Raw genomic sequence first — 443677 nt, 5'->3', positions numbered from 1 at the left:
CAATGAAAATTGTGCTGGGAGAAAAAACCACCCTGGGGAAAGCAGCGCCAGGGAGGTACCTGGTGATCTGCAGCCAGACTGCTGGTGCCCCTCAACTGCGGGGCACCCCAAAACCACCCTCCCTGGGAGGTGACCGGCATTTAATGGGGCAAGTGGCTGTGCCCCCGTGCTGAGGACCACGGCTGAAGGGTGCCAGGGGCTGCCACTGGCTCCCACGCCACTTGGGCAGCATCGCTCTCCAGGGGCTTGCTCTGCCAGGGCCAACTTTACAAGGGAAGAAATTTTTTCTTTTCTTTTCTTTTTTTTTTTCTTTCTTTTTTTTTTCCCCAGCTGAAACAAAGACAAGGGCTAGAATGAGTGAGAGCACAGATGAGAAAACAGGCTGGGGCAGGTGGGGAGGGGGATCTGGAAAAAAACCCACACAAACCCACGGATCTTGAAATAAGAAGGAAGGATAAAAAAGAGATTGGAGGCTGCAGAGGTAGACACGAAGAGAGGAGGGTAAAAAATTGCAGAGGGAAGAGGCGGTAGCCGTGAGCTGAGTGGGGAGCTTGTCCATGTCACATGTATCACACCCTTGGGGAGTCACCGGCCACCCCAACAGCCCTCCAAGGCCACCCAAGGAGATGCTGTGCCCCCACAGGGAGTCAGTCCCTTGTGGGCCATGGCTCTGTAGGGGGAAGAGGGTGCAGGGGAGACAAGGACTCAGCCCTGTCAGGGCACGGCTCCTGCATCCCAAGCGTGCTCCCCACTCGGGTGGGCTCTCCACCAGGCTCCTATGTCCCCACCATGGTGGCCAGCGGAGTGACCACTGAGGACATCGGGGGACACAGTGAGTGGCCGAGGGGTCCCAGCAAGCTGTCCCTCGGATCCACCTGCCACCAGGCTGCCAGCACCCTGCGCCCACGCCCACGCCAGCCCCCAGCATCCCACGACCCCACTTTCTGTGGGGCACCCCAGGAGTCCCTGATCACCCCGAGATGTCTCCTGGACCACCAGCCCCAGGTCCCCGGAGCCTTTCCTCCCCGGTCGGCGAGGCAACCGCGTCTCTCCCCGCTGGCTCCCGGCACTCTCCGGCGGCAGGATCCGACCCCGGCTCCAGCCCAGCGCTACCGGCCGGCGGCAGCCGCGGGGGTGGCGCGTACCGGAGCGACCCCCGGGCCGGGCTCCTCCACCGCCTGTGCCCGGGGATGCTCCCGCCAGGAGCGGTACCGGCCGGGCACGATCCGGCGCCGCTCCCCGCCCTCACCCCGAACGCAGCGAGCCGAGCCGGGCCACACCCGCCCCGCTGCCCGCTCCTGCCCCCGCAGCGCGGTCCCCACCGCCCGGTCGCAGTCCCGGTCCCGGTGCTGGTGCCGGTGTCGGTCCTACCTGCGCGGCGCCGTCGCCGTCCCCGTCTGCAGCCGCCGCCGAGTCGCGCTGCCGCGGGGGCGGGCAGCGGAGAAGGAGGGGGGGCCAGTGCCCCCTCCCCGCCCCCGGCCTCCCCCCGGCACCGCTGGTCCGCCCTGCCCTGCCCGGCCCCGGCCCCCAGCCCCGGCAGCGCCGGCCGGGGCTCCCCGCCCCCTCCGTTAGCCTTCCCGGCCCTCTGGCTCCCCGCACTGCCCTACATTCCCCCGGGACCCCCCACCCGCGGGACCGCACTGAGCCTGGGCAGGAACACAGTGGGAGCACAGCCGGGGTGGGGGGCATAGCACAGATAGATGTACAGAGGGAGAGAAGCCCAGATGGGGGGCACAGCCAGGAATGGGGGGTGCACAGCCCAGGATGGGGGAACAGCTGGGGTGTGGGACACAGTCTGGGAGGAGGGACACAGTCCAGGATGAGGGGCAAAAGGGGAGCACAGCCCAGGACGGGTATGCCTACCCTAGGAGAAGGACGAAAACCACCTCAGCCAGGATAGAGCATCACCACTGGCCTCTTCCCCACTTGCTCCCCACTAAGCCATGGCACGTCCAAGGAAGGGGCTGCGACTGTCCCTACACACATGGCAATGGGGTGCTTCAGGTGTAGCCTACAACAGTGCTCCAGCCCTGGGGGCTGGGGCACACACAATTCCCCAAAACCACACACGAGAGCACCCCTCCATGCCCTCAAGTTTGGTACCACCACCTCTGCCTGATACTTCCAGGCAAGGCGGCTGCCACCTGTCCCCTGGGTGACACCTGCTCAGAGGGGATGTTGGGGCTGGTGTTGTATCCTGTCCACACACATGCTTCCACCTTCGATGTCTCGCAACCAATTTGCCTCCCTCTTCATGTCCAAGGGCTGGGGCCAAGCCAGTGGAAAATCAAAGTGAAAGTGCAGATGGCACCCGAACTCAGGCCCACCAGCCCAGAGTGCTCTCCTTCGTGCCAGGCAGAGAGGGGGACAGTAAGAAGTGGACACCAAGCTTGTAAGACACAGACCATGGCTTCCCTTTTGCCTGTGCCAGTCTAAGGGCAGCAACTTCATCCTAAAACTATGAGGGAAAGCAGTGCTTGGGGCTGGGGTGGTTTAAGGATGCGGGTGGTTTGGACCAACATCCCTGATCAGCAGCTTCCCCAAAAGCTCCCCTTTGCCCTTTCATGGTGTCCTATCCGCTCCCAGCACCATAGCACTGCTGGCTGGAGTGTGGCACAGCAGCCAGGCTCTGAGCCGTGACAGCAGAAGTGGCCCTGAGGCACCTGGAGAAGGATGGGGATGGGGAGTGTGTGGGAGCTGCATCCCACCAGTGCTGACAGCCCTGGTCTTTGCCTTCACACCCTGGCTTCACCCACAGTCCCCTGTCCCTTGTGTCCACAGGTCCTGGGCGCAACCTGTGCCCTTCCTCTAGCATTAATAAAGCCATTAATTAACTAAGAGATTGGAGACACGGCTCGGAAATGCTGTTTTGCAAGTGAGCTGGAAGCGCCTCAATTCAGATCACAGTGATAAGCAAGCTCAAGGAGGCAGAAGACATTTTAATGCTGGGGTGGCTGTTTAATATAGGCAAATCCTTCCCTGGGTCACTTCTGAGCTCCCCATGCTTGCTGAGCACAGACCTGCAAAGAAAAACCCATGGTAGATAAGCTAGGTTTCCCAGGAGAGCAGCCCGAACAGGGAGCAGGAGCCCGGGCCACCGCACCGCACAGAGCTGCCTTTCATTACAAAGAGCCGAGGAGCAGCTCGCAGCTGCCAGCAGCACCGACACGCTGCAAGAGAGGATTTTTCAGGCTGATGCAGCAACAAAGGCAGTTAAATCTAGCCAGGTAAGAGGCTTTTGAGGTTAGTTGGCTGTTCCCACAGCACAGGCTTTTTTTCTTATTTCTTTCATTTCCTCTTTTTTTTTTTTCTTCTTTCTTTTTTCCCCCTCCTTTTTTATGGAGAATTATTTTTGGTAAACTGCACATTGCTGCTTGTTGGGCGCTGGAGCAGAAGTAAGCAGGTAAGCAGCACTTTCATCATCCCCAGCTTGGCTTCCCACCACGGTCGGGACTCCAGCAAGGGGCTTTGAGCCTCAAAGGGGCACGATGCAGCTGGGCCAAGGCAGCTGGAGCAGCACTAAGCTCCCAGCAGCTGGGAATTGCTTTTTTTTTTTTTTGGCCAAAGTGATGGCAGTGGAAAGCTACCTGGAGACGAGCAGCTTTCACACCAAACACCTGCTGCACTGGCAGAGGTTTGGTGCAGTAAGGCATCACTGGGCAGTTTGGGGTGCAGAGAGCAGGGTGCATCCACCACCTCCACCTGCCTGGAAAGGTCAGGGGGACAGGGGCATCCCTGGCACGGGGGGTGGGTCCAAGAGGTAACCTGGTGGTGTAGGCTGGGTTTGTGCTCCGCTATGGGTGGCACCCACTGCCCGGTCCCTAGCCACCCCTGACACCTCACACCATCGCCCCATGGGGAGTCCAGCATGGGGAGAGGCAGGTGCTGTGGTCCTGGGGCTGGAGGATGCTCCTGTTGCTGGCTCCACGGGGATCCTGAGTGGTTTGGGCACCTTGGTGGGATATTTTGGGGATGGACCACGATGGAGTACAGACCTCAAAGCTTGTTGGAGGCCAGGAGGGTGTTTCCAAAAGGATCTCTGTCCCTGGAGACTTGCAGAACAGCCCTGATCCTCCCCAGGAAAACACTGGGCCACGGTAGGCTTCACCCTGCGTGGCTGCATCCCATGGTTCGGCCAGGTGGAGGATGTGCCAGTGGCATGTGACTCAACATCTTCTCCTGGTGCTTCGCATCAGCAGGTGGGATGTGAAATGAACCCAAAGCTTTAATGAGCTGTGCCTGTGGAGGCAGCACCAGCTCAGCGAGCTGTGCCACCGCACAGGGAGCTGCGGCCCCTTGCCATATCGGGGTTGTGGCTGCAACAGGGGTTGTCCACAGCTCATCTCCCTGACAGAGCTGATCATCTCCTCCTTCTTCTGGTGAAAGCTCCTCAGACACCTGCCCACCAAGCCCAGGAGATCCTGTGATGACCCAGCCAGTGCAACAATGCAGTTGTGCAGACTCCATCCATCCATTCGTGATGCCTTTTGCCTCACCCCAGGCCACATGATGACAACCGTGGTACCAGTTGCTTCCCACTGCTGTGTACCCACACCCTGCTCCAGTTAACGGTGTGAGGAGAGCACCTCATCACACTGTGCCACCCTGCACCCTGCCTGGGGACCTCGTGCCCTTGGCATGGAGTAAAGGCAATGGAGGATTTCTCTTCCTCCCCATTCTCCTCCTCTCCCCTCGCCCAGCTGGCATCCGCCGCTGCAACAAGATTAAGCCAATTGCACTGTTATTTGTTTCATATTTAATAAGGGCTTGAGGAGCAGATCTCCCAGCAAGCCCCTGCTATCAATCAAACCTGCGCAGAGTCCCTCTTCATGCCTGCCTTTCCAAGAAGAAAGAAAACAAAATTGGACTAATTTATTATTCATTCGTTCATTAAGTCCGTATTAACCAGATATATTATAAAGGAAAACAGGATTGCGCCTTTTGATCAGTGAACTCTCCACTCATGAATATCCATGAGGCTTCTCCAGCCCCGACACCTCTCCCACGTGCGGTGCTGATGGTGGGTGCTGGTGCTGGGCTGGGCCCTGGCACATGTCTGGGCTGGGAATCTGCTCTTGGCTCTCTCCGCTTGCACATCATCAGGGAGCAGCTGTGCTGTCCCATGGGTCTCTGGAGCTCAGGCCACCCATGGAGGGCGGGGGGCTGATTGGGACACCACAGGAGGCACAGGGGTGATGGGCTCCCCTCCCGCCTGCCTGGGGCTGAGCAGGGAGCCGAGCAGGTGTTGTTTCCGCGGTGTGAAAAAGCAGCATGTGTCCCCAGTTCGCCAGTGCATGGCAGCAGGCGGTGATGCCCATGACTCCCCCGATGCTTCGGGGTGGCAGAGCAGGACCCCAAGGTGCCAGTGATGCCCTGTGGGACCATCACAGGACCACGGTAGCATGTCCCCAAGCCCCTTGGTCCAGCCCAGGGAGGACCAGGGCCCCAGGTAGCTGTTGTAGGGACTGGCTGGCACCAGGTCGTAAGCTCACGGCAGTGTGTGCCCGAGTGAGACAGCAGCATCTCGGGCAGCAGCAGAACATGGGAGAGCCACGTCCCAGCCCCGCAGTGTGCTGGATCCCAGCTGTGCACCCCACAACAGCATCGGGCGCACACCGAGAGATGCCGGGCAGCATATCTGCACGGATGTCCGTACACCCATGCAGCTGGACCCAAAAATAGGTTGGTTTAAAAAATGCATCACTTTGAAGTTACGTAAATACAAAGAAGTGGCAAAAAGAGCATGCTGGCAAAAGGTTTCCTTTTTTTTTTTTTTTTTTTTTTCCTCCTCGCCAGCTTCCTCTGGTTAAAATTGGGTTGCAATTCATTAATAAAGGAACAGTTGTACTGAATAAGCTCCCGTGCTTAAATCAGGACAGAGAAGCGTAATTAACCCAGCTCCAGTCTGATGTGATGGAAGAGGAAAATGCTCTTCTGTTTTGGTCCCTGCTCTTAAAAGCCCGCTGCGTTCTCCCAGCCTCTTGGGAATGGAGTTGAGCTTATTTAAAAATGAAGCTTGCAGCCTGGCGGAGCGGGTTCATGTATATATATAAAAGCTGTCATGATGATATTTTATTCATACCCCTCTTCCCTTCCCTTTGCTTGGAAAATCCAGGAGCAGCCAGCAGGCAGCTTGGAGAGAGAGAAAGCAAGAATCTCCTTTTAAAAATAAATTACAGATGCAAGTCACATTAGTTGAAGCCCCACGAGGCAGCGGATTCCTGAGCACCGGGGCTGGCACCAGCAGCTTGGTCAGCCTGGACCAGGCACAGCAGCTCCCCATCCCGAATGCCACCCCTGGGGAGCGGGAGGGGACAGGTGGCGTGGCTTCGGCGCAGGGGTTACGCTGCTGATTTATGTGAGCTGAGGACATGACCTCAATTCTCCAATTGGAGCTAGCGCCTAAATCACAGCCTAATTACAGATGGGGCCATGAGGAGCTCCCACCGGTGGGTCCCATGGATGGGATTCAACCTGCCTTTCCTGTCTCAAGGCAAGGGGCCTCCTCCTTCACTGTTATTTTTTTGGGGGCTGAATTTGTCACCTTTCCCTGTGGCGGTTTGTCTGGGCGAGCCAGACACCGTCCGGCCACTGTCGAGCTGGCACGCTGCTCTGCATGTTGATGCAGCATCCCTGCAGCTCAGAGCTGTTCTACCCGGCCTCGCTCCCCCTTCCTCCACTGCCACTTTCTCACCTCCTGTAAAAATAGCCAACTGGTTGTGCGGGAAGGTAAACTGTATTTTGGGTGGTCTTGGGGTGGGGAAGAGCTGCCCACAATGAGGGGGTTGGATAGGCTGTGCAGGGGTAGAGGGATCCTGCAAGGCAGAGCTGGACATGGTGATCCATTGAAAGCAGGAGTGCTGCAGGAGGGTCCTGGCATGCCATAGGGGACAGGAGCTGCTGAAGTCCCCATGGGACCAGCCATGGCCCCATCAGCATCTCCTCTGCTCCTGCTGGGGTAAACTGCGGTGATGGCCCGGAGGGATGTGGCCAGCCAGCACGAGTCTGCGCAGGAGCAGCCCTGAGATGGGGACACGCAGAAGCACCTCTGCAATGGGGACACGTAAGAGCATCCCTCTGACAGGGAGATGCAGGAGTATACATGTGACAGGGACAAGCAGGATCTGCCCTGCAATGGGGACACACAGGAGAATCCCTGTGACATCGGTGTGCAGCAGCATCTCTGTGCCATGGGGCTGCCCAGATTCCCACTGCAGCCAGCCACAAAGGCTCTGCCCCAAGCACGGAGCTGGAGCAGGGGTGGCACTGTCCCATGGCACCACTGCCCTCACCCCCATCACGGACCTCCCTAGGGACCTTCTTCTCCATATTTCTTCTGCTTCACTCCCTGTGTCCTGTGCCTCTTTCCCCTCCACAGAGCCCTACTCCAGGGGATTTTGAGGCTGCAGCAGGTTTATTATTCGTGTTGATTCTCAGTGCACGGGGGATGCTGAACCTTGCCATGCCATGAACCCATCACACACCTTGTGAGCGGCCGGGCTGGTACCCCTGGATATCAGCGTAGAGGAGCAGGAGCATCACTGGGGTTCATCCTCCCCTGCCACACACCTTGGAAATCCTTGGTGGGGTAAGCTGGAGGAGGCACAGGGTGATGCTGGCCAGCCCTTTTGTAGCAGAGATGTTTCTGGTGAGGAGGGAAAGAAAAAAAAACGGAAATCAGTGTTTGTTTCTTTTAGAGAAGATTGCTCTCTGCGCGCTCCATGTATTTAGTTATTATTAAAGGGTTGTTTTGCTGTCAGTGAAAGCCTGCAATTACAGGCTCTCTTTTTTTTCCTGTCTGTCACTACTATTCCCCATGAATGCATTGCCCACAATTTTAGCATTTCTGAATTTCAACGTAAAAAAAACAAAAAAACAAAAAAAACAAAAGCCAAAAAACAAAACAAAAAACCCAACAACAAACAAACAAACAAAAACCCCCACAAAACCTGAGATTTGGGTCAACGCTTTTCACATATGCACGGCTGGTTTTGCTTGCCCCCAAAAAACACATCATTTGGGGGGCTCAGACCAGAGCATGATGTAGCTGAGTACTAGCAGGGGTTCATTGCTCTTTCCCCCCTCATTTGCTCGACCTGTATCCCTGCAGGCAAAAAGCTCACAGGAATCCCACCAATACCAATGCTGTGGCTGGGAAGCCAACACTGCCTCATGCCCTGTTCTAACGAGTGCTGCCAGGGAAAAAAATGTACCTTTTTCATGGAAGATCCTTATAAATTTCCCCTGGTCAAATAACTAACAGCTGATGGCTGGAAACACACTTTGTGCCCTGCACCTGTCCGTGGCAGCCCCACATTGCACCTCCCATGCCGAACATCCCTTCCCTGGCCCCACGTGGCATGGGACATCCCCAGGTGGAGCAGCATCCCCACAGCAGCGAGGGATGCAGCATATGGGGCAGACCCGGCTCTGCCAGACCCCGAGTCCTCGATGTGCCTGGAGGAATTCACCTAAAGTTCTTGGGGATGTGTCTCCTCTCTCCGAAACCCTCCTCCCTAGCTGTATCACCACTAACCTAATGTGGCTAATTTTAAACGAAGCTGCCCTCCCTTGACATGCATCTCCCCGTGGCATTGAAATTAAATGTAGGCTGTAATTTGGCATTTGAGAAGCGAAAGGGATGGTGGCCCTAAGGGAAAAGATAACAGCTTGGCTGTTTGTGTTAAATAGCTGTCTGCAAGCTTCAAACTGCAGCCGGAGATCCAGCTCGCTGGTGGGCAGGCTGCCAGCCGCTGGCCTGCTTTTGGCTACAGCTCCTGTGCAGCAGGGAGCCCTGTGGGGGGGTCACAGCCCTGACTCCCCCACCACATCTCACAGCGCATCTGCTTCTTCCACACCCTCCATGGCTCCTGCTAAAACTGTCTTGCAAGCTCTGTGCTGTGGCAAGCCTGAGTGTCCAGGGGGCATGGCCACTGGGCAAGCACCACAGATGGGTGCACAGCCCTGGGGAAGGAGAAGCAGCTCTTCTGGGACACCTGGAAACTTGGCATGGGGCAACACAGCCTGGCGGGGACATCCCAGCTGCATGTTGCAGGTTGCACATTGCATGGTGAGGACAGCCCATCAGGGATGTTCCTGTGGCACATTGCACCTTATACATTGCACCTTGCATATGGCACAGTGGTGGTGGCTGGGGTGACATGGGGTGACACGGGGTGGGAACAACTTGCGCCAGGGCCAGGGTCAGCTCCAGGCTGATGTGACACTGAGCAGGGAATAGTTCCCATCAACTCAAGCAAGCTTGAACCCTGCTGGCAACGGGAAGTGTAACCTCAGTCACCGCCAAATCATAGAATCATTTTAGTTGGAAAAGACCCTCAAGATCATCAAGTCCAACCATAACCTAACTCTGGCACTTAACCATGTCCCTAAAAACCTCATCCATATGTCTTTTAAACAACCTCCAGAGATGGTGACTCCACCACTTCCCTGGGCAACCTGTTCCAATGTCTGACAACCTTTTCTGGGAAGAAATTTTTCCTGATATCCTATCTGAACCTCCCCAGCACAACTTGAGGCCATTTCTTCTTGTCCTGTCACTTGCTACTTTGGAGAAAAGACCAACACCCTCCATGCTACAACCTCCTTTCAGGTAGTTGTAGACAGCGATAAGGTCTCCCCTCAGCCTCCTTTTCTCCAGGCACCGGCAGAGGCATGCAGCCGGTGACACTGGATTTGGCCTCGGGGGTCTCTAGAGTGGCTCCAGCCCCAGCACTGCTCACGGAGGAAGGCTGCCTGGTACCCAAGGACTTTGCTTTAAACGAAGCTTTGCCTTGCTCGAATCAAATGTTTCTCTTGGCCCATAACAAAAATTAATTCTAATTTCAAGCTCGCTTTTTTGTTGTTGTTGTTTTAATGGATGCTGTTAATAAAAGGGAGACTTTGAGATGGTCATTTCCAGAGCAGAACATGCCTGTTTTGGGGGCAGTTTGTTTTCAACCAGAGAAATTCGTCAAGCCGTGGGAATTTGTCTGTGCTCCCTTCCCACTAGCTTCCCTCTGGCTGGGGGGTGCCCGCCTGGGACAGAGACCCCCATCCCCAAAACGGCTTTGCAGGGCACATTGTGACAGGCAGGGACAGGCAGTGATGGGGTAGAGGCGGATGTCCCCACAGCCAGAGCCAGCTGCAGCCCAGGAACAGGGTTCCGTGATGGGGTGGGTGACTTGATGCACCCCACAGATCCCCGGCTCCCATGGGAGACCCAGCCTACCCATCACCATCCATCCCTCTGCCCTCCTCTTCCTCGCTTGCACTCCGTTGCCATTTCCCAGGAGCTGCTCGTCCCTCCCAGCCCTTTGTACCACTTGCCTCCATCCTCCCCTTTGTTTAGCATTTTAATTATTTTAATTACCTTGTTTGCCAGCTTATCGCGGCGCTCAAACCCATCTGCATGCGCACAGGCAGACACACAGACTTTTATCTCCAGCCCGCCGTCAGCCCTATTAGCATTTTTTGCTCCATGGTTAGGTGGAGGAAAGGAGAAATTAGCATTTCTGCCTGGGCCGGTGGGGCAGGCATCGCCACCGTCCCCCGCCTCACAGGGTCACTTCATTCTTCCCAGAAGAATGGGACTAATTTATCTCTTCCTCTCCTTGTATCCATTTGAAATGAGAGATTAAAAAAATAACGCATATAAAGCCCAAGGTGGGGGGCAATGCTGTGCCCTGCTGTGGGGGTTCCCTCCGCAGGGAGGTGGCTGTGCCCAGGTGAGACAGGTGTCATCCCCAGGGAGCACCATTGGGTCACCAGGAGCAACGTGACTTTGGAAAAAAGCTTTTTTCTTTTGAATTCAATTGCCAAAAATGCCACTTGGCTGGGGAGGTGGAGATGCCAGACCTGACAGCAAGTGGGAAGGGATGGGAACACGATCGGGGGCTGCAGCCCCCTGTTAAAACAGCCACGTTGCTATAGCAGTGAGTGCTTTTTGGGTGAACTGCATGGCTGGAGCCTCCTGCTCTCCTTCAGGGACAAATGACAGATTCCACCTCTGGAAACACTTTTCCAGCATCCTCTTAGCGCTATTTAGACGCTGCTCCCAAAGAGACCCGGCCACCAATAAATCTGTATCAGCTCACCTTCAAACGCACTTTGGTGCCCTATTTTCTCTCCACAACAACAAAATAACAGCCCTGGTTTGGAAAGGGCTGCCAGCCTCCCCCAAGTCCAGGCTCCCCTGAGCGACCCGAGACTCTTTTTCCTGCAGCAAAGCTTTGTTATAAACACATTGAGAGCTGCTCCTGCAGGATATGCCCAGGGTGGGAGGTCATGTAGTGAGGGTGTTATGGGGGCCAGGCTGGGTGAGTGACAGTCCCTTGAGGGATGCCGGGGTGCTCGGGGTGGGGGGGTCATAGGCACCCAGCTGTGCCATGATGTGAGCAAGGTGGAAATGTCCTATGGAGTGGGGCTGGGGAGCCCTCTCCATCAGGGACAGGACACCCTGTGGGGACAGAAAACCCTTCAGAGAGGGGACACCCATCCAGAGAAGGATGACCCTTGGGGACAGGACTCCTGTCCATGACAGGAGATTCCTTGGGGAGAGGATCCCCCTTCCAGGACAGGACGTCCCTTAGGGACAAGACCCCCATGCAGGACAGGATGTCCCTTGGGGACAGGACCTTCATCCAGGACAGGATGTCCCCTGGGGACAGAACTGGCCCTGGGGCAAGGACACTCCCTGGGGACATGATGCCCCAGGGGGACAGGCTGGCCCTTTGCTGCCAGGGGGTGCTGGGCAGCCCCACCAGCGACCCTCAGAGCCCTTCCCACTCCTGCTTCTAAACCCTCCTTTAAACACTCAACACGCTTTAATGTGTGAATAAAGGGCCTCATGCTTCTGATTTGAGTCATTGGGGGCAACAGAGTGAATTAACCAAATTCTGGATGAGGAGAAACCACCCAAAAGCTTGCGCACTTTCCCTGTATCCAGCAAAATGCGTTAGGACCCAGAGAAGGTAATCAAGACCAATTTATTGGTCTTAAACCTGTTAAACAAACGAACTGGAGGTATAAAAGCATCTGTCAGCCTGGAGAGGCTTCAGGGAGGCAGGTGGGGAGTCCTGCAGGATAGGGCGCAGGGACAGTGTCCCCAGCAGCTGGGGACCCATCACAGCTCCGCACTGCGGCCTGCACCAGGAAGGCAAAAGGCAGGTGTTTTGCCGAGGTTTGGGCAGTGATAACTTAATGAGGAAGAAATTAGAAATAGAATCATTATTAAAACAGCGTTAGAACATCATCTCACTAAAGTGATGAGATAAAGAGTAATGGAAGGTATGTGGACAAAACCCAAGGGAAGGCAACATCTGATGTGGCACCATTCAGTGAATTTGCTTGGGTGAGAAGGAGGAGGGTGAGGAAGAAGAGCTTGCTGGCAAAGATGGGCCTGGCTCCGTGGTGACACTGGTAGTAGGGCAGGTGAGAGGAAAGCACCAGCCCCCAGGTCTCCAGCCATGCAGTGGGGGACAGCAACTCCATTCACAAGCATGTCACAGGCTCAGCTGCTCTGCTGCTGCTGGAAGTCGCAGCAGATTTGATCTATAATTTACAGGGATGTCCAGCTGGGGAGCAGCTCGACAAGCCTGGGGGACGGGTGCTGCCCTCTTAGCTCTCCCTCTTCTTTTAGTTTAAAAAATCTTTACATTGAGGGACAGTATTAATAAGGACCAGTGACATGTGCCATCACCTCCTTATCCTGCCACCTCCCTTGGCTTGCCACAGCAGGTCCCCACACCCTGCTTTTAGCATCCCTGGGGCATGGTTCAGAGGTGCCAGCTCCTGCATCTTTAACTCAGGCCGTCAGAACACACTTTCTTAGGAAGCCCCTGGAGAGATCCTACATGTACTAGGGCCAGGCCAGATGACGCTGGTTGCTGTGGAAACAGCAGGGCTGGATCCAGGGACCACAGCATCCTCCCTGCACCTAGGACTAGCTCCTCTCGCCCAGTTTGCAGCTAGAGAGCATAGGATGTGGGAGAGGGATGTTGGCAGCACTGGGCCATCCCTGTGCCCAGCCTGCTCCAGTCCCATGTTCCTGGGGACTGGCAAAGTCACCCTGTCCCACCCTGCCTGTGTCACACATGGGGTGTTTCCTCACATGGTACTCCCTGCAATGGGAGATGATGCTCTGGACCTTGCCCACCACCTCTCCTCCCAGCCAGCCAGGCCCTGGATCCAGCCATCCGACCGGGTACCACCTGGCACAGCCTGGTACCTCCAGGTTATCATGGCCTCAGCAAAGACTTTTGCACCAGCAGCAAGAGTTCACCCACCTGTTTCACTGCCACAGGCTCTCCTAAACATCACCCAGACCTGGGGGGAGGTGGGACACAGTGACATGCCACACAGATCCCTGGCAAGCATAGTCAAACCCCACCACCTGCCAGGCAGGTGCCCGCCGGGTGCCAAACTCCCACCCACCCCAGGCTCATCCCAGCTCCGCTCACCAGCAGCTCTGCTCATTAGGGATGCTGGGATGATGGAGTATCCTGCTGGAGCAGAGGAAGCCAGGCAAAACCTCTCCATCCATCAGGGCCCCCACTTTCTGCCAAGCACATTAGGGGATAATTAAGTAAAAATAGGCCTTCCGACCAGTGTAGCTCATTAAGGGCTAATTAAGTTAATTAGTGCCAGGTGTGGATTGCAGCGCTTGCGCGTGTGGTTGTTGTTTGCTGTAATTGCATTTTCTCAGCAGCTTCCTCTGTGGAGCTGGAGTGTGGCCAGCAGGAAAGGTATTCAGTGCCCGGCTGCTGGTGTGACACGGAGCAGCTGATGGGCACCAAGTGAGGGCACTGCTCCGTGGGCAATGACTCCTGCTCCTCCCATGGCCCATGGTGGGCACTACCACCCCCAAGCCAAGCCTGGCTGTGGGCCTCTTCTGTAGCCCCTGTCCATCCCCTTGGTGTGGTTCTCCTGCCTGCATACAGGGGATGGATGAGAGCATTTGCCATAGCGGTCCCCAAAAGCAGGCAGGGAGGCAGGGGACAGCAGCGGGCAACATCCCCCCATGGCCCAGCAGGGTTACCAGGACTAGGATCTCTGAAAGCATCTGAAGGCAAATATGGGCAGGGATGAAGCAGCAGAGATAGCTGAGCATGCTGGTCATATCAGTGCTGGCAAATGAAAGAGAGAAGGCAAAGAAAAGGGTGGAGTGTATGTGAAAAAGGTGAGCAGAACGCACGAGAGAGTGAGCAGACAGGCTCTGATCTCTGCTCCCCACACCCGGGAACAATTAGAGCTACTCTGCCTGTGCCCTGCGGAGACACTGGAGGGATGAAGATGTGACAAAGAACAGGTTATTTTTTGCTGAGGTTACTGCCACTAATAAAAGGAGACTGTCCCTTGCCATGAGCTCCTGCTCCTTCCAGTGTCTGGGCATTTGGCATTCTCTTCTGAGCACAGACCTGCCGGTGGCAGTCTCGCTTGGAGCTGACCCACACTCCCTCCAGAGAGACGAAACTCAGAAACAATCCCACGAAAAAGCAGCCAGAGAGGGGACAGAGAGGCCATGCTGGCACTGGCAGCTCTCCCCCCATTCCTCTCCCCATACCATGAACCAGCTCCTGCTGGGGCAGGAGCTGGGCAGGGAGCCCCATCTGTAACTCAGGACAGATGCCTGGGAGCATGGCGGCATCCTGGGGGCTGCCCTGCCTGGCCCTCTGGCCAAAGGAAAGTTCCTGCTGTCTGCGCTGCTGTGGCAAACGTGATGGGGAAAAGGAGGCAGGAGGGGAGCTGGGTCCTCACATCCCCGCCGCGATCTCTCAGCACCAAGATAATTGCCTGCCAGCGACAGCTGAGGTCAGGCATGACGGATACCTTGGGAAGAGTTCCCGGCTGCGAGACCTCCCTGCAGCAACCCAGTTCAATACTGGGGTTGGGAGGGAGTTTTCCTGATCTCCTCCAGCACAGGCTCACTCTAGGTGGATCAGGGTCCAGGCAGTGATCCTTTCAGGCATCTCTGCCTTCAAAACACACACAGCCCCACCAAACAGTCTGACACATGAGCCTTGGCCCCTGGGAGGGATGGGAAGCAGCACGATACCAAGCATGAAGCCCTGGAGCTTCCAGGGGGTGTGGTGAGAGCACCCAGGCAGGAACAGTGTCCACCAGGGGGTCAGGGTGGCACAGATGGACCTGCTCCTGCTCTTTATCCCTCCATGACCATGGGATGCTTTTCCACCTTCCTCTCCCTGCCACCCCATCCTGACGTACCAGAGACACACGGAGCACCAAGCAGCCCCATTTCATCTGCCATGGGGACAGGGCTGGGGAAAGGGTGTCCTGCAGCCCCCTTGGGTAGCTGGGAGGCTGGTGGGCACATCCTGGGGCTGTCAAAGTCTTCACTCGCCTGTCCCCCTGCGCCGGCAGTCAGAACAGAGCAGGGCAGGAGAGCTCCATGTTGGGCAAGGAGAGGCCAGGATGAGACACTGAGCATGATGCCACTAATTTGGCACCCGCGGGAGCCAGCACGTGCCCAGGCAGACAAGAGCAGGCAGGGAAGCAGGCAGGCAGCGTGCGCCGAGGCAGCTCGGCAGCACCCCGGCTGCCCTCTCCCCGAGGTGGGTGCGGAGGCTGACAGGATCATTACAGCCGCTATCTGGGCTCACCGGCTCGTCCCTCTCCCCTTCGCCTTTTGCATAATGGATAGGCTGTGAGTAATGGGAAATGGCAGCCCAGCCGCGCTTGCTGGCAGCCCCTTAATGAAGAATATGGAAATCTCATCAGTCCAATCAGGCCAGCAAATGAAACTGCTTTCCCCCGCCGATGTGAGCAGAAGGCTAACAACCCACACTCCCCAGCTCCCTCCCTCTCCCAGGAAGCTCCCTCTTCACCTTTCCCTGTTGACAAGTGAGCTGTGAACTTCATTTTTTCTGGCAAGCAGAGGCCTGTCTCGTCTTCCTTGCCCCCATTCCCTGGACTTTGTCCAGCAGGTATTCCTGGTCTGAGCCTTCCTCTTGGTCCTGCAAAGGCTTCACTCCCCACCCATGGTGCTGTCACTGGATGGGTAACACCATCTGCCGGTCATCCATCCCCAGCAAGACCTCCAGCCATGACACCTGCACAGGGACACCTCCAGTTTTGCCAGATTTGGAGCACCTTTCACAAAACTATATGCCTCAGTCATGCAGGGACCACCCAGCTAGGAGCTGGAACCAGCACCCCACTCCAAATACACCATGTCATCTGCACACTTGATGATGTGCCTTTTTTCTCCTTCTCCCCGTAAGTGCTCTCTTGGTCCTGAGCAGCCCGGAAGCACCTCCAGTTCATGTTCTGTGGCTTTTGCAGTTGCTCTGGGCTTCTGAGCTGTTGCCTCCATGCAGATGTGAAACACTGTCCTTCAGTTTGGCTACTGTTGTGGCCTAGGAGTTTGGCGTGTGTATCTTAGTAGGATGTTTGTCTGAGAAAGCCTGGCCTTGTCCATAGTGGGACACAAGATATGGTCAGTACTGGGGTCTCAGTCCACCCTGGGATCTGTAGAATGGTCCCCTTGGAAAAGGACCCGAGAGATGCAGGCTTAGCTCTGCCTTGGACTCTCTGCACAGGCTGTTTACCAAAAATCTACACCAAGACCTCATAGCTGGACTTGCTGGGTCCAAAACATGGCTGAAAATGGATGTTTGCATAGCCCCTCACACCAGCAGGTCCTGACCTCCACAGCAGCATTCTCTGGCCTTCGCAGTGCTTTGGGCAGGGGAGAGCAGCGGCATCATCCCCTGCACCTGCCTGCTCCCTGGGCAGAAGCAGGAGACCAGCAGGGAAACGGATGCTCGCTGGTTTGGGGGAATGTTTAATTGCTGGCTTTCACAGGCAGCGCACAGCTCCTAAACTGATGCTGTGCTTCAGCTGTGAATTTGCCCAGAAGCACCGAGGTTGGTATATGTTTTAATAAAATCCCAAGCTATGTATACACGCAGGGCATTCATCCATGCATAAATATATCCGTAGCGTGCAGTCTTTGTAGAGCACAGGATGCTAACTCAAGACTGGAGGAAACCATTTGTTTTCATGAGTTATAAGATCATATCTGGAAACACCTCTAACAAGCCAAGATCAGTGCAGCAGCTAAGCTGGCGCTGGTCCCCAGCAAAAGCTGTTTGCACACACCAGTAATGACGAGAACAGGCTGCTGTTCAACGCGCTGATCAACATCAAACCATTGAAATTAAAGGCTGAGGAGAGGCAGAGCCATAAACATTTATTGCAACACTCTGCATATCATCAGCTGCTGATTTGGAGGCAGTGGAAATGTGCAGCTGAAATAATAGGATTTATCGGAGGCTGAGATGAACTGTCCTTGATGGACAGTTGTAGAAGGGAAACAAAGTGCCATGTCCAGGGCAAAGCCATTCTTAAAATAAAGCTAGGGTCTGTGGAGGGGTGTTGACTTTATTAACACTAATGTCTCATGATTTTAGAGCCCACACCACTCGTCACACCCAACTGTGGCTGAATGAGAAAGCAGCTTGAAGAAGATGCACTAGAATATCCCTGAGGACTGGAAATCTAAGTTGTGGTCTCTAAACGCCAAGTGTGTAATTTGCTGGAAAGTTGACACCGTTTCTGCTTCGTCTTGACGCGTTTTCCATTTGTTTGATCTTTAAATTTTTATCTCTGTTCTTCAGACAGAAAAACCAAATCCAGGAATTTCTTCAGCTGCTCTCTCTTTTCTTCCTTATTTTTTTCTGTTGCTGCAGTCACACAAGTCAAGTTCATTAATAATGATACTGACAATTTGCCTTTCAAACCAGAAGCACCTCCATCTCCTGCCACCCACTGAAGCGGGGGATGCCCACCTTTCGGGGGGACACAGCTGCTGTGCTCCCCACAAACAGCAGGTTCAGGCAGGAACCGATGGTGCTTGGAGCTCAGCACTGCTGTAATCAAATTGTCTCCTGTCATCTCGGAGCACCCTGTAATGCTCCACCAGCTAACGCGCTGGGAGGAGGAGGGTGCTGAGTAAGGCAGTGCCAGAAGAAAGCAGGAAGAAAATGATTTGATCGATTTTTTTTTTTTAATCTTTTTTACATTGATCTAAAAATTGCGGATATAGATTGTTTTGTAAAAGGGAACTTCAGATAAAATCTCTCTTTCTCTTTCTCCTAGAAGTGATCCTAAGGAAATATTTTCATGCAGACATCTCTGACTCACAGATCATCCAAGGTGTCTCACACACATCAAAGTACCTAATATTTCATATAGGGAACAAGCCCCATTTGACTTCATCAGATTTACGAAAGATTCAGCTTTGGTTGCATTTAACACCTGCCGCACACCCCATGGAGATGAAATATCTCATATGTCTGCACCCAAACCTCTCCTGGGGACCCCTGGGCATGACTGGATGCAGAAAGGCTGCTGCTGTGATGAACTGTCTCTAATTTGCCCTCTGAAGAGTGGGGGTGAGCATTACAGGTAACACCCTGTCACCCCTCTATGGCATTGACAGCACAAACCCACTGGGACTCATGCAAGAGGGAATGCAATGATGTTCCTGTCCCATCTGAGACATCCCTGACAGCTCAGAATTACTACAACATTCATACCTCATTGGTCTCTTGTCTACCGCCTCGACACCAGTATCTTGGATATAACAAGCCTCCCCAGGAGCCTCTACTGTATCTCATTTTTCTTGCTCAAATGGGTTGCAGAAGGGACTTGCTTTTGTTTCCACCAACGCAAAGTTAAAAAAAAAAAAAAAAAACACAACAAAAAACCAGGCTACATCAGTATGGGACGTGGGTGGTTGGAGAAAAATGGGTTTCCTGCCGCTTTGTATGTCCAAAAGCCTATTAACTGGTACTCTGTCTCGACCACTTCTTGTTTTGCCTGACAGGTTAAGCCTGTGTTGGCTTGACAAGACATTAGTGGCAGAACTTCCGTGCCAACCTGCCATGCTTCCCATCCCACAATTCAGATGTCCAGCGATTAGCTGCTGCTGAAGGCAGCATGTGAAGTTGCTGCACATCTCCCTCGCTGAGACCTTGAGCAGAACCCATCACCCTCTGAAGATTGCTGTGAACTATGTAGAAACTACATTGGTTTCTTCGATATGAGGTTTGATGCAGTGAGTGACCAAGGCAGTGTGGGGGTACAGGGGCACCTAAGTAGAGTTTTGCTGTCTGCTTTGCTGCTTTGGGCATTTGGCTTCCCCCTGCCCGAGTCCTTGCATGCACAGAGGTTCCTGGGGCATTCCTGCTTCACAGACCTTCTCTCAGAGATGAAGCTGGTCATCCCACCTCTTTGTGAAGGTGAGAAGCAGGCCACGAAATATCTGAAAGGGCAGCAATGGGGTTTGGTGGGATGGCAACTGGAGGGGCTCCTTCCCTAGGGGTGTGTTGACCTCTCCTGGATGCTGCCAGTCCCAAGAGCAGAGGCCATGCAGTGGCATTTGGCTGTAAACTGGGGCAGGAAGATGTAGGATCAACCCCCCATCACTATGTCTCAAGACCTCCCCTAACAGAACTGCTTTTCCCCCTCCTTTTTATGCCTCAAAGACCACTATGTCAACCTTTGCTCTTCCTCCTGAGCTGTAGCCTTCCAAGAGCCCTGTTCCCATCAGGAGTGAGAACTTCAGTCCTTGTTCCTTCTTCTCATCCAGAAGCGAGTCTCTCCTGCTGCACTTCCCGCTAGAGATTTGCTTGTGAGTGCACCTGTGCCTGCTTCCTCCTGCCCACCCAGAGCCCTGCTCAGTCCCATGAGGAGGAAACCTGAGGAACATCAATGCTAGCGCTCCTACAAACGCCAGAAAAGGGACCTTTATAGTGTGGCTTCTTGTCTCAGGATTGCTCAGAAGATGTTTTCACGCACCTCAAAACACACAATGGAATTTGCAGCTCTGCACCTTTTGAAAAGGAAAAGCAATGCTCAGGAACCTGCCCAAAAATGAGGAGTCTGCAGGCTGGTATGAGGGAGGTGCAGGTGACAGGGGAGTGATGGGACAGTGCCTCTGGGACTAGGATGCCTCACTGCAGTTGAATCATTAACCCCTGAAACACAAATATCGAACCCAGCTCGGAGTTATGCCTGTGGACATCCTCTGTTTCATCCAAGAGGGCTCACCTCAGCAGCAGCTTTTGGAAAGACTTTGCCAAGACTGGACGATGAGAAGGAAGGGCTGCCATGCATTCTTGTTGGCATTGACACATTTGCCCCATTATTCATGGCTGGTGCGCATTTTCCTTCCACTCAGTTTGCAGCTTACTTTATCACTGGGTTTTCATGCCTTTGAGGCAAGCAGCACTGAAATGGTGCCAGAGCGATATCCTTTGCCAAGAGCCAACTGTGCATGCTCTGGGCTTTGGTTTTCCTTGGCGACAGTCCCAGGAGAAGGTGTCTGTGGTCCTTCACTGTCTGTGTTGCTTGTCCTCTCCCCTGCCCATCTCACCAGTCACTTTTAAAATATACTAGCTAATTTTTTCTAAGTAGATGTGATGGAATAGTGGGACTCTCCAAGAGAAGTGTTAAGAATATGGGTGTCCAGGTCTTTTTCCTCTGTCTTCTTGCAGTGCCAGCTGAAGGGCAAGGCTGTGATGTATGAGCTCACCTCTAGTTAGATATCAGGTAACCCAGCTGGGAGACAGCAATATTGTATAAGTCCATTTGGAGCTAAAGAAAAGCTTCCAACAGTGCCCCTCACCATCGATAAGACACTTGATGTTTCTGCCAAGAGCTGCAGGCTCTTCTCTGCCAACAGATCAACTGGGACAGAGTCCCCCAGAGGGGTTGAGCACTGGGGGCAGGAGGACAGCCATGGGACACTGCCCGCAGCGGGAGCCACTGGCTTCTTGACGGGTCCTTGCCCAGACAAGTAACAATGATTTGGGCTTTATTTTCCATTTATGCCCCCAGCAGAACTGAAGAAAGCCCAACACCCATCCTGCCCAGTGTCCTATCTCTGTCCATGCCTTTCACTTTGCACAATTGCCTTGAAAGCAGAGTAGCGTGGGGCAGGGTACAGGGGAAATGGCACTGTCTTGCAAGTCCAGGTCCTCAAAGTCTTCTGCCCAAACCCTGCATTTATTTGCCTTCTCCTGAGAAATTAGGAAGTGGGAAGGCCAGGAAGAGAGTGATGCTATGGGGTGCACCTCTGAAACGAGCCACCTGAACCCAGGCACAGATCTGGTCCAGTCAGGCAACAGGGTCTGCGGGGGCTTTTGGCTGCTGCTGGAGCTGCTCAGCAGCACAGGAGGAAAAGGAGAAAGACTTGCTTGCCTTTCCTCTGCAAAGGCACAACTCAGATTGTGCCAGCATCACTTATCCCTGCAACGCAGGGCCGGGAAGGACTTGCTGCTCTCCCAGCGACTGGCACGAGGAAAGCCAACTGGCCGCCCTCAGCTTTTGATATAAGGCTTTCCACAAACACCAGCTAATGGGAATTCCTCAGTGGTGTCCCTGGGAGCTTCAATATTGGATGTCAAGGCAGCTTTTTGTCTTCTCAGCGGGCAATGGGATGGGACCTGATGTGCTTAACCCTTTCCAGCCTGAACCAGAGGGTGGGGGACTGATCTTCGCAGGGTCTCGGTGAGGGCTGGGGCTCCTGCTCCAACTCTCTGCTGTGCTTGGCTGCTCCATCCCCTGGCTGCAGCTGCACAGCACTTCTGCTCCTGCACACCTGGTGCACACACAGCTTCATTTTATCAGCAAGGTGCTTCAGAGGATGGGGATCCACAAGGATTAAGTATCTTGCAGCTTGGAGCTGGCAGGCACACAGGGTACGCTGAAGGGTTTTGTTTGTGCCCGGTGAGAGCAGCTGTAGGCAGGAGTGGGTGAGCGGGGAAGTTACAAAAAGAGAAATAAGGAAACAAAAAGCATGTTGGGGCAGGGGGGTATGTTTGCATGGGGGAGGGCAGGAATTTCTTTTCTTACCCAAAAGTCTATAGTGCTTTTCTTTAGTGCCTCTGTCACTGCATGGGGCCTCGGTCAATAACATTCCTCCCTCGCCCTGCGGAAGGAGACGGGCCAAACATGACACGGCTGAATGAAATTCCTCTCACCTCACCCCGTAAACATCCCGAGAGTCTGGCCCCATTATGGCTGGGTACAAAAGTCTGGGTCCGAGGCCGAACAAAAGGATGGGGAAGAAAGTACAGGTTGCCAGGGCAACGCTGTCCAGGCCGCCTGGTTTTATCAGCAAGGGGCCTGGGTTTTCTGCCTGAGTTACTGGAATCTGAGGCAATTTATTTCCACCACAAGACAGAGGCTTCAGAGGGCAGGCGCGGCGAGGCTCTGGCTTTGCTTTTGGTGTTCGCAGCAGGACAGGTGCGGCGGCAGCAACCGGCACAGGCTCCAGGGAAGCCGGTACCCAGACAGTCAGCGTGATCCCGGGCGGTGCGGGGAGCAAAGTGATGCCCAGGGCACCTCCTGAAATGGGTGACACAGAGCAGTGACCCATGGGGGGTCCATCCCTCCTACCCATTACAGGACGTGGGCTTTGTGCCAGCCTCCCTACAACATGTGGGGTCTGCTAATCCCTCTGTTCACTGAGTCTGTTCATCTCTGTTCACTGAGAATGGACTTACGCCTTTCTCCCTGCTTAGGGATCCCGGTGCCTCAGCAGGTTGGATTAAATTGGGAAATAGCTGTTATTTTACTTCCAGGTAAAGAGTGGTGACTCCCAGGTCTAGCGTTGTCCCCACTAGAGAGGATCTGGTCCATCCCTACAGAGAATCAAAGCTATCTCTGACAAGCCTGGAGTGGAGTAGGATCATCTGGGACCCAATGCGTGAGGGTCAGAAGAAGCAGCACTACCAGATGCACTGGCATGGCATTGAGAAAAGCTAGTGTAAGACTTCAGAACTCCCTGAGCCCATAACTGAGGACTGGATGTGGGATGCGTTGGCCTCAGGCTGACGAGGAAGAGTTCAGCTATGGAAACTAACTGTATCAATGTCCCCCCTACCAGTTCTGGTGCCAAGAGAGATGGTATGCTAGAGGCCTGGAAGCAGTAGTATAATAACATGGCAAGATGAGCTGAGCTAAATCTTACAAAGCATGTTATGACACAGGAAAGACCATTCGGGCATCAATGCAACACAGCAGGTCTACTGGGAGGCAAAGATCTTCATGATGTAGCCCCTCAACCAATCTGAAGGAGGTGACAGTGCTGGGTGTAGGGTCAACATCCAAGATAGAGAATGACAGGAGAAAGACTGAATGGTATAACAAAATAAGGGACAAAAGTCAGATCTGCTAATGGAATGCAGCCAGGAGAAGCAGGTATTTGTGTTTTCCAAACAAACTGATATGCTAAACTGCATGTTCGGTGGCAAGATTTCCAGCGGCGGAACCCCTCATGGAAGAGAAAGTACCACACTGAAAACTGCAACCATAACACCCATTCTTCCTCTGCTTTATTTTTTTACTGTGAGGCTTGGGGAGTTTGTAGGATGGGTCAATAGCATGCAAAGACCTGGAACAAAACTTGCAGACCAGCATGTTTAAGTAGCTGGAGGAAAACCAGCTCGGCATGCAGCAGAAAGCATTCAGCCGAGACAGCCTGCTCATCTCAATTTATCTAAACAAATTTCTAGACAAATGCAGCAAGCTGTGCTCAATGGAGTAACAGGGAAATTACTAATTAAACTGAAGATGATGGGATTAGTAGAAGAAATAGACGTTGACTACAGAAGCTGTACCCCTGGACGGAGGCGGTAGCAGGCTAGATAAAGTTCACCACTGGAGTTTCTCTGGAATTGATCCTGAGATTGATCTTGTTTATTCTCTCCATGAATTATGTTGTCATAAGAAGTGGAGGTGCTTAGGTTAAGCCAGCTGATGACGCAGGAGGAGGAGGCATTGTGAATGCAGAGGAGACGGGAGATCAAACAGAAAGCAGCAGACAACCTTGAGCGCCGAGACGCAGGAATGAGTTGAAATTCAACAGGACGAAATGCAAGACTAATCACAGGGCTGGGATTTTTTTGTGCTAGACAGGGAGTGTGTCAGTTGGACATGACTGAGGAGGACGTGAACTTAGTTGTAGCAGTCATGGGTCATTATGAACCACCAATGAGCTAAAGGCACAAAAAGGCGAACAGGACCTGAGGGGCCTGGGATATTTCCAGTAGAAGCAGAAAATTATTAATAGCATTTGCCAAGTACTGACAAGACCTCGGCTGGCATCGGGTAGGAGTCCTGGGCAGGTAGGCTGAATTCAGGCCAGAAGCAGTGCATAAAAATTCTCTGAGTATGATCAAGAGACCTGAGATCCTATTTCACAAGTTAAACAAAGGAAGGAAGGAGTTATCTTCTCCATTGGTTTGCTAGCTGGGGTGGTGGAAAGAGCATATGTAAGGAAGAAAAGCTTTATAAAATAAGGGGTGATGTTGGCACAATAATAAGTGTGATCCAAGTGCACCAGAAAAACTCAGTAATTAGCAAGCAAGGATTCTGACCACCCCAAAGACCCTGTGTCCCCTGTGTCTCCAGCCCACCTGAAGCCACCCGTGACCTTGCCTTCTGCAAGGATCTCTTTTGCAGAGCGACTGCTTGCACCCTGCCTCTTCCTCCTCCCCCACCTTCGTGTCTGGAAACTGATCCCCACTTCAACTTTAAAGAGGGAAAAAGAAAAAGAAAGCCAGTAGACTGGGTCTTTTGTACAGCACAGCAGATTAGGGGCCTCCCAGGGACTTGCATCTTGTGTACAGAAGAGGGAAGGGCTGGGAGGCAGACAGACCAGGGAGGGACAGACAGGAGGCTCCCCTCTCCTCTGCAGCTGGTGACGTTCAGACCTGCCTTTAGCCTGCCCCTTGCCAATTCTTTTTTGTCCACCTTCCTTCATTTTCTGTGCCCCCTCCGCCACAACCCCTCACCCACTCGACACCGTGGATCAGCATTTTAGGGACAAGAACCTTTTCAGTTCCTGCAATGGATTTAATTCCTGAAACGTGTGTCGTGTTCCCCTGTTTCCATGCTGAATCAGGAAAGCATTCACCTAAACAAAAGCCAAATCCCCCTCCTAGGGGCAATCAGGAAAAGGGGTCCCCACAGTGGTCCTTAGTCTGATGACAAAAGGTTCCTTGGACTACAGACAAGCAGGTTAGTGCCGCCATGGATCATAGAAACAGCTGTGGACAGCAGGGATTAGCCACCACCTGTGTGATGAAGGCTGCGTGGCTCCAGGACCGGGGCCAGGAGGACACATGCCAGATGCTTTGTGCTACCTCTCTGCCTAAGCTTGGCCCTCAAGGTGTTTTCTTTATTTCCAGCTAACCCCTCTAAATGCAAAGTGCCTAGACTGGAATGAGCCTAGACCCGGGTTTGGACAATCTCAGTCTCTTGTAATTTGAAATGACCGATACCCCCATTGCTCTGGGCTGTGGGAAATGATTAGGCACCAGTGAGCACAGTAAGGTAGTGTGATGCTGGGGTATGGTACCAGCACAGACCCTCTGCTGCCACCGGGCACAGGGATCTGTTAAGCAACTCCTTCCATGCTGGTGTGTGCTTCATTTTCCAGGTGTCTGCCATGGCACAGCTGGCATTGGGACAGACTCCTGTCCTGAAGGGAAGCTGCTGCACCTTTCTAAGTGCGCTGTAATGTCCCACCTGAGGTGTGTCCATGCAATGCCCCAGAAATCCCATCCCTTTAGCCCTTCTGGGCTCAGGTTGTGTTCTCCGTAAAACAGACGTAGCACAGACACTTCCTCTGGCAGGGGAGTTGCAAAGCTAAAATCATTAACAGTTTTGAGACATTCAGCAGTTTTAGCGAACTCGACTGAAAAGCTTTTTAGGAGACTAATAATCTTACCTCCCCAGCAGAGATTGAATAATGTGCAGTAAATCCTGCCTAAGGCTTCGTGCACTGAACAACACAGTGGAAATGAAGTATTGCGAGACCTTTTGCTAACCATGCAATGCTTGTCCTGTGTGTGGGAGGAATTGGGGTCCTCTGGAAAATAGCTCAACTGTGTAATTAACATTAAAATTTAAAAAATCTGTGCAATAAAAAAAAAAACACTTAAGGTCTGTACAAGTGACTTTGACATAGTATTTCTCATGCTGCAACCAGATTGGTCTTTGGGTGATTTGCTTGTGTATATACATGCATGTTTTGTTCTGTAATAGTCACCTATATAGTCCTTTTTGCCAAAGAGTTTTTGATTTTGGCCAAATTTGGGTATATTTCACAGGGACAGCAATAGCTGGGAAGATCCAGAACTTCTGTTTAAGTATTAAACAAAAAACTTTACCGTAAGTGTGATCAAATGATGGAACTGGCTGCCCAGAGAGGTTGTGGGGTCTCCATCCTTGGAGACACTCAAAACCTGATGAGATGTGGTCCTGATCAATCTGTTTGAGCTGAATCTGCTTTAAGCCAGGCAGCTGGACTACAGGGTGTCCAGAGGTTCCTGTCAACCTCAACTGTTCTATGATTTTTAAGTAACTGTAGAAGGTGACAGAGTAAACAGATACATATACATCCCTCAAACTTAAGAAGTAGGTGCCCTGTACAGAAAATTCAGTGAAAACCACTAAGCTGGTCAAAATTCCAAGCAGCTGAAAAGTTGGTCTTACAATGGGAAATGTTGAGCAGCCTCAAATGATACTTCTGACCCTGCTGAAAATGGGGTTGTTTCTCTTGTTTTAAATACTTTCAGCAACCTCTAGGGCTACTTTAGCTGTTTGGAGCTGCTATCTGCTATAACAAGACAGACAGAACAACAGAAGTTTGAATTTTGACTGGGGACATGAAGAAACTAGTTTTTCCAATCCTTTTTCAGAATATCTTAATTGCATTTATTCATTATATTGGGTGAGACAGAAGACCCACCTCCCCTAGCACTGTTCGGGCTGGCAGCCATGGATGGGTCCTTGGAGGAGAGATGGTGTGTGGCCCTTTCCTCAGGCTCCTGAAAACGATCAGTTTAGGGTGCCAGTGCGTTGGGGCAAGGTGGTTTAGCCTCTAACCTTCAGGACATGAGATTTGCTGTGGGAACTGACCATCCAGATGCAATGGCACTGAGCCCTTGTGAGCTGAGGGCAAGGTCATACCCTGCTAGCCATGGAACACGAAATCCTCTTTTTGCTTCTTCCATTCAGTCAAGAGAAAAAGACAGTGCTGGTGGACTGAATTATGGCACTTGTGGCATTTTCCTGTTGCAGACAATATCGAGGGGCATCATTAGTTTCCAGGCAACTGATTTTGTGGCTTTCCAACGACCTCTGGCACCAGTGCTTCTCACTGAGGACCCTGTTTTCTTCCCCTCCCTTTATAAGCATTATGCTTTCACCCAAATCACACAGACTTCACTCTCCTGGTTGCAGGTGTTTTGCTGTCCCTTGTCTTTGATTTTCAGATCCTCACAGATCTTTTTGGAAATATCAGCTAACATAGGCTCTCCTCAGGGAAAGCCCGAAAGGGGCTAGATCTGCAGGGGCAGCAACACGAAGTGTGGATGGCAGAGATTGAAGAATTGGGCTGGGGGAGTTGGCAGAAGGAGACACAGTGGTAAGGCATAGTCCCACATAAGGGCATGTAAGTTGGTGCTTCTCATAGCCTGGAGTGATTAGACAAATAAGAAAGACAATGAACTGGGACCAGCACACAGCTGTGACAGGCCTTCATACCTACAAACCTTACAAAGCCACACAAAATGTATTTGACTGAACTCAACTGAGTCCTCATTTTGGGTCACTGTGCTACTGTAGCAGGACCTGAGGGAAAGAGACACCCGTGATGCTGCTAAACACCATATTCCCTGCTTAAACCAGGGCTATCTTACTGCTGAGCCTGGGGCTTCGGAAGAGGAATAAAGCTAAAATACTGGTCTTTACCAGATAAAGCTGAGTGAAACTGGGTATTTCCAGGAAAAAGGGAAATGAAATTCTCCACAATGCTTTGTAAAGTGGTCCCCAATGTTCCTCTTGACCAAAACGGCATAAAAATGTAGATGTGCTTCTTTTAGCCGTAGAGACTTGCCATATTAGAAACCTTTTTTTCCTGGAGCTACACTTTTTGTGTTTAAAATGCAAAATTCCAGAAGAGAAGGAAAGCTTACAGGTTTCTAAGAACAGCCAGGATCAACTGTTCCCTAATGCAAGGCAAGCCAGGAGCCAAAGGTGACCCCAGTACAGGCAGTGCCCTCACCAGGGCACAAGTCCCACAGCATCTGAACCTGGCAGGCAGAACCAAGTGCTGGGAACAATGGTCAAGACTGTCCCACACAGGATAAGATGATGAACCAGTTCCAGGGTCCATCCAGGGCGTCCTGTTAGGAGCACGAGAGCCAGGGGCAGAACTGGAGACAAGGCTACAACACGGGTCTGAAGTTTACCCAGGAGGCAGGGCCAGAGACAGGACTGGAGATGGATACACCCATAATGTAGGTCAGAGAAGAACCTGGGGTCCAGGTCTCAGCTTAAGGTGCTCCTGGGGCCTGACAATATGAACTTCACAGCCTCACTGGAAGCAATAGAAATACCTAAAATCCCTACAAAACCCAAGAGGCAGATCCTGCTTATTCCTCTGTTAATATTAATAAGCACCTGATTTTTTCCTGGTGTCCTCTTGTGCATCACTTGGATCTTGGGAAGAGGGGAACTGGATCTGGGAATCAGAGTGCTCAGCTCAACCCCAGGGGCACGGCAAACATACCAGACATGCCTGACATGAAGTGGGATAATATAACAGGGAAGAGGAGAAGGAAGGTGGAGAGGGATCCATTATTCATGAAGGCAACAGTAGTACAAGACAGGCTCCACAGACCCATGCAGCGTCGGGTAAGGTTACTGCAGAAACAAGGGTTGGTAACAGCACGCCAAAGCTCTGCTTATGCGGTGCAGGTAACAGAGAGGAGCTGGGCCTGGACCTGCCCTTCATGGCTGGTAACAGTCTCCTGGGATACATGACAGCAGAAATAAACTTCCTTGAAGAGCTCTACTCATGGTCCTTCAAGGAAGATTTGGGAAGTGAGAAGCCCACACAGCACACAAAGAGGGAGAAGCAGCTCCCCAGAGAGGAGCAGCCAAGTGAGGTCAGGGCAGCAGAGGAGCAGAGGAGGTGTGAAGATAATCAGACGAGCAGAGGCTTCTGGGCAGCTCCTGAATGGATGTGTCAGAGCTTTCTACCTCCCTGTGCACATTACCTGCTCTCCTTCTCCATCTCTCACCAAGACTGATCCTGATTTCCTCCATAAACCTGTCAGGGCTTGGCACTTGTCTCAAATTACAGTATGTGTTTGCTGTGGCTCTACTGTTTCTCACAAAACAATGATTTCTATTACATCTTCTAGACATGCCTTTTTTTTTCCCCTCTGTTTGCTGCTGTCTTTCCCTTGCAACCAGAGCTGCTGACTCCTGTTGGGCAGGCTGGATGGGGGAGCAGAGAGCTGTGTAATGCTGACTGCTACAACACAGAAAATACATCTCAGCAGCTGTCCCAGAGAATTAAACATCCCTGGCTGTTTGCACAGGAGACAAGGCTGTGGCTTTGCACCACTTGGCTTGGGACCATCCTGAAAGTGTGATGGAGTGTTTGTTACAAAGAGGGGGAAACTATCAGTTCACCATAAGATGGAGGTTAAACAGAGCTAAACTGATTTGCAGAGAAAGGGCTATAATCTTTATAGCTCATTTCCCCTGAAGTGGTGTCACCTACAGCAGTTTTACCACAGCTACTTAAATAGTGTGTGATGAGCAAGATCTAGCCTCTCCTTCAGGCAGCAAATGGTGGTTATTGCCTGTATCACTGTAGCTGCTGGGGCATAGAGCAAGGAGAAGGCTTGTTTCCTTGGCACTTGGTGGTGTGTGTATACATAGCACAGATGTTGGGCAGGACAAATATTGAGACATTTGCTTGAACTGGTATGTTCCTGCTCACCTTTTGAGTTTGTTTGATGTGTAGGAAAGAAGCAGTGGGGGAGAGGATTATCTATTAAAAATACAATCAGGTGTTGAATGTGAATATGGATGATGGGCTATCATCCAGGAGAAAAAAATCCATGACTCACTGCAATGCTTTTGTTTTGCCTTGAACAGAACCAGACCTGGAGCAGGTAGAAAATGAAGTGCTTCCTACCTTGGGCAGCTTGTGCAAGGCAGAACTGTGTGCAGGTGTACAAAGACTAGATGATCTCTCAACTTAGCAGGCCCACATGCAACAAAAAGCTCTTGCTTGGCTGAGGAAGGCTTTGCAGGATCAGACCCTGTTGGTGCTGCAGGAGATGCTGATACCAAATCAGTGGATGTCACTGTCAGGCTGTGCCTGGAGGGATGTATGGCTCAAGCATGCTGGCTTGGATCATGTCCCAGGTATCGCATGGAGGCTGCCAGGCACTGCAGCCAGGAACACTTAGTGCTCACCTGGAATATGCTGTGTGATATATTTAGAAACTTTTTTAAAAATTGTTTTTAATTACATTCAGCTTTTCTGATATTCCTGCTGGTGGTTGTCCACACACTTTTGCAAAAAAAAAAAAAGCCACCATACAGCAGTGTGTGGGCCCTGTGTCTGCCTGTGAGCCAGGTCCCATCTGGCTGTAATTACTAGCTTCACATCAGCAGAAGAGTGTAATATTTAAACACAAATGTTTGATGTTTGCATAGCAAACCTCAGGATGGAAAGCTCTTGATAATCAGCCTGCGGGAGAGAAGCTGGGTCTGCTGCACGTGAGCACTGAGGCAGATGGGTTGTAGCAAGACCTTGTGGGTTTTTATGGGGATAGAGGGAAGAGCAACACCGGGTCCAGGAGCCTGGGAGACCTTTGTGCCTTGCTGCAGTCAGAAGCTCCACACAGCTTTGCAATTCTCATTTCTTGCTTAGACAGGGAAGGGCTGCAGGCAGAGGAGCTCCAGCCGCAGACTACAAGCCGTGCAGAGCGGTGCAGTACAAGGCAGCTGACCACTGCAGGGGTCTCTCGTCTCCTTCCGTTCGATACTTCTGAGATGACTGTCAAGACTTGTAGGGTGGTAGAAGAGCTACTGGAACCAGCAATGGCTTCTTGCCCAGCATGGTAGCCATCAGGATGGATAGCAACGTCTGGTGGATCTCAATGACCAGTTATTCCCAGAGAGGACTGCAGGCTCTGATCTATTTCTTGAGTACCCAAGCTCTCAGAACACAGTGCAGTGCTCACAGAAATACAGTGTATTGTGCTGGCCTCTAAAAAGCAAGATTGAGAGTGCAATGGGTGTTAGTTACTACTGGGTGGACCTCATCTCCTCTGGAGATGGTGAACCCCAGCCCCTCCAAGGGTCTTCCCCTACCTGCAGGGGACCCAGTCTGATCTCTCTTGTGCATGAGACTTTGCCTCCCTGGACTTCCCTGCTGATCATCTGGGGAAGGAAAACAACAAGCCAGTACTTCACCCTGCTCCGAGTAGCATGACAAGTAGGAAAACAGTTTTGTCCATTCCCAGACACCTCTGGAAGGTGACAGAGACATGTGTGCTGTCTGCAGCATCCTCCTTTTCGCATTAAGGTCTGAGGTTGACCTGGCACAGCCAGCCAAATGACAGTCCTGGAGCTGCTGGTCTGTGAACCACCTCCCACGGGGTAAATGGCACCCTTGGTTTGTTTTCCTGATGAGGAAGAAAAGGCACAGCTGGAGATGGCTTTCCTTCGTGATGCCATCATGTGCGAGTGACTGTCTCTTCCTGAGCTTGTCCAGCCAGGGCTCAACCTGTTGCCACTTGTCATTTTATCAGTGGGAGGCTAGAGCAGATGTAGGGTAGCCAATGCCTCCTCGCTGTCTTGGGGAAGGGAGTTCCAGGCCTCTTCTCTGCAGCTTGCACACCCTAGGCAAGCCAGCCCTGATGTCGTCATTGCCTTCAAGAAACACTGCTCATCTCAACAAACTTTAAAGCCACATCCTGACAGACAAATATAAATCAATCAATAAATAAATCGTCCGTCTTGTCTGCTGGGTTCTGCAGTTTATTTCCTTGGTGCTGATGAAAAATACTTGGATGCTTGGTAGCTTCATGAGACTAATTATGATAAACGGCCCAATTGCTGCTAATATCCGGCCGTTAATTCCCAGATGGAGCTGCAGAAAATGTCAGGAATGGAAATGTCAGCTCTCTAAAAGGACCTGACAGGTATTGAAGTGGGGACTGGAGCGTTAGCAGAGGAGGGAGCAGGGGAGAGGTAGGAATTAGCAAGATGACGATATGCATTTGAAAGCTATAATTCTTCTGACTTGATTGCTCAGTTTCTCCCAGTTATGTCTCCCTCAAGCAGCACAAACCCATGACTTCCTTTGGATCTTGTCTACACTGAGCTCTGTTCCTTCCACTGAGCAAAAAGGCTTGGTGCTCACTAAGTGGGTGACATTTCCTTTGGCCAGAAACAGCTCAACCTTAAGCTTAAGGAATCTCCTCCCCGCTGAGGTCCCCAGAAATGTCGCACTGCTCTGCAGGACGGACACACCAGCAATTCCCTTTAGACGCGGTGCAGGGTGGGCAGGCTGACTTGCAACAAAAGGTTATGTCCAAGCTCGACTTCCATTCTCCTCTGGGTTTCATATGTGTATTCATATTCATATTTACATTGCTACAACAATCAGTTGCATACAAAAATCCAATGGAAAACAGCAAATAACACTTGAAGTTTTGCTTTTTTGCTAAAAATCAGTATTTTTAGTTGATTTTCTGTGTCTGAGAGGGCTTTTTACAGCAAAATTCACTGCTGAGAAGGTACTTCAAGAGTAGATGGACCAGCCAGATAAATGATATGAAATCCCAGATATTGACAGTGCTGTGTTACTGATGGCAGGAAGTCAGGCTGGCACCTGGTGCCATAAATCACCTGATGAACAAATGTCTAGAAGGTATGTTTTGAAGTCACTGTAAATGCAAAAACATTTTGTCCTCTTGTGTGTAAAGAAGTCACTCTGACACACTGGCTTGCTTGAATCTCTGCTTCTGATGGTGTCACATTTCTTCTAAGGCCTGGTGCAAAGAAATGCATTGATTTTGTTCTGTGCAGCACACCGGCTCAGGCCCTGCTCGGTACAGCTTCTGAAGTGGTGGTGTTCAGATGGGGATCTCTCCCAGCTTTTGGTGCATGCTTTCAAGTGGAAAAAATCTGAACAGATTGAGGATTCCTTGATCAAATGGCAGTTGGTTGAAAGAAAGGCTTTTCACAGGAATCTGTTACTGTTTGTCAGCAAGGGATGGAATTTTTGTTCAAAATCAGATTATTTTGACTCTAACCTGCTGAGAGGAGATATAATATCGAGCCTGATGGTTCTGGTCCAGACCACAGACTTGAACCAGAGCTCCCCACACCCCCAGCAGGTGCTCTTATGGTGGGGAGCCAAGATGTCTCTTGTGAAAAGCCTGATGTTCCTCTAGAAGCTTCAAGGAAAGATTCTAGACTTTCTAAATATGAGCAAGTCACTTCTCCTGATGCTATTAAAATAAAAGAATTAAAAAAACCAGTGTAGGCGTCACGCTGAACTTCCTTGGTCATTCCAAATTAATCATCTGAGGACCTCAGTCCCTGTATGTTGTGTGGGAATGCCTGAGTTGTAAGACTGCTCGTAGCTCTTCAGAAATGTTTTGCAGTTCTTTTGGGATCATCTTCGCTGGGGGCGGGTGATAAATTTCCTAGAAGAGAGCAGGCTCTATCTATATCCTCCTGAGTGCTGTGTTTTGCATGCTTGCAGAGTGCTTATATGTGAAGCTCTGAAATTTCTGAAGAGTGCCAGGAAATATCACCTCTCAGGCTACATCCTCCCCAATACAGACTGGGCATATTGGCTTCCTCATGAGGCAGACCCTTGTATTCTTACCTGGGATGACTTGTGTCACTGCTGTCAACAGTCCTCTCTCAGCAACTGGAAGGCTACAGCCACCTACCTTCATGCTCCTGGGTGCCGGCAGTTAGACTGACAGCTCCATTTTGATATTTTCTCTTAAGGAAGATGGGGAAGTGCCTGCACCGTATTTGTTGGGGGACCTACAGAGCTCCAAGCCCCCTGGGCATGTCCTGACAAATTACCTGTCTGCATGTCACCTCAGGCCACATGAAATCTGACCATTTATCTGGCTGGAGCTTCTGAGGAATTTAACGGTCTAACCCCAAGGGATATGGAAGCCAGACAGTGGGATCTTCAAGAGCATTGCTGCTGCTAACCCACTCTGGAATCAAAGTCCCTATAACCAACATATCGGCTTCTTCTGGAAAAGTCTCCCAGCTCACTGGTGGCTGACAGGCTCCTTCTACCTGCAACCCTGTGGAGAAGACAGCAGCATTGTGTTCGAGACAGTTCTGGCCATTTCAGCTGAGCCTGAACCAGTTGTGTAAAAAATGTCTACTGTGAGCTTCTCTGCCTGCCCCTGCTGAGATCTCGTCCTTGAGGCCTGCTTAGCCTCTCCATCACCACCACTCCCTGCCTATTCAGGCTTGGCCCTGGAAATCCTCATTGTCATATTTCCAATTTTGGCCAGCCCCACACATTCTGTGCACCTTCCTTGGAGAAGCAACCTCTGCCTGCAAAGTCCTTGGGGGCAACCTTCTGGCTGAGTTGGCAGTATGAGCCTGAATGTGAAAGGATGTACCCTGGGGAGATGATTTGGTGGCGGAGATTAGGGAGGAAGCTAAGCAACAAAAAATGTCACTCTATGGGGGTCACTTTTTGAGGCTGCAGTGAAAATTTGTTGGAAAACACAGAATTTGCAGCTGGCTGCTATGAACTGCTCTTCTGGTCCCAGCCTGCCTGATTTCAAGGTAACAGCCTTGCACTGATAGTGCTGTGGAAAGTAGGAGGAATATAAGGTGAATCAGGCTTGATATCACCTTCCTAGAATCAAACTGCTTCTTTAGAAGGGCACAGGTGCCATGAAGCCAGACCTTGTCCTGACTCTCCCTGCTTTGTGACTTTCTTGTGAGTTTGCATTCTGGGGTTCGATCTAAGGAGTTTCTGTCAAATGTACTGTTAGCATTATCAACATGTAGTGTTTTACTCTAGATTAATGCTGTATCTTGTGTGTGGGAAGGCAAGTAGGTGTGGAGACAGAGAAATCTAGAGCCTTATTCTCCAGTGGCCTTGTGCTTTGAGGATCATTTACACCTTCAGCAACATGTAGGGGGGTGAGTACGGAAACACTGCTAAATCTGAAGGGGCCTGCCACCCACGTCAGGTATGTGCAAGTGATGAAACAAAGCAACCAGCACATCATCTCTAAGGTCCACAGAAGTGGGAATTTTTTATATTTAATTATTCCTCCCATAACTAGAAGAAGGTTGCTCTCTGTAGAAGTGAGCTTTGCTGTGATATGCTGCCCTGGCAATGTTGTTTTCTGAGCTATTGCTTTGGGATGGATGCCTGAGAGCCAAGAGAGTAAAAGTGAACGGGCAGAAAGGTGGTTTCAACAGCTCACGGACAATAAAAGAAAGAAGCTGGGCTCTTCAACAAGAAAAGAGCTTCAGAGACAGAATGAACCATTTGCACATTACGTATATTTCCCCTTCCCAGTGCCAGCTCACATCCTAACACCTATTGAAACTGGACTGATTCTCATGTCTGGCAACTGGAGGAGATGAGAGCCCTCTCCCTTACTGTGGATCCAGACCTTGCTAATACCTGCTCATGCTTTCATCACACCAGTCATCTGCCTGGTTGGATGGGGAGAGCAGTGTTTTCCTTCTCCCAAAACAGCCTTGCCCTGGGGAAAATCATGGGTAAGTCACTGATCAGCCTGTTTCAGCAGGGACTCGGGAACCTCTTCTTAGAGAGCCATTAGCTTTGGAACTCAACATCACCTGCAAGTATGGGTGGATCTGTGGCCTCAAAAGAGCCTATGGCAGAAAAGGAGCAGGAAGAAGGACTGTCAGAAGAAAGACAATGCTAAACTTTCTGTGGTGGCACAGCTGGGGACAGTATCTCAGCTCCAACTGATGCTAGAAGGAAATATCACAGAGATGCTCAGATGTTCCGACTGCAGCCATTGCCACTCTGAACCTGCCTTTTCGAAGTGATGGGGTCTCACACTCCCCTGCCTCTGGGGAATCAGAAAGCCCTTTTGAAGGCAGGTCAGGAAATTAATCTGTCATGGCAGCACACGGGTGGAGAGCAGGGTGGCTCACACACCTGTCTGCTTGTTGTTCTGGTCTGGTGGGTTTGTGAAGGCCCAGCCAGTTGAAGCAGCTCGGCTTTCATCTCCTGTCTTGCTGAAGCATTTTGTGTCGAACTTTGAAAGCCTGGTCAAAAATGAAGCACAGCCAATTGCAGGGACAGCAAGCCTGGCTCTAAATCCCAGCCTGCTGCAGGGGAGGCAAAGCAGGTGTGAAGTGGATGGATACTTTTCCCATTCAAAGGGACTTCACCATCGCTTCTTCCCAGCCAGGAGAATCTGGGATGCGACTTCTGGGAACTCCAGCAAGAGCTGTAATTATATCAAACCTAATCAAGGCGAGCCAGCATGTGCTCCTTTCTTAAATAGTGATGAGGCTGGCAGTATGACAGAGAACCTACACCTGGGAGTTTCTCCAGCAGCTGCTCCATTGAGCAGGGTCAGGGACAGTCCAGCATGGGGTGCAAGTCCGCAGAGACCTCCCTGCTGCACTGAGCTGATCCGGAGAGCGCCTTGGCAGGAGCCGAGCATTGCTGGGAGGGAGCTTTCTTGTTGGGAGAAGCTTGTGTTTCTTCCTCGAGACTGCCTCCACCTCTCCTTGCCCAAACCTCACATCCCCTTGCTTGCAAATTTTTGGATGGTGCAAGTGCCTCTTCCACTCTTGACTCCCAGGCCTTTTGCATTCAGCGCCGAGCTGGTGCCAGTGCCAGTGCCAGTGCCCAGTCAGTGAGAGGACCCAGTGCCCATCACCTGGGCTCTGCTGCCTCCCGGTGGCATGTCCCCCCCCCCACCCTGGTACCACCCTGCCTGACACTCTGCCCCAATGCAAGGCCAGGCAGGTGTCTGTCCAGCCAGCCTGCTGGGTGTTTTGTCTGCAGGGAGCCCTGCAGAGCCCTGTTCCTCCAGCCCTGGTTTCTGGGGCTCATACCTCCCCCGGGTGCAGACCTGTGCAGCAGCAGGACTCACTCTCAGCTCTCTGCCTACCTGGGTAGGGCTGGCAGGTGTGGGGGGCAAAGGGGTTACAAAGCAGCCCCTGCCCATCCACCTGCCCACGGCTCCCCTCCTGCAGTAGGGGACTGGCTGGTCTCTGGTCTCCTGCTTCATCCTTTCCTTCTCCTCTTCTGCCCCTTGCCATCCCTCCCAGTAGATCTCTTACGTTTTGTTTGGTTGGTTTATTTTGTGGGGTTTTTTTGTGGTGTGTTTTGTTGTTTGGTTGTTTGGTTGTTTTTCCCCTCTTAAAATCCTTCCTTTCTGCTCCTTCCACCTCCTCCGTCTCCCCCCAGATAATCCAAACCTGTTCTTCCTCACTCCCCCACAGGGCTGGCACTGCTTGTCCCTTCACCACCATCTTATCCCTGATGGACAAGCTGTTTGGGACCCTCCCAGTGCCACCTTTCCCTGGATAGGGTGTGATGTGTTCTCCAGGGTTGCAGCACATGGTGGTAACCACCCATCCGCACCTGACATGACTCTCTAGATGTGACAGCTCAAGAATTCCATGGGCACATAAGCTTGGCTGTAGACAAGCCATTGTGCAGCTCAGGATCCCACAACCTGCCCACCTACAATGTTTTCGGTGATGGGTTGAAGCAGGGATTTGCTGGACCTTCCTGGACAGCTGCCAGTGGGGCTGGCAGCCAACTGGCATAGAACGTGTCACCGGAGAAGCAGACACCCAGCCTCTCACATCCCTTGCACAGGGAATGGGTGCTGTCCCCAGATGCACTCGGTGGAGACCAGCTCCTCTGTGGGATGGCCCAGAAACCACATCCTGGGGCTGGCAGCCCTGGAAGGTCAGACCTGATGGTGGCTCTGTGGTGCTGTCGGCTTGGTGGCAGTGGCATCACATCAGTGGCGGTGGCTTCTGGTGGCAGTTCTGTGGTGGCCCTATGGCAGCTCTGGGGTGGCCCTGGGGGGATCATGGCAGTAGCTCACTGATGGTGCAATGATGACTCTAAGGTGGCAGGAGGGGCTCTATGGGGGCTCAGTGGTGGTGGCTCTGAGATGGCACTGGTGTGTCTGCGGCGACCTTGTGGTGGCAGCTCTGAGATGGCAGTGATGGCTCAGTGATGGTGGCTCCGAGGTGGTACTGGGGGCTTTGTGGCAGGTCTGGGGTGGCAGTGGCAGCTCTGTGGTGGCGGCTCCGAGGTGGCAGTGGGGACTCCAGCTGCCCCTCGCTGGCCGCAGCTGCCCCGGGAAGCACCCCCGGTCCGAGGAGCCGGCTCCCCCCTCTCCGGGCATGCGGCTGCCCGGCCCGCGCTGCCCGGCACCTCCCCCGGACCAGCCCAACCGCCGGCGCGGGGGGAGCCGCCCCCTCGAGCTGGACGGTTGTGCCCGTTCTCTCCTCCCGTAGCAACGTTGCCGGCGGCGGTTACATGCAGCCGGGGCGCAGCGGGCCGGCCGGTGCGTACCGCCCGCTGGGGAGGGCCGGGACGGGGTCCCCCACCACCGGGCAGCGCCGCCGCGTCCTCGGCCGGGAGTGGGCCCGGGGCTCCGGGGTCTAGGGAGGCGCTGGAACGAGGAATGGGGCCGCGCCTGGCTGTGCCTCGCGGGGTGGGGAGGAAGGCAGCCTGGACGGGCAGGACAGTGGCGGGGGGGTGGGGGCCGGGCAGGCGGATGGACAGACGGACGAACACGCAGGCGTGGGCCATGAGGATCACTCCTCGTGTTTTCCCCGGTCTAGCATAATTGGGTGTCCACCCTCCGCTCGTGCAAACCGGGGAGTGGGGTGCCTGGCTTTGTCCCATCCCCACAATTAGCGACTGCCCTGGGGCTGCTGCTCCTGCACCCCGCTGGCAACCGGGGCTGTTGTGCTCCATCAACAGAACAGGCGTTGTCGGGAGTCACGGTCTAAATCCTTGGTGTGGTGTCTCGTAGCACCCGCCGTGGCTGAAACCTCAGAGCGTGCGGTGTAACCTGGTCGTTAATGTCCTCGGTAATGAGAACACCGCTTGCCATCACTCTTGCTGTTTCCCCCACTGCGTACGCAGGTTCTGGTGGCCGTTGTGTGGTGCTTTCCCACGGAGAAAGGAATGCATTTAAAAACCCGGAGGAAAATCAATTTTAAAACCACGCAAAATGTTGGAGGGAATGGGCTGTTATAGAACTCGAAATTACTTTTTTAAAGTAGATGAGATTTGAAGTAGCGGATAATGTTTAAAGCAGTTTGAGAGCGCATCACCTTGTCAGAGCTTATATTATCTGGCTCAAATTACAGAAAGAAGGAATTTCTACATGTTGGTGTCTGGATGGTGTAGTGGTTGGGGTTTTGTCCAGTCTGCAGATAAACAGATTTCAGATAAATGACTACTAGATTTCAATCTGCAGTTTTGCTTTGGGGTTAGATTATTTTAAAAGTACTTTTCTCTTTTCCTGTTGCAATTTTTAGCTGTTTTGAACCTTATTTGAAAGAAAAGAGTCCATTTTGTCAAAGCTTTGGATCAAAGAATCGAAGTAGAGGCAACAGATCAAAAAGCTCATACCAGACAGTGAGAAAGACATGTGGGAGTTTGACTTCTTGCATATGAAAAGCCTGGATTTACCGGGAAATTGTAATTACAGTTTTGCCACGATGACACACAGATGCTATAGCTAATGTTGTGTCAGCAATGCTATTAGAGTATGCTCTCATTTTGAATAGTTCAATTTAGCATAATACAATGCACCTGGTATATCTAGGAAAAATGCTTTTCAGGTGTGAGAGAGCATGACTGAGCTGCCAGGAAGATATGTGTTTCAGCAGTGGCAAACAGCTTGTCGAAGCTTATTGTAGCTAAACCTGGGATGGCTTGGTGCAGGCTGATGTTTGCCACTGAAGAGCGGGGAGATGCCCCTGGATATGTAGGGGCAGCAGAGTGAAGGGTTATGGAGGGGGGCTGGGGGTCTGCTCTCAGGAGACATCTCATCTCCTTCCCCCAGCTTTGAACCTCCCCTTGTGGAAGGGCCACCGAGTGGGAAGGGGTTGAAGGCTGCGAACTTGGAATGCGGCCGCAGCAGCCGAAATGTGACACGAACAGGGCCCTGGGTTGTTTCACACCAGGGGCCACTGCTGGCTGAAAGCTCGAGCTGCCATTGTGTGCTCCCCATGAGATGGAAGGTGTTCCCTTCCCATTGCAACCGGAGCCCTGGCAGCCTCAGCAATCCATGCCAAGCTCTACTGCCTCGGGGGTGAGGGTCTGGGGTCACCCTCGGATGGAGGGTGGGGAGGGCAGTCTGCCTGCTGCTCCTTGTTTTGGGGGAGTGAGGAGACAGGAGGTGCCATTGGCAGAGTTAGAGGCTGGGAAGTGTGAACTGCTCTGCAATAAACCCCTGGCTCAGCAGCTAGGCTGAATAAAAGAGGGAAGGTCTCTCTTACTGTCTGGGAAACCCTGCTGGAAACCCTGGCCACGTCCCAGCAGCTGGGGTGGCAGGAGAGTAGGATTCCCTTTGTGCTTAGCAGTTCTCCAATTTATGTATCAGTTTTAGCACACTCAGACAAGCTGTTTTACTCGTCTGTCTGGGGAATTGCTGGGAAAACTTTGGAGGCTTTGTTTTGTTCCTTATTTTGGATGGTGTGTGTCAGGTTTTTTTGCAGTTACAAACAGCAGACCCTCCCTTTGTGCAGCTGGGAGAGCGTGATAGATGGATGTTTTGAGCTGGACACTCAGTAGGGTTTTGTTTTATTTTGAGATAAATGCTCAGGAAGGACTTTATGGAGGGTGAGCACAGAGGGAGCAAAGCAGTGAAGAGTTAGGTGTGCTGTGGGCAGGCTCAGTGCACACTTCCCCTGTTGTGGGAACTCAGCCGTCATTGGCAACATCCACATCATTTTGGTTCTAGGCAGAGATAGCCAGTCCTGCTAAATCGGGAGTGGGCTCAATTGCTCACCCCAGTAAAGGTTCAGATGAACCTTGCATTCCAGAGTTAGCTTTTTTTTGGGTGCTAAGAGGTAAAAATGCAGCAAGTCATGTTGCCACCTCTGCTCCTGCTCCCAGGAAGAGGATGCTCCAGTGACACATCAGGAGAGCCACCCCAGGGCTGTTCCACCTTGCTGCTGTTCTCTGTGCCAGTGCAGCAGGCACAAAATGGTCCAGCAGTGATTCATCAGGAATCCTTGGATCTCGGCTGATAGCAATCAATCCTGCTGGGCTGCTAAAATAGATATGGCCAGAGCATGAAATAGCTAATAAAAACAAAATCCTCCATGGAAAATTCATTTTTCAGGGTATGAGGTTCTAGTTGCTGCACCACAGAGAAGCTGAGAGGAGAAATATTTGAGATTTTTCTATCTTGAACAAGGGGAGGGGGTATTATTGATCTTGTCTCCCAAGTCTCTCCAATCTGCTCGTTTACTCCATTTCACTTAAAGGATTCGCATCATGGTAACCTTGATTTATTATCTGATTTCTTTTTTGAATCAGCCTCTCAAAATTGTGCACTGGCTTGAACCTACAGTAATAAACCAGCACAGTTATCTCTGGCATGCGTGTCATGCTTTCTCTGCTGTGTGTACCCGATTCATTCTTGCAGACAGGCAGCAAGGTGAAAATTAGAAAAAATTGCCCTCTCTGATCAAGAGTATAGGATGGACAGAGTCTTCACTCCATCTAAGAGCAGAGCAGAGAGGACATGGCAGGAAGGGATGCCGTGTTGTCACCTCCACGTCTGGATGAGACTGCAGACAGGTACTGCTGAGTCCTGCCAGCCCAGGCAAGGTCTTTCTGATGCTTAGCTCTGGCAAGCTGGAAGGTTCCCATGTAGCAGCCTGTTGCAGAGGTTTGGCTTCTGAAATTAAGCAGGGCAGACATGTGGGTCCTGGCAAGGATGCAGGACACAAACTGTTAGTCAGGTAGGGCTGGATGAGGAGTCTGGTTCTAACCCTGAGCAGGAATTGATGAATAAGCCATATTGCACTCGGAATAGCCTTGAGAGACATCATAGAGAGCTTTGACTCATAATTTATAGGAATAAGGTATGTGAGTATGTGTACATCATCACATCAGTGCGTGTGTGTACAGGCTGGAGGGGCTTATGTCACTTGAGCTGTACTAATTAGTTACAGTAGTAATCTCTGTGTTTAGAGAAGCCTAAAATAATGGGCTGCAGTATCATTATGCCAGAAGTCTGAGGGCTTCTCTTAATTAGTATTTCTCAGTGTGCAAAGGTTTTTATAAAATAAAGCTGTACAGCTGTGATATTTGCCTGGACTTGTGTCTCCCAAGGTGGAAGGGTAGAAATTATTTGTGAGCTGAGATCACCAGCAGAAATATCCCTTGCAGGAGGAGAGAGAGGGGAGCTTCTGGCTATATTTTAATATTCGTTACGCGATGCTTAAACATCTTTCCTGAATTATTTAAATGAAAGAGTCAGACTTTACGCCTGGGAGTAGCTGTGTTGGTATCTAGGCTGTAGCCTATTCCCACTGGAGTCAAGTGTGACAAGGTTTTTAAGGGATTTGCGTACAGCAAAAGTAGCATTTCTCTTGTAGTCTCAGTTTACTCAGATTCTGGCAGCCTTCTGAATGCTGCCACAGATCCGGGAAGCCCCTGCTGCTTCAGGAAAGCAGCGTTTCATGCATATACTGCTGGTTTTCCCCCTCCAAAACCCATTTGGAATAATAAAGTGCTCTCTTTCCCCAGGGTTAGTGAGCCATCAAGTCAGCCACGTGAGACTGATGTTCCCCAGGTCACAGAGGCAGCACTTGGTACCAAAGCAGGGGGTCCAACCTACCTTGTTACCCACTCATCTTAGCAAGCCAACAATATCCAGCACAGTGGGAGGGTGAGGAAGAGCACTAAAGATGGAATGTTTAACAGGCTCAATGTCTTTCCACTCTAGCAAGCACAGGGTTGCATCGTAGCACTGTTCTCCTAAGAAGATGGAAAAAGCAAAGAAGGATTTGACAAATTCTCTGGGTTGGATCCCCAGGCCTCCCAATACCAGCAATCAGGCTTCAGGCTGCGACTGCAGTCAAGGAACGAGTTTCTTGTTTCCTGATACCTGCAAACAGGGGCCAAAAAGACTTTCCACCTTTAGGCAAAAGAAGCTCTGTGCTGATGTCCTCACTCCAGGAGCCTCCAACATCTCAAGGGTAGGTGCAAAGATCAATTCTTTACCACTGTCCTTCTAAAATGGGAAGACCTATAGTACACCTGGAATGGAGAAATACAGGTTTCACCCCAGGTCCTAGCCCTTCATTTTGGTCAGAGGCCTTTGTGCAAGACCTTGACCCTCACAAAGTGAAGCCATAAGGCTCTTCCTGATGATCGCTGTGTTGCCTTCCTCAATGGCCAATGCCATCTCTGTTGTCACAGTGTTGCCTGGGGTTAGGACGCCAGCATGGCAGGGCAGACGTACAGTTGTGACTGCAGGTCATATTTGGAAGTAAAACCCTAATGACCACCTGCCTCATCAGCTCCTGATCCACATTTTGAGCTGACACCAGGCTGTACTCTGCTGAAAAATCCCCTGACTCTTTGTGCATTGAGCTGAAGTTTCCAGGTATTTGTGCCTCTTTGAGCCTTTCCTGACCAGTATTCACAGTCTCAGTTGTCCCTGAAGCTCTGGTAAAGTGGGTCTTACAGTCTCACTCTCTCTCTGGACCTCTGCAACCCACCCTTTCAACTGTGCCACAACTGTGCCCTGCTCTCTCTGACGCTTCCCTCACATGCTGCATTTCAGGATGTTTGTGCTGGCCCCCACATGTACCACTCTTTGGTGAGCCAGGCGAACCTCGAGCAGCACACCCCTAAAGGTAAATATACTGAGAGGAAACCTGGCGTGGCAAGAAATGGGGTCAGAACTCTTAAGATTGCTTATACTGAGCGTGCTGGGAAGTGGGCTGGTGACTCTAGGTTAGTGCTCTGCTTTCATTCTCCTGTCAGTGCCAGGAGTGGCGCTGAGCTGCTTGAATGTCTCGTGAAAAGTGAATCTCATTTAGAGGTGGAGCAAAGTGATCTGACTGGGTGGTAAAACCCTGCGCCCTTTTCTCCTGGTTATATCTCCCCAGGGTTCAGGGTAGGTGGCATTGCTGCCTAGAGGGGTTCGGTTCTGAATTTCCACTGAATTTGCACACATTATCATTGCGTATGGAGCCAGCAATGCCCCTTTCCTGTGAAAATGGGACCTACCTACAAGAGCTGTACTCAGGATCTGGACACCCATAGCCAAAATCATGGTCCTCTCTCATTTATTCCTTCTGCATCCAACAGTGCCCCAGAGCAGCTTGTTCTCCCTAGATGCAAGGGGTCTTTGTGTATAGGGAGTTGGTGGTCCCACCTGCTTACGAGAGCTTGTTGTATCATAGATGCTCAAATACAGGAACCCAGCATGGTTGGAAGGTTTGCCAGTGCTTACCTGGCCCCTGGAGCACTCCTGGGGATATGGATCATAGCCTGGCAGCAGGTGGGGAAAAAGTGTGTGTGAGAGGATTTTAGTCTTAGAGAAAGATGATAACTATATATACCACCTTCCTGTGCTTATAAGTGACATTTATTTTCAAGAGTGAGGACAAATGAATGCATCCTCAAGTGAATCTTGACAAGCTAGACTCATCCCTAACAAGTGGAAACAGATCTCTATTTATGATCTGCTGCTTCTTCAAGGGGGAAGAAGCTATCAAGCTGGAAATGTAAATGCAAATGAAACGCTAAGTATTGACATAAATAGTTGATAGTGCACAAAATGCCATAATGGATGGCGCCATGGATTTTGCAACAATGAAGTGACAAAATTGGAACAGCTGTGCTTCCTGACAACAAATATAAATCAGGGCCATTCTGTAAAGACCCCAAGCAAGAGATATACATGAGGCTAAAGGAGCTATAGTAAACCCTCTGCATTTTAGGGGTTCCTCTACATTGTTCTAAGTGTGCATGTTGGTGTGGACAATGGAAAAGTTTAGGATCATATTTATTCCAGGCTAGGATAGCTATGGGGATTGTGTCAGGGGACATTTAAGAAGGGCAAGGGAATGACCTCTTGGACCCTTTCTATTCCTGATCATCCTGAAACATGCCTGGCTTCAGATTATTGACTGCTCTGCACAATTACTTTGAAATCAAGGGGTCGCATCCATGATGCAAGCAGAAGCACATGGAGCAGGGTGAAGGATTGGGCCCAAAGCTAGACAAAGCTTACGAGCCAGAACCTTAAGTCTCTTCTTGTAAAGTGTGAAAGTTCATCAAATAAAAAGCTCTCACTCCACTAAAATCTATTTTTAGCTCAACGCTTATCTCTGTGTAGGGAATAGTGCTTTTAAAGCTTGCATGCAATTACTTAATTTAGGTTAAGCTTCAAATTCCCAATTTGCTGCTGTTCTATTATTTGTGGCTTGTTTAGCAATATAAACAGTTTGTTTTATTTATGGGGTAAATGACATGGTTTAATTTGAGCCAGTTCTTGGAAATGTATACTTTTTGTTTAGTCCAAATTTCTGCTCAAGACATTTGGCCAAATCGTGAGATTGTTAGCTGTTTAACTCGATGTTTTCTCACACCACTGTTGATGTGAGTGGGAGGTTCGCTTCAGAAAAACTGACGAGAGGTTTGTCCCAAGTAAGGCGTGAATAGCGACTTCATGTAAAGATGACCTGAGTGGTTTGTTCTCTCCTGCAGTATTCATAAGCCCTTTACCACCATCTTGGCCAAGTTCTTCCCAGCTACGACTGACTCTTGGTCTCGGAGCACCCCGGGGAGGCAGGGGATTCCCGCCCCTTTCCAAGAGTGAGGGAAGCTGTGCCTAGAGACAGTGGCTTGCCCACGATCACACCGAGAGGCTGTAGCAAAGCTGGGAACAGAACAGAGCTCCTTAGAGCCAGATCAGTTCCCAGCCTCATAATAAGGTGTGTGATAGTAAATCTCAGTGGAGGCTGCTTCTGTGCCATCATTCCAATATTGGGAAAACCATAACAACTTATTGCAGAAGGAAAAAAGGTCTTCCTTTCTGGTTTGCGTTTGGTGTCTGTTTGATTTGTCTTGCAAATCCAGTGAAGTGGCTTCTGCTGAGAGCCCAGGAGGACAGCCCAGTCCTCCTGTGTGTGTGGATGTAAAGCAGAGTGATGTCTGGTGGTTTCAGATGTATGTTTGTCTCTTAGTCACAACCTTCCAGATGCCTGAGGACTTTGCAAGTATCCTGGATAAGCAAAGGATTGGACCAACCACTGAGAAACTCATTGAGTCAGATTTCCCAGCACAGTCATTCCAGCCCAAAGTGCAGGTTGCCTTCAAGGTGCTTCCAGGGCAATGTCCTCGCAGGGTTGAGATAGAGAGGTAAGTAACCAGGAGGCGGTTAGAGACGTCGCTACGGAATGGAGACAGTAGATTAGGATGTTGATTTTTGCTTTGAAGAGATGACATATCAAATATCTTTAGGAAAATACTATCCTGTAAAGCAGTGGTCTCTGAAGTGGGGGCGTGCACTTTGCAAGGAGTGTACAAGACAATTCCATGGGATGTGGGAATAAAAGATTTTTTTTTATGATAGTGTTTATTTCATCTTTTTCTCATTCTTTGTAAATTTCTTTGTGTCTGCTCTATAATGTGCATAATGTATTAGTGCAGTAGTACATCTATATAATTTATAAATTAGACTAGATGACCATTGTAGGTCCCTTCCAAATGAACTATTTCTGTTCTATAGATGAAGAACTATACATGTATGGGGCGCACGACCGAAAAGTGGAGTTGTAGACATGGGAGCCCTTCTAGGCACATTAAGAGGTTGTTGTCCATCTGCTTTAAAACAGGAGAAGACGTCTGTATCTCAGCTTCGATATTGCTCAGCTCTTAGCCAGCAAGGGGATAGACTCCAATCAGCTGATGCCAAGGCACTATGATCCTGACAATATGCCAACTATTGCGGAGAGGGCAGATCCCATCTTTCCCATCTACCTCCCATTAAAGGTAAGAGAGCATGTTTGACACTTGTGATCTAGCTCATTGCTCGTACCACAGGATGTTTCTGAGAAGTACAGGACACAGACATCATTGATACAACAAGCAATAAACCTGCATTAGAGCAGATTTGGGCCCTGAAGGGTCTCTGCAAGATGCTGAACGTCTGCTGCAGGGTGCCCACAACTTCCATCAGAACTAATAGTCCTTGAGGGTGCTCCTCACTGTCGTTTATGTGTCCAAAGAAAAAGTGTTGTCTTGTTTTTCCTCCTGGATGCAGTAGTCAGTAGTAGTATTGTGTGAGACCTCTCTAGGTGGTGATCTCTGCTCCCTAGGAAAGAGCTAGAGGTACAGATATCACTGTTTGGGAGAAGATTCTTGAGAAAAGCTTTTCCGCCTGGACTGTGTTCTCTTTTTGTAGCCCATTTGGGAACTGCATATTAATTTTCCTTTCATGAAATTTTGTATCAGGTATTTTCTTCTCTCTGAAGTAAGATTTTATTTGACTCATGTCCTGGCTTTCTAGATATTTGACAACAAGGAGTATGACTGTCGAACTCCGGAAGAGTGGATCTTGCTAGGACTGGAGCCAGGATCTTGTGATAGAAAGCCAGTGCCGGGAAAAGCTCTTTTACCTACCGATGATGTACTGGGACATGGTAAAGCTTGAATGAATGAGCCAATAGTAACAATTACAAGCCTGTTCAGCAGGAGGGAACATGTAGATTCTGACAAATGCAGCTCTGAATAGCAGAAAAGGCAATAACTCATTCTGACTAGGCTCAGGCAGACAGAGACCAGGGATTTCAGTGGCTGTTGGTGCTGCCCTGGACTGTTTCCACTTCTTTAGAAGTAGCCTCTGCTTTTTCACCCTCCTGTTTTTGTTCCTGGAAGTCAGTTAAGTCAAAAATTAGCTTTATTGATATGTAGGTGTCATCATGAATTTAGTTAGTTAGCTTGAACACAACATGTTCTGCCTGGATTTCACTGCAAGTGCAGGATCAGAAGTCAAGTTCAGACTGCAGTGAAAATCTGAGTAGTAAGCCTGCGGCAAATTAAGTCCTGTGGATCACTATTGTTTTCCTGTCACTCAGAGCCTTCCCAATGAGGCATCACTAGGTACTAGTGCCCAGTTGTGGCTGCAGTTTATATCAACACATCTATGTTAGCTTTAAAGCATAGGAACAGGCATTCACACTAACTGCAGCTCAGGGCCAACCTCCAGAGGCTTGGCTGTCTGCAAAACATAAGCATAAAACAGCAGCTGTGTGAATCATTGGGCAGCCAGCATGTGATGACTGAGTTCTGCTGGGGGGCCACTGCACCCGATCGCTCCTCAGCTGGGATGGGCTGTTCTGCACACACGTGGTCAGACCCTCTGGGCCCTGGGGAGGTGAGACCACTGACATCCGTTCTCATCCTCAGTATAACACTGTCCTGACCTGTATCTATATCTTTATCTTTATTTGTATCTATATCTTTATATCAATATCTTTATATATCTGTCTGGTTAGCACCTCTCAGCATTTAAGAGGATCCAGACATTTAAGAGTTAGAATGACCCAGAGGAATAATAAGCTGGGGGAGAAGTTACAGTGTTTTACGCCCACTCCCAGTTAGAATGGGAACTCATTGTGAAGGACAACACAGGGCCAGAGCTACACATGGCAAAGGAGAATAGGATCCCTGTAGAGCCTATGTGGGTCAAGAGGGCCCCTGGATCAAGGGGTGAAGGAATCAGGAGGCAGGGTTGTCCCCAGGTACAGGCTGAAAGAGAGGAGGTAGGGGTGTACAGGACCCAAATATGAGACTGTGGCTGCAAATAGTGAGTGGGAGTGCCTGAAGCAGGCGGTGGGAGGATGGTCAACAGGAAACCCCCAGAGGTAAGAGGAGGGAAATGGAGGGTTCTGGTGTGTGCGAAGAGTTGAAAATGCTAAGCTGTAAGACCTGAGTTCATTATTTCATTGATCACAATAGAAATTATGTGAGATTGACCGAGTTTCAAGCTAATAAATGGATTTGACTGTAGGCACACCACTCTGATCAGAAAAGTCCATTTGCTGTAGCCTCCGGAAGAGTGGACTAACCCTGTTTTCATCCTTGATTCTCTCAGAGGACCCCAAAAACCAAAAGTTAATCTACAGTTGGATTGATGTTGGTGTTCTGGATTATGACAAGAAGACAGAGCTCTACTTGGTCCATAAAACAGATAAGAATGGGCTAGTACGGGATGAAGCAGGGAGACCCATCCTCAATGGAGGAATGACTCCAGAAGGTATGTTTCAAGTAAGGCTTTTTGAGAGCCAATCCATTACTCTGGTCCTAGGTAAAGATGGGAAAGACATAAAAAAGTAATTTAATTCCTCTCCCTGTTATCAGTCTTGATGTGTCTGTTTAACCTGTCTGGAAAAACCTCCAGGGGAGAGAACTCGGCATCCAAATTTGACAACCTGTTTGAGGCCTTCCCTTTAAAGACATCTTTCCTTTTTCTCTGTATCCCATCTTTCCTGCTTTCAAAACAAGCTAAATAATGGTCTTTCTGGGCCAATGCCGATTTGTGGTGGAATGTTGACAGATTAAGATGGAGTACCCCGCTTTTGAAAGGTTTGGAGATGCTTCTAATTCCATGCTCTTTGTCTCCTGCTCCTCAGCTTTGGTCCCTCATTTTGATCTCCAGTAAGGCAGCCCAATTATATTGTCCATCAAAAAGCTGCCGTCAGCATTGGAAAGCTGTTCTGAGGTTTGTGCTCCCTGTAAACCCTTATAAGCTTTCCTTTAATTTTAATTTCTCAGGAAGAGCCCCACTGTTGTCCTGTCAGTACTGGGTGCCACGAGTTTGTCTTCTGTTTCTGGCTGAAGATCCCCGGGTGTTTGCACAGCGGGTAGTTGATGCTCACAGCTTGCGTAAGAAGACAGAGGCGCTGCTCCGGTATAACCTGTATGTGGACTGTATGCCCATAGATGGACTAAACAGCATCAGTGAGGAATGGCTGGAGTGTATGAAGCTGTTGGCTTTGCAAACACCCAGGCTGGAGAAAGAGGAGAGGTAAAGCATCAAGTACATGTCTGGGGTTTCAGCCTTCAGTCTGTTAACATTGTAGGGCTTCATAGGCCTACAAAATGAGTGACAATGGAGACAGATCTTGGGCATCCAACTCAGAGACTGTGGATCTCATCTGTTTTCCAGGCTGCGCACATGCACACCACCCTCTTGCCCAGAGCGGTATCAGAAGTAGGTAGGACAAGAGCCCAGGGACACATGCACAGAACAAGTGATCTGTCAGTGTTCGCAGATGAAGTAGATGTACTTCTTATGCAGATGCACTGAGCCCTGCTTTCACCTGCAGCTGAGCGTCCTTCAGCAGCAGGAAGGTTGGACAGAAATGGCATGGCTGACCTTGCTTTCAGGGAAGAGATCAGTCACTGCTGAATTGATCTGCAGACCACCAGCTGTCCCCAGAGTCGCTGTTTGTCTGCTGGTGACTCTTCTACCTGTTAACAGCTGCTAAAACAAATCAAAAGAAGATCTGCACAGAGCGAAGCAAACAGAACAGGCGATCTCTACCTGAATATAATCAAGTGTCTGTTTGAGATGCTGGTCATATCAGGAACGTGTTTTAAGAGTCCCCGGGCTGATGAATCATGAGCCATTGGTGGCGTCGCTGGGAATCAGCCATGACTGATTGCCCTGCTCAGAGACAAGAAGGTGTGAAGCACTGCATGGTCTGCCAGCCTACACTAGAGAGTGGAAGAGTAATTAGTTTCTGTTTGTGAGCAGAAATAGAGGCATAAAGAAAAGTACTCTGCCTGCTTGAGGTGAAAGATGATGATTTTATAGGACAAACGGAGCAGGGTTTCAACACTTACACACGTGTTCTGGCTGAGGAAACTGATGTCGTGTTCCGCAGTTGGGAGGACAGCTCATATAGCCCAGCTTTTCCCAAACTACCATCTGGCTTCCTCAGCTCTTAGTCTTTTCCCCTTCTCTCTGTAATGCTTTTTCCCCTGCACTCTGCCAGTGGAGATTCTGCTTTGATCTGAAAAGACACTGGAGAAGGCTGTAGTCCTAGGGCCCACTTGCTTCTGTCATGAAGTGTCCAGCTGATGCTTTGCTGGCTGCTTCAGCGTCTGCACAGCTCTCCTGATGTGTTCAGCAGTAGGTGAGCTTCTAGGTTAGCAAATCCAGGGGGAATGAGTGAGGGGTGGGGTTTGCAGCAAAGCTGCAGACATACTTCTGCTCAGACACCGTGGGTTATCTTTGTTTCCATGTCTTGTAACAGGGTGTTAGACCGTATGTGCCCTCTGGAGAAAGAAGTGAGATCAGACTATGAACGCACCATGAACAAGATGATCTTTGACAGAGTTGTCTCTTCCAAACCTCAGATGTTCTATTATGTCACCCTGCCAGACAAAGAGGAGGAGAAAGTACCAGAGAAAGGTATGGGACACAGGGAAGCAGTTTGAACTCAGCGTGGTGATAGGACCTCTTGTCTTTGATAGGATTCAGGCTTTGTTGAAGAAACTCTCAGGTTCATGTTAATGATTAAAGCTCATAAGGGGAACCAGAAGGAGATTATATGAGATGTTTGAGTGTACCTGCTCATTTTTAGAGTATATGTGCACATTCATATTACCATCCATCAGTCGAGCTGCAGTAACTCTGCAAGTGGAGCCTTAATGGCACCAAATACATGGCAGCGTAATTAGCTTAGCTGCCTTCTGCTCTGCACTGTGCTGGGACTGGCCACCTTCCCTTTGCTGTGCTCAGCCGTGGCATACCTCAGGTGTGAAAGGGGACTCGGGATCTTTTAGAGTTCCGAACTGGAGGAAAATGACCACAGTAAAAGATGGGGAGGCGTACTTTTTGCACTTCAGTCTTCCATAGTTTGGAATGCCTTGAGGTGGTTCACAGGTGACATGACTCAGCTGTGCCTTGAAGCCTCAGCAGGAAGATTCTTCAAGTCCAGTGTTCTTTCTCATGGAAACTTCATGAGTCAAAACCCCAAGAACATCAGGGACTGAGAGGGTCTCTCAGCCCCTAATGGGAGGCTGCAAAATGTCTCTTTCACCCAGCCATCTGTTGAGACTGCTCCATGATAAGACTTGGGCGCTGGAGTAGAGTCCTTTTCATGAGTGCTGTCCCAAAAGGGAGCTGTACTCTTTCTCCAAGACAGAAGCTGGGATGGCTGTTGCAGGCAATAACATGTTTGGTTTGTTTTTTGGTGTTTTTTTTCTGGTGCCAGGGCTCGTATCCATCCCAGATTATCCTTTTGCTGAACGACGTGCAAATTTCAACTTTCTCTCACTCCTGACCAGGCCAGAAGTCATCCTTCTCCTTACACAGGTGCAAGATGAGTGCAACAAGGCAGCCGCCATGTCTCTATTTAACTCGACCTTAACCGAGCATGTCTGCTTGGAGGAGTTTGAGCAGATCCAGACCCAGACCTTCACCCAGGTGAGCATGGGGGGGGAACACGTGGAGAAGCCAGCAAAGCTCTCAGCCTGCGTTAGGTGCAGCAGCTGCTGATCGATTCCCTGGAAATGGATGAGCCTTCAAAAGAGATATTTGGGTGAGACACGGAGGGATTTGCATGCGTGTGTCAAATTTATTGGGATGTGGGGAGAAAGGGCTGAAAGAGCCATTGCCCCCTAGTTAGCATCAGCCAATGCTGACTGTGCTTTTAGTCATATTTTGAACAAGTGGCTGCACAGGGCTACAGCTCCTCTTTCCTCTTCCTGGTCTCCGTACAGGTAGCAGTCCTAGTTGGCACTCGAAAGTTTCCACTTGTTTTGTTTTGTTTTTATTTCCCTATCCCTCCAGCTGCAAGGCACAAGAGCTTTCATTCCTTCTGAAGCACCCATGGGGGTAATGCTTTTCTACGCTCTATGTTCTTTATGTACTTAATTAAATTACTCTGCTTGCAATGCCAGCAGACTAGGACAAAAATTTGCAAGTCTATGGTAACTCTCGCCAGAAGATCTTCCTGTCCTCTAAATGAGGGCAGCACATCGCACCCTGGATGTGGCCATACAGAGTAGCTTGGGCAGGGTTACACAGTAAATCAATGGCAGAGGGCATGTGCTGGTCCTTCCCAGCCCCATGCTGTTTCAGCTAGGCAGTGCTGTCATCCACTTAGTGACTGAGGTTATTTTATTACACACAAACAGCAGCCGCCTGTGGAGCAAAAGTGACACTTGGTGGTATTTTAATAAATTAAAACACTGCAGACTGCTGTTGCCCTTGGCTTCTTCCACTCTTTCTCCTTGCTTGTCAAGAGAAGACAACATTCTGTCCTTTACTTGCTCATCATACTGTCTATACAACTTTTTTTGAGGGACCTTGACACAGGCTGCTTTAGGCATACTGCTCTATAGAAAAGAGAACAAAAAGAAAACACTGTACATTAAAAAAAAAAAAAGAACTGAGTACTCCTGCTTTTTAATATCAGGCTTTCTTTTTGTAAGTCTTTTGTCAGTGAAGGAGATATATGACCAGGTTCAGATGCCACGTGTGTGTGCATGGATTTGAGAGCTACTGTTTAGCTGCTACAGCTCTGAGAACAGTTGCCTCTCAGAGCAGAGGAAGGTCCAGCAGTTCCAGGTAGCAGCTTTCCCATCAGTCCTTGGAGGATAACACAGCTTGCTTTGTTTCTTTGCCCTAGGTTCAGGTGTTTCTCAAGGACACTTGGATCAATACTCTAAAGACTGCAATAAAGAACAACCTGAGAGATTCAGGCAAAGGCTTGTATGACCTGGAACAGGACGACTGGGATCTCTACCAGATGTCCAAACTGCATAAGCTGATGACGCGGATCAAATTCATCCTTCAGGACTCTGTGCGCTATCTGGTCCAGAACTCACTGATCAGCTTCACCCAGCTTTTGCTGGATGCTTGCCATGATATCCTGAATTGCTCAGAGGACATGGAATGGGGAGACGATCTCATCAATAGTCCCTACAGGTAAGGAAAGGGGAGAAAAACACAGGAGAAAGAGCAGAAAAGTGTCATAGCATTGTCCATCTTTGCACGCAAGCTTTGCACTGTATGGGGGTTTAGGCTGTGCTGTTCCCCCAGTCCTCTACGGGACACAATTACTTGAGTCTGGAACAATGTCACAGAACTGGCTGTTCTGTTAGTGAAGATTTGAAGGTGCTGTTAGTGATCAGAACCAAGGTCTGCTACTTTGTCATACTGTTGTAAAGATTACTTCTAGCATTCTCAAGGGAGCATATATTTACTGCTAGCTTCTTCTAGAGGACAAGAAGAATACCAGGAGGCATGGCTGCTTAATTCCATTCTTGGATTAAATCTCAGGAGTAGGATGTAGCCTGGGATCTCTCAAGAATACAAAATTCAGGTTGTCACAGTGCCTAGAATTTTCTTCCAGTCGGCATTGATTTAGGTGCATTTTAAAAGCATATTGGAGATGCTGGATGCCTAGTTTGAAGAGCATCTGCAATTTTCTCAACATAAAGTTATGACTTTTGGGGATTCTGGTATGTTGTGATTGACAGTTCCTTTGCCTTTGGTAGACAAGAAGTCTCAATTTCTTTACTGATAACTTCAGAACTCAATGTTTCATACCTTTGTCTGCATGGGGCAGTCCTCCTCTCTTCTGCTTTCCTTTCCTGTCCAGTAAGCATTTTGCTATTCGCACGAGAGCAATATAGGTGTGTGCTGTTGTCTCAAAAAGCATCCATGTTCTTCCTTATTTCTTCCCATTGCAGGCCTCAAAGAAATCCACTCTTTAAAACTGACCTTGTGCTGGACAGCCGCGGTGTTCACTTCAGCCCCCCTGTGGAGAGCTTTGAGAAGTCCCTCATTTCTCTATTCAACAAGGGAATCCTGGTGACTCACACTGTCCCACAACTGGAGAAGGTGAACTGTTTTGCGTCAACAGTGGCAGAGCTCTGCAAGTCTCTTCAGTGCATTGCAGCTTGGCATAGACACCCCTGAGCTCATACTGAGGGAAACAGTTCCAGAAGTAGGTGGTGGGGAATCCAGTTACATTAGTTTGGGCACAGGACTGTGCTAATGCAGTTCTGTTCTGACAGGATTTCTTCAAGCTCTGCAACCCTATAGTTGTTTTATGGGGTTGCTGTCTCTGCTTTGATGCTGCAGCTTCTGTGGAGATGTGTCCTAAGTAGCCTGGCTGCCTGAAGTGCATGGCAGCTGGTAAAAGCAGACTCATCAAGGAAACAGCAACTTTTCCAGTGTCATCAGTCTGGTGCAGATCTTTTCTGCATACGCATCCTTCTGCCTGCTACTGTCAAAGCCCTATCTCACTCCCGAGATCCTCCTTTGGGGAGGTGACATTAAACTGATAAAACAATTCCTGACATGATGTGGAAGGGTGGACTGCATGACTTCCCAAAGGTGCCACTGGTGATTGTCTCGCCGCTCTCCTGAGGACACACGGTTAGCTCTGCTGGTGCTGACAGACCTCTCTGCTTCCTCTTCCAGTACGTGTTGGAGAACATGGGTATCACAGGCACACCCTTGCTGAACTCGGTGGACTTGCACGAACCAGAAGTGGAAGAACTCCGCGAGACCGTGTGGTCTGCCATTCAGAAGGCACGGATCCCTCTCCAAGCCTACACCAAAAGATACGAGAAGTTCTTGGAGCTGAATAACAATGACATCGAGTACTTCCTCAGGTAAGTGGCCTCTGATGGAGGCACCTCTGTAGCCCAAGTGGCAAATCTTTTCAGAAGCTGTTGTGTGGATGTGTCTGAGAATGTGGGACCTGTTCCGAGACCGTGGATGTGCATGATGTACCTCAGATGCAAGATAAGGTGTCCACCAGAGGCAATCATCAGCCATGGGCAGTGGTCCCTGCTTTTAGAGGACACTGGTGGCAGTGAGAATTTCTTCCTGGCTCTGACAGCAGTTACATTCCTGTCATGTTTGTAAGTATAACTGGCTATATTAATGGCCCTGAAAGTGACTCATCCTATTTGAAAATCCAGTTAGCATACTTGACTCTGACCTCCTCAAATAGCGTCTGTTCCAGCTGGTAACATTCTGTAGAAAGTGATGTGTTCTTTTGTTTCAGTCTTCTTGTTTTTACTGCCAAAACTCTTTGCACCTATGCTGTCCTTTAGCTTCTGCCACTTTAGTGGTCTTCTTTTTAGGCCTCATGTTCTTTCCAAACCGTGGGACTGAAGTGATTTTTCTCTTTTGTTATTCCAGTCTAATATTTTAAAAACCCAATCTGAGAAATTCCTGTCTCTTCCCAGAACACACTGAAGTACCTGCCCTCCCCAAGGTGCCTCCTGATCTTGCCCTGTTTACCCCAGTGCTTTTGTTTTGCCTCTCCCTCTCCTCCTACCTTATTACCTCTTTTATCTCTTTCTTCCACTCCTTTTCTGCAGCTAAAATGTTTTCTGCTTCAGATCTGTTGCTAAAACCCGTTGCAGATTTGACTCTGTCCCTTCCCTTGCTCCCCAGTAAAGTTCCTCGGCTACATACCAGTTCCATGTCTTCTCATACAGACATCTTCTGAAGCTGGGGGCCTGTCTGCACTGCTGCGTGGGTGCAGCTGCCGTGCAGGTAGGCACAGGCAGCCTGGCTTCCTCTGCTCGGCACTGGTGACCATAGCAGTGAAGACACTGCAGCAGAGCTTTCAGTGCAGGCTGGTCACCCAGAGGGACTTTCTTTGCTACTATAGCTTCCCATGCTCAGACAAAGCTCCTCACCTCCTGTGCCAGCATATCTTTGGTTGTAAGGTCTGGAAGGCATTGGTACCCTCTCAGTCTGTACTTGCAGAAAGCTGTATATATTTCAATAGAAGCATGTTTTAAAAACAGTAAACATACTCATTATAAATTTCATATCTTAATCCTTTGGATAGACACATCTGGACATCCTACAAACAGCCTGGATGTTGAAGTAATTTTAAGGTCTACATTACCTTTTTTTGTTGGTGTTTTTATTTACAGAGAATATGAAGAGCAAAGTCCATCTGCCCAGGAGGTGATGACTATAGTAAACACATACTTGTCTGAAAAGGAGAACCTGCAAAACACTTTACCTCGTTCTATTGTCATTGGTCCCTTCCATGTCAGCACAGAAGATGTTAAGCGAAATCTGTGCAAAAAATACAAAGCGCTTGCCACTTCCATGTTGGACTTACTTGCTAAAAACCTCCATTTGCAGGTGCAGAATGTAAGTTACCTTGTTCAATAGATACTTGTTAGTGTCTTGTCCTTCGGCTTTTGAAGTTGTTATGTTTGTGAAATGGTCAAAAGGTGCCAGCTGAGGCCACATTAATGAGGACATTTTAAAGATTCCGTCAGAGTGATTATTTTAAAAAGCTTCTAGAGAGAAGATGCGCAGACTCAATCAAATCAGGTATTAAATATATGTAATAAATTATGTACCTGAAAGCTGTACCTCTTGAGATGAAATTCTTCAAGACCCTGCCATCTTATAAAAATGTGTGGTGGATTGAAAAGATCTGCCTAGGAGACAACTGAAAGGTCCTTCTGCTTGCTCTGAGTATAACTGGAATGTAGACAACTGCCTCTGCCAGAGGGTTGTCTAAATCTGTTATTGTCATCATTTCAACTACATACCTGCGATTCCTCTTCCTCTTTTTTTGGCAGTCTCATTCCATTTGAGCTCAAATGAGAAGGATGGAGAAGCACTGCAGAAACAAAAAGGTGGAACAGGACTCATCACTTTAGACCACCTTCAGAATGGGAAGTGGGTGGATTATGGCAGGTTGTCCATTAGCAATTAATGACTTTTTGATGATCTTTTCTCTGCTGTGTCCTCCTGTAGATCTGTGATGTATATAAAGCCGTCAGCTGCAAAATGCACGAGAAACCAAACGTTATCGAGGAGCTGGCAGAGCTGCGGGAGTGGATGAAGGGGGTCCCCGAGCAGCTGGCTGTGCAGGAGGTGGGACGCGCTCTCCTTGTGGACGGGGGACACTGGGAGAAGGGAGGAGGAAATTTGTCAATGTGATGTGTGGTGTCTCAGAAGCAGAACTCCAGGGTTTTTTGCTTTGATGTCTTTGCATGTAATGCCAGAAGATCTCTGGCTTTGTAGTTTTGTAATTTCTAAGATTTGTATTTTTAAATACAAATATCATTAATTTAAATATCTATTCAAAACAAAACAGCAGTAAAAAAACCTTTCCTAAAAGACAGAAAAGTGTGCTTTTTGCTATCTTCATGATCCATCATGCATTTGTGTACTGAATAGCTGTTTTCTAAAAATGAATGTTGTTTTCAGGAAAATACCAAATACCTATATTGCTGTTAATGTATTTCTTCTAATAGGATATTCTACTGCCAAGTTATTTTGAAGTTATTTGAAGTGTAGGTCTTCTCTCAGCTGAACAAATGGTGAACAAAAGTATCAAGCTGTAAGCTGACTTGTCCAGGCCAAGGAAAGAACCTGCAGTCTAACCCAAAATATTGAATTTCTGTCCAGGACTTTATCCACTCGGTCACACTTCATTCATATAGAACAGAGGGTGATGATGGCGTGATCATTCGCAGAACAAGGGGTCGTAAATCCATTCCCGCTGAAGCAGCCTACATCGCGTTAAGCTTGTGTGACTAACGCCCTTCAAAAGCATCTCTTGAAAATGAGGTGTACACCACACAGTTGGAATCAGTATGGTCTAAAGGTGTCTGGTTTTTTGTGTCTTTCTCTCACCCTGTGCAGGAACTGATTCATCAAGTCGTGGAAGATTACAAGGTCCTGGAGGAATTCCTTTACAAACTTAGCGACGAAGATTTCAGTGACATGTGAGCACAAGGCATTTCTCCCACTGTCAAAGTGGGATGCTTTGCAGCAATTACCACTTCAGGGGCTATGTGTCTATCAAGGGTTCCAGCAGAACTTTCGAGTGCCTCTCAGGCTACATGAGCACTGAGTTCTTGAAATGCAGTTTATAGAGAAGGTGTGGGTTTATGCTGCCTTCTGGCCTGGGGACAAGGCAAACCGGTAGCTATTAACCTGTTTAAGGTATTAAAGCTCTTTGGGGTTTTTTGTTGAAACATTTGCAAGGTCACAAAGTGCACAGTTTAGGCTGTGTCTGAATCTGAATGAACACTTCCAAGGTAGGAACACTCTCAGGGTTTTCTTAGGAACGGGAAGGAATGTGAACCCTGTATTACTGTTGCATTTCTTTTCCCTGCAGTCTCCTCTTAATTTTATTTTAGTATTCAAATTGGGGGCTGGCTTTGCTCCAGTAGCAGAGTGCACTCACAGCTACACAGCTTCTAAAGTCAGCTCAGCCCTGGAAGCACTTCTCGTATAGCCTGGACAGTCCAGTGTGTCTGCAACCTCAGTACCTGCAGAGTGCTCCTGAAACTAGAAACATGGGATGCACAGTGCAAAAAACCCACAGAAACCACAGGAAAGTAGCTCAGCTCTAGGACAGCTTAGCACAGATACAGCTGTACACCCACCGACCAGACCTGGCACATGCAGGTGGGAGGTTGCTGCATCCCCAGGCTCTGGGAGGAGTGTGAGCTCAAGCGTAACGCTGCAGAGCTTGTATCGGGCACTGCACACAAGCTAACAAGTCCAAATAGAGTAATGGTTGGGCCAGGGCTGGGTAAGAACCAAGAGATCTGCCTCGGCATGAGCAGCTGCTTTGCGCAGCCTTTTCCATATCTGCACAGCGTTCCCCAGGGTGCTCTGCAGAAGCCTGGCCAGCCAGAGCTTTGCTGTTTCGGGGTTACCCTGGCCCCTCACTGCCCTGTTTAATGGGAATGGCTTCTTCAGTAGCCCTGAAAAGCTGCAAGCCAAGACTCTGACCCCATTTTTTTCAGTTCCTCATAAATGCATTCAAAGACAGACATTCCCTCTGGATGGCAACTGTTATTTTTCTGTCTCCTAGCTTTTCAGTAACATAGTGGATTTGTTCCTTTTAAAAAGGCCCTCCACTTCTCCCCAGCCCTCTCCAGTTGAATAGCCTAGTCACAAGAACTGCATATCAACAAGACAAGCTGGAAAAAAATGTTTTGTTGAAACCACATGTGTTTCTGTTGTTGTAAAGCTTCCTTGTTTGGTGGGATTTGGCTTTCTCATTCTGTTATTTTCAGCATTTCAAACATATGCTCAAAAAGCTTCTCTCTCTCCCTCCTCTTTTCTTTTTTTCTGTTTGTTTTGTTCTATCATGTGAGTGCAGGTGGGCTGCAAGACACTGGCCACACAAAATAGCTATGCAGACTGAGTCCATTCAGCTCCAGCACCTGGAGGACGAAGAAAAATTTCGCAAAATCCAGGCCATAGATCAGAATGTCTTTCAAGACAAACTGGAGGAGATGCAGGTATTAAGCCCCTGACAATAAACTGTCCAGAGAAGGGGGCCTTGAAGCTCTTGTGGTCAGCCAGATGGGAAACTTTCAGATGAGATTTTAGTCAGATGAATTTTTTGGTCAGCATACTGTTGGACAAAAAAATTACCACCTCCTCCCTGTTTTTTTTCTTGAAGTTGGGCTTTTGATTAGGAGTTTCATTTTTGTGTGAAAGATGATATTCTTGGTAGAAATACTGATTTTTTCACTGGGAAGGTGTTCACCAAGACACACTATTCCAATTCTTGGTACTCAGGCAACACAGGCACCTCCTTATTCTTTCTTGTGTACTCACTTCCCCGCAGAGCATCTCCCATGATGTGCTGCCATCAAGGGGGAAAATACAGCATTCGGTCATGGAACTCATCTTCCATGAAAGACCCTGAAACAATAGCAGAGTTTTGGAGCTGAGATAACCTCTGGTTTCTGCTGAAATAGTTTGAATTTTATTTTTTGCCAGAAACCCTTAAATACAGAAAAAAAAAGAAAAAAAGCATCTGGGAAAGGCTGTGATTAGTGACCTAGACTATCTTGGAAATAACCTCCCAAAATGATAGTACCCCAACACTGAACAGACAGACAAAACCAAGCCACCAAGACAAGACAGAGAAGTTATTGGAGAAGCTCTGGGTGGAATGGATATAACGATTGACTTAGTAGAGCCATCATTTCTACTTCACTGATTCTGTAACTAATGACAGTATAAATTCAGTAGCAAGAAATTTGAGCACAGATTTGCTGCTGCTTCTCCTCAGGAATTAGCTATTGTCACAAAGACAAAAAAGCAGCTGATCCTCACACTTGCGCTTTCAACCGTCTGACCAGTGGTTGTTGCTTCTCCTCACCACTTCCATGGTCTAAACAGAAATGGAATTGGATTAGGAGAGGTGAAATTGTAGGATAAAAATCTTACCTTTGAATGTAACAAAGAGCACACCAGGAAGCTGAAGTGTCCAGAGGCAGCACTCAAGTTCAGAGCCACATCTCATGCCTGCCTTTTCTCTTCCAGCTGATTGTATATGGTTTTTCTGTCACCGTGGACACTAACCAAGCTCATGATTTGGCCAAAAAAGCAAGGGAGGTCAAGAAACAGCTGAAGGAGCTTCAGAATTTGGCAAATGTCTACAACAACAGGGAAAGGATCTTTGGGATGAAAGTTACTAAAGTAAGTGTCAGGTCCTGCATCTACAGGACCCTTAATCTTTTTTGGGCCTTCTAGGTAGTAGATAGAGCAAATAATGAGACAGGGAGGAATCCTTCATGCTCATTATCAGACAAACTGCTCTGTGGTCCTGTAGAGTGACCACACTGCTCCGTCACTCCGCTGTGCTGCAGAAGAGCTGATGCCAGGTTCATGGGCCTGATGTTGTTACTTCTGTGAGAGACTTTGGGTGCTCACTGGGTGATGATAATGAGGAGGAATTGGATGGGGAGGGTGCAGTGCATCAGTGTCTGTAAGGCTGTTACTGCAGTTCTACAGACCTGAATGCAGTGGCTGTGTAGTGGTGTGCAGGTGGCTGGCTGGGCTGGGCTCGGAGCACAGCGTGTTCTCCTACGGCAACAGTTCTGTGGCTGCAAACACCCATTTTGCCTGTAACTGTTCAGCTGCCAAGGAATCATTGTCATCCACATCCAGCCTAGCCTGGCTGCAGAGTAGAAGTGGAGCTCACCTGATCTCTCCTACCTCTCAGTCTATGGTTAATTCTCCTTCACTGTAAGGAGCCAAGTTTTGATATGATGTGCAGTGTATGCTTTCACTGTTTGTGTGTGGACTACCCATCAAAATCTCATTCTGCAGCAGAGCATTTGTAGAGGCAAGTGGAGAGAGTGCTCTCCATACCAGACTGATGGTGCAGGCCTAGCTCCACTGAACGCATTTTGGCCTGAATGTGTCTGAATGTGAAGCCCAGCTTTGCTAGTTGTTCTCCATTGGAATCATTATTGTGGTTGCAGGAGAAGGTAGTCTGAGACATGCTCCTGAAGTACATGCTTCTTGTTGCTTGCTTGAGATTAAAAAAAGAACTTTGGCTTTTTTGGCCATTTGACATGCAAGCTGTCATGCAGAGAATACACTTGGTACTTACGCTTGTTTTTTCTCTCTTTCCGAAGTACAGTACACTATCCAAGATGGTTAAGGACTTCCAGCCATACTGTGATCTCTGGACTACAGTGTCAGACTGGATGCAATGGCATGACAGCTGGATGAATGATCCTCTTGTGGAACTTGAGGCAGAGCAGCTAGAAAAGAATGTCAATGAATCTTCTAAGACAATGCAAAAATGCGTGAGGCAGTTCAAGGATTCACCAGGTAGATAAGCAGCCTGGGAGGAGGAAGTTGGGCCATATCAGCATTTTGATGCGAGATGTGTCACAGAATGCTCTGAATGGGGATTGTCAGGATGTCACATGGTTGTGTTGTGTGTGATGGAGCCAGCTGAGAAGATGCTAGCAAAGTTATTTTCCACTTCTTTTCTGGACTTATGATGATTCACATCTAGGTGCTAGTTTGCTGCTTGAAGTACCAGTCTGGCATGGAAATAATGAGGTTGCAAATTCCTTTTATATATCTAATTCCCAATACAGTACTGAAAATACAACCCACCCTCTTATGTAGCAGTTAATAGTTACTCATTTATGTAAAGTAATATAATCCAGAATTGTGACAGAGAATTACTGTGTGGCTCAGTGGCTAGACAGGTGGGTTTAAGCCCTTAGGCAAGGCAGGAAGTAAAGGAACTTATATACGAATCTTCCAGGTGCTGTTTTCTTGGCCAATATTGTCTTCTCTATTGGCCAATGAATTTAGTGGAAGGCCAGAAGACATCTTGATTTTGTTGTGAATAAAATGAAATTGCAAAATCTGGAAATGATCTGTGGAATGTAATAACCATTTTCCTTTCTGCCTCTGTGTGAAGTTCAGATGATCACATCCAGCCCTTGGAGTCCACATGTGGGTCTTTTAATCATGGCTCCTGGTAAAGCTGGAGTTGAGACTTCACTTGCAGCTTAACTTCCCATTCCATGGTTCTCAGAGATGTGTTGGTCATTCTTTAGAGCTAATTCTAAAATCTCCTGCCAGATGGCTTAGATTGAAATATATTTTACAGTGGGAGATTTTTGATTCATCCTTTTAAACTTGAACTCACTCTTAAACAATGCCATGAATCAGCCCCAATGGAGGAGGTGATGAGTGGTTGCGTGAGTAACTATGAATCATTATGGTAAACAGAAATACTAAGAATACCTGCTCATATTCATTGCAATATTTCCTGGCACCTGGTGAAATATGTGCCTCGTCCTTGGCTCTGCCTTGTGTTCACAGACCACCCAGCAGGGAGTGCGAGGCGGTGACGTCCTTGCCATGAATGTGCAGTGCATCCATGCAGGGTGCAATAAAAGGTGGCACGTGCTGCTGCCGAATTTTGGAAAGGAAGAAAGTCCCATGTTCTTTGCATATCTGTTGCTTTACTCTCAACAGCACGAGCTGGAAAAAGACAGGATGTGAACAATGCTGAGATGTGGGCTTCCAGGATGCCCCCAGAGTGAAGCCTTTCCTTGACTTTGTCCCTCCTATGAGGCTGAAGTGCCTTTGGCTCTGGTGTGGCCATGGGCTGGCAAGGTGTCTCCTGCATGCTTTCCCTTTCCAGAGCTGGCTGCAATCCTAGCCTACTTCTAGCTCCTATGTATTTTGTCCATCATCTATTTAGGATGGCCTGAGCTGGGTGTGAGATAACTTGCAGCCTGATCTTGTTAAGTAAGATCCTAGAATGATGGCCAGAGCTTCTAAAATATCTATTAGCAGATGGGGCTTCATCATGCTTTGGCCTGTATAAGGAAATAAATTTGTTTGCTTCTCGTTTTCTGGTAAGCTCTAGGCTAAGGCACACTCCTGCTTAGCATGGACTTGCCTGGAACAGACTTTTGGCTCATAGGGAGGTCTGCTTCTGGGAGTGGGTGTGAATCCTTGCTTAGTAGCCATGTAGAGAGAGCCTTTGTGTCCTCATTTCTTCAACCGGCGTTTTCCAGTGCACTCTCCTGCTGCTTACCTACCCTATTACCATGTGTCTACAAGCACATCAGGCTTTGGACAACTTCTAGGGAGTTCCTTGAGGAAACATCCTTACACACTGTGTTGCTGATGTTCTTCTGTTTTTCTCTCTGAAAGCCTGCCAGGCTGTGGCAATGGAGTTTCGAGACAAGATTGAAGACTTCAAATCATATGTCCCCTTAATTCAAGGGCTGAACAATCCTGGTATGAAAAGCCGACACTGGGAGATGCTGTCGGAAGAGATTAACATGGATATCAAGCCAGAACCCAGTCTGACAGTTGGTCACTGCTTGGAGATGAACCTGCTGTATCATATCGAGACCATTACCAAAGTAGCTGAGATAGCTGGCAAGGAATACGCCATTGAGAATGTGAGGAGAGGGGGACTTGCTGTGTCTTTGGTTGCTTCTCAAATACGTTTCTGTTGATCAGGCAGTCATTGCCTTGGGTGGTGTTCCTTTTGTCCCAGAGCATTAGACGCATTCTGCAGCACAAGTGAAAAGGCTGCTGGCCTTAGAGAGAGGAGCAATGGCCACGCAACTGAGTTCACACACTAGAAGAAGTAATTTTGCCTTGCATAGAATTTCAGTTGTAACATAACAGTGCTGCCTGATGGTTATGCTGATCCATCGGTTGGGTCTCACACCTCACTGCGGGATTAGTGACTGTTTAAATTAAAATAAATTGAATGTCTGCATTCTGCCATTGAAATGTTATGTCAGGGATTAGCTGTGACTGGAAACGGAGGTGGGAAATCCTTTAACGTGCAGGGAAGACTTGCTGGCTCTGGGAATTCATAGGTTAGATAGTCTTCCAGCTTCAGTTCACCAGTTCAGATGTGACTTAAGATGGTCTTGATTGAAAGTCATTACCTTCTGGCAGGTTTTGTTCTCTGAAGTCTCAGGCGAGTTCTCAATGGGTAGCTGCCCCTTTCACAAAGCCATCATTAACCATAATCATTAGTAGACACTTCACTGACAGCCCCTGTGCATCTAGTAGCATAAATGGGCCTGGAGATGGAATTGCCCTTTTTTCCCCTCAAAGTGTTCCTTTCAGGTCAGTGTTGAGTCCGTGGGCAGTGCAGAGGAAATGTGCTATTGCTGCATGTGTCATGCATTAAATACACCGCTGCAGTTTCCAGTGGAATCCAAGAGCAAAAGCCTGTCACTTGCTAGAGAGGGACATTTAGAGGGTTGTGGAAGCTGGGAAAACCATTGCAAAGGCTGTATCTGAAAATTAAATTGCTTGTCCCTCTGTTCCAGGCACTCAACAAGATGGAGAGTGAATGGAACTCAGTTTTCTTTATTGTGGAACCTTACAAAGACACGGGCACCTTTATTCTGAAAGACACTGATGAAGCTAATCAGCTCACAGATGATCACATTGTCATGGTTCAGAGCATGTCCTTCTCACCATTCAAGAAACATTTTGAGGAAAGGATGAGCACATGGGAAAATAAGCTGAAGATAACACAGGTATTGGTTTCTTATCCACACACATGTGGTGAAGGCAGGCAGCTGGGCTGTGCTGCCATGCTTGAACGCGGACACTGTGCAATTGCTGCTAGGGAACTGGGAGGACAACTATCAAGAGAATGTCAGTCTTTAGGGAGGAAGAGGGCCTGTCAAAGCCCTCTGACTCTAATAACAGAGGGGATAAAATCTCAGAGTTTTTTTCTGCAAACAGCAGTGATGAAATTCCAACTCTTTTAGTATCTATTGCCACGCTTTTTGGCAGGGTCAGGACTCTCCCGTTGCTGTGAATAGCCCTACTGGTATCTCTAAATGTATTATACTAAGTGAATCTTACAGATTTTTACAGGTCCTGTGGAATCCATGCTAATCATTCACATCTCAGTGTAGGAAAGCACCTGTTTAAGCAGGATCTGGCAGACCATGCCAGCACTTCATCATCAAACCGGAGCCTGAATGCTCAGCACCCAGCAGGACTCAGCCAGCAGAACAGCATTTTGCTGCAGGACAAAAATTCCAATACAAGTATCTAGCTGGAGAACACTATGTAAATGCTGAGGTTTGATGCACGGCAGCATTGCTCATGACTACCTTATTCTGTTTATTGGTGCTTACCTTCTGGATGTGCTTGGGCCGTGGGCTGCCAGAGCGCTAACCTTGTCTCATGAGGATACAGAAATGCTGCTGTAAGCCCTAAGGCAGCAGATGACATGGGGAAATGCAGTTATTTACTGTGTGGTGTTGGCTGTGATGTTGTCTATGTTTTCACCCTGCCTTTCCTACCCCTTGTTTTAATTGCATTCATTCCTGTCATGAAAGGCCCATGAGTCTGCTTCTGGGAAGTGGCTGATCAGGGTTAGCTGATGGAGTGTGGCAAGGGCCACTGTCTGTGTTACTGGAAAACCCAGTTCCTGCTGGGTTGAGTAGCTGCCTGTGATCAGGGAACACCAGATAGCACTATGTGACTATGGCAGTCTGAAAGGGAGTCAAACACTTGAGCTGCTTTGCAATGTGGGGCAGGTTCCCTATGGCTTCTTGTCTCCCATGCCTGAAAATGGAAGAGGAAGATGTTCTTCCAATGTTATTCTTGCTCCTCTGAGTGCCTGACAAACAGAGTTCCCTTCTGGTGCCTAACTGAAATGTTTAGCTTTTCATTCATTCTCTTAACTCAGAGTGTTGTTCAAAGATGTTTTCATGGATTATTCTGCAGGTATGGCTGGGGCAGCAGAGAGGATATGACAATTGCAGACTCTGGCATGTTTTATTTTTCATTCTTCCACAAAAGAAAGCTCTTTTCACAAATAAAATCCCCATCTTACTGTGTGCTCATGTAGTACTCTCTTCTGTAAAATACAGAAACACTAGCCACAGAAATCTGACCTAGCACCACAAAGTCCCTTTGATCTTAAGTATTGGCTTGCACATATTTCTAAACTACCTGCTGGCAATAATTAGCAAAAGGGATTAATTATTCGAGAAGGAAATTCCAGCTCCTGATGCTGCATGTAGATTTTAGAATTGTGGAAGGTCTGAGTGCAGCATCACCTCTTTTTTCTTTTTTTTTTTTTCTTTTTTTTTTTCTTTTTTTTTTTTAATAACCCTATTCCGGTGCAGTTTGAATGGTTTTGTTGAACAGGTTCATAGCATGGTGTCCCGATATGCTCCTTTTGTGTCCCACTAGGATGTCCTCGAGGAATGGCTGAACTGCCAGTGCTCTTGGCTCTACTTGGAGCCCATCTTTAGGTCAGAGGACATCAAAAGACAGCTCCCATTGGAAAGCCAGCGCTACCAGGACATGGATACGGAGTGGAGGAACATCATGAAGAATGCTAAAGAAAACCCTGAGGTGTGTATCTTGATGAAAGCCAGTGCAGGTATCCCAAATTCCTTGGAGCTGTGCTCACACAAGAACTGCCTTTGGGTTGTTGCCTTTGTAATGGTGTGGGCATGAGCAGCCCTGCATGAGCCATGCACCCTCTCCCAGGGTGCTGTGCTAGGTTTCTTCTCTTGGAACATGTCCTTTCGTTCTGGTGTCCAAATGGACAGCCATTCCCCGCAATGCCTTGCACCAAGCTGTCCCGCCCCACCAGAGACCTTCTCCCCAGCACACAGACTCCCTACATCTTACAACTCTTGAACCAGGCCAGCTATAGTCCTAATCCGCAAGATACCTCCTTTGATTCCTCCTCAAGACTGACCCTTTTAAATTGTTTAGAGCCATTGTTTGGCTGTTCTGCTGCCCTTCACCTGTTTCTGTGGCCTGGTAGCAGGGCTCTGCACCCTTCTGTTCTCCAGTCACCACTTCCCAGGTCTGCATCACCACTTGTATTCCATATTACAGATGTTGGTGGTATTTACAGGAATCCAGAAATGCGCTTGTCACATCCATAAGTGCTGTTTCCCCTCTTTGCCCACAAAGCTCACACTTATCCATATCCCTGTGAATGACTCATTTAAATCCTATCAGTAACATCAGTGGGCAACCCAATTATCTCCCCTGCCTTGTCTCTAACATGCTCAGAATACTGATGCTTCCTCTGTTCTCCATTCTGTTTATAGGTGATGTCTTTGTGCCCAGATCCCGTGCTACTAGAGAACCTGCGAAAATGTAACAATCTACTCGAACTGGTGCAAAAAGGGCTGAGTGAATATCTGGAGATGAAGAGACGCGCTTTTCCCAGGTAACCCCAAACATCAGTGGGCTGGATCACACTCGCTGGTTCAGAAAACACAAAAGGAGAGGCTCGCTCCAGTTCGCTCTGCCAAGAAAGAGCAACACAATCCAAGCTTAGGATATTGTCATGAGACTTGCAAACATGAGCAGGGCTACGCCTTTCAATGCTGCCATCTGATGGGGAGAAAACAGGCAGACACAAATGTTGTGAGTCCGGTGGCATCGTTGCATATCTGTGCCTCATGATTTGTTGAGAAAGGATGGGGTAAAATGGAAACTTTGATGTAACTCCATCCCTTATTCCTGATGGAATACGTCTATGCTTTAATACTCATTTTAAGCCCATTTTGCATGGGAATGACTGATTTCTGCAGATGAAGAAGTCTGTCTCTACAGAAAGGGAGATGGCTGGACCATAGCTGCTACTCTCCTGCACAAATACAAAGAGATCAGTGGGTGATCAGAAACAGTGTCTCCAGCAATAGGCTTATTCCTCACCTTGCTAGGACTTCACACCTGATGCTGCAGTAAAGCAAGCCTCCCCTCATGCCTCACTCTGTGTTTCTAGGTTCTACTTCCTTTCAGATGATGAGCTGCTGGAAATACTATCTCAGACAAAAGACCCCACTGCTGTACAACCTCACCTCCGCAAATGCTTTGAGAACATTGCACAGGTAGGCAAAGCAAGTACCCTCGTGGCTTGGCCCACCTTTGGGAAGCTGTCATGGGAATCCGAAGGCATCCTGAGGTCTGGAGGGCTGCTCACATTCTGCTGTGTGAACACAGATCTCCTGGGGACCTGTGACTGCACACAGGCATTGCAAGGTGCTCCCTGCCCTGGAGTGGGATTCCAGCAACCTCACTTTAGACATTTCAAAGCCAGACATCTGCCTATGAATTGGGTACCCTCGATTGCCTTTTGGACAGTGAGGGGAAAACAGGCTTTTGCAAAGGGCAACTTGCAGAAATTCACTTAGATCTCCATCTTAGGAGACGAGGACGCTCTCTCTGGAGGTGCCTGTCCATCTCACCGTGGAGGCCAAGAGAAGTAGCTCAGACTTGGCTGTCTACTCACAGGCACCTGGTTAGGATGGAATCACACTCTTGCTGACAGCCCCAACAGGGACAATGAGCAAGCCTGAACTGGATTAAGTTTCTGCCTTCATCCCTACTTAGGAGCCGGGGTTAACCCAGCTATTTTTCCTCTTTATTATTCGTAATAGATTTCAGACTCCATGGCTAGTCACAGCTTGTACCACCACAATACTCAGACACTAAAACCAATCTCCTAGTCATTAGATTGGGAAAATAGAAAGGAAATTGAACTGGAAAGCTGGTGCAAAGCCATTGACATAAACAAGGGGACTTTCAGTGATATGCTGAGGCACTGGAGAAGCTGTTAGAATTTTACTCTTAAAACCGGGCACTGTTACCTCAAGGGAAATGATTTTAATCTACAGAATTGAACAGGGTTTGCATCCTAGACATGCAATGAGACATGTTCATCGTATCTCTAATTTCATTTATTTTGCTTAAGTTAAACCAGCAATGTGAATCTCTTGTTTTCATACAGGCACCCTCCATTTTTTGGAGAGGTCATTTTGCACATCTGTTGCACAGTTTGTTATCCCTATTGACACGCAAGTTTGGCACCAGAGAGCATGCACCACTACAGCCTGGCTGTTCCCCCATGGCAGGAGGGGAGGAACAGAAAGAAAATCCTCCTTTCACATCTCCTGTTGTGCTTCTTCCATTAGCTGCTGTTCCAGGAGGACCTGCAGATCACACACATGTACTCTGCTGAAGGAGAAGAGGTGAAGCTGTGTGTTTCCATCTATCCCACTGACAATGTGGAGGAGTGGCTGCTGGAAGTGGAGAAATCCATGAAGGCCAGTGTACGGGACCACATAGAAAGATCAATTGGTGTTTATCCGGAGGTAAGAGTTTTATCACAGACTGGCTTGTCCCAATGTCTTGGTTCCAGGCTTACCATAATGTTCACCAGTGGTGGGGCTGATGAATTTGTCGTATTCTACTAGTTTTAAAATACACCTTTAATCCAGTTGTGTGTGTGTGTGTTAAGTGCAGAATGTGCAGTTGAGCAAGCAACTAATGCTTCAGAAGAATGCAAAACCTACACACTCGCACAACAGCCACAGAATGCTTCCCAGTATCATAGAACAACCCTGCATGAATCCATATCTATTCTTCTCTCCAGGCAACTTCTTTTTTATGAGGATCTCCTTCAAACTCTCATGTCTCGCACATGTGCTAGAGGCTGGTAAAAGTAACCAAGACATGGGAACTATTGATTTCAGTCAATGCACAGGGGATGCATCTTGGTTCTGGTTTCTGTGTAAAAGCTATGCTGGTATAAAATTTAAATTTTAATTTGTTTGGATCTAAGGAGGCAGAAAACTGAAAAATGAAAAGGCCTCAGATATTTCTGTTGCCATTTTCTACTCAGCAACTGGAGGAAAAGAAAAGGAAAGCCTCTTAAACAATAACACAATTCTTATTTTGTAATTATGCATGTCAGATCAGGGAGACATAGAAATAAAAAAATAAAATCATTGTCTTACCAGCTTTTTTTTTGTCTTTTTTGAGACTGCACGTACTACATGGGTCTTGCAATGGCCTGGCCAAGTGGTCATTGCTGGCTGCCAGATTTTCTGGACAAAGGAAGTGTCTGAAGCTCTGGAAGCTGGAGATTTGTCCAGCAGGCTCTACCCACAGCTGACTACTCAGGTATGAAAGTGAATATAAGGGTGAGATTCTACCAGATGGAGATTTTTCGATCATGAGACCTTAGATAACTTATAAATACAGCTAGGACAGTATAGTAGGAGAAACAGAGACATAGTCCCGCATAGCACAGCTCAAAAACAGGTAAATAACCAGGTTCTTATCATCTTAATCATTAGGATATTTATCATCGTAAACCTCTAATAATGTACAGCACAGATAATATGGTCATTACGTGAAGACAGAAACAAACTGAAAGAACCTGTCTCCAGGGTCACCCAAAAGTCAAAGGTAGAGGAGAACTGAAGGGATGGATGGTAGTAGTCAAAGTAAAACTGCATCCTTTATATCTATTCCCTGCATCTAATCACACCTGATACCTGGGATATATTAGCTCTGGGCCTCATGGTGGCTCTAACTCTTTCTTTTCACCTGAACGTGGTAATGGTGTAGGCAAAAGTGAGCTCTGACCACTATTTGCTTTCTGAGGGGTCGTTTCTATCTATGGCAAGAGAAGAGGCAGAATTTGCCTGGACACAGCCTGTGATCTGGACGTGGCATGCCATAACTTCAGTTGCATTGTGTTAGTACAGCCTGGCTCTTTGGGATAGGTATTGTTTCAGAGTATTTTCTTTTCCTTTCCCAGCTGGGTGATTTGGTTGCCCTGGTCCGTGGACATTTGTCTAAGATGCAGCGATCAGTGTTGTCAGCTCTGATTGTGATTGAGGTCCATGCCAAGGATGTTGCAGCAAAGCTGATTGAGGAGAATGTGACAAGCATGAATGATTTTGAGTGGATCTCCCAGCTCAGGTAGAGAGCAGAGCTGTTGAACCTCACCTGGCCTCCTTGGCCAGTCTTCATCCTCCTTACCCATCAGTTGTGTCCATAGCAAATGGGAACAAGAGTTTGCATGGTCTGTAAGCAGTATTCATGAGTTACCTCTAATGTCCCTGTGAGGAATGAGATTTAAATCTAAAAAGGGTGCTGGTTCTAAGGCATCTAACAGATGTAGTTTTGATAGCATCCGCTTTGGCGGTATAGATGAAGCCATACCATGGTGTTTCACTGTGAAAGGGCATGCTCCTGCCTAAGGAATATGATCCTTGATATAACACCTAATTTCAGAACTCCTGTCTGCCCTGTTGTGGTACCTTATCCTTTCTTCTCTCAAGAGGGAAACCCTTGACATGCAGGTCTCCCGACCTGCAGGTTGCAGCCTTATGAGCTGCTGTGTTGTCTGCCAGGCAGCGTTTATCTTTCTGATGTCGTGTTCACTCATCATTAGATATTACTGGACGAAGGAGGACCTGTACATCAGAGCAGTCAATGCTGAGTTTCTCTATGGCTATGAGTATCTGGGGAACAGTGGCCGTCTGGTTATCACGCCCCTCACTGACAGGTAAGGAGGTTGTTTTCTGGGTAATAAGTGTATCTTTTTATTTTTACTTTTGTTTTTGTATGAACAAGGCTTATTGGGGATTAAACTAAGGATGATACCATGCCAGTCTTACTGCTTAATTCATGTAAATAGAAGCTATTTGTACAGTAGATGACTACCTGAGAGAATAGAAACACCCTGGTGTTGGTTCTGTGTTCCTAGTGATCAATGCTCAGACTGGTTGTTTTCACTCTCCTAATTCTTAATATGGTGCTCTGACTCATAAAATGCCCACGTGATAGTTAAGGAGCGCTTCTACAAACAAGTAAATAGGAGCATCTAATACCCTAGAATACACAGCAGCAATCATAGTTTTACCCTATTGTAACTGTCCTTTTTCTGGAGAGTGAATTCGTAGCCAGTGGCAGAAGGATTTATCCATGCAGGCCCCCATGAATACTAATCAAGGCCATATAGCTAACTCCTTTGCAGAGTGCTGCATATCTAAGCAGTTCTGCAGAGTAATAAAGGATGGATTCCTACCTGTCTCTGACTGAACAGATCATATGTCTCCCTTACTGAAATCACTAATAGAAATGCTTTTCGTCATCTGGTCTCTTCTTTGTTGTAGGTGTTACCTGACGCTTACAGGAGCTCTGCACCTGAAATTTGGAGGAGCGCCTGCAGGACCAGCGGGAACAGGCAAAACAGAAACGACAAAAGACTTGGGGAAAGCACTAGCAATCCAAACTGTAGTGTTCAACTGCTCCGACCAGCTTGACTTTATGGCGATGGGAAAGTTTTTCAAGGGACTAGCCAGGTACAATGAAATACTGTGTGTCATTATCAGGGAGTGGGTGGGATACAGGGATGCTCGCCGCTGGGAATCAGTGGGTGTTTTTCAGAGCAGCCCAGAAGAGCAAGCAAAGCCCTACTAGAAGTGTTACTGTGTTCCTGAACGAGCAAAGTTACAAAATTCCTGCCAAAAGGGAGAGACAGTTGAGCCAATTAAAAAAAAGAAAGAGGATAAAAAGAGATCCTCTTCATTTAAGGCAAAATTAAAATGCTTGGCACCAATCCACTGTTAGAAACCTGTGCAAATGTTTGCAGCTCTGGCCATTGTTTTAGTATCATACACGTTGGACTGAGATTCAGCCCACAAGCTGCTTAATCTTAAGGAGGAGAGAATCTGCTGTGTATCCAAAATTGAGCAGCCAAGAGAGACTGTTTTAAGCCCTGAGGAATCCTCTCAGAGAAGCTCCTCTCTTCTCTACATTTCAAACAGAGCTGGTCCAATTAGTCTGTTGCATGCTGGTGAATCTGAATTAGTCACTCCAACAAAAGCTGATGCTCTCTTCTCAGATGTTTTCTTTATAAGTAATTTAACTTATTTTTTTAAACCGTGCCTTGTGGGAAGATCACCTTCCTCATAAACATGCTTCCAGTTTTATACATAGTCTTCCAAGCTCTGAAAAATGGACGTAAGAGATGCCTGAATTGTATCTGCAACACTTACAGCTCACGTACAGAACAGGAATTCAGTGTGATGCCTCTTTCAAGCCCAAATCTGTAACATGCAGAATTTGTGCCGGGCTGTAGGGTAGGACATTGCCATAGTCTTATAGGGACCATGTAGCTTCTCATCCTATGGCCTGGGATGCATAGATGTGGTGAGGGGCCACAGCCCCTTCCACTGTACCAGTACCCTGTGGCTGTGTCATTTACCTGCTTTGGGACATTCGGGGCCTTCTGTGTTCACTTCTTGTCTCTGTGCTGCCTTCCCAGTATATGGATGTATTATTTCTAGATCTGACTGAACTTTTGAGTGCAGGTTTGCTCTGTGTGATGTTCCTGACTCCCTTTGTTTCTTCTTCCTTGCCCAGCGCTGGTGCATGGGCTTGTTTTGATGAGTTCAACCGCATTGATATCGAGGTACTGTCTGTGGTGGCCCAGCAGATCACAACCATTCAGAAAGCACAGCAGCAAAGGGTATGTAATGGGCATTAGGCACACAAAAACATCTCCACTTGAGCTCATCCAGGCTAATCCCTGTGTTTGCGTGTCTCTTCATGGAGGACCAGCCTTACTGCTCGGGGGCAACTCAGACAGACGTACTTGAGCTTGGAGAAGCGTGACTGATGCCCTGGCTGTAGCACATCGTATCGGGCCATTGCACAGTCAACATCCCGGGTGGGTTTTGCAGCCTCACCCTAGCCTGTGCTGCCACAGTTGCCCGCAGTCACAGACTGAAGCATGTCTCAGCTTGAGCTGCAGTGCCAGCAGACTTTGGTGTGGGAGCCACTCCGATACAGATCCACTGAGCTGTGGTGAAGGCAACCAGTGTTCTGCCATGAGCTGCTCAGCACCACGTTTGTCTAAATGTGTTAGCCAAGCTTTAGTGGATTCACAAAACCCAGAATATGCAGCAGCGTACATGCTCATACACACACAGATTTGCAACATAAAGGGAATTGGTTTTCATGGAGACTCAGCTGGCAGCCAGTCTAGCAGCCAGCCTCTGCTTTGTTCTCTGGAGACTCACAGGGGTTAAGACCTGAATCTCCTTGACTTTGGCTTGGAGTTAGAAGCTTGCTCTCTGTGAATTCTTCTGCATTACTTTATCCCTGATCTGAAATTACTACCTACGCAGTTTTAAAAAGGATTTAGGTTTCTCTTTGCCCTCTCTGCCACAAATTAATTCAGGCACAAACTCTATTGCAAAATAAATTGAAAGATGCTTGTTTACAGCTGCAGCGATAGAATTCTGTTCAAGAGCCAAAAAAAAAAAAAAAGAAAAAATTTATCCTATCAGTAAATCTTCTATGAGCCCGGTTTCTTAAACAGAGAGGAATATTGCTGGTGACACTGGATTCCTGCAGTGGGACCAGACTGAGTCACTACCGTTGTGGGCAGCTGTGTGTGTCCATGCTTGATAATTTAACTACTAAAGGCCATTGCTTTCCACTTGGAAGATTCTGCTACAGCGTTTAATTTGCAGGTCAGGCTCTGTTCTTTGAGGATGATCATATTTTTATTTTCTAGGTGGATCGCTTCATGTTTGAAGGCATGGAGATCCCACTGGTCCCATCCTGTGCAGTCTTCATCACGATGAACCCAGGGTATGCTGGGCGCACTGAACTGCCCGATAACCTGAAGGTAAGGAGGGCAGACGACAGACAGAAAGTGGAGTGGTGGTACAGGTGCTCCATGCTAACTAGACCACCAGTGTGTTTGTGACAAGGATTGGGAAGTGATGCTTTTGGAAAGTTTCTAGTATCATTTTGAGATTTGAATCACATCTATAAGCAAACAGCACTCCTCAGATTGCAGTCTGCAGGGATGCTGCCCTGACAGGTGCCAGGGACACTCATGGTGTGTCCTCTGAACAGTCTGGGAGAGATGCTCAGCCTTTTCAGTTTGCTGGACAAAGCAAGAAACAATAGTGTTTTGATCTTGTGTTGGACCTGTATGTTTCAGGCTCTCTTTCGTCCTGTGGCCATGATGGTCCCGGATTACTCCATGATTGCTGAGATCTCACTCTACTCCTTTGGGTTTAATGAAGCCAAAGTCCTTGCGAAGAAGATCACCACAACATTCAAACTATTGTCAGAGCAGCTCAGCAGCCAGGTAGATGTGATAATGTGCATGAATGTTGTTTAAATGTGAGGCTTCCCTACCCTAGACACAAAGTACCTGGATGCTTCTCTTGGTGCCTTGTCATAGTGTATCGCAAAAAGGTCACAATATCCATTTGTCATCTACCTCCTGTTTTTCTAATCCTCATTTCTCCTCCTGAGGGTGGATTTGCATTCACCCTCAGTCCTAGTTAGGATTAGAATGGCAGGACAACTGAGCGAAGCAGCTCTGCCTGCTTCTCCCTCAATCTTGTATTTTTCTTCATCCAGTTATTCTTGTCTTCTTCGCCCATAGTCTGTACAGCTGAGAACTAGTTAGTTGTTGGAAAGGTCCCAAGAGCAGACTTCGATGAAGGAGCAGTTGTTCTGAAAGAACTCTCTGTTCTGAGAGGGTTGTTCTCTCATTTTTCTTTTCTTACCTGCTGAGTGCATGCATAGGTTCACTCTGTTTAGCTAGTGCTCCTGGATCTGATGATGTTGTTTCCTCTGTGCCTGTTCCAGGACCACTATGACTTTGGGATGAGAGCTGTGAAGACTGTCATCTCAACAGCTGGCAACCTCAAAAGAGAGAATCCTACTATGGATGAGGTAAATGTGCTTCTGCTTCACACTGTTGCCACGTAAGAGAGGCAGCATCTTTGAAGTTCTGAGTTCTTAAATCTTTGCAGGAGCTGATCTGCCTGCGGGCTATCAGGGATGCCAACATACCCAAATTCCTGCAGGACGACCTCAGGCTCTTCAGGGGTATTGTCTCAGATTTATTTCCCAAGATCAAAGAAGAGCCTGTTGATTACGGTATCCTGGAGAAAGCCATTCGCAAATCCTGCATCAAAGAGAATCTGAAGGATGTCGATGGTGAGGGGAAAGGCCCTCCACAAGCTCCCCCTGGGCCTGGGCTGTTAGTCCAGCACCCTGCGCTATGAAAGAGAGAGCTGGTCCCAGGCCCTCTCCGCATCATCTTCCTTTACAGGCTTTGTGACTAAGTGCATCCAGCTCTATGAAACCACTGTGGTTCGTCATGGCCTTATGCTAGTGGGGCCAACAGGCTCTGGGAAGACAAAGGTATGGTTGAGATACTGTACTGGCCCCTGCAAACCACCTATTGATGCAGAGGGTTGAGGTTCATGGAAGACTTGTGCTCCAGTATTTCCAGCTTCTCTGAGACAGAAGTCAGGGGACCAAGGTGCTGCCTTTTAGCACTGATTTATAGCCATAGGGAAGTATATTAATATCTCATTCTTTTGAGTTGGGAGATTAGACTGAGGCTTATTAGATGTGCTACAAATTTCTAAGACTGAGACATACTTTGACATCTTGAGATTCTTCAGACCTCTTGCATAGATGATCTAACTTCCTCCCCCTGCATCTGGATTATTTTATTTCTGTTAATACAGCCAGGCATCTCCTTACCATGACATTATCCTTCACTGTGTCTCCTTTCTCGCTGCCTTTTGAATACAGTTGCTGTGAGAGCGAGTGGCTTTGTCGTTACGGAGCCATGGCAGCTAACTCTCTTGCGCTCCTGCTTTTGCAGTGCTATGAGGTGCTGGCAGCTGCAATGACGTCACTGAAAGGTCAGCCTGCAGCCAGCGGTGGGAATTACGAGGCTGTCCGCTACTTTGTGCTGAATCCCAAATCCATCACAATGGGCCAGCTTTATGGAGAATTCAACTTGCTAACGCATGAGTGGTAAAGTACAAAACCTGCTTTCCTTCCTTCCAGACGGGAAACGTTTTTCTTCTGGTCTTGAGCGTCTTCTCTTCAAGGCTGGGAACAGTTTAGGATAGAAGCATAAAACCAGAAGCGATCAATTCCTTATCCTCAGCAAGCCACAATAGCCAGTCACAGCGATTTAAGCTGACATCTTTTATTGTGCGCTTGGCCCGGCTGCCAGCACATGCCCAGACAGTTACTGCAGCTCCGCTGGCAGCATTAGCTGCATAACAAGAAATAATTCAATTGCTTGGGAGCACATGCCCCTGCTCTAAGATACAGCAGCTTAAAACCACTTGTTTTGCTTCTGAAGAAAAGTGACCTCTGTACTGTGCACTTGAATTGTTCTGTATAAATACACTGGTGGCCTTGAATGATGAGGGATGACTTTCAGGCATAAAGGGGCATTTCATTCCAGTTACCAGGGCTCCTGCTTGCTTCTGTGGTTTGGAAGCAAGAGCCAATAGCCTGTTTGCCCTCTTGACAGCCAAGTCCTACTGTGTGTGTTTCCATATGTGACCTGAAGTTGACTTTGCAGCTCACTTTATCCAGAAGCTAAGGTGTGAGAAGTGGTGTGAATCTCCCTTTGGCTCTGTCACCCACCACGTGCTTGGGGACAAAGCTAAAAACTGTGTTCTGTAAAACCAGCTAAACTAAATAAATATGAAACTAACCACCCTCTAGGAAAGGTTCAAGCAAATAAACATTACTGATGCTGAGACCCAGAGCTTCCCAGCCTGGGCTCTGGTGTGTCTTTACCGAAAGACCTTTTATAGAATATTCCAGTTAAGTTTGACAGTTTATTTTTTTATTTAAGTCTACCTAGGGGCAGTACACAGGCATGTCAACATGACGAAAAGAAAAGTACAGCAGCCATGTAAAGTGTATTTACAGACAAATCCATCAGTTTTAATCAGCTGAGCTTTAGAACAGACTGTTTTCCTTCGGTTTCAGTAACAATACCCTGGCATTCACTAGCACTATGAAATAACAAATAATTATTTAATAATGGGAGTGGAGTCCAGGGCCTGAACAGAAATTGCACTGCAGGTTTCCACATGCAGATTAAGTTCTTTCTGTCAATGGTCAGCATTCCTTGTGTGTCTGCTCTCTTGTTCACCAGCTCCAGCACCACCCGAGTTCATAGGCAGCTGAGCATGGGGAACTTAAGTTATAAAGAGGGTCATACTTTTATGTTGGATTCACCCTCCTAACCTAGAGTTACTCAGCTGAAGCATCTGAACTAGCAGAGTACTTGTCCTGAGTCTCTCTTTGCACTTGGTGGAGAAAAGGAGGCACCTCTAGAGAGCTGGTAACCCACCTATAGCCTGAGTGGATGCTCGCAAGGCCTCTTTGCTTTTCACTGAGGACAGAGATGTGAAAGGGAAACTTGGAATTTTAGAGTTAAATGACATGAAGTCCAGATCCTAATGTCAGAAGAAATTGTCTCATGATGCCACTCAGGCTTAGGTGTATGTCTCAGTAAAAGAAAGAGATGGACCTTTATGCATCTCATCAAGAAGTGAGGCACAGGTATCCTTGGACACATGAACCAGAGTAAGATTCTGGCTCTGTTGCCTTATATGGTGGAAACTTTGCCATTGATTTCAGCAAAACCAGAATGAGCCAAGCCCTGCCTTCCTCCTGCGTTCCAGGACAGATGGGATCCTTTCCTCACTCATCCGACAGGGAGCTGCAGCCACTGACACCATCAAGAAGTGGTACATGTTTGATGGGCCAGTTGATGCTTTGTGGATTGAGAACATGAACACGGTGCTGGATGACAATAAGAAGCTGTGTCTCAGCTCGGGGGAAATCATCAAGATGACAGAGGTAACTCATACCTCCCACTTTTGCTGCCTGTTTTCCTTCCTTCCTCCTGGAGCAGAATTGCCTTTGACTTTCTACTTGATGCCTGTGATGGGATTGTTTGGAAATTGGTGTCTCAGTGACAGCCGTGTGTTGGCCAGACCTCTGTGGTGCTGCACAAACACAATAAAAAGAGGGCTGCTGTAACAAAGGGAAAGATTTCAGCTTCACCAAATTATACTGAAAGATATATCAGAAGAGATCAAGTCCTTATCCTCCTTTCTCTCCTTTTGCAATTTCCAGAGCATGACCATGATGTTTGAAGTCCAGGATCTGGCTGTTGCTTCCCCCGCCACAGTGTCCCGCTGTGGCATGGTTTACCTGGAACCCAGCATCTTGGGGCTGGAGCCCTTCATCGAGTGCTGGCTGCAAAAAATCCCAAGCATCATAGAGCCCTTCTCAAAGCAGCTAGCATCTCTCTTCAAGAGGTTCCTCAAGGTGAGTTACTATGCCGTTCCAGCCTTTCCATGGCTTGGAGCTTGTCAGCTCAGATATCAGCCAGCCCAGACTTGTCAAGGCCTGGATTTAAATGCCATTGTGGGAACACTCCAGACTACCAGTATACAAACCATCCTGTGAATTTCCTGGGTTTAAAAGATCACTGATCACTACAGATGTGACTTAGTCTTGTTGGTGATTATTGTTTATTTTATTTCCTTTTAAAATTATCTTCTGGACAAAGTCATCCCTTGTGCAAAGGCATTGCTTAAAGTACAGTTATTCCAGGGGAAAAGTTGTAAGAGCAGGTCTGGTCATTTCTGCTCATCTCCTGAGCCACTATTTTAATTAATAGCCCAGAGCTGCAAAGTAAAGGTCATAGAATCATAGCACAGTTTGGGTTGGAAGGGACCTTCAAAGCTTATCCAGTGCCACCCCTGTCATGATCAGGGACATCTTCACCCAGATCAGGTTGCTTAGAGCCCCGTCCAGCTTGGCCTGGGATGTCTCCAGGGGTGGGGCATCTATCCCTGAACACAAAGAAAGATCTGAAGGGAGCAAACCATTTAACAGCAGCGGTGGCACAAGATGCACGTCACTGTTGCACAGAACCAAAAGGCAGACCTAGAGGTTTCTTGCGGCTAAGCCTGAACCAAGTTGTTTGACTTACTTTTCTCAGTCAATACGCTGGTACTCAGGATGCAGCATTCTCAGTCATACTCTCCCTGCTAGCTGTAGCTTGCAGGGAAGTGAAAAGAAACCGGAACCCTGGAAGGTAAAAGCAAAGTCAGGTGTGTTGGATGGTGACAGTGAGCTGTTCCTTCCTCTCCTTACAGGATGCCATCGGCTTTGTCCGGCGGTTTGTGAAGGAGATAACAGCCTCAACAGACAGTAACCTCACAAGGAGCCTCCTCATGCTCTTGGAATGTTTGTTTCAGCCTTTCATTCCCAGTGAGGTAGGATTTTGCTGCTGTCACTTGTGTGCACCTGTAACTCTTAAGGGCAGTAAGTCATGCAGAGGGTTAGTCACTGCAGAACAAAATGTTGGTGCAGAAAGGTCAGACTGTAGTTCATCTACATGGCAGAAGGCAATACAGCATCCTGCCAAGCACAGGCAAACCCGGAAGGACTATGCTTTGCCCACTGAAAGATAAACTCCCTGCCTACGAGGCTGGAAGGAAGAAGTTCACTTTTATTTGTAGCAGAGAGAATTTTAAAATTTTCTACTGAATTTTCTACTGAAAGCAAAGATCAGATCTAAGCAGTGATGCACTTCAGATTGCAAGTCTTTTGAGAATTGGTATTGAAGAGGGCTGGACAATTTTCAAATTTAAAAACCAAGGACTACATTCTTCTCCAAGCTTCTGTTGAGTGACATTAGTTCATCAAGGGGAGTCTCACAAGTACACCAATGAAACAGCAAGCTTTAATCCACAGAATGCATTAAGAAGGCCTGTGAAAAACTGGCTAGAAAAAGCTACGTAGAAGCCAAGCAAAATTATGAGCGATTAAGAAGAGTCTGTTTTTTGTGTACCTTAACTATGCCTGAGAATTTTACTTCTGCTCTTGTCTGGTTCCCAGGGAGTTAGGCGGATTCCCCAGGAGAAGATAGCTCGTATTGGAGAGCTGATTGAACCCTGGTTTATATTTGCCTTGATCTGGAGCGTAGGTGCTACTGGAGACTCCCAAGGTCGCACGGCCTTCAGCTTGTGGCTGAGGGAGAAGATGGCAAAGGAAAAGGTGAGTAAAGGAAAAGCAGATCCTCTCTTAGTATAGAGGAACCGGTAATGAGAAAAGGGTATCAGAACTGTTTGAATGTTTGGAGGCTTCGGATGGGCTGCTTCTTGGGATCTGGTGTAACAGGTCTGCTTCAAACTTCAAGGCCCCCCCGGAGCTGGAAGATCTGGGAGAGAGACCTGACGCCCCTGCCTGGGCAGCATCCCATTAGTAAACTCTTCCTTGCAGTAGGGCAGATCCTCCTGTGAATTCACGGTGGCAGCCAAGTTCACCCCAGCTTTATTCCCACAGATCCAGTTACTTTTCCCAGAAGACGGACTGGTTTATGACTATAAACTGTATGATGCTGGGCTTAGCAGTCCTGAAGAAGATCTGGATGAGGAGGTTATTAAGGAGGTAAAATATTTCACTTTCAACCACAAGCCGGGAAATTTGCAGGGGGGGATCAGGAAGCAACAGAGTCCTGCCAGATTTGGTAGGGTTTTCTCATCAAGGGTAAATAAGAAAGGGCTATAGAAACCAAGTGAGAATGTTTAAAGTGAAGTGAAGCTTTTCATTGAAGGAAGAAGGCAGTTTCTTGCCCTCAGGGTTATGAAGGAGATCTTTTGAATCTGAGCCAAAGGCTGGTCAGTTCAGACCTGAGTGCCTCTGCCAGTGCTCAGGAAAGTGAGAAGGCTCTACTAGTGTGGCTGCTGGAGGAGGACAGAGAGAAGCTCAGATGGAAAGGTCTGCCTGTGTTAGAAAGCAATGCACAGCTCAAGAGCTGTGTGCAGCAGTCTGGAGGAGGAGCAAGGCAGACAAATACACCATCTTTTTCACAGGGGATAGCAGAGCAGTAGGGCGTGCAAGGCCCATCTGACTGACAGTCACCCGGCCCTTGACTGAAAGACAGAAAAAAAAAAAAAAGGAGGAAAAATGCTTCCCCTTCCTGAAATTGGAGTCAGAGCTAAGTAAAGAGCCCTACATGAGCGTCAGATGCTCAGCAGAAGCTGCCAGTATTGACTCTGTGGGAAGGCCACATGGGGTGGTCAGGAATCCACATTTTCTCAGTGTTCTCCAGCACATCCCTGACAAAAACCTCTATCTCACTTGTGTAGTGGGCTCTGTGAGGTTAGTCTGTGCCTTCATTCCAGCACATGTCATCCATGTCTTGTACAATTGCAAAACGTCCATGTGACACTGAATGCAACACAGGCAATGGCACCAGACATGAAGAAAGGATGCAAGCTAAGCCCTCTTTGTCCTCTGCTGTGGGGACACTCACAGGGTGGGTCAGCTTAGGAAGGAATTTCCATTCTTGGAAAGATCACAAGTGCTCCATCACCCTTTGATCCCAGTTCTCAAACAGAAGGCAGAGATGTTGCTGCTGGGGCAATGATCTCTAACTCTTGAGCTACCACCTTCCCAAAGGAAGTGAGTCAGGCACTCACAGCATTGCTGTGCAGAAAGGTAGGGATGACAAGAATAGACAGGGGGTCTGGCAAACTCAATTTCTCATCAGAATCTGAACTACTACATAAGCAACTGTGATGGTGAAAACTCAGCAGAAATACTGGTTTTGTATTCCCATAGGGGACAGATGCAACCACCCCCTCTAAACACTCCTATACTTTTCAGGTGTGCTGGGAGCCGTGGCTGGACCCTACAGCAAAGTTCACCATGGTTCCTGATACCAACTTCTGTGACATTATTGTGCCCACGATGAACACAGTCCGAATGGCCCACTTGCTGGGGCTTTTGCTCACCAACCGTAAGCCAGTACGTGCCCAATCTTGTCTTTGATTTTTTTATTCAAACTTGTTCTCTTCAACAGGAGCACCTTTTCTTCTCCCAGTGCAGTCAGAACCTAACAGCTACCTGATACTTTGAGATTACTTCCCACTCTCATGGGTTTTTAATTCTCTACTCAAAAGGTGTGACTGAGCAACAGGAGTTCTCCATTCAGTCCGCAGGCACCATGCCAGTGCCCCAAAGGGATATCAACACTCAGTTGTTCAACCAAAATGCATCGATTGCTGGATAGCCCATCACCATCACTCTTTACCTGTTCCCTGTGGTTCCACTGAATACTTCTCTGGTTGAATTCCCTCCACGTCAAGAGATCTGTTACCTTGAACAGATGTCCTTACTGAAGCAGTGAGCCTTCTGGCCTCCCCCAGCCTTTGAATGCCTAAGTGAGGAGTAACCTGCATTTCCTGCAGCAAATGTCAGAGGGCTGGGAAATGCAGACTGTCTGCTTGTGCTTCTAGGTTCTCTGCATTGGCCCCACTGGCACAGGGAAGACTCTCACAATTACAGACAAGCTTTTGAAGAACTTGCCTCCCAGATACGTCACCCACTTCCTGATGTTTTCGGCACGCACCTCTGCCAACCAAACCCAGGATCTCATTGACAGCAAACTGGATAAGAGGCAAGTTTCCTTTCTGTGTTTGCAAAGACAGTATCCCTGAGCTCAGTGTTTCTATCAACTTGGCAAGTTAGTTTCATGCAAGACCTGAAGAGGCCCCAAGTACATACAGCTGTGGGAAACAGATAGGAAACACGACAAATCTGAGCTGGGCTTGTGGGAGCCAGTAATAACCTGATACAGTGGCAAGAAAGTAAGAAGGATTAGTGGGGGTCTGTAAAAGTTGCTCCAATTCTAGTTATTCCAGAAATACTATGTTTCACAGCGCAGGTGTTTACAAATCCTGGTGCGGGATCTTTATAAAAACTAATGAGGGGAGAACATGTGGCTGCTGACCCCCAGTTCCACCCCTCATGGTTAGCAGCTTCCCATTTTCCTCCCTGGTCAGCTGCTGGTTTGAAGTTTCCAAAAGATTTACAGGCTCAAGCTTTGCTTTTATTTGCACCTGTATATTCATTGATACTGTGCATTAGTAGACAAAACTTCACTCGTGTTTGGAAAGAAGCCAGTGCCTCAAATATTGTGCTGGAACAAAGGCCCATATAAAGGGGTATATGGAGTGTAAGTGCAAGCATGGCTGAAACTGCTGGCTCAGGAAGCCTCTGGAGAACAAACAGCTTTTGCGTCAAGGTAGGAGTTACACTGCAACAGGAGTTTTCCTGTGTCCTTATGTGGCTTCTGTCCTTACAGGCGAAAGGGTGTGTTCGGGCCTCCAGTTGGGCGGTACTTCATATTTTTTATTGATGACTTGAACATGCCTATGTTGGAGACATACGGTGCTCAGCCACCCATCGAGCTGCTGCGGCAATGGATGGACCATGGGGGCTGGTATGACAGGAAACAGATCGGTACGACCCAAATTATTTGCCCAGTACTCATGGCAAAAGTTGGCCTGTTGATAGATGTGCACACCTGCTGTGGAGATGTGTGGGCAAGGGGTTTTAGCTACAACTTGACATTAATTCCTGATTTTCCACTCTTCAAGGTACCTTTAAGAAGCTGGTAGATATTAATTTTGTCTGTGCCATGGGACCTCCTGGAGGAGGAAGGAATGCTGTCACCCCACGCTTCACCCGCCACTTCAACTACCTCTCCTTCACAGAGATGGAAGACAGCAGCAAGAAGGCTATCTTCTCCACCATCCTTGGCTGCTGGATGGGTACGTTCTGCAGACAACTGCCACCTTCTCCTCATGTTACAAGTCAACCCAATTATAATAGAGGTTGGAAGGGGAGGGATTAATACTGATGCTCTGATAAAAGTGTTGGAAACTGGAACTTGCTTTAGGTTTTTTAAAGATGCTTTTTGAAAAGTGTTGTTTGACTCATAGCAACTGTCTCAGGGCCAAACTCTGCTGGTGCAAATCAGCAAACTTCAGCTTTGGCTCTCACAGTTTCATAAGGTGTTCCATAGCCTAGGCCTCTCAAAGAGGATTTTGTTTGTGATGAGTGTTGCATATATTCTTCACCTCAGCAAGTAAAGTGGTAACTCAGGGTTTTTGTCTTCTTCTAGATGGACTCCTAGGAGAAAGAAGTCACAGAGAGCCAGTGCGTAAGTAAGAGCAGAAAGATGAGAGTGAGAGACTGTGAACAGAACAAGCTGAGGGGCACAGCATGGCGTAGCTTACCTGTGGTTTCGGCAGACAGACACTTGCCCAGACAACAGCCTTCTGTGGAAGCACAGCCTTCTGTTACTCTCCATCTGCTGCAGCCTGTGGACAGCTGAGCAGGGAGGCTCTAAGCGTGGTGCTGCAGCCACCCAGAAAAAAGGGTTCATTTGGAATTAAATGAGTGCTCTTATATTTGACAGGGTGGGAATTTAGGATCATCTTTCCAAATGTGCCCTCATCTGCAAATCTGCTGGTAGGAGAATAGCGAGCTATGAGAAAAGCAAAGCTGAGCTCTCTGAGTGCTTGCAATATTCACAGTCATCAGTACCTGACTATGAGCTCAGGGGCACACTGAAGCAACTAGCCGTATTTTTAAAAAAGAAGGTTGGAAATAACGCAAAAAAAAAAAGAAGTATAAAATGCTAGGGTGTCTCCTCTTCCCTTGAGGTGCATGAAGTCTTAACACTGCAGAATTGTTGTGATGTGTTCTCTTCCCACATTTGCTTCCCTTGGGTTGGAAACCCATTGGCAAACTGTCCACTGCAGTGAACCAGTGCTTGGTCAGGTCCCCATGCAGTCTCTGCATAAGAAAGCAGAAGAAAAGTATGTTCTTGGCCAAGTTCTAGTGACACCTCTGACACTCAGTGCCACCCATCTGCACTGGTAGGACCTTCTCAACCCAGAGTCACCATCTTGGCATCCTCTCCACCTTTCTCTGTCTCTGCAGCAGAAGCAGTTGCAATCAAAGACTTGAATGAACCCTTGGTTGATGCCACTATTGGTGTGTATTTGACCATCACATCCCAGCTGCTGCCTACACCAGCAAAATCACATTACACCTTCAACCTGAGAGACCTCTCCAAGGTGTTCCAGGGCATGCTCATGGCGGAGCCTAGCAAGGTGGAGGTGAGTCCTCCCATCAGCACAGCTGTGCACCCCAGGGAAGACCAGAATAGTTCCAGTTCAAGCCTCATTGACAGGCCTGCAAACAGGCCTCAATTGCTTGTTGAAGCTACATTTTGGTACAGTTCAATGAGCATGGTGGCCTTCTCTTTGGCAATATTGCCAAGTACCCGTAGCAAAGAGACCCTCCCACCACCACCCCAGCCCTTCCTTGGTGTGGAAGCAGATGAGTGGCCACAGGAAGTCAATACGACACAGCCTGTCCGTTCAGGGCTGAATGGAGCCATAGGGGACCAGACAGGGGACCATGTGGGGACAGAGGCATTGTCCTGTTACCAACTTGTAGCAATGGCATCTTGTGGCCCTTCGACTCTCCTGAGGACCTGGCTCTGGCTCCAGCCTAGCCAGTAGGGATTGACTTATCACAGCAAATACTTTGGACCCTAGTTCTGTGCTACACCTGGATGAAAGGAATGAAAGGATCCTTCAAAAAAAACATAAGAACTTCTGGAAACAGTAAAAAATAAATCAAACTGGGGGAAGATAAGGACAAACAACATGAAATTTAAATCTCTTATAGAAAGCCTGACATATGGACAAATAAAGGGGGGATTAGCTGAAGCTGTAATGAACTCTCTGCAAAGCAGCTGTTTTGACAGGGGTTGTTTTTGAGAGGAGAAGGGAATGCAGCTTCCTCCACCCAGTTTTCTCCGCTCCAGTTGCTACTAGCAGGAGTAGAACTGGCTTCATGCCGGGCAGGAACCAGCTTTCCTGACAGTCAAGCTCTTAATACTTCTCTACTTCTCTCATGGGGGTGTTTTGCTGGTATTTCCTACCAGAACAAACTGCAGCTGCTGAGACTGTGGTACCACGAGAGCTGCAGGGTCTTCTGTGATCGCCTGGTCAGCAAGGAGGACCGGACCTGGTTTGACAACCTGATGAAGAGTATGATGGAGGATTTTGACACCACTTTTGAGGAGGTTGTCCCCTCCAAGCCAGTTCTGTTTGGGGACTTCATGGAGCCAGATGCCATTGTCAAACAGTATGAAGCAATCGAAAGCCAGGAAAAGGTAAGGACCCAGGGAATCATGATGATATGAGCTATGTTTACATCTTCCAAGTCTTCTGCAAACAAAAGAGGACAGTTAATGGTAACTATGGGGCTGGTTGAATTGAAGGTGTCTGGAATCACACATCCTGTCAGGGCTCTCCTGTGAAATCCTACCTCAGATATGGATGTTAACTGCATTTGGTGTGACGGGAGGTGGAGGTGGAACGAGCTATCTCTGCATTGCCATCCTGGGGGCAGCCTGCTATGCCAAATCTCCCAAGTGAGCTGCACTTGGGACTGAAAAGTGAAACTTACTGGAAAGAAATGGCACATTACCCCCAAACAATACTACTTTTGCCATTAAAGACTTCACAATTGACCTTTACAAGTAATTAATGTTACTGCCAGATTCCCTGTTGGAGAAGATACTGTGAGGACATTGGTAGTGATAATTAAGCAAAGGCAATGAGCAGTGCATTTTGTGCTCATTATCAGAAACAGGTGATTATCCTGTTGTCTCTCCTTTTGTGATAGCTGCGTGGCAGGGACTGGTAATTAACTGAGCTTTCCAGTCTCTTGCACAAAGTGGGTAGGCCTGTCCCTCATCGAGGTGAGCAGGGCTGAGGCAACCAGGCTCACCAAACCACTGTACCGTCCTCTGGTGCGCGCAGGACTCGGCACTGTAGGAATTCCAGCTACGTTGCTTGCCAGGGTTCACAGTGAGATTGCTAAATGGGTAGGACCAAATCCCACATGTCTTCATACTTCATCTCATGCTCTGGCCTGAGGGTGCTGTTGAAGGGTAGGCGGAAAGGATGCCCTGGAAAGGACAGGAGAGACTGTTCCTATGCTGTTCGGTGCAATGGTTGGACTGGGAGGACAGCGTGCTCCTCTGCTCATCCACAGCCAGCGGGGTTTTCTTCCAGCACCTGCCCTTTCCAGCCAGGATCCTGACCACGGGATGCAGCAGCAGGCACTGGTCAGCCATAGAGTGAGGAAGCTCTCCCAGAGGAAGGCCCTGGAACAGCATGGGTCAGGCCACCACAAGTTATTTGATTTTTAACTATGCCTTGCTGTTTCTCTGGACAAACAGCACTGTTAAGAGCAGCAGACCTTAGTCACTTGCCTGAGTTAGTTTAAGGTCACTGTTCAGCAGCTCCTGCCACCACCACTCGCTGAATTCAACCCAGTTCCTCTAAGAGCATGGAACAAGGACACCCATCACCTCCTCACCAGCTGCTGCTCCCAGGCCCTGCTGAGCACCCGGCTCTGCCCTCCTGCTTTTCACTGGTAGCCACAATTGACTGTTTGTGCCCACAGCTGAAGGCGGTGATTGAGGATTACCTGGAGGAGTACAATCAAAGCAACACCCTAGAGCTGAAGCTTGTGCTCTTCATGGATGCAATACAGCACATCTGCCGAATCAGCCGGATCCTGCGGCAGGCTCCAGGGAATGCTCTTCTCCTGGGTGTTGGGGGAAGTGGGAGACAGTCTCTCACCAGGTTGGCATCTCATATGTAAGTAATGTGCTCCCGTGCATATATTGTGCAGCAGAATCTCTTTTCCTGCCCTTCCTGCTAATTGTTACACATTTTACTGGTTGCTGACTCTTCAGAGTTCTCAAGAACTAGGACTTAGTTAACATGCACATCTACACTAGAAAAATCTTTCCTGGGAGCTGGGCAGTAGGAATGCAAAGACAGGAGTTACTAGTGACAAGTGATCAAGTGACACTGGTAGCCTGGCAAGTAGGACCCATGAGTCTTGAGAGCCAAGAGGACTCAAGGGGGAAACATGAAGGGCCAGGGACCTAGGCTGGAAGCAAATTCTTCCAGCTCTTAATATGTGGTGTCATCCTGGGAAATGCAACCACGGTTCCCAGGGGCACCAGCCTCTGGGGGCAGCATCACAAAAAGCCCATGTTCAGTTGCTGTCTGCACACTGAGGCACTGGGCTCAAGAAGCGCTGTGACTCTGTGAGCTCATGCAGTTGTAATTCTCCTGGTTTCTAGCTCAGGTATCTCTGCTTTGAGTAGAACATGCTCTTGGGTTGATGGCTGAACATACATAAGGACAGATGTGTGCTCAGGACTCATTGCAGGAAAAGAACTTGCTTGAGACCTTTCCCCCTGAGTCCACAACACATACTCAGGACAGATGAAAGAGGAGATTTTAATTTGATGTAACTCCATAGGCTTTTCTTCCCTTTAGGGCAGATTATGAGTGTTTCCAGATCGAACTGTCCAAAAATTACGGCATGACCGAATGGCGAGATGACGTGAGGAAGATCATGATGAAGGCAGGCATTCAAAGTCTGCCCAAGACATTCCTGTTTGTAGACACACAGGTACAACAGCATTAGCATGGTGGACTCCATCTAAAAAGGACTCAGAAACACCTCTCCAAGCTCAATAAATCCCCATAAAGAGGGTTGAGAATCTTGGTACAAACCAGGTACAACTTGTATTTCTTTAGTAGCCCACCTTCATCATCTTATAAAAAAGCTGCAGGGAAACTAAAGGTGGAGCATCTGTTGCTAGAGGGACTGTAGAGCTGTGTGTGAGTGGACTGATTCTTGTGTTGCTCAGGAAAGCCTCTTTCTGCTCCATCCAAGGGTTTGGTGGGATGAAAACTTTCAGACCCAGATGCCTGAAGCTAAGCACTATGCTGAACACTGATGCTAGAAGTCCTAAATAGTGTAATTCTCTTTCTTTTCAAAGATACCAGTAGATTTAGGGCCTTATGCCTGCTGGTTCCACAGGATAATGTTGGCTTGTTACTGTAAACTGTGACTTGCTAATGACTAGGCCAACTTCTGGAATTCATGGTTATGTTCCCCACAGGCTTTTTCACTGCCTTCATTAGCACAGGAATGAAGCTCCTTCTGGCAGTGCCCTAAGCAGCAAGATGAGCATCTGTCAAATGCTGCTTATTCTTGCATCCTCGTGCCTGCAGTGAGAAGCATATCTGGGAGAAGGAGGGCGTGGGAGGGTGCATTTACTCAAGTAGATGGATGCTGTGTATTTCTGATTTACCAAAGGTGGAGAAGTGAGTGTAGCTCTGCAGGGAGATCATCCCACAGACTCTGACACATCCCTACAATTGCTCTCGTCTCCTACATTGATGAGCTTTAACCTAATAGCAGAGTGTTCTGTGCTGGAAGAATGAAGACCAAGAGCAACCTGGTGCCTGGGATCTGGTTGCAGAGTCGCTGCAAGTCAGCGAGCGAGGCCGTGAGTGCAATTTGTGTGTAAGGAGATAGTGAATGAGCAGAAGGAGACTTGTTCTCAGACACACACCCCAGCCCTGAACTGGCTGAACATGGCTGTTCCATTGGAAATGCTGGGCAAGGTCAGAATATGCATTACTGGATCTGCGAGATCACAGAAGTGATTTCTTATAACAGAGGCTGAGGGCTAGATTTATCTAGAAGTGATCCCCGTGGCATGTGGAGACATGACTATCTTATGACTTAAGAAATGCTTTTTCTTTTTTTCCTTCACTATCATCTACTTAGATAAAAAATGAATCGTTCCTTGAGGATATCAACAACCTGCTCAACTCGGGTGACATTCCCAACATTTACAGCCTCGATGATGAAGACAAGATCACGACAGCTATGAAGCCTGTTGTTCGAGATCTAGGACAGCAGCCCACCAAGGCAAATCTGATGGCTGCGTACACCAGACGGGTTTACAGCAATATGCACATGGTCCTGTGCATGAGGTACAGTTCAGGGATAGGACTCAACCCTGTCAATGTTAATTATTCCCTCCTTGACCTTCGCCTTGCATCACTTTGTTTCCAAGCCTCCTGACTTTGGAGGAGGAGTGAGGTTTGCATACCACCTTCCCATAAGACTGCAGACTGTTTTTTTACACTTTGCTGGTTTCAAGATAAAGTTTGAAAAGTTTAGGAAAATAATTATATGTGATCCAGATTAAATACAAGCTTCCTCCTCCTTCATGCACCATTGAACTGTTTGTTACAAAAATATCCTGCTTGAACTGGGAGCTCAGTTGCACCATGTTTACTCATTAATCTAGTGCACAGTCCATGAGCAGCTCACTTGCTTGTTTGCAGGAGGGCTGCTAAAAGATGCAAGGTGTTCTCAGTGCAAGTACCAACAGAAGAATTGGGGTCCTGATTTTGGTCTGGTAGTGCAATCTCTGTGTTCACCTGCTTAAACTAGACTTCAGGTCACTTTTCCTTCTTGCCCTTTAAGTGTTCTCCCTAGGGAGGGACCCAGAAAACATCATCCCACAACTATCTTAATAGTTCTAGTATATCCCCAGGACTTCCAAGGAGTGAGGTGCAACATGCACGGAACTTTCATTCCCTATTTCTCTCCCTCCTTTTTCCTCAGGTATATTCCCTTCCTGCTTCCTCTGTAAGAGTTCAGAATGGTTCTAGGGAAGTAGGAAAGCTGTTTTATCCTTGCATCTATAGATAGTTATAACATCTCTTTTCTGGATATCTTTCTCTCAGCCCTATTGGAGAAGTCTTCCGTGCACGCTTGAGACAGTTCCCCTCTCTTGTGAACTGCTGTACCATTGACTGGTTTAACAAGTGGCCTGCGGAAGCCCTGCAGTCTGTTGCCTCCTCCGTCTTGCAGGAGATCCCACATCTTGGTGCCAGTACTGAAGACATCAATGGGATGGTAGGTGCCACACACAACACGCAAAGCGCAGTTCTTGCGTGCAAAATGTGCCATGTCTCTAGATACACAGACAATGGGTACAGGACACACCTACAGAAAGGTCCTACCCTGTAGCAGAAGTGTTTCATGGTAGGGTCATTAAAATAGAGAACTGATTAGTTTTTGTATGCCTTGAAATGGCCGTGTCCATTTGTCACCCTGTCTCTCCGTGGCACTGAAGCTCTGCTGTGACTGTGTACTTCAGGCTTTCTGGACATGCATGCCCCTTGTGCTCTCTGTGGGCATCACACTGACTTGCCCACCACACATTCAGTACTGAATAAGATTGTTTCTTTCCTTTCACCTCATAGGTTCAAGTGTGTGTAGAAATCCATCAGAGCGTGGCAAAGAAGTGTCAGGTGTACCTAGCAGAGCTGGGCAGGCACAATTATGTCACTCCCAAGAGCTATCTTGAGTTCCTCAGCACCTTCAGTTCCCTGATTGGAAAGAAGAAACAGGAACTGAAGACAGCCAAGAAGAGGATGAAAGGGGGCCTGGACAAGGTTTGTCCCTCACACCCAGGAGAGGTTTGGACCCTCCCTTACCTGCTCTGAGCAGTGTATTTATAGCTGCAGAGATGCAGTGAGATGCCCTACACATCTCCTGTGTAACAGGAAAAAACTCATACTAAAGCAAATGAGAACTATGCCTTCTGCGAGGCCCGTCTTTCTGAAGGTCTGTAACAGCTCTAAAAGAATCATGGTCCCCAGTCTTTGGGGACCACAAACCTCTCAGGATGTTTCTTATTAACCTTTTAATGGAAAGCCCTATAACCACAACATTGTTCTGCTGGCTGATTGCCATGAGCTTACAAAGTAATGCCCATTGTCCAGGCATCGTTAGGCACTGCTGTTCACAAGCACAGCACCAGCTTGTTGCTTAAGCAGGAACCAGGGTGGTACCTGCTTTGTAGAGCCTGACCCTGGGCAGGGAGCAGCCCCCAGTGCAGCACAGCCCTTTCCTGGGGCTTTCCGTGGCTGCTGCCTGTGCTCTCACTCTGCTCTGCTCCCACAGCTCCTGCAAACAGCAGAGGATGTAGCAAGGATGCAGGAGGAGCTGGAGTCTGCCCGCCCTCTCCTGGCACAGGCAGCCAAGGACACAGAGGCAACGATGGAACAACTGCAGGTACCACTGCTGGACTGGTCGCCTGAGCAGCTCTAACCCCAGGCTCTTGTTGCCAAAAGGGGTCATTCCACCACATCCCATCCCATCCCCAGGGAACTGGTCCAGCAGCAGCCTGCCCCTGCTAGCCCAGGCCTCAGGGAACATCACATACAGTCACTTGTGCCAGTGCAGCAGAGGGAACTGTCCTCTGCTGGCTGTCACTTCCTTCCCTCTGCTGGCTGTCACTTCCTTCCCTCCTTCCTCCTTGTGTTCCTTCCTGCTTGTCTCCTACGGTGGGATGGCCAGACTGAGACAGAGAGAACAGACACTAACATAATACAGCTCTGCATGCAAAAAGGAAAGTGTCTGCAATCTCTCATCTTCCCACATAGTTTTGGAAAGGTGGCCTGATCCACTCTCAGAAAAAAAAAAAAAAAAAAAAAAAAAAGGCTATATTCCACATCCCCTTGACACCTCCTGGTAGAGTTTTAACCCTGGGATAGACAGAAGTGACAGTTTTAGAAACAAAACCCTCAACATATCTCCTTACTCCTACTCTTTGCACCCCTCTGCACCCTTTCCCTATGCTAAGAGGAAAAATGGGTAGAGCAGCTGATTCCTGCAGGACACAGGCACAGCCAGAACTGGAGCTTGTGGATGATCTTCACAGGCTGGCAAAACACTCTTACCAGTATGATGCAGAAAGGTGATCCTCTCCTGCAGCTAGGCCCCAGCATGTCTCTGCTGGAGGAAGATACATGACCTTCTAGGACAGCTGTAATTCTTACCTAGCAGCACTGAGCCAAGCCCAAGGGGTGCTGTGACTCCAGCACACTTCTGAGGCTGTCTGCGATGTTGCAGGTGGACACAGCTGTGGCTGAAAAGACAAGAACCGCTGTACAAGCTGAAGAGATGAAGGCCAACGCAAAAGCTCAGGCAGCTCAAGCCATTGCTGATGATGCTCAGAAGGACTTGGCTGAAGCCCTCCCAGCCCTGGATGCTGCTCTTGCTAGCCTGAGGAACCTCAAAAAAAATGATGTTACAGAGGTAACTGGGTCACAGGGGAAGGTGGTAGGAGCTGGGTCTGGTCCTGGACAGCCACTCACTTTGCAGCAATAACCCTTCTATAGGCTTGCAGCATTCTCAGCCTCTTGCAGCACCTCTGTCCATCCCCCAGAGCTCACACAGTGGGCAGCTGCCCATGCAGCTTCTCAGCTTCACAAGCAAAGAGTTTTGAAGGGCAGAGAGGCAGTAACGGGCTCCTCAGTGTTCCTACATGTTGTTTCCAAATTGTGCCCAAGAGGGTGTTGAGGGGAGCTCACCTCACAGTGCTTGTCCATGAGGGTCCGCAGTGCAACGCCAAGCATTGGTATGGATCTTGCAGCACGCTGTGTGAACCATCAGGCTCTTTTGAAAGGGAATTCACCACAGGCAGAGAAGAGGAAGGGGCAATGGCTGGTGGACTAACTTGAGGGAATACTGGCTTGAAATAGGACAATCAGAGAAAGGAGAGCAATTCTTGGCCTGGTGAGTGTTACAGCCTGTAGCCAAGAGAGATACTCAGCAAGTACAAAACTTTGTCACACAGCATGTAACAGCTATGGAGGGAAGGGACAGGCTTATTGCTCTGCATTTTTGAATAACAGACCTTTTTATTTCCCACAAAACATACAAAGCTCCTTTCCCCAACAGGTGGGGAAAGACACAGTGTCAGTCCTTTTGCCCCCAGCACCCTTCCTCTTGTAGAGCTGGCATGAAGAGTCTCCTGTCTATGCAAGGCTTCCAATGCCAACTCACAAGGTGCACTAATTTCTTACACACCATCTAACCGCTCCACCAGCTTCAGGAGACTCTTAACTTAAGGAATAAGCTCCCTGCTTCTTTTAAGCCCAGCTGCTGGGCCATGACCCAAGTAACCTGTCACAGGAGCCAGGACCACAGGAGTTTTTCCCTAGTCCAGGATTATGACCCAGCCCAACCAAAAGGGGACACCACATGGCAGGGAGCAAGCATCCATTTGACCTACTCCTTTTCATAGGGCTGCTCATTCATTGGTCCTTCAGAGAAAGCTGACGCCTGCTTCTCCAGCTCTTCCACCACCTCTCTCAGCCGATCCTCATTGCAGTAAAAATACACATAAAGGTTGTGCTCTGTCTGCAGGAGAGGGTTCTCCAGAGCACTGCGCTTGACCTTTAAGTCACTCCGGAGGTCTGCCAGCATTTGCCAGAGGTTGTCCTGCATGGTGCTCAGTTGCTGCATCAGCTTGGTAATCTCCTGAGGGGCAGAGCCCAAACACATGTGAACATGCAGAAAAAAGGGGACTTCCTCCCACCCATGGAACAGCTCAGCCCACCAGAAACAAACCACCCACCTGGCTCTGGCCTTCAGACACACCAGTCCAAGGAACAGTGGCAGCTTACTGGGCCAAGGCACCCCAATCTCTATGCTTAGTGTATGTGAAACATGGCGAGAATCACCTTTGTCCCTCAGCCAGCCACTGCCTCACTGGACGGCTTCTGGGACAAGGCAAGAATCGGGCCAGCTTCCTCTCCCTCTGTGGGCTGAGAGGCCATAAGTTCTGCCCCTGCACCCAGGGAGGATGGCACAGCAGGCTCCGGCTCCCAGTCGTGTGCCACCCAGCAAGGCCCAGTGCAGCAGTAGTGCTTGCTTACCGGAGAGGTGAGCTGCAGCTCGTTGGAGCTGTTGTACAGGAGCCCATAGAGCTCCTCTGTGAAGGTCTCCAGGTCAGGGAGCTGGGACATAGGAGCTGCCAGCTGTGCTTCCAGCACCCTCTGGTCCTGAACCAACTGGGACCACTGGGCTGCCAAGGTTTCATAGCTGCGGAAGAGCTGCTCCTTCCGATCTTGCCCCACCAGCATGTCCCAGAGCCTGCAGGAGGGGACAACCAGTCAGCGGTGTGAGCAGTGTGCCAGTGCTGAGGGGACATTGTACACTGTGGGACTGGGATGTAAGCAGCTGTGGTGCAACAAAGAGGGGACAGCTGCTCCTGGTGAGCAGCCCATGTCCTGAGGTCTGGTAACAGCAACATAAAGGACCAGGCTGGCTCAAGATCCAGTCAGGGACTCCTCGCTGGTGTACACCAGCACCAGCTGCTCCAGGGCTGTGCAGAGAGGACTGAAAAGCCTGTCAGTGCAGGACACCTAACCAGAGAAAGCCCTTGCTCCAAGGACTTTGTGCTTCCTTCTGGCCCAGCTCTCCTTCTCTTTGGCTAAACACTTGCCTATACAATCTTCACCTTCACATCCTAGGAAACCCTCTGTTCTGTGTACTCATTCCCTTCTCCAAGCCCATGCTTTGCTGCATCAGCCCTAGCCACCCAGGAAGAAGCAGATGCCATCTTCTGGGGAACTTCACGCCATCATGGAGTTGAGGTGGCTCTGCACTGGCAGAAGAGCACTGCTAGACTGCCTGGTAGCTTGAGTCTACTGCATGCCTCTTCCCTCCCCATGCCACCTCCTCCACATCTGTTTTGTTCCTCATGCATACACACACCCAGGCCCTTACCGTACAGCAGAGAGGTCTTTGGGGTCTATCCATATGCATGTACAACTCTTCTGGGAGGAGCTGGCATCTCTGAAGTATTGCTGCTGCTCCCGCAGCCTGGTCTGAGCTTCCCTCATAGCCATTGCCATCTCCCCCAGCTGAGCAGCCCTCTGGTCCAGCTGCTTTCTCTCCCTTTTCAGCTGCAGTTCCAGCAGTTCCAGGCGGCTGTGCTGGCTCACCAGCCATGCAGCCGCCTTCTGCTGCCTCCCCTCGATGTCCTGCAGATGGGCAGCTTCCAGGCTGAGCTGCCTCTGCAGGACGGGCAGGAGGGAGAGACAGGCCTCTGCCCTCAGCAGGGGTGGCAGCCGGTGGGTCAGGGTCTGCATGATGTCGCAGCGCTGGGCATGAAGCTGCTTCTGAAGCACAGCAGCCTGACGCAGGAGCTCTGCTTTGACGGCATGCTGTGCAGGGAGGTGACAAGACAGACTGGTGTCAGGGTGCATCGCTAGCTCTGCCAGCCCCTCCTGCCATGTCAGCTGTGCTCTGGCATTGGACAGGAGGGACTGCCACAGCACAGGCAAACCCTGCTGCAGGGGGTGGTGGAGGAAAGGGAACACTGGCCCTACCTGGTTCTCCTCAAGAGCTTCCAGAGTCCTCTCGACCGAATCCAGTGCAGCACAGCTGCCCTCCACTTTTGCTGACATGACAATAACCTCCCTCTGGGCACAGATACGCGCTTTCTCAATTTGGCTCAACTCCTTCCAGAAGCTGTCTTTGTCTTGCAGTAGCTCATCTCCATCAGTCCCAAAGCTTTTTGGCATCATTGTTTGCTTAGTGTCCATTGTCTCTGTGGCTTCTTGGCTGCCATCTCTCTCCTCATCATCCTCCATGCTCAATACCTCTCTCCCATTCCTACCCTCAGATAGCAGCTCTGCCCTCAGTCCTTGGACCAGCATTCCCTGGCTTGCTGGTGCCTCCAACCATGGTGTCTTTGCACACTCTTGATAAGGAACTCTACTTGTTCCTTCCAGTATTTCCCAGTCTGAGTCCACCTGTGTCCCAGCCTCCAGGCTTTCCTTCAGGCTGCTTTCTCCCTGTGCACTTGCTCCCTGAACATCTGGAGCCCAGACACTCCCTGGTAGGACCTGCTGGATGAACCTCTGAAACGCATCAGTGGCCTGTTGTTCTAGCTCCATGTAAGGGCCAAGATCCATCTCACACATAAGTGCTGGTGGTCGGCCCTTCCCCTCATACCACTCTGCCAGCTGCTTTGCAGCCTTGCTGATCTGGCACAGGACAGCACTGGTTTGGAAGATCTCCACTTGCAGGTCCACCTGAGCTTCCTTCAGGTCCTGCTGCACCACTCTCTCTTCCTCCTCCAAATACCTCAGCTCCTGCTGCAGGTTGGCTGTCAAAACCTGCAGCTTGTTGTGCCTCCAGAGCAGTCAGTCACGATAGTCCTTCAGCTCTTGAAGCTCCTGTCGCAGTGCCTGTTCATCCTCTGGTATCGTGCTTGGGAGCTGTGGCACCTGGAGGCACGTCTGCAACGCCTGCTCGAGGGCATCGCCTTCCAGGATGGGCTTGCCTGCAGCCAGCAGGGCCTCATAGGCTTCCACCTCGGTCGGGCTCAGCACGTTCTCCTCACTCACCGTGCGGCAGAACCAGTCAAGGAACTGCTTTGTCTGAGGGCAGTCAAAGAGCCAGTCAAAGTCCTTCTCACAGAGGCTGTCTGCGTGGGGGTAGAACAGCCTCAGCATCGCCACAAACTCTGCCCCTCTGTTGACTGTGTTCGATGGAGAGGCCTCAGAGTGTGCCTGGCTGAGCATGGCAAGGATGGTCAGCACTAGAAGGGAAAAATGAGCCATCCTTAAGGGTCCTGACACTCACAGCCATCTCAAGGGTTCTGCAGCAGCACTCCTAGCTGCCCACTTGAGGAGAGACTCAAGCAGTCCCTCCCCAAATGCTACAGAGCAGCTCATGGGCTGCAGCGTTGCTATGGTGGGGTACAAGAAAAACGAGAGCCTTCAGAGCAGGGGAGAAAGCCTGTCCTTACCGCCTTCCCATCCATCCTCCTCCCCAGGGCTGCACAGATCCAGCTCCTTTGCCAAGACATATTGTCTGCAAAACACACCTGGCTCAGCATTAGGGACAGCTTTTTCAGCCTACCTGTAGTTCACTCCATGCCCTTTCTGATAACCAGCTTTCCCTTCAGATGCCTCTGCCCTTCCTGCCTGTGCATTGCGTCCTCTAAATGTCCTGCCTCTGCTCCCCATCTCCCAAGGTCAGCTGAGGGACGAGCACCCTATCTCACCAAGAACCAAGCCAACCCACTGTCTCCATTTGTGTTTTGAAGGTACGAGCAATGCAGCGGCCTCCCCCTGGTGTGAAGTTGGTGATTGAAGCTGTCTGTATTATGAAAGAAGTCAAGCCCAAAAAGGTGCCAGGAGAAAAGCTTGGCACCAAGGTGGATGACTACTGGGAGCCAGGCAGGGGCCTTCTCCAGGATCCAGGGAAGTTCCTGGACAACCTGTTTAAGTACGACAAGGTAAGTGGTGGCAGAGGGAGACCAGGGCTCAGCTGTTGCCTCACAGAGATCCAAGACCTCTGAGACCCTCCTCGGTCAGATCTCTAGCACCGTCATCACCAATCTCCATTCTCTCCCACCATTCCTTGCAGGACAATATTCCAGAAACTGTGATCTCAGCCATCCAGCCCTACATTGACAATCCAGAGTTTCAGCCAGCTGCCATCGCCAAGGTCTCCAAAGCTTGCACCTCCATCTGCCAGTGGGTCCGTGCCATGCACAAGTACCACTTTGTAGCCAAGGCCGTGGAGCCCAAGCGGGTAAGAGGCAGCATGACCTGGTTGTGTTAGGGAACGCAGTACTAGCAGCCCCTTTCTGCAGAGTCACTGTGTTCTGCAGGTCAGGACACAATGTTCAGAGCAACACTTAGCAGCACCAAGGCCTTGAAACACATTGATATAACAAAGTAGAAAAATAAACAAACAAAAATTGGCTTAGAATGCTGGGACAGAAGTGATACCTTGTTCTTAGTGCCCAGTTCCAGGCTCAGCAGAAACTGCACTTACACAAGCATTTCCTCATCAGCCTTAATCCTTGCCTAACCATTTCTTTATTATTATTTTGGTGCAAGCAGAGGAACCTTTTTTTCCCCTTCACTAGTGGGCCACATACTGAGCTTGTGTAAGCTGGCACAGGCTCTAGGCTTTCAGGAGCTCTGCAGAAATGCCCTCCTTACCCTTACTTTTATTCCGGAGCTTGCAGAACATCCCCCTGGAGTTACACAGGTCAACCTTTGTCACAGGGGAGGATCTCAGTATCATCTAGTGCTTTTATGGAAAACCAACTCCAAGGTCTCTGGCTTTGGGGAAGAGCCTGGCCACACACACACAACATACCCACCACTTCCTTGTGCATCTCCACAGCGAGCCTGGCAGGAGGCAGAAGAGGACCTGCGTGCCACTCAGCAGGTCCTTGATGAGGCCAAGCAACGCCTGCAGGAGGTGGAAGATGGCATTGCCATGCTGCAAGACAAGTACAAGAACTGCATAGCCAAGAAGGAGGAGCTAGAGATGAAGTGTGAGCTGTGTCAACAGAGGCTGGTCCGCGCCGGTACGGTAAGGGACAGAGCTGAGTTCTGTCTGCTTACATGAGACAACCTGATTTCAGGTCAAAGAACGCAGTGGTGAAAACCTCTGTGTGCCTGCAACTCAAGACAATCCTAGGCTGGAGCTGCCTGGCCAGATCTTAGCAGCACAACAATACTGGGGAAGCTAAGCTAGCCAGGTACTGGTGTGAAAAGCTACTGTCCTCCTGTGCACAGCTTCTTCAGCCAGCTACAGGTGTGCAGGACAGCTGAGAGCAGCCCAGTAATCCCAGAATTAAGTGCTCACAGCTGGGGACAGAACTCAGGATATGACAGGGGCCACACTACACTACCTCTGGTCACCTGCAGCATTACCCAGGTCTAGGACACAGGATTAGACCACTAAGCAGCTCTCACATGTGCAACTTACCCCACAGCTCATAAACAGCCTGGCTGATGAGAAGGTGCGCTGGCAGGACACTGTTGAGAGCCTGGATTACAAGATCAACAACATCACTGGGGATGTGCTGGTTGCAGCTGGCTGCGTGGCTTACCTGGGCCCTTTCACAGTAAGTGCGCACTGCTCCCTGCAAGGGGCTTTCTCAGCTGCTCTGCTCCCCTGGCCTCTTGCTGCTGCTGGCCAGATCAGCTGGGAGAAAAAAAGAGGGCAAAAGGGTGCAAGGTCCCGCCTGGGTCTCTCTCTGTGTTTGTACCAGAGGCACAGAGGGTCCCATTTGAATGGAAATAGGAGGGTTTAGATGCTCACAGCAGACTAGCTGCAGCTAAAAGAAAGGATGCGACAGTGCTTCTCGTGGCAGGGGCAGTACCGCGTGGCACTGTGCGAGGAGTGGGTGAGGCAGGTGTCAGAAAACAACATTCCTCACACCGAGGAGCCGAACCTGATCAGCACCCTTGGAGACCCAGTGGAAATCCGCTCCTGGCAGGCAAGTTGCTGAAAAACCTGACACTTCAGGCTGAAGATGCCTTAGGCAAAGGCTAAAACAGCTCCCACCTCACTAGATCACCCGTACCAAAGGACAGACCCCAAACCAAACAGCTCAATAACGACCAAGCACCTCCACACCACAGAGCTGGAATTGCTACTGGGGCTTCTTGCACAATGAGCAGGAGAAGACCTGGCAGCATCCAGGGCAGCAGCCACAGCTCTGAGGGCAGCAGCCTTAACCTGTGAGGCTTCCACATTACAAACCACAGGCTTAGAGCAAAGCACTGGCCACACCTTGGCCAAGCTTAACTCAGCAGCTTCAGGCAGCACTGCAGCCCTGGGCTCAGTTGCTATCAGTGGTGCTCTCACCACCATCCCCTGGCCACCACACCAGGACCATGGAGGGGTTGGGGCAGCAAGGGCTTCATTTTGATCAGCTGTCTTGTGCTACCAGGTGTTCCAACAGCTTTTTCTGCCCCGTTAGGTTGCCGGCTTACCCAATGACACCCTCTCTGTGGAGAATGGAGTAATAACACAATTCTCCCAGCGCTGGACTCACTACATAGATCCCCAAGGACAAGCAAACAAGTGGATCAAGAATCTGGTAAGAGCTGTGGGGAGGAAAGCCAAGTCTGCCAGGATGGGGGAAGCAGTTTTCTGTTAGGAACTGCACAGATCAGCCTTGGGCTTTAGGCTCCAGAGCTGGGAGACCCACCACTGTCCCAGCCCAGCCTCCCCATCTGTGTTAATACCAAGTGGATTTCTCTGCTTGGGGAAATGAGCAGAGGGCAGGAGGGGGTCCTGCTGTAAGCAAGTGAGGTATCATATTCACTATCTGGCTCCCCACTAGTATTCTGGGGACCTTACATGCTTCACCACACCCTAAAACACACAGGACAACACCAGCATCTCCCACAACAGCCTGTAGAGTCCCAAGGACAGAAGGGATCAGGGTGGCATTACCTGGCTGGCAAGCACGGTCCCTGCTGCTAGAGTACTGAGAATACAGACCCCAACCTCTGTTCTTCCTTTAGAGCAGCACCCACTGCTCTTTTCAAGGCTCAGGCAGCTGCTCCTGTTTTGGGCCCCCCAGGGATTTTTCCCACCCACCTGCTCTCACTTTGCAGGCAAACATGCTGACTTACCAGTGCAGGGTTGGGCAGGGGCATGGCTCTCTGAAGAAGCTTCTCCCCATTCTCCCTCTTCCTGCTGCCTCGGGCTGTCACTAGTGCCTGGTGATGTGGGCTAAACTTGCCAAAGTAGCCAAAAACTAGCTGAGCAAGAAAATATATTATTTCTGCTGCTCCCAGTACACCAGTGAGAAGTGTACCACACACCAGAGCTGGGTGTGAAGATGGGCAGGACAGTGCAGGTACCCTGTCCTCCCCTACTGCCTTTCAGGAGAAAGTGAACGGCCTGGAGGTGGCCAGACTGAACGACCGAGACTTCCTCTCCACTCTGGAAAATGCCATTACCTTCGGGAAGCCCTTCCTGCTGGAGAATGTTGGCGAGGAGCTGGATCCAGCTCTTGAGCCCGTCCTGCTGAAACAGGTTCTGTGTCTCACCTTGGCAAGGAGGGCGCCTGGCTGGGCTGCGATGGGACAGGGTGGGTTTACAGGTCTCTCTGGACAGGCAGCACTGACTGGGATGATTCCTGGTGGGTACTCATTGGTCTTTGCGAGGGCTCCGACATGTCGGTTACCTCCTGCACACCCCAGTCTCCTGCCAGCGGGTTTTCTACCTTGGCCTTCAGGTTCAGGCCTTCAGGTCTGCTGGGCAGCTTTGAGCTCATCTGTCCAGAAATTCTTCAGACTCTCTCCTCACTGCAGAGCGCTGGGCACCACGGGATGCCTTTCCTCGTGAGAGGTGGCCATCCCAGCCTTCCTGCATTTGTCCCTCTCCGGTACAGACCTTCAAACAGCAAGGCAGCACAGTGCTGAAGCTGGGGGACACGGTGATCCCCTACCATGACAGTTTCAAGATGTACATCACCACCAGCCTTCCCAACCCTCACTACAGCCCGGAGGTTTCCACAAAGCTCACCCTCATCAACTTCACCCTCTCGCCCAGGTACCTGCTGACCCCATCAGCTGCCCACCCTCCTCAGCCTCATTCCTCATGGTCCTCAAGCTTTTGGGCCTGCTGTTCCCCCCACCACCTCTGTGGCTTTTGTTGTAGTGGCTTGGAAGACCAACTGCTGGGACAAGTGGTGGCTGCAGAGCGGCCTGACTTAGAAGAAGCTAGAAACCAGCTCATTGTTAGCAATGCTGAAATGCGTCAGGAGCTGAAGAAGATAGAAGACCAGATCCTGTATCGGCTCAGCACTTCTGAAGGAAATCCTGTAGATGACTTGGAGCTCATCAAAGTGCTGGAGGCATCCAAGCTCAAGGCAGGAGAGATCCAGGTCAGAGATGGAGGTGCTGTGCCTGTGCTACTCTGTGTCCCCTGCCAGCACTGCACTAACCATGATATCTCCTCTGTCCCCCAGGCCAAGGTGATGGTGGCGGAGCAGACAGAGAAGGACATCAATATGACGCGCCTGCAGTATGTGCCTGTTGCCGTCCGCTCGCAGATCCTCTACTTTTGTGTCTCGGACCTGTCCAATGTGGACCCCATGTACCAGTACTCACTTGAGTGGTTCCTCAACATCTTCCTGATGGGGATCAATAACTCCGAGAAAGCAGGTGCCTGCCCAGGACAGCCCCATCCCATCCCCTTCCTTACCCTGTGTTCATGTTTTGGTGGCAGCAGAAGGCAGGACACCTGTGAGTCACAGCAAACACGCCTGCTCGTGTCAGCTCTCAGCACAGCCCAGAGCTGCCCCGAGTGGTGCCCACACAAGGGGAGGGAAGGTTTGGTTGCAGCCAGCCCTCCCTTCTCTTCCCCACTGCTCCTCTGCTGCCCTGTCTGACCAGGCGGGAGGGATGTCAGTGCCAGAGCATAGTCATGGTACATGCTGTCCTGGAAACAGCGTAACTCTGCTTGTCACAGTGTCACCTCCACACACAGGTCCTGACTGCTGCTCCCGGGCTGGGACAGCTCTCCTCACTGCATCAGCCAGGCTGGTGGTGGCTGGGCTGTGCAGGCTGCCGCGGTGCCACATGGACACCCTCCCGGTACTGGGGCCGTGTCTCACAGCTGTGTGCTTTCATAGGGGTTTCTGTGCAGAGTCTGTATTTGCGAGCAGCCTCTGTTCTTCCCGGGCAGGGTGTGGGTGTGCCTCCACCAGGCACCAACAGCTGACTGGGAGAGAACCCTCCATGTCACCCACAGCAGCCACCACCCTTGTCTGGTTGTTGCCTTTTTTTCAGACGCTGTGAAGGACCGGATTGAGAACATCAACAACTACGTCACTTTCAGCCTCTACAGCAATGTATGCCGTAGCCTCTTTGAGAAGCACAAGCTCATGTTTGCCTTCCTGGTTTGCATCCGGATTCTGATGAACGACGGGCAGATCGATATGGTGAGCAAATCACCTTGATCCTGTGATGGGATCCTGTCAGAGCAACTCAAGCCCAGCCTGCTCAGTCCCTTCGAAGAAGAAGAGGAGCCTTGTTCCCTGATGCTGGGGGCAGGCTGGTGGGAAAACCCGGGACCTCTCTCTGCACTCAAATCTCAGGCCTTTCCCTGTGTCTATGCAGAGCTGCCTAGACTAAATCACCTGCAGCTTGAGTGAGTTTGCTGCCAGACTGCTGCAAAGGTTAGCAAGTTCAGAGGGAGCAGGCAGAGATTAGAAGACATAGAAAAGCTACTGACAGCTGAACAGTGATGTTGGTCTCACAAGACCCTCCAGTTTGTTTACTCCTCAACACACACACCTGGCAGGGGAGGCAGCCAGAAAGTTACTACAGGATTTTACTTGGACACAGCACAAATCCATGCGCCTCAGGCCCAAGCAGGTAGGCTATGATCCCTCACCATGTCCTGTCTTGTTGCCAGGAGGAATGGCGGTACCTGCTGTCAGGAGGGACCATAAAGGAGATGCAGGAGAACCCAGCTCCAGGCTGGTTGAATGAGAGAGCATGGGGAAACATCCTGGCCTTGAGCAACCTGAAGAACTTCTCCGGCTTCGCCGATGATTTTGCAGCCAACCTTGAAGCGTTCAGGGCCATTTTTGACAGCCTCCAGCCTCACAGGCAAGTTCCCCCTGCAATACTTGGTGCTTCCCCAGTGGAAGCAGCTCTGGTTCCTTGCTGATGATTTCAAAGCTACTGACAACAACCTCAGCCAAGTGACTGAAACGTTTTTGTCCCTTCTGAAACCCCAGTGGCTGCTTGCAAGCAGCTTGGTTGCTTCTTGGGAAGCTGCAGAGTCTGGCACATCCCCCTAAAACGCACCTAATTGCTTTGCAGGCAGCCCCTGCCTGGGAAGTGGGAGACTGAGCTTGATGCATTCCAGAAGCTGCTGGTTCTGCGGTGTCTGCGGGGAGATAAGGTCACCAACGCCATGCAGGACTTTGTGGCACTGAAACTGGATCAGCGGTTCATTGAGCCACAGGTAACCAGCCAAAAGGAAGCGCTGGTGGGGCCAGGAGTGAGTGAGGAGGCCTCGAGCTTGCTGTCAATGGGCTGTCAGCACTTTCCAGCTGCAGTGAGAGTGTTCCCGGCTCTCCAGCTGCAGAGAAGGGGGACACGAAGTGTCCCCACAGCTGGGGAAGCACGTCTTAGTCAACAGATCTCCTGCCTGTGGTCCACCACTTAAACTGTACTGGGAGGATGCAGGTAGTTCAGGCATATGGGGGAAGAGTTTGACTGACAGATGGGAAAGTGGTCACTGCCCTGACCCCGCTGCTGCCAGACAAAAGCTATACCAGGCCCTTATTGAACGTGTTTCTGGCCTAGGCACCCAAGAGCACACTGGTGCCTTTGAGAGGAGCTGACGGACCTGGGGATGAGAAGGTGCTGCACATGGTGCCACCGTGGCCCCTCTACTCTCACCAACATTCTGTGTTGCAGACCTCTGACCTCTCAGTCGTCTTCAAGGAGTCCACTGCCACCACCCCCCTGGTGTTTGTGCTGTCCCCAGGCACTGACCCAGCTGCCGAACTCTACAAGTTTGCTGAAGAAATGAGGTTCTCCCAAAAGCTCTCTGCCATTTCTCTGGGCCAAGGCCAGGTAAGCTGTCAGTGCTGACCTGGGGCAGCACTGTCCTGCTGGCACTCCCAGTGATCTCGCTGAGCTCAAATGAGGTCAAACACACTTGCAGCACAGTGAAAACACCCTCTTGCCTCAGGATTCTCTCCCAAATCCATGCCTAGGTCTTCCATTCCCTCCACCTTCCCACACCATGACCCATGGGTTTGCAAAAGCTGCATAAGGGCCCTTGCTGTGGCATCAGATAACAAAGATCTAGCTGAGCCATGGGGACAAAGCCAGGCTATAGCTCTGGAAAGTGGTCCTTCCACCCAGCAGCTGCCTCCCTGTCCAGCTTGGCAGGGCACAGCCCACAATGGACCAGGGTCTCTGAGCTCTCCTCATCTGCCTCCCTAGGGCCCCCGTGCTGAAGCCATGATGCAGAGTGCCATGGAGAGGGGCAACTGGGTCTTCTTCCAGAACTGCCACCTGGCCCCGAGTTGGATGCCTTCACTGGAGAGACTGGTTGAGGGCATTGACCCCAGCGAGGTGAGTGGTTCTGCTGAGCAGCCTGCCCCCTCGGGGGGGATGGGGAGGCTGAGCCCTGGGAGGAGCCCAGATCTAGTTCCATCCATCCTCAGATTCCCCATAAAACCAGAGGGTCAGTGCAGGAGCATCTGCGGTGGCTGTGCCTGCACAACTCTGAGCACGTGCTGCCCTCTGTATTTCCAGGTGCATCGGGATTTTCGCCTCTGGCTCACCAGTCTTCCAAGCAACCACTTCCCTGTGTCCATCCTCCAGAATGGCTCCAAGATGACCATTGAGCCCCCCCGCGGGGTCAAAGCCAACTTGCTCAAGTCTTACGTTAGTTTCAGTGATGATTTCTTGAATTCTTGCCCCAAGGTAAGACCCACATTGTGCTTTGGTTTGCTGTGCCCAGGCTATGCCTACTCCAATGTGTCCTGTCCATCTAGATGTTTCTCCTCTCTGGGCATAGATCTTCTGTGGGTGGGCTGGTGGTATTTCTCATAAGCCTACAGCTCCTTTGATGAGCCAATTAGAAGTTTAACTTTGAGAAACAGAAGCCAACAGGATTACAGAAGCCTGGCACAAGGCACTTGCAGCTCTCTTTAACCACAGGAGCAGGGCACAGCCTTCCCAGCACAGCAGCTGACGGGTTTCCACCTCTCCAGGCTCCAGCTGGCATTGCTGAACTGGCACATCTACTCTGCCAGGTGCCAGGAGGAACCTGCCCCATCCAACGATGCCTTCTCCAAGGCTGAGCACCTCTTCTCTCTGCTGCTCTGCCCACAGGTCACAGAGTTTAAATCCTTGTTGCTGTCACTTTGCTTCTTCCATGGGAACATGCTGGAGAGGAAAAAGTTTGGGCCTCTGGGGTTCAACATCCCCTATGAGTTCACAGATGGAGACCTCCGCATCTGCATCAGTCAGCTGCAGATGTTCCTGAGCGAATACACAGACATCCCCTACAAGGTAAGCATGTGAGGTGGGTCCTCCCACGGGAGGAATGGGCTCCCAGTGCACATGTGAGTTGGAAAGCCACGGTGGGTCCCTCGCAGGTGCTCAAGTACACGGCTGGGGAGATCAACTACGGCGGCCGTGTGACTGACGACTGGGACAGGCGCTGCATCATGAGTATCTTGGAAGATTTCTACAGACCCGAGGTTCTGACTCCTGACTTTGCCTATTCTGAATCGGGGGTCTACAAGCAGATCAGCACCTCTTCTGACCTTGACGTGAGTACTCGAACAACAAATTGCAGCTTGTAGATGCAGGGGGATTGTCATAGTACAAAGGGGATGTACTTCTCCCTGAAGCTCACTGCATTGCCACTTCCTTGGGGGAATATAGATTTGTAAGAACATGGGGATCTTCAGCAGCTTTCAGGAAGCTGCATCTGATTCAAGCAACAGGAGGAAAATCTTGTCCCAGTGCACAGGAGGTGGTAGCAGCTATCACCAGAGTTCCCCACCTGAAAGCTTTTATACTCTGAATCATTTTGATATCACACACCTAAAGTACCTGAGGAGCTCTGCAGGAGGCGCAGCAGGAAGCTCACTGCCGAGCTGCCTGTTCCCGTAGCATATTTGCTTCCGCACAAACACAATTAAATTCCCCAGACATACCACAAACCATGGCCATGGCCTCTGCTTAGCCACCAAACCTGGCTCAGAGGAGCTGCCACCCTCTCAGTGTCCCCAGCAGCCCCAGTCCTGTGTCAGGCAGCATTGCTGAGGGCACACAGAGGCTGTCCCTCAGTCAAAGCTGTGACTTAGGTCTCCTGGCTGTGGCAGGAGACAAGGAGCTCTGTAAAGGTCAGGTGAATGAATCTCAAACACTGAACCTGCCGGTCTGTGATCTGTTGGGTTTAGCTTATCCAGCAGCCATGGCTTAGTCATTTATTCTGGGCCAGGCCCAAAGCAGCACCACAGCCTGTGCTCTTGGCCTCACAACTTGTTTGGGCTCTTCTCCAGGGCTACCTCCAGTACATCAAGGGCCTACCCCTCAACGACAGCCCAGAGCTCTTTGGTTTGCATGACAATGCTGACATCACCTTTGCTCAGAATGAGACCTTTGCTCTGCTGGGGACCATTACACAGCTGCAACCCAAGACTTTGGCGGTGGGAGGACGCAGCAGGGAAGAGGTGGGTGACCCGATCCCGTCGGTGCTCTGGCAGACAGTGCCTGGCATGGGCAGCGAGCACAAACACCAGCTCTCAGCAGCTGTCACCCTGCCTGCTGGCTGCCAGCAAGGACACTGCCAGCCAGCCATTAGCTCTTCCCCCCCAAGAAGACGTGGCCAAGAGGATTCTCACCCACTTGCTGCTTCTCTCCAGCTCGTGGAAGAAACCGCCAGGGAGATCCTGGCAAAGGTTCCTGCCCCCATGAATGTGCAGGAGGTGATCCACAAGTACCCACTGCTCTACGAAGAGTCCATGAACATGGTGCTGGTACAGGAGGTGATCAGGTAAAACCCCTGTAGGATCACGTCCTGGGCCAGTGACCAGCTGGTCCCTTGGGCAACAGCAGAAACGTGCAGGCCCCTGCTCCCACCCACCCGGGAGGAACCTCATTGCTGAGCATGACAGCGGCATTGACAGACACAGTAACAACTGTGTTGTCCCAGCCAGGGCCTTCACCCGGTCTCTGTCCTACAGGAACTGACCAGTGCCTCCATCCACTACCATCAGTAATCCGGGGTGGGGGACAGCTATGAGACCTCGGTGAAGAGGAATGGAGCTGTAGGTTACATGGAAGAGCTTCACTTGTACAGAGATCCAGACCCTCTCTGGGCAGATGTGAGTGATAAACCACTGCACTGAGTCAGTCTGCTCCCTCTGCTCTTCCTCTGTAGGTACAACAAGCTCCTGGAGGTGATTGCTCAGACACTGAAGGATTTGCTGAAAGCTCTCAAGGGCCTGGTCGTGATGTCCTCTCAGCTGGAGCTGATGGCCAGCAGCTTGTACAACAACACTGTCCCTGAGATGTGGAATGCCAAGGTACATGGCCTGGCCAGCCCAGCCACCCGCAGGAGCTCACCCAAACTAAGGGAATGGGTCGTTGACCACCGCAGCTGGCCTGGGCTGCCTCACATGGAGCTGGCTCTTGCTTTTCTGGCATGGAGATGTCTCCTGCCCAGTGCAGCTCACGGTTGCTCCCGGCCGCAGGCTGGATGAGCCCCTGAGCTCTGGGCAGCTGCCAGCCCTGGGGACATGAGGTCTGGGCTGTCCTTGCGTGTCTTCAGCACCCTCCCTGTGTGTCCTTGCAGGCCTACCCATCACTGAAACCCTTGGCATCATGGGTGGATGACTTGGTGCAGCGGATTAAATTCCTGCAGAAATGGATCAGCCATGGGATCCCCTCCGTGTTCTGGATCAGCGGGTTCTTCTTCCCCCAGGCCTTCCTTACCGGGACACTGCAGAACTTCGCCAGGAAGTCTGTCATCTCCATTGACACCATCTCATTTAGCTTCAAGGTAAGTCAGACAGGGGCTCTGGATTTTTCTGGATTTTTGAGGAATCTGCTGCTAGGCAGCCACAAAGGCAGCAGCTCTAGCCCTGACCTGTCCCAGAAGTGAACCACAGGCTGCCCATGGACCCCAGCACCCCCTTTGTGCTTAGATACACCCAACCATGCTGCCAGCGACCTCCACAAAGCACAGAGAGACCTTTCTGCCTCTCAGCACCTGCCACATCTCTCTCCACAGGCTGTCCCACAGCCTCATGATGTGAGATGCCAGAAAACCCAGCTCAGCCCATCTGAGTGCTGGGATGGGCTCTGCTTTGGTAGCACTGACTTAGCTAAGAGCAGTTTAAAGGGGTCCTGGGGTCCCCGTCCAGGGACAGGCCTTGATCAGGGCCCGGGGCCCGCTCTCCTCCGCAGGTGATGAAGGAGTCAGTGAACAAGCTCACCCACCCTCCCAAAGAGGGCTGCTACATCCATGGCTTGTTTCTCGAAGGCGCCCGCTGGGACCCCACCGTGTTCCAGTTAGCAGAGTCGCGCCCCAAGGAGCTGTACACAGAGATGGCCGTCATCTGGCTGCTACCTGTCCCCAACCGCAAGCCTCCCATCACCGGCATCTACCTGTGCCCAATCTACAGAACTCTCAGTCGTGCAGGTAGGTGCCTTAAGACAGGTCTCCAGAAGCAAGGGAGGTGGTAGAAGCAGATGGGAAGGGTGGTTGTGGAAAGGCTGCAGGAGCTCCTCCTCCTCCTACCATACATCAACAGGTAGCTGGGCACTGTTGGCTGAGATCACACAAGGAAGAAGGTTTCTCCTGCTCTGGTTGTGGAGACAGAGCAGATGGGGACCCTGGCTACACAGCAGTGCCTCTGGCCAGGCTCTCCTTGAGCCCACACCCAAAAATACACCAGCCTTTCCCCCAGCCTTGCTCAGCCTGGCACCTAGCATGGGGAGGGGCCAGGGGAATCTAACACAGGGTTACTTGTATGGGACTCCGCATCAGCATGCAGCAGCCAGCGCTGCAGTACCACCCTCCTGCCCTTCCTTCCTCCGCTACAGGCACACTGTCAACAACAGGCCACTCCACCAACTATGTGATTGCTGTGGAGATCCCTACAGACAAACCCCAGAAGCACTGGATCAAACGGGGTACGGCTTTGATCTGTGCCCTGGACTTCTAGCTGGAAACCCCTGTCCTGCACAGAGGCAGGAATCGCAGGCAGCAGCAGAGCCAAGCACTGACTGCCAGCAGCTGTTCCCCCTCTCCTTCCACCCTGCAAGCTGTGTCAATAAATCCAAGTTCGACTCCACCAGCATCATGTTCACTTGGTGGTGTTGCAATCCCCACAATTAAGTTTTTAGCACTGCAGAAGAGCTGCCAGGGGCAGTGTTGCCTGGAGCAGACACCCAGTGCTCCCAGTCACACACACACCCCTCTCCCTTCCCTCACGTACCTCTTCCACAGCTGGCTGGTACAGGATAGCTTTATTCCTTCAGACAAATCCATTATTTACAGCACTTGATATTAGACACAGCAAGAAACAGAAGGATTTTATTGCCTTCAACAAATACCAAAAGAACAGTTTCATTCCATAATCTAAGACTTGTACAAATCTGCACATCTGCAAAATTCAGTCCTGTCCTGTAGCAGCTGCCCTGGGCCCAGCTGGTCCTTGTCCCAGCTGCACCTCAGGAGAAGTGCTGCCCTCTGGCTTCCCAGAGCTCTGCTGGGGACAGGCAGGAGAAGCCCATGTGCAGGAGCTGGCAGCGAGAGGTGGGCCAGGCCTGGTGCTGAGGCAGGAGATGACTGCTGCCCACATCAGCCATCTCTGGCTCAGCAACCAGCGAGAGCTCAAGCAGGAGCAGAACTGGGCTCCCTCCACTGCTTTAGCTGCACCGAGTGACTCCACACCCAGTGTCCCCCCCGGCACTGTGCCCAGCAGCACCGACACCACCACCTGAACTTGGTCTGTTCAGGATTCATGGGGTTTCCCTGGTGACTGGGTCTGGAGTGACCCTGCATGACACACAGGCAATGCCAGGGCCAGAGCTGATCCCCAGCAGAGCAGCCGAGCCAGCAGAGCCATGTACCACCCTCCGCACCCTAAGGGATGGCCAAAGGGTGGGTAAGAACCAGGAATATATCTGGGGAAGTGGAGGAGAGGGATAGAAAACACAGACACGACTGTCCTTGGGACAGCACTGAAGGCCAGGATGCAGGAGGACAGAAGCCACAGCCAGCTGCGGCCAGCACAGTCTCACATGGGCATCACTGGTGTTCCCACCACACCAGACCCGCCACCAGCCAGGTGGGCTACTCCCCTAGTGCTGCAGTCCTTCGCCACAGCGTGGAGACACAGGCCCACGGCCCCTGGGCACTGCTGTGGCACAGCTGGGCAGCTGGGCTCTCCGCCTGCCTTCTGCTGCGGCTGCAGGGACGCCCCTTGAGACTACGTGATTCCACCTTTTACAACTCTGGCTCAGAGGATTTCTTTGTCCCTGGGTTCCACCTCGGCTGAGGGCTTGTCCCTGTGGTCCCTCTTCCTTGGGCAAAGGGCAACATAGATCCAAGCGCCACTGCCCAAAGCCACAAAGCCCAGCTGATGCTACTCGCAGTCGCAACTCCCAGGCTACTGCCGCTTGGCTTTGTATGGGCGGGAGCGTTTCCGGCGATCCGGCTTCCTCTGCTTGTGCAGGCGGCCGATGCTGACTCCCTGCCGCCGGCGGACGGAGATGTTCTGCTCCACGAGGCTGGCCAGCATGCCTGCAGGGGAGGCAGACAGACAGGCCCACACTAGGGTGCTGGCATTGCCCAGGCTGGAGTGCAGCCCTCACTCTTCCACCTCCAACCCCTCACTGGGCTCCTCCTGGAACTATAAAATGTCTCAGGAGAGATGTGCAGCTCTCCAGGCTGAGCAATACCCCATGCCCTGAGTCTGGCAGAAGCACGGAGCAGGGCTGGGGGGGCTTCCTGCTACGCAGCTCCCCCAGCTGAACCTGCACCCCAGCGCCATTCCCTCGGCCACACAGCACCGCTCACCTTCCTGCGCCAGCATGGAGATGAAGGTACAGATGAACTCGTCATAGTTGTGGGTTCTCCTCTGGTCATCAATCTGGAAAGAGATGACAAATCCACAAATAATCCACACACAGGTGTCAGGGAGAAAGGAGAGGTCAAGCCTAACAGGCCAAAGGACCAGCATGCCTGGCCCAAACCGTAGGCCAAGGAGATCAGAGTGGGAAGGGACCAAGCTCCCAGCCCAGTGCACAACTGGGGTAGTCTCCATCCCTGTTCAGATGTCAGCACTTCCCAAAAGGGGAGTGGAAGAGGCAAGGGTGGGCAGGGGAGGAATCCTGCCAGGCCTTGGGGCAGAGGCTCCTCCCTTCCTCCTGTCAGTGCTGATGTTCAGCTCTGGCCCAGCTCCTGTGCTCCACCACCCTCCTCAAGCCACCTGGTGCTGCCCAGGGGCTTTGGTCTGTTCCGGCAGGAGCTCTGCCCCGCAGGGCTGTTTGGTAACGGGAGAGGGACCCTAAACGCTCCCCGTAGCCCTTCTCACCCAAAACACCTTCCCTCAGCTTTAACATAAGACACCCCGGACAGAAGCCTTCAAGCAGCAAAATCAGCAACACAAACAAGCCATCACCAAACATACCTTGAATTTCTTCCTCTTCTCTACCTCTTCCTTCAGGCAGGCCTCGTAGTTAGCAATCTCTGCCTCCACGCACTTCAGCAGTGCCAGCAGCTCCTGCCAGAATCAAGCAGAGCAAACGTGAGCAGACAGACCCCCACCATAGCCCAGGAGCCAGCAGGTGAGCTGGTGGGTGCTCCTCTCCGTCCTGGGAAAGGGAGGATTCATCAAAAAAAAAAACACTTGCCAGAGGGGAAGAAAAAAAAAATGAGATTGATTCATTGTTGGGAATTTCTGAGTCAGAGGGTGATCAATCAGCCAGCGCTGTGACCAGCCTCACGGGAGCTAGGGACTGCCCCAGCCCTGGGTACCTGGCTCCTGGGGACAGGGAAGGGCTGTGTGTCTGCTCGAGAAACACCCCAGGGCCTGGTTCTTCTCCGTAACAAAAGCTGAAGACTTCCCTTTTGAGTAAAACAGTTTCTAGCCAGCTCTCCTCGAGGGAACCCTCAATGCACTTGTGCCACCCGGGCCTGCTCCTGTCTCTGGCTGGAGAGCACAGCCATGCAGTAAAGTTCTCAGTAAGCCGGGACTGGGGAGTGCAGAGTCCCACAGGAGACCACAGTGTGCCCCACAGCTCGGCTGCAGGTGACAGCGGCTCTGCCCACTGCCATGGCAAATGTCCCCGAGATGATGCAAGGCACAAAACCTACACTGCCCCGTGCCTGGAGGGACGGCTGCGGCGCCACGCGAGCGGGACAGCGTGCACATGCGGTTCGGTCGCTGCCAGCGCTGCTGCGTCTCTGGGTGAGCGCAGGGAGCTCCATGTTCCCAGGGCTGTCGCAGCACAAAACTCACCTTGGGAGAATACTTTTCCCCCCCAGGGTGATCACTGGTCCTGCCAAGTCCCACCTTCTCTTTGCTGTCACTGGCCTCACTGCCCTCCTTCTCCTCCAGTTTGATCGCAGCCGGGGCCTCATCACCAGGTTTGATGGAAGGTGGGGAGATTTTCCCCCCATCTGCAGACAGAGGAAGGAAGTGTCAGGAGCCATCACAAAGGACCGGTATCCCCTCCCAAAGCCAAAGACCACTGTCCCATTGCCGCAAGCGAGGGGCCACATCCCTGAAAAGCCGTGAGGCACTGACCTGCAGCAGCCAGCGGGAAGAACACGCCGTCCTCCGTGAGGTGCAGCAGCCCAGTGCTGATGATGGGCCCCAGGTCCCTGACAGCCCGGTTGTAGCGCAGGCAGTCGACACGCAGCAGCCCGTCCTCCTCACCGAAAAGCACCTTGGAGATGTGGGAAGTGACGGGGCTGGAGGGGCGGGTGGGGTTGGCTGAGCGGATGGGAGAGCGCAGCGGGGAGTTGAAGGCGCTGCCGATCTCGGAGGCGGTGTCAGTGCTCTCGTTGCTGGGGGTGGGAGAGGGCTGGGAGTGGGTAACCACAGCCACAGTGGTGCCCCCACCGCTCGTCTTGATGGACAGGGGAATGGAGAGATCCTTCTGAGATTCCTTCAGCTTCTCAGCCAGGACGTTGATGGTGTTGGGCTGGAGGACAGAGAGCTGGCCATCTGCGGCCCCCGCCGCATGCTCTTGTTTTACCTGCCCCTTCCTTTTGTACCTGCCCAGGAACACACAGGGAAGGTGAACAGCTGGTGGAAGGAGATGGGGGCCCAGTGCCGGCTCTGCCAGCTCCACACTCAGCACTCCAGGCTGCCTCCTGGGATGAAGCAAGGCCTGAAACATTTCTAGGTCACCCCCAGTGTCACCAGCTTCTCTGGCAGCATCCCAACACCACTGAACCACTGACCTGCAGGTACGACTACAGAGCCAGGGGGAACAGGGTGCTGCACACCCGTTCTTCTTCCAGAAGCCCCAAGAGCAGCCTTGCTGCAATCCCACCTTCCTGACCCTCAGAGCAGTCTGAGCTCATCAACACTGTCACCAGGAGCTGACCAGGCAATTGGCACCGGGGAACTCGGGTTGTTCCCCAAAGCCTCCTTATGAATACGGAGTTAGACAGCCAAAATTCACAGTTGATTGTGATGAGCTATAAAATATCTTCACAAAATCCAGTGAGTGAACAGTAAAACAGCAGGTGAAGAGGAAAACAGCCCTAACTGCACACACAGGTGCTGGCTCTAACACAACTACCAGCGCTCAGGAGAGATCTGCGAGTCACCAGTGGCAGTTCTGCAAGCATCAGCTCCCTACCCCGCGCCCTCAGCTCAAGCTGTCACCTGATGGCTGAGTTGGTGTTACGACCTTCCTCCTCCTCATCATCATCGTAGTCATCCTCATCATCCGAATACTGCTGGTGCTGTCGGACTGGCACCCGGCTGCGACCCACTCCTGCCGCAAGGTCTTCCTCCTCCTGCAAAACACCATTTCTGATGGGCCACTGGCAGCAGGACAAGGAGGAAGAACCCAGTGGACACGTCCTTGGTCCAGCAGAGCATCAGAGCTTGCCCATTTTGAGAGGAGACGTGGCACCCTTCCCTGTGCATGCTCAGCTGACCCACATTAACGACAACCTCTTTTGCCAGGTTAGACTTCCCCCTTTCACCTTCCAGCCTGGGCTAGCACAGAGTGTGCAGGCTGCAAGGCAGGGGCCAGGCTGATACCAGCTGACAGCCACAGGCCTGTGGAGGTGAGGGACTGGAAGTGAGAGGCTCAGCCCCAGCCAGGTGTGTGGCTGGCTGGGAGCTCCAGCCTACCTGCATGGGGGACTTGGCGTAGTTGTGGTTATCCAGGAAAGCTGGCAACCTCTGCACAATGGGGTTGGGGTTTGCTGGAGGCACCCCATTGACACTGCTCACTGATGTCTTTGCCGCCGGTTTGGATTTGTTGGGTGGGCTCTGCGTGGCTGCAGGGTGGCCCTGGCTGGGGGACTCATCGGTGCCATCTGCCAGACAAACACAGCACAGCCTTGCGTGACCAGCACTGTCACATTTTCATCAATGACCTCTGTCACCCCTTGCCCCACCCCATGTAGTAGAAGAGCTCCACCAGACCATCACACCCACTTCCCATTCCACTTCCAGCTGTCACAAGTGTCCCCAAGATTAAACCCTGCCATTTTCAAGCTCCATGTCTCTCTAACACTTTCCCCAGGCACAGAGGCATCTACCACACCCCCCCACAGTCCACACAGAGCTGGGCTTGGAGAAAAGGAAGTGAAGCTGACCACAAAACTCCCTCAAGCTCCAGATCAGCCGGCCATTGTCACCAGCCTGTGCTTGCCCCACGGCAGGCCGGGCCAGCTGGAAATGCCACTGGTGCAGGGTCTACCTGGATGGGTGCTCTCTGGAGCCACGGTCTTGCTGCTGGCTGGCTTTGCCTCTTCCTGAGGCTGAGACTCCTGAGACTTCTGAGTCTGGATCAGCTCAGGCTGAGTTACTCGGATAAGCTTGAAGGCAAACGACAGACAGAATGTAAGTACTGGACTGGCATTACCCAAACCATATCCTTCCCATTCAAGCACTGCAGAAGGAGAACTTGTGAGGGTGAGCCAACTGCCGAGTGCCCATGCACACAATTAAGCAACAATGCTACGAATAACCAACAGCAAAAGGCCAAGCAGCGACGCTGGTCATCTGCTCTTCCCAGAAGACACTTCCCAAGCCCAAAAAACCCCATTAAATCCAAGGCCTCTACGGAGCAGGGTGATGCCCTGGCAGCAGAGCCCATTTTCACCCCAGGCTCGCACAACCTCGGGACTTGGGCTCTCCTACCTGCTGCAAGGCCTCCAGCACAGTCTGACGGTTCATCTTCAGGATGTGCAGTTTGGACTCATACTTCATCCTCCGATCAGGCACCACTGCCATCAGGTTGAAGCGGATGTCATGGTATGGCTCCCTGCAGGAGGGACAGCAGACATCAGCTGCCAGCTGGCGGTGGAAAGCATGTCCCGCAGCAAGGGGGGCAGCAGGCTGCAGGAGGCTTTTCCCCCAAAACCAAGTCAACGTCACGCTGGCTGAAGAAGCGAAGTTGCTTCAGCTACAACACAAAACACCCTTCAGAGTCAGAGGTTGGTTGAGGTGGGAAGGGACCTGCGGAGGTCATCTGCTGCCACACACTGCTCCAGCAGGGTCACCCACAGCTGGTCGCCCAGGACCAGGTCCAGATGGCATTTGAGTATCTCCAAGGATGAAGACTCCACAACCTCTCGCTGGGCAACCTGTGCCAGTGCTCAGTTACCCTCATGCCCAAGCATCTAAAAGGATGAGAGGCACCATTCCTTCACCATTCCTCAGGAGCAAAAGCACTGTTCCTTCTCCTACAGACTCGAGCAAAGAGGGACCTGATCTGGCCACTCTTACCCTGTGCAGCCACTTGCAGGGACTCTGCATCACACAGAGTGCAGCTTCTCTGTGTGTTCTGCAGGCAGGCAAATCACAGACATGAGAAGGCAGAGCACCTGCATCCCTCCCATGCAACATTCTCCACCCCCATTTCCACAACTTGTTGCACAGAGACCACAGCAGAAATAATCCAGGCAAAAACCAGTGAGGTGCCAGTGCCTGCCTCACGGCTGCGGACATTACCCTGCAGTGGCCAGGCCAATGCGCTCCATGATTACTCTCCTGGCTTTGTCCGTCCATTCCTCATCATCAGCCCACGGCCCTGCAATAACAATACAGAGTGGGAATTAGCAAAGCAGGCTTCAGGGGGCAGAAGGACCACACTGTCAGCCCATACATGGAGCCCTGACTTTGCCTTCTGAATGGAAAACATGAGTTATGTGCAGGGGAGAAAGGTGGGGTTTGAACCCTATAGACCACAATTGATTCACAGACTCCAGGCTTGCAAAGTCCAAGAAAATCCCAGGACTTTCTGGGATCCACCTGCTACTAGATCTGGTGCCATGGTCAGGAAACCAGGTACACAAAGCAAGTACCTTACCAAAGGGCCTGACAGACAGACACAAAGTCCTAGAGGGGATAAACAAGTATCTGAAACACAGAACTGGTGGTCAAGTTGTTAAGAGAAGGGAATGACCTGAGCAGTCTGCTGGGATCTGCACTGGGACCTGCACTGGGACCTTGTGCCTCAACACACAGCAGTTATTTGGCACAGGGAGAGACTAAGGAGACAAATTCTGCTTGTGAAACAGAGTTATTGCAGAGCTGCAGAAGGACCTTGTAACCCTGAGCAACTGGGGAGGGAAATGGCAAGGCTAGAAAAACAATGCAATGCATTTAGAAATAATCGCCTTCTAGTCACAGGCCTCAGTGCATCAGCTCCAAAATGAGCTATGAAAAGTCAGGACAAATCCGGGAGCACTGGCGTGATTCTCCACAAACATCAGCTCATGCTCAGTGACAATGAAAAACAGCACACGTATTTGGACACACCAGGGTGTCAACGAGCAGGGCCAGGCAGGTGCTTACCGTGGTCAATGGGATAGACCTTGAGCCCATCCAGCTCAAACAGCCGTCCCTTGATGGGGACATAGCTGACGAAATGAAAAGCCTCCATGGTTCGCACAGCGCTGATACCGTTCTGCTTTTCCGGCAAGTGCCGTGGCTCCGGCCTGTGAGGGCAAGAGGCAAGAGGTCAAGGGAAGAGTCTCCCTCCTCAGCAAAAGTGAGCAGCAGAGACCCCCCACTCACCTGGCATGGCTGTTGTGGGCCTTGGCCAGCTCTGGGGCATTGCCAATGGCGTAGCCTTTGCTCTGTGGCCAACAGCAAGGGAGGAAAATCATTGAGAAGTGATAGGAATCAATCAAAATGCTTCACCCACCAGCTCCCCATTCCTTCCATCCACCCACAGGACTGGAAGAGCAACTGTCAGGCCCACCCTCTGCTCTGCTGAGTTTTAGGTAAAAGCCAAGATGAAAAGAACACACAATTGCTGCTAAAAAAACTACACTTAGAGGGAAATACAGACTTCAGGAAAGGTCTGAAGGCAGGAGGAGGACTTTTCATCACAGACTTGGAGAATGCATCTGAGCTTGGGAATAACAGGACAGAAGGCTGAGAGCTCTGCCTGGTATAAGAGGACCCAGGCTCTGAGCGTGGCAAGGCAAGAAGATGGGACAGAAGAGCAATACTGATGTAGCATGCAGTCAGAAAGGGCTGGGAAGGAGCCAGCTTGTTAGAGCGTTGTCCTGAGCGGGGAGTGAGAGGCAGTGTCACACACGCCACTCGCGCACAGCCCCTCTACCTCAGGGCTGAATCCTTTGGTGAAATCCTTCATGCGGCTCAGCGTGGGGCCCAGGTCGACATTGTTGCAGTTCAGGAGGACGCTCAGCAGGGCATGGGTGGCACAGGAATTGGGGATCAGCTGGAGGGTGACACAAGGACCATCTTAACCAGCAGGAACAAGGCAACCCTTCATCAACCCCTTTGAGCTGACAATAATCAATGGAAAAGTACTGACGCAAGAGCCGCTTGTGAGAGCAGCGACTTGACCTCAGCTCCCAAAGGAAGGGAGCTCAGTCTCGTTCAGCAAGCCGCACCGTGCCCCCACGAGCATCTGCTCACTGCACAGCCACAGACAGGCTCACAGCCCCCACAGGGCAGAGACCCCCAGGAAAGAGGAGCTGCCCTCAGGACCAGTAACAGCAGCGCAGCCTCTCAGTAACATGTTGCTTCCCTGAGCTGTCACACAAGACACCCCCACTTCTCTCCCCACTTGCCTCCAGCTTACCTGGTGAGCAAAGAACATGTTATTAACGATGTCATCGTCGATCACAGATGTCTCATCCACCAGGGTAGAGACCTTCCGGCGTGACCTGCGCTCCTCAATCCACTTGAACAGGAAGATGAACCCATACACAGGGCTGCAAGAGAAGTCAGCAGCTGCATCATTTTGAGCAGGCCATACGAGTGGGGCTGCTCCGCCCAGAGCCAGAAACCTTCGGTTTCAAACCACAGGCAGAGCAAAGACAGAGAGGAAAAGCAGAAGCACCAGCCACACCTTTCTGGAAGTGACCATCCCTGCCACAAGTCCCCCCAGCGCACATTACTGAGGACACTCCTGCACTGACACTCCAGGGTCAGACAACAATCAAGCTTGAAAACTTTGGGGTTTGATAGGTCTTAAGAGGCTCAAGACAGAGAAACAGGTGGTAAAATTCACTTCTGGACACTGACCGACCTGCAGAACAGTGCCTGACCACCAAATGACCCTTTTACATATATGTTGTATTTATTTTACAGAGGATTTCGGGCAATAGCTTTTAAGAAAGCAACAGCCTCAAAGCCGTTTTAGAGCAGCGAGACAGGAGGAAGCTCCCACTACAAGCACGTTGGTTGGAACTGCACCTTTCCATGGGGAGAGAGAGGTGAATCCCTTGAAATATGTCCCACTCCTGCCCCATGAGGTCTCTGTCAAGGCACAAGATTGCCAATCTGCCCCAAACCTGACAAAACACTCCTGGTTCATCACTTACAGCACTGACCTCCGTGACTGATGAGCTCACATGATGAGTTCCCAGGCCCACAGACACATTCTGCTGAACAGAACTCATACTTTCATGTCTACAACTTACCCTTGGCATTTGCTCTGCAGATCATAAATCTCTTCAACCTGCACTCCCTTGACCCCTGCAAACAAAGGGCAGAAGCTGGTGTAAAGCCCACCAGACAGGACTAACGATAACATCAAGCACAAAAACAACCTCCCAGGAAGGTTTCTTGCACTCACCAAAATCTTCAACCAGGAGTGTGAAGAGACCTGGAAAGAAACAAAACCAGAGGGTTATTCTGACTGAAGAGAGCAGAAAAGAAATGTGCTGCCACTGGCCCCTGAAGTCCCACGTGGTCCCAAGCCAAGGAAAACCACAGCCAGGAAAATGGGAGCAGAGCAGCACCGGGATCAGGCTGACTCCCCAGCAGCAGAGCTGTTGAGCCCTGGCTCCCTTCATCCCCATTCATCATCCTCTCCCTCAAGAGGGCCTGAACCCCCTCCTGCCAGAGCCCAGTGAAGCTGGACCCACCTCCAGCATCCTGAGCCACTGCAGACAACCTGCCAAGAAGTAAATTCCCACCTAAACAACACACACATTTCTAACAGGAGGGAAGCACCACTGAATAGATCACAGGATGTTTTAAAATAAGATAATTTATGTTCTGGTTAGCAAAAGACAGCCAGTGAAGGGAAAGCCAGCTCACAGCAACAGGGCTGCAGGGAGGTTGAGGGCTGAAAGTCTCATCTTCATCTCCCTCTCTCCTGGGGGACCAAATCCAAGAGCCTGTCTCCAGTGACCACAGAATTCCCACTACAGAAGGACATAACCAGGGATACAGAAACAGCAACTGAGCAGCAGCTTCCACTATGATGCGACAGCAAAGGCAGTCAGCCCAGTTTTCAGGCTGTCCCTCTGCACACTGAGCTGGCGAGCTCAAGACTGGAATAACAAATCTGCTTCTTTCGTTCCCACAGAAAGGCTGCTGAAAGTCTGGAAGGAAGGCCACAGAATATCAATAAGAAGGATTCAATCCTGAGAAACATGCCTATAAAGCAAAGAATTTAAGGAACCTGAGGTAAGTGGCTCAATGAAGAAGGGAAGAGCCCAAGGGGCTTCTATACCAAAGCTGAAATTACTAAAACAGGGAGGAAACTTCTAGGAGCAAAAAGTCTTCATTCATTTAGCAGAAAACATCTTACTTGTTACAAAATTGGCAGTGGAAAGAAACAGACAGTGGGAACATGTTTTGAACGAGTGACAGCCTCCTCATCATGTAAAATCGTTACACCAACCCAGGCACCTTTCTGGCTGAGATTTTTTTGCTCAAAACACTTGATGCCACGGAGGGCAGTGTCATATGGGTGATGTCTACAGAGACCTCACACAGCACTGCAGCCTGGCTGTCTTCCCTGGAGCAGACCCCTCAGGGCAAGTGGTCCCTGGGCTCTTCAAATGCTCATCACAGCCACGGTTCTTGGTCCGTCTTCACACGGCGCCCGTTAAGGACATGGGAGCCGCAGCTGTTTGCAGGTACAATCTCTCACCTGGAAAAGCTCCCACAGAAGTTGAAAGCCTCACTCACTCTCCAACTTCAACAGTCACAGTCTACTGATCATGGCAAAACACGTGCAACATGAGACGTGAACTGTATTGCAAGCTCTGCCTCACAGCCAGGGAGGATTTGCATCAGAGCAACGCCCTGCAAACACAAACAATGGTGATGGCCGAATGCAGCGCTGCCCCCGCAGCAGGTACCACCAGCAGGACGAAGCCAAGCAGAACTTCCAAGCTCGCTGTGCCCAGCCCCAAGCACCCCCACATCTCCACTCTGCAGGACCACGTGTCAGACTGGCAGGATGGCACCAAAGGAGATGGGACATCGGCTCTCGTGTGTGTCCTCCCATCTGATCAGCATCACTGGGTAGTCAGAGAGAGGATGGAGCCAAACTCCTCCAAATACTGGGAAAGGACAAGAAGTGACAGAACAAGCTGCAGCAAGAGAAATTCTGACTGCGCACCCGGAAAAAAACAATTCTTTGCTACCAGCAGGGTCAGCCCTGAGACCAGTGTGCCAAATTGTCCTTCTTGGGCATATTCAAACTCAACCAGACATGGCCATGAGCAACCTGAACTACCTTTGAAACCAGCTCTGCTTTGGGCCAAAGACTTCCAGGGGTTCGCTCCAATCACAGATTTTTTTCTGATTAATTTCAGTATTTTGTATTAACTCAGCATCTACAAAAGGCACAAGACCCCCATCCCAAATTATTTGGGTTGGCTGGAGAAAACACTCTGTTGTCCACAACAGCACTGGCAACACTACGCCAGCAGCCTGAAGGTTTCCCAGTCTTCCCCTCTGACCAAACAGCCATGGCACACAGCACAAATCTGGATCTACCAACCCTTCCTGACCAGGAAAACACCAGGAGTTTTCAATCCAAAACCCCATGGCGAGGGCCAGGAGGCTGATGGGATGTGCTAAAGGCTGAGAGCAGCATGTGGTCACCCCTAACGTTGTCTCAGCTCCCACCTCTGCATCCGAACCTCCATGCATCCAAAGGAGCGCAGCTGCGGCGTGCTGAGAGCCGCCTCTGCCCAGACAGACTATCTGCCAAGCGAATAACCTTCCCTCCCAGGTGTGAGAATCCAAACCATGTCCTGCATGAGAATCCAAACTATGTCCTGTCTTCGGCATTGTTGTGATGAAGAAGGGGGAGAATGGGAACAATTTTGGCAATTCCCAAGTATTAGCAAAAATACGGTAAAGAGCAGCAAAATCTGGGCTGACTGGGAGATTGAGCAGACAGAATACTTTGCTGAGTGCAAGATGAATATAATACCAGGGGCCCAATTTCCTCACCCACAGCCTCAAAAATACCATCACAGACTAAAGACCAGCTTTCAGCCTCCCAGAGGACAACCCAAATTGCACTGTGGCAACACAGACTCGTTAAAACAAAGCTCAGCCAGTGCCCCAACCCTCAAATCTGAACTCGTGAAACAAACTCTGGGACTACAGCACAGAAACCATCTTCTCCAACACAGCAGGAAGGGGATGCCCATGACCATTCTGCTCCCGGCTGCTCAGGCACAGTACAGGGCTCTTGAGCTTCTGGGCTACCTAGGGAAGAGGGTGTGATCCACCCGTTCAGCTGTGAAGCGATGACAGGATCTGACACACATGGGATAGAGATGCTACACCTCATGTACAGGCACATATGTTGTCCTCAATCGCCAGTGAAGCTCTGGGGCAGTTGCCAGTCAGAGCAGTTTCTGTAGCAAGGGGCATCCCACACACATCTCTCCCTGTGCTCCAGCAATATTTCAGGGTGTATTTGTAAATGACAGGAACGCCTCATGCTGCAGCCCCACAGCACTTCAGATGTGTCCACAGAGACCCCTGCGTTTATCACACACACACAGAGGTGACCGGGGCACCTCAGACCCCTGTACAGTTGCTGCCAGAGCCCAGCTCCCGCTCTGAGCCTTCACACTGCTCCATTTCACCCCAACCCTGCCCTCACCCCACACCCACACCCCTACACGCAGCGTCCTGACATCCCCACACCCCCATTAACCTTTCTGTAAGCCCCTATGGGCCGTGTCCCATACATTAAAAGCCCTCCTGCCCCACACACCCTGAAACCCTCACCCACCCTCCCAGCGCTCGGCCCGTGCCCCCAGGCATCCCCTTGGCCCCTCAGCACCCTCCCTCCTCAGGCCCTCCTCTCCCTGCGTCCCCTCCCCAGTCCCTGCTCCCACCCCCTACTCCAGGCCTGCACCCCATAACCCTGCCAACACCCCGCACCCCAAACTCCACCTGTACATCCCCCCTCGGCCTGTCCCGCCGAGACCCCAGCACAGCCCGCACCCCCGGCCTGTCCCTCGCAGCCCCCGACCCAGGCCCCGCCCCGGTCTGTCCCTCAAAGCCCCCCCAGGCCCGCCCCCCGCCCCGGTGCCGTCCCCCCCGCTCACCGGGGTCGCTCTCCAGCTCCAGCCAGCCCTTATTCATCTTCCCGCGGGCCGGGCCCCGCCGCCATGTCCGGCCCCGCCACCCGCCCCGGCTCCGGGCCTCGCCGTCGCCCGCCCGGCGACGTCATCGCTACGCGACACCGCGGGACGTCAGCGCGCGTCGCGCCACATCGGTCGCGAGCCGGGGGGGTCGGCGGTGGCGGCGCCACAAAGGACCCGGGGCCCCGGCCTGCCTCCGCCCTGCCCCCGCCCTGCCCTGGGCCTTCGTCCCCGGGACGCGGAGCTCCGCGGGTGCTCTAGCCCGGGCCCGAGACTCGGTAGCCGAGGGTAGCCCCTGTGGCCTGTGGTAGGGAACCTGGGCCTGTGGTGAGGGGCTGGGCTGCCCCATGGTGAGGTCTGAGGGCTCCCAGCGACGCCGGGCCCAGCCGGACCTGCACTGACCCTGCCAGTGAAGAGAAGGTGCCAAATTCATGTATACTGTGATTAAGTTATAAAAGACGTACTCATCATTAACCGATTGACATTATAAATGCTTTCTGACCACCTGCAAAATGAGGGACTATTTTTCAAGTTTCAGATCCTTCCGCATGACAAGAGGGAGACACGAGATTAAGTGATACATTGTTTAGAAGCAGAGTGCTTAGTTTATATTTAACTAATAATTAATAGATGTAAGTAAGAAACTGAACAATTTTAACTAACATCATCAATTATTTCTTCGTATAGTTGTATGTCAAAATTTTTGAAAATTGTAATCCCTATGTAATAATTACGTGAATATAAGCAACACGACCATCCAGTTGCTGGAGCACTCATGGAGGATGATCCCCAGTGTTCCCCAGCGCTGATAAAATAAAGAATGCTGCTTAACAGTATAATTGACTCTGCTGTTAAGTTTATTTCTGTTTCACCAGCAGCTCCGCTTACGCAGCTTTGGGCGAGTGGGCGCCCCTCCACTGCTCTTCCGTAGGAAGTGGCTAAAAATAGGAGCCGGATCCATGGCTGCTCCTGTCCCCCCGCCCCACAGCTTTGTTCTGCGGCCGTTCCCACACACGCCCTGTCCCCCAACGCTCCCCTCGCCCTGCGTCTGCCCCAGGGATGGGACTTGGCCAGCAGCACCAAGACCCAGGCAGCGCTTGTTGCCCTCGTACAGAGGATAAGGGGGGTAACAGTGCTTGTACCTGCCCACCAAAGCTGTCTCCTTCCACCCCTCTGTGCAGGTGAGGACATGTTCATGTCCATTCAGCCTCTGGAAATTTCTAGGGACTGAGGCTGCCTCTGTTCGTTGGTTATCATGAGGGACATGGCTGGAATGTGAGCTGTGCAGAGCCTGTGACAAAAGCCTTTCTCAAGTCCTACTGATGTAAACCTACCCAGAAGCGACAGGTTCAGCGGCTGCAGAGATTTACAGAGGTTTATCAGGATGGGAAGGCCCTTTGGGGCTGGTTTCTGTTCTTCATTCCTGCCCTGTTTGGAACATCGCTGATCCCGCTGTCACCTCCAGCCTCTGCCGCAGCTCAGGGCCAGGTCCTGCAGGGAGCAGAGGCCCCGGGACCTCTCCCGCTGCCCCCCCCAGGACGGGCAGCCCAGCCCCTGCTCTGCTGAGCACGGGGGTCACTCAGAGGCAATGGGGCACAGGCGTTTCAGCGGCGTGGCCCATTGCAAGTGCTCCAGAGCCATTAAATCCAGGCCCTGAGGAATCAGACTTCTGTCTCTTTGTCCCTCCTTGTCTCTACTTGTTGCTTATCACCTCTGCACCCCCTAGGCTCACAATTAACTAGATCCACGTGCTTGGCTCCAGTCTGGCCCGTAAATCCCTGCTGCCAGCTCCACTCCCCTCCCCGCAGGACTTGTCCTGACCTGCCAGCCCCTCTGCAGCTCTCCCACCGCAGGAGACACCCCATGCAGTGACCCGAGTTAGCAGGGAGGTGGGACAAGGAGCTGAAGAAGAGGGTTGGGACCTGCAGCTCTTCTCCACGGGTGCACCATGGGACAGGGCAGCGCTGCTGGGGGACTTTGCCCCCATCAAAGGCACCGCAGTGAGCTGTGGTGCTGTGCTGCTGCAGCACAAACACACATACACACAGGGAGGAGGGATGATATCATGACCTGGCTTTGTGTGAGCTATTTAGGGGGTTTAATTATTATTATTATTATTTTTCTTTCCCGTTCCTCTGCCTCCGAACAATGCCGGTCCTGGCAGCACTGCAGTTCACACCATTGTGTGGGGCTGCCCAGCCTCAGGAACGGGGAGATCCTTATCGCCCTGCGCTGACCACTGAGGCCAGTGAGCTCATGCCGGGTGAGAAAAGCCAGTGAGCACCTTGCCGGCAAGCTGGGATGGTGCTGGCAGACGGGGGGGCTTCCCACACACCCACCCCCCAACCCCTGCATTTGGGGGAAGCCCTGGGGGCTGGTTTACCTCCACCAGGCAGCATCGAGCCCCCCAAAACCAGCCTTGTCCCACCCAACCCTGCAGGACCACCAACCACCAGAAACACACCCAGGCTGGCATGCATCCCCCCAGGCTGCACTGGGGCCACCTTCTTCTGCATGTCCCTGCTCCCACCTGGGCACACTGACAGTGTTGGCATCAGTGCCTTTCCCGTGTTTACCCAGGAACGGGTCTAACCTGCCCACAGCCATTTACTTTCCTCCCTGATCCTGCCCATCCTGAAAACGGTCTGTGGCTGTGGGGGGGCGGGGAAGAAGGGGGAGCTGGACCCACACACAGGCTGGCACCGCTGAGCACATCCTGGTGCCACAGGGACAGCTGGGGGAAGCCCTGTCCCCCTGAGTACATACGACATGACTCTGGCTCCCCAGGTGCAGTGGACAATGGGGCTCACCCTGGGCATGGAAGCTTATTGAGCTGATTCTCAGTTTTTTGCCCCCCATGAGAGCAGGCGTCATCATTCCCAGGCCCCGTGGCAAGAGCCTGGAGCTGTCAGCCGCTCCCCATGGCACCAGGCTCAGCCTCTTTATTTTTGGAAAGCCAGCAAGCTCCCGGGGTGATGGCATTGCGGTGGCACCGCGCCTGCCGAGCCCCAGCCCACCTCAGTGACAGTGGCCCCACACCCACCACAGCATCCAGCTGTGGGGCTGATGCATACCACCACAACGGCCATTTCGGAGATAGCCCTGCAGCCACAGAGGGTGACAGGGACCTGCCCAGGAGCCAGCCCTGGTGTCATGTCCACCACAGTTGGGGGGACAGAGGGCCGAGTCTGGCCCTGCTGCAAGGCACCCGCCAGGACAGGAGTCCCCCAGGGCAACCAGCAGCATGGGGAGCCTGTCCTCATCCCCAGCCGCCCCACAGCCATTTCCCTGCCCTAAGTTGCCACCGCTTGCCGGGGCACACGGTTTTTCTCCCCGTGGGGTTTGGCTGTCCGTCCCTTCCTGCCCACATCCACGCTGGCCAGGGCGTGCTTGGTGTGGGCCAGCTTGCTCTTGCGGTGGTGGGGGCGGCTGCTGCACCAGAGGCGGGCGCAGTACTCCTCCACCCGCCGCAGGTTTTGAGAGCTGATGAGGTGCATGATGTCCTTGAACCAGGTTTTGGGAGCCTGCGGCACCAGCCGGGGCTCAGAGCAAAGTGGGCGCAGGGGTTCGTCCCCCCGCTCCCAGGGGACGGTGCGTGCCAGCTGCTCACTGGTGAGCACCTCCAGGGCTGTCTTGGCCACTGTCTGTGTGAAGCCGTGCTCCAGGGTCTTGCAGTAGTAGATGCCAGTGTCGTGGCGGTGCAGCTTGCGGAAGAGCAGCCCTTGCTCCGTCTGCAGGATCCGCTCGTCTGTCTTCACCTGCCGGCCATCACAAGGTTGATGGGAGGGGTCCAGATTTGGCCCCACATCCCCCCTATGTCCTCACAGGGCGAGCACAGCAGGCATGGGGGGAGCCTCACCTCATCCCGCTGCTCATCAGGGGGTCTCTGGACAAACCACTGCACGGTGGCCTGCGGGGAGCGGGGGGTGCACTCCAGGAAGGTGCTGTTCTCCTCTGCCCCATACAACACCTTCTCCTCAACGCTCTCAAAATCATCCACTGCGGCACAGACAGACGTAGGCTCATGGGGAGGGCACAGCCAGGCTTCCATGCACCTGGGTGTCACCCCCCGTCCAGGGCCACTGTGTGGCTTCAGTCCCCTTCTCCCCACCTCCCTAGGGACAGACAACACCCACCTTCTCTCGGGGCACCCTTGGTCTAAGGGCACAGAGACAAGGGTGCCTCAGCCCACCTGTGGTAATGGTTTTAAACTAAAGGAGGGGAGATTCAGGCAGGACATGAGGAAGAATTTTTTTTACAATGAGGGTGGTAAAATACTGGCCCGGGTTGCCCAGAGAGGTTGTGGATGCCCCAACCCTGGAGACATCCCAGGCCAGGCTGGACGGGTCTCTGAGCAACCTGATCTGGTTGAAGATGTCCCTGCCTATTGCAGGGGGTTGGACTGGATGAGCTTTGAAGGTCCCTTCCAACCCAAATTAGTCTATGATTCTGTGGCCACAGGCCCCTCTGTGTGCTGAGGGCTGGGGATGCTGAAAATCTCAGGACACGTGAATGAGCTCCTCAGCCCTGTGGACCCCCCCAGTCTCTCACCAGTCAGGTTCTGGTCCAGACACTGGTGCACAGGATTGCCGTGGCGGATGTCCTGACGGCGGTGACGGCGCTTACCCGAGGGCTGGTAGTGGGTGCAGGCGGTGCCGTCCCAGGCGCAGTAGGGATCCCTGGCCAGGCAGCACTCGGCACAAGCTGTGCCGTAGGTCTCACACCGGTGCAGCCGCACCTGGGCCACCCCGAGGCTGGAGCCCACGTAGAGTGTTTGCTGGGGGAACGGCACCAGGATGGTGATGCCGCAGCCCTCATGGGCACAGCCCCAGCGGGGATCCCCAGGGTAAGCACCATGTAGGCTTCGAGAGGCTGGTGACAACCACTCAGTCCTGCCATGTCCCCAGCCCCATGGCTAAGCCTTATCCATACTCACACGTTTGACAGAGATCTCCATCTGGGTGATGGGCACAGGCACCTGCAGTGGTGGTGAGCGGGTATGAGCCTGGTGAAAGCCTCACCGTGGAGAGCCCAGCTCATTCAGATGTGCCAGAGCTCTGGGGGCACACTGGGAATGTTTTCGGGGAGGGTGAGAACACCCTCAGCCACCCTCTGCCCTCACAGCCCTGAGACCTCCCAGTCCCCAATAGTGCAATGACAGCCCTGAGCATTCATCCATAGCCATGTCCCCACCCTGAGCCCACCTCGCTGTCTCCCTCCCTTGCATGCAGAGCAGCAAATGGCACCTTGAAAACCTGCAGCTCCTCCAGGACAATTTCCTCAGTTGCGACTGAGCTTGTCTTCTGCAGGACCACCACCTTCAACACTGAGCCGGCATCTGCGAGGAGGAGGAGGTTGGAGGTGTGAGCACCCTGCCACCACACACCCCTGCGTCGTGCCCACCAGTAGCCCCAGTGCCAGGGCTTCTCCCTGCACACCATTCCTACTGCTCACCTGTCCCGAGGAAGAGGACATCATGCTGCCCATCCTCAGCCTCCACCCGGTCCACCACGAGCTGGTGAAGGCGGTGGGGCAGGTCAGTCTTCACCAGAAGGGGCCGGCGGTGCCGGGGGTACACGGGCTTGTACATGAGGGGGTGTGCACGGGCAAAGTGCAGCACCTCATCAGGGAAGTCCTTGGTGGTGCCAAACTGCCGCCGGGGCTGGTTGGTGGTCTTGCTGGGACACTGTGGGGACCAGAAGGGACCAGCTCAGCCTGGTCACCACAGCACCGTCCTTGCCCCTCCATCACCCCACAGAGCTGTTTTGGGTCCCTCCCTGCCTTCCCATTTGGGATCCATCTCCTTCACCCCTTTGCCAGACCTCGCTCCCCAGCCATCCCTTGTGGGTTCCACAGGGAGCCCATCCCAGCAGGTAAGAAGGCAGAGGATCAGCCCCATCACCCTCCAAGAAGAGCAATCGGAGGAGCGAAGGGGACCTGGTAGCCTGGGGAGTTGCTCACCACGCCAGGCCGTGGGTAGGGCACCCTGCCCTCGTAGGCGCCCCACTGGTGGTGGGGGCTCTCCCGGTGGGCAAAGGGCCCGTTGAAGACCTCCCGAATGTCAGCCATGTGGTACACACAGACAGCAGAGCCCTGGAAGACGTGGCTGAAAGGAGACAGTGGATGGGGTAAGCAGAGCCACACTCAGAGCCAGCCAGCGGCATCAGTGGGGAACATGGGAGAGCTGACATTTCCATACAGACCAGGGCAGAGCTGGGGGGCGCTCGGGAACAACCACCAGCCATGTGGTGGCAGTGACAGGGCGGGTCATGGGTGGCTGCAGCTGTATGTCCCCAGAGACTGGGGCTGGACCACCCACCTGACGGTGCTGAAGAGGGCATAGATCTCCGGGCTCTTCCCATCCTTCGTCCTCAGCAGGAAGATATCCTCTGGGGATGAGAAACCCAAGCTGTGGAGGTTCTCTTGGAAGCCCAGGAGCTTGCTGAAGCCACCAACCAAGGGTCCACTCCCAGTGAGGTCCCTAGCTCCACACACGCCTTACCCAGTTCATCGAAGTGAGTGTCAATGCCACCAGGGCCGGGGACAGAGCACACTAGCCGTGCTTTGTTGAAGGTACTCCACTTGTTGACCAGCACCCTCTGACCTCCAGCATCGTTCTGCAGGGAGAGGGAACATCAGGGCCACTGCTGTGACTTGGCACATCCCTGTCCTGCATGATCCCTGCCAGCATCTCACCACGCAGACCCGTGCCACCCGGCTGACAATGGCATGCTCCTTGCTGTCCGCCTCCACCACCTTCTCCGTGAAGAAGAAATAGGCTTTGTCATTGTCCTTGTCGTTATTGTCTGGGATCAAGTGGACTGCCACGAATTTGGGGTCTACAAATGGGAGTTGGCTGCATCAGATGGGGTGAGAGGGCACAGCCACTGCCTTCGGACCCCCGCACCACACTGGGGCTGGATGGGGACCAGGAGAACCCCCAGGCCACACTGGTCCGGTGTCTTTCCCCAACACAGGGGATGTCACACCATGGCCAGTGGGTGCTCAAGGCTTCTGGTCCCCAGCATTAGCCCAGCTTGGGGGATAAAGGGGCAGGAGGAGCCGTTACCATTCAGTAAGCGCTGGTCCACCTCGGTGCGCAAGGCAGAGCGGGTACCCATGCTGCGGAAGATGCCGGGATCACGGCCCAAGAAATCTGCAGTGAGGCCAGTGTACAGCTCTCCACCTGGCAAAGACATTTGCCGCGGGGCTGAGAGCCAGCCCGGCTGACACAGGGACTGGCACCAGGACCGTCCCCAGTCCCAGTACCCCAAGGGCTCTTGGTTCCCAAGGAACACAACCCACCAATGACGGTGCTGGCGAAGGCGCGGCTGGGCTCGAGTGGGCACCTGCCCCGGCCGGGCTCCACGCTGGCGGGCTCCAGGCTGAAGGTGTGCTGGGCAAGGGGGGCAGGCAGGGAGCAGGCAGGTGAGTCCCCTGGCTGTGCCTGGGCACACAGGACTGGGGCTGGTCCCTGCCTCCCTGCTTCCTAAGAGATCATCTGGGAGTAGGATCTGTGCTTTTTGGGGCAAGGCTGATGCTATGGGGATGCACAGCAACCAGAGGGACCCACCAGCCCCAACGCTTGCCCATCGCCTGGTCAGAGGCACTGTGGTATGGGCAGGGCTGGCTCTGCCTGCACAGCACCCAGCTGTGAGGAAGGGATGGGGGACCTGCCTTTCCACCCCAGCCAACCTGATTTATGAGCAACGAGCTGGGAGAGGAGGAAACCCCACCCACACCACAGTCCCTGGCAGGACACCAGCCCCAGGGGACATGTCTGATAAGGCAACACCAGGCCAGAAAGGTGGGGGAGATGGGGCAACAGGGAGCTGGTTCCTGACAGCCCCCGCCAGTATTCAGCATGGGGCGAACACCATATCCAGCATCCCCATGCCATCCCAAAGCCACCCACGAAGGAAGCAGAAGGTGGGGATCTACTCCCAGGGGTGTCCTGTCAGGGATGCTCAGAGTGGGCACCCACCGCAGGGCTGCCCTACCTCGCCACGGTGCCCCACATAGACGAAGGCACAGACGGGGTGGAAGGCACCGGTCCCGCAGGCCAGCAGGTGGGTCCGGTTGTAGGGGTGCAGCACGCGGACGTAGTTGGCACAGTCAGTCTGGGGGAAGAGCAGGGGAAGGAAAGGGTCACAGGGGACTTGATGCCCACCCCCAGCTCCCTGCCTGTGCCTGGGGCCCTACAACAATGGGTGAGCCCCAGCCCCAGCTCCCTGGGCTGCACCCAGGCTCTCTGCATTCACCCCGGTGCCAGGGGAGCGAGGTGGCAGCTTGCACCCACCCACAGGGCTGGCACCGACTTCATCTGGGGAGACCACAGCCCATTGCAAAAGGATGGGGCTTTTTACTGGTCCTTCTGCTGCGGACAGCATCCCTGGGGGAACCACGCATGGCCCAGCTGGTACCTGGGTATCTCCTGCCCACAGACACCCCATCACACAGCTCACAGGGCAGCAAGGTCACCTGCCAAGCCATCTCCTGGTGGCAGCTCCTACACTCAGTCCCCTGGGGGACCCTCCTTTTCCCAGCGCCCAGGACGTGACCACATGCAGGGACATCCTTCCCCATCGTGTTCCTGCTCACGCTAGGGATGAAACAAAAGGAGGAAGTGCAGGAGACAAAGACGGATACCCACAGGCATCCTCGGCTGTCTCCAGAACAGCCCCGATTTATACTGTCTGGGGTTGTCCCCTTCCATCAGGGACCACCAGCAGTGGCACCCCCAGGGCTGCAGACCTGCCACCTCTGTCCTGGCAGTTCCTGCTGGGAAAGGACTCCCATCCTTCTGCTCGGGCATCACCACCGTTAGCTTGGCAGCTCCCCCCAGCCAGCGCCAGTCCTGCCTGCCCCCACCATCCCCCTCGGCAGGACACGAGGCCCCTCGTCTGCTGGGAACACCGCCACCGAGCTGCCCCGGGGGTTCCCAGCCTCCCTGCTGTTTATTTTCCCTTTGCAAAGAGCCTCTAAAATAGCATGTCTAAAAAAAAAAAATGTATGTTCAAGAAAAATAAAAGGTCGAGTCTGCCCCATCTTGAATCTGTCGGTGAGAGCTTATAAAATAAACACACAGACCAGGAGGGGTACTCCCGGGAGCAATTTGTCTGGGCCAGGGAAGCCTTGGGGACTTTTTCCCCGCCATAGTCCTGTTTCATATCGAACAGGGGGGTGCAAAGAGTGGCAAGGTTTGGTGAGTGAGGTCGCTGAACCTGAGTCAGCTACACATTTCCCACCATCAGAGGTGGCCAGGATGGGCCAGACCACATTGTTGGGGTCTGGAGCAGAGCATGGGGCTTTCAGTGCCTCTGAGCTGGAGTCTCCCAGCCCGGCTATCGCTGCTCACTTGGTACAGCCATGTTTGGGACATGCTGACCCCAACTCTGTGATCATGGGGCTGAGCGGAGCCCCAGAGATGAGATTTCCAGAGCCCAGCACAAGCATCTCACATGGCCAGGCTTGGTAACCAACTCCTTGCCTCAGTTTCCCTCATGCACCGGGATAATCCCTTGCTCTGCTCTAGCATTAACCAGTCTGTGACCCCCCAGGGCCATCTCCCATGAGGTGACATGGCACAGCCCTGGCCCACAAGGGGACCCCCCCAGCTCAGGGCAGAGCACACATGGGTGAGACTCACCCTTGGATCCTTCCCTTTCTGAAAACACTCCTCCGTCTGCCCAGGGAGGGGAGGCCAGTAGATCTGAAACACAAAGGACCTGTTGGAACAGGAGCGGGGACAACAGGGGCCCAGCCATGCGAATACATGTCCCCTGGCTGCTGATGGCACAGGGATGGAGAGAGGGGCAGAGAGAGGGACCAGCAGCTCCTCAGAGCCCCAGCAGGACCCACTCTCCTGGGCAATGCACCCCAGTGGTCACAGCCCACAGCCAGGCTGGTTTTGGGGGGTCACACTGGGGATGGCCAGAGTTGGCCTGGAAGGTGGGGACTTGTGGGTGGTATGGGAACAGTACAGAGTGATGGAGATCAAGTCCCCCACAGCCTTCAACAGCTCTTGGACCAGGGGCAGCTTGGGTACACAAGCTCTTGACCCCGTTGCAGTGACCCAGCATGCTGAGGGCACCTCATTTCCTTCTCCACTTTCTGCTGCTGGAAATGGCCCAGAAACACGTTTAAAAAAATCCAAGAAGTTGGAGAGGGTGAAGGAAGAGGGGAATCACCACCCAGCATTGGTGCTCTTGTCTGTCACCTCTCCCACCAAGAGGCTTGGAGAGGTCTGAGGGCTTTTCCAGCTGAGCCCTGGCACAGCTCATTGTAGTGATGAATGCTGTTAGCTCCTTGTCTCTGCAGGCTTTCAGCTGTATATTTGGCCTATGAAGGGGATGCCCAGATGGCGTTGGGGAGCACTCACTGTTTCAATTACAGCTTTTTAGTAGAGTGGGGTCTCAGCACCCACTCAGCACCCAGGACAAAGTGGTGGGCTGTGCCACTGGCTGCAAACCATGTTTAATTGCTAATTGCCCGCAGCAACCAAGGCCAGCCCTCCCTTGCCAGGCAGTCCAGGTTTTCAGATGCATTTTGGGGCACTTGAGACAGGGCCATTCCTAGAGCAGGTCTTGTTTCAGGGTGGTTTCACCTGGCTCAGCCGGGCAGCATCTGCTCAGAGGGGAGAGGGGTGCACAGGGCGGCAGGGGGGGGACAGAGACCCCGGGGGGCTCAGCTGGACCCAGCTCACCTCCTTGGCATCCGCACTGGCCCTGTCCAGGAGCAGCGAGTAGAGCACATCCTTCCCCCCGATGAAGAGCCGGTCACGGTACTCATCCAAGTAGAGGGAGCGGAATCCCAGGAAGCCTCGGTGGCCAAAGAAGAGAACGGAGCGGTTGGTCCCCAAAAGTTCTGCCGGAGAGGGAGGAAAGCACTAAGAGGAGTCATCCCGGCCCCAGAGACCTGCAGGGCTCTGTAAGCACTGCTCACCTTAAATGTCCCCTCCTGGCCATGGGTACAAGCCTGTGGGACATCCTGCTGTGCACACTGGGGTCCCCTGAACACCAGTCCACAGCCCACTCAACATGAGGACAGGAGGGACAAGTGATGGATAACATCCCACAGGTAAGTGCCCTATCGCACTCCCAGGCCCTCTCCACCTGAGGGCCAGCCATTGAAGAATGCTGTGGCAAACAGGCATTGTGGCAAGGGAAAACAGAGTGGGGTAACACAACCACAGGTGCTGTGTGGGCTCCCAGTCTCCGAACACCCTTCACACCTGCCTGGGAAATGTGAAAGGATGCTCAGCCCCCCCACCTCAGTGGTGGCACCAAGGGGTCCTAGTTTTCTCAGGGAGTGACCAGAGGGCTGTGATGGGTGCAGAGGCAGCAGTGTCCCTTTGAGCTGCCAATTCTGAGCACCATGGAGACATCACAGGGCCAGCAGAAGAGCTGCTCCCAGACACTGCAAGCAGCAGCATTCACCTCCATCCCTTCCCAGAGGCACAAGCAACCCAGCCTCCCCCAGCCCAGGTTGCTGCTCTCCCTCCCAGGCAAGGACAAAGCCACAGAGCCAGCAGGCACCAAGGTCCTGGACAAGTTTACCCCCGGCAAGGTTCAGCTCAGCCACCCCTAGGTCATACCATGGCTGTGCCACAGCAACTCAGGCTCTGCAAGAGTCTGGCAAAGGCTGTGCCTGCTGCCAGCCCCAGGCTGGCCCCGCACAGAGGCCAGGAAGACAGTGAGAGTGGACATGAGGAGAGCAGAGGTCCTGTCCTCCCCGGATGTGAGCTGGGAACGCAATAGGAGGCACCCAGCCAATGCCATGAGAAAACGGACACACAGAGCCCACCACTACCACCATCAGACCCCAGTGCCACGGAGACTTCCACCCCCCATGGCATGGTGACAGTGCTTGGAAAAAGGCACCAGCACAGGGACACTGTATCCCTGGAACAGACATCACATCCCAAAGCAACAGGGTCTGGTGATCAAAGCTTCCAAAGCAGGTCCAAGCCCAAACCCCGTAGGATGCAGAGGGGACCCTCACACTGACAATGATGCGGGGGCAGTGGCATGACTGGCTCCTAATGGGAAATGACTTTTCGGGTCAGCAAGCAGAAAACCCCGGCACAGTGGCGCCCACCCAGCTGCCACAGAGGAAAAGGGCAAGAGGGAGCGGTTCAACTTCACAAGGCTCTGAAACCCCCTCCCAGCCACTGCACCCACCAGACAGAAGAGGACAAAGCACCATTGATGAGCACAGCCATGTCCCCAGAAACCCTGTGCTGGGGAAGGCTGCCAGCTGCCAGTGCTGACCACTGGGAAAGCCCCAGCCAGAGCATCCACCACACATGTCTCCATGAGAGGGGAGTTGGTGGTGGGACAAGCAGAGTGGCCAGCAGCCCAGTGCACTGGGGTACCAAACCCTGCTCTTGCTGGGGGGACATTTGTCACCTCCAGTGAGAAGGTGGCCAGTGACACAATGATCCCATTCTGGTACAAAATGCTTCTTCCGGGACCTACAAGGGAAGCAAGATCCATCCGTGAGGGGGGAATGGCCACCTGTACCCCATCACACACAGCTCCCATCCCCACCAAGTCACTCAAGGGCAGTTCCAGTGCCCTAACTGGTGATGCTGGTGGTGTGAAGGGATACAGCCCCAGTGGCTCCATCCTCATCAGGGAGACTTCTGTGCTGCAAGAAGAGTTGACACCAGGCACAGGGGACCCCTCCACCCCATGTCCCAGGGGGGTGTCCTCCTCCCCTTTCCCTCTCAGCATCTTGGGTCCTTCCATATCGCCAGGCCCAGCACAGGAAAACGCTGCCGTCTCCTTCTATTCTTGCCCAGCAATAATGTTTTCCCAGCTCAGAATAACATTGGCAAAGTCATTGAGCTCCTTTTATTGTTTCAGGCAAGACTTCCCCCACTCCCCCAGCCCCAACAAATTCCTCCTGCGCCTCAGGTTACACAGGCTCTGGGCGCCTTCCCCTCCCGTGGCTTCCCCTCCCCAGGGAGCAGCACCCTGCCATACTCCATCCCCAGCACCCCTTTACCCCCAAGGTGGGGGTCCCATAGAAGCCACCCCCCAAGCACCACTGCAGCAGGATGGGGGCCCTTTGGGGGAGACAGTGGAGAGCTCGGGGGGCACTGGGCTGCGCTGTGATGCTCCTTGTGCACAGCAGCAAAATGTTTTTTCCTCTCTTATAAAAGCCACTGCTGGAAGTCAAAGGAGAAGGAAAAGAGCAGCTTGAAGTGAGAGAGAGAAGAGGTGGGGACACAGCCACTCCTGCACCCACAGCGTGACACCTTCCCCTATGGCTACCCCAAATGTTGAGCCACCAGCCACACACAGTCCAAGCCAACGAGCTAAGCGCAAGCAGCTTCACTTCACCCCGGTTTTCATTTCAGAGGCATCTAATGGTTTTAATTGAAATTTGCATTTTCTTTTTCTTCCCCCCAGGGAGAAGGCGGTGGCAGAATTTATTTCATGGGAAATTTCAGCTTCTGTTTCCAATTTGGAAGAGGAACGGAATAATCAGCTTAAGAAGAAAAAAGCTTCAAAAGGTTGCTCCTTCCCCACGGGAGGCTGAGGAGCCCGCCCAGCCCTGGGGAGCCCCTTGCACCTGGGGAATGGCAAAGCACGACTTTGGACTGGAGCGGTTCAGATACCCAGCCAGACCCTGAGCCCCACGACCAAGCTCTGCCGGGCCCTCAAACCTGCCAGCCTTGCTGCCAAGCCCCACCTGAGGGCACCAACCGATCCCATCACAGGGCAGAGCTGGGAGCCATCCCAGGCTCCTGCTCCCTCCCAGGGTAAGCGGGGCCACTCCGTGCCTCAGTTTCCCCCATGTAGCAGGGAGGGAGCCCCAGTACAGAGCCAGGGACACTGCCAGCCCGTGCCCCAGGGCCAGGGGACCCCCGGGCAGCACCAGGGCAGGTGGCAGTTCTCCCTTGGCACAGGGACATGCTCCGCAGGTCCTGGGGCTCTCTGAGAGCTGGGCTGCCCCAGGTCTCCCCATTCCTTGAGAAGAGGAAAGACATGTATTATGCAATTTATTTTATTTTAACTTTTCTAAGAGCAGGTTCGTTGTTTTTAGGCAAGAAGGAGATTGGGGCACTCCAAACTCCTGTCAAGTTTGGCTGGAAGCAGCTGGTGGATTAAGTTGGCAAAGCGGGGGATGCAGCGAGCCAGAGCAAGATCACAGGGAGAGTTTTAATTAAAACCGAGCACTCCCAGCACAGTACTCGAAGGGCCCCCCCGGCACCCCAGCACCCGCCTCCCAACACGGCAGGGCTCAGGGGTGCCCAGGCTGAGCAGCACCCAGGGACCCCCCCGGGCAGCTGAGAGACCGCCTGGCTCCCACCCAGCCATGGGCAGGGTGCTGAGCACCCACGGGGATACCCACACCAGGGGAGCATCCACGCACCACAGCGGCCACCCAATCCACATGCCAGAGCGCACCAGTGTCAGAACAGTGCCCTGCCTCAGTTTCCCCCCACTCCACGTGCGAGACGATCCCTCGTGGGAAGCAGCGGGGCGGTGCATTCCCCTGCCCCATCACCCGTCTTCCCTCGTTCCTCCTCCTCGGGGGCTCCCACCGTCCCGCGTGGGAAACGGGACAACGCCGAGCAGCCACCCACCGAAAGCACAAGGTGCCCCCCGCACAAACTCCTCCATAAACCCGCACTCAGGGCCCAGTGCCCACAGCCGGGGCTCCTCCCGACCCCCGCGTGGGGGGAGCCGAGGACACCCCTGTTTGGGCAGACACCTCCCATCACCCCCCTCACCCAGCAGCAGGTGCCCCGGCTCACCACGATAGGGCAGGCGGAGCCGGGGTGGGCTGCGCCCCGCCGCCAGCAGCGCAGCCCCCAGCCAGCACATCCACGCCGACACCCACAGCCGCATCCCGCCGCCGCTGCCGGGGCTGCCGGTGGCACCGAGTTTTTATGGGGCCGCCATCCGACCGCCTCCGGCCCGCCCCGGCACGCCTCCACCGCCCCCCCCCCCATCCTCCGGGACGGCGGGGGTGCGCGGGGGGTGTCGTGAGGGGCGGGCCGGACCCAACCCCCGAGGGGGTGCCCGAGAGCTCGGTACGCCCCCAAATTGTCGCCTGCCACCAGCGGTGTAGGCTTTCCTGCAGCACCCCCCCTCCCGCCCCGCAAGGTAACTCCACCAGCCCCTTCAGCTCATCTCTGAAGATGGGGAGCAAGGTGGGGTCCCCCAGCCTTGCCCTCCTGGAGGGGTAGGAGAGGGCACGCAGACCTGTCCCCTGAAAAGGACACTCAGTGTGGGGTGATCTCCAAGCACCAATAAGCACCTGTCCCCTGGGTCCCACCTCAGCAGCCAGACAAGCTGGGGACACCAGGCCAGTTGGGGACATCAGGCCAATTGGGCAAGGGGGCTGAGCAGGATCGAGTGGAGCACGGGGTGCTGCACACAGCCTTGGTGCACCCACAGGGCAGGGGACAGGGCAGCAGGGACCCACCACTGTCTGCCTGCAAAGGTGGCTGCTCACCTGCACCCAGAGGAGGGACCCCAGGCAGCAAGACCCCATGGGGCCCACACCATGCCCATGCCATCCTCCTCCAGGGCTGCAGGGGCAAGGAACATGGCCCTTTGAGACATCAGAGAATCCATACAGGCTTCCCACCAGCCTCATCCCTGCTCTCAGGCCGGCATGGGGGCAGCTTCATCACTCCCAGATGCCCAGGGTGGAAGTTGTTTTATTAATTAAAATGGAGGGCAGGACGATGGGGGGGCCTTGGCTCATCTCCAACCTTTCATAATGGAGCAGCTCTGTACCTCCCCTTTTCCCCTCCCAGGGTAAAACCACCCCAATTTGGCTTAGAGCCCTCGGCTGGCTCTTGCCCTGGTTCCCCAGGGAAGACATCGGGGACAGGTGGCACAGGGTCGCTCTGGGACAGATCCAGCACCCCTGGGTGCTGGGGAGCAGTACAGGGTGGGGTAAGAGCAAGGAGGAGATGCAGCCCGCAGGCAGCTCTGGCAGGTAAGTGGCAGCTGCCTGCCCAGACCCGCACACTGCCTGCCTGGACCTGAGGGTTTGGGGGAGCAGCACCGCAGCAGGTGCTGATGTAGGGAGCAGGATGAAGCCCAGCACCACTGGCTGCTCTTGTCCCCTGCTGGTACCTCAAAGCTGATCTGGACCAGAAGCTCCCAAGGAGCTGCCCCACAGCCTGCCCAGGCAGGACCCTGCCCGCAGCACCGTACCCCAGCCTGACAAACACCAGAGAGCACCCCAGCAGATCCCACTGTGCCAAGGAAATCTGCAGTGCCTGGACTCCCCAAGATGCCCCTGGGCAGTGCCACAGACAGACAGATAGACAGAGCGCCTGCTCCTGGCCCTGCTTATCAAGGAGATTTATTGATGTGCACAGCAAGGACGGGTGGCACTGGCCCCAGCTCCCCGGGCAGGCGGGCAGGGAGGCAGGACAAGGCGCGAGTGGGCAGAGAGGGGCACCAGCCAGCCCCTCACCCCACAGCCAGCACAGCCAGAGGTGGCACAGGGACAGGGACAGGCACTGCTGACACTGGGAAAGGCAGGAGGCAGCCAAGCATGGGCCTCTGGTGGCACCTGGGCAAGATGGGCACAACCACCAGGGGGGTGGTTGGGACCCAGATTTTGATGGCACAGCCAGGACACTCAGCACAGGTGTCACCATCAGGCCAGCTCTGAGTGCAGCCAACGTGGGATGGTGCCATCTTGGTGCCTGGCATGCTGGCTGGTGTTTGCTGTGGCCACCCCTGCCCTCTTTATAAAGCCTCGTGTCCTGCTGCTTGGCACCCCCCGTCTTGCCCCTTACCAGGGCACTCAGCCCTCAGCGGGCAGCGGGGGCACCGATGCCAGGGCTGGCAGGAGCCGGGCGTAGATGTCGATGCCCCGCAGGAAGACTTGCTCGTTGAGGAACTCGTTGTGGTCATGAAGCAGCACCGGAGTGCGGTTCATGGGCGAGAAGCCGATAGCAGGGTGTCCTACCTGGGGATGGGGAGGGTAGAGAATGAGGTCCCCCACATGCCCCGCTCTGCTCTGGCATTGCTTCTGCTGGGGGCTGCAGGTCCCACCCCGGGTGGGGGACCCATGGGGGCACTGGCATTGCACTCACCGCTCGGATGTAGCGGCTGTCAGTGGCAGCTGGGAAGATCTCAAGCTTGAGCTGCAGCTTCCTGACAAGCAAGACCCTGCGTCAGCATGGGCAACAGGGCAACTGGGTCCCCTGTCCCCCTGCCACCCTGTGGGCAAAGTGACCATGCCAGGAAGGTCCCTGACACCTGCAGGATGCTGAATCCCATCCCTTTTAGGGGGACAGGAGAAGATGCCCTGGCATGGCATAGAGCATCTCCTCCTATAACCCCTGCCACCATCCAAGACTCCTGGGAACCCTCTGGCTCCCAGCAGAGAATGTCCCCACCAGGGTCCTGCCCTTCCTTGGGACACTACTTACATGTCCCTGCAGGCCCCACTGAAGGCTTTCCACCACGGGTCCGACTCCTCGGTGGAGGTGACGTTTTGGTCCATACATTTCTGACGGAGGAAGAGGGCAGGTGAGGGACAAGGGGGTGGGCATGTGGCAGGGGAGGGATGGGCATGATGTGCCCAAGTGGCCAAGATCCTTCACCTGGAGAAACTCATAGGTCACACCGTCCCCAGCATCACGGCACCATGCAGCCACCTGCTCCTCGAAGGCCTGAGGTAGAGACATGAGGAGGGGTTTGAGCGGGGTACCCCCCAACCCACTGCCCTTCTGGGTGGGGCCAGTGTGACACCCACCTTCAGGTCCACGGTGGGTGGGATGCGGATGTCAAAGCCAACTGCCATCTCAGAGGGCACCACATTGAAGGAGACGCCCCCCTCCAGTATGGTCAGGTTTAGAGAGGTGACATCCCCTAGGGTCAGGCTTGAGTCGGACTTGAGCCTCGAGGACACAAGGGAAGGTCACCCTCTGCTACCCGGGAGGAGAAGAAGTGCTCTCCCACTTCACCGCCACCCCCAAATGGGGAAACTGAGGCACGGGGCAGCAGCACCAGATCAGAGCCTGGCTTGGGATGCCAAGGGCCCCCTCCACAGACTGAACTGAAGCCACCACCATCCTGCTGCCTGTCTCCTACCTCTGCCTCTCACTCTCCCTGAAGGCCAGGAAGGAGTTGATGACTTTGTGCTGGGGAGAGAAGGGCAGGGATGAGGAGCAGCCCTATAAAGGGGCACCTGGCAGTCCCAGGGTGGGCAGGGGGGTGCACAGTAAGTACCCCCCTCTCTTACCATCTTCTCGGCTGCCGTGTTGCTGATGAAGCGAGACCCATGCCCAGGGCTGCCCATGCACTTCACCTTTATCCCTGCGGCCATGGGGGGAGAGGGAGATGTTGAGCAGAAAGTCTGGGGCAGCACCAGTGCCCCAGCACACAGCGGAGCCAGAGAGGGGGTGGTGGGCACACAGCTACTCACACCACGGGCTTTTCTCGCCATAGAAGACACTGAAGGTGTCAGATGGGCTGGCCAGGCCTGTAGTGGGCAAAGCCGGGGGGTCAGTGGGGCACAGGGATGCCATGACGTGCCTCCTCCTGCTCTGCCCTGGCAGCATCTCCCCTCCAGGCTGGCACCGAGTGCATCACTGCTCGGGGGAAGGAGTCCCCGAGGGTGTCCCTGGAGGCCATGCTGGGTCCCAGTGCCCAGGAGACGATGTCAACAGGCAGAGGGGTGCAAGGCAAGAGGGGACACGTCCTTGTGCCAGCTCTGCCACCACTCACCCTCGTCCAGGGCAAAGCCCACGTTGAGTGCTCGGAACTCGGGACGCTGCACGAACGCCTCCATGCCCTTGTGGCCACCCACCTCCTCATCTGTGAAGGAGAGCCTGGCATGGAGGAAGGAACTGGGGCATCCTCCAGCCCACTGCACCCTGGCCCTCCTTCCATGCCAGCCTGGGCGCCACCAGTGCACCCGATGTCCTTGGACATGGAAACTCTTCCAGCTTCAAGCTACATGAGCTCCAAATCTGGAGAGGCTGGCACACCACAGGAAACTCCTGCACATCACCCAGCTGCCAGCCCCTCCTGTCCCTGTGACAGGGGACACTCTGGGGACTCACCAGGCACAAAGGTGAGGTGTATGGTGCGGGCAAAACTTTTTCCCTCTGCCTTCAGCCTTCGGATAGCCTCGAGGTACCTGCAGGGAGAAGGTGGTGCCTGGGTATCACAGAGGAGAGGGGCTGGTGTGTGCTGAGCTACCCCAGGAAGTCAAGTGGTGGCACTCTCAGCCCCAGGGATCCTGGGCACAACGGCATCCTGTCCTGCATCACTCTGAGGTATCTCCATTCCCTCCCTTCCCAGTGGCCGCAGAGCCCTCCACTCACTGGATGGAGACACACTTCATGTCCTGGGCACCTCGGGCATAGATGTTGCCTTGTGAGTCCTTCACAGCCTCAAAGGGTGGGTAGGTCCAGTGCTCCTGTGGGGACAGCAGCCATGATGGCACAGGAGCATGGCAGGCACCAACTCCTCTTCGCCTGTCACCCCCTGTCTTCCCACCATCCCCATCCCACCCCTCGCCCTGTCCCAGCACCTCGAAGACGGGAACGACATCGGTGTGGGAATTGAGGACGATGGAGCGCAGGTGGGGGTTGGTGCCTGGCCAGGTCAGGATCAGCACCACGTAGCCCTGGCACACCTGTGGAGCAAGGGCAGCATGTCACTGGGGTCCCATCTGGGGACAAAGGGGCTGCAACCGGCCAGCTGGAGCCAAAAAGCACCAGCCTGGGAAAAGTTTCTTGATGCCACCTGGCAAGTCACCCCTTCCTCCACTAGGAGAGGGCAGGCAACAGAAGCAGGCATGTCTGCACCCCAGGGCCAGCCTGAGCATGGGTGCCAGCTCCTGGCTGCAACCCAGACGGAGGACAGGAGACAAATCTACTGTCTTCCCCCTGTGCCAAGGACTCCCCTGGAACAGCTGGTGCCCAGCAGGACAGATGTCCCCAGCCAACATGACCCTGCCAGGTCCCCAGCTAATCATAGCACAGGCAGCCACAAAGGTCAGCGGAGATCAGCTCAAATACCAGCTTAAGGAAGGGCTCAGGTCAGCAGAGGATTACAGGCAGAGGGGATTCACTCCTGCCCAGCTCTGGGGCAGTGATAGGGGAACAGCCCAGTCACTAAGGACTCAGACACGGAGGGAGGGAGGGAGGGAGGGAGGGATGGGTGGATGGGTGGATGGGTGGATGGATGGGTGAACTGAGGCTCACGCCTTGCCTCGCTCACCTCCACTTTCTGGCAGGTCAAGCCCAGGTCTGTGCCGACGCGCTCCAGAAACTGGATGGCTGCATCTGAGGAGGAGCAGGGACGCCCAGAGTTATGTCAGGACCTTGGGGACCCCAAGGCTCTCTGGGGCTCCCAGGCCAAGGAAAGAGGTGACCAGAGACAGCAGGTGATGGAGGTTCTGGGCACAAGTAGTGGTCAGGAGTAGGGACAGGAGCAGCTTGTCACCACCCCTTTGGGGCGAGGACTAGGGGAACATGAAAAAATAAGAATTGAATGGGGCAAGTTCAGAGGGGACAGCCATCCATAGGAGATATAGGAGCTTCCCACCAATAAAGAAATCTCAATGTACTTTAGTGGGAAGATGGAAACATTAACAGAAGGACATCTACACTGGGTTGCTACAAGTATCTGTCCCAGAACCAGGGCACTGTGGAAAGGGGTGGCCCCCGGCGCAAGGGGTTGAAGGAAGAAAAGGCAGCTCTGGGTGCAGAGACGTCCCTGTCCCAATCAAAGACGCCAGTAGAGATAAGGCACAAAGGTGTTTGCTCCTTAACACCACAATCAAAACAGCCCTGGCCAAGGACTCGGGCACCCAGGTCCAAAGACCAGAGCTGCAAAGCTGTGTTGCCAGCTCCCCGCATGGCTCCCCATCCTGTCCCCCCCCATCCTTACCGTAGTCAGGTTTGGGGTGGACAGTGTCAATCCTCAGGTACTCCCGGAAAAGTGTAACTGAGGGGTTTTCCAAGGCCCCCGTGCTCTTCCCAGTCTTCCCAGGTGCCATGGCAGGAGCTGGGGTTGTAGAGCTCTAAGGGAAGAGCAGGAAGATGGTTAATCACCCACCGACCCCTCCAAAGTCCATTGGCAAGCTCAGTCGTCACAGAAACTGAGGCGGGATGGGGCAAAGGTCTCCTTAGTGTGAGTCCTGGGATGCTGCCACTACAGAGGTACCCCCAACTTGGGTACGGGGGTAGGATGGGGTATGTGCCCCATGTCATCCTTTCATCCTCACCCCAAAGCGCATGTTCCCGCCCCAAACGTGGTGCCAGGGCAAGCTGTGATGCCCAGGTGTGGGGTGAGATCCAAGGAAGGGCCAGCTGGGGTGTAGAAGGCTAGTAGGGAGGAAAGGGAGGTAACAAGGTGGGGAAACGGGCTATAGAGGGAAGAAAGGTGTAAGGGGCAGGGACACGTAGTAGTTGGGGTTACCTGGTGATTACAGGCCTGGGGGTGCAGGCAGGGAAGGCAGGATGCTGGTGTAAGGGGATGCAGGTAAGGAAAGGGGGACACTGCCTGCTTACGGGTTGCAGGAGAGGTGCAAGGAATGGTGCTGAGGGTGCAAGGAAATGGGGGCGGTAAAGGGTGATCAGGTGCTTACAGAGGACAGAGGGGCTTGGGGGGTACAGGAGGGTGATGGCTACTGGGTGTTTGAAGGGTGCTGGTGGCTAGGGGAGCATAAGGATATAGGGTGCTGCGGGGTACATGGGGGTACAGCAGGAGGGGTCAAGGGGAACACTGGGGGATATGGGAGCAGGGGGTGCAGAGAGCCTACAAGAGGGGTGCAAGGGGACTGTGGCTGGGCGTGCAGGGGGGTTCTGTGGCTAGGGGTGCAAAGTGGCACGGGTAGGGTGCAGGGATACCATGGTTAGGGGTACTGTGGTTAGGGGGGCAGTAGGGGAAGGGGAGGGCAGGATACCGTGTTTAGGGGTGCAGTGCTTGCGTTATTGGGGTGCAGGGGTAGCACAGGAAAGAAGGCAGAGAGGTGCTGGATACCATGGTTGGGGGTGCTTGGGAGTGCAAGATACCGTGACCAGCAGTTCAAGAGTTCAGGGGTGCAGAGTACCATGGTTAGGGGTGCAGGGGAGTAGAGGGAGGGTGCAAGGGGGTACGAGGACGCTCAGGTTACCGTGGCTAGGGGTGCAGGGGGGTAGCGGAGCGTGCTAAGCTGAACGGGGGGTGCAGGTTACTGTGGTCAAGGGTGCAGGGGGGTACGGGGAGGTGCAGGGTACCGTGGCGGGGGCCGCGGGCTCGCGGGGGGCGAAAGCACCGGAGCACACCCCGCGGACTGCCGGGCGCCGCCGGCCCGACCCCGCTCCCCGGGCCCCCCGCCCTGGCCCTACCTCCGCGCTGCTGCCGCCGGCGCCCGCCGGGCCCCGCTCCGCCCGCTCGGCGCCGCTCCGCCCCGCCCCGGAGCCGGCAGCGGGCAGGAGGTGGGCAGAGGCAGGCAGGGGAGGAGCGGCGGGCACGGGATGGGCTAAAGGTAAGGGACGGGCAGGGGGTACAGCGGGGACGGTCAGGCACCCTCCTGCCCCGCACCAGAGGCAGAGGGATGGGGCTGGAGCCGAGGAGGCCCCGCGGCGCTTGGGAACACACGCAGAAACCAGAACAGCATCAGTTTATTTGCCTCGTGACAGGCAACACCCTGTCCCGCCAGCAAGGGACATACTCAGTCTCCACCCTCTGCCACCCCAAAAGAGAATGGCACCGCTCACACCAGCCACCTGTGCCTCCCAGTCCCTCGAGACACCCTGGCCCCCTGTCCTCCGCTCAGCAGGGGATGAGGCGGCTCTCACTTCAGCTGGCGCAGGAAGCCCAGCAGGGCCTGGTGAAAGTTCTCTGGCTTGTCCAGGTAGCAGGCATGGCCGGCATCAGGCACCACAGCCACGCGGTGCCTGGGGAGGTGCCGGAGGCTCTGCAGGGCCTGGGGACCCAGGCTTGTGTCATGGTCACCGTAGAGGATCAGGGTGGGCGTCTTTGTAAGAGGAGAGAGAAAATCAGAGCAGTTATCAGATGGGGAAATGGTCACCATGCTTCTGGGCTGTGCCCATCTCCATCCACCACCCTGGGGGGCTGCAAAGCCTCCCTATCAGCTAGGGGAGCCATAAATCCCCCTCACTCACCCCAAAACAGGGTTGCCCTCCATGCCACCATGCTTTCATGCTACCCAGCACCCTGGGTGCTGGTCCATGAGGCTCACCAGTGCCCAGGGACCTCTCAGGAGCCCAATGACCCACCTCACCTGGACACGCTGGTACTGCTCAGCAGTGTAGTCCTTGGTGCCCACGGGCGCCACAGGCACAAAGCCAGCCAGCCGGTCACCCCATGCCAGGAGGAAGGGCAGGGCAAAGCGGCCGCTCATGGAGGGGCTGACGAGAATGGGCCTCCGCATGCGCAGCTCCCGGAGAACATGGTCCAGAAAGGCCACCCGGCCCTGCTCCGTGGCCACTGTCTCCGCTGGAGGTGAATCACCATGGCCTGGCACAGGGCAGAGGGTACACAGTGACATAGGGCAGGGGGGATTGCACAGCCTGCAACCGTCTCTCCTCACAAGGCTCAGCCAGCTTGGCAAAAAACAGCCACTTGATTAAGCCCCAGCAGTAGCCACGTGCCAGTTGGACGGAGCCAGCCCCAGCCAAAAGGGTTTGGGTGGCCATGGAGGTCAACACCCCAGGGTCCCATGCACACTGCCCCAGGGACCACTGCTAGCTTCTTAAAGAGGTCCAGAGCCCACTGGCAGACTGAGGAACCAGAGCTCCCCAAAAGGATCAACTTAAGCACAGTGTCATAGTCCTACCGGGCAGATCTATTGCGACCGCATGGTAGCCTTCTCCAGCGAGCAGTGCCAGTGTGCCCAAGGCCTCCCAGGTCTTGGAGGTGAACGCCTGGCCATGCAGGAACAGGACATCAGGCCTACATCAGGAAGACAGGCAGGAAAGGGGTCAGGGAACACGCCACTGCTGCAGATGTCCAGCAGCCATGAGGGCTGGCAGGGCCAGACCCCCAGGGACTGTCACCCCACACCTTCCTGCACCCCGGGAGCCAGAGGGCTGACCCACCTCCCAAGGCTGGCGGTGCCACCGGCCTGGGGCCCTGCGGAAGCCTCCCTGTAGAAGACGGGGGCCTCTCCCGCGGCCATTCCTGTCCGCATGGTGATGTTGGTCACCTGCTGGTCCCGCTTTCCCCCGGCAGGCTGGGCACCCGCCAAGCGCTGCACATGCTGGGCAGCCGGGAGCAGGAGGTAGAGGGTAAGGGCGAGGAGCGCCCCGAGGAGCAGGAGCCCCAGGTGACTGCGGGCAAGCTGCATCTCTGCTCCTCCTGGAGAAGGAAAATGGCAGCAAGGGGGCTGGCAGCCCCAAACCCACTGCTGTGGAGCAAGCCCCAGATCACGGTGCTCTCCTCAGCTCCGGCCTGCGACCCTCGCACCCCGTGCTGCCAGCCCCGCTCGGCCCCGGGCTCCCGAGCTCCTGCTGGCTCCGGCCGCCGGCCCCGCCGCCCCTCAGCTCCAGCCGGGACATGCGGCGCCCCTGGCCCCGGCCCGCACGGCGCCGCAGCGGCGACCCCTGGCTCCGCCTGGCGGGAGGCCGCAGCGCTGCAGGCCCCGAGGGCTGTCAGCCGGGGGCCTGCCCGCCGCACCGAGCGGTCGGCACGGCCCCACCGAGCCGATGCCTCGGAAGAGAACGGACGGTGCCGGGAGCGGAGCTCCGGTTTGGCAGGGCCCGGCACGGCCTCGGCTCCGCTCGGCAGAGCTCAGCGGGGCTCGGCGGGGCTCGGGGACACTCGGCAGAGCTCGGCTCGCTCAGCTAGGGCTCGGCTGGAGCTTTCGCCTCAGCTCGGCTCGGCGAGCGCTCGGCTGAGCTCGGCTGTGGCTCCGCTAGCTCTCGGGTAGGGCTCGGTAACGCTCGGCTCGGCTCGGCTCGGCTCGCGTAGGGCTCAGCGGGCCTCGGCAAGAGCTCGGCAACGCTCGGCTCGGCTCGGCAGGGCTCGGCGGGTCCGGCAAGCGCTCGGCAACGTTCGGCTCGGCTCGGCAAGCTCTCGGGTAGCGCTCGGCGGTGCTCGGCAAGCGCTCGGCAACGCTCGGCAACGCTCGGCTAGCTCTCGTGTAGGGCTCGGCGGGGCTCGGTTCTGAAATAAAGGACTATCCCTCGTCTTTATAGAAATGTACAAGTGGTGCAACAACCCTGTCCTTGCAAAAATGTGCGGGTTTATGATAAGGAGAAGGGAAAGTTAAGTACTGACCGATCAGCTAACTATAAGTATTAGAAGACAGCCCCCTGTTTTGCATAAACCACAATTCTAATGTGCATGCTTAATTGCCTTATACATATTAACTTCTCCGTTCTGGGATGCCTAGAGTAAGATATAATGAACAGACAATGCATGAAAACCCATGTTCCGTGTTCTGTGCGGTAGGCGTGTCAGAGAGTTGTCATCTCCGAGCACCTCGGCCGATGGGGAAAGGAGGAGGGACCTTGCGGCCAGGAAACGAGCAGCTGCCTCCCCCCTCCCCGCCCCACCGGCCTTCGGACCCGGGACACGACCCCCCGGCCCCGCGGTGCAACACGGAGCGGGAGGCGAGAGGCGGCCGGCACTAGCCCGACCCCCTGGCATGGCCGCCCCGCAGCTCACCGAGGGCACCGTCACGGTGGAAGGCCAAAGCCTGTTCTACCGCCGAGCCGAGCCGGCCCAGCGGGCACCAAAGCTGAGCGTCCTGCTATTGCACGGCATCCGCTTCTCCTCCGACACCTGGCTTCAGCTGCGGACACTCGCCACGCTGGCTGAAAACGGCTACCAAGCTGTGGCTATTGACTTGCCGGGTAAGATGTGGTGAGGAGCACAGCCCCAGAGCGAGGTGGTGGCCATGGGGGAGCTGACACAGCCACTTGGGTTTGTGATACCAGGGTTGCGACCCTGGCATCCTGCTGTGCTGGCTTCTCCTGGTCACAAGGAGGCAGGGAACTTGACAGGGCAACTTCTGTCTCCCATGGCTCAGGGCTGGGGCGCTCGAAGGATGCTGTGGCCCCAGCGCCCATGGGCCAGCTGGCACCAGGAGCTTTCCTGAAAGCTGTTTTGGAGGCTCTGTGCCTGCGTCCAGCTGTGGTGATCAGCCCATCGCTCAGCGGCATGTACTCCCTGCCCTTCTTCTTCCAGCACAACCATCTGCTCAAGGCGTATGTGCCCGTGGCACCCATCTGCACCGAGAAGTTCACGGCAGAGCAGTATGCCCAAATCAAAGTATGGCCTGGAGGGACATTGAGGGAGGTCAGGGAACATGGAGGGGGCAGTGAGAAGGGGACCCTGGCACCATGGTTGAGCAGGGGGAAGGCCAAACAGGCCAGAAAACCCATTCCGACTGGAAAAGGGAAACATGATGGTGAAGGAACATGACCATGGGGTAACAGGAGGGAAAGGGGACAGTAGGAGATTCCTAAGTTTGAGCCTCAGTTTCCCTTTGTTGTGGTGGGTGGGGGAGAAGGGCAAGTGTCCCCCCTCCATATCCTAGTTCCAGGGTGTCCCTTGCCAGAAGGAGCAGGTGCCTGGGTGCTATTGGCAGTCTCAGAATTTGTTGCCCCTTTCCAGACACCCACGCTGATCATATATGGGGACCAGGACACAGAGCTGGGGCAGGCAAGCCTGAACAACCTGCGGCACCTCCCCGAGCATCGGGTGCTGGTGCTACAGGACGCTGGACACGCCTGCTACCTGGACAAGCCCAACGAGTGGCACCACGAGCTCCTGGGCTTCCTGCAGCAGCTGGAGTGAGTGGGATGGGACATGTGGAGGGGCCAACAGGACAGGGGGATGTGGCCAGCTCACCCCCCCCTGCATCTGTGCACACACCCTTGTGCCAACCCAGCTGCACGCCTGGTGTCCCCACCCAGCCTCCCTTAGGACCAAATAAAACCGCAGGCTCTGCCACCACTTTCCTGCCACCTTCCTCCTGCTTCTTTCCGTCCTTTCTGCCTCCTTTCCTGATTTCCACCTCCTCCATGGCTGCCATCCCATGCAAGTTTGGGGCAGTGACAGCAGGGGAGGTGCAACCACCAAGGGATGGGACATTTGGGCAGCGCTGCCCTGTGGGTGGGAGAGTGCTGGCTGCGAGGTGGCTGGAGCGCACCCATCGCTTCTGGTAGGACCCCCGAGAGACTCGGTGCCCAGGGAGCCCCAGGACTGTGTTTGGGCACAGGTAGGTCTCCTGGACTGGTGACATCTGTGTCCCTGGCCTGCCAGCCTCCTCTTCATCCTTCTCTTCCTCCTCCTACCCCTCCTGGCTGGCAACCAAGTCCAGGGTAATCCACAGGGGCTTAAAGGGGACTTGCCAGCCCCAGCAGGCTCCTGACCATGGCAGCCACAGCCCAGTGCCCTGGGAAGGCAGGGGGTGGATTTACTGAATGAGTGGCTGCGATGAAGAGATGGGGGGGAGGGCAGGGAGGCCTGACAGATGCCTGTCTGGACAGACAGGGGGACAAGCCCCCTGCCCACCACCTCATCTCCTCCCACTCAGTGCTGCTGTGCCAGGCACTTGGGGGCACAGATGGAGCCAGCAGCAGGGTGCCCCCCTGACACCCCCCCTTCCCCAAGCCTGCCTGGGCTTTAGCTGCTTACGCCAGGGCCCAGGAGGATTTAGTGGGGGAGGTAGCGAGGTGGGGGCGGGCACTTGTCTGTGGGCACAGGATGCCTGTGTGGGGGCATGGGGCAGTGCCAGGGGTGCAGGAGCTGGTCCCTGCCCTGGCAGGTCCCCTGTCTGGCTCTGGCAGGTCCCCTGATTGAGCATCTCTTGCCCCTCACCCAATTTAGCAAGGTGTTGCAACCCTGTTGCAGTCCCAGCCCCCCCCTACAGGGGTGCCTCTGCCCTCCCCCCACCCTCCAGGTCCTCTCCCCTAGTAGCACCCCTGGGTGCCGGCGGGCCCTGAGGTGTCAGCCACCCCGTCCCTGCCCGCTCCGGTGTCCTTGAGCCCTCGAGCCCTGCCAGCTGATCGGCTTCCAGGAAAAAAAAACCGCAATTACAAAGAGGGGCGATGTGTGAGCCAAAGGGGGGGGCAGGGGGGGACAGGAATGTCCCCAGCGGTGGCAGATGGCCTTACCCAGGGTGCATTGTTCCTTTTAGTGTCTCTTATCCGCTGTAATAGGATCCCGGAGGGAGGGATGTGGGAGAGGGGAAGAGCGAGGGGGGCCCCGGCGTGGACCGGGGTGGGGGCCGGGGCTGCCAGCCTGGCCCTGGCCTGTCAAGCGGCTCATTGTTCCTGCCCCGGGTATCACTGGGCGCCGCCGGGGACAATGTGGCACTGAGCGGGGTGGCCGGCGGCGGAGGGACGAGGCGCACGGAAAGGTACCCGCCAGTCCCCTTCCCGGGGGGCTCGGGGACATGCGGCCGGGAGGGCGAGCGGAGAGAGGTTCCCCCTGGGACGGGGTGGGGGCTTCCTCCTGTCCCCCCCGTCACCTCCCTTTGCCACCCGAAGGTGCCCGAAGGACGGGCGGTGCCCGGTTTCGCAGCTGTCCCGATGCCAGCCACGGGACGGGGACAGGGCAGGTGGCCTGTGCCCATCACCGGGCCCTCTGCTGTCTCTACCAGCCTGGCTCACCTGGGGTAGGGCACCCCCCTGCCCGCGGACCCCCACATCGCCTGTGGCAGTCGGGGGACACCCGTGCCCTGCCGCCTGCCCCCCACCCCACTGCCAGCCTCGTCCTTCTCTGTTCCGGTGGGATCTTTTGTCCCCGGCAGGTCCCTGCTTCCGTTCATCCCCGGGGGATCCGCAGGCTGCCCGTCCCCGCCGGCACCACGCACGGCTCCGGAGGCTGCAGGGAGAGGGGTTACAGGGGGGCCACCACGCTCCCCCTTCCCATTTCATTCCCCCCTCCATCAGAAACAGGAATACTCCCCCTTCCACAGCCTTTCCCCCTTTTTCCAACCCCCCAGTAACTTGGGGGGGGGGGGAACTGGGGTGTCCAAACCACCCCGGGAGTGCAAGCTGTAGCGTTTGGGGGTGCAAGCTGTAGCATTTGGGGGTGCAGAGATGACCAACCTGCCCCCCCCCCCCCCCGCCCCATTACCCTGATGCAGGAGATGTGCTGTAGCAGTGGTGAGTCCTGCCAGCACCTAAAATAACTGCCCCCCCCCCGCCATGCCCGCAGGCACGGGCCCCAGCCCCAACACGGGTGCTTTGTTTCAAAGCCGCTTGGCATCACCCGGCTCGCCGGGAGCCAGCGGTGCTGTAGCCGCCCACCCGTGCCCAGACACACGGCAATTGTCCTCCTCCCGGCCCCACACTGGCACCATGGGGTCCTGGCCACCCCCGTCTCCCAGGCTCAGAGTCTGAGGGGGGCCCTGGGATGCTCGGGGAGGGGGAAAGAGTGCAGCAGCATCATGCATTTGGCATCATGCCATGGTTCACATCGGGCTGGTGGTCTCCATCAGGGAGGTTGCCTCAGTTTCCCCTGAGGCTTTGCACACGGGAAGGGGGGAGGAGGAGGAAGAGGAAGGCTTGCACAGCCTGTGGCCCTGGGCACCACAGAGCTGTACAAGCCTCTCCCACTGGAGGAGAGCATACTGCCCTTGCCTCAGTTTCCCATCTTCCCAGCCATGGTGCTTTTCAGGCTGCAGATTTTGTGGGGGGGTTAGCTGGGGCCTCCCCCCTTTCTGGAGACTGCTATGTCCACAGGCTCAGCTTGCCCTCCCGCCATGGCATCGCCGGACGGAGCCAGCAGTGTGAGCGGCAGCCCTGAGGACACGGAGCTCAGCATCACCCTGACCCTCCGCATGCTCATGCATGGCAAGGTAACAACAGGGGGGGCTTAGTGCTGCTCAGGGGGTCAGCAATGCCCAGAGTGGGGGGCCACACCCTGTTTTGCTCCCCTGCTTGGGACCCAATCCTCCCAGTAACCACATCCCCAGCAGTATTTCTTCCCCTGTTCTAAGCCAGGGAGGGGCTGTTCCCATGCCCTAGTATGACCAGCAAGCCACTCAATGTCCCAGTGGCCACAGGGCAGGGATTGCCCATCTGCCAGGTTGTGGGCAGAGGAGGGATGTGGCAGGCAGGGAGCTGCCTGCTGATGGGGCCACCCTCGTCTCTGCCTTTGCAGGAAATTGGCAGCATCATCGGGAAGGTAAGATTCAGGGTCCAGGGCACCGCTGGGTCCAGGCTCCCCTGGACCTGACCACCCACCATGTTCCTCTCCCCGCAGAAAGGAGAGACGGTTAAGAGGATACGAGAGCAGGTAAGGGCGTCCTGGGGGTTGCCAGAAACTGCTGCCTGTCCTGCCAGCACCTGGTGGCTCCCACGTGCCCAACCCTGTCCCCCTCATTTGCTTGTGGCCCCCGGGAAGCTGTGGCTGCACCCTGGGGAAGGCTGCCTGGGGCAGGTGGGAGGGGGAAAGCCTAGGTCTGCAGGCATCGAGACCACTCGTGGTGACCTCTTCCCTGTGTGGGGGAACATCGAGCTCAGGTCCCACAACACCCCTGATGGGGTGTGACACTGTCCCCAGAGTAGCGCACGCATCACCATCTCAGAGGGGTCCTGCCCCGAGCGCATCACCACCATCACCGGCTCCACTGATGCCGTCTTCCGTGCCGTCTCCATGATCGCCTTCAAGCTGGAGGAGGTAGGCAGCCCCATGACACCCCTGCTGGGTGCCCCCCAAGCCGGAAGCATTCATCCCACACCGGTGGGCCTCATGGAGGTCCAATGCCACTTTTCCCCCTGGTACCTCACAGGACCTGGGAGCAGGGAGTGATGGGGCAGCAGTGGGCAGATCGCCAGTGACGCTGCGCCTTGTCATCCCAGCCAGCCAGTGTGGCTCGCTCATCGGCAAGGCAGGAGCTAAGATCCGGGAGATCCGGGAGGTGAGGCGTGCTCTGGGTTTCAGCTCCCCTTTTGCCCTGGGGGGTATGGAGACCCCGGCATGGGTGCTGCTGCAGTCCCATGGGAGCTGTGGGAGGTGATGCAGGTGATGCAGGAGTGGAGCATCGCCCTGCGCACCTTGTAAATGTCCCTGGGGGCCCAGGAGGAGATGGGAGGTTTGAGGTGCTGAGCCCCAGTGGGGAGTGACTGAGGGACCCCAGAGTCTCCCTTTGCGCCCCCAGAGCACAGGGGCGCAGGTGCAGGTGGCTGGTGATCTGCTGCCGAACTCCACCGAACGGGCTGTCACCGTCTCAGGGGTGCCAGACACCATCATCCACTGTGTGAGGCAGATCTGCGCCGTCATCCTGGAGGTACCCACCGAGCCCCCTACCCAGACCTGGGGGGCACGTACTGGCTTCCCCACCACTCTCTGGGGCTCCCATGCCCACCTGGACCTGGGCACCAGGCTCTCCCCATGCTGAAGCCCCTAAAAGCACCCTGCCTAGGTGGTGCTGCGGGCCAGGCCCAACTTGTTGGGGAGGTGGGGGCTGAAAGGGCATTTGATGTCATCTTTCATCCCCTCCACCTCCTTCCCTCCCTTTCCAGTCGCCTCCGAAGGGGGCCACCATTCCCTACCACCCTGGCCTCTCCCTGGGCACCATCCTGCTCTCTGCCAACCAGGTAAGGGTCCACAACCCCCTGGGGGACATGGGGTGGCCAGCGGGGGCCAACCTCTGCCAGTGACGGCTGACTCCAGTGGGCTCAGGGTGGCCTCCCTGCCCCAGAGGGGTGGCCTGAGGGAGAGGTCCCCACCTGGCCCCCCATTGATCCACCTTCCTTCCCCCTTTAGGGCTTCCCCATGCAGGGCCAGTACAGTGGGGTCTCTCCCGCAGAGGTGAGTCTGTCCCTGTGGATGCCCAGCGCTGCTCCCATGGGCACTGGGGCTGTGCCCTCTGGGACAAGGGCTGCTGGGGGTGCCCGGCCTGGGAGGCACTGACTGCCAGTGTCCGGCCCCAGCAAGGGACAGGGGACCTTCTGCCAGCACCCCTAACACCTCCTTCCTCCTCCTCCTGCTGCCCGGGCAGATGACGAAGCTGCAGCAGCTGTCAGGGCACATGCTCCCCTTCACCTCCCTGGGCCACGCACCCTCCATGGTGCCAGGTGAGCATCTTCCGTGCCCCGCCCAGGGCTGGGGTTGTGGGATGCCCCTCCTGACCCACCCAGCCACCTGGCACTGATGAGGGTGTCCCCATCCCCTGCACTTTCTCCCATCCCAGTCCCCCCCAGCATGGCTACCTGCCCCCCAAAATGACCCTGTCCTTGATTTCCTGGGGTCCCTGCACACACCAGAGCCCCCCCAACCCTGCAGTGGGGAAGCACTGGCACCCAATTATGACTGATCCCTATGTCCCATCCTCCCTGCCTCTCCCCAGAGATCCTTCAGGTTTGTCCCCAGGGCCACTGACTGTCCCAGCATGGGCTTGGTGTGGGGGCAGAGACCTACTGGAGACCCACCACCCCACTGCTAACATCCCTGTCTCTCCCTCCAGGCCTGGACACCAGCTCTCAGAGCAGCTCCCAGGAGTTCCTGGTGCCCAATGACGTACGTGTGGGTCCCAAGAATGGCGAGGGAGGCAACAGCTTTCCCCCACCCAAATGTTCCACCCCACAGCCACTTTGCAGGGGCCAGCAGGGCCCAGTAGGACTATGACACAGCTACTTTGCAGGGGAAGCTCTGCCTTGACCGTCAGAGTTCAGGAGAAGCAGGGGATGGTGGGGCAGAAGCAGCTGGAAGAAAAGGGAAATTGAGGCACAGGGGGGAGAAAGGGCTTGGCCAACACCAAGGAAAAGCCTTGGGATGTGGCAGCCCAGCAACGCCAGCCAGGAGGGGCTTGAGTGAGACCAAAAAGCAAGGTTTGCCCAAGGAAAGCAGTGCCCTGCCCTCTTGGTGTCTGCCTCAGTTTACCCAATCCTCCCAGGTGTAGAGGGTGGCTGGGTGACCCCCTGGGAGCTCTCTGCTTGCTGAGGCTCCTCTGGCAGCTGCCAGCTCACCCCAGTCCCTGTCCCTCCAGCTCATCGGCTGCATCATCGGCCGACATGGCAGCAAGATCAGCGAGATCCGGCAGATGTCAGGTGCCCACATCAAGATCGGGAACCAGACCGAGGGCTCCAGTGAGCGGCATGTGACCATCACAGGGTCCCCCGTCAGCATCACTGTGGCTCAGTACCTCATTACAGCCTGGTAGGTGCCAAGCTGGTGGAAAAACATTCTGGCTGCTAGTGAGGGGTGGCACCTCCTTAGCACCTGAATGCAGATTTTGGGGACACCTCGAGCCCAGCATCCTCAGGAAGGGTGAACAGGGAGTGATGTGAGGTCCTGAGATGGTGGGTGCTAGAAACATGACCCCACGGGGTTTGAGCCCCAGCTTTTTAGCCTTCCCGAGAGGATGTCTCATGGAGACCTGTGCCAGAAGGGATGATACACAATGTCCCTGCACCCTAAGATGGGAAGTTTGGGGTAGGGACCCACTCTGTGACCATGGTCCTCACCACCCCATCCTTCTCACTTGCTTCTGCAGCTTAGAGACAGCCAAATCTACCTCCCAGGCGCCACCGGGCGCTGGCTCCATGGACCTCGGCATGGGCTTCTCCCAGCCCCTCACTCCGGGCTCCGGCGCAGTGCTACCCACCGTCGCTCCAGCGCCCCCAGCCCTGCTTGGCGCCCCCTACACCATCTCTCTCTCCAACTTCATTGGCCTCAAGCCGATGTCCTTCCTGGCGCTGTCCCCGTCCTCTGTGCCAGGTCCCAATGGCGGCACCAACACCTACACGACCAAGATCTCGTCAGCCAACGGCACCAAGAAAGCTGACCGGCAGAAGTTCTCACCCTATTGAGCCCCACCAGCGGGTGGGCAAAGGGGTCCAGGGTGTCACCTGGTGCCAGGGACATCTCCCTGCCACCCACCCTGTCCCCCAGCCCCTGCCAGGGACCCCATGTCCGGGGTGGACCCCGTTGCCCCTCACCCCAGGGAAGGGAAGAGTTTTCCCAGCAGTCATGCCCACTGGAGGAAAGGGCCGCTCCACTGCCGGCTGCCCGGCCCAGCAGTGCTGTGCCCCCCTCCCCGATTTTCCTGCACGGGGACCACATGCCCTGGTTTTGGTTGGGGGGGCTGTCCCTGATGGCCCGCGGTCCCTTCTCCCAGTGCTGGTGTGGGACCCCTGCCTCCTGCCCCTCCGCCTGCCCACCCTGCTGTCCCACCCCTGCCCACCCTCTGGCTGGCACCCAAAAGCTGGATTGCACCAGATGAGGGGCTGCCTGGCCTCTCTGGGGGTCCCCTTTCCCCTGGCTCTGTGGGGGGGCCCTCCCCAATCACCTCCAAGCAACTCCATCCAAGAGCCAGTCCCTGCTGGCTTGGAAATGCTGTATATATAAGTCTATATTTTTCCTCCTTTGTAACTTATCAATGGTTTAATAAAAAGATAAAATTTACAAGAAGAAAAGAATATCCCCCACTCTGGGTGGAAACACCCCCCGCCCCCAACCAGGGGCAGCCTCAGCTCCTGGGGACATGCGGTGCTGGCTAGAGCAACGTCTCTGTGCCCAGAGGGGTGCTGGCCCTCAGCCCCAGTCTCTCTGGGGTTTTTCCCAGAGCAACCCCTGCCATGGGGCAGTTTGAGAGGCCATGGGGCAGTTCTGCCCAGTTATTACTGGGGCAGGGATGTCTCCCATGCACTGTGCCAGCACCATCCCTGGGACCTTTGTGGGTGGGCTGGGGGTGATGTCCCCCTCCAGCAGCCCCCAACAGGGTCCAGTCTCTGTTCTTGCACTAGAGACCCCATGGGAGGGTCACCAAGCCTTGCAGAAAAATGACACCAAAGGGAGACAGCAGGCCCAGGTCCCCTCTGGTTGTCATTGCCCAGGAGCACACTGCACACACTGCCCCCCCTGCCCCATGCCACTGTGTCCACCCCAGTGCACCCCTGGCCAGCTGCCCAGTTTGGCTGGCATGTGACACCTCTGACTGGGCTTCAGCTGGGCAGCTGTGGCCATCAACAGCCCAGTACGGACTGCCGTCCCACATCCCTGCCTGGGGGACAGCCCCTGCCAGCTGGGGGGGACAGGGGGCATGGCTGGGCATGGCCATGGGCATCACATGCAGCCACACCAGCTGGGAAAATCCAGACATGGCCAGAGCCAGTCCTGTGGTGACATCCCCCTGGTAAGCACCATGGGTGACAGGGACTCCTCACCCAGGTGTTAGTTTTGAATTACACAGCCAAGAATGGAGGGCTCCATGTCACCCATCCAGGCTCAGCGGGGTGCCCAGGACCTTGGTGTTACTAGTGTTAGTGGTGTTAGCTAGGCCATTGCTCCTAGGTAGGGTGCAAGGGACATATCCTCCCCACTGGCCAAGAATAGTCCCAGTAGAGTGACAGAGATGGAGGTCTCCCCTCCTCTGCCCCTGAATAGGAGCTCCTTGGCATCCCATGTCCCCAGGAGAGCCTGTCCATGCAACTGGGCTGTGCTGGTGGGGACAGAGCCTGTCCTAGCCTGCAGAAGGGAGATGAGGCTTCCCCAGATAGGCAGAGAAACCATTTTCCACCTTAACCTCAGAGAAGAGGCAAAACTTGAACAAGGACCTCTCCACATCCAAGTGGCTGGGTCCAAGCAGGTCCAGTGGGTCCCTGGCAGGTCGTGTGTCCCCATCCTGTTCCCAGCATGGCAGGACAGGGCCTTCTGCTTCTCAGCTGCTCTCCTCAGGAGGTTGACCTGGGATAGGGAAGACCATCTTGGTCTGGTCCAGCCTGTTCCTGGGGCTAGGGCTGATGCAGCTGGTGTGCATCTCCAGTGTGCAAGTCGCTCTCTGGAGGAACTGCAGGAAGTTGTCCTGGACAGAAGCCTCTGAGACAGAAAGACAGATCTCCTGGCCCAGTGACCAGTTGAGACAGCTGCGCCGGAGCCGGGCCAACTCCTCCCGGATCTGGCGGTTCAGGAGCCCATAGAAGAAGGGATTGATGGCGAAGGAGGAGTAGGCAATCCAGGTGACCACCATCTCCCCATGCCCACCACCCACTGTGCCAGCAGCAACAGAGGAGTGCAAGTGGAAAGCAAAGAAGGGCAGCCAGCAGCACAAGAACTGCCCCACAATGAGGACCAAGGTGAGGATGGCCTTGTTGCTTCCCAGAAAGCGCTCTGAGGTCAGCCTGGGCAGTGGCAGGTTCCTGGTGGTGATGATGGTCACTTGGCTGGCGATGGATTCAGATCGGTGTCTTGGTGCAGCTGCCTGTGCCGGTGCAGGCACGGGTACATGCTGCAGGGATGCCATCCGGGCCACGCGGTAGACACTGCAGTAGACAGCAAAGATGAGGACGGTGGGCAGAACAAAGCAAACTATGCTGAAGAAGATCACAAAAGCCTTCTTGTGGGCCCCAGGGCTCCAGTAGACTGTGCAGCGGCTGGCACTGGTGGCCCCATTGCCTAGAGGCCAGCTCACCACTGCCAAGATAGTGATGAGAACAGACTTGACCCAAATGAAGACCATTCCGGCCACCGCCAACCTGATGGTCATCTTGACCTCATACCTCATGGGGTGGACGATGTAGTAGTACCGCTCCACGCTGATGATGGAGATGGTGAGGATGGAGGCACTGATGAAGCAGACATTCAGGAATATCATGCCCTTGCACTCGGCAATGCTGTAGATCACCCTGTTGAAGCAGGAAGAGCTGGAGATGATCCCCAGGGGCATGAGGAAAATGGCAGAGAGGAGGTCAACCACGCAGAGGTGGCAGACGAATATGAACTTCCTGAGAAGGGGGGTTTTGAGAATGACGACCATCACGAGGGTGTTGGCCACCAGGGCGATGAGGGTGAGCAGGACCATGCAGAGGAGTCCCACCACCTCCTGGGCGATGGACTGCTCGGGAACGGAGAGCAGCTCTGGGCTGTCCGTGGTGTTGAGCCCTGTTGGGCTCGCCATCCCCCCTGAGGGCTAGGCCAGCAGATCTGGTGCCTGGGCAGCCAGGGCTCTTCTCCTGCATCCCTTAGAGGGAAAACCCACCACAACCACAGACATTTTCTTCTCTTTGCCTGTTGGGGAGGGGAAAAGGGCATGAAGGAGAAGAACTAAAACAAGAGAAACCCACAAAGAAACCCGGAGATGATCTGAACCCCTCCAAGATGCCGGAGCAGGGACAGGTGCCTGGTGAGGTCACAGCACCCTGCCTTCCCCAGGGCTGGCATTGGGCTGACCCCAACGCTGGCACCTGTGGGCACCTGTGCCAGGCTGACACCCCATCCCCCTGCTCCAGCACACCCTGGGGAGGGATAGCACGAACCTCCTGTGCCAACCCTTCTCCAGCTGTGGAGACCCTGGGGCAAGTCCCAGCTCACCTTTGCTCCTGGGGGTGGGTGATGCTCCCTTCTTCTCCAGGGTTCTTCTCACCACCACCACTCCTGCAGCACAATAGGGGCTGCCAGCCCCTGTCCAAGGCCACGCTCCCCCTTCCCCGCCGCCCGTCACCCATTCGTCATCCTGTTTGCCTGCAGCCTGCCAGCTGCGGATGGCACCAGCTGTCACTCCCGGGTGCTGCCTGCACTCGTGGCGGTCCCACAGGGACAGCTGCTGGGTCCTAGCAGCCAGTGGGGGACTCGGGAGGGGGGGACTGGCATCCCTGAACCCTGTGCCCCCCCAGCATGGCCACCCACTGCACCAGCCCCGAGGTCCCCAGGGGCACGAGGGGAGAAACCTACAGGCAGGTCTTCCTCACTGGCTTGTGGATGCTCTGGGGCATCCATGGGGCATCGGGGTAAAGCAGCCAGCAGTTGCCTTTCCCCAGCACCCCACGGACTCAGATGTGTGCTGGAGGTCACACGTGGGCACAGAGAGGGGCTCGGCATGGGAAATGTGCTGGGGTATGGCAGCAGGCACTTGCCCTCTAGATGGATGGATTGATGGATGGATGAGCTCCTCCATGCCTAGGCAGGGCAGCACATCTTTCTTGTCCTCTCTAGCTCTGATGCCATGGTGACGGGCATGAGTCTTGTGCCTTGCTAAGGTGATGAGGGCACCTGGCTTGCAAAGCCACAAGCTTTCACCTGAAGGCTGACAGAATTGGGTGATCACAACAACCTGCAGCCCGTCCAGACCCACTGCCACTGTCCCTGTGGGGACACACCACCACCCTTCCCTGCTCCGCACCCACCTCACCAGACAGGAAAGAGCCAGCACTGCTCAGTGCAAGGCATGGTGCTTTTATTCATGGCCAAAGCAAGCTCTGTCCCCATGTGTCGCGTTAAGATAATTAATTTAGCAGAAGTTTAGCCCCAGGCAAGGCGGCTAGGTTGAACTCCTGAGTGATGCAAACAACCTCAAGTCAGCACTCTAAGTCTAATGTTCTCAACGGCCACTCTGGCGCACAAGTGCATGAGTAGTATAATATATACTATAAGTCTGGGTGCATTCAATGAGAAATTCTAACGACTATATCCACAAATAATGAGGTTTATTAAAGCAATAGGTGTGAGTTCTTTTAGTTGCCGTTGATAAATACACTGTCTGCAAAAACACACTTTACTTGCAAAAATACACTTTAGTTGAAATGAGATGCTGAAATGAGTCAAAATGAGATGGGCTGGTGGGCACCACCACGTGGTGCTGGGAGAGGGCGGCGAGGTGCTTGGGCACCCTCAGAAGTGGAGCTGGATGAGGTAGCAGATCTGGCACTGGCTCTCTTGATAGATAATGTACTTGCTCTGTTCTGAAGGAGGAGTTCTTGTAGGTGGGCATGGGGGTGGGCTTGCCCTGGCACACCAGCACCTTCCTGCCATCCAGCAGCACCTCCTCGTCATGTGTGGGGTCTGGGTGACAAGACACCTCTCGCCATGTTAAGCCCAATATCTGGCCTCTCTCCTCCCCGCCTCATGCCCAGCCCAACCCCACAGATCCCACACCCACTCCTGCCCCAGGCTCACCCAGCTCTGTCCGGCCACAGGCCAGGATGCTGTGAAAGCCAGTGGGTGGCTGACACAGCGTGGGATCATCACAGGTGGTGCAGTAGGGCTTGCCCAGGGCCACCTCTGTCAGGAACATGATGCCAGCCTTCTCGGATGTGCAGCTCACTGACATGGGAGAAGGGGATGAGGATGATGGCACCAGCCCTTGCATTCCCACCTGGTTGTTCCCAGGCCACTCTGGCACACAGGGACCAGCTGCCATGGCAGGGAATGGGTTTGGCATGGCCACAGCTGCCTGGCAGGGGGTATGCAAATGCAGCTGGGTTTGCACAGACCCTGCAGGCATCCCTGTCTGTCCCAGGACCCTCACCGTAGCTGGCTGACCTGCTGTTCTCAGAGGCAGAGTAGATGCCCTTGCCCACATGCCCACCCAAGTGCAGCATGATGCGCAGCCCGCTCTTCAGGATAGCCGCCACCATCGCCACGCTGGTACTGTACCAGAGCAGGCGCTGGTGCTCCAGGTGGTCATGGGCTTTGAAGCGCTCGTCCTGGAAAGATGCAGAGCTAAGGGCTGTCCATGGAGGGAGACACGGGTGCCTGGGAGTGGGGGACTGCCACCCAGCCCCACCAGCCCAACCCCAGTGCCAGGCTGGAGGGGTCAGGGAGCAGGTGCCTGTTTGCTTCTGGCCATCCCCCTGGGTTGAGGAGCCCAGAGCCATAATGCTGTCCTGGGGTGCAAATTGGGCTTCCCGACTGCGGGGTGCAGATAATTGTCTCCTCCTTCTCACCTCACCATCTCAGGCCATCTGCCAGATGTTGAAGATGCAGAGTTTGTGCCCAGTCTGTGTCATGTAGTTTTGTATCAGCTTCTGGGGGCAGGTGGGTCAGGAAAGCGGTGTCACCACAGGCAACCACGCCAGCAATGCCCACAGTCCCCCTGGGGCAGTAGAGACCTTTGGGGTGCCCACAGGCCTGGCACTGTTGTGCCAAATCACAGGGCATCATGGCGCAAGTGGCACCTGGTACTCCCGCGAAGCTGGGTCCAGTCGGGAGAGCTGGCAGGACAGCAGGGCATAAAGCTGAACCAGTGGATGGGCAACCTCCTCCTCTTCCTCCTCCTTCACCTTCTGTGCCTGCAGGCTCTGTGCCAACTCGAGGACCGGTGGGGATGGGTGGTGCGGGCAGGAGGCAGAGCTGCCCACCCTTATGGGAACATGGAGGGGATGGTGGTGCGGGCAGGAGGCAGAGCTGCCCACCCTTATGGGAACATGGAGGGGATGGTGGTGCGGGCAGGAAGCAGAGCTGCCCACCCAGCTGGGGGCATGGAGGGGACGATGCTGCTGAAGCCATGGAGGGGACAATGCTGCTGGAGCCAGAGCGTCAGTGGCTTTGTGGCTCCCGGGCTTGACCGCATCAAGCGGGATGAAGGCTTTCTACTGGGGCATGTGTGACAGGACAAGGGGTAATGGTTCTAAATAGAAAGAGGGCAGGTATAGACTGGACATAAAGAAGAAATGTTTTGTGATGAGAGTGGTGAAACACTGGCACAGGTTGCCCAGAGACGTGCAGATGTCCCATCCCTGGAGACATTCAATGCCAGGATGGTTGAGGCTCTGAGCAACCTGATCTGATTGAAGAGATGAGCTTTGAAGGTCCTGTCCAACCCAAACCACCCTGCGATCCCGCGGTCCGCAGGAAGGCACTGGGAAGCGGCAAAAAGCCCAGGCCTGGGGCCTCGCTCCACCCCGTACTACAACTCCCGGCGTGCCCCGCGGCGGGCGGACACCCCCTGCGCGCTGCTTGGAAACTTCCAGGCGGCGGGCGCGGTGCCTTCTGGGTAGAAGACGGCCAGTCACCTCCGCGCCATTTTGTGGCGAGGGAGTGAGGGGTTGTGTGCGTGTGTTCGGCGCCCCGTGGTGGCGGTTAGCGCTGCGCTGTGTGTTTGTGGATCGTGGACAGCGTCATGGGCTCGGACAAGCGGTGAGTACGGTTGGGAGGGCGAGGAGAGAGTGGAGGGAGGGATGGAGAGAAGGGGGGGGGGCGGGCGGCCCCACGCGGGGGGGCGATAGGGAGGGGGTCTCTGCGGGCTCGTCTGGTTCTGAGCTCGGCCCCCTGTGCCCCGCAGCGTGAGCAGGACGGAGCGGAGCGGCCGCTACGGCTCCATCGTGGAGCGGGAGGACCGTGAGGAGCGGGAGTCCCGCAGCCGGCGCAGGGATGACTACAAGCGGTCCAGCGAGGAGCGCCGCGGGGACCGCTACGATGACTATCGCGACTACGACAGCCGGGACTACGATAGCCGGGACTACGACAGCCGCGATAGCCGAGACTGCCGGGACTACGATAGCCGGGACTACGACAGCCGTGATAGCCGGGACTGCCGGGACTACGACAGTCGCGACAGCAGGGACTGCCGGGACTACGATTGCCGGGACAGCCGGGACTACGACTGCCGAGACTACGACAGCCGAGACTGCCGGGACTACGACAGCCGCGACTACGACAGCCGCGATAGCCGAGACTGCCGAGACTATGACAGCCGGGACTGCCGGGACTACGACAGTCGCGACAGCCGGGACTGCCGCGACTACGATAGCCGTGATTGCCGCGACTACGACAGCCGCGACAGCCGAGACTACGATTGCCGGGACTACGACAGCCGAGATTGCCGAGACTACGACAGTCGCGACAGCCGAGACTATGACAGAGACTACGATAGCCGCGATTACGATAGCCCTGAGGTGAGCGGGGCCCTGCAGCGCGGGGAGGAAGGGCCGGGGCGGGCGCTGGCGGCCTCACCCAGCGCAGGGTCCCGACGTGAGACCCCCAGGGCCAGGGTTGGTGTCCCGGGGATGGCCTCGGGCAGAACCCCGGGCTCCCATCAGGACCAAACGTGAGCGGGCTGGCCGTACGGGGTGTGGGTGGGTTTGTTTAGCTTTGTTTTTGTGGCGGGGGCACGCTGCTGGAGAGCGCCGTGGTTAATTGCGGGCACTGGCTTCTCAGAGGGAGCGAGAGCGCAGGAACAGCGACAAATCAGAAGATGGCTACCATTCCGACGGTGACTACGGAGAGCACGACTACAGGAATGACATTAACGATGAGAAAGAGAGCAAAACCATCATGTTGCGTGGCCTTCCTATCACGGTTACGGAGAACGATGTAAGTAGCCCAGAAAGGGGCTTTGCTTTTCTTGCAGCCGGGCGCTCGGGGGCTGTGTGTAGGCAGGTCTGTACGGTAGGCACTGCTGCCATTTTGTTGAAAGCTGCGTCATGGTGGCCCCTCCGCAGCATGTTGGTTGTGCTGCCATTTTGAATCCTAAAAGGATTTAAACTGTCTCTGTTAAGTAACAGAGGTCAGTTGAATGTTAACCAGTTTCTTTCAGACAGAATAATCTGTGAATAGTCTTTTTTTTTTTTCCCCTATATGTTTGGATGATTTCTCTTGAGTGGATTTTAAACTGCCTGCTATTTTCTGCTTTTCCATATAGGAGGGAAGAGGCAGATTTATTTTTTTTTCTTTCTCCTCCTCCCGCTTCCTGGGAGAGGGGAGGAGGACAGAGAGAGAGAGGAGCTACTTACTTGAATTTTCCCAGGTCGTTATTGAGGGCAGAAGCTCTGCCCAGTGGGGTTACATACACCCCGGGCTCCTCAGCTGCGTAGGGCCCTGCACAAAGCTGCTTTGTCTGGGTACAGCTGGGGAAGTCATAAAATGGCTGCTGTGGAGCTGACGGAGCAAGTACAAATGAGCGCTTGGTGCATGGTTACCTGACTTTTTTAATAGAAAAATGTTGAATGTGATCAACTTTGAGCTTTTTGTTTGTTTTTCTTGCTGGATTATTTTGATTACTAAGATATAAGAGCCGGGCAAGGGGGAACCCTCTAAAAGCTGAGCCATTCCAATTTGTTTTCTGACACACTCCACCTCTGCCATCTTTGTGCAACGATTGCTAACACAGATCAGTCCCCTTCTAGTGTTTCTGCAATGGAATTTTTTTATTGGTTATTCACTATTCTCTTAATATTGAGTGTTCTTTTTAATCGTTGTGTGTTCGTCTGATATTTTTGTAAGTGCTTGATAAAGTGTAGGCTCCTGCATCCAAATTAAACAACTCAGTCAGACATTACACAGAGCATTTTGGAACAGTTTTTATTTCTGAGGTATTAATGTTGTAGCTCTACGGTTGTGCAATAATTGTAGCATAATTTATGGGAAAGTTTAACTCTGGAGTCATTGTGTAGATCAAGCATCTTAAGATAACATTATTTTAACCCTGTTATGGCTGAAGAACTGATGTCTCTTTAGCTTTTTCTTTGATGATATATTCTTCATGAATCCACTTTATCGTCTGAAAAACAGAAGGGGAGCTATTAAAGGATGAGAACTGTAGCATGAGGCTTAAGAATGGAGCCTTGCAGTATACTGTTTTTCTCTGTTAGGAGCCAAGAGGCGTTTAGATAGGCTGGGAGAGGGATACTAGCAGCATTCTTTATAAAAACTTAGAAGCAAGCACAGTATTTGCCAAATCTTGCACAAATACCCTGGGAACACAAGATCATAGGGATTCAGATTCTGAGTTACTTTGTGGCCTCAGTGAAGATGGCAGTTGGCTTAGTGTAGGAAAGGGTTATGTGCATTCTTTGGTGCTCAGCAGTCTCCTGATACGTTCTCTGTAAAGGTGTTTTTTTTTAATTTCCTGAAATAGTGTTGAGAATTTTATGTTTCTCTGTACCTCTTGCATGTACTGTAAGGTAGGTTGCTGTGACTGTCCTAGCTGTCTGCCAAGATGTGAAAATTTAACTGTCTGATTAAAATCTCATGCAGATTCGCGAGCTTATTGAGTCCTTTGAAGGTCCTCAGCCTGCAGACGTGAGGCTGATGAAAAGAAAGACAGGTGAGAACTCTTAATCCAGTTTTTGACATGACCTTCCTTTTCCCCAGCCCAAAAGAGTATCCAGAATTGTCCCCAAACTGCAAGCACATGAAAAAAAAAAAGGTTTGCCATGGCTAAGGAATGTGGCTTTTGGAAGACTTTTAGTTAGCTGGCCAACATGTTAAAAGAAGTCTGTCTACAGGGGTTTTTGTTAACAGGTATTGGTAAGTAATAATAGTGTAAACCCATTTAATAGTATGTAGTCTGTTGCATGGTTACCTTTAAACATGGATTCAAATCGAGTGAAATGTAGCCAGTTAAGGGAACTTGGTTCCTTGCCATGGCAAAATAACGAGCAGATCCCAGCAGTTGACGTCGCATTTGTAAAGCTGCTTTGTCATGAAGTAATGAAGCAGTTGGAGAGAGATTCGCCTGTTTTAAAGGAACTGACTAACACAAGTATCCCGTCTATATCTGAATGCTGTCTCTAGGTGTAAGCCGTGGTTTCGCCTTCGTGGAGTTTTATCACTTTCAAGATGCTACCAGCTGGATGGAAGCCAATCAGGTTGCTTCACTCACCAAGTCTAGATATATTCCTGAAAATGGAACAAGTCTGTACAGTTTAAAAAAAAAAAAAAAAAAAGGAAAAAAAAAAAAAGGTGGAAGGAGTGGTTTGTTCCATGAGAGTGTTTTAAAAGAATAAAAGCTTTGTATATATTAAAATTTGTAACAGTAGGACAGAATATCAGTTAAAATCGGGAGAGCAGATTAGCTATTTTGAGCACTCACTGGTAAAATGTGCCATTGTAAATGACTTGGTTTCAGTTTAATTGACTCATGAAGATTTAACAAGTAGTCCTTAGAAAACATACTTCCACTGGACGTTTCCTTCTCTGTTTCCAGAGGAAGTACCAGATCTCTGCATTACATTGATATTAACCCTGAAAGAGAAGTGTCGGTTCATGGCAGTAGTGTGTCCCCCCATTTAAGGAGGGAAAACGGACTCTTCTAGAGAAAAAACATGTTTATTCAAAGTAAATTTGGTAGAGAATGAGTTCTCATAGATATTATGCTGTGCATTTTGGCTTTTCTGGTGTATGAGTTGAAAAGGAGCCAAAATGATACCTCTACCTTATTTCCCAATTAGATTTTCTTGTGCTGCATTTTCACTTGCTCTTGCTCCTTTTTGAATAGTCGTGATCTGTTTTAACAACAGAGCTGAAATATACTCTCAAAGTGAGCGAAGTGTATCAAACACTTTTTTTACAACTGAGTATTTTATATGAAGATCCCTGGGCAGCACGAGGAATGCTGTTCTGTGCTGTTGGTGTTACGTTTAAAGGAATGGCACCATGGTGGGATTCACAGGCAGTTCCAGCAGGTGGAGGTTGGCATGTGCCTTATACTGGAGTAGGATTTCACGTGTCCTATAGCATGGGTGATTTCCCCAGCCAGAGAGCAGCGTTCACATTCTGTTGTCCTGATGTGCTGCTCAGTAGGGTTGGTGGATGCAGTGGAAAGATTTACATAAATAAATGCTGAGCATATTTTCAGAAACAAGACAGTTTTAATATATACAAAGCTGTACGGATGCATAATTTATTGAAGCATACTCAAATTCACTCCAGTAACCAGCCACCCTAGTAGTAGGGAAAATGCAGAATCTTCCCGGCAGCCTGGTTGCTGCATGTTAGATGAAAGAATGATGTATCGCAACTATGCCAGCAGCTTTGTTTCTATGTGTGCATATCGAGTGCTGGGCCCTCCAACCCTCCCTCCTGCCGGTAGGAGAAATGGCTTTGCCCTGTTTAGTTGTGCAGAATGTGAGAGCCTTATTCATGCTATGTGCTAGATCTATGTCAGACCCTGTTATGAGAAAAACCACCGGTCCTGACACTGCTGTGGTACTTCTGCAGTAAGCCAACCTGCTATAAAATTAGTTCTATTAAAATGTCTGGGGTTTGGCCTCTAATATATGCTTCCTCAGATGTACTTCCACCTATTTGACTAAAATAAGTTGATGGCTGTATTTGGAAAGGGCATTCTGCATACCAGTGCTTGTCAAAATGTGAGGCTGAGAATCAAGGCTTCTAAATAGGTGTAAATTCCTAACACCTCTAAAGTGAGAGGATGTGCTGAAAGCATTATGAACTTTTCCTGCCTCTGGAGAAGCTTCACTTGCAGTCTAGTTACTCTGTTTGGAGAGCTCCTGCCTGAATGAAGAACACAAACCTCTCGTGCAGGCTTCCAATTGAACTGATGCCTTAGTCAAAGGAAACCACTCTGAGTTACGTTTCAGTTGATGGCACTTGTAATCCAGCCTTCAAGAAGTCTAAGAAGGGTCCCTTTGGGAGGAATTACAGTATTTTCAAAGGGACACTTCTGAAGAAAGTGCTTGGAACAGTAATCCAAATGTGGTTGTTAGAAGGTCTGGGGTGTTTGGAGTAGGGAAAGAAGTGAAGCAGTCACCTAAGGACACGTTTAAAAAGTCGCTCAGTGCTATACCAGAACTGAATAGAAATGTGGGGGTAAAGAGATGCCTAAAAATGTGTTAATCTTGAATGCAGCAGGTTAGGACTTTGTCTCCTTCGAGACACTTCCTGGTTCCATGTCAGCGTTTAGTGTTTGGCAGCTTTTTCAACACTCCCTGATTCCGTTTATCTTTGCTCCACATCCCATTCTCTTACTGCCCTCGTCCTCCTCTCTGCAGGATTGGATGGGCAGGGTGTAGGTGGCGGTGGTTGTCCTCCACATCCTCCCCATATGTTGTCCATTTAATTCAGGAGCACTGATTCCTCCGAAGGGTGCTCTGCCATGGGAAAATAGACATTTGTACCTCGATACAGGAATAATTGAAACCACTTTTTTTGCAGAAAAAGCTGGTGATTCAAGGGAAGCAGATTGCGATGCACTACAGCAACCCCAGGCCTAAATTTGAGGATTGGCTTTGCAACAAGGTATAGTGCATGTTTTTCTTTATTGGAGAGAGTTTGTCTTGGCCTCAGTGCTTTTCACCGGTCCAGTGGTTTGAACAAAGCAATGTATGATTCAGACATGCTCATACTGCCGGTCTGTGTGACATCATAGTTACAGTAAGACACAGGAATTAAAAGGTTTTGTAGCTCTGGTGGCAAAGTAGACAGAATGACAGAGGTGTTGCCCCAGAAGACACAGCTGTGTTAGAGTATCACATCTTTAAGTGATGATTAGTGTTGAATTGCCACTAGTCTGCACACTGCTGTGTGCTCCTTGTTTGACATGCCCCCACAAGTGGAGATGATTTAGTAAGATAAAAACCAGAGTGTTTTGTCAGCCTTTAACTACACTTTTTGCCCATAGAGAGAACTCCCTTTCCAGCCTGTGTTTCGTTTAAACATTGCATTTTTGCATTTTTTTAAAGTAGTTACTGTGCCTGGGATTGTAAGTTGAAGATGACACAGTTAAAATAACTGATTGAAGAGAACTAGGGAAAAGATAGTGAGGATGTTCTGAAAAGCAGCTGTGATACAGGCAAGGGTGGCTTTTGCTGTTCCCTACTGCTCTGGTGGGTTTACCTTCATTAATGTTGGGGGGTTTTTTTACTGTACAGCAAATAGTGACATTGTTACAAATTACATGAGTTCTTACTAGTCTTCTCTTGTTCCTCGTAGTGCTGCCTTTACAACTTCAGAAGGAGGCTAAAATGCTTCCGCTGTGGAGCAGACAAGTTTGGTACGTTACATTGATCTCTTTGACTCTGGTTTTGTGGGAAACTTTCTGTCCTGTGTAGGAAGTGAAGTTCACTGTATGTCGTAGGCTGGCTTGTGAAATGCTGAGTTTGAGTGAATGAGCCGTTTTGTAACTAAAATGTTTTCCTCTTCTTATGAAGATTCAGAACAGGAGGTGCCACCTGGAGCAGCAGAAGCCGTTCAGTCCGTGGATTATTACTGTGATAGTAAGTTATCTTTCACTTACTGTATAATGTGAAATGCGAACATGGATACTAAAATCCTTCCTGTACCTCAGACTGTTCACTGAAGAACTTAAAGTACTTTAGAAAGCTGATGTGCACAGCTAATGTCATACTTTTATTTTCTCCTCAGCCATCATTCTCCGAAACATTGCTCCTCACACAGTAGTGGAGTCCATCATGACTGCCTTATCTCCATATGCATCTCTGGCAGTGAATAATATTCGTCTTATCAAAGACAAGCAGACTCAGCAAAACAGAGGCTTTGCATTTGTGCAGCTGTCTTCTGCCATGGTGAGGGCCTTATTGGTGTGCTGGAGAGAAACAGCTTGTTAATGTGCTTCTATAGGTGAAGCACTGAGAGCTATTGGGCTGTCTGAAGGACCACCCCTGTTCACCGAGGGTTAATTGACACTTGATGTGTCAAAGCCTTTCATCATTAGCTTCAGTTTGGAAAGAAGGGGGTGGGATCTTGTGAGCACATTGGAAAGCTATTTTCGTAGCAGAGTGCTGTTCTGGATTGAAGGCTAGCTTCGTGCTTGTATTACAAAAATAATAGTCTTGGATCATATTTCATTCACAAAAATTAAGGTCTGGGGCATGCAGTGTGGGAGAAGGTGCACAGAATTGGGCTTCTTCACCTTCAGAAGGGGGAAGAGGGGGATCTTGCTGCTCTCTGCAGCATCCAGTGGGAGGTTGTAGGGACAGCAGACTTCTGTCTTGAGTGTGCGCAGGGATAGCACAGTAGGCAACAGCCATATATTGAAACATGGGAAACTAGAGTGAGGTACAAGTAAAACCTTTCTGTGAGGGGGGTCAGATTACTGGCACAGGGTCCCTGAAGGATGGCAGACTCTCTGTTCCTGGAGATGTTTAAAAGACACTTTGATGAGGCATTTTGGGACATGGTTTGGTGGTGGACTTGGCAGTGTTAGGTGTACAGTTGGACTCAATGTTCTCAAAGGTCTTGCCAAACTCAGTCAGCAGTGTCATGTGTTTGGACATGCTTTAGGCAGAGCAGAACAGTTTGTCGGAAGAAAGAGTGCCTGATTTTATACTCTGCTGGCCTTCCTTTTGGAGTAATTTGGGGCAAACATCTTTATAGAGCTAAGATTTTAGAATATGTTTAATATTCAATGACCCAGGGAAACCCACGCTATTTTGTGTGGGCTGTGATCAGCCCCACTGTGCTCTAAGTGTGTATAGCATGAAGAGACGAAGGCTTTTGTACAGCTTTAGTTGCTTTCAGTGGCTGTATGTGAGAAGGTGGAGCTTTGGGAACTTAGGAGTCCTCCTCAGTAACTTGCCTTTCATAATAATGAGTATTTCTCATTGCAGGATGCTTCTCAACTGCTGCAGATTTTACAGAGTCTTCAGCCCCCATTAAAAATTGATGGCAAAACAATTGGTGTTGACTTTGCGAAGAGTGCCAGAAAGTGAGTTGCTATAGCAGTTGATTATTCCCCACTCTGTTTATATTAAAGATTTGTAGTTGTCATACAGACTTTTATTAAGATTACTGTCACTCCAGATTTTTGCTTCCCTTAAGTCTCTTGTGTTGCATGCATCCTGCTCTTCACTGGGTGTGAGGAGAGTAAAAGCAGTGTTCCCTTCAGCCCCGAGAACATCGTAACTGGTTGTGTACACAACATGCTTGTTTCCTTGGAGACCTAGTGACTTGTTCTTGATTGTAGAACAGTAAAATTTCTTTACTTGCCAAGCAGTGCCTTGGCTTATTAATCACAATCAGTATGTTTAAAACTTCTAAGAAATCCACACATAAGGGCAGACTCTACCTCCTTGTATAGGGAGACACCTCAGAAAAGAGCAGTATTTAAGCAGATGTGTGATTTTTGTGGTTTCAGAGACTTGCTTCTCCCAGACGGTAACAGAGTCAGCGCCTTCTCTGTGGCTAGTACAGCCATTGCTGCAGCTCAGTGGTCGTCCACTCAGGTATGATTTGGAGGCTGTTGCTCATTGTCCTTTTTCCCTGAAAATGAAAATGTAGGACAAATAATTTCACTACTGACCCCTTGCTTGGCTGAACTGACCAAAGCTGTTCTGACAGGCTGGAGCATAAGCAGTGTTGAAATTCTTAAAGGCAGTAATTTATGTGTCTCTGACAAAGATTACTTGCTCAAATTTCAGCCACAGACTGGAGAAGGCAGCACCCTCGACTACAGCTACCTCCAGTCAGGACAGGATGGCTACACACAGTATGCTCAGGTTGGTAGTGGTGGTTGTGCTCTAACTGATAGGTTGTTGTAATTTGGGCATCTGCTTACCTTGCATTGTTATTCATTTCCCTTTGCAGTACTCCCAGGATTATCAGCAGTACTACCAAAACCAAGGAGGAGTGTTGGACACAGACACAGCTACCATATCAGGTAGTACTTGCGACATGTGGGAGATGCTGTTGTTTGTAATGATAATTTTGCAATAGTGATATTTTACTTTAGCCTTTATGTTTGTTGGGTAAAGGGAGACTTGGCTCACTTTGCTGTCAGGGTGTCTGAGTGCGTGTTACTTGAGAACCATAACAAATCCATTCAAGTAGGATTTATGCAAAATGAGAGCACAGCCTCTGTTTCAGACAGTTGATAAAAGCCTTGAGCTCATGAGAACTGTGTAAGCAGCTCTGGACAAACCTTCGGTATTAGCAGCTGCAGAGGCCAGGAATTGCTGACTTTGGGAGCAGAATTATTACCTCCCGAAAAGGAAGCTATTCTTTGGGTGGAAAATACTGTATATCTGTCTGCTTTTGAACGTTTATTGCCTTGTTTGGCTGCTGGAGCTGGAATTAGGAGCTGAAACTGTAAACAAAGTAATTTTAGCACTAGGATGAAGCACTGTTTCACAGACTAGTTGGCTTATCCATTTTATTGCTCTCTGTTGGCAGGAGCTCCGGTCACTACCACCACAGCTGCAGTTGTGTCCCAGAGTCCTCAGTTATATAATCAGCAGACAAACTCACCTGACTCTCCGGTAATTACAGCACTAATTACTCCTTGCTTAGTCATGTCCTTTGCTCTTTAAAGTGAATGGTACAGCAAAGCTGCCGAGTGTCCATGGATTAAATCACAGTGTGTTTTGTCATAAGTCATCTGCCATTTCTGTGATAGTTTTGTTCTTTGTTGAAGGTGAGTGCTCAGTGTCCAAGAGTTAACTGTTGCATGTGTGGTGTGGGCTGCTCCTGTCTTGTCTCGCTGTTATTTTATTGTGCTTCAGTGACAGATTTTCTAATTTAGGTTCTTGGGTTTGTTGGTTTTCTTTTTCAGTCACAATCAGCAGCGCCTACCACTAGCACTCAGGCACAAACAGCTCCCCCAACTGGTGTAGTCCCTGGAACCAAGTACGGTAAGCACACGGGAGTGGCTCTTTGGGACAGGTGTCGGTCACTATAGCAAGAGAGAGACTTGGCTTTAGCTGAGTGCTCTATCGTCATATGTCAGTGGTGAAGCTGTCTCTGGAGAACATACTCTGCAGGGGTGATTAAGAGCCCTTTACAGACATGTCTGCTGTCCTGGCTGCTAATAATCTCAGAATTTTACCTGAAATGTAGAAAGATACCTGTCTGAATTCGACTGGAACGACCATATCCCACACTTTAATTTTTTTACAGCTGTCCCTGACACTTCCACCTACCAATATGATGAATCTTCAGGATATTATTATGATCCTATAACAGGGCTCTACTATGATCCTAATTCCCAGGTAAACACAAGTTCTTCCCGCCTGTCTTAACTGTTAAGGTCCATTAGTTCCTTATTTCTCATCATATGAATGAAAGTAACTTTCTGAGGTGCACAAAATACCAAATGCAGTGGATAACTCTCAGCAACATATTTAGGGCTGGGACTTGACTTCCCTTTGGTAATGCACTTCATTTTTCTCTCATTTTTCCTCCCAATTTGGCCCATGTGGGATTAGCACTTGTCACAGACACTGTAATTGAACTGGTGCATTGAGGACTGCCCAGCAAAGTGCACCCAGCCCTGGGCTCTGGTGGGTCGTCTCTTGATAGAGACAAAAGGTTCTCTCTGCTGCTGGGCAGAACGCCTGCGTTTGGGGACAGAGGCTTCAGCCGCTTCATGCCTTTTGACTGCTGTGTGGAGTTTGCAAACTCTTTTGGACTCTACAAAATGCCTTCCCATTTGATGCAGTAGTCTGAATCGGACAGCTTCCTTGTGTTCTCCCTTGAACGCTTAGCTTGTATGAGATGTTTAACTGTCTCTGTTCCTCTCTCCGGCAGTATTACTACAATGCCTTAACCCAGCAGTACCTTTACTGGGATGGTGAAAAGGAGACCTACATGCCTGCTGCAGAAGGTGTCACATACCAACAAGCAGCTACCACAACCACCACCAAAGAAGTGAAGGAGAAGAAAGAGAAGCCTAAAAGTAAAACAGCTCAACAGGTAAAAGATAAAATGGGGTTATAACTGGGCCAAAGTCTTCTGTGGAATGGGTTAATAGTTCCCCTTTTTCATGACCAAAGGAAATCCTAGGTAATGTAGTGGGGTGCATGCCTGCAATTTGCAGGCATTGTAAAGGGCTGCCGAGAGGTGGAGCTGGCAAGGCTTCAGTGCAGAAATAAGCTCTGCATAGGAGGAACGCATACGGAATCGTGCCAGGACCAGTGGGAGTATAACTGAGCTGTCACTTAGAGGATTAGATTGATGAGAAGGGTTCGTGCAGTAAAACAAGCAAGCTGCGGTATCTTTGAATACTGTATACAGGGAAACAGCTGCACTACATCCAGTGTCCTATGATTTAAAAATAAAAGGTAGTGGGTTGACCTGTTCTGGAAAGTCTATGCAAGATTGAATCTGTGTCACAGGGGATTGATAGCTGTGAGAGGAGCTGTCTGAGCAAACTACTCTGCTTTTCAGATTGCTAAAGACATGGAGCGCTGGGCAAAGAGTTTGAACAAGCAGAAGGAGAACTTCAAGAATAGCTTTCAGCCACTGAGTACCAGGGAGGAGGAACGGAAAGAGTCGGCGGCTGCAGATGCAGGCTTTGCACTCTTTGAGAAAAAGGTGAAGGTGCTGGCAATAGTGTGTGGTGGGGTGTGGTACGGCAGAGAACTTGGTGCTCATGGCATTCTTATCTCATCCAGGGAGCTCTGTCTGAGAGACAGCAGATCTTGCCAGAGGTGATGAAAAATGGGGACGATGACAATCCGCTGAAGGTATGAGATACCTGACATGTGTTGCCAAAGGTTTACTGGTAAAGCTCCTCAGGGAAGATGGAGCAGATACTTGTGTTCCAAAACTGGATTTCCACAGCATCGCCTGTAAAAGGTTTTGGTGATTCCAGTGGTGCAGCGCAAGTGCAGTAGGGTGGGTGACAGAGATATGCTGGGGAAAGCTGTGATTTCTTCCAGCCTCTGAAGCTTAGTTGAGGTTTTGAGGTCTCTAAGAACTCTGTACTCAAATTATTTTTTTTTGGCTAGTGGAAACTGAGTCTTGCAGGCACTGTAGTATGTCGTTCTTTTGAGTTGCATTTTCATCCTTAGTAATGAGTGTGTGATGCCTTTCCCGTGCATCAAGCACATCGGCAGCCTCTATGTTCCCTTTCTGGGCTCTCCCCTTAACACTGTCCTTTCTTTACAGCGTGGCCTCGTGGCTGCCTACAGTGGCGATAGTGATAATGATGAGGACTTACTGGAAAGAATGGAGAATGAGGAAGAGAAGCTGACAGACTGGAAGAAGATGGCTTGTCTGCTGTGTAGAAGGCAGTTTCCAAACAAAGATGCTCTGATCCGACACCAGCAGCTGTCAGACTTGCACAAGGTTAGTTGCATTGTGCTGTCAGGATGGTACTTGGTTGCCATAATTCAGTGTGTTAACCAAAGCCACAATGTGTGTTGGTGTTTGGAAAACTTCCTCTTAAAGGAAAAATATTTGCAGGTGGATTGCTACTCTCCCAGAAGTCAGCTGCTTAGGTAGAAAGAGCTGTTGTGCATTTTATGTTGTAAATGTGAATCTCTTCTTGTTTCAGCAAAATATGGATATCTATAGGAGATCAAAGCTTTCAGAGCAGGAACTTGAAGCCTTGGAACTGCGTGAGAGAGAGGTCAGTGCTGAGATGAGTAGTAGCTAATGGAAAACGTGCACAATGATACGTTGAGCACTCCTTATCCTAACACATGTCACTTGAGATAATACTTGTAAGCCAACCCCTTCTTGGGTCAAGGTTCAGAGCTATTCTGTTACACAGAAGTGTCCCATATCCCACAGCTACTGCTTAGCAGGGAAGGGTCCTTCCAGCTCAGGGCTGCCAGGCTGGGACCAAAGCCCTTCGAGTGGCAGTCAGCAGCTAACTTTGCAGGTCATGGGGCCAGGCTCTTCCTGCCCAGTGCAGGTTTTGATATGCTCCAGGGACTCGTGTTTGAGGTTCTCCTTTCTGTGGCGTTAGGCCATGTTTTAGCAGGCATTTAGCTTACTTACATAGCTCAAAGATGAACAAGAGTCTTTAAATCAGCACTAAATCTGGTTACCTTGTTGCAGATGAAATACAGAGACAGAGCAGCTGAGAGGCGGGAGAAGTACGGCATCCCAGAGCCCCCTGAGCCAAAGCGCAAGAAGGTCTATGATGCTGGCACAGTGTATGTATCTGAAAACTCCTCAGCAGTTACTTCAATACATGGTGAGCAGTTTCGTTAACTCATCTCTTCGTTCTGCAGTAATTACGAGCAACCCACCAAAGATGGCCTTGACAACAGTAATATTGGCAACAAGATGCTGCAGGCCATGGGCTGGAGGGAAGGTTCGGGCTTGGGAAGAAAATGCCAGGGCATCACAGCACCCATTGAGGTAAGGAGAGATGAATGCTTCCTTGATGAGGTTTGGTGCATTTTTTTATCCAGAAACGCTTGCTGCTGAAGATATTTTGTGGAAGAAACTGCGATCCTCAGCGAAGTTGCCACTGTCCACATTAGCTCCTGTTTGTCCTGCTGGATCCTAGAACTTGGGCTTGGGACAGGCAGGACTGTGATTACTTCTGAAGGTGCTAAGGGAGCTGCATGCCTGGACCTGTGTGGGGTGGGCTGCTCTCCCTCCAGCTGCTGGCTTTCCAGGGTTTGTCTGCACCCTGGGTTACGCTGTTAGAAGCTGTATCGTGCCTCTCCACTTCAGCTGCTGTTGGGATGGGGTCGCAGCAGTGTGAAGCCAGCAAGCATGGGATGATCACAGTCTGATCCGTTGCCAGTGCTCATGGCAGCATGGGTTTCCCAGGGGAGCTTGAGAAGCTGACTGGACTTAGGAGTCCATTGTGATGGTGTGGCGTCTTGCTGCAGAGCTGAAGTGTTTTTCTTCCCTTGCAGGCCCAAGTGCGAATGAGAGGAGCTGGCTTGGGAGCCAAGGGCAGCTCCTACGGTGTCTCCACTGCAGATTCATACAAAGATGCGGTGCGGAAAGCCATGTTCGCTCGCTTCACAGAGATGGAGTAACGTGCTCTGACCCACAAAGCACATGTTAGCCAGAACTGACTGTTAAACTGTAGCCTTGGTGGCCTGGCTGTATTCTGGTTATGGTTTAGAGCTGACCATTTCATTCCCTTGGACGTTTTTCCCTCTTGGCATGTGACACTTCCATGAGCAGATTGTCTGAAATGCCCCGACTTCATGTTGGAGAGCTCCTGGTTAGACCAGAGGGGATGCTGATCATTATACGGTCCTGTATATAGTGTAATGTATTTCATGTTCAGAGCGTGTTGTCCAGATGCCACTCCCGCCCTCCAGAACAGGGGCAGGACCTGTTAGCTGTGGTTTCACAATGTCTTTGCTCTCTTTTTGTTGTATTGTCTGTATTCGTTTTGTTTTGGTGGTTTTTTTTTTTTTTGGAGAACTTTCCTGTACATTTTGTATGATACATCTTTGTATAGACTTTTTGAAGACTTTGATTCTAGTTGCCAGTTTGGCTCATTTCCAAAAGAAATACATCCAAAAATGTTCCTATATCTGTTTCTCAGTGGGTGAATGAAGAATAAGTTGCCAATGCTACTTGTCCTTTCTGTGGTTCTGCTTCTTCCTTGATGAGACTTCATCCTCGAGTCTCTCTCCTCACCACGTTGCATTCACCTGCTAATTCTTTCATCCCCGCACTGTGCCTTGGTTCAAATGTCATTCTCACAGCTGCAGCAGGCGTGCTGGCTGAGGGAGGACCAGGTCTTCTATCCTTGACGGTAGCTATAGGTGCAGCAGAGGACCAGCAGAAATGTCTGCTGCAGCTTGCAGGTCCTGCTTGAGGGCCCCTTGGGCATTACCCTGGTGGGCTGGAGGGGAGGGTGGCCAGCCTGTGTGCCCCCTCTGGGGTGGGTGTGGGGTTTCTGTGCTCTGCCTAGGCTTTTCTCTGGCCTCCCTGGGCTGAGTGCTGGGATGCTGGGGCATGGTGAACCACCTCTCCAAGACATTTCCTTCTGCAGCCATTCCATTCTGGTTTTCCTGCTTCTGCTCTGCCATGCTTGTGTCTGGGGTATCACCCTGGTGTCGTCTTCCCAAGAGCCAAGGTGAGCAGAGGTTGGGCTCAGCTTTGACCTTGGCCTTCGCTGGTGCCTCAGTCTCCCAAGAAGGTGAGTCAGCAGTGGCTTTCCTTCCCCTGGAGCAGCAGGGCCAGCTCTGTTCAGGGGCGCATCGGAGTAGTTTAGGATGGAGCAAGAGCAGCCCGCTATCACTTGTGCAAGGTCCTTCTGTGGGCTGAGCTCCACTCTGCTGCCCAGTCTGGGTCTGGTGCCACTCGCTGGCCTTACCTTATTTCTGAGGAGTGCCTGGCTCGGAGGGAGCCCGGGTTGGGAAGTCCCGGCCCCACTGCGAGCATGGGGACAGGAGAGGGGACGAGTCCCTCCCGCAGTTTCCGGGCAGGGGCCAGCTGTGCCACTCGGGCGGTGCCACCAGGTGGCAGCCGTGGCCCGGCCGTCGCCCGCCCTGCCCAGACGCGTCACGTCCGTGCGGATCCCCCGAGCACCGCGGAGGAGGGTGTAGGGGGGTGGATGCAGCCCCCTCGGGCTCGTTGTGAGCAGTGGGAGCCGAGAGGCAAAACCGTTGTACCAGGCTCGGGGGAGAGAGGGTGCAGGGTACAGCATCCCCTTCTCGGCTCTGCAGTGGAAGCCAGGCTAGTTGAAACAACCGGAGAACTCCAACTCTGCCTCAGTCCCCCCCCCGCCCCGCCTCGAGGATGATGGTAGGGGGCAACAGGTCTGGTGCACTGCGACAGGGACCCCTGTGCCCCACAGCAGCCTCCCCCACCTCCCGTAGGTCCCGGCTAGCGATGCAGCAAAGTGCTTTGCTGCTCTGGGCTGCAAACGGGGGAGTTTGTTTCCCAGCAGGTGGGCTCAGTGGGTCGATAAAGTGCATTTGTGCAGCTCAGCTTCTTCCCAGCCCATCGATCCCATTCTCAGCGCATCTTCCTGACGAGGGGCGATGCCCAGGGTGTGAGGGGGGGCCCAGCCTGCAGTGGGCACAGCGCAGCCTTCTCCTGGCTCTGGCCGGCTCCTGCAAGGCTCGCTCCCCCTTTGCTGCAGCAAAGCGCTGCCCCAGTACCAGCAGCTGAGCCAACCCTGGCCAGTACCTCCAGCAGATCAGCTGTGGTGTGGAGCCAGGAGCACACTGTGGGATCACAGGGTCCCCCCCTGCCTACTTGTGAGGACAACTGCTGGAGGGGGAATGCCTAAAGTAGGACCTTCTCCTGGAGCAAGGCTTTAACAGGGTTTTGGGAACGCAGCCCACCCCACATGGGTCAAAGCTATGGGGAAGGCACTGCTGTTGGGTGCCCAGTGACAGGGAGCAGTGGTGGTGTGGGAGACATGCAGCCCCCCCCACTGCCAGGCATGTCCTCCAGCTCCCACGTCAGGCACTAGAGCAGGGCATGGAGACACCAGCGCCTGCCAGCGCCTGCACCTCCAATTTAGGCAGCGCAACGCGGCTGTTCGTGACTGAATGTGCTGTGGCCCACTGCCTTCAGAGGGATGTGGTGTCCCTGCCTCCCCGGGGACCGACCTCTGGGGGCGGAGTGGGGGGAGAAGTGTGGGACAGGGCCAGCCCTGTATGCACAGTAAGGAGGCAGGACCCCCCCTCCAAGCAGAGGGGAGCTCCCTCTGGCGCCTGTCCCACTGAGGCTGAGCAGCCAAACTCCTCCTGTCCACGGGAGCTGCCTCTCCTGGTGGCCTGATGCTGATGCAGGTTGCCCAGGAAGGTGCTGCTGGTGGCTGAAGCGCCAGATGTGGGCTGATGCGGGTCCTAGCAGGGCCACAGAGGGAAGCAGGCTGCCAGGGGGAGGTTTTTGGAGCAGGGCATGGGCAGGAGGAGCAATCACTGGATGGGCAGAGCTTCACTGCAATCTTTTTGTGCCACAGTTTCCCTATTGCTAAGCAGCAAGAAGTTCTCTGTGGATGATGGGGGAAGAGTAAGGGCTCTGAGCCTCAGAGCACATGGAGACGCCAGATGAGGGGGGCAAGGGAAACACCCAGAGAGTGGAGACCTCAGGCACGGGGCTGGCTGTAAGGTGACCACCAGGGCCTCAGCACTAACCCGGCTGTGGCTTCTTCCAGCACCTACAATATGCAGGACTAACGGTCACTGTCAGTCTGATTTTAAGGCTTGGGGTTTTTCTGGCTAGCTTTCAGCATTATTAATATTAAAGCTCCCAGGCCTGCTATGCTCTGGCTTTCCGGGAGGCCCTCTGAGCATCACAAGTTCCTACGCACTAATTGAGGCAAGGAACCCAGCCAAGTCATTAGTGTGAACAGCCTCCCTCCCCAGAATTTGTTAATCGCTGGAGTTACCAACCCATGGCGGAACTCGGCTCTCTTATGTACCCACCCCAGGCGTCTCGCTTGCCCGCTTGTACTGTTGCCGAAATGCTGCCTGCAGGCAGGAAGACATCCCTGCACTGCTGGCCGGGGCTGCTGGAGAGACAGGGTGCAGGGGAGCTGGTCTGGAGCGCTTCATGCAGCAAAACATGTTCGGGGTACTCACAAGAGCTTGGCTTGACCTCAGGGCTTGGTGTGGCCTGGTTTAGCCCTCCTGCAATCCCCCCCTGCCAAAAAGCTGCTGTGCCCAGAGCCACTTTGCCCCTCAGGTTTTATCTCCCTTGTGCCAAAAGCTGCCCTGAGACGGGAGATGGTGTTTGCTGTCTGGGGGCGGGGAGAGCCTGGGGCAGGGGATGCAGGCAGGCACACAGATGTATGTGCGCAGGGGTGTACGTGCTTATGCGTCTACCTGCGGGTCCACACACGTGTGTGTGTGTGTGTGCTTATGCACCTTTGTGTGCACTTGTGCACCGACATGTGTGCATGTGAGCGCTTACACTCCATCAGCTTTCCAGCTCTGCCGCAGGGGAGGTAACACAGCTGCTTCCCTTCTCGTCCCTGCCATGTAGCTCCAGCCTCTCTAGAGCTACCAAATATGTCTAAATTACTTCGGAATTGCCCTGGAAGAGTTTTCCCTTCCCTGTGTAAATTATTTCAGCCAAATGCTCCATGGTTGTCCCACTCAAGCGTCCGCTGTGGCGCTGTTATGGGGAAGACAAGCAGGGCCACGGTGCAGTATCCTGCTCCCTTGGGAACCGCATGGTCAAGATTTCCCTGCTGGGGCAGAAAAGAAGATGGTTTTTATTGACTCACTATCTGCAGCAACATGGACACAATTTGCAGCCCTGGGGGGTGGAACAGAGGGTTCTGATGCTGTTGGAAGAAACCAAAAACAGCCAGGGCTGGGATCCCAGGGCCTGGGACCTGTGTGTACACCCAGCATCAGTATCCCCCTGCACGCCAGCCCCTGGGGCTCTGCTGCACTGAGCACCGGACATAGGCAGCTCACCCCGACCTGGGCACTTGAGCATCTTCCTGTCCCAGGCTGTCCTAGGAGAGATGCGCCAGCCTTGCAGAAATGCTGAAACAGCAGGGTTTGGAGGGTAAAGAAGTGGTCCCCAGCAGAGAGCCTTCCCTGTGGCTGGCAGTGAGCCATCAATCACCTGCCAGGTGGTGCGGTGGCTGTGGAGCTGTGGCACGCTGGGCTGGCACTGGCTGCCGTGCAGAGCTGCGGTCAGTGGAGCCAAGCCCCTGGAGAGAGGATGAGGGGGCTGCTTAGGGGCTGCAGGCAGCTGGACAAGCCAGTGCTGAGCTTGGTGCAGGCAGGGCCCTGGGAGACGAGCCGAAGCCCCAAGGGCATGTTACTCCTGGGGAGGTCAGTGTGTTTCCTGGGCTGCCTCAGTTTCCCTCTTTCCCAGAGCACAGTGCACACCTGACAGCAAGGTGGTAAGCGCCATGGGATGCTGTGTGATGCTGGGGATCCCGCGGTGCTGGCAGCGAGTGGAGATGGGTGTAGATGGTGTCTGGACCAGCTCAGGGCGTTCCATGGGGGCATCACCAAGCAGCCACCACCAAAGCACCAGGTGCCCCTTGCCAGCACAGGGAAGAGGGTTTTGGAGAGCCAGGCTGTGGAGGCAGCGTGGCACACACCGGAGCCTGGGCGGTGGGGGCAGCCCGAGCCCCCTCTGCTGCTCTATGGGGCACCCACTGGCCCCCAGCTCTCAGAGGGGAATGAGCAGCTCAGGCCCTTTGCTAGGCATGGGAGCCAGGGGACCCACTCACCATCTCCACTAGGAGGGAACTTGGATGGGAGACAGCTTCATGTCAGAAACGTTTTCGCAGGAATTTGTCACCACCTACAAACACGCTTTTTTTTTTCTTCTCCCCCCTCTTTTTTTTTTTTTCCCATTAATGGCAACCAGACCTGAGGGATGCGTGCGTGCGGGTGCGATGGGGAAATGGGGGCTGGGTTTTTCTTTGCTCCAGTTCCTTGGAAAAAATTGTTTGGTGCTTGATCCCCTCCTCCAAAGCCTGGTTTTGGGGAGAAACTGCTTCCTGAAGCCAGGCAAGAGAGGGACCGCATTTCCCCCAGCATACCACATCATGGTCCCTGCAGGGTCGACCCTATCCTGGGCACCCCAAAACCTCTGTGGGCACTGGAAGCTGCTTAAAACCCCTCACCCCCCATCTCCATCCCTCCCCCGGCGCCAAATCGAGGTGGGATGCACCGGCAGCATCATTAGCACTCGTCTAGCCGCAGCAGCGGTGGTTTGAACCCATTTGAAATGCACTTGAAAAGGGCGGATTTGATGGGAGGAATGTGATGGGTTTTTGTTCTCTGAGCCCCCCAGTTGAAGATGTGCGTAATGAAGAGCTGTGACTTTCACTCGGGTTATTTTGGGATGGACTACTTTTTTTTTTCTGAGCTGGTGGAAGACCATCAAAGCGGCGCTTTGAAAAATGTCCCAGTGTATAAATAACTCTGCTGAGAGCAGAATAACGCGGGCTCCCGCGCGCGGCGCGCCGAGACGAGGCAGACGGCATCTGCCGCGCGACGTTGCATTATAAAAAGGAATTATTCATCCCTTCCTCTAATTAACTGGGTACCGCTCCCCCACGCAGGAGGGATGGCCCGACATGGAGAACGCTCCCGGCCACACTGGCGGAGCAGATGCTGCTCCCGGAGTCCCCCTGTGTCCCCACCCAGGACCCACATGCCTCCCAGCACCAGCATGGGTGGGAGCAGGCAGGCTGGTGCTGCCTTGCCGTGGGGAATGGCGTGGTGGGTGAGCTGGTATCGGAAAACCAGAATCCCCAGGGCACTCACTATCACTGGAAAACACCTGATCTGCCACCTCACCATCCCCTAGCCAAAATCTGGGCAGAGGGAGCAGGATGAGGGGCAAGCTCTGGGCATCCTGCTAGCTCGTGCGTTCTTGTGCTGCGTTTTATGGTGCTCAGGGCTGCGAGTGTTGCATGAAGCATCCTGCAAAGAGCAGCCTTTGGTCACAGGAGCCACCCAAATCTGCCCAGAGACTCGGAGATGCGCAGCTCAGCTGCACCCAGGAGTGGGTTTTGGGGAGATCCCAAAGGGATGGGAGCAGTGAGGGGGTCCCTGCACCCCCAGCCCTGGGAGGGAAGTGGCCATGGCGACAACAGCCGGGCAGGCTCAACGCCACGGCTGTGTCCTGGCAAGGACACAGTGGCCGGGACCTCCCCGGAGGGAGACTTATTTTAAGAGCGCTCCGGAGGGGCTATTTTGGACCATTTGCTCTGTGTGAGTCACCTGCTATTTTTCAACCCCGTGGGGCTTATTTCCGTGGCAGTGATTTACACGGGCTGGGACAATGCTGCTGCCCCTTGCCTGGGGGCTTGGAGCCCAAAGCAATGCTGGGTCCCCAAACCCCCCCAAGCAGGGTGCAGGAGGGTGCCCAGGTTGTCTGCCTGGGCTCGCAGCAGCTCCTGCGTGGTACCAGGGATGTCCACAGCAGCGTGGACCAACATAGAGCCCGTCCCACCTCTCTGCCACCTTCTTAGGGGACCACACAGTTGGGCTTGGAGCCCATTAGTCCTCTTCCTTCAGCACTTCCCACCAGAGACAGAGGGGGAGACGTTAGAAATGGTGGTGGGGTGGGCTGGTGGTGCAGCTGGCAGCTATGGGGAGGGGGACATCTTTGTTTGGGGAGTGCTTGGGGCTGAGCATTCTATCAGCCACCTGTTCCCCACCGCATCGGGCTCCCCCTCCCCAAAACCTGCCGCTTCGGAGCCCGCCAGGCAAAAACCTGGCTGTTTCGGGGTTGTCAGAGCAACGTGATGCACCTTTCAGTTACCACGGCAACCTCAGCGAGAAGTTTTTAAAATTCAGGCAAGGTAATTTCTCCTCGCCGCTGTGATTTCGTTATCGCTCAGCTTGCTGTTCCCCAGGGATGCGGCGTCCTGCTTTGCTCCTCCACCAGCAAGGTGGGATCTCAGAGATAAGAAACGCCGGGGCTGGCTTGGGCTGGGAGGAGGGGGAGCAAGCGGGGGCCCTCCCTGCACCCCACTAGTAGGCCTGGCCCCAGAGACGTGGTCTGTTACCTAATGAGCATCGGGGCTGCAGATCATGGGAACCTTGAGCTTGGGAGAGCAGATAGGTGGGGAGAAAAGGAGGGGTAGAAGCAAGGGTGGGTGGTGGGGTGGGTTGATGGCACTGAAAGGTGGGTGGATGGATGGATGGATGAATGGACGGATGGATGGATGGATGGATGAATGGACGGATGGATGGATGGACGGACGGATATCCCCAGCTACCAGCCAAGTGATGAAGGAACCACCCTGAGGTGAGGGGCAGGCCCTGTGTAAACCCTGAGGGTCACCCACCCAACAGCAAGTTGAGATGTAGTTCCCCTGTTTCTCCCGATGGGCAATACAGAGCTGCTGTTCTCCACCATCCCTTCATCTCCAGGCCCTCAAGAGACAGTAGGTCTCTCTCGTGCTGCCTTGTGGCCTTCCCCATAGGAGGAGGAAGAAGAGGAGGAGGAGACGGAGGTTCCCATAGCACTGTCTGTGCAATCCAGCCCACCTCCTGCCGGCCCCACTCCTGTGCAGAGGAGAAAACCAAGACTAATGTTAGGGTTTGAAGGGTCAGGGAAGCCATGGGGCTGAAGATCCCTTTCAGGAAGCAGTGAGAGAGCCAAGCGCGAACACAGGGCTGCCTGTTGTGCTGCCTGGGCTGCCCCAGGGGCTGCTGGAGAGCACGTGGCCCCGCCGAGCCCCCTGGCCCCAGCCCATATGTTGTTTATCATAAAGAACTAACAAGCTTAATTAGGGATGTGTCTGCGATAAGGTTATCATCTCATAAACACTCCAGTCCCCCTGATGGCGACCCTGCAGCTACTGAATGAGCTCGTTGTCTCCCACAAATCCGACCAGGAGGACATGTGCTCCAGGAGGGTTTCATTCGGCCTGCAGTGCTGGTGGCCATGGCAGGGGGTGCAGGCTGGGCAGGGCTGCAGCTATGGGAGGAAGGAGGCAGAGGGGCAGAAGCTGCTCCAGCAGAACGCTTTCCTACCCACAAGACAGACTCTTTCCCCACCATTAGGTTTCAGGGTAAACACTTACTGGAAGGGACAGAACAATGCATTCCCAGCCCTCAAGAGGGAGGTGTCTATAGCAAGGGCTGGGTTCCTGAGGAGCGTCTGTGGACATGTCCTGTGGGGACATGGGCTCCCAGGGAGAAGCGTGGCCAGGAAGAGAGCAGAAGAGGGAGGCAGAGTGTGGGAGCTCCTGGCCATGGAGGCGGTGAAGGCTCCTTTCCAGCTCTGTGAGCCTCTCTAGTGACAATCTGCCAGCCCTGAGCTCCCTGTCCTCACAGGCTGTTGGCGCAGGCTCACCATGCTCCTGGGAGCTGGTGTTCTGTTCCCTCTGCTGTGTGTTCACTCTGGAATGTAATGGTGGGAGCTGAGGGGGCAGCTTTGGCAGCCAGGCCAGCATCACACTGTGCAAGTGTGCACTAGCAGGGACATGTTCCTGGTGGAGGGGTGCAAGCAGGACCGTGAGCAGGGTGCAGGCAGGGCTATAGGCAAGTTAACAGGTCCAGGGCTTGGTACCCCTCTGCCAGCCCCATCCTGCCAGGGCTGGCAGATTTATTCCTCCACACAGGCAACAGCAATTCCTGCTCTCTGGCTGCCTTTGCTAATAGAGCCGGCCCTGGGTGAGGCTGCCAGCACGTGGGACACTCATCTTCAGCCGTCTTCTCTGGGGACGCAGGCTGTCACTGTCCCCCGCGGGGGCTGCCATCAGCCTGGGGGGACAGGCAGCATCTTGTCACTGGTACCTGCCACAGCGCTTTCCTTAATGACAATCTCTGCTTGTCTGTCCCATCAATTAACTCTGCTGTGTCGGCTCATTAGGCTGCACACGCTGAGAAACGCCGCAGCAAAGGGATGCTGCAGTCTCACAGGCGTGCAGCGCTGGCTCAGAGATGCATATATATATGTATGTATATGTATATATTATCTCCCCACAGATACACTTGCTCCTGAGCACATGCATGTGCTGACACAAGCACACACATGCCAGACACACACACACTGCTGACCACTCATGTCCCAGCAACACTCCCTCCCCGCCAGCCAACACACACAACTCCAGCCTGCACCCCAGCTCCTGCAGCTCCTGCTGATTGCAGGAACGAAGGGTAATGGGAAATCTTGCAGGGAAGGTGCACAGAGCCGTTGTCTCTAGACCGAGGCTTTGCCTGGCTCCATCCCAGTTCAGCCCACACTGAGCCAAAGAGCTGGGAGCGGGGTGTGTGGGGTGCATGGGGTGGGATGCTGCTTTAGCACCCCCAGCCTGTCTTGGGCATCTCCCCCCCACCCCTCCAGCCAGAGGACGTGCGGGCAGAGCGGCCAAGTCTGGCACATCAGCACTGCCCCGACTCTCTTGGCCCCGAGCCTGGAGGGCAGCAGGTGACGGAAAGCGAGCCTCTGGCCGGAGATGAAAGGCGGCCGGCAGCTGCCGTCACCCGATGCCACCTGCCCGGGCTGTGCGGGCAGGAGCCGGGATGTCCTTGCTCCCGTGGGCAGACCCCCGTCCGGCGGAGGCGGTGCGGGCTCTCCAAACACCCAGCGCAGGCGGTGCCCTGCCAGGAGCTGCCCGCCAGTCAGGCAGCAGAAGAGCCCCATAGTCCCACCAGCCCTTGTAGAAGCTTCCCAGGATAAGCTGTGGCTGGGAATCCCAGAGCGGCCAAGTCCCAACCTTGGCTGAACCCCCCAGGCCATGTGGAGAGGCAGCCCTCGCTGTGCCTCAGTTTGCCCTATGCCAAACACCTCTCCTCCCAGACATCTCCGCTGGGGAGGAGAGGTGGATACCTGGGAGATGGGGCTGGGATGCACCCCACTCTCCCCCTCTGGTTGAGCACCAGAATGCTTTCCCAGGACAGATGTGTCCCAAGCCCCCATGCTGCCTGCTGGGGCCATCTACATCACTGTGGGAGTAAATCCAAGCTCTGGGGAAGGCTGAGGAATCTCTAGCCCGGTCACCCGGGACTCACCCCCAGCCTGCTCTGTCAGCCCTTTACCCTCCATCAGCACCTGCCATGTGTGCCCGAGTGCCGCTGCCTCCTCCTCTGGGCTGATCCCTCACTCCATAAATCACTCCTCACGCCCTGAGCTGCCCTGCAGGGCTGGGGGCTGCCAGCACCCATCCAGGGCAGCCAGTTATCCCCAACCTCTCTGCCCTCCTAACCACACAGGCCACCACGGGGAGAGGGCCAACCCCTCCAGTGCAAGCAGTGCTGCTCAGTCCCCCCTGCATGGGTGTCTCCCTGCTTTAGCCTGGAAGGAGCGAAATAGCTGCATGTCATCGGCAGCACTGTCACCTCCCCACTCCTTCTCGCCTCCATCCCAGGGCGCCAGTCAATGTCCTGACCCACAGCTGCCCTGGGGCTACACAGGGAATTTGTTCCTACTATTTACCTCCTGCCTCCCAACCAGGTTTGACTCCACCATGGGTTTCCCCTACTCTCGGCATTGCTGCAGCTTCCCAGGCTGTCTCCTGCCTTCCCACACCAAGCAGCTGCTTGCAGCCCTGCAGGATGCCCAAAGATTGGTCCTGCCCCAAGTCCAGGCTCCTGCATCCCACTGCTTGGTCACCGTCTCCGCCAGGAAGCCTGTGGCTGGTCATTACTGCTGTGCTGAGACATTGTGCTGAACCACCCTTGGTGATGGGGGTGTGTGGAAATAAGCCAGTTTTGAGGCCCGTGCCCTTCCTGCAAAGCTGATTGGGGCTTAAAATGCAGCTCTGGGAGCTGGGAATCATGTTTTCTATGGGTTTGCAGCAGGTTAGTGGTTCAGGTGATGCTGCCTGCTCCAGGTGATTCATCTGCATTTAATTTCCCCACTCGCTTTGGCACCACTCAGTGCCTCTCAGCCCCTGACAGCATCTCCCCAAGATGATGAGCCCTGGGGTTGTTTTTCTCCTTCATCCGTTCTTTGGCAGGGCGGGATATTAGGTAAATCACATCCTTCCTCTGCTGTGGCCGCCCACCCCCCTCCCACGCTCCAGCCTGGGGCTGCCTGCCTGCCCTCCTGCCTGCCTGCTGCCTGCCTGCCTGCTGCCTGCCTGCCTGCTGCCTGCCCCCAGCCTCGGCTGCTTTGATCCCTGCCCTGCGGGGTCACCCCCCGGGGTTGCCTGGACATCCCATCCCTGGCTGCTGGACATCCCTGAGCATCTTCTGACCCCACGGCAAAAAGCCAGGACAGCGGGACATGGATCCATCCCCTTCACAGGGTGTCACCCGTGTCCCGAGTGGGCACTACCTCCAGACCTCGCTGACCCCCGTGGCCCCACACACACCCTTGGCATGGCAGGGACAAAGCTCTGACCCCCAGCCCAGGCAAAAACGCATCTCCTGGGGCAGGACCCCCCAAAAGGGATGGGGACCATCTGCATGCCCCCCCAGCAGCCTATCCCGCCTGGGACTGGTGCTAACCTTTGCCGCGGCAGCAGCTCCCCCGCCCGCCCTCCCTGGTGGGTTGCATATTTTTAGCTGAAAAAAGACAAGGGGGAAAAAAAAAAAAAAAAAAGAAAAAAGAAAGAGAGAGAGAAGAGAAACAAAGAGGAAAAAGGCTCCTTTTTTGTGGGGTTTTGAAAAAAATGGAAATTACCCTGCAGAGGAGGGGAGAAGGGCCAGGGGCTTTCAAAGCATCTTCTCCACCCTGGAAGGGATGTGGAGAAGATGCTGCAGGCCATGTGGCCTTTGGTGGCTTTGAAGTTCAGGTGACAGCTGGGGAGGGACGATGCTGAAGGACAAGGCAGGGAAGCAGCTTCCCAGCGAGGCATGTGCTGGCATCGGTATCAGCATGGGCATCAGCTGCCTCGGCCGGCTCACTGGGGCAGCCCCGGGCAAGGAGCCAGCCCTGGGGCGATGGGGCTGCAGAGGTGCTGGGAAGGGGTCCGGGGCGGGGAGAGTGATGGGGGTCGGATCCTGCATCCCTCCCTTATCGCGCCTTCCGGTTGCCACGGCGACCCGGGAGCAGGAGCATCTTTTCCACAAGATTTTTGCCGGGAAGGGGAGAGGCAGTTTGTGCTTCTAGGAGGGGGAGATCTAAGGGCAGAACGGCCTCAGGAACCAGGGGGCGACTGCCCTGGTTCCCCCAGTCTCCATGGAGAACCCCTCCACCAGTATTCCCACTGCAAATGCAGTCTGGGCTCTGGCTTCCTGCTGGGTGAATGTCCTTTCTCCACCCAGGGGATGCTGGGGGTGGCTGGCCTGGGCATGGGGCTGTGGCCAGCACCCGCCAGTCCTCGCCTGGGGTGAAGGCAGCCATCCCTGGCCACATGCTGGTGAGGGGTCTTGGAGCTGAGTGATCATCGAGTCCCCCAGCCAAAAATCCTCTCCAATTTCCTGGTGCTATTTTCTCCACACACACTGATCCAGCTCCCAGGCCAACTTCTCTGGAAGGACCCACGTGCATGGAGATGTCCCAGTTTCTTCCAGCCCTTGAGCCATTCCGGCTGCCGCCGCCCTGTCCTCTCCCGTTCCTCCGTGACCGCCGATGCCCACGGCTGTACCACTGACCCACTTCCGTGGCACGCCGGCTCATCGGTGCTGTGCCGCAGAGCTGCTGGTTCCCACCCTCTGCCCATGCTGCCTTCTCAGGCTCTTGAAAGCCCTTGGTAGCCCCAGAAAATCGGGAGGTTATTGTAAAAGTGTTTAGTTATCTGATTCTCTCTCTCCTACAGACAACATCAAGCACCTCCCTGTGTTTTAGGGGCGGGTGGTCCCAGCCCTGTCCCCGTCTTTCCTACAGAGCAGGGACAGGATCTTGTATTTTTCCAAAATCACCAATATTCTTAAATTCGCTATTCATGGTGACGTGGCCAGGCCCCATGGCACAATCACATGCTGTGACACATCCCTGTGCCCCAGCAGCACTCCCCAGGCACAGGGAGCTGCATGGGATGCCCAGAGCACCCCAAAGCAAAGGGGGGAGCCTGGCCCATCGTCTGAGGTCTGGTTTCCATTAGCTTCTGCCCACTTCCATGCCAACATGTGGGGTCACACAGATGCAGTCCCCACCATGCCATGGTCGCCTGCATACCTGTGGGCCAGAGGGCACTGGGGGTGCTCAGTCCTGGTTGGGCACACCATGATGCTCCTACTGCTGCAGAGCCTGGGGATGTGCTTATGGGGCCATGGGGAAAAGATGGACAAGATGGGGCTGCCCCCGATGCAAGGGTGAGTGGTGGCTCTCTGAAGCATGGAGAGCTGACAGGATAGATGACCTTGGTGCTGCCATCCAAACCACAGCTGGCAGGGACGTCCTGCTCATACCGCCAGCTTCGAAACCAGCACAGGGGCAGGGTAGGACGAGTCCCCATGGCCGGGCATAGCAGGGCCAGCACTGGACATCCCCTGCCTACCATCCCAAACAGGGCTCATGTGCTGGTACCATCATCCCAAACCTCCTGGGTGCAGCTGGGGAGTAAAGTACCCCAGTCCCAGGGGCAGCACTGAATCCGACAATTCCCATTTTATGAGGCTCAACCTCTCTCGAGCCCTCTGCCATCCAGCACCTCCCGCTGCAGACAGGACCAGGGTACAACTCTCCCCTGCCTCATGGGCTCCCACTCTGCCGGGGGATTGCAGGATCTGCCCCCGCCTTTGCAGGCAGCTATCGATCCACCAAGAGCCTCACCATCATCGGCAAGAGCTGCACTTCAAACGTGTTTGCCGTCATTGCTGGGCTGGGCATCGATCTGGCACCACTGTTAATGTCCTCACGCACCCCCTTCCTGTAAGAGCTGCAGCCAGGCTGTCCTCTGCCCAAGAATTTCTGCTTTGTCTGATGCCCCTCTTGCTCCTGGCTCCTCAGCCTCCTACTCCATGGCACCCGCTGCCAGGTGGTGCTGCTCTCCTGCCTCAGTTTCACCACCTGCAACACGCAGGGATTGGTGACCCTAGGGACAGTGCTGGTGCAGGGGCTGGGGGCAGCTCTGCCTGATGGCATCTCCAGGTGCAGGGCCCATCTGGGTGGCCAAATCGACTCTGCCAGAGGACATTAGGCTTGGCTCAGCCCCACATCACCCTCGCTGCACCCACTAGGTCCCTCTGCTTGTCCTTTCTCCTCGCTGGGCCGGGAGCATGGCTGCCATCTGGGTCAGACCCCTCCACCACCCCCAGGGGACCCGCTTGGGCACCCGCACTCGTGCAACCCCCTGTTGGTTTTCCCAGCTTGTCATGGTGCGAGGCGGAGGAGATGACATCCCCGCTCCTGCCAAGACAAACACGGCGCCTTCCAAACACGCAGGGCTTGGCAAGCCCATGCCTCGGCCATCGATCACCAAGCCTGCCGCACTTCAGCCCACAACAGCCCGGCCGGGGAGCGGAGCAGGGGAGAAGCAGTAGGGGGCTTAGGGGGGCTCTTGCCAAACCCCTCCCCTCTCAGTGTTGCCTGCTGAAGGATGCAGCATGTGGCTTCATCCCCTGCCTGGGACTGGGGCTTGCCCTGGGCTCCTGGTGCCCACTCGCTGCTGCCATGGGGTGCTGGGCAATGCCAGGGGGTTGGTCCCCAGCCCCTTGGCACACAGAGGGGGCCAAGGGTGGGGACATCTCAACCCCCGGGTAGCTGTACCAAAGGGTGCCCTGCAGCTGCTGGCTTGATCCCAGGCGGAAAGTTGGCCGGAGCCACCTCCGAGCTCTTATAATAATAAACCCTGCTCAGAAAAGCATTTGTCACTGGGGCTGGAGCAGCAAAGGCCCAGCTATCCCAAACATCTGCGGGAGGGAGCGTGGGAGGCAGAGGGCAATGGGGAAGGTCCTGAGGGGCCAGGCAGGGTCTGTCCTCTCCACAGTGTCCTAGGATGGTGATGGCAGAGCATGGCATCACCAGGTCAACCCTTCCAGAGTGCTCAGATCAGGCTGGAGAGGCAAATCCTGTTCCTTCCTTGCATCCCCAGCAGCAGTTCCTGGGCTGGCAGCTGCTCAGGGTTGCATACAAAGCTGGTGCCTCTGAGAGGTGTGGTGTGGGGACTGCCCTGGAACCTTCTGAGCATGGAGCCTGTCCTCACGGCATTGCTGGGCTGAGCCTGGATGGAATCGTGAGGCTGTGGCGCTGCTCTCTCCGTGCACCAAGTTGCGCTGTTCTCAGCAGTGAGCAAAGGGAGCAGCCACCCTGGGGGAAATGCCACAACTGCTGCTCCCACCTGCCTCCTTCACCAGCCTCCCTCTGCAAGGGACCCCTGCAGCTGGGGCTCTCCCGGGGTCCAGAGCACCCACCAGCATCACTTTCCACAGAGGGGTGGGAAGAGCAGAGTGCTGTGGTGGGTCAGGGGAGACCCAGCCCCTCACCCCAGACCCCTCTGGGTCACCTCCAGCCCTTGCATCCCCCTGCTCCTGCCCAGCCCCGTGCCCCCTTTCCAGCCCCCAGCCACAGCATCTCCCAGCCCTGCCCAGCCCTGCACATGCTGTGGGTGCCAGGCTGTGGGCACCCTGGGGACCTGGAAGGCCACCCCCACCACCCAGCCAGCTTGAGGGACACTGGCAGTACGGGGGGGTCGATCCTGTGAGGCAAATCTCCCTGTCCCCAGGCTCAGCCAGGGGCAGATCCCACTTCCCAGTAGCTCCTGGGCGAGGAGCGGGGCAACAGAGGGTTAAGCAGCGTCTGGCAGGCGGGAAGGGGACCGGGAGGAGGGAGGAGAGATGGAGTTTGTTTAATAGCTGGAGACAAGCTATGCAGCTGTGCAGGTCAGACGGGCCCTGCAGCCCCCCGACCCCTGCCGCCCCCTCTGCCTGCTCCTGCCTGGACACGGCCCCCAGGGCTGCCCTGGGACTGGCAGGCAGTGCTGGGCAGGCAGGGCGGGCAGGCAGGGCGGGCAGGCAGGGCTGTGCAGGCAGGGCAGGCTGCCTGGCATGGGACTGGCAGCTGGGGAACATCAGCACGGTTATAAAAAACAGGAATGGCTCTCCCAGCAGCAGGACACTGCAGGCGATGTCTGCCAGCCTGGCAGGGAAGGCAGCACTGCCCGACCGCCTGGCAGCGAGGAGCTGGCACAGGGGCTCCCTGCATTGAGCCCCCAGTCCAGGGTGCCAGGGAGGGTCCCCTGAGCCAGCCCTACGGTCCCTGCAGACTCCCTGGGGTGTGTGGCAGTGGGTCAGTCCCCAGACTGGCACAGAGGGGCCACTAAACCTGGTCCAGGCATCTCCTCAGTGCTCAGCTGCTAGCATTGCTAGGCTCCATTCTGGCATTGTCCTCCTCACCAGGAACACCCACCTGCTGCCTGTTCTCCCTGGGAACACCCACCCTGGTGCCTGCTGGTATCCACTGCCTGGGGTGGGTAAGCCAGGGACCCCTGGCCCTGAGGAGGAGGCGTGAGACGGCAGGCAGGGGACAGATGGCTGGAGCACGAAGCTGGCACGGGCTGTGCCGAGGCATCCGGGTGCAACCTGCAGCCTCCAGCACTGTCACACAGCAGGGCCAGGGAGGAGAGGAGATGAGGAGGGAGGGGGGAATGGGGACAGGAGTGGAGACCGGGATAGGGGTGGGAACAGGAAGAGGAATGGGGATGATTACAACGGTAGGGATAGGAATGAGAATGGGGACAGGAAAAGGGATGGGAATGTGGATGGGGGAATTGGGACAGGGACAGTTACAGGGATGGGAGTGAGGGTGGGTTCAGGAGTAGGGATGGGGATGAGAATAGAAGCAGAGACAGGACAAGGATGAGAATGAGGGTGAGACCCAGGCCTGCAGGCAAGGGTCAGGGAGTCAAAAAACAGCTCACAGGAGCTGGGACAAGCAGGCAGCTGCCCTCAGCAGTAGTGTGAGCAGGGCTGCATGTCCCTGGCGCTCTCGGGAGAGCTGGTGGCAAGGGGAAGGGTCCGAGGGTCAGTGCATGAGCAGGGGATGCAGTGACCCACTCCTCAGAGAGCCTTGGATGTGTAAAGAGGCTGGGGGCCAATTAACCTCACTGGTTAATTAGGACAGGAAGCCACAGGCTTAAACTGTAGCAGGGGAGAAGGAAGTTATAGGCAAGGCTGATTTATAATGTTGGGGACTTGGGAGAGCGGGGCCATTAATGGCTCAGTTCTGGGTTAATGATACACCATGTGGAGCCAGGACCCTTTCCTTGCTGGCAAGCCAGGGTTTGTGGGAACAGAGAGGGGACGACAAGGACCCAGCTGCGTAGCCCTGGCTCTTTGGCAGGTCTCTGAGACCCCCACACCCATTCCACGGGGCAGGTCCCAGGAGGGTGGCCCAGGGCAGGGCTAAGCACCCCCTCTCCCGCTTGATGTCACTCAACACAGCTTGAGGGAGCACCTGCAGCCCCCCCAGCACCAGGCAGGTAGTGGAGGTGGGCTGAGAGCAGCCTACGGCTGTAGCTGCCCCAGTTTAATTTGCTGACAAATGTGTGTCACCACCCCCAGAACTACAACCAGGGGCCGGGAGGCTGCACTGGAACCCAGTGTCCCAGGGATGCTGTGAGCCTGGGGCGGCTGGGTGACCTCCCACCAGCTCGGCCTGGTGTGCTGAGGTGCCAGCACAGGGGAGAGGGTGCCCCAAGGCATAGACCAACTTACCAGCTGTGAGGAGAGAAAGTGAGACGGGAAATTCAGGACAGCCTTTGTGTTGGACCAGACCACAAGAGACTGGGGCTCCAAGGGGAAAATAAAACCTCTCCTTAGAAATTCTTTTACCCCCGGAAGCTCTCAGGTATCATGTTTCGGGCCATTTATTTGTACTGCTGACTGGGGCCATTACAGCTGCACTCTCCCGCACACAGCATGACTGGTGATGAGAAGCCAGTGACAAACTCTTCGTTTAAGAGTAAGCCAGAGGAGAATTGTGAGGGCACAGGACTGAGCTGCTTATTTCCAAGGAGACATCCCTGGGAAAGGAAATGGCAGTGGCAGCAGGATGCAGATCACAGCAGGGCTGGGACCAGACACCCGCTTTGCCTCCTCCTCAAACCCTAGTGTGTGCCAGGTGACAAGGTGGCCCTGCCTGGCTGGAAGCTCTGCCCTGCAAACTGTCCCCTCTTCCTGTGGTGGAACTGGTGGGCTGGAGGGGCACTGGGACAGAGCGAGGGGCTGGAATTGCTCCAGAAGCAACGTCTGCTTCTGGGTGTCTACTGCTATCTGTCCCATGGCCCTTGTGCCCAGACAACCCTGGCACCTCCATGCCCTGCTCTTGCCCTGAGGGAGCCAGGCTCAGAGGCATCAGGACCACCCTGGGAGGTGGACATCGCAGGCCCACCCACCCACATGATGGGTCTAGGATCAGGGCACCTTCCCTTCCAGCACCCCTTTTTGTGCTTTCTCAGCAACCTTAATGCCTTGTTACCCTGTGTGGGAGCAGTGTAGCACAAGGAGAGTTGGCAAACCTGTGGATGGGACCTCTGAAGCCAAGAGGGAAGATCTTGCTAGGGTGGGTGGTACGGGGCTAAGCTCTATGGTGCTTGCAGGGGAGTTGTACCCATAGTCAGGGGAGGAGGCAGCTTTGCAGGCAGCACTGCAGAGGTCCCAGCCTGGTGGGAGCAGAGCAAGGGAGCTGAGGCACTTGTCTGATGTCTGAAGGGCTCCATGGTGCCCAGCTTGGGTCAGCAAGGACCAGGGCAGAGCTACAGGGTTCAGCCACATGGCACCTGCCTGTCCCTGCCTTGTGCCACGCTGTGCAGGGGGACCGGTATTGGGCAGGGATCATCCAGGGGCAGCAGATCCTGGAGCAGAGTGATGCTGAGGGATCGGTGCTGGGCAGGGGCCAGCAGGTCTTGGGGCAGGGATATGCATGGGGAATGGTTCTGGGGAGGGATGCCCCAGGGCCCAGCAGAATGCCAGGGTCCCTTAGCAAGGCAGGGATCACCTGTCTCCCCTGGGCTGTGGGCTGGGGGTCACCCGGGGGTGTAACCAGGGAGGGGATGGCAGAAGGAGCGAGGTGGGGCCGGGTGAAGGAGCCTCGCTCCCTGCCCAAGTTGCCGTATGTGGGAGGAGGTTTCTCGGAGCCGGAGCTCTCACAAAGCTGCTGGCTCGCCCGGGCTCGGCTCTCCGCTGCCTCCCACCGCCCCGGGCCGCCCCCCGCCGCCCGCCTCGGCAGACAAAGGAGGGACAGCGCATATTTATTCGCTTCCTTCCCAGGGCCGACGAGAGGGTGGTGGGCATCGGAGGCCAACCGAGCCACCCGCGGTCTCGCACGGCAGGACGCCGCCGGCACGAAACAACAAAAGGCCGGAGTGCCGGAGGTGAGTGGCCGGGGCGGCGGCGGGGCTCGAACCCTCGGCTCCGGGCGATGGGCGGTGCTGGGGTGGAAGGCGTGGCTATGCAAATGAACACCCGCGGCGAGCGCACGGGCTGCGGCGCTCAGTTGGGGCCGGGCCACCGCCACGCCCCGCCCCGGGCCCCGCCCCACCCCGCCGCGCCCCGCCGCCGCTCCACGGGCCGGGGCCGCGGCGGCAGTCGCGGCCGCGAGATGGCGGGGGGCCGCGGGTGATCGGCGCGGCGCGGAGCCCCCCCGCCCTCCACCCCCCTCCTCAGCCGCCGCCGCCGGGACCTGCACAGAGGTAAGAGCAGGGCCGGACGGCGGAGCGGGGGCCCGGTGCAGGGCGCGCCCCGAGAAAACTTTCCGCCGCTCGGAACTCGTGTGTGTGTGTCCCCCCCGCTGCAACTTGCCGGTGAAGCGGGCAGGTGGGGCGGAGAGTGAGGGTGCCGGTGCCGGCGGTCCGGGGCCGGGACCCCCGTCCCGCGCTGGCAGCGACACGGGATGCTTTGCAGCTCGTCCCCCGTCGCTTCGCAGAGGGGCGATACCGGCGTGGGGGGTCCCTGCCGGTGCCCTCACCCCCGGGAGCCCGTGGCTGGGCAGGCGCGACCCGCTCCCGCTCGGGGCGGGGAGGCTGTCTCCGGGGACAGGGTGCAGACAGGGACGGGGGCTCGGAGGGAGCTCCAGGGTAAGGGGAGCTGCTGCAGGGCTCGGCGGCGGGTGAGTGCCCATGGAGGGGGTGCTGGGGGGACACAACAGAGACTCCCAGCACCGTGGAGCAGACAGCCGAAGCCCGCCAAGGTGGGGCCGCCTGCCCCGGTGCAACCCCGAACCCCAGCAGGGTTGGGGGTCCAGGGAGGGAGCAGCGCCCGGGGCCGGGGAGCAGGGGACAGAGGGCTCTCCCTGGGGACAGGCCAGGCATGCCAGAGGTGCAAAGTTGTGCAAAGTTATTCCCGTGGTGCGAGTGGTCGCGGCAGACGATTAGCATTATTATTTCTTTTTTCCTTTAAATTTTTTTTTCCCTTCCTGCCCATGGCATTGCGCATTCGAGCACCGTGGCTGAGGAGTGGGGCAGGCTCCCCTCCCACTGCCCATCCTGCTTGTATTTCTTTTCCCTCCTAAAACATTCCTGCTTGCTAGGCTCACTCCTGAGGCCACTGGGACCAGGCGTATGGGCAGCATTACCTCTGAGCCCCCTGAAGTGCCCCATCCATGCTGGGGTCTCAGTTCCCCCAAAGAAGTCTCTGTTCCAGCTGAGAAAACCTCTCCCTAATTGCTCTGGCTCGGTGGCACTTGGTTGACCGGCCTGGGGAGGGGGCATAAAGCTGAGCGGGATTTCCATCTTCCCGCGGCAGCACCAGCAATAGCCAAACTTTAATTGCCAAAAAAAAAAAAAACCAACCCCAGGCAGCCCGGGTGCTGGTGAGGAGGAATGTGGCCACTCTCCCCTGGAGTTTCCAGTTTCCCTAGAGCGCAGATGACCCTGGAAATGGAGATTTCCCGGCCAAGGTGCACGCCAATGGGCCGTTTCCCCTTTTTGCTTCCTTGGAATTTGCCTCTCCTGACTGGGCCTGGGTGCCCGCCGCTCACCGCCGGCTCTTTCCCCACTCCTCGCCCTGCACTCGCTGCGCTCCCCTCCTCTCCCTCTTTTCCTTTGTTTGCCATCTCGCTCCCTGTCTCTGACGCGTACGCCGCTCCATCCAAATGCAATAGTGGGATTTGCCAGAATTATTTCCTAAAGCTGCTGGGGAGAAGGGGGGAGGTTTGGAGCGGGGGGGGGGGGGGTGTTTAACTGCAACCAACTGGAGTTTTGGCTGGCGGAGGAATTGGGGGCTCCGGCTGTCCCAGCCTGGCGCTGATGGGAAGGGCAGAGCCTGGGAATGGGTGGGAGAAGTGGGGGGGGCAGCCTAGAAGGGGACCAAATGCCAGTACAATGAAGCAGAGCTGGGTGTACGCTGGGGGAGAGGAGCAAATCAAAACATTTACTGACTCCAAAGGCAAGAGTGAAGAAAAAAATATTGAGCCCTGGGGAGCAGCGGTGCCGCTGCACTCTGGGTCTTGCCCCGCCACTCGAGGAAACGCGCCGCTGGAGGGGCCGCGTTGGCGCCTGCCTGCCGGTGACGGTGCCGCTGCTCTTGTCCCGCTCGGGGCTGGGGCCGGCGTCATGGGTGCTGTGCTCCCGGGGAGGGGCCAGACAGACCACCCGGGTGGGCTGCAGGCAGAGAGCCCTGGAGTGTAGGATCACCCCCCCTACAGTTCAGCATCCCTCTCCCAGGGTGCCCCAAAGGGTTCCTAGCCATCTATCCGGCGCCCTTGTGTGTGCCTGTCCCTTGTGGGGCTGTGTGGTGGCAGCTGGCAGAGCCGTGGAGGACATGTCCCTGTGGGATGGCATGGTGGGGACCCCCTGGCACAGTGTGCTGGCAGGCAGCGCCCATCTTTGCGGTGCAGAGCCCCTGTGGCTGGGCTGGCCAGGCACTCCCTGTTTGCCCCAGCTCAACTGGGTACCACAGCACAGCACATCCCACCCCGAACATGCAGCTCCCTGGGCACGCAAGGGGCTTCCCACTGAGGGCATCCTCCCAAATCCTGCCGTGATCCTCCTCTGGAGCCCCCTGGGAGGGTGCTGCCTTGGGAGGGGCATGTGGGCCCGAGGGGACGGTCCCTCTCTGGGAGGGGCAGTGGGGCACACACCACGTGCCGTGCAGGGTGCTGATCCGGGTTGCGTGTGTGGCTTGCTGGAGGCAGCTTGGCGGACTCCGCTCAGTGCTGGAGCCCCAGGGAGTCCAGCTGCCTGGCACACAGGCAGGGCTTTTTTTTTTTCCCTTCTTTTTCTTCCTCTTTTATTTATGAAAAAAAAAAAATCCCCCCCGCCCCCCCTTTTTTTTGTACGTTCTTGGAATAATGAAGTCCAGATTTCCTTCATGTTGGAAAGATTTGATCCCGGCTCTGCTTGCTGTGGCTTTGCTGGGGGCTGGGAGAAGGGGTGGGGGTAATGGGAGAGGGCAGGGTATGGGACCCCTCTGGGTGCTGGGGTGGGGGGAGCCAGCCTGGTGGGGTGGGGATGCTACAGGCTGGGGGAGGGTGAGGAGGGACGCTCCTCACCTGGGCAAGGCTTGCTGGCTTGTGTGGAGGAGCACGCTGCAGCGGTGCTTGCTGCCACGCTCACCTCACCCTGTGCGCTTGGCTGGGCACCCAAGGAGGTGAGGCTGCGTCCCCCAATTCCTGCCCCCCACCCCCCCAGCCTGCGAAACGGGGTTCAGCTGAGCCCTCCCCAGGGCTGGCTCCCAGCCCTCCCTCTCCAGGATGCTGTGTGCCGGCGGGTGATGAAGAGCGGGATGGAGAGATGGGATGGGGCTTGTAACCTCACCAGGGAGGTGGTAGGTGCAGCAAACTGATGTCCTCCCCCCTGTACCCTCTTTGGCAGGCTCAACCCCCCCGGACTCCCCTTGACCTCGGCACCCAGGCACGTGCCCACCATGCCCGTGGTCGGTGTCCTCCTCTGGGCCACCCTGCTGACTCTGGGCTGGCGGGCGGCCCACGCCAAGGACCACAGTGTTGCCACCCCCAGGGTCCAGCTCTCCTTCAAAGGTAAGAGCGAGCAGTGGCTGTTGGGGATGGGGTGGGATCCCAGCTGGGTGGAGGAGACCAGCAGCACCCTAGTCCAGGCTGGTCCTCCTCCTCACTTGGGGGGTGTCAGCACAGAAATCTCTATGGGGATCTGCATGCCGGCATGGCTGAGCTCCCAGTCTGCCCCCCTCTCTCAGTCCTGGGGGGCTGGTAGGCTGCCCAGTCCCCCCAGTACACTTCTGCTTGTGGGTGGGTGGCTCCCTCCATCTGGCGAAGCTGGGTGCTGAGGTGTGGGGAGGCCCCCTGGCAGCACCCTGAGACCAGACAGCAGCTTGATGTCGCCCCGACCCCGGAGCTGGTATTAACGCCTGGGAGCTGGCAGGAGGGGAGGATGCTGGGTGGGGGGGAAGCGGCTTAACCCTTTGGTGCTGAGGTTGCACAATCACCCAGCCCCCTCTGTGAGCCAGGAGGGGGCCCCAGCATCAGCTCTGGGGTGCATGTTGGCAGAGGGGTTGGTCCTGAGTTCCTGCCAGGGGGAGGGGGCAGGATGGGGAGTGTTGAGGGCTTGGGCTTGAAAACCTGGAGGAGTGGAGCACAAATTGCCTCCACTGACATGGTGTGCTTGGTGCTGCCATCACCCTGGCCCCTGTGGGAGCTGGCTGCTCGCTTGGATGCATCCCAGCCTGAGGATGCGTGTCAGGAGGGTGACAGGCACATGGAGCCTAATGTCTACCTCCCCTTGGGGTCCCCGGGGAGGCGAGCCGGGACCGTGCTGCCTGTGCCCCTGCCCTGCCTTTGCCCTCCGGTTGTGTATGAACCGGTGAGCCGGGGCTGTGGTGGCAGAGCTGTTGGGGAGCATGGCAGCTCCGGTCTGGCTGAGCCCAGCGGGAGGGGCTGGGGGGGCTGACAGCAAACACAGCACAGGCAGAGCAAGACACTGGTGTTACAGGCTGGTCTCAGCAGAAAAATGGCTGGTATGAAGAGGCTGGGGACAAGTCCAGGCTGGAAAGGAGTGAACAGTTCCTCCCTGTTTGGCAGGCACTGCTTTCCTCTCCCAAAGGTGGTTTCGGGGGGTTTTGGGGGGATACTGGGGCACTTTGGCCGCTGTTGTTTCCTGCCCAGGGCTGTGTCCCTCATCTCAGCTTGGAGCATCTCTTCCTCGCCACTGCGGTGAGGGGAGGCTCTGGCAAAGCCGTGGCTGGACCCGGCACCTGCCGCCCCGGCGAGGTGTGTGTTAACGCCTGTCACCGTCCTGCAGCCACCGGCATGCCTGGGGAGCAGGGTTAATTCCGGATAAGCGTGGCTGGGCATGCTGTGGCGCAGGGTGGGGGGTAGTTTGGGGTTGGTTTTTGGCCCCAGATGGGTTGAACGGATGTCCCTGACCTTGCCCAGGGGATGTCACCCAAGTGCCCCTGTTGTGATCTCCGGTCCTTCTCTCTTGTGCCAGGGCAGTGATGCTCTGAGGGGTCTGGCAGGGTCTGGCAGGGCTCCTTCTTCCCAGAGGTTGGATTCATGGTGGGAGATGGGCCAGTTCCCACTTGCATAGGGAGAAGTGCTAGCAGTGTGTTGGATCTGAGCACACCAGGATTGGGAAGGCATGCTGCTTGCCCCTTCCCCGGCCATGCTCTTGCAGTGACAGTACAGGATTAGCTCAGGGTCCTCCTTGGGGTGCAACATGCCGAGCTGCTGGTACGTGGCTTCACCGAGTCAATAATGTGCACTCATCCTTCCCGAAGGTGCAGTGCCACAAGATGTGGGGTGGCAGCGGCATGTCCCAGCCAGCGCAACCCCTTCTCTTGCTTGGGAAACTGGGGCTGGTGCCGAAATCCCCAGCCTCAAGTCCTCTGGGGTGGCTGAGTGGGTGGCGGGGCTGGGCGTGATGGAACCTGGGCTGTGGGACGCTGGTGTGATGAGTTGGGCTGGGCTCTTCCAGCAGGGACACGGCCGCGGTAGCACAGGGGACTGCTGACATGCTGCGGGAGTCGGAGTGCAGGTCCCTGCCACCAACATCCCCTGGCTGAGGCGCTGCCTGGTGAGACCAAGGTGGCTGTCGCCGTGCGCTGGTGCCCGGCAAGGTGCCGGGGAAGGAGCTGTGCCGGCGGGAGCTGCCGTGTCCCCCCGGCGCCTCGCCTTGGCCGCGCTGCCTGGAGCCCCGCCAGCCCTGGGAATGTCTCTGGGTTTGTTTGCCTTTGGTTGTTATCGCGCGCCGGAGGTTTGTCGCAGCTCTCCGGGGCCTGCGTCATCCTCTATGGAACCTCTTCGTCTTCGAGTGCTTTTAAAATATATATATATATAATAACGAAGCAATAGGAAAGGAGCTGGAGCCAAGCTCCTTCACACCAGTGCAGGGGCTGGGCAGGGTCACTCCCTGGTCCTCTCCCCATCTCGTGACCACTGTGGTCCCTGTCTGTCTGTCCTCCCTCTCAAGGCTTTCCTGTCCGTGTGTCCGCGGGAGGAAGGTGACTGGCATGGAAAGAACAGTGCTGGGAGCGGCTCCGGCGTGGCTCCCTATTGCCAACAGCTCTTCCCTGATCCCAGCCGGTGCTGGCCAGAAATAGGGTGGATATTTTAAATCATCTTCTTGCTAACAATTCCCCCCCTCTCCCGTGCACATCCTGCGGCCCCCTCTCCTCCAGGCCTTCCTCTGGGCTGGGGGCTCCTGCACCAGAGAGGTCCCTGCTTTCCCCGCAATGATGCAGGAGGTGGTGATGATGATGGTGATTCATCCCTCCATGTCCTGCTCCTTGTCCAGCGTGGGAAAAGCGTGCGGGAAGGAAGGGTGGGCTCTCGCCCCGCGTGGTCGCGGGAAGCCCTCAGGGTCAGGGCTCTCAGTGAGGCTTCAAAGGGGGAGCCGCTCCCCCCCGCACGGCAACGGGAACAGCCGTGCCGGCACCTCTCGGAAACACTGCGGCAAAGGTCCAGCCGGGGGGGCAGCCCTGGCTGGGAGGGGCTGGGTGAGAGGCAGTGCAGTTCCTGTGGGGGGGGAAAAATCACTTTAAAAAGAACAAATCAAGTGGTGGAAACTCCACTTGACGCTGCTGCCAGCCCTCTGTGTGACTGTGCTCCTCCTCACCTCTTGCCTCAGTTTCCCCTCCCGCCCTGCTGGCATCTTGGCTGGCAGCCGGAGGACATCGGCATGCTTGATCTGGGGCTGAGGGTGGCAGATGGCTGGAGAGGAGCCCGGCAAGGGGGACATGTCCCCAGGGGCCGTCCGGCGCCCTCCTAAGCTGCTGCAGCTGTGGGCACCGCTTGGTGACAGTGGGCTGGAATAAACATGGGGGGGACACAGGGGGAATGTGCAGGCAGGGCCAAGGGCTTGAGGACAGCCATCCCCGGGGATAAGCTGGGAGGGCTGGCATCATTGGTCCCCACCCTGGCACAGGTTGGGCATGTGCCAGATCCCAATGCTGCTCCTCGGAGCCCTTGAAGGAGGGGACATCTCACAGTCCCCTCTGCCATGCCCTGGGGGTCAGGGATGCGGGGCTGAGCCCTGCAACCCCTAAGAGGATTTCCCTGGCTGGGGCAGTGGGGGGGTTGCTGCAGGGCTCCCCCTCCCGCTGGGACCGGCTGCCACTGGGGCTGAGCCCCCAAGGCTCCGGCTGTGAAGCTCCATAAGCTCCTTAAACCCGCCTCAAAAAAGCCCCTGTGTGATTTCAGCCCCTCCATCCCCAAGCTGGTACCTAATAAGCTTGTTATCCCTCAAGTTAACGCTGCTCCTTCTGGAGCAGCGCAGCCAGCGTGGCCCTTCTTGGGGTCCTGGTGTGTGTGTGTCCCTGCCTGGAGCCCCCCCAGCCGCTCCCTTTCCCAGGGCCTGGAACAGCAGCCGCCTTCCCACCCAGCACCTTGCCCTGTTCTTGGGGGCTGCAGAAGAAAATAATGTAAAAAACATTTTTTAAAAAGCACTAAAATGGTGAGTGGGGACCCCTCAGCTCAGCCCTTTGCTTTTGCAGGGATTAAAGTGCTTTTTGAAGCCAGTCTCCTTCCTGAGGGGGTTTTCCTGCTGCCGGAGCATCCCCTGGACGATACCCCTTGGGGACCAGGGTCACCGCTGCTGAGTGATGCTCAGTGGGGACAGAGTCCACCTGCCAGTGATGCTCTCTGGGGCACTTCTCCCCGCGAGTGCTTCGAGCAGGCTTGCTGGGGGATGAATCAGCGGTTTTGGCTGAAAAAATGTGGTTTTCTTTTTTTTTCCTTTTTCTTTTTTGTTTTGTCTTTTTGGCCTGCGCCCAATCGGCCGGGCAGTGATGGCCGATGGGGGAAGCACCCGGCCGGCCCCGCTTTTATCCCAAGGGATTTGACCCAGGTGTTGGTGACACCTGTCCCCTGCTGGGGGGGCTGGCGGGGTGAATGCTGGGGCGATGCTCCCCAAGTGGGGCTGGAGACGGTCGGGGGTGGAAGGCAGCGACCAGGAGCCAGAGCCATTTCATCTCCATAGCCCCAGCAAGGCAGCTTCAGTTTCCTCCCACCTGTGAATCAGTTAAATGGGAAAAGAGCTTGGCTGGGGGCCACGGAAACTCTCTTATTACATGTAATTAGCTTAATTACATCATAAATAACCCATCAAGGGGTAGTGGAGTGACGCTCAAACAAATAAGCAATTCTGCTTTTATCGGGCAACCCACTCAGCGCTTTGATCAGCCCCAATAACAACAAATGCTTTAAACACACGAGGGGTCGTATTCAGCCCCCCATCCCTTTCCCAACATTGCTCCCCAGCTCTCCTCTCCACCCAGTACCCAAAAAGCTGCCTCCCACATTTCAAGTGGGGAAAAAATTGGGGAGGAACGTCCCCAAAATTTAGGTTGAGCTTTAAATTGGTGTGGGATGAAACGCTCTGGGTGGGAGCTGGGATTTATCCCTGCTGGGCCAGGCTCCCTGGGATCTGTGCTGGGCTTCTCCATCGGCATGTGGAGTGAATTCATTTGCCCCCATGGACAGAAAGGGCTCCCGAAAGGCGCTGCCGCTGCCAGCCAGGGGGAGAGCGGTTATTGAATATAAACACGCCATGTAATTTACATGCTAATTATGTTGAATGTGCTACAAGCCCATAATTAGAAACTAATTTGGTGAGAGCGCCTGTAATTGCTTTTGGGGGAGTGCAGTGCTGGTGCACCTGGGGAGGTGACCGACTCAGGTCCTAATGGCATTAACCCTTTGTGCCAGCACCCTGCTGATGTCTGGCGGGGATCGGGGCATCTGGGGAGCTCAGGTGGGGTGAGCAGCACCCTGGGATGCTTGGTTTTATTGGGTCCCCCAAAATCTCACCTTTGCTTTGGAGATCAGCACTGGTCTCCGCGCTGATGGGCGATGGATGGGGACTGCTTATCCCTGCCTGATGGGGACGGGGGTGGCATTCAGCACTGGTGGAGGTGTGGGCAGCTGCCGGAACTGTAAATTCAGCCTGAATTTGGCATTATGGGAGGAATTTGGCTTTGCAGAGCAGGTAGTCTGGCAGAGCTGCTTGCCACTGCCATGGGCAGAGCTGAGCATAGTCCTGGGTTGCTGGCCAAGGGTCTGACACGTTTCTGGCCGCCGGCATTGCTTGAGGGTGCTGGATAATTAAATCTCAACACCTGAGGCCACCAAATGATGCTGGGAAGGCGAGTCCCCGGGCGGAATCAGTGGGGGCTCCATGGGATGATTGCAAGGGGACAGTCTCCAGAGAGGCCACCCCGGCTGTGATGCCGGGCAGCTCCTGGCTCTGGTGCTGGGCAATTAAAATGGGATTAGGCTCCCAGCCAGCCGGGGAAGCTCTGCGGTGCCGGGGTTGGCAGCAGGGATGCGGGAGGGAATAGGCTCATCTGGGCGCATCCGCTAGCGAGTCGGATTCTCTATCCCCGGGACACCCCCGCAGCCTCTGGGGGCAGGTTTGGGGGCACAGCATTGGGGAATTAGGTGGGGAAAGCAGTGGGGGGTAACTGTTTGGGAGGTCAGAGGTTGGGGCAGGGGCTCACCCGCTCCTCCATCCCCTTTGGAGAGGGCGTCACGGGGCAGTGGGTCTGTCCCCGCCCTGCTTTAGGGGTGCCCCCTCTGATCACTGGGGCGTAGGGGGCTGAATGAGGGCCCCAGCGAGGGGACGGGGCCCTTTGTGCTGCTGTCCCTGTCCCCTGCTGAGCCCTGGGGCCGCCCATCCTGGTGGATGTGGAATATTTGGGACTGTTGCTGGCGTGGGACCCTCCACTGCCAGTGTCTTGGTGCTGCTCGACACAGTCTCAGGGTCCCAGCTGGAAGGGGAGAGCAAAGATGGGAGCGCATCCCTTGGGAGGGTGGACATGGTGTCCCTTGGGGAAGGTGGACACTGGACACCCAGGCCAGGCAGCAGTGGCAGAGTGGGGCTGTCCCAGCATGCGTCCTGCCTGGTTTAACTGCCATCCCTATGCCGGGATTGTCTCTGCCCCCAGTGGGATGGATGGGCGTGTGGTGCTGGTGCTGGCAGTGGGTCCCCGGTGCTGGGAACAACCTGTCCTGCTCTGCCTGCATCACCCGCTGCCAGAGCTGCCCTGCCCTTTCCTGGCTCTCCAGCTGCAGTGCTCACCAGCACCAGTGTCCCTCGGGGGGAAGCCCCAACAAATTCAGCATACACAGGCACACACATGTGCACACACACTACACGGGGCACACGCAGACACACATTGCACGTTGTATGTGCACAGGCATGCTCACTGCCTGGGGCACACGCACATGTGCAGATATTGCACACTGTACACGTATATGTTTATGTACATGTTGCACGCTGTACATGTACACACACACTGCATGGGGCAGTGAGGCAGCTGCTGGCCATGCAACAGGCAGGGACCGGACCCAGTGTACTATGGGACAGGCAGGGAACACTGTGGGACAGGCAGGGGATACTGCAGGTGGCAGGCGAGCCACTGCTGGCAACAGGGAGCATTTGGAGCCCAGATGGACCAGGCAAGAGGAGCGTGCCATGGGGTGGGTGGCTGGCCCCGCCTTGGTCTCCCATGCCTTTCACTGTGTCACCCCACCTCTGCCACGGTGGGGACACCCCTGCACCCACAACCCAAACTGCCAGCCCCTCCACATTCCTACCATGCTTGCCCCATCCAGCCAGCATCGGTGGGGAGGTCTGGACCCCTGGAACATGGATGTCCCATCCCATGACACTGTTTCCCACAGTGTGTCACAGCAGGTTCCCTCCCCATGGTGCCTGGCATGTGCCAGCCTCACCACCACGCTGAGTGGTGCTGGGGAGCTGCTGATGCCCCACCATGGGCTGGGCATTGGGGATCACTGCTGCCAGCCAGGGGACAGAGCGGGTCCTCCCAGTGACACCAGTGGCTGTGCCCAGGCACCCCTTTGCTCCCTTGGTGTGGGCTCCCATGGAGACCCCCCTTCCCCACAAGCAATGGGAGGTGCCCCCAGCCCACCCCCAGGATGCCAAGCAAGGGGTCCGCAGGGCTGTGCGAGGGGATTCTTAGCATCACTGGGGTGTCAGGGTGCAGGACACATTCCCCCATCCCTCCTGCTCCCCAAAGAGGGCAGACCCCTGCATCCCTGATGTGCCCAGCATAGGACCCTGGGGACACCCTTGGGACATTGCCAGCCCCACATGGGTCTGAGAGGCAGGAGGTCAGGGAGATGTGCTGAGCTGCCTGTTGGAGCCCTGCCCAGCACTGCTTGGAAGCTGATGTCCTCCTGCCTGCTACTGACCTGCAGAACTCTGCTCCGCTCCCACCCAGTAAGGGGGGTCCCCAGGGGCTGCCCCCAGCATCCAGCATCTGCACAGAGCATGTTCCTGCCTGGAGGGACAAAATCTGTGGCATGGGTATGCTCATGGGAACAGTGTCCCGTGGGGTTGGTATCCAAATGGAGTGACATCTCCGAAGGGGTGGCATATGGGGAAGCTGACACCCCATAGGGGTGGCATCTCATGGCTGCTGGTGGCATCCAAAGGGTTGGCAACTCCAAAGGAGGTGACATCCAGGGCAGATGGTGTCCCGTGGGGTAGGGTCTTCTGTCTCGCTCGTGTCCTGGCCCTTGCCACGTGGTCCTTGGCACCGGCCCACATCATCTGCAGCACTTCTGCCTTCCATCTGGCTGCCTCATTGCACTTGTGAATATTCATGACCCTCATTATCCTCTTTCACTCGTTGCTCCCACACTCCAGCTAAAAATAACTTCCCAAGGGGGGGATGGGATGCACAGGGTGGGGGAGAGCCTCGTCCCCTCCCATTCCTTGGGATGCCAGCTCCTTAGGGTCCCAACTCCCCCATTTGAGGAACCAGTGGCCTGGTTGGGACGTGGGAACATACGACTGGAGAGGAATGATGCAGAAGATTTGGGGAACTGGGCTCTTGGCTGGGGCTCCAGGGAGCACCCCCCTTCCATGAGCACCCCACCCATCTCATGAGCTCCACTCCATGCTGTGGGATGCTGGGTCTCCTGCTGCCCCTCCCCTGGCCACCCTTGGTTGTCCCAACTGGCCATGAGTATCTCTGTCATTGTCCCATGTCCCATGTCCCATGTAGAGGAGGCAGCATCATGATGCTCATGGAGGGGAATTTGGGGGCTGGAAGGTGGGCACCTCCTCTCACAGGACATCCTCCATTCAGGACCAGACTTGGACTGAGGGGCAGGGGTGACAGCGGGGAAGGTGAGGGTTCCTGGGATGCTGACATGTGCCCCTTTTCCCCTGCAGAGCTAAAGGCGACGGGCACAGCACACTTCTTCAACTTCCTCCTCAACTCCAGCGACTACCGCATTCTACTGAAGGACGAGGACCACGACCGCATGTATGTGGGCAGCAAGGACTATGTCCTCTCGCTGGATCTCCATGACATCAACCGCGAGCCCCTCATCGTAAGCTGCCATCACAGGGCATGGGTGGAAGAGGGGCAAACAGGCACCCAGGGGTGCATTTCGGATGCTGGGCCAAGGGTTCAATGGGCATCGCTGGTGCTGGTGGGGCAGAATTGGGGCCAGGCAGGGAACCCTGGGCTGGTGTCTCCACAGATCCACTGGCCCGCGTCCCAGCAGAGGATCGAGGAGTGCATCCTGTCGGGCAAGAACAGCAACGTGAGTGGCCACCATGAACCCCCTTCTGGTAGCAGTGGGTGGGTTGGTGACCAGCACTGGGGAGGGATTCATGTCCTTCTGTCCTACCCTGGAGAAGCCATCCCTGGGTCCCCTGTAGCAGCATGTGCAGCCACGCTGGGATGGGGTGGCACTCCTGGGTGTTGTGGTGTCCTGCCACCCCTTCTGTCCCAGCCATGCAGGTCCTGGAGAGCTTCATGGACAAGCAGGAGGCCAAGGTTCCCATGCTGCTTCCTCCCACTGACCAGGGCTGAGCCCTTCAGTGTGCCAGCCCATGGTCCATGCCAGCCCCTCCCATGACCCATGCCAAACCATGGCCATGCCATCCCAAGTCTGATGCTACCCCTTGACCCACCCCATGACCCATACCAACCCATGACCACTCCAGCCCATGGCCAAACCGCACCCCCATGCCATGTCTCATGCCAGCCCATGCCCTGTGCCAGCCTTCCACCTTCCTGGCTCCTTGCCCTGCTTTCTCCCTTCCCCAACTCCCACCCTGTGCCATGGGGCTGGACCCCATGGTGCCCACCTCAGCATGAGTGCTGACAGGTGGCGGGAAGACGGGTGCCCTGTCCCCTTACTGGGGTCGTCACCCCCCTCCTCTTCTTCCCAGGGGGAGTGTGGCAACTTCATCCGCCTGATCCAGCCCTGGAACCGGACCCACCTCTATGTTTGTGGCACTGGCGCCTACAACCCCGTCTGCACCTTTGTCAACCGTGGGCGCAAAGCCCAGGTGAGAGGCGGGAGGGACGGAGGGGACAGTGAGCCACTGCCCAGCTCAGCGGTGCTGGCGCAGCTGCTGTGGGGCTGCAGTGGGGTGTGGGGGGGCAGTGTGGCTAACAGTTCTACGCTGCTGAGTGGGGCCAAGCCATCTCCACAGACCAAGGGCTTCTCTTCACACTGGAACCCGGCTACCCTGGCTGAACCCTGATGCCAGTTCCACACGACGTGCCCTCCCACCCCACCAGCCACAGCTGCCACCGGATCTCTACCGGGGTGAGGGATATGCCCACCTCCAGCTGCCCGCCCACTCATCGCCGGCCACCAAACCCCCCACCACGGGTGCGGAGGATACTGGACACCGCGCCAGCACAGGGAGAACCATGGTATAGGCCATGCCAACATGTGCGGCTGTGCTGGGAGCATCCCTGGATGAAAGGATGTCACCTGGCCCTGAGGACTGTGAGGTGCAGCGAGGACAACATGGAAGCTGCATGTCACCAGGCTAGATGTGTGACAGACGGAGGAGAGCTTTTTGGATGACCCTCAGAAGGAGCTGATCTCTGCAAGTAGCAGCACAGGTGTCCCGGGGGCCTGGAGCTCTCCAAGGGTGGCGGGTCCTGGGCTGTGTCCTCTCCCGTGGCTGGACCGAGCTGGGCGCCATCAGCCCCAGCTGAGGGAGGAGTACGACGCTGGATGTGGAGGATGAGTGTCTGTCCCAGTGCTCCCCAAGCCAAGCACAGGCACAAAGAGAGGTGGATGCTGCTCAGGCCACTCTGGATTGGGACCAAATTGGGACTGGACTGGACTAGGACTGTATTTGGACTGGACTAGGACGGGATTGACACCAGACCGGGACTAGCCTGGGCAGTGGCAGCATTTGAGGAGCACTAGGGATGCCCATGCAACTGCGGACAGCATTGTGTGTCCCCTCTGGTGGAACCAGTGGCAGTGTGGCAGGGACTGGGGGTCACCAGGACCAGTGTCATGGTCACCAGGATCAGGTCACCAGTGGTGTCATGGCTCAGCACCAGGGCCTTGCTTCTCTGCATGGGGCACTGTTGGCTGGGTGGCAGGTGCCAGCATTTTGTCCCCGGACATGAGCCCAATCTGGCTGGCTGCTGGCAGCTGCCCTCCTGCCCTGTGCCAGGGCACCCCAGTTCTGTTGGAGATGGCAGTATCCTTCCCGGAGACCGTGCTGCTGGAGCCCAGCTCGCAGCATCCAGGGACCTCACCGGCACCCCGAGGGGGAGCTGCGGCTCTGCTGCTCCATTGCACCCATCACCTCAGCTCTTGGGATCCCCCACCTGCCCCCCCCCGCCAGGGGGTCCTTGGCCCCCCGCTGGCGCTAACTCTCTGCCCTGCTCCTTTTCCCCAGGGGTTTCCGCCGAGCCAGCCGGGAGGCCGGGAAAGCAGATCCACCGACGGCCCCCTCAGCCCAAGACCAGCACAAAGCAAGGTGGGGACCGGTCTGGGGGCCCGCCGCAGCCGTGCCCACCTCTCCCCTGGGCCGTGCTGGAGCCGTGGGCTCCTGCTTCCCACCGGCATGCTCCCAACCCCCGGGCTGGACACCCTGTGCCATGGGCATCCCCACCATCTTCCCTCTTGGCACAGCATCCTCCAGCCACCAGCCTGGCGTCTCCACTCTCCTTCTCTCACTAACTCCTTCCTCCCGGGCCATGCACGGGTCCCTTGTGGGGGACACTGTCAGGGATGGTGGCTCTCCTCCACCACTGGCTTTGTCTGGCTCTGGAAGTGGGGCAATGTGTTGGGCAAAGCCTTGGGAATCAGGATGGTTCAGAGAAGAATGCCAAGGCAATGTGCAAGATGTGTTTTGGTAGGGTCTATAAAAAAAATTGCTGAACAGCTACTTCGCCCGGCCCCGGAAGGGGCTGGTGTCATCCCAGAGGGCAAGCGGGCTCAGGAAGGTGGCAGCATCCCCAGCTTCTTGGCACACCCAGTTCCCAGCCTGCCCTGACAGTGTTACCCCCTGAGCCTCTCCCCCCAAGACTAACGTGGGTCAGTGCATGGGCCAGGGATCGCATGGGGCACCAGTGCCACAGTGGCTTCTGGGTTGCCCAGTGGGAGGGTGATGTGGTTTGACCGGGACCAGGGCTGCAGAGCCGGGTTGTCTATGGAAAGGGTTTGCCCAGCTTGGGACCAGGGCCAGCACTTGGCAGAGGTGTTTGTGATGGTGCCAGTGTTGCAGGTGGCATGGCACAGTGATGGGGATGGTGGAAGCGTGACCATGCCCATCTCTGGGGCTGTGGTGTCCTAGGAGGAGCTGACACAAGCAGATCTTGTGATGGGAGATGTGTGTGGTGAGCATCCCAGCTCCCCACCCACTCCTGCCTTTCCTGGGGCCAGGGGCTCTGCCAGGACCCTGCTCCCCTCTCGATGGAGGTTGACCACCAGCATGTCTGTCACGCCTGCATCAAACAAAGGCTGTGGGGCCAGCAGGCAGCACCACCAGCCCGATTTGGCTGCCTAAATGTCCCCTGTGCACCCAGGCTCTCCATGAGTGCTTCCCTGATGCTGCTTTTCCCCGCTCTGGAGGTCTGTACACTGGGCTGAGAGGTGATGTGCCCCAGCTGGCATTGGCACAGGTTTTGTGTGCCTCTCTGGAGGCAGCATGGGTCTCCCATGATGGTGCTGGGAATGGCCACGAGCAAGGCAGAGGCGACAGCAGGGAGATGGATCCTAACAGCATGGGGCAAATCCCCTGGAGCGGGTGCAGCGTCTCACCGTGATGCCACTTCAGTGATACCCGCTGGAAAACAGGTCCTGGTGAGAGGAGCCCAGTGGGTCTGGCAGCCGAGCAGTGCTGAGTGGTGCCACGCAGTGCCAGGTGGTGTCACTGGCCAAACCCTGCCTGCCGAAGCTGCTGGAGCTGCATGACCTGGAGCAGACCAAGTGGCGATGTGCAGCACGGCTTGACGGAGCGAAGAGGCAGCTGGAAGGAGAAGTTTGCACAGAAGTGGACCTGGGCGATGGATGCCCCATTTCAGCCTGGCGGCTCAGCCAAGTCTCCAGGTGGTGGAGGGCACGGAGGAACACCCAGCATCGTTGGAGGAGGAGTTCATGGGAGCTTCAGCTTCTCAGGAGACCTGCAGACCCGTGGTGTAGTCTGTCTGCATCTGTCCTTGCTGCTGGGCTCTCTCCTGGGAGAGACTGCCTCTTCCGGTGGGCTTTGGAAGGTGCCACAGGGATGGAGGGATGAACGACTAACCAGCTCCTCCATTTGCTTCCTTCTCCAGGATTATATCTTCTACCTGGAGCCAGACAAACTGGAATCGGGCAAGGGGAAGTGTTCCTACGACCCCAAAGTAGACACTGTCTCTGCGTTAATAAGTGAGTCCTGCAGCCCCCTGGGACTGGCGCTGGTTGTGTTGGGCAGAGGGAACGTGCAGATGACATGGGACAATGGCTCCCACCATCTTTATGTGTTGCCCACATAACCCCCAAGAGCTGGGTTCTTGCCCCTACCACCCCTCCAGCTGCAGATGTTGGGGCACCTGGGCTGCCCAGTCCTGGGGCACCTGTCCCAGCAGAGTTGGGGGTCCTAGTTACAGACCACTACCAAACTCCCGAGTTTGCTGGGATGGCCACAGCCAGTGGCTCTTGGTTACCTGGTGGCTACCGGCCAGAGCTGGGGCTGGATGGAGCCCAGGGCAGTGGGAGAAGGTGGATGGATGGGACTAGGTGGGGGTCCCCAGCTGATATCTGCCCTCTGCAGATGAAGAGCTCTATGCTGGTGTCTACATCGACTTCATGGGCACGGACGCAGCCATCTTCCGCACCATGGGCAAGCAGACAGCCATGAGGACAGACCAGTACAATTCACGCTGGCTAAATGGTGAGTTGGGGTGTCATTGGCCCAGGTTCCCTGGGGAACCCACAGCTCCAGCCCAGAGACCTGTCATGTCATACTGCATCCTACCAGGAGAGAGACAGCAGCCAGCATGGGCAGGCAGATGGGTCATGGTGTGGGATGGATGGACGGATGATTGGGTGGATAGATGATGGATGGTTGACAGTTGATGGGTGGATAGATGGTGGATGAACAGATGATGGGTGGATGGATGGATGGATGGATGGATGGATGGATGGATGGATGGAAATCCAGACAGAAGAGTAGAGGGATAGTTGTGCAGGGCACAGTGACAGACACACCAGGGGCTTCGCTGAGCAGTGGGAGCAGGCACCTGGTGAGAGACGTGACTGACTCTGCCGGAGTCTGTGTGTGGGTTTCTGCAGGGCTGAGATGTCAACCATGTCGCCTGCGATCAGTGACCCCAAACGCTCATCCTGTCCCCCTGGAGCCCTCCTGCCCACGGGGCAGCAGCTGAGTAAACAGAGCAGAGCAGATGGACTGGTCCTGCCGGGCCAGGGAGCCAGCGGGGCGGTAACCCGAAGAGGGGGAGTTGTCAGTGCAGGCTAGGCACTGCCTGATGGATGGCAGGGAGAAGCTTCCTGAGAAGCTTCCAGGTTGTGTGGTTCCTCCCTGGGGGGTATGACCAGTTCCCACCACCCTGCTCGTGGAAGTGCTGGAGCCCTCCACACTGTGGTCCTCAGGGGTGCTCCCAGGGACTCCAGGGGTGCTCTGAGCCTCTCCTGGAGCACCATTGACCACCAGAGACCCGGTTCCTCACCCCACCTTTGTGGCTCTGCTCCAGATCTGGCTCTCACCCTGCAACCACAACAGTGCTTTTCATAAAATCATAGCACAGTTTGGGTTGGAAGGGACCTTCAAAGCTCATCAAGTCCAACCCCCTGCCATGAGCAGAGACATCTTCACCCACATGAGGTTGCTCAGAGCCCCGTCCAGCTTGACCTGGGATGTCTCCAGGGATGGGGCAGCTGTCACCTCTCTGGGCAACCTGGGCCAGTGTTTCACCACCCTCATTGTAAAAAAATTATTCCTCCATGTCTGACCTGAATCTCCCCTCCTTTAGTTTAAAATCATCACCCCTTGTCCTACCATAACTGGCCCTGCTGAAAAACCTGTCTCTATCTTTCTTATAAGCTCATTTTAAGCACTAAAGGGCCGCAATAAGATCTCCCCGGAGCCTTCTCTTCTCCAGCTGAACACCCCAACTCTCTCAGCCTATCCTCCCAGCAGAACTGTTTCAACTTTGGATCATTTCTGTGGCTCCTCTGGCCCCTCTCCAATAGGTCCATGTCTGTCCTGTGTGGGGGCTCCAGAGCTGGATGCAGCACTGCAGGAGCATACTGGATACGATACTGGAGGAGGGGGTCTCAGCACCCCACTGTGGTGGGGGGAAGAGAGTGCTGCGGGACTGAGGGTGCTGTACTGTGCCGTTCCAGACCCGGCCTTTGTCCGTGCCCAGCTCATCCCCGACAGCAGCGAGAGGAACGATGACAAGCTCTACTTCTTCTTCCGAGAGAAGTCGGCTGATGCTCCGCTGAGCCCTGGGGTCTATTCCCGCATCGGGCGCATTTGCCTGGTGAGTGGAGCTGGGGCTGGGCAGGGGGCAGGCATGGGGGCGGGCAGAGCTCAGCGTGGGGGTCTCTCCATTCCAGAATGACGATGGAGGCCACTGCTGCCTCGTGAACAAGTGGAGCACCTTCCTGAAGGCTCGGCTTGTGTGCTCCGTGCCCGGACCCGATGGGATCGAAACACACTTCGACGAGCTCCGTGAGTGGGCAAGGGTGGGGGCGGGAACCTTCTGCACCCCTGCAGTCTTGGGGGGCACCCTGGGGAGGGCTGCATACCCCCTTGCTGCCCCCCACCTCTTACTTCTCCCACGCGGAGCTGCTCTCCCTCCTGCCTTGGTGTCCCTGAGTGCAAGGGGTATCCTGTCTGCCCCATGGTGACACCCCTGTTTTTCTGTCTCAAGAGGATGTCTTCATCCAGCAGACTCAGGACACTAAGAACCCTGTTATCTACGCGGTATTCTCTGCTTCGGGGTGAGTTCTGAGTCTCCTGGCACAGAGCAGTGGAGGGGGATCCCCAGCTAGGTGGGAGTCCCAATGATGCTGCAGTGCCAAGCTGGAGGGTGGCAACAGGTCCTTCCCTCCAGGTCGGTCTTCAAAGGCTCTGCTGTCTGCGTCTACTCCATGGCTGATATCCGCATGGTCTTCAATGGGCCCTTTGCGCACAAGGAGGGACCCAACTACCAGTGGATGCCCTACACGGGCAAGATGCCCTACCCCCGGCCAGGCACCGTAAGTAACCCCAGACATGCGTGGGGAGGTGAGCCATCACTCTCAGACCCCAGCCTTGTCACCAGGTCACTGAGCACTGGTGACATTTCTATCGCAGTGCCCCGGGGGGACCTTCACCCCATCCATGAAGTCGACCAAGGACTACCCCGATGAAGTGATCAACTTCATGCGTGCGCACCCACTGATGTACCATGCTGTCTACCCCACGCACCGCCGGCCGCTGGTGGTCCGCACCAACGTCAACTACCGCTTCACCACCGTGGCCGTCGACCAGGTGGATGCGGCAGACGGGCGCTATGAGGTGCTTTTCCTGGGCACAGGTACCCATGCCGCGCACCGCGGGGAACGCAGCATGCTCCAGCGCGGCCCTGGAGGGCACGGGTACCACCAGGGCTGGCCAGAGTACTGTGCCCTCCACCACACTGGAGCGGGGCAAAGAGCTGAGACCCCCCGCAAGATCCCTGCCCCTCCTGTAGGCTCCAGCCTGGTCCTCCCTCTGCCCCAATGCCCATCCCATGGATCCCACCACGCAGCTTGGTCCTTCCCCTAGCTCGGTTCCTGTCTGCAGGGCCAGCTGTCCTGCATGATTCCCATCCAACTGATGCCACCAGCCAGCCTGGTCCTCCCCTTGCCCAAGTGCTCACCCCAGGGACCCCACCATCCAGTCTTATACTTTCCTGACCCTGGTACCCATCCTACAGACTCTACGACCCATCTTCATGCTTCCCACTGGCCATCCTAATCCCACCATCATCTCACCTTGATCTTCGCCTGCCCGATTGCCCATCCTAGAGGCACCAGTCTCCCACCCTGCCCTTCCCCAGCCCCAGTGCCCATCCTGGGGACACCATTGCCTGGCCTGGTGCTTCCCCTGCTCTAACCTGCATCCCAGAGCCCCTGTGAGCCATCCTGGTCCTTCTCCTGCCCCAGTGCCCATCCCTGGCTGCTGCTCCAACCCTGCCCTGGGTGGTGGCAGTCCCCAGGCATGTGCAGTGGCACAGCCACCCACTGCAGCAGGAGAGAGATGGGAGTGGGCTTGGGGGAGTCCTTCCTCCCCCCAGCCCCAAGACGGGACCCCCTTCACAGGAGGGGAGGGCACGTGTGCCCAGGGGTGGCACTGAGTGCCTGGGCATTGTGGCGTCTTGCAGATCGAGGCACCGTGCAAAAGGTCATCGTGCTCCCCCGGGATGACATGGAAACGGAGGAGCTCATGCTGGAAGAGATTGAGGTGTTCAAGGTAGGAGTTGTCCTGTCCTTCACCCTCACTGAGTGTCCTCAAGCAAGCCAGCCAGGCCCTTGGGACACCAAGCAGCCCCTTGAGATGTCAACCAGCCCCTTGGGACACCAACCAGCCCTTGGCTGGCACTGGAGGGACCCCAAGCATTGTTTCTCCTGCCCCTCACAACTCCCCCTGCCCAGCCCTGCCCCACCCCGGCTACCTGAGGGGTATCTGGGCTGCCCCCCAGGGCTGCAGTGTCAGGCCAGGTGTTCTCCCCTCCATCTCTTCCACTCCTGCTTCCATCTAGGTGCCAGCACCCGTCAAGACGATGACCATCTCCTCCAAGAGGGTGAGTGATGGTGCGTGGCAAAGGGCTGGGCAGATCCTATTGTGGGCCTGGCCATAGCACTGCCCAGTGTCACCGCAGCCGAGCAGGAGGCACACGGGTCACCCCAGGACAAGCTGGCTCCGATGGCCCTGGATGGCTTTGGTGTCTTAGCCAGTCCCAGCACCAGGAGACTGCAGCTCATTCTGGGGGGGTGCTTACAGGGAGAGGATGAGGTGACATCTCACCCTGTCCTCTTTGTCCCCCGACAGCAACAGCTGTATGTGTCCTCGGCTGTTGGTGTGACCCACCTGGCCCTGCACCGCTGTGACGTCTATGGGGAAGCCTGTGCTGACTGCTGCCTGGCGCGGGACCCGTACTGCGCCTGGGATGGCAGTGCCTGCACCCGCTACTCTGCCTCCTCCAAAAGGTACGGGAGGCCAGGGGGGGGCAGTGGGGAGGGACTCCCTGGCCTCAGGCTCCCCTGCTCACCTCCTTGACTCCCCACAGGCGGAGCCGGAGGCAGGACGTGCGGCATGGCAACCCCATCCGCCAGTGCCGGGGCTACAACTCCAACGGTGGGTGAGGTGTGGGGCACAGCCCCACAGCACTGGGAGGCAGCTGGGGAGTGTGCTGAGGACAGGAGGATGTGGGATGTGGGCAGCAGCCAGAGCGGGACAGGGTGGATGGGGACCCTGATGGGTTGATGGTTGTGTGGGTGGATATACAGGAAGAGGGTGAGGATGGATGGATGGATGGATGGATGGATGAATGGGTGGATGGATGAGTGGATGGAAGAATAGACAGATTGATGAAAAAGTGGATACATTAAGGAGGAGCATAAGCATGAATGGATACATCGGGGAGTAGGATGAACATGGATGGATAGATGGATACATTAGGGATGAAACATGGATAGATGGATATGTTGGGGAGGAGAAGGAGTAGATTTGGATGGATGGAAGGAAGGATGGCCGCCCTTCTGGAAGGATGGCTTAGCTAGAGGAGGAGCACACTTGCTTGGTGGCTGGGTAGCCAGCATACCCATGGCTGGAGGTGGACAGAAGCTCTCTTTTGGAGACCAAGTGGGCTGGGCAGTAGGGCAGCAGGGCAGGGGACATGGAGCTGCAGGTGTGACCTGGCTGCCTGTTGCCACCCCTGCAGCTAACAAGAATGCGGTGGAGGCCGTGCAGTACGGGGTGGAGGGCAGCACCGCTTTCCTGGAATGCCAGCCCCGCTCGCCCCAGGCCAGCGTCAAGTGGCTGCTACAGAAGGACAACAGTGACCGACGGAAAGAGGTAGGGCGAGGGGTTCTCGGGGGTGCCGGGGGCGGGCAGGGACCAATCAACTGAGCCATGCCACCTCTCCCCCCGCAGCTGCGGGTGGAGGGCCGGGTGCTGCGGACGGAGCAGGGCTTGCTGCTGCGTGCCCTCCAGCTCACCGACAGCGGCCTCTACTCGTGCACTGCCACCGAGAACAACTTCAAACACACAGTGACCAAGGTGCAGCTCCGCGTCCTCAGCAGCCGCGCTGTCCACGCCGTGCTGGTGCAGGTGGAGACCCCCCCCGGCCTGCCTGGGGCCCCCACTCCCCGCTACCAGGACCTGCTGCAGCTCCTCACCCAGCCTGAAATGGGACTCCTGGACCAGTACTGCCAGGGCTACTGGCGGCACACGGCCGCTAGCCCCCCCCAGCCGCTGGCTGGCCTCAAAGCCAAGGAGCAGCAGGAGCAGAAGAAACCTCGGAACCGCCGGAATCACCAGCCAGAGACCTACGGGCACACATGAAACCGTCATCAGGGACTTTGCTAGCACAGTGCTCTATTTTTCCCCCGTTTTAATATTAAAAATATCTATAAATAAATAAAAATATATATATATATATATACATCCACGCACACACACACACACGTGGACACACGCACTCTGCCCTCCTGCGGGAGACGGTATTTATTTGTAGGTTGTACAAGGCCACTGGGGCAGTGCAACCCCCACCTCCCAGCCCCACAGAGGAGTGGAGACCCCCAGGGTGGCTGCAGCCAGCATCACTGTCTTCCCGCTCCTCCAGGACCCCAGGATCCTGGTGTGGGGGACCACCAGGCATCGTGGCTGCTGTCTCCCCCCAGCTGGGGCATGTCACTGCACCAGGGACCAGAGGTGCAGGTCCCTATGTGGGATGGGGGTGATGCCCTGGGAAGGCGGACAAACTCCAGTCAGGGGGGGAAAAGGCAAAGGCAGGAGTGAAGTGGTGCTGGACAAAGTCTGACTCTCACAGCCTTGGCATGGCCCTCATAGCTTCCTGCCTCACTTTCCCCACCCGGTTATTGAGGAGCAAGTGCTTTTCGAGGAGAAGGTGCAGACCACTAGGCAAGCCGAGGAGAAGGGGGCTGTGGGGCCCAGGGGCTTGAGTGGGGCCAGTCAGGACCCTCAAGACAGGACCCAAGTGTCCAAGCCATGGTGGGGGCTCAACCAGGGATTTTGGGTGGGGAAGGGAAGGAGAAGGGGCTGTGCTGGGGCAAAACCTCAGGCAGCTGCTGGTGCTTACTGGCATTGGTACCCATGGGTGTTCAGGGCACCCAGCCCATCAGCCGTCCCCTCCGGGCACCCTGGTGGATGTGGGGGCCTGCAAATAGTTATACATGGGAAGCGGAGGGGCAGCCAGGGCTGAGCAAGTGCTCCCAAACACAGCTGGGGCCACCCCCAAATAAACACTGGCTTTGGGACGGTCGCGGGCACCTGCTTGTGCTCTGTTCTGGAGCAGGCAGCAGCCAGGGGCTGTGCTGCCACCTGCTCCCATCACAGGATCCCTCCAGCTCTGCCCCTCAGCCCTGCCAGGGTGCGAAGGACTAGCCTGGAGCCAGGGAGCTGGGGAGCCCTTGGAATTCACATGGCAGGGCTGTATTGGGAACACTGCGGGTACTGGGTGGCATTAAGGTGGGCACTGGACAGGTCATGGGAGGTGTCAGTACTGGGTGATACTGTCTAGGTGCTAGGGGTATGCTGGGAGGGTGGATGCGCTGGGCTGGGCTACTGACCAGTACTGACTGTTTCTGGAGGCGCTGAGAGCACTCAAGATCCAGTACTGGGAGCACTGGGGGAAGTACTGGAGCACTAGAATTCGGTACTTGGAGCCAGTACTTGTCAATACCGAGGCCATGGGGAAGACTCTACAGGGGGCACTGGGAGTGATAGTGTCTGATACTGGGCTGTACTGGGGACATTGGTTGGTAGTGAGGGCAATGTGGGTTGTACTGGGCTCCTCTGGACAGTCCCAGGAAGGCGCTAGGATCAGTGTTGGGGGGTCCTGGGCTAAACTGGGGGCAGTGCAAGGCTGTACTGGGGGCGCTGGGCTGTATTGGGGCAGTGCAGGGCTGTACCGGCGCAGTGCAGGGTTGTACTGGGGGCACTGGGCTGTACTGGGGCGGTGCAGGGCTGTTCTGGGGGCGCTGGGCTGCACTGGGGCGGTGCAGGGCTGTTCTGGGGGCGCTGGGCTGTACTGGGGCAGTGCAGGGCTGTTCTGGGGGCGCTGGGCTGTTCTGGGGGCGCTGGGCTGCACTGGGGCGGTGCAGGGCTGTTCTGGGGGCGCTGGGCTGTACTGGGGCAGTGCAGGGCTGTTCTGGGGGCGCTGGGCTGTTCTGGGGGCGCTGGGCTGCACTGGGGCGGTGCAGAGCTGTTCTGGGGGCGCTGGGCTGTACTGGGGCAGTGCAGGGCTGTTCTGGGGGCGCTGGGCTGTTCTGGGGGCGCTGGGCTGTACTGGAGCGGTGGAGGGCTGCACTGGGGCGGTGCAGGGCTGTTCTGGGGGCGCTGGGCTGTACTGGGGCAGTGCAGGGCTGTTCTGGGGGCGCTGGGCTGTTCTGGGGGCGCTGGGCTGTACTGGAGCGGTGGAGGGCTGCACTGGGGCGGTGCAGGGCTGTTCTGGGGGCGCTGGGCTGTACTGGGGCAGTGCAGGGCTGTTCTGGGGGCGCTGGGCTGTTCTGGGGGCGCTGGGCTGCACTGGGGCGGTGCAGGGCTGTTCTGGGGGCGCTGGGCTGTACTGGGGCAGTGCAGGGCTGTTCTGGGGGCGCTGGGCTGTTCTGGGGGCGCTGGGCTGCACTGGGGCGGTGCAGAGCTGTTCTGGGGGCGCTGGGCTGTACTGGGGCAGTGCAGGGCTGTTCTGGGGGCGCTGGGCTGTTCTGGGGGCGCTGGGCTGTACTGGAGCGGTGGAGGGCTGCACTGGGGCGGTGCAGGGCTGTTCTGGGGGCGCTGGGCTGTACTGGGGCAGTGCAGGGCTGTTCTGGGGGCGCTGGGCTGTTCTGGGGGCGCTGGGCTGTACTGGAGCGGTGGAGGGCTGCACTGGGGCGGTGCAGGGCTGCACTGGGGGCGCTGGGCTGTACTGGGGGCGCTGGGTTGCGCTGGGTCCTTTCGCCCCCTGGCGGCCGAGAGCGGTTCTGCAGAAACCGGGCGGGACGCGGGGGGCACTGTGGACAGCGCGGGGGGGCGGATCGGGACACGGGGGCACTTATATTTACTGCAAACACCTGGGGGAACCCTAGTAGGGCCTTGGAACACTGGAGGCGGTAGCAGGGGGACACAGAGGGATTACTGGGCTGTTCTTGGAGACACTAAGTCTTACTGGAGGGGCCACAATGGCAATGCCGGGGGGACTGGGGACGTGGGAGATGGGAAAATGATAGGCTAAGGACACTGGGGAGGGCTCTGAGGGGTCTGGGGACACTGGAAGGCGGGGGGTCATTGCAGCTGTCATGGGAGCACTGGAGTGCCTTTGGACATTGGGCAGGGCTTGGGGGGTGGGTGGGGTGGTCCTGAGTACACTGGGAGAGGACTGGAATTTCTCCTTGGGATACTGAGGAGTGGCACCAGGGAGAGGTTCTGGGGAGGGTACTCAGGTATCCCTGAGGACATTGTGCATGTGTTGCTGGAGGGTTCTAGGGACTCCAGGGGTGATACTGGGCTGGGCTGGTGACACTGGCAGTGTACGGGTGGGTGAGTAGGGACACTAAGAAGTGCACCTGGGTGGCCTGGGGACATTGGTGGAGCATCCTGGAAGAGGTCCTGGGGACAGAGGACGAGGTGACTGGGGATGGCATTCAATCACTGGGTGCCCATGGGGACACCGGGAATGAGAACCTGGGGACGCTGAGATGACTTACTGGGGAGGTTGCGGGCACTGGTTCGGAGTGAGTGGCGATGACCAGTTTGTGCTGGGGACAACGGGGACTTTTCAATCCATGGCATCCAGCCCCTGCCAGACCACAACAGATTCCCCCCAGTGCCAACCCCCACCGGGGTCCACAGCAGAGACAGAGCGGGGGGAGTCTCACATCCCCGGGTCACTGTCCCCAGTCTCATGGCAGGGACAAAGCAGGGGGCTGGCCAGCCTTGGGCCCCCCCGGCAGAAGCGCTGACGCCAGGAGCCATGGGATTGCTGAGCTCAGCCCGCTGCAGACTTAAGGGGGTTTATCTAGGGGTGGATGGACAGCTTAAGCCGTGGGTGCTGGCACAGCACCGCACCGGGTGGCCCCCCGGGACCTTGGCCCCGTCCTTGGCCCACATTGGTGGGCGGTGGTGGTAGCGAGGTGGCAGTCGGCAGTGGGCACAGCGGGCACAGCAGGGAGGCGAGCGCTGGAGGCGGCGGGAGGCTGGAGCTCGCTGCCCATCCTGGTGCTGACCTCCAAGGAGCGGGTGAGCCGCAGGGCCGCGGGGCCAAGGATGGGTGCCGGGGCCAGTGCTGAGGAGAAGCACTCCCGTGAGCTAGAGAAGAAACTCAAGGAGGATGCTGAGAAGGATGCCAGGACCGTCAAGCTGCTGCTGCTGGGTATGTGGGGGACAACACCCTGGGGGAGATACCCATCCCTTGTGCATCTACCCCAACAGCCCACCCAGTGTTCCTCTGACACCTCCTGGCACCCCTTAACCCAACCAGCCCACCTCGACAGCCCCTCCTAAAACCAACCAGCACACCCAACCTTCCCCTGGCCTCCAGACATGCTCCCTGACCGGCTCCCCTCAACAGCCCACCCAAAGTCCCTGGATCCCCCCCAAACCCAGCCAGCCCAGCCCAACAGTCCCCCCAACAGCCCACTGCTCCTGAGCACTCCTAAACCTAACCAGCCAACCCTAATAGCCCCCCAACATTTCCCTTGTCACCCCCCAGCAACCCTAAACCCAGACAGCTGACCCCAAAAAACAACCCAATGTTTTCTTCTCCCCCAAGCACTCCTAAGCCAAACCAGCCCACCCCAACAGGCCCCCTATTCCCAGACTCCCCCAAACCAGCTCATCTCAATATCTTGCTCAACAGCCCTCACCCTGCCAGGCACCTCAAACCCAATAAACCACCTCAACCAACCCTATGATCCCCAACTTCCAGGTATCCCCCAAACCCAGCCAGCCCAACCAACACATCTCGAATACCAGCAAAACCACCCTGCCTCCCCTCAACCAACACATCTCAAGAGCCTTCACCAACACCCCCTACCAGCACCATCCTGGCAGCCCTCCACCTTATCCCATCCTCCTAGGCACCCCACACAGCCCACACCAGCACCCCTGTGTCTGCTCCTGATGTCCCCCAGCACTGTGGGTCCCCCCCCAGGCCCTCTCAGCTGCTCCAGTGGTGCCCAAGGACTGGGGTGCCCTGGATGTGGTGGGGTCATGGATGCCATCGTTGCCCCCCAGCACGTCCTCTTGCACTGCTGCAGACTTGGGTATCAGGTGGTGTGCTGGGGTTACGATGCCACCATGTCCCGTACCCCTCCCCTGGGTCCCCAAGCATGTCCTTGGCTGAGCTGCCACAGATCCCATTAACCACAGCGGCTCAGCCCAACCTTAATGCCAGTGGCACCAGGCTGTAATCCCCTGCCCTGCGACACAGCCCTGGCATGGCCACCAGTGTCTCCAGGTGTGCTAGGCACTGGTGGTCCCTGGGGCCAGTGTGGACACTGCTGTGACCTGTGCTTTGTCCCCACAGGAGCAGGAGAGTCAGGGAAGAGCACCATTGTCAAGCAGATGAAGTAAGTGCCAAGGGGCGCCATGCCCCGCTGTGCCACATACCTGCACCACGCCACAGCCACCCAGTGCCCATGGCCCACCACACCCAGCTCTGCCCCATGCCACATTCATGGGGTGCACCCAGCCCTCAGTGCCTGCCTCAGCCCCATGCTGCACGCATGGGTGCCCCCACTTCAGCTCATCCCTGTGCCCCCCTCCCTGGCCAGGATCATCCACCAGGACGGTTACTCGCTGGAGGAATGCCTGGAGTTCATCGCCATCATCTACAGCAACACGCTCCAGTCCATGCTGGCCATTGTGCGGGCCATGACCACTCTCAACATCCAGTATGGGGACTCAGCTCGCCAGGTGAGGAGCACCCCATGCTAGGCAGGGGTGTACCCCCATCCCCCTGGCCCTGCTGAGCTCCTCTGCCTGTAGGACGATGCCCGCAAGCTGCTGCATCTCTCCGACACCATTGAGGAGGGCACCATGCCCAAGGAGATGTCAGACATCATTGGGCGGCTCTGGAAGGACACAGGCATCCAGGCCTGCTTTGACCGTGCCTCCGAGTACCAGCTCAACGACTCGGCCGGCTAGTATGTGGGGTGTGGGTGGGGGTCTGGGCTGGGGTGGGTCTGGGGCTACCAACCTGTGTCTCATGCTCACCATGTGCCTGGCCAGCTACCTGTCAGACCTGGAACGCCTGGTGACACCTGGCTATGTCCCCACGGAGCAGGACGTGTTGCGCTCACGCGTCAAGACCACCGGCATAATCGAGACCCAGTTCTCCTTCAAAGACCTCAACTTCAGGTGAGGGTCATGTCTCCAGTGAGGGCTGGCACTAGGGGTGGGCAGGGGTCGGGGGTGTTGACCTCTCTCCTTGTCCTGCCCAGGATGTTCGATGTGGGTGGCCAGCGCTCGGAGCGCAAGAAGTGGATCCACTGCTTTGAAGGGGTGACCTGCATCATCTTCATTGCAGCCCTCAGCGCCTATGACATGGTCCTGGTGGAGGATGACGAAGTGGTGAGAAAGGCTCACCAGCTCATATCCCCTCCACTTTGTCCCCATCACAACATGGGAGGTCACCACGGGGCTATGTCCCTCTGCAGAACCGCATGCACGAGAGCCTGCACCTCTTCAACAGCATCTGCAACCACCGTTACTTTGCCACCACCTCCATTGTCCTCTTCCTCAACAAGAAGGATGTCTTCCTGGAGAAGATCAAGAAGGCCCATCTCAGCATCTGCTTCCCTGACTACGATGGTGAGGGTGGCAGCAGGTCACCCAGCAGGTGGGGGGGTGATGGTGAAGGGTTGGGTGCCAGCACCCTGCAGCAGCACCCACCAGGTGTCCCCAGCACCCCATGCAAGCAGTGCTGCAGGAGCATTGCTCATGGTTTGCCCACCTGGGGGAGCACTCATGGCTAGCGGGAACACCAGCCCAGGCAGGGACCCCACTCACCGTCACACCACCAGGTCCCAACACCTATGATGATGCGGGCAACTACATCAAGCTGCAGTTCCTGGAGCTGAACATGCGGCGGGATGTGAAGGAGATCTACTCCCACATGACCTGCGCCACTGATACTGAGAACGTCAAGTTCGTCTTTGACGCCGTCACTGACATCATCATTAAGGAAAACCTCAAGGACTGCGGGCTCTTCTGAGCCCCAGCCCCGGTGCCCCATCCCACCCTGGCCCCACCCACCTCCCCTGGGGCCCAGACCCCCTGCCGCTCCCCCACTCCTCCCCAGCCATCCCCACTTGCCCCCAACCCCCAGGATTTGACCCACTCAGCCTCAGAGCCGCTCCTGGGTGGGGGCATGGCCCCACTTCCCCCTCCCCAGCAGGCCTCCTGCCAGCCAGCACTATGGGTCATCCAGTGCCACTGTGTGCTGGGGAAGCACTGGGTGACCCTGGGTGCTGGGGGGTCCTTAGGTTCCTCTTGGAGCTGGGGTGTCCTGGGGCTCCCTGGGTTCCTTTTGGAGCTGGGTGATTCTGGGGGTGGGGGGGATCTTGGGTGCCAAGGGTCCCTGGGTGCCCCTTGGATGTGGGGGGCCCCTGGGTGCTGCAGGATGCTGGGCATCCATGGGTCCCCCCTGTGGACTGCTGGGTGTGTGGTACTGGGGCCCCTTGGGTGCCAGGAACCCCTGGATGCCACCACCCACCACCCCCCTACTGCATGGCCAGGAGGTGGTCATAGCCCCCACAGCAGCACCCCCAGCTGCTGAGCCAGCACTCCTGGGGTCCAGCCTCTCCCACCCCTGGGGATCCCCCAGTCCTCCCACAGAGGTGAGCCACCCACTCCCACCCCTGGGTCATGGGGGGGATCAGTACATACATATTTCCACTTTATTTTCTTTCTACATTTTATTATTTCAAACCATGTGAACGATTCGGTAAAACATCCTGTGGGAAAAGCGAGGCCGCGGGCACCGGCTGAGGGGGCCCCCCGGGCTAGGGGGGGACAGCGGGGGCCACTCTGTACAGCGGGCTCTTTTTGCCCAACGCAACAGCTAGCCCTACAAAACTAGGCTTAGAAAGAGGGGGGGAATACAGGCAGCGGGCAGCACCCCCTACCTGCTCCCCTGCCCAGCTGCTGCCCGCCGAGGGCTGCCCGTCCCTCGGGGTAGCGGGACAGGGGGCAGCGAGGCGAGGTGGGGTGCAGACCCCCCCAAGGCACACGGTTGGGGGGTGGGCTGGCCATGGAGGGCACCGCCACCACGTAGCACTTGACGCTTTTAAATAGTTTGGTAAAAAGGTTTCTGTAAAAAGCAACCTTGACCCAGCCAGTGTGGTGTGGTGGTTTTTTTTGCGCACTGTTGTGTTTGGTTATGTTTGCTCGATTTTGTTTGTTTGTTTGTTTTTTCTTCTTCTTCTCCTTTTCTTTCTTTTGTGGCTTACTAAAAGGAATGTTGTTGGTTGTGTTTTCAGCCGGGGGGGTGTCCCCAGGGGGATCCCCGTGTCCCCCCACCCCGTGCCAGCAACACTTGCAATGTAAACAGTGAGAGTGCCAGGGCTCGGGAGCAAAGGACCAAGGGGGCTGGAGCGGTTCAGGGGTTAGAAACCAAGATGAAAACCTCATTTTCCGCAGGAAGGCAGAAAGGGTGACGCCGACAAGGAAAAGGAGGATGGTGAGGGGCGAGCGGGGCAGCGGAGGGGACACGGGCCCTGCCACTGCGCTGGCACCCAAAAGTCTCTTTATGGGGCGGGGGTGGAGGGATGAATCCGAAGAGAAGCAGGAGGTGGGGACGGCATGGTCCTCCCTTCGCTGGCACAGCCAGGGGTCCTAGGAGAGAGTGGAGGTGAGCGTGTGGGGGCTGGGGACGGGGATGATGCTCTGCTCTGCGATCACCCCATTTTGGGGGGGCCACCACCGAGACGAGCACCCACCTGAGCAGTGCCACCCTCAGAAGAGCCCGCAGTCCTTCAGGTTGTTCTTGATGATGACGTCAGTGACGGCGTCGAAAACGAACTGCACGTTCTTGGTGTCGGTGGCGCAGGTGAAGTGGGTGTAGATCTCCTTGGTGTCCTTCCGCTTGTTCAGGTCCTCAAACTTGGTCTGGATGTAGCCAGCCGCCTCGTCATACTTGTTGGCCCCTGGGGAGGAGGAGGAGACACAGGGTTGGGGTTGGCCCATGATGCCCCCACCACTGGCACTTGTTTGGGCTCAGCTTCCCCCACTACCACCCCGATGTCAGATTGATGCTCCCCAGGTACAAGGAGCCTCAGCTAAACTCCCAGGGCTGCTGCTTCTTGTCTCCCCATCTTCCCCCATCCCTTGGGGCACCCCAAACATCACCACACCCACCTCGCTGCCTCAACACGCTGCTCCCTGGGCACAGGAGAGCCACCACCTCCATTCCCAGCATCTCCTGCTACACTGTCTGGGCAAGGTGCCACCTGCTCCTCCTGTCAGGGTGACTGGAGGGGCACTGAGGGACCCTGCAATACCTGTATACTCAGGGAAGCAAATGGTCAGGGGGCTGTGCACGATCTTCTCCTCAAAGAGGTCCTTCTTGTTGAGGAAGAGGATGATGGACGTGTCTGTGAACCACTTGTTGTTGCAGATGCTGTCGAACAGCTTCATGCTCTCATGCATCCGGTTCTGGTAGAGGAGAAAGCAGCCTGAGCCAGGCAGGGACCCCCAGGCAGCCCCCACCCCACTTCTGCCCCCCACCGCTGCTGCCTGCCCAGGCAGGGGATGCCAAGAGCCCTGCAAGGCTTGGGCCACGCTGGCCACGGCACTGGTGGCCACCAGAGAAGGGGGTACTCCCCAAGGAAGGGCTGGCTCACAGCACTGGCTCCAGCCCCTCCACTCACCATCTCCTCGTCTTCAGCCAGCACCAGGTCGTAGGCGCTCAGGGCCACACAGAAAATGATGGCTGTCACCCCCTCAAAGCAGTGGATCCACTTCTTCCGCTCCGAGCGCTGGCCGCCCACATCGAACATCCTGGACCGAGAGACAGTGTGGTGATGGGCAGCAGCTCCTGGCCCACTGCCCTCACCCCACTCCTTGCCTCAGTTTCCCTGGAGCAGGAGCTGTGCCAGGAAAAGGCACCAGGATGGGCAGAGCACAGTGCCTCTGCCACAGGGGTGTTGCTGGCACTGCAGATCTGCCAGCATCCATTGCCCATCCCAGGGACAGGGCAGTGTCCAGGCTCTTTTCCCAGTCGGAGCAGACCCCAGATCCCCACCAGGAGCCAGGGCAGGACCAGGCTGCCTTTCCCAGGGGGTGTCAGCACGATGCTCCCTGAAGCCGGGCTCCAGGAGATGCTCTCAGAGACCCACTCTGGAGCGGGCACAGCGGGGCTTTGCTGGACCATGGGGAGCTGCTGGTGCTCAGCTGAGCGGCCGGCTCAGCGAGATGGCGGGCAGCGCCAGGGCTCAGGGGATGGTGCTGGAGCACCGCCTGCCTCTCCCGCTGCAGGCAGCAGAGGATGCTCTGCCTCCACAGACAAGCGCCTGGCAGCAGCAGCACATCTACAGCCAATCTCACTGCTGTGCTCCTCCCCACACCATCCCCTCTGCCCCGCTGCCACCTCCAAAGCACACCCTGGCAATGGGCGACAAAACACTGCCATCCCACCAGGGTGGCAGGGCATCCCTGCGAGCCCCTCGCACTCAGGGAGGACCCCAGCAGAAATTTCTGCCAGCAGGTCCGTTGCCAAGTGACTAAATCCCCCGGGATATGCACAATGCCAGCTTTTTAGCTTTGGAAACCAGAGCCCTGACTATTTCCCACAGGCTTTTGGTGGAAAGCAACCCCAAGGTGCTGGTGGGCAGCGGCACTGGTTCCCAGTCCCAAGACCCTTGGTTTCCGCCCAGCGCTCTTCCCGCAGCGGAAGCAGCATGACGGCACCGGCACCGGGAGGACACCTTCCCCCTTCCCCTCCTCGCCAGAGGTTGGATCCGCCCCCAGGCTGAGCCCTGAGAGACGTTTTTGACGCTGCTCCAGCTATTTTGGCGGTTTCCGCTCTCTCTGAGGCAGCAGCTCCTGCCATGAGCAAAGGCGGGAGGGCTTGACGTGTGCAGCGCGCAAGCAGGATCCGGCCAGGCACGGGCAGGAAAGGGTTTTTTTTTGCCTTGGAAAAGGCAAAAGTAAAGGGGTTGGACGTACTTGAAGTGCAGATCCTTGAAGGTGAAGTGGGTCTCTACGATGCCAGTGGTCTTCACCCTGGTGCGTAGCACATCCTGCTGCGTGGGGATGTAGTCGGCACGGGCTATCCTCTCCAGGTCATTCAGGTAGCTGGGGAGGGAGCAGAAAGGGACTAGGGAAGCTGGACTGTGGGGCACAACCCACCCAAATCCCATGGAGCATCCCCACACCACCCCAGAGTCCACTGCCCACACTCCAGCATCACCCATTTGGGGTGGGCAGCGCCAAGCCAGGCAACACTGCAGACCCCATCCACACCCCAGGGTCACCCCGTGGCCCTACCAGCCACAGGAAGGGCAGGGCGGGAAGCTGCCAGGGTGGCAAGGAGACATGCGGGAACAAGGGCTGGGGGCAGAGTGCCAGCACCAGTGGTTGGGCAGAGGATACAGCTGGGGCTGGGGGGCTCCCCCCCTATTTTCCTGGCCGTTTGCACAAGGGAAGCGGCAAGAGGAAAGTATTCACTGCTATGGCAACCAGTCGCAGCGCCGGCGGAAACAATCGATGGCGCCGTGCCATTTATAGTCAAAAACACAAAGGGCCGGAGCCCTGGGAGGAAGCAGGAGGCTGGCAGCCGGAGGGACCGGGAGCAGCATAACCAGGGGGCTGCTGGTCGTCCCGGGACCCCCAGGACCAGCACTGCCTGCCCTGCAGACCCCGGCAGTCTTGATGGCGCAGCAGCTGCCAGGACCAGCAGAGGGATGCCGGGAGGATCAAGGCGAGTTTCCATTTCTCCAGCTCACGTTCCTTTAATTGGGTTACAATAAACGGGCTCCTTTAAGCAAATTAGGCTTGTGTTAATTAAGGCCTTTGCAGCCCTGTAATCTGGTGAAAGCCAGATTACAGCTCATGAGGCCACGGGGATCCCGGGCTCTCATGGCAGCACGGCCACTCGCCAGCTCCTGGGAAGCCTCTGGCGTGCCAGGGCACAGCCAGAGCCGTGGGTGCCCTGGGACCCTGCAGCAGCGTGAGGGCGTGGGGGCCGGCACCCGCCACCACCAAGGAGCTCGACAACAGCCGGAAACACAGGCGGCTCCGGCTGACACAACAACAGGAAACACCGCGGCAGGGCCCTGCGCGGCATCAGCGGCACTCCGACCTCACACCCACCCTGGCACCCCAAGCTCCTGCACCCCAAGGGGCTGCAGAGGAGGTGGCTGGGGGCTGCCACAGAGGGCTGGGTGTGGGGGGCTGAGCGCCAGGCACAGTGCAGGGCTCCTCATCGCCAGGGTGCCCTGTGCTGGTGGCACCACGGGTACAGCATGAGCCCCGTGGGGACGGACAGGGCATCGGCTGCCGCATTGGCACCTGTGTGGTGCTGGAGAAAGGCTGGAGCAACAGCTCAGCAGGGGCTCCTAACTAATACTTGTCCAACCCCCGTAATGCACCAAACACTTCACAAATGCGCTTAAGGCGACAGTTGATTTGCAGACGTATTTGCTCAAACTGTGCGTGTGAGCTGACAGGCACCTGCCGGGTCTCCCCTGCCTCCAGATCAGCCCCCACGGCACAGCGCGGCACTGTTGGGGATATGTCGGTGCTGGCTGGGAGCGATTGGGCTGAGCAGGAGGGGGCTGGGGAGGTGGGTGGGTGATGGGCTGGAGGAAGCAAAAGCCATGGGCGCTGGAGGAAAGCGCCAGCAGGAGCTTCTCCGGGGTTGGTGTTTGCCAGGAGCTTTCCTGTAACATCTTCCCCCCAGTGACCTCAGTGCAGAAGAGGGACCTGCCAGTGCCAGGAGGGAGGGGACAGCTGGGCTGGCACACAGGGGGCCAAGCAGCCCTCAGGATGGCAGCCAGTCTTAAGGGTGCCCAGTCCCTCGTGGGGCCAGCCTTGGCACAGGTGTTGCGGCACAGCACGAGCTGCCCCGGCACTGCTTTACTGCGCGGGGTCTGGGCAGCGAGGGCAGGAGGGCACTGTGCGAGCTGAACACAGCCTTGGCCATGCCACCCACTCCAGCAATCATATTTTAGGCAGATTAACTTATTTATTAAATCTCTTCAGGGATAAACCCAAGCAGATGCAGGCAAATTATCCACACGAGTTAGCCGGCTAATATGCCTGTGTAATGCCAAGTCTTTCCATATAAACTCGGGCAAAAAGAAAAAGAAAAGCCTCTTGTGCATCCTACTCATCCTGTTCAGGCATAAGGGTCCCCAGTGCTTACTTTGGGGCTTTTTCTTGCCTTCTTTTTGCCTTCATGGCCCATGGCGGGCCACAAGGATGGGGAAGTCCCCCGGGCTGTGCTCACACCGGGGGAGGCCAGGGGGAGAATCCCCCAGTGAAGGGCAGTGGGCACGGAGCAGCGGCAGGAGGGGGGTGCCCTGGTGCCCCTCTCCTGGGGGCCGCAGCACCCCACCAGAGGAGGAAACAGCTTTCGAAACATCCGCCTTCCCAGTTCTGCTCCAGCTCAGCCCCAACGCTGGACGGGAAGTGGCAGCACCAGCCCCCAAGCCTGCCGATGGGGAACAGCCGCCTCCAGGGGGATTTTCTGTTGCTCAATAAAAAGGCTGTGGGCCACAGGGCTGGGATCCAACTGAGCTGGGCAGAGGAGCCCGGGTACTCACTAGGCAGCAGAGTCGTTCAGCTGGTACTCTCGGGAGCGGTTAAAACACGCCTGGACCCCGTTGTCAGCCCACAGCCTCCGGATCACATTGGCCAGGTCCTCCGGTAGGATGCCTTGCTCCTCGGCAGTGCAGGAGAGCGCAAACAGCTGACGAGCATCATCCTGTGGGGAAGAAACAGGACTCAAGCATCAGCTATGGGTTACAAAGCTCATTCTGCCCCAAAGAACCTGACTGGAGCCCTGTGTGTCCCACCTGGACAGCAGGACAGGAGCTCCAGTGGTAGACAGGAATGAGACCCAAGGGACCCCCATCCTTGTACACATCAGGGGCTGTGCCAGGGCAGGCCACTCACAGGTTATGCTTTGGGTCCCCACATCCCCAGTGCCAGGGACAGGCAGTCACAGTCAGACAGGGAGCAGCAGGGCTTGGGTAGGGCCACCCTTAATCCTGGCCCAGCTTTGGGCACATCTGCTTTTGCTCTCCAGGACACCCCACCCCTGCCAGGCACAGCACGGTGGGCACCCACCGCTCTGGAGGAGTCTCCAAAGTCAATCTGCAGGTTTCCCATTGCCTTGATAATGGCCATGATGGACTGGATGGTGTTGCTGTAGACCACAGCTTTGTACTGCCGGCACTCCTCCTCCGAGTAGCCATCTTCATGGATGATCCTGGGGACATGAGAGAGACACGGGCAAAGTCAGCCCTTCGCTGGGCATCCCAGGGTGCTTTCCCCCACCCACGCTCTGTGGCAACACCAATGGGAAGCTTTCCCCAGCCACCACTGGTTTCGGAGCCCGTGGTGCGAGGATCACTCACTTCATCTGTTTGACGATGGTGCTCTTCCCAGACTCGCCAGCACCTGCAGAGAAATGAGAAAGGGGGATGAGCAGTGAGGTGCTGCCTGAAGCCAGGGACCTCCACCCCACTGGGTCCCCCAGCCCAGGGTGGGAGGGCAGTGGGCACCTCAGTCATCAGAGAAGAGCTCCCAGCATTGGCCAGAGCAGATGCTTGGATGGGCACTGGGAATGTCAGGGCCAAGAAAGGGGAAGGAAAAGGGGAGCCTGGGTGGGACCTAGCAAGAAATTACACCTGCTCCAGGCCATGAAAATGGCATAAACACACTAACATTTGCCCTGTGGTCCCAGTGTGCTGCAGCCGATACGATCGGCGGCCATAGTTTTGGTTGAGTTTGGGAGTGGGGAACGACTGGTGATGAAGGGGCGGCTAAGACCTGACTATCACCCTCCATCCCAGCTCCAGGCAGAGCTTCTACGTCCTGCATCCCAAATCTGACATCCACATTGTATCAGGGGACAATGGAGCATCAGCCCTGCCACGTGCCCACAGCTGGAGCTGGCAGCAACCAGGACAAGGAGATGCTTGTGCCACCAGGTAGTGGCAGGGGGCTGGGCACCCCCTGTCAAGCACCCCAGGGAGCAGGGGAAGAAGTTGCCACCTCCACCAGCCATCTCAAGTGGCCCTCGGTGGGAGCAGCTTCCCCCGGGTTGCTTTTTAAATCGCATGGACTTTGCAGCCTGATGGGTCCTGCAACCCAGCCCAGCTGCGGAGGAGGCTGCCAGCAGGAAAAGCTGGTGGATTTTGGGGTGGGTTTATTTTTCAGCATCCCAATTCAGAATGCCAGGGGTTCAGAGGAGACATGCAGCTCCCAGTCCAGCCCTTCCTCCCCAGGCTGGGACTGGGGAAGGAGTGAAGTCACCCTGGCTGCAAAAAAGGGGAAGCTCAAAGGGGAAGCTGAAAGACACAGTGCGTGTCCCTTGTCCCCTATCCGGGCAGGGAGTGTCACTGAGATGGAGGAGCGACCGGCTCGCCCCGGCACTGGCAGCAGGACAAGCCCCCTTTGGCTGGGGACCAGCATGGTCCCTGCCTCCAGGTGCCAGTCCCAGAGGATCCCTTGAGCTGAACTTGTCCCTGTGTCACTCCATCCCTCTGGGGGGGTCCTTCTGCTGCTGCCCTCAGCCCTGACACTACCCTTACAGGGGGCCCCAAGCAGGCAGCAGCAGGACTGTGCCAACATGGCCACCGAGGGGGAAGAGCGATTACAGAGGAGTCCAGAGGAGTTTACTTTTTTTTTTTTTAAATTGAGATTATGCTAAAATTAACCAGGAAAAACAGAGCCCATTATCATGGCAGCCGAGACACATCAGCACAGAAAAAACACCTTCTGCCCATGCCACCGGCGTAAACACAGCCACAGTGACGGGCACACACACCTGGGGACATCACTGCAGGCACAGAGCCCCCGAAGCTGGGGCCATACTGAGGCTATACAGACCCTCTATTCACTGCCGCAACCATCCCACTCCACAGCTTCCACACTGTACACGCTGGAGTGTTTGTCACGCAGGGCTCTCCGGCACCGCTGGTACCAGTGGCTCTGCTGCTCCAGCCTCTGTCGGCACCCCGGGACGCTGACGCGGCACCGGTACAGCCCCGCCAGGCCGGCATTCGTGGTCAGCGCTGGCAACTCCTGCCCAGAGCTGGGGAGGGAAGGACTCTGCATATCCCTTCATTTTTTCCATTAAATATCTCTGGTTTCTGGCCACACCACCCCATACCACCCAGCTCAGGGATCATGGCCAGCTGCGTTCACCGTGCCTGATCCCCCTTCCCTGTGGCTGCCCACACAGGGAAACTGAGGCACAGAGCAAGCGAGGACCCTGCTGATAAGCAACCCCAGGGCAAGCTGCCAGCCAGTGGTCCCCCAGCCTCCTGATCCATCTGCCCCACTGCCACTTGCTGCCTGCCCAGGACAGAACAACCTCCCAGGGACCTCCTGCCTGCTCCCGGCACAGTGACAGTCACCAGCACGGTGGCAGCTGCCAGGGCCAGTCACTTCTGCCCCCCTGCAGAACACAGCCGTGCCATTGCCTCCCCAGTTCAAACCAGCAGCTCCTCTCGTGGCTGGGAGCTCGCCCAGTACCACACGCCTGTGGCGAACAGAAATTCAGGCCTGAATTAATACCAGGTTCCCGGCTTCCCCGTGCCGTACCCCCCAGCACCCCCAGAGAGGCTATTCCCACCCCACTGAGGGCAGGCAGACCCTTCCCAGCCCCCCCGGGCAAGCAGGGCAGAGGGAAAGGGTTTCCAATCCCCGGAAAACCGTCCATTCAGCCCCAAAACAATCCCTGGGCAGGGCGCCAGCCACCGGCTCCCACCCTCCTGCCCAAACCAGGCAGGAGGCAGTGTGCTAGGGGCTTCGCTTCCTTTGGACCCCCGTGCCGGCCAGGTATCGGGTGGATGGGGAGAAACCGCCCACCACGGGGTGACCCCACAGCTGGGCTCCCTTCAGTACTGCCCGCCGGGACCAGGCAGCGCTTGTTTCTGGAGCAGCGCCTGCCAAAAATAGGAGGAGACCTCTCTCTCGGGCTGATTTCCCTCTTTTTTTTGTTCAAAATAATCATCAAAAATTTAAAACAAGCAAGTAGCTACCCCACTCCAAAACGCCCTGTTAATCCATCAGGGAAAAATCTGTTTAGCGAACATATATTTTGCAGCCTATGATTTAAGATGCTTTCTGGCAGGCATGTATTTAATGTCGTATATTTAAGGAGCTGGTCACAGGTTTCGAGGTCCACCTCACCCGGCATCGCGGAGACGGGATTTTCCATCTTGGTGCACAGCACTATCCTTTCTTATGCCGTGAAATATCCGGGCATGGATGGAAGCGATGCACAGCTGGAAAATATTCCTTATTATGAGGGAGAAGCTGGAATTCAATCCACCAGTGGGTCCAGGGCCATCCTCATCCCCACAGCCTCATCCCCAGCCGCTATACTGGCAAATTTTCCCGCCTAGCAAACAGCAGCTATCATTTGTGCCTGGATTTACTGAGGGTTTTTACAGCCAGACAGACCCACCAACCCCCTTCCTTGCAGGGCAGACAGACAGCTGGGCAGAGGGACGGCTGAAGAGCTCACCCCCCTTGGCACCTATGAGGTCCCCGCCATCAAATGGGATTTTCAAAGGTGTATGTCAAAAGCAGTTACCCTAAAGACTGAAAAAATCATAATAAAAAGAGATTCCCCTCAACATTTTCCTTCCTACCCAAAATAGATGGAAAATTGCTGTAAAAATAATCGCATTTTTTTAAAACCCCACAGCGACACAGGGCGTTTTTCCCAGGGGCCGTCCCATTCCGGCACAGGGTTGGCCGCTTCCCAGAAGGAGCCCGCACGGCCAGTGGGATGCCACGTACCCAGGCAGGACCCCCAGAAACTGGGGGGCACCAGGGGGGTACAGATCTCTCTGTCCAAGGCAGCCAATGGAGACACAGGGGGGGTGGGGGGGGGGGAAATCACAAAAAAGAAATAAATAAAATATAAATAAATTGTCAGCAGGAAGGATGTTTGGAACACATGGGGAGGAGGTGGCAGTTTCCCGGGGGGAGTATTGCAAACGCACCCCCAGTGCTGACAAGGGCCGCTGGTGTTCGCAAGCTGGACAAAACTATCCTTGTGCCCAGCTTTTTCCAGGAATCCCAGAACTTTGCTGCTCTGTTTCTGCCCCTGCCGTGGCCGCAGCCATCCTGCCCCCCCCCAGCCAGCACCAGCCACCTCCATGCCCCCATCCCAGCTGTGCCGTGACCCCGCACTTGGGTGCCATCATCCCCCCATCCCGCCCTGATGGGGCTGGGGCTCACCCAGCGGCACAGCCGGGATCCCGCCGGCACCCTGCTGCCCCGGGGTTTTCACCGGTGGGGATGGGGGGTTACTCGGCTCCCCCGGCCCCGGTGATTCAGTCACCTCCGGCCTGGAGCAGGAAACCCGGTGGCTGTGGAGAGACCAGGCTGCACCGGCTACGGCACCCAGGCACATCCCGGCCCCAGCACCTGCAACCCTGGGCACGCTCAGCCCATGGGAGACCTTCTGTAAAATTATACATGTGTGTAAAGCTAGATATATATATATATATGCTTTTTAAGACATATATAAAAAAATCAATATGTATATTGCTCCATATAAAAAAGCAATATATATATACAAGAGCAACAAATATTTTTAAATATATAAAATATATTTCTAATATATACATGTAAAAAAATATGTAAAATATAAACATATAAGCCTGCCGCCACTCCTGAGCAAAGGCTAAGCACTCATCTTGGAGTGGAGGGGAGCTGCCTGCACCTGGGACACCACCAGTGGCCCCATCCCCATCTCAGTCACCAGCTCCAGGGAGATGGGTGCAGGGTCCCCCTGGATCTAAGAGCACTGAGCTCTTCTCTGCCCACACCCCACCACAACACCTCCTGGTTCATGACCAAAAACACCACTGGGACCCCAACAGTGTCCCCATCAAAGGGAGGGCGCAGTCCCCTCCCATCACCCTGGGCTGGGGCAGCAGGAGGGACAGAAGCAAAACCCCAAGACCCAACAAAATGCAGCAAACCCGTCTGCTCGCACGCGAGCCCAGGGCAGGGCTGGGGCAACGCAGCCTCCGAAAGTCACAGCTGGTCCCTCCCTTCCTCTATTTTTATGCAAGCCCAAAACAAAATAAATATAAAGCTTCCGAGCCCTGCCTGGGCTGCCCTCGCCCCAGCCACAGTGCAGGATTCGGTACAGGCAGCTGCCTGCATGACTTATCCCAGTGTGACCCTGCCCAGGTGGGGTGCAAGGGGAGCATCCTCCCCCAGGGTTTGCACCTCCACCTAAACAGCACCAAAAACCACTGGGAATCAACCCACCACTGACTTCCGCTGCCCCAAGCACCTTCCCTGCCTCAAACGTCTCCTGAGCAGCAAATAAATCCTTTTGCTTCCTTCATCCTTTGTAGGAAGACAAGGAATTAGGGGCTCTGAGTACAGTGGTCGCTTGCCTGCCGCTGATCCTGCATCCCCCGGAGCATCCCAGCTCCCATGGGCAGGGAACTGGGCTGGGCAGGACCTGACCTCCTCTGCTGCCCAGCAGAAACAGCTGGTGACTCCAGCAGTCTGAGCCCTGGCAATGCCAACAAGCTGGCAGTAGCACCAGAAGCTGCTGGCAGCACCACTCTGTGTGGTAGATGAACCGAGGCCGGGGACCTTCAGGTGCCAGTGGCATCTCCTGGCCTCCCTCAGCATCAAAACCTTAGGAGGCTCTTGGTTGCCAGTGGCAGGGAAGGGGACAATGCTTCATTATGGTCTGCTCCCCATCAGAGACCAGAGCTTCAAACGATCCGGCAAGCAATCTATTTGCCCAAGCCAGCAAACAGCGGTAGGTGCCGTGGGCAGGAGCAGTGGTGTGCCGGGTGCTGCTGGGGGGTCCTGCTTCCCCCACCGCACCGATTGCACGTGTCCGTCTGTCCCTCTCCAGCTCACCCGCTGTGGAGGAGTAAAGGCCGAGGCAGAATCACGGCCACACACAGGGCACAGCACCAAGCCGAGGTGGCTCCACCAGGCAGTCCCAAGCCCTCTGCGGTGCCGGTGTCCGGCACAGACCTGCATTTCCTCATGCCAACACCAATGGTCTCTGCTCACACCGTGTCCTGCCCAGCTGCACCGGCAGCTCCAAGTCAAGTTGCTGGCAAAACCACGTGGTGTTTGGAAGAGGCATTTCTTTGTGCTGTGGGCCGATGTGGCACAAAGGGTGAAGCAATTTTCCTCCTTAATTTTTCCTTCCAAATTCTCCTCCAGCCATGGGGAAAATAATAAGCCACAGGAAGGGTGAGGAGCAGGCATGCCGGGAGTATCTCCTGGGCACTGCATCCCCACCTCAAGGGGTTCTTGCAGAAGGGGGAATGCTGCGAGCAGCAACCCATGGGGGGGCACAGCCGGTCCCACCTCCACAGCCACTCCCTGATAGCTTGGGAGGATTTTCTGGCTGCGGCTCAGAAATGGGCAGTACTGACCCAAGGTTCCGGTGCTATTTAGACCTGAACAGCTGTGAGGGGAAAAAATAAATGCACATTAAAAACAAAAAAAGAAAAAAAAAAAAAAGAAAGAAAAAAAAAGACCTGTTTTGCTCTATTTTTGGCTTTAGAAACCTGCCAAGATCAGAAACACCACTCATAAATGCCAGCCCCAGCAGATGGGAGCATGTCCATCCTCCTCCTAAACCCGCTTCGGCAGAGAGCGGGACATGGGGTAAGGGATGCTGGCTGGCCGGCCCACATGATGATCCTCACCAACCAGCGAGCCCCTGGCTGCCCCTTGGTGATGCTCAGCACCCACCAGGCTCCCCAGTGCCAACAGCATTGGAGTGATGCTGCCCATCCCAGACAGCCCTGAAACCTCCCCATGCCCTGAGAAATGGAGGTGCCAACCCCTGCGGCCAGCTGCACCCCAGCACCGTTATTTTGTGCCAGGCAGCGGTTCAAAAGGAGCCGTGGCAACAGCAAGGCCCGGGCGGTGAAGGGGGCACCACGTGTTTCCCCACCAGCCTGCAAACCCCGTGGGGTTTCGCTCCGCCGGCACCGTCCCCTCCCCGGAAACAAGCAGGTCAGCCAGCTTGCACAACCAGAGAGAGCCCCCCCAGTAGCGTAGACGCCTGCCCGGCCCCCATCAGGATGGGTCTTGCCGCCAGCACAGCTCACACCAAGGCAAAAATAAAATAAAACAAAAAAACCCCTAAGCACTCTGTTAAACGAGTGCTTCAAGACGTTAATTACGTATTTCTCAAGGCAGGCAGGGGTTGAGCAAATAAAGGACTGCCGGATTTCGGCGTGACTTCCTGCTGCTGGCGGCTTCCTCTGCCGACAGCGACGAGCCCAAAGACATTTTCTGCCGGCACTCCCCAGGCAGCAGCCGGGGATTTCTCTGCCCATCCCGGGGTCCCGCCACGGAGCCGTGGGAGCCCCGCGTGCTCCTGCATCACAGCCGGAGCCAGGTTCTCCCTGGGAATTTTGGAAAGCGAACAAAACCCTCAACTGGGAGTTATTAAAAAAATAAATAATAAATTAAAATAAATAAGTGGCTGCCTAGCCTGCAGGCACAGGGCAGGTCTGCGAACACCCACAGGAGCATCACCGGGTCGTTTTGAAGAGTGCGAGCGGCCCATTATCGGTATGAAAATCGGGTATCCGTGGGGCAGAGGGCCCGTGGGCTGTGGAGGGCCCTGCCCGCTGTGGACAGCATGTGGGGCAGAGCCAGCTGCCCAAGCCAACTCCCCATGGCTAAGTAGAGGGCAAAGGTGGGATGGAGGGGCTTAGCCTGTCCCAGTGCCCAGGCAGGGAGAGGTGTGGGGCAGCGGGTGTCCATCAGCCCCATTACCTCCCCCCAACCAGCCTAGGGCCAGGGTAGCTCACGGAGGAGCCCCCTGGCATGGCTGGGGGGTCCTGGGCAGGCAGGATAGGGTGCCCAGGCTCTTTGCTTGGAGGCCCCAGCCACCAGGAGGGTAGGGATGCCCCACTCGCATCCCAAAGGAATGTGCCCAGGCTGGACACCGATGGGGTTGGGGGTACGGTACCACAGCGAGGTGGGATTGGCACTTCATTTCTGGGGGGAGCCCCACAGCCCAGGGTGGGGCTGGTACCCTGCTCCCGAGGGACACCCAGGGTTTGCTGTAGGGCCAGCTCCACACTCCTAGGGAGATGCTCAAGGACTGGAGTGGGGCTGGCACCCCACTCCCAGGAGAGTTACCCAAAGCCCAGAGTGGGGCTGGGACCCTGCTCCAGAGGAGATTCCCAAGGCCTGCTGCGGGGCAGCATCTCACTCCTGCGGGAGAACCCGGCAGCCTGGGGCGGGGCAGACACCCCACTCCAGGGGGGAATCCCCGAAATGGGGCCGACACCCCACTGAGGGGGGAACCCCGAAGCCTGGGCTGCGGCCAGCATCCCACCCCTAGCGGATGCCCGGGGCGCGGCCGGTACCCCGCGGGCTGGTACCCAGGGTCGCTCCGGTGCAGCATGGGGCGCGGGTGGCGGGGCTGCCCGGTTCCGGCAGGGCCGGGCGGGGGAGCCCCTGCGGTGTGCCGGGGGAGGGGCCCGGGGGGCATCCCGGAGGTCTCACCCAGCAGCAGCAGCTTCACCTCCCGCGCCGCCTTCTCGCCGTCCTCCCGCAGGTTCTTGTCGATCATGCGGGAGCGCTCGGCGGCCGCCTTGTCCTCGGCGCTCACGGTGCAGCCCATGGCGGCGGCGGCGGCTGCCTGCGCGCGCCCGCGGCTCTGCCCTGCCCGGCCCCGCCCGCCCCGCCCCTGCGCGCCGCCGTGGGGCGGGGCCGACGGAAGGGCGGGCCCCATGGGTGGGGCAAGGCGAGGGGCGGGGTCTGGTGGGGCGGGGCCGCCGCGGGCAGAGGGGCGGGGCCTCATTCTTGCCCGGCGGGATGGGCCCTCCAGCGGCAGCTCCGGGTACCGGCGTGCGGGGATCCGCGGTGTGTGCCGCGACAGGCGAGCACCGGCCACGGTGTGACCCGGGATAGACATGGAGAGGGAGGTGGAGTCTGGGGGATGCATTTTGAGACTGAGGTCCTTTGGATGCAGACAGGCGGGTGCAGCCGTGGGACCAAAGTGAGGGAATGCTGTTTCTCGGAGAAGACACAGTGCCACAGGTCGGTGGCTCAGCCCTTGGGGACCTGCTTGTCCCATAATTCGCCATGGGGCCCAGCACTCGGGGATCCACGTGCCATGTTGCTGGAGGAGGGAGCTCCTTGGTCGGTGCCGAGGCCGGGGATGCCCGCGACAAAGATGAAGCTGGGTAGCACTGGGCAGGATGGGGCACCCAGCAGCTTTTGCCCGGGGCGCAGGAGATACCACTGGCACTTGCCCCGTCCCCGGCTCCCAGGTTGGCTCCCTTGGGAATCAGACCCCCCACGCAGCCCGAGGAGGGATCCCGGCTGTGCCAGCTGCCCCGCGGGGCTGGCCCGTGCCCAGGAAGCCGCCCCCGCTCCGTGCCAACCCCCGGCAGAGCCTCACCACCCGCCTGGGCTCCCCAGCTACTCCTCACCCCCCAAGCTGGCACCCACCGAGTGGGCTTGGGGGGCAGCAAGGCACGCTCCACTCTAGGAGCTGCCGTGCCAGTGGAAGGGGTGCAGCATCGTCCCACACAGCCCAGGCTTGTGAAGGGCCCGTGGGCCCGGTGTGAAGGCAGCAGGGCTGTTCCCGTGGGAGCGGGCCGCGGTGTTAACGAGGCTTCGCTAACGAGCTGGCGCTGTGCCCAGGCCTGGGGCCGGCTGCAGTAAAGCGCTGTCCGTGCCCGTGGGCAGGAGCAGAGAGAGGCCCGGGCTGGGGCTGGGGGGGAAGCGCTCCACGCCGAGCCATGGTACAGGGCTGGGGGGCTTGGGACTGCCCACGGGGGGTACTGGGGGACACCCGCTGCCCTGGCACCGGGAACAGGATGTCCCCAGCCCTAACTACAGGAGTTCTGCTGCCCGGGGTCCCCCTCCCGGCGGTTCCGTTCCTCGGGGTCTCACTCCCCGGGGTCCCCGCCGGCCGATCCTTGCGTGGGAGCGCAGCGCCCCCTGGCGCCCGTGGAGCCCAGCGCCCCCGGGTGCGTGTCCCCGCGGGTCTGCTGTTCCCACCGCTGTGCTGCTGGCCCCGCGTCCTTCTGCCTGTGCCCTAGCGAGCGTCCCGCTGTGTGTATCCGTGTCTGCCTGTCCCCGTGGGTGCGTAGGAGTGTCCGTATGTCCGTGCTGTCCCGTGTACATCTGTGCATGAGCCCACTGACCCTGTGCATGCATGTCTGTGTGTCCTTTGCTGTCCTCGTGTACACCTGTGCATCCATATGCATGTGTCTGTACATCCATGCTGTGCATTCATGTGCAGATGCTGTGCATGTATTATTTATTATTATATGGACTTATTAATATGTCCATGCTGCCCCTGTGTATGTCCGTGCATCCATGTGCATGTGCGTCCACTTGCCATGCTGTCCCGGGATGCTGTAGGCCAGGTGCCAGCCTGTGTTCCAGCTCCTCACCCTCCCCAGTGATGCCCGAGACCTGGGCACATTCACATCTTTATTCTCAGTGCCAGAGAGAGCCAGCTGGCCTCCTTGCCAGCACAGACATCTTCCCCACAGATAATTTAAAAGCGTCACCCGCCCAGCATGGCCCAGGGGTAGCCACAGGGCAGCTGGGCTGGGGATGGGGACACCAGGGCCGTGCTACAGCTGGCAGCCCCAAGGCAATTGCAAGGGTCTGCCGAGTCCCTCACCGGCACCAGGTCATGGCCGTTCCCCTCCACCCCATATAGATACATACATTACAACAGAGCTATCCAGAGCAACACAACACATTAAAAAAAATCTACTCTTATATACAGTATTTATAAAAAGCATCCCAGCCTCCACCACCCTGGTAAAAAAAATACGTCTCTTATGAACGTCACTGCAGGACAGCCCCCGACTTGTGCTGCCCACCCTGCCGGGGTGTCCCCCCACACGGAAGGGAGGTGGGGGGTGGAGAGCTGCTCTCAGGATTTTGGCATGGCATGGGGCATCCCAGCAGCATGGATGGCTGAATGGCTGGATGGATAGGGGGGTGAGTGGGTGGGTGGATGGGAGAGGCCAGTGGAGGCCTGCAAGCTGGCCCTGGGTGCAAGGCGAGAAGAGCCAGCTTGGGTTCAGGGGTGCCCCTCACCCTGCCGTCTGGGCACACAGAAAGGGGGGGTGTCTCTGGAGCCCCACGCTGGTCCCCAGTGAGTGATGCCCCCAGCCCCCACAACCCCACCCGCACCCCTCAGAAGGGCCCAAGCCCTGGGCAAACAAGCTGCACCACGGGCAGGATGCCAGAGGGCATCGAGCCCCCGGTGGGCACGTCACCTCCCCAAAGCAATGCAGTTTGTTTCCAAGTATGGCCTGGGGGTCACCAGCGTCCTGTCCAAGGGCACCAGGAGCCAACAATTCCCTGGTGGGCTCAAGAGCAGCGTGCTGGGTCCCACCAGCCATGGCAGCAGGACCACGCTTACCCATGGGGCCACGGTGCCCCTGGGATGCCAGAACAGTGGGGCAGCATGTCATCAGGGACAGGGGGACTAGGGAGAGATGGCGGATGGCTTGGGCATGGGCACTGCCAGGGTCTCACTGCCCTGCCAGACCCCAGTCTGCTGCAGACACTGTTTATCAGGGTTCTCGGTGCTGCCCAGGGGGACCAGGACATGGCCTGGCTCTGGGCCCCCGTGGGGGGCAGTGCCCACTGCCGGCGGCTCGGGGTGTGCAGAGACGAGCTCCAGCTGACAGCCAGCTCCTGGTGAGGTAGGGCAGTAGTATGCTCCCCATTTTACAGATGGGGAAACTGAGGCGCGGAGCAGGGAGGGTACCCACTGGAAAAAGCAGGGGGCGCACAGCATCTGCCCCAGGCTCACTACCCCATCCTGGGCACAGGTCAGGGGGTCCCTGCACCTGCCATGGCTCATGCCCCCACCACCACCACCACCATCACCACCATGGGTGACTGGCAGTGACAGCGGAGGGTCCCCAGGTTAGCCCACTGGGGCCGAGGAATGGGGCTGAGCATGGGGTCGGCTCTCCCTGGGGCACCAGTGGGTGGGGGGCAGGTTGGTGTGGGCACCCAGTGCCAGCTAGTGGCTGCCACCGCTCTTCCCCCCACCTGTGGCCCAGTCGATGATGATGAAGCTCAAGCTCATGATCATGAAGAGCACCCCAAGGAGGGCAAAACAGGCAGCCTGTGGGGACAGGGCAGGGGTTCAGGGACAGCCAGGGTGATGGGGTCTCCAGCCCAGCCCTGGGACCCCCATCCCTGTCCCCATTTCTGTCCCCTCTCCTTGCACTTACCAAGATTTTGGGAGTAGAGCGCAGTGGCTCCTTGTCCTTGGGCATGATGCGGATGTAGAAGATGGCAGGGAAGATGAAGATGAGGCAGGGCGCAGAGGTGGCACCTGGATCAGACAGGGACAGAGCGGGCAGAGGCCCCCACCCCACAGCTCAGCCCCACTAGCCCCACTGCCAGGCCAGGTCCTGTCCACCCCTCATCATCCCCAGCCCTGGCCAAGCTTTCCAGGAACCCAGGGACACCATGTCCTGGCACTGTCCCCATGACTCCCCCCCATCCAGGGCCTTGGCACCAAGCCGGGTGCTGAGAGGAGGGAGCTCAGCTTAGAGGATCGAGGGAAATACCCAGAGGAAGCACAAGTGCTGGCTGGCAATTCAGCAAGCAGCTGGCACCGCACCACAGGAACCACCTTGCTGGGACAGGAATGGGGTTCCCCATACACTGTCCAGTCCCAGCACGGTGAGGAAAGGGAAACTGAGGCACAGGGAAATCAGGCACAGCCCAGCGCCAGGGAGGGGCTGCCTGCCATGCACAGTGCCTGGGGAGGACAGGAGAGGGGCAGTGCCACACACCTATCAAGCCGAAGATGCCGAGGATGGAGGGGGCAAAGATGACCAACAGGTTGATGAAGGTCAGCAGGACCACAGCAATGGCAACGTGGCGGATCCAGCTGAAGTCCTTCCCTTGGAACAGCATCTGCTGGATGGCCCGGCGTACCTGGGGACAGGGATAGGGTGTCACTCTCTGTCCTGGAGCTAGGGCCCATTTCATGTCCTGTCCCCGCAGTCCTGACGGTCCCTGTCATTCCTTCCCCTGCCGAAGCCCTGTCCCCATGATACTGCTGGTCCCCATCCCCCCTGCCCCAGGCCTGTCCCTGACACCCATCCAGTCTCATTCCTCAATCCCTGCAGCCCCACTGATCCCTGCCACCCTGTCCCCAGGCCTCAGCCCCATCACTGCCGCAGTTTCCCCTCTGAAATCCTTGTGCCAAAGCCCTGTGGCAGCCAGGGGTGGCAGTACCAGCTGGCATCCCTGCAGGGTCACTCACCGGGAAGAGGACGATGGGAACAGTGAGGGTGACAGCTGTCAGCACAGCCACCCGCACACACAGGATGAGCACATCGAAGGGGTCCACCTTGTTGTAGGTGTGCAGCAGCTCCGACTCCACACGGCCTGCAAGTACCAATGGGGAGCCACTGGGTCAGCCCTGGCCCCCCCACCATCCCAGTACCAGCATCCCAGCAGGACCCCCAGCCCCTTCCCCCAGTGCTCACCGTAGAACGTGAGGTAGCCAAAGAGGGCAGCCAAGAAGTACATGAGGTACATGACAGCAATGGAGATGTTGGAGATGCACTGCATCTTCTTCTTGGAGGGGCTGCAGGGGACAGCAGTCTCAGCACGGCCTCCATGGCCAAGTCTACTCTGGTGCTATCATACCCACCAGCACTGAGTACCCGCCCAGCGAGGAGTGATGCTGGGGCACCCTGGGGTGCACAGGGACTGTGCAGAGAGGCATTGTGTCTCCCTCTCCAGGCTGTGTGGTGGGTCAGATCACCCACCACCAACCACCCACCCTGGGTCATAACAACCACCTCCCAGGGATGATACCACCCACCCACCCATTCCAGGTTGTATCACCCACCTACTGGGACTGATGTCACCCATCCCAGGTCCAACCACCCACCCAGGGTCATATCACCCACCGTATCCCCACAATGCCCCGGTGCAGGTCCCACACCCAGGGGGCACTGCCTTGCAGTGGGTGCCAGACAAAAGCCACAGATCACACTCTCCATGGGTGCTCCCATCCAGGACTCACTCCTTCAGCTCGGTGTAGATGGGCAGGACCTCGGGGTGGCAGACAAAGGCGAAGGCCATGATGGGGATGGTGTACGCTGTCTGTGTGAGAGGGGGGCAGCTGAGCGCCAGGACCCAAGCTGGCAGGTGCCACCAGCACCAGGACCACCTGGCTTCCTGGGGTGCACAGGGTGGGGGCACACCCAGAACCCCAGGGCTCCATCCTGAGCACCCACCTGGGAGTTCAGGGTGAAGAAGCTGGGGGTGCAGGCGCCCTGCTCAGGGGTCTGGAGGACAGTGTAGCCATTCTGGTAATCACTGGTGCTGACAAGGGTGGCATTGAGGCTGCCTGTGAGGTTCCCCTCCTGCTCGGGGAGTGGGCAGGGGATCTGGAACTTCTTATAGATGACCTGGGGTGGGAGGTACACAGGGACAGTCAGTGCCTGGTGCCAGCACTCCCCAGCACCACCTGTCTGAGCTGCAACAGCACTCTTTGCCAGCGGTGCCCTGCAGCGATGCTGTCCCCCCAGCGATGCTGCCCCCACAGCAATGCTGCCCCCAGCCTGCCCCAGCAAGGGTGGCAGCGGGTCAGAGCGGAGCAGTGGCACGTGGAGGGGCTGCACGCGTGGCTTTTCCCCCGGCACCCCCTGCCTTCCCCTTTGCCTGACACTTGGCTCCTTCAGCCAAAAATAAACCAGCAGTGTGACAGCACCACCACAACGTTTCCACAGCCTGGAGCACCCACTGTCCCCGCTGATCCCACTGCCACTGCAGCTCACAGCCTGGCTGCACACCAGTGGGGCCCTGCACCCTGGCAGAAGGGATGCTCAGTGTCCACAGCCGCTGGCCGGTGCTCACCGAGATGAGGAAGAAGCCCATACAGCTGAGGGAGAAGCCACTGGCATAGCCGAGGTAGCCTGCAGAGGGAGGAGAGCAGCTGGTGGGTGCAGGCAGGACTCCCACACTGTCTGGGTGCCCTGTCCTCGCCCACCAGTCCCAGGCTGGCACTATCACCCCATGGGAGCCCTGGGGTCCCCATGACTTACCCAGCTGCTTCATGAGGGCCAGGGGGAGGATAACAGTGATGGAAACCAGGATCACCAGGTAGTTCCCGTTCATGTACCAGTCCCTGGAAGTAGAGGGTCTGCTCACCACCAGGGCACAGGGAGCTATTGCGGGGGGGCTGTCTGCTAACAGTGGGGACCCCAGAGCTGGCAGCACAACAGACCCTGGAGCTGGCATTGTTGGAGCCCTGAGCTGGCACCCTCAGAGATGCTAGCATCTCGAAGGCTGGCATCTCTGCTGCACCAGCATCCCCAGGGATCCCTGAGGCCAGCATGACCCCAGGGACCTGGGGTCATGTCTACCCCCACAGTGGCACACACCCAAGGGCTAGATCTGCTGCGGGCAGACTGAGAACTGCTCTTCTCAGTATATCTACTGATGAGAATCCTGGCAGCAGGAGGACATTAAGGACAAGGGTACCAGCACCTGCAAGGGGGCTCAGCCAGGTTCTCAATGCCCCAGGTGGAACAAGCTGCCCAATCACCCATGGGGCAGGACCCCTGCCCAGCCCCAGTTCCATGTGCAGTCGAGCAGCTGGAGTCCAGCCTGGCTGGGACACCCAGCCCTGGGCTGGTGGAGGTCCCAGAGGCAGCTCTGCCCAGTATATGCCCAGCTCTCACTCCCTGGGGATGCAGGCACAGCATGGGGGGGGCTCCTTCCCAACCAGAGTTCCTGTGTAACCCCCGCTGCCCCAGGCTCTGTTCAAGGAGGAAAGCTTGATCCCAAGGGGATGTGAGGAGCAGGGATTGGAAGTTCAACCCGGTTTAATCCCACCCAGGGGCTTATTCAGCACTGACAGTTATCAAAAATAGTAGTGGCTTAATGGCACTAAATCCCTGCCATGGGCTGCGCAGCTGGAGATGAAGTCCGGCGCCTGCCCGGGGAAGGCACGCAGGCAGCGCAGGCAGGAGGCACTCACGTGGTCTTCTCCTCCAGGTTGAGGAAGGTCTGGATGACAAGAGGCACTTCAGATTTGACGATGTACAGGTAGCTGGACATGGCTGCAGGGCAGAGCAAGGTCATGCTGCGCTGGTGTGGTCCAGTCCCATGCTCCCTGCCAGCCCCATCGAGTCCCCTTCCCAGTCCCGTCCTCACCTCCGATGTTCTGCAGAGTGATGGCAATGGCTGCAGCCATCTTCCCCGGTGTGCCGAAGGCTCGGTAGCCCAGCTGCTCATAGGCACGGATGCCTGCGGGACAGAGAGTGATGGTGAGGTGAGGGTTGGGAGGGGACTCCCCAGCATGGCCCCACCAGGGACCCAGCACTCACCCACAATGCCAGAGGACTTGAGAAGCAGGTGGATGGAGTAGCTGGAGAGAAGGGCCACCGCTGTCAGGAGGAAGCTGAAAGAGGTCAGAGCTGTCATCAGCAGGTCACAGCATCAGGCTCAGATGCAGCCTTGGGGCAAACACACACAGGCAGGCTCCGCGGGCAGGCAGCCGTCCTGGCAGCCACCAGGCCCCTCGCCTCAGCACTGGCTCACAGGATGGAAGGGCCAAGGGATGTGGACACCCCACAGCCATGGTGCTGCCCCAGCCCAGGAGGTCTGTGTCCGCACACCTAAGGGAGGCCAGCACTCACATCCTTTGGGTAAATCTGGTCAAGGCAGTCAAGCCTTCATCCTCCTCCTCCTCCCCAGCGGGGCACAGTGCCCAGTAGGGACAGACAAGCTCATGCCAGAGACAGGCATTGCTCAGGTAGCAGGTGACACAGGGACCAGTGTTCTGCACCTCTGACACCCATCAATCCCCTTGGAGAAGCCCCTCACACCTGGGCATCCTGGCACAAGCCCCCACAGGTACGTGGCACTCACAGGAAGAGGATGATGCCGGTGTTGGCCATGGCATAGGCCAGCCCCAGGATGCCACTGCCCATGATGGCATTGCTCAGGTTGAAGACAGACATCCCGAAAGACGTCTTCCCTTCGAACTGCGCACAGGAGACACAACAGGGAGAGGACACAATGGTCACACCAGTAGCCGCCCCCATCCCAGCACCACTGTGGTGCCCGTACCAATACTCACATCAGTGAAGTGCGTCTGCTTCTTCTCAGCACCGTGGGGCAGGAACTCCTCCATCTCAGCCACACCAGACTGGTTCTCCTCAAACCTGGTCACCAGAAGGAGGGGGTGAGGCCAAAGCAGAGCCAGGGGCTGCCATGCCCCCCCATGCCCAGGCGGCACCGTCTGGCATCACACAAGCAGGGAGCAGCTGGGAGGACATCCCCAGCATTGCCAGGGTGCTGTCGTCCCTGCTTGTCCTCATGCCTCTACCTGTCACCCGTGAGCGAGGGGATGGCGGAGGCAGTGAGCATGGCCGCGTGCTTCCCATTAGGCACCAACTCCACCATCTCAGCCTGGAGGGGCACGTCCGTGGTGTCCATGGTGGGGAAGCTGCTGGGCTCGCTGTGGGCTCTCCTTGGTCTCTGCAAGAGGGGGACAAAGGGGTCCAGCTCTGGGCAGGAGTTCCTACAGGTCCCTCATCTGCTGGGGATGTCAGAGTCAGTCTCAGCACCAGCGCTGGTGGCAATGCAGGGACAGGCACCCCAGGGATGTCCATCACCACAGCTGGACTTCTCCATTCTACCCGCTCAGCACACAATGCCCTGCAGACCTCACTCCAGCTCTGACAGCCCCACAAGGGTCCCCAGGGGGGACTGTCCCCTTGCCCAGCCAGCCGTCCCACAGGCCACCCTGTGGGGCTGCCCCATTCCCCTGCCTGCAGCACAGTGCCAGCCCTGCAGCCTCTGCCCACCTCCACTCCCGTGCCTGCAGCTCTCAGTGCTGTGCCTCAGTTTCCCCTCACGGAGACGGGTACCAAGAGGCAAGTGGGGGCATTTAGGAGGGCAGCTGGGGACAGAGCGGGGAGCTCAGGGACCCCCCAGCCTCCACTGTTATGTAAAGCCTGTGGCGCTGCTCGACGCAAAGGGCTTGCTCGTGTCCCACTGCCTGAGGCCGGTGCTGCTAGGATGCCAAGGCAAGAGGCTCGGGAGCACGTCAGGGCTGGACAAACGGAGCAGGAAAGAGCGCAGGTCCGGGAGACAGCTCCTTGGCAGGGGCAGGCAGCCAGGCTGCCGAGCGCGGGACGCCTTGGCACTCCGCACAAAGCTGCCTCTGTGTGAGCCCTGGCCCTCCCCGTCCCGCTGGGAAACGGTACAAGGTGGCTTTCTGGGGCAGGTTGGCAGCCGGGTCAGGGTCCCCTGCCACCCCCAAAGCCCTGGGGGGCTGGGGTCCTGTCTGCCCGGCTCGGGGGGCTCCACCTTGGGTCCACATCCAGCCAAGGGATGATGCCACCGGGTCCGAGGTAAGGGTTGGCTGGGATGCAGTTAGGTCCCTAACCCCATGAGGATGCTGCTGTCTAGTCACCCCAGTGCCTGGGTTCCCTGCGCGGTGAGCAGGGGACACACGTCTTTGTGCTCCCCAGGGGATCAGTGGCCCCAAGGGCCAGGCGAGTCTTCCCAAGGCACTGCTGGGGTGGGGAGATGCCGGGGACAGCAGCCCCCCGGCATGCGGGGAAAGGATGTCACAGCGGGGTGTGGCTGCCAGCACCCTCGGGCTCCTGAGCCGCTGCCCTGCTTGTCTGTGCCCATCCAGGCTACCAAGGAGACCTGGCAGGGTCATCCTAGGCCACATGCTGGTTACTGGCAGTGCCAGGGGGACAAGCCACTAAGGCTGGCATGAGGTGGGGGGCACATGACCAGGTCACTCTGCCAGTGGCACCCAGCCTGGTAAGGAAACTGAGGCAGGGCACAGTCCAGTGGGGACCAGAGCAGGGAGACTCAGCTGTGCAGAGGAAGAGAGGGAAGGGCAGGACAGGCATTGAGTGATTTACCCCTTCTGCTAGGCCTCCGCTTGGGCTGGATCCAGCACGAACAAGGCTGCCAGCACGTTCAAACCACCATTAACTCTGCATCTTCCCACCCGCCTCAGGCGGGCATCGCCAAACCCACAGCTCCCAGTACTGAACTTGAGGGGCGTCACCAGATCCCTGGTGCCCTGTCACCTCCTGAAACCCCCAGCACCGCTGGGCTGCCTGAAGGCAGGGCTTCACTGCATCCCACAGCGGCGGGCAGGAGCTGCCTGCTCCCCCTGCCCGCTCCCCCGCGGGCGCCGGGGAGGCTGGGCGCTCTCCTCTGCAGCCCTGTTCTTCTCCCAGGTTATAATTACACCTCGCCGGCAGCTCAGGAAATAGCACTTTCTTCCCTCAAGCGCCTCTCAGAATAGCAAGCAACACAGGGCTCATTCGCATGCACCGGGCTTAGCGCTGTCACCCAGACGCTTCCTCCCGCTGGGCAGCACTGGCACAGCTCTGGTACAAGCCTGGCACAGCCCTGGCACTGCTTACCACCACCTCTCTGACTGTTCCTGGCCTTTGCCCTTTGGCCAGGGTCTCCCAGTGGTAGCGGCTGGGGACAGAGGGGAGATGAAAGGGGAGGTGACAGGAGACGCTTCGATCGGGCAGAGTGTGCCCTGCCTGCCGCTGTTTGCCTTGTGATAAGGCTGGGCAGAACAGCAAATACATGGAGAGGGTGGCCCTGGGTGGGGTGTTGTGAGTTCTCCCAGGGCTGGGGGCGGTGGGTTCACCCCTGTCCCTGTGTGTCCACTTCAGTGGGGACCCTCTGCTCTGGGCAGAGATCATCTCCCTAGGGATCTCTTCCCATAGCGTGCCAGCCCCAAGTGTGCCAGCCCGCGGTGGGGCTGCTATGCTGCTCCATGGATGGTGTGGGCACAGTCACATGCGTGGGCTCAGTCCCCCCCACTCTGGCACCCAGGGCCGTGTCCCTGGGAGTGCTGAACCAGCTGCACTGTTTTCCCAGTGTGTGCCGCTCTGCCGCCTGCCAGCTCCGGGTGACAAGGACGGTGACAGCCCCACTGCACTGAGACCTCCCACCTCTTCCCACCAGCTCCAGCCCTCCAGGGGGCTGTTCCTGCTGCCCCACTGCTCGGTGACACTGGAGACATCATCCACCCCACTAAACCTCTTGCGTGGCCGGGCAGCCCCAGCCGGGCCCCGGTGCCGTCCCGCAGCCCCCCCTACGGGGAAGGCCGAGCCGTATGCGAGGGGCCGCACGTACCGTCCCCGCCGGCCACGTCTGCGCGGTAAGGGAGGCTACGTTTGGTCTCGCACGCCGCGTCCCCGCCAGCACAGATGCCTGCCCAACCCTTGTCGGGACGGGGAGATGCGTGTGAAACTCCCAGACCAGGCAGCCCTGGTGTCACTGCAGCCTTCCCCAAGGACCAGGGCACGGCGGCGGGGGACCCACTCCTGGAAGGCACTGCATCCCTCTGCTGACACCTCACTTCCACCCGGACTTGTTTTGAAAAGTGGAAAATCCCAGCTGGGAGCGAGGTGCAGCCGGGAGCGGGGTGGCCAGGACAGGGGAGCTCTGTCAGCAATGCCAGCAGGACGCGTCGGATGGGGCTCCAGCACACCCGCAGCGTCACCAGGAGGATTTGTACCAGCCAGGAAAGCTTGGCCCTTGTGCTGTGCCAGTTCTCATGGTCAAACTTCAGCATGGCATGGTCCCTGCCGCAGCACACTGTGACACTGGGAGTATGGCACACACAGGGACAGGCAGCTGCTGCCTGCCAGCCCTGTCTGCGCCACACGGCACCAGCCCAGGGTGCGATGACCCACTGTGTCCTGTGGCACCATATGTGGGCACCCACTGCTCTCACCTACTGGGGACAAAAGCTCCTGCCTGCCCTGGCAGTGAGGGGGTGCTCCCCCAGGGCTGCAGACCCCCGCAGGGCAGACTCCCTCCCCATATCTTCTCCCTCCACAGATGAATCTCAGCTAATCCGCCCCAGCTGAGGCCGCGGGACTATTCCGGGTGGTAATCCGGCTTTAGCACCAAGCCTGCCACAGCTGCCAGCCTGCGTGCTCACAGCCAGGTACCCCACTGCTGCCAGTGTGTGCTGGGGGATTGGCAGCAAGACCTCCCTGCCTGCCTGCCCAGGTGGCTGTTCAGGTTTCAGCCAAGCCAGGCACGCACAGGTCTCATGTTCCCTGGGGCTGCGCTGCTGGCAGAGCCCTCCCAGAGACATGGGCAGGGACACCCGCCATGTCCCTCCACTGCCATCAGCCCCCAGACCTGGAATTACCTCTGGCACTGCTGCCGAGCACAGGGTGACCCCCAGTCTGGGGTCCCTTGTCAGTCCTCTGGACTGCTATTGGGGATGAGGTGACCCCAGCCTGGAGTCCCTGGCCAGCCCTTGGCACCACCATGGGCACAGAGCAGATCTGGGGCAACAGCCTGAACATTGGGGCTCCCTGGGCATCAGCTCCCCAGAAAGGCTGGTCACAGCAGGGCAGGCACATGCAGCAGGGACCCCCACATTCCTCTCTTTGCCCCTCCACAGAGAAACCCCCCTGGGGCGGCCCTGGGAGCTCAGGCACTGGGAACAAAACAAGTGTGAACCTGCAGGAGCTGGGCCTGCCCTTCACCTCTCCAAGCACACACAGATGTGGCTTTCCCCTGACCTGCCTCCTAAAATTAGCAGCCCAAACCTGTTTTTAAACCTAGAGCATTTGTCTGCCCACATCCCAGCCAAGTGAAGGTGGTGCCATCGTCCCACCTCCCCCAGGTCTGGTGGGTACCTAGGAGAGTAATTCCGTCCACCCAGGGGCATGGCTGGGCATCCCACCTTTGGGATGAGGGCTCTGGGGTGCACCACGATGTGCATGGTGATACCATCAGCTGCAGGGAAGGATAGTTGGAGACAACCTGCACAGTGCACAACTGGAGAGCCCCACTGTAGACCTTCCCCAAACAGACCACCTGGAGACCCCCATGAGATAGTCCCACCAGACAGCCAAGCCAGCCAGCCCCACTCATGGTCCCAATAAGCAGGGCAGTGTGGTTGCCACTCCTGGGCTCACCTAACCCCAGGGCGGCCCAGGTTTCCAACTACAAATATTGCGCTGCAGCTCAGCCTCGGGCCAGGTGATGTTGCCAGTGCTCCAGCCAGGGCAGAATTGTCGGCAGCAAGAAGGAGCAGGTGGCTCTTGAAGCCACCATTGTAGCTAGCAGGGCTTCACTGGCACTGACACCTGCCTTGGCAGCTCCAGGCCACCCCTGTCATGCAGGGAGCGGTGTCTAGCCAGGGTCTTTCCTCAAAGAGCACAAGTGGCACCCATGTCCTTGGGGACAGATCTGCCCGAGCCCGGGGATGTGCCTGCAGGCAGAGCATGCCGGCTGGGCTGGCTCATGGCCACCAGCCCCAGCACCATCCTGCAGCAATGGACATGCAAGGTCTGGGACACACCAGGGATGGGAAAGGCACGAGAGGAGAGAGTGTGGCAGAGCCAAGCTGGAGGGTTTTTCAGTGCCAGAGCCATGGCACAGCCCAGTTACAGCAATCCACTGCCAGTCATGTACCCCAAGACAGGAACACAAGGAGAAGGAAGGGACCATAGGATAGGTACCAGCCACCACCATCACACCACGCCTGCCCACATTCAAGAACTGGTACCAAGGTATGCTGAGAAGAGTGGTGGGGAAACTGAGGCATGTATAGGCCAGGCAGTGGCACGGGAGCCATGCCCAGCACCGGGACAGCCCAGCCTGCTGTTGACACAACCCGGCATGGAAGGAAGGTGTTGAGCCTGTGTGGGACAAGGTCAGGCAACAGATGAAGGTGGCAGCATGGAGACAAGACAGGGATGGGGACATGGTAGGCACAGCAAGAGGCTGGCGGCACCCAGAGTGACTCTAGGGGAGGTTGGATGAGACAGTGGCTTGAGCCCAAGGTGTCTCAGTTAGCTCCAGGCTCCATGTCAGAATTTGCTTTAAACTTAAAACCTGTCAGGAGCTCAGGGCCACCCATGGAAGACAGTGGCATGGACGGTGGCAGTGTAGGGACATACAAGCAGGTAATAACCAAAAAAACCTACGTTAGGTTTTCTATTACACCTCTGGAGATGTGTTTTGCCTTGGAAGAAAGGTGCTCTCCAGGAATTCCCCCTCCCTGAAACACACCTGGCTTTGAGCAGGATGACAGAGGGGTCAATGACAAAAAATCCAACCTGTCATTTGCTGTGGGCTTGCTGGGGACACCAGGAGGGACAAGCCTCAGCCACAGCCTCGTGTGTCCCCCAACACCACCAGCACGGCACCCTGTCCCGACCGAGGGCAATGACCTGCCCAAGCTTGGTGGGACCACCACTGTCCCCAGCCCTACCACCAGGCCACCCCCGTGCCTTCTCCCTGGTTTGGAGAACAACAGGACCATGCTGATTGTCCCCTCACTGGCACAGGGGACCCAGCCAGCCCCAGACCTACGTCAGTAGATGGGGAGGTGCACAGCGGCTGAGACCCATGCAGCGAGGAGAGCTGGGGACATGGGGGGCCCGTCCTGTCCCCAAACCACCTCTGTTTTCTCAAGGGCTGCATCTCTAAAGGAGTCCGTGGGATCCCGCTCCTTCCCCCCGTCCCCATGTGCCAAGGAAAATAGGCTCTGCCGGTGCGTGTTTGTTTGCCGTGGCTGCGGCCCCGGTGTGTGATTACAGCTGCAGCACGGCCGGGGGCTGTGGCGCCCTTTGTGCCTTGGTCAGGCTCCCCTACGGTGCCGGCACCCCCACATTCCGCCCCCAGGCCAGCCAGGTTGCCTCTGCAGCCCCCCAGCATCCCTGGCCACCAGAGCCAGGATCTGCCAACACTCAGTCCCTGGGGGACAGGACAGCGTCGTGGGCCATGGAGGTCTTTCTCTGGGGTGCCCCCGTGAAGTTGGGGGGTGAACGCACACTGCTGGCCAGCAGCAGGGACCAGGCAGATCTAACGGCTCAGCTTGGGCAGGATCCAAATGTCAGTGGAAAATTCCCCATCTCCTCCACGGCCAGTCGGCGCAGCCATGCCCTCCACAGCCAGTCAGGGCTCAGCCCCATGCTGGGGCTCTGCCTGCCCTCCATCCCACCTGTCAGTGACTTGCCAGGTCCCCTGGTTCGCCCATGCCACAACAGAGCCAGTCCCTGGCACAGGGAGCCCAGGGCCAGCAGCCGCCTGCTGTGCCTCAGTTTCCCCTTGGGGAAGGTTTCTCTCTGGCAGGACATTTGCAAGCCAACCCAGGCAGAGCAGGCCGCAATGCCGGTTGGCATGGGACACGCGTGGCCGGTGGGAACGCAATGTGCTGCCTGCCTTTCCACACTGCTGTCCCGGCCAGCCAGGCTCTATAAATACCCTGCGTTTTGGAAGCACTGCACGCACACCAAGTCGAGCCCCGGCAGACCCCGTGGTGACCAGCATTGCTCTCCCTGGCTGTGCCCCTCACCGGGCATCGCTCCTCACCCCAGCACCCTGACACCCGATGCCCGCCGCAACCGCTTCCAGCCTTAAGAAACATATGTCATTCCCACAGGCAATTAAAAATTAAAGCGGAAAAAAAGTGAAAGAAAAGGGGGTTTGTGTGTTGGTGTTATTATCAGAGAAGTGGGTGGCGATGCCGAACTCTGCCAGCACCACACCGCAGGTAGGAGCTTTGCCTGGCCGTTAGGGTGGAAAGGAGGCAAGGCAGGGCTCTGCCTTCTCTCTGCCCTCGCAGGATTTGTTAGCCACCCGCGGGCGGGTTTCAGCAGCTGGAGAGGGAAGTGGCAGGAGAAAAGCAAAGCAAACAACCCCGGGGCGCTGCCACCTGCCCGGGCTGCCGGAGCCCCCGAGCCCGGAGCCTGCCACCGGTGCTGCCGGGGGGCGCCTGGGAGGTTGCTCGGCTCCGGGAGGAGAACGAGAAGGAGGAGGGGAGCGGGGGATTGTGGAGGGCGCCGAGCTAGGGGAGGAGAGTGGGGCCGGGCAGAGGGTGAAGAGAGATGGGTCGGGGGGGGGGTTAAGAAGGGGTGAGGGATGGCGGAAGAAGGGGAAGCGAGGGGTCCAAACCCTCGTCAGCCTTCAGGCACGGAGTTTCCCGAAGGAGAAGGCAAAAAGCACGGGAGTGCGTGCAACTGGGGAGACTGGGAGAAACTGGGAGGGAGTAGGGGAGAAACTTACCTGCCCCCCTCTCCGGCGGTGCCTCTGCTGCGGGCTGGGGCGAGCAGCCCCCGGTGGCCGGTGCCGCGGATTAGAAACTATCTTGCGGCCGTAATCCCGGCCGAGCCGGAGATTAAACCGGAGCCGAGCCCGCCCCCAGCGCGGCGGCTCCCAATCTCCGCGCCGCCGGGGCAGCGTCAGGGCAGCGCCGGGGAGGGACCGGCCGCGGCGGGCAGAGCACCCGGCCCCCGCCCTGGCCCCGCCTCGCCCGCCGTCCCGTGGGCTATCGCCACCCCACTGGCCATCATCACCCCACCGGGCATCCGTACCCCACTGGGCATCACCACTCTGCCGGGCATCAGTACCGAACCGAGCATCCCCATCCCACTGGGTATGGCCACCCCACCGGGTATCAGTGCCCCGTCACGCATCACCATCCCACCTGGCATCCCACCGGACATCACTACCAGCAGCACCTGGGGGCTGCTGCTGAACACCAGTGGCCGACACTCAAGGCAAGAGGGCTGTCACACTTACTCTAATCTAACCTGAAGGGCTAAATCCATTAGGTGTCAAGCGTGGGTGCTGGCTTTTCTCTCCTGTTAGGGAGAGGCAGATTCACTCGACAGCCGGGGAAGGTCCTCTCCAGCTCACCCCACAGTCAGCTTCTCTCCCCAGTCTGGGAAATTCCAGCCATCTCCCAATTAAGCCAGTCCAGCTGGCTGTCCTGCTCAGGGATGCCCTCTGCCCCTGCAGTGACTTCCATGGCATCTCCAAACACTGGGAGCAAATAAACCAAGTGGGACCATCCCAATATGATTGGGGTGAGGGGGGAGGGCACTCCAGTTTCCTCCTCCAGTCTCCATCAAACTTCCCTGCTTGAGCTAAAACACCTCTTTTTTCATGGAGACAAAATTTTGGAGTCTATTCTTATGAAAGTGCCCCAAAGAGGAAATTTCTTCTCCCAAGAGCACCTCATAGACTGCAGGGAAAGCCAGGAGTTCCTGGCCAGCCAGCAACCATGTTCCCACAGGTTCCCCGCCCCTTCTAAAAGGCTGTAACCTCCAAACCACCTTCTGCCCCACTCAGTAGAGCACCCTATTCCTCTGCCCTGTCTGGCTTTTACTTTGGAGGAAAATCTTTGGGGTTCTCACCACAGCGAGGCAGGGGCTCAATGCACCCACCTCCCCGTGCAGAGCAGGGAACCCTGTGCAGTGCGTGGGATGGAGCTGGACAGCCGCTGCTGCACGTTGGCAGGACAGCTCTGTGCGTTGCTGGGAGGCTTTATTTGTGTTACGCATATCTTTCATAAATCCTCGAGAAGCCTTGGGAGGCCTGGGATGGAAACGGCTCTGCTGGCCAGCAGCAAACATCGCCATCAGGCTGGGAGGAGGAAAACCTCCCCTCGCCCCGCCAGCAGCGGTGGCACCCTCTCGCCTGGCTGTTGTGGGACGTTAAATATTCAGCAGCAACTCTGCCCTCGTGCTCCAGGCAATCCCATGGCTCCTGTTACTGCTGCTCTCCTTTGGCCAGGGACATCCATTAACTAATTTCTAATAACAGCAGCATGCGTAAGTGCTGAACCAGCGCTGGCTGGCATGCCGGGGGACTGGAGGCAGCCAGGTTTGGCGGGGTGGTGAGGGGGGAGTCGGAGGCACACAGAGCCACGGGCATGGCTGGGCTTGAGCCGTCTGTTTAACCCTTCCCCTGCCCTGGCACAGGTGGGCACTAGCCACGTGGCACCCATGCGGAGATGTCCTTGGAACAGGCGGGGATGTACCTTACTGGGGATTGTAAAAGGAGGCCGAGAGTTGCCGCCCTGTAAGCAAACACAGCACAGGCGGCTGCTGGGTACAGGGACAGGCAGTGCAGCCCCACAGCACGTGGGGTGCAGTGCCCACCAGAGGGGCAGACATGCCAGGGGACTGGGGACTGGGGTTCAGGTAGCGACTCAGAGACTGCCTGCTCCTTTCCAGCCTCCAAATGCCACCCTTCCCCTTCTCTTGTTGGCACAAATGAAGGCATGTCCCATTTTCATCATCCCTTCTCTCATCCTCCACCATGTTTCTCCATCATTTCCCCCTTTTCAGCTGGGCAGAGATGTCCACACCACCCTCATCATGCTCAGGTGTAGCTTGGCAAAAAATCAAAGCAGTGAGGAGGAAAGGAGGAAACAGGAGCAAAGACAGCCCCAAACCTCCCAGAGAATCCCTGCACCCCACGGTCAGCACATGATGGCCCCAGCCTCATGCAGCCAGGCTGGTCACACAGCAGGGAGCTGGTACAGGGACTGGTCCCCTTACCACAGCTGGGGGCTACCCCAGAGAGGGGTGGACTTCTCTCGGTACCCCAAGCTCCCCAGCCAGTGGTCCTTGCCCGGTACAGCCCAGGACAGTTTCGCCACCAGCCCTGGGGGTGTCAGGCCTGTGCCCAGGCTCCAGCAGATTGTGAAACTGCAGCCGTGTGGTTTTCGGCGGAAGGCTGGAAAGTTTGACGCTGGATTCCCGGATGTGAGGAGCCTTTGGGGGAGCGCGGCAGAGCACAGCATGGAGCGTCCCGCCGGCAGCATCCTGCCTCGCCAGTGGTGGGGAGCTGAGTGCTGTGTCACAGCCCTCACCCGCAGCCTGGGTGGTTTGCCCTCTCACCAAGTTGCCCAGCCAAAACCTTTCCTATTTTCCATTTTTCAGCTACACTTGGAGAGTGAGCAGATTAAGGCGAGCCTACAAAATCCCCTGGTTTCCAATGTGTCCTGCCACAGGATGAGGCCGGCCAGAACCCATTCACGAAGGAGGGGGTGCTGTGCATGGCCGGGGCGCACTCTCCTTGCCATGCTTTGTCTCCTTGCCCAACCTTTGCGGCTGCTGCCTGTCACTGTCTGCCACTGCCTGCTGGGATGGGAGAGGGCAGACAGAGGTGGCAGAGATAATGGTTAGATCTGTATTCAAAGCAGTGTTCCCCCACCACGCTGCCACCCTGACCTCTTGAGCAAGAAGCCACCCAGTACATGTCCTTGCTGGGAACATGCCAGTGGGTGCCTCTGGACTCTGGCACCAGCCATACCGCAGGCACAGCCTCAGTGGCCAGTGGGGGCTCTGAGATCCCCACTGCCCCCGAGCCCATCACCAAGGAGCAAGTGAGGCATGAAAGGAGCTGGGAATGCCAGTGGCAGGAGGAGAGGGATGCCTGTAGTAACAGTGCAGGATGGGGGGATGCTGGGGTGACACCTGCCTGAAGCTGTGCTACGGGCAGGATCCTTCCTCCCTGACAGCCACCCCCTCTGGAAAAGCCCCCAATGCCAGCAGCATGGCCACCTGGGCCAGAGCTGGCAGGGGACAAGTCCTGACCCCATCCCTCGCCCTTGACCGCCGGCTCCCTCACAGTACATGCTGTCATGTGGCAGGGCACAACAACAACAAGGACTAATTGGTTAATGTGATTTCAAAACATGATTTGCAATTATAACTTGCCAGAGAGCATTCAATGATCCCGCACATCAGGGAGAGTGGGTTTTTCTCCTTCTTTTGTTCCTGGAACCTCTAAACCAATTACCTTTACAGAAGCCAGAAGCAAAGGGCTGCTCAGCAGACCTGAAGGGTGGGTTATCTCTGCACTCAATCACTTCACTGCCAAGTATGGCACTGGGAACCAAGGACCCGAGGACAAGCCCCAGGGTAACCCCACCACTTCTCCCTGCAGCACTGTGGGGTTTGGAGGGGTCCTGGGGCCCCCCAGCTCCCACAGCGCCCACCAGGACATCAATACCACACAGGGTCCTCCAGCTTCCAGCCATCAAGCACTAAATGGGAGGCTCTGAACCCTAAGAGATGGGAACTCTTCCTCTTGACATAAGGGGACCATCCCTTCTGTCACCTCCAGAGGTGCCAGTAACACCTGGCTCATCTCTGCCACCCAGGAAGGGCAGGATGTCCTCGCTGTCCCTGTTGGCAGCACCCACAGCCCCATCGGGGTCAAGGGCTTTGCTCCTGTGGGCTTGCCATCCTGCAGCAAGGACTTCAATGCCCTTAAATGCAACTTAAATACCTTTAAAGCCAAACAAGCCCAAGTGACCATGATGCTCCTAAGACTCAGCTCCTCTGAGTCTCAGCCTGTTTCCCCAGTGTCCCAAGTTGCTCAGCATCCCACTGGAAAGCTGGGAATGGATTTGGCAGCATTTTCCCTTGAGCAGGCAAAGAGGGACTCAATACCAGCTGCTGGAGGGATGCTCTGGCAGCTGTCCCTCAGGAGGGTGCCAGGGCCCCACTCTGCTGGGGGACCCCTGCTCACAGGGGGACCCACCAGCCCACAGGGGACACTCCCACATGCACAGGGCTTGAGAGTCTCCAGGCTGCAAGCTGCTTTCCATCAGTTGCCCCAGCCCCAGGGTCCTCCATCCCATGTTCCAGCCACCCAGGGTTCCCAAGGATGGGGAAGGAGCCCAGGCAGCTCCTAGAGCCTCTGAGGAGGCATGGGACAATGCCAGCAGTGCAGGACAGCTGGGCTGGGCTGCACTACACCCCAAAACCTGCCTGGGCCAGGCACAGAGACAGACCCCCAGCCAAACCCCCATGGGATCTGTGTCTGAGCGGCAGCTGAGGAGGGCAGTTGACATTTAGCAGAGAAGGAGCAGGGCTCCAGCATGGGACAGTGGAAGGAAATGTGGGGCAGTGCTGGGGGGTCTGCAGTGCCTGGGGGGGGTCTCCCATTCAAGGCTGAGCTCCCCAGCAAGCTGTCATGAGTATGGAGCCGGCTGGGAGATCCCCAGGTGGGGCCAGGCGTGCTGCCCAGGGCCTGAGCAGCAGATGGTTGGGGAGCTGGAGATCGGGGAGCAGGGGAGGACTGGGGCTGCCTTTCAGCCCACATGACTGTAGCATCCTTGTTTAAAAGATATAAATAACTGGGCCAAAAACAGAGACGTGGCCACAGCCATGTCCCTTCTCTCCCCAGGGCAGCAGTCAGTTTGGAGCCCGCCCAGGAGCAGATAACAGCTCGTGCATCCCCAGTGAAGCTGTGGTTTGCTCCAGCTCCCCAGGGGAGGCATCATCAGGGCCGTGCTGGGCCCCCACCCTTGCTGGGGTGACTGGCAATCCTGGGGCCAGATGGCAGCACACGGTCCTGCTGAGTGTGATCTGGCCACGAGGAGGAGAGGCGATAAAGGCCTTTTCATGGTCCGCCAGGGAAATGGATTCAGCGGGAGAAGCACGAAAGGACATGTTGGTGCTCAGGAACGAGGCTGCCATGTCCCCCAGCACTGAGGTCCCCAAGATTCTGCAGCAGTGAGAGGTGGGGGCAGTTGCCTCAACTAGGGGGCAGGTGGGGAGTACTGGATGCCAGGGTCCTGGTGGGCACCCCCAGGTCCATGGCAGCATCACCCAGCCTTGCACTCGGGTGGGCTGAGCCTGGCATCATTTCAGGACAGACAGTGCTGGCATGGTGGCTCCCTCCACAATTGGGAAAGCCCAGAGAGGCTGCCCCTCTCCCTCCCCTCTGAGCTGGCCGACAATTGGCTGCCCAGGGGGACGCCGGCCTTGATCTGCATCGCTGGCCGTCCCCACGGCTGTGCAAACAGAGAGGGAAACAGCCCCAGCCAGCCCCTGCCACTGCCGGCACACAGCCAGGCACCCGGCACCCCGTCAGCACTCCCATCCCCAGGGACCCCTGCCACCGAGCAGAGCTGACAGCACCACCCTGCCTGGCAATACCAGGGTGGTTAACAATACAGACCCACCTGCCCCGCAGGCAGGAAAAAGCCTGGGGGCGCTGTGAGGGCTGAGATGGGAGGAGGGAGCAAAAGCTGGCATAAGTGCCCACCGCACTGGCAGAGAGGCTGTGCCAGGGTGGCCAGCACAGTGTGGAAAGTGCCAAGGCACAGCCAGAGCAGCCCTGCAACCACTGGCCCCAAGTGCAGGGCAATCACCCCTTGCTCAGCCCAGAGGCTGGTTCATCCAGTTCAGTGCTGTTTGCTGTGGGGCTGGGCCAGTCCCCGTGGCCTGTGGACTAGTTGGTGCCAGCTGATTGGCAGCGGGCAGCCAGTGTATGTCAGGGGCATGTGCCCCAACCCTGCTCAGCCGCCCCATGCACTCCGCCCAGCAGCCTGATTCCCTGAAACCCTTTTCCATCTGCAGAGTACCATGGAAATTCACCCCCGGCCCCCTTCCCAGAGCTCTCCATCAGAGGGGCACTCCGCTCCCGGGGAGATGCCAGAGGCTCCAGTTCCATTTCCCCCAGTGCACTCCACGCCACACAGAGTCCCACCTGCCTGCTGTGGCACCCCTGGGACAACCACCCTGCCTGAGGGCAACGGGTCCCACCTGTCACCAGCATCGGCCTCAGATTGCTGCCGGAAGCCGAGGTGGCCAAGATGGGCATGGCGGACACCGCCACCGCCACCATGGTGGCACCGCAGCCGGCGTGGGGATGGGGACACGGTCTTCCAGCCGCTCCGCTGGCACCGCAGCTTCGGCTGGTCCTCGGGGCGTGGGTGCCGGGGCACAGGCGGCTGCGCCGGCTCTGCCGAGAGCTCTGCCCGCTCCCCGTCCTGCCGCCGGCAAGGTGAGTGCGATGCCGTGGCCGCCACGGGCCAGCCGCTCCCGGTTCCCGCCGAGCATGGACCTGGTGACCCTGCACGCCGCCCACGCAGGAACGCCGACATCCTGTGACCGCGTGGGCACGGGAGCCGGTCACGGCTGGAAGAGGGGCGGGAGCCCTGGCACCAGGAGCCCGCGCCAGCCCCATAGCAGCACAGGGACTGCTCCAGACCGGCCTCCCGCCGACCCGTGCCAGGCTCGGTCCCCACCCCGCCGCTCTGGGTCCCGCCCGCCCCACGCCGGGCCCGCCCCGGCCGCACCACATCGCGGCTCCGCCCCGGCCCGGCCGCGCGGGCCCCGACCGCCCTCTGACGGCAGCCGGTGGCACGGCAGGGCTGCTCCGGGACCCGCCGACCCGGCACACTCGTGTGACCCCCGGCCCGTGTCCCCCCCGGCCCGTTTCCCCCCGAAAGCCCTCTCTCCCCACAAACCCTCATCTCTCGTTGCCAACCTGCCCACGGGGCTGCTGTCCCTTGTCCCCCGTGCTGGGGGACTGGCAGGACAGCGCTGGCCCCTGAGAGCAGGGTGCTGGGACAGGGCAGGCAGGAAGGGTGCAGGCAGGGCCCTGCCAGCCCCCGGCTGTCCATCCCTGAACTGGGGGCAGGGCCCTCGAGAGTGGCAGTTGAGGGGGCTTGGGGGTGCCCCCAGCACCCTGCCAAACTCTATGCTCTGCTAGGGGGCAGCCCTGGCCCCTCTCAACCTCTCCGCACACCCCCATCGTGCCCAAAAGATCCCCGTGGAGCTCAACATTGTGCCCTGTGCCTTCACATGGCACCACACAGCACGGCATGGTGTGCCATGCATCCGCACCCTCAGCAGCTCCAGGCCGTGCTGGCCTGCAGCCACACAGGCAAGAGCCTGGCTCTGTGTGGGCAACGTCCCAGGCTCCACGTTCCCCCAGCCCCTCTCCTCCGCACAGGGCACAGCTCCTGGGGAGAGAGGCTGGGGTTTGGCACGGTTCCCTAGCACAACCGGTGCTGGCAGAGCTCCCCAGCTGGGGGCTCCACAGCCTCTGGGGCAGCCGTGCCAGCACCTGGCCACCGTTGCAAGAGAAAAAAACAAAACAAAACATTTTCTTCAGATGGAATGCCCTGTCTTGTTTTTTGATTAAATTGGTGCCTCCCGTGCTGGCGGGCACCGCAGAGCAGAGCTCAGCTCCCTCATCCTTACGCCCTGCCACTGGGCAGTTGGGCTGAGCCTGAGCCTCCCTTTCGGAGGCTGGGGCAGGCATGGTTGGAGGGACAGCCTCCCTCCTCTGGGGACGGGCTTGTTCCTGTCTCAGCCCAGTGTGCTGCCCATCTCCTGCCCCGGCTGCGTGGCTCCCGCCCGGACAAAGCTGCCACATCCCTGGCTCCCGGCACACTGGGTGGGCGAGAGGAGCCGTGCAGTTTGAACTGCCCTGCCCCGGCCAAGAGCTCGTTACACATTTACCCCGCGTTAATGAGGCAGCACGGCGCCTCCTGTCCTTTGGACGACAAGGGTGCTTTGCAGGCAGCCAGCCGGCCCTGGAGCCCCAGCCGGGCAGGGCTCTGGGGGTCCTGCGGGGTGAGTCCCCCGGGCACAGGCACCGCAGCAACAGCCACGTCCCCGTTCTCTTCCCCCAGCCCCACTGGGCCGGGCTTTGCAGGAGCAGATGTGGTGGAAGGACAGTGACAGCACAGTCGCCCTGGCATGCTTTCAGGCATAGACAGGATGAAGCAGGCAGGGACAGGTTCTTGGGGATGTCGGGATGCTCCATGGCTGTGATCGGGGACCCAGAGCTTGCCCACGGCTTTCCTGACTTTCCAGCACAGGCAGAGGGGTTGGAGGCACCCTGAGAAGCCACTGCGTCCCGAGGGGCTGTCCCTGAGTGGCCAGCCAGGTCGCGGGGTGCACAGGGAGGACACAGAACACAGTTGCCTTTTGTTGGTGCTGGCCCCGGGAGCAGGGACTGGGGCTTTGCGTCCCCTCCCTCCGCCCCCGCCGCTGGCAGGACTGGCGCCCGGCACTGGGGATTTGGGGTTTAAAGAGCAGGAGACAGCCACAGCCCCAGCTCACCCACCAGGCGAGGAGGCAGGAAAGCTCCAGCAGAGCCAGCGTGCCATAGCAGGTGAGATGGTGGACGCAGGGAACCGGGCTGCCCTGTTGAGGGGGGCTGCAGGGTCAGGGGGCCGGAGTGGTGGAGCTCCTTGGGGGGATGACAGGTCACTGTCTCCCCTCTGTTGGTTCTGGGTGCTGGTGGCCTCAGGCATTATCCCAAGAAGGATGGGGGAGCATCATTAGACACGTGCTGCCTCCTTGTCCCTGTCACTCCACATCTGAGAGGGGGGTTCTTGAGCCCTCTCCCAGCCAGGGTGAGCATTGCTGCATTGGGAGTTTCCTATGCCATGTCACTTCCCCAGGGCACTGGTTTACAGGAAAAGGGGGACTTGCTCAGTGCTTTCCCACCTGCGGTTCCTCCACTGCACTGGCCGGCTCAGCCCCAGGCAGAGTTTGCCCTGGCTGGGACCTGGGCAAGCTCTGAGCCATTCAGGAAAGAGGGGAGCCCAACACTGGGCACTCGGCTGGGCAGAAGCAGGAGCTGGGCCGGCAGACAAGGCCCTATTGTGCCCTGCTGGGGCCGCCAGCTCGCCCATCAATAGCCGCATTATGCTCGGTGGTGGCCCCCCCAGCCTTCCCAGCCGCCGCGGCTCTGCGGGAGCACCGTGGGAGGCGAGCTGAAGTGGCTGTTGTGTTGGGGTCCAGGGGTGAGAGGAGGAGGGTGGGCAGGGCAGGGTGCAAGGAGCCCCCTGCCACTGCCTGGCTGGGTACTATGGCAGTGGGATGCTATGCTCCCAGGTGCCACTCGCTTTGGGGGCACGATGCTCTGGATGAGGAGCAGGCAGGCTCAGGGGGCACCCGAGCACCCCTGTCCTCCCTTCCCTGCCTTTGTCATCCCACCAGGCATTGGCTGTGTCCAAAGTGGCTGTGCTGATGCTCACTGCCCCAGGGCAGGGGTGAGCAAGTGGGCAGTGAGGGGCTGACGTCAGCCCTGGGCACAGATGCCTCTGGGCCAGCAGGAGCAGATGCACAGCCCTGCATGCTTCCCAGTGAGACACTCCCCGGCTAAAGTTACCAACCCCATGGCAGGGACACCAGCTTATTTTTAAAGCCTACAGGAGCTAGATGCCACTGTTTGGTGTGCCACGGGGCAGGGCAGCAGGCAGGGGGGCTCAGCCAACATCTCTCCTGCCCTTCTGCTGGGACGGGGAGAGGGCCAGGCTGGGGACAGAGTGCCAATGTCCTGTCCCACACTCTGTGCCTCCACCGACACTCCTGCCCCATTGGTAAGGTTTTGAGGAGCTTCAGGCCTAGCATTTTTTTATGCATGGGATACAGCCCGTCTGCCTGGCCCAGAGCCTGGCTGCCAGCAGTCACAAAGCCAAGGGCAGATGTTCACCCTGGTGCAGCAGGATGGGATCCTAGAAGCCCAGGATCCCTCCCTTTCCCAAAAAAACCCATGGTGCTGCATCGGGAGGACGGACATCTCCTTCATCACCAACCCAAAGGCTCACCATGCATCCCACAGCTTGGTCCCACAGGAGGGATACTTGGCACTCCAGACATGTTCAGGCACAGGGGTGCACCCAGCACCCCACATCCCCTGAGCAGCCTGGCTCTCCCCAGCACAGGGTGAGGACAATTAAAAAGGGATTAGCCGGCCTACAGTGGTATGGTGCTGCCGGGAGCCGGTACCTAATCCTGGCAGGAATGCATTGGGGCCGTGCGGGTCCCTGCTGTGTAGGTCTCACACCAACGTGTTGTGATGGGGGGTGGATGTAGGGTCAGGAGGGTGTATCCATAGACGCAGTGTGAGCCCTGAGCTGGTGACCCCCTGGGACATCGCCACCACACCAGGTTATGAGGATGCAGCTGACTCAGGCATGTTTGCTCACCATCAGAGCAGGCCCTCTCACTGGCACACTTGGCACCCCATGGGTTCTGTCCCCTGCCTGGTGTATCCTCCCTTTGTACCAGGGATGTGGCAGCCACTTGAGGCTGATGCCATCCTGTAACTGGACACCACATGCCATGGGGACATGCAGCCACTTCACTGCCTTGGTGCATAGCCAAACCAGGAATGATGGCAAGGAGACACTGGCATAGCCATTGAAGTGGTGACGGGAGAGATCCCTGCAGTGTTCATGGCACAGCAGAGCTTACCTCAGTCCCCTGGAAAAGCCACAGGCTGTGATAGGGAGCAGGGCTTGGGATGGGGACCCAGCCTGGCTGGGGAGAGAGGGGTCACACAGGCAGACAGTGAGGGGCCCTGTGCTGGGGAACTCCCAAAGGAGTCCTAAAACTGGTGCTGTCACAAACCACTGAGGGCTTTTTGGGGTGGCCAGGCCCGAGAGATATAAGCTTGAGGAGGTTATCCCCATGCCCGGGCCACAGGTGCAGGCTGCGGTGAGGATGCCTTTCCTCCTTCTGCTCCCTCCTCTCCCCTCGGCAAGCTGGCAGTGTCACCAGAAGTGCTAGCAAAGGCCACCCTGCTGCACAAGCACATCTCTTGGCTGGGGAACCGGGCCATGCCAAGCACAGGTGGCATGAGGACAACTACAGCACCAGTTGGTATGATGTAGCTCACCTTGCCCCCCTTTGTTTTGGCTGGCCCTGGCCACGATGGCTCCAGCAGGTCGGAGGGCTGATCCTCAGCCCTTCAGGGTGTACCCTGAAGACACCTTGCTCTGGGTCACCGCACAGGTCCCTGTGCCATCGCCAGGGCCCTCCCAGTGGCTAGCAGGATGGGGACAAATCGCAGCTCATCTCTGTGCAGGCTCTCCAGCAGCCACTGGTGCTGGTCACCCACATATTGGCACACATACACCCCACGCTGTGCCAGTGGACAAGCTGGCACAGGAGGTGCAGGACATGCTGCCTGCTGCCCGCTGCCACGCCCCCCCTGGGAGCCCTGCGGAGGTGGGAACGAGGCGTTTCCTACCGCAAACACCGCTGGGGTTTTGGATGCTGCTGGCAGAGCTACCGATGCACACCGGAGCCGGAACCACCAGGGGAGAACTGGCCGAGGCAGAAATCCCCCAGCACGGATCTGCCGGCGGCAGAGAAGGGATCAAAGAGCGAAGGAGCCGGCACCTGCTCACGCTGACAGCGGTGACACCCCCACGCTGGCAGGGAGCCAGGTCGCTGGCACCTGGCCTTGTCGCCCTCCGCAGGGCTGGCAGTGAGCACAGGGATGAGGGTGGGATGCTGGTGGCGATGCTCATTCCAGCTGGGGACTGTCACCATGTCAGCAGTCAGCAGCTTCAGCGCTTGCCAAGAGCACCCTCCGAGGCAGAAAGGGGTGGCCAGCAGGCGACGTGGCGCGTCCCTCCCGTGCCGTTTTTTCCGGGATAGAAGCCCAGCCCTTCTGACTCCTGATGGTTTCTCCAGGCAGAGCTGCTGCCAGCAAGGTCCTTGCCGGGCTCTGGGGTTCAGTGATGGTGACACCACACAGCCACCTCAGCACACATACCGAGAGCCGCACCAGGTGGAAAGGTTCCAGCTGGGTGGAGGAAAGCTAAGGCACAGTGCTGGCACAACAAAGGAAGGGGCCCACTGTGCAGGGCTGGGCACAGCATCACTGTCCCCACTGCCCCAGCTGGTCCTGATGGCTGGGACAGTAGTGACAGAGACACCATGCCCAACCCTGCCGTGGCCACCCAGCCCAAAGTCCTGCCACACCACCTAGGTAAAGTCTTGCAGCAGAGTAACACCTGACAGCGGCTCCCCTGCCACCTGTCCCCTCGATGTCCCCATCCCCTTTGCCACCCATGACACTGAACTGGCACTTGGCACTGCAGCACAACTGGGAGGAGAGTGGGCGGTACACCCATGCCAGCAGCAGGAATGTTACTGGCAGTGAGCAGGAGGGGCATTGCTTGGGCACCCAGCCTGGCACAGCTCCTCCTGCCTGCTGCTGGCCTGTCTGTGCCTGCCTGCATGGCTCCCACTGCCTGCTGAACCCACTGCCTGCCTGCGGCAGCAGTCTACCCGCACCTGCACCTGACCTGCCCGCATCCACTGCCAGGCTGCCAGCACCTGCTGCCAGCCTGCGCTTGCTGCTGGCCTGCCTGCACCCGCTGCCTGCCTGCGCTCACTGCTGGCACACCTGCACCCACTGCCTGCCAGCAGCCCCTGCCTCCCCACTCGCCCTGCGCCTTCCTGCACCCGCTGCTTCCTGCACCCACTGCTTGCCTGCCTGCACCTGCTGACTGCCCGCTCATGTTGAACCCGCCTTCCTGGACTCTGGCAACCACAGGTAGGGACAGCCAGGGGTGCGGGAGGAATAAAAAGCAGGGGTGGCCCCCAGGGCAGCCCATGTCCCCCCCAGCCCCGAGCTCTGCCTGCCGAGGCACGCGTGGCCTCGTGGCCAGCGCTGCTCGGCACTTGCTATTCTTGGCAGTCGTGGCTGGAAAATGGGAGGCAGTGGAGGAATTTTGTTTGCTCCGGGCTGGGTCTGGGCCAGACATCTGGGCTGCAGCTGAGTGGGGTGTGGGACCAGCCCCCCACCGTCCACGGTATGGCCCCCGGTGCCCTTCAGCACCTCTCGGCACAGCCCCTAGCTCCCCACACCCGGGCAGGCAGCATGCAGCCAGCAGCTGCTCACCCCAGGGACGAGGCAGCTGGGCCACCTCTGTGCTGAGCGTGACATGCTCAGCTCTGCCCCGGGGGCGGCGGATGTCACCTCGAGTGTCACTGTGGGCTACGCGTTGTGGCAGCACGGCTCTGTGTGAGTGGGTGTGAGGGTGCCTGGGGGTGTTTGCACGCCTGTGTTTGCACGTGTATGAGTGCGTGTTTGCACACGAGTGTACGTGTGCACGCGTGTTCGCGTTTGCGCGTGCCCTCTTGCCCCGCCCCGCCCCGCCGGGGCCGCCCCGCTCCCTCCCGGCGGACGCGGAGGGCGGGGCGGGGCCGAGCCGAGCGGAGCCGGGACCCAGGTGGGTGCTGAGGGTCGGGCAGGGTGCGGGGGCTGCCGGAGTCGGGGGGGTCCCCGGGCCGGTACGGGGAGGTGTCCGGGGCCGGGTTCTCTGCGCTGCCGTCGGGGCTCTGCCCGGGCTGGCACTAGGGCGCTGGAGGCGGGGTCCGTGTCCCGGCTGGCACCGGGCTGCTGGGGGGCGCTGGGTCTGCCTGGGCTGGCACCGGAGGTCTCGGGGGGCTGCGTCCGTGCCAGGGGTGGCACCGGGGCGCTGGGGGATTGCCGCAGCGGGTCTCAGGGACCTCGGTCTGCCGGGCTGGCACCGGGGGTCTAGGGGGCTGGATCTGCCAGTGCTGACACCAGGGGTCTCTGGTGCTGTCGCTGCTGCCCGCCCCCTCCAACTTCCTCCCGTGCCAGCACCGGGCTGGGGCAACTGGCGTGTGGGGTCCGTGGCCGGGGGTCTGCCCTGACCCCTCCATGGGGGCTGGCAGGTGCTGGGCAGGTGGGAGGACCCTTGGTGCCCCCACGATGGCCCTTGCTCACGGCAGTGGGGGTGTCTGGCAGAGCCTGGTGGGTCCCCCGCCTCATCCCGGCACCTCTGGAAATGTCATTAGCGCCTCACGCCAGGCCGCTGGGCAGCCCAGCCCTGCGGCACTGTGCCTGACTGGGGCCGCTGCCTGCCCAGGACCCGCTCCCCACCCTGCCAGCCCGGGACGGGGCTTCCCATGCCTGTAGGAGCGCAGGGCAAGCCCCAGCCGGTGTGCTGGGCAGCAGGCAGACGTGCCCGGATCTGTGTTGGGCACTGCCACCCACACATGCCCCCTGGCTCGACACCCACCGTGGCCTGGCTCACACTGTGCTTGAGCAGCGTGGCAGGCACTGAGGCAGTTACACCAACCTCAGTGCTGCAGCGGGGCTTTGGTTGTCACCAGTGTCCTGGCAAGGCCTTGGTGGCCACAGCACAGGTGAAAACCTGTTGGCTGTGCCAGGGGCTGATGACCAGTGTGGCCGGGCTTGTGCTTCACACGCAGTGCGGGGAGGTGCCGGCTGGCACATCCTGGCTGCCTGCAGCTGCCCGGGGCTGCTGTGGCGTGGCCGGCAGGTGAGGTGAGGAGCTGCGTGTTGGTGCGATGCTTGTGATAATCATCACCTCCTGCTCCCTGGGGGAGAGTGTGCCAGTGCCAGAGCCAGAGGAATTCTTCTCCTACCCTGTGGTGGGCACCTGTGAGGATGGTGGGCATGCCTGTGTGGGCCTCTTGGGGGGATGTGGACACCTGTTCAGCCAGAGCCCCCCTAAACCCAGCTGTTTTTCACAGACTGGTACAAGAAGGGCCAGGGGCCAAACAGCAGGGGCTGTCACAGTGGGGGAAACTGAGGTACGAGACCCCTTGATTCCCACGATGGCCAGCTTGCATGATACTCAGGAGCCCGCCGCCTGTCTGGCGTGCCCTGGCTGGCTGGCATCACCCCAGTGCTCGCCCCGTCCCTGAAGGACAACTCTGTGCTCGCAGGCAGCAATGGGCAGAGCCCAGCACCCTCCTGCCAGCAGGGCTCAGGCAGGGATGGGGAGGGCTGGGTGCTGCTTGGCCGTGCTGCCTCAGTTTCCCTTCAAGCAGGAGTGGGAGGGCTGTTCCTGGAGCCCATTTGGTTCAGGGTCAGATTAACAGGGGCTTAAAAAACAGGGAGGGGTGTGGCTGGCCTGTTGCCCCCCAACAATCACTGAGTCAAGCCCGTGCTGTGCTGGGGTCACCCTATGCTGGTACTTGGTGTTCTCCCAATCCCAGCAGCAGCACCGGGGAGGGATTGTGGTCTGGGGGCTGTGGGGAGGGGGCTGTAACCTGAGCTGAGGTCTCGCTTCTCTTCCCCAGCCGCGGGGCCGCCAGCCAGGCCCCGGCCATGAGCCGCACGCTGCTCCTGCTCCTGCTCCTGCTGCGCGGCCCCGCTGCTGCCGCCAGCCACCCCCCACCTGCTGCCACCCCCCGCCTCAAGCTGGCCTTCCACGGTGAGTATGGGACATGCGATCAGACGTGGGTGAGACGGTGCTGTGTCAGCACCCAGCATCATCCTGGGGAACAGGGGACAGCATAGCAGGAAGGGTGCAAAACCCCCACATTGCCCTGCACCAGCACCAGCGCTGCCCTCCCTGCAGGCTACCAGGCATCGGCCTGGGGGGCTGCCGAGTTCCTTGCCTGATGCCAGCCCCTCAGGGCCACCTGCCTGCCCTCGGGGCCATACTTGTACTTGGGTCTTCACTCTTGGCCCCCGGCATGTGCTGGCTCAAGTGCCTGTCCCGCCGTGGTGCACCATGGCGGCACTCACTGATCCTGGCTGCTCCAGGCCCGGCGGGACACCGTGCTGGCCGGGGAGCCAGTGCCGTGTCCCAGCTGGCCACCCTGCAGGCTGCAGCACAGCGCAGGGGGCTTTGTCTGGCGACGGGTCCCGGCGAGCACTCTCCTCCCAGCCTGACAAAGGGCTGTTTGTTCCCGCCACAGTGGGATTAGCTCCACAGGGCAGGGAATGGCCCCTTCTCCCCTGCTGCCTGCTGCCAGGGTGGGGAGCATGGGGATGGGTGCTGGGGGATACAGGGATGGGTGATGGGGGGTGTGGGGATGGGTGCTGGGCAGTGCAGGGGTGGGTGTCAGGCTGGAGTGGGGATGGGTGCTGGACAGGCTCAGGGTTGATGAACCCGGTCAAGCCAGTGGGACAGGTTTGGGGGAGGGGGCAACACAGTCAGGGGACCGTAGCCAGATCTAGGTCTGCCTGGGGCGCATGTCCAGGGCCAGGGAGCACGGCGGGCAGCGGCAGGTGCTGTGGCTGAGCTGGGCTGAGCAGTACTGTGGGTCCCACAGAGCTGCGGGCTCGTCACGGGCTGCGCCTCTTCACACTGGAGCGCTCCTGCTGCTACGAGGCCCTGCTGCTGGATGAGGAGCGTGGCCGCCTCTTTGCTGGAGCCCAGAACAACCTCCTCTCCCTGGCTTTGGATGACATCAGCCAGCGGGACAGGAAGGTAACACGGGGGGGGACACACATGCCAGCCAGGGGACCCCAGTTGCACCCCAGGGCTGTGAGTGTCCCCCCATTTTTTCCCTGCAGATCTACTGGCCAGCACAGGTGGAGTGGAGGGAGGAGTGCAACTGGGCTGGCAAAGACATCACTGTGAGTGCTGGGGGCTGCTGGGAGGGGTGCTGGGGGGCTGCCCCAGCATTGCTTCCCCAGCACTGCCTCCCCATGCATTCCCCCCCGAGGCCGAGTGCATGAACTTCGTGAAGATCCTGCACCCCTACAACCGGACCCACCTGTATGCCTGCGGCACCGGCGCCTTCCACCCTGTCTGTGCCTTTGTGGAGGCTGGCCAGCACCCGGAGGTGAGCCCCCTCAGCACCGCCGTGACCCCCGGCTGCTGCCGTCCACCCTCCTCCTTTTCTTACCCCTCTCCAGCAGCCCATCTTCAAGCTGGACCCCCGGCACATAGAGGATGGCAAGGGGAAGAGTCCCTATGACCCCCAGCACGCAGCTGCCTCCGTCCTTGTGGGTAAGGGAGAGCTGAGCCCAGTGCTGGTGGGCAGTGCAGTGGGGGCGTGCCAGGGGGCCCCCATAACACTTCCCTCCCGCCTACTAGGCGAGGAGCTCTACTCCGGGGTGGCCACCGATCTGATGGGCCGTGACTTTACCATCTTCCGCAGCCTGGGCCGGCGTCCCTCCATCCGCACCGAGCAGCACGACTCCCGCTGGCTCAATGGTCAGTGCCAGGGAGCAGGAGGGTTGGGGGGCTGCTGTGACCCTGGCATGGCATTACTGCTCCCCGGATGCAACAGGGTAATGAGTCCTCTAGGCTCAGCCACAACCTGTTCTCTGCTGCCTGTGGAGGATGATTTGGGGTGTCCCCATGCCTGGTGGGGTTCCACCCTCACTCTACCTCTGCCCTACAGCTGGGCATGGGGTGTCTGCACCCTCCTGCAACCCCAGTGGGTGCTCCAGGGTGGCCAAGGAACAGAGCTAGCAGAGACACTGGATGTAGCACCTTTCTGCCTCCAGAACCCAAGTTCGTGGCCATTTTTTGGGTGCCGGAGAGTGAGGACCCCGATGATGACAAGATCTACTTCTTCTTCCGTGAGACGGCGGTGGAGCGGCAGCAGGGGCTGGGCAAGACCAGCTTCGCTCGCATCGGCCAGATCTGCCGGGTAAGAGCATCTGTGGGCAGGTGGGCTGGGAGGGCTCGGTGGTGCCACTCACTGCTGCTGGCGCCAGCACCCTCTCTCTCCCGGCAGAACGATGTGGGGGGGCAGCGCAGCCTGGTGAACAAGTGGACAACCTTCCTGAAGGCTCGTCTCATCTGCGCCGTGCCGGGACGTGATGGGGCGGACACCCACTTTGATGAGCTCCGTGAGTTGGTGTGGGAGTGGCCCCCCAGGGTGCCCATGGGCAACCATGGCATGTCAAGGCGGCTCTGATGCCCTCCCGGCTTGCAGGGGACGTGTTCCTGCTGCAGACAAGGGACAAGCGCAACCCTCTGGTCTATGCTGTCTTCTCCACCTCCAGGTCGAGCCCTCCCCCTACTCCCCCCAGTATACCCGGCAGTGCCTCCTCCACCCCTCACGTTGTCCCCTCTCCCCTCACATTGTCCCCTCTCTCTCCTGTCAGCTCTGTTTTCCAGGGCTCAGCCGTCTGTGTCTACACCATGGCTGACATCCGCCGGGCTTTCCTGGGCCCCTTCGCACACAAGGAGGGTCCCAACTACCAGTGGGTGTCATACCAGGGACGCGTGCCATACCCCCGCCCGGGCATGGTATGTGGCACAGGCGTGTCCCAGCTGTTGCCGTCAGTGGGTTCCAGTACCTGAGGTATGGGCTGTGGGGAGCAAGACCCCACTCAGCCAGTACCGCCCCCGCACAGTGCCCCAGCAAGACCTTCGGCACCTTCAGCTCCACCAAGGACTTCCCAGATGAGGTGATCCAGTTTGCCCGGCACCACCCGCTGATGTACAACCCAGTGCTGCCCCACGGCCAGCGACCCCTTTTCCTACAAGCTGCTGTGCCCTACACCTTCACCCGCATTGCTGTGGACCGTGTCACTGCCGCTGATGGCCACTATGATGTCCTCTTCATTGGCACAGGCACGTGGTGACCCTGGGGCTGAGGGCACAATAGGGGGGTGTTGCAGCTGTGACCCCCAGCCTAACCCCTCTCTGCCTGCAGACATTGGCACGATGCTGAAGGTGGTCTCAGTGCCCAAGGAGAGCTGGCACCACATGGAGCCGCTGTTGCTGGAGGAGCTGCAGGTCTTCCAGGTGAGACAGAGCTTTGTGCCCTTCCAGTGGGATCCCCCAGGCACCCCCTTGTGCTGCCTGTGCTCTGGATCATGCCGGGGTGCTCCAGCTACTGGGATACGGGGGCCGGTGGCCTGGATCCCCCACACACCCTAACTCCTGCCTGCACTCTGCCCACAGGATGCTTCCCCCATCACCAGCCTGCAGCTCTCCTCCAAGCGGGTAAGAGGGGCCCTGGGGGGTTCCCATGTTCTGCTGAGGCTCTGCTGGGCCCCATACCACAGCACCAGGGTGCTGAGCTCCGCTCTCCACCCGCCCTCCAGCAACAGCTCTACGCTGGCTCAACCACAGCACTGGCCCAGCTGCCCCTGCACCGCTGCAGCGCCTATGGCAAAGCCTGTGCTGAGTGCTGCCTGGCCCGCGATCCATACTGTGCCTGGGATGGCACCACCTGCACCCGCTACATCCCCAACACCAAGAGGTAGGTGACATGCCAGGGCACGGTGCTGGGCTGGCCAGCCTGCACTGAGGCCACAGTGAGGGGCGCAGGTGATGCTGCTGCAGCCCCTGCTCCTTCACCACCTTCCCACAGGCGTTTCCGCCGGCAGGACGTCCGCAATGGTGACCCCAATGCCCTTTGCTCTGAAGGTGAGCCGGGACTTGGCCAGGGGTTCAGCCCTGCCAGGGTAGGGGGCTGATGGCCAGGCCATGTCCCCCCAGACCCCTGGCGGGGCAGCGTGCCCCAGAAGCAACTCTATGGGGTGGAGGGCAGCACCGCCTTCCTGGAGTGCATCCCCAAATCCCTGCAAGCCCACGTCCTCTGGACATACCAGCGCACCCAGGATGATCCCCAGCGAGAGGTAGGCTCTCCCCGGCCAGGTGTTACTGGTAGGACCGTGCCATGCTGTGCCAACCTGACCAGCCATTGCCGTGGCTGCCACAGGTGCAGGTGGATGAGCGGGTGGTGCAAACGGAGCGGGGTGTCCTGCTGCGCAGCGTGCAGCACACCGACGCCGGCTACTACCTGTGCCACGCCACCGAGCACGGCTTCACCCAGCCGCTGCTGCGGCTCTCCCTGGAGGTGATCGGCACCCGGCAGGCAGCAGGCATGGCCCCCGCCAGCGACCCCCAGCTTGTCGCTGCGCCCCCTGGCCACAAGGTCTGGTACAGGGACTTTCTCCAGCTGGTGGAGCGCCCGCCGCTGGGGGCTGTGGACAGGGTCTGTCAGCGGCTCTGGAGCCGGGGGAGACCTCCACCGCCCCCCCGTGCCTACGCTGGACCCCCCGGCCGGAGGCAGGGCGAGGAGCCGCGCAAAGCCCGCCGCCGGCGCACCCATGAGGGGCCACGGGCCGAACGGGGCCCCCGCAGTGCATCCCCCTGGTGACCCTGGGGCTGGCCCCGGGCACCAGGCTCTGCCTAGGGGCGGGGCTGCAGGTGGGGCAAAGCCCCCACCCGTCTCGGCTGCCCCACCAGCAGCACTGGAGCAGGGCACGGGCAGCAGTGGGGGCTACAGCTCTGGGGCCAGGAGGGCAGCCAGGCTGACTGCCCACACATCGAGGGGCCACCAGCCACCTGTGCCACTGGCTCCAGCACCGGTGGGGGGACTGAGCCGGCTGCTGGCACCGCAGAGTCACCAAAATATTTATTAACAACTGTTACAGATGAATGTAAACCTGCCCCTGGGCGTGGCACCACTGGGGACAGGACAGCAGGGCCAACCTCAGGTCCCAGGGGTCTGTGTGTGGGATCAGGACCCTGGCGAGCGCAGGATGGGCATTGGTGGGACATGGGGACCAGGCTGGAGGAGGAGTGCCTGGAAGGAGGTGTGGTGGGGGCACAGAGGTGGTGCCCAGCAGCCCGGGTACAGAACAGCAACACATGTGGGTTTGTACTAATTGAGCACAATAAAGCAGAGGATTCAGCCCAGGGTTGTGTGTCTGCCCCAGAAACATGGGGAGCACTTGGGGGGAGCAGCCCAGTGCCCTACAGCGGGCACCCTGCAGGGACCCTGAGCCAAGAAGGTTGGGGTGCTTGGCAACACATGGGGATGGGAAGGCCAGACATCACCAAGGCCGACCGGGTGCCCCTGGGCTCCCATCCAACCATGCTTTCATTTCTGGAAAATGAAAACCGGAACTGGACTTGATGTTGCCTCAGCGCTTAAGGCAGGGAGAGGAGATGACCTCGGGCTGTGCTGCCTCCTGCTGCCTGCGATGACACCAGGTGACACTGGAACCAGCCACATCCCATTGCCTGGGGTGGCATCGGGCCTTTGCCCGCCCCACCCGTTGACACCCAGCAATGGCAATGTCCCAGAGATGGCTGTGACCCAGCCCAGACCCTTGAACCCCCAGTGTGGGCACAGGCATGGCACCTCCAGCCCTGGGACACTGCCTTCTGCCAGCTGGACACCCAGGGGACACCCTGGGCAGAGCCCCCCTAGGGAGCCACGACCACCTTAACTGCTTGACAGTCATTGGGGTGGTGGTCTGGGAAGGTTTAAAAGCTGCTACAGGCGGAGGATGGAGCTGTTTTTTTTCCTGAGGTCCAGCTGGCACCCGGCTGGCTTCCCTGACCCCACTGGCCACCTCAAGCTCAGGCAGCAGCACTGCTCTGCACCCATGTGTCCCTGTGCCATCCCAGCAGCTTGTGGCATGGAAGCCCCCCCTCATCCCAGTGGGGAACAGGGTCCCTGCCTGACAACCACTCCTATGCCACTTGGAACCACCCCAACCTAATGAGCAGCACAAGGATCTAGAGAGGTTAGTTTATTTGCAGCATGACGGGGGGTACAGAGGTGAGAGTTGGTGCCAGGGGCGATGCTCAGGAGGGTGAGCAGACAGGGAACTAGGGATGCCAGGGGCCAACACCCCCCCGGAGTCGCAGAAGCATGAAGATGGTGCTCCTGGGCTGGACGTCGTAGTGTGCCATCGTGTACTGGTCCTCCAGCTCCTTGGAACCATACGTCAGGCGCTGCTGGTTGGCTGGAGGCCCCTGCCGAGCATGGATCTTCTCCTTCAACTGACGGACGGTGTCGGTGGGCAGCACCATGTAGGTGGTGGTCTTGTTCTTGTCATCCTTCACAAAGACCTCCATCTCCAGGGTCTCGGTGTGCAGCAGTATCAGCGTGGTGCTGTAGAAGATGCCGTAGGAAGCCAGGGTCTCACCATCCTGCAGGATGAGAGTTTTCCCACTCGTTTCCTGCAGCGTCAAACGCTGCCTGTACCGGGGGATGCCCCAGGTCTGCTCAATCTGTTCCTTCAGCTTCCAGATGGTGGTGCTCGGGCTGATGGTTTTGCTCAGGCTGGTGCCCACCAGCTTCTTCACCTTTATTGTCACGGGCTGCGCTGGCTGTGGGGACAGAAGAACAGGTGGGCAAAATCGGCAGGGGTGGGGGGGGGGGGCACAGTGCCTGCAGACACAGGCAGCCTTACCTGCACATCCCAGGGCTGGACACCACAGATACAGGGCAGCGAACGGTGGTGGGCAGCCTCCTGCGCCACCAGGTCCCAATTCTTGCCTTGGCCCAGGATCCCCGTGGGGTCGGCAGGGTCCAGGATGATGGGGCTGCGAACACAGAGGACAGGTGCTGCCATCAGCCCTGGGCAGTGCCACAGGGCAGGTGGCAAAGGTCCCACCAGGTAAGGCTCTTACCAGGGGCTGCGCAGCAGCCTCTTGATGTGGGCACCAATCTGACTGTGCTGGAGGGAGTAGCATGTCTCCCAATAGATGCAGATCTCCTGGTACCGGCACAGCAACTCCAGCACTGTACGAAAGCCCTCGGCCATGACGAAAGAGTCACTGGAGTCCTTACCCTTCTGCCAGGCATAGATGGTCAGCAGCTCCAGGGCATACTTGGGGGGCAGATCTGCAGTGGGGTACCGCGGCTTCAGCATCTGGGAAGAAGAGGGGGATGGAGTGAGCGCTGGCTGGGGTGGGTGCCTGGTGGGTGCCAGGGGAGCTGGGCAGCCCCTCACCTCCTTGTACCAGTACTTGACGAGGCGCAGGAGGCTCTTCAGCTTGGCGGGGTAACGCTTCACAAACTTCTTCTGCAGTTCGGTGAAGCAGGGGGAGAACTCCCCGGGGCCACTACCGGCATTCAGGAGCCCAACATATGCCCCCACATACAGCTCTGGGTTCAGGGGGGCATCCCGTCTCACTTGCCCTGTGGGGCAAGAAGGAAGGTGAGAGCCATCTCAGCACTGACGCCTCAGCCCAGCCCTGCATCAGCTCACAGCCCTTACCCAAGGCGTCGTAGGCGGGCAGGATATCCACCTCGATGGACTCCAAGGTCCTCTTGGAGCGGAGGGTGAGGCTGAGGGAGCGTGGCATATTGCCAGGACCCTTGTACCGGGGCTCGCTGATGTCCACGGTGAATGTCAGGCTCTGTTTGCAGGCGTGCAGCCTCCTCTCAATCAAATTCAGGATACGCTTTCTCTGCTGCTTCTGCTGCTGGTAGCTGGAGAAGCAGTCAAGGAAGACCACCACATCGGCATCGGAGTTGTTCCGCAGGGCTGTGCCCTTGCCTGCCGAGCCACCCTGTGGAGAGATGCCATGCCTGCTCAGCACTGCTGCTGTGACAAGCCAGAGGGACACTGCTGCCCCCCGTACAGGCAGCGCCTGCCACCTTTCCTGGGGCTGCCAGGGGAAACTGAGGCAGGGCATGAACTGGAGTGGCAGGACAGAGGGAAGGGTGGCAGCAGCAGTGCTGACTGGTCCCTGAGCTAGGCAGTGCTCACCTTGACCGTCTTGAGGACATGGATGTTGTTCTCAAAGCAGTTCTCCTTCAGGAAGTCACAGATCTGCTTAACAGTCTCCTTCACTTGCTTGCGGAAATCCTCGCTGGGCTGCAGGACCTCCATAATCCAGCTGTCCAGCCTGTTGGCAGACACCGTCTTCAGCCCATTCGTGGGTGTCATCTGCCCCGCATCCATCCTGCTAGGTGTGGTTGCTCCCACTGCCCTCTCCTACTTCGCAGCCTCCCCTCTGCCCGCTATTGCCTGCAACTCTCTCCCCGTCTGCAGCAGCTTTTAAACCTTCCCGGGTCACCTCCCCGATGGCGTCACCGCTGGGAAATTAAGGTGGCTCCAGCTCCCGGGTTTCTCCTTTCCCCGGCCGCGGCTCCTCGGTTTGGCTCCTGCCCACGGGATCCCCAGTGTCACCGGTGCCACCGCCGCGGGGCTGGGAGGGGGCAAGAGGGGCTGTGCGGCACGGCCACCACCCCGGCTCCTAGCCGAGGGGCAGTGCTGACAGCCGTGGTGGCAGCACAGGCAGCTGCCTGCGGGCCGGGTCTAGGGATCTGCAGGGCTTCATAGCCCGAGGAGTCTGTGGTGGCACAGGGTGCTCCCTGGGTGCCCAGATGGCAGGAGGCAGCGTCCCACCCCGGGGACCCCACGCCAGATCTTGCCCGGGGGCTGGGGGTGTCCCGTCTGTGCCCCACACCGGGAGGGGACACAACCAGCACTGGGACATAGCTGGTGCCAGTGTCACCAGAGGCCCTTGGTATTACCCCAGGCAACGGGACGTGCCTGGCACCGGTGCCACTAAGGGTCCTGGTGTCAATGAATGCAATGCAACATGGCTGGTGCTGGTGTCACCAGAGCCTTTGTTGCCACTGCAGGCAATAGGATATGGCTGGTGCCAGCATCACCGGGGGTCCTGGTGCCCCACAGCAGCGGGACGCGGCCGCGCCAGCATCACCGATACCCCGGTGTTTCGGAGCGAGCAGCACGTGGCTGCCCGCGCTGCCTTAAGCGCCGGCTGCGGCAGAGCCGGGAAACGGGAGTTTCTATTTCTGCGCCGGTTTCGGTTTCTGCTTCTGCCGGCTAGAAACGAAAGTGCAAAGGGGGCTCCGCGGCGTCCCTGTTCCCGCCCCCCGGCCCCTCCCATCGCCCCCGCGGGGCCGTGGGTGTCGCGGGCAGGCCGGGTGCCGCGGGCTGGGTGCCCACGGGAGCCCCGCTCGCCTGCTCTGGGTCATCTCGGGAAACTGGGATGAGCCGAAAACTGAATGTCAGGCCTGGAAACTCAGGGCGGGAGTGGGCAGGAGAGTGGGCGGGGGGTAGGGAGAGGAGGCAGGAAGGGGCAGGGATGGGACAGGACAGCAGCGAGCTCATGGATATGAATAATGATGGGGAGGGACGTGGGGTGCAGTTTGAGTCGAGGATAGGGGTGAGGGTATGGGCAGGGACAGTGACAGGGCAGAGGGAGAGATGGGCAGGGACAGGGGCAAGGACAGAAGAAGAGATACTGGCGGGAATGGTGACATGGCCAGAGCAGGAGCAAGGATGGGTGTCCCCTTAGTATCAGCTGACAATGAGACAGCGACTGGGGCAGGAGTACAGGCCGGCGCAGAGATTTGGGCAGGGCTGTGAGCAGAGCCAGGGGTAGAGACAGGAATATGGGCAGCATTATGGGCAGGGACAGTGACAGTGGCAGAAACAGGGACAGAAGCGCATATTTGGGCAGGGATACAGGCAGGGGCAGAGCTGTGGATAGGGACAGGACTCATGAACATTTCACATGTGGCCTGTGCAGCCTGAGGAGTGAGGACAGGATGCCAAGGCAAGAATGACAAGAACCATTTTTTATTTGTACCCGTAGGGTATCTCAGCCAAATTGGGGCACCCCAAATGTGGTTTCACATGTGGCTCTCACACCGTTCGAGTGGTGGGGCACAGAATGTTTCAACTAATCCCCACTTACCCCCCCACTTGCTTTGCAAGGCCATTGCAGCTCAATGGTACTTGTCACCCTTGTTTCCTCATCCAGACGTCACTGGAGTCAGTCTCACTACAGGTTCTTATCTATGAGGCCAGGTCTCAGGGAGCTGTCGGAGGGGCTGGGGTGCTGGTCTTATCTCAGAGCAGAGCCTTCCTCCTTCATGGTGGGGCTCTCCGCCTCCTCCTCCTCCCAATGACCTGAGGTCCTGTAACCATGCCTACTGAATCCTAACTATACAGCATAAACTGTAGAAATATACATCTTAAGAAAAGTTCAGACCATTTCTTACTATAAAGGCTAATTGGTACAATAGTTAGGGAATGAGATTTTCCTAATGAGATGCAGGCAGGGGCAGTGACAGGGGCAGAAAAATTGATAGGGGCAGGGTGAGGGTAGAAATAAGGACAGGGGCACAGGCAGGGATTTGTGAAGGGACAGGGGCAAAGATGCAGGAAGGAGCTAGGATTTGGGTAAGGACAGGGGCACAGGCACAGGGACACTGGGCCAGGGGCACAAGCCAGGACCAGGGCACAGGTACAGGGTCACAAGGACCGGGGCACAGGGGCAGGGGCACAGGGGCAGGCAAAGGGTCACAAGGACCGAGTCACAGGGACAGGAGCACAGGGACAGGCACAGGGACAGGGGCACAGTGACAGGGACAGAGACACAGTGACACCCGCAGCCCCGGCTCGGCTCAGCGCGCCCCCTGCAGGACACACGCGCAGACGGCGGTGGGCGCTCCCAGGGGGCCGCGCGGCGGGACGGGGGGCGGGCCCGTGGGCGGGCCCAGAGGCGGAGCCTCAAGCCCGGGGAGGGGCGCGGGGTCCGCGCGCGCCGGCCATGCCGCGCTCCCGCCGACCCGCGCGGCGTGAGTGGGGTCCGGGCGCGGTGCGAGGCGGGAAGGCAGCGGACCGGGGAGCGCAGCTGGGAGCGGCGGGGCCGGGGGGGCTTCTGGGAGCCACGGGGCGACGGGGCTGCGGGGGCCACCCTGCTGTCCCTTCCCGGCAGCGGGACGCGGGTGGTGGCAGAGGCCCCGTGGCCCGCACAGGCCTCGGTGGCCCCCGTGCGGCCGGGGCCGCGCTGACAGCGACCTGTCCCCGGTTCCTCGCACAGGTGGTCCCGGCAGCGCCCGAGCAGGCTCACCCGCCAGCGAGGAGGAAGCCGGCAGCGAGGTGCTGAGCCACTGCAGCAGCGCCAGCGAAGGGGCCAGCCCCGCCGAGGAGGGCGCAGGTGAGCCCCGAGGGCTGCCCCGCTCCACCGCTCTCCCGTAATGTCCCCCCGGCGGTGGCGGTGCCGCTGCTGGGTCCCCCACCCCTTGTCCCGCCGCCTTTGTGCCCGGGCTCCCCCGTGACGTGGGTGCCACCCCGGCAGGGAGCGAGGCAGCGTGTGAGCAGGGCCAGGAGGAGGAGGCGGAGGACAGGCTGAAGGAGCACATGGACAGCCTGCTGGACAAGAGGTGAGCGGCGGCTCTCGCCCGCCGCGGGCACGCCGGGCGCGCTGCTCGTCCCGCCGGCGCTGCCGGCCACAGGCAGGGTCCTGCCTCGTCCCGGGCCACCCCACCCTGTGACCTCCTGCTGTCTCTCGCAGCGCCAAGACGCGGCAGGCGGCACTGCAGAGCCTGCGCCTGGCCTTCTCCTCCAAAACCCTCTCCGAGTTCCTGCTGGAGCGCCGCCTCACGCTCACCGACTCGCTGGAGAAGTGTCTCAAGAAAGGTCTGGGCGCAGGCTGGGGGTGGCAGGGCTGGCGGACCAGTGTCTGAGGGAGGTCTCTCGTGCTGCCCGCAGGTAAAGGGGAGGAACAGGCACTGGCAGGAACCGTCCTCACCCTCCTCTGCCTCCAGATGGGCTCTGGTCCGGAGGGGGAAGAGGTGTTTTGCAGCCTGAAGCCCCTGCTCGTCAGTGTCCTGACAGACCGCGTGGCCAGCCCCAGTGCACGGCAGAGCGTAAGGCCTGGTCCCTTTCCTCCTGGGCATGAGGGACACGTCAGTGGTGGGGGGAGCCCAGGTGATGCCAGGAGAGCCCTGCAGTCGTGGGTGGGCTGCAGGATTGGGTGCTCTGGGGAGCAGTGGGGTAAAGCAGAGGCACCCTAACCCTGCCTCCCCTTGGCTGGGCGCTGGGTCTGACCTGGCACTGCCTCCTCCAACTGCCTTTTCCCCACATCTCTTGCCAGTGTGCCACGGCCCTGGGCATGTGTTGCTACATTGCTGCTGCTGACCTCGAGGTAATTAAGCCCGTGCATTGCCTGTACCCCCGCTGGAGGGTACCCTTGGGGCTGCCATGCCACCCTCGGCCCACAGTGCCAGGGCAGCTTGGAGCTGAGCTGGGGAAGGGGCATGGGGACATCAGTCACAGGTCAGGTCCATTCCCTGAGCAGCATGAAGCTGAGCTGGGGGAGGGAAACCTGCCTTGCAAAGATGGAGTGTCCCAGATGGAGGGGACCCTCCTGCTGAGGGGGGAGCTCATGGTGCCCCTGGGCAGGGTGGGTCCCCTTTGGTGCACAGTGCGTGGCTTTGCTTTGGTATGTTCCTGGCAGTTGTGGCCTGATGGGTGGGTTTCCCCACTCCAGGACCTGATCTCATGCCTGTCCTGCTTGGAAGGCATCTTCAGCCCTGCCAGCACAGGTGAGGGGAGCTCTGCACCCACCCAGCATGGCCCTCTGCACTGCAGTGCACTCCAGTCATGGTCCCTGCTCCTCACCATCTGTCCCCCCTCCCACATTAAGAGCATCTTGGACAAGTGAGTGGGGCATGGCAGGATGTGGGGGTTGGTTTGGGGCAGCTGGCTGCAGACGGGGCAGCCCCTGGGGTGGCACCTGGCTCCCCTGACTGCCCTGCCTTCCTGCCCCAGTCGCTGGCTGAAGCTGCCCCCACTGCTGTCCAGCAGCAGTGTTGCTCTGCGCATCTTGGCTGGGGAAACCATCGCACTGGTCTTTGAGCTGGCCCAAGACATGGAGGTACGGCAGGGTGCTGCGGCGGTGGGCGGCAGAGCGTCAGGGAGCTGTGGGCACAGGCACCCTCCCTGTGGCCTGGCTGAGTTGGCACTGGTGGTGTTGGGACACTCCAGGCTGATGTCACCAGCAGGTGCCCAAGCAGAGAGGCTGGCCTTGGTGATCCCTCAGCCCTGTCCTGGTGATGGCAGTGGTGGGCAGTGCCTGGAACTGCATCCCCCCCGGAACCCCTTGGTTTTTGGACAGGAGGACTTGGGCCACCAAGATACAGAGTTCCTACGTGCCCAGCTTAAGGTGCTGGCTACTGAGAGCAACAAGTACCGAGCCAAAACGGACCGACGGAAGCAGCGCTCCATCTTCCGGGACATCTTGCGCTTCATTGAGGTACTGGAGGCTGACAGTGCCCTGCCCTGCCGAGCCTGCGACTCTGTGGCAGCTGCCTGGCGATTCGCCGCACTTCTGTGGGAGCTGGGGGATGTGCAGGGCTGGCACCCAAGTTCTTGCTGATGCCCCTCTCTCCTCTCAGACTGGGGAGTACCAGGAGGAGACCATCCGATTTGGCCTGGAGTGCATGTACCTGGACAGCTGGGCACGCCAGCGGACCTACCAAGCCTTTAAAGAGGTGTTGGGCTCCGGCATCCGCCACCACCTCCAGGTAGGGACTAGGAAGCCGCACAGGGTGGTGCTGGTGAGTGGTGCTGGTGGGTGGTGCTGGGCTGGTGCTGGTGGGTGCTGACAGGGCCCTGCTTCCACAGAACAATGAGCTCCTGCGGGAGATCTTCGGTCTTGGGCCCCCCTTGGTGCTGGATGCGGCTGCTCTGAAAGCCAGCAAGGTTTCACGCTTCGAGAAGGTGGGTGCCCCCACCCAGATTTGTGCCCTCAGTCCCCTCCCGTGCTGCTGTGGGCTCCAGCCAAGCACCTGCTTGTGACCATGGAGCCCTGAGCATGGTGGGCACTGGTGCGAGGGTGAGCAGAGGGGGACCTGCTAACCCATCTCTCCTTCGCTCCCCTCCCAGCACCTCTACAACTCGGCTGCCTTCAAAGCCCGCACCAAAGCCCGGAGCCGGGTGCGGGACAAGCGGGCAGACGTGCTGTGACAGGCGGAGGGGGCACAGCCCCCAGCCCACGTGGACTGCAGACCCACCACTGTGAGGGGCAAGTGCCCCCAGCCCCCTCGGGCTTTTATTCATGTACAGCAGAGTATTTAATGCCTGGAGCTGCCCCACTGGGGGCTGCCCCCTCTTTTATTTTTTTAACCAAAAAAAAAGGATGAAAGAAGAGGAGGGAGGAGGTGGTTGTGTGCTGCTATGTGCCTGCTCTGCAGCTGGGGCTCCCCGGGCCATGGCGGGAGGGGTCTCACAGGGCTCCTGCAGCCCCTTTCAGAGGCAGGGCTCATGTCCCCCCTCCCTTGTGCTGTGGGGCACGGGGGTGGCCTGGCACAGCCTGAAGGGCCGGGTGGGAGGGCAGAGCTGTGCAGGGCTGCGGGGCAGCTGGCCCTGGTGTCCTTGCCTGTGGCAGGAGCACTCCCCCCGCCACGATGGGCATGCAGGGGTGTTGGCAGGGCAGTGCAGGGTGACAGGTGCTGCCCAGCCCTAGCAGCTGCCCACTCTGAGCGCTTTTCCAGCCAAATGCTTTATATGAAATTGTCCTCTTGTGGGGAAGTTAGTTATGAGGGATTGGCACACCAGGCGAGTCCCCATGCAGCCTCGGGGGCCGCTGCCCGGGTGAGCATGGGGCCACACTGGCCAGGAGTGCCTGTCACTCCAGGAATGTACCTATGGTGGTGATTTTCTAAGACTTTGATTACAGGAGGTAATTAAAAGATTAATTGGAGGGTGCCTTCTTGCCTTGTTGCGAAGAGGAAGGGCTGTCACTGGGGCAGGTGCTGGTCCTTCCAGCCCTGTCTCTTTGTCTTGCAGCCTGGGGTGGGGGCCAGCATTTCCCCCACTGCCCCTGCGCCCCATGGGGTTATGCTGCCAGGTCTGAGCGGGTTGAGGGGGTGGTAGGGCCGCCAACTCCCCCCTCCTGCCCTTCGGTGCCCCTTCCCGTGGTGTCCCGTTTCCCATGCTGGTGCTGGGAGCAGCTCAGCGATGCCCGCCGGGCTCCATGCTGGTATTGAGGCGAGCCCAGAGCTGCCCACTGGCTGCCCGCAGCTGCCGCACGGCTTCTTCCTGGCTCCGCAGCCACTGGGCCAGCGCCCGCACCGACTGACTCTGCAGGACTGCAGGGACAGGATGGGGACACGCTGGGGACAGGCGGCTTGGCCCTCCCACAGCCCCTAGGCCCCCCCGCCCCCACCTTGCCCAGTGCCACGTACCACTCAGGTAGATGGCCAGCGTGGCCAGGACCAGGCTGGCCAGTGCCAGGAGTCCCAGCAGGGCCAGGAGCAGGGGGTGGCCAGGACCGAGGCAGGGGCAGGGGCCGGCGGGGGGCACAGGGCGCAGGGTGGGCAGGAGCACCGGGGGGCTGAGGAGCGCAGGGCGAGGCGGGGGCTGGCGCAGGCTGCTGGAGAGAGCCGGGCTGTTGTCTGCAAGCAGGGGAGAGAAGAGGTCAGAGCCTAGCTGGCAGCACTGCCAGGGCTGGCACAACCTCCCCGCACCCCACTCTCACCCTCGGCACCCTTGTGCCCGCCTGAGGCCCAGTGCAGGTCGCTGATGGACTCCACGGGGTGCAGGCTGATGGCTCCGGGCTCACCACCGTCAGGGTCCCCAGGCTCTGCTGCCACAGCACTCTCAGCCCGTCCCATGCTGTCTACCAGGAGCAAAGGCAGAGGGTGAGTGAGGGCCCTGTGGGGACCATTCCCCTCCTGGAGGTGACCCCAGCTGTGACACCAGCATGGTGCTGTGCCAGGGCGGGCAGCCAGCAGCTGTGTTCCCTTGGCACAGCGCCATGGCTACAGGCGGGCAAGCAGTGGCTGTGTCCCCCGGGCCCCAGCGCTGTCATCGGAGCAGTTAGCGGGTGCCTGGTGGCCATGATCCCAGAGCCTCGTTAGTGGGGCTGGAATCTGGCCCTGGCTTGAGGGCAGGAACGTGCCAACCCTGCAGCCTGGGTAGCCCGGGCGCTGCAGGACCGGCTGGGACTCCCCTGGGCCAGCAGGCAGGACAGAGCCAGATCAGCCAGGGGCACGGCTTGGCGTGCACTGTGGGCACCATGCTTAGGGGTGCACAGATGAAGATTGTGTGTGTGTGCTGTGCCAAGGGGTCCTGATGCCCCCTACCCAAGTGAACACATCCCCCATGGGAGTGAGGGGGGGGCAAGCACCATCTTGGGAAGCAACCATGCCCGTGCTGGGGTAGAGGGAAGGTTTTTTTTTTCTGGGCGTTAGTGCATTTTTGAGCAGTGGGCAGGGCCCCACTGCTGTGCCCGTGGTGGAGCAGGGCAGGGTGGCACCGCGCCCGCTCCCAGTCCCTCCCAGAGTCAGCGGTGTGTCACAGGGCACTGTGCCGCTGCTGTCAGGGCGGTGCGTGCCGCCAGCTAGGTTGGCAGGCATCGGTGCTGGGGGGGCTCAGCTGGTGCCCAGGGTCCCCCCCAGCCTCTCCCCAGGGCTCTGCCTTTGGCTGGGGACAGGCCCATGGGTACCCCCATCACCCTTGCAGCCAATTCCCCCCTCAACTGCAGGGCACAGCTGCTCATGAAAGTTTGATGTGGTGGGGGTGTGCCAGCCAGCTGCCTGCCCCCTCCCCAAACCCTGCTGCCTTGCACCTGCAGCCCCACCCCCCAGGACCTTCTTCTTCCCTAGGCAGGCAGCTCTGCCCGCAGCCCCCACAGTGGAGGGCAGCGTTTGGCCACTGCTCACATCCCAGCCCCGTGGCTCTGTGCCCCACGGTGCCCCCCAGGGTGCCAGGGCCCCACCAGCCCCCCAGCCTACCTTCTCCAGCCTCCCTGGGCATGGCTCCCCGTGCCCGGGCAGTGTGAGCGGGCAGCAAGGCAGTGCAGGGCCCCTGAGAGCTGGGCACTGGGTTCCCAGTGCGCCAACTGCACCGCTTAAAATAGGACAGTGAGAAACACAGTTGGGAGGGGATAAAAATAACTGTGGGGAGGGTAGCCCAGCAGCATGGTCAGGGCTGCTGGCAGCACAGTGCCAGTGTGGCAAAGGAACAGCAGCCTGTGTCAGTGCCCTGTGCCCCCTTCCCAGGGTGAAGGGACTGCCAGCCCACCGTGGGATCAAGGCAGAGCACGTGCAGGGCAACCAAGGCACCAGTGGGCCCGTCCAGAGCCAAACTGGGCTCTCTGCTGCCTCTCAGCAGCAACAGCGATTGCTCCCAGCCTGGAGACACCACAGAGCCCTCCCAGCTTTGCCCACAAGGACCATGCCAGTTGTACCAGGAGGATTTATTTAAGTTAATGAGACCACAGGAAGCTCCAGGCAGCATCGCTGCCAGGGTAGGGGACTGCAGCGGTCCCCAGCCCTGGTCACCAGCCCCACGTGCCTCGTGGTGGGCAGGTGTCGGAGGGCAGGAATTCACTGTGCCCGTAGAGGCCGTGAGCATGGGTGGGTGCCAGGCAGGAGGTGGCAGGGCTGGGCTGGACCCGCCTAGCACAGCCCTTGCCAGCCCAGCCGCGGTAGCAGTGGCAGCGGAACGCTGCTGGCGGGCTGGCGCTGGAGCCGAGGTGCAGGAGGCTGTCCAGCTGCTGGGGATGCCGGCGCACACAGCGCCCGTGCCCGTGGCACTGCCCGTAGCTGCACTCCTGGGCTGCTGCCGTCACGTTGGCCACGTAGGGACCCAGGGTGGACATGAGGTAGTGGCGCAGGCTGGCACAGCTCTCCTTGCGGGGAAGCACTGGTGAGAACCTGCCCTGGCGCAGGGGATGTGGCTGCCCCATGCCTGTGCCCGCGCCACCATCACCGCATGGCGACTGCAGTGCAGTGAGGGACCATACTCACAGCCGAGCGGGCGTATGACATGTCTCCCCAGAGCACGAGTCCAGCTGCACCCAGCGCTGCGCTCTCCCCAATGGTGTGCACAAGGTCAGCCTGATGGGGAGAGAAACGTGACAGGGCTGGAAGAGACACAGGCTGTCCCCAGTGCCCAGGGGGACCCTGGCACACTTGCAATGCTTACCAGCTCCAGGAATCGGCGTGAGCGGCGGAAGGAGAGGCGGGAGTATGCGACCACGGGCAGGGGGCCCTGTACCCCAAAGGCAGCCACGCGCAGGGCCTCACGCAGCCGGTGGTGCACGTAGCGGCGGCGCAGGGCGGGCGGCAGTGCCAGCGGCAGGTAGATGCTGGGGTAGAGGGCAGCCGAGGCAGCCCAGAGCCAGCCCAGCTGGTTGTTGCGCTGCACCTCTGCTGACCGACACTGGCCAGTGTAGTTGGTGCCCTTGGCCCAGTTGCTGTTGAGGCAGTCAGGGAAGCGGTAGAAACCCCAGAGCCCCCCCGGGCGCAGGGTCCGGCCCAGCAGAAGTGTCTCCTCCATCAGAGCCTGCGCTGCCTGCTCAAACTCCTGCCGGGCCAGCCGGAGCTGCCGCCGCGCTGGCAGCAGGCCATGCCGGTCCTGCACCCACTGCTCCGAGGCCACCCGGTAAATCCGCTTGGGCCCCCAGTTTTGAGCCCAGAGGGGCCTCCACTCCTCCCAGTCCACCACAGCCAGCCCGCGGAAAGCAGGGCGCAGGAGGCGGCGGATGTCCCCAGCCACCCTGGCGAGGTGGGCATCGAGGGGGACGCGCTGAGGGATGCCCCCATTGTGGGAGACACCCTGCTGTGACAGGTAGGGGTACAGCCCAAACTTGTTCTTGTAGAAGATGGTGATGTTCTGGCCAGTGAAACGGCCATCCCGGTTCTCTATGATGCCGTAGTTGCCAAGGGGCAGCCCCACACTGAATCGGCGCTGGCAGCGGCTGGTGGGGATGTTCCACACCACGGCAAAGGGCTGGCCACCTGCCAGGGGCTCTGGAGCCGGGCTCTCCCCACCGGCCAAGCCCAGTGCCAGGCAGGCCCACAGCACCAGCACCATCCTGTGTTGCCAGCTGCCTGTGAGGCCGGCACCCTGTGGGGAAAGGAGAGCGGCAGGGTTAGGTGGCAGGGCGCACCAGCCACCCTGCTTGTGCTGGCACTACCACCCTGGCATGTGCTGGGCAGGGATCAGCCACAGGGACTGGGTTGCCCCACAGGCACATGCTGCCCACCCCAAAAATCTGACAGGAGTGAACAGTTTGGAGGTTTCAGACACCTCCTGCCTCAGGGCTGCCAGTGGGCACCTCTGCCTGCTGCACCCTGGTGCCCAAAGTGCCCGCCTGCGCTACTGCAGCCATGGCACGGCTCTGCTGTGGCACTGCAAGCTGCCCGCCCTGCTGCCTTGGCTTCCCTGCCAGCTCCCAGCCCTGCCCATAGCAGAGACACTGCAACCCCCTTTTTCCCATTTTGTAGCAGGGCTGAGCCAGGCTGGGAGTCCTGCCGAGGGCCTGAGCCCCTGGCTAGCATGGTGGAGTCAAAGGGGCAGCTCTGTCCCCTCAGCGCAGGCAGGGCCAGAGGGGGCCGGGTGCCCCTGCCTGGTGCTGGCCACTCGCCCGGGGCCGGGGCCGCCTGACGCCACAAGGACAGTGCTAATCCCCCGGCGCCGGGCCTGGGCGCTCTCCCTGACCTTCCCGCTCCTGCTACCGTGCCTCCAGCCCTTGGGGCCGCCGGCTGCCTTGAGGGGGCTGGGCTGCCTGTCCCCCTCGTGGTGCGAGGCAGGACACCCTCCAACCTGCCCTGCTCCCCCAGTGCCCCTTCAGCCATCGTGTGCCTCAGTTTCCCCAGGCTGCTCAGTGGGGAGAGCAGGAGTCACACTGGCAGACACATCATGCTGTCAGCCGCAGCTGCCCCACAGTGAGGCCCCTGGGTGGAAGACACACTGGTGGAACTGAGCAGGACTCCTGGGACCAGTCCCAGCCCCAGTGCCTGAAGTGGGGCTGGCTCACTGCTGTGATGGTGGGCCCAGGCCCAGGCCCCAGCCGGGCCAGCCAGGGGTCTGGCAGGAGCGCAGCTGGCATGGCAGGGCAGGGTGCGGGGACCACATCCACACTGACACCCCAGGACAAACCAGGAAGGCTGCGGGAGCTGGTGCCAACCCTGAAGAATGTCAGGCAGGCAGCACCAGGGCAGGCAGCTCCTGCCCACACTTGCTTTTAATCACCAGCTTGGGGTCCCGGCCCCTCAGATGTCCTTCTTCATCCAGAAGATGGGCAGCCCTTTGGCGTCACGGTGGGGGGTCTCCAGGAGGTTCTCCCCAATGCTCTCAGCCAGAACTCCCCTTGCCCACACCACAGTTGGTGGAGGGGGTGGCGGGGGGGCGGCTGGGGGTGGGAGGGGAGGCGGGGTGGCGGAGAGCACCCTTGGCCTGGTGGTGATGGTGGTGGCAGTGCCAGGAGGAGCAGAAAAGAGCTGCAGCACCCCGGCAGATATGGCAGGGCTGAGAAAGGCCACGCTCTGCACCGGCTCGCCCAGTACAAAGCCCAGGTGGGCATAGAAGTGCTGCTTATCATGGGTGGTTAGGTGCAGGCAGCTGAATCCCTGGGCCCGCGCCCACCGCTCTGTGGCCTCCATCAGCTGCCGCCCGTAGCCCTGGCCCCGCAGCGCCCGGGCCACCACCACGCTCTCCACAAAGAGGTCACGGGGACGTCCGGCCACACGGGAGAGCCGGACGTGGCCCACAAGCTGGCAGGGACCATCCTGGGCGGTGGGGCCCTCAGTGGGGCACCGGCTCCGCAGCAACAACAGGCAGGCAGGGAAAGCATCCGAGGAGCGCTGGAGCATGTGAAGCCGTGACGCTCGGCTCTTGCCCCACTCCTCGTGCAGCAGCTCAGCACAGGCCTCCAGCAGCTCCGGCCTCTGGTGCAAGGGGACCAGACTGAGTTCCTCTGACATTTCTTCTCACTGATGGGAAAACAAGGAGGCCACAGCTTAGAGGTCGTGAGGCACAGACGACGTGTGTGTCTGCTGGCCCAGCCCCAGCTCTGGCGCGGTTCCCCAGTGGCATGGCTGGATGGGTTCATGGGGGTTAGCGATGGGTACGAGGTTGAACAATGGCACTGCAATGGGGAAGTGCTGCGTGGTGCCAGATCAGGCACCCACACCATGAGACCCATACGTGGTCTGGCACTGCCAAACCAGTGGAGGGGCACGAGGCACAGGGCTGGCCTTGTCCCCTCCCCAGCCCTGTCACTGGCCCCTGCCACCTGGGCACTCACCTGAGACCAGCCAGCTCGTCACACATGTCCCCAGCCTGTGAGACAGGGCTGCAGCACTACGGAGCAGAGCAGACCCTGCCATGGTGCACCAGTGCATGGGGGCCAGGAGCCCCTGCCACAACTGCTGAGCAGTGGGGACCCCCCTCCCAGCCCGGCAGCCATTCCCTTTGCACAGGAGAAGCCACAGGCAGAGGGAAGAAGGAACTACTGCACTGGCTTATCAGCGGAGTTGAGCAAACTGCCCTGCTTCCCCCACTGCAAGCGAGGAGGGCCTGGCTCTGACCCCCACACCCTCAGGGGGCCTCCCAAAATCAGCTCCCCAACTCCAGCCCAGCCCGCACTCCCCTCTTCACAGGCCAGGCAGCATCCCAGGCCCTGCTGCCAGCACCCCCAGCCAGGTGGTGCTCTTCCTTCCGTCCCCCCAGCTGGGACCATGCCAGCACCTCTCTCTCTACTCAGGGGGGCCTTGAGTGCGGGGGCAAGCCCCTGTCATGCCTGTCCTCCTGCCTGCCCTCCTGCCTGCAGCGCCCCACCAAGTTTCACCCACCCTGGTGACCAGTTTCCCATGTCTGCTCCTCTCCAACCCTGTGCAGGGCTGCTCACCCTGCCTGCCACTCACCCTACCCGCTGCTCCCCCTGCCCTCACTCCCCTGCTCGCTGCTGCCGGCTCCAGTGCCCTCAGTGCCCGCGCAGCAGGAAGCAGCCCAGGCTCGTGGCCAACCACAGTGCCTGGTTCTGCTTCCCCGCTGTGAATGACACGTCTGCCCAAGGCCTCATGCATCCCCCTCCTCCCTTGGTACCCAAACCAGACCGCACACCTGCAAAGGGATCCACATGCTGCCTGTACCACCTGTCACTCCAAATCACACCGCACCCACACATGGGGCACAAACCTGAATGGCGCCAACCTGCTGATCGCTGCCCCAGCCCACAGCTGCACCAGCCGAACACATGGCCCCATCCCATCACTGACCATCATTCACCTTCATTCACAACCACTGACCATCACTGACCATTATTGACCATCACTGACCATCATTCATCTTCATTCACAATCATTGACCATCAGTGACCACCACTGACCAATCACTGATCATCACTGACCCCCACTGACCATCACTGACCATCATTCACCTTCATTCACAATCACTGACCATCAGTGACGACCACTGACCGATCACTGACCAATCACTGACCATCACCGACCATCATTCACCTTCATTCACAATCACTGGCCATCAGTAACCATTACTGATCCATCACCGACCCACCCCCGCCCTCTTCCTCTCGCCTTTTCCCCTCCCCGCTCCCACTCCCGTCCCGCCCGTACCGCTCTGCCGGCCCCGCCGCCGCCGCCACTTCCGCCGCCGCCACTTCCGCCGCATCTCGGCGCCCGCACCGCGCCCCCTGGCGGCCGGAGCCGCGTTCCCCGCGGGAATCGGGGAACCGTTTTTGTGGGGAAAGACCCTCGGGATCATCCGCTGCAGCCGTTACACGTCCAACCGCTGACCCAGCTCTGGCACTCACCGCTGTCCCTTGGAGCCTCGTCTGCGTGCCTGTTCAACCCCTCCAGGGCTGGTGACTCCAGCCCTGCCCTGGGCAGCTGTTGCACTGCCTAACAACCCTTTCTGAGGAGAAATGTTTCCTCATAGCCAACCTAAACCTCCCCTGGTATAACTTGAGGCCATTTCCTCTTGTCCTGTCATTTGTTACTCGGGAGAAGAGACCAGCACCCTCCATGCTACAACCTCCTTTCAGGCAGCTGTAGACAGTGAGAAGGTCTGCCCTCTGACACCGAAAATCAGACAGAAAACCTCTTAACACCATTTTGGAAGTGTTAAAAAGCAGGAGGCATTCTTTTTTTGCGGCACACCAGGCTCTCTAAGGATCCTTCCTCTAATTGAGAGCGCCACTTGCTTAAACTTCTCAGTATTTATTACAACCAGGAACCTTCCACCCACCACCCCGTTTCTGGGCAGATGAACCCCTGCATGGCAACTGTGAAGTTCCAGGAAATGTGGTGCTTGTTGCACATCTGTATTGCAGAAGTTATAGTTCCCTAAGGACTAACGGCCTCCTGCTTCAATGCCCCTGTCACCTCAGCCTCCTGTTCTCCAGGCTGAACCCCCCAGGTCCGTCATCTGCTCCCATCACACTTGTGCTCCAGATCCTTCCCCAGCTCCATTGCCTTCTTTGAACTCACTCCAGCACCTCAAGGTCTTGCCATAAGGGGCCCAAAACTGATCCCAGGATTTGAGGTGCAGCCCCACCAGCACCGAGTACAGTGGGACGATTACTGCCCTGGGCCTGCTGGTCATACTGTTTCTGATACACCTCATGTTTGCTGTTGGCCTTTTTGGCCACCTGGGCACATGCTGGCTCATGTTCAGATGACTGCCGATCAACACTCAAGTGCAGGACCTGGACCCCATGTCCGCCTCCCCATGGCCAGGTCTGAAGAGCACCTCTCTGTCCCTGCAGCAAAGCAAGGCTGCTTAAGGAGGAGGGCAAGAGCAGCCTCCTCCAAGTCTGCTTCAGCAACATCTTCCACCTGCCTCCACAGAAGGCCACCGAGGAGCCTGTCTACACCCAGGTATGCCATGAGGAGAACCATGGGGAGCTTTTCAACCCCCAGGCCCCTTCCTGGGCACTGCATGGCCACAGCCATCCCCCATCAGGCTGCCAGAGCTGCCCCCAAGACTCTGTCCCCCTTGCAGACCCTGGCCACGATGGATGACATGCTGAAATGCTGGTGTCCAGTGCGGGCAACCTCGGCTTCCAGGAACTGCAGAACACCTTGGAGGTCTGACTTTGGCACAAGACCCCCACAGGCAGTGACCCCTTGCTTGAGTGGTGCCCCCTCAGCACCTGCTGCAAGGACAGAGGCAGGAAACATCCCTCCTTCCCACCATGCCTCCCACACCAGCCGCCTGCCTGCTGGCTGCTGCCAGAGCCCCTTCTCCTCATGCCCCAGCCCACGGCAGGTGGACCTTCCTGTGTGGCAAGGGGAGCCCAGCCCTAGGGCTTTCACCCTCTGGCTTCACCATGGGCCATATCGCAGAGCCCTGCCCCAGATGCGTCTGGGAACCCTCTTTCTTTGCCAGCGACTTTTCTGCCCGGCGCTTTCAGACTGCACCTCCAGCTCTGCACCCCCTCTCTGAGCACCCACCCTGCTTTTGCTCCTCCACAGGCAGGTGACCTGAGTTGGATAATTCAGAGCAGCAGCAGCAGCACCTGGAGTGCTAACAAGAGAGATATTCCCACTAGCTTTGGCTAAACACCTATGCCAGAGAAACCTTTAAGGTAAGAAGTGTCTTTGGCTCTTGGCCAGGGGCGTCAGCATGAATGAATGGTCATCTGACACGCCCAGGGGGAGGAGCTCCGACGAGGGGGCGGGGAGAGGGCGGGGCTCAGTGTTGAGGGGCGGGGTCACAGCGAGTGACAGCGCGACCCGCTGGTAGGAAGCGGGAGCGGGGAAGGGGAGGTGGGGCCTGGCCACCTACAGCCAATAGATGTGGGCGGGGGCGTGGCCTGGCTGCCTGCAGGCGGGCGGGGTGGGCAGCACGTGTGGCAGCAGCAGCATGGCGGCGGCAGGCGGCCGGAGGGCCAAGGCCTCGCGCGGGGCGGCGGGACGGCGGCGGCCGCGGGCGGCGGTGAGGGCCGGGCCGGGGGCGCAGAGTGGGGGCCGAAGAGGGGCTGTCCCGGCGGCTGTCGTCGCGGCGGTTTGCTTTGCGCCCGTCTCCGTCCTATCCCGTCCCGTTCTTCACCCCGGTTCGTCCCGCAGGTCCCGGGCGCCGAGGGGAGGCCACGAGCGGCGGCAGGCCGGCCCGTCGACGAGGAGGTGTCCAGCGACTCCGAGCCGGAGAGGTACGGGCTGCGCCGGGGGAGTGTCGGTGGGGGTGCTGGTGCTGGTGCCGGTGCTCACACGTGTCCCTGCAGCCCGTCATTGGGACGGCGTCGGCGGGAGGTGGCGGTGGAGGAGGAGGTGGAGGAGACGCCGCAGGAGAAGAAGCTGCGCCTGGCCAAACTGTACCTGGAGCAGCTCCGCCAGTACGGTGAGTCCCACCTGGTGCCCCGGTGGGGCGGCCCCGAGCGCTGAGCCCGACCCTCATGCCCCGTGTCCACCACAGAGGAGGAGCGAGCAGTGGACGAGGAGGAAGAGGAGACAGAGCCGGTGGATCTCATCGGTGACCGCCTGAAGGAGGACGTGGTGAGCAGGGGGGCGGACGCGTCCCCTCGGCCCCAGTGGTGGCAGTGGGCTCTGCCCCTGTCCCGCGGGGCCAGGACTGGCTTCGCTGAGCCTCCCGCTTTTTCCTCAGCTTGAGCAGAAAGGCCAGCTGCAGCGCCTGGTCGCCAAAGATGTAAGTGCATGTTGCTGGAGGTACTGGACTTAAGTGCTGGCTTTAGGGGACACCAGCCACGGCCAGCGCCCTGAGTTGCGGTGCCAGCTACGGGACAGGGCCCTTCTCTTAGCCGGAGGAGGGATTGGCGCAGCCCAGCTCACATCCTGCTCTCCCTGCAGGTGCAGCTTCCAGATCCCACCAGCATCCGAGTGCTGCGGGGGCACCAGCTGCCCGTCACCTGCCTGGTCATCTCTCCGGATGACAGGTTCATCTTTTCTGCTTCCAAGGATGGTGCCCTCATCAAATGCAAGTGTTCCCTTGGGGCTGCAACTGGCTGTTTGCCCAGCCTGAACCCTGGCAAGGACCCTGCAGCAGCAGGACCACAAGTGCCCATGGAAGTGCCTTGGTCCTTCCAAGGGCATGGATGTGCACCATTTTGGGCTCTGTGGGAGGCTTATTAGTGCTTTCCAGAGTGATTGGAGCGTCACAGGAGGTAACAGTGATGCCTTTCTCACAGGGGAGGTAGAGAGCGGGAAGAGGCTGTGCGTGGTGCCTGGGGGGAAGAAGGGCAGTGAGGAGCTGCACATGGGCCATGCGTCCCAGGTCCTCTGCATGGCCATCTCATCAGACGGCAAGTACCTGGTACGAGGAGGGATGAATAGCACTGCCATATGGGGTGGAGAGGTGGCTGTGGGGTGTACATCTCCTTTTGGGGTCCTGGGGTGTCTCATGCCCAGATGTACCTTGCTGGCTTAAAGCCAGCCCTCCCCCTGCCAGAGTCAAAAGTGGGTCCCTCGGATCCCCCAAAGCACATGGGGTAGGAGCAGAGGCTGGGGCAGGCTGTGGGTCCCCAAGGCGGAAGTATCAGGCATCCTCTGCTCTCTGCCAGGCCACGGGAGACAGGAACAAGCTGATTATGATCTGGGACACAGCCACGTGCAAACGCCTGCACATCTTCACTGGGCACCGCGATGCCGTCTCGGTGAGTTGGAGCATCAGCCGCAACGCCTGCTGGGCTGGGCAGCACTGTCCTCCCCAGAAGACCTCACTGCTGCCCCCATGTCCATCTGTCCACAGGGCCTGTCCTTCCGCAAGGGCACGCACCAGCTGTACAGTGGCTCCCATGACCGCTCTGTCAAGGTCTGGAATGTGGCGGAGAACGCATACATGGAGACCCTGTAAGACCCGGAGAAGACTCCCTGCTGACCCTGCTGTCATGGGACACTCTGGCAGCCCCGAGGGAGGTGAGGCAGTAGAGAACTCTGCCCACCGCAGCTCTTTGCCACCTTCCCCTCCAGGTTTGGGCACCAGGACATCATCACGGGGCTGGACAGCCTGAGCCGGGACTGTTGTGTGACAGCAGGGGGACGTGACGGCAGCGTGCGGCTCTGGAAGATTCCCGAGGAGTCACAGCTCGTGTTTTCTGGGCACCAGTAGGTGTGGGATGGGAGAGGGGGCTGTGGGCAGGTGTGTCTGGCTGAGGCAGTGGTGTGCAGGTACCAAGCATCGCTGGGAGCCTGCTGGCACCTGGGAATGCTGATGCCCCAGTCGGCCCTAAATAAGGTTCGTAAATAGGATCCCAGGGCACACTTGTAACTGGTGGTAGTGCTCTTCTCCTCACAGGGGCTCCATTGACTGTATCCAGCTCATCAACGAGGAGCACATGGTGTCGGGTGCCGATGACGGGTGAGCGCTGGGCTGAGGCCTAGGCTGGGCAGGCACTGCCCGCATGGCCCCCTCACCCCTCCCTTCCCTGACAGCTCCGTAGCCCTGTGGGGGCTGACGAAGAAGAAGCCACTGGCGCTGGCCAGGCAAGCACATGGCATGCAGGATGTCCAGGGCCTGCAGCAGCCATACTGGATCTCGGCAGTGGCTGCTCTGCGCAACAGTGACCTCGTGGCTACAGGTGAGCAGCTGGTAGTTTGGAGCGGGGGTTTGGCAGTGCAGGATTGGCGGTCCTGCTCCCTTCCGTGGGTCATGGTAGTCTCCTCTCTGTATCCCAGGTTCCCACAGTGCTAGTGTGAAGCTCTGGAAGTGCGGTGAGGGATTTCGGAAACTGGAGCCCCTCTCTGACATCCCCTTGGTATGGATGGGGAGGTTGGGGATACTGTAGTTGGGCTGGGGGTTGTTCCTCACTGGAGGCTGACCCTGGGCAGTGGGAGAAAGCTGCAGGAGTCCCTTACTCTGCCTTGTCCGTTCCAGGTGGGTTTTGTCAACAGCCTCAAGTTCTCAGCAGCTGGTGACTTTCTGGTGGCCGGCCTTGGGCAGGAGCACCGGTACCGTCCCCCCTCCCCAGCCCTGCCTGGGGACACAGGCCCTCCCTCCACAGGGCTTGGTGAAGGGTGACCCCCATTTCTGTCATCTGCAGGCTTGGACGGTGGTGGAGAATCAAAGAAGCCAAAAACAGCATCTGCATCATCCCCCTGAAGCAGAGGGTTGCAGCCCCCAGCCCCAAAGCCCCCAATGGTTGCTAGGCCCTGAAGCTGGGTCATTAAATCCTGTTTCTAGAGCTGCGCCCTGTGTCCTTTGTGCGACAGCCTTCCTGGGGCCAGCAGGACATGAGCAGAGGGTGTTGTGTGGCCCCCCAACTCTGTTGGTCCCTATAACATGATGTGGGTCTGCCCCCTGCGAGAGTCTGCTGCCTTCCCTCACATTCAACCAGCCCTGAGCTTTGGAAGAATCTTTTTCTAAAAAAACAAAACCACTTTATTTACATAAGTTACCAAAAAAAAAAAAAATCACATTCTTGCTCACAGAAAAATCTACTCTTAAAAATTTGGGCTCAAATACTTGGGTCCTGTTACTCACACCCAGCCCCCCAACAAACCCCCAGCCCAGGCTCTGCAGCGGCTGGCGGGGCAGTGGGCATTTGCCCCACTCCTGCCCTGTCTCCCACAAAGGGGTGAGAAGCAGCACAGCCAGTGAGGGGAGGGGATGGAGGGGGCTTGGGCCCAGCCCAGCAGCGCTTGGCAGCTTTCCTGGGGCCAAAAATGAGAAGGAAAAGGTGAAACTGTGCAAAGCACTGGGGGAGGGGTGACATTTGGCACGGGGTGACAGGGGAAAGTGGATGCATGATGGGGCAAGGGCAGTGGGTGGGTGATGTGGCAGGGACACGGGCAGTGTGTGCTGGCACAGGGCTTGGTGTAAGCAAAGCGTGAGTGGGGAGGCAGCTCAGTGAGAGAGGCAGGTTCTGCACCATGGCCAAGTGCCCGGGGCAGGGGATGAGCACCAGGGCTCAGTGCGGGTGGTGCCAGGGGCGGGATTTGCACCAGGGCTCAGTGCAAGGACAAGGTGGGGGTCTTGCACCACAGCTTGGTGCAGGGAATGGGGAACGTGCACAACAGTTCAGTGCAAGAGACGTGTAATGTGTGCTACAGCTCAGGACAAGGGCTGGGGGACACTCACCATGGCTCAGTGCAGGTGACTTAGAGGGACATGCACCGTGGCTCAGTGCAGGCGATGGGGAACGTTCACCATGGCTCAGTGCAAAGGACAAGGGCAGATGTTCACCGTGGTTCCGTGCAGGGGATAGTGGCCGAGGCCTCAGTGCAGGGGACGTCTAACGTGGCTCAGTGTAAGGGCAGGGTGACATGTACCGTGACCCAGCAGTGAGATGTGTACCTCTGCCACCTCTGGCCCCTGCGCTGGCCGTGCCGTGGGCACTGCTGTCCATGGGGTGTGATGTAGCTGTGGGCAGGAGTGGTGTCACCACGGCCTGGCCCCCCCATCCTTCACAAGGACGACGTTGTGGAGTCCACCACCTCCCGACCATTGCACACTGTGGGCACGGACTGCGAGGCTGAGCCTGGCCAGGAATGCAGAGGTCAGGGATGAACCATAGGAGATACAGCATCCTTCATCCCCCCAATTCCAGCTGTGCCCTACCCTGCACCCCAATTTCCTTCAGGAGCCCATGTTGGGGTGCTCTCCCTCTCAGCCCTTCCCCAGCCCCCCTGCACTCACCGTGGGACTGGCTGGAGCCGGCAGCTGCCACACTGAACCGAGTGGTGCCCACGCGGTGGCTGGCCACGTTCTTCTGGGGCTGGAAGAGTATGATGTGGAGCTTGGGGGTGAAGAGGCAGCCAAGGACCACAGTGCCGCTGAGGCTCACTGAGATGCACATGGTGGTGGTCTGGACCTGGAGACAGGGGTGGGGGGTCAGGTGCTCCTGCCACCAGCCCTATCCCCTGAGCAGGGCAGGATGAAGCCTTTGCTGTGGCACTGGCCAGCCCTCACCCAGCTGGGGCTGCTGCCTGTTCCCCACAGGCACATCCCACCTCACACCAGGTCCCTCTGGCAGGGTGGACCTGCTGGAGATCCATGAGCAGAGAATGGGCACTGCCCTGATGGGGACTCATTGCCCCGCAAAGGGGGTGCACCCTGAGCAGCACCCCCATCCAGCCTTGTCAACACTCCTCACCCCCATGCCCGCTCTTGCAGCGGGGTGCAGGTCCTCTACAGAAGCTCCTGACTGCAGCTTCCCCACGCACTCCTCCAGGCCTGGCAAGAACACGGCTGGGCGCCTTGCTGGGGGGAACAGAGGTGCTGCAGTGTGCACTCCATGGTCCCCCAACCCTGGCACTGCTCAGCTCCCCAGGCACCACCATGGTCTCAGGACCACTTCCCAACCTTACTCTAGCAGTCTGCCAGGACAGGGGCTGTCTCGCTAGGACTCGCAAGTACCCCAGTGCAGAGGTGACCATCACCAGGTCCACGGCCAAAGACCCTTCCCCAGGCCCATGCATCTCCTAGCCACAAACCCCACAGTGCCCAAATCACCAAGGACCTGTCAGAGCCTCCAAAACCTCAGGCTCTTACTCGGTAGTCGCTGGAGGTCACGTAGAAGATGGGCAGGAAAGCCAGCCAGATGATGCACGTTGTGTACATGGTGAACCCAATGAACTTGGCCTCATTGAAGTTTTCTGGGCATTTCCGTGTCTTGAAGGCATAGACCGTGCAGAGAATGATCAAGAGAACATTGTAGGTGAGTGAAATGAGCATGTTGGAGTCACGGTTGTTGCACTTGAGGGTGACGATGTACCTCTTGTCAGGCTCTGTTTCCTTGCCTGTGCCTGGAGTCTCTACCAGCAGCCAGATGATGACGATGATCAGCTGGCAAGAGATGAGGGCCATGCAGATGACCACCTGTGATGTGGGGCTTATGAACCGGGGGCGCTGGACCCCCTCCTTCACTCCACTGAAAATCCTGGCAATGCGATTTGTCTTGGTCAAGAGGGCCGAATAGCAGACAGCAAAGGATGTGCCCAGCCCCAGCCGCCGGAGCGTGCACACCTCGGTCGAGGGCTTCGCGATGAAGATGAAGGTCATGCTGTAGCACATAAGGACCCCAGTCAGGAGAATGTAGCAGAGCTCCCGGCCGGAGGCCTTCACGATGGGTGTGTCGTTGTTCTTCATGAAGACTCCAAAAACGAAGAGAGTGGAGATAAAACCCAGGCAAGAGATAGTGACAGGACCAATGGCCCAGACGTCTTTCCAGCGGATGTACTCTTGAGGCAACTCATAGCAGCCATTCAAGGTCTCGTTGGGCCAGTAACCCAGACCACAGTCCATGCACGTGAACTCATCCAGCAAATACTCGTAGGGCTGGCAGGAGATACAGATCCAGCAGCAGATGTCTCCAGGCTGCATGCTCTTTATCTCATTCTTCTTGCAGGGGTCGCTGCACTGGGACACAGGGATGGAGGTCTCAGCCCACGGGATGAGGCTGGTGTTGAGGATGAGCCCCTCAGCCCAGTAGCCCACCTTCTGGTACCGATACCGCCCATCCATGTGGTGATAGTTGAAGATGTTGTAGCGCCCAATCCCATCGCCATAGCGGTCAAATCGAACAATGCTCTCAGTGTCTGCCGGCCTGAACGGAGCTGGAGGGAGGAGAAGGGGAGATGGTCACTGCCGTGGGGTGGGAGAGCGCTCGCTCCCAGCTTGGAGGAAGGGGTCCATCAAAGGGTCACATCCTACCATGGCCACAAGCAAATGTCCAGCCTGTTCCCTGCCTTCAGTCTCATACTTGCTGCCTATACCCATGTTAGGAGTAGGAAAGCAGTGGTGGAGAACTATTTTCCCATGTGCCAAGAGCTCAGCAGCCCCAGCCAGCTCTGAGGGGGCAAAGTGGGGGGTTTTGCAGCCTCCGTGGCTCTCAGTGACATCTGGGTAGTTGGACTCACCCCAAGCCATGGAGGACACACTTGAATTCATCCCACTATGTAGATCCCTGGTGAAGGGTCTCCCTTCAGTTTCTTGAATATGAATAAATTGTGGTGCTTGCAAGTGTGATCTCTCAGGACCCACGTTACTGGAGGGTCCCCTATGGGGTGGCCCCACCCACCGATGGCAGGATGGAGCTGGTCACTGGCTTCTCCACACTGGAAACAGAAGGCCTGGATTGCTGCCCAAGGGTGACAGTGGGCTCTTGGCATCCTGGGACAACCACAGCTCATGGCATGGGGGTCCCCGAGTGTGGGCAGGCTGGAGGAACTGGACAGCACTGGGCCAAATCTGGATGTCTCGTCTTCTTCCCTGCCCCTCTGCCCACCCCTTTCCAGTTAGACAGCCAAACCCCATCTCCATTTCTGGACTCACCATCAAAATTAACATTGAGCATAAAGTCCTTGTAGAACTTCTTGCCATTGACGGGCTTCATGGCGTCGCAGAGCTTGGTGGTGTTGGGGCACAGTGCCTGGTGCATGTTGTGGAGAGAGTGAGCCATGGCATAGACTGCATTGACCACAAATGTGACCTTGGACTCCGGCTCAAACTTGCCTGTCTTGAGGGAATAGTGGCTACAGTCCTGGGTGTGGAAGCTGCACCTGAACTTCTGCTCCCAAAACTCCCGAAACCAGGGATTTCGGCTGTTATTGTAGGGGTGGAGGTTACGGAAGTAGGCAGCAAACTCCTTGATGGGGTAGGCTGCCAGCTCGATGGTGATCGCTCCCTCCGCCACCGCTTCACTCCCAGCCACCACACTCTCCAGGGCTCCCCACCCATCGCTGGCCACCCACAGGAAGGACACATTGGCTCTCTGGGCAGCCGTCAGCAGCTCCCGGGCATCTTCGCTTCGGGTGAACAGCACGACCACCCTGGCATTTGGCTTCTGCAGCAGAGCCCGGACCACCCCATCATAGGTCTTCTTGTTCATGGAGCGCCCCACCTTCTCCGAGGTGGCGATGCAGATGTTGCGCATGCGGGCTTCTTGCTCAAAGGCCTCGATCCCCGTCTCCCCGTAGTCGCCCTCTGAGGCCACCGTGGAGACATAGGTCCAGTTGAAAAAGCGGAGAATCTCCGCCATGGCTTTGGCTTGGTAGAAATCTGGTGGGACAGTGCGGGCAAAGTAGTCATAGCGGGACTTGTCGCTGAGCTTGGCACTGGTGGAGGCGTAGCTGATCTGTGGGATCTGGAAGAGCCGCAGCAGGTTGGCCACCTGCGTGGAGGAGGAGAGGTGAGCTCCTGAAGACTTGGCCCAGGGAGGGACGTTCCCACCAGAGGACCCCTGCCCAACACAGGGTGTTGCCTCATGCTCCCAAGCACGACCACAGGGCTGATGAGCAACCCCTACCATGTGCAGGGTTCCGGCTCACAGAGTGGACAGACGGACAGCACATGCACATTGTTGCCTGAGCCCTCAGATGTGCCCATTTCTTTATTTTTTTTTAATATTTCGTGCACTGCCCTCTGAAATTCAGGGCTGGGTAGAGGACAAATGGATTCATGGCAAAAGCAGAAAGTCCCCTGCAGGTGCCTGGTGGGAGATGCTCCTGGGCAAGGAGCGAGCCAGGGAGCCTGGCAGCCCCGTGGTGTGGGGAGAAAGGGCTGTGGGGCCAGGAGCTGGGGCAGAGCCCCCCCATGCAGCCCGGGGCGGGGCTGCAGAGCTGAGCCTGGGGACCAGTACCTGTGCACCTGCCATCAGGAGCCCCAGCGGGACCAGCACCTTCCAGCCGCTTGGCAGAAGCCCTCGTTAGCTTCAAAGGGGAAAAAAACCCCACTAATGAGGCTGCTAAAAAGCCAGGCTCTTGGAGCAGCAAGGGGGAGCTTGGGCATGTCACGAAGGCTTCTGAGCCTGCCCCCATCTCGCTGTTCCCTAGGCAAGAGATGTGGCTTAATTAACGTGGACAAATGTTCTCCACGACAAAGTCCCCGAATAGCAAGAAGGCCCTCGAGCACAGCAATGCTGCTGCCTGGCCTCGCCGCACAACAGGAGCTGCCAGCCCGCTGTGCCACTGGGGTTGGGACAGTGGTCCTGGCCATGGGGACACGCAGGGTCCTCCAGCAAGGGAAGAGACAACCGCCCATGGGGGCTGGACTGGGATGCTGCCTCTGTCACCCAGCCCTGGCTTCCTCCACCCCACGGCCAGGGGGATGCGGGGACCCTGGGGACCAAGAGACTTGATTTGACACACCATGGGGACTCGTTAAATCTCAGCGAGTGTATGGCCTCTACCAGCATCCCACAGGACTCCACTGGCCACCCGCAGCTACCTGCGTCCTCCGGGGATGCCTTCTCCCTGCCAAAGCCAGCCCCTGGCTACATAGAGCCACAGTTTTGGGGACTGAGCTGTACTCCAGCCAGGGTGACAGCTGGGTCCGAGTTTTGAGGTACCTGTTGCCTTGGGATCACTGGGACGTGGGGGCAGTGGCCCCTGCACTGGCCACACCTCACGGGCTGGGTTTGGGGGGCAGAGGGGATGGTGCCCACTCACATTAGGCAGCTCTGCCTGCTGGGAGCAGTGTCCCCACATCCCCACTGCAGTGTCCCCAGCACCATTCTGACACGAGGAGTGTCATCACCATGCCGGAACGTGACCCTGTGCCTGGCCCTCATCCACCCATCCCATGGGGGACAGGACCCACGGGGCTGGGGGTGAGCAGAATTGCGCTCCCACACCACGGCAGACCCTGGGGACAGCCACCCACTGGGTGCCAGGGCACCGCAGCAGCCACCCCTGCAGCACTATGCTGGCCAGGGGGTACTGGGACAGCCACGGCGCGGCCGTGACCATCCAGGCCTGGTGGCGGGGGCAACTGGTCCGCCGGGCACTAGAGGTGGCCAACATCAGTGCCCGCCGCATCCAGGCCTGGTGGCATCGTGCTGTCAGCCATCAGCGGGAGGAGCAGCGCCGGCGGGTGCTGGCAGCGTATGTCAGGAGAGAGAGGGCCATCGTCCTTCTCCAGGCCTGCACCAGGATGTGGCAGGCCAGGGAGTGGTACCGGCGCTGCCGGGAGGCAGCTTGCACCATCCAGACCCAATGGCGGCGGCGAGGGACACGGCAGCGTGGTGGCACTGATAACAGTGTGGACCTGAACATCAGGATTTGCCTGGCCTGAGGAGCTGCGCTTGCTGCTGCCGCCCCGGGAGGGGAATAAATCCCCGTCCCAGCATGGGACGGATCCACCAGCTTGGCTGCCATGCCTTATAGAAGGTGGAGGGGCTGCCCACAACCCCTGGGGGGACCCCAGCTGCCATCATGGCTGCAGCTCCACCATGGCAGTAGCCAGGGACAACCCTGGCACCTCCCAAGTGATGGGCTGGCTTCCCCCCACCATTGTGGAAAGGGGTACAGTGTCACCGCAAGGGACATGAGAGGATCCCTGTGCCACACCAGTGGTGGCATCACAGCCTGGCCACCAAGATTTTCCACCCCCGCCATTTCTGCCATCCACCCAGCCCCATCTGAGCCTCTCTTGCCTGGGGGGTACCTGGATGGAAACGTCACTGTAGGAGCCCCCGATGACACCGGTGATGGCGGTGGGCACGTCGTCGTGGACAGCATAGGAGCCATCAGGGCAGATGTGCTCAGAGCCGTCCACTCTGGTAAGCGAGGCGCGGACAAAGTCGAGGGACTGCTCGAGGGCATAGGTGTCCTTGGAGCAGGTGTCGAGGATGTGGGCACCCAGCCTCACCCCCGGCAGGATGCTCCTGTCCTTGTTGATCTCGTCCAGGGCGAAGAGCATTGCCTCCAGGCGTTGGATGCCCCGGTGCTCGTTGATCTTGCCGCAGTCTTCGCTCCCTGCTCCTTTTTCGTGGACGGGAAACAGGCCCCCGATCACCAGATCCCCGTCTGTGCTGATCTCCTTCTTCCCAGCCATGCTGTGCCCGGCAGACACGCAGGTGGCCAAGCACATCAGCCACAGCCAGGCAGCCAAAGGGACCGCCATGGGGTGCGCTGGGCCGGCCAGGAGACCCGTGCCACCCCCGTGTCACCCGCTGCCACCTGTCAAGGCGAGGGCACGCAATCTCCAGGCATCGGGGGTGGGAGGTGACACGGCGTGGTGTCCGCAGGAGGGGGATTGTGCTGCCCTGGCAGAGCCCTCAGCACCTGGAAAAGCAAAAAGCCACTGGGTCTGTGGGCTGCGAGGCGAGGCAAGGACTGTTCCCAGGGGCAGTGTCAGCGCTGCATGGGCGAGCAGGGGCGTGAGCCTGTCTGTACCCCCACTTCCAGTCCCCCCCCACCCCACAGGGTGCCCTTCAGAAGGAGCCCTCACAGGAGGGCGAGCTGAGCAGATGCAACACCTCCCACAGTGACCCAGGACCCCCAGGACACCCACAAGTGACACAGACCCCAGGGGACAAGCAGGAGCATGGGGTCTGGTCTCCCCACAGCACTGCCTGGGCTGCACCAGCATGGGCAAAAGGGCACAGAGCTGGCTCCCGCAGCACCAGGCAGAGCAGCCTGCCAGGGGGCAGCTTGCCAGCCCCTAAAACATTGAGGGTGGGGGAAGGAGCCAGGGGGGTCACCCAGGATAGCGATATCACTCTGGGCTGGGCAGGCAGAGAGGCAATGCAAGCTCCAAGCCAAGCCCTGGTCCATGCAGCAGAATTAGGGGTTCTGACAGCTCCCCACCTCCAGCCAAGAGTGCTGCCAAAAGCAGCCGTCCGTGAGCCGGCCGTGCCTGTAGCACCCAGCACCCTGCCACCACTGTAGCTCAATTCCCACCCCATAGCCCCACAGCCCACCTGCTCTGCCACTGCCACCAGTGCTGCCCGTGGCACCGGAGCTGGGACACGCCACTGGCTTCCTCCTCCCGCAGCAACGTGCCAGGCGGGCAACGGCAGCCACAGTGCTTCAGAGCCTGCTCTCTCACCACCGCCCCTTCCTTCCCTTTATACTAAATTCAGAGATTTCAGTAAAAGTAAGAGCCAGGTTTGCTGACTCCCTCTGCAGAAAGCACAGAGGCGCGGGGGAATCAAAGGCTTTTGCAGCAGGCAGGCCTTTTTTTGGCAGGAGATGCAGTCCCCTCTGAGATCTGTTGTCTTTTCCCAAACCACAGAAGAGATTTGTTTCCCATTTGAAGCTGACTGCTGAAATCCCACAAGGCCATTGTTTTGGGGGTCATGGGAGAAGGAGATCCCCTGACAGCCCAGAAACCTCCGGCTGTTTCAGCACGGGAAGCTGCCGGCGCTGTGGCAGGTCCTGGGGCTCCCCAGCAGAGCAGGGTGCTCGTGAGGGCACACGGGGTGGGAGGGTGATGCCAAGGAGTGCTGGTCCCCCCTGCAGCCCCCACAGCTGCTACCGAGGCTGCTCCCCCCAAGCAGAAGCAGGGCACCCCTCCATCACCCCATGGTGCTCCCAGGTCACTGATGTCCGTGGCTACAGGAGCCCTCTGGCAAGCAGCCAGAGCTGGTGGTGATGCTCGGGGGATGCAGGCGGCAGCATGACATGGGGGAGAATGGGATGGGGTGGTGAGATGCTTGCAGCCCTCCCCCGTGCCCCCAAAGTGCCTGTACCCAGGTGCTGCCTGCCTGCAATGATCCCCCAGCCACTTCAGGGCACCTCACACCTGCCCCTCTAATTTAAAGGAGTTTGGGGAAGAGGCCGAGGAAGGGTTCCTACCTCATTTCAGGCAGTGAATGCTTTTGAGGGACTCGGGGTTTCCTCAAGCAGGAAAGAGGCTGCAGGTAAATTGGTTATTGATGGAGCCCATGGGCAGCAGGCTGAGCCTGGTATAGAGGTCCAGCAGCACCAGGAACGGAACCCAGCTCCTTGGGGTCCAACTCTTCTGGAGCAGATGGCAGCACTCGCCAGATGAAAGGCACTTTTAGGCAGAGCTCTCCCAAAAGGGCAAACCATCACCCACCCTGCAGTGAGCCCTGAGGGATGCTGTGAGCAGGGCTGTGGCCATCCCTGCAGCTGCTCAGCTGGGCTGGCACAGTGCCAGGGGGAGGACAGCACTGCGGGAACATCTGGGGAACAGCTGGGGAGGTGAAGCACTGAGCAGGGCAGAGCCCAGTCCAGCCTGATAGCTACAGTGCAGCGAGAAGGCTCCTGCTGGCTGCCAGCAGCCTCCCCTTCCAAAAGCATCAGTGAGTAGGATGGGTGAGAAGGTGCTGTTGCTCCTACGTGCCCTAAGTGCTTCCCACCCACCCCCTGCCAGGAGACCTGACTCTCTCCGACACCAGCACCCTTAGAGGTGGCGTGGGGTGTGTGTGAGAGCAGCCGGGCTGGGAGGGCACAGGATGAGCCCACCTTGCATGAGCATCCATCGACACCTCCCCTAGGGGTCCTGGAGATCCTGCCACCACCGAGCTCTGCCAGGACCCCCACATGTCTGTTCTGCCCCACAACCTCCGAGACCTGGTGTTCCATGAAGCCAAAGCACCTTCCCCAGGGCGCTTACCCTGTCGCCCCCCAACATCACGGCCCTTCAGCTGCTCCTGCCCAACCTGGCGAAGGTGAGAGGAGCTGACAAAGCCCTCACCCATGCGCCCCACCAGCCAGGTGGGAGAGGAGGGGTCTGCCCACCCCACCGCAGCTCCTCAAGGGGCTGGGGGTCACAGGCTTAGGCAATCCACTCCAAATCCCATCCCAAATCCGCTCTGAAGTCCGGCTGCCCCCCAGACCCACTAGTCTACCCGGCTGCGGGCAGCTGGAGGAAGGACCCAGGAGTCAGCAGCCGGGGGGAGGCTGTCCCTGCCGCCCAGGCGGTCACCCACGCTGCCCTGTCCCGGTGCCGGCGGGCAGCCGTTACCTTGGGCCGGGGTCTGCGGCGGTGGGGGCCCTCTGGGGGCTTCTCCCGATGTCCGGCGCCCCGGCGTCCTGCGCCGGCCATGGGGAAGCCCGTGGGACCCGTCCCTGTACCTCCGGCTCGCCCGCACCTCCAGCCCAGCCGGTACCGGTGCCAGGGCTCGGATCCTCTCTCGCAGCGCCGGGAGCCCCAGCACCGGCTCCAGGCACCAGCTGCCGAGCCCCGCCGTGCCGCGGCCCCGACGGCTGCGGGGGATCGCTGGTCGCAGTGTCCCGCCGCCGCGGGCACCGGGGACTCTGGGGACTCTGGGGACGCCGGGACGCCGCCGAGCCACAGCGCGGCCCGGGGCCACGGAGACGGGCGCGGCCGGTAACGCCCGGGTGCGACCGCAACCCTTACCTGGGCCCGGCGGGCTGCGCCGGGAGCCGGTGCCGGTCCAGCTGCTGCCTCGGAGCTGCGGCTGCTGCCGCCTCCCGCCGCTGCCTCTGACACTCCACCAGCCCCAGCTGAGCCGAGCCGCTCCGCCCCCCGCCCGGCCCGGCCCCGGCCCCCGCCCCGGCCCGGCCCCAGCCCGGCCCGCTCCACCTGCCCTCTGCCCGCTCCCGGCACCGCCGCGCTGGGCAGGGCACCGGCAAAGCCGGAGGCTTGCAGGGCTTGGGCAGAGCAGGGAGGACATGGCCAGGTTCAGGCAGGGCACGGTCAAACCGAGCCGGGGTACAGGCAGGACACCGCCAGAGCAGGCAGGACCAGCTCAGCAGCCGGGCAGACCCGCAGCTCAGCACCTGCTCCCCCGTGCCCTCATCTCAGTCCCAGCCCAGCGAGAGGGGTCCCAGCCCCGACTCCAGCTCCACAGCTGCAACCTGGTGCCCGTGGAGCCGTTCTCCCTCTGCCCAGAAAGACCTCTGACCCCAGGCCCCTGGGGGGCACCCGGGGCCCCAGCATCACCCCACTGTGCCCGTGCACTCAACACAGCCTCCAGCACTCACTGTTGGCCCAAGCACCAAGCTGGGCAAGGCTTTGGACCGTTTGAAGGTAGAAGCAGCAGTTGGATTTAGCATTCCAGGTCTCCACTGCTTGCACAAACCTTTTCTGGAAGCTATTTGGACACCCAGGATCCCACCATGCTCTGTCCCTATCGGTCCCACGCTGGCAGGCCGGCTGTCCCAGAGAGTACAGTGTCTCAGGGACAAGAAATTACACAGGACCCGCAAGGATGGGCAGGGACCCGGAGTGTGTCCAGGTCACCACCCCAAGCGACCACTTCACTGCCCTGTGCCTCAGTTTCCCCACTGCCAGCTGCTGTGCTTGCAGGCTCAGGTTAGGACACTGTAGCAAGAATCAGATCAGCTGTGTTCCCCTGCAGCAGTTGTGGTTTGAGGAGGGGATAACTTAGGAACTCCGTCACAACGTCCCCCCTGGGGACCCACAGCACCAGGACCCCAGCCCCTGCCAGCCTTTCTCCTTCCAAGGCTGTGAGCACAGAGCAGGCAATGGGGAGAGGAGGGTGCCTGGCTGGGGGACCTCAGTGCTGCTGGCTGGGGAGGGCCGCAGACACATTGTGTTGAAGGATGCTGGCAATGCCGAGGTGCCGCTTCCCCCGCAGCAGACAGGACCTGGCATGAGCCTCGCACGTGCGCTGGCACCGTCTGCATCCTCCCGGCTGCTGCTTCAGCACTGCTGACAGCAGAAGGATGATGGCAAAACTTCCCCAGCCCCATATTCAGTGGGGTTAGGGGACAAGCGGCGTCAGGATCTGCTGCCTGGCTCCAGCCCCCCAAGAGCCTCAGCCAGCCATAAATATTTCAGGGGGCTTGGCAGTTTTGTAATAACTGGCAACAAAGATAAACACCGGGAAGAGCAATATTTTTCCATGTGGGCTGGAGGAGTTTAATATTTTATCACTGAGAGCACAAAATATTTATGAACAATCTCATGTCAATCACTGGCTGAGGACTAATCATGACCTTTCCAAGCCAGGAAGGACAATGTCCCCACCACAGAGGAACAGTCAGCCATCCCCTGCCCCTTGTCCCCCCACCTCAAGCCCTGGTTTTGGGCCTCCATGTCCAACCGCTGGGCTGCTGGAAGCACTGTGGGCACCAGGGCAGGGGCTGAGCTCTGCCAGTCAGGCAAGGTGCTCCAGCCCCTGACTTTGCCCCAGGGCACCGTGGTGGAGATGTCCAGGCTGCTCCCTCATCCCCATGCTGGGTAAAAGGGAACTGGGAGCAGCATGGGCAGCCCCATGGCTGCGGGACCAGGCAGATGAGATGCCAGGGGGACACTGCACGGGCAGGCTGGTCCCCCCCACCGTGGGACCTGATGCAGCCCACTAGCGGGCCAGGGACCTGGCTCTACTGGTTTTACTCTCAGTAAGTTCCCAAGATGAAGAGAGGCACCACCTTCTTCCAGCCCAGCCCTGCCCAGATCAGCATTGTGGCCAGGACCCCTCCCCACTTCCCCCACAGCTTGCAGAGCCAGGAACAGTCCCCACGGCCCCGCCGGGTTGCCCAGGCAGGGAGCGAGCCGAGCAGCAGGGAGACAGAGCCCTCGGGCAGCTCCCCAGCTCAGCTGGGGCACAGGGGCAGCCCACCAATAGCCCCCCACCCACAGCCCTCTCCTCACTACGGGGCAGGACAGCGCGATGGGTTGAGAGGCAGTCAGCAACGCCACTGGCCACCAGTGAGGAAAAGCGTCCACTTTATTACAGACCCCAAAAGCACCTGTGGCAGTTCCAGGAGGACCAGGTTTACACGGGATGTTTCCATTTTTCAGCAAGGGGAAGGGGGGATAAAACCCAGCCGGCCCTGCTCACGGCTCTTTGGTGCTAGAAAATACACGGCGGTGCGGCAGAAGCTGTGGGTGAGAGGGCACCGGCAGAGATGAGGGGAGACACCTCTGCCACCCATCACCACCCCCCTGAGATGCCTGCAAGGAATTTGCGATGCATCTAGAGACACACAAACAGCAAATGCGTTTCGCTGCCCCCTTGCCCCCAGTCTGCACCTACCCCGCACTGCTGAGTGCTGCAGAAGTCCCCCCCAGTTTCCCAGCACCCCCAAAACAGTCAAACACCCTTTCTGCAAAGAGGGAGAGTGGGTCCCAGGGGGAATCAGTGACTAAAATCTCTTGGTTGGAGAGGAAGGAGGTGGAAAAGGCAACTGGTTCCCAGTAACTCAGGCCCTGGCAGGAGGTGAGGCAGCTTCACTCTTCTCCTCTCTCAGCAGCGACAGGCTCCTTGGTCCACTTGTCTGTGACCTCCTGGTTGCCCACATAGCCCACATCAGGCAGCAGGCCTGGGGCTCCCTCCCCATCTACGGTGACCTCCAGATCCAGCTCCTCGAAGGAGGAGCCGCTGGCTCCCGACTCGCTGTAGCTGTGCTCACTGCGGTTGTCCGCCTCCTCCCGGCCCCGGCTGGCAGGGAAGGGCAGCAGGACAGAGGTGGCCACTGAGGTGTCTCTGCTGTCGGTTGTGGCTTCCATGCTGACGGAACTCGTCTCACTCATGGTGTCAGCCCCTGGGATGGAGACAGAAGGGGAAGGAATGAATGAATGCTGCGGGAAGGTGATGTGGATGGGGTGCAACAGCCTTCAAAGCCACCAGAAACCTCAGAGACGTCAGGCCACAGTGGAGAGCAGCTCCTACCTCTTGTCACCTCTTGTGCTTTTGAGACTCAACCAGGCCAAAAAAAGCATGAGCTGGACTTGTGCAGCTCCCTGAAGCCAAGGCACCACCCAGCCAGCACAAACAACCCCGGCTTCCCAGCCGTGCCCTGACCTCCCGCCATGCCCGGGCCCTGCCGCTGCTCTCTGTGCACACACTGAGCACCCGGTGAGTCCTTCCTTAGGGAGAACACATGGCCTGGGAGCCAGAAGGCACCCCTGCCCCTGTCATAGCACCAGGAACAAGGCAAGAAGCAGGACGCTGTGCTGTGAGGGTGATGGGGAGCAGCAGCATTGCTTGAGCACCCAAGGGGAAGGTGGCACGTGGGCAGGTCCTTGCATGTGCCACTGTCAGAGGCAGGTGTACGTCCAGCCCCACTTCGGGGAGCCAGAGGATGGGGGGAGTCTTCCCAGCTCCCTCAGCACTTCTTCACGCCACCCGGCTGACAGCCCACAGCCCCTCTCATGGCCGAGCCCCTGGGGCTGCCCTGCCTGCCCAGGTGGAACCCTCAGCCCACAGCCCCCTCCCTGGATCTCTGCCCCGTTAGTTCAGTCGATGACACAACTAAGGAGTCGACAACAAGACGAGCATGTCAGATCGAGACCAGCAGCTCAGCACTGTTGCCGGAGCAACCAGCCGAGAGAGAAAACTCTCCTGTAAAACACTGCTAATTAGGACATCAAAGATCCACATGGTTAATTATGATATCACAGATCCACGTTGCTGATTACAACATCGCAGATCCACATTGCTAATTACGACAGCAAAGACCGGGTGGGCTCCTCCATCAACACCTGCCTCACGCTGGCGGGACACGCGTGCCGGGCTTGGCCGCTTCCTGGCACCGCCGCTCCCAGGAGCTCCATCCACACGGGGCTGGGCGCCCCTGCCCAGGACCGTGCCCCGCACCAGGAGGGAAACTGGGAGAAGCCCTGCTCGGCAGTTGTACTGGTGGAGGACCGCAGCTCATCACCAGAGAGGTTGGGAAGTGGCAAAGAGGACGGTGATGCTGGCACAGGTGTGAGAGGAGATACGGAGAGGAGAGAGAGGACAGAGAGGAGAGCTCTCTCCTCCACCCTGGCTCCTGCCCTGTGGCTCCATCTCCAGCCACCCGCACAGGGCTGCCCCAGGATCCCACAGGCATCTCCAGCCTCCTCGGGCTCCTCACCCTCCTCCAGCTGCGTGGCAGCCACCCATCTCCTGGATGAGACCTGCCAAGGAGGGAACTTTCCTTCGAAACACCCTTAAATCCCTCTTTTTGCTGTTCTTCTTCCCAGGCTGGGGAGCTGCCAGCAGAACTCCTTGTAAATGGCAGTCCTCTGCCTTCTGAGCAGCATCATCCCACGGTCCTGCCGGCTGAGCGAGGGCTGTTAGGAGAGGACTGCGCAGCAGTAGCAGGATGAGGAGCAGCTGGGAAAGACCCACAGACACAGCGTACCCTCTGCTTCACTCCACTTGCATGGGGTATCGGCTTCATCCCATCCTGTCAGTGCCCAGAGAGGAGCCTGAGCCTCCATCCTCTCACCTTGGCCATGGCACACAAGCTCTTCAGCAGATGGCATGAGCTGAGCCCTCAACCACCTACCTAAATGAAGCCTGGTGACCCCCCCTTGAAAAGGAGAAAAGAACTGTCGCTCGCCGACATGCAGTGCCCTCGCTGCAGCATCAGAAAGCACCTCAACACGGAAACTACATTTACTCTAAGTTAAAAAGGATGTTCTGCACGCTGCTGGCGAGGTGCTCACTGAAGGGGATGATGGCCACCAAGTCAGCAGTAGAAAGGTAGGAGATGTCATCCCACCCAGCAGGACCATGGCAGGGCAGTGGGTCAGCAGGAGCTGCTGGGAAGATGGAGAACTGTGGGGGATGGAGGGGAGCGTGTGACCCTCAAGCCTTGAAGGCAACTAGGGGTTTGCAAGGTCTCTAGTGGGGATTTCAAAATTAAAAAAAAAAAAATCCAATTTGGCCAAATTGGTGGCCTGAGTTGACACAGACACATTACCACCATGGCTTCATGACATTCATGGTCACCTTGCACCCCTCTGAAATCCAGGACAAGAATGACCCCAAGCTATGCCCTGCCTGTGCAGCTCCCCTCTTGTGTCACCCCGGGGACCCTTTTGGCTGGGATGCCATCACGTAACTGCATGCCACAAAGCAAAGGAGCTCTGGAGAGGAGCAGCAGCGTGGGAAGGGCAAGACAGAGATGAAGCCGACCCACGTGCTGCTCCAAGCCGCCACCATGGGACAGCACTGCTGTCCTCACCCCTGGCAGCCGCCTCCCTCTTCCCCACTCTGAGGTTGACAATCGAGCCCCTTTCCTTTCAGCCAGGCACTTTTTCATCGCTCTGTCAATTCTGATCATGTTTGAGAAGCCTCAGCTGGCAAATTTGCCCATTTCAGCAGCCTCACTCTCTGCGCAAGACAAGGCTCCGGCACGGCCACCAGCGTGGCAGGGGATGGATGGCCAGGGTGGGCAGGGCGAGAGATGGAGTCGCTGCTGCTGGGGACGGTGTGGGGTCAGCTCTGGCAAGGGGATGCAGCAGGAACCCCCAGCGGAACCAGCACAGCCCGGAGAGGTCAAGCACAGAGTGTGGTGGGGCTGCAAGTGGGCAACCAAAGCCTTGTTGGAAGGTGCCTTGTGGGCAATCAGGGGTTCAGCTCTCATCTCCTGGGCACAGAGGTTTCCGTCAGCCCCCACACCCATCTCTCTATCCTGCCCCGTCACCTTGCTTGGTGCCCCAGCCAGCTAAATCCCACCTCCCAGGGCCAATCCCTGCACCGGCAGCCAGCCCAGCACTCGGAGCCAGCGTGGCTTTTCTGTGGCACATGGCAAGGTGCCCGCTGGCCCATGGGAACTCCCCCCTCCACTCTGCTCCCCTGAGGACAGTGTAGCTATCCCGCTGAGCCTTCACTCAGCAGAAATGAGGAACCTGGGAAGTCTTGATTTGGCAAAAAGAGGCACAGCTTGGGCCGAAGGCCAACCAGGGTATTGAGTAGCCCCACAAAGGTCAGGGACACCTACGAAGATGGGAAGCCAAGCAGCCAGCACCAAGATGCCAACCAGAGGTGGGGGCAACAGGAACCATTCACTCCATGCTGCTGTCAAGCCTGGCAGGGAGCCGGCACCCCCAGGCAGCTCAGCCCTGTGCCACCACAGGACCCTGCATCCCCAAACTCCCGGGAAGGACCCGCTCCCCTCCCGCATTGCCCCAGCAGAACACGGATGCCCGAGCATCACTCCCTTCTTGGTGCACTGGGGCCCTCTCCTTCCATCCATTCAATCAAATATTCATCGTCTCTGTTGCTAAATAATAGATCAATGTGCTGCCAGGAGGGGCACAGGCCTCCCGCGCTTGCCAGGGCACGCACACTGCTGTCACTAGAGGGGCTGGGGCAGGCAGAGTAGCAGGCAGGAGCTGCCCGCTGAGCCCCTTCTCATGATGCACAGGCAGGCGGAATAGGCAGGGCTCTTCAGAGGATGGAAGCAAGCGAGGACGAGACAGAGCACACCAGGGAAGGTGCCTCTTCATCACAGAGGGGGTCAGCAGGTGATGCCATCGGTTGCACCCAGACGTTGCTGGACAGACTCAGCTCCAGGAAAATAAGCACCTGAGATGCTGGGCAGAGCCATGTGCTCAGAAACCATCTGTGTTCATGCCAGCACACCCATGTCGAGAGGCTGCTTTTCTTTGCTTTTACCTTCCAGGCAGCGCAGCGGGGTCACACTGGAGAGCACGCTGCTGAGCGCCCGCTGGGAGCGAGGGCCCGCTGAGCGCCGCGCTGACGCCAAAGCCCTGGAAAATAATTAAGTACAAAACAACTAATCGTGATTGACACTGGCCCCCTGGAGACCTGTCAGCTGCCTTCCAAAAATGCTTCCTGTCTTTCCGATGACCCTGACGATGGCAAAGAAGGGACAGAATCCGTGCAGAGGCAGCTGCAGCCCCCCGGCCCCTTCATTGTGAGCTGAGCGTGTCCATCCTCAGCAGAGCTGCCAGCATCCTGCCCTCCTCACAGAGCAGCACCAGAATGCAGAGACCCTGTGCCACATCCCACGGCATTTATGGTCACTGGCTTTGCTTGGAGCCGCAGGCACCCAGCACCTTGCAGGGAGAGCTCAGGAGCAAGAAGGACAGCAGACAACCTAGATGGAGAGATGTGCTCCAAGGAACAGTGGCAGAGCTAAGGTGGGTCAAGAAATAACCCAAACCCAGGCAATCAGGGTTGAGGGGGGACCGCACTGAAAAGCAGACATTGCTGCACCCAGCCTCCAGCTGGCAGAGGAAAGCTTGAAAGCTGCAGCAGACACCCCGAGATCTGCAGGGTCAGGAAGATCTTATGGCCATCATGCCTGTTGAAGGTGTCTCCCTTGAGCGGCTCCCCAAGCAAGAAGGGAGTAAAAAAGGATGGGGAAAGTTTGTGGCTTTCTCTTCCTCCAACTCAGAGGTGGTTGCATGGATCTCAGCACAGAAAACACTTTGGAAGGGAGGACCAGTCTCAATCCATAAGGCATCATCTTCAAGGTGGTGTCTTCAAGGCATCTCCAGCGAGCGGCTGGGCACAGAGGAGATCTGCTGGCTGTCCCCTCCCGCTGGATCTCCTCTTGCACTGGGGCCAGAAAACCCATGCGGGACTTCAGCAGTGAGATGTGAACCCCTAGCACGCCAGCTGCTGCCTCCCACCTTGCCCGCCGACTTTGACCCTGCTGCTGAACCCAGGGCAGCCCCACAGCCACTCAGCTGCTGCAGCAAACCAAGTCCCTGGTGTAAGCAGGCCAGCAGCAGTGGGACAATGATGTTCACCAGCCACCATCTCCCTTTGCACAAGCCCAGGACCTCTCCATGAGGTGTCACTCTCCCCAGGTGACAGCTGTTGTGCTGGCCCAGTCTATTGTGACATGATGGGGATTCAGGAGATCATGGGGACCTCCAAGATCCTCTGGCAAGAGCAGCACAAGCAACCTGAAAGCTTGCCATGTCCTCAGCCCTCTCCGACAGCCGGAGCAGGGATGTGGTGCCCCATCACACCTGGTCCTGGTGCCGTGACCAGCAGTGACTGTGATCACAGTGCTGACATCCAAGTTCAGCTCTTCAGTCTTAGAGGCAAGGCCAACCTCTCACAGCTACTATTATTTTAAGTTGGTTTTGTGCTGACTCAGCAGGTGACACCACATCAGACTGCACCTACAAAAGCCCATTTATGTGACTGGAAGGGGAGGGGAGGTGGAGAAGTTGCCAAGAGCTGCTGCTGGGAAGCCCAGCCTGGGGTAGGGGTCTCTCACATGAGAAAGTCCAACATCATTTGCCATCTAAAATCAGACTCCCCCACTGTGGGCGCACCAGAGGTGGCTACACTGAGCATCCCCCAGCGGTGCAGGAAAAAGCAGGCACAGCTGCTGAAGTCACCAAACTGATACAGCTTTTGCTCACACGGGTCCTGCTGTCCCTCTCTGAAACCACAGGGCAACTGTGGGAAGGTGCTGAAGGGAGTGGACTGCGAGGAGCCTTCAGCCAACCCGGGCTGGTACCCAAAGCTGCCACCTCAACAGCAGGCAGACAAAAAAAGCAAAGAGCCAAGTGAGTGCTGTGAAAACACAGGACCTTGAAGCACTGGGAAACCACTCCAATTAGACTCTTCGTTGCAGCGCTAAATGGACAAAGCTCCCAGAAAGCAATTTCCAGGCTTGCTTTTACGCTGCACGCGATTAAGAATTAAAGCAATCCAAACCTGAAGATGCGTTGAATAAAATGACCAAACTCCCCGGCAGGCGAGGAGAGCCGTCATGGTTTTTTCATGCCCATTACACAAGCACGGGCAACCTGCGGGGCAGGAGGAGGTGGCTGCCCCCGCCAGCGGCTGGCTCGGCCATTCTGTCCAGTGCCTGGGAATGCTGGGCCAGCCGCTCCTGCATCTCACAGACACGTGAGCACGTGGGCTGGCGATGGCAACTAGCATTTCGGGTTACTATAGCACTGCTGTTCTGCGCCTACAGCCATTGTGGTCCCTTCCTGTATGAATACATCCAGGCTCCAACAGATCTCGCTGAGCAGATGCTATCGGGCAACTCCACCACCAGCTACAGCAACCTGGTATTTAAGCTCTTCGCAATCCCAATATGTAACAGATGAAGATGAGATCAAGGAAAATGTATATGACAAGGAAAAAAACAAGCCCAGCTGCAACCAAAAGCTGCAAGATCCAGCTCTGCTCTGACAACTGTGGGTCGGCAGCTTGGTCCTCGTCCCAATGCCGCAGGGGTGCCCGGATGCTCCCCAAGGAGAGATGTGACACCTCAGGGTCGAGATCCCATCTCAGCCTGGGGTAGGGGAGGAGGTGTGCTGAGACTCAGCAGTTGGGTGCCAAGTGGATGCAGGTGGGCCCCTCTCTGCCTGCCCAGGTGGCAGCACCGGGGACACCAGCACCCCCACCTTTGGGAGGGCTGATGCTGATCAAAGACAGAGCCCGTGTACAAGCCACAGATACCTGTGATGTCTGTCTGGGCATCCTCGGCCTCAGCTGCAGCAGCCCTGCTCTTCCTCTCCAGTTCTTTCATTTCAGGCACGTAGAAGTCCCCTTGGCGGGCAAGGGGACACACGAAGTAGATGCGGTCCTCCTTGTAGATCTCAATCCGGGGGTGGGCGCACAGCTTCCTCTCCTGAAAGACAGCAGGCAACTGCAGGTCAGGTATCTGCCCCCCCAGCAGCCCCCACCACATGGACCTGGTGGCCTGGGAGTGTCACAGACAGACCCACTTCACCCACAGATACAGGGGCCCAGGGAGGAGCAGTGGGTCCCATCCTGAAACCACAGTGCTGCTTTCCCTATTGCAGCAGCCCACCATGTGCCAGGGCCGGCGGGTTTGGCCCTGTGGGTGAGCAGGTGGCCGGGCTCAAGGAGATGCTGAAGCCCCAGGGAGACTCAGCTCCCCTGGTTCAGCCTGTTTTGGTGTGCTTATTTAGGGCTGGAGCAAGGGGGTTTGGGGAGCCCAGCAGCTGCTTCACACAGACTTGCCAAGTCTCTGGTTCCTCCTGGCAGCACAGCCCCACAAGCAGGCGTAGCGCTTCTCAGCTAATTAATATAATCCAGAGCCGACAGCTCAAGCAGCTCCTTTCAGAACGGCAAGGGCAGGGGGAGTGGGAGATGAATCCCTGGCATTTCAGACAGCTCCCCCTCCTCCTCTTCCTCACCCCACCTCCCCCTGGCAGGACACTTCAAGACCTCAGCCCCCCAGGTCTGCCAGGGACACACGATGGGGGCTCATTCCCCCAGCCATGTCCCAGCCCACACCAAGCTGGGGCTCCAGGGACTCTTGGGGTGCCAGGGCCCGGCTGAGGAGCAGCTGGGCCCCCCACACCACCCCCTCTTTGCCCGCCAGCTGCTCGCTGGGAGAGGGGGAGGCTGATTACAACCCTGGTGAGAAGGGAGAGTGTCTCTTCAGTGGGTTTTCTCTTTCTTTTTGTTTTCTCTTTCCCCTTTTCAAATCGCTGACAGCTTTTATTTCACCCCACAACCACCCTGATTATCCTCCTGCCCTGACTACCCTCCTCTCCCTCCTCCCTGCCCCAACTATCCTCTTCCTCCCTGCCACGTCCCCACAGCACAGCTTGTCCAGACATCCTCAGTCAGGGTCCCCATCCCTCCGGGGCTCCCCGAATCCAGGTCTGGCCTCTCTCTATGGACACATCAATCATGACCTTACAAGAGCCTGTTCATTCCCAGCTCCTGTTGTCCCTGGGGATGGACGGGGCTGATTTCAAGTTATTTATTTCCCAGCCAAACGCTGGCACCAGGCAGAATCGATGACAGAGGGGAGCCAATGCTGACCCTCTCCCCGCTGCTGGCAGCAAGGCCACTTGGAAAGCCACCTCCATGATGGCAGGATGCTGGGGAGAAAACCTCACATGAGCCATTTTCAGGTCTGTTTTCCCAGGAAAGCCCACAGGAGCTGGCTCTGAAGAGCCCCACTTCACCCATCGGCATCACCATGGCAGAACCCAAAACTCAGCAGAAGCTTTACTCATTCCGTTCCAACACCTTCCAGCCTGAATTCCAGCCGAGTTCCTCCACCCGAGGAGGAACCACATTTGCGATCCTGGTGCAGCAGGGACACGTAGGGACACAGGAAGGCTTCCACGGCACTCGGAGCCCAGAGCTCCCACTCACAGGCAGGTGAAACACTAACACACGCAGGTCAAAACTGTATTAAATAAAAACACGCTGGGCTGTTTTTAGCAGCAGAGCAGAGGCGGCTCATATCACTCCCGCTTCTTCAGCAACAACACAGACAAGAACCCTCCCCGTTGCTCTGCCCCTTGCTCTACCAACCACGAGCCCATCAACCAATCTTCAGCTGAGCTCGTTATTTTAGGTTACTGCAACACATAACAGAGATGGGTATCTCCAAGGTTCTCAGGATTTTTGGATGCATCCAGCTGGCTCTCCACCACTTAATGCAGACAGGGACAACTCCAAGGATCTTAAAGTAAAGAGACCTTCACTAAATTCATATGAGGTCTCTAAACAGTCTAAAACCTCAGGGCTCCAGTCCTGCCGCCAAGACATCCCAAACTGACTTCCCAAAGCCCACCCAGGGATTCCTACGGAGCGGACCTGGGACGTACCCTCTTCCTACAGTTTATCTAGGCTGCTACACTCCCCTTCCCATTACATAGCCATAGTAGTGACTCCCCAAAAGCACAAAAAATGCCCCCTCCACACACATGAAAGGTGGGAATCATGGCTTTTTAAAGAATGAAACACACCTGCATAGAAAGCAGGGTCCTTGACTGACTCTAGCACCAAATACTGCTTCACACTCAAGGACTATCCTACAAGAGGGATGAGGATGCTCCTCCCTGCCATGCTGGGAAGTGGCTTTGCCTCCCTGCAGTCAAAGCCCACGGCCATGGACCAGTCAGTGGGATGATGCTGAAGTGGCTGGATATTTACAGTTGAAACCAACCCCTGCCTCATTACAGACAGCTGCAAGGATGCTTAATACTTGACTTCTTCCAAATTTACCCAGGGGTTCCCCCTAAAGGAAATGGGGGGAACCAGAGCCTGGCAGTCCTAATTGATGCCTGCAGAATTCAAGCTGGGAGCCAGGCTAGCGAGCTGGCCTCTGCTTTTGTGTTTCTTCCCGGAGCAGCCCAGCTCCTGGCAAGGCTACTGCAGAGCTTGGTGTTGGCAGTGGGCTCAGGAGAGGACAACGTCCCCAAGAAGGAGTAAGGAGGTGGCAGCTGGGAATGCTGTCCCATCCAGGCTGAGACCAAAGCAATGAGGCTGCATAAAGACTTGAGGAAAGGGAAAAGGTGATGATGTGGGGAGCAGGACAACAGAAATGGATAAGGGGATCATCCAAAGCCGATCAGGAGGCAGGCAGAGGCCAGGCAAGCACAGACAGAGAGGCAGCAAAGTGTAACTGAGAGGTAGGTGTCAGCACAGGACAGAGCGAGTTTAGGATTGTCGCAGCACAGAGGAGGGCTGAGAGGATGCTGCAAGGGAAAGAAGAAACCTGGAGAGACTACAGAGCAGAGTCCAAAGGCAAAGGCACAAGCAGAGAGTGAAACAGTGAAGGCTCAACAACATGGCAAAACAACAGAGACACTCAACAGGCAATAAAGCGCTCTGCAGCCGAGGAGGAGCCCCTCACTAACTGTGCAGCTAAGCCGACAGATGGAGCAGCGAGGTGGATGTGGAGTTTGCAAGGCAGGGCCCTCGAGTCAAATCAAATGCAGTCTCACACGGGTGGAGGAGCCCAGCGAGAGGTGAACAGTGGGACGGTGACAGCGTCAGGGCCAGGCTGCTGGCCAGGACAGCAGGACCTGGTAAGTAGGGCAGGGAAGGGGACTTGTCCCTTCGCAAGGTCACGCTGTGCCACCTCCCTTCCCAGCCTCTGCTGGGAGCTCGTCCTCCCTAGGGCCAGCATAGGTGGAGGCGGCAGTGCAGTGCACAAGGCTTATTTCTATGCAGGACCCTCCATCAGGCACCCGGAAAGTGGGATTAATTGCATGTAATCCATACAGTCAAGGTACACACACAGAGCAAAAGCCAAGGCATCCAGAGCCCACTGGTTCAGTGCTGACACATGCAGTAGCTCTGGCGTACGACTGCTGTGTCACACGTGCTGCTTCCCATGAAGCCAAGTCCTTCTTGGCCCATCCGAGGGCCGTGGTGGGTGCTGCCCACAAGTCCCTGGGGAACCAGGGTTCATGTAGGGAAAGACTCCTGCACTCCTCTGTCTCAGGTGAAATTAGATCCCACCTAATCTTTACCCCTGGGTTGTTTCCAAATCATCCACCACCCCTGACTCCCTGCAGGACTTTCTCCAGGTTGGCCTCATCCCTCTATGGATACATTCCCCGGCCTCATGCATCAGTAAGGAGGACAAGGATCATGGTCTGAACCAGCATTCTGGGACACCTTTTCCAGCAGTGGGAGGTGGCACCTTCCCAACAGCACAAATTTTCCTCTCCCCACTCATCCATTAAGCAACAGACCACATCATCTGTCCATGGAACAGCTTGGGCATGGCCTCCTGGCCAGAAGCTGCCCCTGTGTCCCCGGCTGGGCAGGAGAGCAGTCCCAGCACTATGGGACACACGATGAGGCAGCTGAGACGTGACATGCAGCCACAAAAAATCCCATCAGAATCGTGCCAAAACAGAAGGAGGTGGCAGAGCGCTTGTGCTGTGCCCTTGGGGTTGCCAGGAAGTAGAAGGCAAGCTGGGGCACTGTGGGGACTGGCTTTGCCACCCTGTCAGGCTCCTCTGCTCAGGAATTCAAATGCCACCGACTGGGTCTGCTTCACCTGTCACTACTAGAAGAATTCAGCCTGTTAGATCAGCAAGCAAGCTTTGCAGATGTTCTCAGGATCCTCTCTGAGCCTGGGCACACTAGCACCCAGGCTCCAGCTGAGCCCACTGTCTGCCCAGAACCATGTCTAGGGTCACTAGGAAAGCAATGGGGAGACAGCTACTGTCCTTGTCCTGCTCTGGGCCATAAGCCCTCTGGCTCCACACCCATCTCAACTCATCACCTGGGCCTCCTAGCACAGCTCATGTAGTGATGGTTAAGCCACATCAGCCCACTGAATCGCTGTTCTGAGGCTGTGGGAGCAGCAAGGAGAGGCTCTTCATGCCACCTCTGAGCTTCCACTGGAGGCTGAGCTCTCTGTGCCACCTGGTCGCTCTTGGCTCCAGTGCAGACGTCCACCTCATGGCTCAGTCACCAGCGTGCCACGTGCTGTCACCCGCCCATGCCAGAGGACCTGCCAGTAACACGGAGAAAAACACACAGGACTGGCAAAGCTGTGGGGAGCAAGCAGTCAGTCACCTGGTAGGTGCTCCCCTTCTTCTGCCTTAGGGGCACCAAGCAGCTCCCAGAGCTGCCATCAGCCAGCGATCAGCTGCCACCACCCTCAGGGCATCGGCCACAGGGCACTGCCAGAAAGCTGGGCCAGGCTGGAGTCCGCCAGCCACTGGGAAGGTGATGGTGCAGGATCCAGCCTAAGCATCAGCTTCTCTCCACACAGTCCCAATCAATAAAACAACTTATCAGAGGGGCCAATGAGCACGTTGCCCCAACTTGCACTGAGAGAGGACCCAGGCTCAAAGAGAAGCCACAGGTTGTTTACCAGGGCCCATGTGAACATCAGTTTGGCATAAGTGCCCATTGCTGCCGCTCACCTCTGCTCCCACAGCGATGGGATGTGCTGCTGCTGTTACAGCAGCGCAGAAGGGCACCGGGCATATGGGGTCAGCTCTGCCTGAATCCTGCTGTGAGCAGAGCAGCATCAGCCGTCTGACAGGGCTTTCTGTGGGCAGCTGCAGAGCAGGGTCTGCCCACCCCAGGTTACCGAACCAGACCATTTGCTAAACACCAGTGACGCAGAGCGGGTGTTTGGCTCCTGCCCCAGGGCGATGTGAAGGGACACCCCTCCAGCCCCCACCGCTGCACCAGGGCTCCCCTCCCTCCATTCATCGCACCTGGAAGGGGAACAGATTGCAGACGCACACACATGGGGGGCTTGTGCCCATCACTGGGGGTTGCCCACCAGCACCCCTCGGCCAGCTAGCCAAAGCATCATCACACCCTCGCTGTCACCAGCCTCCCATCATCACTGGCACTTGGGCCACTCCGTTTAGTGCTGGCAAGTCAGCTGGCAACCAGGGGAGTGCGGGGGACCCCAGGGGACACGCCAGCCCCGTCCCTGCACACCACCAACTCCTGCCTATTCAGGCAACATGACTCCCCCACATCTTTCCCCCAGCCGGAGGCGATCTCCCTCTCCTCCTCCAGGAGAAGGGGTTGGACGCTTCATCCCCGGGATTTTATAGAAACAACAAAACCACATGGAGCTGAAGGGCCCTAAAATCAGTTGCTAAAATTAGAGTTGAAACTGAGCCACCAGCGAGGACCGGAGGGAACACGCGGTGTGCCACATCCTCCTCGCTTTGTCACACGCTCCATGCTCGGTGTGTCATCCCTGCTTATCTTAGACCACAGGCATTAGGTAGCGGAGAGAGGCTTTGCAATTCGGCTTGCACAGCACCCAGTGAACACAGCACCCCTCGGTGCTCTCCCAGCTCAGCCAGGGGACAGACTCCTCGCTGGGCCATACCGCCGTCCTAGTCCCAGAATGGGGATGTCCCTGTTCTGTTTCTCCTTGCCTGGACAGAAGCTCGGGATTAACAGCTCCTCAGCCCCAAGCCTGACCTGATGAAAGCATTTAAGGCCAATCTCGATGTGGCTTTGAGCAATCTGATGTAGTGTAAGATGTCCCTGCTCACTGAATCATTTTGGTTGGATGAGACCCTCAGGATCATAGAGTCCAACCATAATCTAACTCTAGCACTAAACCATGTCCCTAAGAACCTCATCTAAATGCCTTTTAAACACTTCCCTGGGCAACCTGTTCCAATGTCTGACAACACTTTCCATGAAGAATTTTTTCCTAACATTCAATCTAAACCTCCCCTGGCACAACTTGAGACCGTTTCCTCGTGTCCTATCACTTTTTACTTGGGAGAAGAGACCAACACCCTCCTATGCTACAACCTCCTTTCAGGTAGTTGTAGACAGTGATAAGGTCTCCCCTCAGCCTCCTTTTCTCCAAGCTAAAAAGCCTCAGTTCCCTCAAGCGCTCCCAACCCAAACCCTTCTGCGATCCTGGTCCTCTCTGCCAAGCTGCAGCCTGGCCACAGGAGACAAGGATGGAGCCTGGGTGCCCGGGGCTGCGAAGGAACCACCTGCCCAAGAGATGGTGTGGGCAGAAAGGAGGACAAGCTGCTGGCGGCACGTGCGCTTTCCACCGGTGACACCTCAAGCATCGAAGAAACCCCAACATCTCAGCTCACAGCTCAAGGAGGGTGCACATAGAGCCAGCGCCAGCACAGCCACGAACACCAGGCTGCCAAGGGCTGCGGAACAGCTGCTGCTTCCCAGCCTGGAGAAACTCCCATTTCAGAGGCGGTGAGACTGCTCCCACACACGTGCACTTTACTTTCAAATCCTCCGGGGTGCGAGGTGTTTCAGAAACAGAAGGTGATATTTTTGCAATCAAGAAAAGGCTGTTTCTGTCAGCCAGGAGGAAAAACAAGTGGCACCACCAGCACTACGGCAGTGGAAAATGAAAGTCTCACCAAAGGATAGCAAATCCTCCAGGTAGCAAAATACAGCACCTGGCAATTAGCATCTCCCATGCCCATCAGCATCAGCTTCCCCCCGTCCTGCCTGCAACCAGGACACCATCCTCCTGATGCGGCAGCACCGTGGCTTTGGGACAGACAGGTGAAAATCAGCCCTCGCCATCTTCTCCACAGCAGCGAAAGGCAGCGCAATTGGGCCATGGGAGCTGTGAAATGCCAGGCTCGATAGCTGGGAGAGTTTTTCATTTTCACCTTGGCAAAGGCAGCCCGCCATGCAATTTACACCTTGCCTGCCTGTCTGTGCTTCCCAGGGCCGAATCTCCTGGCTGCTCCCGCCCTGGTGGAGCTGCAAAGAGGCAGCTGTCAGGCACGGCCAAACTGAGGCGAAGGAACGAGCCTGGGTGGGTTGGTGGATACAGAAAGTCCCAGCGCCCCAAAAGGGATGAAGGGGACCAGACACAGGCTCCCAGGTCACTGCTGGAAGCTGCTGTGAGAGCTGTGAACGCTCTTCTCCTCCCTGGGATGGAGATTCCTTCCCGTCCCGCAGCAAAAGGGAGGAAGCTCTAGTGCTGCCTTGCTGCAGACAGGCTCCGGACCCCCCTCCCCTTCCAGTGCCTGTCTGAGCTGAAAGAGAATTCCCGCAGCACATCCAGGAGCATCCCCCATCTTCAGAGATGAGCCTGGCAACAAGTCTCAGTGAGACAAAACCTTTCAGAAAGCAGTCATTGGCAGCGAGAGCCCCTGGCGTGGGGGAAGGACAAGGCTGCCAGCCCAGACATGCTCAGGTACCTTAGTCCGTGTGCTTCCAGGGACATATTTGACTGCCCCCAACTATGGGAACGTCACCTGCAGAATAAGGAGCAGATGGTGCAAACACTCACAACTCATGGGGCTTGGGTCCCCCCTGGTGTGACGGTTATTTGGTAGTAATTAGTCCTGGAGCAGAGTTTCAGAAGTGAGGCAAACTTTTGCAATAAAAAAATTCCTTAAAATCAGTGCTTTCCACATCACCAAGTCCTGCCTTGCTCCTGTACCTGTGACGGGTAAGCAAAGCCAGTTAGGGAGACAGTTCTCACCAGCTTCCCAGAGCTCCACTGGATCTTCTCACACTCCTCCTACACAACCCCAGCCGCATCCCTTCCTCTCCTCCTCCTTCCCCATCACCGCCACACACAAGCTCTCAAAGGGGACTTTGGTTTTAACCACTCGTAAAGCTCAAACACTGCTCTTTCATTGTAAAACAAGAAACCTGCACAAACCCACGTAATCTCCTTCTTCCAGGAACCAGTGCTGGGTTTCTGTCCCTAGAAACTCCATCGCTACAGCAGTGTGTTGGTCAACAGCCACACGTGAAAGGAGGCGGCTGAGGCTGCGGGAGAGGAGGACCACAGCTGGAGAGGGCTGCTTCTGCTTCGGAGCACACGTCTCCGGGGACCAACGCTCTCCCTCCAGCCCTCAGAGGATGCTTTTTCAGCATTAATTGCAAAGCTGAAGAGGTTGATGCAATGATCTCTGCCATCACGGATGGCTGGAGCGATGCTAAATCGCTTTGTCTGCTCTGTTGCCTCGGCGAGACTGCCAGGAGCAGCAGCTGTGGCAATTTCTCTGCCTCTTGTCAAGGCATGATCTTTGAGGAAAGGAATCATCACCCCTGACATTCTCCTGCCTGAGACAGGTAGCCCACCAGACAGCAGCCTCCCACCCTGAGTACAACCCACCCTGAGACATCCAACAACAGGTTGGCTCTTGCAGTGAGGGATCTTCTTCCACGGCTAACTCAGAGCTGAGAGCCTGGAGCGCTCCTCACTCAGGTAGACATTTCCAACCCACCTTGATGGCTTTATCTCGTAGGCCACCATGCGCCTGAGTACTTGCCCTTCCACAGCAGGGATGTCCAGTGGTAGCTTGTTGTTACCAATCTTCTCATGCACATCCTCGCCCGTAACAGGTCCTGTGATGAAGCCCTTGTGCAGCCAAACCAAAGTGACAGAGATGGAGCAGGACTGCCAGGTGCCCGCAGCATGTGGAGGCTCTTGATCTCTTGAGGCAAGGTCCGGGCCATTTTCCACAAATCTCAGCCCTTTCCTCTTGCTCTTCGCCTCCACAAGCCATCCTCCTGGGATCACGGGCATCTCCAGCTGCTCTTCTATAGCTTGTTTGTCACCAGGACAAACTTAGGACATGTGTCACATAAATGCCCCCGGAAGGAAAATGGCACAGTGAAATAAATACCCCTTCATCCCTTCCTACCTCCTTGAACAACCTTGTCTTTCTGCAACGCCCCCAGCTCCCTGGCTTCATGGAATACATTTCACCATGAGCTAAGCTCAGCCTCACACCATCCCTTCACAGCTGAGAAAGCTGAAAAGAGAAGCTGAAGAACCTGACCTTGCTGAACTTGCACAGATAAAGCCACTGGCAGCCCAGAGCAAACCAGGATGCAACCGCCTCATTCCCAGACGAAACAGTCCTACCCTCCCCACTGACACGGACTTAATGTCAGGCTTACCAACCTCATTTAGAAAGCAAGGAAGGCCCCCAAAGAGGAAGATCAATCAGGTTTCAGCCTGGTTTTTTAAGGACGAATGGTTAAGATGATCACAACATCCATCAGCACATCCCCAGTACAGCATGTCAGCGAATTTGATGGCAGAAAGCAAGTTTCTAGGACAGAAAGATCTAAACTATCGGCTAAGTGCAGCCAACAGCGGAGAAAGACCGTTTGAGCCCCGGCTCAGCGAGGTCTGGGTTTGCCTCGGGTGCCAGAGCTCCCTCCTGGGCTCTGCTGCAAGACACTTGCTCATGGGCCACCACTCACCCTCGCTTCACTGCTCCTCCTGCTTCTCCTTTCTCTGCCCCGGGGACAGATGTCCCTATGTTTTAACAGCAAGCCCAAGCCAAGGACAAGCACTTCTCTGAATTTTTATGAACGAACAAGAGACATTACCCTGCAGGCTTCTAGGAAAGCCACCTTTAAAACCCCACGTCCAAGAGCTTGCACCTCGACTCCAAAAAGCCAGCAATTCTGTGAGGCAAAGGGCCAGTGACCCCAGTGAGCCCCAGTGTGGTGACAACTCCCGCCAGTGAGCTCAGCTAATGAATCCCCCAGAGCCTCCAGCCACCACATGCTGCCAGCGGTAGCAATTCGCCCGAGGAAATCCCCAGCGCAAACAAACAGCGCTGGCAGGCAGAAAGCAGAAGGCAAAGAGACGGGCAGGCTGCCTGCAGCACGGGAGGAGGTGGAAATGCAGGCAGAGATGAGCAGGGGGTAAGGGAGGAAAACACGCTGCACCGCGTAAATCCATTGGGGACCTCAGGACAGCTCCAGACAGCTGGAACAGCTTTGCTAGGAGGACAGGATGAGAGAGTTGGGGTGTTCAGCATGGAGATGGCTCCAGGCAGATGGTATTGCAGCCTTTCAGTGCTTAAAAGGGTCTATGAGAAAGATGGGGACACACTTTTTAGCAGGGCCCCTTACAACAGCATAAGGAGTAATGGTTTTAAACTAAAGGAGGGGAGATTCAGGCTGGACATGAGGAAGAAATTTTTTTACAATGAGGGTGGTAAAATATGGCCCAGGTTGGCGAGAGAGGTGGTGGATGAACCATCCCTGGCGACATCCCAGGCCAGGCTGGACAGGGCTCTGAGCAACCCGAGCTGGTGAAGATGTCCCTGCTCATGGCAGGGGTGGCACTGGATGAGCTGTGAAAGTCCCTTCCAACCCCAACTGTTCTACAATTCCATGAGCAGAGAGCCAATCCTGCTCCGCACATCCGCAGCTCCATCCCAGGAATGCTGCTGGGTCTGGAGGGGTTTGGACACTGGTTCTGTGCCCCACAGCACAGCATAAAGCCAGAGTTGAACTGATGCTATGGATACCACAGTAGCTCTCATCAGGAGACGTAGCTTTGCAGGGGAACTGGTAGGAGATGCAGGTTGGGGCTTCTTGAGGAGGCAGGACCCCAGCGAGGGAGGGACAAGCGAACGTGGTACCTAGAGATACATGTGAGAGAGGAGAAGGACGCAAGAGCAGAGAGAAATTGATGGCTGTGCTGCTCTGCTGCGAGCCCACAGCACCAGGCAGCTCCTGCAGCCACAGCAGCCGCTCCCACGCGGCTCAGCTCTGAACTGCTCGGCAGAGAAGTACCAGAGGAAGTCTTTCTCCAGCGCTGACCTCTCCGTAAGCTTTTGCTAACTCACAGTCTGGTTACTGTACTGCTGGGCAGACGTTACCCCAAGCTGTGAAATCGCACAGCATGAAAAGAAGAGCAGCTGGCCACAGCAGATGATGGATATCTACCTTCCTGCATGTCAAGGAGCTGCCATCAGGTCCCGGCAGAAATAAAACCCAGAGGAGCAGCTGAGAGTACCTGGCCATCCAGCGGCAGGGAGAAAGCGTCGGTGTCCACAGTGGGAACAAGGTCACAGTTTCCCTCCCTCCAGCCTTCCTGGGACTTCCTACAACCCCCGAAGCAGGAACAGAGCCTGTTGGCAAATGCACGAAGCTGGCAGACAGCTGCCGACAGGCTCGCTCTGTGAACAGCCACAGCGCATCCTCTTCACCTCTATGGGGCCAGGACACCCCTTTGGGTTTCAACTGAAAGGCAACAACCACCAGCACCACGCTGGGATACGGACTCCCAGACCGACCACTCTCCCAGATGCCTTAAAGGTTTGTCCTTGACCTTCAAACAGCACTTCTGCCTTTTTTGCCTGCAGAGTTGTGAAGATAAGGGAAATGGACACTCTAATAGCTTTACATACACCAGGAGATCTTCCGGTTGGCGGTGTGTGGAAGGGGGAGACAGAGGCAGAAGTTTCCAGGGGTCCTGTGAACACGTTATCACTGCAATAAGCACCCAGAGTCAGGGATGTGGAGCAGTTACCAATCTCCTGTCCCTGCTGCACTTGGCTCTGTCACCCCCCTTCATCCCCGTGGGGTCATTATAATTCCTCACATTAGCAGAAAATGAACAGGTAAAACCCTCCATCTGCAGAGGGAGCACCTGTTGGGCATTGTACAAGCCGTCAAAAAAAAAAAAAATCACCCCAATTATTCCATAGCATCAGAAACTCCCAGGTATCCTTCCGCTGCCTCAGACCCTTTGAAATGTAAAGCCGCACTGTTCGGTGTCATTTAATTTGGAGCTCAGCCTCAGACTGGCAGAGCCTTACTGAGCTTTAGGAGGAACGCAGTCATGCAAAATGTAGATGTGCCAAATCCAGATGTCAGTGGCCTGGAAGAAAAGCACACCCCAAGCCTCACCAGTGCCTCCATTTCATAGCCCCAGCGTCTCAGTTTTGCCATTCCAGTGCCAGGGGAGGCTGCTGCCAGTTCCTGCCCACTCTGTGCTGTCTCAGGACTCCCAACTCTCCCAGAGCATCAAGGAGCCCAGGAAAGGCAAACGTCGGCTGGGTTGGGGACAAAGAAAGGGGACACTGTCTTGGCACAGCCAAAGGCACTGGTCCATCAGGTGCTGCTCCCCTCTCGAGGATAACAGGTACCTTCAGTCTCTTACCAGTGCCAGACACCACAGAAGAGATTTGGAGAGAAGTCAGCTCAAGGGTGACAGAGGACAAGCACTGGCGCATCCCTGAGCCGGTCCCCAGGGAGCCGCTGCCTCCGCTGCCCGCTGCGGCCTGACAGCAGGGGAACGAACACCTTTTCTTGCTCTTATGCGATCAGGCAAAGAGGAGAGGTAGCAGATGCCTACCCACCCTGCCCGCTGGCCATAAAGGCAAAGAGGCTTGCCACAGCTTGCTGCTCACCTGGGATGGAGCAGGGGAAGCAGTGCAGAAAGCCTGGACATCCCCACCTGGCTGCAGACCTCCATCAGCTGCCTCAGGGCACTTCTAACCTGGAGACATCCCTGCCAGCTCTGGGTATGGGTGCTGGAGTTACAAATTGCCAATGTTTCTATCAAAGGCTCCAGTTTTCTCCAGTTTGGCTGAAGTAGAGAGGCTGTAATAAGCTGTCACATGCTGGAAAAGAAATGGGACAAAGGAGTCCTGGTGCTGAGGGCTCCCCGGCACTCTCCAAAAGCCTGTAAGCCAAGAATTGAGCACAGCTTGACCTGCCTCTTTCAAGGAGCTCACAAAGCAGGCTGCAAGCTGTTCCAGAGCCCTGTGATGGCAGAGGCAGCTGGAGACCACAAAGATGAACCCAGCCCTGGCAAGTCCGGAGGAGTTCAATAAGGCTGGGATTTGGCAGCATGATTTTCCGCAGCCTGTCGGGACAACGTGAGTTCAGCACCAGGTGTTTGCTCCTCAAAGCAGGATGGGATGTAGTGCTTGCACATAGGTCTGCACCTAACCATTTCACCTCTCTGTACCCTGCACCTGCTCAGCAAAGGCTGCAAGTCCCAACGGGTGCAGGCAGAGCGACAATCATCAGGCAACAGCATAAATAGAGAAGCACACGCTGAGCCCCTGAAAGCCTCCCGAGATGCGAGCGGCTCTGCAGACCACCATGCCTGCCGCTGCCACAAGGACTGACAGCTCAGGACACCTCCAGCCTGCTGCCTCCAACCACGGCCACCAGCACACAGCAGCACCAACTCAGACAGCATCCCGAGGGCAGGTGGGCAGAGACAGCAGGTCAGGATAGATATATAGACATCCCTGTCGAAAGAAGAGACCCTGAGGGACTCTCAGTGCAACTCTCCACAGCCTCGCTGGTGCTCCAGCCACCAGTGGAGCCCCAAAGCCCATGCCTCGCCTACGGCATGTCCGCTCTCGGCACAGGAAGGAGCGAGAGCTGATTCTGTTCTTTCGTCCCTGTGATCTGATCACCACCCAACCTCGCGACTCATCCGTCCATATTTTGACTCATTGCAAAAGAGAAGTGTTTTCTTTCACCTGCCCTCCCCGAATTGGAACCTTTCCTACATTTTATACCTAACTAGCATTGAAAAAGTGCAAGTTAGTCATAGCACAACGGTCCCTTTTCTAGAGGTAAAAGTGCCACTGCTTTCAAATGTATTATTTCCCTGCTCCACAGGTTTCAAAGTGGGAGCTTCACAGCCAGGGAAACTAGGCCAGCAGCATTTGCTGGAAAAGAGCAGTATTTCTAAGAAGCTGTTTCGCATTTGATCAGGTTCATTTTGCTATTTCTCAAGCCTGGCACAGCTGGTAAGGTCTGGCTCGAAGTGCTACGGGGAAGAACCAGCCCAGAAAAAGCTCATTAGGACACTGCTAAAATAATTGCAGAGAGGCAGATCAATCTCATCCTCAAATTAATTGACAAGCTGGCAAGGAGGGAAGACTCCAGGGTTTGGGACTATGTCGCTGCTCAAGAGAGCTGGACCAGTCTCCAGTGCCTGACCAAGAAAACCTTTTGAGTTGACTGCATCCTCTGGGATTCTCTATAAATACATCCAGGGAGAACACACGTACACACTGAGTCGATAAAGAGATCTGACAGAAATGCACTGTAGTACTTTACTCTACCTCCTTGCCCAAGGCAAACCATTTCAGTTCTTTCTCTCCCTCGGACAGCTAAACGAAACATCCCCAGCTTGCTCCGTGATCATTAATCCTCGCTGCTAAGGCAAGGCGGGGAGCAAATCTTTGTGACAATTTTGTAAGGCTGGGTAAGTTGTTATGCGTCTGCAAGCCCCAGCTTTCCCCAGCTGGGTGCTCCCCCCAGGATGAAAAAGACCTCCAAGCAGGACCAGCAGCTGGCAGGCAGCACTGGGCTGGGCTTTAGGCTGCTGGGCTGGGCTTTGGGCCGCTGGGCCAACAGGGATGCCTGTAGTTTGGCACGTGTGGGAAGGCAGGCTCTTGAAGCTTGCTCTCCTTTCAGAAGCTGTCTTTGGAAATACTCCTGGAAAAGGTGCTGGGATGGGAATAGGATCAAGATGCTGGGTATCTCAGGAAAGTACCTATGATGGGAGAGACCTGGGGCTGAGCTGCCAGCTGGAACAACCTCCCCAGGGAAGTGGTGGAGTCTCCATCACTGGAGGCTTTTGAGATACAATCGGGTGCTGGATAACCCCATCCAGGCTCCCTTTCCCACAAAAGGTTGGACCAGATGATCTTTCCAGGTCCCTTCCAATCTGAGCTGTTCCCATTCTGTGATCAATTAGAACTGGAGGGAAGCACAGCAGCCAGGAGCCTTCATCCCACACCAGCTGCTTCCTCAGGACCAGGACTCCTCTGCCTGCTGCCAGAGCTGATGCTTGCACAGACTCAAAAAGAAGTTGTGGAAAAAACAGGTGATTTCACATAAGACAAGCTGCAGAGGCAGGGAAGAAGCCTTTGTAATGATCAGAGCTCAAAGCTGGCCAGAAAACCTTTTTTTCTGCTCAAAGCTGCGTTTTTACACCTGCCCCCATGCAACCGAACGTCAGAGCTGGAACAGAAGCCGTGCGCTTGCGTGAGAAAAGGTGTTTGCGAGCATGAGGCGGCAGAGCAGCAGGTTTGGTGCTGGCACACAGACCAACCAGCCCGAGTCAGCCATGTCAGGGCAGCACCCAGCACTGAACATGAGGCACAGCCAGTGCTAAGTCACCGCTCACCTGCAATGACCATGGAAAAACTGAAAGCAGACGAGTAGTGGCCTGGGGGTGCCAAATTCCTCCTGGAGAAGTGAGAAAGCAGGGATATCTGCTGCAAGCAGCAGGAGACGTGATGCAGAGCCCCGGATCCCCATATGTTCTATTAGTGGCGCAGGAGGAGCGCGTTTCCCTGCAGACACAGGTTAAACGGACCTGCTCTGCTCAACAAGCTGACCCTGAGTCGGGTCCAAAGGTCCCTACGGCATTAAATGACATTGCCCACAAAAATGCTTCCACCTGGCTCAGCTCCTGGCCCAACCTCAAAGGCGTCCTGCCCTCCCCTGGACTGAAGGCAAGGTCACTCATACTCGCAGGACAGAAACATCTTCGAAGGGTTTTGTCACTGAAAGTATTTAGTAAATAGAAGTCACTGCAAACATACGAACTGATGCGATGTGACATGCAGCTGGGGGTTGCCAACCAGCAGCGAGCGAGCGGCCTCGCTGGACAGACGCTGCCGAAAACCAGCTGTCAGTGCAGGTCAGCAGAGAGGAACATGCCCGCGAAGGCACCAAGCCCGTGCAGGGACATCTCAGGTCCGATTGCCATTCCTGCAGTTCCATGTCACCTTCAAGAGGGGCTCAGGTTGGAGCATCACAGTGCCCAGCCTGGGATCAAGAGCTTCACTGGCTCCTGGTAGACAGCACCAGCAGCATCGGGGACACCCACAGCTGCTAGCCGAGCTGCTCTAGCGCTCAGTCACAACATCAGACAGGCTGGTGAGGAAACAGGGATGGGTAGGGAGAGACCTGTATCTTACTGGGACCCCTGTTCTTACAATGTCTTTCCTTAAAATCAGGTAAGGCCAAAATCTCCTCTGCTTACATCACCTGTTCTACCAGAAACAAGGTGCGTAAAGCCCAAACACCCACCAGCCCCCAGGCAATCAGAAACGCTTGCTCAAAGCCATTCCTGACCTTGTCCTCTTCTGCTGTCCCTTCCTTTCCCGTGGCCACCAGCACTGGTGGAAGACATCAGCAGCATGTGGCAGGTTGGACGCGACACCCCCTGTGCCTCAGTTTCCCTGGTTGCAGGGAGATGCTGTAAGCATCAGGCAGTGCTCCTCTGCCCTTCAGGGGAGCAGACTGTATCCCTAAGCCCACCAGGGTCCTAAAGGAGACAAGAGACTCAATCCACTATGTAGTATTCACGGATATGAGTGACACATGACAAACACAACACCATCAAGGGCTTCCTTGGTCATAGGATAAACCAAGCCAGAGCAGCATTTGAGTTTCTAAGTGGGGAAAATAAGTAGGATGGGTACTGCTTCTTCCCCCTCATTTCCAAACCCTGCTGCTGGCTGGCTGTCACCAGCAGGGAAAAACCAGGGAGGTGGCTTGTCATCAGTCCCCGACTCTGAGTCAGACCATAATGCTGAGGTCAAAAAACAAGAAAAATGAAAAAATCTGGAAAGGAAAAAAGTCACACATTCCACTATGAGTCTACACCGTCCACACCTCCCCAGGGTTTCCCACCATCTGCCATCTCCACCACCCGACTATGTACTAGCCACTGGAGCTGTTACCAGTCTGTGGCTACATCCACACTGGCCATACCTGAGGGACAACCGCTGAGGACGGCCCCAACCTGCTACTGCTGCAGCCCCCAGGTACACAACTGGTGGCACCGGGGCCAGCGAGGTCCCTCTGCAGTGCACAAGCCACGCGTGACCTGACCTACACACAAGGGCTACCAAAACATTGCCCTCAGTCTGTATCCTTACTCCAAGCCCTGCCAGCCCAGGGCCCAGCAGCCTGCCACACTGTCAACTCTGGTCTCATCTCTGCCATCAATACGGGTTAGACATATCAAATCTTCTGTGACTCTCAAGGGCTTTTTTTTCCCCACCCTGTCTTCATTTGATGCATGATGATTGCTTAACAGTAGCATCAGACAACTTCTTGTCTTCCTGGGAACTCTACAGACCTATATTCAGGTGCATGTGGACTTAAACTGGAGGTCATCCCACCTATCCAGGCAGCCGTGGTATCACCTCTCTCCCCAGCACCCCAAACCTTTCTCAAGGCACCCACAAACCAATCCCCATGGTCACCTTGGGGCACAGGAAAAGGGAAGGAGGGGGATGAAGAGCTCCATCTCTCAGAAAGCTGCAGGCATATTCTGCAGAGTGACCCACTGATGCAAGGAGGGAGGTGGTTATCTGGATGAGTCCTTCCAGGCCCACATGATGAGATGCTGAGGGTAGCAAAGCCACAGGTTGGTGGTGATAGATTCTGCATAAAGATATCCTGCTCCTCAGCCTCCCTGGGGTGATGGATACACAACTTTGGACGGCCCTGGCTCGGGAAAGGGCTCCACCTTGGTCTGTGGGCTTCAGCACATGGTCTCCAGCACTCACAGGAGACCAGAGGAGTTCATGAGGACAAGCAAAGCCACAGTTGAGAAACAGCACTGGCAGAGAGGGCTGGGCATCTACAGAACTTCCTAAACCCCTAGAGGAAAACCTCATGTGGGAGCCGATCGTTTGGAGATGCCACTGCCACTGGGTCTCTCACAGATGACAAGCTGGTATTCAAAATGGGTTCATCCACAGAACCCAAAATAAATAAACTAAATCAGCCAGGAGAAAGAATTTAAGTAGAAAAACATCCCAATAATTGATCCCTTTTTGAAATGTTCTACCAGCTGCCAGTCCCTGACCCCAACCACCAGACACAACCAAGCAAAAAGATTGCTCCACGGTTTTGCTGTTAAACGCAAACCACCTGGGATGGGAACACAGATCCACAGACCTTCATTTATAACAAGTGGGAGAAAAGCAGCATCAACAGATCTGAGCAAAGGCAGCAGCCATGGCAAGGCGGTCAGGGGAGCAGGAGTGGAAAGATGAGGTGCAGCCAAACTCGCCAGGGCACCGAGGCTGAGCTGCTGTACAAGACCAGGTGTAGGTTCCCAGTCCCCTACACACAGAAAGCCCTTCACATTAAGAAGCTGTTCGGGTTGCTGGCTAGGGACGGAGAGTCTGAAGGATCGCACAGATCCCAGGCACATCAGCCAGGGGAAACCTCGGTGGCATCGCTGAGAAGGGAGGAGCATTCAGCGAGTATTTCTGCAATGGATTTAGGACAAAGCCTAGGACAACATAGGCAGAGGACACGCATAAAATGTTTGCTCTTCTGTGGGAAGATATAACAAACGGCTCACAGGTGCGGATATCATACATTTAAAACATGCTGGAGTCTCAGCTGACAAGCTGTCCACATGTCAAAGAGTGATCTCTGGCCAGCTGGAGATGCTAGAAAGTCCCAGGAGAAGCAGCAGCCTGTACCTGCCAACATTCAAATGCATAAACCGCTGACTCAGGCAAGCACAGGATGGCAAAATAAAGGGATGGCTGCAACCAGACCAGATCACCAGAAAGGAAAGGAGACCAGCATAACTAATGCCAACCAACACACATGTACAGCTGTCAGATCCTCTTGGCAAATGTGATGTAATTTGGGGGGATTGCAGGCTTGACTGATAAATAAACCAGCACTTGTGCCATTCAGTTGAACTCAGAGAAGACGTAGGACTTGGTACCATTTCCCATTTTTAATGAAGAAACTACAACTCCATCAAAGGACAGGGGGCACATGTTTGAAGTCAGAACAAGCCCATGATTGCGGGGTGCAGCAACAGTGGCCAATATCTCCACCAGAGATCTGGGCACCACAGCAAAAAGACCATTGCTGAAATAAAGCATCCATTTGTGTTAGTGACAAATCGGAGAACTTTCAAAACTGAAAACTGGTCCAAAAAAAAGGTCCAAAAAGGGACCTAGGAATTAAGATTGGAAAATATGTCAGTGGAATACTTTGACTCTGTATATTTAGCTTATCAAAGAGCCAAGAGGCGACTGCATCCTAAACTGCGACAGCCGACAAGGGAAGCAGAGCTCACTCCAAGCTAGTGGCCAGAGGAATAATTAGATCACCCCAGCTCATGCCTGAAATAACGCGCACTGGGAGCCACAAGCCAGCAGGCTCTCCCTGGGCTTCTCCAAAGCCATTCCTGCCACCAAGTTGCTACAGCTTTCCAGAGAAAGGATGTCATCTTACCTGCTGGGGACAGCCAGGAGGGTTCCAGCCATTTCCCCACAGTTCCCAAACACTCACAGAAATGCCAGCTCCTGAGCCCCAGGAGAGCCAGGGGAGCGAGTGGGCACACTGCAAGGGCAGCCTGGCCGCAGCACATCCCACTCCATGTCAGCCTAACAAAAGAAGACTCTGACAGCCTATTTATTTTTCTTCATTATTGTTATAATTTTATTTTTAATCTTCCCTGTCTCTCTGAAGCAACAGTAGGCCAGGACACATGAAGCCCGGCTGCTGAAAACCGGCACCACTGCTCCTGCACTGCTCAGGAAACCTGATGAGGAGCAGCTGAGGGAACTGGGACTGTTCAGCCTGGAGAAAAGGAGGCTGATGGGAGACCTTATCACTGTCTGCAATTGCCTGAAAGGAGGCTGTAGCATGGGGGTATTGGTCTCTTCTCCCAAGTAACAAGTGATAGGACAAGAGGCAATGGCCTCAAGTTGCACCAGGGGTGGTTTAGATTGGATATTAGGAAAAACTTCCTCATGGAAAGGACTGTCAGGCATTGGAACAGGCTGCCCAGGGCAGTGGTGGAGTTACCACTCCTGGAGGTGTTTAAAAGGCATTTAGACAAGGTTCTTAGGGACATGGCTTAGTGCTAGAGTTAGGTTATGGTTGGACTCTATGATCCTGAGGGTCTCTTCCAACCTAAATGATTCTATGAGCCACAGGCAGCCCCAGTAACTTTCAACATCGTACCAGCATGTCCAGAGGGAGCCACACTCCTCCACATCCACCAGCCTTCAGCCTGATGTCCCCAACAGTTAACCTCAGGGGACACTGTGGGAAAGGCATTGGAGGGCCACCTGCGGTGGGGCTTCCTCCAGCTCTGCCCCAGACCTCCCCAGTGCCTCCCACCATCCTGCTCCCTCTGGCAGTTCCCAAACCCTCAGCTCCTTCACCCCACACATCCCCTCCAGTCTCCTTCTCCTGTATTTTTCAGCATCTCCAAAGCTTTCTGCATGCTCTGTTCTCACTTTCCACTCCTCTCCCCTGCCTCCTCCACCTCCCTCTCCATCCCCTGCTCTCCCACACCTTTCCTATGACTAGGCGGCCATGCCATCCTCCCTCCACTCCAGATAATTCCCTCTCTCCGTGGGAGCCAGTGTTTCACCCCTGCCACTGAGCACCTTACTTTCATGCCTCCTGGCTTTTGCCATCCTACCCACCTCCTCTCCGCTGCCACCAGCATGGGAGGGCAGAAGGGGGACTCACATGCTCTCATTACTGGGTCCCTTCCCAAAGCAGGCACAGCATGAAATAAATCAAGCAAATCTCTGTCTCGCTGCTGTCTCGGGTTGCTTAAGGGAGCTGGGCGTCAGGGGTGGGATGAAGGATGCTATTCGGAGAAGCTGTCTCTATGGCAACCCCCATTCCCACCACCAAGCGGACACAGGTCATCTGTTTCCATGAAAGTTTTAGTTTTCCCCCTGCCTCCCCATCCCTCCAGCCCAGGTAGTGCCAGCACAGCCCCAGGGGCACAGGCGGTCCAGCCGGCAGGAGAATCAGCAGGGGGGGGCAGGGAGGGGGGGAAAAGGCCTCCAAAGGCCCCAATGCTATGTCAGAGGAAGCCAAGGCACCCCCACAGTGCAGTGTGCAGGGACCAGCAGCACCCACTCCTCTCTGTCCCACACCAGCAAGGCAACCCCACTGCCTCCCTGCCTGAGTCCCCACGGTCAGCATAACATGGGCAGGGCAGCCACGCTCTGCCACAGGACTTAGCGATGGACACAGGCACACACCCCAACACACGTGCCCTTGGGACTGGGGTAGAGATGAAAATGCGTCACCTCCCTCTGCATGTGGCCCTGGGTGCTGCGTTTCTGTATGATTTCAGTTATTTATTTTAATTAGCAATAAGCCACTCCCACTAAATGCTGCCAGGTGCTCCCAGAACCACCCGTGGTTCCCTTTCTAGCTCTAACAGCTCCATCTCTCACGCAACAGATGCGCTCACCGGGACCTTTCCCGAAGTACAGCAGCGTCAGCCCCGCGCCGCCGAGCGCTCCCGCAGCCAACCTGGCGCTCCCGCCCACGCCAGCCCCCTCCCCACGCACCCACGCGTCCGCCGCAGGGCTGGCAGCAGTGCCCAATACCCCCGCACCAAAACAGCCGGCAGAACTCCAGGGAGAGTCAGAGAGAGGATGGAGTGAGGAGAGAATGGGGAACTGGTTCTGTTCTCCACCAGCTCTCCAGCATGGGATGAGCACGAGAAGCAATCTCAGCCACTGCCGGCATCTTCCTCAGCAGCTGCGTAAGGTCAGGGTGGACAGGAGGGTCAGCAAAGAGCCCGCAGCTGAAGTTGTGGGGTTGGCACCCAGGCAGCCATCCTGCAGCACAGCACAGGCTGGAGGGATTCGCACGGTTCCCCCACAGGGCTGGGAGTTTTGCCAAGAAAAGCAGGTGTATAAATAGTGTGTTTCAACATGAACAAACAAAAGTGGCAGAACTCGACAGTCAGATAAGGCAGGGGCTGAGCGTCAGCCCCTCCCCAGCATCCACCTCCTCCAGAAGGACAGTCCCTTCCCTCCGCCACCCAGCTGGCCAGGACCATCTTTGCTCTCTGGAAAGCTGGGATCTGGAGGTGTCTGTGTCAGATGTGCTGCTTGGGAATACCCTTGCTGCAGCTGGTCTAGCAGCCAGAGCATGGCAGCAGAGCTGGCTTCAAAAACACCAGAAGCAGGGGGGACAGCCGCCTGCTCTGCTCGGGGGCAAGGATGAGCACAGCCCAGCAGCCAGCTGCCCAGCCAGGGCCAAGGGCCACAAATTTCCATGTATTGCCTGAAACCAAGTTTTAATAAGCCCATGGGACAGAAAGCTTCTAGCTTCTCCCTCTGCCCCTGCAGAATAAAGCTGCCCCATGGGTGAGGCTGACACTCAAAACAGAAGCTTTATGGCATGATGCATTACACCAAAGGGCCACATACCTGCCAGGTCCTAACAACAAGCAAGACGCTCAAGGGGAAAACCAGCTTTTATCTCTGCGTTAAGCAGAAAAGCAGCAAGTCATCAGATGAGAACTTGCTTCTCGTAAACACAAAACAGCAGAAAAGACACCCCTATGAAGCAAATGGGAGGACATCCCTGCTGGGGAACTACCTGCCAGTTTGCAAAAGGAGGAGATCTTGATGATAGTACCCTAGGGAAAACATCAAGAGATGACAGATCTGAGCAGTCCCATCAGCTGTTGGCAGGAGAAGCCTCTGACAGTCCACCAGACACGTGAAAGGCTCTTCATGGTACACTTGCTTACCTTGATGTAGACGTCAAGAGCTGGGTGGACACGGTTGAGTGCTAGATGGATGGACAACGGCGTGGTGTATGGGAAGCTTGCCATGACCACGTGGCTAGGAGCAGGGAAGGTGAAGATCTTGAAGCCATACTTCTGGAACCGCTTGATCTGCTCTTCTGATGGTTTTGCATCTCCCTCACACAAGATTCGGCCTATGGCAAAGCGGCACTTCTCTGGAGACACCTAATTGATGGAGACAGACAGATGGCATCAGGAGAAGAGTCCCCTGGACACATGACCCACCAGCATGGGCCACCAGCACTAAGCTGGAGAGAAATCCAGAGGCTGCTGGGTCACTCCTAACCAGGCACACTCAGTCAGGCACAGCTTCAGGGGTGGGGAAAATGAGGCACATAAGACTTGCATGTTGTCACCGAGCTGTTTGTAGCAATACAGAGAGAAACACACCCCCTTCCATCCTATATCACAACAAGAGGCAAAACATACAACATGCTCTTTCCAGATTTGGGGATGGCTCCCATTAAGCTAGGAGGCTACAGGGCTCCCAGCCCAGCAAGGGGAGTGTCAAAGGCTCTGCTACCGGCACAGTGATAGCCCACAGGACTCCTGCCATCTCCATGCCAAAGCTGACCCAGGTTGAGGCTTTCATTTCTGATATTTATCAAAATCCCACCTCTCGAGTTCCCATTTACCTGTGGCACTTGGCAGGAACATGGCAGGGGTGGAAGAGCCTGGCAATTTCCCCCTGAGGTACCACCAAAGGACAGGATGCACCTTCCTATGGTCAGGGAGCCCAGGTCCCTCCCCTAACTCCAGCCTCTGTCCCCAGCACAGCTGCCGTCCTTTCCACCCTCGAAGAGATGGCTGAGGAAGGAGCCAGCAGGCAGAGACAAGGTTCCTACCCCCAGGGCACACTGGCCTAAAAGACAAGCCCACGAAGAAGAGGCAATATGGGGGCATACAAGAAAGGAGGCATCATCTGGGTGTTTCTGCTCCTGCCACCTGCCCTCAAGCCTGTTGGATGGAGAGACAACATGGCAGCAGCGACCAGGAGTGGCAGATGCATGTGCCTGGCCACCCTCTGCTGACCATCCCTCTTCTGGCAAGGCCTGGAGAAACAAAGTCTCCAAACTCCCACCATACAAGGTGGCAAAACTCACCAGGACCTGCCAGGACACCTGACAGCAGCATCAAGACAGATGGACACCCTCTAGGTACTGACATCACGAAGCAGAGAGAGGGTGCAAAGAGACCAGCGTGTTACCACTCACCCACTTCCCATCCCCATGTACCCCCCAAGGAGAATTCTGCTCTGCGCTCCCCAAACCTCTGCTCCCCACTCCCCAGTCTTGTCCCTAACTTTCCCAGTGCTAGAGCTCAGCAACATCTCCTCCCGCAGCATCAACCACCTCACACTGCACTCCTCACCCTCCCTTTCCCTCAAACACCCTCCAATGTTGCACAGCAGGATCATCCCGGTGGGGAAACATCAGGAGATGCAAACAGGCAGAAGCCAGCCCGTCAGCAGCAGTGTCTGACAGCTCGCTCTTGCCCTCCTGTGCTGCCAGAGGGAGCTGCAGACTGGCTGAGCGGAGCACGGCAGCTTTGGGGCCAGAATGGAGAAGCAGATCCAGCCCAAAGACAGAAAGAGGCAGCAGTAAAAGGCATCCCTGGGGAAAGGGCCAGATAAACCAAGGAGGTAAAGGAAATCTAGATAAAATGCCTTTAAACACAAAATCCTTATTTAGATCTGGAGCGAATGTAACCCTCAACCCCAGAGGAATCAACTAAAGGACTTGTGCTGCCAGAGTGGGCAGCACCATCGGCCAGACATGTTCGCTTCCTCCCTTCTTAACTTTCTTTTTCATAAAAAAAGCCCTGCAGGTGCTTTCTCAAGGGCAGCAACAAGGTAGATTTACCTCCTCCCCTGCATGGCAAAGCCCATCTCAAGGGAAGGAAGGAAATACTCCAATTAAAACCAGCCTTTCCCTAACAAATTCATCCTTTCAGGATTAGCAGATGCTGATTAAAGCTCCTGTTCCCCCAAGCACAGAGAAGACAGAGAAGGTCTGGCAACTTAGTTAACCTACTCATCTGCAGCTCTGCCTATGGGAGCAAATCCCATTCCTGCATCCAGAGAGCGTTTTGGACTCATCCATCCAACACCTGGGCCCAGGCTGGGTGCTGAGCACATGCCCACGCAGACTGCAGGCAAAAGGCCCTAGCGTGTGTCTACAGCTGGAATGGAGCACAAACCCGCCCGTCACATCCAGTCCTTGCTAGAGGAGTTATTTTTGTTCCTGCCAGAGGTGGGAGAAGAGGGAGAAGTCCTCTGGGCAGCTAAATATTAAATAAAAAGGAAGAGGGGAAAAAAAAGTGCAAATTAATATTAATCTTGTCCATTAAAACACATAAAACATTGCTGGCAGGGGTTTGGCAGCACTCGAGGAGCATCCTTGTGTGAACGCCAGAGAGCCAGGAGCCAGCAGAGAGCCCTGGGGATGCCAGCAATGGCCCCAAGGCCTGGTGTGACCCCCCAGCAGCCCGCATGCTCTGGGCCATGGGTCTGCCCCCAGCCCCGCTCCCAGCTGAGAGCCAGCACACAGTCACTGCTCTCCAGCTCTTGCATCCCCATCCTCTCTCCTCACAAGAGCCTCCTTTGGACACAAGTCCACCAGTACAGCAAATGCCACACTGGTACCTGCTGGTCATCCTTCCTGCGGCAGCAACGGGAGCACCAAACCTCCCCAGAGCTGGTGGCCAAGAGCCCAACAGGAGGGTCTGCCTGGCCAGAGCCCACTGGCCCTCGGCCAGGGACACCACAGGCAGCAAGCACGTTCTGCTGCCTGACGACAAAAGGTCTATTTTTGGTGACAAGTCAACATCTGTGGCGGGTGGCCAGCTCTGGGCGGACCAGGCTCTGCCAGAGGGTGCTTCACCAAGGTCAGGAGAGCAAGGAGGACGAAAAGGAAGAGGAGGAGGTCACCTCTTCCAGGCACCATCCCTCCAGGGGAAAGGCAGCCTGGGACACTGATCCGACCCTGCTGGACCTCCAGGAACAAGGGGCCAGCATTGAATGTCATCTCCTGCACCACCACGGCTACAGCAGGTACAAGCACACAGGGGTGCCTCACGGAACACCAGAGTGTTCAGCGCCTGAGCCAGCACACCCAGCAGAAGTGTTGCAGCCACCAGGCAAGGGACCCAACAAAAACTGGCCCCTTCTTTAGCTGCCTGGAGGGAAGGCAGCCCTCTGCCCCTCCTCACTCCCAGCGCCCTGCCTGACCTGCCCGTCAGTGAGACGCAGATCTGTGCCAGAACAGGGCAGCACCGAGCACAGACGCCAAACCCTTATGACAGCATCGACTGCCCCACTCTGCCCCGGGGGAAGAAGCAGCAGCACTGGGGTCCTCAGCTCCAGAAGACAACTTTGACACAAGGACAAGGACACAAATTAGTGGCAGGGAAACTGGCCACTCTGACCACATGCACCCTAGCGCACCAGGCTCTCCCCATGGCTCCCACCCCTCACACCCTCCAACACAACACTTCTGGAAGACTAAAGTTTCAAGCACATCTAGTCGAACCCTGCCTCTGTCTGAGGACATCCAGCCCCCTTCCCAGGCCAGGAACAGGCACTGCACTGCCTCTTCTCTGCCCCCATCATCCAGAAGCAAAACCGGGAAGGTAAAGATAAGTCAGCTCCCCAGAGGATAAAAAGACACAAGGTGGTTGAGCACACCAGGCTCTGCTGAGCAGTCAGCTCAGTGTTTTCTCACCTCCGGTATCTTCCTGCTACAGCACTCCAAGGAGCCACTCAGCACGTTTTCATGGACACGTTCCCTCTAACAGGGTCCAAACCCTTGGGAGAACCATCTTGCAAGCAATGAAACAGGGGCAAGTACTACCTAACCAGTCACCCCCAGAGCAGAAGCACTGGGCAAGAGCTATCAGCCAAGCACAAGCCCTGCACCAGCCCCCAGCACACATGCCCAAACACATGGCTGCTGGCCACCCCGCTGTCCCTCCCCACCACAGCATTCCTCCACGGTCACACTAGCTACAGCAGAATTACTGAGGAGCCAGGCTGTCTGCCACAGACAAATGCCCACCTGCTGTTATCCAGAGACCCCAGTGCCACCAAGCATCAGCAGTCAGGCTCCTCACCCCCCAGCAAGTTCTGACGAGCTTTTGTTTGCTCCTCGTCCAGAACCACAGCTGTTGGAGCACTGAACTCTGGCTGGCAGCCATCAGGCAGCGCACTTTCTGCTCACCTCAGCCTGAAGAGCATCATGGAGCACCTGTTTCATCAGACAGGAGCCCTCAGCATGTACCACCTGAGGTTTCAGTAAGAACTCTCAGGGGATGTAAGGATGACAGGGAAGCTCAGAAATACATAAGAGCACTAGAAACAAGAGAAGGAGTATGGATGATGTGACAGCAAGCTGAAGTGACCATCTGCTTTCAACCACAGAGTGACAAGTCCAGAAGGAGTCTTGGCTGCACTTCCTGCAGCCAGGGGATCTGTCAAGGAACACTTTGCCTTAGGGTCATGGACACTGGCCTCTGCTCCATAACCAGCTCCATTATCCTGCTGATAACTTGTTCAGCAGGAGCTACCAGAGGACAACAAGCTTTGCTTGCCCAACGCCTTTCAGTCAAGGTTATCCAAGAATCCATCTGCTTTCAGGTGCCTCTCTCCACAGAGCATCTTCTACAGATCTATGACACCTTGTGAACCCCAGTGCCCATCTACAGAAGATGAGCTGCAAGTGCCTAAAATACAGTCAGGGAGCATCTCGAGCCAGGAACCCAGGTGCTGACCACGAGAGCTTGCCAGCCCCACCAGGCACACCTTACCGTGTGAGGGTTGTCGTAGTAGACGCCGATGGAGTAGAGCTTCGAAGAGATGCTGCAGCCGTCCGTGAAGAGCTGCCCGGAATCGCCGTACGGGCCCACCCTGAACTTGTAGGCCAGCGTGATGCTGCCAACAGGCGGGGAGCCGGCACTGACAACCACCTCCGTGAAGAGCCCCGAGTAGACAGCGAAACCAAAGACGGTCAGCAGCAGCAGCGTGACCAGGACTGCGATCATCCCGAGGAGCACCCAGTCGGACATGATGGACCTGTAGTGCTCCAGGTTTACAGATGTACTAGCAGCAAGAGGAGAAAAAGGAGGGGAGTTAACCCAGCACTAGGACAGCAACCGCTCTCTGAAACTTCTTATTTGCAGCAGAACACACCCACTTCCAATTGCTCTTTCACATGAAGCTTATAAGACAGTGAAGCCCTCCCTGGAACCTCCTGTATATTAGTCCCATGTTGCATCAGCCTCTTCCAATTGGTCACCAGGTACAAATTATACTGCTTCTGCACCCCTTGGGAATGAGGTAGTTATGGAGGGGGGATGGAGAGGCACTGTCCCCATTGCCCCCAAACCAGCCGCACTACTCAAGTTCAGCCTTGCATCCAGGAGACTAAAAACCATCCTGGGAGCCCACATCACCCAACAGACACACAGCACTGGGCTAGGGATTTGGGACCATAATAAAATAATTTATCATTTATAGATACCAAATACTGTGATGAGGGCAGCCCCTTTGGCAAAAAGTCTAGAAGCCCAGGCCTTTAATGACCCAAACAAAGACCATGCTGGTCCAGAGCTGAGCTCTGTATCCAGATCCAAGCATCCAGAGAGGCCAGGAGGAAGCTGAAGACTCAGCTAGAACAAGCAGCCCCAACACACTCAGGTGCAACAAATTATCAGTATTCCTTTTAGATGTCTCTTTTTTAACCTAAAAGAGTTTTTATAACCCCAACCAAGGCCTACTGTTTGGCGTCTCTTTGTTTCTTGCGCTGACTGCAGGACACAGCAGCCTGGCGAATGCCTCCTGCTTGTTTTCACCCACCAAGCACAACCACTCTGGGGAGTTGTGACCCAACCCAGTGCAGGAGAGTTGTTTGTGTTTTATTCTCCCTTGAAATGTAGGTCTGGTCACAAGGGCTGGTTGCGACGTTCCCCTGGGACTTTCACAGGAACCAGGTTTGAAAGCAAAGGTTGAAGTAAACAATTCACCTTTACCTCTGTGTTATAAACACACTTTGTGTAAAAAAACAATCGCTTGTGGCAGCTGCTGCTTGCTCAGCTTCATGGCGAGAGAAAAGCCACATCCTGGTAGGAATCGCGGGCAGTTCTGCCCACCCCGGCGAGCTGGGGTGCACCAAAACCAAGCCCTGCAGAGCCAGCACCGCCGGGCACCGTCCCGTGCCACCGCCCTACTCACCTGAAAAATCAGCTCAGCCCAGAACCAGTTCACAACATCTGATCCACAAGGGTGTGGGATCCGCAGTGCTGCAGCAGGAAAAAATAAATATCATTGCTTCCTTTCTAACTCACGAGGCCAAAAGCCAAACAGAGCGATGGCAGAGCAGCCAAAAGGCGTCTGGTCACCTCTGACCTGCTCCCCAGAGAAAGAGCATCCCCAGGAGCGCTTTCTCCTGCAGGACCCCAAAGGTCAAGATTTCTTCCCAAAACGCTGGGGCCAAACGCATCCTGCAGCCACCTCTGCTGGCACGTTCCAGCCCGGGTGTCCCCGGCTACTGTGGGACACCTGAGCCGCATCTGGTGCTGCTCCCAGGTGACCCCGGAGCAGGCGTTCCCACACCTATAGCTAGGCCAGAGCCACACATCTGGCACCAGAGCCACATATCTGGCCCGACCCCGCAGCACCTCGGCTCCTCCCCATCACCGGCACAGATTTATTGCTTGTAAATCACGGGTTTGGCGGTTCCCTGTGAGACCGACGCCCGGCCCGCGGGCCCGAGCACAGTCGGCCCCGGAAGGAAAGGGGGAATTCTCGGCTCCACTTCCCGGTTCCCGGGGCCGGTTCCCCACCGGCGGCAGGCGCGGGCGGTTTCCCACCTGCCCGTCCTGGAGGCCGAGCCCCCGCGGTGCCCGTGCCCGGGCGCGGGGGTCAGACCCGAGCTGCCCCAACAGGTGCCCGCGGCGGGCGGCACCGGCCTGCACAGCTGCCGGCCCTGCCTGGTTGCTGGCACCGGCACCAGCTGCAAGTCCCGCCACCGGCCTGGCCGCCGGGCAGGAAGGGACCCGCCGAGCCGGCGCTCCCCGGCTCCCAGCAGGCCGCGGCCTGGGGGGAGCGGAGTGGAACGGCGTTGCCTGCCCGGCCCCGCCGCTGCCCCGCAGATTCCCCCCGTCCGCGCCGGTAACAGCCGAAGAACTCCCGGTGCCCTCCGCTCTGCTCACCCGGGGCTCGCCAGTGACGGCCGGGCCGGAGCGCTCCCGGCGCCTCGCTCGCCCCGCCCCCCGCCCCGCCCCTTTCGCGCGGGGCCGCCGGGCCCGCCCCGGCTCCGCCAGGCGGCGGCTGCGCGCGGGGCCGGCGGAGGAGGGGCGGGGCCGGTGGGAGGGGCGGGGCCGCTGGGCCCTGACCACCGGCAACTGGGAGGGGCGTGGTTTCCTGCGCGGGGCGGAGCTTCCGGGGACAGTGGCGCACGCCGCGCTTCAGTCTGCCTTGCCGGGGCAGAGGAGGCGGCACCCCGCGGATGAGAGAGGCCCCTTGCCGGGGGGCGGGCAGCACCGGAGCCTGGTCCGGCGGCCGCGTCCCGGCCGGGCGGTGCGGCGGGGCCAACTGCGCTCCCAGTGCCTCCCGTTTCTTCCCAGGGCCTCCCCGCCACGCAGCACCCGCGGCCCGCAGCCTGGGAGCCCCTCGCTGCGCCGCGGGGGTGCAGGGCCGGCGGGGCTGGGCCAGCGCTGGGCAAACAGGAAGCCCCGTGGTGGGGGACGCACCCGCCGCTGTCAGGGCGCTGAGCACAGGGCTGGGCCGGCCGAGACAGCGGGCAGATAGTTCAGCAGACACGGACAGCACTAGTCAGCAAGGGGGAGAACCAGGAGAGTTAAGAGTTAGGCATTTGTTTGATTCAGGGGGTTTGGGGCTTTGGCCAGAGGTTCTCGGCTCGTTCGGCAGCCTCTCAGCGCTGTGCTGGCGTGGGGCACTCCCCAGCAGTGGTCAGGAGCTGAGCGCTTGCTTTTCCATCTGCTGGGCCTGATTACCCAGAGGGGAACTGCATTAGCTGGTTGCTGAAGGTCTGGAAAGCTTCAGCCAGCACAGGAGCAGGTCAGGAGCACCATCGCTACCTCCAGCTCTGCTGTGCTTGGACAGCTGCCCCATGGCAGTGCCACCGTCACCTCCACCTCACGCCACCTCTGGGAGCCAGTGCCGCCTCGCGGCTGCCCCACAGCACCGCAGAGCCCACAGCCTTTGCCACTTCCCAGGCAACTCCTCAGATCACCATTTCTTTTCAAGGAATGGAACCAGGCACAGTACCTGAGAGGAGCACAGTCCTCCCTACCTCCTTCAAGAGAGACGTGCTAGAAGGGTCCAGACTTAATTCCTGTCTTCCTTTTCTTCCACCTGTATAAAAGCAACGTTCACACTGAGCTTTCTCCAGCCCTCTTAGCAGGGAATGTTTGCTCTCCACTGGCACTCCCAATAACCTGCCCAAGCCACCTCCAGGTGCAGCAACAAGAAGCGGTGAAGTTTGCTGCTGTCTCTCCTGCTGCAGCATCACATCAATTTCCCACACATCTCAACCCCCTCCGTTGTGGCTGAGGCAGTTCCAGGTGCTGCTTTTCACCCATGTGAAGCTGAAGAGCTTGTTTATGAACAGTGGTTTGAAATACAGTAATACTTGCCTTTCTCCAGCAGTTTTCTAGAGAGGATCTTGAGGCTCTCTGTAAACTGGAGGCCCTCCTTGTATTGGTGTCACAGCTCTTTTGCAACTGGAAGAAAACACTTCAGCCTGGTTATGTGTCTCGCCTGGAGCCATGCAGTGAATCACAGGCAGGAAGAGGAACAGAACTCAGAAACCCTTTAACTGGCAGCTCTGGCCATCAGACACTTCCCTCTCCTCCAGCCTTGGAGTTATTTAACTCAGGATGCATTTAGTGCTTAACATGTACATTTTCCCATCACAATAGCAAACGCTAAAATTTGGGTCTCATTTAACAGCTTCGTGCCTTTGCTCTGAACCAGCACATCAAGAGGAGCCGAGGCAGAAGGACGTAAGATGTGTGCTTGCTGGCAGGCTCCCCGGTTGTCCCCACCTGCTCAGCCACATCACACACTCACCGCTGGCCCCCGACGATGGCAGCCAGCCAGGCCAGCTCTCCAGCGGGACCCTGGGCGGCCAGTTATGTCGGAGACTTGGTCTCAGCAGACTTGTTTGGACTGTGCTGGGCCCCACAGGTCTCTGATGGGGCACACAGATCAGCCCCTTCTCAGTTAAATTCTCTCTTTTGGCAAACAGAAATGGAGGCAGATTGTGAGCAGGAGCAGATGTGAGCAAGCTGGCCCTGCACCATCCCACCTCTCAGGCTCTGGGCAACATTTCTTCATCCACCTCACCCGTCATATGGAGGAACTTCAGCTTCTTTCCAGCAGTAGCAGCTGGTGGTGACACCCAGTGGGACAGCCCCTTCACCCCACTGCCCCGGTGGTCCACATCATCTCAGCAGGGCACGCGGGACCTGTGCAGGGGTACTCGTGCCCCAGGCTCAGCCTGTGGCCCAGCCCCTGGCTTCCCAGCTTTGCTCTCACTCGCTGGACCCTCCATCCCCTGACCCAGCAAGCTGGACTGTTGTCCTTCCTCTCCCAGTTGCCCTGAGTGCCTTTGTCTGCTAGAAAAGGTGAGCTGAGCTTTGTGAAGTTCACTTTTGGATGTGGTAAAGATGCTTATCGCCTTGGGAACAAGGTGAAATGCAAACAGCTCTGACTAACTCAGCATGGAAATACCCTCCCTAGAGGGACAGACAAGAGGCCAGAAGAGAGCATGCGGCTCTGGGGAATTTCCATTAGCACCAACACAGACTCTGAAAGTCCTTCCTGGCTGCCTGAAACATGGCAACTCTGCATCACCGTTGATGAACCAAGACCAGCACTTGATCCCTTACAAACAAGGGAGATTGGCAATTGTGGGAATAAGTGGAAGGAAGGCATATAGACACGTGGAAGATGCCCACCTGGTGGGCAGGAGGCTCCCTGCAGGGACAGAGCTGGAAGCCAGGGCCTGTTTCTCAAAGAACCCCGAAGCTGTATTCCTCAGAGCAAGCTGCATGACCAAATGGCACGGGGGTCCCACACACTCACATATTGTGACATGCCGTTTGGCCACACCTGCCCCACGAGGCTGGCGCCACGTCCCAGGAGCAGCGTGTGCCGCCTCCAGCCGTCCTGCTGCCCGAGGATCTCCCACCGCCCTGCCACCCACCTGTGCTGCTGGGACAGAATCCCAGAATGTCAGGGACTGGAAAGGACCTGGAAAGCTCATCCAGTCCAATCCCCCTGCTGGAGCAGGAACACCCAGATGAGGTTACACAGGAAGGTGTCCAGGCGGGTTTGAATGTCTGCAGAGAAGGAGGCTCCACAACCTCCCTGGGCAGCCTGGGCCAGGTTCTGGCACCCTCACTGGGAAGAAGTTTCTTCTCATATTGAAGTGGAATCTTCTGTGTCCCAGTTTGCAGCCATTGCCCCTTGTCCTATTGCTGGTTGTCACCGAGAAGAGCCTGGCTCCATCCTCCTGACACTCACCCTTTATATATTTATAAACATCAGTGAGGTCCCCCCTCAGCCTCCTCCAAACTAAAGAGCCCCAGCTCCTTCAGCCTTTCCTCATACAGGAAATGCTCCACTCCCTTCATCATCTGGACTCTCCCAAGCAGTTCCCTGTCCTTCTTGAACTGACCCGCTCAGAAACCTTGGGACCTGCTTGGAAATCTTCTCCATGTGTACCACCTGCCCAATCCACCCCTCTCCGGGAACTGGAGAAATCCTCTCCAGAGGGAAGAAGCAGCAGAGGGCAGGGGCTGTGCTGGAAGGGCTCGGCAGGGCGCAGGGCAGGACTGGGCACTGTGGTCAGGGTGAGGGCACAAAGGGCTGTTCAGGTGCTGCTTGGTCCAGTGAGCCAGGAACAGGCTGTGGCTCAGTATTTAAACCAGGCTGGCCGCTGGCCTCCTGACACGCAGGTTGGTGTCACTGGGGTGTCAGGAACAGGAGACCCTCTGGAAATTGTCCCCAAAGCCACACAGGACAGCACAGGTTTACTCCTCTGTGTAACTGCTTCCACTTTCTCATCACCCACCATCAGCACCACAGACTTCTAATATTTGCCACCGTGGAGGTTCTTGTACTGATTGATAAATTTTCTAAAATATTATTAATTTGTTGAAATGAAATTGGTTTTGATGGGAAATCCTCGACAGGAAACTAGGAAGGGCAAACACACATCCTGGCATCCTGTGAGAGCCACACTGCTCAGGGACAAACAGCATGAGGAGCACAGGGACACTTCAGCCCTTCAGCTTGTGGTGCCTCTGCTAACACAAAAGAGGAAATACACTGAGGGATTAACTATTGATCTGTTGTTTTGCCCTCAGATTTAAATTCATTTCCCACTGCATTCTTCTATGTTTCTTTCTCAGGACAGGAATTCAAAATTCACAGTGTTAAAGAGTAAGAAAAGAAAAGGCATTTATGTCTTTTCAGACAAACTTAAAAGTGTTAAGAAATATGCAAATTAGTGTTATGGTTAACTGTCTATTTAGGCCACAAATGCTAAATGCTAAATATTTTCCTCCTGGATCTGTTAGCCAAAATGGTTTTGTAATTAAATACAAACTTTTAAAGTTACAGAATGAAGTTTTCAGGCATGCGCATAACCCCCCCCACCTCCTGCCTACTGAGACCAGAAGGGTCAAGTTTAGATTTTCATCTTTTTTTCAGATCCCAGTCCTGAACCATACAAACCTGGATGAGGTAGGGTCCACTTGCTAAATTAGAACTCAGACTACCAAACCAAATAGAACAGGCTACAGTGACGGACAAAAATCACTCAGTAATGCCCACACAGTGTCTTGAGCAGCAAAGATTTACAGCAGCGGGACAAAGAGGAATGTCCCGTTGGGAGACCAGTCCTGTCCAGTCTGATGCACGGTGTCCTAGGATTTCTCAATAAATTTACCATATGCTTCCTTTAAAATAACCAGACTCCTTGCTCCTGTAAATAGCTTTTCCAGATACTTCCTTTGAAGAGATGGGGGTCAGTAGAAGGTTCCCAACTCACTTTGATTTAGAACTAGTGTGTACCTATCTTTTCCTGTGTGTATATTGATTTCAGTCTCTGGTGAGTTCTATTACTTTCAGGGGAGACATCTCATTACAGCTTTAATTTTGCTGGGGAAATGAAAAAAAAATCAGTGTTCTGACAAATCACCCTCTATTCCCCTTCTCTACACCTATTCCATTTTGACATAATATTTTCAAATAGTAATATATAGAATTAGATCACTCCAGGTGTTTTGTTAGGCCTTTTGTCTTAATAGTGACTTCTGCCACGGGGAGTTTCCACGGATATCACAAGCAAACTTTCCCAAAGTTGTGGAAGAGGAATCATTTGCAGGTTGTAGCCTATGAGCTCCTCCTTTTGCTAATGAAGCACTGAACAGCAGAACAGAATTCTGCACCTCTGATTGTCAGCTATTTAGTGAGATACTGAGATGGTTTTTATTTAACAAACTGTGATGGAGCTTTCATCTCTTCCTTTTAGATGCCACGTCACCTCTGGTAGCTACTGTGAGAGTGATCAGCAGTCATTCAGACCTCCCCCCCCAAGGCCAGCAATCGCATTTGTACATTGATTTTCTGTGGATACAGAGTTTGGTAGGATGCATTATTCAACTTTGAGCTCCCATGAAAATAATTTTAAACCATTCATAGCTCCAGTTTTTGGAACTAGGGAGCACAACTCTGACTCATGGCCAAACAGGGCTGGTCAAATCCCTGCCGTGACGCTGAGCAGGGCTCAGGAGGGATCTCTGCTCCACAGTGGCGTTCTGTTCTCCTGAACTCGGTAGTGATGCTTCTCACTGGTGTTTGTGTGTGACCCAGAGAGGAGGATCTCCCTTTACCTGCGCTGTGAATATTTGTACCTCCTACTGTGGTGTATCGCACACACGTGAAGAACAGGATCCTGCACGTCTTTTCCTGGTGAAAATGTATTTTGTGGGGCCATTTGCATTGAAATATTGTCTTAGTTTCTCCCCCTGTGGCACACCTTCAACTTTCATTGTCTTAGTGGCAATTGTGTGCTTCCTCCTTCATCCTCAGGATGATCTTATACTGTTTTCGAGCTACAGAAGACTACACATATACAAACCAGGCTTTTCTGTCTTTTTTTTTTTTTTAACCTCCTCTCTTGTTTGTGAAGTTCAGATTAATTTTAGGTTTTTTTCCTGCTGAAAACATGAGATATTTTACCCATCCAGACAGAAACCAGAAGGAAAGCACGAACACCCTGCACTCTGTCTCATCGGGTTTGCAAACTGTGCTTGCAAAAAGCCCTGGGATTAACGCAGTCTTGCCAACAAGCTCATCCTCTGAAGCGAGTGACACTGTAGACTGCCACCCAGCATTTTTAATGAGGGATCCCCCAAGAGGCTGCAGGGATTTCAGCAGGATGGGAAGGGCTTTACACAACCGCACTCTAACCAGGGAAGAGCAGAGCAGCCCAGCGGGAATGACACCAGCAGAGCTTTCATGTCAGTGGTTCTTCAGTTTTACAAGAGTGACTGCTGAAGGAACAACAAACACAAACATTTGTCCCACCCTTAATTGCTAGCTTCAAAAATGGAAGATTAATTTTTTAAAGCCACGTTGTGCTCCTGCTTTTAATGCACACATGCAAATAGTGCTTTTAAAAACCTCCCTGGCAGCTCTGTGAAGAATTACATTACAATGACAACTCCAAACTTAGAGTTGAAAGACATTTTTGTTTTAAGATCTCCTTCCTGGCAAAAAAAACCCAAACAACTGTCTTGGAAAAATACTTCGTAAGCCTCTTCCAGCTAAAGAACATCTGTGGGGAGATGCTGCAAGTCTGTGGAGTGGGAGCTCTTTCAAAAAGACCTTCAGAAGCCCTGATAATGAACGCTCTCCGGTTTCCCTTTTCCTGCTACTTCAGGGTTGCAACGGACACAGCATTCATAATAAAAGCTATTAAACACAAGTGATTTCTGACATTATGCCACTTCAACGTGACCTCCCCGCTTCCCTCCTACAAGTGTCATTGCCTGTCAAGTGCGCTACCACCCACCATGGGTGCACTTCTCCCCGGTGACATTTTTCTAGATAGAAATAGCCCTTTCCCGAGTTAAAATCTTCTTCAAAAAAATTCAGCATTAAATTGAGAGACAAAGCCCCAAGTTTATATCTTGGTTCTTCTTAAGGAGGTTTTTGTGCAGCTCTACATTAGTCTGAGCAGAGTTGCCTGGAACAAAGGCTCCTCTTGGTCCAAGTGACCAATTTTAAACTCTCCTTAAATTGAAGAGTCTAGCAACGTGCTTTGCCCAATCCCCATGTTTCAATATGAACAACTTCAGAGGAAAGCTTACAAAAATTGCCATTGAGTTGCAAAAGCTCTGAATTCACAAATATTTCAGTGTGTCAGGGAGAGTTCTTCGGCAAATTTGAGTGTTATTTTCCTGGAATAAGCGATCAAGTGAGCTGATGTGAGTCAGTCACCACTGTACAAGGCATACAAGTTTTACCATGAATTCAGACCTGCTCAGAACCATTAGCGCTAAGCTGATGCATCACCTGAGGTGGAGGAAAGGCTGCTGATTTCTAGCACCAGGACCTTGTGGAAAGACAAACAGTGTTTGGAGGACTGACTGGGGCTGAAAAAATATTCCATTTCATATGGCATTTGGTATTCCCTCCTCATTTAGCCTTAGCCAAATAACAAAATCCATCTCCCTTGGGCACAAAGTGACACACCAGAATCAGAGCCACAACAAAGATGGTGTGTGCTCCTAAATCATCAGCTCAGGGTCTCATGATAATTTGAAATTATGCCATCTAACAGAGGGATTATCTCCATGGCTGGAGAAATAAAGCACAATACCCTGGGTAGGAAGACAGGGTGCCTTGACTTTCAATCACCCAGCTGCTGTCAGAAGACAAGTGTGGTGGAAACCAGTCCACAAACATGTAACACGGCCACCACTTTTTCTTACTTGCCTTTTCCAATGGCTAACGAATGAATGCCTATGACTCGCAAGAATTGGGTCTGAGCCGTATTTCTGAAGGCAGCAAAGACTGCATAAAGAGAGCTCCAGTATAAAGTAGAAAAAGACCTTTGTGGCAAATTGAATTTAGCAACGTCACCAGGAGCTTCTGACTCAGAGCCCCATTCTGCCCAGCTGCACACACCAACCACCACCACACACCTGCCAAGCCAGCGCGATTCAGCCCACTTGGAGCTCCGCCACGAGCAGTTGGACAGAAGACGACGGATGCAGCCATAAAGCAACATGTAATGAAAATATTTTTATTTCAGGGTTGTAATTAAGCCATATTTTGTCACACTGCTACTGGCTGAGGCAGGAACGCTACCGATGAGTTGTACCAGGAGAAATGGCAAATGGGATGAGGTTGTTATTCCACTTCAGACCAGTCCACACTGGCTTGAGTCAACCTCAGAACTTGGCTATTTCTTGGCTGTTTCTGCTGCCTGGCAGGTATCCCAGGTAAAAGAAAGGGCTGCTTGCATAGCTCAGACACAGAAGAGGGTGCTCTGTCTCTGGCCATTAGGAAGAAGGTGTTGCACTGGCTGCAGTTTTCTGGGGGCTCTTGGGGCAGCATTGCTACAGCAACAAAAAGCACCAGAGCCCACAGCCAAACATTGCACCTCCAAACAGCTTCTCAGGCCTGCTGCTCCCACTGTCCCCACAGAGTAGTTATTGCAGTTTTCATTGTACAGGGACACAGAAACACTCCATATATGCAACTAAAGCAAAACATTTAAGCACTTTCAGGCTAGCATCCACCTCCTGCAAGCCAGGTTTAACATCTTCGTTCCGTGGGCCACCCAGACAGCTTAACCAGCTTGCAGGTGGGCATCTCTGCTTGCAGAGCAGTTCAATGGTGAGCTGACAGCTCCCTCCTCTGTCCGAAAGCACTAAAAGCAGCCTAAAAATCTGTCCTATCTTCAGTTGCAACAGGGGACTTGAATAACAGAGGATATTAGGCATTTTCTCTCATTTTTTACACATGGGTAGGGAGATTCTCCAGACAGGTGGTACAGGACATCCCAGCCAAGTGCCCTCAGTGCTACTCAGGCCTCAGTTCTCATCCTGCTGCACTGCAGCTTATTTTGGGGAGCCTTACAGCCAACAGCAGGGCATGGCCAGGACTTTCTTCCCCTTCCAGCTGTATAAGCACATTCCAGGTGTCCTGTTCTGGTCCTTCTGGGATTTAGCTTCTCCAGGGCGTAGCAGCACAGCACAGGAAGGGAGCAGAGCAGGGACCCTGTCCTGCTCAGGTGGGACTGCAGGTTCTGGCAGGTCACGGGCAGGTCTGTCCTTGCTGCTCAGGCGCAGTATGATTCATGCTGAGGAGGTATCACTTAGTCCTTCCTTTATGCATGCAAGAAAAATAGTGGTTTTACTGAGTGTTAATGACAGGTTGAAATCACATATGAAAATTTAGTCCTAGCAGGATGTTATTTCTGCTGCGTTCCTTCTTCTGACAGGCCAGCCTGGGATATAAGCGGAGTGTGCTGTACATTTGTGCCACCTGCAGAGGTTGTATCTGGAATGGAGCAAATAGTCTGAGGACTTTTTTGCTGGTTCTTGGGGAAAAAAAAAAACAACAAAAAAAAAAAACCCACCACACACAGAATTGGGGGGTGGAGGAGACACTTAACAGAAAAACAGATTTTGAAATACTAGTAAAATGGTGTGGAAATTAAATTATTTCAGAATCAAATTGTATCAATATATTCTGTTCAGTTTCATAGAATCATAGAACAGTTTGGGTTGGAAGGGACCTTCAAAGCTCATCTAGTCCAACCCCCTACAATGAGCAGGGACATGTTCAACCAGATCAAGTTCAAATGTAGATTTTTTCTCATGGGGTTTTTAATTCAATTAAATCTCTCTGCACATACCACAAGGTCATTTTATTTTCATTGCATTTTCTTGCCATAGCACAACTGTGCTCTTAAAGCCTGTAGAACGCTATGTACAAACTTAAAGCAAAGGGGCTATGTTGGTGTGAAAGAAACTAAATAATTGTGACTTGAAATTCAAAGCAGCTTTCAACTGAGGTACAAGTTAAAAGAACTGTGCAGAAAAATATCTTGCATCAATAAGAAAATGATAGTGAAATATAAGTAAGAAAGGTTTTCAGAACCGCATGACAAGCTGCTTGTGCCCTGTTTGTGGGAGAGAGGAAGATGGGTCAGGCTAGGATTAAGAAATGAGCTTGTGAAAGTCACTGCTGTCTGAAGCCATCATGCCCAAGAGCCAGCCAAGGTCTCCAAGAGATTCAGACCTTTGGGTACATATTCCACGGACTTCAGCTGCACCAAGCGGGGGCTCCGAGGCTCTGTTTCTCCAACTGTGGATAAGAGCCTGCGTTTGACAGAGGTCAGCAGCTTTTTGGAGCTTCTGCTCTCCCTGTGAAAATCAGAAGCTTTGGACTTCCTGGTCCCTGAGAAAGGGCAGTTCCCTCTTCTGTGAAAATCCCCCATCCAGAGCACCAGAGTTCTCCCAGTCATTAAGGCTATCATGACAGCAATGCTGATTAACACAGTGCCCATTGGTCCATCTGCAAGAAAACACCTGTGGAGAGACATAAGTGAGTTAATCGCCAGAGCATAAGGGAAAGAGGATATTAAAGGACTGGCTTGTGAGGTGGCCACTTCCTTCAGGACTTCAGACAGGCAACTTGGCCTTCAGGCTTCTTTGTCTACAAGACAGGTCAAAACCCAACATCATCAAGGCCTGTGCTTGGCCTAAATGCTGCAGAGACTGGGAAAGGTGAAGCATGTTGTCCTAAATGGAAGAAATAGGTCTCTCCTTTTGGTTTGGACTCTGATGATTTTTCTTTTTTTTTTTTTCTTTTTTTTTTAACACTGGCACCATTAGGAGAGTTCCCATTTGCTTAACTAGGCCACATAAGAGGAACCTGGGAAGACACATAACATGTTTGGAGTGGCTTGACCTGCTAATTTTCATCCTTCCTAAGTCTGAGCAGGCTGGGTTCAGATAAAAGTTCTTGGCTTTAAGAGGAGCTGGATATCCAAATCAGCTTGGAAAAGTATAGTTGGTGATTTTTTTTTTTAAACAGCACATATGTCACCACCTTACAAATATATTGTTACTGGGGTGGACAGATGCTTCACACTGCTCAGCTGATGGTTCTAAAGCAATGACACCATGAACATACCAACATGTTATGTTGGTGAGCACATCTGAAACTGGAAACGGTATCCAGAAAAAACTTATAAAAGCAAATTATGATACAATTAATAAAGAGAAAACATTTGAGCCAGGTAAGTTTTGGCAGGACTTTTGCTAAATAATGTCATGCTGTGGTGTTAAAAGTAAGCTCTCATACTTTCCTAGCATGGAAACCGTTTACACTTCAATCAAGTGTATAGCTTAACTAAAAATATAACCCGTGTTATGTTCTTCAAGAAAAAAAAAAGAAAAAAATCTTATCAGCTATTTTTTTTTTTATTATTTTCTCTCAGTTTTCGTTGTTTCTAGTAGCTGTAAATACACTTGAGACACTGCCTGACTTAAGTGGAATTCATTTCAAAAGGTATCTTTGCAATAAAAATATCTGCAAAATACATTCTGGAATGTTTCAGCTGCTACTGCTATCACTTAAAAAAATCTTTTTTCCCCATATAGACTCTTATCTTGGCAAAGAATAAATTGAGAAAGGAAAAAAAAAACAACTTACAGTTAGGACCAAAGTAATTGTTTTGAAACACATTGCTTTAACTCATAAATGACGCCTCCGCATGTCACTCGAGAAGAGCTGCTGTTCTCCCCCATCTCCACGTCCTCGGAGCTGACACCTAGGGGTGTCTTGGCCAAAACACAGAAGTCAGGATGAAGACTTTGTTTTGAACTGTGACGCACATGAGACAGAGATAAGAGAACACGGCAAAATAGCACTATGGACACCTTGAAATGGTGTGGTTTAACAGAGAGTTAGACTGAGGATCCTCATAGCTGGTAGCACAGCTCATTGGCTACCACCTTCATTAAAATCAAAGCTCTCAACCATTATAAGCTACCCATTTACCAAATTCGAAAAAAGTATCTCCTGAAGCACTTTTATTAACATGATGTCCATGGGAACAGGGCTCATCTGCCAGAACAGGACCTGGGGCCATAGAGTCATTGAAATCCAAAGATGTCTCTCCCTTGGGCAAGGAGATACTGTGCTAGAAGGAGGAACACACACATACTGTGATCAAAACACTCAACACTGTTCTGTAAACAAAGGCCAAACTTCCCACTGAACATGAAAAAAAGTAGTAGACTGCAAGGATCTCTATCAGACAGTAAGAATAAAAAAAAAAAAATATTTTGAAAAGCCCATATGACCTAGGAATAACTGATTTGCGGTTAGAGCCCCAAGCTGGTGTCCAAACCACACAGGTAATTTCACTACTGACTTCAGACAAATGAACTTCTGTCTTATTTTTCCTATAATGTTAGAGGTATAGGAAGACACATCTCTGCACAGGACAAACTATCACAGGGCCTCCTGAGCGCACACACCGTTGACTGCACATTGAGAATCACTACCAAGCTGTGTGCATTCAAACCAGTTATCCATTTGAATCAAATGTTTGCTTTATTAAAAACAGTCAGCTTCCTCAAAATGCTTAATAGAGCTAGTCCCGGAGACTTGTTTACTGTCAGGGGTTGGGGTTAAGCAGCTCCTTCCTCTACAGACACCAGAGAGCAGTCCCTAAAAAGGTCAGTCTAAAGTTAGCTGGCAATGCAAACACAGCCAAATGAGGAGGGAATAAAAGAGGCACCTACTAACAGGATCGCATACCAGGATTGGCACAGCACCCAGTTTCCCTTAGGGAAACCTGAGTTAACCAGGCTACCCCCAAATGCCAGCTAAGGGCTTGCATGTCTGTTGCACAAGGGAACCTTGAGAGCCACGCAGAGGCTGAGTGTCATCAACCCCCAACCATACACGTGAACTCCTTGTCACCCTAAGGCCAGCTTCACCTCTTGAACTTTCTCAGGCATGCAGTGAGGGAAACAAGACAACAGGTGAAGCACGGACCTTCACTATGGGACATAAAGCAGGCACTGCATCAACTGGGAGGTTTTGCCTCCCTAAACAAGGGCAATCCTTGCCATCAGGCACATCAATAGTGTGATGTTCAGATGATACTGGCAGCAAAATATGGTGCCATGTCTGACCTTTCCAGCTCTCTCTCACATCACCTGCCAGCATCTCAGCTTCCTCAGCTCCAGGAGCTCTGCTCAGCTTGTGTGCAGAGTTCAGTGGCTCCACTGGAGAAAACACAGAACTCCCAGTCCCAACAGACACAGCTGAAAGGCTCATAGGAAAACGGGGCACCCAGATACACCACCTCCCCACCACATCTGCCCAATGAGAGAGGGAGTCCCGCACGGCAGCAAGGCTTTCAGTGCTGCTGGTTCTACCCTACCCAGACCTCGCACCGTCAGGAACGAAGGGAGCTCCGCAGGGGAACCACAGGCACTTTTCCCCAGCCCTACACCACCAGACAAGGCCTCAGAGTGTACGCTGGGCCCTGAAGCGACAGCGCCACTAGCGGCTTTGGAACCCAGGGCATAACCCGCGCGGCGTAAATAGCACCCGGGCTTTTATAGCGCTGCTTCCCGGCAGCCCCCGCGCCCGGCCGCGCCGATTGGCCGTCGGGCAGGCGGGGGCGCGCGCGCGCGCGGTCCGGAGGCGGGCGGGGCCGGGAGGGGCCGGGCTGAGGGAGCGCAGCGCCGCGTCGCGCCGGGCCGGTGAGCGCGCACGCCCCCGCCCCGCCCGTTTCCGTTCGCCGCTGCTCGAGCTCGGGCCTGTGGAGCAGGAAGCGGCGGGAGCGAGACCCAGGGCAGGCCGCAGGTACCGGGAGGGGCTCTCCGCTGCCCGGGTTGGGGGAATGCACTTCTCACCGGCTCTCCCCCTCCCCCCTTTTTTCGGCGCCACCATCGCTGCCGCCGCCGGGTGGGGCCCGCCCGCCCCCGCCGGGAACCCGCGCCGCGGCCTGCCAGCGGGGGCGGACGGGCCGGGACGGGCCTTTCGCCGCCGCGTCCGGGCGGCATCGCGCGCACAAAAGGGGAGGGCGTATGTGGCGGCACGGCCGCCCCTCCGAGAGCCCCCAAGTTTCCGGGGCCACTAACGGGGCCTTTTCCGGGCGGCGGGAGCGGGAGGCGGGGGGGCCGGGTGCGCTGGGGCGCGGCCCCGGGGGCTCCCCTGCTGGAGCCGCCCGCGCCTCGCCCGGTCCTCGGCGCCTGGGCCGCGGCGGGGACCCTGCTCCCGTCAGCTCCGCCGTGGGGTGCTGCCCCGCTCTCCTCCCCCGTCGTGGGGTGTGACACGAGTGGGTACCGGGCGGTGGGGGTGACCCGGCTGACTGGCAGCTTGTTGTGGTGACGTCACCCCGGCGCGCGGGAGGCGCCGCCACGCCGGAGCGCGGGGCCGGGGGTGAGCGGGGCCTCGGCCGCGCCTCGCGCGTGGGGCGTGCGGGGTCCGCGCGTGCCCCGCCGGCTGCGCGGGGCCGGGCCGGGCTGGGCCGATCCGGCAGCTCCTGCGGAAGCGCTTCCCGGGGCTTGGTGGCGTTTAAACTTTCAGCTGGGCCAGAAAAAGCCTTTTGGAGTAGAACTACAAACTTTTAATTTGGGTGGTTTTTTTGGTTTTGTTTTGTTGGGTTTTTTTTCTTACGGCAGCCGAAGCGGGTGCAGCCTCAGCAGGCCGAGGGCACACAGACAAGTGTGTAGCAAAGAGCACAGTTTGGAGTTGAAATGAACTGGTAGTTCATTTGGCTTCATGTGGCACAACAGCCTTACCTTAGACTGAAAATTGCCCAACTTCAAGTTATCTGCTACCTAAACCTTTTTTGCCAGGAAGCCCGTTCCTTCAGGGGCAAGAGGAGCCTTGAGACCACGTCAGTTGTGTTTGACTCTAAAATAGCACTGGAAAACTCATTTTAGAGATTCACAGAGTTAAAGTTATTAGAGAGACTCGGGGTGAAGTATTGTCCCCAGCGAAATGATGCCGTAGCTACTTTGATATCCCTTTAAGTCTGTCTCTGTGAGGTATCTGGAATGGGGGGGTTGTTTGTTTTTAGTTGCTGCCTCATATCCAGCTTTTGTTTCTCTCCCAATACAGTTTACCTGTTTGTGGCAGGGAACCCTTCACAAGCAGCCCTTCCCACACACTCTTTCTGTATGTGATGGAGGATTGGGAGAAAACTAAATCCTAAGACCTCCCCTAAGGAATGTTAGGTTCCTTGTTGCCTTTTTTTCCTCCCAGAACTTAGGCTAGGTAACAGTTCTGCTGTTTGTGTGATTTTAAGACAGTGCATATCTTCTAAAAGCAAACTTTTATAACTCTCTTTTTGTCTCAGAAATCTCAAAAATTAGTATTACTTGTCTTAAATGTTGTTTGTGGCTCAAACTATTAGATTCTCCAATGGCCTTATGGGGGATTTTTTTTTCAGTGGGGAAATATAAAGTGTCTCCCTCCCTGAAAAGATGGTTTGTGAAAATTTTTCCTTTCTGTTGAAGGCTCTTTAAATGCATCTGTGTGTGCCCTCCTTCTGCCCTGTTCTGGCCTTACCCACATCTCCAGCTACACAACACTAGCATTTCTGTTTCAAATACACAGACTAATTTTGGCTCTGATTTGGACCAAGGTTGCATGTTTTAAAAAAAAAAAAAAAGTTGCCATTAGCCTTATTTCATTTTAATTAGTTCACTGGAATGCTTTACAGCATATTCAGCATAAATGCTTGACATAAATTAATTTTAATGGGCGATTTGTATCATTTAACACTAGAATATGTGTTTGGGTTTTTTTTTTTTTAATAATTTCTCAAGACATAAATGCACCTTCACACAAGGGGCAAAAGAAATTTAGTCAGAAAGCTAAGCTGAGCAACTATTATGTTATCCCTCCTAGTTCACCAAACTTACGCTCTGGCTGAGTGCCACAGCAACTGAGCGCCAGAGGCGGGGAGTTCTCTGAGCCAGGAATTGACAGTAAAAACACCCTAAATGATCTTAACTGCCACCAGGATGCAGGACTAGTGATGGCTCTTCAGATAAGCAAATTCCAAATAAAAACAATATGATAGTTTGGAGGGGCTTGGAAATATCATTGTCTTTACTAGTTTTTAAATCGTAACTCTTGTTTTTCCTACTTTTTACACTTCATCTTTTTCCACCAATGTATTAATGTTGCCCCAAATTCTGTTGGCTTGTCCTTATGCCATCTCTGCTCTCCACTCAGCCCTAGAAATTTCCGACCTTGACTACTACCTTCTCACTAAGCCGATGGATCTTCTCATTCAGTCTCTCTGTAACATTTTATTTCCTGCTGCTCTGATATCGTTAGGTTCTTTCCAAGCTTCTACTCAGACACTTTTACACTGAATTCTAATCTATCTTCCATGTTATTCCACATCCTTTCAAGCTCTCATGTACTGCTCTGTTCTCTTACAGCTTGTCTTCAAATGCAGTTCAGCTAATGGGGAGGAAAAGTTTAATCAGTAAGCGTGAGGAAGTATGTTGATAAAGGCAAGCCACCATGCCCTTTAAATCTTAAACTGATTCATGATGAGTCTGTCCTAGTAGACAAGTAATAAGGGTGAAACCCCGTAATACAGAACAGTGCTGCGTGAAATAAATGCACCTGATGGCAGCTCCCCTTCTGTCCCAGAGATACAGCTGTGCATACGTGCACACCTGGATGCACCATGAAAATGCTCTGCTGCTTGTGTATTGGTGGGATTCCTCTCCTGCCACATGGGATGTTATAAATAGCTAGGCAGCTGAGTAGCAAGCAGTAGTTGCCTGTTACTTCTGGGATCATCTTAAAAATAAGCACAAATATCCCCAAAGACTGTCTTCAGTATGCTCGTTAAGTTATCATTGCATTAAGCCATTTTACACCACTGTTGGGTGTCCGGGTGCCTTCTAGCCTTGATATGATCTCTGTTCTCACCTCATTCTGATCTGTAAGCAAAAGCATAATTGGGGTTGGTAGAGCAGCTCTGATGTGTCAGGACATCCTCTCTTCTGTCCTTTTCCTATTACGATGTTTTCACTTGAGAAGGGCACTTTAGACAGTAAAAGAACTAAGATATCCATAAGCAACCTTTTGGTTACAATCTTTGCTGTCCACTGTTGCATACACACAACTAACAGCAAGTCCTTCCTAAGTGAATCACCTAATTAAACTAATCAGAACAAGGTTCACTGTCCTCTGACCGGTCTTCATGGCCAAGGTCCCTGGTAGAAGGAATGGATGGAGAGTCACTAGTATACCAAGCAAAACTGGGCTCTATGTCCACGGGCTTTTTTTCCTCAAACTCTGACAGTTTGGGGGTTTTTGTTTGTTGTTTTGTTGTTGTTTTTAATCAGAAAAAGGGCTTAATCCAGTGTCTTTGCTCAGTTAATTAGCAGTGCTTTGCAACAATAAATAGTTCTGTCTCCCCTGACGGTGTACTGACTGATTGAACTGTCGCATTTGGAGCAGATCACTAGGTGTGGATGTATACAAAATCATTCCTCATCCTCACAGCTTTAAAGAAGGTTGTCTTTGCCTGCATCACAAGTTTGAAAAAACTCACAGCTCTCCAAGAACAGTTACCTCTGTTTGCATTCTTCACTAATGTTTCTTTTTTCTTATATTCTACACCTGGAGGCTCTTTGTTCTTCACCTTCACCCTCTGTTCAGTTGAAGTTGTGCGAGATAAGAAGGTCCTCTTACAATAGGATCTTGACTTGGTCCTGACAAAGTGAATTGGCTGGTTTTTTTGAACCTCAGTCCAAAAGCTGTTTGGAAAGGCTGGGTTCCATGTAAACCACAGCAGAACTAGGCTTCTGTGCTTGAAATTGAAAATGTTGTTGGGAAGATTTTAAATTATACTGTGGAATGTTGACAGATGAGAATGAGCATGTCGTTTGGGATAAAGAAAGTATTAGAAATAAGAGCACAGCCTTCAGAAAGTTCAAGTCATGAAGTTGACCAGAAAAGTAAATAGGAACGTGAACTCTAGCAAGTCAAATGAAAAATATAAGGAACTGCCAGAAAGGCTCTGAGCAGCATCATACTAATAGCAAAAAAAAATTCTTTTCCAAGCAGGAAGGTTGTTGGAGTCTAGAGGACCAATAGACAATGAAGAAGGGAAAGAAATATTTGATGATGAAGCCATCAGTAGAAAGTTAAATGACTTATGTGCATTCCTGTTTACTGTGGAGGAGTCCAAAGAGGTTCCTATGCCAGAAATTCTCTTTATAGGGAACAGGACTCATTGGACAATCTGTCTCTGCTTGAAGTGTCAGCAAATAAGTTTTTAGAGCAAAATGATAAATATAGTTGCAAAATGCCAAGGCCAGATGGTGCTTGCCGAAGTGTTCCAAAGGAAGCTCGGGGATGAAATGACTGAATTATTAATTATGCTGTGTAACTTTTTGCTTAATACCTTGAAGCCAGAGAAGTAGAAGATGGCTTGCAAGGCAGCAGTTCAGCAGGATATTACAGAGTTCAGTGCCCTTCTTAAAAACAAATTTAAAAAAAAAAGGAAAGTAAACAGATGGACCAACAATTTAAGGTGGGAGAAAGTCAACATGGCTTTTGCGAAGGAAACAGTGCTGATTAAATCTTCTGAAGTTTTTGAATGACTTGGCAAGCACAGAAAAGGGAAGTTTGGGACAAGAGAAGAATAGGGATCTGTGCTGCACCTCTGCTGTTCAGTGTACTCACAAATGGTCTGGTGAGAAAGGTGTTGAGTAGTAAGGGAAGAAAAGACAAGGGCTGACTGGGGAGAATTGCATCTTAGCCTTCTGAGACCGAATCACAGGCAGTGAAATGTTGAAGGAAATTTGTCCCAAATAAATACGGGGCGGGAGGGGTGTATCTTAGTTTTTTTTTTATACAATGATGGGGTAAAAGTTAATTATTGCCACTTAGGAGGAATAGCTTGTCATAATTCTGTGAAAATGTGAATTTAATGTTCAACAGTGATCATATGAGCACAGGTGAGGAGCTTTGGGGAAAGGAATAAAGAAGAAAACAGAGGATAGCATCATGGCTTTCAGTTCTTAGCACGCTGATTGCCATGGGTTTGTGTGAAGGAAGATGGATTTTAAGATACAGTGCAACTGGAAAAGCAAAGAAAAGGCTGAGAAGAATGATCAGGGGTAAGGAATGAATTCCATACAAGGGATGCTTAAAAAGATTTGAACCCTCCATTTTGGCAAAGACATGACTGAGCCCAGTCTGGTCTAGATCAACACCAGTGGTGCCTCTCCTGCAGTCTGTACAGATACCGCAGACTGCGTTTGAATGAAAATGGTGTACATGACTTCAGAATCCAATAGGTGAAATCACAGGAGAAAATGCTATCAAACTGGCTGTTGAGCACAAAGAGAAAAAAACTTGCAGGGTTCTCAGATGACAAACACAGAGCAAAAGAAGAAGCAAATGTATTGATACCCCTGCAAGTTTACTTCTTCTTTTGCTTTGTGTTTGTCATCTGAGAACCCTGCATGTGTCAGGCAGGGTGCTGGGCTTGATGGGTGTTCGATCTCAACCAGCGCAATCTTGACAGGTGTCTTGTGGTGGGAGAAGAGGAGGAACGCAGGTCAAAGCGCCAGCTCTGGGTACAGAAAGAACTGGGTTTAGTTTCTCTTGTCCATGTGTGCTTTTGGTGCCAGCTCTGGGGCACTGGTGAGTGCCTAAAGACCATGACCTAAGCCAAGCAGAACCTGCCTTGTTCAGCACGTGGGTGCCCCACATCTTCTTTGACATGCTGGGGGTGTCTGGATGGAGAGGATTCCAAGAAATAATGTCACAAATGTCAAGTGTTTTGCAGATTGCACAGGAGTGGAAATCCACAGATCTACTATAATTACCTCAATATTAAGCCCTAATCTCATTTTGTTCAAAGTAATCTTGGGACTCGTTATTGCATAAGATAAGCGCTCTCGTAAGTCATCGTACCTACAGATAACAAGGATCTAGCCAGTAGGGGCAAAGTAACAGGAATGTGAAGTGCGTGTGGAAGGATGGCAATGGCAGCCATGGGTCCTGGGGACAAAATAAAGCTTTCTGACCCCATAGTCCCAGCTTTGCCTTCAGCCTTGAAGAGGGACTTGTCATGGTAGAGTAAGGCAGGGGAGAAGTGCTGTAATTAGACTTCTTTCCTGGGTTCTGAAATGGTATTAATTTACTAATTGTATAGAAAAAGGGAGGTGAACAGCATAGGGGTGAACTTTGCAGGTAGCTGAGAACAAAGAAAACTTGTAGTAGACCAGGAGGACCTTGCTAAGTTTGGAGTTTGCAAGACAGGATGCATTATGACAATGTTAAGACAGAGAGTTTTGCTTGCACATATTACTGTTTTAGTTTCTAGCAATTTTGGCATAAACAGGCTTAAAAAAAAAAAAAACAAAAACATTTCAGGAACCTACTTTTGTGATTTTTTTTTTCCCCAATCAAATGTTGAAAGCAAACTGAATAACCTGACTTGGAAAGGAAATGGAGGCATCTGTTTTGTTTGCACTTAAAAAAACAATGCAAGTAAGCCCTACAGATGAAATGGAAGAAAAGTAAAAACTGGAAGTAGAAATCTAAAACACAAAGTCAAAAGCATGAAGAGTAACTGGGAGAAAAAGGGAACTCAAAGAGAAACTTATGACAAAGAAATGATGAGCCTGAAGAGTTGAAATGTGTCAGAAACAGTGAAGCCTTGCTGTGTGCCCTGCCATGAACCTGGCTCATCCCCTGTGCCCTTGTCCTTGTTTTACCGACTGAACACTCAGGCCCCAGCTTTTCTCACCGCTGCTTAGGATCTTAGAGAAGGGTCTGTAGTTGTTTTCTTCCTTGGTTTTGTCTGTTCCGGATTGTCCTTTTTCCAGTTCTGCCATAGTTGTTCTTCATATGGACGCTGTGCTATAGTTTAATCATCTGTGTTGCTCTGAGTCATTTCCAGTTCCTTTGTAGCCTTTTGACATGGGGAGGATCACAACTGCACACAAGAGTCAAATGATGTAGCTTAACGATTCCTGATTTGTTCATTTTTCCTAATTCTTAATACTGGAATTTTTAGTGTGAGGTGTGATTTTTTTTTTTTTTAAATTATTATTTTTTAATAGCTCTTCAGAGTGTTGAGCTTGTATTTCGAAAGAATTAACTATATAACCCTAAAATATTGCCCTTGAGTAGCAGTGATCAGCTGCCAGTCCATCATTTCATATCAGAAGTTGAATCTGGTTTTTACCTTGTATATCACTGCACATTTATCTATTTCAAATTTTATTGCTTAGCCACAAAGCCTGTTAAGGTTCTGAAATTTATCACAGTAAACCCTTGCCTTTATTACCTGAACATCTTGGCATCACCAGTAAATTTTATTGTATTGTATTGTATTTGTCCTCGCTTTTTTGGGTCATTTATGTATGTCAAGCTGTGCAGGTTCCACTGGTGATCTTATGTGAGAGCTGAGCATTTCTTTTTCTCTGGTTTCCTATCTTGCACAAGTTATTTATCTCTACACAGGGAACTTTTCTGTAATCAGGTATTTTGATTATCTCATTAAATTGGAAAAAAAAAAAAGTAATAGAAAGGTTGAATGGTGTTGCAGGCCTAATCTGGCCAGGCTTGGTAATTGACACCTCTGTTTTGATACACATATAACTCAGCTCTGAAGACCTCTGGCCTGAGAATGGAGGGGTTCTATATAATTTTTCTTTTTCCAGGAAGTTCTTTACGTACTGCAGCAGTTTAACGAGTCTGAAAGAATGCTAATGTGCAGTAATAATAAAGAGAAGTAGGACAACCTTAATGATTATAATCCCATCAGACTAAGGTATCAATCCCAGGTACAATAATGGAATAAGTAGCAAAGCGTTCAGGAAAGAATTAAGGCAATGTCACTCAACCTGGACTGGGGGAAATAGAAACAATTAGTGTTAATTGTTTCAGTTTGGTTCTTAAGGACAGGTGTTCATCTTAGCCTTCAGCTGTCACTTGGCAGTAATTGCATGTCATTTTCAGTGAGAAACTAAGGCAATAGAAAATCAATATGGTTCATATTAAATTTAGTAGAAAGAGGACAGCTTTAAAAGGCAAGTGGAGGCTGCAGTGCATCTGTGTCTAGCGAGAACATGAAGGAGTTAGGTCTTGGGCTGTATTTCTTACCAATCACCTGGAAGAAACACAAAATATCAGCATGAGGAGGCCAAATAAACGAGAAAGGGATAAATAAAGCCCCATCAGTAATGCAGAAAATATAACTGACTGCTGGAGCAAGAAGCACAGTAGGGGATTCTCTGTTATGACCTATTAAAGTCAAGATAGTCCCTGCTTGAGTCAGTGCAAAGAGTGAAAGGTGTATGGGGAATGGCCCAGCTGCTGCTTGTTTGCACTTGAAACACAGCTCAGGGTGTGGTTCTCTGATATGGGCTGAGTGGGTCTAACAGCACACCTTTGTCAAAACAGGGGCATCTCTGGGCTGCCCTTGGGGGACGGGCTGTATGTGGTGCTGTGCTGCTGGGCTTCCAAGGTCCCTTCTGGCTGCAGCACTGTGACACCTCTATGGCTTTATTACTCCTTATGCTAGGAGCAGCCAGCTGACAGATCAGGCAGTCGCTACTGTTGAAAGTGTAAAGGTATTTAAAAAAAAAAAAAAACAAAACAAAACCAAACACCACCACCAAAAAACACTGCAACTCTGTGGTAGGATGCTTCAGTCTGGAAGGTCTGTTATGTGAGCAGCAGAAAGAGGGTGAGAGACATAAATTGTTCACTCTCATTTTGTTCTCTCATTTTGGGATTAGGAGGCAGTAAAAGAAACTTACAGGGACAATCCTGAATTTGAAGGAAGTGGCTTTATACACAATGTGTAATTAGGCTGTGGGAACTCCCTCCAACAGGATATTGTGAGTGCTGGAAGTTTACATGGGTTCAAAGGGAGTCTGGGCAAGCTCATGGAAGAGAAATCTGTTTGAGGTTACCAAATTCATGGGCACCACATCTGACCCAAGAATATCCTGAGCTGAAATGGTTGGAGACTGGAGGGCACAGAGGGGGAAGCTTCTCGTTCCTTTTTTCTGCTGTTTTTCTGTAGGAATCCACTCTCAAGCTGGTCCTGAATGCCAGGTGCTGAGGTGGAGAGACCAAAGTCCCAACCCTATATACCTATTTTTATATGTGTGTAGGCGTGTAGTGAAGGGTGGTCTGGGGGTCTTTATATGTAGGAAATATAAGTTTAGCTGCAGGAACAAGTGGGTTCCCTGGTTGGTGTCTGTGCTGGAGCTGCTTGCAGGACATAGTGCTGGGTGTAGAGGGCTGCACAGCTCACAGCTTGGGCGTTAGAACGGAAGATAGTTTGTGTGTTCCTGGGAGAGTCTGATGGTGCTGAGGTGTTATTCCTGCAAAGCATGGGCAGGTGGGCTGTACAGCGAGAATGCGCAAAGCAAAACCTTTTGCTCTTTCCTCTGCTGGTTAGAATCAAGAAAATTTATCAGAATCAAAAGGAATTTTCTTTGAGAGTCAGATAAATTGTATGTTGTCATACAAGATCTATCCTGAAGAGGAGAGCAAGGGCAAAGGCTGTAATTTGATAGGATGAATCCAGCTTTGAGGCTTCACATGATATCTCACATTAGACGTTCTGTGTCCACATGACACACAACACGGATCCAGTACTGGCTGCTGATTCAGGTTTCCTCAAAAATTTTGCATTTGGCCAGCTTTATGCTGGATGAGGTATCACCTGCCCCCTCGCAGCCATCATAGAGGCAGTATAAATCACAGACTGTGTGCGAACTGAAATGCATTGTATGCCTATGCCTATTACACACCAATGTTGTACCTCTGGATAACTCTTTATGACTGTATAAAATTCATCGGTCATTAAGGGTTCACCGGGGCTGGCACTGAACCAATGTTGTTAAGACCTAATGCAGTTAAGCTGACTCTGCTCCCGGTTCTGGTGATGTGGTACAAAGAGGCTTGAGCTGGTTATTTGTGGAGTTAGCTGACACCTGATGAGGTTTACTGGCCATGGTTGTAACATGGTTGTAGTGCTCCCAATTTAAAACTGGCTCTGGAAATGCACGGCTATGCGTGCAAAGCAGTTTTTGCGAACTAGTAAAACTTGCTGGGCTGGCGCTTGGTTAACACACAGTCTGAATAAGCTGCTGGCAGAAAGCTGAATGCTCTGCTCGCCCTGTCCGAGGACCTTCCTGAAGGACCTGTGTCCAGTATTTTAATCCTGTTGGATACTACGCCGACTTTCTGTGTTATTTTTTCAGTTGTACTTCAGTCTTACAATAGATAATTTCTGTTTCGCCATGGATTACATTTAATATGCAATGTCAGTAGCGTGCCCTGTGCTTTGCCAGTTTTGGAACTTTTTTCAAGTGTTAAATTTCATATGGTAACCCTCAAAAAAAAAAAACCAAAAAACACCAAACCCCATCAGATATATTTTTCTTAGCAACTGCTCCCGCATAGAACCATAGTTGGAAATAGGTCTATTCTGCAGTAGTGTCAAACTGCTTTATGTGCTGGATGCTGTAAGGAATATAAATATAGTTATTTCCCAAAGGCCTTGTTAGCAATGCTGTATATAATATGGCTTATCAGTTTATGAATGCATGTGTCCACAGGCAGATTTGCACAGAATTAAGGAAATGTTAATTGTTGAAATAAGCTGTGTTTACTGTCTCCTTTATAGTAGTGACTGCATTAATGTTTTTAGTGTTTGTATCCCATTGGCTTGTAATTGAGCTGTATTTGTAGCCCAACTCGGTTTCAAGTTGTATATGGTACCAAGTGAGTATGATCACTCTGGGCATGGAGTTCATCTGTCTTTACTTGCAGTGCAGCTGTACAGGTGGGTTCTATTCTGGATGCCTTTAGAAATAAGGACAATAAATAAGTGGTCACTTGCTGCATGGTTTGGTGTGTGTAGTTCTTCCAGGACTTTTTAGGAACCTATAACAGAAGCATAGGATGTATCTAATTCCTTCATGTGATTGGATCTCCTCCCTGCCCTTCTTTTTTTTTTTCTTACTGGAGTCCCATGGCTGTTTGCTACCCATTTTGCAACTTCTGCAAGAGGTGAATTAGGGTCATAGTTTCCTTTACTTCACAACTGTTGCTATTTAAGAGCATAGCCCATCCTGTGTGGGTTAGGTGGGAAAAAAAAGTAGCACATATGGGATTATGTATGCTCAAAGGAGCTGATTTAAAGTAGCATGGATAGCATTTCAACAGGAAACTGCAAAATTTCTGACATTTGTACATACTTTCACTAATGAAAAGTGTAATGGAGGGGAAAAAAAGTACAGAATATATGGTTGCTGACATTTTCCATTGGTACTTCCACGGAGGAGAAGGTTTTGAGACATTCACCTCCTGTTGGCAAATAAGCAGCTGGGAGATGTGGGAACCCTGGATTCTGCACTAGAGGAGGGTGGATTGGAGCAGTTTTGTCCTTTTGTTGTCCTCCTCCTGGCCTCTTCACCTGCACCCTCCCCATTCCCTGCTCATGGTCTTTGGACCCTTTCTCCCACCCAAATGCTCAGCATTCAGTCCCAGTTTCCTCACTATCTGTATGCAGCTGCCCTAAAAGCAGAGCTATTTGTTTTTGGGCTGATCTGCTTTCTGCTCCAAACTGTTTTGGTGGTTCTCAGTTTTTATGCCAGACTTTGCTAAACAACCAGAAGAAAACTGTGGGGAAAGCCTGTTCATCCATGTCTTCTTCATCACTGGAATCCTTGGGGAAACTCGTTCCTCATCCCACTCAAACTTGAACAGAAGTGAGCATATTTTAAGAATAAATACAGATCCTGGTGCAGAGGCAGTTCTCCCTTGTGGTAGGTAGAGGGCAGGGCTTGACTGGTCGGGATGGGGGACACTTGAAAAGCTTCATCTTCTGGTCCCTCAGCCTTGCTCTGGTTCCTCCCGCTGGCCCAGGGCAGGGGAAGTGCAGCGGTTGAGAAGAGAACCAGGCTGGGAGCGCTCAGCTGCAAACCCTGTGAGCACCGAGTGCGGATGGGGCAGCAGCAAAGCAGCCTCTACAAGGTTTCAAAACCCTCGCCAACATTTTGGTTTGAAGGACTTCAGGAAGATTAGGTGGGAGAGAATTTAAAAGATGTTTCCCCTTCAGCATCAGAAACATCGTTAATGGCCCTGCTGAACTGTTTTTTCTGAGTTCTTGCTGACATATGCAATCATCCGGATCTTTTTGGACAAAACTGTGCATTATACAAGGGATCTGCTGGTATGGCATAGCAGGCAACAGAAATTTCCTAGTAGTTGACTGGTAATTGACATTAAGTCTAGTTTGGATGCCTATGTGATGGTAAAGGGCTGTTTCTCTCACTTTATCACTTTCTCCAAGATGAGATCCAGAGTGATACAGGCAAACCTGGCATGTTTATTACCAGCTTATCCAACTTCAGAATGTCAACAGTGTGTCCTTAGTCCTCACTCGTGCTGTGTGGCCTTGGGATTTGCAGGAGAGGAGGCACTGGAAATGTTATTTGGAAAAATATGTAGCATGCTAAAAAGAAGAGGGAAATTCCATTGCAGTAAACAATATTTGGGGGGAATACATTTAAAACGTGGAAAAAAAAAATGTTTTCTCTATTTATCATTCTTCTGGAGTATTCGATAGATTCCCTTAACAAGCAAGGCTTTATGCTGCGTGAGTCTTGGAGCGTCACTGCACTTAGAAATAGCAGCCTCGTGTAACAAGGATATTAGTGTGGCAACTCTCAGCAAACAGGAGCTCCTTGTGTTGTAACCTCCTGTGATGTTATTGGGATTGAGTAAACGATGTCTAAAGCTCTTGTAATAACCATGAAAGGCCCTGGCCTAGGTTGAGGAAATGTCATAATTTAATCTCTTCCATGAGTCACTTGACTCATGTTGTGAGAGTTTCCACTTTGAATCTAGCAGACTAGCTGATTTTAAGAAACCTGTAAATGCAAAGGTGGGAGGAGTGGTTCGTTTAAGAGTAGGAAAAACTGCAGATCTGTCATCTTGCTGCAGAAGACAGCACAGATTCCTCTAGACCAGCGAATGTCCATGTACAGTCCTAAAATGACATTTGGCCCTTTGAAGGCAATGGCGAGGCTGATGTGGCGCTGGTAAAAATGCGTTTGACAGCCCTGCCCTAGAAGATCACTGCAGCCGTTCTGCTGCACTAATTGGGATAGAATATTTCTTGCTCAGTGTTCTGTGTGCATCGTCAGTGATGCTGTTCCAGCAGCTTTCTGGATTTATCGATCTCTCCCTACTCTATGCGTCGCATAAAAGGATAAATGTGTAATACTTATGTTCAGTTACAGTGAGGCAGTAGTGCCTTGTATTTGGTCTATTTGTAATATCCTCTTAGGTAGTTCATATAGTTTGGCATTTTTTTAACCTCTGAATGTAGACGCATACTTACTAGTGACAGGCTGTACTGCAGCAAATACCGACTTGCATGCAGAGTGAGTACTGTACGTCTGAGTATTTGCCAGACCTGACAATCACTTACAGCTCCCCACTGGATAGGAATGTTTTTATTTTATCTAAAAATAATTTGATAAAAGATGCTGATCTGTACACTGAATCCTCTAAATTAGGAATTTATTATCGTAGATATGCTAATGCATGGATTACAGGAGGCTGTTGCTGTGGCCAGATATCTGCTAAAATTGGAAGACCACAGATGGGGGTTTGGGACATTGTAGCACCACTAGAATGATTTCTGTACGCACAGAGGCCTCCAGCACTATGGACAAGATGAGTCTGTTGTAAGAGGAAAGCCCAGCAACAGCATTCCACCCTTGAACATCCACATGTTGAACAGAACTGAAATGTATTGTTCTGGCAGCAAGTAAGGGTTCAAACTCACCAGCAGAGAAGAAACTTCAAGTACCACAAAACCATAGAGTTCATAATCACTAATGTCCAGGAAGAAACAAGTGGCTGTGATGTTTGGTGACTTCTCAGGTTGTTGGGGGGGTCTGTCCTGTGATCAGACCTGGCATCCTGAGGCACCTCTGTCTACCCAGCATTTATAATCTGAGCTGTTTCTAAAAATCTGTTGAGGTCCATAAACAAAGGAACGTTGGCCTGTGCTACATGCCCAGGGAAATGCCTGAGGTGAGCAAAGCAAAAGTAGCTCCTAGGGCTTTGGAGACAAGTGAAAGTTCCAAGGATAGCAGTGGTGATCTTTGCATCCTGAAATGAATTGTATACAACATATTTGCTCCAACGACATTATGCAGAGGGAATTATTCAGTGGTAATGCTCTGGAAGGTGAAACTAAAGTAAAAACAGATGAGAGTGCCATAGGTCACCAAGAAAAGATAAGGTGGCTGGGGCTTTCTGTGAGCATCTTGGCAGGAGGCTCTAGAAGTTGGTGATGAGGGAAGTTGAATTACTTAGATGTTCAATGTACTGGACAGAAGGGACCGTTCAGCAGGTTTGAGATGTCCTGGTGACCATCCTGCACGTAAAAGACTGAGCAGAGGAGTCTCGGGGTGGGTGCTGAGCAGCGAGTAGGAGGCGGCTGAGCACAGGCAGCTGATGGGCACCGATCACAGAGCACTCTGCCACAGGGGGGCCAGAAAACGTCAACAGAGCTCAGGAAGGGTTCAGGCAAGGAGACTTTTCTTAGCAAAGGGATATTGAGATCAGGTAAAACTCCTGAAATAATTTTTTAGATATATAATTTTCAAGCTGTTGGGTTTTGGGGGCTTGGGGGAATGTTGTGTTGGTTTGTTTGGAGGGTTTTTTTGTTTATTTTGGTTTTGTGTTTTGGTGTTGGAGGGGGTGTTTGTTGTTTTTAGGGAAAGATTTCTAGAAATCATTACTTCAAATTATGATTTATTTTTTTTTTACAGAATTGCAATTGTCTTGTAGACTTTAGGCATAGGTATGTAGAAGCCAAAGCATAAAACGAGATCTAATGGACAAGGAACACATAAAAAAAAATCTAGAGTGACAGAAGTATTTGGAGGAAGGTAAAGACAGAGTTGATCTGATAATCCACAGAAAAAGACAGTTATCCATAGGTGATACCAGAAGGGTCACCTTCCCTGGGTACTATTGCAGGTCACACACGTGCTCAGGACAGGAGGGAGAGGAGGGAGGATCCTGAGGAAGGACACGTTATCCCTTTCCCTCATCCACCTGCATTGTCTCCAGTGGGCTTTCGTCAATGAACTAGATAATTACCTGGAAATCGTGATTATTAAGCTGGCACCTGAGAAGGGCTGAGATTAAGCTCTGCAGGACAGCACTAGAACTTGGAGGTAGAAAAGAATTCAGAGACGAGAGAAAACCATGACAGCAGAACATTCAGCTCTGTGAATAGAGAGCAACTTACTGTGTAGCAGTCCTAATGAAAAGACCTGGGAGTTGCCATGAATTAAAAGTGGAATTATCAACAATGTTGTCTTCTGGGAAGGTATGGGGGAGAAAGGTGGACACTTCCAGTATGGTGTTTGGGCAATAGTATATCCTGGAAGATCAATAAAATAATCCTTCAGCTCTAATTAATGTGGGTAAACCTCTAGGTGAAATACTGGATTCAGCTTTTGGGCTCCATGCTTTGGTAAATTTGTGCCAATTGGACTGTGTCCAGCAGGGAACAACAGGAAAGTCTAGGAAATATGATTTACAGAGAAGGCTTAAGCAAACTGGAATTGTTTGGCCTGAAGACTAAATTAAGGCACTAGGCCAACAGCACTAGGAAAAGGGAGTAATCTCTTCTCCTATGCCTATGACAAACAGGATAAACAGTAGTGGGCTTACATTGCATCAAAGAAGGTTGAGGATACATGTTGGGGGTTATTTTCTCATAGTAAATATTGTGGAGCACAGGAGTAGATGGTTTCACAGATTTTGTAGGACTCAGCAGTACAGGTTTTAAGGGTAGATTAGACAAAGCTGACAGTAGATAGAACTTGTAAGTAGTTGATCTTGACTTGGTACAGAGGACAGATGACTTTCAGTTCTGCAAATATCAAATATTACCAGTGCTAGTAACTCTTCAAAACCATCTAAAATGAATGAAAGAAAACCTTTTTAAAACTTGGATCATTTTAAACCTTCCACAGATGTAAAAATAACCCCCAGTCCCTAATGTAAATAACTTTAATGTGTGAACATATATATTTACAAGGTGAAAGAAGCTCATTTTAGAGATAGATTTGGATTACTTGAGCAGTTGTGTCTGACAAACCTCTGTGGACCCTTGAGCCCTTCCTGCTTGATGTACTGAAATGGTCCTTCTCTGTCTGCACCTGGAGCAGAAGTACAGAACCTCTGTAACACCCACTGCTGCTTCACCACCTAATAGTGCTAAAGATTGCTTTTAGATGGTTAGCTTTGCCTTTTTACTTAGACAAGAAAAGAGGTGGAAAGGAGAAAACATTTTTGCAATGTCTTTTAATTCTCTTCTGTGCTTCTTTGAACCCTTTTGCCCTTGCCTTGTCAGCAGCCCTAGTCGTCCTCACAGAGCTTTGTACTGGGATTGTCATGGAAAGAGTTAACTCACAAGGGTGCTCCCCCTGTGCTGTTTTGGTCATGCAATGGGAGGTATTATGGTGGCGTTGCTATTTTCTCCATTTCCAGGAAGCTCCATGGGATGACTAAGCAGCTTCCCCTGGAAACGCCTTCGTGTTATAGAGAAGAAAGTAGTTACGGGTCTGTCCTCATTCCAGTCCTTGCAACCAGATCCCTCCCTAAATCTCTGGCTCGTTCCTGCAATGGCTGCAAGTAAATGCCCAGGGAAAAGAAATAAGAGAGCAGGCGCATTTGTAGTGCTTTCCAGAGTACTCTCACAGCCTCAAAGTGCTTTTACTGTGGGGATTTCCTAAGGCAGGTGTGGTTTCTGCATTCTTTAATTCACGCAGGCAGCTTCTTCCATGTACTTGCCCAGTCTCCTTTAGGCCTGTATAAATGTATTGTGTCCACAACATCCTCTTGTTCCTAAGGCTCCTTGCCTTGAACCTCATTTACTTGAATCATTTTCTACTGTCTTTGTATCCCCCACCTCACATCATTTGTGGGAAGCGTTGATGAAGAATCAATCTCTATATATACTATTTGGGTTCACTTGTGACTTTGTAGAAATTTGCAAAATAAATCCAACGCAATCATCTTGTTCAATCCCACCCTGACTCTAGGCTTTTATTAAACCTTTTCAAGCTTTTGTAACATCTTTTTGAGGTCAAAGCTGCATGTGAGCAAGCCATGAATTTGTATAGTCCTGGTACAAATCAATATGTTGAACAGCACAGGTCTGTGGAGCATCAGGGTGGTATCTCCCTCTCTGTCCCCCTTTGCTTACTGTAAGCTGATAGCAGGCAAAATAACCTGATAACAGCAATGTCCAGGAAAGCGGGGTGCGTACTTCCAAAACCCTTCGCAGTGTGGTGGCCGTGATCCGAGGAACAGGCTGGTTGCCTTGAGTTCCTTCCATGGGTGCTCTGATGAGGCAGCAGCTCCTCAGCTTATGACACTTTGTCTTTAAGACAATTCAGCATGACAGGAAAACATTACTACCCTTGAACTGAAACATCTCGTATTTGATTACCTGAAAGACACTTTTCAGAAGGTGCTCTAGGGCAGCGCTGCTTGCTCACTCGCAGTCTCTAGGCATTCCCATCTGAACCTTTAGAATGCATAAGGAAATGCCAAACCAGGCTGGGCTCCTCTCCTTTCTGTTTTTTTTGTACACAGTAGCTCAGTGGTGTGTTGACAAGTTCTGGAAAATGTTTTTCTCAAAAAGAATGGGAATTTCAACTTGTGTGATTCCAAATACCTGTCTGTGCCTCTAATGGACATGTAGGCTCAATTTAAAAGTTCTTATTAACTGGAAACTTAGTGGCTGTTAATTATTAGCATCTCAGTTAAAAGCTGCAGTGGAAGAATTAATAAGTCATTGTTTTGTTTTTCAGCTATGGCAGCCATTCGAAAAAAACTGGTTATAGTGGGTGATGGTGCCTGTGGAAAGACCTGTCTGCTGATTGTATTTAGCAAAGACCAGTTCCCTGAAGTGTATGTTCCCACCGTCTTTGAAAATTATGTAGCAGATATTGAAGTGGATGGAAAGCAGGTATGTGTACATTTCTGTAACAGTCAAAATGAATTTGCATTTATTCAGAGTAGCATGGAGATCTCTACGCTTCTTCACTAAGTGATTAGTACACATGCTTAGTGCTTATGTTGTAAATATATTTCTAAGTATTAAGCATTTTCCTGCGGAAGAAATATTAGCCTTGCTAGGACCTGCTCATATCCAGTGTCTGTTTAACATCCTATTTCTAACCTTACACACGTTGAAATGCTAAAGCAGCCAAGCATGCCCACAGCTCCCTGAGCTTTATTCATAGTTTATACTTCAGTAAATCATTAAAATATCTCATTTTAGTTAAAAATATTTTGCAAATCAGTTTTCAATCTGTGTGACCCCACCTCCTTTTGTTTGTCAAACCAGCGAGCACGCTGGACCCCTGCTCCAAGGGGCGGTTTTCGGCAGGCTGTTCTCTGAACACTGGATGGATTGCCTTCTGCATTTATGTCACACAACGTAATAGGTGACGTGTAGAAATTGTCACTTTTTGGGATACTTTGGGAGCACAGAAAGCAGAAAACTCGTGCCTTGAAAACTCAGCTATTTGAGCTTGCTGCCTCACCCCTTGCTGCGACATGTGCCTTCGCGCTGGTTCAGTTGCAGCCAGAACATCTTTCAGTCAGTTCTAGTTCAGATGCAACAGCAGATTGATTGAAACTGTTCAGTTTTGATCCTGATTTGAACAAAAACTTTTTGAGCTGGTTTTGAGCTTTATGTTAAATTTTATTTTCTACTGTTACAGGCATGGGTTATTTGTGGGTTTAGTCATGGTAGTTCATGCTGTTTGAGTCTAAAAAGATCTTTTGTCTCCCTTATATGAATGGGTTAAAAAAAAAAAAAAGGCTTTTAGATTAACAGTGGAACATATTTTCCCCCCAGGTGATAGTTTCTGCAATTTCTATATTGTATCTTAGACTCTAAGGACTATTGTTTAAAATATGCATGGTATCAATTTCCCTCTCTTATTATCTAGTCAAACTTATCATTCCCTTCTGCCTAAATCTCTGCATCTCTAAATGGGTTGAACAGAGTTGTGCCCTATCAGCTACATGCAGCTGGCATCTAAATGAAAATTATATGAGCAGCTTGAGCAATGCATTTTCTGTTGTGGAAATAAAAGGTGCATTTTTTTGTAACTAGATGACATACCTTATCTAAGCACTTTGTCTTCTGAAGACTTGGTTACAAAAGTTGATAGGAGAGCAGTGCTTCAGACTGTTCTGTTTGACAGCCATTTCCCTCTGTCATCCCAGAACAGCATTGCCAGAAATGTTCAGAAGCCTCGTGAAGACAAAACGGTGATGGTACAAGATGCAGTTTTTTAGATAGAGGCACAGGAGCTGATTTCAATGCCCAGACATCTCTGTACAAAGTATGAACATTTGCTACAGAATTCGCATTTGCAAATGAGAATGCAGAAGCAACTCTGAGAAGTATTTCTCACCGAAATACATAATTTTTTTTAATATGCATGGAGCTAAGGTTTTGTACCTTTGCAATATAACCAGACAGTTGCATCGCACATTCACATCTGGGTTCCAGTTCTGCCTGCCTGTCTTTATCTGAGCTGCTGTTGACTTTTTTCCCTGAAATTTTTGAACATAAGAGCTTAAGAAGGAACCCATGCTGTTGCAAAGGCAGATGCATCAGAGAACCTCAAGCAAGAATATACCTTAGGAGCTTGATTATAGTTTTAGTATTTCCTAGTTTAAACATTGGCTATTCCTTCTACAGTTCTAAACAATCCTACTAGGGTGTTCTCCCCTAGCTCCACTCGAAGTAGAAATATTGAGAACATTAGCTGCTTTACTCAGTTCTCAGTAAGAAGCTGCTTTACACACATCAGGTTTGTTTCAAAGCAAATTGCAAGTGTAAATTTCTGCTGTGATGGAGTTTCAATGAACTTGTGCACAAGTAAGTACAATCTTGACATTTCTTAATCACTACAGGTTCCAGATGTAAACCAGTTGAAAACATGCATAATCCTAAAAACCATATACTTAGAGTCCATTTTCACTGAAAACGGGCATTTCTTGAATGCTTATCAGAGAAATTCCCAGCCCTTTGGAGCCAGTTCCCTTTGATTTTTCTGTCTTGCTTTTCTGCTGGTAGTTTTTATGTCCTTTCAGAGAACTGACACTGGCCATGGGTATAAATAAAAGCCTCATAAGGTGCAATAAATTGGGGGTTTTTTTCAGTTAGAGCACGTAAAGTTTCTGATAGTTTTCCTGTCAAAGTGGTTTGTTCTGTAGTCTCCTCCTTTTGAGTGCTGTTGACTGAAATATTTTACCCACTTCTCTTGGGTTACTAGCTTCACAACTTCCCTGGTGATCTGGCTAACTGCCTTGATCTTTCTTCTGCAGGTTGAGTTGGCTTTGTGGGATACAGCAGGACAAGAAGACTACGATCGACTTAGACCGCTTTCTTATCCAGATACTGATGTTATACTTATGTGTTTTTCAATTGATAGCCCTGATAGTTTAGGTAAGCAGAGCGTTAACTGAATTGTAATTATGTGTTGCTGTATTATCATTTGAAATTGTGCTGTAAAATATATTTTTGGGTGCTGTAATGGCTGCCAGCATTCTGAGTTTCAAAATTCACACCCCAAGCCAGAAGGCTCTGGCTGCGCTCTGCTGTGTCTGGGAGCCCTGCAAGTACATCAGGTGTGCACTGAGTGCCATGGCCCACCCAAGGCTGGATTTTGTTTTACTTTTGGGGGTTTTTTAATGCCTCCTTGGAAACTGCAGGTTCTTGTACACTCAAGACTGCACTATATGCAGGAAAACAGAATAACTTCCTTTCTATGTAAAAGGGAAAGCTCACTTTCACTAGTTTTTTCATCCCTTTCACCACCCTCACCCCTTCCTTTTATTCAAGATAAATCAGCTTGAAACACTCTGAGCTATTAATCCCAAATGGCCTGGGGTTTGTTGCTCTGTGTCTGGTGGGTGGGGAACATGAGCTAGAACCACGCTGACAGGGTTTGCACTCAAGGGGGGTGGCTGTCTCACTGCTGGAAATCAGAGGCTGGAGATTTAGACACTCCTAGTCTGCTTTCCAGTGACTGACATCTGCTTATGACAGAGAAAATAGAATAAGAGTTGCCTTATTTATGGTTTCTGAGCTCCAAAACCATGCGTTTCAAAACTCTGTACATTAGATGGCTACTTCTTCTGTGTGGACTCCAAGACCAAAATCTTCACTGATTGATTTATAAATCAGTTGCATAGATATCAATGTATTTGGTCTTACAAAGACGTTTTTGAAGAAAGCAAGGAACCGGAGATAGATAGATATACTCTTATTTCTAAGACTCAGCATCTCTGGAACTTTGATTTCTGTCCCTTTAAAATGACGATTACTCCATCCATCCCATGTAGTATCCTGAACAAATACCTTGTGGTAGCACTTCCAAACAAGTGAATTTCTGTAAAAATTCCTGTGTCTACTTCTCACTGGTGGGATTTGTTCACTAGTGGATTTTGTGAGGTTTCTCATTCATATGGAGATAATATTAAGGTAGATCTTTAGGCACATCAATTCTGTATGTGTGCATGGCCAGCTGTACCCTAACAACAGTTTCTGTACAGTGACTGGCTGGTACTTTTTTGTAACTGGTCGATGTTACATCCATTGCATTGGCAGCCAGGAAGAGTGAGAGACCCTTCTGCTTTGTTAATGACAGGTGTCAAATTATTTTAACTGGTGCTCATAGATGGGATACCAATTCTCTCTGAAATGTATTAAACCACCGAATCCTTTGGAGTTTTCTACTGCCAGGGTGGTCACGGTCACTTCTTTGTCTTTAGAGAGGCTTTTTTACCATACCTCTGATCTATCTTATGAATAAACCCTGCCTCCCAGAGTTGTGTCTTAGGAAGAAACAAAAATGAGACAAAAAGGATCCAGGGAGCACAGAAATGCAATTAATGGAATTATTAGTCCCGAATGCAGCTGCAACAGTTGAAAAATACCATTCCTGGTGCAATTCACAGAAGGCTTGCATAAGTGAGCAAACAAAATATTCCCTAAGAATATTGTGGCGTTAGTCTGGCTGGGATAATGATCAATAGCTGCTCAGTCTCATTGCCCACCTTGCCTGCGAAGGGCAGCAGCCACTGAATGGGCCATTGGATGTGGAAGTCTTTCTAGGAAAAACAGTGCCAGCTTGACATCTGGGAAATCCTGATCTCTGTCTTCATCGCTTCCACCTGATCCTGTGTTTAGAGACACCCGTCATTGCCTTCGCGTCTCTGCGGAACAGCGTGAGGCTCAGCCGGTGGCGGTGCGGCCGTCCTGGCTGTTCACAGCCATGTCGCAGCTTTGAGCCGGGCTCACCGTGCTGCTCCCCCTGGCAGCTCCGCAGCCCCGGAACCAGATGGGTCACTGAACCCTGGAGACAAGGGCTTAATTAAGTCTGGGTTTGGCTATTTTTTACTCCCTGCCTGCTCCCCAGTACCAGGGTGCTGAATGCCCGAGCGCTCCAGACGCAGCCACAGAACTGCTGTTTTGACTAGTGCAAAAACTGGCTTCAAAATGCTTGCCTAAGTTGTTGTTTCAAGTAAGAAAACAATGCCAGCTAATGTCTCTTCAAAAGCAGAATGGAATTTTGTGAAGAAAAGCGGTAATGTAGCCTGCAGGTACATCCACTGCTGAATCTCAGGTGTCTTGAGAGCTGCTGAAGGCAAAGCCAAATGTTTTGGTCTCTTCAGCACTTCCTGCTATATAGAATTTATCAAGGTTTTGCTTTCAAAAGCCCTCAAGTCTTCCATGTGCAGCTTCATTAAAAGGGAATTAATTCATCTAGGGAATTAATTTTAGAAGCTAAAAATTTTCTTGTGTACAAGCGTGGATTCATTTGCTGCAGATAGGGGAAATGGCAAATCTGCAAGAGGCTTACACAAAGTCTTTGTTTCTGTGCATCTGTAATTAGTGTGTAGAAGAGCATTTCCACTGCAGTTAATAGGAGAGTTCGGAGTAGTTGTTGGATGTTGCTTTTTATAAGGGAGAAGTGATGTAAAAACTTGCGCTTCAGGGTTACGCTTCAGGGTTGTGCCCATCTTCAGTTTCCAGAGAGAAATAAAATGTTTCTCGAGGCCAAATATTCTGTAACGCTCTACTTCAGAATTCCGCATACTGTTCTTATGCTGACCCTAGTCAAGTAGCTACTGAGAGATGTAGAGAAGCCAAGAGTTTAGGCGTCCTTCAGCCTTAAAATCACCATAGGCAGGCTTGACTTTTTTGGTAATACCAGAACAGGTCTATTTGCTTTCTAATTAAAATTAGAAAAAAGGCATCGGTGTGGATTAGCTGGTTAAAACCACTCAGACAGCAGGGAAAAGCTTTAAAATAAAACTCTCCCCAGAAGTGGGTTTTGGTACAGTCACAATTATTGATTTTTTTTCCAGAAAACATCCCAGAGAAGTGGACCCCGGAGGTGAAGCATTTCTGCCCCAATGTGCCTATCATCTTGGTAGGAAACAAGAAGGACCTGAGGAATGACGAGCACACAAGACGAGAGCTGGCCAAAATGAAGCAGGCAGGTTCCTTTCTGGTAGTCGCACAATAAATGAACAAAGTGTGTAGTGATTGTAGAGCATTAAATGAGTTGCTGCAGCTGCCAGCTTCCTACAAGCTACATAATGAACACTTACCCGTGACAGAAACCAGAAAGTATATGTTACCTTTAATCAACTTTCTTTTTTCATATTTGGAGATGTAATTTTTAGAAAAAGGCACTTTCAACAATGAAAATGGCTTTATGGGGTTACTAGCAGTCAGCTGCTCTCCATGCAGGAGAGCCAGATCCTTGGGGTAGAAAGGAATCCAGTAACAGCCATCAACACATCAAGTGCACGCACACTTGCGTTGTTCTTTATTCTGTATATTCAGGATATGAAATGAAACCATTTAATAGGTGAATGTTTTGAGGTAATAACCACAGGTGCTGCAGCTTGTTCCTGAGCCTATCACTAGGTTTCATTTTCCAATTGTGTTTGAAACCCCCTGCTTGGGTATGAAACTGCAAATACTCTGCTCTGTCCTGGAATTATTTTTCCTGTTGCATAATATTTGTTTTTAAACAAGGACTTGAGGCATTAGTTTTGGGATTTTTTTCATAGGCTTTTGTTACAATTGTGGCAAAGAGTTGCATAAATGTTTCCTCAGAAATAAACAATTTGCTCAAGTTTCAGAGAGTCTTGCAACCTTCAAGCTCAGAGGCGTTAGAAAACCAACCGTGCCCTCAAGCTTTGGCGCAGCACGCAAATCTGCGTCCTGTCCATGTAATCCAGTGCGTGCTGCACCTGGAGAGAATAAGCAAATTTCATTTTAAACCTGCTGTTATTATTTACAAGATCACTCTCAAGGGAGCAATTAATTATTAACTAACCAATTAATTACATGCATTTAATCCAGAAATTCCTTTGCCTTGGTTGGGAAGCTGGGTGGGAGGGGGAAGACTGGTGTGCGTTGCTGTGGCTTTGGATCGCTCTCACCTGTGGCTTTTGTGCTGTTGCAGGAGCCTGTCAAACCCGAAGAAGGAAGAGATATGGCAAACCGCATTGGTGCATTTGGGTATATGGAGTGTTCGGCAAAGACCAAAGACGGTGTGAGGGAGGTTTTTGAAATGGCCACTAGAGCTGCTTTGCAAGCCCGGCGTGGCAAGAAAAAGTCTGGGTGCCTTCTCTTATAAAGTGTGGCCGGAGGAAGATGGCCAAAGCAGCACCCTGCACTTGAGTAATTTTGAAGTGCTGTTTATTAATCTTAGTGTATGATTACTGGCCTTTTTCATTATCTATAATTTACTTAAGAGATTTAAAAATCGAGTCATCTTGCTACCAGTATTTAGAAGCCAACCATGATTTTTATAACAATCTGCATCAAATTCATCTGTGCACCCAAGGTTAACCTCAACATTCCTCTAACAAACCTTTTCTGCACTCACAGGATATGCCAGGCGCTAATTGAAGACAATTCTCTATCTTGTTTGTTCTCTCTAGAAAGAGAAAAAGCTGTCAACAGAGGATTGCTCTGTAACTACTTTATAACTAACGTCCTATTCTAATTGAGTACAACAGTTACATAGCTGTATGTGGAATCAAGTGTAGCTTCAGTGCTATCACATTTAGGAAGATCTGATTTTCATGGCTCAGTGGTGTAAAACATTAGTTTGAAAATGTGATCACTCTGAAATGACCAAGTCCCATTCAGCTAAGGAAAAGTGAGGGTTCTGTGGTTTCATGTTAGTTACCTTTTAGTTACTGTGTAATTAGTGCCAGTTTAAATGTATGTTACCAAAAATAAATCTATTTACCCCAGCTTAGATGTAGTATTTTTTGTATAATTGGATTTCCTAATACTGTTACTTGTAACCTCTGCGTTAAGGTGTTCTGGGTTTTTTAAGAAACTGTATTTGAAAATAAAGTCCGATGGAAAGCAGCTGATCCTCTTCCCCTGTTCATTTGTAAGTGTCTGACCCATTTGAATTATTTGAGTGGTCTGCACACCCAGGAAGTTTTTCCATGATGTGCCGTAAGGATGAGAAAAGACAGCCCGCTCACACTCAAAGCTTCTGAACTGTTCAGTTGCCTTAAGTTCATTGCTGGACCCAGTTTCAAAACAAAAGCAAAAAAACAACAAACAACAACAACAACAACAAACTTTTTGTGTAAGTTTGGTTACCATGTAGTGATCAGACTCCTGACCTGTGAACTTCTTGCTGTTCTGCAGCCAACTAAACTCTTTCTGTATTTTCATTTTTCCAACGACTAATAGAATAAAGGCAGTTTTCTAAGCTCCCTGTATCCTGGTGTCTGTATTCCTCACTCCGGGTATTTGGCCCAGCATCTGACAGCTTGAATCAGAAATACCATTTTTTATACAGCTGTGATAGGATTTGCTGAGCAGTTGCAAGTGCTTTAATACTTACTGTTTCCCAGCAAGTGCCACCCATCTGCAGCTTGCAGCGGTTTCCAAACGCTGCAGCTGAGCGGAGGTGGAACTCCTGGCCCCCACGGTGAGTGGCAGAGCTTCCCGGGACCTGCTTTTGACATCAGACCACATGAGGGAACGTCGGTTGAGTTGAATTTGTTCATCTCGAGCATGGGAATAGACGCTCAGGAGGAGGATGTGTAGGAAGAAGGGAGAAGAGAGCAGTGTTGCGGTTGCAGCGTGCGAGGGTTTGCAGCGTTGCTGGTCTGCACGGGAGCACGCGTGAGGTGTTGTGTGGGGCAGTATGTGCTGTGCTGTTTTCAAGAGGGGTGGGCTCCAGGTTTGGGCTGTTGTGCTGCTGCTGGGTGAGAAACTACATGGAACAGCAGCATGTGTCCTTGCGCTTGCTCTGGCATTTACAGCAGCTGCTGTCTGGCCGGGAGCCCCTGCCTGGGGGGAGTCCAGGTGCTGATGACAGCCCATGTCAGAGCACCGCGCTGCATCCCAGTAACGTCCTAAAAAATGCCAAGGTAGCATGTTTGGTTTGTTTTGTTTGTTTGTTTTATAATATCACTGATTCCAGTCCCCACAACAGAGGAGAAACAGACCTGACCGTGGGAATACCTGGTACTTCTGATTCTTGTCCTCCCTCCGCAGCCACAGACACCCCTGAGTGAAGCGTCTGGCCAACCCAGCGGTGGCACTGTCCCCCCTGTCCCCCCTTCCTCTCCTGGGTGCCCGTTCTCCACCCGGGCAGGGTGACAGGGTGCAGGCAGTTCCCAGCTGCGGGCTGCCCATGAGGATTTCACTGTCTGCTCTGTTAACAAGCTTAGTCACTCCCCTGCAGTTCCCTTTTTTTAGGGTGGTTTTTGTTGTTGTTGGGCAGTTCGGTGAGGGGGGGGGTGGTTGAGATTGAGCAAAAGTGGGTTTTCTCGGTCTTGCAGAGCCACTGGGTTGCAGTTCTCTGTGGTCACAGAGCAGCTCTTCAGCCACAGGGGTTTTGAGTAAGGTCTGCACACGCTTCAGACCCAGCTCATGGGTTGTGGATCTGCCAATGCACTTCAACCCAGAAGAGATTGTTATCCCAGTTTTAATCTAAGCTTCTGTTAACTTGTAGCACCACTTCCCCATCTCCTCTCTCCTGTCTACCACCTGGTGTTAGGTTTCCAGAAGTTCCAACTCCTCTCCTTGTTCCTTGGACCACTGGCATCAGAGTGGAAGCCTGCGTGGTTATTTTCACTCCTTCTCAGCTCTCCTGCCTACAAGGGCTGGCGGCCTGGCTGCCCTTGGGTTCCAGTCGCGTCTGTCACCTCTGGGGGCCATGTTTGTTCCAGATTGAAACAAAGCTGAGGGCACAGATGGCCAGACCAGAGCCAGGAACTGAGAGCTCAGCACTCAAGGACACCGACCCAGCCAAGCAAGGAGCTGTGAACGTGGCAGGGAAAAGCTGGGAGCCCAGAGTCAACCCCCTGGCCAGGGGAAGGAGTCTGGGACCAGGAGTGGGAGGAAGATGGAAGCAGGAGGGTGTGTTTTGCAACTTTTGCAATTACTCACTGCTGTGACTGTTCAACAGCAATCTTCTTACCCCACAGGACAACCGTCACTTGTAACGCATCTCAAAAGGGGTCCCATCTAGTCCTTTGGGAGCTCCTGGCACCCCAGCTGGTTCTGCAGAATGTGTCCAGGTACAGGGTGCAGCTCCAAGGCAACAAGGAAGTTCAACTCGGTTTCCTCAAAACTCACTCATAGAGGAAGAGAAAGCCTTATTCTGCTCTTATCTGAAAAGGGCAGGGCCCCTGAAGGGAACTCGCTCCTTCAGGTGAACTCCCCAGGTCCAGCCAGAGGACTGAAGGTGCCAGCCTGAGCCAATGTCAGACGCGTCAGCAGAGGTGCCTCTGTGGCACTGCCCTAGAGGTGACCTCTGAAGAGAAATTCCTCTTCTCCAAACCACCGTGGCTCACCATGCGGGTGAGGAGTCTGCGTGGACTGTAACCGTCAGTTTGCTCAAGAGCAAACACGGGTCTCGTGCTGCTGCTCATCCCATCAGCCATTTCCTGGTTGCTCCGATCTCTCTCGGGACACTTGTCACGGCTCCTGCTATCAGTCCTGCAATGCACTGCAAAAAAACCACAAGATAATCAGTTGAGTCCCCAAAACCCACTGCAGCCAGGAACTGTTCCAGTTCCCAGTCACGGGGGCAGGTGCCAAGAGCAGCCCAAAGCAAAGCCCCTGGATCCTGTGGGTCACCTGGGAACCCGCACCAGAGATGCAGCGTTAAATGGTGGTGCATTAGTGACAGCTGGTGTTTTGTGACGAGTCCCCGATACCAAGCGTGAGAGAGAACAGACGGCAGCAGAGGGGGCCCTGAGCGCATCCCCCCGCGCTGTGGGGCCCAGGGTGCTTTGGCTGGGGGCCAGCGCTGATAAGCAGCTGTCTGACCTTGGGGCTGCTGCCAATGGAGCTCGCTTGCTGCAAACACTGACAGGAGCCTTGGTGGGGGCTGCCCGCTTCCCTGGGGAAGCTGAGGCTCTTGCTCCTGGTCCCTGCTGAGCTGTGCTGCCCCACAGTCGCTGTTGATCCAACCCACGGACATCACCTCCAGGCCTGACCCTAGACCTGCCTCTCGGGGTGTGCTCTGGAGGGGGTGATGCTTCAGCAGAAAGACCCATGGAGGAGCAGCTGGGCCACATTGCCTGGTGCAGGTATGGTCAGCAGTCGATGTAGCTCACCTAGGCCTGCCTGGAATCCATGAGAAGAGCACTCGCAACTGCGTGATTTAAAACTCCTTAAAATAGGACAAAGCATTAAGACAAAAAAAGAAAAATAAAAATGAAAAGCCAGGGACAGGGAAAAAAGCAACTGCTAAAGTAAGGAAAGACTTTACCAGCCTCAAAGACGTGGAAAATCTATAAAAGGAGGCTGAAGAAGGGAATTTGTGGGCCCTTCTTGACCGTGGCACTTTGGGTTCAGCATACCTCCTATTCCTCCTCCTGGCACACAAACTGAAGGTGTTTCTCTTCCAAAAGCTGCTCTCAGTTGGCAGTAGGAGGATGCTGCCGCCCGTGGTGCTGCACTGTGCCACCTCCATGCTCTGACGGTCTTATTACCCCAAACGTTTTAGCTCCTGGGACCACTTTGTGTTTTGCTGATTTTCACAGCGTTTTTGAGAATCAGTGATACTTCCCCGTGTACTAACCGTAGATGTACAAATCACCCAATTCTGAGCTTTTAATTGATCAGAAAAGCACCAAGCTTTTCCGTGAAGACAGGAGGAAGGCGCGGGAGGAACGGGGTGCCGGGTGGGGCGATACCCCCCGGGCAGCGCAGCGGAGCGGTGGAAGAGGCGGGGAAAGGGGAGAGGCGGGGCGGAGCGGAGCGCTGGCGGGGAGCGGAGCGGGGCGGGCACGGCAGTGCTGACCATGGCGGCGGCGGGAGCGGCAGCAGCGGCGGGAGCGGGAGCGGCCGGGCTGGCTGGGATGTCGGCGCGGCCGCTGGGAGCGGCGGAGCCGCTGTCGCTGGGCTCGCTGCGAGGGAAGGTGCTGCTGGTGGCCAACGTGGCGTCGCTCTGAGGCACCACCACCCGCGACTTCCTGCAGCTCAACGAGCTGCAGCAGCGCTACGGGCCCCGCGGACTGCAGGTCCTTGGCTTCCCCTGCAACCAGTTCGGGCACCAGGTAGGGCGGGCGGAGCGGGGCCGGGGCCGGGCAGGGCAGCGGGGAAGAGCCGCGCGTCCCGGCTGGGCTCTCACGGGCTTTGCTCGGGCCGGTTTCTTGTTTTTCTTTCCTTAGGAAAATGCTACGAATGAGGAGATCCTGCTGTCGCTGGAGCACGTCCGTCCTGGCAAGGGGTACAAGCCAAATTTCATCATGTTCGAGAAGTGCGAGGTGAACGGGAAGAACGCGCACCCGCTCTTCACCTTCCTGAAAGAGGCGCTGCCCTTCCCGCACGACGACCCGTCCTCGCTGATGACCAACCCGCAGTACATCATCTGGTCCCCGGTCTGCCGCAACGACATCTCCTGGAACTTTGAAAAGTTCCTCATCGGCCCCGACGGCGTGCCCTTCAAACGTTACAGCCGGCATTTTGAAACCATCAAGATCGAGGCCGATATCGAATTCCTTCTGCAGAAAGTTGCCAAGAATGTCCTTGCATAAAGCAAAGCGCCACAGAGTTCGCTGCCTGGCCCCCTCACCTCCTGCTTAGCTCACTGTGCTCCTGCCTGCTTTTCTCGCAGGTGGCTGCTGCTCTGGCAGAAATCCCAGTGTTTCGTGCAAGGTTTGCTTGTGATGGTGCATCTTCCAAATTCTCGAAATGTACCTGATGTTTTCAAAAGTTGCACGTGAATGTTTGAGAAACTATGCTGGGGATAGTGGCTGTGAGTCTCAGTAGCTTACTGTGATTCTCTGAATAAAAAAAATAATTAAAAAAAATTTAAAAAGTGTAGTTTCTTTAAGGCTATGGCTTGATACATCTGGGCAAGTTGGGTAAAGCATGGTGGCCACGTTACTTGTTCATCAGCTCACATGGGTGCTCACAGGGGCTGACTGAAACCCACGCAGTGCAGTCAGGCTGGAGTCAGAATGCAAATGCAGGGCAGCGCAATGGGCAAACAGTGACTGTGAGCTCTGAAAACTCAGAATTGGTGTCATGTCTTACCTGTGCGTGATGAGCTTGGCAGAGCAGGAGAGCAGCACAGGACAGAAATACCTTGCCAGATGGCTCACTGAGCCTTGCTGGAGGCTTCCCTGTAGAGGAGAGACACGGTGCCACACGGACAGGGGTGATTTTGCACTGGCTGGTGAGCTCCCAGCTTGGCTACCAACAAGCCGTGACAGGATAATAACTGTTCTGGCAGGCAGAGGAGCTATTCTGCAGCCACACTGGCAGAAGGATTGAAGAAGAGCCCATCAGCCAAGGCGCATCTCGTTATCTGGCCCCTGTCAGTGGATACCCAGGGGACACCTAGAACAGGAGCAGCACCCACCAGCCCCCTCCTTGTGGCAGAGCTGCCAGCCCCTTGCTGGCTCAGCTGTGTCCCGGCTCCATCCCATTTTGCACCGGTGGCAGCCCAACACAGCTCATGCTGGCCCAGTCCTACAGGAAGCCCATATTGCCTTTGTGCATCTCCAATGCCTTGCAACACAGGGATTCACACAAACAATCATAGAATGTCCCGAGTTGGAAGGGACCCACAAGGATTATCGAGTCCAAAGAAATGGTTCTTTTGTGTTCCCAGTGCAGAACACCAGCCTGTTCAACCACTTCTCCCACCGAAACTGTGCCTTGCCTCAGGGTGTCCTTGTTGCCCTTGAGGCACCGGAACTGCATGTGACACTCAGGTGCAGGTACACTGGGATTCAGGCAATATTTTCTTCTTACTCCTTCCCTAACACATTTTTTTCTTCACTGCTGCCAGCCATGGAGCTGACAGGTATTTCATGTAGTTGTTAAAATAAACCTGACAGGTTCCTGAGAAGCAATCCTGGGTTCACAGCCTGCTGCTGAACAGCTGGAATTTGGAATTGGGATTAGCTTTCCCTGGGAAACAGCAAGCCTGTGCCAAATTTCACCTGCCATCTCACTGCCCAGTGGCTCGGGCCCATCTGCAGGTAAATTTTCACTCCATAAATGACTCTGCGAGCACATTTTCTTTACAAGTCACCCCGCACAAGGCCCCGTAGCACTGAGTATAAACTTGGTGCTGGATTGAGGAGTACCAATGCAGTCTGGAAACTCGGGCTTTCAAAGGGAAGGCATAACACTTTCAAGCATTAGTGCACTGTTTCTGTTATTAAAACATTTGAGATTTGAGTTTTGTTGGGTTTTTTGTTTCGTTTTTGTTTGTTTGCTTGCTTTTTTTCTTTTTGTTTTGTTTTTTTGGGGGTTGTTGTTTGGTTTGTGTGTGTGTTGTGGGGTCTTGTCTGTTTCTTCTCCTTTTCTCTTTTCTTTTCTTTTCTTTTCTTTTCTTTTCTTTTCTTTTCTTTTCTTTTCTTTTCTTTTCTTTTCTTTTCTTTTCTTTTCTTTTCTTTTCTTCTCTTTTCTTTTCTTTTCTTTCTTTTCTTTTTTTTTTCTTTTTTCCCTTTCCTTTCCTTTCCTTTCCTTTCCTTTCCTTTCCTTTCCTTTCCTTTCCTTTCCTTTCCTTTCTTCTCTTTCCTCCCTTCCCTTCCCTTCCCTTCCCTTCCCTTCCCTTCCCTTCCCTTCCCTTCCCTTCCCTTCCCTTCCCTTCCCTTCCCTTCCCTTCCCTTCCCTTCCCTTCCCTTCCCTTCCCTTCCCTTCCCTTCCCTTCCCTTCCCTTCCCTTCCCTTCCCTTCCCTTCCCTTCCCTTCTTTTTTTTCCCTGTTCCTAGCGTCTCACCTCCCCAATTCACTGGTTGCTTTGTTACTGCACCTACATGCCAGACCCCCCGGGGTGACCTGAGACACAGGGGCAAACCCTCCAGTTGCCTCCACCAACCGCTGCCCACTGAGTCATCCAGCTTTGAACTCCCATTACACAACCCTCACCGGCTATTTTTTAACTTCCAGTACAGCTCTGCAGAAAAAAAAAAAAAAAAACACAAACCAAACCAAAACAAAAAAACCCAACAGATGTTTTCAGTAGCTGTTGCAGCTTTGGAGCAGAAGCTGCTTGATTTAGGGGATTATTTTTTCAGTTACTTCCCTCATTCAGGCAGGATGTTGCAATACATGGAGAGCACAGAGGATCACGGGCAGCAGGAACTCATGGTGTCAGACAACCGCCCTCCACATGACCTGTGGAGCTTCCTCAACCTTGACTCACCAAACTCAAGCCATTTGAGCACGACCTCCTTTGCCTCTCCTGTTCCTATCAGCCTGCAGCCCCCACTGAGCCCCCACAGCGGGGGAGCAAATCGCAGCACCGGCTGCTGTCCCACCCCATGGCAGCCCTGCCAAAAAGGGGCTCTGGAACGAGCCCGCAGCTCAAAACAGCATCTTACATCATGATTATTCAGTGCTGATGGCCAAGGGATTTATTCTTTCTGGCTGTTGGGGCTGCACGAGCAGAAAAACAAAGTGGCAGCCCTGAACAGACACAGCCACATCAGCAGAAGCGCAGCGACGCGGTTCCGGGATGAAAATCAGACATGACAGCTGGGAAGCGAATGACCCCAGTGTGAGCACACCGGCAGGAACGCTGCAGCAGAGATAAGAGCCTCCCAGCCCTGTTATCCACCACCTCGTCTCAGGCCCGACTTGTAGCCCCCGCCGAGGAGCAGGACCCGCGCAGGACCTGAGTGCGGCCGGTGCTGTGAGCGGAGGGGACGGGGACATTTCGCTGCGGGCAGCAGCTCAGCGCTGAGAGCAGGCCTGAGGAATCCCAGGTGATTCCTCAGGGATTATAAAATGGGCCAGTTCTACTTCTGCATTTCCAGACAGAAACAGACTGACTCAGTAGGAAAGCTTAAAATAAACAAATCAATACTGCTGCTTCAGCATGCGTGAAGGCTTCTGTGACTTGAGGAGGTTGTCCCATCAGCATCTTCTGTCTGTCACATCTACACTCCTACGCTCTTTTTCTACTTCTACGCTTCTATTGCAAACAGCTAATCCCTCTCTTAGTGTTCACCCTACTTTCCCATTCTTCTGCATATCAGAGTCCCAAATATCCCCATTTCCAGAGAATGCACCTGCTCCTCCTCCACCCCAAGAGCCCCCTGCCCCCTTCCCTGCTGATAGTTGCCATCAACTTCTTAAATCTTGAAACAAGTTCAGATATTTGAAGCTGTCAGGAGCTTTCCCAAGTGGCTTTTTGTTGTTGTGTTTTGGTTTTTTTTGTTTTTTTTTTTTTATTACTACCTATAAGACACTTGTTTATGGGTAAAATAAAGGGTTTTTGTTTTGATTTCAGCTTTTTCCAGTGCCAGTCTGTGGAGTTCATGAAGACCAGTCATTACACCAATAATAACTACCAGCAAGGAAAATTATCCTTTCTGCCCCATCTCCCTCTCCTGGGTCCCCTGGTGTTCTGCCCACCAAACCCCAGCACATCTCCTGCAATCATGGCTGTGAGATGTGGTGTTCAGAAGAGTCTACTCAACGGAAAGCCCGTCGAGTGGAGCTGAAGATCTTTCTTACTCAGCCTGTTAAATGGTCTTTCAGCTACTTAAAATTTCTTTCTCCTCCTGCTGAGCTTTGTTGCACCCGCTCACTTTTAAGACAGCTTCCAGTCCCCAGTTTTGAGCATTGCGGCGGTGAGGCGGGCAGGAAACCCCCGGATGAGCTGGGATCCCCTGGGCGCCCCTTGCACAGGAGCCGCTGGAGACCAGCGCAGGAAGGCAAATGGCTGAAGGGAAGAGACAGGAGAACACAGACACCCCCATCGACAGAGAAACTGTGATAATGTCATTTCCTAGGACTGAATCAGAAAGTTTGGAACAAGACAGTTTTAATTGTTTACTGCACTTTCTATTAGGAGCAGGTAATTCATTGGCAGAGTGAGGTCAGCCGTGTTAGTATCTCAGGATAGCTGACTCATTTCAAAAACACATCCAGGCTTGCCAAAACAGGGCGTATTAGCTTCTTGAAGCCCAAAGGGGCCCTGCCCTTTGAGAAAAGCAGGACTCAGTAACAGGACTCAACTCTTCCTGAAAGGAGAAAATGGTCTTTCTTCTTTTTTCAGTGTTAACTGGATGGACTTTCCCTGCTTTCAAAAATACAAGAGGCCTTTGGTACGTTACCCTGGACACTGCAGCACTGCCAGCCCAGCCGCCCCCAAACCCGCAGCCCGGAGAGCGTCCCTTGCACACGCACACAGCCCAGCACGTCACCCCCCCATTTCTTTCGGTGAGATAAATCCATTTCCACCAGATACCGACCGTGTTCTACTCAGGTGCAGTGCTGCAGTTTGTGTGTCCCACTGACCTTCCACTTTTTATTTTTTGTGAGAGGCTTTAATATCCCACAAACCTACTACTCTGCTATACTTCAACATTTTTCTGCATTTCCATGAGATAAGTGCATTTCAACTGTAGTAGTTACAGTCCTAAAATGACATTTGGTGCTTTGAAGGCAACCACAAGGCTGATGTGGCCCCTGGTGAAATGAGTTTCACAGCCCTGGTCTATCAGTTTAAAGGGGCTTTTTTAAGTCTCTGAATCATCGTGTGAATCCTTCTGTTTTCCCACTTCTCAAGGGTGGGCTCCCTATACAGCACAGGATGTGCTACTAGAGACACAAATGCCTACATCACCTACCAAGAGGTTCTTTCCAGAGATACCTTCAAACTCCTGAGCAGTCCCCAGCTGGTTACTCAGGCCTGTTCTCAACAATTTGAAGTCTCCTTCCCCAACCAAGGCCCTGACCGTGAAGTCTGTTATGGGGGAAGTTGGAGCACTTATCACTGAAACCACACAGCCCACACCCAACGTTTCTGCCACCTGCTTTGGAAGAGGCTGCCTGGGGGGACCCCCTTTGCAGGAAACTACCATCTCGCCAGTGTAAAAAGCCCAGGCAGGATCTCTATTTTATTAATGTATTTTATTAATGATTTTGCAAGACCAGGTGTCCTACCTAAAGAACCCTACACAGAACGGAGCAAAAAGCCCCTGCTTACATTACCTGAATCCCAGCTGCAAATTCCCTCCCCTGTTCCCCGCTGGTTGGTACTGCAGGGTTTACAGACCACCCGACCCTACCTCAGTTTACCTGTCTCATTCATCTATTTCTAATAACTCCCTCCCCTTATGGATTTATTTAAAGTATGGATTCCTGGCTCTTTGGTTACCCTTCTTTCCAGCTTAACTTTTTAAATACAACAATCAGTTTGCATCCCAGGATTCATTTGAAGACACTTTGTTTAACATTAAGGATTCATAGTCTGATGTCTCTCAGTCCTTCCGCCCCTGCTGGGATCAGGTGCCAGGTCCCCAGTTTTGTAAAAAATGACATCCCTTCTTCAATGGCTCCTTATGAAATGAAGAAATAACAGCAGAGTCAGTTATACTATTAAGTACTTTATTTTATCAGCGTTGGGGAACACTGAGGATCACCCTCCATGAGTGCTCCAGCGACTGGATGCTCGTGTTGCTTATATTCATGTAATTATTACATAGGGATTACAATTTTTGAAAATTTTGACATCCATCTATACTAAGAAATAATTGATGTTAGTTATAATTGTTTCATTTTTTACATCTATTAATTATTAGTTAAATACAAGCTAAGCACTCTGCTTCTAAACAATGTATCACTTAATCTTATGTGTCTTGTCATGCAGAAGGATCTGAAACTTGAAAAATATCCCCCCGTTTTGCAGGTGGTCAGAAAGCATTTATAATGTCAATCGGTTAATGATGGGTACGTCTTTTGTAACTTAATCACAGTATACATTAATTTGCCAGCTTCACTTTTCAATTACGCCCTTGGCCACGGAGCCACCTCAGGGACACGGCCCAGGCTCTGAGCGCAGGAGACCTCTGGTGCCCCGAGGCCTCCAGCCCTGGTTGTTCTGCTCCTCGCCGGACGCAGAGCCCCGGGGGGGTGTCCATGGGGGTGTCCATGGGGGTGTCCATGGGGGTGTCCATGGGGGTGTCCGTCCCACCGCCCCTCTGCGCAGACCCCGCCCCCGCAGACCCCGCCCGAGCGGCCACGAAGCCCCGCAGCCCCGCCCCAAGATGGCACCGCCACCCCGGCCCCGGCAGCCCCGCCCCTGCGCGCGGCCCCGCCCAGCTCGTCAGCTGGCGTGCGGGCGGGGCGGGGCCGGCACCTCGGGCGCACCCAGCGCGCATGCGCACGCGGGCCGACATCCGCCCGCGCCGGGGCTCGCGCACCGACATGGCGGCGGCCGGTGGCGGCGGCGGCCCGGAGAGGCCGGACACGGCGGTGCAGCGGGTGGAGCTAGGGCCGCTGCTGGCCACGGCCCTCAGGCCGGGGGAGTCCTGGTGAGTGCTTCCCGCCGCTTCTCCCCTCTGCCCCTTTCCCCTCTGGGCGGCGGGGCCTGTGGGAGCGGGCCGGACCGCGCCGCCGCTGAGGGGGCCGCGCCGGCCGGTGCCGGTTGTTGCAGGTACCTGGTGGACAGCCGGTGGTTCAAGCAATGGAAGAAGTACGTGGGCTTCGACAGCTGGGACATGGCCGGCGCGGACGATCCCTGCCTGTTTCCTGGGCCGGTGGACAACTCTGGTCTGTTCAGCGGTGAGTGGTGCCCGGTGCGGGGGGCTGGGCTGGGCTCGGGCGCTCCCGTGCGTGGCCGGCTTGTGCAGCTTTCGCTTTTGCGGTCCTGTGCTCTGGGAGTGCAGAAGCAGCCGTCCCGGCCTTGTGAGCAAGGAGCCCAGAGCGGTTCCTGCCTCCCCGCGGGGTGTCGGTGTTTCACAGGAGCTGTGTGTAGGTCTGGAGCAGAAGGGATTGTGTTTGATGCTTTCTCGCACCTCCCTTCTAGATCCAGAAACTCAGAGTTTAAAAGAACACCTCATCGAGGAGCTGGATTATGTATTGGTTCCTACCGAAGCCTGGAATAAGCTGGTAACGTGGTATGGCTGCATAGAAGGACAGCAGCCTATTGTGAGAAAAGTAAGTATGGGTGAACAGAGTTATCTTCAGCCTGGTCTCCTTACCTGATCTCTGCAAAACGTAGGTGATGTTTATTTTGCTAGATGTAAGTTCAGACAGAATGCACAGCACCTCATTTGAGATAATGTGACATCTTTTTGTCCTGTTGTCTGAAAGAATGACCTTCCAGTATTACAGTTAAAAGGCCTGAATCTTCGGTGGTTCTCAGTTGAAGGGGTGAGAACCATGAACTTTTTTCTGGTTAGCTTTTGACGTTATGGTTGTTTGGACTGGTGCAGTGCCTTTATGTTGTATGGATTAGTTTGTGCTTTGTTGAAAAATGCATGTTTTTAGTCAAGAGCTACAGATCTTCCAGGACAGAATGAGGCATTGGAATCAATTGTAGTTTAGTACAGATGGCTTAGGGATTTCCTACAGAGCTTAAGGTGGTTCTTGTTTTCTCTTCCAAAATTCTGTTACTCTGAAAGTCTTGAGACTTATTTGTGGTTTTGTTCTGTAAGTCTGTAAGTTCATTTGGCAAACAGTCATTAATGCATTCTGAGGGTATAACCTGTTCCAGAAGGTGTAATTTGTAAATTACTTTTTTCTGGAAACCTGTCATATGCTTGTTTATGGATAAAAGGGTTATTGTTTTTATTCTTAGGATTTTGCACTGACTAAATTGAGCAGTGCCAGTCTGTGGAGTTCATAAAGACTTAACTGCTTCACCGAGTGAATAGTGTTGATATGATGTACAGAATTAATACAGGTTACGTTTAAGTAGCATTACGTTACAACAGAGGCTGCTGTAAGATATGCAAGACCCTGGAAAGTGTGACACCTGAACAGTAAAAGGAAGTGAGATCCCTCTCTTGCAGACCCATTCATGCTGATCAGTGGTACTGGAACATTGTCATTCAGTGTGGGCTAGAAATTGTACCTAATGAGAAATTTTGACATCTTCAGAAAGCAGAATGTTCCCAGGTTCACTCCGCTGAGTAGACAGAACTCCTGTGTAAACTCAAAGTGGAGGGAGTTTTGAATTGTTGTGAGAGTTTCAGTTTCTGTTTGTTTATTGTTAACCTGGTAGTTGAAGTGAGTTTTTCCATTGAAAAGAAAAATGTTGAATTTTACAAGTTAGTTTTCCGTCACTATGTACCTGATGGTCAGAGACAAGTACAGGAGGTTTAGATTAGGTTTATTTGTGGTTCAGGTTTCTTTTTATAATCTCAAACCATATTTTTGGGCAGTCTTCTACAGAGTCTCACTGTGAGGTGCATTAATGTGCAAAGTACAGAACAGTGCGCTGCTTCAGCGACTGAACGCGTGTTGTGCTCAGATTGCTGTCCGACAGGATGACCTGAGTTTTACCTTGACAGAGAGCAAGCCACCTGATCAAATGCTGTTTAAATGACATCCGCAGGTGATTAGAGACTCTGGCCATTCCTCTCTCCTAACAGACACAGTGATCTGATCAGAAACTTCTTGGAAGGAGTTCTTCCATTTCTGAATACAGTTCTTATTTGTTTGTTTCTTATAGAATCCTGGGGAACAGGAAGTTTCATTTAATGAAATTCATTCTGGGGAAAAAAAAAATCGAAAACTTGTGAATTGGTTCCTTTGCACTCTTTAAAAAAAAAAGAGTCTAATTTACCTATCAAAAAGCTGTTTAAACAGGAAGTTTTACTTTCTGTTGTAACAACAAAATACTGAACATCTTTCCAAATGTGTTTGTTAATTATTTACCTTTAAAGCACCTTGCACATCTAATATGACCCTGTAAAAGTTCAGAAGAGGGAAACATATTTTAGCCAAATTCTCACAATAAATCTTAGTCTTAGTTCTTTGTTTCTTTCCCAGGCTAAGTAAAGTTTTTTTCTGTAAAATGGTACAAATGTAGATCACAACAAGTCTACTGTCACGAGAATGTAGTAGAATAGAATATTTCAGTTGGAAGGGACCAACAACGATCATCTAGTCCAACTGCCTGACCACTTCAGGGCTGACCAAAAGCTAAAGCAAATTATTAAAGGCACTGTCCAAATTATCTTAAACACTGTTACTTTGAAAAATCATACTTGCTGTTTCAATGAAATACCATCTCCGTTTCATAGGCTTCATAGTTGCAAAGAACTGTGAAAAGAATTGAGGTGTTTTGTTTTGGCCTTTTTCTCCAGTTACATCAGGGTTGTCTGGCATAATGTATTTCATTATCTGTAGGTAGAGAGTGATGTCTAGTCTTGCAGGATAACCTTTCTAAAAATATGCTCAAAGTTAGGGGATGGGTAGATGTACCTACTGGAACAAATGCAAAATTGATTTGAAAATGACTCTGAAATAAAGGAGTGTCATCAAGATGAGTTCTGACATATTTGTCGGGTTTTGCTTTTTTTTTTTTTTTTTAATATATACACCTTAGCTGCAGGCAGGACATTTTTTTTTTCCTAGAATGATCTGATTGTGTGATCAAATATTTTTCTCGGGTAATTAGCTCGCACTATCAGTTCAGCTGTGATAATGGACCTTTGGAACTTTGCACTGTGGAAGGAAAGCACTGGGATTTAGTTTTAAAAATAGAGCCCCAGAACAAGCTGCCAGATGTTGTGACTGAATCTGGGCTTCAGAGCAAGTCAGCGTTCTGTTTATGGCATGGCTTGCAAGACTCCTAAAGACTTAAACTATTTAGACCGGTGTACCTTCTGGAGGACTGTTCAGTATTTCAACTTTGTGTTATTTTGTTAATTGCATCTGCCTTCTGTTTTCAGGTAGTGGAGTATGGTCTGTTCGTGAAGCACTATAAGGTTGAAGTTTATCTTCTTGAGCTGAAGTTGTGTGAGAGCAGCGATCCTGACAATGTAATTAGCTGCCACTTTAGCAAAGCAGATACTGTTGGTAAGTGGTTCTCTGATACATTAACCTGTGCTCTAATGCTACCTCTGGAGATATTTTGTGCCCTCCAGAGCAAGAATGGTGTTGATGAACTGGAGTGAATCTAAGCGGATACTGATAGGACAGTTGGGACTGGGGAATGTGGTGTGTGAGAAAAGGCCGAGGGAGCTGCGTTTAGCCTGGAGAAGAGAAGGCTTTGGGAGGACCTTGTAGCACCTACGAGGGGGTTACTGGAACCTGGACTCAGGCTATTCACTGAGTCATAAAGCAAAAAGACAACAGACAATAGTCATAAATTAGAACAGGACAGATTCCAACTGAATATAACAAAAAACTTTTCCGTATTAGCATAGCTAGACATTTGAACAGGGCCCAGAGAGGCAAAGGAATCTTTTCTTGTAAGTTTTGAACACCTGGTTAGATAAGTCCCAAGCAGCCTGGTCTGAATTCTGTGTTGACCCTGCTTGGAGTGGACCAGGAACCTCCTGAGTTTCTTTGAGCCACTGTGATTCTGTGTGCAATACAGGGAGTTGTGGTGAAGAGCTTTGAGGAGCGCATTGGTTACTAACTCATGTCCTTAAGAAACATCCACGTCACTCATGTAAAGCAGTTCTGTCTCTGCTTCTCCTACAATTCCTTCTTCCCAGTGTGTGCATGTTTTAGACACCTTCTTAATGGTTCTTCCTACACTTCCTGAAATTTGTCTCTTCTCCCTCTTTCTCTCTGTGTCATCACTGTATTTTTGCCATGTAAAAATGCTGAATGTCAGCTGTCATATGTGTCCATTAAGATCCTTTATTTCACTTTGGTGATGTATGGCTTGACCATAGTACCTGAAAACACTCCTTTCTTGAACCTATGTTTTCAAATGGTGACTGTTTCACAGAAGTTGGCCTTTGGACAGGAACTTCTCATTGTGTTCTGAATATTACTGGTTTGAGGACTTGATGGGCAAATACATGGCTGAAAACAGAAGTTCTTCATTCTTTCAGACTAAATATCAAACAAGCTGCATGAGCAATTCTAAATTTCATGATACAGTTTTTACTCAAAGGATCTCGAGGGATCAGTGATGTACCTCTTTGCTGAATTTCTGGCTTGTCAGCTTTTTTCAAAAGCACTCGTGTTTTAGGAATCTTGGTGATGTTTGTTTTGTTTTTTTTTTCCTCCTGAATAGCTACCATTGAGAAAGAAATGAGAAAACTGTTTAATATCCCAGCTGAGAAGGAAACCAGGTTATGGAACAGGTATACCAGTAACACTTACGAGCAGCTCAGCAAGCTGGACAGCACTGTGCAAGACGCGTGGCTCTATCACGGTCAGGTAAGGGGCAGAACTTTTTGGTGTTTGGTTTTGGTGTGTGTTTTGTTGGATTTTTTTTTTCTCTTTTAGATGCTTGTGAACTGCTTTCTCTGATACGTAATTTTTTTTTCACTTTAATGCACTTTGAGCAAACATAGAAAATGTGATTTGTTGATGATTTTGCGAAATGTGTAGCAGACTTACAGTTACCTTTCTTTGTTATCTGAACTCTCTTTCAGGTTGTTCTAATAGAAGTGAAAAATGAAGATGGCACGTGGCCTGGACAACATTTCCTGGCAAAGTAAGCAAGCGTGTTCTCAAGTTTTCTGCTGTTTTGTTTAGCTTGTTTGCTTGGTTTTAGTGACGACATGTTCTCTGTGAAAGCCTGGTTATCACTGGCTATTGTGGATTTCTTTGCTTTGGATATTTTGAAGGAGGAGAGAAAGTCTTGAACGTAAATGCTCTTTTGGTGATTCTGCTGCTGGTTTCTTGTCTTAGTAGCAGTCTTCTGTTGTAGAGTTCATTTCAAATAGGTTGTGTAAGCATTAAATAGCTTAGGTGTCTATAGTGCTTAGGAGATGAAAGTGCTATTTACATTGAGCTAGTGTACTTAAAATCTACCTCTGAAGACTGCACAGCGGTAAAAAAAAAAATCTCTCTTGTACCATTGTAGAACAAAAAGGATCTTGGAGTGTATTTCCAAAACTGCCAGTAGTGAATGCTCAGAGTTCTGGTAGTTCCTCCTTAAAAAGGGTGTAGAAGTAGCTGAGCAGCCCCTCCTGCCACCAAAGCCAATTATAGAGGCCTGTAAATATTGACACAGATACTCCCTCTCTACTGTCTAATTTAGAGATGAATAAGAGAGGGACTGATGAAATATTGTGTGTATAGAGTGAATGGTGTAGAATGGAAGTTGCATGCAGTGATAAGGAACTGCTCTTATCAAGTCATACCACAGAAAGTAAAATTCTGTGATTTTACTAGGCTGGTGTCCTACTCCTTTTCCCGTGAGCAGGCCATCAGATTTTACATTGATAAAATGTTTTTCCGTACAACACAGTTAACTTACAGAAGTTGCTGCCAAGTGATCTAATTGGAGATCAAGATGTTGCTAAACTTGAAGAATCGATCAAATAAGTCAGTGAAACCTATTTTGAAACAATTCTCTAATTCTGAGGTAGAAGGCTGGGTAAAAGGATCAGGAGAATGTTCATGGAACTGTAAGAGTGCTATGTGAAAAGCATCTAAACATTCCTACCATGTGCCTGACTGAGTATTGGTTGATGGTCAGTATTAGAGAGGCAGCGGTGCAAGACCAGTTATAACCTTTTGTTTCCATGGGAAGCAAAGCTAAAAAGGAGCCTGTAGCATTTCCAGTCCTCAGTCTTTTCTTTTTTTTCAGCAGCTAGTCTAATAGGTACTTTTAATTAACCTCTAGTGATACTTGAATGAAAATGGTTATCAGTATGCGGATTAATATTTTCTAATGATGTAGAAATAAAGATTTGTTTATTATAATGTAGAACACATGAAATTGTTTGACTTGATGCTGATAATGGTGGCTGTAAGAATTGTAGTGAGTCATACATGTAGGATTATCTGTTCATTTGTCTTGGCTAACTACCTCCTTTGCCAGGATCTCTGTTATTTAAGAAACTAAGGTGTATATTCCGCATTGGCTTAGCAAGTTCTACTCACTTGCTCTTGTGGCCTGATTTAGTCTTGTAGGTTAAGTGCATAATAACCGTTTGTTCAAAAACACCCTTTGAGAGGACAGAGGGGAGGAAGCAGCTAGACTGCCCCTCCTCTTCAGGACTGACACTGGTGTGTGCTGATCAGCACACAAACTGCTGATCGAACCAGAAGGGCCTGTTGAAGTGGCCAGGGCAAAGGCTGTTTCTCAGGAAAGCAGTTGTACTTTACTGGTTTTGGATTATAACAAGCCCTGCTGGACTAACTTTGTGCCTTCCTGTGCCAAGGGCGGCTGTGTCATATACAGCAAGTTGGATAGAAAGACTGGACTTGAAAATTCTGTGTTTGAAATGGAAGGAGGAAAAAGTTGAGAACTTATTCTTTCATAGATGCATGATAACGAAAGATGACAGTGAGCTAATTCTTGTGTTAGGTTCAGTGGTGTCTTCCGTGTCATTTTATGTCTTTAAGCTACTAATATTGTACAGCAATTGCCTTGATAACCCCAAACCCATGTATGAATCGCGCTCGTACTGTTGAAGATAATGAGGAATGCTATACTGGATCTGGCCCCAGTGTGCCCAGTAGCGTGGGCAGTAGCAGATGAACGTAGGAGGAGTAAAAAAAAAAAAGCTCCCTGTAAGAAGAGGGAGTAATTAGCAATGTATTTGCTGTGATAATACTGCTGTGTGTCCATAGCCTGCAGTTCAGACTTTTCCTGAGGTGGTTGAGTCTAGATATTGATGTTGAAATATATGTTGACAGTCTGGGGGGGCTTTTCTTCTGCAGTTCCGTGCTTCATCTGTTGCGTGTCATCACTCCTGTCAAATGGGAGTGGGCTGGTGACAGTCTAGGCTGGATCATTTGTAGATGGTAATTCTTTTTTCTGCTGCCCTTTCAAAGGTTATTTCATAAAGCTTTTAACCTATTTTTAAGGGATTTGTGTTTTAAAGAGAAATAGTGAATTTTTCTTTGTTACATAATGTATTTTTAGTGAGGAAGCTAAGCTTAACTGTTCTTTCTTGAATCATGGCGTTGCTCCATATTAATGTGTTTATAATTGCTCTGTGCTTTCACGACAGTCATAATTCTGAAGTTTATTTGGTTTTCTTCTCCTTTTTAACATATCTTCCTATAAATGCATAAATACTTCATACTCTTTAGTTTGTACTTTATTTGATGCTTGAATATCCTCCTGCTAGTTCTCATGTTTTATTGAGAATCTTTAGTTTTTTCAAGACACTCCTTTTATGAAGGCTAGTTTAGTATTTCATTTAGTTTTGAATACACTCTAAATTCTACCTCCATATGAAGTTGAAATCTAGGAAAGCATAGGGCAAAGATTTCTTATTAATCTCAGGTTGAATCTTAAGTTAATCTTGGAGAAGCATGGATTTAGTTCCCTTGGAGAGCAGCAGTTTAATAAATAAAATCATTAATAAAGGTTTTCTATATAATTAAAAAAATAGCTGCTTGTTTAACCATGTTCTTTGATTTGCCAGGTATCTGTGCAGGCAAACCTCAAGTGAAAGCATGCTCTGTGACTTAGTGTGTTCCACGTTGATATTTTAATTTTCTTTTGTTCTGGAAATACTAGATGTCTGCAGTGCTGTGAAATGTTGCCGGCATTGGAACTGTTTCTGTGAGCTGGTAAAAGACTCACTGACCTGGAGTGTGGAGTTCAAATCTCAGTACAGGGTTGGGATGTGTTTTGTCTCTCCATGGGTGTTTGTGTGTGTAGGGGTGTTGCATTAAATCAATATTGCGTGTTTAAGACTCCAGAAGCCAGAGGGAAGGTAGAGTTCCCAGCCCAAAAGAATGTAAATTGCCTCTCCTGTGCACTGGTGAGGTGTTCAGGGTAGGTGCCACTGTGGTGATATTGCAGGAATTAAGTCTGGAGTGAGGGACATTCTTGTCTGTAGGAAACAACTGATGCTGATATCAGAGCGAGTTGGAAGCTGCATTAACAGCATGACTAAGAAGGATAAGTGGGACTATCACCCTGAAAACCTGTTCTGCTCTTTTGTGAGGCTAAACAAGTCTGTAATCTTGATAAGCTGTTAGGTGTTGTAAGTAAACTTACATTTTGAAGTTCTGAAGAATCCAGCTCCTAGCTGCATCTAGTGTCAGCAGGAGCTGCAAATGCTGTATGCTCAGGTGTGGTTTGGAAGAAAGTTGCATAACTCTAGATTTTAATCCTAGCTCAGGAAAACATTTTGTTCCACTATTTTTTTTCTCAACTGGAGAAAATACTGTTTAGCCAAGACCATAGGTAACTTTGTATTTGGAGATCTTCCTTTCAGCAACATCGCTTTAATACTTAAAAGCTTATGAGAGAGATTTTCTGTGGCTGGAGTTTTGATGATGTAAACCGAAGGTATGCAGGGCGCTCTGCTGCGGGTGGAGGAGCAGCGAGCAGCCGCGTCACTGCGGATGTGCCAAAGGGGCCTTGGGAAGCTGGGCGTCCATGGCATTCCCTGCTCGCAGAATCTACGCATGTGAGTTGACCGTGGGGTGGGCGGCTTTCCTGTCCTCAAGACTCTTTCCCACCGTTGGCTGCTTGTCAGAGGCACTGGATCTTACACGTTTCCTCAGCCATCAGGCAGGCTGGTGTTTTACAGAAAAAACGCTCTTAAACTCCACAGTAGTCCTTGGCTGGAATATTGAGAGTGTGCCTGGCCACTGCTCTTTGTTAGTTTGCTGCTCCCTAAGGAACAAAGTACTTTCTTCTTGTTGTAGTTTGAAAATGCTTCTATTACTAGAGAAGATTTCAGAAGAGGGAAGGGATTATACTTTAGAAATGTCAGAGTTGGAGGCATACTTTGTTTCTGAAGGGGAGTGGAACTTAGTCCTAAGTGTTACATAGAAAAAACTCTAAAAATAAAATCCTGAGCTAGCAGAGTTCCAGCTCAGTCCTAGCACACACTTTTTTATCCTGGGTATCATTTTATTAGCACAAATAAACAAGAAATCATGTCAGATCTATAAAAATAGCACGTTTTCCATCCGATATTGCTAAATACAACTTCACTCCTGTTTTCATATGCATCTGCCTGGTAGCTGCCTGCCTCCCTTTGCAATACACAGCAGGAAAATACCTCTTGGTTCTTTGGCTGCTGTTTCTTCTGCCTGCTCTCCTCTTTGGCTCTGTATACTCAGTGGACTTTATTTTTCCCACCTGGCACTGTCCTCAGAAAAAATGATGAGTTGTTGCTTAGTTCACCCATCTTGTAACACAGGAGGATTTTCTCAACTACTGTCTTGATTTAGGCATCTGTGCAGCCTGGCACAACATTCAGTGGTATTACATGCCAGACATTACTGTACAATTTTAAGACCTTAGTGGTTGATATGTATTATGTGGGTACATAATACCATAATTAAATGCTCTTTCATATTTAAAACTCATCTCCTTCCCCCAGTTCCTTGTATGTCAGTGATTTCAGAGAATCCCTTCAGCAGCAGGGCTAAATGTTTTGTGGTCGGATCTTTATTATGTGATTTTTCAAGTGCTTGAGTTTGCAGCAGATGAGTATGTAAGATAAGGAGGCTTTTGCATGTAAGAACTTTCTAAATTAAAATCCACTATGGCTTCTGCTTTGCCAATTAAATATAAGTTCTAGGTTTTCCTGCTTAGACAAAAACTTGTCACAGTAATTTTAATGGTGTGGGTTTGTGTTGTGGGTTTTTTTTTTATACTGATATTTTAAAGGAGGACTAATTTTACTGTATGCTCTGAAAGCAGCCTCAACTGAATTGGAATACTTTTCCTATCTCTGTTTTCCAGCCTCTTGAAAGCCTTTTGCAGTATTTTTTTCAGGCTGTTCAGCTCAGCAGTTTTTCTGTTTATCAACCATATGGCCTCACAGTTTCTGTACTAGATTATTCTAACTTTGTCCTCTTTATGCTGCTAGCCTCCAGATTTCTCCTCGCTTGCCATTTGTGTGGGTTTTTGAAAGGCTGTGTGGCAAGACGTGAAACAACTCTCTTTGATTGACAGGGACAACGTGTCGGTATTGTGGAGCATGAAGTTGTGTACGTGGGCATGAAGAACATGAGCCCAAAATAGATGCTGGACTCAGGGAATGTGATTGCGGTGTTGGTTCTGTCTCCTGAATGTGAACTCCTGTAAGATCCTTGAGGCAAAAGCAAACAAATAACCTCAGTGGTTCAGCAGGGAAATGCTGAGTGTGCATCAGAAGACTTTTGTGATCACTGGCACACTGGTAAAACCATGTGTGAAATGATTGTGTCTTGTGAGGTTGTCAACAAATTTGAAAAGCAGCCTAATGAGAGGTTTCGGAAGGAGCCAGGTGAATTGTTGAAGAATTGGCAAATATTTTTTGTGCTAGAGGACCTAGAAGTTACAGTATCATATCAGTGAGAAATTCAAAAGTTGATTTTAACTTAAAGCCTCTCTGGGATATGAGAAATGGAAATTGGGGAAGGAACTTGACAGGCAGCAGATGGAGATGAGCACAATCCAGTGTCCAGGTGATGAAACCAGATACTCATGCTGCAAATAGAATGTTTCTTCTAACCATAAGCATTATTGGTCATTGGAACAGTTTATCTATGGTCTACTGGATCAGCTCTTGCTGATCACTGTGAAACCGTGATGGTAGATTTTTCTAGAAGAGCTGTTCTAGCTCAGACAGGAGTTATATTGAGACACTGGAGTTGTGCTTAAGCAGAAGGACTGATTCAGCAGTCACACCTCGCAGTCTCATCCTCAAACCTGTGTAATTATTTTCTCAAACCCCTGAACTGGTGCATGGTTAGATGAACTCTTCCTTCGCTGTATTTTACTCCTGAGTAGATTCACTCAAGATCCTTGATGATTTTGTGACTTGTCTCTTATCGTTGCTCTCTGATCCATTGTTTTAATCTTCCCCCATATTTCTTACATTTTGTGTGTGTAGCGTGTTATTGAAGTACTTCTTGGAACTCCTCAGTTGCCGTCTGACTCTTGATTATTCACTACTGCTATGCTTCTGTTGAACATTTTGAAATCCCTTAAGGGTTGTCCTCCTTTTCTTTTCCCCCTATTAGATTTTCTTCATTTTATTTTCTGAGTATCTTATTCTGTTCTCTCACTGGGATCACACATGTCAAGCAGACATGCTACATTTTCAAGTCTGGCATTTTCTAGATTGCCCTTCTTCTAGATAATTCACTTCTACTTCAAACTTTGTAAATCTATTAAGAACACACTTTTTTGGCTGTTGTTAGCTTAATTATTTTATTCTTGACCCTTGAAACTCCCGCGTGTGGAGCATAAGCCTGATAATTGCTTTTGTCTAGACCCTCTTGTTCTCTCGTTGATCTTACATTTGTGTCCAGATAAACTTGAAGTTTCACCTCCAGCATGTAATGACCAGAAGGTTGTGTATTGTCCCACAAATGGTTGTCTTGGTTATTTTGGTAGATCTGCTCATTCTTGCTAGTATACTTCCTGGTATAATTTTGGTTGTGCTGGCTGCTGGGGTTGGTTGGTTGGGTTTTTTTAGCATGCTTCAGGTTTAGGTCGTGTTTACGTTTTCATGTAGAAGCTCCTGTTTTAACTTGTTTACTTCTGGGTTTATTTTACTGCTGTTATATTTCCAAACTGGTGAGGCTGTCCAGCTGGTTTGCTTCCTCCTGGCCACTATGGCTTGTTCTTTGTCTTGTAGTTTTTGCTCCACAGAAGTTTGCCAACATTGTATTCTTAGTAGCATCTGAGCTATGAATATACATTTGATGTTTTTATTATTTGAGAATCAGGGCCACATTAAAAGAGATACAAGAAGAAGCTAAAGCTTGAGGGCACTGTCCTTTGCTGTGCTTGGACTGGATCAGCCGCTGTTGCATGGCTGTTGGTGTCGTGCACCTTTTTGCATTCAGTTGTGCACGTTTATTCAGGCAAAGATGGAGAGAGTAGACCATTTCCCAGTTAGAAATGAATTGGTATCATAATAGCTTCTTTAAGCCTATTTATGTAGCACTATCTGATGGTTTTGCTTTTTTATGGAATCAAAGCTGTCTGTGACAGAACATTGTTGAGTTTTAGAGCCTTGGTCTTTTGTAACACTGTGTTCTGGTTCTGTTCTGGACCAGGAGAACAGTCGTGTGCAATAGCCTGGGATTCACAACCGGATAGACTTGAGACTTACGAACTTTTAAAATCCATTTCCGTATCTCCAGTCTCAAAACACTGAGGGTTGCTGAGCACACTGCGCGTACTTAGCAGTGTGTCTGGCCTCCAAGCAATGTGTAATAGTTGTGTCAGCTAGGCTCAGTAACAAAGTGGTTTGTGCCTGCCCTGGTTATCTTTGTACTAATTAATGGTCTGTGTGAGTGGGTGGTTTTGTTTTCAAGTAGGAAGGACTTTGCCATTTTTAACACGGGGTGAGTGTTTTATGGTCATAAGATTGGGATTTTTTTTGCTGGCTTGTTTCAAGATATTTTGCTCGTAAACTTCAAGCTTGCTTCCATGTTACTCTGCCATCTGAATTACATACTTACTTCAGTCTGGGACCCAGATTTTGCTTTAAGCAATAACTTACTTCTGATACTTTCGTCTGAGGTTTCTCTCCCGGGCAAGTGTTTGGAAGTGTGATCACACAGATCAAAACAGTAAATTCTGTGTGGGAGAAAATAACTGTAATGTGGCAAGTCCTCAGAGTTTTGTGGGAGGTGGGTCTGGAGGTGAGAAAAGTAGTAGCACTGTTTCTACTTCTTTTTCCTTTCTCCCAGATCAAGCACTGCAACTAGCAGAAACTTTGCTACCTCTTCAAAATCATCAGCAAGTTCTTATTCCTCAGTGTCTGCCACTTCTGGCATTACTAACGGTGATAGCAGTAACTCCTATGGACTGAACAGCTCCCACTTGGGCAGGGGGTAAGAGCAGGAATATTCTTTTTGTTTCTTTGTCCCTCATGTGAGTGAATACTCCTGTGCACCCTTGCCTGTATAGAAATGGAGTGTAATGGTGCCCTGTGAGGAGTTCTGCTACTCTTCTGTACCTGTTTATCAATCTTTTTGCTTTTGAAACCGCTGCGTTCTGCTATTCCCTGCTCACTTGCACAAGTAGCGCATGTTCCAGAGCTTACTAACCACGCGGTCACTGCCCGGTTTTTGGGGTGATGTGGGGTATGAGGGAAGGGATTAGATTATTTTCTCCATCTGCCAGTGTGGTAGAAGCCTTTCCAGGTAGAAATCGTAATTTTTGTGTTAGTTCTTAAAGTTTATCATATAGACTCTTGCTGCATTAGGGTAGTGTGCTGTGTACTTGTAGATAGAGAAAATTGATGTGTTATGAGCCATACACTAATTTAGTTAATTTCAAAAGTTAGCACATACATTTCACATTCCTTCTATTCAGTAATAGCCACTATGAAGAAGCAGAAACATGCAGGCTGGTTAAACAATTTAATTAAGCAGGTTTTTTGCTCTTATTTAGTGTGACTCTTAAACAGTATCGAACATTGGTGAACTCATTGTGGAGTTCACTGTGTTGTCTTTCTTCCAGAGGTTCTGGATTTGTCTCTAACTCTTACAACTGCAGGGATGGTGCTTCCCTGTCACAGCCTGGACTCTGCGGACTCAGTAACCTTGGAAATACCTGCTTCATGAATTCTGCGTTACAGGTGAGAATTGGCAAGAGCCCTCCCTAGAATTAAATAAGAGAGCAGTCTTGCAGAGATCGTGAAATCTGGGGAGAGGAAAACATGTTTTAATGTGATTCACTGAGGAGACTGCGACTGGAACGGGAAGACAAAACAGACAAGCAACCAAACCAAACAAACAAAACCAAAACCAGCAACAATGCCCTGCCAAAAAAAACCCCCAAACAAACAAAACAAAAAAAACCACAACAACCCCAATCCAAAAAAGCAGTTCATATTTAGGTTAGCTTATGCTCAGCATGTTAGCACTATGAAACATAGCACAGTGTGGAGGAGGCCTGGATCTGAAATATGCGGCTGCTGAAAGGGCTGTGAGGGAAACCGTACCAAAGAGATGCTTAACTGTAACGTCAGGTCCTAATGCTGTGTCCTGGCAAAAGTGGCCTGGTGTGGAGGGCGTTTTAACCTGTGTGTGCAGCATAAGTGACATGAGCAGGGCACTGCACGCAGTTCTGGAGTGTGTTTTGTTTTGTGTGTGTGGTGGGTTTTTTGTGTTGTTTTTTTTTTAATTATTGTTACTAACTAAATGTATATGCAGGCTTCGTCTCACCAGTTTTAATAGCTTAGTACATGTTCTGATGGGAAAGCCAGGTTTGTTATTTCATTGTTGCACAGATTTGTTGTCCTGTGCAGTAAGTTCATCTTCTTAATGCTTTTTCAGTGTCTGAGCAATACTCCCCCTCTGACTGAATATTTCCTGGAAGATAAATATGAAGCTGAAATAAATCAGAACAATCCACTGGGGATGAGAGGAGAAATTGCAGAAGCCTATGCAGAGCTCATCAAACAGATTTGGTCTGGGAGACACTCTCACGTGGCCCCACGTATGTTTAAAGTAAGTGACAGCTAATATGCCTTCCACAAACTTTGGAGTTATGAAAGCAATAAAAATGGAATTGCTTCAGGTTTTATGTAAATGCTTTTCAGGGTATAGGGAGGAACTTGCCAGTGAGTAGTGTCTTACCATCAAATTGGTTACTGCTCTTTAATGTTAGTTAAATACCTGACTTAGTAAATGACCTTCCAGCCTGGGAGCTGTTTACAGATATATCAAAATGATCTCTGCTACAAAACTAGGCAAGATCATGTGAATTGCCAGCTGTGAACTTTTAACAGTGAGAAAAGGTGTGCAAATTATACATTTTAAAAATGAAATTATAAAGCAGAGAGCAAAATGCATCTCCTTGTCTATAACATTTATTGATGTAATGTTCGCAGTGCCTCAGTGTAAAAAAGCTGCTTTGAGCTGAAATACTGCAGGTTAGCAGTTGGGTATCAACCCCCAGAAAAACTGTCTTTTGTTTTAAATATAGTGCAAAGATGCTCTAGTGCTTAACAATGTAATTAAAGCATCCAAGGAACACTGAGAGTTTGCTTCTGCAGTGCAGTGTCAGTATGTTGAGGAAGAATAACATCCCAAATGCATGAAATAAGCAATGACCTGATGTTAATATAGATGTGCATTCTGTTACTGTTTAGGTACAGTCTGGAAGTCAAGGGTAAATGCTTTTGAGAGCTGGAGCAATAGACCTATGGACTACAGAAATCTGTCCTGTGGAGTCATAGGTAGTTCTGAAACAAGCTGTGGTTTAATTTCTGTGGCTTGGAGTTGCTGGCACATCATCCACTACTATTAAAGTTGTTCTGTAAACTCCTGGTCAGAGGAAATATGTGAATCTGTAGTGGATATCAATAGAAGTTTCTTAATGTAGACTGAAATAGGAATTACTCTCTATTATTTCCTAGTACAGTATCACTTGTGGTTTCTCTAACAATTGTTGCTGATGCAGTGACAGTGTTAACTATCTCTATAAATAGCCTTTCAGTTTGGGCTCCCTTGCACTTGTCATCTTGAGTTGTAACATTGTAGTGAGCGTAATTCTGCAAGTCTGTTGGGCTCCTTGTGTTTATGAGAAAACTAGTGATGATCGCTAGGACTGACCACTCCTTCAGCTAATTGCTGGTTTTCCTGTGGGACCCCTTTCTATTTTTTTTTTTTTAGAAGCAGGAACACTAAATGACAGCGTGTGAGATAGCACTTCTGAAATAACACGCCGTATACGGGTGTGCTGTTTCTGTCTCTCACTAACTCAGACTGTTATCTTTCTTAGCTTTGTATCGCATTTTTTAGAATAGCTAGAGATTACTGTGGCAAGGATTTCGAGCTTAGTTTTAAGCCAGTTTTGTTAGTTCATAACTATCTTCTGCAAGCATTTTCAGTCTTGCAGTCCACCTGCTTCAAGATGCTACCTCATAGCAAGTCTGCATTGTGGAAACTCTAGGTTTTTGAGAGAGAAATTCAAGCAAAATGCATCAGGCAGGTTTTATGTACTGGTTGTTTGCAGGTTCCTAAACTAATATTGATAACTTAGATTTCTAGTGTCACAGCATTTAAATGCATTCTTCCCTCTCAACAGTAGGGGGAAAAATAATTGTGAAAATTATTCTGCACACTTACTGCATTTGCATCCAGTTCAGTGTGTTCTGCTGCTGACATAAGGTGGCATGGAGTTGATCTCTGCAAAAGCCAGGGTGGGAGTGTTTTTATTCCTGTGTTTCATGCATAGGTAATGCTCACCCCTCTCTGACTTCTGCTTTTGTGTTTCAGACGCAGGTTGGACGATTTGCTCCTCAGTTTTCAGGATATCAGCAGCAAGATTCGCAGGAGCTCTTGGCTTTTCTACTAGATGGCTTGCATGAGGATTTGAACAGAGTGAAGAAGAAACCGTACTTGGAGCTGAAGGATGCCAATGGCAGACCCGATTCGGTATGCTGCCCTTGGTTGAGGACAGGGCAGGCCGTGCTTCTGAGACAGTTTAACTGGGTTTTATGACAATTCCTGGCCTTCTTGCTCACACACCACACAAACATCTTCCCTACAAAGCAGTGTACCTGGGAGGAGGGAAGCCTGTTGTGCTTTATGGCCCAGTTGACTCTTTGTGACACTTCATGGCACGTTGCTGTTGCTCTGCCTTACAGCAGGATGTCTGTTCCTGTGCAGGAAGATGTACTTGTGATAGAACACTGACCTGGTTCTGCAGTGGAAAGGAAGGAAGTTGATCTTGTGATGTAACAGCTGTAGTTACTACCATAACCTTTCTTCCTAACTATTCAGGCCCACCATCTTCTACAGATAAGACTGAGCAGCAGCTTTTAGCACCAGTTTGAGGAGAGCGCTTTGTGCGGAGGCCATAGCACTCGCATGTAGACTTGGGTAGGACCAAGAGTGCTCTCATGTGGAGGTGCAGGGGTGTCCCTCAAAGAAGGGTCTGAGCACGTGCCCTGGGTTTGGGGGTTACAGGCAGCCATCCCCGTGTCCCACTGGTGGACAGCAGAGTGTCAAATGTAATGGGGTTTTAGGCCAGACTTCTCATGTGTGCTCCCTCATGGCCTCTAGACAAATGGAATCCATTATCTGAGTTTTAAACCAGATTGAATAGAGTGCCTGAAAGCTTCGGTCAAGACAAAGAGAGAATCAAGGTGTAAGTGACTTGGTACAACCGTGGATCTTGATGAGCTCCTAGTGTTTGGTGAGCTACCTGCTTCTCTGTAAGAGAAGATTTTTCTCCTTTCTGGTCCTGCGGAAATGGGTACACTGATATTAAAGCAACTTTACATTTTATTTAAACACCCTGGGGCTCCAATTACCCCCTCTGTCTAAAAAGAGAAAAGTAATTCTCTTATGCCATTTTTGTGACAGAGACCAGAAAAGTCTCTTCTGTTCATTTTTTTTCTTGCCTTTTCTCTGTCCTCTGTTTGCCAGTCAACACTGGTACGTGAGCCTCGTGTAGACACTTCTTGGTTCCTCTGAAGTTGGCAAACACCATGTTTGCATTAAAATGAGACATGTAAGAGTGAAATGTCTTCCCCTAAGTGAACTCGCACTCCTCTTTTCAGGCATTTACCTCTTATAGTACAAACAGCTGTAATATACTGACAAATGCAGAGTCCAGAGTAAATATATTAGGTGGAAAAAAAGCTTTAGGGACCTCTAAAAGCCAGATACAATTCTTATATTTAGGAAGTATATGTGACTAGTTGTTTTTCATCTTAACTGGCAATAACTGTCATTTACCTTTTCTTGCATAATACAGTGGATGTAGCAACACCACAAGAAATAGTGGGTTTTGGTTTTTTTCCCCAAGAAATGTTGGTAAATGTGGGATGGAAAGGATGCCCAACATGCTTTGGTTTTATTTAGGTACTTTCCTACCCCTGATGTAGGAGATGTGTATTTCTGCTTTGCGTCCCTATCACTGCAGTTGTTGGAGTTTATTATTCTGTTTCCATCTCAGCATCCTGGTCAGTGACAGTAACATTGCAGTGTATATATATCTATGGCACTTAATTCATTTGAGATATACATGAAATATACAGTATTGTACCATAAACTAAAAGTCTCATGCAGAGAAGAGCCTCTGGTTGCATTGAATAGATAAATGCCAGTTATCAGATGCTCTTAGGTAAGGAGTTTACAAGTTGTATTGTTAAAGCCTTCAAGGGATTGTAATTTGTCTCCTTTTTATACTTCCTTTGTGAGACACTGACCATCATTTTCCAAGATGAAAAAAGCAGGGGCAGCATTCTATTCCTCGTGGAGGAGAGGGGTGCGGATCCTGTCAGCAGCTTTGTCCTGAAGAGCAGCCTGTAACCCTGTCACTGTCCCCTTGGCTCCGTTCACGCTTCTGGCATTGTGTGCACTGAGGAATACCTGACCAAGTGACCCTGCTAAAATAGATATATTACATTTGACTTGATGCAAAGCCTTAGTTTCATTGAGAAAAAACCTCATTGTGTTATGTTATGCTGGACACACTGGTGGGTCGTCCCCCAACCCTTTCTGTGAAATTTACTCATCAAGTATCAGTTTTGTGAATTTTCTTTGACCCCTGTGCTTGCCATGCTATTGAAGTGTTTGTGAGAAATAACTTTTAATGCATGTCTTGTTTTTTTTTTCTTTTTCTAGGAGGTGGCAAAAGAGGCCTGGGAGAATCATAGACTGAGGAATGATTCTATCATTGTGGATATTTTTCATGGTCTTTTCAAATCTACCCTTGTTTGTCCCAAATGCTCCAAAGTTTCTGTGACCTTTGATCCCTTCTGTTACTTAACCCTTCCCCTGCCCTTGAGGAGAGATCGTCTCATGGAAGTTACCCTGGTATATGCAGACCCACAGCACAGACCTGTCCAGGTGAGGCATGTTAAAGACACAAATTTCTTGTGTCTTTTTTGTGTCGTCCGAGTCTTTCTCTTAGGTTTTAAAGTAGAGACTTTTCAAGTAATCAAGAGGACATTGATGTCCACATTTGAGTGAGACAGAGTGGGATTTTTAATGTGAAAACTGGGAACTGAACATGTGAAAGCAGGTGACTGTAAAATCTCAGTTTTTGAGACTAGGGTCATTGGTCAGCTGGAAGTGGCTTTAGCTGTTCCTGTGGTAGGATTACCTGGGTGTGAGGCATTGCTCCCTGAAAGCAGTAATAGATTTGTGGTGGCATGTTTACCTGCTGTTACCTTGGAAAATGTAAAAGTGAAACTTACCTAAATGGGTAAGGCGTCTGAATTTCAAACAGGAATGAGAAACAGTCCCTGTTGGGGGAGGCAGAAATCACTTGATTGCTTTTAAAGCCTGCTCGATATTGAGGTAGGCTTTTAAATGTATTTATTAAGTGGACCTGTGGGCGAGCACACACATACCCAGCGCAACCTTGTGCTTGCCACATGGGTCAAAACACACGATCTGGGAGGCCCAGGCAGAGTGACTAGATGCCCTGATGGCAGATCGGCATTTACCAAAGGCAAAAGCAAAGCAGTTTTGGAGGCTCTTATTGGCACTATTTGCATGTGCAAATAACTGCAGGTGGTAAAACTTGTGCTTTGTGTATGCAATGACTAAAAGCATCAGTGTGATATTGATGCTGGTTTAGCCACGAATCCAAAATGTGACACCATACAGGGTGCTACAAGGAAAGTACCTGCCAGGCAGCCCAGTGTGTTACGTCACACGTGGTGTGTCCTGTGCTGGGTGAACTTTGGGGATTTGTTTCAGTCTGAATCCAGAATAAAACTCTTAAAATAAGTAAACTACAGCCTGAGTCTATGACATTGCTCATCGAATAAAGATTTAGGTGGTCTAATCTGCTTAGGAGGGTTGGTTGGTTTGTTTGGGTTTTTTTTTGGTGTGTTTTACTACTGCTGAGCCTGACCAAAAGGCCAGCAGTTCAAGGCTCTTGCATTTCTTCCAAATCCCTGCTTTGTAAGATGGGGGCTGAAATCCAGAAGACCTTAAAGTGTGTGACTGTGACCTTAACTTCAGCAGAACTTTAAATTCAAGATTTTGTTTCCTTTTTCTTGAGCCCTGCTTTCCATGGGTTTATTTTGCCTGGTGTAAGCACGATGTTATCTTTGTTTCTAGTACCGGGTCGTGGTGCCGATGATGGGAGCCATCTCGGATCTGTGCGAATCGCTCTCCAGACTCTCTGGTGTCCCTGCAGAAAATGTAAGGATGAATGCAGCACAGTAGTTCTGATAAATGTTTGTTCCTGAAGTATTATGGTGATGTAGCTTTTAGATGGGTGATAAGCTAAAGTTAACAGAATAGTAGCAAAACTCTAACAAGTTTGAATGCTGTTCTTTGATTGGAAAATAAAAAGAAGGATGAAACAATCCTCATTTATATTGATACTTCCATTGCAGTAGGTAGGCCTAAAGGAAGGGGAAGAAAGCTAGTCCCCACCCCCAGCATTTCTGGTAGTGTAGTTTAAGTGCTGAGAGATGTTTAATATCTGTTTTGGGTACACCTCTTCTTGGACATCCTTTTAATAACAGAATGGTTTTGTAGTTGCTGGGGTGTTTTCAGGATGCCAGTGTAGCACTTCAGTTTAATTTAAATTAATTATAGATGTGAGTGATCTGTGCCTGAAGTCTTTAGCCTGTTCCCACCTTGATGTTGGGATCTTTGCTGTTGTTTCCATCAGGCTGACTTGCAGCTGTTGGCATTGCATCTCTGCAGTACCTCAGTAAAAATCAGTCTGTTATTTGCTTTGTTTTTCGGGTCCATCTTTACAAATACAGCTGATTAGCTTTTGGGTGCTGTTATAAAAAACAGTGCTCATGTTGGTGTGCTGAAAGAATTCTGATAAAGAAACAATAAGAATAAACCGTTGCTTGATTTTTAAAGTTAGTTTTTCCTAAATTTATGTAAGCTTTTATTATAATCTCTTTGCAAATATCACTTGCTGTTCTAGATGGTGGTGACAGACGTGTATAATCATCGATTCCACAAAATCTTCCAAATGGATGAAGGTTTAAATCATATCATGCCAAAAGATGACATCTTTGTGTGAGTAAAGTGGGAAGGTGCTATGATGTGAAGAATGCTACAAAACATTTGCTTTGATTTCAGGATATAAAAGCTGATTTTATTTTTATTTCCCCTCTCAAAACCTGAGCCTTCCTGTAGACCTCTTGCATGACTTAGGAGTAATGCAGCCCTTCTAGCAGCAGATCAGCATATGCGGTGTTCAGGAGGTGTTTTCCTCACACAAAGGAAGTCGTGGCCCTGGGTAATAAAGAACTTTTTGTTTGGTCTCTCTTTTGCAGTTTGGAACTTTCTACAAGCCTATTTGAGAGATGGTAATATGTGTCTGCATTATGGTTACACTTTCACTGGCATTTTTAGGCAAGCTCAAGCTCCAAGTCACCCAAAAGCGTTGGGGCTGTTACTAGGGTAGCATGAAGTTTAAGCTGTTGTATTCTGCCTCTACTAACACCCAACATAGTTGCGTAGCACCCAGGTAACCGTGATTGGTGGTTCTCAATAGACTCTTGACTGGCGCTTTAGCTATTTGTGTCTTAACTGCGGTCATGGAAAACTTCAGCGAAGCCCAGGATTTGGTTGTGCTTGATGTTTTACATACGTCTGGTGGATGAGGTGTCTCCAGTCATCTGTGAGATCTGGTAAGGAGAGCAAAAGTTGTGATTCTCTCTTGCAGCTGGAAAATAAAAAATATTGCATATGAAGTGGAAAATGGACTTTTGAGGCTCATGACTGAACCTGGGGCTTGGGACATCAAATCCAACCCCTCCTCACAAGTTCAGCCTTCCTCATCTGAGAATGTTCCAGTGTAAGGATGTTGCTTCCATAAAATCTTTGTGCCAGTGTGAAGTCCTGCACTAATATGCTCTGGTGCAGCGTGTGCCTTTCACTGGGTGGGTTGCTGTGACAGGGCGCTTGGTGCTGTTCTGTTGTGACTTCATTGCTGAGTTGTAACATCTGAGCTTTTCTGAAAGCTCCTGTGTCATTGTTTTCTTCAATTGCAGCCAAAGGCGTGGTGAGTTAGGATGCCTGGGAAGGACATTTGGCTTTTCTCAAGTCTGTTGTGTGAGGGTATTGTGAAGTGTTAGATTGTAAGTTTGTCTCCAAAACTAGTAAAACATTGAAAAAAAAAAGAAGCATAACATTACAATGGTAATTACAAAAATTCTGCACTTTCCTACAGTCATAGTACGTTGCATATCCCTCCAGAGAAAACAGCTGCTTCTGAGCTGGCTCTGCTCTGGGGTGGGAGCTCAACTGCAGCTCCACGTGTATTTTCCTTTGCAGTCACCACTTCCTTTTTTGTGCAGGCACAGCTGTAAATGAGGTGCAGCTGTGAGCTGTAGTCATAGTGAACTGACCTGGGTTAAAAATAACCCTCCAAGGAAGAGGGGAGGTGGCAGGAGGAAGTTTTGCTAATCCTGTTTTTCCATGTACACCCTCTCAGATGCTTTCAGCACTGCAGGGTGAGAGCAAACAGCCAGGCACCGGGGCAAGAATTAGGAGAAAGCTGCTTATAGGAACTCCGATTAAGTATCTTTTTACCTGGCAGCATCACCCATTAAAGTAATATTCTAGTCTATAGCTGAAAACCAGCATTCTTTTATTGAAAAGGAGAGGGAGTCTTGTCTCAAAAATGCAACAGAGAAACACTTGTTCATAAAAAGCAAAGCTTTTTATTTAAAAGCAAATGCTTAATCACTTTTATCATGGACAGTCTGCTTACCTTGTCTGGTTATAAAGAGTCTGCTCTTAGGTGTTCTAAGACTTAATTAAATGATTCAAGAATGCTAATAGTGCGAGGTTCCTAAATTCCACTGTGTTTCCATCTGTTTGGGTCTTGCATCTGCTGAAGCCGATGTGAAAGGAAGGGTTGACGGTACAACAGTTTTGTGTTAAGATTGGTACAAGAGGGAGCGATCAGGGTAGGTTTTCAGCTCAGGATTTCTGAACTACAGCTCCGAGTGATTCTTTAGGAATTTTTGCCTTGCAGAGCCTGAGGTGAGCAGGCTGTGAGAGCGTAGTGGCACTGGCAGAAACTTTTAACATTGTCACGGAAAGGACTTGGTTGGGTTTAAGACTGTGTTAGGGTTTTGTTTCATTGTGCTCTTGCAAACTTGCAAACTGACAGCATTAAGGATATGCTGAAGGTGCTGTGGTTGTTGTTACTCCACGTGCTATGTTATCTTTCTAAGATTATGATTTTCTTTAGTTTTTCCTTGCAGGAGATGTTTTTAATTTTTCTTTATATTTAGCCCATGGTCTGAGGAATCATTGAGATCCCTGTGAATTAACTCTTCAGTAACTAGAAACTGTCTTGTGTAAGATTTTTAGGCTTTCTGAATGTTAGTCTGGGCTGGTGAAAATTCTCTCAGTTGCTTTAGGAGGGGTGATATTCTCTGTTTGGATTTGGTACATCGTTACTAAAGAAGAGCGTATCTTCCAGAGTAATGTGAATGTTTTTGTCCTATTGGATTCCAAACTTGTTTTCCATTGGGGAATGTACTTGTAGCCATGGAGGTGCATCTTTGCCTTCTGCTTCTCGCACAAAGGGTGATTTGACTCCTGCTGGGGAGGTCTTCTGCACAGAACCCCACCCTGGCACTTTTAGCTGTCACACTGGCCCTTGTATGTTCTCCTTCAGTGCTGGGACTTCTCTTGGCTTTGCCCATCTGCTCTTCTTGGTGAGGAGCAAATGTTGCTGTGACTTGTCCCTGCCACGGCTCCCTGCCTCCGGGCTGACCCACGCTCTCCTGTGCACCTCTTCTCCAAAGCCCTGTTCACTCCTCCTGTGTTCTCTGGTTAACTTGTTCCTTCTAGCCTGACTGGTTTAGTGTGCCTAAAATTTCCTTAGCATGAGAACACAGCTTGTGCTTATCCTCAGTGCTGGTTGAGTGACACTCAGCACTAATTCCTGCACCTTATCTGGGTTCATGTGCCTGTGGAACTGGACGATAACCCAGGGCAGGGCAGTGTAAAAATACCCGTTCTCTTGTCCGATGCGTGGGTGTTGCATCACTCCACACACAGCTGGCCTCAGGAGTGGGATGGGGCGGATTAAACAGAAGCTTCTCAAGTGCCCTTCAAGCTGCAGTCCCAGTGCTGCGTTCCTGGCAGAAGTTATCACCGGTAACGTGTCGGATCAGGGCCGGGATGCTGTGTGATGCACGACTGGCAAATGTGGCAGCCTGGGGGTTGGATGTTCAGATCGCTGCTGCTGCTGGTAGCTTCAGGAGTTTCTGATACCCCAGCAACTTAATTACCTTCTTGGGTTACAGGCACATACCTTGTTGTTTGTTAAATGGAGGAATAAAAAAGATTTCATAAAATCTTAAGTCTTTCAGAACCTTTCACCTTGAAAGAACAAACTTGCTTCCACTTGAAAACTAAAGTAGTTGAAGTAATGTATTGCTGAGAAATCTTATTTACCCCAAAGTCAATGAAGAAGACTTGAGTGCCCACTAAAAAGCGTGTTGTTATTTTGGTTTTAAATTAAGGTAAATTCTTTAGTGAAGTAACAGAAAATAGGGGGTTTTAATGGCATTACTTATGTTACAAATCAGATAGGAAATCTGCTTCATTTCAGGATATTGTGCTCGGAGCAGCAAAGCTAAGTGAGGTCTGTCAGCTATCAGCTGGGAAAAATAACTGCAGAGGGATTTTTGGTGATCACGGTACATTTTGCGAGGTATACTCTTAAATACCAAGTGTTAACCTAGAAGTGTTTAAAATTGGCATATGATATGCAACCTAGGATATGGCTCATAGTTCGTATTTAGAAAAAGCTGTATTTTTTCCTGCTTTCACTGTAGGGATATGAGGGAAGACATGTTCAGCCTTTTGAGATTTTTTGCAGGGCACCAGGGACATCTTGAGACATTCACTGTGGATTTTCAGTTCCCACTAAACTGGTGGGAGATGCTGAATCTTGGGAGGTGTGGACAGGGAGCAGGGGGAAGAACTGGACTCTTATTTGGAATTTAAGCTGAATAGGTAGTAATTGAGGGGAAAAAACCAAACTGCCCTCAGTGGCTATGATGTGTTTTTCCCTTTTGGCTGCTTGGTTTCTGGCTCATCAATTCTTGTGGTTTATTTACCTTACCTATTGTGCTCTCTGATAGTAGAACTGTGAAGAGAAGAAATACTTCTTGGTATTTAAGTGACTTCTTTTACACAAAAGGGTAAAGCAATACATTTTCTTCTCCAGGTCACCTGAAAGGGGAGGAAAATTTGGGGCTAGAATTCTCTAATCCTGTTCTTTCATGAGGCTTCGCACTCTCATCTCTTTCTTACCACGGCAGGCTTAGAAACGTAGTGTAGTCCTGATGCAAGATGTGTTAATATTCAGTATCAGAGAAGAGGGACGATGTTTGCAGAACCAAAGGGATTTGATATGAGACTTGAAGCAAGGTCGCTGGCACGATGTGCAGAGGCAACACAGCTGACGGACAGCAGGACTCGCCTCTTCTCGCGGTGTTGTAAATGTTTCTCTCAAGGCGTGTTGTTCCTCTGACAGGGCAGGGAGATCTGTGGCATATGATTGGAAAGTCGCTTACGTAAAGGTGGTCTGCAAATCAATTTGACGACGCTAGTTCAGTGTTTGTGCTGAATGCTCTCATTCTCCAGGCTAAGCAGAGAACGGCGTCCAGCACATCACCAAAATGCTTACTATTTCTTTTTCTCAGGTTCTGTGAAGTCCAGCCCCACTAGGACCTCCGGCTCCCGCTCCCCTGTAACACCCACGCATGCACCATGCTGGTGATAACACATCACCCGGGGATCCTGCTGGAGCTCGGAGCCGGCCTACAAGGGGTCAGGTAAGTACCGCTTGAAAACAAACTCCACAGCCCATTTCAAGGATGTCACTCGTAATATTTCTTCTTAGTTCTCAAGGCCTAAGAAGAAAAACATTTTGATAGATAAACCGTTCTCTTAGCCTGGCTGATGAAGCATATAATATAAAAAGGTGTTGTTTATGTTGATGGAATTTTCACAAATTGATTTGCAGGTCACCTTTAACCTATAAAAGTGTGCATATTTGGATAAGATATATTTAGTTTGCCATACGTACCATGTTTTCTGCCTTCTTTTACAATATGCTGTGGATTGTGTTTAGATGAGTTCATGGTCTTGAAAAACCATTACTGGCTGCAGAAATGTCAGGTTTGTTTATGTGACCGAGGCAACAACAATCACTGAACTCGGGTCAGTGAACCAGCTAGTCCAGTAGTTTTATATTAAATGTTCAAGATCTTGTAGCAGACTGATCTAGGAAGTCTGCTCTCACTTGCTGAAATTTTTGGTATTTTCCTGTTTGAAATGAGGGTTTGTGTCCTTTCCAAATTAGCTTTTATTTTTTAAGCTTTGAAAAAACTCTTGCTGGTTGAATTCTCTCATCCTTTCTAATCTTTCTCATCTGTAAGACTGGCAACATCCTGTGACCAACTTCTACAGGATGAGCTACCTGTTGTCTGAAAAAGCTACGTTTGCGATTTCTTATGTCCTAGTGTACTTGTTTGTATGTGTTCTGCTATTATGAAAGAAAGTAAACAGATGAGGAGTATTTACACTTCCTCAAAGAGATTGGAATATGTGCAGCATTTTCACCCAGGTTCCTTCCAGTCCTCTGTTCGTTCTCACTGTCAGCTTTTGAACCTGTTGTAATTTTGCACCAACATCTCAGGGTCTGTGTGAGGTCGTAATCCTGTTCAGATGAATCTGTTTGTCAGCTTCTGCAATGGCATTTTTTTCTACCCTTCTCTGTTCTCTTACAAAGTATTCTGCTTTTTTTGGTTGGTGCAATAGACCGACATGTGATCCACACAGTGTTTTCCACGTGGAATTAATACCATAGATCCCAGAATGTGGGAGGGAATGTCTCAATAACCTACAACATATATATTAGCCTGGTGTTTAGCTCAGAGTATTTTCTGCTTTCAGTGCCATTTCACATAGCTCTGCCTCATCTTTCTGTAGCTTTTCATGCTCCTGTGCATCTGCTTAACTTTAGTTTGCAAAGGAACATAAGTTATTTACTTCATTACGCACTGCCTCCTTTCTGAATTAGAGCCACAGACATGAAGCCTTTGTGGTGCTGATGAGGATGGGTCAAGCCCTGCCTATTCCTCAGCTGTTCTCAGACACTTTTCAGAGCTGTCACGAGTTGTAAAGGCAATCAGCCAATATCTGACAGTGTGGTGGCAGCTCGTCTAGTGGCTCTGACCTCTGAAGCTGTGCTGTGTGATCTGGTTTAGCATCATCTTTATCTTCTGTTATTTCATTGAAGTTGTAAGATACGTAAGTACAGTTTATTGTCCAGTGATTCCCGCTATCAGCTCTGTAGCCTTTCTTAAACTATAGATAAAGTATTTTATTTTGGATTTTGTTTTTTTTAGAGAGCATGGCTGCTGCTGTAGAGATTCAGAAAATAACAGCTCCTGATTCTGATGTGCCTACCTCTAATATTTGTATGTCAAAGCTGTTCTGAGGGGATAGAGGGGCACCTGAGTAACCAAATTTGTTATGTTTAAGTGAGAAGTGTGCAAGATGCTTTTTTTGCAGAGTGTTATTGGGGTACAGCGTGCTGTTTGTGATGGGTGACACCTGCGTGCTGGTAACACTCAACTTTTTCCTTCCGTCCCATCTGTTCCATCGCATGGGCAGGGCTCTGCTCAGGACATGCATGGGGGGAGCAGGACTGAGGGCTGCTGCTTGCAGAGTAGCGTCGGTGGAACAAGAGGGAGTTATAAGAATGCCCAGGAACATGTGCGTGTCGTGTATGAATCTGTTCTATAGGAGTCCCCCTTAAGGGTCTCATAGGACCTGGAGTTCATCATAGATGATGTTCTATGACCCAGTATGGTCTTTTGTTATTTAAGCGGTGCTAAGTAATAAAATTCATCTCTCTGTGGTGCTGTTTCTTAGGAAACTTTAGAAGGTGCAAACTGTATCCAGTGCTGGTGTCCAGCTGAATAGCATTGACAGCCTAGAAAACCTCAACAACCATTTGCATTGGACTGTCTAATGCTGACCCTGATCTCTAATGCTCTTGGGGGGCTGGGATGGGGTTCTCTGGAAGGATTTTTTTTTTTGTATACTCTACTGACCTCCTGCAGGCCCCAAGCTGGGATCACTTTTCATTTAAGTAGCATGGAGCAGAACTACAACACGGGTGGCTCTACAAGGACATTTTGAACACAGGAATAAAAAACATAGGTTACTTAGCTCTTCAGAGAATGGAAGTAGCTTATATGAAGCTGTTAAGAGTTGGTACATTCAGATATATGATTGTGGTCTTGGTAGTTATGTGTAGTTTCTTTCCCCATCGGTGTTAAGATAAATCTGGAACAGTTGAGTTGCCAAATTAAAGAGCAGCATCACTTGGCTTTCCTGAAGATGAATCTCTTCTAATGACTAGTGTGAAATCTGTATCATGAGCGAACAATGCGATAGTATTGGACCACATAGTTTCCTTTGACTGACATCTGCAAATATCTCATTTGCTGTTTCACTCAGTTGCACAAGCTGTTTCAGTCATCTCACTGTTCTCCAGAGCTGTTTGTTTCCTTCCAGAATGTTTCTATTGAGTTTTTACTGTCCTCTGATATTTTTTCTTTTTTTTTTCTGTGAAACAGGTGTTTCCAAACTCTTAGTTTTCTGCAATGTTGGCTGCTCAGTGATGTGATGTCAGGTCATTAACTGTACGAGAGGCTGGGAGAATGCAAGGTCCAAGATATTAAGAGGGTTTATTTCTCCAGGGGGAACAAGCACTGTCCAAGGGACTTGAAAGTGCATTTAGTATTTTACACTGATGCCGTGATCCAGTTGAAGCAATGTGTAGCTGTCAGGGTAACGTTTTGAGAGCTGAGTGACGATAGAGATGTGTATTAGGAACACAGATGGGGGGAGGTGGCACTGGAGTGGTGGTGGGTATGTATCCTGTGCCATGGGAGGGGTTCAGGAAGCTGCTGTCTGTTGCATGCAGAGCACAACCCCTTTTGTCGTCCTCAGGAGGAGCTGGTGGAGAGACTTGTTGGACTGAGTTCATGTTGGTTCTACCTGCTGTGCTTCTTGGCAGTGGAAATAACCCATGGAAACACCTGTCTTTCGAACAGATACGAAGTTCGCAAGCCAAGTGAGGATGGCACGGAGTGTGTTACTCTCTCTGTTTACTTTCGGGAGAAGACAACGAGGCAATCCAGCAGTACTGCAGCGACTGTGCTTTTTGGTCAGCCACTGTTAATATCTGTGCCGAAACACAAGCTCACTGTGGATCACTTGTACAATGTGATTTTGGAGCAGATCAGGTAAGTCACATCTGTATCTTTGAATCCTATGCAAAGTTCTAGTGGTCATTTATTCAATTACACTGTAATAGGATTACTGCATCCTTGTGAATGCAAATAATTTTCCTTAATTTATGTGTAGCGTATAAACCAGGATTTGCATTGCATTAGTGTCTGGAGGCCCCAGGGACATTTCAAGGTTGTTTTTTTGGGAGAGCTCTGTAAAGCTGGCTGTAAGGTGATGCTGGTGGCAGTCACAAGGGAAACTGCCTGCTTGGTGTTGCAAAATGGGTCAGGAGCAGAACTCAGGCTGTGTTTTCAGGGCTCTCAGGTGGGGCCACCACAACTTATTTTTGCCTTTTTCATTTATTGCGATTAAAACTTAAAAGAAGCAGTGAGAACAGAGACTTACTGAATTGTTGTTTGACTCAGAATGAGAGCTCCTGCCCTGTAAATGGTGCTGTACAGGGTGGACTCCAGTTTGCTGAGGGGGACTGGAGAGCAAGAACTGATAATGGAGAAGGGTGCTGGTGTTGCGATGTACAGCTTCAGTATGATTGTGTGATAAGCACATTCCCTCTGTTTAGCCGCTATGTGAAACTACCTTTGGCAGAAGAATACTCTACACCCTGCCCAGACAAAGGAACGTGCAATGACTCCAATGGTGTGGTTGAAGGTAAAGCCCTTTCAAAATTCTCTGGAAGCTTTTCAGCACTTAAAGATTTTTATTAGCATTTGGTTTTGCTGTGTGTGTTCAGCTTCAGCTTTAACAGATCGGTGTTTTTTAACAATGCTTAAACCATGCTATTACATGGCACTTTGCATGGTACGGTGAGAATTCTTGTAGACCATTTTCCTTCCAAGGGAGATCAGATGCATGTAAGCAGCAGCAGGAGAACAAGGTGTGGTGTGCATTCATGTTGGCCAGTGTCCTTGCTTCCCTACAGGGCGTTCAGGTGCCTCCTGCCAGAGGCATCTCCTTTCCTTTTGTGCCCTTCGGTGAAAAGCACAGATTTCTCTTTCTGGGTGTCTTTCATTACTTTATGAGTAATCAGTGTGTGTTGTAACCAGCTCACGCAAACAGCTGTCAATGTAAGGTGTCAGTCTAACCTTTCACTGAACCTCTTTAATGTTGTGCTTGTTTTAAATTTTGCCAGGTGATGTTGAAGAGATGGAGCATCAGGATGGCGGACAGGAAGGCAAGGAAAATATAGCAGAAGCTGATTGCTGCCACTCTGATGGTTGTACGCAGATCGAGTCAGCAAGAGACCTGCAGCCCTGCAAGAAGCAGTATTTCACTTTTAGCCTCGTAAATTCCTCTGGGACCTCTGAGATAAACTCCGTTGTAGAAGGAAAAATCTTAAAACTGAATGGTAATTACTGTCTTGCTGTCTTCTTTTCATTCCTTCTCCTTACACTGTTGCAATAAATGGTCCTTCTTTCTTGTAGCTTTTTCTGTGCTTGCTGTTGACTGGGATTCTGATACGCGGAGGCTACTTTTTGATGAACAGGAGGCACAGGTTGTAGTATGCTCTTTTCTTAAATAATCTATGTGTAAACTTGCATGGTACCTAAAAGATTACAGTGAATGGTGATATGTAGGTGTAGTTCCCTTCATAAAAGCTGAAGTCACCAAGCATTGGATCTGTTTACTTTAAAATCTTTTAGTGATAAGGTCTATAGATCTATAATTGCTGATGTGTTTCCAGTGTGTTCTGAAAAGTAAATACTTTGATTTCAAAGCTAAGTAGTTGAGTTCATTGTCCAATAATAACCAACCAACCAAAACAACCAAACCAATCCAATGCCCCAAAGCTCATAAGAAACCTGAAACCAATTTCATAGAGCAGAGTAGAAAGTTCAGTATTTCTGTGAGAGTTCTACTAGATTTTGTTTTGTGACAGAATAACCTGGTTTTACTCTTTTGAAAAAAAAAAACCCAAACCTAGCAACTTTGAAGTAAAGACGTATTATAATTTCTCTTAGGTACTGTTTGTAGCACAAAAAGGGAGTGGCTGGAAGCTTGAGACAGTTGTGTGGGTAGGGAATGGGGGCAGCAATAGGCAGCATGGTGAAGGTGGACATGGTCCTTTTCATGATGTTGAGGATTAAAGACTCTTTGGAACTGAATAAAGTATGTGTCTCCTTCACCAGGCATTTGAAAAACATGGGAGTATGTTACAGCCCCAGAAGAAGAAAACTGTGGTAGCCCTCAGAGACTGCATAGAGCTCTTCACCACTATGGAAACGCTTGGTGAACATGACCCATGGTAAGAGCCTCTGTCTGCCTGGTATGTTTACTGTAAAATGCCATAACTATTTGAGTTCACGTTATTTGTCATGGGATTCTGATGATTTTCCAGGTCTATCTTTTTGTCTTTGTCAGTAAGAAGCCTTTCAGTTCTGTGTTCCTTGACTCAATAGGCTGCAGACATAGGTTAATTAAAAGTCTTTCTTTCCTGCCTGTATTAAAGAAAAAAAGGCAGCACTGAGCACATAGCTTCAAATATCAGGCTATTTTTAATTCCCCAGCATACATCTCTGTTGCCGATTAGTGTCGGAGGAAGCAGTTATGGTTATAAAGAGTGAAAGCATGTAGCTGCCTTAGGGTTTAATCTTGTATTATTTCTAGCCTGAACCAGTCCTGAACTGCTCCTAACTCTACCAAAAATCTCTAGTCCAGAGGGGCTGGGTACAGCAGATCCTAAGTGACCAAAATGTGACTACTGTGTGTTCAGAAGATCTTTAGAGGTTGCTTGCTAGCTGTGTAACAAAATAATTTATAGTGTAGTAGGTGATTATTATTAATTTCCCATTACATGCCATATATATGTTTGTGACTGTTACCTGTTTGAACTGATACAGGAGATAATAAAGAAGGAACAAGACCTTTAAACCTTTTCTTAAAATCACAAAAGAAAAATTAATCTTTGTATGATGTTCAGTGACACACTTGTCATTCATTTCCTTTTTTGTTACTCCTCGCTCAGGTACTGCCCTAACTGTAAGAAACATCAACAGGCCACAAAGAAGTTTGACTTGTGGTCTTTGCCCAGGATTCTGGTCGTGCACTTAAAACGCTTCTCATACAGCAGATACTGGAGGGATAAGCTTGACACTGTTGTGCTGTTCCCTGTCAGGTAAGATTCTGCCCTCAAGTGTGGAAGAGCTTGAAGCTGGTCAAGAAAGCTACTTCTGGTGCTACTGTTGAGTGGGCTTGTTATTAAAGCTGTAACTGGAACAGCTCTGCCTTCTGGGTTTGACCTGCGAGACTACAGGCATGAGTTAAGTTGGTTGGTTGTGTCTCTTTGGGGTGGGTGTGTGCGCACATGTTCTTTTTTGTTGTTAATCTTAACCTCAATCAATTCTACATATCTCAAAGAAGACTAGTTACTAGCAGGTACAGTTTCTTCTGGAATTATTTTAAAACCATGTGGTTCTGCTGAACCAAGAGAACTTGTACAGAGCGTTTAGCAAATTTGTTAGGCAGAGCTGCCCTCGCAGTACTAAGGATTGCACAAGTACGAGATGAAAACCTGCCTCATTCCTCTGCTTCTGCTTGTTAGCATCCTGCTGCAGGATGAAGTGTATTCCTTACCGCTCCTATCTCACTTTTCATGCCTACACAGGGACACTCTGAACTGTCTTTTATTCAGCACCTGCCTCTAAATCTCTTGGCAGTGCTTGATGTGTTTACCAGGACCTGCCCTGTGTGGGATGGGTAACGCGTCTGCTCTTTAATGACATCTGGCTGTTGAGCAGCAGAGTGCAGCGCTTCTCCCAGACTGCTGCTGGCCTGCAGAGCTTCACCAGTGTCCTGCATCACCTTTTAGAAAATGCTCATCACTGGTGTACTGATACTTTTGGATTTCCTTCCAGGGGTTTAAACATGTCAGAGTTTGTCTGCGACCCAAGAGCAGGCTCGTACGTGTATGACCTTATTGCAGTTTCCAATCACTATGGAGCCATGGGCGTCGGCCACTGTGAGTAACTGCTGCACTGCCCTTCGTGTGCAAGGAAACGTAGGCAGAGGGTGGTGGGAGGGCTCTGTGTGTCGGGGACCTGCAGGAGCCCTGACCAAGGGTATCTAGTCCCAAACTACCTGTGTTCTGTCTGCAGGTGCATATCACTTGGAAGGTGACATCCTTCCTGTTAGGATTTGCAGAGCAGCTACACAGTTTTTGTCACTTGCAGCTGCCTGAGGTCTGACTGATTCCTGTGGGACCTTGGTTAGTAGTCATCAGTGTGTGATGGTGTTGCCCAGCTTTATGAGTGGAGTCAAGACTTTCAATGCTGAACGTGAAATTGTGGAAAGGAACTTCTTACAGGAGAGTGCTGGGTAGAGTATCTTCAGTGTAAGCTGTTGGGTCCAAGACTCAGCTTCTTGCCCTGCAGCACACCAGAGTGTGGCTGCTTGTCCAGTGTGGGCGTAGCATCACAGCTGCAGAGCAGAGATGGCCAGCAGCAATTTGCTGGGTTCCCTCAGTGGTGGTGAGACAAGGTCTGAGCAGCAGCAGTCGCCTGCAGGCCAGGAAGACAGAGCAGAGGACAAACCTCATCAGGAAGCTGGGACTGATGCCTTTTGCAGTTCTGTCTTAAATTCTGTTGGCTGCAATAGCTATTTAAAGCAGATTATTTTTTCTTTCGTTTTCCTTTGTTCCAGACTTTTTCTAAAACAAACCACAGACAAATGTGTAGTTCTTGGACATCTTGGTTTCACAGCTAGCACTAGCTTGCAGTAGGTTGTCTCAACCTTTGTGCTGACAAGGGCTCACATGGCAGGGAAAATGTCTGATACATGGCAAGTCTGTATTTTCTATCACTGATTTTGTTGCAGCACAGATGAAATGAATCTGTAGGTGGAGTTCCCTGTATCGGGTGTCTGTGCAGATCCAGGCTGTAGGTGACACTTTAAAAGCATTTTACTTTGAGAGGATGATGAACTCCCATTTGGTGGTGTATGTGCTAACTCAGGTATGTCACTGTAGGATTGCATTAGCTGAAGGGGGATGTGTTTTGAGATTGGAGATCATAGTCACTGAAGCCTTGGTCAGAAGACACTTTGCCAAACTTTAGTCTCTCTTCATTCTTGAGTGAGGAGTCTTGCAAGCACTAGATCAGATCCATCATCAACAGAAAATTTCTCTTTCATGTGAAAATGCAGAGTCTGAAACTGTGTGTTCAGGAGAGCTCTGGCTGGAGTATGAGCAAAACACTAACGCTGGCTTTCAGGGCTAAGTCTGGTATGTCGTGCATGGTTCTAGACCGGCCAGACCAGCCAGCGTGTTCTGGAAGGTGTGTATGTTGGTGAACTGGATTTGGGGTAGTTAATGTCAAAGCTGCTCCTGGCCTCCTGTGCACACTCAGTTTGAGTCTTAGCCTGACGTGACGTTACCTGCTGGTCTTCCCTGGAGTACTGAGCTGCAGTTTCTTCTCCTGACAGACACTGCCTACGCAAAGAACAAGGTGAACGGCAAGTGGTACTACTTTGATGACAGTAGTGTATCAGTGGCTTCAGAAGACCAAATAGTGGTGAGTATTTGGGCTGAGGCTAATGTAAGTTTGTGCTGGAAGTGTGGGTGCCTCTTTTGTGTGTTACATTTCCAGACAAGCTGTGTGGGTTGTTTCAGATGGTTTTCTTTTTTCTTTGGTAGACAAAAGCTGCGTACGTGCTGTTTTACCAGCGCCGAAACAGTGAGGAACATACTGCCCCATCTCCTCCCCAAGAAGAGTGTGATGGCATGGATACCAGCTAAACATCACCTCCGGCACTCAGCCACCCTGTTAGTGGTTGCTCTTCTAGAGACGTGCCTGAGGCATCTGAAAATTTTTCTTCCTTCTGTAGGAATGAAGCAGAAAACTAGCACTGAAAGATTCGGTGCTGGGGGTTGCAGAATAGCACTGGAGAGCCAGGAATAGGAGCTGATACTTGGGTATTTAGAGGCCAAAAATAATATATATTGGAGCTTCAATAAAGTTCTTTTTAAACTCTGGCTGAGCTGCGTGGCTAGAGGCAGGGGCTGGGGCTGAGCTGGGCCATGGGTCTCCGGCCCGAGGGTTGCAGCTGGGTTTGGTAGAGCACAGCCTGAGCTGAGCGCAGCTCACAGCTGAGTTTTGCAGGGGCCTGTGGAGGAGCGTGGTGTGTCCGATGCTGAATCAGCATGGGTGGTGCTTGCTAACCCTCTGGTGTTGCTCTTGTGCCCTGCCTGTGCCAGGGAGCCATGCTGCGCCCTTTCTGGAAGCTCAGTTCAAATCTTTGTACATCTGACCTGTCTCTTGCCGTCTCTGCCATCATACTTTGGTCTCCTTGCTGCATAGCAAAGGCTTCTCTTTCTTGTGTCATTTCATTGATGCATTTGAGATTCTTCTGGGCAGTTTTGA

The 443677-nt window shown here is 54.1% G+C and overlaps 26 protein-coding genes, 1 long non-coding RNA gene and 2 pseudogenes across 39 annotated transcripts; 13 read left to right on the top strand and 16 right to left on the bottom strand.

Moving 5' to 3' along the window:
• Positions 1-42885: 42885 nt before the first annotated feature.
• DNAH1 (dynein axonemal heavy chain 1) lies at positions 42886-112030 on the top strand. Its single transcript, XM_071813074.1, has 78 exons — positions 42886-43104; positions 43695-43767; positions 46108-46282; positions 46759-46915; positions 47433-47565; positions 49020-49181; positions 49700-49952; positions 51187-51344; positions 52150-52361; positions 53569-53867; positions 54635-54785; positions 55371-55564; positions 56849-57074; positions 57693-57812; positions 58587-58669; positions 60061-60202; positions 61239-61394; positions 62339-62537; positions 64395-64648; positions 65540-65752; positions 67431-67595; positions 68309-68430; positions 68992-69097; positions 70181-70360; positions 71031-71171; positions 71815-71978; positions 72454-72567; positions 73178-73366; positions 74430-74535; positions 75589-75702; positions 76024-76173; positions 76683-76769; positions 76850-77036; positions 77152-77243; positions 77716-77870; positions 79550-79727; positions 80007-80201; positions 81038-81157; positions 81783-81941; positions 82230-82334; positions 83556-83696; positions 84188-84348; positions 85036-85193; positions 85331-85504; positions 85858-85896; positions 86682-86860; positions 87697-87927; positions 89229-89425; positions 90119-90254; positions 91425-91633; positions 92396-92567; positions 92918-93109; positions 93621-93731; positions 94572-94757; positions 99568-99759; positions 99891-100058; positions 100662-100853; positions 101260-101391; positions 101641-101766; positions 102253-102372; positions 103170-103319; positions 103678-103838; positions 103947-104172; positions 104257-104452; positions 105080-105231; positions 105708-105908; positions 106125-106265; positions 106724-106882; positions 107258-107389; positions 107573-107743; positions 108155-108334; positions 108421-108597; positions 109336-109506; positions 109699-109829; positions 110217-110361; positions 110631-110837; positions 111245-111479; positions 111884-112030. Exons 1-78 carry the CDS (start codon positions 42892-42894, stop codon positions 112003-112005), a joined length of 12675 nt encoding a protein of 4224 aa, XP_071669175.1. The 5' UTR covers positions 42886-42891; the 3' UTR covers positions 112006-112030.
• On the bottom strand, positions 95733-99040 carry LOC136105693 (HAUS augmin-like complex subunit 3; annotated as a pseudogene).
• Positions 112025-223485, top strand: LOC136105806 (semaphorin-3F). Of its 4 annotated transcripts, none has more exons than XM_071813072.1 (19): positions 112025-112030; positions 203949-204112; positions 212754-212914; positions 213068-213130; positions 213765-213884; positions 215250-215330; positions 217129-217222; positions 217608-217727; positions 219200-219339; positions 219416-219530; positions 219733-219802; positions 219916-220060; positions 220158-220380; positions 221209-221297; positions 221587-221628; positions 221877-222034; positions 222115-222182; positions 222769-222902; positions 222981-223485. In XM_071813072.1, the coding sequence occupies exons 2-19, from the start codon at positions 204001-204003 to the stop codon at positions 223389-223391; spliced, it is 2346 nt and encodes a 781-aa protein (XP_071669173.1). In that variant the 5' UTR covers positions 112025-112030; positions 203949-204000; the 3' UTR covers positions 223392-223485. The 4 variants fall into 4 exon arrangements, with proteins under 4 accessions (XP_071669173.1, XP_065701720.1, XP_065701718.1 ...); XM_065845648.2 differs by lacking the exon at positions 112025-112030 and adding an exon at positions 200375-200510; XM_065845646.2 differs by lacking the exon at positions 112025-112030 and adding an exon at positions 200694-200828.
• Positions 112295-125966, bottom strand: BAP1 (BRCA1 associated deubiquitinase 1). Of its 3 annotated transcripts, none has more exons than XM_065845736.2 (17): positions 125841-125966; positions 122102-122131; positions 121947-122001; positions 121103-121235; positions 120617-120736; positions 120064-120125; positions 119842-119984; positions 118996-119074; positions 118183-118306; positions 117740-117857; positions 117166-117353; positions 116689-116822; positions 115597-116069; positions 115309-115469; positions 114478-114570; positions 113865-113937; positions 112295-113588 (listed from the first exon to the last, which is right to left on the bottom strand). In XM_065845736.2, exons 1-17 carry the CDS (start codon positions 125875-125877, stop codon positions 113455-113457), a joined length of 2157 nt encoding a protein of 718 aa, XP_065701808.1. In that variant the 5' UTR covers positions 125878-125966; the 3' UTR covers positions 112295-113454. The 3 variants fall into 3 exon arrangements, with proteins under 3 accessions (XP_065701808.1, XP_065701809.1, XP_071669172.1); XM_065845737.2 differs by having other exon boundaries at positions 115363-115469; XM_071813071.1 differs by lacking the exon at positions 125841-125966 and adding an exon at positions 123410-123527.
• SEMA3G (semaphorin 3G) lies at positions 127952-140746 on the bottom strand. Of its 2 annotated transcripts, none has more exons than XM_071813070.1 (16): positions 140647-140746; positions 136582-136742; positions 135526-135588; positions 133877-133996; positions 133182-133323; positions 132946-133062; positions 132573-132715; positions 132379-132493; positions 132196-132265; positions 131838-131982; positions 131331-131562; positions 131123-131214; positions 130813-130854; positions 130428-130653; positions 129736-129875; positions 127952-129634 (listed from the first exon to the last, which is right to left on the bottom strand). In XM_071813070.1, exons 1-16 carry the CDS (start codon positions 140738-140740, stop codon positions 129170-129172), a joined length of 2367 nt encoding a protein of 788 aa, XP_071669171.1. In that variant the 5' UTR covers positions 140741-140746; the 3' UTR covers positions 127952-129169. The 2 variants fall into 2 exon arrangements, with proteins under 2 accessions (XP_071669171.1, XP_065701694.1); XM_065845622.2 differs by having other exon boundaries at positions 133182-133272.
• Positions 142197-148306, bottom strand: ACY1 (aminoacylase 1). Of its 2 annotated transcripts, none has more exons than XM_065845727.2 (15): positions 148213-148306; positions 146771-146903; positions 146099-146163; positions 145407-145511; positions 145198-145292; positions 144934-145010; positions 144596-144685; positions 144294-144350; positions 144111-144184; positions 143960-144009; positions 143622-143766; positions 143470-143538; positions 143296-143375; positions 142957-143017; positions 142197-142829 (listed from the first exon to the last, which is right to left on the bottom strand). In XM_065845727.2, exons 2-15 carry the CDS (start codon positions 146877-146879, stop codon positions 142665-142667), a joined length of 1242 nt encoding a protein of 413 aa, XP_065701799.1. In that variant the 5' UTR covers positions 146880-146903; positions 148213-148306; the 3' UTR covers positions 142197-142664. The 2 variants fall into 2 exon arrangements, with proteins under 2 accessions (XP_065701799.1, XP_065701798.1); XM_065845726.2 differs by lacking the exon at positions 148213-148306 and adding an exon at positions 147108-147134.
• Positions 148471-150800, bottom strand: LOC136105849 (protein ABHD14A-like). Its single transcript, XM_065845728.2, has 4 exons — positions 149929-150800; positions 149667-149782; positions 149112-149347; positions 148471-148844 (listed from the first exon to the last, which is right to left on the bottom strand). Exons 1-4 carry the CDS (start codon positions 150174-150176, stop codon positions 148662-148664), a joined length of 783 nt encoding a protein of 260 aa, XP_065701800.1. The 5' UTR covers positions 150177-150800; the 3' UTR covers positions 148471-148661.
• LOC136105823 (putative protein-lysine deacylase ABHD14B) lies at positions 151328-152791 on the top strand. Its single transcript, XM_065845676.2, has 3 exons — positions 151328-151686; positions 151863-152104; positions 152450-152791. Exons 1-3 carry the CDS (start codon positions 151479-151481, stop codon positions 152630-152632), a joined length of 633 nt encoding a protein of 210 aa, XP_065701748.1. The 5' UTR covers positions 151328-151478; the 3' UTR covers positions 152633-152791.
• PCBP4 (poly(rC) binding protein 4) lies at positions 154043-160212 on the top strand. Of its 2 annotated transcripts, none has more exons than XM_065845546.2 (13): positions 154043-154199; positions 155530-155645; positions 155951-155974; positions 156053-156085; positions 156353-156469; positions 156582-156710; positions 156951-157079; positions 157315-157389; positions 157559-157603; positions 157794-157869; positions 158259-158311; positions 158781-158950; positions 159288-160212. In XM_065845546.2, exons 2-13 carry the CDS (start codon positions 155550-155552, stop codon positions 159601-159603), a joined length of 1263 nt encoding a protein of 420 aa, XP_065701618.1. In that variant the 5' UTR covers positions 154043-154199; positions 155530-155549; the 3' UTR covers positions 159604-160212. The 2 variants fall into 2 exon arrangements, with proteins under 2 accessions (XP_065701618.1, XP_065701619.1); XM_065845547.2 differs by having other exon boundaries at positions 154178-154199; positions 156358-156469.
• GPR62 (G protein-coupled receptor 62) lies at positions 161454-162689 on the bottom strand. The gene has a single exon (XM_065845228.1). The coding sequence runs from the start codon at positions 162687-162689 to the stop codon at positions 161454-161456; it is 1236 nt and encodes a 411-aa protein (XP_065701300.1).
• Positions 164399-166532, bottom strand: PARP3 (poly(ADP-ribose) polymerase family member 3). The gene is given in 7 exon segments (XM_065845857.1): positions 164399-164470; positions 164472-164569; positions 164684-164830; positions 165036-165213; positions 165454-165531; positions 165685-165868; positions 166522-166532. Coding segments are annotated over 7 exon segments (768 nt in total).
• Positions 166492-181485, top strand: RBM5 (RNA binding motif protein 5). The gene is made up of 24 exons (XM_065846029.2): positions 166492-166645; positions 166791-167403; positions 167666-167821; positions 169484-169553; positions 170024-170097; positions 172406-172489; positions 173183-173243; positions 173401-173466; positions 173615-173775; positions 174820-174917; positions 175347-175434; positions 175630-175707; positions 175796-175868; positions 176381-176466; positions 176760-176838; positions 177104-177195; positions 177734-177898; positions 178373-178519; positions 178600-178671; positions 179096-179275; positions 179484-179558; positions 179993-180090; positions 180169-180298; positions 180808-181485. Exons 1-24 carry the CDS (start codon positions 166629-166631, stop codon positions 180931-180933), a joined length of 2889 nt encoding a protein of 962 aa, XP_065702101.1. The 5' UTR covers positions 166492-166628; the 3' UTR covers positions 180934-181485.
• A 3827-nt stretch (positions 223486-227312) lies between the features above and the next one.
• GNAT1 (G protein subunit alpha transducin 1) lies at positions 227313-230350 on the top strand. The gene is made up of 8 exons (XM_065845506.2): positions 227313-227418; positions 228574-228616; positions 228821-228962; positions 229035-229192; positions 229278-229406; positions 229490-229619; positions 229706-229859; positions 230072-230350. The coding sequence occupies exons 1-8, from the start codon at positions 227313-227315 to the stop codon at positions 230260-230262; spliced, it is 1053 nt and encodes a 350-aa protein (XP_065701578.1). The 3' UTR covers positions 230263-230350.
• A 596-nt stretch (positions 230351-230946) lies between these two features.
• GNAI2 (G protein subunit alpha i2) lies at positions 230947-245930 on the bottom strand. Its single transcript, XM_065845548.2, has 9 exons — positions 245760-245930; positions 237632-237674; positions 237342-237483; positions 236816-236976; positions 234216-234344; positions 232919-233048; positions 232550-232703; positions 231989-232195; positions 230947-231884 (listed from the first exon to the last, which is right to left on the bottom strand). The coding sequence occupies exons 1-8, from the start codon at positions 245875-245877 to the stop codon at positions 232005-232007; spliced, it is 1068 nt and encodes a 355-aa protein (XP_065701620.1). The 5' UTR covers positions 245878-245930; the 3' UTR covers positions 230947-231884; positions 231989-232004.
• Positions 245931-247690: 1760 nt separating this feature from the next.
• On the bottom strand, positions 247691-262487 carry SLC38A3 (solute carrier family 38 member 3). Its single transcript, XM_065845760.2, has 16 exons — positions 262317-262487; positions 254611-254762; positions 254362-254446; positions 254151-254266; positions 253607-253680; positions 253434-253526; positions 253258-253339; positions 252320-252402; positions 252132-252190; positions 251510-251683; positions 251296-251375; positions 250751-250851; positions 250525-250649; positions 250049-250193; positions 249479-249582; positions 247691-249369 (listed from the first exon to the last, which is right to left on the bottom strand). The coding sequence occupies exons 2-16, from the start codon at positions 254718-254720 to the stop codon at positions 249265-249267; spliced, it is 1536 nt and encodes a 511-aa protein (XP_065701832.1). The 5' UTR covers positions 254721-254762; positions 262317-262487; the 3' UTR covers positions 247691-249264.
• Positions 262488-274534: 12047 nt separating this feature from the next.
• On the top strand, positions 274535-275460 carry LOC139828800 (uncharacterized; annotated as a pseudogene).
• Positions 275461-276704: 1244 nt separating this feature from the next.
• SEMA3B (semaphorin 3B) lies at positions 276705-283007 on the top strand. The gene is made up of 18 exons (XM_071813068.1): positions 276705-277189; positions 277682-277815; positions 278663-278820; positions 278907-278969; positions 279059-279178; positions 279252-279345; positions 279433-279552; positions 279849-279994; positions 280082-280196; positions 280283-280352; positions 280455-280599; positions 280707-280926; positions 281009-281100; positions 281260-281301; positions 281403-281560; positions 281672-281727; positions 281800-281939; positions 282023-283007. The coding sequence occupies exons 1-18, from the start codon at positions 277044-277046 to the stop codon at positions 282461-282463; spliced, it is 2460 nt and encodes an 819-aa protein (XP_071669169.1). The 5' UTR covers positions 276705-277043; the 3' UTR covers positions 282464-283007.
• An 825-nt stretch (positions 283008-283832) lies between these two features.
• LOC136105837 (2'-5'-oligoadenylate synthase 1-like) lies at positions 283833-286079 on the bottom strand. The gene is made up of 6 exons (XM_065845709.2): positions 285819-286079; positions 285324-285618; positions 285057-285244; positions 284734-284975; positions 284514-284646; positions 283833-284430 (listed from the first exon to the last, which is right to left on the bottom strand). Exons 1-6 carry the CDS (start codon positions 286011-286013, stop codon positions 283927-283929), a joined length of 1557 nt encoding a protein of 518 aa, XP_065701781.1. The 5' UTR covers positions 286014-286079; the 3' UTR covers positions 283833-283926.
• A 2520-nt stretch (positions 286080-288599) lies between these two features.
• IFRD2 (interferon related developmental regulator 2) lies at positions 288600-292578 on the top strand. Of its 2 annotated transcripts, XM_065845993.2 has the most exons (12): positions 288600-288667; positions 288913-289029; positions 289171-289255; positions 289387-289511; positions 289584-289741; positions 289969-290019; positions 290365-290534; positions 290646-290751; positions 290992-291129; positions 291272-291400; positions 291501-291596; positions 291762-292578. In XM_065845993.2, the coding sequence occupies exons 1-12, from the start codon at positions 288640-288642 to the stop codon at positions 291840-291842; spliced, it is 1284 nt and encodes a 427-aa protein (XP_065702065.1). In that variant the 5' UTR covers positions 288600-288639; the 3' UTR covers positions 291843-292578. The 2 variants fall into 2 exon arrangements, with proteins under 2 accessions (XP_065702065.1, XP_065702066.1); XM_065845994.2 differs by lacking the exon at positions 289969-290019.
• Positions 292579-292682: 104 nt separating this feature from the next.
• LSMEM2 (leucine rich single-pass membrane protein 2) lies at positions 292683-294722 on the bottom strand. Of its 2 annotated transcripts, XM_065845997.2 has the most exons (4): positions 294614-294722; positions 293356-293496; positions 293063-293272; positions 292683-292966 (listed from the first exon to the last, which is right to left on the bottom strand). In XM_065845997.2, the coding sequence occupies exons 1-4, from the start codon at positions 294633-294635 to the stop codon at positions 292830-292832; spliced, it is 510 nt and encodes a 169-aa protein (XP_065702069.1). In that variant the 5' UTR covers positions 294636-294722; the 3' UTR covers positions 292683-292829. The 2 variants fall into 2 exon arrangements, with proteins under 2 accessions (XP_065702069.1, XP_065702068.1); XM_065845996.2 differs by having other exon boundaries at positions 292683-293272.
• A 340-nt stretch (positions 294723-295062) lies between these two features.
• Positions 295063-296699, bottom strand: HYAL3 (hyaluronidase 3). The gene is made up of 3 exons (XM_065845960.2): positions 295809-296699; positions 295631-295720; positions 295063-295512 (listed from the first exon to the last, which is right to left on the bottom strand). Exons 1-3 carry the CDS (start codon positions 296697-296699, stop codon positions 295159-295161), a joined length of 1335 nt encoding a protein of 444 aa, XP_065702032.1. The 3' UTR covers positions 295063-295158.
• On the bottom strand, positions 296613-300284 carry NAA80 (N-alpha-acetyltransferase 80, NatH catalytic subunit). Its single transcript, XM_065845962.2, has 3 exons — positions 300245-300284; positions 297861-298600; positions 296613-296732 (listed from the first exon to the last, which is right to left on the bottom strand). Exon 2 carries the CDS (start codon positions 298589-298591, stop codon positions 297881-297883), a length of 711 nt encoding a protein of 236 aa, XP_065702034.1. The 5' UTR covers positions 298592-298600; positions 300245-300284; the 3' UTR covers positions 296613-296732; positions 297861-297880.
• Positions 300285-302426: 2142 nt separating this feature from the next.
• On the top strand, positions 302427-305766 carry RRP9 (ribosomal RNA processing 9, U3 small nucleolar RNA binding protein). The gene is made up of 15 exons (XM_065845687.2): positions 302427-302567; positions 302699-302781; positions 302854-302969; positions 303045-303124; positions 303234-303275; positions 303437-303563; positions 303775-303899; positions 304147-304239; positions 304335-304435; positions 304556-304690; positions 304881-304943; positions 305018-305163; positions 305261-305340; positions 305460-305533; positions 305626-305766. The coding sequence occupies exons 1-15, from the start codon at positions 302427-302429 to the stop codon at positions 305729-305731; spliced, it is 1512 nt and encodes a 503-aa protein (XP_065701759.1). The 3' UTR covers positions 305732-305766.
• Positions 305767-305884: 118 nt separating this feature from the next.
• On the bottom strand, positions 305885-316727 carry GRM2 (glutamate metabotropic receptor 2). The gene is made up of 6 exons (XM_065845586.2): positions 316635-316727; positions 312969-313588; positions 309858-310695; positions 308076-309139; positions 307221-307395; positions 305885-307062 (listed from the first exon to the last, which is right to left on the bottom strand). Exons 2-6 carry the CDS (start codon positions 313425-313427, stop codon positions 306989-306991), a joined length of 2610 nt encoding a protein of 869 aa, XP_065701658.1. The 5' UTR covers positions 313428-313588; positions 316635-316727; the 3' UTR covers positions 305885-306988.
• Positions 316728-318915: 2188 nt separating this feature from the next.
• Positions 318916-356858, bottom strand: TEX264 (testis expressed 264, ER-phagy receptor). Its single transcript, XM_065845692.2, has 6 exons — positions 356723-356858; positions 355743-355810; positions 354320-354611; positions 349460-349681; positions 326383-326554; positions 318916-319750 (listed from the first exon to the last, which is right to left on the bottom strand). Exons 3-6 carry the CDS (start codon positions 354575-354577, stop codon positions 319437-319439), a joined length of 966 nt encoding a protein of 321 aa, XP_065701764.1. The 5' UTR covers positions 354578-354611; positions 355743-355810; positions 356723-356858; the 3' UTR covers positions 318916-319436.
• A 9094-nt stretch (positions 356859-365952) lies between these two features.
• LOC139828772 (uncharacterized) lies at positions 365953-370166 on the bottom strand. Its single transcript, XR_011740709.1, has 3 exons — positions 369776-370166; positions 368283-368410; positions 365953-367153 (listed from the first exon to the last, which is right to left on the bottom strand). It is a non-coding gene; the product is annotated as an uncharacterized lncRNA (long non-coding RNA).
• A 129-nt stretch (positions 370167-370295) lies between these two features.
• On the top strand, positions 370296-396512 carry RHOA (ras homolog family member A). The gene is made up of 5 exons (XM_065845512.2): positions 370296-370454; positions 388529-388686; positions 391068-391188; positions 394116-394246; positions 395228-396512. The coding sequence occupies exons 2-5, from the start codon at positions 388531-388533 to the stop codon at positions 395399-395401; spliced, it is 582 nt and encodes a 193-aa protein (XP_065701584.1). The 5' UTR covers positions 370296-370454; positions 388529-388530; the 3' UTR covers positions 395402-396512.
• A 3528-nt stretch (positions 396513-400040) lies between these two features.
• On the top strand, positions 400041-401082 carry GPX1 (glutathione peroxidase 1). The gene is made up of 2 exons (XM_065845693.2): positions 400041-400313; positions 400428-401082. Exons 1-2 carry the CDS (start codon positions 400059-400061, stop codon positions 400791-400793), a joined length of 621 nt encoding a protein of 206 aa, XP_065701765.1. The 5' UTR covers positions 400041-400058; the 3' UTR covers positions 400794-401082.
• Positions 401083-407384: 6302 nt separating this feature from the next.
• On the top strand, positions 407385-443289 carry USP4 (ubiquitin specific peptidase 4). Of its 3 annotated transcripts, XM_065845393.1 has the most exons (22): positions 407385-407539; positions 407662-407789; positions 408034-408164; positions 410909-411035; positions 412210-412355; positions 412574-412635; positions 420762-420905; positions 421537-421654; positions 422355-422528; positions 424302-424460; positions 426660-426884; positions 428109-428192; positions 428941-429035; positions 437126-437317; positions 437884-437972; positions 438454-438669; positions 438746-438816; positions 439451-439566; positions 440287-440436; positions 441176-441279; positions 442740-442828; positions 442951-443289. In XM_065845393.1, exons 1-22 carry the CDS (start codon positions 407385-407387, stop codon positions 443050-443052), a joined length of 2877 nt encoding a protein of 958 aa, XP_065701465.1. In that variant the 3' UTR covers positions 443053-443289. The 3 variants fall into 3 exon arrangements, 2 of the variants coding, with proteins under 2 accessions (XP_065701465.1, XP_065701466.1); XM_065845394.2 differs by lacking the exon at positions 420762-420905 and having other exon boundaries at positions 407397-407539; XR_010652026.2 differs by lacking the exons at positions 437884-437972; positions 438454-438669; positions 438746-438816; ... (3 more) ...; positions 442740-442828; positions 442951-443289 and adding an exon at positions 433697-433828 and having other exon boundaries at positions 407397-407539; positions 437126-437258.
• The last annotated feature ends 388 nt before the right edge of the window (positions 443290-443677 follow it).

The sequence above is a fragment of the Patagioenas fasciata genome, chromosome 10 (genome assembly GCF_037038585.1).
Source record: "Patagioenas fasciata isolate bPatFas1 chromosome 10, bPatFas1.hap1, whole genome shotgun sequence".
NCBI lineage: Eukaryota > Metazoa > Chordata > Aves > Columbiformes > Columbidae > Patagioenas > Patagioenas fasciata.
This window is presented reverse-complemented; position numbering and strand designations above follow the sequence as displayed.

Bases quoted from the DNA above. Each gene is read 5' to 3' on its own strand.
- DNAH1 (XM_071813074.1), top strand. From the start codon at position 42,892: ATGGAAAAAGCAAAGAAGGATTTGACAAATTCTCTGGGTTGGATCCCC. The intron at 58,670-60,060 runs GTGAGCACAAGG...ATGTGAGTGCAG, and splicing joins GACGAAGATTTCAGTGACAT to GTGGGCTGCAAGACACTGGC. The intron at 104,453-105,079 runs GTGCCTGCCCAG...CCTTTTTTTCAG, and splicing joins CAATAACTCCGAGAAAGCAG to ACGCTGTGAAGGACCGGATT.
- BAP1 (XM_065845736.2), bottom strand. From the start codon at position 125,877: ATGAATAAGGGCTGGCTGGAGCTGGAGAGCGACCCCG. The intron at 122,002-122,101 runs GTGAGTGCAAGA...CTTTGTTTGCAG, and splicing joins ACTCCTGGTTGAAGATTTTG to GGGTCAAGGGAGTGCAGGTT. The intron at 113,938-114,477 runs GTATGTTTGGTG...ATCTCTTTCCAG, and splicing joins AGAAGAGGAAGAAATTCAAG to ATTGATGACCAGAGGAGAAC.
- SEMA3G (XM_071813070.1), bottom strand. From the start codon at position 140,740: ATGCGGCTGTGGGTGTCGGCGTGGATGTGCTGGCTGGGGGCTGCGCTG. The intron at 133,324-133,876 runs GTAGGGCAGCCC...CTGTGTGCCCAG, and splicing joins ATGTGGGGCACCGTGGCGAG to GCACAGCCAGGGGACTCACC. The intron at 129,876-130,427 runs GTGAGAGACTGG...TCTGTGCCGCAG, and splicing joins TCTGGACCAGAACCTGACTG to TGGATGATTTTGAGAGCGTT.
- ACY1 (XM_065845726.2), bottom strand. The intron at 146,164-146,770 runs GTAAGGATGGGG...GCTCCTCCTCAG, and splicing joins CCACCCCAAACCTGACTACG to ATGCAGCCATCCAGTTTCTG. The intron at 145,293-145,406 runs GTGCTGGGACAG...CTGTCCCCACAG, and splicing joins ATGTCGTTCCCGTCTTCGAG to GAGCACTGGACCTACCCACC.
- LOC136105849 (XM_065845728.2), bottom strand. From the start codon at position 150,176: ATGCAGCTTGCCCGCAGTCACCTGGGGCTCCTGCTCCTCGGGGCGCTC. The intron at 149,783-149,928 runs GTGGGTCAGCCC...TTCCTGATGTAG, and splicing joins GGCACCGCCAGCCTTGGGAG to GCCTGATGTCCTGTTCCTGC. The intron at 148,845-149,111 runs GTGAGGTGGGTC...CCTCTTACAAAG, and splicing joins AGCAGTACCAGCGTGTCCAG to ACGCCCACCCTGATCCTCTA.
- LOC136105823 (XM_065845676.2), top strand. From the start codon at position 151,479: ATGGCCGCCCCGCAGCTCACCGAGGGCACCGTCACGGTGGAAGGCCAA. The intron at 151,687-151,862 runs GTAAGATGTGGT...CCCATGGCTCAG, and splicing joins TGTGGCTATTGACTTGCCGG to GGCTGGGGCGCTCGAAGGAT. The intron at 152,105-152,449 runs GTATGGCCTGGA...GCCCCTTTCCAG, and splicing joins AGCAGTATGCCCAAATCAAA to ACACCCACGCTGATCATATA.
- PCBP4 (XM_065845546.2), top strand. From the start codon at position 155,550: ATGGCATCGCCGGACGGAGCCAGCAGTGTGAGCGGCAGCCCTGAGGAC. The intron at 157,870-158,258 runs GTGAGCATCTTC...CTCTCCCTCCAG, and splicing joins CGCACCCTCCATGGTGCCAG to GCCTGGACACCAGCTCTCAG. The intron at 158,312-158,780 runs GTACGTGTGGGT...CTGTCCCTCCAG, and splicing joins AGTTCCTGGTGCCCAATGAC to CTCATCGGCTGCATCATCGG.
- GPR62 (XM_065845228.1), bottom strand. From the start codon at position 162,689: ATGGCGAGCCCAACAGGGCTCAACACCACGGACAGCCCAGAGCTGCTC.
- RBM5 (XM_065846029.2), top strand. The intron at 173,244-173,400 runs GTACGTTACATT...CTTCTTATGAAG, and splicing joins CTGTGGAGCAGACAAGTTTG to ATTCAGAACAGGAGGTGCCA. The intron at 175,435-175,629 runs GTATGATTTGGA...CTCAAATTTCAG, and splicing joins CTCAGTGGTCGTCCACTCAG to CCACAGACTGGAGAAGGCAG.
- LOC136105806 (XM_071813072.1), top strand. From the start codon at position 204,001: ATGCCCGTGGTCGGTGTCCTCCTCTGGGCCACCCTGCTGACTCTGGGC. The intron at 204,113-212,753 runs GTAAGAGCGAGC...TTTCCCCTGCAG, and splicing joins GGTCCAGCTCTCCTTCAAAG to AGCTAAAGGCGACGGGCACA. The intron at 220,061-220,157 runs GTAAGTAACCCC...TTTCTATCGCAG, and splicing joins CCTACCCCCGGCCAGGCACC to TGCCCCGGGGGGACCTTCAC.
- GNAT1 (XM_065845506.2), top strand. From the start codon at position 227,313: ATGGGTGCCGGGGCCAGTGCTGAGGAGAAGCACTCCCGTGAGCTAGAG. The intron at 227,419-228,573 runs GTATGTGGGGGA...TTGTCCCCACAG, and splicing joins CGTCAAGCTGCTGCTGCTGG to GAGCAGGAGAGTCAGGGAAG. The intron at 228,617-228,820 runs GTAAGTGCCAAG...CTCCCTGGCCAG, and splicing joins ACCATTGTCAAGCAGATGAA to GATCATCCACCAGGACGGTT.
- GNAI2 (XM_065845548.2), bottom strand. From the start codon at position 245,877: ATGGGCTGCACCGTGAGCGCCGAGGACAAGGCGGCCGCCGAGCGCTCC. The intron at 237,675-245,759 runs GTGAGACCTCCG...ATTTCTCTGCAG, and splicing joins GGTGAAGCTGCTGCTGCTGG to GTGCTGGCGAGTCTGGGAAG. The intron at 233,049-234,215 runs GTACGTCCAACC...CTCTCGGTCCAG, and splicing joins TTCAAGGATCTGCACTTCAA to GATGTTCGATGTGGGCGGCC.
- SLC38A3 (XM_065845760.2), bottom strand. From the start codon at position 254,720: ATGGACACCACGGACGTGCCCCTCCAGGCTGAGATGGTGGAGTTGGTG. The intron at 250,852-251,295 runs GTGAGTCCTGGA...TGTCCCCTGCAG, and splicing joins ATCTACACCGAGCTGAAGGA to CCCCTCCAAGAAGAAGATGC. The intron at 250,650-250,750 runs GTGAGCACTGGG...TGGTACTTGCAG, and splicing joins TGGCTACCTCACGTTCTACG to GCCGTGTGGAGTCGGAGCTG.
- SEMA3B (XM_071813068.1), top strand. From the start codon at position 277,044: ATGGTGGGCATGCCTGTGTGGGCCTCTTGGGGGGATGTGGACACCTGT. The intron at 278,821-278,906 runs GTAACACGGGGG...TTTTCCCTGCAG, and splicing joins TCAGCCAGCGGGACAGGAAG to ATCTACTGGCCAGCACAGGT. The intron at 279,995-280,081 runs GTAAGAGCATCT...CTCTCCCGGCAG, and splicing joins GCATCGGCCAGATCTGCCGG to AACGATGTGGGGGGGCAGCG.
- LOC136105837 (XM_065845709.2), bottom strand. From the start codon at position 286,013: ATGGATGCGGGGCAGATGACACCCACGAATGGGCTGAAGACGGTGTCT. The intron at 284,976-285,056 runs GTGAGGGGCTGC...TCTTCTTCCCAG, and splicing joins TCAAGTACTGGTACAAGGAG to ATGCTGAAGCCGCGGTACCC. The intron at 284,431-284,513 runs GTAAGGCTGCCT...CTGTCCCCACAG, and splicing joins TCCAGCCCTGGGATGTGCAG to CCAGCGCAGCCCGTGACAAT.
- IFRD2 (XM_065845993.2), top strand. From the start codon at position 288,640: ATGCCGCGCTCCCGCCGACCCGCGCGGC. The intron at 289,742-289,968 runs GTAAGGCCTGGT...ATCTCTTGCCAG, and splicing joins GCCCCAGTGCACGGCAGAGC to TGTGCCACGGCCCTGGGCAT. The intron at 291,130-291,271 runs GTACTGGAGGCT...CTCTCCTCTCAG, and splicing joins ACATCTTGCGCTTCATTGAG to ACTGGGGAGTACCAGGAGGA.
- LSMEM2 (XM_065845996.2), bottom strand. From the start codon at position 294,635: ATGCCCAGGGAGGCTGGAGAAG. The intron at 293,497-294,613 runs GTAGGCTGGGGG...TGCTCCTGGTAG, and splicing joins GCCCAGGGAGGCTGGAGAAG to ACAGCATGGGACGGGCTGAG. The intron at 293,273-293,355 runs GTGAGAGTGGGG...CCCTGCTTGCAG, and splicing joins CGGGCACAAGGGTGCCGAGG to ACAACAGCCCGGCTCTCTCC.
- HYAL3 (XM_065845960.2), bottom strand. From the start codon at position 296,699: ATGGTGCTGGTGCTGTGGGCCTGCCTGGCACTGGGCTTGGCCGGTGGG. The intron at 295,721-295,808 runs GTAAGCATTGCA...TCTCCCCATCAG, and splicing joins CACGCCGATTCCTGGAGCTG to GCTGACCTTGTGCACACCAT. The intron at 295,513-295,630 runs GTGAGTATGGTC...CTTCCCCGCAAG, and splicing joins TGTCATACGCCCGCTCGGCT to GAGAGCTGTGCCAGCCTGCG.
- NAA80 (XM_065845962.2), bottom strand. From the start codon at position 298,591: ATGTCAGAGGAACTCAGTCTGGTCCCCTTGCACCAGAGGCCGGAGCTG.
- RRP9 (XM_065845687.2), top strand. From the start codon at position 302,427: ATGTGGGCGGGGGCGTGGCCTGGCTGCCTGCAGGCGGGCGGGGTGGGC. The intron at 302,568-302,698 runs GTGAGGGCCGGG...TTCGTCCCGCAG, and splicing joins GGCGGCGGCCGCGGGCGGCG to GTCCCGGGCGCCGAGGGGAG. The intron at 305,341-305,459 runs GTATGGATGGGG...TGTCCGTTCCAG, and splicing joins CCCTCTCTGACATCCCCTTG to GTGGGTTTTGTCAACAGCCT.
- GRM2 (XM_065845586.2), bottom strand. From the start codon at position 313,427: ATGGCGGTCCCTTTGGCTGCCTGGCTGTGGCTGATGTGCTTGGCCACC. The intron at 307,396-308,075 runs GTAAGAGCCTGA...CCCTGTCTCCAG, and splicing joins TGACCTCCAGCGACTACCGA to GTCCAGACCACCACCATGTG. The intron at 307,063-307,220 runs GTGAGTGCAGGG...ATTCCTGGCCAG, and splicing joins CGGCTCCAGCCAGTCCCACG to GCTCAGCCTCGCAGTCCGTG.
- TEX264 (XM_065845692.2), bottom strand. From the start codon at position 354,577: ATGTCCGACTGGGTGCTCCTCGGGATGATCGCAGTCCTGGTCACGCTG. The intron at 349,682-354,319 runs GTAAGGTGTGCC...TCCATCAATTAG, and splicing joins ACTACGACAACCCTCACACG to GTGTCTCCAGAGAAGTGCCG. The intron at 326,555-349,459 runs GTAAGCAAGTGT...GCTGTCTTTCAG, and splicing joins CTCTTGACGTCTACATCAAG to GAGAGGAAGCTGTGCGCCCA.
- RHOA (XM_065845512.2), top strand. From the start codon at position 388,531: ATGGCAGCCATTCGAAAAAAACTGGTTATAGTGGGTGATGGTGCCTGT. The intron at 388,687-391,067 runs GTATGTGTACAT...TTTCTTCTGCAG, and splicing joins TTGAAGTGGATGGAAAGCAG to GTTGAGTTGGCTTTGTGGGA. The intron at 391,189-394,115 runs GTAAGCAGAGCG...TTTTTTTTCCAG, and splicing joins TGATAGCCCTGATAGTTTAG to AAAACATCCCAGAGAAGTGG.
- USP4 (XM_065845393.1), top strand. From the start codon at position 407,385: ATGCGCACGCGGGCCGACATCCGCCCGCGCCGGGGCTCGCGCACCGAC. The intron at 439,567-440,286 runs GTAAGAGCCTCT...CTCCTCGCTCAG, and splicing joins CTTGGTGAACATGACCCATG to GTACTGCCCTAACTGTAAGA. The intron at 440,437-441,175 runs GTAAGATTCTGC...ATTTCCTTCCAG, and splicing joins GTTGTGCTGTTCCCTGTCAG to GGGTTTAAACATGTCAGAGT.